The sequence below is a fragment of the Moschus berezovskii genome, chromosome 19 (assembly GCF_049115385.1).
Source record: "Moschus berezovskii isolate FMDL1 chromosome 19, NW_MosBer_1.0, whole genome shotgun sequence".
In the NCBI taxonomy this organism is placed as follows: Eukaryota; Metazoa; Chordata; class Mammalia; order Artiodactyla; family Moschidae; genus Moschus; species Moschus berezovskii.
The window spans coordinates 8,678,703-9,225,595 of record NC_142478.1 but is presented as its reverse complement, the minus strand read 5'-3'; the positions used below and the strand labels follow the sequence as shown (position 1 = coordinate 9,225,595).

The 546,893-nt window shown below is 43.6% G+C and overlaps 2 protein-coding genes and 3 non-coding genes across 13 annotated transcripts; 2 read left to right on the top strand and 3 right to left on the bottom strand.

Annotated features, from left to right (window-relative positions):
* Window positions 1-59,778: 59,778 nt before the first annotated feature.
* Window positions 59,779-59,882, top strand: LOC129542941 (U6 spliceosomal RNA). The gene has a single exon (XR_008683195.1). It is a non-coding gene; the product is annotated as a U6 spliceosomal RNA (small nuclear RNA).
* A 19,352-nt stretch (window positions 59,883-79,234) lies between these two features.
* Window positions 79,235-79,354, bottom strand: LOC129542916 (small nucleolar RNA ACA64). The gene has a single exon (XR_008683180.1). It is a non-coding gene; the product is annotated as a small nucleolar RNA ACA64 (small nucleolar RNA).
* Window positions 79,355-89,587: 10,233 nt separating this feature from the next.
* FHIP1A (FHF complex subunit HOOK interacting protein 1A) lies at window positions 89,588-404,710 on the top strand. Of its 8 annotated transcripts, XM_055405472.2 has the most exons (14): window positions 89,589-89,911; window positions 178,340-178,469; window positions 178,562-178,684; window positions 279,782-280,014; window positions 304,152-304,778; window positions 320,044-320,202; window positions 322,308-322,394; window positions 363,555-363,722; window positions 366,757-366,836; window positions 378,819-379,009; window positions 380,747-381,871; window positions 391,368-391,546; window positions 391,971-392,109; window positions 397,283-404,710. In XM_055405472.2, the coding sequence occupies exons 4-14, from the start codon at window positions 279,910-279,912 to the stop codon at window positions 397,534-397,536; spliced, it is 3,114 nt and encodes a 1,037-aa protein (XP_055261447.2). In that variant the 5' UTR covers window positions 89,589-89,911; window positions 178,340-178,469; window positions 178,562-178,684; window positions 279,782-279,909; the 3' UTR covers window positions 397,537-404,710. The 8 variants fall into 8 exon arrangements, with proteins under 8 accessions (XP_088684100.1, XP_055261449.2, XP_055261447.2 ...); XM_055405469.2 differs by lacking the exon at window positions 178,562-178,684; XM_055405471.2 differs by lacking the exons at window positions 89,589-89,911; window positions 178,562-178,684 and adding an exon at window positions 117,817-121,087.
* Window positions 115,079-115,185, bottom strand: LOC129542950 (U6 spliceosomal RNA). The gene has a single exon (XR_008683203.2). It is a non-coding gene; the product is annotated as a U6 spliceosomal RNA (small nuclear RNA).
* A 153-nt stretch (window positions 404,711-404,863) lies between the features above and the next one.
* GATB (glutamyl-tRNA amidotransferase subunit B) lies at window positions 404,864-499,560 on the bottom strand. Of its 2 annotated transcripts, XM_055405476.2 has the most exons (13): window positions 499,362-499,560; window positions 497,255-497,405; window positions 464,719-464,832; window positions 462,232-462,430; window positions 461,210-461,332; window positions 446,905-447,018; window positions 443,546-443,630; window positions 442,551-442,595; window positions 440,120-440,309; window positions 425,876-426,009; window positions 419,782-419,860; window positions 408,382-408,516; window positions 404,864-407,065 (listed from the first exon to the last, which is right to left on the bottom strand). In XM_055405476.2, exons 1-13 carry the CDS (start codon window positions 499,535-499,537, stop codon window positions 406,937-406,939), a joined length of 1,674 nt encoding a protein of 557 aa, XP_055261451.2. In that variant the 5' UTR covers window positions 499,538-499,560; the 3' UTR covers window positions 404,864-406,936. The 2 variants fall into 2 exon arrangements, with proteins under 2 accessions (XP_055261451.2, XP_088684102.1); XM_088827976.1 differs by lacking the exon at window positions 442,551-442,595.
* Between the last annotated feature and the right edge of the window lie 47,333 nt (window positions 499,561-546,893).

Sequence of the window (546,893 nt, the reverse complement as noted above, 5' to 3'; positions counted from 1 at the left end):
GGCCAGCTGGAGCATGTGAACTTGGAAAGGAACTTGCTTGGGAGTTTGGTGGCGCCTCTGCGTTGCACCGGTTTTTTCCTTTCCCTCTCTTCTCGCCCTTTTAGATCCAACCTCTGGGCAGAGCATGCAGGATTTTTAACGCTGTGAAGCCAGTCTGATGCTGCTAAGTCGCTTCGGTTGTGTCCGATTCTGTGCAACCACACAGACGGCAGCCCACCAGGCTCCCCCGTCCCTGGGATCCTCCAGGCAAGAACACTGGAGTGGGTTGCCATTTCCTTTTACAATGCATGAAAGTAAAAAGTGAAAGTGAAGTCGCTCAGTCGCGTCCGACTCCTAGCGACCCCATGGACTGCAGCCCACCAGGCTCCTCCACCCATGGGATTTTCCAGGCAAGAGTACTGGAGTGGGTTGCCGTTGCCTTCTCCGGTGAAGCCAGTCTATATGATACTATATGGTGGATACATGTCATTACACATTTGTCCAGTCCCGCAGAATGTACAACAGGGAGAGTGAACTGTAAGGTAAACCACAGACTTTAAGTGGTTATGATTATGATGCGTCAATGTGAAGGCTGAAGGACTGATACTTTTGAACTGTGGTCTTGGAGGAGACTCTTGAGAGTCCCTTGGACAGCAAGGAGATCAAAACAGTCAATCCTAAAGGAAATCAATCCTGAATATTCATTAGAAGGATTGATGCTGAAGCTGAAGCTCCAATCATCTGGCCACCTGATGCAAAGAACCGGATCAGGTTCTTCGTTAGAACTCATTGGAAAAGACCCTGATGCTGGGAAAGATTGAGGGCAGGAGGACAAGGGGACAACAGAGGATGAGATGGTTGGATGATCACAGACTCAATGGTCATGAGTTTGAGCAAGCTCCGGGAGAAGGTGAAGGATCAGGAAGCCTGGCGTGCTGCAGTCAGTGGGGTCACAGAGTCTGACAGGACTCAGGGACTAAACAGCAATGTAAATTCATCAGTTGTAACAAATGTACCACTCTGTGGAGACTGTTGATAATGGGGGAGGCTGTGCATGTGAAGGGGCAGAGAGATATGGAAAATCTCAATCTTCAGCTCGGTTTTTCTGTGAACCAGAAACTGCTCCAAAATATATAAAGTCTAATAAGCAATTTTTTTTTCGATAGAGTCGTCCTGTATTCTAGGTAACTTAGGGTTAGGAAGTGGCTACCATCTTTAGAAGAAGATGTATTTAAGAACCTGGTACCTGATTATTTGCAGAGAGGCAATGTGGTGAAGTGACAGAGCAGTGACTCTAGAGTCAAAAACTGTCATTTGAAGCACTTCAATAAAGCTGAAAAGAAGGGGATAAGAAAGTTAATTATGTGTATCCATATAGAACACATCTGAGATTGATACTTGCACATACACACTTTGGCACACAAAGAGGCAGATTCTGAAATCTCAGAAAAAGATATCCAAGCAGCAGAGACACTGTCTGGACATGACTCCGTGGGACACTCCCCAGTAGAATGAGCAGGCCTTTATCTTCAACCTCTTGCTCTATTTTTGAAAGCTTGTGAGGTCTCCTAATGTTCAGCGTGGGAGAAAAAGACAGGGAGAAAGGGGTCACTGAAAATAGAATTGCCGGCCATACCGGAGCACTCTTTGCCTTTTTAATAGTGATTGTTGCTTCCAGAAAAAAATCTTTCTGCTTTCAGGCAGGTTAGAACCACAGTCAATTATCTGGAATTGAGGTCAAATTCGCAAGTGAAATTTTATTACTGGATTAGCAGTTAAATAGGCTTCCCAGGTGGCTCAGTGGTAAAGAATCCATCTGCCAATGCAGGAGACCTAAGAGACACAGGTTCGATCCCTGGGTTGGGAAGATCCCCTGGAGGAGGAAATGGCAGCTCACTCCACTACTTTTGCCTGAAAAATCGCGTGGTCAGAAGAGCCTGGCCAGCTACAGTCCATGGGGTCGCAAAGAGTCAAACACAACTTAGCGACTGAGCACACGTTAAATAAGTTGACATCTGGACAACTTGAAGTTAAACTAGAAGGAAAAAAAAAAAAGATTCTAGACCTTGAGGGTTGTTTTCAGTGTTTAGAGTCACTTTAAGTGAAAACATATTTGTCACCTTAGAAAAGAAGGAGTCATTTGGAAGTCCCTACCTTGACTACAGTAAATAATCTGCCTGCAATGCAGGCGACCCAGGTTCAATCCCTGGGTCAGGAAGATCCCCTGGAGAAGGAAATGGCCACCCATTCCAGTATTCTTGCCTGGAGAATCCATGGACAGAAGAACCTGGTGGGCTGCAGTGCCTGGGGTCACAGAGTCAAACACGACTGAGAGAGTAAGGCTGGTGATGACCTTGATGACAGCACAACTCCTCGACTTGTCAGGGTCGCCACGATTCAGAGTTTTAGTTCGAAAGGAACTGAAAGTGTTCTGAACATTCTATCAGAGCTTTAGGAACCTATGCCCTTCTTTCCAGGTGTAGGCTCAAGCACATTTTCCATTCAACAAACATTTATGTAATTACTGTATGACAAACATCGCACCAAGTGCTGTGGGGAAATTCAAAAGAAGTAAAGAAATATTTACTCTGGGGCTCTATGGTTCATATAAATTTTCTCATCTTCAATGAACAAAGCATAGTTCCTGTTTTCCAATGACAGGAGGACGAATCCAGTTTACACAAAACAAGGCAAAATTTGGTAAATTCTATCATAAAGATATAACCTTAGACAAAGTACCAAGAAAATTCAATAGAGAAAGAATTATCTTTGCCATAGAAAGAATTTGAACCCCTACTTTATGCCATATAAAAAATTAACTCAAAATGGATCCTAGATCTAAACGTAAGAGCTAGAATTATAAAGCTCTTCAAAGAAAACTTCAGAGAAAATTTAATTTTAAAAATGTAATCCTTAAAGAGGATTAAACTATTGTGACATTGTGTTCAGCAATGGTTTCTTAGAGTGTTGCTTATACCAAAATATACAAGAGACAAAAAAAAAATTGGACCTTATCAAAATAAAAAACTTTTCTGCTTCAGAGGATATCATCAAGAAAGTGAAAAACAACTCTCAGAATAAGAAAATATTTGTAAATCACATACCTGGTAAGGGACTTATATTCTGAATATATAAAGAACTTAAAAAATAAGATACAATTAGCCCAATTTTTAAAAGGACATTCCCCAAAGAAGAGATAGAAATGACGTATATGAAAATGAAAAAAAAAATTCAACCTTATTAGTTATTAGGGACAAGTAAATTAAAATCTCAACGAGATGTCTTTTAACACATACCAGCATGACTAAGATGAAAAGACTAGGCAATAAAAGATGTTAAAGGATATGGAGAAATTTCAATCCTCATACATGTCTGGTAGGAACGTAAAATGGCAGAGCCACTTTAGGAAACAGTCTGGCAGTCCTTAAAAAATTAAACATAGAGTAACCATCAGTTCAGTTCAGTTCAGTCGCTCAGTCGTGTCCAACTCTCCGCGACCCCATGAATTACAGCACGCCAGGCCTCCCTGTCCATCACCAACTCCCGGAGTTCACTCAAACTCATGTCCACAGAGTCGGTGATGCCATCCAGCCATCTCATTCTCCGTCGTCCCCTTCTCCTCCCGCCCCTAACCTTTCCCAGCATCAGAGTCTTTTCCAGTGAGTCAACTCATTGCATGAGGTGGCCAAAGTATTGCAGTTGCAGCTTCAGCATCAGTCCCTCCAATGAACATCCAGGATTGATCTCCTTTAGAATGGACTGGTTGGATCTCCTTGCAGTATAAGGGACTCTCAAGAGTCTTCTCCAACACCACAGTTCAAAAGCATCGATTCTTCGGCGATCAGCTTTCTTCACAGTCCAACTCTCACATCCATACATGACCACGGGAAAAACCATTGCCTTGACTAAACGGACCTTGGTTGGCAAAGTAATGTCTCTGCTTTTTAATATACTATCAAGGTTGGTCATAACTTTCCTTCCAAGGAGCAAGCGTCTTTTAATTTCATGGCTGCAATCAGCATCTGCAGTGATTCTGGAGCCCAAAAAAATAAAGTCTGGCACTGTTTCCACTGTTTTTCCAACTATTTCCCATGAAGTGATGGGACCAGATGCCGTGATCTTTGTTTTCTGAATGTTGAGTAACCATATAAGGTAGCAATTCTACTCATCAGCATATATTCTGGAGAAATGAAAACATGTACATCCAAAAACTTGTATCTGAATGCCCATAGTGGCATTATTTATAACAGGCAACATCACTATGAACAAAGCTAGTGGAGGTGATGGAATTCCAGTTGAGCTATTTCAAATCCTGAAAGATGATGCTATGAAAGTGCTGCACTCAATATGCCAGCAAATTTGGAAAACTCAGCAGTGGCCACAGGACTGGAAAAGGTCAGTTTTCATTCCAATCCCAAAGAAAGGCAATGCCAAAGAATGCTCAAACTACCGCACAATTGCACTCATCTCACACGCTAGTAAAGTCATGCTCAAAATTCTCCAAGCCAGGCTTCAACAATATGTGAACCGTTAACTTCCAGATGTTCAAGCTGGTTTTAGAAAAGGCAGAGGAACCAGAGATCAAATTGCCAACATCCGCTGGATCATGGAAAAAACAAGAGAATTCCAGAAAAACATCTATTTCTGCTTTATTGACTATGCCAAAGCTTTTGACTGTGTGGATCACAACAAACTGTGGAAAATTCTGAAAGAGATGGGAATCCCAGACCACCTGACCTGCCTCTTGAGAAACCTGTATGCAGATCAGGAAGCAACAGTTAGAACTGGACATGGAACAACAGACTGGTCCCAAATAGGAAAAGGAGTACATCAAGGCTGTGTATTGTCACCCTGCTTATTTAACTTATATGCAGAGTACATCATCCAAAATGCTGGGTTAGATGAAGCACAAGCTGGAATCAAAATTGCCAGGAGGAATATCATTAGCTTCAGATATGCAGATGACACCACCCTTATGGCAGAAAGCGAAGAAGAGCTAAATAGCCTCTTGATGAAAGTGAAAGAGGAGAGTGATAAAATTGGCTTAAAACTCAACATTCAGAAAAATAAGATCACAGCATCTGATCCCTTCGCTTCATGGCAAATAGATGGGGAAGCAGTGAAAACAGTGAAAGACTTTATTTTTGGAGGCTCTGAAATCACTGCAGATGATGACTGCAGTCATAAAATTAAAAGACGCTTGCTCCTTGGAAGAAAAGTTATGACAAACCTAGACAGCATATTAAGAAACAGAGACATTACTTTGCCAGCAAAAGTCCATCTTGTCAAAGCTATGGTTTTTCCAATAGTTATGTATGGATGTGAGAGTTGGACTATAAAGAAAGCTGAGCACCAAAGAACTGATGCTTTTGAACTGTAGTGTTGGAGAAGACGCTTGAGATTCCCTTGGGCAGCAAGGAGAACCAACCAGTCCATCCTAAAGGAAATGAGTCCTGAATATTCATTGGAAGGACTGATGCTAAAGCTAAAACTCCAACACTTTGACCACCTGATGTGAAGAATTGACTCATTTGAAAAGACCCTGATGCTGGGAAAGATTGAAGGCAGGAGAAGGGGACAACAGAGGATGAGATGGTTGGATGGCATCACTGACTCAATGGCCATGAGCTTAAGTAAACTCTGGGAGTTGGGGTGATGGACAGGGAGGCCTAGCATGCTGCAGTCCATGGGGTCGCAAAGCAACTGAGTGACCAAACTGAACTGAACTGAGATATAACCAAATACTCATCAATTGGTGAACAGATATTCAAAATGTTGCATATCCATTCAATGGAATATTATTTAGACATAAAAATGAATGAAGTACTGGTATATGCTACAACATGGAAGAATCTTGAAAACATTACACTAAGTATAAAAAGCTAGAGACATGGCTTCCATGGTGATCCAGTGGCTAAGAATCTACCTGTCCATGAAGGGGGCAGGAGTTTGGTCCCTGGTCCAGGAAGACCCCACATGCTGTGGGTCAACTGAGCCTGTGCACCATGGCTACTGAAGCCCCCATGCCCTGGAGCCCGTGCGATGGGACGAGAGAAGCCGTCACAGTGAGAGGTCTGCGCGCTGTAACAAAGAGCCCCTTCTCATTGCAACCAGAGAAAGCCCACATACAGCAGCAAAGACACAACACAGCTAGGATAAATAAGTTAATTAATTAAAAAAAGAAAAAGCTAGAGACAAAAGACTGCTCTGATGTATGACCCTATTTATTTGAAATGTCCGGAATAGGTTAGTCCATGGAGACAGGGAGGAGCCTAGGGATTGCCAGGGGTGGAGGAAAATGAGGAGTCATAGTCACTAGGTATGGTATTTCTCTCTGAGATGATGAAAATATACAATCAGAGACTGGCAATGGTTGCACAACTCCGAATATACTCAAGGATGACTTTTAGGGTATGTAATTATATTTCAATAAAGCTGTTATTTTATTAAGAAAACTATAATCCACTCACTGTGAAAGCAAGAAAACAAGAACGAGGGAGCGGACTATACTCTGAAAACCATATTGAACTACAGAAACCAAATAGGAGTTACAGGTAATAACTGTTTAATCGTATGAAAGAAAGGGAAAGGTGTGGCCAACTGAAACAAAATAAACATGTCAAAACACCCTACCTACCCTAGTGACACAGCAAAAGCCAAATTAATAGAAGGAAAATGTTAATGAGAATCCACAGCTAAGAATAGAACAAGATTTGTCCTTAAAGCTTTAAAGTATTAAGAAAAAAATTTGTAAGCAATGTTGAAAAACAGCCTCCATTACAAAGAAAAAATGTTGTTTGCTTCTCACTTTGGATTTACAGCCTGAAACAAAATGGTATGATAATAGAACACTACAAAAAGTAAGAATCTACTATATAAATACATGGGCTTCCCAGGTGGCACTAGTGGTGAGGAACCCACCTGCCAATGCAGGAGACTTAAGAGACATGGGTTTTGATCTCCTGGAGGAGAACTGGCAACCCACTCCATTAGTCTTGCCTGGAGAATCCCATGGACAGAGGAGCCATATTGTCACAAAGAGACAGACATGACTGAAGCGACTTAGCACACAGTTAAAGACATACACAGTACAGTGCTTGGCACAGTAGATGTTTGTTTAATGACTGAGTTAATATAATGAATATAGTTTCCTTTTTTTCCTGCTGAATCATCAGAAGATATGAGTCTCAAGTTCTTCAACTTAAATAAAAAGTAAGCACCTGGAATTAAAAATTTACACCTCAAGACGTCAAAAAAGAAAAAGCAAGGATGGGCAAGGGTATGCAGTGGATTTTAAAAGTATAAAATCTTCATAGTTTTGTTTCTTAAAATACCTGAACCAAATATGAAAGAATTTTATGATTTGTTAAATTAGGATGGTGGCTTCATGAATGTTTAACATGTTACATTATTCTCCATATTGTCCATGTACTTTTAACTCTTCCTTATTTTTTAGAAAACAATAGAAAAGATCGATGAAACTAAAAGCTGGTTCTATGAAAAGATAATATTGAAAAACCTTTAGTTAGACTCATCAAGAAAAAAATGGAGAGGGCTCAAATCAATAAAATTGGAAATGAATAAAGAAGTTAAAACCAACACCACAGAAATGCAAAGGACCATGGTGGTCATAAGTCACTTCAGTCATGTCCAACTATTTGCAACCCTATGGACTGTAGCCCTGTAGCCTGACAGGTTCCTCTGTCCATGGGATTCTCCAGGCAAGAATACTGGAGCGGATTGCCATGCCCTCCTCCAGGGGACTTTCTCAACCCAGGGATCGATCCCAAATCTCTTAGGTCTCCTGCATCGGCAGGCAGTTTCTTTACCACTAGCACCATCTGGAAAGCCGATAAAGGACCATACGTGACTACTAAGAGGAACTTTGGGCTTCTCAGGTGGTGCTAAAGAAACTGCCTTTATGGAATGAAATCTGTGATTTAAAAACTCCCAACAAGCAAAAGTCCAGGACCATGTGCCTTCACAGATGATTTTGATCAAACATTTAGAGATGAGTTAACACCTATCTTTCTGAAACTCTTCCAAAAAATGACAGAGAAAGGAACACTTCTGAACTCATTCTATGAGGCCAGCAACACCCTGAAATCAAAACCAGATGAAGATATCACAGAAGAAAATTAAAGACCAATATCACTGATGAACATAGATGCAAAAATCCTTAACAAAATACTAGTAACCTGAACCTAACAATATTTTAAAAGGATTATATACCATGAACAAGTGGGGTTTATCCCAGGGACACAAGGATTTTTTAGTATCCACAAATCAGTTAGTGTGATTTTATTGTTGTTGTGGAGTCATTCAGTCGTGTCTGACTCTTTGCAACCCCATAGACTGCAGCACACCAGGCTTCCCTGTCCTTCACCATCTCCCAGAGTTTGCTCAAACTCATGTCCATTGAATTGATGATCCTATCCAACCGTCTCATCCTCTGTCGTCCCCTTCTCCTCCTGCTGCCAATCTTTCCCAGCATCAAGGTCTTTTCCAATGAGTCAGCTTTTCGCCATCAGTGGCCAAAGTATTGGAGTTTCAACTTCAGCATCAGTCCTTTCAATGAATATTCAGGGTTGATTTCCTTTAGGATTGACTGGTTTGATCTCTTGCTGCCCAAGGGATTCTCAAGAGTCTTTTCCAACACCACAGTTTGAAGGCATCAGTTCTTTGGCACTCAGCCTTTTTTATTGTCTAATTGTCACATCCATACAGGACTACTGGAAAAGCCATAACTTTGACTATATTTACCTTTGTCGGCAAAGTGATGTCTCTGCTTTTTAAATCCTAGTCTAGGTTTGTCATAGCTTTTCTTCCAAGAAGCAAACATCTTTTAATTTCATGGCTGCATTGACTGTCCATAGTGATTTTGGAGCCCAAGAAAATAAAATCTTTCACTGCTTTCATTGTTTCCCCATCTATTTGCCATGAAATGATGGGGCCAGATGCGATGATTCTAGTTTTATGAATGTTGAGTTTTAAACCAGCTTTTTCATTCCCCTCTTTCACCTTCATCAAGAGGCTCTTTAGTTCCTCTTTGCTTTCTGCCATTAGGGTGATGTCATCTGCATATCTGATGTTATTGATATTTCTCCTGGCAGTCTTGATTCCAGCTTGTGATTCATCCAGCCCAGCATTTCTAATGATGTGATACACACATTGTCAAATTGAAGAATAAAACTCCTGTGATCATCTCAGTGGATGCAGAAGATTTTGATAAAACTCAGCATCCATTTATGATGAAAGTTCTCTGAAAAGAGGGCATAGAAGGAACCTGCTGCTGCTGCTGCTAAGTCACTTCAGTCGTGTCCGACTCTGTGTGACCCCATAGACAGCAGCCCACCAGGCTCCCCTGTCCCTGGGATTCTCCAGGCAAGAACACTGGAGTGGGTTGCCATTTCCTTCTCCAATGTGTGAAAGTGAAAAGTGAAAGTGAAGTCGCTCAGTCATGTCTGACTCGTAGCGACCCCATGGACTACAGCCTACCAGGCTCCTCCGTCCATGGGATTTTCCAGACAAGAGTACTGGAGTCAGCATAATATCTATCTACCTAGGTGACTTTTCATCTCCTCCAACAAGAAGTGGTTCCCTACCCCGTGAAGTTGGACTGACTTTGGGATTTGCTTTGGCCCATGGCATATGGCAGAGGTGACAATATGTGAATTCTAAGTCTTGAACTCTTGAGGGCTTGCTTGCTTCATTCAGCTTGTTCTCTTGGAAGACTTCTACCACCATATGCCTAAGCCACGGTGAACTCAACAGGGGATGTGACAGTCTGTGAGGGAAAGACCAGTTGTCCTAGAGGCCCCCTAGATAAGCCCACAGTCTCCCAGTGTATGAGAGGACCCAGTCCAGATCAGTAGAGTTGCTGACTAGCAGCTGACCATAGACATATAAGTGACCCACCCAGCTAAGACAAAAACTGCCAGCTGGCCTCTAAACTCATAAGCAGTAAGAAATGCCTTGTGTTTTACGTCACTGGGGTTTTGTGGTTGGTTGTTATACAGCATGTGCAGGCTTTGGAAACCCCAGTAATCAGTTGCTGGAAAAAGAGCTATTGTTGTTCAGTCACTCAGTCATGTCCAACTCGTTGTGACTCCATGGACTGCAACACTCCAGCCTTCCCTGTCCTTCACTATCTCCCAGAGTTTGCTCAAACTCATGTCCATTGAGTAGATGATGCCATCCAAACATCTCATCCTCTGTCACCCCCTTCTCCTCCTGCCCTCATTCTTTCCCAATATCAGGATCTTTTCCAATGAGTCGACTTTTTGCATCAGGTAGACAAGGTATTGAAGTTTCAACTTCAGCATCAGTCCTTCTATTGAATATTCAGGGTAGATTTCCTTTAGGATTGACTTGTTTGATCTCCTCTCTGTTCAAGGGACTCTCAAGAGTGTTCTCCACCACCACAGTTTGAAAGCATCAGTTCTTCTTTATGGTCTAGCTCGCACATCTGTACATGACTACTAGAAAAACCATAGCTTTGACTATACGGACCTTTGTCGGTCAAGTGGAACATCACACTTGTGAAAAGAATAGGAGAGATAGAAATATTGGTCAGGGGGCTGTTGTACCACAATGCAGACCTGACAAAGCCTCTGCTGGTCCAGTGGAGTAGATGGTCAGGCCCTTGAATCACCACCAGCTTGCTCTGTCATTGGCCTGTGCTGCTTGAGAGCCAGCAGATGCTGAAGGAGCTGCTAACTGGAAGCTGTTGGTCTACCACACTCCTTCTTCCTGTACAACACGTGTTCTTGAAGGGAGTGGCACCGCTCTGTGTCAGCCACCTCAGCCCTTGCACCGTGCGTATCCACTTCACTGTGCCCCTCCAGCTCAGGTCACCCTCCTTCACTGCAGTGGGTCTCAGACGTCCACTAGTACTCATAGTCTCCCTTCTGCATCATCCATTCTAAACCCCTCTTGCCCCCGGCTACCAACTCCGCTGGTCTCGGTGGCTTACCTGGTGCCATGACCCAAACTTTCATTATTGAGGTATCTTAGCCCCTAGTGAAGTGAAGTGAAGTCGCTCAGTCATGTCCGACTCTTTGTGACCCCACGGACTGTAGCCTACCAGGCTCTCTGTCCATGGGATTTTCCAGGCAATAGTACTGGAGTGGATTGCCATTTCTTTTTCCAAGGGATCTTCCTGACCCAGGAATCGAACTCCTGCATTGTAGACAGATGCTTTACCGTCTGAGCCACCAGGGAAGACCTAGCCCCTAGTAATCATATCCTTTTCAGCCTGGAGTGCTTCACTTGTCTGTTCACAGTTACGATGATCAAAGGAGAATCAGGAACCAAGGAGCATCCAAGTGGGTCATCTGAGCTCCATATATATGCCTCCTGGTTCCCCTTCTGGGCAACCAGCCTTGTTTCCCACTGTCCACTAGAGTTAATTATCCCTGCCGAGATGGTCACTTTTCTCACCTTCTGGTCCCTGGTCACAAGGCGCTCCAAGTGCCCAGAAAGCAGTCATCGTTTACAATTCAAATGGACCCTCTCTGTGTCCTTTGGGGAGAATACGGCCACATTGACAATGGGAACCGCCAACCCTGTAGAGCCCAGAAGCATAACTCAGTAGGTCACGGGGAGTGATGGTCAGTGGGACCACTCCTGCTTCTACTTCTCAATTCCAGATCCATATATTCTTTTGACTGCAGACACAGCACCATAAAAAGAAAGATCTCTGATATAATGTATACTGCATTCTAGAGGATTAAACCCAACCTTGGCAAAGTATTGTCTCCAACTTTGCACTTCAGCTATGCCTTCCTTCAGCAAGAATATATACATATATATTTCATATATATATGAAACTAGAGGTAAGAAGCATAATGTATAATATATAATAGCTTTTTAAAATAAGTACCATTTCATCCATTAGAAACAAATCCATAAAGCATATGAGCGTAAAACCCAAATCTCTCAAAGTCACATTCACAGAACAAGAGATTATTATTAGTCCCTCTCTTCAAATAAAAATGAAGCCTAAATTGCAAAATCAAGACCAGAACTCTATAATAAAATACACCAAAGTGTCAAAAATGAGAGTTTTGACAGAAGAACATTTCCTGACAGAAGAACACTTTTATTCAAACTCTTGAGACATCTGAAAAAGAAAAATGTCAGAGGTTTATATACAGTGACCTAGAGCTTCTCATGCTCTTCGGCCAGGTCAAGCTTTAATCTTTTTCCTGTACCACTAAGGGTATAGGATCCAAGAAGGAACATAAGAGAGGCAGACGATTTGTTTCTCCCAGTGTCTGTTTTCCCCTTGAGGCTGGGGGTCAAGAATAAAGACTGCATTCTGCAGTGTCCCATGGCCCTATCATGTCTATGTGGCCTGGTTCTGGCCAATGGGAACCAGTGTGCACGACTTTGAAAAAATGTGTTAAAGGGAAGGGACATGCCCTTCTTCACCCTTTGCCTCCACTGACTAGAATGTAGATGTAATGGCTGGAACTGGAGCAGTCATCTTTAACCACAGAAATTAAGGGACTAGAAGTCTGGACCTATGATGATCATGGAGAAGACATGCCTATCAGACCTCATACATCTAGATTTCATTTACATCAGAAATAAACTATTTTTTAAAGATTTACCTTTTTAAACTTTGTTTTATATTGAAGTATAGCTGATTAACAATACTGTGGTGCTTTCAGATGCACAGCAGAGCGATTCAGCCATACGTACACATTTATCCATTCTCAGCTTCTACTTTTCATTTCTTTCAACATATTATTATTTTTGGCTGTACTGGGTCTTCACTGTGCTGCATAGTGAAAGTCGTTCAGTCATGGCCGACTCTTTGCAACCCCACAGACTGTACAGTTCACGGAATTCTCTAGGCCAGAATAGTGGAGTGCATAGCCTTTGCCTTCTCCAGGGGATTTTCTTTTGGTGCATAGGCTTTGTCTAGTTGCAGCGTGCAGGGTTAGTTGCCCTGACACATGTGGGATCTTAGTTCTCTGACCAGCGATTAAACCCACTTCCCTTGCATTGGAAGGCAGATTCTTAACCAATGGATCACAAGGGAAGTTCCCTCAACTTCTAGTTTTTAAAGCTATGATTATTTGGGATTTTCTGTCACACAGTTATTGTAATCCCGTTACAAACATGAAAATGTGTCTCAAACAGTCATGAAAGGAGGTAAGAGGGAAGGGAAGTATTCTGAACAGAAGAAAGATTCAAAAGTCAAAGTGTTAGTCACTCAGCTGCGTCTAACTCTTTGGGACTCCATGGTCTGTAGCCCTTTGCCTCCTACTTCTCCAGGGGATCTTCCCGACCTTGGGACTGAACCTGGGTCTCCTGCATTGCAGGCAGATTCTTTACCATCTAAACCACGAGGGAAGTCCAGAAGAAAAATTATACACAAGCAAAACAGAGTCTAAAATAACTTCTGATTTCACAATGGAGTGAAATACACAATTGAGAAAAGACCTTTCTATAACAAAATACCCCTGCCGAACTTGGAGTACCCAATTCCAACATGTGAGGGTTTTTCCCACATCACCAAGCAATTCTGAGACACCACCTTGTGTCCTACAAATCAACTCAATTCCTACACTGTCTACGTGGAGTCAGCAACATTGGAAATGCTGAACCTCCCTCCACCCCCCATCATCACCCCCTGAGTTGGCTAGAGTGGTCCATGAAACTCAGAGTGATATTGTACTTAGTAGATTACCGGTTTATTATAATAGGATACAACTCAGGAATAACCAGATGGAAGAGATGCATAGAGCAGGAAATAGGAAAAAAACATGGAGCTTTTGTGCCCTCTCAGATTTTGTCCAAATGTCCATGTGTTCAGCAATCTGGAAGATGTCTGAAACCAGTCGATCTGTGTTTTCATGGAGGCTTCATTGCAAAGGCTGCTGCTGCTAAGTCACTTCAGTCGTGTCCGACTCTGTGTGACCCCATAGACGGAAGCCCACCATGCTCCCCCGTCCCTGAGATTCTCCAGACAAGAACACTGGAGTGGGTTGCCATTTCCTTCTCCAATGTGTGAAAGTGAAAAGTGAAAGTGAAGTCGCTCAGTCGTGTCTGACCCTTAGCGACCCCATGGACTGCAGCCTACCAGGCTCCTCCATCCATGGGATTTTCTAGGCAAGAGTACTGGAGTGGCTTGCCAAAGGCATAATTGGTTAAATCACCAGCTGTTAAAGTGCTGCACTCAATATGTCAGCACTTTTGGAAAACTCAGCAGTGGCCACAGGACTGGAAAGGGTCAGTTTTCATTACAATCCCAAAGAAAGGCAATGTCAAGGAGTGTTCAAACTACCACACAATTGCACTCATTTCACATGCTAGCTAGGTAACATTCAAAATCCTTCAAGCTAGGCTTCAGCAATACATGAATTGAGAACTTCCAGATGTCCAAGCTGGATTTAGAAAAGGCAGAGGAACCAGAGATCAAATTGCCAACATCCACTGGATCATAGAAAATGCAAGAGAATTCCAGAAAAACATCTATTTCTGCTTTATTGACTAAGCTAAAGCCTTTAACTGTGTGGATCACAACAAACTGGAAAATTCTGAAAGAGATGGGAATACCAGACCACCTTACCCACTTCCTGCGTAACCTGTATGCAGGTCAAGAAGCAACAGTTAGAACCAGATATGGAACAACAGACTAGTTCCAAATTGGGAAAGGAGTACTTCAAGACTGTATATTGTCACCCTGCTTATTTAACTTCTATATGAAGTACATCATGTGAAATGCTGGACTGGATGAAGCATAAACTGGAATCAAGATTGCCAGGAGAAATATCAATAACCTCAGATATGCAGATAATACCACTTTTATGGCAGAAAGCAAAGAAGAACTAAGGAGCTTCTTGATGAAGGTGAAAGAGGAGCGTGAAAAACCTGGTTTAATACTCAACTTTCAGAAAACTTGGATCATGGCATCTGGTCCCATCACTTCATGGCAAATAGATGGTGAAACAATGGAAGCAGTGAAAGACTTTATTTTCTTGGGCTCCAAAATCACTGCCATGGTGACTGTAGCCATGAAATTAAAAGACTCTTGCTCCTTGAGAGAAAAGCTATGACCAACCTAGACAGCATATTAGAAAGCAGAACCATTTCTTTGCCAACAAAGCTCCGTCTAGTCAAAGCTATGGTTTTTCCAGTAGTCATGTATGGATGTGAGAGTTGGACAATGAAAAAGTTTGAGCATGGAAGAACTGATGCCTTCAAACTGTGGTGTTGGAGAAAACACTTGAGAGTCCCTTGAACAGCAAGCAGATCAAATCAGTCAACGCTAAGGAAATCAACCCTGAATGTTCATTGAAAGGAGTGATGCTGAAGTTGAAGCTCCAAATCTTTGGCAACCTGATGTGAAGAGCTGACTCATTGAAAAGACCCTGATGCTGGGAAAGATTGAAGGCAGAAGGAGAAGGGGATGACAGAGGCCAGGAAGGTTGGATGGCATCACCGAATCAATGGACATGAGTTTGAGCAAACTCCAGGAGGTGGTGCAGGACAGGGAAGCCTGGTGTGCTGCAGTCTATGGGGTCGCATAGAGTTGTACGTGACTGAACAATTGGTGACTGAACTCAGTCTCCAGGCCCTCTTCCCTCCCTGGAGGTCATGGGTGGGATTGAATGTTCCAATCCTCAGGGCTGGCTCTATTGAGGACCAGTCCCCACCCTTCCGTGGGAGTCCCAAAGATGTCTCATTAGTGTAACAAAAGACACTTTTATCAGTTTCATCACAGGAAATTCCAAAGGTTTTAGGAGCTCCTGCTAAAAGTTGGATGAAGACCAAGTATACATTTCTTATTATGAATTGCAATATCACTCCCCTAATAAATAAAGGGAAATCTCCAAGGGCTAAAAATGAACGAGGAGCTATAACTAGAGTGCTGGTAATAGTTGACTCACATATGGTATCATTCAAAGTGTTTTAAATATCTTAACTCACTTAATCCTAACCACAACCCTATGTGGCAAATACTACTTGTGTTCTTATTTTATAGGTGAGGAAGCTAAATCACATAGAGGTTATAGAAGATATAATGACAAGGTTCAATGGCTGCCCAACTGGAATTCTAAAAAGGAAAAGAATTAAGGAAAGATAACCCTTGAAAATGACTGAAAATTATCCAGAACTAATAAAAATCAAGCATCTTCAGATTAATAAATTATACCAAATTCCAAGTAGGGCTCTAAAAACAATACCAGTGCAAAAAATAATGGCTAACATTTATCCAGTACTTCAGAGTTAGCACTGTTCTAAGTGCATTATATATATTTTATCCTTTAACCTTCACGAGAATCTTAGGAGATAGTTCCTACCATTATCCCCAATTTGCAGATAGGGAAACTGAGGCACAGAGAGGTCAAGTAGCCCTTTTAAGAATAAAAGTGAAAGTCGCTCAGTTGTGTCCGACTCTTTGCGGCCCCATGGACTGTAGTCTGCCAAGCTCCTCTGTCCATGGAATTCTCCAGACCAGAATAATGGAGTGAGTAGCCATTCCCTTCTCCAGGGGATCTTCCCAACCCAGGAATTGAACCCAGGTCTCCTGCAGTACAGCGCAATTACTGCACTTTTAAGAATGAAGAGCCTACAAATGGTGAAGCCAGGATTGAAACTCAAACAATTTAATTCCAAGAATGCATTTTTCACATCGCTCCTTTGTGAAACCTTCTCTAGGGAGAGCAGTGACTCTTGGATATTCAAGTGGGGTGCATCAGATGGCAGTGAAAGAATGTGTCTTTTTGAGGTCCAGAAGTTGCTGTGAAGACGGCAGTGCTCTCCATCTATGTTGTCTGATGCAGTAGCCCTGGGTAACACTATCGGACACTTGAAATGTGACTAGTGCCATTTACAACAGCCAGGACATGGAAGCCACTCGATGTCCACTGGCAGATGAATGGATAAGGAAGCTGCAGTACCTATACACAATGGAGTATTACTCAGCTATAGAAAGGAACACATTTGAGTCATTTCCAATGAGGTGGATGAACCTGGAGCCTATTATACAGAGTGAAGTAAGCCAGAAGGAGAAAGGTTAATACTGTGTATTAATGCATACATATGGAATTTAGAAAGATGGTACTGATGATTCTACGTGCAGGGCAGCAAAGGAGACACAGACATAAAGGACAGACTTTTGGACTCAGTGGGAGAAGGCAAGGGTGGGATGATTTGAGAGAATAGCACTGAAACATGTATATTCACATACGTAAAATAGATGACCAGTGGGAGTTCAATGCATGAAGCAGGGCACTCAGAGCCAATGCTCAGGGACAACCCAGAGGGTTGGGGTGGGGAGGGAGGTGGGAGGAGGGTTCAGGATGGGGGAGTCACATGTGTACCTCTGGCTGACTCATGTTGATGTATGGCAAAAACCATCACACTATTATAAAGTAATTATCCTCCAATTAAAATAAATTAAGAAAAAAGAAACGTGACTAGTACCACTGAGGAACTAAATTTTAAATAATTTTAACTAATTAAATTTTAAATGTAAATCCCCACCTATGGCTAATGCCTACTGTCTTAGACAGTGCAGGTTCAGAGTTAATGAAGAGATTGGATGTGAAGACAGGGTAATTCACTAATCCTCTTGACCTCATGCTGAAATGGCTGGGTGACTCTCAATTTTAGATAAGAAAAACCAATAGCATGATCTTGTTTCTTGAGCAAAGGCTATTCAAAATCACCCCTGAATAGCTTTTAACTGCCTGTAGAGAACTGTTTATATGTTTTGGTTGATGCCACCATGTAAGGTAGGGTAATATGTATGTGTAATGTATTTAGGAATATTTACAGATAAGGAAGATGTAGAGAAACCTGCAAAAAATTGGAAAAAAGTATCTAGTAGAGTGGGAGGAGTCTACTTATGAACGCCTTGTGAGCCTCCTCCTCCCCCCAGTCTTCCTGCTGTATCTCCTCTGTTTGGCTGCCAGGCCACTTTCTATTTCCCCTTGGAGCATTTCATGTTTGTAGATGCATCTCATCCACCCATATAGCCCTACCAAGTGCTTTATACCCCACGTAAAGAAAAACATTTAATATTACTCTATGCCTTATACTTTAATATTATATCTTACTATCGTACATCCATTTTTTTTAAGATGTATGTATTTGTTTTTGGCTGCGCTGGGTCTTCGTAGCTGCATGCGGGCTTTATCCAGATGCAGTGAGCAGGGGTGCCAGGGTTTCTCATTGGAGTGGCTCCTCTTGCTGAGAACAGGCTCTGGGTGCCCAGGCTTCAATCGTGGCGGTGCACAGGCTTTAGCTGCTCTGTGGCATGTGGAATCTTCCCGGGCCGGGGATTGAACCACTGTCCCCTGCATTGGCAGGCAGATTCTCAATGACTAGACCACAAGGGAAGCCCTGTCTTACATCTTAGTAGTCTATGCCCTTGCTATGAAGTGTGCTCCATGGGCTGGCGGCATCAGCATGACCAAACAGCATGTAGAAATACAGAATATCAGCTCCACCCCAGACCTACTGAATCAGAATCTGTATTTTAATAAGATCTCCAGACACTCACCAAGCCCAATCCTCTTGTAATGCAGTAATTAAAATGTCTAACCCTTTGACACAATTGCTTATAATTTTGGTATTATTAATTAGACCGTAGACTCCATCAGAATGGGGATTGTGTCTACCTTGATTATGATTATATTCTTAGTACCTGACACCAAGGTGGGCACTTAATATATCCTCAATAACCAGCTTGGATAAATAAAAAACAATCAGAAAACAGATTTTTTTTTTTTAAGGGAACAAGAAAATATTGTAAAACGACCTCCATTGGTTTGCTTTCATCTAAGTCATACTTTAAAAAACCATCTGATTAGTAGGTATTGAAAATGTTCTTGAATTGTTCTGAATTGAAATTCAATGCTAATTTTTTTCTGTTATATTAAAACCAATGCCAAATACATTATTAAAAATAACTTGGCAGAAATTAATTTTCATTTTCTCCCCAGAAGAGTACAAGTAGCATTTAGCTCTTTCAGTTTAAAGCATATGATGCTTTCAAAGGTATAATAGAGATCAAAGGTAAATTTTCTACTCATTTTGATTTCTCAAATAAAGAAGCTGTCAGAATATAAAAGGAAATGCCCTCACAGGTAAGCATTCCAATCACCTAGGGGAGAAAGCAGATGGGCCTTCTGTAAAGACTTGGACTCAGTCAATTTAAATTCCATTTCCTGAAGCTTTTCTTCAAATTGGTGTTTATTTGCAAAACTTGTTATGTGTGGAATCTTGATTTACTGTGCTTCCCTCTAATGTTGCTTTCAGAAGACGACCGTTCTTGCTTATCTTCACTTGTGTAGAGTCTCAATAGCAATTGTCAGAACTCTCCCTGGGCAACAAACCCACCACACTGACCTCAGCAAGACCAAAAATGTCTTACAGAGAGCTAGCTTGTCTTACTCCAAATGGAATGCTCAGCTTCAGCAGTTCTCAGAGCTAAATATCACGAGCAAGTGAGCAAGGCGGATGCATTTTACAGACTTCAGGACTTGGGAGCCCTTGGCAGCCTGACTGACCAGCTCCCCTGCCCACTGCTCCTGCCTCCGCCCTTCTGCTCCAGTCACACCCAACTTGTCACTGCTTCCAACACACCCTTCTCTTCATGTCTGTACCTTGGGACGTGAAGTCACTTCTGCCAGGACCACTCAGACAGGAAGAATACAGAGAGCACGTGGCCTTGGGGCAAATCCAGATTCACTTCCTTGTTTTGAAATCTTGAGCAAGTTAATTAATTACTTTGAACTATTTACTAATCCAAAAACAAGAAATTGCAATGTATAGGGGTTGGGCCTCTTATAAGGACAAAACCAACAAGGGCCTAAGGGAAATAACAATGGTGGTGGTTTAGTCACTAAGTCGTGTCTGACTCTTAGGACCCCATGGACCACAGCCCACCAGGCTCCTCTGTCCATGGGATCTTCCAGGGAAATAACAATAGTTAACATTTAATGAACACCTACTGTGTGGCATTACTGTGATAAGTACCTACCTTATCTGACTACTTGTATCAGCAGAATGACTACCCTTTTCGTAGCCCTTTCTGCACTGTGAACCAATGAGTTTTTTCATAAACCTGTCTTATACACTAAACTCTGAGTTCCTCAAGTACTAGGAAATTATCTTCTTATTGCTCTTAGAATCAAGCAAACACCATGCCTGACGCAAAGCCCAATGAATGTTTATTTAATGAACTGATAGTAAGGCGTTATTGACATTTTGTCTCTGTACTGTAACCTTCCCTTTCCAAGTCTCAGGTGTTCATCTACTAAAATAATATGTACTTCACAGAGTTGCCTTGAAGACTAAAAATAATAATGTGCCACAAAAAGACAGGAAGGAAATTTAAATACATATTGCTAAGTGAAAGAAGCCAGTCTGAAAAGCCTATACCCTATATGATTCCAACTCTTTGACATTCTGGCAAAGGCAAAATTATGGAGACAGTGAAAAGATCAGTGGTTTCTAGCAGTTTGAGGGAGGGAGCTAGAATGAGTAGGTTGACCACAATGGATATTTAGATGAGTGAAACTATTTTGTAAGATACAGATGTAACTATTTGTCACAACCCATACAATATTTTGGGCTTCCCTGTTGACTCAGATAGTAAAGAATCTGCCTGCAATGCAGAAGACCTGTGTTTGATCCCTGGGTTGGGAAAATCCCCTGAAGAAGGGAATGGCTACCTCCTTCAGTATTCTTGCCTATAGAATTCCATGGAAAGACGAGCCCAGTGTGCTACAGTCCATGGGGTCCCAAAGAGTCAGACATGACTGAGTGACTGACACACACACATACAATAGTCTACATTTGTCAAAACCTATTATCTGTACAACATGCAATGGGAACCCTGATGTAAAGTGTAGACTTTAGCTAATAATAATATTAGCCTTGCCTTCTCAGGTGTAGCAGATGTACTACAGTAATGTAAGATGTTAATTACAGGAGAAATGGTGGGACAGGAAGGGGAATTGAGGAGCTCTTTCCTTTCTGGCCAGTTTTCCTATAAATCTAAAACAGTACTAAAACATCAAATATATTCATTATTTTTAAAGAAAAAATTTGAAAAATAATGTGAACATAACATTTCACTATATGATAGGCTTTATAAGAAATAAATTCAGCAACTATTTATTGACTGCTTACTCCATACTAGAAACAGGGCTAGGTACTGGAGTTGCAGAGATGGAAGATCTTGTTTCTATCTTCAAGAGATATAATGTAATAAAGACACAGAGAAACAAAAGGAGAATTTTCAGTACAGTGTGACATGCACAAGCATGCACAAAGGAAGCACATCTAAGCCAGTCTGGGGAAGAATGATTGCTAGGGCAGGAGAGCTTTGCTGGAGGAAGTCGCGTCTGAACTGGGTCTTAAACATAAGCAGGTATTAACTGGGCAAAGAATGGAGGGTGTCAGAAGAATCTTCTAGGCTGGATCAACATACCTGTGAACACCACAGTCAGGGAAGTAGAGGTGATTGAATATTTCTGTGGACAAGAGAAAACTGCTGTAAGGGACCGCAGGTGAAGCTGGCAAGCTAGGGAAAGGTGATATGAAAAGCCTCTGTGTGCAGTGCTGAGGGATCGTGAATGGGACAATGCGGGTGATGGGAAGGGTTCCAGCAGCAGAGTCTGGCAGTCAGGAGGAAGGACGAGAAAGGACAGTGTTTTGGGCTCAGCACTGTCCCCTTATCACATCCTTAGTTTCTCAGCAGCCTTGCTGCTGCCACGTAGGTGTTTTGTTTTTCCTGGAAAGGTTCTAAGAGCTGGCAGCAGGGGAAGATTTGGAAGCCAAATGGAGATGACACGGGGCCTGAAATGGAAGCAGAGAAGATGGATGCTTTCTCAACTGCTCAGGGCCCTTTGAGGCTGCTTTTCTGAAACACAAACTCTTTCTACTTTGATCCATCACTCATTGGCTCAGTCCTTGGGGTTTCATCTCCAAAGTCCTCGGAGAGGAAGGCATCGAAATACATACGGAACATCACTGTCAAATATCCCTTTTCCCCTCAAATATTTTATCAACCACCATATGTGGTTGATATAAAACTGAGCAGCAAGCAGAAAGTCAACTATATAAGAAAAGAGCATGAAGGCTCTGTTAGATGACCTCCCAGAAGAAAAGCTAAACAGAATTTCTAGCCCATAATCTGGCCTGGGCTTCCACGAAAGTGTGTAACAGCCATTTCTGGAGAAATTGGAGAAACTGGGAAACCTAGGACTTACTACAGTTGGGACCACTGGCAGGTAGTCCAAGGACAGGACAACTGGTAAGACCGCAGTGGGGAAGGTGCTCTGATTTCACCAAGGCCCCTCTCCAGCTCCCTCAGCTTGTGCAGGCAGGAGGTTATAGCGTGGGGTAAGGAAAGGGCAAGTGGGAGGAGAACAGGGACTCCATGAAAACGGGTACGAAAAACCAGAAAACAGACTGGATTAGGCGTACCCAGGGTACAAAAACCAAAATACAGAGAACAGTCTGGGTTAGCATATCCAGGAACTCCATTTTCAGGTTTCAAAAAGTAAAAGACATGTTAATGGTGACCTGCCTCAGTGTGTCTCCTCTCCTGAGTCACAGGGCTCCTCTGCGTACCTGCTGCCCTCTGTATCACATACCCAGTTCATGCGTCACCATTCTGAGCGCTCACTTCACCTATTTCCTTCCTTGGATTTTCTGTTTTCCTATAATCCACACCTTCTTTCAAGGTTTTCTCTCTCTCTTTTTGATTTAGCACTTTGTCCCTAATCTTCTTGAGAAAGAATGCATGGAAGGTAAGATTTTTGAGAATTTATGTAGATTCTACTTTTATTTTTGATGGACAGTTCATCTTGGTATAGAATTTTACATAGAAAATCATTTTCCTTTAGACTTTTGGAAGCATCCTTAGAATTCAGGGTTCAGAGTTGTTGAGAAGTCTGATGCCATTCTGGTTTCCTACCTGTTTGTATATATGCTTCTTCTCTTTAGAAATATGGAGAATGTTGTTTCTATGTCTAGAGTTCTAGAATTTCATAATAATATGCTTGATATGGATCTTTTTCCATTCATTGAAGTGGGTACTTGTGGTCTCTTTTCATCTGGCAATTTAGGTCCTTCAGGTATCTTTCCTGTTAAAATTTCCTCCAATGTAACCCTGGTTGTAATCCTGGTTGCCTGATTGTATTTAAGGTTGTTGTTTAGTCACTAGGTCACGTCTGACTCTTTTGCGACCCCATGGAGTATAGTCCACCAGATTCCCCTGTCCGTGGGATTTCTCAGGCAAGAACACTGGAATGTTGCCATTTCCTTTTCCAGGGGATCTTTCCAACCCAGGGATCGAACCTGTGTCTCCTGTATTGGCAAGTGGATTCTTTACCACTGAGCCCCCTGAGAAGTCCTTATATTTTAGGATGGGATAGCAAAAAGCTGATGAGAAGCTCTGTGGTTTTGGGAAGATTGATTGATCATATCTTCTACTGAAAGGTGATATAAGCAACTTCTTTGTTAGGGAATTTCAGCCCTCACCCCTTCCCACTCCATATCACTGTCTTTAGGGATTTTTTTCTGCTTGGACTAGTCATGTTCCTCGGAGAAGTCTTCCCCAGTCTTTGCTCTGGAGGGTAAGGCTTGATTTCTAGCATTTCAGGAACCAGGAGAAGATCTGAGCATTTGATGTGCCTACATTAATTAATCCCTGTTTTCTTGTTACAGCCCCTAAGCCCCTTCAGCATCAGAAATGAAGTGGCTAAAGCTCCACTTCTGTTAAAGTAGGGGAGGGGAAGTCACCCAATGGAAAAGAGTCAGGGAGAGGGTATAAAAGTAGTCACTATTCAAGTGGCTTCCATCCTCAACCAGTTCCCTTGTTTCATCTCTCTTGCATCTTCAGTCCACATCCAGAGGATTTTACAATGCCACTAACTTAGCATTTGGTTTTCTCAGGTCTGCCAAGTCCTTTACCATTGCTTTTTAGACTCCAAAATTCTGGTGTTATTGCTTCTTTTCCCTCTTCCCCCATCCCTATGAGTTTTAGTGGGGTTCTGGAAAGAGTGAAATTAGAAGCATTTGCTTAATCCATCATTTCCTCTTGGAACCAACTGTCAGTCTAAAAAATCCCCTGACACTCATTTGTCTAATAAGTACGAGTGCCACTTATATTTTGGGCACTTTGATAAATGCTGGAGTTGAACTGTGATTTATCTGCCATCATGATGACCGATGCTCTAAGGTAATGGTTGGAAAAAAGATTTCTTTCTTTGCTTCCACCTGATGTCAGCAGTTTATTCTATAGGGATTGCTCTGTGCTGGGCGTACTTGATCAGCACATATCTGATCCTGATTTGAAACCACATGTTGAAACCTTGAATCATTTCTGATGTCACCCACTTATTCCCTTACCTTGGCTGTGTTTCTGAGTCTGTAGGTTAATTGGCCTAATGCTTAATTCTAACACTGCATGTGGTGTCAGGGCTGATTTGCCTTAAACATCATCCATTCTAAATACTGCAGAAGTAAAGGTCAGGTGCCTCAGGTGCTGACTGAAGGATGGATGTGTGGTCATCTTAAGAAACCGACGTGCCTCTGCTGTGTCTCTTTTCCTGGAGACACTTTATTCTAGATCTTGTCTTCAAAGTTTGGCAATAAAGCTTCAGTGATTATAATGGTAGAAACAGGTTTGGAGGGAGGTATGACATTCATTCATTCATTATTATTTTATTGAAATATAGTTCATGTACAATATTATGTCAGTTTCAGCTGTCCTACAGGGTGATTTCACATTTGCATACATTAGGAAACGATCACTGTAAATCTGTCCCTGTACAAAGTTGCTACTGCTGCCGCTGCTAAGTCACTTCAGTCGTGTCCGACTCTGTGCAACCCCATAGACGGCAGCCCACCAGGCTCCCCCGTCCCTGGGATTCTCCAGGCAAGAACACTAGAGTGGGTTGCCATTTCCTTCTCCAATGCATGAAAGTGAAAATTGAAAGTGAAGTCACTCAGTCGTGTCCGACTCTTCGCTACCCCATGGACTGCAGCCCACCAGGCTCCTCCGTCCATGGGATTTTCCAGGCAAGAGTACTGGAATGGGGTGCCATTGTATGCTGTAATAAATCCCTGTGGCTCATTTTTTTTTATCATAAAGGTTCAGTATCTCTTAATCCCCTTCACTTATTTTTCCATCTTATTCCCCTTCCTCTCTGTCAACCCCCCTTTTGTTCTGTGTATCTATGAGTCTGTTTTCATTTGTTTTTTTAAGATTCCACATATAAGGGGGATCATATGGTATTTATCTTTCTCTGACTTATCTCACTTAGCATAATACCTTCTAAATCCGTGCATGCTGTCGTAAGTGGGAAAATTTTATTTTTATTATGACTGATATTTCACTGCATGTATACATCACATCTTCTTTATCCATTCATCTGTTGATGGACTTGTTGCTTGTTTCCATGTCTTGGCTTTAACAGTGCTGCAGTGAATATGGGAGTAAGATATCTCTTTGAATGTTGAAACATTAAAAGGATGCACAGCCTTGTTTAAAGGAATTGTGTCATTTGAAATTTCTGGGCTGGCTATTGCTCAGAGCCTAGGATGAATTGGAGAAAATTACCTCTGCTTGTTACTGGTGTCTTACATTGATAAGGAACAGGAAGACCTCTGGAGTTGTTTTGTTTTATTGTACATTGAGCCAGGAAAATCATACATTTAGGACAGCTACAAGTAATAATGATATTAAAAATAACATCTTATCATTGCATTGTACTCAGAGGTTACAAAGCATTGTTATACACAGGAGTGCCTCTAAATAACCTTGAACTGGGTTTTCATTGATTTACTACTGTGTGATTCAAAAGTGCTTAAAAATTTATTAATGACTAACACAATAAACATGCTTTAGCAGCTCGGAATTTCCTCACCTCAACTTAAAGGTGTGGTGTATGTTGAAAATCCCCCCTCCTGCCCCACCCTTTGTGTTAACAGCACCTGAAAAAAATCTGTAGCACAAGTTTGGGTAACCAGTTTCTTGAACCTTAGAAATAGGACCTTAAGACAGAATCACAAAATCTCCGTAAGGGAAGAATATTAAAGGTCAGCTAGTTTAAACCTCCGGAGAAGGCAATGGCAAGCCACTCCAGTACTATTGCCTAGAAAATCCCATGGATGGAGGAGCCTGGTTGGCTGTAGTCCGTGGGGTCGCTGAGGGTCGGACACGACTGAGCGACTTCACTTTCACTTTTCACTGTCACACATTGGAGAAGGAAATGGCAACCCACTCCAGTGTTCTTGCCTGGAGAATCCCAGGGACGGGGGAGCCTGGTGGGCTTCTGTCTATGGGGTCGCACAGAGTCGGACACGACTGAAGTGACTTAGCAGCAGCAGTTTAAACCTCTGTCTAATGCTGCTCTGCATTCAGTTCTCCTCCCCTAGGGGAAGACTCGGTGTTCTCCTGGAAACACTATGCATTTCCTAGACAGATTGCTCCCCCGGGTCAGAAGGCAAGCTATTGCAGGAAGTAGGAGAACAAGGATCAGGGGATAAGAAGGTGGAGGAAGAGAGGAACAGAGAGAACTAGAAACTGCCTTAGGAGAGAAGAGAGGTTATTTTTTTAAGAGGCATGGAACCCTCCCCATTGGCTAGAGCAGTTGGTGCTGTGCTGGGGAAAAAAAAAAACAAAAACCCACCTTCATGGAGTTTACAGCCTCATGAAGGAGGAGTTTTCACATATCATGTTTCAAATGTGGGGTGAACCAATGAGTCATCCCTTGAATTCTAGAATTTGATTAATAAAATAAAGGCAAAGTGGATGCCACTGGACACAGCTACTTTAAGGAAATTGAACACATCACAGGCCAGGTGTGTGATTTGTTTAGAGAAGAATTGGAGGTTTCACTTACCAGTTGGAAGGGGTTACAAATTAGGACAAAAACATAAGTCTGAGAGGGTCCTGGACTCATAATCCCATTCTGAGGAAGGGCCCAAATTTAACCTCCAGAGTTCTCAACTGAGGCGAGGGTGTCGCAGGGATCTAGAAGTGCCAGAGGCATGTGGGATCTTTGTTACCCAACCAGGAACTGAGGGATTGAACCTGCAACCCCCACAGTGGAAGCACCGAGTCTTAACCACCGGACTGCCAGGGAAGTCCTGCCGTGAGTCCACTCTTAACAATAATCTTCTAGATGATACTTGGTTTTGAAGGCACATTTCCTCTGTGAAATTTTCCTGGACACAGTCCCCACCTCCCAGGAGCTCCCTCCTCTGTCTCTACATTTACTGTGTATGGGCCTCCTTTATGTACCAGCTGTCCATACAGCATTTGTATTGCTCAATTTATGCATTTTCTCTCCTACCACATTGGAAAACAAGGAATCAGTCTCAGACACTTTTGTGTTCTTGGTGCCTCTGCATAGCAGCTGGCAGTCAAGAGATGCTCAGTGAATATCTGAGTGACAATAAATGAGTGAATGGATGGATACGTGACTAAGCAGATGAGGAGGTGAGTGAAGAGTTAATGTGAGCAAAACTTGAAGTCAACAGAGTATACTCAGGGGACTAAGGCAAGCCCCACCTCTGTGAAGCTTATTTGGAAAGAGTTAAAAACAACAAACGGTTAATAGCATTAGGCTAGATAATGGAGAGCCTTGAGTGCCAATGAACTTTCCTTTGTTCACTTGATCAATGAAAAATTTATCATAAATTCCTTTAGATTGTGTGGATAATGTGGGCTTCCCAGGTGGCACTAGTCGTATAGGACCTGCCTGCCAATGCTGGAAATGTAAGAGATGCAAGTTCAATCCCTGGGACAAGACGATCCTCTGAGGGAGGGCATGGCAACCCATTCCAGTATTCTTGCCTGGAGAATCCCATGAAGAGAGGAGCCTGGCAGGCTATAGTCCTTAGGACTGCAAAGAGTTGGGCATGACTGAAGCAGCATAGCCCACACACATGTGGGTACTGTAAAACTACAGTCTCTAGCCTAAGAGAGCAGTTGAGGAGGAAAGGCCTCACAAGAGCTACACAAAAAGCAAGGGCCGCCAGACAGGCACAACCAAGGAGCCCTAAGAATTCAAGGGTCAGTAAGTCACTTCTGCGGAGAAGGCAATGGCAAGCCACTCCAGTACTCTTGCCTAGAAAATCCCATGGATGGAGGAGCCTGGTAGGCTGCAGTCCGTGGGGTCGCTAAGGGTCGGACATGACTGAGCGACTTCACTTTCACTTTTCACTTTCACACATTGGAGAAGGAAATGGCAACACACTCCAGTGTTCTTGTCTGGAGAATCTCAGGGACGGGGGAGCCTGGTGGGCTTCCGTCTATGGGGTCACACAGAGTCGGACATGACTGAAGTGACTTAGCAGCAGTAGCACAAGTCCCTTCTAACTGTGCCGATAGAAAAGCATCTGAGCTGGTCTTCACAGGTAAGAGTACCACAGAAGGCATGATGTCAGAAGGAAGCAAAGATGGGACCATGCAAGGTGTGGACGGAAAGCTGAGAGTGGTTCCCCAGGGCCGAAGCAAATCTGGAAACAGTGGGGTGAGGTAGAAGTGAAGATGTAAGAAGAGATTGAGTAGGGTATTTATTTGTCAGGCTAAGGCGGTTACACTGTATTCCAGAGGAGTTAGGGAGCTTGTGGTGACTTGCCGCATGTTAGTGTAGGGCTAATTACCATGAGCACAGGGAACTGTCAGCTCAGCCCCGGATAAAAAGGTGAGGTAAATCTTTCTGACAGGCCTACCCAAGGTTTCGAAAATGTTTTACTCCATAATTAAGCGTCAGATACTGAGACAGTGGCTGAAGCTTTTACATGGTAACCCATTCTTCGAGCGGTGCCCTTTCATTGCACCAGATCCTGTCGTTATCACTGCTTTGTGTCCTAGGGCAGACCTCAGCTGAGACAGGTAACCACAGACTGGGAATGTAGTAGGTTATTACCCTGCTAGTTATGATGTACTTGCTCATGGGATAAAAAATGCTAGCCAAAGTACCACAGAAACTCAGTTTGGGTTCCAGTGCCTGGCACTTATTAAACCCTCAGTTACTGTTAGCCAAGTATGTGTGTGCTAAGTCACTTCAGTCGTGTCAGACTCCACAGCCCGCCAGGCGCCTCTGTCCATGGGATTCTCCAGGCAAGAATATTGGAGTGGGTTGCCATGCCCTTCTCCAGTGGATCTTCCTGACCTAGGGATTGAACCTACGTCTCTTACGTCTTCTGTTTTGGTAGGCAGGCTCTTTTCAATCACGGCAAAAATATTTCATTTTTCTACAGTCTTAGAACAGAATCCAAGTGTATTTTTATAAGTAACAGAATGCCAGAGCCAGCTTAATCTCAAAGTTAGATTTATTGGCTAGATTCTGGGGTAGCTCACAGAGCTGAAAGAAACACCAGAAACAACAAAGGATTATGGGAAGATGACAGAGCAGGGAACACCAGGAATCTGTCTCCCCACCTGGACAATAATTTGACTGGGAGAATCGACCTGATGTAAATATTTTTGGAACTCTGGCGTCTACTGAAGGCTTGCAACTGTCAGGGGAAGTTTGGATGGTAAAATTATGGTCGGTTTCAGATCTCAGCACACTGGCAGTTACCCGTCCCTGACTTCCAGTCCCAGGCAGGCAGCTGTTCATGTGTTCTTGGAGCTGTGTGCACACAGCTTTGGGAGCCAATGTGGGCAAATATTGAGGACCTGTGCTCTGATGGCTGATGTTCTCCTTATCGCAGAGTGGTCAATGGCCGTTGTTGCTGAACCTCTTCCCATTGTTTCCCTCTCTGCCAACTGAAGACTTCTAGGGAACTTAAAGGGCTGGTATCTTTCCCCCTTCATTGTTCTCTTTTCCCTCTTTCGGAGCCAGATGTTAAAAGCTTTTTTGTTTTTAATTTTATTTTCTTGGCTATACTCTGTGGCATATGGGCTTCCCGGGTGGCTCAGTGGTAAAGAATCTGCCTGCTAATGAAGGAGCAGCAGGAGACGTGGGTTCTATCCATGGGGCAGGAAGACTCCATGGGGGAGGAAATGGCAAGCCACTCCAGTATTCTTGCCAGGATAATCCCATGGACAGAGAAGCCTGGCAGGCTACAGTCCATGGTGTCACAAAGAGTCAAACACAACTGAGCTTGAACACACATGTGGCTTGTGGGATCTTAATTCCCGACCAGGGATTGAAACTGCATCCCTTGCAGCGGAAGCACAGAGTCTTAACCAGTGGCCTGCCAAGGAAGTCCCAGAAGCAACTGCTCATACGAGGGAAACTAGGGTAACATGTGCCCAGGGAAAGATGTTGGCTCAGAAAAGGCCTGAGAGGGCCTTATGTTTTCACCTCAAACTGCTACTTGGCACAGAAATAGCCTACAACAATTTAAAAACAAAAATAAAAGCAAAAAAAAATCAGTAAACCTTGGGGAAGGCGAAGAATCTAATTTCCAGATCTAGCACATTATTAGACTAAAGTGTCCAATTTTCAACCAAAAAATGATGAGCCATACAGAGAAACAGGAAAGAATGGCTAATTTAAAGAAAAAAAAAATCAACAGAACTCTCCTTGAAAAGACTTGATGATGGATCTATTAGAGAAAGACTTTAAAACAACTGTCTTTAAGGCGTGGATAAAGTAAAGAAAAAGATGTATGAACAAAATGGGAATAAAACAGGTAGAAAATCTAAAGAGAAACCAAAATTAGATTCTAGAATGGAAATATACAACAGTTGACATTTTCAAATTCACTGGAAGGGTTCAAAGGCAGTTTGGACCAACCAGAAGAAAGAATCAGTGATCTTGAAGAAAGTACAATTGAAGTTATTGCATCCGAGAAACAAAGAAACAGAAACTGAAGGAAAATGAGTGGAGCCTAAGGGAGCTGTGAGTCACCATCAAGTGGGCCAACCTAGATGCAGAGAGAGTCTCAGGAGGAGAAGAGAGACAGAGAGAGGAGCAGAGAGGACATACGAAGAAATCACGGCTGAGAACTCCCCAGATTTAACGAAAGACATGCACACGGTCATCCGAGAAGTTCAGGGAACTCCAAGACAAGCTCAAAGAAACTTAAAGTAAGGCACATTATCATCAAACCTTTAGAACACAAAGACGGAATCTTGAAAGCAGCAAGAGAAAAGCTAGTCACGTATAAGGAATCTTCAATAAGACCATCAGCAGATTTCTCTTCAAACATTTTGGAGGCCAGAAGGCAATAAACTGAAATATTCAAAGTACTAAAAGAAAAAAGCTGTCAGCCAAGAATCCTACATCTGGCAAAACTGTCTTTCAAAAATAAGGGAGAAATGAAGACATTCTCTGGTAAACAAAAATGGAGGGAGTTAATTACTATTAGATTTGCCCTGAAAGAAAAGCTAAAGGGCATCCTGTAGGCTGAAATGAAAGGACACAACATAGAAACTTGAAGCCATATGAAAATATGTACATGTCAGTAAAGGTAAATTGTGGGCAATTATAAAAGCTAGTATTATTGAAACAACAGTTTGCAACTCCAATTTTTTGTGTCTACATGTAAGAGTTACACATTAACAAAAATGACTGTTAGTCTTAAAGCTGATATGATACTATTGTAATTTTGGTTTGTAACTCCATATTTTGTTTTCCATGTAATTTAAGATATGAATGTATTTGAAAGAATTATTAATTTATGTTTTGTGCATACAATATATAAATGTGAAATACTATGACATCAATAACTAAAACGGTAGGAATGGACCTGTAGAATAGCAGAGGTTTTTATGTTGCTAAAGTTAAACTAGTTTAAATTCAAGATAGAGTGTTTAACTTGAATTAACATCATCCTAAATTTAGGATATTCAGTATAATCTCCACAAAGCAACTAGGTATAGAATATACAGTTGTAACAATTATAACAATTATAACATTTTTTGTTATGTCTATTTTACCACACACACCAAAAAAGTTCACCACCCTTTAGGCACGTGTCCACTAGAGGCTCCAAGCTAAGAGATCTACTGAGGTCATTCTGCTCCAGAATCATAGGACAGAAGGGAGGGCCTCTCCTGTTCGGGAGTCTTACTCTCCTGAGTGCCAGTCAGGTACCCCTTGCACCCTCCAAGACAGTCCCTGCGAGGGCAAGTAGATGGGGGAGAGGTAACAGGAAGTAAGTGCTGTTGGGCACGGTGTTTCTTTTTGGGGAGATGAAAATGTTCTAACAGGTAGTGGTGAATGTTGGAAATATACTAAAAACCATTGAACTGTTCATTTTAAATGAGCAAATTTTATGAGATGTGAATTATATCTCAATAAAGCTATTATTTAAGTATTTTTTAATAAAAAAAAAAAAAGGAAAGCCAGAAAGTTGCAACTCTGGAAAAAAAATGTTTTTAATTTTTATTTGTGCCTTGCAACTTGTGAGATCTTAGTTCCCTGGCCAAGGTTTTAACTGGTCCCCCAGCCATGAAAGTGCAGAGTCTTAACCACTAGACCAGCAGGAAATTCCCTGGGCTCTTTATTGATCCTTCACGTCATTGCCCCTGCTGGTAGGAACAGCCGCAGATTCACATCCTTCTCAAATCGCTACCCAACAGGCAAGCGTGCGCTTCCTTCCCACAGCTCCACTGGAACATTCTGGATGAAGGGCTTGAGATGACTCCGTTTGATTCATGAGTGCATCCCAGATTGAATACTGTAGTGGGGTGGACAGTGGGGAGGTGGGTAGACCAACTCAACATGGGTTATACCGACTCCCTGGGGAGCAGGGGCTGGGGACTGTCTCCAGATGAATCGGGCGAGGGCAGAGGACTAGGAAAGCAGTTACTTTGCAAAAGCAGAATGACTCCTGTAGATGCTCAGTTGACTTTGGCTAGAACCTTTTTCTGATTCAAGATCCAAGGTGTTGGATTTATGATTAGGTTCCACTCTACTGAGTGGGGATTAACACTGTCCCTGTACTTCAGTTCAGTTCAGTTCAGTTCAGTCGCTCAGTCGTGTCCGACTCTCCTCGACCCCATGAACCACAGCACGCCAGGCCTCCCTGTCCATCACCATCTCCCGGAGTACACTCAAACTCATGTCCACAGAGTCGGTGATGCCATGTACTTCAGTGTGCCTTAATTATGTCTTAATTACTTCTGAGTCACTGACACACAGTCCTTCCAACTGTTTGATTTCAAAGGTGTTCCTTTTTACCTCTAGTATTTATCTCGAAAGACATCTATTTTTTCACTTACATAGTTCAGAATAGAAATTTCAATATCTAAGAGCTAAGCTTAGGCTTCAAAAGACACCCACCGTAGCTTCTGTGAGGTTTCCCCCTGGAGAGGAGGCAGTGGCTTGATGGTGACTCACCAGCTGCCATTCTGAGCAGCCCCTCGTGTCTGAAGCCGGACTGGGAGTTTGGTGTCACTCCTGCTGGGCCAGAGATGTAGAGGGAACAGAGACGGAGGGTTTTGCTGTTCATTCTTAAATGAGTTGAACTGTCTGTCTCCAAAATCCATATGTTGATGTTCTAATGCCCAATACCTTAGAATACGACCTCTCTCGGGGAGAGGGTTTTTGTAGAGGTAATCAAGTTAAAATGAGAACTTTGAGTGGACCCTAAGCCAACATGATTGGTGTTCTACTAAAAAGAGGAAATTTGGAGATGGACACACACAGGGGGAACATCTTGTGAAGATGAAGGCAGAGATCGGGGTGATGGTTCCACAGGCCAAGGAGCACCAGATTGGCAACAAACCAGCAGAAGTGAGGAGACAAGCGTGGACCAGCTCTTTCCTCATGGTCCCTGGGAAGGAACCAACTCTGCCAACACCTTGATCTCAGACTTGCCTCCACAGTTGTGAGAAAACTAATTTCTGTTCTTTAAGCCCCCCAGTCTGTAGTCCTTTGTTATGGCAGCCCTAGCAAACTAACAGATCTTTTGAAACCATCGTGTAATCTGGCACCCCCGTGGGAGAGCATGCCTGTTTTCTTGTCTCCTGCCCCATAAGCATGTCTCTCTTTGCCTAGTGTGGATCACACATCTTCACCTCCTTCCAGCGTTCTTCTCCTGCCTCGCCTTCAAATCCTTATCCCCCTTTGCCGACCCCTGATCCCATCATTCTCAGCCTCTCTGACGTCTGTTCTGGATCCCCTATTCCCAGTCCCCGTAAACAGCTCATCTTGCATCACCCCCTCCTGGATCAAAATCTGACTTGGGAGTTATCCTATTCCTGCTGTGGACTGAATGCAGATGTCTTAAGGCACTTCCCTTAGGCACTTAGAAGAAGCGCTCCTGCAAGGAGCAGTGATGGCTGCCATTCCCATGGCCACAGTGTGCAAGAGTCAGCTGTGGATGAGAGACTTTACGTCACAGCCCTCTTCACTCCTTTGTGACGACCATGGTGGGATCACCAAAGCAACCCTCTGGGATTTGGGATAATTTGTTTCTTCTCTTCACTTTGGGACCCTTGATGAGAAAGTAAATAACTAGTTGCAACAGGACTTGAGGCTGGAAAGCTCTGGGTTGTAGAGGTCGTTTGGACATGTTGTGGTCGTGTGGCCATATGGATGTTCCTTCACTTCTCTGAGCCTCATCTGTAAAACAGGAATAATAATTTATACCTCGAAGAGTTGTTATGGGGATTAAATAAGATAATAATAACTATTCAGTTACTAAAAGCGATGTATGTACAAGATACTATCTTGCAGGAAAGTGTGAAAGTGTTAGTTGCCCAGTTGTGTCCAACTCTTTGTGACCCCATGACCTGTAGCCCACCAGACTCCTCTCTCTGTGGAACTCTCCAGGCAGGAATCCTGGGGTGGGTGTCATTCCCTTTGCCAGGGGATCTTTTCAACTCAGGGATCAAACCCAGGTCTCCCGCACTGCAGGCAGATTCTTTACCATCTGAGCCACCAGGGAAGCCCATGCTTTGGAGCTCTTAGGACAGGATCTGGGTATACAGTAAAAACTTGTAGTGGGGCAGGAGATGGGCAACCTACAGAAATGTTTTGTTTCTTATTCAGATGTTTTGAATAAAAGCCTAGTGTATCAAATATACTTGATTAAGCATGACAAGTTGCAACAAAATTTAAGGGTCCATTCAATTTTTAATACTCTAACTATGCTATATTTTATATTTTTTGAAATAAAAAAAATCCTTCTCAGTTGGAAGCAGCTCAGATGAACTTTATATGGTGGTACTTTGTCGTGGATTGTGCGTATGCATATATAGCTCATTGAGACCTTAATTCTAATAATTCAGTCAACATTATAACACTAATCACTGCTTCTCAGACAGGGACCGTTATCCCTGCTAGGGAACGTTCGGCAATGTCTGGAGATGTTTTGGTTGTTATGACAGGACAGTTCCTAAAACAAAGAATTACCCAGCCCAAAACATTAGCAGTGCTGAGGCTGAGAAATCCTGCCCTCTCTTTCTCTGTCTGTCTTTGCATACATATACATATTTGCTTTATATATATACATATTTATGTAAATATACATATATGTTATGTCTAAAATTCTGAGATTTATATATAATGTATAGCATACATGACACACAAATGGACAGTTATCATAGAAACATAATGAAAGCAAGCTACCTAGTTAAAAAAAAAACTTTTTCAAGGAAAACTACTGATGTTAAGAGGAGGTGGTGAGATTGAGATTCAACAGGGTGTCAGAGGAGTCTGACGGTGGGGGCTGGGGATGACCAGGATGTCAGGTTTCTGAGCACGTCGGCCAACTTTCCAATCTGTCTGCCAAGAGCACAGCCCAGCTCTGCCTCAGCCGAGTCACCCATCTGTGAGCCTCGGCTGCTGGAGACAACAGTGTCGCTATCTCCTCGTACAACTGGGCACAATAGCAGAGCAACGCACACTAGAATTTTTGTTTGCAGTTGGCAAGGTCACAATTAGAGCGATTGTTTCCGAAAGAGTGTGAGTGCACGATTGCTTCGTGTCCTTAATGTCTTCAGTGTGCTGAGCATAAAAGGTTAGCTGGGGGAGGGGGCGTAGAAGTTTGAAATATTCAAATGCATGCAGAATTATACAGGCTTAAAGACTCCAGTTCGGAGGCTCCTTCCTGCATTGACACAATGTGTTCGATTCTACCAAGGACTCAAAATAATCCCTTGCTTGGAATTAGGAATTGAAAAGAGGTCCATTAATTCTTTCAGGCTACCAGGTGACCATTTTGTTACGGGCAAAAGGGAAAAAAAAATATCAGAAATGACACAGACTGGCCTGGTGAAAGTCCTCAGTCACCGTCACCTCTTTATTTACACTGTGGATCTCAGAGGCTGGCCGTCTTTCATTGTACGTCCCACGGTTTATACAGCCATGTTTATTAATCGCGGTTTTATTCTAATATTTCTAGTTAACATAAATATTTGGCATTCTCTTATCAAAAGACTCACTCAAGTGATTGGCACATACAAATCCTTGTATCTCCAAAGAATGGTATCAAAGTCCAGTCACCAAGATGCTGTTTTGTGTCGGGCTTCCAGGTCTAGGAGTGAATTAGAGTAGTAGGCTGCTCAGTCCATGTGATTAATCAACAAATAGCTGAGGATTCAGGATTCAGCATGGAGCTAGGTGCTCTGAGATATACAAACATAGGTTATGGTTATCTACAAATAAAAAGGGAAGTATAGATATACAAAGGAAAATATCAGATATTTTTATTTTAGTGGGTTCAGAGGCAGTATTTATGGTGAAGGGCTGTTCCTTAGGGAGTGGATCAAAAGACTGCAGTAGCCAGAAAACAGAATTTCAGGCTTTCAGGATATCATAATCTAGTTAGGGAGACAAATTGATAGTAGAGAATTAATGATTGCTAAACAGTTTGGTCTTAATTATCAGTGAAATGTAAATTTATAAAAGGAGAAAGCAGATTGGCTTGAGTAAAAGGTTTACTTTGTGAAGCAGTTGAAAATAAGACAGGGTGAATAATTCATATTATGGAGAACTAGTCAAGAAGTCTGAAATTTACACCACACGAACTGAGACAGAAGCAACTCCCTTGAGCAAGGGAAGGACTGTCAATCAAGAGCCATAACAGCGCTGGGCACTGCGCCAGGGGCTGGGGGCACCCAGATGCCCTCTGTGCGGTACTCAACTCTGATGGAACTAACAAAGAGGCGTTTTAAGAGCCTGGTTCAGCTGCCATCCACAGGAGAGCCAGGAGTGGGGAGGGTCCAGAGCTAAAGAGACCAGCCATGAGGCTGGGCAGGGGGATGACATGGGCCTGGGCTGGTTTGTCTCAGGACAGCAAAGGAAAAGTGAGTCTGGCAGGCACTGAAGCACTTGGATTCTGAAAAGAGACTGAAGGAGAAGCAGGAGGGCAGGGACATGGGAAAAAAGGTGGAGCCCCCAGTTGCAATGGGGCGCTTGTAAAGGCAGCCAACTGGAATGCAGGAGACTAGCAAGTTTTAAGATACTGAAAGGGAGATAGTGGCAGGACACATATGTTGAAATAAACAGTAGGATGATGGAACTATGGACTGATGCAAGATCGACCAGAGTGGCTGAATTGTGCAGCAAGTGAGGGAAGACAGAGAGAGCTCAGAGCCAAGCCTTGGGCGCATCGTCCCTGGAGTTAGGAGCTGGGAGGGGAAGGGCAAATCAAAAGTTGTTGAAAAGGTCAAGAAGAAGTAGGAAAATGTAGTGTCGCTAGACCTAAGGGTGGAAAGAATTTGAAGGAGTGGGTTGCCAGGGTGGTTAAATGCCACAGAGAGGCTGAAGAGAATGAAAACCAAGATAAAGCCATTCATTGTGTAAGACTGCACTCTATAAAACAGCATGTGGGTTTTTGTTTTAAAATGAAATGAAAAGTATCAGATATTAATAAGCTCTGAAATCAAACATATATGCAAATGAACAACGTCAAGGTTTTAGAATCCTGCAGGGCTGAGATGACAGTATCCTATGATCACACAGTATTTGTGTTTTTAGAGCATTTTCAAATACATTATTTCAACTGCCCTTTTACAGCATTCCTGGGATGATTATATTAATAGCCTAAAAGGAATCTAATTTCCTCTTTTCCCTCATTTACTTGCTCAGTTCAGTTTGCATTTGTGCAGCTATCAGTACTGCTAACAATGAGTAACTCTCCAGCAGCTTTTAAATTTTATTTTATTAAAAAAAATTTTTTTTTGGTCCCACCACATGGCTTTCGGGATTTTAGTTCCCCGACCAGGGATGGAACCTGGGCCCCGCTTATCGGCAGTGTGGAGTCCTAATCACTGGACTCTGGGAAATTCCGTCTCCAGCAACCTTGCTAACAAAATGAAATATGATAATAATGAGGATGAAGCCTGTAGTAATAATACCCAACATTTATACAGTGGAAGGTGAGTTCATGTATGTTATTTTATTTTACCTTTAACAATTCTGTGAGATAAGTTTCATTATCTCCATTTTATTTGTGTGGGCAACTTTTAAAAGTCCATGCCTGAAACAAGTATGTTCAACAGGGGTTGTGTGCTTAGTCACTCCATCATGTCTGACTCTTTGAGACCCCATGGACTGTAGTCCGCCAGGTTCCTCTGTCCATGGGATTCTCCAGGCAAGAATATTGGAGTTGATTGCCATGCCTTCCTCCAGGGGATCTTTCCAACCCAGGGATCAAACCCAGGTCTCCCACTGCAGGCGAATTCTATACCATCTGAGCCACCAGGGAACAGGGGCTAACCTAGACCAAGTAAATGGACTTTTCATAGTTAATAAACTTAAGCTCTGCTAAGAAAAATGAAGGCAATCTTATCAAAGAATAAGAAAAAAATCTCAACCTATCAGGACACATCAATTAATGTATCCCCTTTTTATAAGCAGGCAGAACATAAAGCTGCTTACCTCATTTGAAAGTCTCATAAATTTCTGTTAGTTAGAAATTTTGTTATTGGAAGTGACAAGACCCACATTAAACTCATTTAGGGCAAAAAGTGGCAGGGGATTAATTGACTCAGTAATTGAAAAGTTGAAGGGCAGAAGTTCAAAGGTTCAGACATGGCTGGATCCGTGTGCAATTCAAGTTGAAAAAGAGCAAACTCAGAGCGTGAATGGGCTGTGTGTGCAAGTACCACCTAGGAGTGTGCATATATGTTTGTGTTGGGAAGTAGTGGGGGTGGGGTGGGCAAGGATCAGCCTATCTCATGGCTGAGCCCCTTCACTGTTCTACTGAGACCATCACAATGTTAATCAGCCATCAATTCAGTTCAGTTCAGTTCAGTTACTCAGTCGTGTCCGACTCTTTGCGACCCCATGAATCACAGCACGCCAGGCCTCCCTGTCCATCACCAACACCTGGAGTTCACTCAAACTCATGTCCATTGAGTCAGTGATGCCATCCAGCCATCTCATTCTCTGTCATCCCCTTCTCCTCCCGCCCCCAACCTTTCCCAGCATCAGAGTCTTTTCCAGTGAGTCAACTCGTCGCATGAGGTGGCCAAAGTATTGCAGTTTCAGCTTTAGCATCAGTCCTTCCAACGAACACCCCAGGACTGATCTCCTTTAGAATGGACTGGTTGGATCTCCTTGCAGTCCAAGGGACTCGCAAGAGTCTTCTCCAACACCACAGTTCAAAAGCATCAATTCTTCAGCGATCAGCTTTCTTCACAGTCCAACTCTCACATCCATACATGACCATGGGAAAAACCATAGCCTTGACTAGACGGACCTTGGTTGGCAAAGTAATGTCTCTGCTTTTTAATATGCTATCTAGGTTGGTCATAACTTTCCTTCCAAGGAGTAAACGTCTTTTAATTTTATGGCTGCAATCAGCATCCGCAGTGATTTTGGAGCCCCCCAAAATAAAGTCTGACACTGTTTCCACTGTTTCCCCATCTATTTCCCATGAAATGATGGGACCAGATGCCATGATCTTTGTTTTCTGAATGTTGAGCTTCAAGCCAACTTTTTCACTCTCCTCTTTCACTTTCATCAAGGGGCTTTTGAGTTCCTCTTCACTTTCTGCCATAAGGGTGGTGTCATCTGCATATCTGAGGTTATTGATATTTCTCCCAGCAATCTTGATTCCAGCTTGTGCTTCTTCTAGCCCAGCGTTCCTCATGATGTACTCTGCATATAAGTTAAATAAGCAGGGTGACAATATACAGCCTTGACGTACTCCTTTTCCTATTTGGAACCAGTCTGTTGTTCCATGTCCAGTTCTAACTGTTGCTTCCTGACCGTACACTAATATAAAATTCAAAAGTTCAAAAGAAAAAAAAATTTTAATAAAAAAAAAAAATCAACCCTACCTCAACTGCAAGGACTTAGAGCAGGGAAGGGGTGGTTCTCCAGAGGAAAATCAAGGGGCCCTAGCTGAAGAAAGAAGAATGGATCCTAGGTAGGCAAAACCAACAGATTTCCAAATTACTCCTGTTTTCAAATAGTGTTGCACCAGCTTTCTTCAAATTCTCCCTGTTTTTTTCTCACTGTTGAAGACTTTGGGACTGAGGAGTTACCTACAAGGATACAGATACTCTGGGGCACTAGACTCACGGGGTGGCCAAAAAATGCTTTAAAAAATTCATGCCTGAGCCTAACCTCTCAAGTGAGGTCCAGACACTGGACCTCAACACCTCAAGCTTGGTCTACACAGTAAATGTCTGAAAGGACAAGCAAACTATGCAGAGTTAAAAGCGGGAGACAGCAGTTTATCCTCTCATAGCCTTTCTTGCCTCCCTTCGCCCCTGCCATGCTATTGAAGAGGCTCAAGGACAGAATGGGCTCCCCAGGCGGCTCAATGGTAAGGAATCCGCCTGCTCACGCAAGCGATGCAGGAAACTTGGGTTCTATCTTCTGGAGGAGGAAATGGCAACCCACCCCAGTACTCTTGCCTCAACAATTCCATGGACAGAGGAGCCTGGCGGGCTGCAATCTGTGGAGTCGCAGAGATCAGGACACAGCTGAGCACACACGCAGGCTTGGACAGGGTAGTTTTCCCATCAATACCGTGGAGCTGAATGCAGAGAATACAGAAACCCCTATTGGTGGGAACCGGAGGCCCTCTGCAGTAAAACCCAGTCCTAACCACCGGACCGCCAGGGAGTTCCCTCCTTGGAAAAGATTGGATTCCTACTCTCTGTGACTTGCTGTCTCCAAGGGAGCAAAAGTGGGAGAGGAGGTGAGGAGTCACGTGTGTGCTCAAGGACACTCCAGTCCAATAAGGGAGAAAGACGGGTCTGAGTGAGGGAAGGGTGTGTGTGTGGTGAGGGAGGGGTGTGTGTGTGGTGAGGGAGGGGTGTGTGTGTGTGTGTTGCTTAATAACATTAAAATCTGGTAAGCAAAAAGAAGCCTGGCCCATTGGGAGACTTGAAAGTGGTCCTTTAGGGCTAGAAGATAGTGTCTAAGGGCAGACTGACCCGACTGAAGCTGGAGAGAAGAGCCAGGGGACATAAGGGCTAAGTTGATTTTCATTCAAGTGCCCTAAAGAAATGTTCTAAAGAGCATCCTCATGTGACGAATTGATTCACTGGAAAAGACTCTGATGCTGGGAAAGGTTGGGGGTGGGAGGAGAAGGGGACGACAGAGAATGAGATGGCTGGATGGCTTCACCGACTTGATGGACATGAGTTTGAGTGAACTCCGGGAGTTGGTGATGGACAGGGAGGCCTGGCGTGCTGTGATTCATGGGGTCGCGGAGAGTCGGACACGACTGAGCGACTGAACTGAAATGAAGAAATGTTTATTACAGACCGAAATCCCACGCGTTCTCTAATTTTGAGCTTGTACATCTTCTGTTTGTGAGTTGAAAACAAATTACATCTTTAAATTGTATTTTAAATGTCAGTCCCAAAGATAACCCCAAAGCCTCCCGGAAACCACCGGCATCCGGCGCTCCCGTCTGCAGTGTCGCGGCTCGGCCACAGGGGTGCAGTGCAGCTCAGTGGACGGCGGAGACCGGCGCTGACTGACGGGTGGCCTGGGGCGGGGTCCCCGGGAATCCCTCCCCAGAGCAGGGAGGGTGCTTCTGGAACTAGGTGGAGCGCGTTACCCCGGGTCGTACCTTTCCGTGCTTCCTTCCTCCACCGCCTACCGACCTTCCCCGCCAAGCACAGAAACAAAAGCAAAGCTCCGTTATAGCGTGTGCAGTACAAAAATGTCTGTACATTAACGGTCCTTGCGGCACTCGCTTGTACGGCCTCATCCCGTACCAACACTTGCCTTCTAAAAAAATTGGAAACAACCAAAATGTCCAACAGTCAGGCGCTAACAATATATAATTGTGTGTTTATACAAAGAAATAAGAGTGCACCCTTTAAAAGGTAGGGTAAATGATGAGAAAATGTTAAGCGGGAAAAAAACACAAAAAAGCAAAATCCAAACAATGTATAGTGATAGCCTAGTTTTACTGAAGTGCTTATATTATATGTATTAACATAGAATTAAAACCTGGAAGTTACCAGTGATAGTCCTTGATGATAGAATTACTGTTGAGTTTTATTTTCTTCTTTATCTTGTTTTATAATTTATAAAATAATAAACGATGCTTTTATGCTTAGAAGAAAATTAGCAAGGGAAATCCCAATACAAAAAAGTAAATATCAACCCCCAAAGAAGAATAATTTTATAATTTTATCAGTTACATGAGACTTCGTTGGCTCATGGGACTGAGTCCATATTTGCTTATTAACATTAGTGGAGTTTCCACTGATAAAGGCCAGGAGTTGAGAAGCACACTCATAAATCCTTGAAAGAATAATGAAATATAAGAACATATTAATAGTGATTATAAATAATTGTTTATTTTCTTCTGAATACTTCTCTGCATTTTTCAAATTTTGTATAGAAAGCATATACAGAATTTATTTAAAAAAATAAAAATAGCAAGTGCAGACTGACAAGATGAAAAAGACCGATAAATGAGTAGGAAGGGAGAGACATATCTTCCAGTCATTTAGAGATAGATCTTCCTTCTTTTAACTTGTCAGGTGTCATTTAAGATAGCCGTCATTCTTTTCATGCTAAAATGACTTTTTTTTTAAGGTGTTTTTTTTTTTTTAATGTGGACCATTTTAAAAGTCTTTATTGAGTTGTTACAATATTGCTTCTGGTCTATATTTTGAAGTTTTGGCTGCAAGGCATGTGGAATCTTAGCTCTGTGACCAGAGTTTGAACCAGTAATCCCTGCATTGGAAGATAAAGTCTCAACCACTGGACTACCAGGGAAGTCCCCTAAAATGACTATTTTGATAAATACATCTCTCCAATCATAAAAATTCAAAAAGTCGAAACTTAAAAACCTTTTCAAAATTACAAAAGCATGATGCAGTTTTTGTGAAAAAATAACTGGTTATTTCTTCACTTAGAACTGTATTTTGTTTTATACTCTTCCAAATATGAAAGCAGATTTTAAAAAAAAATTTTAATTGGAGGCTAATTACTTTACAATATTGTGGTGATTTTTGCCATACATTCACATGAATCAGCTTGAAAACAGATATTTTTTTAAACAAAGTAGGAACCTATTGCTTTCTGACCGGGTAAATTCATGTAACTACATATTGAACTTTCACGAATGTCATTAAATACATGATTTTTGAAGTCTGGGCTGAATACTTATTTTAACATAAATGTGTATAATAATGTATTTAGCCAGTTTCCTTTTGTTAAACATTTATTGATTTTCTAGTTTTTAACCATTAATAATGATGAATTTAATATCTTTTTTCTTTTGTGTGTTTAACTATCTTTTCAGTAAAAATTGCTAGAACTGAACTGCTGAGTCAAAGACTTTTCAGCCCTTTGCCAATTGGCACAAAGAGAGGGTGCTCCAATCTATACTTCCCTCGGTAGTAATTATTTTGCATATTATAGTGATATAATAAGCCTTAAAATCATATAGGGTTGCTCTCCTTTTTCAAAGTTCTTTTGCATTTCCATGTAAATATTAGAATCATTTGTTAATTTCTACCCCAAAAAATCTTCCGGTGAATCCTGAAATCAATTGAGGGAGAATCCCTGGTGGCTCGGGAAGTAAAGAATCCACTTGCAGTGTGGGAGACCTGGGTTTGATCCCTGGGTCGGGAAGAGCCCCTGGAAAAGGGCATGGCAACCCACTCCAGTATTCTGGCCTGGAGAATTCCATGGACAGAGAAGGCTGGCAGGATACAGTTCGTGGGGTCACAAAGAGTTGGACATGACTGAGCAACTAATGCCCACTTTCACCAAAATAAAAAAATCTTCCATGATTTTTACTGGGATGGCAGTGAATCTAGAAATCAATTGAGGGAGAATTGATATAATTTACTTGATTGTAAATTTATATGTTAGTTTTTAAAAATTAATACTTTTTTAGAGCTCTGTTAATTTTACAGGAAAATTGGTCAGAAAATGTAGAGAATTCCCACATACTCTTTCCACTGCCCAGTTTCCCATGTTATTTACACTGTGAATTATTCTGGTACATTTGTTATAATTGATGAGTCAATATTGAAACATTATTAACTTTATTAACTCAAGGTTACAGCTTATGTTACATAGGATTCATTCTTTGTATTGTACATTCTTTGGTGGTGGTTTAGTCACTAAGTTGGGTCTGACTCTTGGAACCCCATGGACTGTAGCCTGACAGCCTCCCCTGTCCATGGGATTTACCAGGCAAGAATACTGGAGTGGGTTGCCATTTCCTTCTCCTGGGGATCTTCCCATCCCTGGGATGGAACCCCGGTCTCCTGCATTGCAGGTGGATTCTTTACCAACTGAGCCATCAAGGAAGCACCATTGTACATTCTTTGAGTTTTAACAAATATATAATGATGTGTATCTGTCATTATGGGATCATAGAGATTAGTTTCATACTACTGGTTTTTGTGTATTGATCTTGTATCCTACAATCTTGCTAAAATCTTTGTTAGTGCTAGTGAATTTTTGTAGATTCTGTTGGATTTTCTACATAGATGATCACCTGGTCTGATAATAAGATCAGTTTTATGTCTTCCCTTCCAGAATCTGTAGTATGATGTTGGAAAGAAGTATTGATCCATGTCTGGATCCTGATTTTAGGGGATAATGCATTCAGTCTGTCTCAGTTAAGTAAGATGCTAACTGTAGATTTTTCACGGATGCCCTTTGTGAAGCTGAGAAAGTTCCCTTGTTTACTGAAAAAATGGGTGTCTGATTTTGTCAAATGCCTTTCTGCATCTGCCCAAATGATCTTATTTTTTTTTTCACTTTAAGATGGTGAATTACACTGATTCATTTTCTGATGTTACGCTAATTATGCATTCCTGAGATAAACCACACTTGATCATGGATGATGCATTATCCTTTTTCCTGCTGAATTTTTTTTTGTTTAGAATTTTTTTGCATGTATATATTTCTTAATTAATTTATATATTAAAATTTTTTTGGCTGCGTTGTTGCGGCACATGGATCTTCGTTGTGGTATATGGGCTTCTCTCTAGCTGTGGCATGGGCTCAGGGGACGTGGGCTCTGTAGTCATGGGATTAGGGCTCAGTAATTGTGGCCCAAGAACTCAGTTGTCCCATGGCAGATGGGATCTTAGTTCCCCAACTGGGGTTGAAACCTGCATCCCTGGCACTGGAAGGTGGATTCTTAACCACTGGATCACCAGGGAAGTCCCTGCATCCATATTAATGGGTGGTATTGAGCTACAGTTTCCTTGTAATGTGTTTGTTTGTCTTGTTTTGGTTTTAGGAGAATGCTGGCCTCATGGAATGAATCAGAAATTAAATTTAAGTTTTCTGGAAAGTTTGTTTTCAGTTGATATTGTTTCTTCCTTAAATGTTTGTTAGCTTTCACCAATAAAGCCATCTGGGCCTCCAGTTTCCTTCTGGGGAAGGTTCTTAACTAGAAATTCAATTTTGGAAATAGATATACAGGGTTGTTTAAGTTGCCTCATAGTTCTTCGTGAGTGAGCTTTGGTAGTTTGTGCCTTTCAGATAATTTTTCTCCCATTCCCATAGTTTCCCCACGTGCCTGCACTGCAGTGTTGCTGTTGTTTAGTTGTTAAGTCATGTCCAACTCTTTGTGACCCCATGGACTGTAGCCTGCCGGGCTCCTCTGTCCATGGGGTTTCCCAGGCAAGAATACTGGAGCGGGTTGCCCTTTCCTTCTCCAGGGTATCTTTCCAACCCGAGGAACCCACATCTCCTGAGTCTCCTGTATTGGCAGGCAGATTCTCTGTCACTGAGCTGCCAGGAAGCCTGTACTGATCAATACCCTCTTGGAAACTCTGTTGCATCCCTCTGTGTATCTCCAGAGTTCTCTCTCTGCCCAGGTCTTTCTTCCCCGGTACTCTGGCCAGTGACTGGTAACCTTGTTACTTTTCTTGGACTGTCAGTTCCATCTCAGTTCTGGGAGGCTGTTGAGCTGTGCTTGCGTCCACTGCCCCTTCCCCAGCCCTGTCCTCTGCCCCACACAACGGCCTAGAATCTCTTCCAAAGCTGTACACCGCAGCAAGCGTGGGCTTCCCATTCCTTGTTTTCTGTGTTCCAAGGACCATTTTACTTCATTGCCTAATGTCCATTGCCTTGGGAATTCATGTTAAATTTTACCTTTTCTCTTTCTTTGGGGACTTTTGGGTAAGAGAATAAATGAAGTCCCCTTTATTCCAACTTGTATGGAAACAGAAGTCCCTTAGGTGTTTTTAGTATCTTCGAAGCAAAGCTTGCCCTTTAAAAACAAAACAAAACAAACTTGGCTGCACCAGATCTTACTTTCCGCACAAAGGGGATCTCCAATCTTTGTTGCAGCACCCAGGGTCTTCAGCTGCGGCATGTGGGATCTAGTTCCCTGACGAGGGGTTTAACCCAGGCCCCCTGCATTGGGAGGGTGAGTCTTAGCCACTGGGCCACCAGAGAAGCCCAAGTTTGCCCTTTTAATGGTCCCCAAATTCTTAATTTACATTTAGCAGAGGCTTCGTATCTTAGAACAACAATACATTCTTTGAGAATTGCTTTTTTTTTTAAAAAAGATAATTCCTAATTAGTCCTTATTACTTACTCTGTGAAAGTGCAGTAAGCTGTAAAGCTCTAAACAGTTATTAAGTATTTTTATTGTTTGGTAGTCCATGCTAGACAAAGCTTTATATGTATTTTAGGCTTACATTGTTCTCTTGCTTTCACACAAGATTTTGAGGCAACTAAGTAATGAAATTCAGGAAAACAGTATTATGGAATGCTTAATTTTGCTAACTTAATTATATTTAATAAGTTAAAATTTCTAGCTTAATGATGAGTCATTACACATGAGGATCCTGGAAAGGACTATTTTAAAAGTTTATATTGGGGAAGGCTTTCTCTTAATATCTTGACTTTACAAGTTCTAGAACTTTCAGTTCAGTTCAGTCGCTCAGTCGTGTCTGACTCTGCGACCCCATGAATCACAGCACGCCTTTAGGAAATGCTTAAATGAAAGGAAAGGTAGCAAAAATTAGAGTAATTAATGAACATTCAGTTCAGTTCAGTTCAGTTGAGTCGCTCAGTCGTGTCCGACTCTTTGCGACCCCATGAATCACAGCACACCAGGCCTCCCTGTCCATCACCAACTCCCGGAGTTCACTCAAACTCATGTCCATTGAGTCGGTGATGCCATCCAGCCATCTCACTCTCTGTCGTCCCCATCTCCTCCCACCCCCAATCCCTCCCAGCATCAGAGTCTCTTCCAGTGAGTCAACTCGTCGCATGAGGTGGCCAAAGTATTGGAGTTTCAGCTTTAGCATCAGTCCCTCCAATGAACACCCAGGATTGATCTCCTTTAGAATGGACTGATTGGATCTCCTTGCAGTCCAAGGGACTCTCAAGAGTCTTCTCCAGCACCACAGTTCAAAAGCATCAATTCTTCGGTGATCAGCTTTCTTCACAGTCCAACTCTCACATCCATACATGACCACTGGACAAACCATAGCCTTGACTAGACGGACCTTTGTTGGCAAAGTAATGTCTCTGCTTTTTAATATGCTATCTAGGTTGGTCATAACTTTCCTTCCAAGGAGTAAGCATCTTTTAATTTCCTGGCTACAGTCAGCATCTGTAAGGACAAAAATTAAAATGCCCATTCAGAGCTGCAAATATGAAACTGTACCTCTTATCATGGCGTGAGTTGAATTTGCTGTAGTGAACACTGAAACCTATCAAGTTCAATTATTTTATAAATGATTAGATAATTATGCATTTCCAAAAATGATAGAATCTCAGCAAGTGCTTTCGGAGCTTTGAACTCTACTCAGTTTTTTTTAAATAACTGGTAATAGCTTAGTGAATAGTTTAGAAAACTCTTAAAACTTTTTTCACCCATGGTGGATATTTTAAATGTGTCATATAAATGGGAAGAAGAATAAACATAAAAGAGTCTTAAGATAAAGGTTAAGCTAGTGAGAAGAATTTCTGTTTCCAGAGAAATGCATTTGCCCCTTCTGCTGCTATTTGGCAGACTAGCCAGCCAATCAGTCAAAAAAATGAACAACTACCTCTTTCAAGACCACCTTATTAGTATTCACAGGTATCTGTCTCCAAGGCTTTAGAGATAATTAAATTAGCTGTGAATCATCACTTGAGAAAAATTCTATTCTCTTCATGATAAAAGAGGAAATAAAACTAGCCGTTTGATGGATGAACATTACTACAATGTGTATTCTAAAAGGGTAAGTTTGCAAGTCGTCATGAACAAACTCAATCAAATATGGTAAAGGAACTGGGACTCTGAATCAAATCCTGTTCTGCATTTTGAGTCATTCAAATTTGATTCATACAGATACCACGCCCTTTCAAATGCAGAAATCAGTGAGCAGGATCGCTAGGACACTTGACAGCTTTCTGGTTAAGAAGTTGCAGGCTCTTACGCTGCAACTATCAGGAACTTTCTACTTGAATAGAACTACAAGACTAAAGTTTCCTGTAAGAAAAAAAATGATTACTGACTGCTCTGTCAATTTGGAGACTTCTGGGTTCAAAGAGAAGAAGCACAGTGTCTTTCTTCCATGGGAAGTCATCACATCAGGCGTCGAGATTATTTTAATCTGCTGCTGCTTCTAGACAAGGATGCTGCTGCTGCTGCTGCTAAGTCACTTCAGTCGTGTCCGACTCTGTGTGACCCCATAGACGGAAGCCCACCAGGCTCCCCCGTCCCTGGGATTCTCCAGGCAAGAACACTGGAGTGGGTTGCCATTTCCTTCTCCAATGTGTGAAAGTGAAAACTGAAAGTGAAGTCGCTCAGTCGTGTCCGACCCTGAGCAACCCCATGGACTGCAGCCTACCAGGCTCCTCCATCCATGGGATTTTCTAGGCAAGAGTACTGGAGTGGCTTGCCATTGCCTTCTCCGGATAAGGATGCTAACCACCGTGAATTAGTTTTTAGGAGAGAAATTTAATCTTTCCTTTAAAAAATTCAGTCCTGAAAGCTCTATCACATGCTTGGGGCATGGATGAATCTGGAAGATCTTATCCTGAGTGAAATAAGCTAGACACTATATGAGGTTCCTGGGCTTCCCTGGTAGCTCAGTGGTAAAGAACCCACTTGCCAGTGCAGGAGACTTGGATTCAATCCCTGGGTCGGGAAGATCCCCTGGAGGAGAGCATGGCAACCCACTCCAGTTTTCTTGCCTTGGAAATCCCATGGCCAGAGGAGCCTACCAGGCTACAGTCCATGGGTTCACAGAGTCAGACATGACTTAGCGACTAAACAGCAATAACAACATATGAGGTTCCTAGAGAAATAAAATCCATAGAGATTGAAAACATAGGTTGCCAGGGACTGGGGGAGGTAAGGATTGTTTTTTTAAACTAATATAGATTTTAATTTCGCAAGATGAAAGGGGTTTTGGTGATTGCTTGCACAACAATGTAAATATCTTTAACCCTATTGAGCTGTAAGTGTAAAAATGGTTAAGATGGAAAATTTTATGTCATGTATGTTTTACCACAATTTAAAATCAAAGAAGCAAACAAATCTTCAGTAAATTCTTATTGCCAATAACAACAATTCCCAGTATATTTTTTTTTTAATAAAGCACATATAGAAATGATCATTAATACACTAAGGTGAATAAGACAAGTCATTCAAGGTTAGAGGTGACCAGCCAGGGTCTCTGGCCTTCTCAGGCTCCATTTGTTTGGCAAAAGTCTGAAAGGATCAATAGCCTGGCACTTCAGTAACCCATTCACAGACCCTTAGTTAAGAATATTTTAAAACAAAAAAAGCGATGTATTGACATATATCTAGGTATGTGTGTGTGCTGAGTCACTTCAGTCCTGTCTGACTCTTTTCAACTCTATGGGCAGTAGCCTGCCAGATTCCGTTGTTCATGGGATTCTCTAGGTATGAATACTGGAGTGAGTTGCCATGCCCTCCTCCAGGGGATCTTCCTGACCCAGGGATCAAACCCACATCTCTTACAACTCCTGCATTGGCAGACAGGTTCTTTGCCTCTAGCTCACTGGGAAGCCCCATATATCAAGGTATTGACTTATATATCCAATATGCCAGATGCTTTGAGGGGTGCAGACAATTTTGTTGGACCTGTGCTCATCTACCATTTGACTCTGCATCTCACTGGATGTCAGCTCCATTTTTCAGAAATGCTGACTCTTTAAGCTACAGATTTTCAATCAGAAGTTGAACTTTAGCATCTCCAGTCTAAACATTTTTGCACCTACCTCCTGATATCAGGCAGAGTTTCTCTAGGGAAATGGTTTTCAGCTGGTGGTCCTATGCTCCTTCTCAAGCTTTCATGCATTTACAAAACACCAGAGATCTTATTCAAATGTTTCAGATTCCCTAGGTTTAGAGTGGGTCCAGCCTTTTACATCTCTAGCAATCTCTCCAATGTTGATGCTGCTGATCCAAAGGCCACACTTTGAGTATCAAGGGATTAGGGGATGTTCAGAAATGCATGGGAGCATTTTTGGTTGTCATGTGACTGGGAACACTCCTGGCAACACTCTCTGTTGGGGAGCAGGGATTTTAAGTTTATTGCAAATTGCAGGAGAGTTCTATGTAATGAAGAATTATCCCACCCAAGATACCAGTAGCTCCTTCTTTAAGGGGAGAAGCCATGCTTTCAGGCCTGATAGGATCCATGCCTAGTGGCATCCTAAACATTAATACTTAGGATAAAAGTCACTAAAGGTTACATAACACATCAGAATCCAATGTGACACTAAAGAAAATTTAAAACTACAGAAAAGGTTTTAAAGTCATTATTATTTTTTCTTTTGGGGGTTTAAAAAATACCATTAAAATTTTAGCATCTATTTTTTCATATGCTTAGAGTGGAAGTCAACCTGATATTAAATCCTGGTTTTAATCTAAAAAAAGTGTTGAAGAGCCAGATTCCTCTTCCAAATTTTATGTTGTAGTTCACACTTCAGTGATACAAGGGAAAATGCCTGTATATACGGCTAGAGCAGGTACTATGAGGTTTTCAGATAAGATGAGGATGCTCTGCAGCTGGAAGCATGCCAACTGTAGACTAGATTCCATCTTCACTGCACCCTTTCCTCTCATTCTCCTATCAATTTTTATTAGATGTTTGGATGCACGAGTCATTTTACTGGTTTCTGAACCTTAAGCCAGAATAGTGTCCTGTATGTTTCTGAGAGTAGTTATAATATTAAGGAAACAGGCTGTAGTCCTAGACAGGCTGGATGCCAATCCTGGCTCTGCCAGACACTTTGTTGTGTGACCTTGAACAAATTACTTCTTATATTCTCAGTTGTGAAACTGGATAAAACTGGCACCTACCTCCTGCGTTTTTATGCATAATTAATAGATGAAAAACATTTAAAATAATGCCACAGTCTGGTCAGCATTCAACAGATGTTTATTACTACTAAATTATCCATCTGAGCTTGTTAAAGGGTATGTTTTTACATACCTTGTAAAGTGTAGGAGGACACAGGACCATCACAGTACAGAGAACGAGTACAGGAACCTTACTGTGAAGTGGCTCCAACCTAAGTTGATCGAGGTGTTTCTATACGGCTGAATGCTAGTCAATAGTTTCGACCAGTGTTTCTCACTTTCGAGTGTATCAGAATCACCTGGAGGGTTTGTTAAACCGTCGATGCTGGGTCTGCCCTCTAAATTTCTGATTCACTAGGTGAGAGGTGAGGTGCTAGACTTTGCATTGGAGCAGGTTCCCAGGTGACGCTGGCATTGCTGGCCAGTGACCACACTTTGAGAATCGCTGTTTTAGATTAGGGTTTCTCAGCTTTGGCATTAGTGATGTGTTAGAACAGGTAGCTCCTCGTCGTGGGCTGTCCTGTGCCTTGAAGGATGTCTAGCTGCATCCCTGGCCTCTAGCCACCTGAGGCCAGTAGCTCTCCTTCCTCCTCCCTCATTGTGGAAACCGAAAACAGCTCCCCAAATGTCCCTTGGGGAGGCAACACTGCCTCCTGCTGAGAACCACTGGTTTAGAAGAGTGAACTAGTAACAGGAACCAATTTTAAAAATCAGTCTATAGTTTAAAAAGCAGGCTGCAAAGAAGACTTCCAGAAGTAAGCATCCATTAATATAAAATCTGGAGATACACAAAACAATATATTTTTTAAAATACAAAAGTATGTATTATAAGTATCGAAAACAGGGAATGGAAGGACACAGCAAAATCATAAAATAGTCTCTGTGGGGAGAGAGGAAAGGACATGGGCCTGGGGCTGGATGCTCTGTGATGATCTAAAGTGTTAATTGTGAGCCATAGGTATGTAGATATTTATTATACTAGTCTCTGTAGTTTACTATATTTAGAACATTCTTTCCAAATAAAACACACAGACAAGTATTTAGTAAATAAACAAACCATTTACATTACCATTTGTGTTACTCATGTACTGGATTGAAGTATTGGTTTTAGAGTCAGAAAGATGAGTTCAAATCCTAATTCCACCACTGATGAGTTTCTGATCTCTGGAAACTTCAATTTTCTCATTTATAAGGTAGAGATGACCCTGATATGATTGTATTTATAAGCATTGACTGAAACGATGCATTTATTGTGTTAGGTCCCGTGAGAAGCAGGACTCAACATGCAAGGACTATTTTTTTTCGTTTTCTTTCTATGCGAGAAGACAGAGAGGGAGCTGGGAAGGCTGGGGAGAGCCGTCAGACACGATGCCCAGTCTGATGGTGAGTAAGGCAGAGAAGGAAGACAGGTTGATGGAAGGGTCCTAGACTACCATGCAGGCTACGTAAGGTTTGGGGAGGCCTCCAGCCAGTTCGTTGCCTGTTGGAGGAAGTCAGGCATCTCCACGCCTGGGCTTGCCTTTGGATCTCTGCTGTGCTCAGGTGTGAGCTGGGAACAGCCTGGAGAAGTTCGGCCCACACAAGGCATCATTTCAGAGCCCAGTAACTGATCAGTGTGGTTGGAGATCTGCGGGGGCAGCTGACCCACCGCAAATAGAGAGCGCCATACAGAGCAGACGGTGAGCACACAGTAAACAGCAGGTGCTCGTAACAGCTGCACGCGTGCCAAGTCACTGCACTCGGGCCGGCTCTTGAGACCCCATGGACTATGGCCCGCCGGGCTCCTCTGTCCACGGGATCCTCCAGGCAAGAATACTGGAGTGGGTTGCTGTGCCCTCCTCCAGGGGCTCTTTCTGACCCAGGGATCGAATCTGAGTCTCTTAAGTCTCCCACATTGGCCAGTGGGTTCTTAACCACTAATGCCACCTGGGAAGTCCATTAACAATACTAATATACTGCAGTTCTAATATACTAATAATGAGATTCTTTTGAGTCTGCTGTGTACTCAAAACATAAATGAGCACATTTCCCAGTCTGTTTATTCATTCATCAGATGATGGATGTTTGAGTGGCTTCCAACCTTTTGGTGCTTTTGAACAATGCTTCTGTGACAATAGGCGTACAAATATCTTTTTGAGATCCTGCTTTCGATTCTTTTGAGTCTACATACAGATGTGGATTGGCAAATCATACGATTTTTAATTTTTTGAGGAACAAAACTTTTTCACAGCAGCTGTACCATTTTACATTGCTATCAACAGTTTATGTGCTCCAGTTTTTCCACATTCTTGCCAACATGTCATTTTCTTTGAAAAAATGTTTTTATAGTAGCTGTCCTAACGAGGTGAGGTGGTATTTTGTGGTGGTTTTGATTTGCATTTCCCTAATGATTAGTGATGTTGAGCTTCTTTTTCATGTGCTTGTTGGCCACTTGAACATCTTTTTTGGAGAAATGTCTAATTAAGTTCTTGGCCCATTTTTTAATAATCAGGTTGTTTTTCTGTTGTTAGAGCAATTCTTATTTTTTTTTTTTTAATGATTTATTTGTTTATGGCTGTGTAAGTTCCTCGTTGCTGCATGGGCTTTTCTCCAGTTGTGGTGAGCAGGGTCTACTCTTTAGTTGTGTCCATGGGCCTCTTACTGTGGTGGCTTCTCTTGTTGCAGAGCACAGGCTCTAGGGTGCTTGGGCTTCAGTAGTTGCAGCACGTGGCTTGGTAGTTGTGGCTCCCGGGCTCTAGAGCACAGGCTCAGTAGTTGTGGCCCATGGGCTTAGCTGCTTCGAGGCATGTGGGATCTTCCTAGGCCAGGGATCGAACCTGAGTCTCCTGCACTGGCAGGTGGATTCTTCACTAAGCCACCAGGGAAATGGTTTTTCGTTTTCCACAAGCTTATCTAGTGAGAGAGGCCAGGATCAAAAGGCCTGGGAGCTGGGAGTCCTCAGCCATAGTTCTGGCTCTGCCATCAAAAGCTCTGGGGCTTCTGGCCAGCACCTGATGCTCCTTTAGTCGTGCCCAACTCTTTGTGACTCCATGGACTGTAGCCCACCAGGCTCCTCTGTCCATGGGATTTTCCAGGCAAGAGTGCTGGAGGGGGTTGCCATTTCCTTCTTCATAGAGCAATTCTTTTTATAGTCTGGATATTAACCCTTTATCAGGTATGCAATTTGTAAGTATTTTCTCTCATTCTGTAGGTTGCTTGTTTTTTGCCATTTGTGGGCTCTTAGTTCCCTGATCAGTGGTTGAACCTGGTCCCTCGGCAGTGAAAGTGTGGAGTCCTAATCGCTGGACTCTCTGGGAATTCCCTATAGGCTGCTTTCACTCTGTTGATTGTGTCCTTTGATGCACAGAAGTTTTAAATTTTGCTGTAGTCCAGCTTATCTATTTTCACTTTGTTCCCTGTGCTTTTGGTGTCATATCCAAGAAATCATCGCCAAATCCAATATCATGAAGCTTTTGTCATATTTTTAATTAATTTTTATTGGACTATCATTGCTTTACAATGTTGTATTAGTTTCTATTGTACAGCAAAGTAAATCAGCTTTATGTATACATATAATTAGTTAATGTTAGTCATCCAGTCCTGTCCAACTCTTTGCGACCCCATGGACTGTAGCTCACCAGGCTCCTCTATCCATGGGATTCTCCAGGCAAGAGGACTGGAGTGGGTTGCCATTCCTTTCTCCAGGGGATCTTTCTGACCCGGGGATCGAAACCAGGCCTCCTGCGTTGCTGGCATATTCTTTACTCTCTGAGCCATCAGGGAAGCCCCATGTATACATACATCCTCTCTATTTTATGTTTCCTTCCCAGTTAGATCACCACAGATCACTGGATAGGGTTCCCTGAGCTATACAGTAGGTTCTTATCAGTTATCTATTTTATGCGTAGAATCAATAGTCTATATATGCTAATCCCAATCATCCTCTCTTTTAAAAGTATTTTAGCTCTTATATGTAGGTGGGGTTTTTTTGGTCAGTTTTGAATTAATTTTTTATAACCCCTGAAGATTTTTGAATAAATGAAGTGATGTGAAATGGTTGTGAGCTAAGGGTTTAGAAATGGATAATAATCACAAATAGGAACCTCATACATGCCCTCAGATCCTATGTTTCCTGTTAGTCACACTAAATATAATCCTTTCTGTAAAAATGACTTGATAAACTTGAACAGTGGTTCTCAACCTTGACTGCCCTGGACTCAGGTGGAGAAGCTTTAAAAAAGAATGATATCTGGTTTCCACCCTAGAGATTTTTATTTAATTGTTCTGGAATACAGCCTGGGCATTCATTGTTAGTTTTAAAAGCTCCCCAGGTGATTCTAATATGCAATAAAGACCAGAACGACCGTGCTAGAGAGAGTTCCAACAGTACAGAATTAAGCAACAGTTCACCGTGTGATCATCACTGTTTATTTGCTTTCAGTTCAGTTGCTCAGTCGTGTCTGACTCTTTGCGACCCCATGAATCACAGCACGCCAGGCCTCCCTGTCCAACTCCCGGAGTTCACTCAAACTCACGTCCATTGAGTCGGTGATGCCATCCAGCCATCTCATTCTCTGTCGTCCCCTTCTCCTCCAGCCCCCAATCCCTCCCAGCATCAGAGTCTTTTCCAGTGAGTCAACTCGTCGCTTGAGGTGGCCAAAGTTTGGAGTTTTAGCTTAAGCATCAGTCCTTCCAATGAACACCCAGGACTGATCTCCTTTAGAATGGACTGGTTGGATCTCCTTGCAGTCCAAGGGACTCTCAAGAGTCTTCTCCAGCACCACAGTTCAAAAGCATCAATTCTTTGGCGATCAGCTTTCTTCACAGTCCAACTCTCACATCCATACATGACCACTGGACAAACCATAGCCTTGACTAGATGGACCTTGGTTGGCAAAGTAATGTCTCTGCTTTTTAATATGCTATCTAGGTTGGTCATAACTTTCCTTCCAAGGAGTAAGCGCCTTTTAGTTTCATGGCTGCAGTCAGCATCCACAGTGATTTTGGAGCCCCAAAAAATAAAGTCTGACACGGTTTCCACTGTTTCCCCATCTATTTCCCATGAAGTGATGGGACCAGATGCCATGATCTTAGTTTTCTGAATGTTGAGCTTCAAGCCAACCTTTTCACTCTCCTCTTTCACTTTCATCAAGAGGCTTTTGAGTTCCTCTTCACTTTCTGCCATAAGGGTGGTGTCATCTGCATATCTGAGGTTTTTGATATAAAAGACAGCTTGTAGATTTAAGAAAAGGGAGAGAAAAGCAGGCATCCCAGTGTTTCTAATTCAATGTATTGCCTTCCCCAATATTTAGTGATATTAGAGAGAATCCAGCTTCATGGATTTATAAATTTTTAAAGAGCTCTTTAATGATGACTATGCTATTATTTTTATAACTGTATCTTATGCCTCTTTGATAAACAATGGCAATTAGTTTTCTCTTGAAGGCATCATATGTTCACTCCATGAAACACGTTCAAAAGGAAAAATACTTGCAAATATGCTGAAGAACTGTAAATAAGCCTCGAATAAAAAAATGGAACCCTTTATAGATTGCTGAACTGAATACTCAGGCTACAGATAAAAGCCCCCTTTTTTTTTTAAACTACTTAGCTTTGGAAATTTCACTGTTCACCAGTTATAGTTTCACAAATTCTGGGAAACTGAAACTGAAATTCATTGTCAAAGACTGTGGACACAGAGAAGTCTGGAGGGAGGTGTGGGGAAGCAGAGGAGGAAGGGAGGGATAAGAAGGATTGTGTGTTTTTATGTCTTGGAATGAAGCCCTGATGACAGACACAGAGCAGTGAACAGAATGTGCTTAGATCAAGGATTATTTTGATAACAGAGCGTCATACCTGCCTTTCTTTACACTAGATCTTATAGTTTTCACTTTGCAAAATCATAGTCAAGCTGCAGGTGGCAAAATCCCATGGCTATTTAGAATTAGAGGAATGTAAATTAGGTATGATAAAGCATTGCCCTTTAACTATTTCCCCCTGTGTTTTACACCAGCAGTTCTCGAACCTGACTATGCTCAGAATCACCTGGCAGGCTTGTCAAACCACAAATTGTGGGCCCTGACAACCTTCTAGTTGATAGCGCTGCTGCTGCTGCTGCTGCTGCTGGTAAGTCACTTCAGTCGTGTCCGACTCTGTGCGACCCCATAGATGGTAGCCCACCAGGCTCCGCCGTCTCTGGGATTCTCCAGGCAAGAACACTGGAGTGGGCTGCCATTTCCTTCTCCAATGCAGAAAGTGAAAAGTGAAAGTGAAGTCGCTCAGTCGTGTCCGACTCTTCGCGACCCCATGGACTACAGCCTACCAGGCTCCTCCACCCATGGGATTTTCCAGGCAAGAGTACTGGAGTGGGTTGCCATTGCCTTCTCCCAGTTGATAGCTCTAGGACAGGGTTAAATATTTCCATTTCTAACAGGTTCACAGTGGTACTGATGCTGCTCTGGGAGGGCAGGACGCTCATCTTGTGAAGCACTGTTTTATACTGATGTTCTCTGGGCACAGGTGTCTCCTACTGATCCTCATTCTTGAGTTTTCAATACATCTTTCAAACTGATGTTTGTATTTGACAAAAGGATTGCTTTAAAAAGAAAATGTTTTTCTGGGACTTCCCTGGTGGTCCTGTGGTTAAGACTCTAAGCTCCTAGTGCAGGGGGCTGGGGTTTGATCCCTGGTCAGGAAACTAGATCCCAATGCCACAAAGTACACCAAAAAATAAATAAATAAAAAAATGCTTTTCTCTGAACATGGTTTCAATCTAATATCTGCTTTTATTTTTCAGTTGAATATAAAAGACTACTGAATAATTTCCAGGATGCACATATTTGGTTACATGGTTGGATTCTAATGTGCATTCCCGTAATTATTCATACGGATGCATTTGATTTGTAAACAATAATCCTTTTTCTAACTACAACAATGGGTTTTACTATCATGTCACCTTTCCAAAATCTGGATGATCAGAGTTTTGAATTACAGGAGAGGGAATTAAAGTAGGAAATAAGGGCTAATGGCACAGAAGGTCTGAATTTGTCCCTCCAAAATTCTTACGTTGAAACCTAATTCCTAGCGTGATGCTGTTGGGAGTGGAGCCTTTGAGAGCTGATTGCATCATAACCTGTGAGGGTGGAAACTCCTGAGCCTGGAGAATGGAGAGCACTCTTTAAAAAGGCAGGGGAGCGGTCTCTTGCCTCCTCCACCGCGAGAAGATGTGATGATGCATCTGCAACCCAGAAGCAGGCCCACACCCTACTATTCCACCCTGATCTCAAATTTGCAGCCTCCAGAACCGTGAGAAATAGATTTCTGTTGTTTTAAGCCCCTCTCCTGCTGCCGCTGCTGCTAAGTCGCTTCAGTCGTGTCCGACTCTTTGCAACCCCATAGACGGCAGCCCACCAGGCTCCCCCGTCCCTGGGATTCTCCAGGCAAGAACACTGGAGTGGGTTGCCATTTCCTTCTCCAATGCATGAAAGTCAAAAGTGAAAGTGAAGTCACTCAGTCGTGTCTGACTCTTGGCGAACCCATGGACTGCAGCCCACCAGGCTCCTCTGTCATGGGATTTTCTAGGCAAGAGTACTGGAGTGGCTTGCCATTGCCTTCTCCGTTTAAGCCCCCCAGTCTGTAGTTATTCTGTTGCAGCAACCTGAATGGACTAAGAGCCAGGCAGATTTTATTAGAATAACTGGTGGATTTCAATTATTTGTGCAATTTCATTCTATGAGTAATCAAGAGTTTACTGCAGCTGTAATGTTCTGTTGAAAATTTTCTTTTTAAAAGCTCCACATAGCAGCTTAATTATAATCTCTCTCTACCTACTCAAAGAAAGTTCTTGAAACTAGCAGTCGGTTTCCTAAGTATCTAAGAGTTTACCACATCATTTGGTTGCCTAGAACTGAGGATAAAACTGAGTGTAAAATGTATGTAGTAGGGCTAAAGAAAATGCAGTTTGTGAGTAATCTAAAAGATAAATGGCCAGCATTCTTAAGACTCTAACAGTAGACAAATTTAAAAACGAGGGGTCGATGACTTGGAAAATGCTAGTTTTTCCTCTATTTTTAAGAAAAAGGCTATTACCAGTTACAATGGGTAGCTCCTGTGAAGAGAGGAGAAAACAACAGCCCTTCAGATGTCATGAAAGGTTGAAGAATATGTTTAAACAAAAGACTGGTGCTCGCTTCAGCAGCATATGTACTAAAATTGGAACAATATAGAGATCAGCATGACCTCTGTGCAAGGATGACACTCAAATTTGTGAAGTGACCCACATTTTTCAAAAAGAGAAAGACATACCATGTGATATCACTTATATGTAGAATCTAAAATAGGACACAGATGAACTTTATGAAACAGAAACAGACTCACAGAGAACAGAATTGTGGTTGCTAAGTGGGGGTGGGGGGGAATGGATTGGGGATTTGGGATTAAGAGATGCAAGCTATTAGTGTAGGATGGATGAAGCAACAAGGTCCTACTGTGTATAGCACAGGGAACTGTACTTACTCCATAGCCTGTGATAAACCGTACTGGAAAAGAGCATGAAAAAGAATGTATATGTGTGTATAACTGCATCACTTTGCTGTGCACCAGAAACTAACGCGAGATTATAAGTCAACACTAATTCAATTAAAAATACACATTATGTATTTGTTTTAGAAGTCGGAATCTGTAGCTTTTGACCCCTTTCACTCATTTCTCCCACCTCCAACCCACACCTCTAGTAACTCCCAGTCTTTTCTCTGTAACTTTGAGTTCTGGTTTTTGTTTTGTTTTATATATTCCACGCATAACTAAGAGTCATACAGCATTTGTTCTTTCTCTATTTCACTTAGCATAATGCCTGTACATTAATGTTGCTGCAGATAGCAAAAGTTCATCTTTTATAGCTGAACAATACCCCAGTGTGTGTATATACCATTTTCTTTATTCATTCATCCATTGATGGACATTTAGGCTGTTTCCCTGCCTTGACTATTGTAAGAATGCTGCAATGAACATGGAATTGCCTGTCTTATTTTTTAAGGGAAAAAATTACTTGTATCAAATTGAAAAATGAACCAGTCTTCAAGCAAGATAAAATCATCAGTAGCACAATTAACTCTTAAGATAGCACATACAGATTAGACTACATGTTTAGATACTTTTTTTAATTTTTAAAGATCTTATTGGCTTTATTCAACATATCATGAATCAAGCAACATCCCAAATAGCAAATAGAAAGGAGCTCCAAGGAACTGAACAAAATGGGAGACTTACAGTCAGAGGGGGAAGGGACAAGGAAAGAGCAGATTACTTCATAGGCTTAGATACTTTGAATTAAGTACATACACCAAAATCAAGAGAGTTGACAACTTTCACACTGACGGAAAGCACTGACTTACCGTAAACACAAGACTTCTAGGGAAATGGAGCTGACATTTCATGGGATAGGGAGGCCATATATCTTTCTGAATTAGTGTTTTCATTTTCTTTGGATAAATATCTAGAATCTAGAAGTGGAATTGCTGGAATTTTAATTAAAAATAATTTTCAATTTTCTGAGGATGCTCCATATTGTTTTCTGTATTGGATAAACCAATTTAACATTCCCACCAATAGTGCACAAGCGTTCCCTTTTCTCTACATCCTCTCCAACACTTATTTCTTTTTGATAGTCATTCTAGCACAGTGATGTCTCACTGTGGTTTTAATTTGTATTTCTCTGATTAGTGATGTTGAGCACTTTTTCATATACCTGTTGGCTATGAGAGAGTCATCTTTGGAAAAATGTCTATTCAGATCCTTTGCCTATTTTTTTATTAATGGAGTTGTTTCTTTTTATTTGCTATTGAGTTGTAAGAGTTCTTTTTGTATATTGGGTATTAGCCTCTTCTCAGATAAATGATTTGCAATTATTTTCTCCCATTTATAGGGTAACTTTCGATTTTGTTGATGGCTTCCTTTGCTGTGTAGAAGTTTTTTTTTTTTTTTTGTAAACAAGAAATAATATAAATCTTTATTTTTCCTGTGCAAACACTCTTGGATATACTACTGTATAAGTAATTTGTTTTGTAATTTCTTGGAGCTGGAAAATGTAAGAAATTCTTTCTAATAAACACAGTCTATGACACTTTTTTTGGGGGGGGAGGGAGTGAAGGAACTATAAACGCAATCTGTAAAATGTGAGTAATATAATTTAGAATGACTCAGACATATTCAAATTGGTGTTGAAAGATCTTTAAAGACAGACAAAAACACAGAACATAATCATATACGTATAAAATTAATATTCGAAGTTCTATATTATTTTTGTCACTTTTTCTAGGAAAATAAGACATCTTGCTTTCTCTAATCTTGATACTATATAACTCTGAAAATCACTGAGGATATAAACACTGTTGTTGCAACAACCCAAATGATCATATACATGAATGTACTTAACCATAAAGCATCACTTTGAACATGTTCTAGTTCAGCTGGAAAAAAAGGACAATTGAAAAGCAACAGGATGGCAAAGATGATGATGATAAGGACAGTGATGATGGTAAAACCAACAACAAAAATAAGAGGTATCATCCTAAAATAAATTCAGTCCTTAGGAAACGGCTCTGTGACCCTAAAGACAGCTATTATCCGAAAGGCTTTTCTGTTTTAAACAATGAAAGCTGTACCTTTTTTTTTTTTTTTCTTTTCTAAGCCCATTTAGCCTGCTTCAACTTTGCTGACTAGACTTCTAGGTTTTAACAAGTACATAGCCAATTAGCCACAATTCTGAGTAATTGTGACAGAAGATTTGTTGTTGCTTGTTTGTTTTTTAAGACAAGTTTTTGATCAACCTGATAAAGGGCAAATTGCTTCCCTGACCACTTTGGGGAGCTTTGGGTTCCAGCTCTCTCCCCCACATACATGTGTTTATAATCCAAGTCCTTTCATTTATTATCATCAGAGTTTTTCCAAACAAACTGTCAGCCATCCTCCCTAAGCTATCTCTAGGCTTCTTTTTTCGTTTTTTTTTTGGGTTTTTTTACAATATTGGTTGGTTTTGCCATACATTGACATGAATCCGCCCCGGGTGTACATGAGTTCCCCTTCCTGAACCTCCCTCCCACCTCCCTCCTCCCCTTATCCTCCCTCTGGGTCATCCCTGCACACCAGCCCCGAGCATCCTGTAACATGCATCGACCCTGAACTGGCGATTCGTTTCACATATAATAATGTACATGTTTCAGTGCCATTCTGTGTAGAAGTTCTTTAGTGTTTTTTTTTTTTTTTTGAAGTTTTTTAGTTTGATGTAGTCCCACATGCTTATTTTTGCTTTTGGGGTCAAATCTACAAAATTATTGGCAAAACTGATGTCTATGAACTTACTGTCTGTGTTTTCTTCTGGAAGTTTAATGGTTTCAGGTCTTACATTCAAGTCTTTGATCCATTTTTTGCTTGATCTATTTCCAGGTATGGTATAAAGTGGTCCAGTTTCATTCTTTTGCATGTGGCTGTCCAGTTTTCCCAGCACTGTTTCTTGAAGAGACTGTTCTCTTCACATTGTATACAATTGAAGATACATGTATGTGTGGGCTTCCCATGTGGCACTAGTGGTAAAGAACCCACATGCCAATGCAGGAGACATAAGAGATGCAGATTTAATCCCTTTAGGCGGGCATGGCAACCCACTCCATTATTCTTGCCTGGAGAATCCTATGTGCAGAGGAGCCTGGCAGGCTACAATCTGTAGAGTTGTAAAAAGCTGGACATGACTGAAGCAACTTAGCATGCAAGCACACATATGTATGGGTGTGTATATTTCTCTGCACTGTCTGTTCTGTTCCATTGACATATGTGTCTGTTTTTATAATAATACTGTATTGTTTTGATTACTATAGCTTTGTAATATATTTTGAAATCAGAAAGCATGATCCTCCAGTTTTTCTGTTCTTCCTCAAGACTGCTTTGACTGCTCAGGGTCATTTCTGGTTTCCTTTGAATTTTAGGATTATTTGTTCTATTTCTCTGAAAAATGCCACTGGAACTTTGATAGGGATTGCATAGAATCTGTAGATTGCTTTGGTAGTGTTGACAATTTAATGATATGAATTTTTCCAATCCATGAGCACAGAATATCTTTATGTTTATTTATGTCTTCAATTTCTTTCACCAATATCTTATAGTTTCCAGTGTGTATGTCTTTTACATCCTTAGTTAAATTTATTCCTAGGTGTTTTATTCTTTTTGATTCAGTTTTAAATGGAATTATTTTCTTAATTTCTCTGATAGTTCATCATTAGTTTATAGAAATGAACAGTTTTTGTTTATTGATTTTATATACCACAACTTTACTGTATTTATTCTAACAGTTTCGTGATAACGTTTTTAGGATTTATATATGTACAGGTTTCCCAGGTGGCATTAGTGGTAAAGAAACCACGTGTCGATGCAGGAGATATAAGAGATACGGGTTTTATCCCTGGGTGAAGAAGATCCCTGGAGAAGGTCATGGCAACCCACTCCAGTATTCTTGCCTGGAGAATCTCATGGACAGAGAAGCCTGGTGGGTTACAGTGGAGAGGGTTGCAAAGAGTCAGACACGACTGAAGCAATTTAGCATGTATACGTGCTAAGCATATATGTTATATGTATATGATCATGTCATCTGCAGATCATGACAGTTTCAGTTTTTATTTCTTCCTTTCCAATTTGTATACCTTTTATTTTTCTTGCTTACGTGCTCTGGCTAGAACTTCCAATAGCAGAATAAAAGTTGTGAGAATGAGTATCCTTATCTTATTCCTGATCTTAGGGGAAAATTTAGCTTTTCGTTATTAAGTACAATGTTGCCTGTGGGCTTGTTATACAAGGCCTTTATTATATTGGGGAATGAAGTGAAGTCGAAGTGAAGTCGCTCAGTCGTGTCTGATTCTTTGCGACCCCATGGATTGTTGTAGCCCACCATGGGATTTTTCAGGCATGAATACTGGAGTGGGTTGCCGTTTCCTTTTCCAGGGAATCTTCCTGACCCAGGGATCAAACCTGGGTCTCCTGCATTGTAGGCAGACACTTAACCGTCTGAGCTACCAGGGAAGCCCATGTAATAATATATAATATTGGGATATGCTTTCCTCTAAATCCACTTTGTTGAGTTTTTTAATCATTAGCTATTGAATTCTGACAATGCCTTTTCTGCATCTGTCGATGATTATATGATTTTTATTCTTCATTGTGTTAATGTGGTATATCACATTGATTTTGTGAGTGTTGAACCATCCTTTAATTCCTAGAATAAATCCCGCTTGACGATGGTGTTGAATTTGGTTTGCTAATATTTTGTTGAGAATGTGTGCACTGATGTTCATCAGGGGTATTGGCCTATAATTTTCTTTCCCTATGGCATCCTTGTCTGATTTTGGTATCAGGGTGATGGAGACCTCATAGGATGAGTTTGGAAACGTTCCTTCCTCTGCAACTTTTGGGAATAGTTTCAGAAGAATAGACATCAACTCTCCACTTGTAATTTGATTACTATTAGTGCCATGTTTGGAGAAGACAATGGCAAGCCACTCCAGTACTCTTGCCTAGAAAATCCCATGGATGGAGGAGCCTGGTAGGCTGCAGTCCGTGGGGTCACTAAGGGTCGGACACGACTGAGCGACTTCACTTTCACTTTTCACTTTCACACATTGGAGAAGGAAATGGCAACCCACTCCAGTGTTCTTGCCTGGAGAATCCCAGGGATGGGGGAGCCTGGTTGGCTTCCGTCTATGGGGTCACACAGAGTCGGACACGACTGAAGTGACTTAGCAGCAGCAGCAGTACCATGTTTGACCCTAATTATAAAGGACACATTTCCTTGTTCTTTTTTTTGTGTGTATCTATTTTAGATTTTTGGGTTGCTGTTACCATGAGGTTTTTGTGCAGCAGTCTCTCTCTGAGAGAGAGAGATGATTGTATATGTGTATGTGTATATATAAATATATATATACACACACATACATATACATATATTGAATGTTTTAAGCTGCTGATCTTTTAATTTCAAATGAATTTAAAAGCCCTGAATTTTTACTCTATTCCCCTCATGATTACTGTTTCTGATGTCATATTTTACATCTAATCATTTTATGTATCCCTTAATTGCTTGTGGATACAGATGATTTTACCAATTTGTCTTTTAATTTTCCTACTGGTTTTGTGTGTGGATGATTTCCTACCTTTTCTGTATGTTTGCTTTACTGGTGAACTTTTTCATTTTGTAGTTTCTTGTTTCTAGCTGTGGCCTTTTCTTTGTTGCCTAGAGACATTCCTTGAACATTTGTTGTAAAGCTGGTGTGGTGGTGATGAAGTCTTCTAGATTTTGATGCCTATAAAGCTTTTAATCTCTTCATCAGGTCTGAATCAGAGCCTTGCTGGTAGAGTATTCTTGGTTGTAGGTTTTTCCCTTTCATCACTTTAAATAGATGGTGCCACTCCCTTCTGGTCTGCAGATTTTCTGCTAAAAAGTAAGCTGAGTTTTATGGGAGTTCCCTTGTATACTATTTGCTGCTTTTCCCTTGTTGCTTTTAACATTCTCTCTTTTTCTCATTTTAATTACAATGTGTCTTGGTGTGTTCTTTTTGCATTAATCCTGAATGGGACACTCTGTGCTTTCTGGATTTGCATCCATTCTTCTTCCAAGTCTTTGGCCATCTTTATGATCATTACTCTGAACTCTTTCTTGGATAGGTTGCTTGTCTTTACTTAGTTTCTCTCCAGAGTTCCTTCATCTGAAATATATTCCTATGCTGATTAGCTTTGTCTGAATTGCCATTGGTTTTATGTATTTGGTAAGTTACTTATGTTTCTCTACTTTGGAGAAGTGACCCTCTGTAGGAGACACCCTATGCACCCCAGCAGTGCTCTCCTTTCTCATCACCCAAGGTTTATGCTCTGGGAATTCCCCCTAGGAGAGCTGTGTGGGTCCTTCAGTTGTGGTGGGCTTATCATGTGAGTGATCTGATAGGCTTGGTTGGTGCCTCAGTTCAGTCTCTCAGTCGTGTCTGACTCTTTGCGACCCCATGAACTGCAGCACGCCAGGCCTCCCGGTCCATCACCAACTCCTGGAGTCTACCCAAACCTATGTCCGTCGAGTCGGTGATGCCATCTAACCATCTCATCCTCTGTTGTCCCCTTCTCCTCCTGCCCTCAATCTTTCCCAGCATCATAGTCTTTTCAAATGAGTCAGCTTTTCACATCAGGTGGCCAAAATATTGGAGTTTCAGGTTCAACATCAGTCCTTCCAATGAACACCCGGGACTGATCTCCTTTAGGATGGACTGGTTGGGTCTCCTTGCAGTATAAGGGACTGGCAAGAGTCTTCTCCAGCACCACAGTTCAAAAGCACCAATTCTTTGGCACTCAGTTTTCTTTATAGTGCAACTCTCACATCCATACATGACCACGGGAAAAACCATAGCCTTGACTAGATGGACCTTTGTTGGCAAAGTAATGTCTCTGCTTTTTAATATGCTGTCTAGGTTGGTCATAACTTTTCTTCCAAGGAGTAAGTGTCTTTTAATTTCATGGCTGCAATCACCATCTGCAGCAGTCTTGGACCTCAGAAAAATAAAGTTAGCCACCCTTTCCACTCTTTCCCCATGTCTGCCATGAAGTGATGGAACCAGATGTCATGATCTTAGTTTTCTGAATGTTGAGCCTTAAGCCAACTTTTTCACTCTCCTCTTTCACTTTCATCAAGAGGCTCTTTAGTTCCTCTTTACTTTCTGCCATAAGGGTGGTGTCATCTGCATATCTGAGGTTATTGATATTTCTTCCACAATCTTGATTCCAGCTTGTGCTTCCTCCAAGCCCAGCGTTTCTCATGATGTACTCTGCATATAAGTTAAATAAGCAGGCTGACAATATACAGCCTTCACGTACTCCTTTTCCTATTTGGAACCAGTCTGTTGTTCCATGTACAGTTCTAACTGTTGCTTCCTGACCAGCACACAGATTTCTCAGGTTGGCCCCTAGTCCAGTTGATTGCCAGGACCTTCCTTGAAGAGATACTGCTGACTCTGTTTAGTGGGGTCTGGGCATGAGGTGCCTGGTTGGAGAGGTCTGGGGACCCTAGTGCTAGCTAACTGGCATGCAGAGTCAGGGTCTCAAAGAATCTGGGGCTATTGCCCACTCCCCCTGGCAGGTGAAGCCAGATCCTGGGATTAATGCCAGACCACTGTAATCAAGATGGCAGAGTAGAAGGACATGTACCCGTCTTCTCCTGGAAGAACTCCAAAATTACAACTCATTGCTGAACAACCATCAACAGAAGATGGTTGGATCCAGCCAAAAAAGGATGTCCCACATCCAAGGGCAAAGGAAAAGCCCCACAAAGATGGTAGGAGAGGCAAAATCGCATTTAGATTCAAACTCTATACCCGTCAGACATGCTTGGAGGGCTCAAACAAAACCTTGTATGCACCAGGACACAGAGACCCCACAGAAACGGAGCCAGACCTGCCTTTGAGTGTCTCCCATGAAGGTACGGGTCAGCAGTGACCTGCCGCAGGGACTCTTGGTGCAGCAGACCTGGGTGTGGCATAAGCATTCTTGGAGGAGCCACCATAGAGCTGCCAGAACTCACACAGGACTGGGAAAACAGATGCTTGGAGGGCACAAACAAAACCTTATGTGCACCAGGACCCAGGAGGAAGGAGCAGTGACTCCACAAGAGAATGATCCAGACGTGCCTGTGAGTGTCCAGAAGTCTATGGTGAAGGCATGGGTCAGCCTGCTGCAGGGTCGGGGGCATTGAGTGCGGCAGTACGTGCAGGGGACCTTTTGAAGGAGGTGGCTATTATCTTCATTACCTCCCCCATAGTTTGCTCTCAGGTCAAACAACACATAGGGAACACAACCCTGCCCATCAATGGAAAATTGGATTAAAGATTTACTGAGCATGGCCCCACCCATCAGAACAAGACCCAGTTTCCCCAACAGTCAGTCTCTCCCATCAGGAAGCTTCCATAAGCTTCTTATCTTTATCCATCAGAGGGCAGACAGAATGAAAACCACAATCACAGAAAACTAATCAAACTGATCACATGGACCACAGCCTTGTCTAACTCAATGAAACTGTGAGCCATGCTATGTTGGGCTACCCAAGGCAGGTCACGGTGGAGAGTTCTGACAAAACGTGGTCCGCTGAAGAAGGAATGGCAAACCACTTCAGCATTCTTGCCTTGAGAACCCCATGAACAGTTTGAAAAGGAAAAAGAACACTGAAAGATGAACTCCCCACGTTGGTACATATCCAATATGCTACTGGAGAAGAGTGGAGAAATAACTCCAGGAAGAATGAAGTGTTGGAGCCAAAGCGAAAACAAAACACACTTGTGGATATGACTGGTGATGGAAGTAAAGTTCAGTGCTGTAAAGAGCAATATTGCAAAGGAGCCTGGAATGTTAGGTCCATGAATCAAGGTAAACTGTAAGTGGTCAAACAGGAGATGGCAAGAGTGAACATCAACATTTTAGGAATCAGTGAATTAAATGGACTGGAATAGGCGAATTTAACTCAGATGACCATTATATCTACTACTGTGGGCAGGAATCCCTTAGAAGAAATGGAGTAGCCATCATGATCAACAAAAGAGCCCAAAGTGCAGTACTTGGATACAGTCTCAAAAACGACAGAATGATGTCTGTTCATTTCCAAGACAAACCATCCAATATCACGGTAATCCAAGTCTATGCCCCAACCAGTAATGCTGAAGAAGCTGAAGTTGAACAGTTCTATGAAGAACTACAAGATCTTTTAGAAGTAACGCCCAAACAGATGTCCTTTTCATTATAGGGGACTGGAATGCAAAAGTAGGAAGTCAAGAGATACCTGGAGTAAAAGGCAAATTTTGCCTTGGAGCACAAAAGGAACCCAGGCAAAGGCTAACAGAGTTTTGCCAATAGAATGCACTGGTCATAGTAAACGCCCTCTTCCAACAACACAAGAGAAGACTCTACACATGGACATCACCAGATGGTCAACACCGAAATCAGGTTGATTATATTCTTTGCAGCCAAAGATGGAGACGCTCTATGCAATCAGCTGTCAACACCGAAATCAGGTTGATTATATTCTTTGCAGCCAAAGTTGGAGAAGCTCTATGCAGTCAGTTGTATAAACAGGGAGCTGATTGTGGTTCAGATCATGAACTCCTTATGGCCAAATTCAGACTTAAATTGAAGAAAGTTAGGGAAAGTGACTAGACCATTCAGGTAAGACCTAAATCAAATCCCTTACGATTATACAATGGAGCTGACAAATAGATTCAAGGGATTAGATCTGATAGACAGAGTACCTGAAGAACTATGGATGAAGGTTTGTGACATTATACAGGAGGCAGTGATCAAGACCATCCCCAAGAAAAAGAAATGCAAAAAAAGCAAAATGGTTGTCTGAGGAGGCTTTAGAAATAGCTGAGAGAAGAAGTGAAAGGCAAAGAAGGAAAGGAAATATATACCCATTTGAATGCAGAGTTCCAAAGAATAGCAAGAAGAGATAAGAAAGCCTTCCTCAGTGATCAATGCCAAGAAATAGAGGAAAACAATAGAATGGGAAAGACTAGAGATCTCTTTAAGAAAATGAGAGATACAAAGGAAATATTTCATGCAAAATGGGCTTGATAAAGGACAGAAATGGTATGGACCTGACAGAGGCAGATGATATTAAGAGGTGGCAAGAATACACAGAAGAACTGTACAAAAAAGACCTTCATGACCCAGATGACCATGATGGTGTGATCACTCACCTAGAGCCAGACATCCTGGTATGTGAAGTCAAGTGGGCCTTAGGAAGCATCACAATGAACAAAGCTAGTAGAGGTGATGGAATTCCATAGTAGAGCATCATAGGAAGCATCACTATGAATAAAGCTAGTAGAGGTGATGAAATAGTTGAGCTATTTCAGATCCTAAGATGATACTGTGAAAGTGCTGTACTCAATAAGCCAGCAAATTTGGAAAACTCAGCAATGGCTACAGGACTGGAAAAGGACAGTTTTCATTCTAATACCAAAGAAAGGAAAGTCAAAGAATGTTCAAACTACTGCACAATTGCACTCATCTCGCATGCTAGCATAGTAATGCTTAAAATTCTCCAAGCCAGGCTTCAACAGTAAGTGAACTGTGAACTACAAGATGTTCAACCTGGATTTAGAAAAGGCAGATTAACCAGAGATCAAATTGCCAACATCCGCTGGATCATGGAAAAAGCAAGAGAGCTCCAGGAAAATATTTAGTTCTGCTTTACTGACTGTGCCAAAATCTTTGACTGTGTGGATCACAACAGACTGTGGAAAATTCTTAAAAAGATTGGGATACCAGAACACCTTACATGACTCCTGAGAAATCTGTATGCAGGTCAAGAAACAGCAGTTAGAACTGGTCATGGAACAACAGACTGATTCCAAACTGGTAAAGGAGTACATCAAGGCTGTATATCGTCACCCTGCTTATTTAACTTATATGCAGAGTATATCATGAGAAATGCTAGGCTGGATGAAGCACAAGCTGGAATCAAGATTGCCAGGAGAAATATCAATAACCTCAGATATGCAGATGACACCACCCTTATGGCAGAAAGTAAAGAAGAACTAAAGAGCCTCTTGATGAAGGTGAAAGAGGAGAGTGAAAAAGTAGGCTTAAAACTCAACACTCACAAAACTAGGATAATGGCATCTGGTCCCATCACTTCATGGCAAATAGATGGACAAACAATGGAAACAGTGAGAGCCTTTATTTTTTTTGGCTCCAAAATCACTGCAGATGGTGACTGCATTTATTAAATTAAATAAGATGCTTGCTCCTTGGAAGAAAAGCTATGACCGATCTAGAGAGCATTATAAATCAGAAACATTACTTTGTCAACAAGGGTCCGTCTTGTCAAAGCCATGGTTGTTCCAATAGTCATGTATGGATGTGAAAATTGGAACATAAAGAAAGCTCAGCAGTGAAGAATTGAATCTTTGAACTGTAGTGTTGGAGAAGACTCTTGGGAGTCAGCAAGGAGATTCAACCAGTCAATCCTAAATGAAATCAGTCCTTAATAGTTATTGGAAGGACTGAAGCTGAAACTCCAATACTTTGGCCACCTGATGCGAAGAACTGACTTATTTGTAAAGACCCTGATGCTGGGAAAGACTGAAGGCAGGAGGAGAAGGGGACGACAGAGGATGAAATGGCTTGATGGCATTACCAACTCAGTGGGGATGAGTTTGAGTCAATTCTGGGAGTCAGTGATGGACAGAGGGGCCTGGCGTGCTGCAGTCCATGGGGTCACAAAGAGTCAGACACGATTGAGCAACTGAACTGAATGTACTTATTCCCATTTTTATAATTGTTTTCTGATGGTTTTGTAGTTCTTTTGTCCCTTTTTATTTTGTTCTCCTCCATGATTTGATTTTCTGTATTGCCCACGTGTTTTTAATGTCACAATTTACATCTTGTTATCTTGCTTATCTCTTAACTAATTATTGTAGTTATAATTATTTTTACTACTTCTGACTTGTAATTTTCATACTAATTTCCACCACCTTTACAATGTTAAATTATTCTGAATTTTTCTCTTAATATGTATTCACCTTTGTGAGATTTATACTTTGATTTTTTTTTTTGTCAAACTTAAAGGTTCTCGTTCAGTACAGCTTGAAGAACTCCTATTATCATTTCTTATAAGGCTGGTCCATCTTTGCATGAAATGTTCCCCTGGTATCTCTAATTATCCTGAAGAGATCTCTAGTCTTTCCCATTCTATTGTTTTCCTCTATTTCTTTGCATTGATCGCTGAGGAAGGCTTTCTTATCTCTCCTTGCTATTCTTTGGAACTTTGCATTCAAATGGGTATATCTTTCCTTTTCTCCTTTGCTTTTTGCTTCCCTTCTTTTCACAGCTATTTGTAAGGCCTCCTCAGACAGTCATTTTGCTTTTTTGCATTTCTTTTTCTTGGGGATTGTCTTGATTCCTATCTCCTGTACAGTGTCATGAACCTCCATCCATAGTTCATCAGGCACTCTATCAGATCTAGTCCCTTAAATCTATTTCTCACTTCCACTGTATAATCATAAGGGATTTGATTTATGTCATACCTGAATGGTCTAGTGGTTTTCTTCACTTTCAATCTGAATTTGGCAATAAAGAGTTCATGATCTGAGCCACAGTCAGCTCCTGGTCTTGTTTTTGCTGACTGTATAGAGCTTCTCCATCTTTGGCTGCAAAGAATATAATCAACCTGATTTCGGCGTTGACTATCTGGTGATGTCCATGTGTAGAGTCTTCTCTTTTGTTGTTGGAAGAGGGTGTTTGCTATGACCAGTGTGTTCTCTTGGCAGAACTCTATTAGCCTTTGCCCTACTTCATTCTGTACTCCAAGGCCAAATTTGCCTGTTAATCCAGGTGTTTCTTGACTTCCTACTTTTGCATGCCAGTTCACTATAATGAAAAGGACGTCTTTTTTGGGTGTTAGTTCTAGAAGGTCTTGTAGGTCTTCATAGAACTGTTCAACTTCAGCTTCTTCAATGTTACTGGTTGGAGAATAGACTTGGATTATTGTGATATTGAATGGTTTGCCTTGGAAATGAACAAAGATCATTCTGTTGATTTTGAGATTGTACCCAAGTACTGCTTTTCGGACTTTTTTGTTGACTATGATGGCTACTCCATTTCTTCTAAGGGATTCCTGCCCACAAGGGTAGACATAATGATCATCTGAGTTAAATTCACCCATTCCAGTCCATCTTAGTTCACTGATTCCATTTCATGCAAAGATGAGCTCAATAAAAGACAGAAATAGTAGGGACCTAACAGAAGCAGAAGATATTAAGAAGAGGTGGCAAGAATACACAGAGGAACTCTACAAAAAAGATCTTCATGACACACATAATCACAATGGTGTGATTACTCACCTAGAACCAGACATCCTAGAATGTGAAGTCAAGTGGGCCTTAGGAAGCATCACTACGAACAAAGCTAGTGGAGGTGATGGAATTCCAGTTGAGCTATTTCAAATCCTGAAAAATGACCCTGTGAAAGTACTGCACTTAATATGCCAGCAAATTTGGAAAACTCAGCAGTGGCCACAGGACTGGAAAAGGTCAGTTTTCATTCCAGTCCCAAAGAAAGGCAATGCCAAAGAAAGTTCAAACTACTGCACAATTGCATTAATCTCACACGCTAGTAAAGTAATGCTTAAAATTCTCCAAGCCAGGCTTCAGCAATCCGTGAACTGTGAACTTCCAGATGTTCAAGCTGGATTTAGAAAAGGCAGAGGAAGCAGAGATCAAATTGCCAACATCTCCTGGATCACTGAAAAAGCAAGAGAGTTCCAGAAAGACATCTATTTCTGCTTCATTGACTATGCCAAAGCCTTTGACTGTGTGGATCACAATAAACTGTGGAAAATTCTGAAAGAGATGGGAATACCAGACCACCTGACCTGCCTCTTGAGAAACCTGTATGCAGGTCAGGAAGCAACAGTTAGAACTGGACATGGAACAACAGACTGGTTCCAAATCAGAAAAGGAGTACATCAAGGCTGTATATTTTCACTTTGCTTATTTAACTTATATGCAGAGTACATCATGGGAAATGCTAGGCTGGAGGAAGCACAAGCTGGAATCAAGATTGCCTGGAGAAATATCAATGACCTGAGATATGCAGATGACACTACCCTTATGGCAGAAAGTGAAGAGGAACTCAAAAGCCTCTTGATGAAAGTGAAAGAGGAGAGTGAAAAAGTTGGCTTAAGGCTCAACATTCAGAAAACTAAGATCATGGCATCTGGTCCCATCACTTCATGGGAGATAGATGGGGAAAGAGTGGAAAGAGGGGCTGACTTTATTTTTCTGGGTCCAAGATTGCTGCAGATGGTGATTGCCGCCATGAAATTAAAAGACACTTAGTCCTTGGAAGGAAAGCTATGACCAGCCTAGACAGGATATTAAAAAGCAGAGACATTACTTTGCCAACAAAGGTCCATCTAGTCAAGGCTCTGGTTTTTCCAGTGGTCATGTATGGATGTGAGAGTTGGACTATAAAGAAAGCTGAGCGCGCAGAATTGATGCTTTTGAACTGTGGTGTTGGAGTAGACTCTGGAAGTCCCTTGGACTGCAAGGAGATCCAACCAGTCCATCCTAAAGGAGATCAGTCCTGGGTGTTCACTGGAAGGACTGATGTTGAAGCTGAAACTCCAATACTTTGGCCACCTGATGCGAAGGGCTGACTCATTTGAAAAGACTGTGATGCTGCGAAAGATTGAGTGCAGGGGGAAAAGGGGAGACAGAGGATGAGATGATTGGATGGCATCACCGATTTGGTGGACATGGGTTTTGGTAGACTCCAGGAGTTGGTGATGGACAGGGAGGACTGGCGTGCTGCTATTCATGGGGTCGCAAAGAGTAGGACATGACTGAGTGACTGAACTGACTGAACTGATAAGGCTGGTCTAGTGATTATGAACTTTAAAATTTTTTCTGTCTGGAAAACTTTATTTCTCCTTCGATTCTGAATTATAGTCTAGTTGGGTGGAGTATTCTTGATTCTAAGATTATATCTTGCTCTTTCATTTGGAACAGGTTCCTCTATTTCTTCATTTTTCTTGATTCTATGTTGGCTGTTTTATACGTAAAAACCAACTCTTTTTAAAAATTTATTTGAAATATAGTTGATTTATAATGTATTAATTTATGCTGTACAGTCAAGTGATTCAGTTATATATATATAGACATAAATACACATATATTCTTTTTTATATTCTTTTCCATTATTGCTTATCACAGGACATTGAATATAATTCTCTGTGTCATATAGTAGGATCTTGTTTATCCACTTTTTAAATAACAGTTTGTATAAAATAGCCAGGCTTCGCTGGTGGCTCCGTGGTAAAGAATCTGCCTGCAATGGAGGAGACACAGGGCTGATCTTCTGGGTTAGGAAGATCCCCTGGAGGAGGGCATGGAAACCCACTCCAGTACTGTTACCTGGAGAATCCCATGAACAGGGGAGCCTGGCAGGCTGCAGTCCATGGCATAGCAGGAGTTGGACAAGACTGAAGCCACCTAGCACACACACACGAAACAGCCCCGCTTCAGTCTTGAAGGAATGGCCTCGTGTGGAGCGTGAACCCTCTTGTTCAGCACCACTCTACTCTTAGTTGTCTCTCGAATTTCTGTGACTGCCCACACAACCTATTTCAGACTCCCAGGCATTGACGGTGTTCCACGACCTGTCAGTGTCCCAGAGGGGAGGTTCTTAGTCACTGCCTAGTTTCAAGCTAATTGGAAACCAGACTCTCAGGTAGCAACTTTTAAAGTATGCAAATGTGTCTACTCCTGTGGACCACAAGTGTTAAGTCCTGCTCGCCACCAGAGCCAGGTAATACAGAGGTGCCCCTGGCGGCAGCTACAAAAATTGGGGCACAAAAGTGTGCGCACTCTCCTTTCTGGGAGCTGCTGGTGAGTTGGAGAGTGGCAAAGGAGGAGAATGCAATGATGTCAGCTTCCAGCCTCCATCTCTGGAGATTACTCAGGTAGGTCCTTGCTGCTGCTGCTGCTAAGTCATTTCAGTCGTGTCCGACTCTGTGCGACCCCATAGACGGCAGCCCACCAGGCTCCTCCGTCCGTGGGATTCTCCAGGCAAGAACACTGGAGTGGGTTGCCATTTCCTTAGAAGTATGTTAAATTAGATACTTGCCCCTTGGACCAAGGCTTTAATATTAACCAAATGAACTTCTTTCATGTAAAATCCAAACTCTTCACAATTGGCTGCCTCTCTGCTTGTCCCTGGGGTGGGTGAGTCTGAATGCACTAACCCTTTAAAGAGTTGTTTCCCAGTCCTCTGTAGCCTGGCAAGTTTCATGGTTGCAGCCCCACTGGTATTAAAAACTTAATGTTTAGGGGGGAGCTTGTGTGTCTCAGATGTAGGCTTTAAAATTTTGGTGCCCAATGTGGGGTTGAAACTCTTTGCTCTTCTGGGAGAAGCTCTAATTTTTGAGTCCCCTCCTGAACTGTGTGTTACAAAACCAGGGTTGTTTTTAAGACTGTCCTACTCACTTCAGTGGGGCTTCCCTGGTGGCTCAGTGATAAAGAATCTGCCTACCAATGCAGGAGATACAGGTTTGATCCCTGGGTGGGGAAGATCCCCTGAGAAGGAAATGGCAACTCCCTCCAGTATTCTTGCCTGGCAAATCCCATGGACAGAGCAGCCTGGCAGGCTACAGCGCATGGGGTTGCAAAGAGTTGGACACGACTTAGTGAATGAGCAACAACCTACTTCAGTGTGGGTTTTCCCCCCTCATTTCCTTATCTGCAGGAATTGCTTGCTAGTTCTTGCCCTGCTCCGCCCCAGAAGAAGTTGTTTATATGTAGCTATAGATTTAGTGTGTCTGAGGGAGGAGGTGAGTTTAGGATCTTCCCATGTCAAATTTTGCCCTAGAATTTTCAAATACTAGTCTTTGAGATATTTCCAGGGCTCCAGCTAAAATTAGTACCCTTTAAAAAAACATCCTGTAACTCTATTCATGTTATACCTTGTTTATAGTAATTAAAGAATCTGCCTGCAATGCGGGAGACCTGGGTTCAATCCCTGGGTTGGGAAGATCTGCTGGAGAAGGGAAAGTACTAACTCCAGTATTCTGGCAACTTTCATTTTCACTTTCATAGTAATTAGGGTATAAAGTTTATGGAATTGAGCATGTTTTCTTGCTTAAAAAATGTCACTTAAAATGTTGGTTGGTGATCAAAATAAAATAAAATATAAATTTTGATTCTTATTAAAATCTGGGAATGTAAGAGTTCAAAAAGTGTTGACTTTATTCTGTGGAATAAACTTTATTTTAAATAAACAAAAAAAAGTTTATTTTCCTTACTGGATTACAGTGGTAAAGATGGTGTTGTGTTCATTTTTGTGGCCCCTTTAAGGACTAATGGAATGTTTGGAATTTGTTGGGTTTTTGAAGGTTCTTGAAATATATATAAAATATTGAAAAGAAGGAAAGGAAGAAAATAAATGTGTGTAAAATATTCAAAGAAAGGAAGAAAATAAACATATTTGTGCACATACACACATATGTTATCTTCCTTATCCATAAAGCATGTATTTATATTTAGAGAAATATATTTGCATTGATAGTTTGATGCATTGAACCAGGGACTTCTGATGTTAGATAAGATGGTAAGCTAAGAGTGGCTGCTGGCTCTTTCTCATACACAACAATTTTGGAGATGCCAGAAAGGAGATATCCAGAATGTGGAATATAAGAGAAGAATTTAAACCTGATTAAGGACGTCAACCAAAAATCTATGGCAAATATCACATTTAACAGAACTTAAATGTGATATTATCTAGGCCTGTGTTTGTTATATGTACATGAAACTCAGACAACAGTGGTATAAACACACAAATGTTGGCTTTTTCTTAATAATAAACAGAAGTCCAGAGGTGGGCAGCACAGCCCTGTACATGGCCTAAAAGCTTCAGTGCTCTAGGCCCCTCTCACTCCCCAGTCCCTCACATTCGGCTTTCGTTCTCATGCTGAGGTGGTTTCTACCTCCGGCTCTAGGCAAGAAGAAGAAGACAGAGAAAAGGGTAGAGAGATGTGGACCAAGCCAGCGGGGCTTTCTGCGAGCTCGCCCAGGCACGCCCTCCTAACATCCCACTGTCTTGGACTGCATTACACAACCACCTTTAGTTACAAAAGTAGTTGCATTTTGCCTCTGTAAACAAAATTGGTTTCTGGTAGAAAGCAAAAAATATATAGAGACTTAAATTGGGTTGACAACTGGTAGTGTCTGCTTGTGTCTTCACTTAGAGAAAAACAGTTAACACTACTTTTGAATTAATGCTTGATTCTTGGCCATTGCAAAAAGAACAAAAACAAATGTGATATGTAACTGTCAGAGTTCTGTCACATACTTCAGAAAGTGTATCTAGCTGGTTGTAAAAGACAATAACTTATTAAGCAATGTTAAGTAGCTTGTGCTTAGTCACTCAGTCGTGTCTGACTCTTTGTGACCCCATGAACTGTAGCCCACCAGGCTCCTCTGTCCATGGGATTTTTCAGGCAAGAATACTGGGGTGGGTTGCCATTTCCTTCTCCACAGGATCTTCCTGATCCAGGAATTGAACAAGGGTCTCCTGCATTGCAGGAGAATTCTTTACTGCTGAGCCACCAGGGAAGCCCATATAATATACAAAAATTAATCTAAAAAATATAAAAATAATTATGGAAAAATTGTATGGCTTGATTAGCGAATATTAAGAATACCTGAATAAATGAAGCAACATACTATGCTAATAATGAGACAATTTAACTTCTTTTTTTTAGATCAACAGCTTTATTGAAAGATAAGAGAAGGGGAGGTGGGAGAGAAGCTCAAGAGGGCAGGGGGGTATAGTTACACATATAGCAAATTCACTTCTTTGTATAGCAGAAACTACCACGACATTGTAAAGCAATTATATTCCAATAAAAAAAAAATAACAAGGGCAGATCCCCTTTCTTTCCACAGTTCTGGTGGTGTAGGAATCAAACTCTGAGCATCCAGGTGTCCTGTGGGTAGAAGACAAGGTCAGGGGTCAGATACCAGAATCTAGAACATGCCAGCAGCCGCAGGCAGCCCAGAGCAGAGGTATGTGTCAGAGCCTGGGTTTTACCTCCCCACAAAGAGGAGCGAGCAGTGAGCTGAGGCCCTGGTGGCTCTGGGCAAGGAATCTCACCTGTGACCAAAGTCACAGGTAACTTTCAACCAATGCCAATGAGATGATTTAACACTTTAAAGATTTAATTCCCACAAAATTAATCTGTAAGTGCAGTGTGATTTGAAAAACAATTCCAGAAGGATTTTTTGGAGGTAAATCAATAAAATAATTCTGGAATATATTTGGTGAGTTATAAAAAGACAATTTTGGAAAATAAGCCAACGCAATTGAAACAGTGTCACAGGATCAACTCTTTAAGCCAAGAGGGCAGGGTAGAAAATCAAGAAACAGATCTGTATATAAACAAGAATTTCTCATATGATAGAGAAATAAAATCAGAAGAAATGATGGAGTATTAGTATTAATAAATGGCACTGAGAAAATTTTCTCACTGCAAGGAGAGAAATATAATCAGGTCCCCATATTATATAAAAGTAAACTCCAACTGTATTAAAAAATCTAAAGATAAAATATAAAATGAAAAAGGAAACTGTAAGAGTATCAGGAAAGGATTTCTTGAATAAGGGTTGAAGGTCAGGCCCTCTGGAAAACAGACTCTAAAATAAGAGATTTGTGTGGGGGCAGTTTATCGGGGTGTTCCCTCCGGCTCAATACAGGTGAAGGCAGTCGTGGCCTAATCCCGTGAGGAATTCTGGAGCTGGGGGAGCCCTTCTGATTTGAACTCAAGCTTTACTGTTTGCATAGGCCAGTTGTTGGTTGCAGGTTGTCCCCAAGAAGTGGGCATGGCCCTGCGTGAGGCAGCAAGTCAAGGGCAATGCCCAAGTTTCCCACCTCTTCCTCTTGGCTATTGAATATAATGTTGCTCAGAATGTTGGTGTGCAAATATCTCTTCCAGATCCTGCTTTTAATTCTTTTGGATATATACTCAGTAGTGGAATTGCTGGAGCATATTGTAATTCTCCCTGATGCTGGGAAAGATTGAAGGCAAAAGGAGAAGAGGGTAGGAGGGGATGAAATGGTTAGATGCCATCACTGACCCAATGGACATGAGTTTGAGCAAACTCTGGGAGATGGTGAAGGACAGGGAAGCCTGGCGTGCTGCAGTCCACTGGCTCGCAAAGAGCTGGACACGACTTAGTGACTGAATCACACAACAGCATGGTAATTCTAAGTTTTTTGTGGCTCTGTCTTACTGTTTTCCACAGGGGCTGTGCCGGTTCATATCCCTCCTGGCAATGCACAAGGGTTCCTATTTCTCTACGTTCTCCCCAACACTTGTTATTTTGTTTTTTATTGGCAGCCATCCTAATGGGTATGAGGTGATATCCTATGTGTGATTTGCATTTTAAAACAAGTTTTAAAAAGTTAATTTTTGGCCAAACCCTGCCACATGTGAGATCTTAGTTCCCTGACCAGGGATAGAACCCACAACCCGTGCACTGGAACCACTAAACCACAGGAGAAGTTCCTTGATTTGCATTTTAAAATCTAGCTTGTTTTTTAAAATTAAAAGTTTTGTCTTATAAAAATAGTGCATATTCATTATGGAAAATTTGGAAAACATAGAAAATCATAGTGGAAAAAAAAAACTCCTTTAGAATCCTGTTACTTTAACATAATCAGTGTTAATACTTTGATTTGTGTCTTTTCAGTCTTTTTTTTCTGTCCGTATTTCCAGATGACTGGTGCTAAGTCATAACACCCCTTTGAGAAATTTAGAAAAAGACATCCTGTTCTCTAGGTGAGTGCAACCCTGCACCAGGGTGTATGGCTTTTGACAAGCAGAGAACAGCTAGATTTCAGATCTCACTTGCCCCTGGAGGAGGTACATTATTCAGTGAAGAACTCGTACAACCATATGTTGTAGTTCTGAATGTATCAAGGGATTTATTTTATATATATATTATATATATTTTATAAATCTGAGATCATACTATTTCATAAACTATGTTTGGATAGGATAGAATTTTAGTTCATTCCTATTTATCAGTTAAATTATTTCTAAAGTTTTGATATTATAAAACCTTGCTAGTACAACAATACTTTTTTTTCCCCTTTAAGAAGACTGTGTTTATTTGTATTCTTCAGTTCAGTTCAGTTCAGTCGCTCAGTCGTGTCCGACTCTCCGCGACCCCATGAATCATAGCACGCCAGGCCTCCCCGTTCATCACCAACTCCCGGAGTACACTCAAACTCATGTCCACAGAGTCGGTGATGCCATCTAGCCATCTCATTCTCCGTCGTCCCCTATGAGTCTAGAAACCTCTAATTTAATACCCTGAAAATGCTGTTCCATTTGACTTTTTGACTGATCTGAGATAGAGTCAACAGTAAGAACATTCCAGACTTCTAGTACACTCTCAAAGGCTATAGATCAGTTTTTCTATCTTACCAACATGCAAACTTGTTGACCACTCTGCAACAATGCATATTAATAAATGTTAAATCTTTTGGAGAATATAAATTGTGTGTTCACCTTATTAGTATTGAAGTTTGGTATATGTGGCCATTTGTTTTTCTTTTTCCTGTTAGTTGCTATACATTTGATATTACAATCCTTGCACATGAATCTTTGTGTTTAGATTTATGTCTATATGATAAAGTCCCTAGAAATTACCTTGAAAACTAAGTTCATGAGTGCTTATTATTATGTGCCTTAGATTGTACTTAGGAAAGTGTAAAGAAATATAGATGTGCAATTCTCATTCCAAGCAAATGCTGTGATTGTCATTTTTAGAGAGAAAGCTGAGGCACAGCAAGGAATGCATGAGTACTTATTAAAGTTATTTGATGCAGGTCACAAGGCTGGGAAGCAGTCAAGCTGGGTTTTGAAGACATGACTGTCAGCTGCATCTGCTCCAGAGCCCCTAACATGCTATGGTGATTCACTTTAAAAGAGAAGACAGATGGTTTTGAGAAGAGTTTTAATAATTAATAAGCCTCATATCATCAGTGGAGTAGACCCTGACCACTTGACAATTTCCTTAGGAGAAAATATCATTCAAAAGCAAAGTGTATTTATTAAGATATTTGGTAGAAAAAAGAATTTGATGGGATGATTAATATTCTAATAGGATATACGTGGTTCACTTTTGAGTTCTTTTTAAGGAAAACAACTTTAGAAGCTAATTTAAATTTAGATTTAATTTGACTACAAATGATAATGTCTTCATCCTTTTTTTTGTTTCCAAGTTTTCTGGGTCAATGAAGGGATCATTTTGATGTCCTCATCTCAGAGTGCTCACTTCCCTATGCTGCACCTAAATTTCTGTGTTTTGTTAAAGGTGATGTGCTTTGCCCATTCCCTCAACGAGATGTGAAGATATGGACTACAGTCTCATGAGCTGTGTGAAAGAAGAGTATGTGAAAGTGTGGGTATTAGTAAGATACTACTCTTCTTTTTTCATACGGTCATGGATTTTGGTATTTTAAATATTTAATGATTTGAGAAACATATAATATGACATAAGACATAATTACATTTTTAAGTGGGACAAAAGAAGGTAATGGAAAAGGCAATGGCACCCCACTCCAGTACTCTTGCCTGGAAAATCCCATGGATGGAGGAGCCTGGTGGGCTGCAGTCCATGGGGTCACGAAGAGTCGGACACAACTGACTGACTTCACTTTCACTTTTCACTTTCATGCATTGGAGAAAGAAATGGCAACCCACTCCAGTGTTCTTGCCTGGAGAATCCCAGGGGATGGGGGAGCCTGGTGGGCTGTCATCTATGGGGTTTCACGGAGTCGGACACGACTGAAGCAACTTAGCAGCAGCAGCAGCAAAGGAGGTAAGAAAAAGAAGGAAATCTTGTCTAGCTCCTGTACTAAAGAAATCTAATTTTAGTTTTTTTAACATATATAACACACCCAACCAGTCCATTCTAAAGGACATCAATCCTGGGTGTTCATTGGAAGGACTGATGCTAAAGCTGAAACTCCAATACTTTGGCCACCTCATGTGAAGAGTTGACTCACTGGAAAAGACTCTGATGCTGGGAGGGATTGGGGGCGGGAGGAGAAGGGGACGACAGAGGATGAGATGGCTGCATAGCATCACCGACTCGATGGACATGAATTTGAGTGAACTCCGGGAGTTGGTGATGGACAGGGAGGCCTGGCGTGCTGTGATTCATGGGGTCGCAAAGAGTCAGACAGGACTGGGCGACTGAACTGAACTGAACACACCTAGAGAGGATAAAAATAAATAAGATGAGATAAATTAATGAAAAGTACAAGTTGAAAATGATTCCTATTATGTTACTAACATATGCAATTAAATCAATGTACTTATTTCTAACTTGTTAATTACTGTAACTTCTACAGTGCCGCTGCTGCTAAGTCGCTTCAGTCGTGTCCGACTCTGTGCGACCCCACAGATGGCAGCCCACCAGGCTCCCCCGTCCCTGGGATTCTCCAGGCAAAAACACCAGAGTGGGCCGCCATTTCCTTCTCCAATGTGTGAAAGTGAAAAGTGAAAGTGAAGTCGCTCAGTTGTGTCCGACTCTTCGCCACCCCATGGACTGCAGCCTATGAGGCTCCTCCACCCATGGGATTTTCCAGGCAAGAGTACTGGAGTCGGTTCCCACAGTTGCTGCTGCTGCTGCTAAGTCACTTCAGTCGTGTCCAACTGTGTGACCCCATAGACGGAAGCCTACCAGGCTCCCCTGTCCCTGGGATTCTCCAGGCAAGAACACTGGAGTGGGTTGCCATTTCCTTCTCCAGGTTGCCACAGTAGTAGGGTTCAAATCAATGGCTGTTTACTGGATGCATGTTGTTAAAACTGCATCTCTAAACCAGAACTCCTATATCGCCACTGGGAGTATAAACTGGTATAGCTACTTTGGAAAACTGTCTGACAGTTTTAGCTAAATGTCATTGATATATACAGCCTGTGTGTTGTGTGCATATGCACTCTCAATCATGCCCAACTCTTTGTGACTCCATGGACTACAGCTTGCCAAGCGCCTCTGTCCATGCAATTTTCCAGGCAAGAATCCTGGAGCAGGTTGCCACTTCCTTTTGCAGGGATCTTCCTGACCCAGGGATCGAACCTATGTATGTTGCGTCTCATGTATTGACAGGCGGGTTCTTCACCATCTGAGTCACTGGGAAAGCCCCTATATACAGTCTCAGTTCAGTTCAGTCTCAGTCATATCTGACTCTTCGGAACCCCACGAACTGCAGCATGCTAGGCTTCCCTGTTTATCACCAGTTCCCGGAGTTCACTCAAACTCATGTCCATTGCGTTGGTGATTTCATCCAGCCATCTCATCCTCTGTCATCTCCTTCTCCTCCCACCTTCAGTCTTTCTCAGCATCAGGGTCTTTTCCAGTGAGTTGGTTCTTTGTATCAGATGGCCAAAGTATTGGAGTTTCAGCATCAGTCCTTCCAATGAATATATATTCAGGACTGATTTTCTTTGGGATGGACTGGTTGGATCTCCTTGCAGTCCAAGGGACTCTCAAGAGTCTTCTCCAACAGCACGGTTCAAAAGCATCAATTCTTTGGCACTCAGCTTTCTTTATAGTCCAACTCTCACATCTATCATCTAGGAATTCCACTTCTAAGAGAACGGGATACCTGATTATGCCAGAAAACTTAGAGAAAAGCACACAAAAAAGAGAACAAAAATAAACTGTTATCCTAGTATGGAGATAGCAGTTGGTACTGATAACATTTTAAAGGAGAACCATATTTTACATACCATTTTGTAGCAGGCTTATTTTATACAATAATGGATTGTGAATGTATTTTCATTTACTAGGTATTTAACAATGTTTTAAAAAGTCTGCCTATAATATTATAACATGGCTAACCCATAACATATTGTGCTTATGCTTACTATAATTTTGTCTTGTTAGGTATTTAGGATATTTCTACTTTTTCACTACATTTAAATAACAGTGTAGTAGACATTCATATATGTGAATTTTTAGCAAATATTTGAATATTAGAATAACTTCTTAGAAGTGAAATTTCTGGTTCAAAAAGTATAAACATTTTAGTTATTTAGACACAAATTGCTAAAAATTGTTGTGACTTATACTCCCTTCCACATGGCATGATATTGTCCAACATCCACAATAGGCATAATTATTTTTTCTAATCTTTGCCAAATTTATAAATAAAAAATTAGTTGCCTCTTATTCCAGCTTTACTTAATATGGTTTGACTTCTTAAAATTATTGACTTTTTTAGAAAAAGAATTCTCTGTTCATCTCCTTTGATTATTATTCTATTCTTATGTCTGTCTTGTTTGTAAGAATGGTTTATAAGCAGTAGCAATCAAAATTCTTTGCTTAATACTTATGTTGTGGATGTTTTTTTCTGTTTTATTACCAACTTTTCATACTTCAAACTCTTTTCCCAAACTAGCAAGCTCTGACATTTCAGTTTTCCCCTTTGAGAAAGCAGAATTTAGGGGAAACTATCATAACAGATAATTGGCATTAGGCACTTTTGTTGGACTTCATTTCTTATGTTTTCATTTCATGTTGTTTCTCTCCTGTTTTCGGTCCCTTTACTTTTAGGGCATAATGGATACATATGAATTTCGCGTTTGCAGAGAGAGAACTAACATCCTTAAGTGCCTGCCAGGTGTCAGGTACTGTCCCAGATGCTTGACCACATAATTCATGCGCATGTTATGTGCATGTTAAGTTGCTTCAGTCGTGTCTGACTCTGCGACTCTATGGACCGTAGCCCACCAGGCTCCTCTGTCCACTGGGATTCTCCAGACAAGAATACTGGAGTGGGTTGCCATGCCCTCCTCCAGGGAATCTTCCCAACCCAGGAATTGAACCCACATCTCTTGAGTCACCTGCATTAGCAGGTGGGTTCTTTACCACTAGCACCACCAACAGCCTCAACAAAGTATTATTTTCTTCATTTTATAAGCTGAAGAAATAAAAGATCATCCAAATCATGTGTCCTTTCTTTCTTGTCTTCCTTTTAACTTTCTTAATTTCACCCTCAACCTACTCCTTTTGAAGTTTTTTCCATCCTTTTTTTAAAAAAGTATTTCTATTTATTTATTTGACTGCACTGGGTATGTGGGATCTTTTATCTTTTATCTTCATTGTGGCATGCAGGGTCTTTAGTTTTGGCATGTGGGATCTAGTTCCCTGACCAGAGATGGAACCCAGGTCCCTTGCAGTGGAAGCTTGAATCTTAGCCACTGGACCATCAGGGAAGTCCTAAGTCTTCTCCATCTTTGTTCTGGCAATTTCGTCCTTTCAGCTGTTAGGCCAAACCATTCAGTATCCTCCTAGTTTTCTTTTTTATAGCCATATTTGATAACATATTTATAACATATTTGATAGAAATGTTTAAATAATCATTACAGGTCCTCTCACTGTGGAAGCCAGGGAGGGAAACCCCTTCTGTAATCAAGGTAATAATTTCTGATCAGGCAACAATGTATTTTTGTTATTATGTCCATAGGTAGAGACTGTATTTCAAAGCAGAGTGATAGAGATTTCAAAGAGGCCTGGACTTACAGAGTAAGTGCTGCTACTGCTGCTGCTAAGTCACTTCAGTCGTGTCCGACTCTGTGTGACCCCATAGACGGAAGCCCACCAGGCTCCCCTGTCCCTGGGATTCTCCAGGCAAGAACACTGGAGTGGGTTGCCATTTCCTTCTCCAATGTGTGAAAGTGAAAAGTGAGAGTGAAGTCGCTCAGTCGTGTCCGACCCTTAGCGACCCCATGGACTGCAGCCTACCAGGCTCCTCCACCCATGGGATTTTCTAGGCAAGAGAACTGGAGTGGCTTGCCATTGCCTTCTCCGACAGAGTAAGTGAAATTTGTTTAAATATAAAACATTTACCCTGTATGCTGGTGGCCTACTCATATTCACAGTTTATAAAGTAAAAAAACTAAACTGTTAAAGTCCACTCTGAAATAGATGCATTTTCATTAATAACATTCACTAGTTAGGTCTCTTCTAAAATAGGGAGAAAGTCAGATAGTTTTTAGGAATAAACTCAACATGTCAGCAGCAAATTTCAGTTACTCCTTGTCCTCCACCCTCCATATCCAGTCTTCCAGGATTCCCCGTCAACTCACTCTGTCAGCTACCTCTGTCTCCCTGGTCCAGTCACTCTCCTCTTGCTCCTGGGTTATTTCAGTAGCCTTCTCACTGGTCTCTGCTTCAGCCCTCACCCACCACTGTCCTCAACCCAGCAGTCAAAGTGATCCTATTACAAGGTATCAGAAGATGTCACTTTCCTACACAAAACCCTCCATGGCTTCCAGCTGACTCAGCGTGAGGGCCTCGTTTGATCCATGTCACCTCCCCCTCTTCTCTGCCTTCCTCTTTCTGCCACATGGCCTCCTGGTTACTCCCAGCACACTCAGGCATATTCCTTGCCTCTGCCTCAGGGCTTTTGTACTTGCTGTGCTTTCTGCCTCAAAAGTTATCAGCTCAGATATTGTGTTTCCTACCTCCTTCAGGCCTTTGCCCAAATATCTCCAGCGGCTTTCTTTGATCGCCTATTTAAGAGAACACGCTGCTTACTCCTTATGTTCTGTCCCTAATTTTTCTCCACAGCATTTCTAATCATATGGTGTGAGTGTGTGCTCAGTCACTTCAGTTGTGTCCGCCTCTCTGCGAGCCCATGGACCATGGCCCGCCAGGCTCCTCTGTCCATGGGATTCTCCAGGCAAGAATACTGGAGTGGGTTGCCAGTTCCTTGTCCAGTGATAAAGTATGAAGTGAGTGAAGTCAAGTTGCTCAGTCGTGTCTGACTCTTCGCAGCCCTGTGGACTGTAGCCTACCAGGCTCCTCCATCCATGGGATTTTCCAGGCAAGAGTACTGCAGTGGGTTGCCATTGCCTTCTCCGAATCATACGGCAATCCACATATTTTCTTTATCATTTGTGTCTCCTGCCTGGAAGGTGAACTCCATGAGGGCTACAATTTTTGATTTTGTTCTCTGCTGTGTCCCCAATCCCTAGGAGAATGCCTAGCATGGAAAAAACACTCTATAATGGTTGAATAAATAATTCCCCCACATCCCAATTGTTAGAACAGGCCCTGACCTGCTGGGCAGAACTTCCTCGCTCCTATGCTTCTATCTTCCTGTCCTTCCGCAGTTTTTAGTTAGCCACCTGTCTTGCACTTGTTATAGGTGGAAGGTTGGTGAATCCTGACAGTTATTTGCAGCAGGTGCATCCCTGCTGCAGTCATCAAGAATAGCAGTGGTGGTAGAGCCGCAAGTGTGAAGTTTTTGCATCCTCTGATTACCGAGGTCGCAAGAGAGAACCCGAAGCTAGATAGACTTGATTTTCATTGTCACTGGATGCCATTCATCGAGAATGGAGGGAGGAAGATATACTTCCTCCAAAGGAGAATCTGGTGAGGCGCAAGTAGGATTTGCGGACAGGAAAAACCCCACATCCGCCTTTGCAAGCCATAGTTCGGCCCAACCCGCTCTGATTGAGGTTTCAGCCACACCAACCACAGGGCTCTGGAAATGCCAAGAGAGCCTCTAACCAGGAATTTGATTCCTCCTCCTGGATTTAAAGTTCAGAAAGCAGATCCTCGACTTTACCATCCAAACAGGCAAGGAGCCTGGGAGGAGGAGGTGGCAGTGCCAGCAAGACAATGGGCAGGGTCTCCAATGATAAGCAGCGAGCAAACATGGAGTCCGGCGGTCCGTGGCCCGAGGTCTGGGTTCTGGAAAGGACAGTGAAACACAAGGCAGTGCCAAAGGCCATCGCCATACCCTGGGCGATAGGGAAATGGATTCCCAACCTGCTCTCTCATTTTCCGAGGAGTTGTGAGATGGGGAAGTTTCTTTTTGCTGTTGAACTGTCCAGTTAAAGAGCCCTCATATTTGGGGGAAAACTGCCAGTGAAGTGTGACACGTACACCTATACTCGCAGGGTGCGTGTCGCATGGAGGTGTCTCACTTTCTCCACTCAGCAGAACCCAAGTAATGAGCCTTTTGGCACGATTGTAAACGTAGTGTGCGTGTGTGTGTGTTGGTGAAGGGGTGTAGTTCCAGCGATACACGAGTCCCCAAGGGCAAGGTGTCCTCCATTCCGCGGGGTTCAAGTTTCGGTGGAAACTTTCCCTCAGAGGCTCCGCCTCCTTCACGTTGGCAACGGGCGCCGGGGCCGCGTCGCACCGAACCCCGCCCCCCTCCACCCCGCACCTGGCGGCCACGTGCCGGGGGCGGGGGCGGGGCTGGCGGGGCCTGCGGGGCGGGGCCTCAGGGCGGGGCGGGGTCTCAGGGGCGGGGCGGGGTCTCAGGGGCGGGGCGGGGCGGGGCCGGCGCGCGCTCCCCGGCCCGGCCCGGCAGGTTGGGCCCCTCCCCGGCCGAGCCCCGCCTGCGCTCCCGAGGGCGCGGGGGAGCGGGGAGCGGCGCGACTCAGCCAGCCGCTGACGCACCGTCGGCGAGTTGCGCTCGGACCTGCTCCCGCCTCGTCCTTTCCCGGGGAGCCGCTGCAGACTTGGAGCCGGGCGGGGGGAGCCGAGCGGAGATCTGAGAGCGTCGGCCGGCCCGGGAGCGGAGCGGACTGTCCCGGACCCGGCGAGGAGCCCGCTCCCGCTTCCTCCGGCGCCCGGCGCGGGCGGCGGCGCAAACTTTCTGCGCTGTCCCGGCTCCGCGCCCTCGGAGGAGCAGCCGCGGCCACTGACAGGTACGGGGCGCGCGGTTCTGAGACTCGCGCTGGAGGGGCTCTCTGGCTTCGGGGGCTGCGGGAGGCGGGAGAGCAGGAGCGCCTCTTCCTGAGCCCTCCACCCGGCGGCGGGCGCGGGAGCTGGGAGGCGGCCCTTGGGAATCGCCCAGACGCGGTCTCTGCGTGGGGCCGGGCGCGCGGCGAGGACGGTGGCTCCCGGCGCCGCGGGCCGCGCGTTACTTACTCTGTGGCTGATCCCGGGGGGAGAGAGCGCGAGCTTGTTTTGACGGAAAAGGGTGGCATTAGGGCTCTCCACCCTTTTCTTGGTCCCTGGGGCCGGAGAGCTGGGTCCCACGGGAGGAACAGGCAAAGGCGGGGAGGTCCGGGGCTCAGTTTTCCTCTCCAGACCTTGTCGTTTTTATACCAGAGGCAGAGGCGGTGCCACTCTGAAGTTTGCAGTACTTTCCAGGTGTGAGGACTTACTCGTTGTGTGGCTTTTGCTCAATTTCATCAAGTTCTCTAATGAAACTGCTTTCAAGTCGTAGTTGTTATTGACGGTGACGATGATGAGGGGTGTGTGTGTGTGTGTGTGTCCTGCTCCGACCTTAACAAAGGTCCCTTGTTATAATTCCACTTTTGCTCGGGAGTGGAACTGCTGTCCTATTTCAAGAGCCCAGCCAGAGCCAGGTGTTGACGGCAGGGGTAGCCTTGTTTCCTGGGGACTTTGGGAATCAAGTGGGCAGGTCTAATGAATTAGTGCAGTTCTGTCCCACCCACTTGGCTCCATCCATTCTTAACAGAGCCCGGTTTTGTTAATCACAGACTCCTAATTTACCCCGGTCTATTATGAATGGATGGATCCAACTGGGTGCATAGGGAACTCTTCCCAATATTCTGTAATAACTAGAATGGGAAAAGAATCTGAAAAAAGAATGAATATATGAATGTGTTTAACTGAATCACTTTGCTGTACATTTGAAACTAAAACAACATTGTAAATCAACTATATTCCAGTATAAAATAAAAATTAAACAAAAAATAGACCCAGCTTCCACCATTCAGCAGGTGCTGCAACCTTAGCCATCCAAGGTGAGGAATATTTCCAGTGGAAGAAAGGAGATCAAAACAGAGGAGAGATAGTCCTGAGGAGGAGGAGTGAATGGTGCACGCCACTTGTTGCTTCCCTGTAGACTGGGCCTACTGCCTGCCTTCTCTGGAAGGGGACTGCTATCAAATTCATCTCATTAGGAAGTCAGCTGCTCTCTGCTAATAGCTGCAGCAGCCCTGATGAAATTATGTAGGTCATTGAAAAATAATTCCTGCTTAATCACCTTTATCCTGTTGATTAGCAAGAGAAAAGATTTCCACTCCTTAATGTACCATGTCTGGTTGGGAGGGTCACCTGCCTGACCTCAAATTCACTTGGACACCTGGCCCTGGACAGGATGTTTTCCCTGAAACTGCCCAAACGTAGCGTACCACAGCCCAAGTCTACATTTGGAGAACTTCAGTGGTCTTCGCTGGACAGAAATCGAACAGGAGATTCAATCTGTACATTTATGGCTTAATGTGGCATACTTGTTGGATTTAGATAACCTTTTCAGATAATTAAAAGCTGGTTTCTTTTTGTTCCAGTTAACCCCTCTCCGCCAGGTTCGTAGAAATTGTTTCCATGTTTGTCTTGAAATAAAGTTTGGGGTCCCATTTGTCATTTGTCCTGTAGCTTTAGGAATAGAATTTAACGGCTTGGGGCAGATGGAAAAGACAAGAGAAACTGCCTATCACTGAACTAGATTCAGAGAGAGATTTAGAGTAGTTTCACAATCTAGGTACAACTACCCAGCTGCTGCTGCTGCTGCTGCTAAGTCGCTTCAGTTGTGTCCGACTCTGTGTGGAGTGGGTTGCCATTTCCTTCTCCAGCTAGCTTCCTACTTTCCCCTAAATAGAGACAGAACGGTTGTATCACTTTATATAAAAGAAAAGATATTTATTTGGCTGTGCTGGGTCTTAGTTTCAGCACATGGGATCTTCGATTTTCGTTATGGCATGCGAAATCTTTAGTTGTGGCATGTGGGATCTAGTTCTCTGACCAGGGATCCACCCCGGGCCTCTTGCTTTGGGAGTGTGGAGTCTTAGCCCCTGGACAACCAGGGAAGCCCAGGTTGTATTACTTTTAATGTAGGCCTTTGAAGACCAGAAATGAGAGTCCTGTTTTGCTACAGTGTTGGTAATACGTTGCTGGACAGTTCTTTGTGATAACTTCTCGAAATTGGTTCAAACCACATTCTCTGCAGAGTTCTTTTCCGCCATAATAGGAAGTCAGTAGATTATGTCTGCAAATCAGAAAGCAGATGTACAAATAATGTTGAAATATAGAGGTACATATTAGAAGAAGTCTGAGGTGTGACTTTTGAATTATGTTCTTGTTTTCACTTTTCAAAAGAGAATTTGATAAGAAAGCTCCCTCTCTCTGCAAGTATACAACAGTTCCTTTCTCTGGTCCCTGCTTAGATGCTCGCTGTTCTGTGCACATTTGTCTCATTGGGTGGTACATAGGCCATTGGAAGAGCTGGCCCCTCAGATTTTGGCCATGGAACGTGATTTACTTCACCCTTACTTTTCACACTTCTGTGAAGAGTGAACACCGTTACTTCATTCTTACTCTCGATGACGTCTGCCTTTTAGTTTTTAGCCTACACAGGAGAACAGTGCTCAAGTGACCAGTAGCTTCAGGAACTTCATTTATAGGGATCTGTTAGTGAAGACAATAACAGAAAGTAACTTTTTTGTGGGTCTTGAGATGGCTGACTTAACCAAAAAGGCAGTTCTTGCCATTGCTTCTCGGCCATTTGGCTAAGATCAAATGTAGTATGGGGGCTTCCCTGGTGGCACAGTGTTAAAGAATCCTCCTGCCAATACAGGAGATGCAAGAGATGCAGATTCGATCCCTGGGTCGGGGAATATCCCCTGGAGAAGGAAATGGCAACCTACTTCAGTATTCTTGCCTGAAAAATCCCGTGGACAGAGAAGCCTGGCGGGCTACAATCCCTGGGGTTGCAATGAGTTGGAACATGACTGAGGGACCGAGCACATACCATATTTGTGCTTTGTGATTTAACCATTTTTAAGTTTGTGCTATTATATTCAGATTATACAGGAGGAAAACAGATGAGATTCAGAGAAAATAAGAAACTTTTAGGTGCATATTTTGTTCCTGTATGTGGTAAACTCAAACGCAAGTGCAGTGTTTCTGATTTAGAGGTCAGACTTTTAATTTTTTCTCTGCTACATTTTGTGCAGTGTTTGGATGCAAAATGGGGTCTTATTTCTCATTAACCAAAATGCGTGCTCATGGGGGACTGCAGAAACACGTACTTACACGTGTGTGTACATGCATGTCATCTTTGTATCCTTTGCATTTGAACAGTATGGCTGCACCCCAGGAGGTGGGGTAGGTAAATAAATACCCTACTAGTTGCCATAAGGAACTTTGACTAGGATCTACAGTTGAAAAAATCAGAAAGTAGAATTCAAGTGTGGGGTTTACAAATATGGAACTAATTACTAGACAAAACATCTAAAAGAGTTGAAAAGGCATCTTTTGGAGAGTGGAACTCAAGGGTGAGGTGGAGCCAGGCAGGATGCTGTTTTTGGCCAAGTACCTTATAACCTTTATGCTGTGTACATGTGTATTGCTCTTTTAGGTTTTTAGCAAGGAAAGAGTAAAGGTTTGTTTTTAGAATTTTAGAGTCAAAAGGGACTGCAGAGATTGTTTATTTCCAGCCCTTTCATCTTGTAGGTGAGGAAATTGAATTATAGTTTAATTGTTTGGCTAAGGTCCCCCAGGTTCACACCCTTCCCCAGGCAGGTGGGACGTTCCTCCGTGCTTGTGATTCCTTAGTTACCTTTCCAGGCTTTGCTCTCTTCTCCTGTCTACTTTTTACAGTGTTTGATTAGGTTGTTGGACTGTGGATTCAGAAATAGGTAATTATCTCTAATTCCTCATATTTCTATCACAAAAGTGCTTCAGAGTTTCAAAGTCTGCATAATCTGTACACTTTGGAGGTTAATTCTATAATAACTTTTAATTAGAATTAGAGACACTTTTGAAGTCTGTCTGCAGCTATTCAGAAATTGACGGTGTTACTCAGTTGAGTTTGATAAATACTGGAGTTTGGCCTAAACTTTTATCCTGAGAAGCTGTTACTAATGGGAGATGATAAGAAGGTCTTTCTGATATCTATGTGTGTTGCTTAATTTTGAAATTCTGAGAAAAAGGAAACAACGGTCTTCCAAGAGAGAGGCCGAGGAAGGTGATATAGCAGAACTATAATAGAAAAGTTTTTAACACTCCAAGATTTCTGTTTTCTGTATACATGATATTTTCTACTTTCACTCCAAAATTATATCACTAACTTAAAAGTAAATTTTATTTTTTCTGGTTATGCACAGAATACATATTATTCAACATTCAAACACAATAGAAATATGTAATGTTGAAAATTAAAAGTGCACTGTGATGTTGTATTCTAGCGAAACTTCCCCCAAATTTACCTAAATTAAAATATATTTATAATTGTGATTTTGATAACAAGTGGGGGTAAAATAGCACAACTTTCAACTTAATTTTTATCTTAATATGCATTGAAAATGTTTCCATAGCCATACATTCAGATCGTACTGTGTAGTATTGCATCACAGGTAATTTAAACAAGTTCCTATTGTTGGAAATGTGGGTTGTTTCCCATTTTCCCGTAGTAAGAATAATACTTTGGAGAACATCCTTGAGAGTATAGCTTTGTACACTTGGGTAGGAAAGGTTTGTTAAAGAGTCAGAGGGATGAAAAGTTAAATATCTCTAATTAATACTTCCTCCAGTAGTGTCTCTACATTTTAAACTATATTAGTGACTTTTTTATTTTTGAATGTATTGGACCAAAGATAGAAATTATTAATATATGAGCAGACTCTGAAATAAAAGGTCATAGTAACAAAAGGCGCTGAGCTTTTAGGTGAGGCTCTCCTCATTTCAGATTTTTTTGGTTTTAATGTTTTCCCTAAGAGAATATAGTAATTGATAACAGCTCTAAAAATACTCTGCAGTTGTTGGATAAGCTGCTAATTACTTTTTATGTAACAGTTAAAATTTTTTTTTTAAAGAACATTATTCTAGGACATGCCATTAAGGAGTTCAGGGAATCCACTAGGCTTTGCAGAATGCAGAGTGAGTGTGTTCTAGCTCCTCTTCTTGTATGAAAATTTACCTCTGTTGAAATATTGGTCATGGGTCAATGTTAAGATCTTCAGACCTGCAGAAAGTCCCAAGAACTAATTTTACTCTACTGTGTGTGGCAAATGGGAAACATAATACTTTGGCTAAATTTCATGACCTAGGCTCACTGAAACTGCAATACTTTGGCCACCTCATGCGACGAGTTGACTCACTGGAAAAGACTCTGATGCTGGGAAAGGTTGGGGGTGGGAGGAGAAGGGGACGACCGAGAATGAGATGGCTGGATGGCATCACCGACTCTGTGGACATGAGTTTGAGTGAACTCCGGGAGTTGGTGATGGACAGGGAGGCCTGGTGTGCTGTGATTCATGGGGTCGCAGAGAGTTGGACACGACTGAGCGACTGAACTGAACTGAACTGAGGCTCACTGAAGCAGGAACATTTCAGGAATTCCTGTGGCAAAGTTTTTATTGGTCATCTTAGAGAGCTGATTAATATTTTCATGGAGTCCAAGCTTTGTTCATAATCATTCAATTAGAGGATTATGTTTTATTCCTCAGGATGAATACCTTCTGTTTTGTTTGTCTTCATGGAACTTGTACTTGGAGTTCATTCATGATTTTCTTTGTAACATACTCATATTACAGTGAGTATAAAAACATCTTAACAGATATAAATGTATACACATGCACACTTATATATATATATACACATACCCTATGTGTATATATACACACATGCGTGTGTAATACATGTGTATATTTATGCATAAGTAATATGATGGACAGGGAGGCCTGGCGTGCTGTGATTCATGGGGTCGCAAAGAGTCAGTCACGACTGAGCGACTGAACTGAACTGAACTGAATATAAGTATACTTTAAAAATATGATCATCAGTAGGTCATTTAGCATAAATATTTGGTGCACCCTTAAAATTAAGATGATGTCTGCCCATATTTATTTTATTAGGAAAAATGCTTCTTGATGTCTTATATGAAAAATTTCTTAATAAATTAAGAATTTTTGAGGATACGGATGAAACTTTATTGTTTGTATATAGTTCTTACATTTTGGGTTTTTTTTTGTGGGAAGATGAAACATATCTTGTGTATTAGTCTTGGTTATTGCCTGTTCTCTAACACTGTCACTTTTTAAATAAGTTAACTATTTAAAATCCCTTCTCTTTGTGATGTATTTCAGAATGTTTGCACTTTCCTTATTTTAAGCAAGATGCAGTAATGTTTATGAAAAAAGTGGCAACAGGTCTTTCATTGACCTTGATTTGCTTCAGGAAATACTAGACAATGTGCTGTTTACTCGAGTTGTATTAAAAACTTAGTGGTTGATGCTCATTTCTTATCAGCTTGATGAAGTTTGTCCTTCAGTTTCCTCCCTGTACTTCTCCACTGGGTGCATGTTGAGGACTTTGTGTGTCCGATTTGGAAAGTGGACCCTGCATTTGCTCTTGATGAATCAGCTTGTAGGTTGTGTTTTGGTTGTTCCTCCTCAAGTCATCCTACCTCTTGGTCATGTTTTAGGATTAGTGTGCCACCTAGGAGTGGTGATTCCTCCACAGTGAATCACAAAACGAGTCGGTCTTGCGAGACTTTCTGACTCAAGCCTGACTGATTCAGCCTGCTGTCCTTCGGGCTTCTGTCAGGAGGGGCACTCCTGGAGCAAACTCTCAACTTGGCTCCCTCCCCTACACGGGTGATCCCTAAATCTGCATCCTCATTGCTGATCTTTGAAATCCTAGGCTTGCTTCTCCAGTTCCTGCTGCATAGGTCTTTATTTGGATCCTGACATCCTATTAAACTGTAGGATGACAAGAGTAACTCATCTTAGTCACCTAGCTGAGTACCTTATTGTGAACAGAATCCTATACGTGTTTGTTGTTCACGGTCTGCGTCTTATTATCACATGGGCAATTATAATATGTTTTACCTTGTTTTCATTTCCAGTTTCTTTCTGTAATCCATTTTCATGCCATGATTGGTCTGATTCTATAAAGTACAGCTTTGCTTATGTCACTGATCATGGTCCTTGTTGCCTACTGAGTAATAAGTCAGTTCAAGGTACAATGGCTAAATTTAGGTGCCAAATTTAATTGATTGGGTGACAGGGATTTGATTAAACATTGTTTTGGGTGTATCTGTGAGGGTGTTTCTGGATGAGATTGACATTGGAATTGGTAGACTGAGTAGAGCAGATGGCCTTTCTATTGTGGATGAGCCTCATTCAATCCACTGAAGACCTGAATTGAACAGAACCGCTGAGGAAGGGAGAATTCGCACTCTCTGCCTGACAGGTTTTGAGCTAGGACATCCATCTTCTGTGCCTTTGGCCTTAAGCTTGGACTTGAACTGTATTATCAGCTGTTCCTCTCTGGCTTGCCAACTGCAGATCTTGGGACTTCTCAGCCTTTGTAATTGCATGAGCCAATTCCTTATAATAAACGTTTCTGTCTGTGTGTGTATATATATATATATATATATATATATATATATATATGGAAATATACATCCTTTATTTTTAAAATATTTAGTGGAGTAGAGTTGCTTTACAACGTTGTGTCACTTTCTGCTGCACAGCAAAGCGAATCAGCTATATGTTTACATATATCCCTACTTTTTTGGATTTCCTTTCCATTTAGGTCTCCACAGAGCACTGACTAGAGTTCCCTGTGGTATCCCGCAGGTTCCCATTAGTTCCGTATTTTATTCATAATGGTGTAAATGTGTCAGTCCCAGTGTCCCGGTTCATCCCACCCCCACCCCTTTCTCCCGTTGGTGTCCATGTTTGTTCTCTGCGTCTGTCTACCTGCTTTATGTCTTTGGCTGGTTTGTTTCCCTGGAGATCCCTAACACTCGAGGCATCTGTGACGTGCCCCATGCAGATCCTCTGCTCAGGCTGCCATGCTGATCTGCTTTTCATTCCTGGGCACACCTACCTGTTCCTTTCCCCCTCTCTCTGATGGGACCGGTCCTTCATCTTTCCTATCTCGGTGATGTGAATTCTTCAACTCCAGTTCTGAGCCTGTGTCCTCCATTAAGCCTTTCTTGGCTATCTTTTCCTGTAGCAGTTTCCTGGCATCTGAACATCTATACTGAAATTTTAGGAATTTAGTTATTAGACATTAGCTTTCTAGTGTTAAAAAATCTTTTATACAATTGTTCTTGTTCCCAGTTATGTTATAAACTCCATGAGGACTTGGATCAAGCTCTATACTGCAAATCCTCCACTGTTCTTGGTTTTGCTTCGCATAGTAGGTGGTCAGTGTTTACTGATTTTTTTTTAAAGCACTAAGCTCTACCAAGGAAGAAGAGGCAAGTGTGGGGCCTGTGTGCTCAGTCCCCCACCCTGTGCCCAGGGAAGAAATGTCTAGCTCATTGCCCACAGGACCCAGAACTCTTTATCAGAGCAGTGCTCCAGGGAGACTCTGCCAGTTGTTTGGAGTTGTTACTAGAAACAAAACTTATACATCGTCGTTGACCTCGAGCTAACTTTTCCTAAGAAAAAGTTGAGCCATATTTAAAGTTCTGTTGAATTAGCCCTTTCCTGAAGTACTGGTTTGCACCTATATTTGCTCTCATCTGCTTTGCTCTTGTCTCTTGTAATGCCCTTTGCTCTGCCCGTGGTGAAGTCATTTCATATCTTCCTCTGTAATTAGGTTATGTAGCTTGTTGGTGTCAATAATTTTGAGCAAGGGTCAAGAAGATGAAATATTGGAAAAGAGCTCTGTGTTCCTAGGCAATTTCGGTTTGTCCAGTTTTATGCACATTTCATTTGAGCTCTGTTTGATTTTCCTCATTTCTCCTGCAGTTGAATGTAGTTTTTGAGGAACATCATTGCAAATCTGACCTCTTTATGCACTTTGGTGTGTCTTTTAATCTCAGAGTATTACAGATCCTCTGCACATTCCTTCCCCCTTCCCCTGCTGTCCTGCACTTATTTTCTAACATATTACAATTTACTTATTTATTTTGTGTATTGTTTATCAGTTAACCCCCAAATAAGAACCTAAAGCTCCACGAAGGGCAGGGATCTCTGCTGAATTAGTTTTGACTCTCTTTGGCTGTGTCCCAAGGTGTAGACCAACGCCTGCCATTCAGTGAAGTGTTTGTTGAATTGAATGGGAGTTTGCTGTCTTTTTTTTTTCAAAGATTAAAAAAATTATTTATGTATTTGGCTGCACTGTTTCTTCATTGCAGCACACAGGATCTTCAGTCATGTCAGACAAAATCTAGTTCTGTGACCAGGGATCAAACCCAGGCCCCCTGCATTGGGAGCGTGGAGTCTTAGCCACTGGTGGCTTAGCCAGTTAGCCAGCCACCACGGAGGTCCTCGGGAGCTTGCTGTCTTGAAAACTGTTCACACCCTTGGTTGTCTGGGCTTTCTGTTAAATCCTGTTGGCCCCTCTTCCTTTTTCCCTTCTTGTTACTGAAGGTTCCTTCTATTCAGACCTGGGCTTCCCAGGTGGCATTTGTGATAAAACACCTGCCTGCCCATGTAGGAGACATCAGAGACAAGGGTTCAATCCCTGGGCTGGGAAGATCCCCCGGAGGAGGGCATGACAGCCCACTCCAGTGTTCTTAGCTGGAAAATTCCATGGACAGAGTAGCCTGGCAGGCTACAGTCCATAGGGTCACAAAGAGTTGAACATGACTGAAGTGACTTAGCACGTTCTGACCGAGTTAGATTTCAAACCATATACCCACCTGTTCCCCAGGTCGTTGCCTTTGTTACAGCTTCATCTATAGCAGGAGTAATTTAGAGTCTCCTGGCTGTTCGTGGCTTGAAAAGCACTGTTGCATATACAGTTTCATCTGAAGTTGTTTTGTGTCCGTGACGGCACTGAGTGCTTTAGGGCTTGTCTTTCACCAGAGCATGCAGGTTCGCAAAGTCCCGTGCCATCAAGGGGTACAGCCATTCTCCAGTGTGTGCTGGGCACAGTCTCCCCTTGGCTCTGCTCTTGCCAACTTATAACTAAGGAGCATGCCTTTTTGATAGCAGCTCTGGCCTTAGGAACAATCACTGTCTTCCTCAGGAGAGTCTGTGTATGGTATAAGGCCTCCAAGTAGAGTGGAAAAAGTGAGGAAGCAAGAAAACAGACAGACAACACCAGCACGTGTACGGGACACTTCTCAGTGGAAAGTCCTTGGGGAGATGCTGAAAACAGTTGTTGCCTCGGAGTTAGTTTAATAGAGTAGTTCCAGCAGCAGTTGGACACAGAAGCATGGAATCGAAAACCTTGGCTTGAAGGATGCAGCTCGTGTAGAGATGGGAACTGGTGATTTTTGGGTTCTCTGTCAGTAAATTGCTGTTCCTGTCCTCCTGGTCTGTCGTCACTGAGCTAAGATGGAGCCATTTTCTTCCTAAAGGGCTTCTGTTCTTGCCCCCAAGCCATGGGAGTGCTCAATAACTATTAGTGTCTAATGATGACACAGGAGTATTCCTCTGAGCAATTGCAGAGCTGAAGGCGTGTCACACATCGACAGGCTCTCACAAATCTCCTTATGCTGTTTTGAAATATCACCGCCAGGGGAGTTGTATACATCTTGTTCAGGCAGAGGGGTCTTAAATATTCATCCTTTTACCTCTTCCTTAAGAGGAATGCCAGCGTTTTGTCTTCAGGCTGCCAGTAGTAATTTTGGAGAAATTGTATTATAACTTTTTCAAGGTACTTATTTTCATATAGCTCATTTAGTTATGCATCCATATATTAATGTTATGCTTAATGATGAAGGGCATGTACTTTAAGGTCAATGGGGAGTCAGGGGTTAAATGGAGGTCTTTGGTCAGTTATACTCTCTGGTAAGTTAATTAGCAAGTATTTATTGTTGTGGGAGGCAAATGGGCATGGTGGAGAGAAGGTGCAATTTGAACACAAATCTGGTTCAGACCTCTGCTTTGCTGTTTACTAATTGTGTCTTTGAACTGTTACTTTCCTGTGATGAACCTTAGCTTCTTTATGTTTTTGTGCTCAGTCGTGTCCAACTCTTTGTGACCCCATGGATTGTAGGCTGCCAGGCTCCTCTGTCCATGGGATTCTCCAGGCAAGAATACTGGAGTGGGTTGCCATGCCCTCCTCCAGGGGATCTTCCTGACCCAGGGATTGAACCTACATCTCCTGCGTCTCCTGTATTGGCAGGTGGATTTTTTACCACTTGGGCCATCAGGGAAGCCCAAGTTTATAATGCCTCCCCACCCCCACCACAGGAATTTTCCTTGGGGTTAAATAAGATAACACATATGAAATGCTTACCATGTAAGTAATAATCAGTACATGGTAATTGTTATTTATGTACCAAATCCCCGTTAGCACTCTTTTAGGGATTGTTAGTGGGATTCTTTCAAAAGTTATGAGTCAATATGTCTGCAAGGCCACAAAAGATGTTGACAGACATGTATTTGACACACAAAAAATTAGGACAGCTTGTGATTAAGTGTTATTTGTACAGATAGTAAGCATAAGAAACCTGAAATGTAGAGGACACTGTGGTGGGGATTGTATTAGGATTCCTTTGGTTATAAGTTATAGAAATTTCAACTACATGGAAAGGGAATTTGTTGACTCACATGGTCAAGGGTATGGGAGAAGTGAAGGAGGTCTTGGAAGCCAAAGCTGGAAACTCCTATACCACTGAGAGTCTCTGTGTCTTCTCCCTGCTTCTCTCTGGGTCCGTTTTCTCCACGTGGCTGAGAGCATGGCTGCCCGAAAGCCAAGAATCACCCAGAAAGAGGGCCTGAGCTTTCAGTCTACATCTCAGAATCCCAGGGCTGCCTCTAGTTGACCTCCCTTGGATGGTACCCTTTTCCCTGTGACCGGCGGCACACGTTATTTGGTAATTGGCAGCCCCATCTAGAAACACATCGTTTGGGTGGGGAAAAGGAGCAGTCTCCTGAAAGAAGGATTGTGCCATTCTCAGAAGAAGGGTGGGTGCTGGATACAGGAGCAGGAGCTGTGTTTACTGCTGAGGGCAAAGAGGACAGCTTGAACTGGTTGCAGGGAGAGTGTCAGGTGTGCAGAACTCCGACCAAAGGCACCAAGTCCAGAATGAGAAGATGGGTTCTATCAGTGAAACAGGATCTGGTAGCCTCAGGCTGACTGGTTCAAAGGGGTTGGTTGAAGAGTTTGGACTGGTCTGATTGGGCATAAATCCTGACAATTGACATCAAATTGACTTAGTCATGTTGGGTCCTGCCTTCTGTTCTTTAAAAGTAGGTTTCATATTGTAAATGGAGTATTTGAACTGGTAACTTGAGGACTAAGTAGAGTGCAGTTGAGAAGTTACACTCATTGAGTAAGACCAGGGCAGTCTTAATAGTCAAGAGGCAGATATCTCTCTGATACTACGTTAAAAAGATATTATCAAGCACTTACCTTACTTTTCTTGTTTTTTAAAAAACCAGTGCTATATTTCAGAGGAACCAAGTGGCTTGCACAAAAACCCAATTTTTAGAATTCCAGCTCATAAGTGCAGAAGGAATGACATAAAGAAAATACTATCATTTTATTACCTGTAATGAAATAGCAACCTAGGGAATGATTGTCAGTGACTCCTGAAACTTAGGTCAAAGGGCAGTTGGGAACTTTATAATTGACAACATCAGACAGAGAATCCTTGTACCAACTGATCAGTGTTAACGTTACAAAAAGAGAAAAAAGTAAATACGTGTCCCCTAATTGGATAAAATAGGAAATATGTAGAACCATTTGACATTACTTATCAAAAACCTGCATATGATTCTGATCAAGACTTTAACTGCTAGTTTATAAGAAGCACAGGAAAAAGGGGACCATGTTTAAAAATATCATGGAGATGTGATCAGCGAAATCCAGAATGTAGCTATTTCTGCAGAACAAGTTATTTTGTTTGTTCAGTAAATAAATGGCAAGAAAAACAAAGAAGGAAGAACTATTTTTTTTTCCCCCAAAATCAGTGTCAGATAAGTGTTTTTATTTATTATATTTAAAAAAGTTGCCTTGAGACTTAAGAGACATAAGTATTTTTGTATCTTGGTTTGGCTAAATCACCACAAAATTATAAATTATAAATAGGAAATTGAGGCAGTTCGGGAAATGTAAGCTCTGGATTTAGACACATTAAAGGACTTTAACAAAGGGAATGATCATGGTATTATTTTAAAAAAGAGTGTTTCTTAAATATACATAATGAAAAAACTTTCAGTTTATATAATATTGTGTTAGTTTCCTATGACTGTGGTAACATTACCGCAGACTGGGTGGATGAAACAACGGAAATTACTCTCTCGTAGTTCTGGAGGCTCGAAGTCTACAATCAAGGAGCCGGCAAGGCCGTGGTCCCTGTGCGATGCTAGGGGAGAACTCTTTCTTCTCTGGAAGCTGTCCTTGGCCCGTGACTGCACCCTCTGCCCCGCCTCACTTGGCTCTCTCCTCTGGGTCTGTCTGTGTCTTGTCTCCTCTACCTCTTTCCTGGATTGCATGGAATTGCATTTAGGACTTACTTGGATAATCCAGGCTGAATTCCTCCTTAAGACTGAAATTTATAGCTATATATTTTTCCCCTATATAGACTAATATTCAGAGTATCTGGGGATTGGGAAGTGACATATCTTTGTGGGCCATTTTTTTCTTGTCTCAGATATGCTGTATGATTTGGGCCGTGACTTGAGGCGTGTGAGATCTGAGCTTCCTGACCAGGGATTGAACCTGGGCCCCCTGCAGTGGAAGCACGGAGTCTTAACTGCTAGACTGCCATGGAAGTCCTAAAATTTGCTTTAAACAATCCAGCAGAGGCAAGAAGTGGGAATGGCAGGTTGTGAATAGCTATACATTGTTAATTGCTGACCTGAGTGATGGTAGCTCATCATACATAAAAACAGAACAGGTAAATCGAAATGCCTTAGTGTCAGTTCCTTTCAGAATTTGGCACATACCATATCAAGCCCTGATAGATAAAAAGTTCATTTTTTTCTGTTCATAAAACTTGGATATTAGGGAATTCCCTGATGGTCCAGTGGTTCGGACTCTGCACTTTCACTGCTGAGGGCCTGGGTTCGATCCCTGATTGGGGAGCTGAGATCCCACAAGCTACAATGTAGGGTCAAAAAAAAAATTTACATGTGAGATGTCTAATATCCTAGCTAGTCCTTCAAGTTTTCACTACCTTTTCGGACGTACTTGTTTGCACTTCTTAAGAAAAGTAAGGGGTGAGTGAATATCACTTGTAATACAGAAATTATAAGGCCCGAGGTTTAGATAAAAGCCCACTTTACTCTTCCTCACTAAAATACTGGTGAGTGCATGAAGCAACAGTCATCTTGGGAAACTCATGGGCCATGTGACTTATCATGACACCTTTGTCAAGCAGGTAAAATCACGAGAGGGTCAACCTTTTTACTATAGGGCTCCTCTTTCAACTGTGTTTTAATGTGATCATAAAATGTCCGGGTGAGCAGCAAACTTGGCACTTCGAATATGCTGGGATAGCTCAATAGTAATAAATATTTTTCTGTGAATTACTTTTAGGTTTGAGATTTTAATTCTAATCCACTTTTTTTTTCCTGAAAAGTAAAAGATAATGAGATTTTTCATGATTTCTCTTCTGTACCTCTGTGCTGGGAAGATTTCAAGGCATACATTTAAACATAACCACAGAGAGCTCTTGTTGCGTATCAGAAGTTATATTTCTGTGTGCCCAGTTCAGCTTAAGTGTGTTATAAAGTATAATGACTGTCAAGACTGTGTTTTAGGTGACTCAGCTTACTTCACATATACTTTAGTTGCTTAATGATTTTTTTTAAGGAAGAAAACAGGAATTCATATGCAGAGTCCGCAATCAAATAATGCCTGGGTTCTGGCTTAAGTCGCCAAAAGCAGCATTTTTAAATGTGCCTTTAGCCTTTAGAAGTCAGTTTATCAACATGCTGTAGTTTTATGTTCTTTCTTCAGTGATTTTTATATTGAATCTGTTTCTTTCCAAGTTGAAAAATATATTTTCAAGGGGTGGTGTAGAATCTAGTTGCAAAATCTCAAAGTTAGACTGTCATTTTTTTTTTTTTAGCTCATGGCGTTAGACTTTAGCTGGTACATTTGTTGTTGACATACGAGACTACTAAAACCCAGTTTCCTCCTTTATGTTTGTTCGGAGTATGGCCCAAATTGACCTGTGTACGTCAAACACAAGAACATGTGGCAAATTCAGTACAGAATTTTACTTTTTGTGTATTCACAGATTTCATAAGGCTGACTACATTTTGAACTTTATCCCATCTTATGGGGGCTTCCCAGGTGGCTCAGTGGTAAAGAATCTGCTTGCAATGCAGGAGACTCAGGAGATATAAGTTTGATCCCTGGGTTGTGAAGATCCCCTGGAGAAGGAAATGGCAACCCACTCCAGTATTCTTGCCTAGAAGTTTCCTTGGACAGAGGAGTCTGGCGGGCTACAGTCCATGGAGTTGCAAAGAGCCAGACATGTCTGAGTGTGTACCACCACACAGAAAAACCCGAGTGCACTTTTGACTGACCTAGTACATTGCTATGACATGGTAACTACCCCAGGCCTACTGGAAAGCTATATTTTTTTGGAGGGTATGGATTAGAAGTAGCATATCATAGTAAGATAGATATAAAAATGACTTTTCCATGTGGGTGAAATCATTCAGTTCAGTTCAGTTCAGTTGTTCAGTCGTGTCCAACTCTTTGTGACCCCATGGACTGCAGCACACCAGGCTTCCCTGTCCATCAGGGAATTATCAGGGAACTGGTGAAATCATTGATGAAAGAATAGATTTAAATCACCACAAGCCTCTTGGGCATTCTAGTTGCTTACTAAATGGTTTATTATAAAACTTGATGGTGATTATTAAATCTCTCAGCCATTCGCTCCTTTTAGAGTTGTAAAATCACCTGATTTATGTACCCTGTAATAAAAGAGAAATGATGTATGGAAATCATTGAGATAATGGCTTACATTTCACTTGATACAGTATCATGAGAATCTGTTCTGCAGTTTTTAGTGTGTTTTTGTGCAAGAAAAATATTTACTCATTAATAAGGTGTGGGTTCTTTTATTACCCAGGTGCAGCTCAGTTTTTCAGGAACACACATTTTTACATAAAATGAAATATTTCTTAAGTATTGTTTTTCCCTTTGCTATTTTTTCTTCTTTATATAAAAGATAAAATATGTGGAACTGGATTGAAAAAGAACTCTGACATTTGCATTATGTGTTTTGGTTTGCAACTGATCTTAGGCAAAACAAAACGATTATCTTTGAGTAAATAACAAATAGAGAATACCATCCTAACGTTTACTGCTTTTACGTCCAGTGCCTCTCAGAGCCACCCCTTTCTCTCAGCTGTGTTATCTCCACCCTCTGCCGTAGATTATTGCAGCATTTTCTTAACTGGTCTTCCTGCTTCTCTGCTGTCCACTCTCCAGTTGGTTCTTTACTCCAGCCTTGGTGATATTAAATAATGTTGATTTTATGGTGTCTGTTTCCCATCCTCCTTCCCATTTGAAAGTCCAGTTTGAGGCCTCTCAACACTCTTAAAGTAAGTGAAGATCCTTAATGCGTGCCAGGCTCTATGGAGTCCAGCTGACTACCTCACCAGCCTCATCCTGGACCATTCTCTCACAGTATTAAGACACTTCTCGATGCTAGTATTCGCACGAGTATTCATGCAAAACTAGTATTCTCACTAGTGTTCCCTCAATGCTAGTATTCCCACTAGTGTTCCCTCAATGCTGTATTCTCACTAGTACTGAAGTAGTGGTTTATCTCTGCAGTCTTTCTTTCATTTCTTAGTGTGCCCATAGTCTTAGAAACAAAACCACCAGAGAGCCTTTGCACATGCTGTTCATGGCACTTGAAGCATCATTCTCCCCTCCCGCACCCAGTCTCCACACCTTTCCCCTCGTAGTGCTCTTTGTTTCATTAGTTAACTGCTGATTATCTTCAGTTCAGAGGACTTCTCTGGACTTGCATGGTGGTGGAGTGGATAAGAATCTTCCTTGCCAGTCCAGGGGACACAGGTTCAACCCCTGGTCTGGAAAGTTCCCACATGCCGTGGTGGAGCTAAGTCTATCTACGGCAACTGCTGAAGCCTGAACTCCTGAAGCCTGTGCGCTGCAATAAGAGAAGTCACTGAAATGGGAAGCCTGAGCACCACAACTGGAGAGTAGCCCCTGCTTGCTGCAACTAGAAAAAGCCTACACAGCAACAAAGAAGCTAGCACAGCCAAAGCAGAAAACAAAAAAGCACATCCCCTTAGAAAGCCTCTTTACGCTAGCTGGGTCTCACTCACTGTTACAGGCTTGTTAAAATAACTTTCTAGGCCCCCAGTGGAGCCGCTCCTGCCCAGGGTCTTCTGTCCGCAAACTGACCCTTAGATGATTCCAGGGTCCCTTGCTCCTTGGAAGAAAAGCTATGACAAACCTATACAGTGTATTAAAAAGCAGAGACATCACTTTGCCAACAAAGGTCCGTATAGTCAAATCTATGCTTTTCTCAGTAGTCATGTACGGATGTGAGAGTTGAACCAGAAAGAAGGCTGAGCGCTGAAGAATTGGTGCTTTCTAATTGTGGTGCTGGAGAAGACTCTTGACAGCGAGAATATCAAACCAGTCAATCCTAAAGGAAATCAATCCTGAATATTCATTGGAAGGGCTGATGCTAAAGCTTATGCTCCAGTACATTGGCCAGCTGATGCGAACAGTCAGCTCATTGCAAAAGACCCTGTAGCTGGGAAAGGTTGAGGGCGGGAAGAGGAGGGGACAACAGAGGATGAGATGGTTGGATGGGGTCATTGACTCAGTGAACATGAGTTTGAGCAAACTCTAGGATATAGTGAAGGACAGAGGCCTGGCGTGCTGCAGTCCAGGGGTCACAAAGGGTTGGACATGACTAGCGACTGAACAGCAACAACAGAGTGTCCCTGAAACTGCCCTGCTTGACCAGGAACCCCGGAAGTATAACTCGTCCATCAGTCCACAAGCATCAGGTCAACGCTGAGACGTCCCACTCCAGACAAGGTTGATTGCATGGTCAGTGATGTTTTCTGTTTTTCCCTTCCTTGTTCTTTATTCTTTATCCTGTGAAAGCTTCCAGTCTTCTACCCATTTTACTGTTTCCACCAGGAGACTGTCCACTTCATGAAGTGTTAAATAAAGTTTGTTTCTGTCATCTCATTGTCTTCTTTAGTAATTTTTGATAGGTTTTTGCATCACTCTGTGTCTTTTTTTTTTTTCTCCCACTGGATTGACTTAATGGTTATAATTTGTATGCTTCTGTAAATTGTCTTCATGAGGCAGGTAGAGAGGCCTGCTCACCATTATCTTCCTAGGACTTAGCACAGTACTTTGCAGATATTTAGGAGCACTACAAATATTTGTTGAATGAATGAATAATGTGAAAAAATGGAGTCAGAGATAGCTGTTAACTAATTAAGTAAACGTACAATCCCAATACTAAAGACATCTTAAAAAGTGAAACATGCTCTTCAAAGAAGTCATCTAGGGAGGTTGCCTGCTTATCCCGTAGCTACTGCTCTTAGAAGGGGAATTTGGAATAGTTTTAAAGAATTGTCTTAGGAAGTAGTTTTCAAGCCACATAAAAAAAAGCACTTGTTCTTTTGATTAAAAATAATACCCAGCTCAGTGTTTCCCTTTATTTTTTAAAGGTATTTCCAGCTCACAGATCTCAACTTCCACTTTCAAAGACCCAGATTTGTCACAGTTGGAGTTTTCAAAAAGGTGTTATATATGTAAAGACAGCCTTAAAAGAGTTGCTTCTCCGACATTTTGAGCATTGGCGGGCATTTTTGTGATGAGCGTGTAGCCTTTGAAGGGACTAATATTCCTGTAGACGTGTGGACTTTGGTGTTCTTGTTAACTTTAATGAAGTTGCTCTTGATGCTTTTCGGATGTCTCACTTTTGCTTCTGGCGGTGAGGAAGGGGGATACATTTTACTCTCAAGTCGTTCACTTCATCCTGGTGCCTCCCTTCCTCCATGGGCAAAATTCGTCTTGCAATTTTTTTGTTTTATACCAGTAAGTATTATAATAGGGAATTGAATGAACTATTATCAAGTGTTTTAAATTCCTTAGATGTTGAGTTCTTTGTTTAGGAAAAGTCCCTGTTAGTGTGAAACATCTCAGAACTGTGACCACATTCTTCCACTGAAAAGCATCAGGGGGTCTTGCCAACTTCTGCTATTCAAGATTATTCAGTATTTTTGTTAATTTGTATTTTTAGCCACTATGCGTGCATGTATGCTTAGTTGCTTCAGTCGTGTCTGACTGTTTGTGACCCTATGGACTGTAGCTTGCCAGGCTCCTCTGACTGTAGGATTTTCCAAGCAAGAATACTGGAGTTGGTTGCCATGTCCTCCTCCAGGGGATCTTCCTGATGCAGGGATCAAACCTACATGTTCTGTATTGTAGGCAGATTCTTTACCACTGAGCCACTGGGGAAGACCTTAGCCACTATCACTTGATGATTTTCAGGAGACTTAAGTTCAATCCCTAGGTCAGGAAGATCCCCCAGATGAGGAAATGACAACCCACTCCAGTATTCTTGCCTGGGAAATCCCATGTACAGAGAAGCCTGGCAGGCTACAGTCCATGGGATTGCAAAACAGTCGGGCACGACGGAGCGACTGAGCACACAATGCACTCATTGCCCATTTACTTCCCGATTTTGGAAGGAAGTAGCTATGTGTACTTTCTCTCTCTAACTAACAGTTTAAATCAGCATGGATTTTTAAGTGGGAGTAACTGAATTATGCAGAGTACATCATGAGGAACGCTGGGCTGGAAGAAGCACAAGCTGGAATCAAGATTGCTGGGAGAAATATCAATAATCTCAGGTATGCTGATGACACTACCCTTATGGCAGAGAGTGAAGAGGAACTCAAAAGCCTCTTGATGAAAGTGAAAGAGGAGAGTGAAAAGGTTGGCTTGAAGCTCAACATTCAGAAAACAAAGATCATGGCATCTGGTCCCATCACTTCATGGGAAATAGATGGAAAAACAGTGGAAAGAGTGTCAGACTTTATTTTTTTGGGCTCCAAAATCACTGCAGATGCTGATTGCAGCCATGAAATTAAAATACGCTTACTCCTTGGAAGGAAAGTTATGACCAACCTTGATAATATACTAAAAAGCAGAGACATTACTTTGCCAACCAAGGTCCGTCTAGTCAAGGCTATGGTTTTTCCCATGGTCATGTATGGATGTGAGAGATGGACTGTGAAGAAAGCTGATCGCCGAAGAATTGATGCTTTTGAACTGTGGTGTTGGAGAAGACTCTTGAGAGTCCCTTGTACCGCAAGGAGATCCAACCAGTCCATTCTAAGGGAGATCGATCCTGGGTGTTCATTGGAAGGACTGATGCTGAAGCTGAAACTCCAATACTTTGGCCACCTCATGCGACGAGTTGACTCACTGGAAAAGACTCCAATGCTGGGAAAGGTTGGGGGTGGAAGGAGAAGGGGACGACCGAGAATGAGATGGCTGGATGGCATCACCGACTCTGTGGACATGAATTTGAGTGAACTCCGGGAGTTGGTGATGGACAGGGAGGCCTGGTGTGCTGTGATTCATGGGGTCGTGGAGAGTCGGACACGACTGAGCGACTGAACTGAGTTAAAATCACACATCTGTGATTTGAATCTCTGGGAAGGCTTTTGGAGATACTGGACTGATAACTGCAGCTATTGAAGATTATCTTAAAGCGGGACATTTATCATAGCTCCACTCGGGTCGCCAAGAATGCTGTGTTTTCTGCTTGTTTCCTTTTGAGAAAATGCAGTCAGCTCAGCGTGGTGTCGGTGCTGTCAGAAGGGTGAGCAGCCCTGCAAGCTCACAAGGTGGCAAGCCTTAGCGCGCAGCTGGGAACAAAAGTTTGAGTGACCTTTTATTCTCAGGTGTTCTTGTTTTCCCCTGAGCACCAGAGATTTGGCTTTCATTTGCATTTTGTTGGGTTTACTACTTGCCAGTAAGGGCTTCCATTTTCATATTGCTTCTGTGCTGGCAGCATTTATTTATGCAAATATAGTTTTGTGCCTCCAATACAAGTATTTTCTTTGCCTAGCCATAGTATCAAGATTTGTTAGAGAATACTCTTTTGAATTTGGTCTTTTAAAGGGTGATTCAATGCTAACTGTCTTCTGTGGCAGTTCATTGCTTTTTATTAAATGAGGATCTTAGAAAAAGACCACTTAATGGTCGTACAGAAGACTCACTGTGTTCTCTGCCTGTCTGTGTGAATCTCAGTGAATCCCATCTTGACTTGAGTCATAACCTCATACCTGATCACTGACATTCATCTGTATGAGTGCTGGCTAACCACTCCCCACCTCCGAACAGAACTGTCCCCCAGAGGGATTTGAGTGCATTTTGATTGAGATGCACTTACATTAGCATTAAGCTCTTTATTGTTATTTTTAAAACTAAATCATCCCACCTTAAGCTGGGGTCATGTTACTGTTTACTGTGTTTAATGGGTGCAGTTCTTGTTCTCATCCCTTATCTGATTGCTGTGCTATTTCCTGTGTGGGAAAGAGAATTGCTCTTCAGGTGAGGTAGTGCCATCCTGGGACATTATGATGCCGTGGCTCTAGGAAGTCTTAGGAATGATGGCAGTCATGTGTTCAAGTCACCTGTGCTTGCAGGATGAGTGCTTAAGGACTGTAAGGGTATGAAAAATTGATGGAGAATTAATACCTTGTAAAGAAAACCCCCTAGGGCCTCCCCAGTGGCTCAGAGGTAAAGAATTCAGTTGCCAATGGAGGAGACACAGGTTTTATCCGTGGGTCGGGAAGATGCCCTAGAGGAGGAAATGGCAACCCACTCTAGTATTCTTGCCTGGAGAATCCCATGGACAGAGGAGCCTTCTGGGCTACAGTCTATGGTCACAAAGAGTCAGACACAACTGAGCAACTGAGCACCTACACACGAACAAAGCCTGTCCTGTTTTACATGACGACCCACTCAAGTTCAGTGAATATATATTAAGATTTTCTAACGTGAGTTAGAACCATTTAAGACTGATAAAGAAGGGGTACTGGAGGGCTTAGGACAGGCTGTTCATTTAGCTGTGAAGTGAATAGACTGTTTTGCATGAGAGGCCCTCCTGGCCTTTTAAGGAGGAAGCTGAAGTGAAGGGAGGTTCAATAGCACGCTCAGAGTCACAGAGGTGAGCAGAAACAGAGCCAGGACCCCAACCCAGACCATTCTGACAGCACCGCTGGTGATCTTCCCTCTGCAGCGCTGTCTTTCCCCTGGCATCCTGTGTCATAAGAAATAAAATGAGTTGTGTTTTATTTGTTTATGTTTTGGTTGCACTGCAGAGCATGTGGAATCTTAGTTCTCCAACCAGGGATCGTACCTGTGCCCCTGCATTGGAAGCAAAGAGACTTAACCACTGGACCACCAGGGAAGTCCCCTGATTCTCCTTTATTGACAAGAGGAAACAAATTCAGATTTAGAACATAAAAGCCCAAGCAATGTATTAATTTATTAAATCATTTGTTCAGAAATCTACCAAGGACTTCATATGTGTGAAGCACCATGAGTGTTAGTCACTCAGTCGTGTCTGACTGTTTGTGACCCTGTGGACTCTAGCCCGCCAGGCTCCTCTGTCCATGGAATTCTCCAGGCAAGAATACTAGAGTGTGTGTCCATTCCTTTCTCCAGGGGATCTTCCCGACCCAGGGATCAAACTCAGATCTCCTGCATTGCAGATGGATTCTTTACCATCTGAGCCAATGGGTTTCCTGTAAAACACCGTGCTAAGAACCAGAGTAGAATATCAAGATCACCCAACTGTCAGAGCTTGTAAAATATGTTTCATAATAACTTTTATATACAAGACAGAATTCATTCAGCAGACTTTGGGGAAGGGTCATTGTGGTGTTCTAGGACTGGCCTAGACACTTGGAATCATTCAGCTGTTTATCAGTTCATGCTTAGCTTTGGATCACCTAGTCTATGCCCGACACTATTGTAGATGCTGGGAAGAAAGATGAGATTAATGCAAGTTAACTCTGTGTTCTCACTTAGTACGTTCTAGTGGGAGAGACACACAATAAATAAGCAAGAGAAGACTTGTTCTGCAGGGAGTGGAGCTCAGATAGTGTTTGGATAGCTGGCTATGTTAGATTGCAGAGATAAATAAGATTTGATCCTTGCCCTGGAGGAGGCAGATGCGTAAACAGTGAACTACAGTAGAATCAATATGTGCAATGATTGATTCGTGTAGGAGCAAAACGCTGTGGGTGATTGGAGGGATGTGAAACCTGAGGGACGACAGGGAGCTGCCCGAACCAGATGTATGTTTGGGATGGCGATTGTGGAGCAACCTCAAGCATAGGCTAGACAGGGAGGGACTGAGGATGGGTTGTGCTAATTCCTCTCTGGGCTAACAGCCCTAGACAAGGGCAGGAGGACAGCAAGAGGAGGAAGTGTTACTTCTCACAGAGAGAAGTACAGAAGGCTTCCTGAGTGAGGTGACATTTTAGCTTGATCCTTAAATATGCAGATGTGAAGGGAAGGGTGTCTCATGGATATCCAACCATGAGCAAAAGGGAAGATCCAGGTTATAGCAGGAGTGGCTAGACTTAGGGGTTATAGACTGGCTGGAGCACAAGCTATGTGAGAAAGAAGGCCAGGGGTGCTTAGGTAGACAGATTTGCTTCAGGTAAGCGGAGGGAACCTGTTATAGGTTTTTTCTTTTTTTCTTTTTTTAGCGGACTGACATAGTCACAACTGTAGGAACACTCTTCTGCAGTAGCATATATGGGAAATTGGAGCGGAGAGAGAGACAGCTGGGAGATAATTCAGGAAGGCGTGTGATCTGATGACCCTGAGGTACTGGGGATATGATCTAGAAAAGTGGGCCTGGGACTGGATTAGAGAATGTGGACAGGTACAATAGTAAGTAGACTACTGATCGGATGTGGGCAGTTAAGGAAAAGGAAGAGAAAACTGATTGCAAGGATAAGCCCAGATGACTAAGAGGATAGGATTTTTTTGCCGGGGCGGAGGGCACACTGTAAGGAATGCAGAACCTTTGTTCCCCAACCAGGGATCAAACCTGTGCCCTCTGCAGTAGAAGCACAGTCTTAACCTCTGGACCGCCAGGGAAGTCCCGAGGATAGGGTTTTTATGACAAGCTGAGGATGGCAGAAGGAAAAATGTGTTTGAGAGGTCAAATAGCTTAGATTAGTTTGGGACTTGTGGAGTTGGTACTGGTGGAACCTTGAGGTAGAAATGTCAGATAAGTAAATGAAGATAATACTTTAGCTCTGGGTTAGAAGGTGTAGGTTGGAGTGATAATAGAAAGTGAGTGAAAAGTGGTTCCATTTGTGGGCTAGATCACAGTGGCCAGGGACTGACTTGTTCAAAGAAAGGAGGTGAGGATGGAAACTTAGGAGCATCGTAATTTTGGTGATTTGTTTTAATTTTTGTTCTTGCACTTTGGTGCTAATAATCTCTTAAACTACACTGTTGGACTTCCAGCTTTTACTCTCAGCTCAATCTACCATGTTGCTGGGAAAATTTGGGCTCCTGGGCTATATGATCTTGATTCCATTATAGAATTTGGTTTTAATCTGGGACAACATTAAAAAAAAAAACCATACCTTTGTGACCTTATTTGAGATATTGGGAAATTTTTCCATCATGTCTTTCTGTGTCTTCTAGAGCAGCTGTTTCACAGCAAGTGTTTGGAAATAGCTTTGCTTCCCTGGAGGAGTGGAAATGTTTGTTCCTCATAGAAAATCATAAAACTGATCACATTTACTTTTTCATTTTGGCTGCTAGGAAGCACCCAGATTCCCTGCTTAGCTGTAGTCACTGTGTAGGACTCAAATAGCTCTCCATATCTGAGTTCTATACCAATATCTCTTATGCCAGGCAGTCTTCATTTTCTTCTCTAATTTAATCATTCCTTGGTCATGAGCCTTTAAAAATATCATTGGTTCACAAATTTGTGTGGCATCCCTGTGCAGGGGTCATGCTAATCTTCTCTGGATTGTTCCAGTTTTAATGTGTGTGTTTCCCAAGTGAGCTTTGCTTGGTCATGATTTTTAATTTCCTTCCGTAATACATGCATTTCTCAGACCATCTCAGATTCTTTGTAGAATGAGATGTGCATGCGTGCTGAGTCGCTTTAATCGTGCCCAACTCTGTGTGACCCTATGGACTGTAGCCCACCAAGCTCCTCTGTCCATGGGATTCTCCAGACAAGAATACTGGAGTGGGTTGCCACGCCCTCCTCCAGGGGATCTTCCGGACCCAGGGATCCAGTCTGCATCTCTTACATCTCATGCATTGGCAGGTGGGTTCTTTATCACTAGCACTGCCTGGGAAGAATGAGGCGAGGACTAAGTAAATAGTGCCACTGTGGATAGGTCAGTACGTAAATACAAAGGCTCATCACATTTTAAATTTATATGTTCTTTGTTCTCTATGAACTTTGTCTTCATTGATAGTTTTTTTAGGCAAATGATACACATAGTCGCCGACAGTGAAACTAAATGAAAAATGATGCAACAGCAGGAGCCAACTTCACGTGTAAATGTTTGCACACTGAGCCAGTCCACTCTGCCTCTTGATGAGTTATTCATTTCCAGGTGAATGAGTCTTTGTAAAATTGTTGGAAGTTTTGGTCAGTCTTTTATAAGTTGAAATAGTTGTTTCATTTGGAAACTTGGAGTTGATGTTATTAATGGCCTGGGACTAATCGTTGAAATTTGAGCTGACATGATCTAGTAACACTTTTATTTCCAATCAATGTGTGCAAATCCTGCCTCAGAAGACTGGATATTGTTCACTGTTGAGCAATGAGCAGGTCACTGGTTGGGTGAAAATAATTGACTTCTTTCTGCCAATCATTCCTGAATTCTGTCCTCTAAAGAAAGGTCTTTTCTTTTCTTTTATAGGATGAAACTTGCGTTCAGTGATTAGATCCTTTATAACAAAAGTCTTTTAAATTAAAAAAGCCAAATAACTAAGGGGTATCTGTGATTGTTAAATTTGCCCTGTGTAGCCTCCAGCAGAAATTTACCGCCCCCCCAGCCCCACACACAAATTTTAAACTTGACAAATCTTGTCCTTACCTCAAACAACCCTGTCCTTTCTTATAAAATGGGAAAACTATGACCCTGTGCTGAGATAAATTTAAGTGGTACAGAAAACGAGAAGTGAAAGGCAAAGAGGAAAGGAAAGACATGCCCATTTGAATGCATAGTTCCAAAGAATAGCAAAGAGAGATAAGAAAGCCTTCCTCAGTGATCAGTGCAAAGAGATAGAGGAAAACAATAGAATGGGAAAGACTAGAGATCTCTTCAAGAAGGTTAGAGATACCAAGGAACATTTGATGCAAGTTCAGTTCAGTTCAATCGCTCAGTCGTGTCTGACTCTTTGCGACCCCATGAATCACAGCATGCCAGGCCTCCCTGTCCATCACCAACTCCCGGAGTTCACTCAAACTCATGTCCATTGAGTTGGTGATGCCATCCAGCCATCTCATTCTCTGTCATCCCCTTCTCCTCCCACCCCCACCCAATCCCTCCCAGCATCAGAGTCTTTTCCAGTGAGTCAACTCATCGCATAGGGTGGCCAAAGTATTGGAGTTTCAGCTTTAGCATCAGTCCTTCCAATGAACACCCAGGATTGATCTCCTTTAGAATGGACTGGATGGATCTCCTTGCAGTCCAAGGGACTCTTCAAGAGTCTTCTGCAGCACCACAGTTCAAAGGCATCAATTCTTCGGCGATCAGCTTTCTTCACAGTCCAACTCTCACATCCATACATGACCATGGGAAAGACCATAGCCTTGACTAGATGGACCTTTGTTGGCAAAGTAATGTCTGTGCTTTTTAATATGCTATCTAGGTTGGTTAAAACTTTCCTTCCAAGGAGTAAGCGTCTTAAATTTAATGACTGCAATAAGCATCCGCAGTGATTTTGGAGCCCCCCCCAAAACGAAGTCTGACACTGTTTCCACTGTTTCCCCATCTATTTCCCATGAAGTGATGGGACCAGATGCCATGATCTTTGTTTTCTGAATGTTGAGCTTCAAGCCAACCTTTTCACTCTCCTCTTTCACTTTCTACAAGAGGCTTTTGAGTTCCTCTTCACTTTCTGCCATAAGGGTGGTGTCATCTGTATATCTGAGGTTATTGATATTTCTCCCGGCAATCTTGATTCTAGCTTGTGCTTCTTCCAGCCCAGCGTTCCTCATGATGTACTCTGCATATAAGTTAAATAAGCAGGGTGACAATATACAACCTTGACGTACTCCTTTTCCTATTTGGAACCAGTCTGTTGTTCCATGTCCAGTTCTAACTGTTGCTTCCTCACCTGCATACATAGGTTTCTTAAGAGGCAGGTCAGGTGGTCTGGTATTCCCATCTCTTTCAGAATGTTCCACAGTTTATTGTAATCCACACAGTCAAAGGCTTTGGCATAGTCAATGAAGCAGAAATAGATATTTTCCTGGAACTCTCTTGCTTTCTCCCTGATCCAGAGGATGTTGGCAATTTGATCTCTGGTTCCTCTGCCTTTTCTAAAACCTGCTTGAACATCTGGAAGTTCACGGTTCACGTATTGCTGAAGCCTGGCTTGGAGAATTTTGAGTATGACTTTACTAGCGTGTGAGGTGAGTGCAATTGTGCGGTAGTTTGAGCATTCTTTGGCATTGCCTTTCTTTGGGATTGGAATGAAGACTGACCTTTTCCAGTCCTGTGGCCAGTGCTGAGTTTTCCAAATTTGCTGACATATTGAGTGCAGCACTTTCACAGCATCATCTTTCAAGACTTGAAATAGCTCAACTGGAATTCCATCACCTCCACTAGCTTTGTTTGTAGTGATGCTTTCTAAGGCCCACTTGACTTCATATTCCAAGATGTCTGGCTCTACGTGAGTGACCACGCCATCGTGATTATCTTGGTCGTGAAGATGTTTTTTGTACAGTTCTTCTGTATATTTTTGCCACCTCTTCTTAATATCTTCTACTTCTGTTAGGTCCATACCATTTTTGTCCTTTATCGAGCCCATCTTTGCATGACAAGTTCCCTTGGTATCTCTAATTTTCTTGAAGAGATCTCTTGTTTTTCCTTCTGTTTTCTTCTATTTCTTTGCATTGATCGCTGAGGAAGGCTTTCTTATCTCTCCTTGCTATTCTTTGGAACTCTGCATTCAGATGCTTATGTCTTTCCTTTTCTCCTTTGGTTTTCGCTTCTCTTCTTTTCACAGCTATTTGTAAGGCCTCCTCAGACAGCCATTTTGCTTTTTTGCATTTCTTTTCCATGGGGATGGTCTTGGTCCCTGTCTCCTGTACAATGTCATGAACCTCCATCCAGAGTTCATAAAACACTCTATCTATCAGATCTAGACCCTTAAATCTATTTCTCACTTCCACTGTATAATCATAAGGGATTTGATTTAGGTCATATCTGAATGGTCTAGTGGTTTTCCCTACTTTCTTCAATTTAAGTCTGAATTTGACAATAAGGAGTTCATGATCTGAGCCACAGTCAGCTCCTGGTCTTGTTTTTGCTGACTGTATAGAGCTTCTTCATCTTTGGGTGCAAAGAATATAATCAATCTGATTTCGGTGTTGACCATCTGCTGATGTCCATGTGTAGAGTCTTCTCTTGTGTTGTTGGAAGAGGGTGTTTGCTATGACCTTTGAGTTCTCTTGGCAAAACTCTATTAGACTTTGCCCTGCTTCCTTTTGTGCTCCAAGGCCAAATTTGCCTGTTACTCCAGGTGTTTCTTGACTTCCTACTTTTGCATTCCAGTCCCCTATGATGAAAAGGACATCTTTTTTGGGTGTTAGTTCTAAAAGGTCTTTTAGGTCTTCATAGAACCGTTCAACTACGGCTTCTTCAGTGTTACTGTTTGGGGCATAGGCTTGGATTACTGTAATATTGAATGGTTTGCCTTGGAAACGAACAGAAATCATTCTGTCGTTTTTAAGATTGCATCCAAGTACTGTTTGTTGACCATGATGGCTACTCCATTTCTTCCAAGGGATTCCTGCCCACGGTAGTAGATATAATGGTCATCCGAGTTAAATTCACCCATTCCAGTCCATTTTAGTTCACTGATTCCTAGAATGTCTACGTTCACTCTTGCCATCTCCTGTTTGACCACTTCCAATTTGCCTTGATTCATGGACCTCACATTCCAGGTTCCTATGCAATATTGCTCTTTACAGCATTGGACCTTGCTTTTATCACCAGTCACATCCACAACTGGGTATTGGTTTTGCTTTGGCTCCATCCCATCATTCCTTCTAGAGTTATTTCTCCACTGATCTCCAGCAGCATACTGGGCACCTACTGACCCAGGGAATTCCTCTTTCAGTATCCTATCATTTTGGCTTTTGATTCTGTTCATGGGGTTCTCAAGGCAAGTACACTGAAGTGGTTTGCCATTCCCTTCTCCAGTGGACCACATTCTGTCAGACCTCTCCACCATGACCCACCCATCTTGGGTGGCCCCACACGGCATGGCTTAGTTTCATTGAGTTAGACAGTGCTGTGGTCTCTGTGATCAGATCGACTAGTTTCCTGTGATTATGAATTCAGTGTGTCTGCCCTCTGATGCCCCCTCGCAATACCTACCGTCTTATTTGGGTTTCTCTTACTTTGGTTGTGGGATATCTCTTCACAGCTGCTCCAGTAAAGCTCAGCCGCTGCACCTCACCTTGGACAAGGGGTATCTCCTCAAGGCTGCCCCTCCTGACCTTGAATGTGGAGTAGCTCCTCTCGGCCCTCCTGCGCCTGCACAGCCACCGCCTCTTGGACGTGGGGTAGCTCTTCTCGGCTGCTGCCCTGACCTTGGGCGTGGGGTAGCTCTTCTTGGCCAAGCTTCTGCGTGTGGCTGGCATCTTGTGTTTGTGCCACCGGAGCCGGCATCTCATTTCATGCAAAGATGGGCACAATAAAGGACAGAAATGGTATAAAACTAACAGAAGCAAAAGATATTAAGAAGAGGTGGCAAGAATACACAGAAGAACTCTACAAAAAAGATCTTCATGACCCAGGTAATCATGATGGTGTGATCACCAGCCTAGGGCCAGACATCCTGGAATGCGAAGTGAAGTGAGCCTTAGGAAGCCTCACTATGAACAAAGCTAGTAGAGGTGATGGAATTCCAGTTGAGCTATTTCAAATCTTAAAAGATGATGTTGTGAAAGTGCTGCACTCAATATGCTAGCAAATTTGGAAAGCTCAGCAGTGACCACAGGACTGGAAAAGGTCAGTTTTCATTCCAATCCCAAAGAAAGGCAATGCCAAAGAATGCTCAAACTATTGCACACTTGCACTTGTGTCACCCGCTAACAAAGTAATGCTCAAAATTCTCCAAGCAAGACTTCAATAGTACATGAACCGAGAACTTCCAGATATTCAAGTTGGATTTAGAAAAGCCAGAGGAACCAGAGATCAAATTGCCAACATCCCTTGGATCATAGAAAAAGCAAGAGAATTCCAGAAAAACATCTACTTCTGCTTTATTGACTATGCCAAAGCCTTTGTGTGGATCACAACGAACTGTGGAAAAACCTTACCTGCCTCCTGAGAAATCTGTATGCAATTCAAAAAGTGAAAGTTAGAACTGGACATGGAACAACAGACTGGTTCTAAATTGGGAAAGGAGTGTGTCAAGTTTGTATAGTGTCACCCTTCTTATTTAACTTATATGCAGAGTACATCATGTGAAATGCTGGGCTAGATGAAGCACAAGCTGGAATCAAGATTGCTGGGAGAAATATCAATGACTTCAGATATGCAGATGACACCACTCTTATGGCAGAAAGTGAAGAGGAACTAAAAAGCCTCTTGATGAAAGTGGAAGAGGATAGTGAAAAAGTTGGCTTGAAATTCAGCATTCAGAAAACGAAGATGGTGGCATCCAGTCACATCACTTCATGGCAGATAGATGGGCAGACAGCGGAAACAGTAAGAGCTTTTATTTGTTTGGGCTCCAAAATCACTGCAGATGGTGACAGCAGCCATGAAGTTAAAAGATGCTTACCCGTTGGAAGAAAAGCTATGACCAACCTAGACAGCATATTATAAAGCAGAGACCTTATTTTGCCAACAAAGGTCCATCTAGTCAAAGCTATGTTTTTTCTAGTAGTCATGTATGGATGTGAGAGTTGGACTATAAAGAAAGCTGAGCACCAAAGAATCGATGCTTTTGAACTGTGGTGTTGGAGAAGACTCTTGAGAGTCCCTTGGACTGAAAGGAGATCCAAACAGTCCATCCTAAAGGAGATCAGTCCTGAATGTTCATTGGAAGCTGAAACTCCAATACTTTGGCCTCCTGATGGGACAAACTAACTGACTCATTGGAAAAGACCTGATGCTGGGAAAGATTGAAGGCAGGAGGAGAAGGGGACGACAGAGGATGAGATGAGATGGTTGGATGGCATCACCGACTCAGTTGACATGGACTTGAGTGGGCTGCAGGAGTTGGTGAGGGACAGGGAGGCCTGGCGTCCATGGCTTCCCAAAGGGTCGGACATGACGGAGCGACTGAACTGACTGAACTGAAAACTTTGTGCTCAGTTGCTTCAGTCCTGTCTGACTCTCTGTGACCCTATGGACTGTAGCCAGCCAGGCTCCTCTGTCCATGGGATTCTTCAGGCGAGAATAATGGAGTGAGTTGCCGTTTCCTACTCCAGGGGGTCTTCCTGACCCAGGGATGCAATCTGCATCTCTTATATCTCCTTCATTGGCAGGCAGATTTTTTGCCACTAACACCACCTGGGCACAAGTGGTACAAAAAACTTTGTAGAATTAAGTGAATATCAAATGATATATTTTTAGGATCTTCGTCTTTTAAAATAGTGATTCTAAGATATGTCACTTTTATCTAGTTCAGCTGATGACCTACTTTCTATTTACAAGTCAAATGTTGACATCAGAATATCTGTGTGATTCTGTTTGCGTAAGGATAAATGAATTCATTTAAAAAGCACAGTGGATTTTACATATTTAGACCCCATGTCCAGGTGGTGCTAGTGGTAAAGAACCTGCCTGCCAACGCGGGAGATGTAAGAGACGTGGGTTCAATCCCTGGGTCGGGAAGAGTCCCTGGAGGAGGGCATGGAAACCCACTGCAGTATTCTTGCCTGGAGAATCCCCATGGACAGAGAAGCCTGGCGGGCTGCAGTCTATGGGGTTGCAGAGAATCAGACACAACTGAAGCAACTTAACAGGCAGGCACTCACTCCCCCCAGAGAAATGCAGTATTCTCAATGTGTCAGTCATGTTTCAGGATCTTCTGCTGGTGTGGAGTTTGCAGTCATGGTTGAGCTGAACCTGCTCTTCTGCGATGCGTCAGTGTTAGATTTCCTAGTTTTCATTAGAGCTTCTCAGCCCTCTTCAAACTTACCCTTGTTTATTGTAAAAATATATCCTTAGGGTTTTTATTACATTGAACAGAATACTCTCTCAGTAACCATAGGTTGAATTGCTTTCTAATCTCAGTAGCAAAAATAGTAGTTCTTTCCCTGAGCAGCTGGTTTATTTTTACCCCAGGGACACTGAATCTTATAAGAGATCATGTTTCCCTCTACATGTTGGCTGCAGCAAGGCTCAGAGTCCCTCCTCCCCCTTAAATGTCTATAACACCTTAATTCAGGCTCTCCTTATATCTTGTGGCTGGTATACAGTGCTGGCCGCAAGTGGTATACTTATCTAATCCTACTGGTTTTAAAAGCTGTTTGAAGACAAAGATTCTACTACTTTTGTTTATTTTCTTTACAGTGTTGTCCCAGTGTCTTGCACCATCTGGTACTCAAATAATAGCCGTCACTAGACCATCCAAAAATATCTTCATGTTGGGCCCTCCGTGGTGGTAAAGATAAGGAGAAAGAAATGCGTCATGTGCCAGTAGAGGTTCTGAAATATGCTGCGGGTCAGAGGGATTGTATGTTTGAAAATGTGGCACCATGAAATAGGATCCTTCTAAGTATGAGAAAAGAAATGGCACCCCACGCCAGCATGCTTGCCTGGAGAATTCCATGGACAAAGAAGCCTGGAGGGCTACAGTCCATGGGATTGCAAGAGTTGGACACGACTTGCGACTGTCTCTCACTCACTCAAGTATGAGAAAAGAATGTTGAGTTTAGGAACCAACCTGTGCTGTTTTCCTCTTTGTGTCTTATCTGAATACACGGATGTATCAAAGTTGAGAGCCTGGCGTCTCCCTTACCTTGCACCAGTAAGAAAGATCAGTTCTCTTCTCTCATAGGAAGAAGATAAAGAGTTAGGAGAGGAACAGTTTTATCAGTGAAGGATTAGAAGTTACTCTGAGATCTATGCAGACAGATGGTGTATATGTACCTACTATGCTATACAGATTACATTACCTCTAAAATGGTTGTGAGCTGTAGCCAGTGATCCATGTATATTCAACTATTATTTTTTATGATTAAATTCAAGTATAGCCAGAGAATGTAGACAGATCCGTGTGGTGAATTGTAATAGTATGTGACATATAGTAAAAACTCTAATAAGAAAGTCCACTGAAATGAAAATGAACTTAGTAAATGGAAGGCAAAAAGATCATCAGCTTTGGCTACACTGTAACATTTTATTTTATAATTGAATTTGTAAAATCTGTATTTGTATTGAGGAAGGGAAATTTTGTTTTTTAAAAATTTAAAAATGTGTTATATTCTATTACCATGTTATCATATATTGTTGGTAAGCATCATGATTCTAATTTTTCTATAATCTAAAATTTTAAACATTAGATGCTTAGAAAAATGCTAAGGGAAAGAACTGTTTTCCATTGTATTTCTCTCTCCCTTCCCTTTCTCTGAAAAACCAAAGCATAAGGTTTGTTTAAGTGAAACAAAAACAGGAAAACCAGAATTTCATTTCTTAAAAACTTTGCTTAAGGTCTTGAAGTAATTTCTTTGAAGTAGTATATAGTTGAAAACATATTGTTGAGGACCCTTTTTTTGAATTACCGAAATACCAGTTTCTCAGCATAATATTGATTATATTATATAGTTTCAAATTCCCTTTACTTCTAAAGCACATTTACTTCGAATCTTAAATAGTTGCATTGTGACATACAGATATAATCTAATTCTGCCAAGCCCCAGTGAAAAATCTAGATGTCAGTTTTCTAACTAGTGGTAAGAGTTATGCTCTATGAAGGTCTGCATAAATAATTGGAGGGTTGGTGTGGTGTTAAAGCTACTCACTGTGGAGTCTGACTGCCTCACAGGGTTGTTGTGAGGTTAAATTAGTCTATTGATCATGAGGGGGATCTAGAAGAGTGTCTGGCACAACAAGTACGTGCTCTCTTAAGTGTTCCCTATTTTTGTTATTGCTATTATATAGCTAATAATATTATGATATTAGCTTTATATATATAATTATATGACATATAAATATAAAATATTATAGAAATAAATATATTCTATAAAATATTATATACTTATTATGTAATATTAGCTATAAATAAATATTAATATTTATGTAATAAAAATATTTTTCCTTGCCTCCAATAGGGTTTGAAGTACTTTTGAAGTGGCTGAAGTGGCTTCTGATATTAAAAGTTACAAGAAGCTAGAGCATTCTGGAACTCCCATTTTGCACCCTCCCCCTTAGTTAAATGCTGTGGGGCTCCATTTTCTCGTGTGTTAGAGGACAGTTTCCTGGTGATGGGTCTCTGTTATTTAAGCCACAACAATTCTGTGTTACTTTGATCTTACCTTCTGTGTAAACAAGAAGATTGAGTTTGTGTGTGTCAAATTCCTTGATCTGGAGTGGTAGAATTTTAGAAGTGAAAAGGGCATTAACCAGATAGTCTGCTCTCTTAGGGAACTTGTCCTGTCTCTTAGTTTCAATTAGTATTTGAGTTTTTTTCTTCTTTAGATTTTTTTTTTCTTTTTCTCGTACATCTTTTATTCCCAAAACACTTTCTACGTGCTTGTAGATATTGTATTTATTATGTCTGTTGTTTGTGTCTGTGTCTCTCCTTGAATGTGAGCTTCACAGGGGCAGGGGCCTCTATCCTTTTTGTGGTTGTCTGGCACGTCGTTGGTTGCCAACTAGGGGGCTCAATAAACATTGTTGAATAGATGAGTGAATCTTCAGTTACGTAGTGGACATTTCTGTTAGTGATCACTTCTGATTCTCTTCTAAAATAGCACTCTTTCATTTACTTATTTCCACCAATGAATATTTTCATGTTACCAAGAACAGTTAGTAGAGGACTTGGCAGCCATACCTGAGACAAAGCAAATTAAATGATTTTCAGGGGTTTTAAGACAGCCACTGCCCCCAAGGCTGTTGGTGCAGAAACAATGGCAGTGCATTTCATAGAAGGTCGGTAGTAGGCCTGAATTTTCTCAGAGAGAACCTTCTGGGCCAGAACTAGAGGTAACTGCTTAACTGCTCAGGAAATTACTAAAGTTACCAAATCTTAATGCTAAACTCATAGATTCTGCTGGGTTAATATTGCTGATACGCTTCCTTTGTCATGCTAGTTCTGTTGGAGATTCCTTGCTGCTTCTGAACAGAGTCCCAGCTCTGCAGCCTGGCATCCAGTGAACTCCCCCAGAACTTTCCAGTTCTAGAGCACAAGAGTGCCCCTTGTCAGTTCTCTCCTGCACTGAGGCCTCTTCCTTGGCATCTCCTCAACCATTCCCGTCCTTGCTTTCATGTCCCTCTGTTCACACTGCGCTGTGTTCATCACGTGCTCGGGTTTCCTCCTCCTCCATGTGTCCACACTTGTCTCCTTAACGCACCAGGGAAGCTTTTAAGGCCTTATGCATGTGAAGCCATCTCTGTCATGTTTAGGGCTCCCAAATGTTGCATTATCCTTGTGTTCCATTTGCATATTTGCTGCTTCCCCTACTTTATGATAACCTTTTTGAGGTAAGAACTAACGGAATAATGGAGTTCGGGGATCGTGGAGGTTAGGGAATGGTTAAAAATCAGAGCTAAAGCAACACCTGAACAAAGCTGAAACAAAAGTGATGTAGTATATTTTCTGGCCTGTGATGATGTTCTCAAGGGCTTTAGAAATGCTGAGATCAAATCCTTCCTACTTTTTTTTGACATAAAAATGTCTTCTAAATAATTAAATAATGGTAGTAACACCTCGTGATAGTAATGGCCTCAAATTATACTTATTTGGAAATGTAGGTAATTGGTGGGGAGCTTCCCAGGTGGTGCTAGTGGTAAAGAACCCACCTGCCAATGCCGGAGATACGGGTTTGATCCCTGGGTTGGGAAGACCCCCTGGAGAAGGGCATGGCAACCCACTCCAATATTCTTGCCTGGAGAATTCCTTGGACAGAGGAGCCTTGTGGGCAGGCTACAGTCCATAGGGTCACAGAGTCAGACACGACTGAAGTGACTTAGCAGACACGCACATATATATAATTGACAGTTGAGTTGGCTGTGTGTGTGTGTGTATGTAATTTTACTGGTTTCTGAAATCAGAAAGTCTAGGAAAGACAAGTCTGGCTGGTAATCATGGGAACATACACCCTCCATCCCTTTACCCATCACATGGTGGCCCTTCTCTTCCCTGGTCAGTTGCACAGTACAGATCTTCCTTGACTTATGATAGGGTTACATCCCAGTAAGCCCATTGTAAGTTCAAAATATTCTAAGTTGAAAATGCATTTAATACACTGTACTTCGGCCACCTCATGCGACGAACTGACTCACTGGAAAAGACTCTGATGCTGGGAAGGGTTGGGGGCGGGGGGAGAAGGGGATGACAGAGAATGAGATGGCTGGATGGCATCACCGACTCTATGGACATGAGTTTGAGTGAACTCCGGGAGTTGGTGATGGACAGGGAGGCCTGGCGTGCTGTGATTCATGGGGTCGCAAAGAGTCGGACATGACTGAGCGACTGAACTGAACTGAACTGAACTTACTGAACATCATAGTAGGCCAGCCTACCTTCAATGTGTTCAGAACACTTATATTAGCCTATATTGGGAAGAATCATCTAACACAAAGCCTATTTTATAACAAAGGTAATAATATCTCAGGTAATGTATTGAATGTGTTGGGTAGTTAGAATAGGAAAAAGGAGTCCAGAATGGCGGTGGCTAAAAGACAAGGGAAGAGCCCTTGAAAATAGAACAAAGGAAGGTCCGAGGACCGGACTGAGGACCTCAGATGAAGCAGATAGCCTCCTGGCTAGCCCAGTTTACGTAGGGCCGGCTCAGGGGGAGGAAGAAAAAAACATATAAAAAGAGGATCCAAAATTGAGCCTCTGGCTCTCTTCTCTTCACGTCTTTTGGGTCGGCCTGCCCTCACGCCTTGAGGATGTGTTTTCCTTTGCTTGCCAAATAAAACTGAGCTGTAACACTGGGTCCATGTGTTGCTTCAAATTTTTGCTGCAGCGAGATGGAACCAAGGAAATTGCACACTCCCCCAACAAATGCTATAGTGATAGTGAAAAACAAAATGATTGATGGGTGTGAATGGTAGTAAGTATATTGGTTGTTTACACTTTTGTGCCTGACTGGGAGCTGCCCAGCATTGCAAGAGTGTATGTACTGTCTATCACTATCATGGGACAAGATCAAAATTCAGAATTCCATGTACCATTTCTACTGAATGCATGTATGGCTTTCGCCCCATCATAATATATAAAAATCTTAAGTTGAATAATTTTAAGTTGGAAAATATCTGTATTCATTTTTCAAGGTCTCATATGGGCTTATGATTTTCATGTCATGGTTTGACTCTGGTTATCCAGCCAGGAAATGCGTGAAAGAATTTCCTTCTATTTCTTGAACTTCAAAGAATTTTTTTTTCTTGTTTGGTTCCGATTAATCTAGACAATGACATTCTGTACTCTTTTCTAAGTAAATCAACTTTATTCATGTCATGAAAAGAGAATTTTTGTATGGCTTTCTAATTTTTCAGGCTGATTGAAAAAGTCAGTGGGGATACACACTGATTTGTTCTTTTTCTTCCAAATCTTGCACCATTTGTTCTCTTGTTCCATATCGTAAGACAAGTTAACATTCTCCTCCTCTTCCAATTGTTCCACAATTTCAGGTTTTCATTGAGTACATTGTATGTTTACTTCTAGATTTTGTCATTTTAATTACTTGGAGCATTTGATCAGGTGTGACTGCCCTGATGTTCAGCAGCACTGCCTGGCTCTGTTTGTGTGGCGTGCTGACAGGCAGTGGGAGCCCGTGTTGTGTTCTGCCAGCCTCTCAGTGGAGGGAGACTCAGGGTATCCCCATGGTACAGCACACAGTGCCGTGTCTCCTGGTTACCGTCTGGCTCCAGAAAGCAGACACTTGCTGTTTTACTCAGGGTTTATTGGTTGCAAAGAACAGAGGCCCTCCCAAATTAACTTAAATAAAATAGAAAAAGACTTAAAGATGTAGGAGTTAACAGCCCATCTCCGTGATGCCAGTGGGCCCATTAGGGACTGTGGAATGGGCCCGAAAAAGCCAGGAATCGTGGTCTCATAGCCTCCTCTCTCATTTTGCCTTTCCTGTGTCTATATCCTTCTGTTTCCCATCGGCTAACATACCTGCCAGCCTTGACATGAGTTTTTGATTTTAGGCCCGTGTGAGAGCCTATGTTTTTCCTAAGTCTTTTTCTCAAAAGAGAAAATTTGGTTGGTTTAAGTCAGCCTGCAGTTCCATTCCTCTTGAATCAGGCAGCTACCATGGTTCTGTGAATGTTGGGGCTGGCGTGGGGGCATTTAACATGGGACCAATCAGGGTTTCCCAGGTGGCACAGTGGTAAAGAACCTGACTGCCCACGCAGGAGACGCCAGTTTGATCCCTGGATGCGCTTGAGAAGGAAACAGGAACCCACTCCAGTATTTTGCCTGGAGAATCCAATGGACCGAGGAGCCTGGTGGGCTACAAAGAGTCCATGGGGTCGCAAAGAGTCAGACACTGCTGAGCACGCCTGCAGTCAGGCAGCGTTGAGTTGGATATCACACCTACTTGCACTGGTTCTTGTCTCTAATCTAGTCTTCCCTGTTTTCTATCCTTTTGTCTTTTTTTTTTTTTAAAACATGTTTGGAGAAATTTCCTGTTATCTCACAGTACTTTTACAGAAGTTTTATTTTGGTGATTTTATTTTCAAAAATATTTTTTAAGTTCTTTATTTTTCTCCAGTCATTTTATTTTTGTGCATCTCATTCTTGTTTAATGGTTGTAATACCTTGGATCTGTTTGAGTTGTATTAGAACTAGCTTCTTTTTAAAGTGCTCTTCTGTTTCCTGAATTAACTCCTTTTCTTCTCAGTGTCAGCTTTTCTCCCCTTATGTTACTGATTTTCCTGGTAGACTTAGTTGTTATTCATAATTAACAATAAAGGTCTTTCTCTGTTATCTTGCGAAGATCTGTATGTAGAGTCTGTATCTGCTCTATCCCACTTCTCCCTTGAGCAGGAATTCTAAATAGAGCTCAGTGTGTGTGTATGAGTGTGTGACTTTGCTTCACCCCAAAAATGCCCTGATGGAGAAGATTTCCTCTGAGAAAGGAAAATTCACACCAGTAACCTCCACAGGCCATCTCTCATTTTCTGCTGCCACAGTTGGCTCTTTTCCTTTAGAAAGGAACCCCCAGATGCTTGTCTGTCCTCACGCTTGATGGTGCTGTTCGAGGGTGGAGAGGTGGAGTGGGGAGCTCGCTGTCACCCCTCCATCCCCGTTCGCCGCCCCTCCCCTCCTCCCCGCTCTGTGATACCTGCTGACGTACCCTGGACTCTCCCTGGTATTCTCTGGAACAGATCATCTCCTTGGTGGCCCTGGGTGGCAGCTGTCCCCTCGCTGTTTCATCTGACAGCGCATCGCCTTCTCCTGTTTTGTTTCCCAGAAGTTTGTTGAAATCTCTTGTCCATTTAAAGTTCTCTTCCAGCAAACACTTTTTAATGTTATAGAATTCTTCTGTTTTATTTTTTGATGCTTTCACTTCATTAGGGATTCAGGTAGGAGAACCAGGCTATCAACCATCTTGAAACGGATACCTCAAGGTTGTTTTTGAAAAAATAGCACTTGGCCTTTATGTTTTCAAATGAGAGATATATACATCCATATAAAAGAATATATATCAGTATATGCATGATTTAAAGAAAAATAGTAAAATTTTGTACCTACTACATAGCTTAAGAGACGGAACATCACATTTTCAGTATCTTAGAAACCTGTATGTCCTTCTTGATTGTATCATCTTCATCCTCTCTGCCTTCTGTGGTAACCATTTTCCTTCACTTTTTGTCACTTCCTTGCCTGTAAGAAAAAGGGGTTAGTCTTATGTGTATTTATCTCCAAACAATATACTGTTTAATTTTAGCTGCTTTTACTCTTTATATAGAATCATATAACTTGTATTCTTCTCTCCCATGCTATTTTACTCAAGATTGTTTTTGAGATTCATCCAAGTTTATTCATGAAGCTATATTTTATTTACTTTATTGCTGTATAGTATTGCATTTTAAGAATATGCCACATTTAATTCTCTTTTCTGCTGCGTAACTTTTTGCAATCATGAGAAAGATTGATATGAACATACATCCTTTGCATTGCATTTACGTTAGCGTTTCTCTAAATATATAAACATAGACATGGAATTGCTGGGTCATAGAGTATATGTGCACATTTAATTTTACTAGGTGATGACAGCTGTTTTCCAGGGTATTTGTATCAGGATAGACTACACTGGTGTGTGAAACTGCCTTTGGCTTGATGACCTTTGTGTGATAAGATTTCAAGTCATTTTGCCTGTTTGGTGGGTCTGCAATAGTATGTGTTTCTAAAATTGAGGTATAATTTATGTGTAATATAATTTACCTTATTGTGATTTTAGTTTTCAGTTTCTTGATTATTAATGAGGTTAAGGCTATATTACTAGGCTTCCCTGGTGGCTTAGATGGTAAAGAATCTCCCTGCAAGGCAGGAGACGCGGGTTCAGTCCTTTCATGTTTTCTTGTCTATAAAAGTTTGCTGTTTTCTCACTTTTCTCTTATTGACTGGTGGGTGTTCCTTGTATATTCTGAATATATGAGAGAGAAAGAGAGAAGCTATGATATGTGGTGGAATTTATTTTTTGTGGGCAGTATCCGTTGCACCAGGAGGAAAGGAAAAGGCAGCGCTCATATGAGCAGTAGTCAGTTTAAACTGTGATTAAAGCATTCTAACTTTTTCTCTATTAACTTGTGGTTAATCTTTGACAGAATTGAAAAGTAAGTTTTGGCACTTTAAAAATTTTGGTATCTTTTTATCCAATCCCTCCTCCTAATCTACCCTATTGTGAAACAATTTTGGTTGAAAAAATATCCTTGCCATTCAGTAACTCTGAATGTTTTATGTGGAGTGAGTACTATTCAAGTTGAAGTATAAGCTTGAAATGCTTGATGCTCACAGATCTCAGTGTTTCAGTGGTGTCAGACTGCAGGGTGGCCAGCATTCGGGGAACAGAGGAGTTGGGCGGTGCATGTTGACCCAGGTTGCTTATTTCAGTATTTTTATCCCAAATTTCTAAAGGTATTCTTCCTGACTTCCTGGTTAATGCATTTTAGAAATTTAATAGAAAAGTCGGTGGGGTTTGTAAAATGATAGCATTACTTACTAACCATTCTTTTCTTCATTTAACCGTGTACTCTGACTTAAGGAAAACAACAGAATGGGAAAGACTAGAGATCTCTTCAAGAAAATTAGAGATACCAGGGGAACATTTCATGCAAAAATCGGCTTGATAAAGGACAGAAATGGTGTGGACCTAACAGAAGCAGAAGATATTAAGAAGAGGTGGCAAGAATACACAGAAGAATTGTACAGAAAAGATCTTCACGACCCAGATAATCACGATGGTGTGATCACTCACCTAGAGCCAGACATCCTGGAATGTGAAGTCAAGTGGGCCTTAGGAAGCATCGGTACGAACAAAGCTAGTGGAAGTGATGGAATTCCAGTTGAGCTATTTCAAATCCTGAAAGATGACACTGTGGAAGTGCTGCACTCAATATGCCAGCAAATTTGGAAAACTCAGCAGTGGCCACAGGACTGGAAAAGGTCAGTCTTCATTCCAATCCCAAAGAAAGGCAATGCCAAAGAATGCTCAAACTACCGCACAATTGCATTCTTCTCACACGCTAGTAAAGTCATGCTCAAAATTCTCCAAGTCAGGCTTCAGCAATATGTGAACCGTGAACTTCCAGATGTTCAAGCTGGTTTTAGAAAAGGCAGAGGAACCAGAGATCAAATTGCCAACATCTGCTGGATCATGGAGAAAGCAAGAGAGTTCCAGAAAAACATCTATTTCTGCTTTATTGACTGTGCCAAAGCCTTTGACTGTGTGTACCACAATAAAATGTGGAAAATTCTGAAAGAGATGGGAATACCATACCACCTGACCTGCCTCTTGAGAAATCTGTATGCAGGTCAGGAAGTAACAGTTAGAACTGAACATGGAACAACAGACTGGTTCCAAATAGGAAAGGAGTATGTCAAGGCTATACATTGTCACCCTGCTTATTTAACTTATATGCAGAGTATATCGTGAGAAACCCTGGGCTGGAAGAAGCACAAGCTGGAATCAAGATTGCTGGGAGAAATGTCAGTAACCTCACATATGCAGATGACACCACCCTTATGGCAGAAAGTGAAGAGGAACTCAAAAGCCTCTTGATGAAAGTGAAAGAGGAGAGTGAAAAAGTTGGCTTGAAGCTCAACATTCAGAAAACAAAGATCATAGCATCTGGTCCCATCACTTCATGGGAAATAGATGGGGAAACAGTGGAAAGAGTGTCAGACTTTATTTTTGGGGGCTCCAAAATCACTGCAGATGGTGATCGCAGCCATGAAATTAAAAGATGCTTACTCCTTGGAAGGAAAATTTATGACCAACCTAGATATCATATTAAAAAGCAGAGATATTACTTTGCCAACAAAGTCCATCTAGTCAAGGCTATGGTTTTTCCAGTGGTTATGTATGGATGTGAGAGTTGGACTGTGAAGAAAGCTGAGTGCCGAAAAATTGATGCTTTTGAACTGTGGTGTTGGAGAAGACTCTTGTGAGTCCCTTGAACTGCAAGGAGATTCAACCAGTCCATCCTACAGGAGATCAATCCTGGGTGTTCATTGGAAGGACTAATGCTGAGGCTGAAACTCCAATACTTTGGCAACCTCATGCAAAAAGTTGACTCACTGGAAAAGACCCTGATGCTGGGAGGGACTGGGGGCAGGAGAAGAAGGGGACGACAGGATGAGATGGCTGGATGGCATCACCGACTCGATGCTCATGAGTTTGGGTGAACTCCGGGAGTCGGTGATGGACAGGCAGGCCTGGCGTGCTGCAATTCATGGGGTCGCAAAGAGTCGGACACGACTGAGTGACTGAACTGAACTGACTGACTTAAGGGACATTTTCTTTTAAGGAGTGATGTATCTATAAAGAAAAACTGTACAAGTGGTTAAAATGGTAAATTTTATGTTATGTATATTTCACCAGAATAATATTAAAAAAAAAAAACTCACGGGTGAAAAAAAAGTATTTAGAAGATTTAGGACTCTGAACAGAAATGCAGAGATGACACTCTGAAGTAGTATATCTGTTTTTCAGTGCAGAGAAGTCTCCCCGAGCTAACTAGCAATACCTCTTTTACGTAAGTTGCTTGCTCTTTGTCATGATTATTCTTTTAAGAAGGTTTACTTGTTTTGAGTTTATGTAAATTTTGGAATGCCTTTTCAAGGACGGTATTTTAGTTTATCTTTTGTTTATCATCCTGGCAATCATTCCCTGCCTTTGCCGCAGCCTCCCCGGGCTTTCTTTCTTCTCCTCCGATCACATCCTTTCCCATCCTCAGATTGTTTATTCCCCTCTGCCTTCTCTCATTTGTTTTATTGTGTTGTTATTTTTCAAATGTGATCAAATACACATTCTGTGGCTGAGTTGTATCTCCCCTGCACAAGTCATACACTGAAACCCTAGTCTCCAGTATCCCAGAATGTGAGTATAATTGGAGATAGGGTCTTTAATGAGGTAAGCTATAATGAGATCCCTGCGGTGGGCCCTAATCCAGTAAGACTGTGTCCTGATAGTAGAAGAAATTTGGGCGGAGACAGAGAGGGAAGACCTTGCTGGAGGCATGGGGAGAAAGTGGCTGTCGATGACCAAGGAGAAAGTCCTCAGCAGAAACCAACACTGCTCGCAGATTGATCTTGCACATCTAGCTTCTGAAACTGTCAGAGAATAAATGTCTGCTTTTTAAGCCGCCCAGACTGTGGAATTTTATTATCATAGGCCTGCATGCTAAGTTGCTTCAGTCATATCCAACTCTGTGCAACCCCTTGGACTGTAGCCCGCCAGGCTCCTCTGTCCATGAGATTCTCCAGGCAGGAATAGTGGAATGGGTTGCCGTGCCCTCCTCCAGGGGATCTTCCTGACCCAGGGATCGAACCTGTGTCTCCTGCATTGGCAGGGGTGTTCTGGGAAGCCCAGTGCACACTCATATAACATAAAGCTTATGATTTAACCATTTTTAAGCATACAGTTCAGTGGCTGTATTCACATTACTGTGCAACCATCCTCACCCTTCATCTTCAGAACTTTTGTCTTCTTGCAAAACTGAAATTCTGTTCCCTGTTCTCCCTGCAGACATGGCTTAGCGACTGAACAACAAGAGCCCAGCCCCTGGCAGCCACCTCTTTAGTTTCTGTGTCTATGAATTTGAATACTCTAGGTCCCTCATATATGTGAAATCATACAGTATTTGTTCTTTTATGACTGGCTTATTTCACTGTGTATTATGTCTCAAGATTCATCCAGGTGGTAGCATGTGTCAGAATTTCCTTCTTTTTTTATGACTAATATTCCATTTTATGCACATATACCATATGTTATTTATTGGATGGTCATTTGGGTTGCTTTCATCTTTTTGGCTATTGTGAATAATGGTGTTATGAACATGGGTATACAAATATCTCTCTGAGATTCTGCTCTCTTTTGGGTATATGTCTAGAAGTGAAATTGCTGGGTCATGTGGGCTCTCTATTAATTAATAATTAATATTTTGAGGAACCACCATATTATTTACCATGGCACCATTTTACATTCCTGTCAGCAGTACACAGAGTTTCAGTTTCTCCACATCCTTACCAAAATTTGTTATTTTCTGTTTTTTGGGTAGTAGAAATTGTATTACTGCATATCAGAACTTTCAGGTAAATTTTTTTGTGGGAAGGAGGTAATAAAATACGACTTTTTAATTATTACTGCATTAATCAAAAAGAGTTGATTCTCAAAGGGTTATGATCTATCTTCTTGCTTCAGGCAGGACACCTTGGAGGCTCACCAGGAAGCATTGGAGTTATTGGTGTGAAGTTACCGACAGCCATTTTTTTTTTTTTTTGCTATTCGGTCCAGGAACTTTATTCTTGTAGTAACTTTGGATCTGCTTATGTGACATGATAATAGCTATGACAAAAATAGGCATTTCTCAGGACAGAGGCCCTGTGAAATAGCTCTTTTGCAGAACTAAAAAGGCTAGCAAGTTTATTATGTTTTCCCCCAGGGCAAATTTTCATTTTCCTAAGTGTTTACAGCTGTGTTTGTTTAAAACACTCATGTACCTAACAATTACAGTCCTGTGAAGAAAACAGCAAGTTAGACAAATTAGGCCTAAAAACATCTCAAGCAGAGGTTGTGGTAAAACACAGGAAGCTTGAGAGATGCACAGGGGCTTCTTCAGGGCATTGTTGTAATCATGGAAGAGTTGTATGTTTGACAGTAAATGTTGCACTGCCGTTATACTCAAAGAGTTTCTGAATATTTATAAACACACCCGTTAAGACTGTGATCATGGAAAGTTTTCTGTGGGTTAATTTTTTTTCTTGTCCACTTGTGTGGATATCACTTACCAACAACAGCAGTTCTTGGCTTAACAGCGGCAAAACAGAAATCATTCTTTACTGTGGTTAGTGACAGGTGGAGCCACCCAGTCTCATTGGGAGATCAAATACCAGCCTTCACCTCGCCTACACTTTGTCATTCTAAATTGCAGTTTGTATAGGTGATTTTGACTAGGAAGCAGCTTGGTTTAACAATCACAAGTACTAAGGCTTAACAGCAGCATCACAATATCCAGCAAAACTAATTTTATGCACGCAACTTATGTTTTTCTTTGTATGGTTTGTACACGCACTGGTTTGAGAATTCACGGTAAAGAATGTAACGGTGTTTCCTCTGTTATTAGCCTGTTCCTCAGTGTCACTGTAATAATAATGCCTTGTCTAAGAACCCTGAAATGTCTGCCAGGGCTCTGTAGGCCGTGGAAACTGAGATAACCACTGCTGTCGTTAAAGGTGGCAGGTCCTGTCTCATGCTGTGTGCTGATTTAAGTTCTCTTTGGAATAATGAAGCTAGGTGAGGAGTCCACAGCTCAGGTCCTGTGCCCTTGCGTGGGAGTGATACAAGGAGCAGGAGCCGGTTGCCTTGCTTTCTTGAGATGTGCTCCCCCCACCAAAGGCCCCCCAGTCTGTTCCCCTTGTTGTGTACGTTCAGAGCCAACTCGGGGAGAAAGCACTTCTTCCTTCATTGCTTCAGGCATCTCCTGAGAGCCTTCCCCGCTTCCTGATCTGGGTTAGTGGGCCGCGCCTCGGTCTCTGTTACTGCTCCTCTAGCATACTGTCTGTCCGTTCAGTCACTTCAGTGGCTCAGTCCTGGCCGATTCCTTGCAGTCGCGTGGACCGCAGCACGCCAGGCCCCCCTGTCCATCACCAACTCCCGGAGCTCACTCAAACTCAGGTCCATCGAGTCGGTGATGCCATCAGCCATCTCATCCTCTGTCGTCCCCTTCTCCTCCTGTCCCCAAACCCTCCCAGCATCAGGGTTTTTTCAAAAGAGTCAGTTCTTCACATGAAGTGGCCAAAGTATTGGAGTTTCAGCTTCAACATCAGTCCTTCCAGTGAATGTTCAGGACTGATCTCCTTTAGGATGGACTGGTTGGATCTCCTTGCAGTCCAAGGGACTCTCAAGAGTCTTCTCCAACACCACAGTTCAAAAGCATCAATTCTTGGCGCTCAGCTGTCTTTATAGTCCAACTCTCACATTCATACATGATACTGGAAAAACCATAGCTTTGATTAGACAGACCTTTGTTGGCAAAGTAACGTCTCTCTTTTTTAATATGCTATCTAGGTTGGTCATAACTTTTCTTCCAAGGAGCTGAGTGTCTTTTAATTTCATGGCTGTAGTCACCATCTGCAGTGATTTTGGAGCCCCCCAAAATAAAGTCTGTCACTGTTTCCATTGTTTCCCCATCTACTTGCCATGAAGTGATGGGATCAGATGCCCTGATCTTAGTTTTCTGAATGTTGAGTTTTAAGCCAGCTTTTTCACTCTCCTCTTTCACTTTCATCAAGAGGTTCTTTAGTTCTTCTTTGCTTTCTGCCATAAGGGTGGTGTCATCTGCATATCTGAGGTTATTGATATTTCTCCCGGCAATCTTGATTCCAGCTTGTGCTTCTTCCAGCCCAGCGTTCCTCATGATGTACTCTGCATATAAGTTAAATAAGCAGGGTGACAATATACAGCCTTGACGTATTCCTTTTCCTATTTGGAACCAGTCTGTTGTTCCATGTCCAGTTCTAACTGTTGCTTCCTGACCTGCATACAGGTTTCTCAAGAGGGAGGTCAGGTGGTCTGGTGTTCCCATCTCTTTAAGAATTTTCCAGAGCGCTGCCTCTAGAGGCTGGGAAACAGAGGGCTGGGTTTACTTTATTGTGTTTACTTTAATTAATACATTAAATAATCAATCTAATTATGATTTAATTACATTAATTGATTAATGAGTTGTTTCATTTTATGCTCGACAAACAGGCAAAGTCTGCACTGTGGTGAGAGCGAACTGTGCTGAGCTCTGCTGAGGTCTGTAGAACAAGTATAAAGCAGTTCTATCTGTCTGTAGAACAAGTATAAAGCAGTTCTCACCTGACACTCCAGACTCCTGGGTTCATGCTTTTGAACTGTGGTGTTGGAGAAGACTCTTGAGAGTCCCTTGGACCGCGAGGAGTCTGGAGAGTCAGGTAAGAAGCATTGAGCCCTAGAGAACATGCCCAGGGCGGTTGAAAGGTCACTGTGTAGCCTGAGCGTCACTTCTCAGAAGCTCTGGGGGGAGGGCTGGTCATTAATCCTCCCAGGAGATCAGATGGAGGCAGAGCAAAGGAGGAACACGAGGGAGAAAGCTACTTTCTTCACATCAGTTTCCGCCTCCTTGAGGGACCCGGCTTTTTAGAAAATATACCCTGATCCTCTAATTGTCGTTAGGTACAGGAGTGTAAAATACATAAATAACATTCTTCATCTGATAATGAAAGTCATAGCTTTTTTTGTAGAGCAGAAGACTTGGAAAACACGCATGTGTACTACACAGAAGAAAAGTATATCACCTATAATCCAGCCACCTAGGAAAAATCACAGTCAACATTGTGGAGTATGACCTTTTTTCCCTATGTAATTGACCTTAATGATCTATATACTTGTATTCTCAGACCAGAGGGTGTACAGATTCTGTAAAGAATCACTACGAATTGGATTCATACAAGATCACCATGTTGGTTATTGTGATGATAATTTTGACCCTGCATAGCTTTTAAAAAAAATTTATGTTTTTACTGAAGTAATAGTTGGATTACATGCTTATCTTTTACTTTATAGTTATTTTGAAAAATTTTTGTATACTTTGAAAAAAGCCCAATTGATTTCATTTTAGAGTATTTTAAAGCAGATGGCCTATTTTAAAGAGGATGTTTTCAGTGGACATACTTTTGGGAATGATAGAAGGAAATGGAGATTTTCTGATAAAGAGAGTTATAGTGAAAGTGCTAGTCTCTCAATCATGTCCAACTCTTTACAACCCTATGGACGATAGCCAAGCAGGCTCCTCTGTTCATGGAATCTCCAGATAAGAATAACTAGAGTGGGTAACCATTCCCTTCTCCAGGGGATCTTCCTGACCCAGGGACTGAACCTGGGTCTCCTGCGTTACAGGCAGATTCTTTACCGTTTGAGCCACCAGGGAAGCCCTCAAAAGAATTACGGTTGTTTACTTTTGTGATAGTGACAAATCTCTGTAATAGATATCTTTGTCTTCTTATAGTGTTTACTTTTTGTCCTTTTCATAGTGATATTTTTCCAGAAATGATGTATGTTTTTAAGAAGGTGTGTGTTGTGTTTCTTGTTATATCTTTTTATCATTCATGGAAAATTTATGTGTTGTAAAGTTAGTAAGAAAACAACTGAATTTTTTAATGTGTACAAAGCTATTGGTGTGGTTAAAAGTTTGACATCTGACAGGAACTTTTGGAACAAGAAATTTCCTGGGCAGTGTGGCCTTCACACTTGAGGAGGAACAAAACTTTTGAAGTATATTTTCTGTCCTGCCTTTATCATATTTGCTCTGTCCATTTTGGGCCAGACCAGGACAGCTGCCAGTGGGATTCCATGTTTTGGAAGTCGCTGCTGACTTCAGTACTGCAGAGTGGAGTTTACTCCTCCCCCACTGCCCGTCGCGTCTGTGCCTCTTGACTGGTGAGAGGTCTTGGTCTCCCTGGAGATTGGGGACTCCTCGTGCTGCTTTTTAAAAAGGCACTGTTTTTAGTGTAATGCCTGGCTGTCCTGTCCTCTAAAATCTTTATAATTTTTAAAAATTCCTTGTAGTTCTGAGACCTTTTGTTTGAGGGGGGTAAAGGGTGTCACAAACTCAGGGACCAGACAGTTATATAATGAGAATATGATTCTAAGGAATATGACTCAGTCATAAAAAAGAATGAAAAGAGGTCATTTGCAGCTGCATGGATGGACCTAGAGATTGTCATACTAACTGAAGTAAATCAGAAAGACAGATGTCATATGCTGTCACTTATACCTGAGCTCTAAAGCATGACACAGATGAACCTGTCTGCAAAACAGAAACAGACCCAGACATGGAGAAGAGAGTTGTGGTTGCCAAGAGGGGAGGGAGAAGGATGGACTATGAGTTTGGGGTTAGTTCAGTTCAGTTCAGTTCAGTCGCTCAGTCGTGACTGACTCTCCGCGACCCCGTGAATCACAGCACGCCAGGCCTCCCTGTCCATCACCAACTCCCGGAGTTCACTCAGACTCATGTGCACAGAGTCGGTGATGCCATCCAGCCATCTCATTCTCTGTCGTCCCCTTCTCCTCCCGCCCCCAACCTTTCCCAGCATCAGAGTCTTTTCCAGTGAGTCAACTCGTTGCATGAGGTGGCCAAAGTATTGCAGTAGATTCAAACTATTACGTTTAGAATGGATAAGCAACAAAGTCCTACTGTATATCACAAGCAACTATAGTCTCCTGGGAGAAACCATAATGGAAAAGAAAATAAAGAAAGAATGCATACATATACGTATGTGTGTGTGTGTGTGTATATATATATAAAACAGTCACTTTGTTGTATGGTAGAATTTAGCACAACATTGTAAATCGGCTATATTTCAATTGAAAAGGTTCTAAGGAGGAGTGTGGGGGCTGTGAAAGGCTGGAGGATGCGCACAATCTCCAAAGGCAGTAAAACAAAAACACAGACTATTATAGCCAAATAGAAAGTCCAGATTTGACTAGAAGCTTACCCGTTTATGGGCTTCCCAGATGGCGCTAGTGGTAAAGAACCTGCTTGCCAGTTCAGGAGGCATAAGAGGCGTGGGTTTGATCCCTGGGTTAGGAAGATCCCTGGAGGAGGACATGGCAACCCACTCCAGTATCTTGCCTGGAAAACTTGATGGACAGAGGAGCCTGGTGGGCTACAGTCCGTAGGGTCACAAAGAGTCGGACATGACTGAAGCAACTTAGCACAGCACAACTGCCCATTTAAGTCTGGTTACGCCAGGTACCCCTGTAGTAATAAAAGTAGTAGGGTAACAGTATAATGATAATAAAAATAGCTAACATTTTTTGAGAGCTCAACCTGCTGGGCACATGCATTCTCTTGTCCTGGCTTCACAATAAAGGTAAATACTATTACTCTCCCCATCTTAGAGAGAAAACTGAGGCTTAGAGAAGTTTTTTTTTTGCCCCTGTCACAGAGATAGCACACAGCAGAGTCAAAACCAGCTTTGTCTGACTTTGGGTCTTGAGCTCTGGCTTGTGTTTTGATTTTAGGCTACAGAACTTTGAATTGCATTCATTGGGTAGGAAAAAAGTTGTCAGTCAGCAGCTAAGCTACCCAGCGGCTTGACAGCGGCTAGCTTTGTGGTCCTGGAGGAGGCAGCCAGGCCTGGGACAAAGGGTGGTGTTCTTGGTCTTAGAGGAGGAGGAGACCGTAGGATCAGGTACGGACAGGCTCTGGAAGTCTTCCACAGGTGCCCAGGGAGGCGAGGCCTTGGTGAGGGGAACCAAGAAATTAATAGTTTCTGTGAGACACAGAAAACATGTGGGGTGTATGGCAACATGTATGAGGGGAAAACCTGACTGATGTTTGGTGGGAGCTTTGGCAGACGTGAGTTAGCTCTGGGTGATTCTTTGTACGCTTGGCTTCCTAACTGTGAGTGAGACAATAGCTGGAGCTGTGGAATAAAGAACTAAAACGTATGGGTTGAGGTTTCATCTAGGGCCTTCTGTCACAATACACTATTTTTTTTAATGTTATTTAAATTTTTTTTATTCTATTTTTTCTTTATCCTGCCACACAGCATGTGGGAATCTTAGTTCCCTGACTAGGGATCGAACACATGCCCTCTGCAGTGGAAGTCCAGAGTCTTAACCTCTGAACCATCAGGGAAGTTACACAATACACTTTAAAACTAAGTGAGGTTTTTATCAGGTAGAAGGGACTGACTTCTTGCACTCTTTTTATTTTTTAATTAAAATTAAAAAAATAATTTTTACTGGAGTATAGTTGCTTTACAGTGTTGTATTAGTTTCTTACTGTGCAGTGAAGTGAATCAGTCATACGTATATCTGGATCCCTTCTTTCTTGTCTAACATCTTAGCAGCAAATACTCCACCTCAGAGTGGTTTTTCTGGGGCCAAGAGGATCTCTGTCGGACCACTGGCATTTCCCGTGGTATTTAGTGGAAAGAAAGTATCCTCACAAACCTTTGGTTGTTGAGTTCACCATAAACTGAAGGTGTGTTAACACAGCACCTTTTAACAAACAAGCCCCTGAATCTCGTCTCACATTGTAGCTGTCAAAGCCTTTCTGTCCAAGTGCCTTTAGCTCCAGGAAGTGAGACGTCAAGCCCACCTCTTCCTGCCTGGATGCCCATGAATGTGGACCCTGGGAAACACAGTAGCCTCTGTGAGAGACCTGTCTGCATAAACCTCACAGAGCCCTACAGAGAGATGAACAAAAAAGTGCTCACACACACACACACGGAAAAATTAAAGGGCTGAATCTTCACATTTTTCCCCAATGTGAATAAACTACAGAAATACATTAAAGACGGGTTTAATGGAGTTTGCTTTCTGTCGCCTAAGACTTTTAAGTAGATACTGGAGGAGGAAGTGAACTCGGGTGTCTAGAAACTTAATACCCTTAGAAGGAGGGCAGGGGTGGGATCCAAAATAGAGCACGAGCAGGTCTTAGGAAAGCCCTTCTGTTGAATTGTTTGGTTTAAAATGATCGCTTTCCTAGAAGCAACAAGAAAAACTGGTCCAGTTTGTTTTTAGAGTTGGAAGAAAATCCTTAATGTAAGCAACTTCTGGCTTTGCAGTGTTTCCATCTGGAACATCATTGAAGAATTTGGCCAGATCTCAAGTGATTTATGTTTAGTAAATAAGATTACCTTCAGCTTTCTATTGTGAAAGAGCAAATGGTTTGGGGTTTAGTTGCTGCTTTTCAGTCTCTTTTAATTGCTCGTTCAAGGTAATACTGCATTAATCTCTGTTATTTATCTCTAGAGTTGGGTTTGCAACAGTGGTTTCTGAAGCAAGAAACCAGAACAGTGGTTGAAGCGAGAATGGCTTACAGTATTAATACTTTTGTTGTAGACTTACCAAAAGGATAACTTGTTGTTGTTATTGGTGTGGGGGCGGGGTTGGTGGTAGGATGGAAGGGCTTTTGCATACACCTGAAGTTCAGCTTTTATGTTTTTCTATATTATGTGGCAATGCTTTTAATTTTATGAAACAAATGAAATAAGGGGAATCTCGTGTCACTCGTGTCAGCTATTTTAAATGCTTTTACATGTTTTAAGAGTTTCATGTCATAAGAGTTCATAGGAAGACATTTCTTATTGAAATTGTGGACATCCAGTGAAAAATGACATTTCATTTTGGTGTTAGAGGATACATTAGTATGAAAATGTGAATTCTGATATACTGTTTTTTAAATATGCTTAAGATTTTAATGTTTTAAATTAAGTAGTTTTTATAGGTCCCATGTTAAATTATCCTCATTATTAGGTTTAAATATTTGTGTGAGAGAGGTAAGAATTTTTAGCAAAGAAATGATCATTTTTATACTGCAAGATAGAAAAAAACTGAAGTGTTTCTGGGCATAAAATTTAGGAAAGTGGTACATTATCTATTTCATATTCACTGTAGATAAAAATAGTTACAGCAAGTTGGTAAGTGTTCTGTTCTGGTAACCTCCTTTAGTACCTCTTCCTAAATCTTGGAAGTTTCTCCTTCAACTAGTATCTTAATATTTTGAGTTTCGTATCTTGTGCATTGTGCGAATCAGGCAAAAGATAAAATATATGGAGGTCACTCTGCTTTTCAGATTCTATCAGTTTTTTTGAATCTAACTCTTAAATTGTTTGTGATTCCTTGGCAGCAAGCCATGTACTTGTCACTTTATCTCATTACTGTTAAGTCTAGTCCTGTCAAGAACAGGTTGACTAGTCTTTTTTAATTGCCTGCTTAAAATTTTTCATTTCCAAAATCAGCTGGAAGAATTTAAGATGGTGACAAGTGTGGACTGAGGGTCACTTGAAAGTTCTGAGTGGATCAGGAACTCACTGAAGCGGGGAATGCAGACATGAACAGTTTAAGGCTGGTGTGGAGCGCTTGTATCCAGAAGAACGGAGTGGGGCTTAAACGTGTGTGATGTTGACTAGTATAACAGTTTTTCCTGTGTCTTTGCATGTAAGTGTGCCACCTGTTGTTTGAGGGAACTGGAGGCCAAGGATTAGACAGTTGGAAGGTTGAGATACAGATGAACATGTGCCGTCCTCTGGAGGTGACAAAAAAGAGAAGGATGTCCACCCTAAAACCTGACAGTCATGACCATGGGAAGGACGGGAACCCATGGTTAGGTATGGGCCCTGCCCAAGGGCCGCAGAGTGACAAAGAGAGGAAAGAAGTCGTAAAAAACGTGAAGAGGAGAGATACTTAGGAGGAAGTAGGACAGAGTCCTCTGTTTCCTGAGAAAGCACAGTCTCTGACTGGAATAATGTGTCTGACCCCCTCTGGGAGTGGAGAGGCCAGGTTTCCCAGCACACGGCGAGGCTGACTTTGTTGATACTGCCCAGTAGAGTCTGAGGTGTGGTGGTGGGACCCTCGTTCTCACGACCCTGTGGGAATAGAGATGTAGGGACTGCGTTCCTTTCCAGGGGTGTGTTTCAGAGCCAGGGCGGTGCGTGTGACCTCGAAAGGAAGGTGATTGGTTGGGTGGGCCGTCTGGCCAAGTCAGATCAGAGTAGCCTTCACAGTGCCATCTCTTTTGCTTGAGTCACCCCTTACCTGGTGGCCTTAGGAGGGGGTGTTACTTTGCAGTGTACCGAGGGCAGGGCTGACTCTGTGTCGGTAGACTCCCTGTCACACTCCCCTCAGAGCTCTTCCTGGGGAGCATCACGGCTTCACGTTGTTCCCCACTGGGGCCCCGTTTACTGGAAATGTGTTTCATATTCTAGACCTTTCCTGATTTTCGTACCATCTACCATTTCTCTAAACTCTGCAGATAACTAGCTAATTGAATAAAAACATTCATTCGCCTGTGCAGGGTCCGTATATAACTCATTCCCTGTTCCGTGTGTGCATTCTAAAGGATTCGCAGTGCGCTGACTCAGAGAAACGGTGGCATTTGGGGCAAGTCTTTGGGAAAGTGTTAAGATGGTGGTATCCCAGTGAGTCATACTATGTGCATAGTTTACGCATGGGAAGTAAACTTGAACAGAAGGAGCAGAAAGGGTAAGAAATGACGGTGGGAGTGTGATGAACATGGCCCTAGGGCAAGCGTGAGGTGGGGCTACAAGCCTGTAGTTTGTAGGGAGATTTCATTTCCTTGAAGATTGTGAGTGCTTGGGTTTAACAGCACAGCTCATAAAGTACAAGCCTAACACATTATCTGGGTTGACCTGAAGATTGAGTAGTCTTTCCCAGAGGGCAGGAAAAACTGGTACTCTTGGACTTAGGGAGAAACAGCAGTGTTGTATGTTATGAGGAATTTCAGGGAATTTTCGAGGGTGGTTTGGACTATTTGTAATTGCTGCCTTGAGCTTGACTTTGAACTCTAACCCCGCTCCTGGTGCCGTTAGCTATGACTTAACAGCGTTGGTTGGCTGAGGGAAGGGCTTGCAGGGCTACTGAGGGATCCTTGAGATTTGGGACTGTGTGTCATTCATTGTTGCCAAAGGAGCTCAGAAAGTGTTTCTTGTTTAATGAAATAATAAATACATAGCACCTCTGCCTGATGCCTTCCCCACCCCCTGATTGGCTGAAAGTTTGAAAGTGGTGTGTATGTATGAGATTCCGATGGTTTTGAAAATGTTTAGGCTCCTAGTGCCTAAAAAAACACCAAACCCATATCTTCCAGTCCCCGACAGGGCACCCCAGTCATCGCAGGCAGTTCTGGTATACCCGGAGTAGGTGACCTCCCCATACACGGTTCCATTTCCTCGTTTGCCCCTCAAAGGTGGTGTTGAAACCCTGGAATTATGGGTGACTTACAAGTTCGGATTCCATTCCTGGGTCGGGAAGGTTCCCTGGAGAAGGGAATGGCAGCCCACTCCAGTATTCTTGCCTGGGAAATCTCATGGACAGAGGAGCCTGGTGGGCTACAGTAGTCCACGGGGGTCACAAAGAGTTGGACACTACTGCGCGACTAACACTTTCACTAATACTACAAATTAAAGCATAATAGATAGAAGATATCTCCTTCTCCCCCAAACCACCTTTCCCACTCCTCCTCCCATGCTTCTTTCTATCTTTCTGGCTGTGGTCCAGTTGTGGGCTGTGGTTATGACTCCTGTACCTTATGAACAACTTGCCTCGAAGCTTAAAATCTGTGTCACCAGTTTAGCCAGTTTAGTAGCTGGACTTGTTGATGACAGTCCTGAGCATGTGACTTCCTGCCCTGTCTCACAGCAGCACCACAGCACTTACTTAGACCCTGGTTTCTGCAGGGTGTCTGCTTGATGGGGCAAGTTTAAGTTGTGATTGTCACCACTGGAGTTTGTGTGTTTTTTATATTCCATTTACAGAGGTTCAGTTCCTGCCTTCAGGGAGGATGGAAGCTCCTCTGTATGACATCGGACCTTCATAGCAGACATAAATGTGTTCTGACTGCTAAGCACTCATTTGGATGCTATTTTTAGCTTTTTGTCAGCCTCCTGGGCTGGTTTGATTTGCTGTTTTTATTTTTGTAATGTGCCAGTCACTTTGTGTTGTATTATAGTAGAATCCCAGAAATGGAGGGACTCTTAGAGGTAATTAAATCTGGTGTACTTTAAATGTTTCCTTCCTTCAAAGAGACAGTAAAACCTCTAATTTAGACCTATCTGTAAATTCAGAGAAAAGCTGAATTTCTAGTTCCAAGAGGGATGGAAATGGGAGGCCCAAAGCCTCTAACATTTCTCTGCTGTCTTCCCACCCTAGCCCTGAAAGTAATGTAGTGTGCCATCTGGGCCTCTGTGGAGCTTGGTCTGAAAACCACAGCTCTGGAGTAATGGGTATTTTGCTACTTCTTAAGTGAATCTTCCTGGCACCCAGCTTACAGTTTATTGCTTCCTGAGAGCAAAATTTTAAAACCGAACAGCTCAAAGTTCTTCCTTTGTACTTATCTTCGTGTGAATTACCTTTAGTCACTCAGCAGTCATCAAGAAGCCTATTGTATGTTATGAACCCTCAGTTCCGCCAGTGTGCACCATCAGGTAACACAGGTAAGAAATTGACCTGAGGGCCGAGTGGTACTTTATTATTTTTTGAATTTGATGGCAAGTATGACATCCAGGTAAGACTATGCATATGCTTAAGAAGTTGGGATGTCCTTCATGCTGCTTGGTCACTAAGTCATGTCCGACACTTTGCAACCCTTTAGCCTGACTGTAGCCCACCAGGCTCCTCTGTGCATGGGAATTTTCAGGCAAGAACACTGGAGTGGGTTGCCATTTCATTCTCCAGGGGATCTTCCCGACTCAGATATCGAAGCCATGTCTCCTGTGTCTCCTCCTTTGCAGGCAGATTCTTTATCTGCTGAGCCATCCTGTATAGATCAAAGCAGGGTCCCCTGACCAGCTGCCCCTAAAACCTGTTAGAATGCAAATTCTTGGTTTCTACCCAGATCTGCTGAATCAGGAACTTTGAGGGTAGAGCCCAGAGCCCAGAAAGATAACAAGCCTTTTGGGGGATTCTGGGCTTCCCTTGTGGCTCAGATGGTAAAAAATCCACCTGCAGTGTAGGAGAACTGGCTTCAATCCCTGGATTGGGAAGATCCCCTGGAGAAAGGAATGGCAACCCATTCTAGTATTCGTGCATGGAGAATCCCATGGACGGAGGAGCCTGGCAGGCCTCAGTCCATAGGGGCGCAAAGAGCTGGACACGACTGAGTGACTAACACGTTTTTGGGGGTGATTCTGCAGCACTTTGATGTTTGAGAACCACTGGTGTTGAAGAACACAGTGATAGTGGCAAAGGTTGGCTTGGAGTGTTGTAACACTGCTTCTCCTCCAAGCTTCCTGTTCCTGTAAATTCTTCTTGCTTTGCTATGGAAATTTGCTGTTTTCTCAGTCTTCCGTGAAGTCCTATAACAAACACCCTAGCTCTGACTTCCCACTATGTTACCACCCACCTTGGTCCCTTTTATGTGGAAATTCTGCAGCCACTCGTGGATGTATATAAACATGATTTTCAGGTGTTAGTTGGACGCTTGCTTGTTTGTGAAAGGAAGTAATTTTCTGCTTGGGCAGCCAGGGCCTCATTTGTCAGAATACTGCTAAGGGTGACTCCAAACCGCAGCTCCTCCACCTTCCTGTCTCCAGGGAGGGTCTGATGGAGGCTTTCCCCAGTGCGGCACTGCTGTAGCCATGATCACCTCACCCAAGCTAGCAGTATAAGCCTGCTCTTTTTCTCTTGTGTCTCTGATTAATCAGGCAATGGTTCAACACCCTGCAGTTGAGAATTCCTAGTCTGAGATCCAGGAACTGACCCTGATATCAGACAAATAAGCTTGGCTTGTGTGTAGGTGTGTGTCAGTTGCTCAATCGTGTCTTCTTCTCTGTGACCCCATGGACTGTAGCCCACCAGGCTCCTCTGTCCATGGGGATTCTCCAGGCAAGAATACTGGAGTGGGTTGTCATGCTTTCCTCTGGGGAACTTCCTGACCTGGGGATAGAACCCTGGTCTCCTGCATTACAGGCAGATTCTTTACAATCTGAGCTTCCAGGGAAAATGCCTTTTTGTGGGTGGAGGGTCCACTGTTTCCATCAGACTGGAAAGGATCTGTGAAGCATCCCACCTGCCCCCCCCAAAAAAAACAACAAAAAACCCCAAACACAACAACCCAGCTTGCTCTAGCTGTTGTTGAATCAAAGTTTTAAGAAATCGTTTTAAGATTTGCAGCCAGTTGAGGTGGAAGACCTTCTGTGGGGTTGGCGGTCATACTTCAGCCTGCTGTGTAGGCTCCTCAGGTGTGCTGTGGACATAAGCGGAGTCAGACTGGTTCTCTTGGTCCAGTGGTTTCAGGGGTCGTGTGTTTAAAAACGTCGATCCTGTGAGGCATACAGAGTGAGAGGGGTATTATCCCTGTTTACATCAGTGACACTGAGGCTGAGAGAAAAGCATGAAACTGTCATCACTAGCTTTACTGTTGTCTGAAGGCATTGAACTCCCCTCCTCTGCTTCTAAATACACTTGGATGATGCCTAGAGAAATCTCAGAAGTTCATTATGGATAAAGAGCCGATTGTTCACCGTGCCCCCAACATTGCCATTCCTCTCCAAAGGGAATGGATCATTTTGTTTTTGGCTGTTCCTCATTTTAGCAATTTTGAAACGAAATTTTATGGATATACTCTCCCCACCTCACAGTCAAATAAATGCTGACCCCTGCCCCGCTTCTTTTCTCCTCCATGAGTATCACAGAGAATCCTACCCAATCGTATTTTTCAGCGTGTTGGATCAAGAGAGGGCAAGTCATTGTCAGCTTGTAGCATCACCTCATTTTCATTAGATTGTTCTTTGGGTTTCAAAGACTAGTGCCCTTGTAACTTACATTATACAGCCTTAAAATTGCACATAAAAGTTTGCTGTGGAAGAGTAGCAAATGTAAGATAAATGGAAAAGGTTAAGGGGAAAACGGTGCTAAGAGCTTCTCACAAATGAATTCTCATCATAAAAGCCCAGCGATATCTCCAAGTGACAAATTAACTTGAGAGTGTGCTTTGCATTTTTAAGTAATGTGTGGTAGGATAATTCCATTTGTGTTCAAGCCAGAGGTCAATGCCTCACTTATTCCACTTGTGCTTTTTGTCTAATAGTGTAGAAAAGAGAGCTGGCTGTGTGGGTATTTAATTTACTTTGATTTTGCAAATGCATGTGTCATGATTCAGTCAGTACTGAGATTCTAGGGCTTAAGGCAGGCTGCCTTATAGAAGGTGTCTGTGCTGAGGGCTTGGGGCCAGCATATTTTCTGAAAGGAATATTGTGCTTAGAATGCTTCTTAAAATGATTCTTGTTCTGGCTTGGACCATGCTTTCAGTTTAGTGTGGCCACTTGAAAGGACATCAAGATGTCAGTCATTTATATCTCTTCCTTGTTGTTGGGTGGGTAGAAAAGACATTCGTGAGTGGTATGGTGGTTCTTTCTGTCAGCAGGTTAGAGGTTCTATTATGAAAATTAACTTTGAGCAAGTGACTCTGTATTTCTACCAAGAATATGCATACTGATGTCATTTAGACTCTTTGGGAGAAATGTAAAATACCCATATAAATTTTAGCATTTGTGCATTTGTGATTTCTTGAACAGTTATGGGAATAAAGAGAAAAGAGTTCCTCCCCTGACTTCCTAGTCTGTTTACTGAAACCCGAGGGATCATGTGAAAACTCTTAATTCTTCAAGCTGTTGGTGTCACAATTAGAAGTTTATTTTATTTTACAAGCTTCCTTGTATGTTATTTAGTTTTTTCTTTTTTGCTTTACTGAAGGATAGTTGAGTTATAATATTACATTAGTTGCAGGTGGACAACATACTGATTCAATGTTTTTATGTTACATACTATATGAAAAGAGGTTTAATTTCTAGCCCAAATCAGAAAAAAAAGCCCTCCAGAATGAAATTAATACAAAGCAGTTCCTTGATAGTTGGTATTATTTAGGCAAGATGAAATGTGGCTGCTATATGTGCACTAATAATCACATTTGAAGAGCAGTTCACAGAGGTAAAGAGTTTTCGTGTGTATCAGGCCATTTCTAAACAATGGAGGTGGGTACGACCATGCCCATTTTACAAATGAAAAACAGCAAGATTATATATATCTTCCAAGGCTACTCAGCAGTGTCAGGACTCAGAAGCAGGTTGAAAACATTTCGAATCCAGGTCTTTTATGTCTGCATTTTTTAAAAATCAAAGTATAGTTGATATTGAACTGCAGATTGACTCAGTTATACACAGTCACACAGGTAAACACACACACACATTTTTTTTCCCCAGATTTTTTCCATTATAGATTATTATAAGATAGTGACTATAGCTCCCTGTGCTATCCAGTAGATCCCTGTCGTTTTCTCTATTTTATAAATAGTAGTTTGTATCTGTTAATCGAAACTCCTAATTTACCCCTCCCCTTTCCTGTTTGGTTGCTGTAGTTTGTTTTCTGTGTCTGTGTGTTTATTTCTGTTTTGTATCATTTTTTAGATTCCACATAAAAGTGATATCATATGTTGTTTGTCTTTCTCTGTCTGACTTACTTCAGTTAGTATGGTCATCTCTATGTCCATCCATGTTGTTGCCGATGGCATTATTTTATTCATTTTTTATGTGAGGATGAACTTTCCGTTGTATGTGTATACCACGTCTTCCTTATCTGTTTATCTGTCAGTGGACATTTAGGTTGTTTCCATGTCTTGGCTATTGTAAATAGTGCTGTTGACATTGGGGAGAATGGATCTTTTTGGGTTAGAGTTTTCTCCTGATATATGCTCTGAAATGGTATTTCTGGTTCTTATAGTAATTCTATTTTTAGTTTTTTAAGGAACCTCTGTACTGTTCTCTAAAGTGGCTGCACCAATTTACATTCTCACCAACAGTCTGTAAGGGTTCCCTTTTCTCCACACTCTCTCCAACATGTATTATTTGCACAGTTTTTGATGGTGCCATTCTGACCTGTGTGAGGTGATACCTCATTGTGGTTTTGATTTGCATTTCTCTAATGGTTAGGGAGATCCAACCAGTCCATTCTAAAGGAGATCAGTCCTGGGTGTTCATTGGAAGGAATGATGCTGAAGCTGAAACTCCAATACTTTGGCCACCTCATGCGAAGAGTTGACTCACTGGGAAAGGCTCTGATGCTGGGAGGGATTGGGGGTGGGAGGAGAAGGGGACGACAGAGAATGAGATGGCTGGATGGCATCACCGACTCAATGGACATGAGTTTGAGTGAACTCTGGGAGTTGGTGATGGACAGGGAGGCCTGGCATGCTGTGATTCATGGGGTCGCAAAGAGTCGGACACAACTGAGTGACTGAACTGAACTGAACAGTTAGGGATGCTGAGCATCTTTCCATGGGCCTGTTGTCCATCTGTATGATTTCTTTGGAGAACTGATTTCTTAAGTCTTCTGCCTATTTTTTGATTGGGCTGTTTTTGTTGTTGTTGTTTTTGGGTTGTATGACCTGTTTGTATGTTTTGGACATTAAGCCCCTGTCCATGGCATTCTTTGCAAATATTTTCTCCCATTCTATAGGTTGCCTTTTAGTTTTATTTATCATTTCCTTTGCTGTGCAAAAGCTTGAAAGTTTAATTAGGTCCCATTTGTTTATTTTTGTTTCTGTTTCCATTACTCTAGGAGATGGGTCCAAAAAAATATTGCTTCGATTTATGTCAAAGAGTGTTCTGCCTATGTTTTCCTCTAGCAGTTTTGTAGTATCCAGTCTTACATTTAGGTCTTTAATCCATTTTAAGTTTAGTTTTGTATATGGTATTAGATAATGTTCTAATTTCATTCTTTTACATGTGACTGTTTAGTTTTCCCAGCACCTCTTATTGAAGAGACCGTCTTTTTTTCTATTTTATATTCTTGTCTCCTTTATCATAGATTAATTGACCATAAGTGAGTGGGTTTATATCTGGGCTTTCTATCTGATTCCATTGAACTATATGTCTTTTTTGGTGCCAGTACCATACTGTTTTGATTACAGTAGCTTTGTAGTATAGTCTGAAGTCAGGGAGTGTGATTCCTACAGCTCTGTTCTCCTTTCTCAAGATTGATTTGGCTCTTTGAGACCTTTGTGTTTCCATACAAATAAAAAATTTTTTTGTTCCCATTCTGTGAAAAATGCCACTGGTAATTTGATAGGAATTGCATTGAATCTATAGATTGCTTTGGTAGTACAGTCATTTTAACAATTTTGATTCTTCCAGTCTAAGACAAGTATATCTTTCCATCTGTTTGTGTGGTCTTTAAGTGATTAAAATTTTAAATGTTTTCTTAATTTTTCTTTCTGATATTTGTTAATGTATAGAAATGCAACAGGTTTCTCTGTATTAATTTTGTATCCTGAAACTTTACTGAATTCATTGATGAGATTTAGTATTTTTCTGGTGGCAACTTGAGGATTTTCTGTGTATCAGTTCAGTCGCTCCAGTCGTGTCCGACTCTCCGCAACCCCATGAATCACAGCACGCCAGGCCTCCCTGTCCATCACCAACTCCCGGAGTTCACTCTAACTCATGTGCACAGAGTCGGTGATGCCATCCAGCCATCTCATTCTCTGTCGTCCCCTTCTCCTCCCACCCCCAACCTTTCCCAGCATCAGAGTCTTTTCCAGTGAGTCAACTTGTCGCATGAGGTGGCCAAAGTATTGCAGTTTCAGCTTTAGCATCAGTCCTTCCAATGAACACTCAGGATTGATCTCCTTTAGAATGGACTGGTTGGATCTCCTTGCAGTCCAAGGGACTCTCAAGAGTCTTCTCCAACACCACAGTTCAAAAGCATCAATTCTTCGACGATCAGCTTTCTTCACAGTCCCAACTCTCACATCCATACATGACCACGGGAAAAACCATAGCCTTGACTAGACGGACCTTTGTTGGCAAAGTAATGTGTCTGCTTTTTAATATACTATCTAGGTTGGTCATAACTTTCCTTCCAAGGAGTAAGCGTCTTTTAATTTCTGTGTTTGCTGCTACTGCTGCTAAGTCACTTCAGTCGTGTCCGACTCTGTGTGACCCCATAGACGGAAGCTCACCAGGCTCCCCCGTCCCTGGGATTCTCCAGGCAAGAACACTGGAGTGGGTTGCCATTTCCTTCTCCAATGTGTGAAAGTGAAAAGTGAAAGTGAAGTTGCTCAGTCGTGTCCGACCCTCAGCGACCCCACGGACTGCAGCCTACCAGGCTCCTCCATCCATGGGATTTTCTAGGCAAGAGTACTGGAGTGGCTTGCCATTGCCTTCTCCGAATTTCTGTGTATGCTAAATCACTTCAGTCGTGTCCGACTCTGTGTGACCCCACAGACGGAAGCCCACCAGGTTCCCCCGTCCTTGGGATTCTCCAGGCAAGAACACTGGAGTGGGTTGCCATTTCCTTCTCCAGCATACTGTATAGCATACTGTAAATGGTGAGTTTTTTTTCTTCCTTTCCAATTTGGGTTCCTTTTATTTCCTTTTCTTATTGCAGTGGCTAGGACTTCCAAAACTATTAATATGTTGAATAAAAGTGGCAAGACTGGATAACCTCATCTTATTCCTGATCTTAGAGGAAATACTTTCAGCTTTTCACCATTTAGAGTGATGTTTGCTGTAGGTTTGTCATATATGGCTTTTATTATGTTGAGGTAGGTTCTCTCTATGCTCACTTTCTAGAGAGTTTTATCATAAGTGGATATTGAATACCGTGGACAGAGGAGCCTGGTGGGCTATGGTCCATGGGGTCACAAAGAATTGGATATGACTGAAGCAACTTAGCAGGCACACATGCACACTGATTTGAAGATATTGAAAAACACTTGCATTCCTGGGATAAATTCTAATCGAGGATGGTGTATGATCTTTTTAATGCATTGTTGCATTAAGTTTCAGTTCAGTTCAGTCGCTCAGTCGTGTCCGACTCTCCGCGACCCCATGAATCACAGCACGCCAGGCCTCCCTGTCCATCACCAACTCCCGAAGTTCACTCAAACTCATGTCCACAGAGTCGGTGATGCCATCCAGCCATCTCATTCTCCGTCGTCCCCTTCTCCTCCCGCCCCCAACCTTTCCCAGCATCAGAGTCTTTTCCAGTGAGTCAACTCGTCGCATGAGGTGGCCAAAGTATTGCAGTTTCAGCTTTAGCATCAGTCCCTCCAATGAACATCCAGGATTGATCTCCTCTAGAATGGACTGGTTGGATCTCCTTGCAGTATAAGGGACTCTCAAGAGTCTTCTCCAACACCACAGTTCAAAAGCATCGATTCTTCGGCGGTCAGCCTTCTTCACAGTCCAACTCTCACATCCATACATGACCACGGGAAAAACCATTGCCTTGACTAGACGGACCTTGGTTGGCAAAGTAATGTCTCTGCTTTTTAATATACTATCAAGGTTGGTCATAACTTTCCTTCCAAGGAGCAAGCGTCTTTTAATTTCATGGCTGCAATCAGCATCTGCAGTGATTTTGGAGCCCAAAAAAACAAAGTCTGACACTGTTTCCACTGTTTTTCCATCTATTTCCCATGAAGTGATGGGACCAGATGCCATGATCTTTGTTTTCTGAATGTTGAGCTTCAAGCCAACCTTTTCACTCTCCTCTTTCACTTTCATCAAGAGGCTTTTGAGTTCCTCTTCACTTTCTGCCATAAGGGTAGTGTCATCTGCATATCTGAGGTTATTGATATTTCTCCCAGCAATCTTGATTCCAGCTTGTGCTTCTTCCAGCCCAGCATTCCTCATGATGTACTCTGCATATAAGTTAAATAAGCAAGGTGACAATATACAACCTTGACGTACACCTTTTCCTATTTGGAACCAGTCTGTTGTTCCATGTCCAGTTCTAACAGTTGCTTCCTGACCTGCATACAGGTTTCTCAAGAGGCAGGTCAGGTGGTCTGGGATTCCCATCTCTTTCAGAATGTTCCACAGTTTATTGTGATCGACACAGTCAAAGGCTTTGGCATAGTCAATAAAGCAGAAATAGATGTTTTTCTGAAACTCTCTTGCTTTCTCCATGATCCAGCGGATGTTGGCAATTTGATCTCTGGTGCCTCTGCCTTTTCTAAAACCTGCTTGAACATCTGGGAGTTCACGGTTTACATACTGCTGAAGCCTGGCTTGGAGAATTTTGAGCATGACTTTACTAGCGTGTGAGATGAGTGCAATTGTGCGGTAGTTTGAGCATTCTTTGGCATTGCCTTTCTTTGGGATTGGAATGAAGACTGACCTCTTCCAGTCCTGTGGCCACTGCTGAGTTTTCCAAATCTGCTGGCATATTGAGTGTAGCACTTTCACAGCATCATCTTTCAAGACTTGAAATAGCTCAACTGGAATTCCATCACCTCCACTAGCTTTGTTCGTAGTGATGCTTTCTAAGGCCCACTTGACTTCACATTCCAAGATGTCTGGCTCTAGGTCAGTGATCACGTTATCGTGACTATCTTGGTCGTGAAGATCTTTTTTGTACAGTTCTTCTGTGTATTCCTGCCACCTCTTCTTAATATCTTCTGCTTCTGTTAGGTACATACCATTTCTGTCCTTTATCGAGCCCATCTTTGCATGAAATGTTCCTTTGGAATCTCTAATTTTCTTGAAGAGCTCTCTTGTTTTTCCTATTCTGTTGTTTTCCTCTATTTCTTTGCATTGATCACTGAGGAAGGCTTTCTTATCTCTCCTTGCTATTCTTTGGAACTCTGCATTCAGATGCTTATATCTTTCCTTTTCTCCTTTGCTTTTCGTCTCTCTTCTTTTCACAGCTATTTGTAAGGCCTCCTCAGACAGCCATTTCGCTCTTTTGCATTTCTTTTCCATGGGGATGGTCTTGGTCCCTGTCTCCTTTACAATGTCACGAACCTCCGTCCAGAGTTCATCAGGCACTCTATCAATCAGATCTAGTCCCTTAAATCTATTTCTCACTTCCACTGTATAATCATAAGGGATTTGATTGAGGTCATATCTGAATGGTCTAGTGGTTTTCATTAAGTTTGCTAGTATTTTATTGAGGATTTTTGTTTATTTGTTTGGTTGTGTTGGGTCTTAGTTTTGGTCCTTGGGATCTTTGATGTATCGTGTGGGATCTTTTGTTGTGGCACTGGGACTCTCTAGTTGTGGCATTTGGGCTCAGTTGCTCCCTGGTGTGTAGGATCTTGGGCTTCCCTGGTGGCTCAGATGGTAAAGAATCTGCTTGTGATGAGGGAGACCTGGGTTCAATTCCTGGGTTGGGAAGATCCCCTGGAGGAGGGCATGGCCACCCACTCCAGTATTCTTGCCTGGAGAATTCCATGGACAGGGGAGCCTGGTGGGCTACAGTCCATGGGGTCTCAAGAGTCGGACACCTGAGGGATTAAGCATAGCTCAGCATGTAGGATCTTAGTTCCCTGACCAAGGATTGAACCTACGTCCCCTGCACTGCAAGGTGGATTCTTAACCACTGAATTATCAGGAGAGTCCCCTTGTTGAGGAATTTTGCATCTATATTCATCAGTGATATTGGCCTGTAGTTTTCTTTTTTTTGTGATCTCCTTGTCGGTTTTGGTATCAGGGTGACGGTGGTCTCATAGAATGAGTTTGGGAGTGTTCCTTGTGTGGATTTTTGGGATAGTTTCAGAAGGGTGAGTGTTGACTGTTCACTAAATGTTTGATAGAATTCACCTGTGAAGCTTCTGGTCTTGAACTTTTGTTTGTTGGGAGTTTTAAAATTACTGATTTAGTTTAAATACTGATAATAAGTCTTCATATTTTCTGTTTCTCCCTGCTTCAGTCTTGGGAGATTGTTCCTTTCCAAGAATTTGTCAGTTTCTTCCAGGATGTCCATTTCATTGATGTATAATTGATTGTAGTAGTCTGTTCTGATCCTTTATATTTCTGTGGTGTTGGTTTTAACTTCCCCTTTTTCATATTTGATTTTATTGATTTGACCACTCTCTCTTTTATTCTAGATGAGTCAGACTAAAGGTTTATCAGTTTTTTCCAAAGAACCAGGTGTGTGTTTCTTTGATCTTTTCTGTTTTGTTTTTAAAAAATTATTTATTTTAATTGGAGGCTACTTACTTTACCATACTGTGGTGGTTTTGCCATACACTGACATGAATCGGCCTTGGGTGTACATGTGTCCCCATCCTGAACCCCCCTCCCACCTCCCGCCCCCTCCCATCCCTCTGGGTCATCCCCATACACCAGCTTTGAGTACCCAGCTTCATGCATTGAACTTGGACTGCGCATCTATTTCACATATGGTCATATACGTGTTTCAGTGCTATTCTCTGTTAAAGTCTCTTATTTCATTTATTTCTGTTCTGATCTTCATGCTTTCTTTCCTTCTGCTAACTTTGGATTTTGTTTATTTCTTCTTTCTCTAGTTGCTGTAAGTGTAAGGTTAGGTTGTCTGAGATTGTTTCCTGAGGCAAGCTTATATTACTATGAGCTTTCCTCTTGGAACTGCTTTTGCTGCATAGAATTAGACTGGGTAATTAATAGTAATATCTTTGTCTTCTGCATTCTTCTACTGAAGTTCTCCTTTTCTTCTTTGGTCTGTTGCCACATTGCCCTTTTGCTTTAGGATTTCAATTTGTGAGGTGAAGACAGTGGGCATGATTTTCTCCTGCATTGCAGGCGGATTCTTCACCAACTGAGCTATCAGGGAAGCCCTTTATTATAGATAATTGCCTTGAACTCTGGCTAGTATGGACTTGACCTTTCAAAGTGCAGGGCCAAAGATCACATTTTTACTTGTGTGGGATTTTTTGTTGCTTTGATCTCAGAGGAATTGATAGATGCAGGTGTCGAGACTAAGGGAGATGAGGGCAGGTGGGTCGTCAGGAGCTCTGGGGCCGTGTTCAGTTCCTCAGCTCATGGTGGTGTCTGACGTTTCTTGGAAGAAGCAGAATAGATTCAACTACCTGAGGCTAGGAGCCAAGCAGGCCCCCATACTTCCCCAAAGTTCAAGTTCCTTTTAACTCTGAGTGTCTCCTGGGATCATTCTCTTAAAAAAGCACTTTACTGTATTTTTTTTCCCCATGAGGATAAAACCCCAGCACTCTAAATTCATGCTTCCTACTGTGGGACCTAGTATTATAGAATCTGTTTGCCTCTAAATAAAGAAATAAAGTAAGTTTCAACAGCATGTCAGTCAGCTGTCCCAGAAACCACTCAGAAGTTAATGGGTGTTTTGAGGTTGTGTATTCACCTGCCTGGAGAGTTGAGGACTCTGGACATATTTCGAGTTAGGAAATAAATACCTATGTGATTACATGGCTTATTGTTTATTGTAAAACATATCATCTTATGTTAGAGTCCAGTGACTCATGATCTGACTTCAGAATACTTTTGCCTCAATAATTTTAAAAACCCTTTTTCCTGCCATTTGGCTTCTAACATGTGTTCAGGCCATGCTTTTCTTTTGGTACCTTTCTAATTGAGATGAAATTTATATAACACAAATGCTGTGAATATTGTTTGTCAAGAGAATTTAAGAAAGGTTAATTGACTCAGCGCTTGGTTTATTTATTTGAATTCAGTAGCTGATAGGCCAGGATGATATATAAAGCCAGGTCCATGCCTTGAAGGAGACCACGGCCTCCAAGGAGGATACAAATATAAACAGATAATAATAGAGACATGAACAGTGTGCCCTGTGACTGCCAAGGATATCGACTGCACATTCCTTTTTGAGCCCACCTCTGAAAATGGTGGGTCTTTTCCTCTTGCTCAATATTTTTGTGGTGACTTGTCTCACTTCTTTGTCTTAATGTTTTCAGTTAGAGATTTCATATGAAAGTTAGAATTTTGTCAGCTACTTCATGCTTCTCAATATTTCTTGCTTCTATGATTCAAAGACAGAAATGTGTGTGGTAATGCTTGACGTTAGTCTGTTTGTTAGAATGATAAAACATGCAGTTGATATAAAACTGGATATAAAAATGTATTTTTTGACTGTTGGAGTATGAATTTGGGATTTTACCAAGTGTGTTTTTCCTGCAAGTGTGTGGCAAGACTGTTGGCCAATAAAATCCAGGACTGTTTGCTTACTTAAGCCTGAACTATATTGTGTATATTATAATTTTTATTGTATGTTTCACCCTCATTGCCTTAAAAAACCCAAGCTGAAAAAGTATACTTCCTGTTTTCTTTGCTTTGAAATATCCTAAAACTTCATATCTCTTCTCTCTCTCTCTTTTTTTTTGTTACTTAAATCTCTTGTTTGTTTGAAAATGATAACAGCAGTGTCTTTTTCTTTTATACTGGTAAATGGACAATATTTATAGAGATCCCTGGAAGTCATAGCGAAAGGACTAAGTGAAATTTGAAATGGCGTTATGCAATATGTGCTGGAGAAGACTCTTGAGAGTCCCTTTAACTGCAAGGAGATCCAACCAGTCCATTCTAAAGGAGATCAATCCTGGGTGTTCATTGGAAGGACTGATGCTGAAGCTGAAACTCCAGTATTTTGGCCACCTCATGCGATGAGTTGACTCACTGGAAAAGACTCTGATGCTGGGAAGGGTTGGGGGCGGGAGGAGAAGGGGACGACAGAGAATGAGATGGCTGGATGGCATCACTGACTCGATGGACATGAGTTTGAGTGAACTCTGGGAGTTGGTGATGGACAGGGAGGCCTGGCGTGCTGTGATTCATGGGGTCACAAAGAGTCGGACACGACTGAGTGACTGAACTGAACTGAATATGAATATATTATTTTCTTATATTAAGTAGAGTTTTATTAAGGTGAATTTTTCTCAATACTAATCTCTTTTTAAAAACTTATTGTTTATTTGGCTGCATTGGGTCTTGGTTGCTGCGTGTAGGCTTTTTCCGGTTGTGAGCAGGGGCTACCGTTCAGTTGCCATGCATGGGCTTTTCACTGCAGAGTATGGGCTCCGGGGCGTGCAGGCCAGCAGTTGTGGCATGCAGTCTTTTTAGTTGTCTTAGTACTTGTAGAATCTTTCTGACCAGGGTCCCCTGCATTGGCAGATGGATTCTTAAACCATTGACTACCAGGGAAGTTCAATACTACTCTTCTTTAAATTTAAAGACTTTAGTCTTCTTTTAAAATAATTACGCTATTTAGACTCCCTCACTTCTCTTTTTTTACACATTACATTACACAAGCACACAGGGTCTCAAACAACGAAGTTGAATGCCAGTGTCTTTGAAAGTAAAAGTCGCTCAGTCATGTCCGACTCTTTGCGACCCCATCCATGGAATTCTCCAGGCCAGAATACTGGAGTGGGTAGCTGTTCCCTTCTTCAGGGATCTTCCCAACCCAGGGATCAAACCCAGGTCTCCTGCATGGCAGGCGGATGCTTTACCAGCTGAGCCACCAGGGAAGCCAAATAGTTTAAAATAGTTTTTCTGTTTAAATTCCCTCACTTCTCTATTTTTTAGGCATTTCTAAACTGGCACAGCTGTCATTTTATTTTTTATTTTATCGAGTATGGTATCTTTGAAATGTTAGTTTAAAAACAAAATCCCTCTAAAGTTTCTTCTGATCCTTGAAAATGTAAGAACTGACTTCAGTGACTTCACTATAATACTCGTATTTTAGTAAAATCTTGCAACATGTTGCTCAAGTGCTAGAAAATAATATTTTTAGCTCAATTTTAAACCTTAACTGAAGTTTTATTTAACCTTTCTCTGTGTGAATAGCTTAAAGGGCACACTTATAAGGTTACAATTTACAGTTTTACAGAAAGATCTTTTTCTTCGCTTCATTATCTTGACAGCGGAGAAAGTCAAGGGAACAGTCAACAGACTGGTCTAATGGGAATTTGTTCCGTGTACTGGAATTTGCTTCCTCCTTGGTATGAGAGCTTGTGTTTGTGGCGTACAAAGTGACGTTGTGTAAAAATATGAAAGACAGGTGTTTACTCTGGCCTTGGCCAAGGTGAGAGTTTGAAATAGGAGAACTGGGCTCTGTATAGGAGGGAACAGGGAACTTGACGGATCTGTCGGTTTTGTCCCCCGTCATTGAAACCAGAAACTCAGTGAAGGAGATATAATTTCCCAACTTAATACAGCCTTAAAATCTTTTTTCTTTTGGTTGATGTATTTTAAGCAGTTGAATACATTTTCCATGAATTTTACTGCCTTCCATTTATCTTTGAATAGCAGCCAGCAGAGAGATATTTAGAAGGTTATGCACAACAATAAAACGAACTGTTAGAAAAGTCCTTTTGTGGCATTCCTCAAGTGTGTGCCGGTAGAAAAATTACTGTCATTTGATAGTGGGATGTTGGAAATGATTTTATTTACTATTTAGAAATAACACAAATGAGCCTTGCTTTTTCAGTTCACAGGTTCAAAACATTTAGTTATGCCTCACTAGCTCAAATCTTTGTTCATTACCCTGTACACTGATGGAATTAAATGTGACACATTGCAGTGTTGGATCAGCCCCACAGATTTAGAATGCAGGGTTTGATTGCATGCTGGGAAAAAAATAAAAAAGAAAGATACTGTTTAATGTCAGAAATGATTTCTGAAATTTTGTTTTTAGCTTAAAGTTGGCTCAAGAAAGTATCCCAATGATGGCAATGGAAAAAGATTGTGAAGAATATTCCATAGGTTGCCCTGTTGAAACCAAAAGAGAATCTTAGGGTTTGAAGGAGCAAGTAATTTTTCTTTCTTTTTTTTTCAATTTTAAGTACATATACATTTTTCAGTTGAAAAAAAAATGTATTTATTTATTTGTCTGTGCCGGATCCTAGTTGTGAGTACTTGGGATCTTTGATTTTCATTGTGGCATGGAGTTTCCCTCGTTGCTCAGTTGGTAAAGAATCTGCCTGCAATGCAGGAGACCTGGGTTTGATTTCTGCATTGGGGAAGATCCCCTGGGGAAGGAAATGGCAACCCACTCCAGTATTCTTGACTGGAGAATTTTATGGACAGAGGAGCCAGGTGGGCTACAGCCCATGGGGTTGCAAGAGGCGGACACAACTTAGCGATTAAACCACAATCACTATGCAGGGTCTTTAGATTAGATGTTTAGATTAGATTGCAACATGTGCAGTCTAATTCCTTGACCAGGGATTGAACCTGGGCCCCCTGCATTGTAAGTGTGGCGTTTTAGCTGCCGAACCAGCAGGGAAATCCCAAGCAAATAATTTTTCAAAGCCAGGCTCTTGGTATCTCTACTGGCCATAATATGGCTAGTCCCTGGCAGAGTGTGCTTCTAGTACTTGTGTCTGTCAGCTCCAGTAGTACACAGGTGTTCAGTGACCATTTGGCCTTGAAACATCTAGTTTTATCCTCTGGCTCCCCAGGGACATGTGTGGATGAAGGTCAGAGCCTTGGGATGCTTGCTGTGAGGCTCATAGGTGTTGAGAGAGGAGAGCTGCCTTAATATAATGACTGTATTTTTCAGGGAATTCTTTAGAGGCCACCTTCTTTTTTTTTTTTTATTATTTTAGTAATGTATTTTATTTAACCTAATCTGTCCAAAGTGTTGTTTTTCCACCATGTAATCAATATGGAAATATTGGTGACTTCCCTGGTGGTCCAGTGGCTAAGACTACACATTCCCAGTGCAGGGGGCCTGGGTTCCATGCCTGCTCAGAGAACTAGATCCCGCAGGCTGCAACTGAAGAACCTGCAGGCTGCGATAAAAGATGCCATGTGCTGCGACCCGGCGCAACCAAATACATATTTTTAAAATGAACATGTTATTAATGAGATCTTTTGCATTCTCTTTTCATATTCCATCTTGAACTCTGGTGAGGATTTTATATTTAAAGCACCTCTATATTTGAATGCCTGCTTTTCACCAGAAATGCTTGATCTCTGTTGAGATTGCATAAAATGTATAGTTGAAAAAGTAGTTTCACACCCAAGTTGTTCTAGTAACTGAATCAGTATCAATTTTAGACTTCAATTAATTAAAATGAAATGAACTTTGAGTCCCTTAGTCGCAGAAGCCACATTCCAAGTTTCAGTAACCTTGCATGGCTAGAGGTGACCTTGTTGAACAGTGTAGGGTTGGAGATTACCCCTTTGGGCTCCAGAACCAGTCTGTGGAGGCCATCTTCTAGTTCTTTTGCTTACTAATTCATTTAGTACAGGGCCATCTCTCAATGGCGTCTCTAACTTGCACTTCATTTTTATAATTACTATTTTTTTGGCCATGCCCGCAGCAACTAGGATCTTAGTTCCCTGACCAGAGATTAAACCTGTGCCCCCTGCATTGGAAGCATGGAATCTTAACCACTGGACTGCCAGGGAAGTTCCATAAATTGTACTTTAGTATTCATAAGATATATAAGCATTTTCTGTGGCCTAAAGTCACCTGTCATTTGTTTTAAGGGTAAAGGGCAGGGAATTGGAAGTTTAACTTGGATTTCAGTCCTAGCTCTGCCACTGTTAGATTTGACTTCATCTCTCTAAACTTCAGCTTTCTTGTCTATACAATGAGTGTTCATTCGTTTGTTCCTTCCTTCAACAAATATTAAGTAATTTCTGTGTGCCAGGCTTATCCTCAGTGCTGGAAAATGAGCAGTGAGCAAAGCAGACTAAAATCCTGCTTTCAGTGGCACTTGCATGCTACTGGGGAGATGGAATATAAAATAATAGAAGTGAAATATAATATGGTAGATGGTGACGGTTGCTCCAGAGAAAAATAGAACGGTTTCAGGGATAGAGTGACAAGATAGGAAGGTGATTCCTGTCTGTTTTACACGGTCGGCAGTAGACAGAGAGGGCCTCTGTGTGGAGGGGCCGTGTCGGCAGAGATGTACATGAAGAGCGGAAGGGTATTTGAGGATTCCTGGGGATAGATGATCTCAGGGAGCAGCAAGTCTGGCAGGCACCGCGTAAGTGGCAGAGCAGGGGGAAGAGTGGGGTTTCAGGGGGTGAGGGCCAGTGCAGCCGTGACGCCAGTGCACGCCTCTTGGGGCGGCTTAGAAGATGGGGTGAGATGACCTTTGATATGCATTTTGCACTGAAAGAACAAAATGCGATAACAAGTGGGGATTGTTGCAGGAATGCAGAAGGGTTCAGTAGTAGGAAGCTTGTTAAAGATAGTCGTCATCTTGTTAAACACAAAGAGAAAAAAATAATTTCATTTTTATAGAAAAGGCATGTGATAAAATTCAATATTGATTATTGATTTCTTTTTTAAAACCCTCAAAATGTGGTAGGAAAATATAGTTAGTAAACTATGTTCTTCTCAACCTAAAAACCATCTCAGCCTTAACAGGAAATTTGTGATCGTTAAAATCAGAAACAAAGATATCTACTGTTTTCACTCTTTATTAATGGTATTTTGGAATCACAGGTTAATGTAGGTGAACAATAGAATGACAAAGCAGTTAGAGAGGTGTGATGAATAGGAATATATGACTAAAATACTCCATGGAATCAAATGAAAAATTGACTGTAAAGAGTAATCATATTTATAAACAAGCTTGGATGTCAAAACAATATGTCAACATTCATACCTTTTGGATATACTAGCAACTAGTTTAAATGTTCAGTTCAGTCACTCAGTCATGTCTGACTCTTTGGCCACCCCATGGGCTGCAGCATGCCAGGCTTCCCTGTTCATCACCACCTCCCGGAGCTTGCTCAGACTCATGTCCATCAAGTTGGTGATGCTATCCAGCCAACCATGTCATCCATCCTCTGTCGTCCCCTTCTCCTCCTACCTCCAATCTTTCCCAGCGTCAGGGTCTTTTCCAGTGAGTCACTTCTTCGCATCAGGTGGCCAAAGTATTAGAGTTTCAGCTTCAGCATCAGTCCTTCCAATGAATATTCAGGGTTGATTTCCTTTAGATCTCCATGCTGTCCAAGGGACTCTCAAGAGTCTTCTCCAGCACCACAGTTCAAAAGCATCAATTCTTTGGCGCTCATCTTTCCTTATGGTCCAACTCTCACATCCATACATGACCACTAGAAGAACCATAACTCTGACTCTATGGACCTTTGTCATCAAAGTGATATCTGTGCTTTTCAATATGCTGTCTAGGTTGGTCATACCTTTTCTTCCAAGGAGCAAGTGTCTTTTAATTTCGTGGCTGCAGTCACCATCTGCAGTGATTTAGGAGCCCAAGAAAATAAAGTCTCTCACTGTTTCCATTGTTTCTCCATTTATTTCCCATGAAGTGTTGGGACTGGATATCATGATCTTCGTTTCTTGAATGTTGAGTTTTAAGCCAGCTTTTTCACTCCCCTCTTTCACTTTCATCAAGAGGCTCTTTAGTTCTTCGCTTTCTGCCATAAGGGTGGTGTCATCTGCATATCTGAGCTTATTGATATTTCTCCTGGCAATCTTGATTCCAGCTTGTGCTTCATTCAGCCTGGCATCTTGCATGATATACTCTGCATATAAGTTAAATAGAGTGACATTATACAGCCTTGATGTACTCCTTTCTCAATTTGGAACCAATCCATTGTTCCATGTCTGGTTCTAACTGTTGCTTCTTGACCTGCATACAGATTTCTCAGGAGGTGGGTTAGGTGGTCCGGTATCCCCATCTCTTTAAGAGTTTTCCACAGTTTGTTGTGATCCACACAGTTCAAGGCTTTAGTGTAGTCAGTGAAGCAGAAGTAGGTGTTTTTCTGGAATTCTCTTGTTTTTCCTTTGATCCAACGGATGTTGGCAGTTTGATCTCTCGTTCCTCTGCCTTTTCTAAATCCAGCTTATACATCTGAAAGTTCTCAGTTCGACATGAAGCCTAGCTTGAAGGATTTTGAGCATACCTTGCTAGCATGTGAAATGAGTACCGTTGTGCAGTAGTGTGAACATTCTTTGGCATTGCCTTTCTTTGGGATTGGAATGAAAACTGACCTTTTCTAGTCCTGTGGCCACTGCTGAGTTTTCCAAATTTGGTGGCATTTGAGTGCAGGACTTTCACAGCATCATCTTTCAGGATTTGAAATAACTCAACTGGAATTCCATCACCTCCACTAGCTTTGTTCATAGTGATGCTTCCTAAGGCCACTTGACTTCACATTCCAGGATGTCTGGCTCTAGATGAGTGATCACACCATCACGGTTATCTGGGTCATTAGGATCTTTTTTGTTTAGTTCTCTGTGTATTCTTGCCACCTTTTCTTAATCTCTTCTGCTTCTGTTAGGTCTATACCATTTCTGTCCTTTATTGTGCCCATCTTTGCATGAAATGTTCCCTTGGTATCTCTCATTTTCTTGACGATATCTCTAGTCTTTCCCATTCTATTGTTTTCCTCTATTTCTTTGCATTGATCTTTGAAGAAGGCCTTCTTTTCTCTCCTTGCTCTTCTTTGGAATTCTGCATTCAGATGGATATATCTTTCCTTTTCTCCTTTGCCTTTCACTTTTCTTCTCTTCCCAGCTATTTGTAAGGCCTCTTCAGACAACCATTTTGCCTGTTTGCATTTCTTTTTTTTGGGGATGGTCTTGATCACTGCCTCCTGTACAGTGTCACCAACCTCTGTCCATAGTTCCCTACGCACTCTATCAGAAATCTAATCCCTTGAATCTATTTCTCACTTCCACTGTATTGTAAGGGATTTGATAAAGGTCATACCTGAATGGTCTAGTGGTTTTCCCTACTTTCTTCAGTTTAAGTATGAATTTGGCAATAAGAAGTTCATGATCTGAGCTACAGTCTGCTCCAGGTCTTGGTTTTGCTGACTGTATAGAGCTTCTTCATCTTTGACTGCAAAGAATATAACCAGTCTGATTTTGGTATTGACCATCTGGTGATATCCATGTGTAGAGTTTAAATGTAGTAAAAGAAAAAACAATTACTGTAAAAAAGTATTAAATAAGAATAAACTTAAGAAATATTTAAGATTTGTATGAAGGTATTGGAAAATGCTCCTGAAGGGGACACATATATGATAAGAGCCTGTCATAGTCTGGAATATAGAGATGCTGGTTCTCCTTAAATTAACATGTATGCTTAATGCAATTCCACTGAAAGTAACAAGATTTTCAGGGGCTACACAACCTTATTCTGTGCTCATATTGAAAAATAAGTAACATGCACAGCTTGGCCATTTCTGAGAAGAGATTAAAACATACTGCACGATTATAATAATTGAAACATTTGTATTACTAAATGTCATGTTTAGTATATGACAAAAGATGGCATTTCAAGTTAATTGGAGAAAGATGCTCTGTTCAATAAATAGTGGTTGGATAACCAGGTGGCCATCTGGAGTGGGGAAAGAAAAGGCTATTTAGAACAGTATCTCAAGTGTTAAGCAAAATTGATCTATGCTAAACAGAAATTTAAAAAATATTTTATGAAAGAAAGCATGGGAAAGTTATTTTATAATCTTGGAGTGCCTTTCTAAGTAAGAGAGAAAGAAGAGAAGCCATAAAAGAGATTGATAAACTTGATTACTTTAAAAAACTAACAGAAAAAAGTCCTGCGTAAAGGAAGACTAAGATAATTGGGAGAAAATTTTTGCTTCTCATACTGCAAAGGGACTAATTTCCCTAATGAAGAGTTTCTACAGGTCCATAAGAACAATTCCAACAACCCAGTAGAAAAATGGACAAAGGATACAAATAGTCTACAGGAAGAAAAATAATGGTGTCTTTCAAAAATATTGAGAAAATGCTTAACCTGCTCATTTTAAGAGATATGCACATTACAACTAAACCGAGGTAGTATTTATCACTGTTTGATGGGCAAAGATTAAGAAATTGTATAACCTGTTCTGTGGAGAGAATGAGTGCAAAACAGTGGTTTTCTTTTGTGGGCAATTTGGCAAAATCTAAAGCTGAAACTCCAATGCTTTGGCCACCTCATGCGAAGAGTTGACTCACTGGAAAAGACTGTGATGCTGGGAGTGATTGGGGGCGGGAGGAGACGGGGACGACGGAGCATGAGATGGCTGGATGGCATCACCGACTGGATGGACATGAGTCTGAGTGAACTCTGGGAGTTGGTGGTGGACAGGGAGGCCTGGTGTGCTGTGATTCATGGGGTCGCAAAGAGTCGGACACGACTGAGCGACTGAACTGAACTGAATAGTGTGAAAAGGGCTTCCCAGGTGACTCAGTGGTGAAGAATCCACCTGCTAAGCAGAAGATACTGGTTCGATCTCTGGGTTGGGAAGATCCCCTGGAAAAGGAAATAGTATCCCACTCCAGTATTCTTGCTGGGAAATCCCATGGACTGAGGAGTCTGGAGGGCTTGAAAAAGTGTCGGATGTGACTTAGTAACAAAACAACAACAGTAGTATGAAAAAAACTCATATTCCTTGACTCAGAACTCCAGTTCTAGAAATTTATCCTAGATAAGTGTACAAATACATTCCTCTAGATATACATACATTCATATTACTATGTGTGTATCCTACATATACATATGTGTTACATGCATGAAAAAGTGATTCATGTACAAGGATAATTATTGTAGTAGTGTTCATAAAATGGCTAAAGATTAGAAACAACCAAGATGTTCATCCGTGGGAGACTGAGTTAATACACTGCATTAACAGCGGCTGTTAGAAAACTGTGCAGTTTACATTAGAAAACTGTGTTCAGTTCCGTTGCTCAGTCGAATCTGATTCTTTGCGATCCCATGAATCATAGCACGCCAGGCCTCCCTGTCCATCACCAAGGCCCGGAGTTCACTCAAACTCACCTCAGTTGAGTCGGTGATGCCATCCAGCCATCTCATTCTCTGTCATCCCCTTCTCCTCCTGCCCGCAATCCCTCCCAGCATCAGAGTCTTTTCCAGTGAGTCAACTCATCGCATGAGGTGGCCAAAGTATTGGAGTTTCAGCTTTAGCATCAGTCCTTCTAATGAACACCCAGGACTGGTCTCCTTTAGAATGGACTGGTTGGATCTCCTTGCAGTCCAAGGGACTCTCAAGAGTCTTCTCCAACACCACAGTTCAAAAGCATCAATTCTTCGGCGATCAGCTTTCTTCACAGTCCAATTCTCACATTCATACATGACCACTGGAAAAACTGTAGCCTTGACTAGACAGACCTTGGTTGGCAAAGTAGTGTCTCTGCTTTCTAATATGCTATCTAGGTTGGTCATAACTTTCCTTCCAAGGAGTAAGCGTCTTTTAATTTCATGGCTGCAGTCAGCATCCGCAGTGATCTTGGAGCCCAAAAAAATGAAATCTGACACTGTTTCCACTGTTTCCCCATCTATTTCCCATGAAGTGATGGGACCAGATGCCATGATCTTTGTTTTCTATATGTTGAGCTTCAAGCCAACCTTTTCACTCTCCTCTTTCACTTTCATCAAGAGGCTTTTGAGTTCCTCTTCACTTTCTGCCGTAAGGGTGGTGTCATCTGCATATCTGAGGTTATTGATATTTCTCCCGGCAATCTTGATTCCAGCTTGTGCTTCTTCCAGCCCAGCGTTCCTCATGATGTACTCTGCATATAAGTTAAATAAGCAGGGTGACAATATACAGCCTTGATGTACTCCTTTTCCAAAGTATTTGGAACCAGTCTGTTGTTCCATGTCTAGTTCTAACTGTAGCTTCCTGACCTGCATACAGGTTTCTCAAGAGGCAGGTCAGGTGGTCTGGTATTCCCATCTCTTTCAGAATGTTCCACAGTTTATTGTGATCCACACAGTCAAAGGCTTTGGCATAGTCAATGAAGCAGAAATAGATGTTTTTCTGGAACTCTCTTGCTTTCTCCATGATCCAGCGGATATTGGCAATTTGATCTCTGGTTCCTCTGCCTTTTCTAAAACCAGCTTGAACATCTGGAAGTTCATGGTTCACATACTGCTGAAGCCTGGCTTGGAGAATTTTGAACATGACTTTACTAGCGTGTGAGATGAGTGCAATTGTGCGGTAGTTTGAGCATTCTTTGGCATTCCCTTTCTTTGGGATTGGAATGAAAACTGACCTTTTCCAGTCCTGTGGCCACTGCTGAGTTTTCCAAATTTGCTGGCATATTGAGTGCAGCACTTTCACAGCATCATCTTTCAAGATTTGAAATAGCTCAACTGGAATTCCATCACCTCCAATAGCCTTGTTCGTAGTGATGCTTTTCTAAGACCCACTTGACTTCACATTCCAGGATGTCTGGCTCTAGGTGAGTTTTCACACCTTCGTGATTATCTTGGTCATGAAGATCTTTTTGTACAGTTCTTCTGTGTATTCTTGCCACCTCTTCTTAATATCTTCTGCTTCTGTTAGGTCCATACCATTTCTGTCCTTTATTGAGCCCATCTTTGCATGAAATGTTCCCTTGGTATCTCTAATCTTCTTGAAGAGATCTCTTGTTTTTCCCATTCTGTTGTTTTCCTCTATTTCTTTGCGTTGATCGCTGAGGAAGGCTTTCTTATCTCTCCTTGCTATTCTTTGGAACTCTGCATTCAGATGCTTATATCTTTCCTTTTCTCCTTTGCTTTTCGCTTTTCTTCTTTTCACAGCTATTTGTAAGTCTCAAATGGACTGGAATGGGTGAATTTAACTCAGGTGACCATTATGTCTACTACTTTGGGCAGGAATCCCTTAGAAGAAATGGAGTAGCCATCATGATCAACAAAAGAGTCCGAAATGCAGTACTTGGATGCAATCTCAAATATGAGAGAATGACCTTTGTTTGTTTCCAAGGCAAACCACTCAATATTACAGTAATCCAAGCCTACGCCCCAACCAGTAACTCTGAAGAAGCCAAAGTTGAACGGTTCTATGAAGACCTACAAGACCTTTTAGAACTAACACCCAAAAAAGATGTCCTTTTCATTATAGGGGACTGGAATGCAAAAGTAGGAAGTCAAGAAACACCTGGAGTAACAGGCAAATTTGGCCTTGGAGCTCGGAATGAAGCAGGGCAAAGGCTGATAGAGTTTTTCCAAGAGAACGCACTGGTCATAGCAAACACCCTCTTCCAACAACACAAGAGAAGACTCTACACATGGACATCACCAGATGGTCAACACCAAAATCAGATTGATTATATTCTTTGCAGCCCAAGATGTAGAAGCTCTATACAGTTAGCAAAAACAAGACCAGGAGCTGACTGTGGCTCAGATCATGAACTCCTTATTGCCAAATTCAGACTTAAATTGAAGAAAGTAGGGAAAACCACTAGACCGTTCAGATATGACCTCAATCAAATCCCTTATGATTATACAGTGGAAGTGAGAAATAGATTTAAGGGACTAGATCTGATAGGTAAGAGTGCCTGATGAACTCTGGACGGAGGTTCGTGACATTGTACAGGAGACAGGGACCAAGACCATCCCCATGGAAAAGAAAACTGTGTAGTCACATATAAAAATACCAGTGAATCTCTTTATGTATCATTTTGGAAACATTGCCAGTATATGTTGTTTGGTGAAAAATGCAAGGTGCAGGACCGTGTATGTGATATTTCATTTTTTTGTTAAAAATGTTTTGCTCATTTATGAATAGATACAGTCTCTGGGAGGTATAATTTGAATTTAAATATATCCTTCCCCTTCTCAAAAAAATTCTGTTTAGCACAGTGCCTTGCACTTGGTACTTCCTACTTGATGGTGGTAGTTATTTTCATTGTAGTCACAGCGTTCCTTTACCTCAAGAGTTGATTTTTCACCCTTGGGTCTGGAAGAACAAGCCATTCTCACTATCAGTTCAGTTCAGTTCAGTCGCTCAGTCGTGTCCGACTCTCTGCGACCCCATGAATCACAGCACGCGTGCTTAATGAGTGTCATTGTTATTCATCAGAAATGATCTGTGTGCTTCCTGAAGGATGCTTCTTCGAGGATGTCAGTACAGGATCTGCAAACCGAATATGGCAAATAAGTTTGGGAAGCGTATTAAACAAAACTAAGTGAGCTTCTTTTTTCAGGCCTTCTTAGAGCCTTAATAAACTTAACAATAATGCGCTTTGTGAATATTCAAGAGGGATATTTCAGAATGTAAGTGAAGCAAGTGAAGTGGAAGTCACTCCATCGTGCCTGACTCTTTGTGACCCCATGGACTGTAGCCCATGGACTGGGCTCCTCTGTCCATGAAATTCTCCAGGCAAGAATACTGGAGTGAGTCGCCATTCTGTTCTCCAGGGGATCTTCCTGGCCCAGGATTGAACTCAAGTCTTCCTCATTGCAGGCAGATTCTTTACTATGTGAATGCCATCAGGGAAGCCCAATATCAAGAGGGATATTTTAGAATGTAGCATTTTCCAAATCTGCTTGAATACAGCAACCACAGCTTTTCTCTTTCTTTAAGAAACAGGAGTAGTTGTTGCAGGAAATACCACTTTAACACTTAGATTAGGTTTTGTTCACCTTTGTTCTTGATTCGGACCATTCTTTGTTCATCTCTGAGAGGCCTGCCGCCTCGCTGTCTGCTTCTCCTCCTCTGTGATGTGCTGCGGTTCACGCATTTATTCTGTGATTGGGACCTTCCCAAGGCATTCAAGTAACACTGCGTTTCTTGAGTGGAGAAGAGAATCTATATAATTAGTGTAAAATCTCAGGAATCAATTGGATGGAAATTGAAGATTAAAGCTTCCTTTGATTGAGCTTTCCACAAAGCTTTAAAAATTTTGCTGTTTGGAGAGAGGAATGAAGTGGGAGGAACTGTGAGTTTAACAGAGAAGATATGGGTTCTACCTCTGTCTTCCCTGTTTACCAGCGTTTAATTTTGAACATGTCACCTACCTTGTGCATGCCAAGTCTCTTCAGTTGTGTCCGAGTCTTTGTGACGACATAGACTTGTAGCCCACAAGGCTCCTCTGTCCATGGAATGCTCCAGGCAGGAATATTCGAGTGGGTTGCCATGCCGTCCTCCAGGGGATCTTCCTGACTCAGGGATCGAACCTGCATCTCTTACGTCTCCTGCATTGTCTGACAGGTTCTTTACCACTAGAACCACCTGGGAAGCCCTGTCCCCTACCTTTACTGTGCTTTATTTTTGTCACCTATAAAATTCATGGATTGGGCTTGCTGCTGCTGCTGCTGCGTCACTTCAGTCGTGTCCGACTCTGTGTGACCCCATAGACGGAAGCCCACCAGGCTCCCCCGTCGCTGGGATTCTCCAGGCAAGAACACTGGAGTGGGTTGCCATTTCCTTCTCCAATGCATGAAAGTGAAAAGTGAAAGTGAAGTCGCTCAGTCGTGTCCGACCCTTAGCGACCCCACAGACTGCAGCCTACCAGGCTCCTCCATCCATGGGATTTTCTAGGCAATAGTACTGGAGTGGTTTGCCATTGCCTTCTCCGTGGATTGGGCTTAGGTCCACCCATTTTAAAACTCTTGAATTATTATTAACATGCTTGAGTGGAATCAGGGAAGATTGTGGGCCTCAGTAGAACATTTTGTTCTTATCTGCAAATTTTCACATAACCTGTCTCAGTTCAGCTCTTTTGGAGAATGAAATTATTCAATAATCAGCTCATCGTCAACACTACAAATTTGAAACCTTGAATTATTTGAGGCTTGTACTTGATTGATTGATTTGTTAATTACTCTCCAGGAAAGCACTTGATTATAGCACGGGTCAATTAATCCAGTGCTATGGAAAAATCCACACCTCCTATAAAAACGCCCCTCTGCATTCATTTTGCCGATACAGGGAGAAATCTGTGATGCGGCTGTTAATTATCTTCCCTTCTCCGCCCACAGCATGCACAGCATTCAATGGTGGTTTGCTGTGCTTTTTGTGCACTCCCCACCTATTAGCAGATTTCTGAACTCAGCACAGTAGAGGTCTGAATTCACTGAATATATGCCATTTGCAAATGAGGTTTAAATTTGTCCCTGTTTTGAAATTAGGGAAATGACATAGCCATTGCATCGAAGGATTGTGAACCTGAATTTGATTTTGTTAAGTGGAGGTAGAATGTTTTGTTAGAAGGAAAGCACTTGCCTGGGCAGAGATTTGGGTGTGACTCAATCGTGAACTGCCAACTCCTTACCCCCTTATTAGCAGGAGATGTATTTTGTTTTTAAGGGAAGTGACAAGGAGAGAATTATTAAGATCCAGTGAATTTTAAGAGAGTCCTTTCAGTTTACTTTAATTCCATTTAACCTTGCTTTCCATGTTATCCTGTGCATTACTCTCAAGGAAGTCAGCTTCCTTTGAAGTCTCAAAGCGTGACTGCTGGTGGAATCCTGCTGGTAAAATATAAGTGATTCTCAGTAAGCCCTTCCTGATACATAGGGATGCCTTGCTGCCCAGGTAAAAGCATATGTGTGTGAGTGCCTGTAAAGGAGTGAAAGGGCAGAGTGTATGGTAATGGATACTGCAGTGGGAGGAGTGTTTCTCGTGAATTGGAGATGCCCTTTCATCATTCAAGAGCCACAGAACGAGAAGAGGCTTCACATCGCCTAAGAAGCATCTGGAAGCGGTCTGTAATTCTTAGGAGGCAGCAGGAGAGCCTGTCTCTCTCCAGTACGTGATAATAAAACAGTTCATGTGGGATTATGGAAGAAGTAGAATTCTCTCTTACTTGTAAGTCATTGTAAAATTGCTTGAGATTAAATGTCCAGAGATTTGATTATGAATTATACTTTGAGGTCATAGGTGTTTAATATTGGAGTTGAGTGAAGAAGGCAGATTTGAAGGTACTGAAGAAATTTTAATGTGAAGAATTTGTTTATTTGCGTGTAAAGTGTTATCCCTTGCCTCTCAGGCCCCATACACACTTTTTCTGTGCCTAGGCATTACCACAACTTATCCAGTTTTAAAGACTTTGGTTACACTGAGGTCCCTCTCTTCATCTTTGTCCCTTTCATGAAACTTGTGGTATAAGAAATGACTTCCAAGCCTTTGAGGTCAAGCATACACACAAAACATCTTATAGTGACTTCTAAGGAATCATCTTTTAATATATCAGACTGTTACAGAAAAATTATGTTAATGAGTGGTGTGTCCTTATTACACAGAAATTTTGAAAATAGCTGGTATATTTGTTATACCAGTCAGTCCTAAAGGAAATCAACCCTGAATATTCATTGGAAGGACTGATGCTGAAGCTCCAGTACTTTGACCACCTGAAGCAAAGATCCCCGACTCATTGCAAAAAACCCTGATCCTGGGAAAGATTGAAGGCAGGAGGAGAAGGGGGATGATAGAGGACAAGATGGTTTGATGTCATCATCAACTCAATGGGCATGAGTTTGCACAAACTCTGGGAGATAATGATGAACAGGGAAGCCTGGTGTGCTGAAGTCCATGGGATCGCAAATAGTTGCAAACGATTTAGCGACTGAACAACATTTGTTGTACTGAAACTGTGTCATTTCAGGGGGGCCTCTGAAGGGCTGCAGTATTACAGTCCTTTATGTCTCGGTGTAGAAAAGAATTCAGCAAGAGACAAAGTGATAGATAAGGAAGTGATTTATTGGAATAGAACACTTGTGAGGTTTGCAAGCGTGTGGGAAAGAAGTGCCACACCCTGAGAACTTACTGGGCTAGTTTTATAATAAAGGAAAAGTAGGGAGGGGCAGAAGAGCTTCTTTGTCTCTCTTGGGTAGACATCATGCTTCCATCATCAGCTCCTCCTCCAGGCTGGGCAGGGGAGTTTTCTTGTCCCTACATGGTCAAGCTAGGGCCACAAATTATTGTTTTTTATGTGTGCAGAGAGTTTGTCCTAGGGATCATTAACTTAATGAGCTCACTGGGCAGGATGTGAGGTTTATGCCATCATTGTTATATTGTTTGGGGGCACGTCTCATGCTTCTGTTGCATGGTTGTGTGTTAATCTAGCCTGCTTGGTTTTGTGGGTAAGCAGACTTTCTCTCTTGAGTAATCATTAACTTTCAGGGGTCTCCCATATTTTTTCTACTTATAGTCCCCTAGTGGGATTAACTATTTAGTCACCTACCTTGTCCCTTTACTCTGTCCCTATCAGTACTAGATTCTGACCTGAATTGCTTACCTTAACCCATCTAAAGTTGGGGAAATACTTCTAATTATGTTAGAACAAATTGCTTCCTGTTTCTTGCTTTACTTGATGATTGTGATCATATGGAATTACAACATTGTATTCTGTGTTTTCTTTCTTCTTTATATGATAAATGATGTTTTCCCTACTTTATTAAAATTCAAATTTTTCTAATGGTTGACAAAATTGTGTAAAGTAAATTAGGTGATTTTGTCAAATTTACTTAACTCTTCTTTCCCAGTTATTGGGCACTTAATATGGTTCTTCTGCTTAAAATTTACATATAGTATCTATTGCTTTATTAAAATGTGTATTTTTTTTTCTTGGTCATTTTTCTCTGGCTTCCACCTGTTCTCATCTAGAATAGCATCCTCTTTCACTTTGTTTAGCATTTGCATTAGCTTCCCTGGTGGTTCAGACGGTAAAGCGTCAGCCTGCAATGTGGGAGACCTGGGTTCAATCCCTGGATTGGGAAGATCTCCTGGAGAAGGAAATGGCAACCCACTCCAGTGTTCTTGCCTGGAAAATCCCATGGATGGAGGAGCCTGGCAGGCTACAGTCCATGGGGTCGCAGAGAGTCGGACACGACTGAGCGACTTCACTTTCTTTCTGCCTTTTGAGGTCTCTGTGCTTGGGGTTAGTCTCTTTGCTGTGCTCTCTAGGTTATGTTCTCTGTACTGTTTGTCTCAGTTCAGTTCAGTTCAGTTCAGTCACTCAGTCGTGTCCGACTCTATGCGACCCTGTGAATCACAGCACGCCAGGCCTCCCTGTCCATCACCAACCCCCGGAGTTCACTCAAACTCATGTCCATTGAGTCGGTGATGCCATCCAGCCATCTCATTCTCCGTCGTCCCCTTCTCCTCCTGCCCCCAATCCCTCCCAGCATCAGAGTCTTTTCTCGTAAGTCAACTCGTCGCATGACGTGGCCAAAGTATTGGAGTTTCAGCTTTAGCATCAGTCCTTCCAATGAACACCCAGGACTGATCTCCTTTAGAATGGACTGGTTGGATCTCTTTGCAGTCCAAGGGACTCTCAAGAGTCTTCTCCAACACCACAGTTCAAAAGCATCAATTCTTCGGCGATCAGCTTTTTCACAGTCCAACTCTCACATCCATACATGACCACGGGAAAAACCATAGCCTTGACTAGGTTTGTCTCAGATGGGACAATTTCCAAGCTTCCTCTTCTTTGGGAACCTAGGACCCCTGTACTAGAAGCACTGTATCTTAGCCACTGTATCACCAGGGAAGTTCCTTCTCAGCCTTCTTCATGCTCATGTTTTTCTGAATGTATGGTCAGGAAGCCATGTAACTGTGCTGTGAAACATCTTCCCAGGTAGGCATGGTCACATGAGATCTGTGTCTAAAACCAAAGTAAACTTTGCCCATGGGATGGCAAAAAATTGAACTTTCAACTGTCAATATTTGAATAGGTCAGAGGTGTCAGGGAATATTTGGTGAATATCACACCTTTAAAGAGAAGCAGGCTATGAAGTTTCTTGCTATTTTATATTTTGTTCTCATTATAATGTTATGTTGCTGATGCATGGGTATGGGTTTATTTAATTTCACATTTGTTTTTCTCTTCTAAAAGAAGTGTGTAATTACTTACCATCTCTTGGAGGACAGAAGAATCCTTCTCTCCTTTCTGCTGCCCAGTGGGAGTCTGTCATATTTGGCTAGCATTCAGACTTCTAAATAAAGATTCAATTTTTGCTTATAACTTTTTAAAAAAAAAATAAGTGCAATCTGAGGCAGAGTCATTCAGTGCACGACAAATGGCGGTACGTGGGAGGGGAGAAAACCTAGAGAAAAATTGATTGGGTTTTTATAGTTTATTGATGATTGTGGGTCTCTCTCTCTTTCTTTTTTTTTAGCTGTTTTCTATAGATTTTGGAAATAGTCTTCTGGGAGTTGCCAGCAGTGCCAAGTGTTGGAAAAATCTTTTCTGCCCTTCCGATAGAGTGAAGTGAGCAAACATAATCTAGCAGAAGAGAGCAATCGCAGGTAATGTCTTTTCTTGTTACTATTGATGTGTGTTCGGTAATGTTCAGTAACAAATTAAAGAAAAATAAGCCTACTTGAATTTACACATCCAGGTGCTGACAGAAGAAAAACACACAACTTGAGGGTTTTGAATTAAGTTTTATTCCGGGACCTTACTGAAGACTATAGCCCGGGAGACAGCCTCTCAGATACCTCTGAGGAGCTGCTCCAGAGAGGTAAGGGAGGAGCCAGGATGTGTAGGCATGTTGAGCTTTAAAACAAAACAAAACATGTAGTCAAACATCAAAAGATAACTGCTAATCACAGAAATAAACATTGCAAGTTAATGGTTTTAGTGCCTTGTTGCTTACAGGAAGATACAAGGATCTGGGCTCAGTGAAATTATTCGTTAGATATGCATCTTAATTATCTAGGGCCAGTATCCAGAGCACAGGGTGCTTCCTGTTTTTCTCTATCCTGAATTCCCCTTGGGGCATACCATCAGTAGGAGTGGGGTGCTGCAGTGGCTGATGGCTTGGTCCTTGTTTACTGGAATGACAGGTAACATCCCTTGTCCACAGAGGTGAACATTATCTTGTTCAAAGCAGTCTTTCTGAGAGACTGCACTGTCGTCTCTACTCAAAACATTAAAAAAAATTATTTATTTGACTACGCTGGATCTTAGTTCCTGCATGTGAACTCTTGGTTACACCTGAGGGATCGAACCCAGCTCCCTGCATTAGGAGTGTGGCATCTTAGCCACTGGACCACCAGCGAAGTCCCAAAGATTTTTTTTCTTTGGGAACTGCATCTAAATCCTCTGGTGGCATTCTTTGAAGCATCCTGTTTTCTTTGGTGGCAAATGTAAACCCTCAGAGGGTGTTTTGGGAAGTAGTCTAAATTTCTTCAGAGCTATGGGATATTGGAAGTTCTAATTTTGATCAAAAAACCAGGAGGAATAATGTAATGAAACCAGTTTCTCTCTATATAATTTGTATGTGTGTTTGAAGTCTTATACACTGTATTGAAAGTTACTTCTACAAAGAGGTGACTCTGAGTTTCAAACAGTCGTATAATAATATTGTTATTAGACTTGTAGCTTACAGAGAAGCATATGCTGTTTATTTGTATGTAAATATTGCTATTCTTCCTTATTAAAATTGATCAATTTGTCAATTGTTTATCAGGTTGAATAAGATGAGATTTAATTTCCTTATGAGATATACTTCTAAGGCTCTGTAATTTGCATCTTATTAGAGGTGTGTTTTGCATTGTTTCTTAAAGTGTCGTTATAGTACTTGTTAAAAATGCACAATGAAAATTCAGATTAGCAAGACTAGCTGCAAAATCTAGTGTGTCACAATCTGAATCAGAGTGCTAGGGGGAAGGATTTGGGAATTTTACAAGTGACTACCACCCAAGATGGACACTGCCACTGCAATGAAAGCATACTTCCACCTAATCTTTGTGTTTTTGGATTTAAAGGTATTACAATCACCTTGATTTTTGCTTTGAATAAAACAATCCTAGTATTTTTAGTATACTATTTTGACACAGGATTATGTCCTTAAGTGGGCTTCCCTGGTGGCTTAGCTGGTAAAGAATCTGCCTGCAGTGCAGGAGACCTGGGTTCCATTCCTGGGTTGGGAAGATCCCCTGGAGGAAGGAACAGTTACCCACACCAGAATTCTTGCCTGGAGAATTCCACGGACTGTATAGTCTATGGGGTCGCAAAGAGCTGGACAACACTGAGCAGCTTTCACTCATGTTTTCAAGTTGCATGTTGTTAGATCAAATTACTGTTATTTGAACTTTATGTCTCAATTTAAAATGAGTATATTTTTCCTTGGATGCAAATGGATAAATTTGTTTTTGACAGCTAGATGCCAAATACTAAGTTTTATGAAATATCTTCTTGATTTGTTGGTAAGTTGTACCTCAGGTATCTTATTCAGCTGGTGGTAAAGAGTAATGGGGTAGGTCTTAGAGGCTCCTGGAGTCTGTGCTTTGCTGTTGTAGCATCCAGTCCAGCATTATTCAGTAAACATTGTGATGAAGGCTTTGCTGTGCAACTTATGGTTCAGACAGACCAAATCTTTTCTTTATAGTACTCAGAGATTTTATGAAGTACTTTGAATCCCCCAAATGAAAGAAAGTATTAATATTAAATACTAGACTTTGATAGGATATTTTCATTGCCATGTACATTCTTTAGTAATCCTTCCTATAAAGTTATTAATTTTACAGAAAGTAAGCTTTGTGTATAAAGTGCGTTATTTTTTAGATACTTGCAATCTAAAAAATTTATAAACATTATAAAAAGATCATTTCTTTGTAGTATTTATTTATAAATAGACATATTTTTTCTTTTTTTATAAATTTATTCATTTTAATTGGAGGCTAATTACTTTACAATATTGTAGTGGTTTTGCCATACATGGCCATGCATCAGCCACGGGTGTACATATGTTCCCCATCCTGAACACCCCTCCCACCTCCCTCCTCATCCCATCCCTCAGGGTCATCCCAGTGCACCAGCCCCAAGAACCCTGTATCATGCATCGAACCTGGACTGGTGATTTGTTTCACATATGATAATATACATGTTTCAATGCCATTCTCCCAAATCATCCCACCCTCACCCTAATAAATCATTTATTTGTAGTTCAGTTCAGTTTAGTCGCTCAGTTGTGTCCGACTCTTTGTGACCCCATGAATCACAGCATGCCAGGCCTCTCTGTCCATCACCAACTCCCAGAGTCCACCCAAACCCATGTCCATCGAGTCGGTGACGCCATCCAACCATCTCATTCTCTGTCGTCCCCTTCTCCTCCCGCCCCCAATCCTTCCCAGCATCAGAGTCTTTTCCAGTGAGTCAGTTCGTCGCATGAGGTGGCCAAAGTATTGGAGTTTCAGCTTTAGCATCAGTCCTTCCAATGAACACCCAGGATTGATCTCCTTTAGAATGGACTGGTTGGATCTCCTTGCAGTCCAAGGGACTCTCGAGAATCTTTTCCAACACCACAGTTCAAAAGCATCAGTTCTTTTTATTTATCAATTATTTGTAGTATTTATTTATAAATAGACATATTTCATAAATTTATTGATATTATAAATAAATATTGAAATATTTTAGGTATTTTATAATCAGATTATACCTTTACTTTAAAAGATACGTACAATATTATATCATTCTATGTATGTTAATATTAAGAGATAATATACTTTATGTAAGATAAAAATGACTATAGGTTTATAAGTTAAGGCCATTATAAGAAAATATTTCATTGTTTATACTTAAAAATTGTGTTAAAACACAGAACACAAAATTTACCATTTTAACGATTTTTAAGCATATAGTTCCAAGTGTTATAAATATAGTCACATTGTTGTGCAACCAGTTTCCATAATGAAACTGTAGCCATTAAATAGCTGTTCATTCTCCCCGCCCCCTGCACTGTGAATTTAACTGTTCTACGTACCTCATGGAAGTGGATTCATACGGTGTTTGTCTTCTTGTGACAGGCTCGTTTTACTTAGAGTGATGTTCTCACAGTTCATCCATTTGTTAGAATTTCCTTCCTTTTTAAGGGTGAATAATATTTCTTATACACACACACACACATTACATTTTGTTTATCCATTCATTCATTAATGGACATCTGGGTTGCTTCGACCTTTTGAATGTTATGAATAGGCTAGTTGTACATGAGTGTGTAAATAATCTATTTGCATTCCTGCTTTCAGCTGTTTTGGATATATATCTTAAAGTGAAATAGTGGGGTCACATATTAATTGTTTTTAATTTTTTGAAGGACCACCTTACTGTTTTCCACAGCAGCCAAGCCATTTTATATTTCTACCAGAAGTACACAGGCATTCCAGTTTCTCCATATCCTCACCAACACTGGGTTTTAGTATTTTTTTGTTTTTGTTTTTGATGATGATAGCCATCCTGATGTGTATGAAGTGATGTCTCATGGTTTTGATTTGCATTTTAATAATGATTAGTGATGTTAAACATCTTTTCATATGCTTGTTAGCCATTCATATATGGATAAATGTTTAGTCAAGTCTTTTGCCCATGTTATAATCAGGTTATTTGTCTTTCTGTTATTGAGTTATAGGAGTTGTTTACATGTTCTCTTTATCAGATATATGGTTTACAATTAAGATTTGGGGCTTCCCTAGTAGCTTAACTGGTGAAAAATCCACCTGCAAGACGGGAGACCCCAGTTTGATTCCTGCGTCAGGAAGATCCACTAGAGAAGGGATAGGCTACGTGCTCCAGGATTCTTGGGCTTCCCTGGTGGCTCAGCTGGTAAAGAATCCACCTGCAATATGAGAGACCTGGGTTCGATCGCTGGGTTGGGATGATCCCCTGGAGAAGGGAAAGGCTACCCACTCCAGTGTTCTGCCCTGAAGAATTCCATGGACTGTGTAGTCCATGGGGTCACAAAGAGTTGAATATGACTGAATGACTTTCACTTTCATTTTCTTTCGACTAAGATTCAATAATTGACGGTAAGCATAGAGCCTGTGTTTAAATTTTAAGTTAGTTGTTTGGTGGGCAATTACATTATATTTGGGATTTGATTGTGGTAAACTCTGAATTTTGGTCTTCAGGTAAATGGGTTAGTGTGTGTGGCTAACAGGGTTTGACAAAGGAGAGATCCTCTAATGTCTTAGGAAGCTTTAGTTTCAAGACCATAAGCAGAATCAACATTTTTATGATGAAGGATAGCTGGTAATGAATCCTGGGAAAAAACTTAATGACAGTTCAAATCATTCACCTGTCTGGGTAGCCTGATTTTGCCTCTAAGCTCTAAAAAGTGGTATGTTTGTTGACAGAATGGTACTTAGAATGACTTTGAAAAGTTCCAAACCCAGACCTTGCACCTTTAGAAGTAAGGTTACTTTGGGGAAGACAGGAGGGTGTTGGGAGTTGGGTGGGAGGAGTCCAAAAGCAAATATATGTAACAAAGATGCTCGGAAGGTAGGGGAGCAGCTTAGCTGGATGTAGGAGTCCCATGGGCATTGAAAGGCTCTAACCCTTGGGTGTATTACCTCCTTCGAAGGGAATGTCAGCAGGTACGAGAGGTAGCACAGCAGCAGCCACATGTGGGAAATGGGCTGGAGAAGGGGTGAAAATGATATGGCATAGAGTGTGTGCGGCAGCCCCGAGAGGGCGTTGCGAGTGGGGTGCATCGTTACTGATTTTGGAGGTGTGCTCAGAACTGTGAGGCAAGTAGCAGGTAGATGGAGACAATTACAGGGAGAGTGATATATTTGAATGTAGTGTTTCAGGGCTAGGCGCTGTCTGCATGCGCAGAGAGGAGCATTCAGATCGGCGTTAGAATGCTGTTCTTTCTAATGTAATACCGGAAGGTCTGAGTCATGCAGAGTTAAGGTGGCGGTGGTGAGGGGAGAATGTTTCTCTGTGGCTTCGCTGGCTTTGTGTGGAACCAATGGGAAACCATGTTTGAAAGTTGCTTTGAATAAAAATTTAGCCTCAAGACCGTTTGGGGATTAGATTTCCTGAGTAAATAACACAAAAAGATACTTAAAAGTGACTTCTTACAGTCAAATAATCAAAACAGCCGCCTAATGCTGTCATTCAGAACATACCTTTTCATAATTTTATAGATTTTAAAATTATGACCTGTCTCTACCCTGTTTTGTGAATTTAGTCTTTATTTATTCAGTCATTTTGGTCTCTTCTCCCTGACCCTTGTAATTTCATTCTAGCTTAGTTTAGTCTGGGTCTTTTCCAGCTTTCTGTGTTTTTCCCAATTGACCAGAAGGGCTTAGAATGCATGTGTAAAGTTTATATTTCATCATGTTTTCTGTTTCATTTTCAGCATCATTTCTGAAATGCGCTACCTTTTCTTTAAGGGTACAGGTCGCATTGAGTTGATGTCCATAGAGTGTTAGTCACTCAGTCGTGTCTGACTCTTTGCGACCCCATGGACTGTAGCCCCCCAGGCTCCTCTGTCCATGGAATTCTCCAGGCAAGAATACTGGAGTGGATTGCCATTCCCTTTACTGGGATCCCTTTTGATCCCGACTCAGGGATCAGACCCAAGTTTCCCTCATTGCAGGCAGATTCTTTACTGTCTGAGCCACCAGAGAAGCCCTTAGGAGACTCTCTAATGACTAGTCCACACCAGAGATTCTCAAAGTGTGATCCCTAGGTAAGTAGCAGCAGCCTCACCTCACATTTGTTAGAAATGTGAATTCTTGGGCTGAATCAGAAACTCCTAGAGTAGTCTCAAAAATTTGTGTTTAACAAGCTCTCTGGGTGATTCTGATACAAGTTAGAGTGTGAGGACTGCTGCTCCACATGTCTTGTTAGCTGTGCGCAGTTGTCCAGGCTTTTCATTTTCTCTATTCCTTGGTCTTCCGATCAGACAGATCAGGGCTTCCCAGATGTTGATGTGTGCATGAATGGTCTGGTAAGTGTCTTTAACATATTTCAGAGAGCAGTACACTTTCCCTAACCGTCTCCCCAGAGATTCGGATGCTGTGGTCTTAGATTCCAATGCAGTTACCGCTTTCCAGCAGACTTTCCAGAATACATCTCATATCTGGAATCTGGACCAATGGCTTTCTCTCTTTCCTCCAAGCCCCAAAGTGATGTGATTTAAAGTGGCTTTTCAGGTTCAGTAACTGAAAGCTGAGGGGCCAGTTGCACTTTATTTTCAAAATGCAGTTTGGGTTATTTTTTCAGTAAAGGCACTGTGTTCTGCTTTCTTTCCTTAAACAATGTGGTTCTTTCTTGGCCACTCAGGTTACTGTATGAGATTTTTCTCAGGCTTAGCCTCATTGATAAAGCAGTTTGCTTGGACAGTTTGCTTACTGAAAGAGCCCTCTGCCTCTTATCAAGTTGGAGATTTCACTCTGGGGCTCTTATGATAATTTACGAACAGTGTTAATAAATAAACGCTGTTTTTTATTTGGATCTTTCTGTCCCTACCCTTGATTTCCAGCCTCTGAGCTGGTGCTCTGTGCGTGATGGTGTCTCCCTCACCTCACCGTCCATGTTTCTGTTTCTTTAGTTGTTACGGTACACCTTTATTAGGGTTATTTTCTGTGAGTCTTCCTCTTGTCTCAGTGGCTGCTCCTTCCATCTTTTCCCCTCTGTCTGTCCCTTGAGTGTCCTTGTTCCCTGGGAGCTGCCTGAGTTCTTTTCTCCGCATCTTGCTCCATCCCCTCAGGGCTTGCTCCTTCCTGTCTGCTGGGCCCTTGCTCGGATGTCACCCTCACACCACCCTTGATACAGGGGCCTCTGACTCTCGCCGGACTCCTCTGAGCTGCAGCCCCGTATCCGCAGCTGCCTCCTGCACGTCCCACGGGCAGATCAGGTGAATGTATCCGAACTCGAACTTACCGTTCTTCTCCCCCAGAACTTGTGCTTCCTCTCGTGTCCCCTTTCTTGGCGAATGGCATCACCATCACTTTTCATGGGACTGGCATTTATTCAGCATCCTTTATATGCCATGTCCTGTTCTGAGAACTTCCATGTAACTCCTGGCAAATCCTTTGAGATTGTATTATTATTCCCATTATATAGATGCAGAAACCGCAACACATGGGGTTTAAGTGAAGGTCACAAAACCACTCACTGGTGGAGACGGAATCCTGGAGCATGGAGTCTTAATCGTGCTTCCCCTCCCAAGCCGGACGCCTCCCCGCGTCTTCTTGCCCCTGCATATCTCCGTCCTCTCCAGGTCACCTGCTGACCTCTCTTCAGAGCACACTTCCTGTCTGCATTCTGTTGTAAGAAGTCTAGTCGTGACCTCCTTCATCGCTTGTCCCCATATTATAGTAGCGTTCTCTTTCCATCCATTTCTTTATTATAATTGCCAGAGTGTTATTCTCCCTAGCAGTAAGTCTCATTGTGACACTTTCCTGCATCTGTCAGCCTGCTGCTGCTGCTGCTAAGTCACTTCAGTCGTGTCCAACTCTGCGCGACCCCATAGACCACAGCCCACCAGGCTTCCCCGGGATTCTCCAGGCAAGAACACTGGAGTGGGTTGCCATTTCCTTCTCCAACGCATGAAAGTGAAGTCGTGAGTACTGGAGTGGGGTGCATTGCCTTCTCCATCTGTCAGCCTAACCCTTCTCAATCCGTCGTTCAGTGTTGGGCAAAGCTTCTATTATCCTCCTCATTGTTGAGGAAGCCCCACCAATTTGGAGGAACAGGACGATTCTACCATTTAAAGAATCAAGGTAGAGAGCTGGGAGAGTCTTTGCCTCTTTTGGTCCTTAATTTCGGTTTGTTTTAATAAAGGAATAATTAGAAAACAACTCCAGAGTCTAGCCTGGCCAGAGAGGGACGGCCTCTGTGATGTCGGCGGTGGCCGAGAAGAGTGGCGCCGCGCTCCAGGTCTGTGTTCCAGCTGGTAAACCTCTTGCACTTCCCGTAATGGGTCACACGCTCTCTGCTTCCTCTGGGTCTTTGCACATACTGTTTCCTCTTCCGCAGCACTCCTCCTTCATCTCCTGTTGGGTAACGCTGGCTAATACTGCCATCTCCATTTTTGGGTCTCAAGTTAGATTTCATTTCACCTGGCAAGCTTTCTCAGATCCCGTTGGCCTTCCAACCAACAGCTTGGGTTAAATACTTCTGTTTGATGTCATAGCGTACCACCCTTTCCCTACCATGGTGTTAGTTGTCTCTGACTCTTGGCTACCAGGTGGACTGTAGTCCACCAGGCTCCTCTGTCCATGGAGTTCGCCAGGCAAGAATACTGCAGTGGGTAGCCATTCCCTTATGACGCATCAAACTTTGTTTTAATTGTTGGTTTGGTTGCTTCATTTTAACTGTAAGCTGCATCTTATGTGCTTCTACCTCCAAGCATAGATGTTCAACAGAGTTGATTGCATAGAATAATAAATGAGTATTTTAATGAGCTAATTGACTTTAGCCAATTCCACCTGCTTCTTACCTTTGTGAAATAACTCTGGCAGGTTATAATAACCTTTGTATAATAACTCCAGCAGATCAGTTCAGTTCAGTTCAGTCAGGGTTCAGTTTATGCAAAAGTAACTACAGGAATCAATGGTTTAAACACATTTGGGGATTTTTTTTCTTCACATAAAATAAATCTGGGACTAAGCTATCCAGGCTTAGTAGACTGGTCCCTTGACTGTCAGGGACCCCAGGTTCCTTCTGTCTTTATGCTCCACTCTCCTGAGTGGGATCCTTGCCCTCGTGTTCTTATCTCAAATGTGTGCCAGGAGTCTGGCATCTGCAGGCCCTCATTCCAGGAAAGAGAGGAAGGTCAAAAAAGCAAAAAGGAGCTAGCCAGCACTCTGTCTCTGGCCTTTACAGCTTTTAGGGACTTTCCCGAAAGGCCTTGCAAGGATATTACTTTCTACCCCTTGATGAGACAGTATCACAGCATCACTTCTGCTGCAGGGGAGACTGGAAGATACTGTTTTTTTGCTTTTGGTCTTTGCTTCTTGCTACTCAATTGAGGTTCTGTTAATAAATAAGGAGAGGATAGATACTGAGTGGTAGCCAGAAGCTTCTACATAGGTTAGGATAATTTCCTCTTTAGTGGTCACAGACAGTTTAGTAAGAAATTGGCAGAACAGTATGTCAGCATTTTTAAAAAAGTATGTATATAATGTAGCTTTGAAAAGAACCATACCTCTTTGTGCTCCTAGCTATTTTATATAAAATCAGCAACTTTTTTGGGTATTTTAAGGAGATTTAATTGCAGCACCTGAAAAATCTAAATAATTACTTTCATGAATCATTTTTTCTAGATATTTGCCCTTGTTGATTTAAGAGTGTACCTTCTTAGTATATGGATGTTAATTGTACTACTTCATCTTTTACTGTTGTCTTGGAATTCTTCAAGATTTAAAAAGTGGTGAAATGTTAAAAATAATAACAAAATAAGTAATTGTCTCAAAAGGTAAAAATAAATGCATTAAAAAAGAGTATACTCGACTTCCCTGATGGTCCAGCGTTGGGAATCTGCCTGCCAGTGCAGGGGATGCAGGTCTGACCCCTGATCTGGGAAGACCCCATGTGCTGCAGGGCAGCTGAACCCACGTGGTACTTACCTTCTTTTAGTTTTGCTTCCTTTTGGTCTTTACCCTACTGGGGTCTTTGGGAATTGGTGTATGTGTAACAGCATCTACCATACCTCTTCATTTTAGCTTAGGCTGGATTTGAAGAGCCAAAGCAGGAAAACACTATAGGAGACCTGAGACTCTCACAGAGAAATAAATTATAGCTGCTGTTTCTTTTAGCTCTGCTTTCCTGTTCTTTATTATTTATTTTTTTTTCAAAAATGTAATCTCTCCTTTTATCAAGCTTTATCATTTCATACTGTAAGAAAGTGAAATCACCTAAAGGCAGATAACCCTTATGAATCTGCTGAGTGTTAGACCTTGCTTAATGGAATCTAGTAAACCAAAATAAAAATTCTGGGTCTTTTTTCCCCCCAGTGGTATTTATCGTAACTGTTAAAAACAAGAGCAGCACATCGCTTCAGTTCTCACATTCAATAGCTGGATTGTAGTATTAATATAACCGTTAGATGGTTCTAGGGTCATTTTTATCTTGTCATCGTTTCCAGGGTAATCCTCTTAAAATATGATGAGTACATATTTGTTTCTAGAGGCAAAAGTTGAAATGATTGTGGAGTGCATGGATGGGTTCTTGAAACTGACCCTTGATCAGTATAAGGTGTCCCAGTAACCTATTTCGTATTCATAGACTCTGTAGCCTGGGATAGATTAATTTCAGAGATGCATTGCAGAATGTTAGATAAGGAGAGAGAGCATGGAAAACATGTTCTATAAACCAAAGTAGTGTCGGTTACGAAACACCAACAAAAGCAAACTCCTAAGTCAGCGATATACAGTTGGAGATTTGGAGACGTAGGGATGGGAATGAAGGGTTTGGGCTGCGTTTAGAAGCGAAAGGGCAGATTGGTGGGGGCACTTTGAGCTGTTTTCCCCAGGCTCTTGTGAATTAGTATACTTTTCAAACGTAAAAACAAATGTGGTCTGCCACGGGATTCTGCCTCTGATTCTGTTCTTACTCATTTGAGGGAATAATATTGTTAGACAGTTACCCATGACCCAAATCATAGTTTTAAGTAAATCTGTATTTTGTTAAATATCTATCTGTGTACCGTCTGCATCTACTTGAAAAGTGTCTAATTACCCCTGGCTTGTGTTCAGCAAGTTAGGTCAGTCTAGTAAGAATCCCCCTACCCTTTAAGAAATTAAAAATTTTTTTTTAATTTATTTGGCTGCCTTGGGCTTGGTTGTGATGTGCGGGCTTCTCTCTGTTTGTGGCCCTCGGGCTCCAGAGCATCTGGGCTCAGGAGTTGTGGCATGTAGCTTAGTTGCCCCCAGCAACGTGTGGGATCTTAGTTCTTCAACCAGGGATGAAGCCTTTATTCCCTGCATTGGAAGGCAGATTTTTAACCGCTGGACTACCAGGAAAGTCCCAAGAATCCCCGACCCTGGATGTCTTAGTAATTTTCCATCTCCTGACTCCCTCATGCTTTTTATTAGTGTAAATTCCCAGCTCTTTGCTGTGTTTAGAGTTGAACCTAATCTCTCTCTCCTTTTTTCAATAGTCTACATCTATTGCAATAATCCTGACTAAAATCTTCCTTATCGGTTTAACAAGTGTTGGAATAGTTTTCCTTTCGTAATATCAGTAGTATAGAGGTTGAGAAACCCTGAGCTAAAACAGTATTGGGTAACATTTGGTACATATACAAATTCAGGGGCCACCTCTGCAAATGGACTCTGCAGCAGTCCCCTTCCCCTTGTGTTTGGCCCTGGCTCTGTTCCTTTATGAGTGAAATAAGGTTGACTCTGTCTAGGGGAATTTCATTTCAGTCTTCCTTCCTTTCCAATATTTTAAACATTGAATTATAGTTGACAAACAATATTAGTTTCAGGTGTACAACATAGTGACTTGGTACTTTTATACCTTGCAAAATGACCAATAGGATTAGTGTAGTTACCATCTGTCAGATACAGAGTTATTACAAAGTACTATTGACTATATTCCCTGTGCTTTACCTTATATTCCTGTGGCTCCCCAGTATTTTTCTATTAGAATCTTCATTAAAAAATGAAACCTTGCAATCTTCAAAGTAAAACAGTGAAAGGCAAATTGTATGAACTTGTTGAAATAGCTCAGGCCACACTGTAACTGCTGTACAAGTAATAGCTGTTAATAATAGTGTATGTTTTGGTCTTGGAGTTAATAACCTAGTCTAGTCAAATATATTTTTCAGGAATTCAAGAAAATATGTGCAGGCATTTCAGAAAGAAAAGTTTAGGCATGATTTTTTGAAATGTCTTAAATCAGAGAAGGCTAGATGATACCCACCATAGATAGCCACCACATCCCTTTATGGTTAAGTATTTTTCGTTGACAAAAGTTGCCTTCGCACTGAACAGTACTGCTGCTTGAAGCCTTAAAACGGCACTTGGTTAAGTAAGTTTCACTGTGGAAATACTGAATTGTCGAGGAGCATAAGAATGAAGCTCCCTATGGAGTTTAGTTTTGGAGAGGACAGCAAAATACATGGTGCTTGAAGTTTGGTGATACTAGCTCTAATAAAGGTAGTATGAACACCCACATTTAGATAAGTTGGTTGAATAACTTGGCCGTTTATGGAGGGGGCACTTTCCCTTCATTTTGTTCAACAGACATGAGTTCAGGGGATCAGACACGTTTTTTAAGTACAGTTACGCTATATAGGTGTATACAAACGTTTCTAAATGAACTTTGCTTTCCTAAATTATCAAAGGAAATTCCTAAAGCTGTATCTTCATGTTTTTTTTGTGTGTGTGCTGAGTCGTGTCTGACTCTTTGCAACCCCAAGGGCTGTAGCCCACCAGGCTCCTCTGTGCATGGGATTTTCCTGGCAAGAATACTGGAGTGGGTTGCCATTTACTCCTCCAGGGGATCTTCCCCACCCAGGGATCAGCCTGAGTTTTTCCACATTGCAGGCAGATTCTTTTCCCACTGAGCCATTGGGGAAGCCCTTGTGTTTTGATACTGAACTAAGTTTTTTATGTGGGTGTTTCTGATCAAGTGCACTTGTGTTAATATGTGAGTACACACATGAAAGAATGTAATTATGGTATAGAAAACACATCGAGGAAAGAGATTATGGATTTCTCTTTCCAAATAAAAATACCTCTCCTTTCTCTGAAAATAGTTTTCTTTAAGCACAGCAGAAAATCTGAGCAGCATTCTGCCAGTAGCTTTTTTTAAAGGGTTGAGATACATGGCTTCATTGATCCCTGATACGGTTATTTATGTGGCTGGTTTTCTACGTGAGGGGAAGAAAGTTTGATTAATTACCATTAACTGTGACATATCTCATGGGTAATGATTTTTTTTGTGTTTTCTCCCCTTTTCAAATAAATTGGTGGCTATGTAATAGGTTCTGGTAAAACAGTCTGCCGGAACACTTAGTGGAAAATAAATGCAGCCTCTGCAAGAGCATCGGATGGCAGTGTTGTCAAGTACTTAGGTGGTGCCTGAGAGATGGGGTGTCCTGGCACTGTCTGCAGGATCTGAACCTAAATGTCATTTTCTTGGGGGAGTGTGTATGGGTCCTGATGGTGTCTTTGCATTCCAGAGGTGGCTACTTAGGCTTGGAGCCACACTCTATTGCCATGAGTATACTGTGCTGTGCTTAGTCGCTCAGTCGTGTCCGACTCTTTGTGACCCTATGGACTGTAACACGCCAGGCTCCTCTGTCCGTGGGGATTCTCCAGACAAGAATACTGGAGTGGATTGCCATGCCCTCCTCCAGGGGATCTTCCCAACCCAGGGATCAAACCCAGGTCTGCCCCACTGCAGGCAGATTCTTTACCATCTGAACCACCAGGGAATCCCATGAATACCAGTGTGAATTTTAAGCCCATCCAAGATTAAACCTGCGGCTATGATTTTATTAATTCCCTCTCTTGATTCTCATCACTCAAGGTAGCATTGCTGCTGTTCATTAAATTAGTGCTTCCTTATTTGGAGTAACAATATAATTTGATGTACTTCTGCACATTTTTTTTTTCTCATTTGATTCCTTTAAATCAGTAGGTAAATGAAAGTGAAAGTTTCTCAGTCGGGTCTGACTCTGCTACTCTATGGACATGGACTCTCCAGACAAGAATATTGGAGTGGGTAGCCATTCACTTCTCCAGGGCATCTTCTTGACCCAGGGATCAAACCCAGGTCTCCTGCATTACTTTACCATCTGAGCCACCAGGGAAGCCCCATACAGTAGGCAGGCAGGTGTCAATTAGGATAAAATAGTTTTTAGTGACTTCAAGGCCACTAAATAGTATATAACAGCCTGAAGCTCAGACCCAGGCCTTTTCAGCCCATGCTGTTGCTCATCCTCTGTACCACATGCTTTTTTATACATTGTTGGATTTGATTTCCTAATATTTTATTAAGGACTTTTTTGTCTATGTCCATGAAGACGTTGGTCTATAGCTTTTCTTTCTTACAGTGTCTTTGTATGGTTTTAATATTAGTGTAATGATGGCTCTATGGAATAAGTTAGAAAGTTTTCTCTCTGCTTTTGTCTTCTGGAAGAGATGGCAGAGAATTGGTGTAGTTTCCTCCTTAAATGTTTGATTGACTCTACCAATGAACCCATTTGGGCCTGGTATTTCTGTTTTGGAAGGTAATTCATTATTAATTCATTGCTGATTTCTTTAATGGATATATGCCTATTTTTCCTTGTATGAGTTTTGGTAGATTGTGTCTTTCAAGATAGTGGTCCCTTTTGTCTAGTTTATCAAATTTGTGGGCTTTGAGTTGTCCATAATATTCCTTTCTTATCCATTTAAGTTCATGGGATCAGTAGTAATGGCCCCATTTTCATTTCTAATATTGTTAATTTGTGTCTTCTATCTTTTTTTATCTGGCTAAGAGTTCCTCAATTTTAGAGATATTTTCAAAGACAGCTTTTGGTTTCATTGATTTTTCTTTATTGATTTTCTGTTTTCAATTTAATTGATTTTCACTCTAATTTTTATTATTTTTTGCCACTGCTTATTTTGGATTTAATTTGCTCTTCTTTTTCTAGTTTCCCAAGGTGGAAGCTTATATTATTGATTTTAGATCTTTCTTTTCTAATATATGCATTCAGTGCTATCAATTTTTCTCTAATCACTGCATTCTCTGCATCTCGCAAATTTTGTTAAGTTCTATTTTTGTTTTCATTTAAAGTATTTTAAAGTTTCTCTTGAGATTTCTTCTTTGACTTAGGTTTTACTTAGAAGTGTTTAATTGATATTATTATTCTTTGTTCATAAGTACTATTGTACATTTTTTTCAAGATACTACTAGAGAGGTTTGTGTTCACTGATAAAAATTGTATACATTGGGCTTCTAATGGTAGAGGAAGGTGGAATGGGAGAAAGAAAGGAAGCAGTGATCATTGAGTTATTTTTTCATCCTCTGGTTAACTTTGCTTATTTTCAAAATGGATTTGAAGCTGATAATAAAGCATATGTATACAGTTGAACCATTGTTAAAAGGATAAAAGGAAAGAGGAGAGTGAAGAAAAACTGCCTTACAACTCAACATTTAGAAAACTAGGATAATGGCCATCACCTTGTGGCAAATAGAAAGGGAAAAAGTGGAAACAGTGACAGGTTTTATTTTTCTAAGCTCCAAAATCAGTGTGGGTGGTGACTGCAGCTGTGAAGTTAAAAGATGCTTGCTCCTTGGAAGGAAAGCCATGACAAACCTCAACAGCATACTAAAAAGCAGAGATATCACTTTGCCAACAAAGGTCATTATAGTCAAAGCTATGGTTTTTTCTGTAGTCTTGTGTGGATATGATAGTTGGATCATAAAGAAGGCTGAGCCCTAAAGAAGTGGTGCTTTCAAATTGTGGAGAAGACTCTTGAAAGTCCCTTGGACTGCAAGGATATCCTAAAAGAAATCAACTCTGAATGTTCATTGGAAGGACTGATGCTGAAGGTGAAGCTCCAATACTTTGGCCACCTGATGCAAAGAGCCGACTCACTGGAAAAGACCCTGATGCTGGGCAAGATTGAGGGCAGAAGGTTGGATGGCATCTCTGATTCAGTGGACATGAGTTTGAGCAAACTCTGGGAGATAGTGAAGGACAGGGAAACCTGGCGTGCTGCAGTCCATGGGGTCACAAAGAGTCAGACACGTCTTAGTGGCTGAACAAAAACAAATACGATAAAATGGAGGAAACAATTTCACCAAAAACTAGTTCTCTCAAGTATTAGTAATTTTCCCTGATCCAAGAAAGGAACTGAACAGCGGACAACTTTAGATTAAGGTTTCTTTTAAGTGCCATGATTTCAAATCATTGATTGAAAGCTGAGCTGATGATTTTGTAATGAAAGCATTGCACAGAGGTGGACAGCAGTTGTGTTTGTAGACAGGTTGCTTATTTTCCATACAGATTGGTAATATGATACTTGTTTTTATTTTCCTGTTATTTATATTCCATCTTGTCCTAAAGAAAATGAGAGGTTAATAGAAATACAGGGGAAAAAATAAACTTGTGAAGGTGAAACTAAGGGGGTAGAATAAGTTAAAGGCTGCAGAAATGAGTTAACAAGGTTTGTCCCTGTTATTGAATATGGGCCATAAATTTGCACCTGAGCTTCAGAGGATCAACTGGCTCAAATTAAGGGGTGCCACAGATTGAACCATCACACTGATCTAAGAGCAGGTCTCCTGAGGGAGAGCCTCCAAGAAACTGGAGTTGGGGTCTGGGTTCATGGTGTTTGCAGACCTCAACTGCAGGAGTCTTAAGAACTTTACCTCAGTCTTCTGCCATCAGTGTGACTCAGTTTTGTTTACTTTTTCTTACTTCTCTGTTTTTTCTCCCAGATCAGGTGCTTGAGAAAGTCTAAAGACTCACTGCTCACACTGGAGATTTGGGAGAAGGTGGTGTGGGTTGAACATGTATGTGTGTGTTCAGTCACTCAGTCGTGTCTGACTCTTTTTACCACGTGGACTGCAGCCCACCAGGATCCTCGTTCCATGATTCTCTAGGCAAGAATACTGGAGTGGGCAGTCATTCCCTTCTCCAGGGGATCTTTCCTACCCAGGGATCAAGCTGACATCTCCCTCATTGGTAGGAGGATTCTTTACCACTACTGCCACCTGGTTAGCCCATGCTGCTGCTGCTGCACTTCAGTCGTGTCCGACTCTGTGCGACCCCATAGACAGCAGCCCACCAGGCTCCCCCGTCCCTGGGATTCTCCAGGCAAGAACACTGGAGTGGGTTGCCATCTCCTTCTCCAATGTGTGAAAGTGAAAAGTGAAAGCGAAGTCTCTCAGTCATGTCCGACCCTTAGCCCCCTAAACACCTCAGTGCAATCATTTGAAGTTATGTAGTGTCTTTAAGGTTTAAAAACATACTGTTTAGGGAATTCCCTGGTGGTCCAGTGGTTAGGACTCTCTGCTTTCAGTGCTGAGGGTCCTGATTCAATCACGGGTTGGTAAACTCAGATCCCACAAGCCATGCAGTGTGGCCAAAAAAAGTACTGTTTATCTCGGAAGCTTTTTAGTAAATGAGGCCTGAGAGGAATTACTCCTACAGGTCCTTGTGAAGAGTGCACTGGGTAACAGGGAAGACCGCATTCTTTCAGTAACAGCCTTTTGATAGCTACAATAGTGATTTTCTTATGGCTGATACTTGTAATGCTACTCGGTTCAAGCCAAGTACATGATGCCAGAATATAGTTTAGTAGAAGTGATTTTTTTTCAGGAGATAAAGCAGTGAAGATGAAGTATGAAGCTCTAAGGCTTAGGGTTGATTTAGAGGCATAATGTAAGCCACAGTAGAAGTTTTTTCTTTTTTAAATTGAGGTGAAATTTGCACAACATACAGTTAACCATTTAAAAATGTCCAATTCAGTGGCATTTAGGATATTCACAGTGTGTGCAATTGCCATCTCTTTTTAGTTTCAAAACTTTATCACTCCAAAACACCTCATATCTATTACATAATCACACTCCATTTCCCTTTTCTCCTTTTCCCCTGGTAACCATAAATCTGCCTACTGTCTCTGTGGATTTACCTCTTCTGGCTATTGCAGGTAAAAAGCATACAATAAGGAGCTTTTTATTTCTTGCTTCTTTCACTTAACGAAATGTTTTCAAAGTGCATCCAAATGATCAATATTTCTTTCCTTTTTATGGCTGAATAATAGTCCATGTATGTACATATCACAATTTGTTTATCCATTCCTCTGTTGGTAGACATTTGGAGTGTTCATGGCTTTTGGCTATTGTGAATTATGCTGCTGTAAAGATTTGCGAACAAAGTATTTGAGTATTCTTTTTTCAGTTCTTTTGGATATATACCTAGTAGTGGAATTACTGGGCTATATGGTAATTCCATGTATTACTTTTTGAGGAACAAGCCTTTTTCAGAGTGGTTACACTGTTTAATATTTCCAATGGAGTATATGAGAATTCCTACTTCCCCACATCTTAAACAACATTTGTTACTTTCTGTTTTCTTAAAAAAAATTTATTTTCATTTTTTTATTATAACCATCCTACTGGTTAGAGAGTGGTATCTCACTGTGATTTTCATTTGTATTTCCTTGATAACTAACGATGTTAGATACCTTTTCTGCCTTTCTGTTAGCCAATTGAATACCTATTCTGAAGAAATGTCTATTCTAGGTTCTTTCCCCATTTTGCAAAATTGGGTTGTTTATTTTGTTGTTGAATTGTAGGATCTCCTTATATTTTTGGAATGTGAAACCATTATTAGATTGTCCAGTTCTCAATAAAAAAATTTACAAAGCATACAAAGAAAGAGGAAAGTCTAACCCACCGATAAAGAAAGAAACTGATAGCCATCCATGAAGAAGCCCAGAGATTAGACTTCGTAGGTAAGTCTCTACATTTACTGTCTTAAATATTCTAAAAGAGCTAAATGAAACCATGAATAAACAACTAAAGGTTATCAGGAGAATGATGTAAAATCAAGTAGGGAATATCGGTACAGAGATAGGAACTGTAACAGGAACCAAGTTGCTGTGCTGGAGCTGAAAGTTACAGTAGCTGAGATTAAAAACAAGCGAATGCAAAGCTAAAAGGCTTCAGCAGGTGACTTTAGTAGGCAGAAGAGAGAATCAACAGCTGTGAAGCTAGGACAGTTATAATTACTCAGTCTGAGGTGTGGAAAGAAAAAAGAGGGAAGTAAAAGGGGCAGAGCCTGAGTGACCTGTCGGACACCATCAAGTTTCACAGTGTATACATTACGGGAGTCTCAGAAGGAGAAGAGAGAAAGAAAAGGGTTTGAAAGGTTATTTGAAGAAACAGGTCTGTTAACTTCCCAGACTTTATGGAAGATATTAATTTATATAACCGAGAAGCCTAATGAACTCCAAGTAGAATAAACGCAAAGAAATCTACACCTAGATACATTATAATTAAGTTGTTGGAAGCCAAAGAGAGAGCTTTGTAAATATCAAGAGAGAATCAACTTGTCACATCCAAGGGCTTCTCAGTAAGATAAATTGCCAGTTTCTCATCAAGACTATGGAGGCCAGAAGTCAGCACGATGATATATTTGAAATGCTGAAAGAAAAGAGTTGTCAGTCAAGGATTACATATTTGGCAAAACTATACTTCAAAAATAAGGGAGGAATAAAGATGTTTTTAGATAAATGAAAGCTAAGGGAGTTCATTGCTAGACTTGCTAGACTTGCTAGACTTGCCCCACAAGAAATGCTAAAGAGAGTCCTTCAGCCTGAAACAAAGGAACACTATGCAATAACTCAAAGCCATATGAAGAAATAAAGATCACTGGTAGGGACTTTGCTGATGGTCCAGTGGTTAAGAATATACCTTGCAATGCAGGGGACGTGGGTTCAATCCTGGGTTGGGAAACTAAGATCCTACATGGCACAGAGCAAGTGTGTCACAACTAATGAGCCTACGTGCCACAACTAGAGTGTGTGCAGCAGCGAAAGATCCCACATGATGCAACGAAGATCCTGTATGCCACAGCGAAGACCTGATGCAGCCAGTAAAGTAAAATAAGTTAATTAAAAAAGGATAACTGATAAAGGTAACTGTAGATAAATAAAAAATCAATGCCATTGTAATTTTGGTTTGTAACTCTTCTTTGTCTTTCTTACATGGTTTAAAAGACAAATTTCTAAAACAATTTTAAGTATATATTAATGTGTACACAATGTATAAAATGTCATTTTTTTTACAATAACAACATAAACTGGAATACAGAGCTGGGTAGGGACAGATTTATTGCAGGCTACTGAAGCTAAGTTGGTGTCAGTTCAAACTAGTTTGTTATAAACTTATACTATTAACTGTAACTCTGATGGAAACCACTACAAAAATCAGTATAATATACCACATTAATAGAACAAAGGGTGTAAAAATCCATATGATTGTCTCAATATATGTAGAAAGAACATTAGATAAAATTCAACACCATTCACAGCACAGAGACTCAGAAGACTTAGAAGGGCAAAAAGCATTTATGAAGAACCTACAACTAACATCATTTCCATGGTAAAAGACTGGAAACTTTCTCTTTAAGATCAGGAGTAAGACAAGGACGTCTGCTTTCATCATTACTATTCAACATTGTACTGAAAGTCCTATCCAGAGCAATTAGGCTAGGAAGAGAAATGAAAGGCTTTCAAATTGGAAAGGAAGAAGTAAAGCTATCTCTGTTGTAAATAACATAATTCTATATGTTAAAAAATTCCTCAACTTTTTGCATACATGCAAAAACTACTAGAGTTAATTAAGGAAATGCAGCCAAGTTGCAGGGTGCAAGATCAAAACACACAAAAAATCAGTTATGTTCCTATATACTAGCAATGAAATTAAGAAAGTATTCAAAGAAATAAAATATCTAGAAGCACATTTAAGGGTGTGAAAGACTTATGCACTGGAAACTACATTGATGAAAGAAATTAAATGAGACCTAAATAAATGGAAAGAAATCTGTATTCTTTGACTGGAAGACTTAATATTGTTAAAATGGCAATATTCCTCAAAGCAATCTACAGATTCAGTGTAATACCTATTCAATTTCCCGTGGCCCCCTCCCCCCAAAATGGAAAAGCCAATCCTCAAATTCATGTAGGACAAGAGGCCTTGATTAGTTAAAACAGTTTTGAAAAAGAAGAGCAAATTTTGAGGACTTACACTTCCTGACTGAAAAAGTTACCACAAAGCCACAGTAATCAAAACAATGTGGTACTACATAAGGATAGACATATAGACAGATGGAATAGAATTAAAGAACCAGAAATAAACCCAGACATCTCTGGCTAATTAATTTTCAACATGGGTCAAAAGACCATTTAATGGGGAAAGAAAAGTTTCTTCAGCAAGTGATGCTGAGACAACTGGATAACCATATGCAAAGACTGATTAATAAGCTTAGTATACAAAAATCAAAAGGGATTGGACTAAAAGATAAGAATGAGAACTCTATACTTTAAGAAGCCATAGATCTGGGTTTTGCAATGGCTTCTTAGAATTGACATAGAAAGCATAAGCAACAAAAGGAAAAAAATAGATAAATTAGACTTCAAAACAATTTTTAAAAATGTCTGTTAAAGAATATTGTTAAGAAAGTGAAAATACAACCTACATAATGGAAGAAAACATTCCGAAGTCATATACCTGATAAGATACAAATGTGTAATTTTGTAAATTGACGTTCGCATCACCAAATTTCCTGATTAATCCAGCTTCCATTTTCTCTGCAAAGTGTAGTGACTGCTGTCCACAGTGTGCTGAGTTGTAGTAGCAGCTGTTGGCTACTTATAAATAGTCTGTGCTTTTGTGTTTCCTTCAGTTGAATTTAACGTTTACCTTCAGTTAGCTATGTGTATGTTTGTTTCTGCAAATTTTACTTAATATTGTAATTAATTTAGTTAGGTATTATATGGGCTTCCCTGGTGGCTCAGCTGGTAAAGAATCCGTCTGCAATGTGGGAGACCTGGGTTCGATCCCTGGGTTGGAAAGATACCCTGGAGAAGGGAATGGCTACCCACTCCAGTATTCTGGCCTGGAGGATTCCATGGACAGAGGAGCCTGACAGGCTACAGTCCATGGGGTCACCAAGAGTCGGACAGGACTGAGCGACCTTCACGTCACTTCACTGAGTTATATAAAGCAGTTAAATACGGGTGAAAAGATATTTTTGAGAAAATAAATCTTAATACTTAGGAAAAACTTGAGAATGAATCAACATTTAACCTACATTAAAGAAACCCAAACTGGAGAAGTATAACAATGCACTGTGGGGGTGTTTTATGTGAGAAACAAGGTTGATAATACCAATCAACAGAGTCCTATATACAGAGAAACACCTTGGTTTTACATCAAAAAATTGGTTTACTTGAAAGTGTTTATTTAGTTTAGATGATTCTTTTTGTTGGACAACTCTTTCATAATTAACTGTCTAGTTCGGGGTAAAGAGAAGTTTTTGCTGTATCTCTTACTCCAGAGAGAGCACACTGCAACTCTAAATCAGTTTAACTGCAAGGCATTTTGTTATATTTCTGTGATAGATTTCAGGACTTGTTGACTTTGGTAGCTCTACAGTGTTATCAACGAGCTCTCTCTTTTCCACCATCTTTAATGTGTTTGCTTTTAGGCTGGCCCCTCTCTAAATTGCAGGGTAGCTACAATAATTGCCCATAAGTAGAGAGTTCCAGTCATTATTCTGCCTTCTTTGTAAGAACAAGGAAGCCTACCCCAGAAATCTCCAGAGCAGATTTCCCCCACGTCTCACTGGTTAATGATGGGTCACCTACCTACCCTTAAACCAGTGCTAGCAAGGAGCATGGGACCATCATGACTGGCTTTGACCCCGAGAGGGTGTTAGCCCTGAGAACATAGCACCAGGGGAGATACTCAAAATCAAGTTCTGCCCACAAAAATTACGGGCATAGTGGTGTTGGAAAGGAACTAATAGTTTTAGAGGGACAGCAAATCTTTCGTGTAATCTTCCTTAAATATTATTGCCCCAAACTAAGCTTTTTGTAACAACCAAGCAGTAGAGAATTCAAGGTTATTCTCTTTGTGGTCATCCACAGTTCAGCTGTTCAAAACTATTGGTCAGGAATGTATGCAACATATCATCTGAGTAGATGGCAGTTTGCTCTCCCTTTCTCAAAGCTTGTAAGAAGTCTGGGAATCACACCTGAAAAGATGCCCACCGCATCTTTGTGTGAAAGAGGTAAACTCTACTAGCTAAAGATACGGTTGCCCTGGATGTTTTTCTCTCGTTTTGATAATAGCAGTGCCTTGTCTTTGGAGATTTCTTTCCTATTTCATGTGATTTTGGTAAGGACAGTAGTCATGTTGATCTATGATCTCCTTGTTCCCTGCCTCCTACTCCTCGCTCCAGAAGGACACATATGACTGAGGCTGACTAGGAGAGATCCTTGTCTCCTAGGCTACCCCATCTTCCTGGGGATGGTGATGGGTTCAGGAGAAGGTGGAGGTAGAATCAAACCAACAAGACTCCTCCCCAGGACTTTTATGTTACAACTTGTGGACAAGACATTCATGCTTTTGGGAGATAAGTGCAGGACAAACAGCCTGGAGTTTATTTCCTGGGTCACTTGAAAGACGCACGTGGAGTAGAGAGAGGGAGGCCAGGAGGCAAAGAGACTCGGTAAGGTGGGTGATGAGCGGGAGCAAACAAGTTTCCTGACAGTATTGAGTATTAGTTTTGTTTCTGGCTGTGCAAGATCTTTGTTGTTGTGTGGGCTCTTCTCTAGTTGTGGCTAGTGGGGGCCAGTCTTCAGTTGTGGGTGTATAGGCTTCTCATTACAGCAACTTCTCCTGTTGCAGACCCTGGGCTCTAGGGCACGGGGCTTCAGTCGCCGGGGCACGCAGGCTCAGTAGCTGCAGCTCCTGGGCTCTAGAGCACATGCTCAGTAGCTGTGGCTCTGGGGCTTAGTTGCTCTTCGGCGTGTAGGATCTTCCCAGGCCAAATATCGAACCCATGCCTGCTGCATTAGCAGGTGGATTCTTTACGAATGAGCCACCAGGGAAGGCTGGTATTGAATCTTGACTAGTTTTTTCTGTTCTGAGTGCTGTTCATCTGTATGAGCTAATATATTATCTGTTTTGCCTAAGCAGATTCGAATTGGGTTTCTAGCACCTGTAACTTCAAACATCCTGATTTAATATACTGTTTGAAGAGGTATCTAAGGATAGAGACATGCTTTTTGTTTTGTTTGGTTTTAAAGTCACTTTAATATTTGCTTAATGAACTGCTGAGGCCCCAGTGTTCCATGCTGAAGGGCACACTCACATTAACTCAAACCCAGCTTTGGAAAAGATAACTAATTGCTAATCATGACCCTGGAGGGAAAAATCTTACCTCGGAAGTGGCCACTGGCCAATTTTAAATACTGTAGCTTGTTCCTGATAAATGTTTCAGAGTAAGTGAGTTGCAAAGATTTTCCCTAAGAGATCTTACTCCAATTAAACGTGGGAGGGTATATACTTAAAAAATACTTGGGCAGAAGCACTGAACTAAATGGAATAGTCTTAGAATAGTTGATACTGAGATGCGGGGGACGCCCGGCTCTGGCGGCGCAGACGCGGGGGACGCCCGGCTCCGGCGGCGCAGACGCGGGGGACGCCCGGCTCCGGCGGCGCAGACGCGGGGGACGCCCAGCTCCGGCGCAACCGACCACGTGCAGAATCGTGGCTGAGATGAGCTACCCCGCGCCCAGGGTTAGGGCGGTGCCGAGAGGAGCTGTACCACGTTCAGGAGGCGGTGGCTGCTTGGGCACCGGAGGGCCGAGAGGAGCTGATCCACATTCAAAGCAGGAGGGGCGGCCTTGAGGAGATACCCCTCGTCCAAGGTAAGGTACAGCAGCTGCGCCTTGCTGGAGCAGCTGGGAAGAGATACTCCAGGACTAAGTGGAATATAAGAATCCAGTGTTCTGGGGAGGAAGGAACAAGATGGCGGAGGGATAAGATGGCAAGACCACTTTCTCCCCCACAAATTCATCAAAAGAACATTTGAACGCGGAGTAAAGTCCACAAAACAACTTCTGAATACTGGCAGAGGACATCAGGCTCCCAGAAAAGCAGCCCATTGTCTTCTAAAGGAGAGAGAAGAAATCCAGCTCCACCCACCAGAATACCGAAACATGCTTCCCTAACCAGGGAACCCGGACAATCACCCGTCCAACCCCACACACAGTGAAGAAACTACATAATAAAGAGAACTCCACAAACTGCAAGAAGAGGGAAAGGCTACCCCAAGCAAAGCAATATAAGCAAGATGAAGAGGCAGAGTAATACCCAGCAAGTAAAGGAACAAGATAATTGCCCACCAACACAAACAAAAGAAGAAGATATAGGGAATTTATCTGATAAAGAATTTCAAATTTTGATGGTGAAAATGATTCAAAATCTTCAATGCAAAATGGAGTTACAGATAAATAACCTGGAGAAAAGGATTGAGAAGACGGAAGAAAGATTTAATGAGGACTTAGAAGAAATAAAAAAGAGTCAATATACAATGAATAATGCAATAGATGAGATCAGAAACACTCTGGAGAGAACAAACAGTAGAATAACAGAAGCAGAAGACAGGATAAGAGAACTAGAAGATAGAATTGTAGAAATAAATGAAACAGAGAGGAAAAAAGAAAAACAAATTAAAAGAAATGAGGACAATATTAGAGACCTCTGGGACAATGTTAAACGCTCCAACATTCGAATCATAGGAGTCCCAGAAGAAGAAGACAAAAAGAAAGACCATGAGAGAATACTTGAGGAGATAATAGTTGAAAACTTCCCTAAAATGGGGAAAGAAATAATCACCCAAGTCCAAGAAACCCAGAGAGTCCCCAACAGGATAAACCCAAGGCGAAATACTCCAAGACACATATTAATCAAATTAACAAAGAACAAATATTAAAAGCAGCAAGGGAAAAGCAGCATAACACATAAGGGGATTCCCATAAGGATAACAGCTGATCTTTCAACAGAAACTCTTCAGGCCGGAAGGGAGTGGCAAGACATACTTAAAGTGATGAAAGAAAATACCCTACAGCCCAGATTACTATACCCAGCAAGGATCTCATTCAAATATGAAGGAGAAATCAAAAGCTTTACAGACAAGCAAAAGCTGAGGGAATTCAGCATCACCAAACCAGTTCTCCAACAAATGCTAAAGGATCTTCTATAGACAGGATACACAGAAAGAGTGTATAAACTTGAACCCAAAGCAATAAAGAAAATGGCTACGGGATCGTACTTATCAATAATTACCTTAAACGTAAATGGGTTGAAATTTTCAAAAAGGCTAGGAAACAATTCTCATAGCCATCAATAGTTCAGTGTTGAGTTCATGAATAGTTTTTAAAGTTTGGGACAAACTGTAGTATTTGCTATTTGAAGTACTATTTGTAATTGGCATATTACGATGTAACATTGGTCTTCATTTCCAACTTAAAACGCCTAAAAATGCCTAACAGGTTTTTAGATTTGTGAATTTTAGTTGAAGTGTATTTTACAATGTTACTAAACCTGCAGAAATATTGAAATATTTCAGAGAACTTATTCACTGTACATTTAATTTATTTTATTTATAAAAGTTATGAACTGTAGAAAGTTTTACTTGTTGGGTCAAATGCTTGTTGCTTCAAATGCTTGTTGCAGTTGAAGTGCTAGTTACAAGAAAATCGAATACCTTCAATGTATAAATGCTATTAAGTTTTTAAAGGAAAAAAAAATGCTTGCTTGCTAAAAAAAAAAAAAAATAGAATAGTTGATACTGAGTTGCTTTTGATGAGGCTGATTTGACACCAGAAGTTGGGTCTTCCCATCTGTTCAGTTTCTGAAAACATAACCGCAAAACAGATGCGGGGAGTACTTCCCTTTAGCTTCTCAAGAGTTGGGATTGATGCACCCAGGGGGCATTCCTGTTGTTTCACCTTCAAAGCAGACCTGAGCGGACTTCTAATTAGTAAGGATAAAGGATGGGACCTGAATTGATTGTACATCTGAAGACAAAGGTCTGAGGTTATGATCTGTCTACCCAGTGGTAGGAAAGGATGTGGAGAAAGTGTGGTGAACTTCCAGAGAATCCTAATACACTTGGGGAGAAGCTTGGAGCCTGGAAAGATCGAGGATGCCAGAAGGATCTAGCATTTTTCTAGCTGTGGAATTGCACTGGAGTTCTAACTTCTACTTATTTCCTCAAAGACAAATAAGGGACAAGTACAGAGAAACTAAATGGTTGAAGTTAATGTAGTAAAACGAATGTCTCAGTGTAGCAGTCATTTAAATTCTTTAACGGTATTGAAAATGTGGGCTGACACCATCCTTGAAATGACTGTGGGAGACAGGGAGATGACACGCCTCCAGCACCACCTGATGCACACCCAGCAGTGTTTTTTGTTGTCCTCGTGAGCTGTGACACACAACAAAATTGTGTGTTGTTCAAAGCCACAAACATAAATCTTCTTCTGTACTTAATGGCTGGCTAGCAATGAATAATTTGGGGTTTCTAAAAATGTAGAACAGTTTAATAATCTTTTGAGCTCTGGACCACCTGCAAACCAATTCTGTTTACCTAGAGCTAGATGTTGAGAGAATCACTTGTCAGACTTGAAGATTTCTTTCTTGCTTAAAATTGGAATGTAATTGGTTTACAATGTTGTATTAGTTTCTGCTGTGTGTGCATGAGTGTGTAGTTAGTTGCTTCACTCATGTCCAACTCTTTGCAACTTCATGGACTGTAGCCCGCCAGGCTCCTCTGTCCTTGGGATTCTCCAGGCAAAAATACCAGAGTGGATTGCCATGCCCTCCTCCAGGGGATTTTCCCCACCCAGGGATCTTCCCCACGTCTCCTGCATCTCCTGCATTATCAGATGGATTCTTTACCACTAGCGCTGCCTGGGAAGCCCTAGTTTCTGCTCTATGGTGCAGTAAATCAGTTATATGCATACATATATTCCTTCTCTCTTGGACCTCCCTCCCACACCTCTAGGTCAGCACAGAGCACTGAACTGAGCTTCCTGTAATATAGCAGCTGCCCACTAGCTGTCTATACACGGCACTGTATGTATGTCAATCCCACACTCCCAGTTCGTCCCCGCCTCCCCTTCCCCAACCCACATCTGTGTCCCCGTGTCCATTCTCTCTGTCTGTATCTCGATTCCTGCTTTGGAAACAGGTTCATCTGTAAAATTTGACTAGATTCTGCATATATGTGACTGGAAAAGGTCACTTTTCATTCCACTTCCAAACAAAGACAACGCCAAAGAATGCTCAAACTACCAAACAACTGCACTCATCTCACACGCTAGTAAAGTCATGCTCAAAATTCTCCAAACCAGGCTTCAGCAATACGTGAACCGTGAACTTCCAGATGTTCAAGCTGGTTTTAGAAAAGGCAGAGGAACCAGAGATCAAATTGCCAACGTCCGCTGGATCATCAAAAAAGCAAGAGAGTTCCAGAAAAACATCTATTTCTGCTTTATTGACTATGCCAAAGCCTTTGACTGTGTGGATCACAACAAACTGTGGAAAATTCTGAAAGAGTTGGGAATACCAGACCACCTGACCTGCCTCTTGAGAAACCTGTATGCAGGTCAGAAAGCAACAGTTAGAACTAGACATGGGACAACAGACTGGTTCCAAATAGGAAAAGGAGTATGTCAAGGCTGTATATTGTCACCTTGCTTATTTAACTTATATCAGAGTACATCATGAGGAACGCTGGGCTGGAAGAAGCACAAGATTGCCGGGAGAAATATCAATAACCTCAGATATGCAGATGATACCACCCTAATGGCAGAAAGTGAAGAAGAACTAAAGAGCCTTTTGATGAAAGTGAAGAGGAGAGTGAAAAAGTTGGCTTAAAGCTCAACATTCAGAAAACTAAGATTATGGCATCTGGTCCCATCACTTCATGGGAAATAGATGGGAAAACAGTGGAAACAGTGTCAGACTTTATTTTTTTGGGCTCCAAAATCACTGCAGATGGTGATTGCAGCCATGAAATTAAAAGACGCTTACTCCCTGGAAGGAAAGTTATGACCAACCTGGACAGCATATTAAAAAGCAGAGACATTACTTTGCCAACAGAGGTCCATCTAGTCAAGTCTGTGGTTTTTCCAGTGGTCATGTATGGCTGTGAGAGTTGGACTATAAAGAAAGCTGAGTGCGAAAAATTGATGCTTTTGAACTGTGGTGTTGGAGAAGACTCTTGAGAGTCCCTTGGACTGCAGGGAGATAAAACCAGTCCATCCTAAAGGAGATCAGTCCTGAGTGTTCATTGGAAGGACTGATGTTGAAGCTGAAACTCCAATACTTTGACCACCTGATGCAAAGAGCTGACTCATTTGAAAAATGCTGGGAAAGATTGAGGGCAGGAGAAGAAGGGGACGACGGAGGATGAGATGGTTGGATGGCATCACTGACTCAATGGACATGGGTTTGGGTGGACTACGGGAGTTGGTGATGGACAGGGAGGCCTGGCATGCTGCGGTTCATGGGATCGCAGAGTTGGACACGGCTGAGCAACTGAATTGAACTGATAAGGTACTTCTTTCTTTTCTTTATGATTTACTTCATTTTGTGTGACAGATTCTAGGTCTACCATGTCTCTACATATGACTATATTTCATTCCTTTTAGTGGCTGAGTAATATTCCATTGTGTATATGTACCTCATCTTCTTTGTCCATGCATCTGTCATTGGGCATTTAGGTTGTTTCCATGTCCTGGCTATTTTAAATAGTACTGCAGTGAACATTGGGGTACGTGTGCCCTTTCAAATTAAGGTTTTCTCAGGGCATATGCCCAGTTTGATATTTCTGGATCATATAGTAGTTCTCTCTTTAGTTTTTTAAGGAACCACCATACTATTCTCCATAGTGAATATATCAGTTTACATTCCCACCAATTGTGTAAGAGGGCTCCCTTTTCTCCGTACCCTCTGCAAACCAGTTTCATTTACCTAGAGTGAAATGTTGAGAGAATCAGTAGTCAGATTTGAAGAAGCTTTCTTAATAAAGTAGGACAGATTATGCTATGCCCAAGAGACTGACAGTCTGCCAAGATTTGGTCAGTGACTTTTATTTAAAGGTGTTTTTCCATATGGCTTCTGAAGAAAGCCAAAGATCAGGTCTCAGATTCTAGCACATTTGCATTAATAAGTCATCTTCTTGAACTAGAGCGGGTACCACCTGTGTTTTCAGGGTGGAAGTCGAATGGGCTTATGGGAAATAGGGAAAAGAACCGACCTGGGCATTGAGTATGTAGAGAGGGATGATTTTTTGGACAGGATAGTTGATAAAATATTTACTGTGACTGCAGGGCTCTGCTGTGTTTTCTCTGGCCTTTGCCAAGGAAGTATTTCCACTAAATTAAAAAAAAGAGAAACCCTAAAAGAGTGCTGAGTTTCAGAACATAAAAGTATGAATCCAGTTATGTAATATGGGAAGAGATTTAGAACTGTGATAGTTATTTCTTTAATTTGTTTACACACCAATTTGATACCAGGACAGAGGACAGATCCTCCCACTTCATCTTAAAAGAGAAATCAAACACGACATTCCTTGGCGAAAACAAGATTCTCATAATCTCCAACAGGAAGTACTTGATTCTAGTGAGATTTCCTACCCAGAGGAGCCCTGCTTAATTCAGTGCCTTGTACCACTGTCTCTGTTTATGCTGTGAGAGCTGTATCTCATTTTTAAAATGAGTGAGATAGCAACTAGAAAATAAGAAAAAGTGTTTTTTTAAAATTCAAACACATTAACTATTATTTTTAACCCAAATTCTTCACTTACTACTTCCTTCTAGTCAATATATGCATTCTTTAGTATTTGATAATTAGAGTAATCTAATGTATTTTTATTTTCATATCATTGTACTGTTAAATGGCATGACAGGTAATCTTAGATCCATGTGATATTTTGTAGGAAATGTTTTCCTGGACTGTGAAATGTACAAGGAACATTTATGATCTTTTTATTATTTATTGTCAAAATTATAGTGACCTAGAGAAAAGTCCTCTGGTTCTCTCCACCCCTCCCCCCCTGCCGTGATTTTAAACACCTTGAGAACCACAGTTTTGACTCTGAGAGAGAGATAGAGAATCTCTCTCTCAGGAAAAGGAAAAGGGTGGTATGGGATGGTGGTTACCAGAGAGATGGTGTTATGTATTATTTAAACAGTGAAGGCAGATGTTGCTCCTGGAAGCCAAAGTATCACTGAATTAAGAGTCTGTTTCCTGAGGCACTTTTTGAGTCTGAAACATTCAGAAGGAGAAGACAGAGAATATAGAATGAAAGCTGAAGGGACTATTTCAGGGCAAAGGCAAGAGGGGGTGCCAGAGGAATGCTGAGCAGTCAGGCAGGCTTTACCAGGCAGGTTTATGAACAGGTTTGGGAGAGGCACAGAGAGGGAACTAGGAAGAGAGAATAGGGATTATATAACAGGATTGCCTAATTTATATGGTTCCGTGCTGTGGAGTAACTCACTTGTTATTTCATCTTTGACTATCTCAGAAGGTGCAACATTTATAATGAAAAACATCCTCTTAGGAACTTAAGATCCAGGAAAGACCAAGAGAGGCATAGTAATAGAAGGGAGAAAGACTCTGCAGACCCGCCTTCACGCACAGGATGGCAACATTAAGTGTGCTGAGGACTGATCACTGGCCAGGATTGTCTCCTTAGGTTACTGGCTCAGAAATTGTTAGCCTTTTGCCTTGGGTGGGATCAGGAACCAGAAATAAACGAATGACTGGGTGTGGCCCCAGTTAGAGCTATGGGTCGAAGAATGAGGAAATAGAACTGCCATACCACCCAGCAATCCCACTGCTGGGCATTCACACCGAGGAAACCAGAATTGAGAGAGACACGTGTACCCCAGTGTTCATCACAGTACTGTTTATAATAGCCAGGACATGGAAGCAACCTAGATATCCATTTGCAGACGAATGGATAAGAAAGCTGTGGTACACATACACAGAATGGAACATTACTCAGCTACTAAAAAGAATGCATTTGAATCAGTTCTAATGAGGTGGATGAAACTGGAGCCTATTATACAGAGTGAAATAAGCCAGAAAGAAAAATACCAATACGGTATATTAACACATATATAGGGAATTTAGAAAGATTGTAATGAAGACCCTATATGCGAGACAGCAAAAGAGACACAGGTGTAAAGAAGAGTCTTTTGGACTCTGTGGGAGAAGGCGTGGGTGGATGTGAGAGAATAGCATTGAAACATGTATATTATCATATGTGAAACAGATCACCAGCCCAGGTTTGATGCATGAGACAGGGTGCTCGGGGCTGGTGCACTGGGATGACCATGAGAGATGGAATGGGGAGGGAGGTGGGAGGGGGGTTTAGGATGGGAACACATGTACATTCATGGCTGATTCATGTCAATGTATGGCAGAAACCACTTCAGTATTGTAAAGTAACTAGCCTCCAATTTAAATAAATAAATTAATTTAGAAAATAAAAATAAGAAACGAAAGTTAGGTCATTTGGAATTGGAACCTACTTTGAGTCTTGAAACCGTGTGACATCAGTCTCTCATATTGTCTGGACCAGGCAGAGATAGAGTGAAATAAACAGGGAGCTCAAAAGCTGGAAAAGCCTATTTCCCCACTGTCAGCTGTTTCACACTTTCCCCTTCCCCAGGCAGCCTTCTTTAAAAACTGCCTGTAACTTTGAAGGAACACTTGTTTCAAAACTTCTGTCCCAAGGTAAACCACGGGAACCTCAAGCAACAGCTTTTCTTACTTTTGGGTTTGGTTGTAATTCCTCCCTGTGGGCAGTGTCAGGCTTTCTTTGGGAGGCAATACAAAATAGCACCTAGCATAAGGTTTAGTTCAGTTCAGTCGCTGAGTTGTGTCTGACTCTATGTGACCCCATGAACTGCACATGCCAGGACTCCCTGTCCATCACCAACTCCTGGAGTTTGCTCAAATTCATGTCCATTGAGTCGGTGACGCCATCCAACCATCTCATCCTCTGTCATCCCCTTCCCTTCCCGTCTTCAATCTTTCCCAGCATCAGGGTCTTTTCAAATGAGTCAGTTCTTCATATCAGGTGGCCAAAGTATTGGAGTTTCAGCTTCAACATCGGTCCTTCCAATGAACATTCAGGAGTGGTCTCCTTAGGATGGACTGGTTGGATCTCCTGGTTGTATCAAGAGTCTTCTCCATCACCACAGTTCAAAAGCATCAATTCTTGGGCACTCAGCTTTCTTTATAGTCCAACTCTCACATCTATACATGACCACTGGAAAAACCACAGCCTTGACTAGACAGATCTTTGTTGACAAAGTAACGTCTCTGCTTTTTAATATGCTGTCCAGGTTGGTCATAACTTTCCTTCCAGGGAGTAAGCATCTTTTAATTTCATGGCTGCAGTCAGCATCTGCACTGATTTTGGAGCCCAGAAAAATAAAGTCTGACACTGTTTCCCCTGTTTCCCCATCTATTTGCCATGAAGTGATGGGAATATATACCATGATCTGAGTTTTTTGAATGTTGAGCTTTAAGCCAACTTTTTCACTCTCCTCTTTTACTTTCATCAAGAGGCTTTTGAGTTCCTCTTCGCTTTCTGCCATTAGGGTGCTGTCATCTCCATATCTGAGGTTATTGATATTTCTCCCGGCAATCTTGATTCCAGCTTGTGCTTCTTCCAGCCCAGCATTTCTCATGATGTTCTCTGCATGCAAGTTAAATAAGCAAGGTGACAGTATACAACCTTGCCATACCCCTTTTCCTATTTGGAACCAGTCTGTTGTTCCATGTCCAGTTCTGACTGTTGCTTCCTGACCTGCATACAGGTTTCTCAAGAGGCAGGTCAGGTGGTCTGGGATTCCCATCTCTTGAAGAGTTTTCTACAGTTTGTTGTGACCCACAGAGTCAAAGGCTTTGGCATAGTCAATAAAGCAGAAATAGATGTTTTTCTGGAACTCTTCCTTTTTCGATGATCCAGTGGATGTTGGCAGTTTGATCTCTGGTTCTTCTCCCTTTTCTAAAACCAGCTTAAACATATGGAATTTCATGGTTCACTTACAGTTGAAACCTGGCTTGGAGAACTTTGAGCATTACTTTACCAGCGTGTGAGATGAGTGCACTTGTGTGGTAGTTTGAATGATTCTTTGGCATTACCTTTCTTTGGGATTGAAATGAAAACTGACCTTTTCCAGTCCTGTGGCCACTGCTGAGTTTTCCAAATTTGCTGGCATATTGAGTGCAGCACTTGCACAGCATCATCTTTTAGGATTTGAAATAGTTCAACTGGAATTCCATCACCTCCACTAGCTTTGTTTGTAGTGATGCTTCCTAAGGCCCACTTCATTTCACATTCCAGGATGTCTGACTCTGGGTGAGTTATCACACCACTGTGATTATCTGGGTTGTGACACTGTTTTGTACAGTTCTTCTGTGTATTCTTGCGACCTCTTCTTAATATCTTCTGCTTCTGTTAGGTCCATACCTTTTCTGTCCTTTATCGAGCCCATCTTTGCGTGAAATGTTCCCTTTGTATCTCTAATTTTCTTGAAGAGGTGTCTAGTCTTTCCATTCGATCGTTTTCCTCTATTTCCTTGCATTGATTGCTGAGGAAGGCTTTCTTATCTCTCCTTGCTATTCTTTGGAACTCTGCATTCAGATTCTTATATCTTTCCTTTTCTCCTTTGTTTTTCACTTCTCTTCTTTTCACAGCTATTTGTAAGGCCTCCTCAGACAGCCATTTTGCTTTTCTGCATTTCTTTTCCATGGGGATGGTCTTGGTCCCTGTCTCCTGTACAGTGTCACGAACCTCCGTCCATAGTTCATCAGGCACTCTGTCTCTCAGATCTAGTCCTTTGAATCTATTTCTCACTTCTACTGTATAATTGTAAGGGATTTAATTTAGGTCATGCCTGAATGATCTAGTGATTTTCCCTATTTTCTTCAGTGTAAGTCTGAATTTGGCAATAAGGAGTTCATGATCTGAGCCACAGTCAGTTCCCTGTCTTGTTTTTGCTGACTGTATAGAGCTTCTCCATCTTTGGCTGCAAAGAATATAATCAGTCTGATTTTGGTTTTACCATCTGGTGATGTCCATGTGTAGAGTCTTCTCTTGTATTGTTGGAAGAGGGTGTTTGCTATGACTAGTACATTCTCTTGGAAGAACTCTGTTAGCCTTTGCCCTGCTTCGTTCCATACTCCAAGGCCAAATTTGCCTGTTACTCCAGGTGTTTCTTGACTCCTACTTTTGCATTCCAGTCCCCTGTAATGAAATCTTTTTTGGGTGTTAGTTCTAAGAGGTCTTGTAGGTATTCATAGAACTGTTCGACTTCAGCTTCTTCAGTGTTACTGGTTGAGGCCCAGACTTTGATTACTGTGATATTGAATGGTTTGCCTTGGAAACGAACAGAGATCATTCTGTCTTTTTTGAGATTGCATCCAAGTACTGTATTTTGGACTTTTCATTTATTGCCTTTGAAGGCTACTCCATTTCTTCTAATGGATTCTTGGCCATAGAGGTAGATATAATGGCCATCTGAGTTAAATTCACCCATTCCAGTCCATTTTAGTTCGCTGATTCCTAAAATGCCTCAGTGAGTGGCTGAAAGGAGATACCCCATGTCCAAGGTCAGCAGCGGCAGCCATGAGGAGATACCCTGTGTCCAAGGACAGAGAAACCACAGGAAGACAGTAGGCACTGAGAGGGCATCAGAGGGCAGACAGACTGAAACCACAGTCACAGAAAACTAATCGCGTGGACCACAGCCTTGTCTAACTCAATGAAACTGTGAACCATTTCACGTAGGGCCATCCAAGACCGACAGGTCATGGTGGAGAGTTCTGACAAAATGTCGTCCACTGGAGAAGGGAATGGCAAACCACTTCACTATTCTTGCCTTGAGAACCCCATGAACAGTATGAAAAGGCAAAAAGATAGGACACTGAAAGATGAACTCCCCAGTCGGTAGGTGCCCAATATGCTGCTGGAGAAGAGTGGAGAAATAACTCTGGAAAGAATGAAGAGACAGAGTCAAAGCAAAAAACTACACCCAGTTGTGGATGTGACTAGTGATGGAAGCAAGGTCCGATGCTGTAAAGAGCAATATTGCATAGGAACCTGGAATATTAGGTCCATGAATCAAGGCAAATTGGAAGTGATCAAACAGGAGATGGCAACAGTGAATGTCGACATTTTAGGAATCAGCGAACTAAACTGAACTGGAATGGGCGAATTTAACTCAGCTGAGCATAGGGTTTTCCTTGTCCAAATGAATATTTAATAAATATTACTTCAGCAGGGTAAATGAGATGGGAGGCAAAATCTCTCAGCCATTGGCACCACTGAAAGCATTTGTTAAAGTCTTTACCTCCATGGGGCACCGAGCCAGGGACAGTGCAGAATACATTAACCGATGTAACTTCTGCCCTTGGAGACCAAGAGCACCATTTGTGAGCTTATTCATGTGTGAAATTTACCTCTGTGGTCATTCTCAGCTGATAAAGGAGTAAACAGTGGTTGGGGGAAGGAATTAATAGTGGTGGCCAGTAGGAGGCCAGGGCTTCACCTTTGTTCTTGCCCTGCTTCTTTCTCATTGAGCTGCTGGAAGTGCTTTTTAAATACTGTGCTTAGTACCGTTGCTCCTCGTGTTTTGTGGAGGTATAAATACATTTAAAGAGATTTTTTTTTTTTTCTCCCTCCTTTACCTCTCAGGGTTGACATACTGTGATCTGGATTGGAACTCAGTTTGGTCAAGGATTGATTCATCTTCCTTTTGGGGCCAGGTACCTTTTAGGAGGCCTATAACTGGAAGTATGAAAGTGTGGCTGGTCCTGGACAAGGTTGGGAAGCGGAAGGAGAGGTTTCCTTTTCTGTGCCCTGCACACCTCCTCCTTCCTTAGCTGTCTCGCTCAACGTGCTGCAGTCCACTCCCCCACCCCTGTCAACATTTTATTCATTTTGAAATAATTTTGGATTTACAGAAAAGCTGCAGAAGTCATATGGAGCATTTTCACATAACCTTCAGCCAGCTTCCCCTAGTGTTTAACGACTTATTTAACCCATCAGCTCATTGACATGTGATTTCTATTGAGCATGTTTTTTTAATCTCTCCTGTCCTAGAGACCTTGCCATTCTTCGGATCCAGCCATGGCATAATTTCTTGCTCTTACCGTGGAGAATCTGGCAATCTATGAGTGGATTTTAGTGATTTGAAGGTTTTTTTTAAAGATTTTTTAAAAATTAAAAATTCTTTTATTTATAATTGAAGGATAATTGCTTTACTATGTTATATTGGTTTCTACTGTACAGCAATGTGGCTGATTTAAAGTTTTATCTGCTTATAAGAATTTTAACATTCTAAGACATTTTTTCCTGGTAACAGTAGTCGTGAATCCAACGGTAACAGTTTCTAGTGACCTGTTCACATTTCAGAGTCAGTAGAATCTAGGTGAAGGAGTCTTTCTGAATTGAGAGACTCTTGAAACTGCTGTTTGTTCATTTATTGATTCTTCCATTCTGTTAGCATTTATTGGCTGTCCCATATATGCTAAATACTGTCCTAATCTCTGGAGATACTTGAACTTCAAGATGTAGCTCTTGCCTTTAAGGAATTTTTGATCTAGTGGAAAAATACACGGTTGTAAAAAAATACACAGTGGTAGAGAATCTGCCTGCAATACAGGAGACCCTGGTTTGATCCCTGGGTCAGGAAGATGCCTTGGAAGGAAATGGCAACCCACTCCAGTATTCTTGCCTGGAGAATCCCATGAACAGAGGAGCCTGGCAGGCTATGGTCCATAGTGTTGGAAGAACTGGACGTGACATGTCTCTGTGGCAGAGATATATTCAGGGTGCCTGGAAACACATGAAAAGAGACCCAGAAACCTAGCGTGATCTGACAGATCCTCACTGGCTGCCGCATCTGGAAGGAGCACTTCATTCACTATGAAATACATGTGTGCTGTTCAGTTCAGCATTATAAATAAGGTGGCTTGTGTGAATCTGGGGGACTATCTATGCTTTGGTATCTTACAGGTGGAGAATACATCGTCTCTGTGTGAAGTAGAGTTAGAATATAGTTACCAGATGCACCAACCTGCAAATTGTGGTCATCTTTCCAGCCCTTTTTCTGTGCATATGTTTACCTTTAAAAAAACTAGAATACAGTAATTTTATAGATGCTGTTTTATATCTCCTGGTTTATATTTAAGTATACATGTGTGTGTGTGTATACACACAAATAATCTTTCCATGTTGATAAATATACTTTTCAGTAGATCGCTGTAAGAAGTTGTTATAAATCACAGGGAGCCCGGCCTGGTGCTTTGCAATGACCCAGAGGGATGGGAAGGGGTGGGGAGACTCAAGAGGGAGGTGATATATGTATAATTATGGCTGATTTGTGTTGTTGTATGACAAAAACCAGCACACCATTGTAAAGCAATTTTCCCCCAATTAAAAATCAAAGCAAAAAACATAAAAAAAACTTTTAACATCATGTTTTTCAATATTTTATTATGAAAAATTTTATCATGAAAAATTTATAGCATAGCTGAAGTAATTTAACAGTTAGAACCTATGCATATTATTTAGGTTCTACTATTAACTGATAGGGAGAGTGCCTGATGAACTCTGGACAGAGGTTCGTGACATTGCGCAGGAGACAGGGACCAAGACCATCCCTAAGGAAAAAAAAGCAAAAAAGCAAAATGGCTGTCTGAGGAGGCCTTACAAATAGCTGTGAAAAGAAGAGAAGCAAAAAGCAAAGGAGAAAAGGAAAGATATACACATTTGAATGCAGAGTTCCAAAGAATAGCAAGGAGAGATTAAGAAAGCCTTCCTCAGTGATCAATGCAAAGAAATAATCGAATGGGAAAGACTAGAGATCTCTTCAAGAAAATTAGAGATACCATGGGAACATTTCATGCAAAGATGGGCTTGATAAAGGACAGAAATGGTATGGATCTAACAGAAGCAGAAGATATTAAGAACAGGTGGCAAGAATACACAGAAGAACTGCATAAAAAAGATCTTCACAATCCAGATAATCACGATGGTGTGATCACTCACATAAGAGTCAGACATCCTGGAATGTGAAGCCAAGTGGGCCTTAGAAAGCATCACTACGAACAAAGCTAGTGGAGGTGATGGAATTCCAGTTGAGCTATTTCAAATCTTGAAAGATGATGCTGTGCAAGTGCTGCACTCAATATGCCAGCAAATTTGGAAAACTCAGCAGTGGCCACAGGACTGGAAAAGGTCAGTTTCATTCCAATCCCAAAGAAAGGCAATACCAAAGAATGCTCAAACTATCGCACAATTGCACTCGTGTCACCCGCTAGCAAAGTAATGCTCAAAATTCTCCAAGCTGGGCTTCAACAGTACGTGAACCGTGAACTTCCAGATATTCAAGCTGGTTTTAGAAAAAGCAGAGGAACCAGAGATCAAATTGCCAACATCCACTGGATCATGGAGAAAGCAAGAGAGTTCCAGAAAAACATCTATTTCTGCTTCATTGACTATGCCAAAGCCTTTGACTGTGGATCACAATAAACTGTGGAACATTCTGAAAGAGATGGGAATCCCAGACCACCTGACCTGCCTCTTGAGAAACCTGTATGCAGGTCAGGAAGCAACAGTTAGAACTGGACATGGAACAACAGACTGGTTCCAAATAGGGAATTAAGTACGTCAAAGCTGTATATTGTCACCCTGCTTATTTAACTTCTATGCAGAGTACATCATGAGGAACGCTGGGCTGGAAGAAGCACAAGCTGGAATCAAGATTGCCGGGAGAAATGTCAATAACCTCAGATATGCAGATGACAACACCCTTATGGCAGAAAGTGAAGAGGAACTCAAAAGCCTCTTGATGAAAGTGAAAGAGGAGAGTGAAAAGGTTGGCTTGAAGCTCAACATATAGAAAACAAAGATCATGGCATCTGGTCCCATCACTTCATGGCAAATAGATGGGGAAACAATGGAAACAGTGACAGATTTTATTTTTTGGCCTCCAAAATGGCTGGAGATGGTGACGGCAGCCATGAAATGAAAAAAAAAAAAACACACTTGCTGCTTGGTAGGAAAGCTACAAAAAATCTAGACCCTGTATTAAAAAGCAGAGAGATCACTTTGCCAACCAAAGTCCGTATAGTCAAAGCTATGATTTTTCCAGTAGTCGTGTTCAGATGTGAGAGTTGGACCATAAAGAAGTCTGAGTGCCACAGAATTGGTGCTTTTGAATTGTGCTGGAGAAGACTCTTGAGAGTCTCTTGGACTTCAAGGAGATCAAAGCAGTCGATCGTAAAGGAGATCAACCCTGAATATTCCTGGGGAGGACTGATGCTGAGACTGAAGCTCCAATATTTTGGCCTCTTGATACGAAGAGCTGACTCATTGGAAAAGATTGAAGGTAGGAGGAGAAGGGGGTGGCAGATGATGAGGTCGTTGGATAGCTTCACTGACTCAATGGACATGAATCTGAGCAAACTGTGGGAGACAGTGAAGGAAAAGGGAACCTGGTGTGCTGTAGTCCATGGAGTCCCAGAGTGGGACATGACTGAACAACAGCTGGATTGCCTTGGTGTGTTTGTTGACAGTCTTGACTGTATTGTGGGGGTGTGCTTCTCAGACTCCCCTTCTGTTCCATTAATCTACTTTGATTACTCTTGTCTTGTACCACTTTTAATAGTTGTATATTGTATGGATGTCCATAATTATGTAGAAGCAGTTTGCTTTTGTTGGGCATTTTGAAGTTTATAATTTTTTGCTGTTTAAAATCATTTTCTTGCGAAGTGAAAGAAGCCAGAGAAAGACAAATTCCATATGATATTCCTTATATGTTGAGTCTAAAAAAATAAAACAAGCTAGTAAATATAAGAGAAAAGAAACGGAATCACGGAACAAACTAGTAGTTACTGGTGGGGAGAGAGAAGGGTGAGGGACTATCTAGGGGTAGTGGGGTCAGATGTACAAACTGTTACATGTAAGGTGAGCTACAAAGACATATTATACAACACAGGGACTATAGACAATATTTTAAATAACTATAGAGTATAACCTTTAAAAATTATGACTCATTATACACCTGTAACTTATGTAATATTGTACATCAGCGAAACTTCACTTAAAAACGTGATGTGTATTACTTCTGTTGTTTAATCTTTGATTATTTAAGTTGCAGAAATAATTTATAAACAAAGCTGAAGGCAAATATGCTCAAGTTCAGCATTATTGTTAGCTTTCCATAGTGTATTCTGCTTTTTCGTCCTGTGACAAGTGCGAGTGCCTGCTGTTGGCAAGAAGGTAGATGCTTACTGTGACCAACAGCTGTGAAGCCCTCATAGCTGTGAGAAGAATGTCCACTTTGCTTCTAAATGTCATTTATGGGTCATCTCTCTTATGTTGTCAACCAAAAATTAGAGTAGAGAAGCAGAAAGACTAAAAGCTTAAAAAGGACTTTCTTAAAACGTCCTGTTCTCCATGGGTCCCATAATATGTTGTAAACGTGAATTTGCATGCATGTCAAGTTACTGAAAATGAGAGGCAGACATTTGATCAGTTGTCTAAAGGCATTCACTCAATTACAGAGACGGAACAGCGGTCATAACTCATGCCCTGTGTACTGTCAGATGTCAGAGGTTATCCATCTTAAGTTTTTTTATACGGTAAGCAGCAAGACATTTAGTTGTGTAAATGATCCTCAGTGCCCGTGTTCTTATTTTATGTAGGTATATAAATAAAATTGGACTGCTGTGTAAAGTGTCTCTAAATTCCTTGCTCTTTTACTTGATAATTTAGTCACTTACAGCAATTTGTGGGGAATAGGCCACCCTAGACATCATTTTCAGTATTTGTGATGCTTTTCTTGGGGAAGATAGATTTTAAAGGGAAAAACAGTTATTTGGGGTGAATATTTGATTTTTTTCCATGTTTTCAAAATTTTAGTTTTTTTTTCTGCAAGTGGACAGAGAAGTGATTGTACATGATAATGTTTTAAGCGGTTTTCTTGTGTTTACAGTAATAAAAGTTAATATCTGTGGTGGAAAGACTAATGTACTAGAAAACTAGAGTCTTCATAAATTGTTAAGTCATCTCTGTAGTCTAGGATAAAAGTTTGCTAGCTGCAGCTCTCGGCAAGCTAGATCTTGGCAAAGCAGAAAAATAGCGACTCTATCTAGGAGAGCATCATAGGAACTCTCTGTACGAATGGGTTCTTCAGACTTTTATATACGTTTTTTCATCTGTCAGGTATCAGAGATTTCCTTCCTGAGTCGTGTCAGTTATTTTTAGCCAAATGTGAACTCTTGTTTGTGTGAAATTTTCATTATCAGAAAGTGAAGCTTCCCTGATAGCTCAGTTGGTAAAGAATCTGCCTGCAAAGCAGGAGACCCCGGTTTGATTTATGGTCGGGAAGATCCGCTGGAGAAGGGAGAGGCTACCCACTCCAGTGTTCTGGCCTGGAGAATTCCATGGACTGTATAGTCCATGGGTTTGCAAAGTGTCGGACACGACTGAGCGACGTTCACTTCATTATCAGACTGTGGTTTAATATAAATATGTTAGAATCTTCTCTTTCCTCTTCTTTCCAAGGGGTGATAAGAGAGACCATAACATAGTCAGTCAAAGCCAATTATCCTCCGTTCCAGCTGCAACGCGAATTCTAGCTCTCAAGGACAGCCTTGTTCCCAGGGCATTGTGGACACAGGCGCAGGGGCCACCCTAACCCAGCCTTTGTCTGGGTGAAACCCACAGGTTGGTGTGAGGTAGACTGTTAGGTGTGGCTGTATTGGCCTTGAGGTTTTGGCGTGTGAATTGCAGGAGTGCTGCATGAACTTAATCTCTGGTTATTCTTGATGAGAGACACATTCATTTCCCACCGAGTCAGGTGGATGTGCTCAGTTTTCTGTTCAGGAATCTCCCTGGGAGCAGTCAGTAGAGGTTTCCCCAGGCTGGGTGAGAGGATGGTCCCAGCTGTCTTCTGGCTGCTGTGCACACCCTCCTTCAGTATCCAATTTTCCAGTCCCCTGCCTGTTTGCCTAACGAGAGATGAGCCAGAACCTGGGACAGAACAAAAACCAAAGCCAGAACCATACAAGTGTAAGATAAATCTCATCCTTTGGCTGTCTTATCCTCTCATCTAATCATTCTGTTTTCAGCAGCTTTTGATAACATTGTTATAGTCATTTTATTTATAAAATCATTTTATGCCTTTCTCCTTTTTAAGAAAAAAAAAAAGAACTGGGGGATTTGGTGCTCATATCTTTCTAAAGTGGAAGCCAAAATTTAAGAACATTTAGTTCTCCCTCTTCCCTTTGCACTGTGATCTCTGGCATCACCATCAAGGTGGGTTTGTGTGTGTGCATGTGTTTGGTTTGTGAGCAGTTTAGCTGTCTGATGTTTGTGGTTTTCCCCAGAGCTGACTCTTGCTGCTAACGAGCACGATCGTTTTACACAGTGTCACTGTAGTGTGGGCATGTTAAATAATTGATCGGGTGTGACAGGTAGAGAACAGCAATTGTGGTCCCTTTGTTGCTATGGTAATACATTTGGTTTAAGAGAACTGTTTGTCGTTTGGACTGCACGGATCTGGTGCCCATGACAGTTGCCTATAGTTGAGGCAGTTGGAGAGGAAAATCAACTTAAGAGGAAGTGGCATTTTGAAACAAATGAGTATATACAGCTGTCTCTCAGTATCATGAGGGACTGGTTCCATGACCCCCCGCTGATACAAAAGCCCACAGATGCTTCAGTCCCTTTAATAAAATGGCCATTGTATAGTCCACCCTCCGAACCAGGGTTCCAGCACAGATTCGAGCAACTGCAAACTGATGATGCGAAGGGCCACCTGTGTATCAGGAGATTTGGGCTTCCCACTGTGGAGGGACTTATTCTTTTCTATTAAAAGGCTTATCCTTGGCTAATGTAGACAATGAGACAGGTGACAGATTTGCTTACTTGTTAACATGGTGGGATTTAATCGTTTATTATATAAAATGGTTATTGTGTGAGGTTTACGTTCTTTTCTCTGTTATCTCTAGGAGGACTGTCTTTAAATGAATTTGATTCCATGTTTGTTAGGAATCCTGGGGAGGAAGGAGAACACAGTCTCTTTCTTTTATTCTCCATTAAAAAAACCATAAGCCCTTAAAGGTGTGGGGGTTTATTTGTGTATTCTCTCGAGAGTTATTTGTTGAGTATATTCAGCAAGGGGCCCTTAGGGTTTGGGAGTGCAGTGTGAGCAAAGCACCTGTGGTCTCTGGTCTCAGAGGTTAGACGCCATGGACTGCTTCCGCTCACCTCTGGGTTCCGCCTTTAACACTGTCTTTTGCCTTTTAGACACCTTTCTCAATAAGTGTCTGATAGATTTTTAAAATAGTTCCTTTTTTCCTCCTTCCCAGTACAGTCTCTTCATATGAGTTTTTCCTGAAGGTCAACACCATTTGTCAACAGCCGATACAAATGTAAGTGAAAGCTGAAGTGATGTAAGCACACGTCCTTCTGTTGATCCGGGACCTTCCTCACCTCATGGCTGAGCTCGTGTCCTCCCTCTGCCACGGCGCCAGCCAAGCCAATAGCAATCTCTTTCTGGGTATTCGATTCAGTTAGTATGGCATAGTTTATCTTGTTTTCATATGTTATAATGTAACATTTTTGTATTCTTGTGACATATCTTATAAGAGTTAAGAAAAAAAACTAAAGCCAGTGGTCAAGTCCCAGCCTCCTTATTATATAGAGAAGGAATCCAACCTACAGAAATTAAAAGATAACTGGTGTAAAGTGTTGTTTCTGAGAGGAAGCCCTGGCAAGTGCCATGCTCTCAACTTGGAGTGACCGTGGGGTGATGAACACGAGAGCTGACTCTAGCATCGGCTGTGAGTTGAGGTGTAATGGGTTCTGACAGCGGTTGGATAATGCAGAACTAATGGGTGCAGCACTTTATTGGGTGTTTTAATTTGACACGTAAGTTGGAAGCCACTGCAGGCTTTTGAGGAAAAGCTTAACGTGAGCAAATTAACACTCAAGGGAAGACTGAAGAGATCCCGGCCGCTGCTGTGTGTCAATGTGGTTGGGGACAGGGAGGACAGCAAGGATTGACCTTGGAAGGGAAGTGTTTCCCATGGAAACTTGAGGCTCTTTGATTTTGAACCGAGATGCTATAATAAATACATGACAGAATTAGGAATCAAATTCTCAAATGACTTGTCAGCTCCATCTTTTTTGATCAGAGTCAGTTTTTGGGCTCTGAATTTTGATGATTATCTTATTTTATTTTCACTTGCTGAAGGATGATTCTAGTATTAACTTATCCTATGCTTATGCTGCTATAGCCCTAGCCCCGACTGAAATAGTTCACAATCAAGAGAAACCTCTGCGTGCGAAGTTGTTTCAGTCGTGTCTGACTCTTTACAGCCCCATGAACTGTAACCCACCAAGCTCTTCTATCCATGGGAATTCTCAGGCAAGAATACTGGAGTGGGTTGTCATTTCCTCCTCCATGGGATCTTCCCAACCCAGGGATCGAACCTGGGTCTCTTATGTCTCTTGCATTGGCAGGCGGATTCTTTACCACGTGTGCCACTTGGGAAGCCAGAATAAATAAAAGGGGAAATTTATCTAAAGGTATCTGGTACCTTAAGGAACTTCAGCTGAGCCTGCCCTCAGACCAGGAACTGGAATGCCTGCTCAGCACTTTTTTTCTTTCTCTTCCTGAACTGTCTTTTGTTCCTTGTACTAAACTGGGATGCTTTATACCTCTTGAGTTTGTGTCCCAGTGATGGAAGCAACTAGTCCTGATTTAAATTCCTAAAGGAGAAAATGTGATGGGCTCAAACCAGTCAGCAAAGGTGAGCAGGGCAGCCAGGCTCACCTAAACACCAGCTTGGCTGCAGGTCTCACCCTTGAGCTGGAGGATTTGGGGTCAGAGCAGAGGGCCTAGGCAGATACTCCAACAAATTGATAACCCCTCCCTCCTTAAAGTGACCCAGATCCCTGAAATGTTATGTACCATTTGTTGTGTAAATGTTTTGAAGTTTCTTTGTGGCATAATGAGGAATTTGATCTCTTCAACCCATTTTATCCACTTAATCATTTAAAAATAATTCAGAACCCAAGGTTTTCCTTGCAGCTGCGGTTTTGTTGCTCACTTCTGTTACTTTCCAAACCCTGCTGGAAAAAGGACCTTTGGGAGTAAAAAGTTGAAGGTCTACAGTACTTGAGTATAATGTCCCTGAGAATTAAAATGGGAATTTTTAGGCATTAAGATATTTTGTTCATCATAAACCACCTGTTTTTTGACTGTATGTTTATCCTTCCCAGAGTGGTTTAGAAATGAATAACCTTGAGATGTTCAGACCTCAGAGACTCTGATTTTATTTATAGGCTGCAAGAAAACACTCAGTGAGGTTTGTTGTGATTCACTGCTCATCACCTTGAGCTGCTGCCTTTCAGTGCCAGGAAGGCATTGAATCTTGTGCACTGAGAGTATAGGCTGAAATCCATGGAGCTCGAAACAGAGGCCTAAGTGTTATCCCAGGGATTTCTCAGAACGTATCGGATGGACCCTTGCCAGTGGCTTCAGAGCTGGGTTTTTCTGTTCATTCCCACCCATGAGAAGTGAATACTTTGTCAGAGCAGCAGCTGCTTTGAACCTTGGTCTTTGGGTGGCTAAAAGAAAAGCTCCCAGGAACAACAGTTTTCAAGCTGAGCTGAGTAGTGGTCTGAGGAAAAGTGTGCTAGTCACTCAGTTGTGTCCAACTCTTTGTGTAGCCTGCCAGCCTCCTCTGTCCATGGGGTTTCCCAGGCAAGAACACTGCCGTGGGCAGCCACTCCCTTCTCCAGGGGTTCTTCCCGACCCAAGGGTTGAACCTGGGTCTCCCGCATTACAGGCAGATTCTTTACCATCTGAGCCACCAGGAACTGAGGAAAAGTAAATCTGGATGAATTACACGTTGACCTGCTGGTGTACCCCTCTCTCCCTCCCCAAGTTTGATTTGTCAGACGTGTTTGTCTGCTGCCTCTCTTAAATATACAGCAAACAACTCTGCTCTGTTACATGTGGATTGGAGAGAGGCCCTGTAGTGGGTCGCTGTGAAATGTACATCAGGGTGTCTGCTGCAGCCCCTTGTCCATGCTGTTGAAATGTACAACTCACATATTTAAAACAGAAACATGAAATGGAACAGATTGACTTGCAAGCCAGATAATAAAATAAATTATAAATGGAAAAGGACCCCAGAGGTGCTCCAGAAGGGCTGGCATGGGGTTGGAGGCCAGGCTGGAGGAGGCGGGTATCGGGAAAGCCTTCGTGCAATGGCTCCTGTGTGATCGATGCAGCAAGTTATGTGGAATGTCATTTTCTAAATTATGTATTTGGATGGAGAGAGGAGGGAGGCTTTGCTTTAAGATTTTTTGGTCTTGTTTTGGTTTTTGTCTTGAAGGGGCTTGGGCAGTCTGCTTTGTGTTTTTCAATGCCATAATAAAAATTTATTCCAAGCAGAAAACCAGCAGCCTTGCTCTTCATTTCAGCCCTAAGAAGCATTGAAAGTATTATTTTCCCCCTCAATGGTGGCAGAGGTATGAGGGCTTTGGGGCATGACTTGGTGTTTCACTTCACGGAACTTCTTGAAGACCTCATATACCTATCCTAACGGGGGCCCCCTCCCCAGGGTTGTTTCCTTGTCTAGCCTGTATCTCTGAAAGACATCTCAAAACCTTTCTTTGTCAGATGAATTGTGTCCTTTCTCCCAGTCTGCTCAGCGAGGCCCTGTGAAGCTGTCTGGTGACTGGTTCTCCTTCTCTCTCTCAGATGGATACAGGCTGTTACCTCTGCTCACAAGGAACTTCAGGTCATAGAAAGTTTGTTGTTAGAGCCGAGGAAGAAAGGGAACAGCCCGCTGCAGGAAGGGCAGGGAACTGGGCACCTGGAGGCTGGAATTAGAAGGTGTTTGGATCCCCTCTGGTTCTGGAAGCCTCTGATGAGGGGCTATGTTCTGTCATTCTGGATGTCTGCCCTCACTGTTAACCCTGCCGCTCTCCAACTTACTCTTCTGTCTTGGGGTCTGTCTGCTTTACTCTGTGCTGACAGCAAGCTCGACTTTCAAGTTCAACTCTCCAAGAGAATTGGAGTGGCTGAACTAATTAACCATCATCTCTGAGATTAAATTATAGTTGAAGGCCAGCATGGGGATTAGTTGTGTTTAGATCAAGTTCCCGCTCCTGGTCCCATCAGTCTCAGAGTTTGGTGGATGGAGTTTGTGTGTGTGTGTGTGTGTGTGTGCGTGCACGTGCAGAAAATCATTGCCAAGGGCAGTCCTCAAACACTGGCTGGGAATATTCCCAGTTTCCTTTAGAAGGAGCTGTAGACAGGGCAAGCACCCAATGGGGTGAAAAGTCTGCTCTCACGTAACACCCACAAGATTCTGTTAAGTTGGGAGTTTATTATCCCTGTTTAGAAACTGAGAAAATTGGGGCCACAAGAGGTTAAGTACTACGCTTAAAGTCATTGACTTTGTAGGTGGCAGAGCTGGGATTTGAAGCTAGATTTATAAGACTCCACTAGGCCATGACGTGTTTTTTTACTTCTGAGTTCTTCAAAGATGAGGCAAGGCCCTGTTGAAACTCAATGAATTTTATCGGCCTTTTCTTGTTCTTGGAGGTACTGGAGCCATGAGATTTTTTCCTCTCGAGGAAAAGAGCTGCTGAGAAAGGTTGTGAGTTTTCTGTATTGGAAAGAAATATTTCAAACTCACTGTTTTGAAGCTGGTGCTGTTCCCACTGTATCAGGCAGGAGGAGAAGGGGACAACAGAGGATGAGATGGTTGGATGGTGTCACCGACTCAATGGACATGAGTTTGAACAAACTCTGGGAGACAGTGAAGGATGGGAAAGCCTGACATGCTGCCGTCCATGGGGTCGCAAAGAGTTGGACACGACCGAGCTAGCCAAGAGTCAGACACGGCTGAGTGAGCAGAGTCAGATGTGACCGAGCGAGTGAACAGAAGTAACTTCCCACTGTAATCCAGCTGAACCAGGGGCTGGGATGGGAGGGCTCTCACACGGAACAGTCTTACTGAGTTGAGGAACCCTGGAGGCAGATGTTCCTGGAGAAGATCCTGTCAGTCCTGCTCGTTTCCCCTTCACAGCTTCTGTGTGCAGGTTCTTGTCCTTGTTTAGGGGTTTGCCACTTATCTCTAGCATGTGGAGGAACCTGGAGCCTGTGACCAGGGCAGTAGCTTGGTGACAGCACACAGCAGGCACACCGTCTGTGTTTACTGGACAACTCATGGCTCTCCCTTAGGGAGATACCTCCTCATGTGTGTGTGTGTATGTGTGTACACAGCCCGTGTTCTCTGGACAACCCGTGACTCTACCTTAGGGAGACACCTCCTCATGTGTGTGTGTACACAGCCCATGTTCTCTGGACAACCCATGGCTCTACCTCAGGGAGACACCTCCTCTTATATGTGTGTGTGTGTGTGTGTGTGTACACAGTCTGTGTTCACTGGACAACTCATGGCTCTACCTCAGGGAGACACCTCCTCATATGTGTGTGTGTGTTTGTGTGTGTGTGTATTTATTTGGCTGCATCGGGTCTTAGTTTTGGCACACAGGCTCTAGTTGTGGTTCCTGGGCTCCAGAGTGCGCAGGCTCAGTAGTTGTGTGTGTGTGTATATGTGTGTGTGTGTGTATTTATTTGGCTGCATTGGGTCTTAGTTGGGGCATACAGGCTCTAGTTGTGGTTCCTGGGCTCCAGAGTGCGCAGGCTCAGTAGTTGTGTGTTTGTGTATGTGTGTGTGTGTGTATGTGTGTGTGTGTATTTATTTGGCTGCATCGGGTCTTAGTTGGGGCACACAAGTTCTCTAGTTGTGGTTCCTGGGCTCCAGAGTGCGCAGGCTCAGTAGTTGCGCTGCAGGCTTAGTGGCCCCAAAGCTTGTGGCATCTTAGTTTCCTGACCAGGGATCAAACTTGCATCCCCTGCATTGCAAGGTGGATTCTTAACCACTGGACTACCAGGGAAGTCCCTCAGAGACATCTTTTTGATGAATCACTTTTTTCTCATGCCATTTCTCTTTATTCACATTTTACCAGCCTTGGATGAGAAGGCAGGTTTTCTGATATTTGTTTGGGGAATTCTGTAGAATTCTGTTTGGGCTTCTCTTGTGGTTGAGCCTTCAACTTCTGTGGCTCTAATGATATTTAACCTTGTAAACTGTGCTTTGGAAAAAGAAGGATGTTTGCAGTCGCCAGCTCCTTCTCTCTCCTGCCCTGTCCCTTCCTTCAGCGTTACTCTTTGGTGGCAGCGCAGTGATGAATGGTATGAAATTTGGAGCCGGGGAGACCGGGGTTTGGTTCCAAACTCTGACACATCCTGTCTGGGTGACCTTTGATGAGATACTCAGTCTCTCTGAGCTCAGGTCATGTAACAAAGCACTTAGTACAGGCATGGCACATAGGAATGACTCAAAAAAAATGAGGTGCTGCTAATATTATTGTAATGATAACCATGGGTTTTCTTCTGGGGACTGTTAATGCTCCCTGTTCCCAAAGGGGGGAGCTCTTAACTCTGCGCTGCATCAGCAGAGCCACAGACAGAGAAGCCTTATTATTAATCTGTGGTCTTTTTGTTTATATTCTGTTGTCATCCTAGGATTTGAAGCATTTCAAGCGTTATGAAGCAAATTTCGCATGAGGATAATTACCATGTTTCTAATGCAGTTGGGAACTGAGGTGTTTTAATTACTGGTGTGCCAGGAACCCTTTCAGTGAGGTGAAGTGTGATTTTTTTTTTAAGGCCTTCATCTGCTTGGTCATAATTAGGGACACTTGTAATGCTCAGGCATAATATCTGCTGATGTGTACACTTTCATTAAGCAATCAGGATCGAATGGCCAGACTTTCAGGGGTCGGTTCCTGTCTGTGAAGAGGAGGAGCTTCTCTCACTGCTTCTCGGCTGCTTGTCCTTGCCCCCCATCCCCACCCGTAACCTTTGCTCAGATCCTGGGTTCATCTAAGACAGAGCCAAAGGCGCTACCGTCTTTTGAGGCCCTGATTTTTATAGAACCCCTCTGCTGCATTTTCCTCCTTGCATTGTGAACCCATCTGGCTAAATCTCTGTGTCAGAAAATAAATTTTTCACATGGCAATGACTGTTGTACCAGGCGCCATTAAAGGTCATGAATAATGGAAATGAAAAAGTTGAAGTTAGTGCCTTGGGAATCAGAAGACAGAGGGAGAAGAGGAGAGTCAAAAGTGTGAGAACTTAGAGTGTTATTTCATATCTAAGCCTCATCTTTAACGACTCCGCACACCTTAGGAACAGGGCCCATGCTTGACTTGTTCTGTATTGTGTGCCTTGCACTTAGCATTGAACCTGGTGCAGAGTCGAATTTGTTGAGTATATTGAATTGATGCTTTTGAACTGTGGCGCTGGAGAAGACTCTTTGAGAGTCCCATGGACTGTAAGGAGATCAAACCAATCAATCCTAAAGGAAATCAGTCCTGAATATTCATTGGAAGGACTGATGCTGAAGCTGAATGAAGCTCCAGTACTTCAGCCACCTGATGCGAAGAACCGACTCACCGGAAAAGGCCCTGATGCTGGGAAAGACTGAGGGCAGGAGGAGAAGGGGGCGACAGAGGATGAGATGCTGGATGACATCACTGACTCAATGCACATGAGTTTGAGAAAGCTTCAGGAGATGGTGAAGGACAGGGAAGCCTGGCGTGCTGCAGTCTACGGGATCACAAAGAATCTGGCATGACTTGGCTACTGTACAACAGCAGCGGGAAAACAGAAGCCCACTGATACTTATGTAAATTACACTGATACCTACAGGGACCAAGCTTAGGAATGAATCTGGATCGCCAGGGCCTAGTGAGAGATGGGTAAAGAAGGGAATGAAGCAAAACAGGCAGGAATTTAAACAAAAGTCATCCTAGGAGTCCATGTAGGAGTGTGTGAGGAAGTTACAAAACAGGAAGTGTGAGCCTTACTTGCTGGTGTCTCACAGGGAGGGAGCACAGGGTCCGTGGCTGTGTGCCACTGGCTTCTTCATGCTGACTTGTGTTTGTTTTTCAGAAGCAGAGCTTGACCAGCCGCACAGTAATCTTGGTACTGTTCGGTCTGTATCTTTTCTTGGTTTTGTTCTTTTATTGCTTAACCTGGGATGACTTTGCAAGCTCAGAGTCTCATTATTTATTCCCTTTTCCACCCTAGGTTTATGGTTGCTGTGTTGAATTACCATTAATTTCAAAAGTCTTTCCCTTGCTATTAATGCAGATTGTATAATTTTAAACCCATTTACCTTTTTCCGATTCATTGTACTTCAAACAGATCAAAAGCTAGTATGACAGATGTCTTCATCCAACAGGAGTTTGGATTTTAAGCCAGTTCTCCACACATGCTCTCCTTGGTGCAGGTTCCATGGACGAGGTACCGTTCCTTCTTGTACTCCCCTGGCTGCTCCCACTGCAGACGTGCAGAGGTGACCAGGGGCCTCCTGGAGGAAGATGGGTGAATGTTCCTTAAGTGCTTGGGGGTGTTTAGGTAGCATAATGGGTAGATTCTTGTGCCCTCACATCCTGGAGCTTGGTAAGGATTCTAGCTCCTGAATCAGGTCAGAGAGGAAACTGGTGGCTTTCCTAGACAGGATGGAGAGAGAGAGAGTGTGTGCACACATGCGTGCACGCGGTAGGGTAGGGGATGCTTGCTGAGGGCGGAGAGGGCACGTTGGCCATCAGCCTCCTTCCTTCCTTCCCTTTTCAGCTCAGGGGCGCGATTGGCACGTGTGATGTGTTGTGAGTGAAGGTTTCCTTCTAGGACAGAACCACCCACCTTGCCTTGCTATTAGAAAGCATCTGTTAGTGTTCCGCCTCGGTGACGTTTCTCTGGGTGACTGCAGCACTGCTGACTTGCAGAGGATAATTGTGGCCCTGACGGACTGGGGAGAGACCAGTCCAAGCTCCTCAGTGTAGGGCTGGAGAGCATATAAGAGGGAACCAGGGTCTGGAGTGCACAGAAGGGCTGTTTTTTGTGACATATAGGATGCATTTCCTTTAGCTCACTGGAGCACACACTGTGACTTCCAATTATGTAGGCGTCTAGAAAAATTAGTTTTGAAAATCCCTAAAGTATGCCCATAGACCTGTTTACCAATCTATCTGTAATTATTTATTGATCATGTGCCATGTGATCAGACCTGTCCAGCCCCTGCTCAGATAGAATAGTAAAATTTGGTCCAGGGATTTCAGACTCATTCTGTTTGTGATTTAGGTTTTTAGGGAAAGCCCATTTACCCTGAAATCGAGACAAATAGCCTCTGGGAGTTCTGAGTGGAAATTCATCTGTTTCCTCTGTCATCTTAGAGAAGGCAGCATGCTCATACATCCAGCCGTGGATTATGCGTAATCAGCGGTGATGAATGCAGGAGCATTTTTAATTAGTCTTCATGCCCTCTGTCTAATGCAATCAGAAACCCTCGATCAGACTAGAGATTTATAATCAATCATTCAGCATTTTCCGAGGTGGGTATAAACCTATTTGCTTTTAGCCTGTAACTTAAAATACCTGTGTTAGAGAATTATTATTTAACCGGGCAGATATCTATAAGCCGAGTATATTTTGAGCATGTAGACTTAAATCTCAAATTGCTGATTGCTCTGATTAAGGGTAACTGTGTGAATTAAGGTATCTCTAACCTCATGCGACGAGTTGACTCACTGGAAAAGACTCTGATGCTGGGAAGGGTTGGGGGCCGGAGGAGAAGGGGACGACCGAGAATGAGATGGCTGGATGGCATCACCAACTCTGTGGACGTGAGTTTGAGTGAACTCCGGGGGTTGGTGATGGACAGGGAGGCCTGGCGTGCTGTGATTCATGGGGTCACGGAGAGTCGGGCACGACTGAGCGACTGAAAGAAAGAAGAAAGAACCTTCACTGGAGAAAACCTGCCAACAGACAAAATAGTTTCAGAGAAAAATATCAGATTGGCATCCAGGAGGCCTGAGTTCTAAGTCTAGCTTTGCGAACCCCAGTTTTTTCATCTGTAAAAATAAGGATGAAAATAGTTGGAATATAAGTCTTCATTATGTCATGTTGAGTTGAGTTACTTATGATAGAATCCTAATAGTAAACATTTTTGGACAATTTAATATGTGATGGGCACTGGGCTACAGCATTGTGCCTTAAGCAGGTGCAAGAACTCAGCATGATCTCATTTATTCCCACGTTATCCCTTGAGGTAGTTAGTATGAAATGACCACCTCTGTCTTAGTCTGTGAGTTCCTGGTGGGGAGGCTTATCTCTGTAGGGTATAGATTTAGGAATGTCAGATAAGAATTCACAGTGGTAAATAAAGATCATTGAATTGAATACAGAGCCCTACAAAAACGATCTTACATTTGCCTTAGTGGGTCTAAAAAAATTCTGCAAGTAAAGTGAAACTGACAAAATAAAATTTCTAATTTAACTGACAATCAGATAATTCCTCTGTTTTGATCTTCTGTTTAAACGATTTTCTTCCCCCAAAGTGAAATTCTAGAGGAGTCCAAAAACAAGTTGATCTTCGCTGTTGGTCCACAGAATTAGTGAGCATGTACGTGCTCAGTCGTGTTGACTCTTTGTGTCTCCTTGGGCTCTAGTGCACCAGACTCCTGTGTCCACGCGATTTTTCAGGCAAGAATACTGGGGTGGGTTGGCATTTCCTTCTCCAGGGGATCTTCCGGAACCAGGAATCGGATCTGTGTCTCTTCCGTCTCCTGCATTGGCCACTGCACCACCTGGGAAGCCCCATTAGTGAACACATGAACTAGCAAATATGCATATAAGTATATTCGTTTTAAGTAGTAAATCTGGGGCTTAAAATGGTTATTTTCGTCTGGTTGAGTGATACTACATTTTTTTAAACATCTGTATTTAAAATATTTTTCTGACGGAATCTGTATTATTTTAAGAAAGAGAAATGAGCAAAAGCAAACAGTACAAACTTCCTGAAATAGAAACAAAGGGCTCGAAACTGCTTACAAATCTGAATGTGTGAGGAAATGTAATTGCTACAAACAAACACAGTTTTTATCCTGAGGTGATCCAGTTTGGTTAACTTGCCTTTATTCACACTGATAATTGAAGAGGTCTTTGAGTTCTTTGAATCAGGATTTAGAAAAATTTCACTCTGATTATGTCTTATTAGAAATCAAAAGAAACAAACAAACAAAAAACAAAGCACTCTGGGAACCAGCCTTTTTCCTCCTAGTGGTTAAAATTAATACCAGTGAAACTTGTTAATTGTAGAATTTTAGAATACATAGAGGTTCAGTTCAGTCACTCAGTCGTGTCCGACTCTTTGCGACCCCCTGAACCGCAGCATGCCATGCCTCCCTGTTCATCACCAACTCCCGGAGTCTACCCAAACCCATGTCCATTGAGTCAGTGATGCTATCCAACCATCTCATCCTCTGTCGTCCCCTTCTCCTCCTGCCCTCAATCTTTCCCAGCATCAGAGTCTTTTCAAATGAGTCAGCTCTTTGCATCAGGTGGCCAAACTATTGGAGTTTCAGCTTCAACATCAGTCCCTCCAATGAACACCCAGGACTGATCTCCTTTAGGATGGACTGGTTAGATCTCCCTGCAGTCCAAGGGACTCTCAAGAGTCTTCTCCAACACCACAGTTCAAAAGCATCAATTCTTGGGCACTCAGCTTTCTTTGTAGTCCAACTCTTACATCCATACATGACCACTGGAAAAACCATAGCCTTGACTAGATGGACCTTTGATTCCAAAGTAATGTCTCTGCTTTTTAATATCCTGTCTAGACTGTTCATAATTTTCCTTCCAAGGAGTAAGCGTCTTGTAATTTCATGACTGCAATCACCATCTGCAGCAATCGTGGAGCCCAGAAAAATAAAGTCAGCCACTCTTTCCACTGTTTCCCCATCTATTTCCCATAAAGTAATGGGACCAGATGCCGTGATCTTAGTTTTCTGAATGTTGAGCTTCAAGCCAACTTTTTCACTCTCCTCTTCACTTTCATCAAGAGGCTCTTTAGTTCTTCTTTGCTTTCTGAATAAGGGTGGTGTTATCTGCATATCTGAGGTTATTGATATTTCTCCCGGCAATCTTGATTCCAGCTTGTGCTTCTTCCAGCCCAGCGCTCCTCATGATGTACTCTGCATTTAAGTTAAATAAGCAGGTTGACAATACACAACCTTGACGTACTCCTTTTCCTGTTTGGAACCAGTCTTTTGTTCCATGTTCAGTTCTAACTGTTGCTTCCTGACCTGCATACAGGTTTCTCAAGAGGCCGGTCAGGTGGTCTGGTATTCCCATCTCTTTCAGAATGTTCCACAGTTTGTTGTGATCCACACAGTCAAAGGCTTTGGCATAGTCAATAAAGCAGAAGTAGATGTTTTTCTGGAACTCTTTTGCTTTTCCCATGATCCAGCGGATGTTGGCAATTTGATCTCTGGTTCCTCTGCCTTTTCTAAAACCTGCTTGAACATCTGGAAATTCATGGTTCATGTATTGCTGAAGCCTGGCTTAGAGAATTTTGAGCATTACTTTGCTAGCATGTGAGATGAGTGCAATTGTGCGGTACTTTGAGCCGTGGGGTTGCTAAGGGTCAGACACGACTGAGCGACTTCACTTTCACTTTCACACATTGGAGAAGGAAATGGCAACCCACTCCAGTGTGCTTGCCTGGAGAATCCCAGGGACGGGGGAGCCTGTTGGGCTTCCGTTAGGGGGTCACACAGAGTCGGACATGACTGAAGTGACTTAGCAGCAGCAGCAGCAGCCTTTCTTAAACAAATTAAATAAAACATATACACACAATCCCACTTGCCAGTAATAACCACTATTGATATTTTAAGTTATATCCTTCCAAAATTTATATTATATATACACGTATGTGCATGCATATGTATGCATGTATGTATTTGTAATCACCACAGAGATATATGTATAGTGCTTTGTCACCTGTTTACTTATAATAGAGGACAGTCCTTCAGACTGTATAGTTTAATGAATACAGGGACCGTGCCATTGGGCATATCTGCATTCCCAGTATAACAACAGTGCCTGACACAGAGCAGGAATTGAATAAATATTCATAGAGCATCAACATCTATCTTGCCTGTCTTTCCAGGTCAGCTGTTTTACTCCCAAGGATTATTTTTTGACTTGATAGAATTTCATGGTATGGACATACCACATTTACTTGTTTCTAGTCTTTAACTATTAAAAATGCACTGCTGAAACGAAGTGTTCTTGTAGCCAAATGTTGACATGTCATAAATTATTTATTACAGTTAATAACCTAAAAACTGAATTATTAGATCAAAGGATATGTATGCATTTCTCACTTTTGATAGCATTTCCCAAAGTCCCCGAGAGAGGTGGTGCCATTTTGTATTCTTAGTGGAAGAATTCAGTGCCTGATTTCACCTAACACTTGGGAGCATGGCATGGACCCTTTTTTTAATTGAAAATTTTATTGAGATCATTGTAAATTCTTATGCTGTTGGAAGAAATAATAGTGCCATTCCTTGTACAGTTTATCCACTTTCTCCTGTTGGAAACATTCTTGCAAAAGTGTACTATAGCATCATAACCAGAATGTTGACATTGATAGAATCCTCAGATCCTCCCTGGTTTACTTGTGCTCATTCCTGTGTCCCCGTATTACTGTATTGAGTTTTGTCCGCGTTTACCACCAGTATGGGTTTGTGGGTCCACCAGCACAGTCAAGACCCCGAGCAGTTCCAGCACCACAAGGGTTCCTCCCATTGCCCTTTTATAACCATGCCGCCTCCCGTGGCCCTCCCAGCCCCCATCTTCCCATACCTAACTGTTGCCCACTAATTAATTTTCCATTCGTAAATATTGTCATTTTATTGTGCCCATCAAGGGCTTAATTTCAAAATACACAAACAGTTCATAAAACTCAATAACAAAAGAAACAACCCAGTCAAAAAATGGGCAGAAGACCTAAATAAATATTTCTCCAAAGAAGGTATACAGATGTCCAGCAGGCGCATGAAGAGATGCTCAGTGTCTTTAATTATTAGAGAAATGCAAATCAAAACTACAGTGAGGTACCACCTCACTCCAGTCAAAATGGCCATCTTCAAAAAGTCTACAAATAACAAATGCTGAAGAGGGTGTGGCACACTGCTGTGGGAATGTGAAGTGGTATAGTCACTATGGAAAAAAGTATGGAGGTTCCTCAAAAAACTGAAATCAAAGTTGTCATATGATCCAGCAGTCCTGCTCCTGGGCATGTATCTGGAGCAAACCGTAATTCAAAAGATACACGCACCCCATTGTTCATCGCAGCACTGTTTCAAATAGCCACGACAGGGAAGCAGCCTAAATGTCCATCAGCAGTTGAATGGATAAAGAAGATGTGGTCCGTATCTTAATGGAATACTGCTTGCCATGAAAAGAATGAAATAATGCCATTTGCAGTGACATGGAAATTCAGTGAAAATTCTTAGAGATGGGAATACCAGACCACCTCACCTGCCTCCTGAGAAATCTGTATGCAGGTTAAGAAGCAACAGTTAGAACTGGACATGAAACAATGGACTGTTTCGTATTTGGAAAAGGAGTACATCAAAGGTGAATATCATCATCCTGCTTATTTAACTTATATGCAGAGTACATCTTGGCAAATGCTGGGCTGATGAAGCCCAAGCTGGAATCAAGATTGCCGGGAGAAATATCAATAACCTCAGATATGCAGATGACACCACCCTTATGGCAGAAAGTGAAGAGGAACTAAAGAGCATCTTGATGAAGGTGAAAGAGGAGAGTGAAAAGGTTGGCTTAAAACTCATCATTCAATAATCAAAGATCATGGCATCTGGTTCCATTATTTCATGGCAAATAGATGCAGAAACACGGGAAACAGTGAGACACTTTATTTTCTTTGGCTCCAAAATCACTGCAGATGGTGACTGAAGCCATGAAATTAAAAGACACTTGCTCCTTGGGAAGGAGGGAAGGGTGGGAAGGAAGGACTGGGAATTTGGGATTGGGAGCTGCAAACTATTATATATAGAATGGGTGAACAGTAACATCCTACTGTATAGCATAAGGAACTGCATTCAGTATCATGTGATAAGCCATAATGGAATGGAATATGAAAAAAATGAAAATGGAATATGAAAAACTATGATAAACCTTGACAGTATATTAAAAAGCAGAGACATTACTTTGTCAACAAAGGTCCACCTAGCCAATGCTATGTTTTTTCCAGTGGTCATGTATGGATGTGAGAGTTGGACCATAGAGAAGGCTGAGCACCAACGAATTGATGCTTTTGAACTGTGGTGCTGGAGAAGAGTCTTGAGAGTCCCTTGGACTGCAAGGAGATCCAACCAGTCCATCCTAAAGGAAATCAGTCCTGAATGTTCATTGGAGGGGCTGATGCTGAAGTTGAAGTTCCAGTATTTTGGCCACCTCATGTGAAGAGCTGACTCATTGGAAAAGACCCTGATGCTGGGAAAGATTTTAGGTGGGAGGAGAAGGGGACGACAGAGGATGAGATGGTTGGATGGCATCACCGACTCAATGGACATGAGTTTGAGCAAGCTCTGGGAGATGGTGAAGGACTGGGAAGCCTGGTGTGCTGCAGTCCATGGGGTTGCAAAGAGTCAGACACGACTGAGTGACTGAACAAGTGACATGGATGGATGTCTAGATTATCATACTAAGTGAAGTAAGTCAGAGAAATGCAAATGCCACATGCCATCACTTACGTGTGAAATCTAAAACATGACACAAATGGACTTATCTACGAAACAGACTCACAGACACAGAGTTGTGCTTGCCAAGAGGGTGGGAGGGTGGGAAGGAAGGACTGGGAATTTGGGATTGGGAGCTGCAAACTATTATATATAGAATGGGTGAACAGTAACATCCTACTGTATAGCATAAGGAACTGCATTCAGTATCATGTGATAAGCCATAATGGAATGGAATATGAAAAAAATGTGTGTGTGTATATATATGTATAACTGAATCACTTTGCTGTATAGCAAATATTAATCAACATTGTGAATCAACTGTACTTCAATAAAATAAAAAATAAAATTTTGTCACTTCAAAAATATTTTGTAAGAGAAACCATCCAGTATATAACCATTTGGAATTGTTTTTTTTCAGTCAGCATAATTCCCTGGTCATTTATCCAAGTTGTTGGTATCAATAGTTCATTCCTTTTTATAGCCGAGTAATACTCTATGGTATGGATGGACCACAGCTTGTTTAAACATTTGCCTATTAAAGGAAATATGGGCTGACTCCAGTTTTTGGCTGTTACAGATAAAGCTGCCGTGAGCATTTGTGTATGAGTTTTTGTGTGAAAGTAAGTTTCATTTCTCTGAGACCAGTTCCTAATAGGTCACTTGCTGGATTGTGTGGTAATTCAGTGTGTAGTCTTACAGAACCTGCCAAAGTATTCTCCAGAGAGGCAGTACCATTTTACATTCTCACAGCAGTGGATGGATGAGCCAGTTTCTCTCTGCATTCCATAAACATTTAACCTTGTTACTGTTTTATTTTAGTTTATTCTAATAGGTGTGTGATGATGTGTCATTGTGGTTTTCATTTATATTTCCCTAATAACTAATGATGTTGAACATCTTTTCATGTGCTTGTTTGCCTTTTGTATTTCCTTTTAGGTGAAATCTCTGCTTGTGTCCTTTACCATTTTCTAATTGAACTATTTGATTTTGTTACTGTTGAGTTTCTGAGTGTTAGGGCTTCTGCTGTGGCTCAGCTGGTAAAGAATCCGCCTGTAGTGCAGGAGACCTGGGTTTGATCCCTGGGTTGGGAAGATCCCCTGGAGAAGGGAAAGGCTACCCACTCCAGTATTCTGGCCTGGAGAATTCCATGGACTCTGTAGTCCATGCGATTGCAAAGAGTCGGACACAACTGAGCAACTTTCACTTTCACTTTAATAGTCTAGATCAGATACGTAGTTTGCAGATACTATGGAGGCAGTCTTTAATTTGTCTTTTCATCTTCTTCATATAGTCTTTTATAGAGCAAAAGTTTTAAAAATTTTGATGAGGTTCAGTTTGTCAGTTTTTCCTTTTATGGACTGTGCCTTTGGTATCAAGTCTCAGGTCCCTTTTGCCTAGCTGCCATGGACTTGTTCCTCAGAGACCTTCTCATCCTGATTCTTCCCCTTACTAGCTGAGTAAGCAGACACGTGTTTCTTAATCTCTCTCTTCTTCGGTTTTCTCGTTCATGAAATGGAGATAAGAATAGTGTGTTCCTCACATGGCTGTTTCCAGGATTAAGCCGTTCTATGTAAGGTGCTTGGAGTAGGGCCTGCTTGTTGCTAATATTTTTATTCTCACACCTCTTGCACCGTATCGCCTTGGGTGCTTGCTGGGGTTAGGGCTCTCGGAGTCTGCAGCGCGAGTCCCACCTGGTTCTTAAGAACATTTCTGTTTCCTGTGGGAAGTGAACTCCCTGGTCTTTCTTTGATAGTGTGGTTGGGTACTTCTGCCATTGCCTTTTCTCTAAGATGCCTTTTCTAAGAAAACGCCTTCCTCTAAGAGCACGCCGAGTGTTGCCAGAGACTAACCAAGGTTTCTGTCGAGTCGCGTTTTGGTGGAACTCTGTAGCCAACTTACTTCCGTGGCACCACGGGGGTGAGGCAGGAGAGACCACAGGGAGTGTGGGGGTCTGTGGCAAACTGGGGACCTGAAGGTCGCTGGATGAAGACAGTAGGAATAAGAAGAATCAGTCTGCGGACGGGACTCAGCATTCTGACTGCTTGTTTTAATGGCCTCTTGCAGGAACAATGTCTCCTGTGGCAGTGGGGGCAGTGGAGAGACTTTGTTCGCTAATGTGTGTGTCAGTTTTCTTGTAAATGGGCTGTTCAAGGCCAGCAATTTTTCTACCAGCTTGTCTATTACGGATTATCATCCAGTATAAATACTGGAAATTAAACTTGGGAGATAACCTTAGGCTATAGAGATAGCTGTATGTACTTCCTTTCTCACAAAGGATGACTCTATAGGATTTTTCCCATAAGGGATGTCGCAGAAAGTGAAGTTCTTCCCGGGGAGACTTCACTGACATTTCCTCTAAACAAGATATAATGTTGCCTGGAGATAACTGTTTTAAGGTAGAAGCCAGCTCTTAACAACACAACTGGCTTCTTACTGTAATGCAACGGGCATTCTCTCCAGCAGTCGGAGGGGTGCTGTGGCTTGTCAGTTCTTTCCCCTCTCTCTCTCTGATTTCTGCCTGCACCCTGCTGAGTGCTCTGTCTGGCTGGCTAATTCCAGGATGTTTGGAAGGCCAGACTTTGCCCACTGCTTAGTGTGTGTGCTGTTAGAGTAATTCCATACTTTGATCAAGTAACATACAGTCTGATGAGAATGTGCCTGTGAAAAGAAAGCTGTTTGTTTCTACCAACTTGAATTCTTTACAAAGACTACATAAAGGCAACTTGTTACCAGACACTGCTGTCAAATTGCATGTGGAAGAGGTAACTAGAAGATTGGGAAGATGTTTAAAATAGGCAGTGATCCTACTCAGAGATTGATGCACATCTTCTCAGCTTCAAGTAGGCAAACCGGAAATTTTATATTATACATCATGAGTGGTTTGTGTAGGAAAGGCAGCTTTGAACTTCAGTCAGTAGACTTGTACTTGAAGAAGTAGCTTTGGCCTGTGTGAAAATGTTGGCAAATGAATTTGCTTTTTTATGGTTCATGATGAAATAAGGTATTTAAAATGTGTGTAGCTGACATTTTTAGTGATTCCCTGCCTTCAATGACATTTTCTATTAATCTGCCAACCACTGCCTCGTTGCAACCGGGATTTCTGCGGTCATTGGTCCCACAGGGCTATATTCTGACTACTGAGTAGCTGAAAACTGAGACTAGTCTATAGTCAAGGGGTGGAGGAGGTTCTCTTTTCAGAGAAAACAGGGCTCCAAAAGCAACGTAGTTATAAAATACTTAAAAAAATTCTTACTGAAATTTAAAGTTTGACTCTTTTTTATTTTATCCTGTAGCTCTGTCTAGCTTTAGTCTTTAGAATACTTATCAGTAATTATACATTTGGTAAAAATCAACATTTTGTTTTCTCTTCCTGTGAAAAATTTATCATATAAAGGATGCTCATGGTTTAATACAAGGTGATATAAAGTGATTCATTTGTCAAGTTCAAGGGTGTTTGAAATACTTTATGGCAGTGAAATTGGGTATAATAAATTATCTTTACTTCGGGCATGAGCTGACTCATTGTTTTCCATAAGATCTTAAAAATAAGTCTACGAAGTAAAAAGTATCCCTCATCTGCTTATGCAGGGACTCAGTTCTGCTTCCCCTGGGCCCCTCTGGGTGTGTCCAGCTGTCCCATGCCAGGCTGGCCGCTCAGCTACCAGAGTCAGCTCACCCACAGCTCTAGGAGCGTCGCCTGTGGTGGCTTTCTGGGCCAGGGATCCTTCTAAGCAGTGCTTTTGAAGGGAAAAGAGGCAACACAAGTTGGATAAACAACTACTTAAATTTTTCCTCATACAGACTGACTTTAGTCTGAGTCCATGAGAGAGAGACTATTGAACATCACCCTCCTTGAAGAAGAAGGTTTGCTTTTTGGATATCTACGTAGCCCCTAACGGGAACCAGTGAGGCAGCTGCTCTGGTGATCTGCAGACCATTAGACGAAGCGAATGTTGTCATCTTTCTTTTCTCTAGGTTATTCCTCTCTAACCTCTAAGGGATTTTTAGGGCACCAAACTGGTATTTAGACTCTTTCTTGCCTTAGCAGCAAAAGACTGGACAAAGATAATCACATATTAACCTGCACATGGTGCGGGCTCAAGAATATTTGTTGAATGGATGGATGACTTTGCCGGTCTCAACAGACATGACTCGTACTTGCTAATCACCCCAAGTGAAGACGGGCATTGTCAATCCGGCTGTTACAGCATTAAGCTGAGAGTCGGAATGTTAATGCAGGCATAATGTGGTCCAGTTGCTCAGCCTGAGCTGGTAATTGGACTTTCACCACAGCGCATACCTTTTTGCAGTCCTTTATGATCCTTCCTCTTTTCCACCACGAGGTCATTCTTTTGAGGCTCATGTCTGTGTCATCACCATCCAATAGCATTCATTAAGCTCCTCCACGCTGAGTACTGCCGGGTTCGTCCCTGTTAATGAGCATGAGTGTTTAAGTTGAAGGATAGGATTTTATGCGACATGGCTTTGTCCTGGGAGGGCTAATCTGCGAGTACATATGATTTTGGCACGCCGTTTCCTCAGTTCAGTAAGCTAATTAGATTAATCACATATTTTTGTTGGCACACTCTGGCTGCCACTTTAAAACAAGGGGGTAAATCAGCTTGTCTTCGTGCCGGGAGATGTTATCAGTCCTGGGCTCCTTGTCAGTATTAGGCATTAGCGGGCTCTTTATCTTGAGTTTCTAAATAGCCACTTTGGTAACACAAAAGATGTTCACGCTCTGTGGTTTCTTGCTAAGCACTTCTGTCATTTGCTGCAGTAGACCTTTTCAGTCAGCGTTGCTTGTAGAGAGTATAGTGTTGTATGATGCTTTATTTTGTGCTACTGTTGGCTAGGCTTTTTTAAAAAATGCGTTATGAATATGTAATTACCCTAAACATTTTGCAGAATTTATAGACATCAAAAGGAAACATTTCTGGTCCGGCCCTCAACAGGTTGTGAGATAATGGCGTTTCTGCCTTTTTTTGCCTCCAGTGTTCAGTGTTTCTGAGTTCTCTCCTAACTTTCACTTCAGGCCATCCTTTTGGTCTCCAGCCCTTCTGTGTCGGGTGCTGCCGCCTGGTCCAGTCCTCCCGCGCCGCCCCGCCTGCTCTGTCTGCAGCCTCTCATTCTCCCTGTGTGTCAGCAGCCTCCTTGTGCCCTTGCTCTGTTTAGCTGCTGCACAAAATTCCTTGCATCCCTCTTTTGTCCTCTGACCAGTTTGCTCGGAAATCTTTCTCACAATTGCCCAGGGCTCTGGAGCTTGACTCCTTGCCTGGTTTCATTATGGGGTTCCACACCCGCTTTCAGGGGCCATTCCTGTGCTTTTGGGGGCTTCCCTGGTAGCTCAGCTGGTAAAGAGTCCACCTGCAATGCAGGAGACCTCGGTTCGATTCCTGGGTTGGGAAGTTCTGTTGGAGAAGGGAACAGCTACCCACTCCAGTATTCTAGCCTGGAGGATTCCATGGACTGTACAGTCCATGGTGTCACAGTCAGATGCAAAACTTTCCTGTGCTTTTTGGAAGTAGTCATTTGTCTGTCCAGGGTAAGCTTGTTTTCCCTCCTGGATGGTGCCATGGTTAAGAGCCTGAGCGCTGGGGTCAGATTAGTCTGGGGTTAGATGCTGGTTCCACCACTTGCCTTGGGCTGTCAACCTCTCAGTGCCCCAGATTTCTCATCTATAAACTGGGCATAATGATGTTCCTTTCTTCGTAGAGGTGTGAAGTGTGACTTGTGTGTGTGTGATGTGTAATAAGGATTCAGCAAAAGGGTGAACTATTGGGACTTCTGTGGTGGTTCAGTGATTAGGACTTTGAGCTTCCAAAGGAGAGGGAGTCCCTGTGTTGGATCCTTCGTCAAGGAACCAAGATCCCACATGCCACAAAGTATGGCCAAAATAAAAAAAAGGAAGAAAAGATAAAGGGTGAACTATTAATGTATCATGCTCTTGTAGTATAAAATGCCCTTCTAATAATTGTGTCAGTTCTTGTATAGTGCTTGCAATGTATCAGGCACTGTCCTAAAGCACCTACTTACATGAATTTGTTTAATCCTCACTAGATGTCTGTGAGGAAAGAACTGGTACCAGTCCCATCTTATAGATGAGAAAACTGAGGCCGAGAGAGTTTTGAGTGACTTTCCTAAACTCACAGTTGGCTGGGACTTGAACTTGAGAATACCAGCTCTAGAATCAGTGCTATTAAGCACTATTCTGTAAATTTAAATTCTCCTTGTGAGTCCCCTCCAGGAATCTCTTCAGCCTTGCAGCCTATAGTAATGCCTCTCTGCTGAATTCCTAATGCATGTAATCGGCAAAATAAGTTAGTTAACGGCTTAAGTCCTCATTGTTTTATATTTTGCAGTCCTGTATATATTCTAGAAATTCCTTTGACTGCAAAGTTCAGTTCAGTCACTCAGTCGTGTCCGACTCTTTGCGACCCCATGAATCGCAGCACGCCAGGCCTCCCTGTCCATCACCAACTCCTGGAGTTTACCCAAACTCATGTCCATCAAGTCAGTGATGCCATCCAGCCATCTCATCCTCTGTTGTCCCCTTCTCCTCCTGCCCCCAATCCCTCCCAGCATCAGAGTCTTTTCCAATGAGTCAGCTCTTCACATGAGGTGGCCAAAGTATTGGAGTTTCAGCTTTAGCACCAGTCCTTCCAATGAACACCCAGGATTGATCTCCTTTAGAATGGACTGGCTGGATCTCCTTGCAGTCCAAGGGACTCTCAAAAGCCTTCTCCAACACCACAGTTCAAAAGCGTCAGTTCTTCGGTGCTCAACTTTCTTTGTTGTCCAACTCTCACATCCATACATGACCACTGGTAAAACCATAGCCTTGACTAGACGGACCTTTGTTGGCAAAGTAATGTCTCTGCTTTTTAATATTCTGTCTAGGTTGGTCATAACTTTCCTTCCAAGGAGTAAGCGTCTTTTAATTTCATGGCTGCAATCACCATCTGCAGTGATTTTGGAGCCCAGAAAAATATAGTCTGACACTGTTTCCACTGTTTCCCCATCTATTTCCCATGAAGTGATGGGACCAGATGCCGTGATCTTTGTTTTCTATATGTTGAGCTTCAAGCCAACTTTTTCACTCTCCTCTTTCACTTTCATCAAGAGGCTTTTGAGTTCCTCTTCACATTCTGCCATAAGGGTGGTGTCATCTGCATATCTGAGGTTATTGATATTTCTCCTGGCAATCTTGATTCCAGCTTGTGCTTCTTCCAGCCCAGCGTTCCTCATGATGTACTCTGCATATAAGTTAAATAAGCAGGGTGACAATATACAACCTTGACGTACACCTTTTCCTATTTGGAACCAGTCTGTTGTTCCATGTCCAGTTCTGACTGTTGCTTCCTGACCTGCATACAGGTTTCTCAAGAGGCATTACTACATGTTAAAATGGGGAATCTGGAATACGGAAGCATCAAAGAAGAAAATAAACCTGGAGATAACTACTATTCACATGTTATCTGTCCTTCTAGTGTTATTTATAAATATTATACATATACACATGACAATGTAGGACATAAATACACATTAAATATTATAATAGCCATGTCATATATATAATTTTATGTCCTGCTTTTCTTGCTTAACATTATGGTGTGACCATTTGCCTGTATCATTAAATATTATTCTAAGTCACCAGAGTGCAAACAGCTTAATTGTGTGGTTAGTTTGTCTGTGGTGGACATATTTTTTACTCTTTTTTTCAATGACTAATAAACATTTTCACTATTAGATGGGTCATAGGTCATGGCTTTAAAAAAGATTTCTGGTATGCATGCAAAATTGCCTTTCAAAGATTGCACCAGGTTATTACCTCCACTGTAATAAAACAGTTTTATTAAAACTCCAGGTGTTTCACAGCCCTCGTTGACTACTTGTTCACTGTTCTTATTGACCAATAACGTTTTGATTCGTCATTGCTGAATTGATAGATGATTAGGGTGAGGGTTATGATTCAAGTTTCACTGAACACAAAGCACTTTCAGTAACAAGCACTTGGTGTTCCGTGAATACTGACTTGGTTGACTTTTCAGGAGAGATGTGATAGGCTTTGTAGAATTGTAGGATTTAGGAACTGGAGGAGACGGTACAAACCCTTTAATATAGCCTGTGTTTTGAAGATAAAGTAAGACACAGGTTAAGTAACCTGTCCAAGTTCTTAAAACTGGTTAGGAGCAGAAGCTTTCTGGTTTTCAAGCTCATTGATTTTTCAGTGTCACCCTGATTATTCATCGCACATCTCACCATCTGGCTTCCCTGACATGCCTGACCAAATGTGAGAGTACTGTGTGTGACCATAGAACAAGGAAATCAATGCTTGCCACTCTGGGACTGGGGTAAAGGATTCTGATTAGCCTCATCAGACACTCCAGCCTTGTCACCATTTAATTCCTCCTTCCCCACTTAGAATGCATTTCCCTGGTGGCTCAGATGGTAAAGAATCTGTCTGCAGCGCAGGAGCCCCAGGTTCGATCCCTGGTTGGGGAAGGTCCCCTGTAGAAGGAAATGGCAACCCACTCCAGTATTCTTGCCGGGAGAATTCCATGGACAGAGGAGCCTGGCGGGTTACAGTCCATGGGGTCGCAAAGAGTCCGACACGACTGAGTGACTAACACTTTCACTTTTCTTTTCCCCACTTAGGGCTTCTCAGATGCCAATGTTTAACTCAGATAAAATGGAAGGGGTGTGAAGAAGATAGGGACCAGAAATGTGGCCGGACTGTGACAGACAGAGGCCTCAGAATCTGTGAGGTTATTTAGAGTGCTTGGTGCTTGGAAACAGCTTTCCTTAGGGGTTATGGACTCTGATGGTGGCTGCAGTGTCTGGCTGTGTGGCCCTTCTCATCTTCTTCCATGGTGTTAAGAAAAGCTGGGTGTGTAGCCGACCCATGGAAGCTGGCTCAGCCGGACTGGTCCTCGCCTTGGAAACTGGTCCTGGGAGCCTTCATCTTAACACAGTTTTATTCTGTAGGTTTGGAAGCGTGGAAGTCTCTCCTGCCCTCAGTATTTTTGCATTTCTCGTAAGAGCACTTGGTTCCCCAGGAGGATCTGGATAGCATGGATTACTCTCTGTATATTGATGCTTTGGGGTGAAAAGTAAATGCAACGAATTTTTGCAGTTCACATCTTTTTTTTTTTTTTTATTGTGATAAGCTGTAAAAAGGTTAGGAAATTCAAGGCTGGAAACACACGTTAAATACTTCTCTCACCTTTATTACTGATCGTATTGACTAAAATTACCAAGGCAAAATGTTTTCTCACTTTCTTAGTCTCAGAACAACCTACCTTTATCACCTTGTCCTTAACAAAGAACGAAAGATGTTATCGACATATTATAAGAATTTATCTTGATAGGTTAAAATTTTCATATAAAAACAATAAAAAAAGAATCCTGATTTGAAAGCCTCCAGCCTTTAGGGGAAGGTGTATGTCTTAATTCTATTTAATATGCTTGTGGATGAGATGCACAGAAAAGGAACTTTTAAAAGATGATTCTGTCCCATTTATCTTTTAGGAATGTATTTTGATTTTTTAAACATCATTGAAATGACAGTAAATGTGGACTTAAATTTTTGACACAAGAACCCACTTTCCCTTTCTTTTGCTTGTTCTTTCACTTACTCATTATTTCATCCAACAAATATTTCTTACAGGCCTACTATGTGACAGGCACTGTGAAAGGCGCGGGGGATAAAGCAGTAAACAAAACGTAGATTTTGCTTTCACGGTGTTTATAAAAGCCTTGTGGGCAAAAGGTCAAGTCTTTCTGGGACGACTTCCTGGTAGTGGAGCCATGTAGGCTGAGACCTGAGGAGTGAGAAGAAGTCTGAAGACAGTGCGTACTATGAATAGGTCTGGAGGTGCGAGGGGAGGTGGGGCTGCACAGACACTGCTGAGGAAGGGGGCCGTGGAAGTATTCAGGTTTTGTTACAGTCTTCATCTCAGAAACAAAACCTGTCTGCTATTACTGGGTTAATCGAAAAGTTCATTGGGGGTTTTTTGGTTAGATGTCATGGAAAAACCCAAACAAACTTTTTGGCCAACCCAATATTTTAAAACTTATGCATTGTTTAAAGCTTAAGTTGTGGCCGGACTTCACTGGCCTGGGGGAGTAGATTCCAAGGCTTGGCTTCGGTCACAAAAATATTCTTTTTGTTCCCCTCTTCATCAGCTCTGGAGGCTCCAGCTGCCCTGTTTCTTGCCAGTTGTCCCTTTAGTTAGAAAACTGCATGGCGATTCTTTCTGTAGGTTGGCAGTTCTGATTAGAGCGGATTATGTCAACTAAAAAACCGGGAGGAAATAATCGAGACCTGCTTTGTGGCACAGTGAGTGCCATAGACTGGCTGTGTCTTGTCCCCTGGAGGGACTCCAGGCCACCGATTGCATCCTACGTGGCGTGAGAAGTGGCAGAACTGCCTGCAGATGGATTGGAAAGAAGGGCTTCTGACACAGGATGTCTTCTTTACTGTTGTGTGATAATAGCTCTCAGAGAAAAGCCACCCGCTGGAGCAGGGTGTGGACTCACAGAAAGAAAAGGTAAAGTTCAAGGTCATCGAGTCAGTGTTCTCTGAACTTTCTTAGAGACTTTTTTTTCCCTCCCAACAAAATCTTCTTTGGAAATCTAGGCTGTAAATCTGATAAAAGCAATGAATTGACACCTTAGAGAGTTTTAATATTCATTATTTTCAAATGCCTGAAGCAGTGCCTTTTCCTAAAGCTCTTGGGTTCTGGACAAGCAGAGCCTAAAGAAGAGCTGATAGTAACAGCTTGCTGTTGTTAGTGTTTGCAGCAAGAGACACTGCAGTAGGTACCATGTCTCATCTCCCTTGTAGCCTTATGAGGTAGGCATGGTATTGGTCATCTCTGTCTTACAGATGAGGCATTAGACTTGATCGCCCAAGGTCACATAGCTTGTAAGTGATGGGAGCTGGACTTGAACCCAGGTCTTCCTGATCTCCTTCAACCTTAAGGTCTTCTTAAACCAGGCAGGTTTAAGCTGGCTTAAAACTCAGCATTCAGAAAACTAAGATAATGGCATGAGATCCCATCACTTCAAAGTGACAGACTTTGTCTTCTTGGGCTGCAAAATCACTCAGATGGTGACTGCAGCTGTGAAATTAAAAGACACTTGCTCCTTGGGGGAAAAGCTATGACAGTGTATTAAAAAGCAGAGACATCACTTTGCCACCAAAGTTCGATATAGTCAAAGGCTATGGTGTTTCCAGTAGTCATCTATGGATGTGAGAGTTGGACCGTAAAGAAAGCTGAGTGCCGAAGAATTGATGCTTTTGAACTGTGGTGTTGAAGACTCTTGGGAATCCCTGAGACAGCCAGGAGATCCATTCAGTCAATCCTAAAAGAAATCAACCCTCAATATTCATTAGAACGACTGATGCTGAAGCTCCAATACTTTGGCCACCTGATGGACTGTTTGGAAAGGACCCTGATGCTGTGAAGGATTGAGGCAGGTGGAGAAGGGAGTGACAGATGGTTCGATGGCATCATCAACTCAGTGGAGATGAGTTTGAGCAAACTTTCTGTTCCATTCCGTTCTGTCACTCAGTCATGTCCAACTCTTTGCGACCCCGTGGACGGTAGCCTACCAGGCTTCTCCGTCCATGGGATTCTCCAGGCAAGAATACTGGAGTAGGTTACCGTTTCCTTCCGCAGGGGATCTTCCTGACCCAGGGATCGAACCTGGGTCTCCCGCATTGGAGGCAGACGCGTTAACCTTCTGGGAGATAGTAAAGGACAGGGAAGCCTGGCGTACTGCAGTCCATGGGGTCGCGAAGAGTTGGACATGACTGAGCGACTGAACAACAACTCCGTGGCTAACTAGCCAAGACCCTTAATCGCAAATCTAATGGGATCTCAGCACTCGATGCTAAAAATATAGTCTTAACCTTACTGAGATCACATTTGTGGTCAGTGCCCGTACTGGGCTTGGGACCAGGAATCCTGACCCCTGGCCTGGTGTTCTCGGTGTGTACCGTCGTGACAACTGCTCTGGAAATACCAGAGTGATAGTTGATGGATGAGCTAGTTTCCTGGAAACACAGTTCCTTTAAAACAAAAGGTATTAGTTCTAGGACCCACATCCTTCTTTTCATGTGGCTTAAGAAGAGTGGTTTTGAAAGGGAGATGAGCCTGCATTAAAGCAGAGGGGGGAAATCTCTACTTCTCTCTCCTCCCTTACTCTTTTGCTACAATCAGACAACTCAAAAACTCTTTGAAAAGGGTTTATTTTCAAAATGAAAAAGTTAGTAGCTAGGTTAATTTGTTTTATTCTGCAGGCTGTTGGTATGTGTGTATGTATATGTTATTTAAAATTACCCAAATTTATTTTTATGTAATATTTTATATAATTTTAAATATATAATAATATATAATATTTTAGATAATAAATTACCTAAGTTTATTAAGTAGTGTCAAGCTAAGCACGTTGATTTGCTGGTGGCACAGTGGTAAAAAAATCCACTTGCCAACACAGGAGACACAGGTTTGATCCCTAGGTTGGGAAGATCCCCTGGAGGAGGGCATGGCAACCCACTCCAGAATTCTTGCCAGAGAATCCCATGGATCAGAGGAGCCTGGTGGGCTACAGTACTTGGGATTGCTGAAGGGTCAGATGCGACTTAGTGACTAAACAGCAACAATCTAAGCACATAAAGTAAAAGCCAGTTTTGTATTAATTCCTTTTTTAAAGATTTTTTTTTGACACGGACTATTTTTAAAGTCTATATTGAATGTGTTACAGTATTACTTCTGTTTTATGTTTTGTTTTTTTTGGCAGCGAGGCATGTGGGATCTTAACTCCCCCACCCAGGGATCAAACCTATACCCCCTGCATTAGAAAGCAAAGTCTTAAACCAGATCACCAGGGAAGTCCCTAAGTTAATTATCAATATTCATTTGGGAGTCATTTAGAACTATAAAAGACTGAATATTGTAAAACATTGCTTTAAATAATTGAACATTTTTTTGTTAGTTTGCCTAGCTTACAAAAGTGATGTTCGTTCTCTGTTCGAAGGCTTGTAACATCTTAAAATTGTTTTATTTTATAAAAATCTTTTTTTCTAAGTGTCTTTAGTAACCCTAGGTAGGTAGTTTGCTGTAGTTGACTGACAGTGGTGGCGTTTGCTGCAGGTCATCCTGGGGTGCATGCTCTGACATGGAGCAGTTTGTTGGGCTGTGCTCTACACCCTGGGGAGGGGAGGAGGCGATGCCAGGCAGAGGGAGATGGCAGGAGGAAGGCTGCTGTGACGTCTGCACAAAGGCCTGGGCTCACCCTGCAGAGTCCTCTGGAGCTGTCCTGATTTGGGGGCAAAGGGGTTGCACCCTCTCTAAGTCCAGGTGTGAATGTGGGCTGCCTTCAAGGGGAGGGCATAACCTTGGGCAAAGTGGCTGTCTTCAGCAGAGAACAATTTCTGGAGAGGGCTGACAGCCAGCAACACTCCTAGCAGATGAAAGAACAAATCTTTCAGGCCTGGAGAGCCTGGGTGGACGTCACGGCATCTAGCGCCGTGCTGTTAACTGTTCAAATTCACTAAAAGGGCAGGGAAGGCAGAGCAAAGCTCATCAGATAATCTCTGTGTGACGAATATGGATTTAAGGTAGATGGGTAGTTGTACGAGATGTAAGCTGTTAGCAAATCCAGTTTTCCCCTCTGTGCTTGTGTGTGTGTGTGTGTGTGTGTGTGTGTGTGTGAAGAAAGTGTGATACTTAAGCCTGTGAAAATAGAACCGCTTTAAAAATATAATTTACCTAATTCATGGTGTGATTTATTCTAGTATTAAATTCTAAATCTGGCTAAGTCACAGATCCTTAAACTGCTCACAGAGGAATGTGCTTTGTATTATAATTATCTGAGGAAAAGTCTGGGAGCATGCTGCATGGGGAAGATGAGCACGGTCTACAAAAATTTTATAAAACCAGGAGCCAAATTGCAGAGTCTAGTCCATAGGGGAATTTCATGTAAAGATTAATGACCTGAGTTTTTCATTTAAAATGTTGCATGGTTTTATATTTCATAAACAGTTACAGAAAAAAATATGCAGTTACATTTTAATTTGCTAATTTAAATTGTGTACAGAAAGTTACTGTAGACATCCAACTGAATTTATGAGCTATTCCTTGCAATATTGATCAGTATACACCATATGAAGAAGAGAACACAAAAAGTATTTGGAATCAGCATTCTTGGTAATGCATCTTTCAGTAGATAACATAGCCCGTGTCTTAGAACTAGTGATGAATTGGGATATTTTGAATGACTTGTGTTTAGTGGGGTTTCTTTCTTTTTATAGGTAGGATAATCAGTGTTGTTAATCTTTCTAGTATACGTTGGAATTACTAACCAGTTGAACTTCACTTGCATAAGCTAGACCTTGTGTCAGCAGGGACGTGTCACGGCATCTCCAGCGACTGAAACCCCAGGTTTTCTAGGCCCTTGGATGCATTGCAGTAGAGCTAGTGGTAAAGATTCTACCTGCCAATGCAGGAGACGTAAGAGACCTGGGCTTGATCCCTGGGTCAGGAAGATCCCCTGGAGGAGGGCACAGCAACCCACTCCAGTATTCTTGCCTGGAGAATCCCCATGGACAGAGGATCCTGGCGGGCTACAGTCCATAGGGTTGCATAGAGTCAGACATGATTGAAACGACTTAGCATGCATGTACACAGCCATGACTAGCTGACCTGTGGTTTCAGCTTCTTCAAGCCATCATTTTGCCTAGTCCCAAACTTCAACCTCCCTTAAAGTTGGATTTGTGATTGTACAAGTTCCACGACACTGTTCTGTGGACCTTATGGTAAAACAAGCAAACGGAGGCGTTTCATTAGGGGCTGGAATGCAGGGAATCACATCGTATTTTTAATCCATACACACTTCTCATTTGCTCAGGTGAGCTGTTTCCCCACGTCACCCTCAGATGCGTCCCTGTGTAACTGATATCAGTGAAGGAGCCCGTGCGTGGTGCAGCCCTTCCTGACCCTGGTTCCCTCTCTGGACCACAGCTGCAAGGTGACTCCTCTTTTCCATCCAGTGTTTCCAGTCCAGCCAGTCCTCCACACTCTGCCTCGTGTTAATGCCACTATTGCCTTTTCTTTAAGCATCGGTTTCTTCATCAGTAAAGTGAGTGTGGCAGTCACTCCCTCATTGGCTAGTTGTGAGAATTACACATAGTCTAATGTGGTGCCGGCCCAGATAGGTGCCCAACAGGTGGCAGCCCTCTATGAGGTCGCAGAGTCCGACACACCTGAGCACGCTGCAGCCCCTCTGGTGGCTGGTACTGTTCCTTGCCGACACAAACATGGCCCTTCACAGTAAGCTGCTCATCCCCCAAGGCTTGGGGCTGGATCTTATCAGATGCTGTACATTGAGCATCTTGGGCAGTGGATAAATGCTTCTTGAATAACCATGAATAGCATCAGATGCCATCCCTACCCTCAAGGAGACCAGAGTCTGGTTCTGAAATAACTACAGCACAAGGCAGAAACTGTGTCATCACAGCGAGATGTAATGATACGAAGGGGTTCAGAGCAGAAAGATATGAATCAGAGAGGTTGAAGGCAAGTGCTTAGTAGGCATTCAGCATAACGCTTTTGATCCTGGCAACCAAGGGTTTTGGGGATGCTGAAAGTTCTTGCTAGATTCCTCTGGACATGTTATATTTCTACTGTGAATTCTACCCTTCGATTTTTAATGACAACTTGTTCTTTGAACTGTGCATGGAACTGGGATGGACAGAGTGCTCTTTTTTTAGCCCGAGCAGATGGAATTAGATCTGAGGGCATCTGTTTAAGCCATACAAGTCCTTCTGACACTTTTGCAGCCATTCACTACGTGTAGCTGTTGTTTACATAGGGTGTGTGGTTATGCTGAGCATATGCTAATTTCATGTGCTTGGTTGTGGTTAGTGGGTAGATAATTTGAACATTTTTGCTTTTTAAAATTTTTCATTATGTAGTTATTCTCCCTAGTGGCTTTGAAAAGATTCTTTCTCCGGAGAGAGAGCCAAATGAGAGTTACTTATTTTCAGTCGCATTTTGGGGGCTGGCATGTTCTGTGTGGCACTTCCCCCATGTCCGTCCTGTCAGTGGGATTTGGGAGAGGAGTCAGAGGGGCTGTGCTCAGACCGTTGCTTGTTTGATTCCCCCAGAGGCACCGGTTCTTTGATCTTCTACTAGTGTAGCTCCTCTGATCTCTTATTCTGTGAAGTGTTTGTGTCTCCGTATGATGGATGTTTCACTGACCCAAGTAAATGGAAGAAAATTTTCTCCAGCCTTTAAATGCATTGCTTTCCTTGTTCTTTCAACACACACACACACACACATAAACACACACGCACTTGGTAAGAACATTTCAGAGGCATTTGGCATGAAATCAACAGAATTGTGGCCTTCAGTGGAGTCTGAAGCACTGACAGGTGGTTTCACTGGTGAGGATCCATCTTTGTATCTCCTGGACTCTATTCTGTCACTCAGTTCAGTTCAGTTCAGTCGCTCAGTCGTGTCCGACACTCTCTGCGACCCCATGAATCACAGCACGCCAGGCCTCCCTGTCCATCACCAACTCCCGGAGTACACTCAAACTCATGTCCACAGAGTCGGTGATGCCATCCAGCCATCTCATTCTCCGTCGTCCCCTTCTCCTCCCGCCCCCAACCTTTCCCAGCATCAGAGTCTTTTCCAGTGAGTCAACTCGTCGCATGAGGTGGCCAAAGTATTGCAGTTTCAGCTTTAGCATCAGTCCCTCCAATGAACATCCAGGACTGATCTCCTTTAGAATGGACTGGTTGGATCTCCTTGCAGTCCAAGGGACTCTCAAGAGTCTTCTCCAACACTACAGTTCAAAAGCATCAATTCTTCGGCAATCAGCTTTCTTCACAGTCCAACTCTCACAACCATACATGACCACGGGAGAAATCATAGCCTTGATTAGATGGACCTTGGTTGGCAAAGTAATGTCTCTGCTTTTTAATATACTATCTAGGTTGGTCATAACTTTCCTTCCAAGCAGTAAGCGTCTCCAAGAAGGAAGCAATCTGCCTCCTCTTCGTTTTTTTTTTGAAACAAAAGTATCTGATTTCCCTGAATTTTGCACTCTGGCTCTTATTGTCACTTTCCTTTTTTCCATTGAAGGAGAAGAAAAACTCTTAACTGTGTACAGAGTAAATTAAATTATGAGGAAACTGGTCTGTGGAGTTAAACACGTTGAACGGAGCCTTTGGCCTGGAATCTAAGCATTGCCCTGATGTGGTCGGCAGTCTAACCTGAGTCACAGACCCATTAGTCACTTTGATACACTGTTGCTTTGACTCATCATCCCGAGGGCTGGCTGCTGGACTGAGTTGCTCAAGTCAGCTAGTAATTTTGATGAAATAAATGAATAACTATAGTTTTTTGCAGGCAACAAATATAGAATACTGATTCTGTTAGACCAAAGGAGCTGTTATTGTGACATAATCATGGAAAAGATTTAATTCCAGCATTAGAGCAGTCCTTTACTTTGTTCTTCCTTTAGGACTTCAGTTCTCAGAACGCACGATAGAAAAAGATGGTGGCAGCATTTCTTGTTTTGTTTTTCTTGTTTGTTTGTTTTGGCCACGTGGCGTGTGGAATCCTAGGTCCCTGATCAGGGATTGAACCTGCAACCCTTGCATTGGAAGCTCGAAATCTTAACCAACTGGACCACCAGGGAAGTCCTGTGGCAACTTTTTATTCTCTCAATAATCAATATATGAACATGTGAAAGACTCTCTGGTGCTAAAGTAAATACATATATTTTAAATGCATTTTAATATTAAGAATAATAAGAAGGAGCATATCTTTATAAGCCCTCAGAACTAAATATGATCAGATTTAAAGCTGCAACTTTTCACAGACAGATTTCTCACAGAAAGAACCTGGGCATGAACAATTCATACGGCAGAGCCAGAAGTTAGTGCTACTAATTCTTCTATCAGTTTATTAGAGAAATGCTCATAATAGCAAGAGCAGGTCTACCCGAAATGAAAATATTTACATTTGTTTGGTTCCTGTTTGCTCATCCTCTTTTTCCTCACATTTAAGGCATCTTTTTCCAGAGTATGTTTATTACCAAATTGCTAATTGATGGTGTTTGTATGCTATATTTGTGCGTGTAAATTTCAAATATTTTAGAAACAGAGCATGTCCTAAACATGTTTACTTAATTGAAAAAAAAATCTGTTCTTAATTTTACTTGAGTAGTTTCCCAGATGCTTTACCTGTTAGGTTCTTTTTCTGTGAAAGCAGGAAGTATGATTTACTTGGAACTTAGGGCAGATTTGCTGTGTAGTTGATAATTGTGAAGCTCCTCCGGGGTTGGTACTCTGAAGAAGGCTCCAGTATTGTGTGGTAACGTCAGCCACTGTATATATCCTTGACCAAAAAAATGAAATAAAATCAGAAAGAGAAAGAGAGGACAGTAGTTTGGAAGGTTTGGATACTTTTTGAGTTTATTGTTGGGGAGCTGTAGAGGTGTATATATGTGCATACCTGCTGGTTCCTTGCTGGGCCCCAGTTTCCACCTGCCTCTCATGGTGTGAGGCTCGCACTGTGCTGAAAGCAATTCTTCCAACTGAGTATATGTGTTACTGTTTATACAGGCTGACCCCAAATGCCTACTGCTTGTTGGATGCTCAGCTGTGTCTCCAACTTAATGAGGAAAGTAGGTTGGTTTCTAACAAGTGCCTTGCTAAAGGTGTGTTCAAGAGGAATTTTGAGTCTTTGTATGTCTTGCGTTATATACTGACATTAGAGCTTAATCGACAGATAAGTTCTATTCCAGTAGTACAGAATCAGTTTATCAACTTTTGATAAACCTGCAGGGCATAGAATTGTTATGTGTATATGTTAGTAGCACATAGCATTATTCTTGCCAAAAAAATAAAACCTGGCCAAATTCTTCTTTTGCTTCCATACGCTCTTCTCAGCATCTATGATTTTAAGTGGCTAATTAGCTCTTAAGTGCAGGATGCTCTTCAGGGGGAAGCAGGAACTCTCTGTCTACCACTCTTCTTGCTCCTTGCTTTCTACTGGAAGCACCACCTCTAGGGAGAAATAGTGCCAAATGCAAAGTTTATCTGAAGCAAAACTCAAATTACTGTCTTCAATTTCTCTGCTCTTGCTTTTGCTTTCTCTTTCTTTCCCCTCTGTACACAAGACATGGATACACACATATTAATTGAGCAGAGAAGAGTTTTAATTAAAGAAGTATAGATATCCTGAAACCATTCAAATCTGTGCCAGCCACTCTAGAGGCAAGTGGAAATACATTGAAACAGAATGTAGGAGAGTTGTGATCTACCCAGTTGCTTCTGGAGGCTTATAGGTGAATCAGTGCCTTCCTCCCCATGAAGACCACCTCTCTGCAAGTCTGCTCAGGGGGCTGGCAGCCATCCAGTCACTATAAGCCACCCTTGTTGTGACAGAGGAACTGCTTAGTACAAGTTGTTATCATTTTTACTTTTATTTCTTGGAAGGGCATCGCAGTAAGATGAAATGCTGTACCCCTAAGCAGAAATTAGAGCCTTCATTACCCTTTGTTAATTGCAAATGACACATGGTTTTTCTATTGTGGAGTCTCTAAAAAAACAGCAACTAATGATTAGCATTTACATCTTTGTGCAGAGCTAGACGTTCATGTGCGTGCGTGTATAGACGTGTGTGCCTCTCAGTCCATGAGAGGGAGAGAGAATAGGTACCTGTCAGGGATCTAAAGCAGTGCTTCATTCAGGGGTAACCAGGCTCTTACTAGATTCTGTTTCAGCACTCCACAGAAAGATGTTTGTGGCAAAATGAGGCTTCAGAATAGTGAGATCTGCTGTCAATGAGTTGTTATTATTGTTTAATGGCTAAGTCATGTACGACTCCTTGCGATTCCCTGGACTGTAGCCTGCCAGTCGCCTCTGTCCGTGGGATTTCCCAGGTAAGAATATTGAAGTGGATTGCCATTTTCTTCTCCAGGGGATCTTCCAGATCCAGGAATCGAACCAGCATCTCCTGCATTGGCAGGTGGATTATTTACCAATGAGACCCCATGGAAGCCATGCTGTCAATGAGTATCATACTTTAAAAAGAGGAAGTTTAAGAAGCTTACTTATAGGTATATAATAATCTTTAGTTTTCAGGGAAAATGATAGTTTGAAAGGTTTTGTACAAGTAGAAAAAATGCTATAAAAAGGCCAAATAATTTTAAAAAGTTGTTGTGAATGGTGGTGACACTGCTCCAGTATAACTATAGCAAATTGCAGTGCTGAAGGTTTTTTTGAATAAGAGAAATCTTGATAGTGAGCTATATTTACTTTGAGTGATTTTGTTTTTTCTCAGAAAGAGGGTCTCAAAAAGTGTTGAAAACCTTCTTTATGCTTCTCTAACATGGCATTTTCATCCATATTTATTCCATCGGCGTTAACAACTTGCATGCTATCAATCACGTTGGTGTTCCTTTGTGTGTTTTCTGTTTAAGGCTTTTCAGACATTCTGTGGTCACCGTAATTGATTCCAATGGCATGTTACATTAATGTGCTCTTTTATTCCTGCTCACGCCCACCAGGCTATATATAATTATTGTGCAGGCTTTTCCCTTTCCCAGAGAGCCGGAAACTTCAAGTCCACTGTAATTGCTATACTTAAGCTGAACTTATGTACTTCCCTTTTTGTTTTTGATGTTCTTTTTCTTCTGTTAATTAAATATGTTTTCACGAAGTAGTACATAATCATGGTACCAGATTCCAAAAGTAAAGAAGGGTGCACAGTGAAAAGCAAGTCTCCCTGCCTCTCTGTCCCCAGACCCAGTGCCCCTCTGCTGAGGAAGCCGCCTTAGGGTCTTTATGTGTCTTCACAGAGATGGGCTATGCCTGTGCGAGCATTTAGAGCAATACATGCCTTTTTTTCTTACCTTTATATACCTGCTGCTCTGTATATATCCTGGCAGCCTTTCCATATCAGTTCATTCAGAATGGCAACCTTTTTAAAAATTTTAAAACAATTTTTAATTGAATTATATAGGTTATAGGTATACAACATAGTGATTTGCTGTTTTAAAGGTTACATTCCATTTATAGTTGTTATAAGATACGGGCTCTATTCCCCATGTTGTACAATATATCCTTGTGGCTTATTTTATATGTAATAGTTTGTACCTCTCAATCCTTTACCCCGTGGTGCATCTCCCCACTTGCGTCTCCTCACTGACAACCACAAGTTTGTTTTCTGTATCTGTGCGTGTGCTCCTTTTTTGTTATATTCATTAGTTTGATTCCACACACAAGTGATCTATTTAATACAGTATTAGTGTTCAGATTCCACATACAAGTGATTCCGCACACAAGTGATCTATCTAATACAGTATTAGTATTTCTCTTTCTGACTTCACTGAGCATAATACCCTTCAAGTCCATCCATGTTGCTGCAGATGGAAAAATTTCGTTCTTCTTAATGACTGAGTAGTATTCCATTGTGTATAGATGCCCATCTTCTTTATCCATACATCTGCTGATGGACTCTTAGGTTGCTTCCATTCTTGGGCCGTTTTTTTGATGTTGAGTTGTATGAGCTGCTTATATATTTTGAATATTAACCCCTTTTCATATCATTTGCAAATGTTTTCTCTCATTCAGTAGGTTGTCTTTTCATTTTGTTGCTGGTTTTCTTTGCTCTGTGAAGGCTTTTAGTCTTTATTAGGTCCCATTTGTTTATTTTTGCTTTTATTTCCTTTGCTTTAAGAGCCAGATCCAAAATAATATTGCTGTGATTTATGCCAAAGAGTGTTCTGCCTATGTTTTCCTCTAGGAGTTTTATGGTTTCTGGTCTTGCATTTAGGTCTATAATCCATGTTTAGTTTATTTTTGTATATGGTGTTAGAGAATGTTCTAATTTTGCTCTTTTATGTGTTGTGTTCAGTTCAGTTCAGTCACTCAGTCGTGTCTGACTCTTTGTGACCCCATGAATCACAGCACGCCAGGCCTCCCTGCCCATCACCAACCCCTGGAGTTCACTCAAACTCATGTCCATCGATTCGGTGATGCCATCCAGCCATCTCATTCTCTGTTGTCCCCTTCTCCTCCCACCCCAATCCTTCCCAGCATCAGAGTCTTTTCCAGTGAGTCAACTCTTCGCATGAAGTGGCCAAAGTATTGGAGTTTCAGCTTTAGCATCAGTCCTTCCAATGAACACCCAGGATTGATCTCCTTTAGAATGGACTGGTTGGATCTCCTTGCAGTCCAAGGGACTCTCAAGAGTCTTCTCCAGCACCACAGTTCAAAAGCATCAATTCTTCGGTGCTCAGCTTTCTTCACAGTCCAACTCTCACATCCATACATGACCACTGGAAAAACCATAGCCTTGACTAGACGGACCTTTGTTGGCAAAGTAATGTCTCCGCTTTTTAATATACTGTCTAGGTTGGTCGTAACTTTCCTTCCAAGGAGTAAGCGTCTTTTAATTTCATGGCTGCAGTCAGCATCTGCAGTGATTTTGGAGCCCCCCAAAATAAAGTTTGACACTGTTTCCACTGTTTTTCCATCTATTTCCCATGAAGTGATGGGACCAGATGCCATGATCTTTGTTTTCTGAATGTTGAGCTTCAAGCCAACCTTTTCACTCTCCTCTTTCACCTTCATCAAGAGGCTTTTTAGTTTCTCTTCACTTTCTGCCATAAGGGTGGTGTCATCTGCATATCTGAGGTTATTGATATTTCTCCCGGCAATCTTGATTCCAGCTTGTGCTTCTTCCAGCCCAGCGTTCCTCATGATGTACTCTGCATATAAGTTAAATTAACAGGGTGACAATATACAACCTTGACGTACTCCTTTTCCTATTTGGAACCAGTCTCTTGTTCGATAAAGTAGAAATAGATGTTTTTCTGGAACTCTCTTGCTTTCTCCATGATCCAGTGGATGTTGGCAATTTGATCTCTGGTGCCTCTGCCTTTTCTAAAACCTGCTTGAACATCTTTTATGTGTAGCTGTCTAGTTTTCCCAGCACCACTTATTGAAGAGACTGTCCTTTCTCCACCATATATTCTTGCCTCCTTAATCACAGATTAATTGACCATAGTGCCTAGGTTTATTTCTGAACTTTCTATCTTGTTCCATTGATCAGTGTTTCTGTTTTTGTGCTGTTGCACATATTGTTTTGATTACTATAGTTCATGGTATAGTCTAAAGTCCGTGAGTGTGATTCCTCCAGCTCTGTTCTTTCTAAAGATTGTTTTGGCTATTCAGGATCTTTTTTTTCCACAAAAAAATTAATCTTATTTGTTCTAGTTCTGTGAAAAATGCCACTGGTATTTTTGATAGATATTGCATTCAATCTGTAGATTGTCTTGAGTAATATGGTCATTTAAATTGCTAATTTAATTTAATGTACTAATTAATTATACTTATATTAATTCTTCCAATCCAAGAACACCTTTCCATCTATTAGTGTTGTCAGTTTCTTTCATCAGTGTCTTACAGTTTTTTGAGTATTGGTCTTATACATCCTTAGGTAGATTTATTCATAGATATTTTATTCTTTTTGACTCAGTGGTAAATGAGATTGTTCCCTTAATTTTTCTCTTTTTATATTTCATTGTTTTGTGCATAAATGCAACAGATATCTGTATATTAATTTTGTATTCTGCAGCTTTACCAGATGAGCTCTAATAGTTTTCTGTTGGCATCTTCAGAATTTTCTGCGTGTAGTATCATGTCATATGAAAACAATGACAGTTTTCCTTCTTTGTTTCCAACTTGAATTCCTTTTATTTCTTGTCTGATTGCTGTGGCTAAGATTGCCAAAACTATGTTAAATAAAACTGGTGAGATTGGACAGTTTTATCTTATTCCTGATTTAGAGAAAAAACTTTCAGTTTTTCACCATTGCATATGGTATATTACCTGTGAGTTTGTCATATATGACTTTCTTATGTTGAGGAATGTTCCCTCTATGCCCACTTTCTGGAGAGTTTTTTTTTTTAAAACATAAATGGATTTTAAATTTTGTTGAAAGCTTTTTCTGCATCTATTGAGATGATCATATGGTTTATATTCTTCACTTCATTAATATGGTGTATCCCATTGGTTGATTTGCAGGTACTGAAAAAATCATTGCCTCCCAGGGATGAATCCCACTTAATCATTGTTATGATCCTCTTAATGAATTGTTGAACTCAGTTTTCTAATATTTTGCTGAGGATTTTTGCACCTGTGTTCATCAGTGATATTAACCTATAATTTGTATGTGTGTGATATCTTTGTCTGTTTTTGGTATGAGAGTGTTATAGAAAAAGTTTGAAAGTGTTCCTCTGTAATTTTTTGGAAGAGTTTCAAAAGAATCTGTGTTATCTCTTCACTGAATGTTTAGTGGAATTCACCTGTGAAGCCGTCTGGTCCTGGATTTTTGTTTGTTGGTGGTTGTTAGTTATTCAGTTTCATTACTGGAAATTAGTTTGCTCATATTTTTCTTTCTTCCTTGTTCAGTCTTAGGAGATGGTACCTTTCTAATAATTTGTCCCTGTCTTCTGCTGCTGCTGCTGCTGCTAAGTCACTTCAGTCGTGTCCGACTCTGTGTGACCCCATAGACGGAAGCCCACCAGGCTCCCCCATCCCTGGGATTCTCCAGGCAAGAACACTGGAGTGGGTTGCCATTTCCTTCTCCAATGTGTGAAAGTGGAAAGTGAAAAGTGAAAGTGAAGTCGCTCAGTCGTGTCCGACCCTTAGCGACCCCACAGACTGCAGCCTACCAGGCTCCTCCATCCATGGGATTTTCTAGGCAATAGTACTGGAGTGGCTTGCCATTGCCTTCTCCGGTCCCTGTCTTCAAGGTTATCCATTTGATTGGCTTACAGTTGTTTGTACTATTCTCTTATGATCCTTTATGTTTCTGTGGTGTTGGCTGTAACTTCATCGTTTTCATTTCTGATTTTATTCACTTGGGCCCTCTCCCTTTTTTCCTTCATGAGTCTGGCTAAAAGTTTATTAATTTTGTTTATCTTTTCAAAGAACCAGCTTTTAGCTTCATTGATCTTTTGTATTTTGGTCTTTATTTCACTTATTTCGCCTCTGATCTTTATGCTTTCTTTCTTTTTACTAACTTTGAAATTAGTTCGTTCTTTTTTATCAGGTCCTATCAAGTGTAAGGTTAGGTTGTTTATTTGAGATTTTTCTAGTTTCCTGAGGTAAAGTTGTATCACTGTAAACTTCCCTCTTAGAGCCGCTTTTACTGCATCCCAAAGGTTTTGGATTGTAATGTTTTCATTTTACTGAAATGAAATGCCTCTAGATATTTTTTTATTTCTTCTTTGATTTTTTCATTGATTTATTGGTTGTTTAGTAGCATATTGTTTAGCTTACACATGTTTGTGGTTTTTGCAGTAATTTTTTTTTCTTGTAGTTTATTTCTAGTCTCATAGCCTTATGGTCTGAAGAGATGCTTAATGTGATTTCAGTTTTCTTAAATTTATTGAGACTGTTTTATTCCTAATATGTGATGGATCCTGGAGAGTTTTTCATGTAGTTGAAAAGAATGTGTATTCTGCTGCTTTTGGGTGAAATACCCTGTATTTATCAGTTAATGTGCCATTTAAGGTCAGAGTTTCCTTACAGATTTTCTGTCTGGATGACCTGTCCATTGATGTCAGGGGGCTGTTAAAGTGAAGTCTTTTACTATTATTCTACTATTATTGTGTTACCGTCAAGTTCTCCTTTTATGTCTTTTATTTGCCTTATATATTGAGGTTGGTTGTGTGTATATTTAGTTTTTATATCTTCCTCTTGGATTGATCCCTGAACATTATGTAGTGTTCTTCTTTGTCTCGTATTACAGTCTTTATTTTAAAGTCTATTTTGTCTAAGCATTGCTGCTCTGGCTTTCTTTCGAGTTCCATTTGTGTGGAATATTTTTTTCTATCCTCTCACTTTCAGGTTGTGTTTTTAGATCTTGTGAGTCTCTTGTAGGCAGCATAGATGGGGGTCTTGTTTTGTTTTATCCGTTCAGCCACTCTCTCTCTTTTGATGGGAGCATGTAGTTCGTTTACATTTATGGCGATTATTGATGATGTGTCTTCTTATTGCCCGTTTGGTAATTGTTTTCTATATCTCCCCCCTCCATTTTGTTCTCTTCTCTTGTGATTTGATGACTCGCTTTAGTGTTATGTTGGATTCCTTTTTCTATTTTGAGTGTATATCTATTGTAGATCTCTGGTTTGTTGTTGCTATGTGTTTTTTATATAGAAATCTCTATATATACATGATAGCTTTAAATTTCAATTAAATTAAAATCACAATTTAAGTTGCATTTAAAAAGCTGCATTTGTATTCCCTTCCCCTTGTGATTACTGTTTTTGATACCATGTTTTACATCTGTTTTGAGTATCTCTTAGCTGCTGATTGTGGTTATAGATTATTTTACTGCTTTTGTCCCTTTATCTTTCTACTAGCTTTGTATGTGGATGATTACCTACCTTTACTGTATGTTTGTCTTTACTGATGAGCTTTATCATTTCATAAGTTTACTGTTTCTAGTTGTAGCCTTCTTCTTCTTCTTTTTTTTTTTTTGCCTAGAGAAGTTTCTTTAGCATTTGTTGTAAAGCTGTTTTGGTGGTGCTGAACTGTTAGCTTTTGCTTGGCTGTAAAGCTTGATTTTTCCATCAAATTTGCATGAGAGCCTTGCTGGGTAGAGTATCCTTGATTGTAGATTTTTTCCTTTAAACATATTAAGCCATCCCTTCTGGCCTTCAGAGTTTCTACTGAAAAATCAACTATAGCTATAAAAGAGCTCCCTTATATGTTACTTTTTGCTTTTTACTTTGCTGCTGTTATTGTTCTCTCTTTATCTTTTTCTCATTTCAATTACTGTGTGTCTTGATGTGTTCCTCTTTGGCTAATCCTGTGTGGTACTCGCTGTGCTTCTTAGATTTAGGTGACTACTTTCTTTCCAGTGTTATGGAAATTTTAAGTTATTATGTCTTCACATATGTTCTCAACCCTTTTCTCTCTCTCTTCTTCTGGAACCCCTATAATGTGAATATTATTACACTTGACCTTACCCCAGATATCTTTTATACTGTGCTCATTTCTTTTCATTCTTTTCTCTCTCTTTATTTTTTTCTGTTCAGCAGCAATGATTTCCACTACTCTGTCTTCCAACTCACTGATCCATTCCTTTGTGTCATTTATTCTGCTGTTGAATCCTTCAAGTATATTTTTTCGTTTCAGTTATTTTATTTTTCATCTCTGTTTGGTTTTTGTTTGTACTTTCTAACTCTGTCAAAAACTTCTAGTTTCTCATACTATGCACCCATTCTTCTCCTGAGTCATTTGGCCATCTTTATGGCCATTTCCCTGGACTCTTTCCCTGAGTCGTTTGGCCATCTTTATGGCCATTTTCCTGGACTCTTTCTGGGGCAGATTGCCTGTTTCAAGTTCACTTAGTTATTCTGAGGTTTTATTTAGCTTCTTCATTTGGAATGTATTTCTCTCCCACCTTGTTTTGTCTGAGTTACTGTTTGTGTCTTTATGTGTGTGGTAGGTTGGTTCCATTTTTCAGCCTTGGAGAAGTGGCCCTCTCTAGGAGACAGTCTGTGTATCCCAGCAGTGGCTGCCCTAAACTATGCTCTAGGGGTTCCGCCTCGCAAGGGCTGCATGGGATCTTTCTCTTGGGGCAGGTTGATTGTGTGGGCAGTCTGCTAGGCTTGCTTGACTCCTGGCCCAGTTGGTTTCCAAGCCCTGCCTTTTGTGGAGGCTGTTGACTATAGTCGGTAGGACCCGGTTAAGACACAACTTTCTGCAGAATCCCAGGGTGCTCCAGAGCTAGTGCTGGCCCCATGTGGAGGGGGGGTGGCCTCAGGGCTCGGAAGACTTCGGGTTTGTTTCCTGCGCACTGTTGGGTGACGCCAGGTCCTGGGGTTAGTGCTGGATTTCTGGCAGGCAGAGCCGGGTCCTAGAGTCTGGCAGCAATGCCTGGGCATCCCAGAGCTGGTGTCAGGTTGCTGGTGATGAGGGAATGGTTCCTGACACCATTGGTGTAGGGCTGGTGGACAGAAGCAGGACTCAGATGGTCCCAGAGTGCATGGCCTGCAGTGGGCTGTCGGGGTCTGCAGGCTGCAGGTCTGTGGATTCTAATGTCTGCTGTCTGCCCCCTGGTATGTGGAATTGAGTCTTCGCCCTTTAGTGGACAGGGCTGTTTCTAGAGGCATGTCTAGAGGGGGCTGTGGGCTCAGGAATTCTTTAGGCAGTCTATCTGCTGATGGCTGGGGCTGTTCATCACTTAGCCTGAGGCCTCTCTCCCAACACTTGTACCTATACGCTGTTGAGTGGTGCCAGGTCTTGGCACTAATACGCTAAAGGAAGGACACCACACTGATGCCCATCCATGTGGTAGAAGGGGCTCCCAAGAGTGACTGTCACCAATGTCAATGCCCCTGGGTGAGCTGCAGTCATCCCTTGGCACTCTTGGGAGACCTTTCAACACTAGCACATAGGTCTGGCTCGGCCTCTTATCAAATTACTGCTTTCACTCCCGGTCCCAGTGCCTGAGATTGTGTGTCCTCCCTTTACAAGTGAAGTGTCTATTTCCACTAGACCTTTGGTAAGCCCTGCTGGCCCTCAAAGCTGAATACTTGGGGGCCGTGTTCCTGGTCCAGGACTCCTGGGCAGGGGAGCCCGGCGTGTGGGCTTGTGGTGGAACTTCTGTAATACAGTTATTCTCCCGTTTCTGTGTTGCCCACCCCGACCGATTATATCATGAGTTTGCCTCTTCTGCCAGTCTTGTTGAGGTTCCCTCTTTATGTCTTTAATGGTTGGTTTCAGTCTTTTTCATCAGTGGTGGTTCTGCAAATAGTTGTGATTTCGGTGTGCTGGGAGAGCAGGTGAGCTCAGGGGCTTTCTCTCCCACCATCTTGGCTGATCTGCATCCTTTTTGAAATTGTGATGTAGTATTTCGTTATATTTATTTATATAACCTGACTGTTGCTGGTGGATATTTGGGGTCTTTCCAGTTGTCTCCTGTCTAACCAATGCCTCAAAGGGTGTGTCTGTAGTTTGGGAGGTACTAATGATTAGACCCCAGGATGTGTGTGTGACCTTGATGAGACCGGCACCTTTACTTCTCCGTGCCTGTCTCTGAATCTTGTAGAAGAGGGAAGTGTAGTTCACACGATTGCTGAGAAGACTGAATGGGTTAATGGTATACTGTCTTCAGAATAGTGCCTGGCACAGTAAGTGTCAGCTGTTTGCTGTTATTCAATATGTCATTTTGTAATGTGGAAGTATATTTACAGGATGTACATGTACGTCAAAAAAAATTTTTAAGCCACTTTAAAGATGCATTCATGGTAAAACTATGAAGAGTCCCCAAACAGAGGCTCATAGCCAACTCAGATTCTAAAGTTATTACTGAAGAGACAGTCATGGGACTTCTGTGACTTCAGTCATACAAGAAGTTCCATTTCAGCAGCTTAGGGGTTGTTCTAGCCTGTGAGTAACTGTGATCTTGCGTAATAATCAGGGCAAGACTCTGTGTGTTACAAATTTCACGGCTGGTTAGATACTTACACTCCGACTCAAAACCCTGCAAGGTGTGGTGTCTGAGGTACAAAGTGATTAGCATTTATTCTAATGTTAGAATAGAACAGAAGTGATTTTCTGTTCAAATTCAGTTTTAAAGGCTGTTGCCAAATTGCTCTTTGCAGGTAGAACAGCAGTATAATTTCTCACCTGAGGTGTATGAGATGGACCCATTTTTACTTTTCCTAAGTCCCCTCTTGAAATATGTAAATCTGGACATTGATAATATACAACTGAGGCCCATGTAGTTGTTACTGGGCAAGGAGAACTTTCAAGTTAAATTTTTTTGCCTTTAAATTTTTTTTTTTTAAATTTTTGGTGATTCTGCTACTGCTGCTGCTAAGTCACTTCAGTCGTGTCCGACTCTGTGTGACCCCATAGACGGCAGCCCACCAGGCTCCCCCATCCCTGGGATTCTCCAGGCAAGAACACTGGAGTGGGTTGCCATTTCCTTCTCCAATGTGTGAAAGTGAAAAGTGAAAGTGAAGTCGCTCAGTCACGTCTGACTTGTAGTGACTCCATGGACTGCAGCCTACCAGGCTCTGCCGTCCATGGGATTTTAAATCTTGCTTTTTATTTTTTTATTAGTATGAAATCTTGGTGATAAACTGATTATAGCAATAATATATATGTGAGTGGTTAACTGCTTTAAAACATAGGTTTTTACTATAAACTTCTAGAATCTTTTGCCTACTCTTGGATGAAAAAACAGTGTTTTAAATTTTGGTTCAGCAGTGATACCATTTGTTAGTTTATTATATTTGCATGTAAGGAAGTCTTTCATTAATTTTATGATCATAAAAAGTTCAGAAATGGGGAATTATTAGGTTACCATATAAGTGCTATGTGCAGATGCTCAGTCGTGTCTGATTGTTTGCGACCCCATAGACTGTAGTCCGCCAGCCTCCTCTGTCCATGGGATTTTTGGGGCAAAAATACTGGAGTGGGTTGCCACTTCCTCCTGCAGGGTGTGAGTGCTCACAGTGCTAATGTCATTCCGCCTGTGTGAAGTCAGGATAGTTGCACCGGATATTTCAGGTACCGGTGACTTCTTCCACTTCTGTTGTGTTTACATGCACAGAAGCACCCAGACTCTTCACGGCCCATTTCGTAGACTGGTGAGGAAAGGTCCTTTGCCCTAATTGGCATGGGACTGTGTTCTTTGAGCCTGTTGCTAATATTAGAAGAATGCTAATCACTTTGTACCTCTGACGCCACACCTTGCAGTGCTTTGGAGTCGGAGTGTAAGTATCTAACCAGCCATGAAATCTGTGAGGCTCTGCGGCTTGCCCTGACTGTTACTCAAGATCATAGTTGCTCACAGGCTGGCACAACCCCTAAGCTGCTGAAAGGGAGCTTTTTGTATTTCCAAAGTCACAAAAGTTCCATGACTGTCTCTTCAGTAACACTTTTAGAATTTGAACTGGCTGTTAGCCTCTGTTTTGGGACTCTTTATGAATGCAATTTAAAGTGGCTTATAAACATTTTTGAAGGCAGGCAATTCATGGACCCTTTTTAGAATTGGCTGGAAACTGTAGCCACCTGTCTCCAGGGAAATATGCCCACGATTTGTGAGATTTGTGAATACATATGGAATTTTATTGTTAGAACACTCATTCCTCTTAGTACGTCTTAAACCACGCATGGATGAAGGACATTTTTGTAAAGGAGATTTTTTTTTTCCTGTTGCTGTTCCAAAAGGTAATCAGCACATCGGCTTAATTACGCTGCAGGTTGCATATTTGAAATTTTTCACATAAAGGCATTTGAAAGACTGCTGGTAGGGAACTAATTCTGATTGATAGAGCTGCAAAAATAGGTATTAAACTAAGCAGCATAACTTCCCAAAGGTGCCTCCTTTTCCAGGGAAAATGACCAAGACGTGTCGGTCAAAAACTTAAGGTGTTTTATTTTGTTTTTTTTTTCCAGGAGAATTTCTTGAGAAGAACTTCATTAGTATGAGAGAGTTCTTAGAAATTCAGAGCATCTACCTCAAATCCCTGCTTTAAAATATTTCCCCATGGAATTTGTCAGATAAATTTATCTCTGAATTTACCTTAGCTAAATTTTAGAGTTTTACAGCAGATATTGTAACTGAGTTACCCCTTAATAGCTTTCAACAAAATAGTTATGTGACTGGATGGTGCACACTACCAAAATTATAGTGATTGATTGGGTTGTTGGGGAGACTTTGCCCAAGAAAGGTCTGGTTTTCACATTCTGACAAATCACTCCACGTGTGGAAGAGACTTTTCCTGTTCAGTCACCAATGAGCTGATGTCTCAACATTTGCTATAATTTTCAAAAGCTATAATTTTTACTGTCCAAATCTTTGCCACTAGGGGTTTGGTTTCTTAAGCAGCCTTAAAAATTAAGTCCCATAACAAATTTTTGGTATGTTTTAGATAATAGCTTTCATTTTTCTTCTTCATTCATTCTGCTTATCAGTCACTTGCATGGCACTTGGGTTTGACCTAGTTGGCTGGCAACTTGTTCTAGTGAAATTAAGATGTAAAACATGGTGGAATTATTTCCTGGCATTATTAACAGTTTTCTGAAATCTGGTTACTATTTTGAGGCATGCATTTATCAAAGCCTAAAACCATTTGGAATGCACGCATCGCAAGCATTTTCTCTGTTTTCACCCTATGTCTTAACAGGTTACCTACAACTTAGGGGAACAAAACAGTATGTGCTTTGCTGAAATGATGGATAGTGAACTGAATGAACCAACAAGTTGAGGGGTCTTAGGACAATGTCCAGGAGTCAGGGGCCATTAAGATGCTGGCTTTCTTTTCCACAGCCCAGCATTCCCCTGTGGTACAACAGCAAGAGAGAAAAGGAAACTGGGCCAGAGATTAGAGCGTAGGGAAGATTTCCTCTTAATAGATTTTTATAAGGCTCTACGGAGAGGTTGTCTGAGGTAGTTTGACCCAAAATGAGTCCTCCCCCATCACTATTAGTTATAATTGAGGGCACACAGTTCCCCTCTCTTCAGGTTTTCCCAATATTTGAGGAGTCTTCACCCTTAGATGGAATTTTATTTGATTAGCACATTTATATTAATAGACTATGTATTTAATAGCAGCCAATTCAGAGCCTTCTAAAGTACATACTAAAACAATGAGTTTTTTTTTTTTTTTTTCCTACTGGCAGTTGCTCAGATAAAAAAACCAACCAACCATCTACAGGTTATATTTTGAGATGGTGGTTTTCTGTGCTCTGGGTTCCTTAAGTGAAATGTGCTTTACTCATATAAAAAAGATTACAGATAGAATCCCTTACAACTGGAATTCTTACAAAGATTTTTGTACCATGGCTGTCATCCTCTTTTAATAGTTATCTGATTGCGTACTATGCTCAGTTGTGTCTGACTGTGTGCAACCCCATGGACTGTAGCCCACCAGGCTCCTCTGTCCATGGGATTTCCCAGGCAAGGATACTGGAGTGGGTTGCTATTTCCTTCTCCAGATTATCTGATTCAGTTCAGTTCAGTTCAGTCGCTCAGTCGTGTCTGACTCTTCACGACCCCATGAATCGCAGCACACCAGGCCTCCCTGTCCATCACCAACTCCCGGAGTTCACTCAAACTCATGTCCATCGAGTCGGTGATGCCATCCAGCCATCTCATTCTCTTTCTTCCCCGTCTCCTCCTGCCCCCAATCCCTCCCAGTATTAGACTCTTTTCCAGTGAGTCAACTCGTCACATGAGGTGGCCAAAGTATTGGAGTTTCAGCTTTAGCATCAGTCCTTCCAGTGAACACCCAGGATTGATCTCCTTTAGAATGGACTGGTTGGATCTTCTTGCAGTACTCCTCCACAGTTAGTATAATGGTTGCAATAAAGGATAGAAAAGAATGACTTTTGAACTGGGAGAGACCTGAGAAATAATCATTTAATCCTAATTACTCCCCCAAGCAAGGTTTCAAACCAAGAGCCTCCTGCTGTCTTAGACCCCATCTCCCAGTCAAAGCTTAAGTCTCTGAAGAAAGTGAAGTCTCTCAGTCGTGTCCAACTCTTTGCGACCCCATGGACTGTAGCCCACCAGGCTTCTCCATCCATGGAATTTTCCAGGTATGAGTACTGGAGTGGGTTACCATTTCCTTCTCCAGAGGATCTTCCCAACCTAGAGATTGAACTCTGGTCTCCTGCATTGCAGGCAGATGCTTTACCATCTGAGCCACCAGGGAATTAGGGACCTTATGTTTTCTGCCTTCCATGCTTGGAGAACTGAGCTAAAAACTCTTAGCACTGATACTTTGTTCCCTGCTTTAAATCCACCTAAACTCTGATCCTCATGCGACGAGTTGACTCACTGGAAAAGACTCTGATGCTGGGAAAGGTTGGGGGCGGGAGGAGAAGGGGACGACGGAGAATGAGATGGCTGGATGGCATCACCGACTCTGTGGACATGAGTTTGAGTGAACTCCGGGAGTTGGTGATGGACAGGGAGGCCTGGCGTGCTGTGATTCATGGGGTCGCGGAGAGTCGGACACGACTGAGCGACTGAACTGAACTGAACTGAACTGAAACTCTGATCACGTCCAGAAACCAGCCAGAGGTATATCAGGAGGGAAGGAGAAGGGAAGATGGAAAGGGAACCTGCCATGTTTGTCCATCAAGTTCAAGATTTGGTGACTTGCTATGAAAAGAGCCTGGTGTGCTGCAGTCCATGGGGTCGCAAAGAGTCGGACATGACTGAGCGACTGAACTGAACTGAACTGTAGAGTTGGCCTTGCTTCTCTTATCTCTAGGTCTCTCCTACCTGTGCTCTTGACCGCACCTTTCTCCTGATCCTCTTGCTCCATCAGAATTTTTGAGAGCGGGGCGGGGGAGTGGTCAGGTGGCGGGTATCTTCAAATTCTCCATGATAGTTGATTCCTTCTCATTAGATCTGAAAACAGGATCAGTTTTCCCTTAATAAAAATGTTCCCTAGGCTATGTCTCTCCTTAAGGTCACCATGCATTTCTTTCTCTTCAGTATTTTTAAAAATAATCCATTATTCAGTTCAGTTCAGTCGCTCAGTCGTGTCTGACTCTTCGTGACCCCATGAATCGCAGCATGCCAGGCCAGCCTGTCCATCACCAACTCCCGGAGTTCACTCAAACTCATGTCCATCGAGTCAGTGATGCCATCCAGCCATCTCATTCTCTGTCGTCCCCTTCTCCTCCTGCCCCAAATCCCTCCCAGCATCAGAGTCTTTTCCAGTGAGTCATTATTAGAAGATATTACATTTAAATACTGTGATATCCCTTATGTGCACTTTAAAAGCAGTATGAATGAATGCACATGCAAAATAGAAACAAACAGATTTAGGGGCTTCTCTGGTGGCTCACTGATGAAGAACCTGCCTGCCAATGCAGGAGATGCGGGTTCGATCCCTGGGTCAGGATGATCCCCTGGAGGAGGAAGTGGCAACCCACTCCAGTATTCTTGCCTGGAGAATAGCATGGACAGGGGAGCCTGGCAGGCTACAGTCCAAAGGGTCATGAAGAGTCGGACACAACTTAGCAACTACACAGATATTTAAATATGGAAAAGGATATTTAAATATGTTAAATTGAAGGATGGTATGAGCTCAGTTCAGTTGAGTTCAGTCGCTCAGTCATGTCCCACTCTTTGTGACCCCATGGACTGCAGCACTCCCTGTCTGCGGGGAGTTCCCAGGGAACTGCAGGGTTCCCTGTCCATCACCAACTCTCAGAGCTTGCTCAAACTCATGTCCATCGAGTTGGTGATGCCAACCATCTCATCCTATGTCGTCCCCTTCTCCTCCCGCCTTCAATCTTTCCCAGCATCAGGGTCTTTTCCAAGGAGTTAGTTCTTCGCATCAGGTGGCCAAAGTATCAGAGCTTCAGCTTCTGCATCAGTCCTTCCAATAAATATTCAGAACTGATTTCCTTTAGGATTGACTGGTTGGCTCTCCTTGCAGTCCAAGGGACTCTCAAAAGTCTTCTTCAACACCACAGTTCAAAAGCATCAATTCTTTGGGACTCAGCTTTCTTTATAGTCCAACTCTCACATCCATACATGACTACCGGAAAAACCATAGCTTTGACTAGATGGCCTTTTGTTGGCAAAGTAATGTTCCTGCTTTTTGTATGCTGTCTAGGTTGATCATAGCTTTTCTTCCAAGGAGCAAGTGTCTTTTAATTCCATGGCTGCAGTCACCATTTGCAGTGATTTTGGAGGCGAAGAAATAAAGTCTGTCACTGTTTCCACTATTCCCCATCTATTTGCCATGAAGTAATGGGACTGGGTGCCATGATCTTGGTTTCCTGAATGTTGAGTTTTAAGTCAACTTTTTGACTCTCCTCTTTCACTTTCATCAATGGGGCTCTTTAGTTCTTCTTCGCTTTCTGTCATAAGGGTGGTGTCATCTGAGTACCTGAGGTTATTGATATTTCTCCCAGCAATCTTGATTCCAGCTTGTGCTTCACCCAGCCCAGCATTTTGCATGATGTACTCTGCACAACAAGGTGACAATATACAACCCTGATGTACTTCTTTTCCTATTTGGAACCAGCCTGCTGTTCCATGTCCAGTTGTAACTGTTGCTTCCTGACCTGCATACAAGTTTCTCAAGAGGCAGGTCAGGTGGTCTGGTATTCCCATCTCTTTCAGAATTTTCCACAGTTTGTTATGATTCACACAGTCGAAGGCTTTGGCATAGTCAATAAAGCAAAAATAGATGTTTTTTGGAACTCTCTTGCTTTTTTGCTGACAGTATGAGATAATGTTTTATTAAATATCGAAATGTGTACATTGTAAGTTCAGCATGATAGTGAAAGATATTAAAATATAGTCACTGGTAGTTCAGGGAAAAAATGTGATTTTGACACATTTATAGCTCTCGTAAGTATTGTAGTTTTTGAGAGAGACTGAAATTAGAGGTCTGTTTGGGAGTGACATTGAAGGAATTTTTACATTGGGAAGAAGTATGATCTGTGTGACTAGAATCTAGGCTTTTATGATTATGTGGTATATTTTATAATTCTGTGATATGGAAACATATGTTTGTGCTTTTTTCAAAATCAAATAAAAATATGTACTTTCAAAAAAGGGCAAATAAAGACACAGGTAATTCTTATGTCAGTTATTCTATCTTCAGCAAAATTTAATAAAATTTCCCCCTCTATTGATGGAAACTATTTCTGTATATATTATTAATGAGATATATAAATGTGACTACTCAGTAGTGTCTTTGGAAATAATATAGTCAGTTCTGTCTTTGCAGTATAGAACCTGTGTTAATATCTCACCTTACAGACAACAGACAGACAGGCAGACGTGTATTTTGACAGCTCATTTCTCCACTCCAAGACCAAAAACCTCAACTACCATACCACAATACCACTCGCAACCACTGTGGGAAAAAAAGAGTCATTTGGGTATTTTTTATTGGTGGTGGTTTGTCTGAAGAACAGAAAAACTTCAGTCCTTTAAGAGCGGAATGATTTCTAGAGCTTTTTCTGGGCATGGAATTTGAGTTGATGTCCACTTTTGCATTTGTGGGGAGAACGGGTGGTGTGTGGGCCAGGAGCAGCACGCTCCGCTCTGAGCTTGGCCCTGACCGTTCCCAGCTCCAGACGCCTGCGGCTGAGGAGGGCAGAGGGCCAGAGAGGGTGGCATCCAGTGATGGCCCGTGACACGCATGCATGATCTAACACCTGTAGCCTCTCCTGTCTGCTCACAGCCTTTTGCTTAGTTTTGTCCTCTGTCTTCACTGGGGATTTTTAGCTGTTATCTGAGAGTTAAAGAAAAAGCTTGGAATTGGAAAAAGGAAAGGCTGATAATGGGAAAATGCAGAAATAGTTTGAAAACCTTGATGCTTGAGGAAATGTGTCCTTACACATCACTCCCAAATATGGAACCGTTGCTTTCAGTTCTACACTGTCCTGGGGCCATGCCAGCACTTCGCCACTCTAACCTGGGAATGAGAGAGTGGAAGAAACCACCTGGCCTCTTGGTGCTTGGGAGGTGTTTTCATTGACAGGGTCTCCTGATACAGCCGTTCCTTTCCCAAACACGATTTTCTGGACTTGCCTCCCCTTCTCCTTTCTGTCCAAGTTCTCTTGATGTTGTGGTTTCTGTAATCATGGCATATTTATATTTTCCAGGCATCTGCCTCAAGAGTGTGATTGGATAAGCCTCAACCAAGTGAAGTGTGTTTTTCTCAGAGAAGATACGGTTTCCTTAAGGGACTAGGGTCAGGGATTACAAGCATTACAAAGGAGAATATAGTTTCTAGAAAGAACACTGGACTGGGAGTCAAGAGACATTTCTGTCTCTGTCAGAGCAAACCTGCAGGACTTCCCTGCTGGTCCAGTGGCTGAGATCCTGTGTTCCCAGTGCAGGGGCCCCAGATTCCATCCATGGTCAGGGATAGATCCCACATGCTGCATCTAGGACTTGGCACAAATAAATAAATACTTAAAAAAAGAAAAAAGAAGCAGTTGTAATAGTCTAATTAGAGACGAGGGATATTTGGACTAAGGTGGTAGCAATGGAGATGAAGAAATATTTTTTAAAAAAGAACTAACTAGTAAGATTGTGGCCTTGGCTAAGATATTTGTCCTGTCTGTACTGTGGCCTCACTATCTGAAAAAACGGCATGTGAAGTCCCTTTGAGAACTAACGTAAAGCATCTTAGAAAGCACGTTTCTATTTTTGGTTTAGAGGCAGTTGGCATGATTTATGTTCCCTTAATGCCTTCGAAGAAGAATCTGAAAATCCTGGAGCTGGAAGGCATCTGAGAGAGTCTTCTACTTTTTCAGCCTCTGGAATAAACCCAGGCACTCTGATTTTCCCTGTTGTTATCATCTGAATAAGACACCTCGACATTTTCAAAGAGATCCAGTGTTTAGGACAACGAGGAAGTTGAATCAGAATTTCTTTTATCTCTTATCACTTAAAACGAGGTTGCACACTGAGATGTTGTCTAGAAGGGCTAGCCTGCTAATCAGAGTGAGGCGGGAGGATCATAGGGAGTGTGCATGCATGCATGTGTGTGTGTGTGTGAGTTTGAACATGCACCTGGGTGTGAGTGGACAGCCACTCCTGATTTTTAAACACCAGTTGGGCCCATGGAAATATGCCTCTCAGTGGCAGAGAGCCATGGTTGTCATTGGACAGTGTCTCATTGAAAGCACATTTGTATTATTAAGAATTATATGTCGGGGAATTCACCAATTTACATAATGAAACATAGTCATGGGAGATAGAATTTAACTGTTCCTTTCAGGTATTACCAGGTATACAGTCCTCCTTCCAACAGGCCTCCCTCTTTCTGCATACCTGTTCCTCTGACATTCTCCTTAAAAAGAATTTCTTTCCTCAGATGACTAATTCTTACAAGTTTTCTATTTTATGTACTAAAATTTATTTTAAAGCTCTTTTAATGTTGGCTGGTGCATCTTCTGCGCCCCCCAGCAGAAACATTGCATTAACCAAAACATCCATTTGGTTCCGGAAGAGCTTATGGAAAAACCTGAATGAGCATTTTGATCAACCCAATATTTGTTTTGCATATTCCTTTGACTGTCTTCCAGTGTTGTGCTCTACTTCCCACAAAGAAGTTGACCCATAAGTCTAACCTGAATCATCACCTTAAGTCCACCTCTCACATTTCATTGTGTATAGGAGGAATAGTTGATCAGTTTGATCAGCGTTCTTCTTGTAATACCTTTCATATTACTCAGTTGAAAATAATGTCTTGGGACTTCACTGGCGGTCCAGTAGCAAATACTCTGAGCTCCCAATGCAAGGGAACTGGGTTCCATCCCTGGTCAGGGGACTAGATCCCACATGCTGCAATTAAGATTTTGCATGCCACAACTAAAAATCCCACATGCTGCAACTAAGACCCAGTGCAGCCAAGAAAATAAATATTGAAAAAAGAAAGAGAGAAAATATTCTCTTTAAAAAAAAAAAAAATCAAAAAACTCTTTTGTCAGTGTCTGGAAATTTTATCATGGACTTTGTTTCAGTGCTCTGATAATTATAACTCCTTTCCCGTGTACTCTCTCTAGTCTGTACACTAAAAAAAAAATAATAATAACATTTTGAACTGTTGTTGTCGTTCAGTTGCTCTGTCATGTCCGACTCTTTGTGACCCTGTGGACTGCAGCACACCAGGCTTTCCTGTCCTTCACTGTCTCCTGGAGTTTGCTCAAATTCATGTCCATTGAGTTGGTGATGCTATCTAACCATCTCATCCTCTGCTGCCTGTTTCTCCTTTTCCATTCAATCTTTCTCAGCATCAGAGGCTTTTCCAGAGAGTCGGCTCTTTGCATCAGGTGGCCAAAGTATTGGAGTTTCAGCTTCAGCATCAATGAATATTCAGGGTTGATTTCCTTTAGGATTGACTGGTTTAATCTCCTTGCAGTCCAGAGGACTGTCAAGAGTCTTCTCCAGCACCACAGTTCAAAAGCATCAGTTCTTTGGTGCTCAACCTTCTTTATGATCTAACTCTCACATCCATACATGACTACTGGAAAAACCATAGCTTTTGACTATTCAGACCTTTGTTGGCAAAATGATATGTCTACTTTTTAATACACTGTCTTGGTTTGTCATAGCTTTCCTTCCAAGGAGCGTCTTTTAATTTCATGACTGCAGTGATTTTGGAACCCAAGAAAATAAAATCTGTCACTCCTTCTACTTTTCTCCCTTACATGTGCCATGAAGTGATGGGACCAGATGCCATGATCATAGTTTTTTGAGTGTTGAGTTTCAAGCCAGCTTTTTCACTCTCCTCTTTCATCCTCATCAAGAGGCTCTTTAGTTCCTCTTCAGTTCTACCATTATAGTGGTCTCATCTGCATATCTGAAGTTATTGATATTTCTCCCAGCAATCTTGATTCCAGCTTGTGCTTCATCCAGCCTGGCATTTCGCATGATGTATTCGGCATATAAGTCAAATTAGCAGGGTGATCATATATAGCCTTGACTATATATGATCAGTTGTTTTGAACCAGTCAGTTGTTCCGTGTCCAGTTCCAACTGTTACTTCTTGACTCACCGGTTTATCAGGAGACAGGTAACGTGGTCTGGTGCTCCCATCTCTGTGCTCAGCCCTGTTTTGGGCTGATGAAACTGAGGAGATGATACTAATATCTTACTGCTTTTGTCAGAGTTAGCTCCACACAACTGGATACTATTCCCTGTGTGTTCTATGACCTCAGTATCTTTTTTCTCCTCACTGACTCTGTTGGAATCTGACTTTCTTTGTATTTTATCCACGCGATTCATTTTTCATTGATAAATAATACTGCTACCTTTCATTGTTAAGTGTGCTGTGCTTTACTTACACTAAGTAAACACTATCTCATTTTTTGATGGATCGTTTCTGTCTGATTTGTCAAGGTTACTTGGAATTCTATTTTTATATTTATTTTTCAGGGAAGTTAGAAACCTTAACTTAGTTTGTAGCCATGAAATTACTGAGAATGTTTTAAATTCCATTATGACAGTCACTGATTAAAAAAAAATTGTTATTATTGGACCCGGTAATCTGGGTACTGTGCTATAACTCCCCTAAGTTATGTCAAGCCATTTATTTTAGTCACTATTAACTAAAGATTTTTATGTTTCTTGGTGTTTTTAAACACCACCAACATTGATAATCGTAGTTGATTGCTTGAAGCTAGATTTGAATGGTTTAGAAGAATAATCTAGGGGGTTGTGGTTGGTGGTGGTAGAATAAACTCAATAATTTTTTAATTTATTCATGTATCTTTGATAGCATCATTTTATGTTTTTAGTAGCAAAGTGAGAGAAAAATGTAAGAAATGCTTTGGATTGAGCTTAAATGTCCATTTTGTAGATATTTTGCTTAGTGCTGGACTTTGAGAATGACTATGGTTTGATTTTAATTTAATCATATCCTATTTAGTATGTGAATATAATGGAATGTGTTTTTTTTTGGTTATTGTCATTACAGATTTCAGAAGGTGACAATGAAATGTGAAGAAGTTACGTTTCTACTGTGATACTTGAAAATTAGTGGCTACCTACCAAATTTTCATGAAAATTAAATATGACTTAGGAGCATTTGATTTATGAAGGCTTATGATGTCATCTGTTGCGACAGAGAGCAAAATCCAGAGGGCGGTGAGCCTACAGGGAGTTGACCCAGAAACATGCATGATTGTATTTAAAAACCACTGGGCGCAGGTAATGTATGAGTTTTACCCTCTCTGCTGGTTAGGTAGCCTTAGAGGCTTCTATTGGGCTGATCCATGGGTCCCTACAAGTGTGACAAGTTCCAGAAACATAGGGAGGAAACCTTTTTAGGTAGGAAGAAAAGCAAATTTCTCTTCTTGCTTTCCTAGAATAGGTAGCTGGTTAAAAACCTTGCTTTTCATGAAAGCAACTACAGGACATGAATGTTCCCCATAGAGGAGCAGCAGTTGGCCTTCAAGTGACTTGTGTATCACTTTGCAATATACTTGACCGTGAGTACATCCTCTTCCTTTCCCTTCTCCTGCTGATTTTAATTCAGTCCTTTAACAATAGTGAAAGACACATTCATTAAGTATTCGCCAAGTGCTGTCCTGAATACTACAAATGCCTTGTATCATTTAATCTTCTCCACAAGCTGGTAAGGCAGTTAGTTTTAGCTTCCTCATTTTACAGATGAGGGAATTGAAAATCATTAGCTTGCCTGAGGTTATATGACTAGTGACTTTCCATGCAAGTACTTAGACCTTGGTCCCATGACTCCAAGACTCGTGTATTTGACCTCTGTGCTCTACCGTTTTTCAGGCTTGTGGTCCCTCTGTCATTTAAGGAAAAAAGGTAGCTAGAAGCATCTGAATTCATTACAAAGCTGTTTATAAAAGGTTTTTAAAATTATTATTATTCACTTTGACTTCTCTGTGACTCTTCTTGGATCTACTTGTATGGATAATTAAGGGTTGAATGGTCAGGAAATTTACCAGCTTGCCCCTTCCCTCAGAGAGTTTACAAGGAGAAAAATAAATTAAATTGGCATTCTTTACTACTTGTCTACCATTACACTCCCCAGGTGAGCTGGTAAGTGGCTATTTATGTGACAGTTTTTTAATGACTACCCAATTCCTTCCTGTGGCCGGAAATAGCACATAAGTTAAAGCACTGAGCCTGTAGATTATAGCAGTTACAGGGACACAGTTTAGATCAAAAACAAAATCAATTCTGCTTCTGGGTCATTAACACTTTGCAGCTTCTTGTCACTATTCAGTGTAAAGCTTCTAAAATTCTTTTTATGCATTTCCCTTTCTCTGACTTTTAACTGTTAAAAATCTTAATGGGTTTGCCCTGAATATTAGGGGCACATCTGCTTTAGCAATGGGAAGAAAGTAATCCAGGAGTTTTCCAGATAATTTGAGTAATTTTGGCTTTGCACTTGAGTGCTGACGCATAGCACCTTTTGTTTGGCGGCGCCGGTTTAGTCACTAAGTTGTGTCCAACTCTTGCGACCCCATGGACTGTAGCCTACCAGACTCCTCTGTTCATGGGTTTCTCCAGGTAAGAATACTGGAGTGGGTTGCCATTTCCTTCTCCAGGGAATCTTCCTGACCCAGGGATCGAACCCTGGTCTCCTGCAGTGCAGGCAGATTGTTTACTGACTAAGCTACAAGGGAACTCCCTTTTGTTTAGTGCAGAAAAATACTGAATTGAGGGTAAGGATAAGTTTGTCAGAGGGACTGGAGTTTAGTTATTAAACATTTTCTTTTGAAAAGTGAGTACACTCTTGGTCCAACTGTGTTTCAGCCATTTCTTTAACTTTGGCCAATCTTACCCGTTAGTCTTGACTTTTCTTTTAAATAAATCTGGAAAATGCCCTCGGTCTCTCTCTATTTCCCAAGGATCTTGAGGGCCCAACTGTTACCTTTATGAATAAAAATACTGGTTAAATCAATTCATGTAGACGTCAATATAATTACAGTCATCCCCTGGTATCTGTGGGGTATTGGTTCCAGGATACCAGCAGATACCAAAATATGAGGATGCTCAAGTCCCTTATACAAAATGATGTTTCCATATCACCTGGGCACATCTGCACATGCTCCAAATCATCTCTAGAGTACTTAAAATAACTAATACAGTATAGACACTATGTGAATAACTGTAAATGCAATGGAAATAGTTGCGCGTGTGTGGCAAATTCAAGTTACACATTTTGGAACTTTCTGAAAATTTTTTCCAAAAATGTTCCATCCGTGATTGGTTGAACTTGCAGAGGTGGAACCCACAGATACAGAGGACTGACTGTATTGTTAAATGGAGATGTAGTGAGCCCGAACTTCCGCTACCTCACTGTGGGCATCACCGGTGGGACAGGGAAAAGCATAAGCCTTGGTCTGGGCTTTTCTTTTAAACTTATGTTTAACTGGAGGATAATTGCTTTACAGTGTTGTTGCTTTCGGCCATACAACATGAATCAGCCGTAAGTTTACATATGTCCCCTTCCTCTTGAGCCTCCCTATGCCCCCTCACCCCTTCCCACCCGTTTAGATCGTCAAAGAGCACTGGGTCGCGTTCCCTGTGTTCTACAGGCGCTTCCTACTAGCTGTCTGTCTTATACATGGTAACGTACATGTTTCAGTGCTATGCTTGCAGTTTGTCCCACCCTTTCCTTCCCCTTTACCGTGTCTACAGGTCTCTTCTCTATGACTGCGTCTCTATTCCTGCCCTGCAAACAGGTTCATCAGTTCAATTTTTCTACATTCCATAGGTATGCATTAATATATGCTATTTGTTTTTCTCTTTCTGACTTAAACTTCATTCTGTGTAACAGGCTTTAGGTTCCTCCACCTCACTAGAACTGACTCAGATGAGTTCCTTTTTATGGCTGAGTAATACGCCATTGTGTGTGTGTGTGTGTGTGTGTGTGTGTGTGTGATGAGTTCCTTTTTATGGCTGAGTAATACGCCATTGTGTGTGTGTGTGTGTGTGTCCCTGCTTCTTTATCCGTTCATCTGTTGATGGCCATCTAGGTTGCTTCCCTGTCCTGGCTATTGTAAATAGTGCTGTAATAACCATTTGGGGTACATGTGGTTTTTTGAATTATGGTTTTCTCAGGATATATGCCCAGTAGTGGGGTCCTTGCATCATATAGTAGTTTTATTCCTAGTTTTATTTTTTAAAGTAATTTCCATACTATTCTCCATAGTGATCAATTCACATTCCAGTGCAGTAGGGTTCCCTTTTCTCCACATCCTCTCCAGCATTTATTGTTTGTAGATTTTTTGATGATGGTCATTCAGATTGGTGTGAGGTGAATATCTCATTGTAGTTTTGATTTGCATTTCTCTCATAATGAGTAATGTTGAGCTTTTTAAAAAAATTTTCGTGTGTTTATTGGCCATCTGTATGTCTTCTCTGGATGTCTTTTTAGGTCTTCTGCTCATTTTTTCATTGGGTTATTTGTTTTTCTGATATTAAGCCTCATGAGTTGCTTGTAGAGATTAATCCTGTGTCAGTTGCTTCATTTACAGTTATCTTCTCCCATTCTGAAGGTTGTTTTTTCATCTTGTTTATGGCTTTCTTTGCTATGCAAAAGCTTCCAAGTTTAATTAGGTCCCATTTGTTTATTTTTGTTTTTATTTCCATTACTCTAGGAGGTGGGTCATAGAGAATCTTGCTGCAACTTATGTCAACGAGTGTAGTGCCCATTTTCCTCTAAGTGTTTTATACTTTCTGGTCTTACAGTTAGGTCTTTAATCCATTTTGAGTTTATTTTAGTGTATGGTGTTAGGAAGTGTTCTCATTTTATTCTTTTACATGTAAGTGTCCAGTTTTCCCAGCACCACTTATTGAAGAGATTGTCTTTTCTTCATTATATTTTCTTGCCATCTTTGTCAAAGATAAGGTACCCATAGGTGCTTGGGTTAATCGCTGGGCTTTCTATCTTGTTCCATTTGTCTGTATTTCTCTTTTGTGCCAGTACCATACTGTCTTGATGATTGTAGCTTTGTAGTATAGTTGAAGTCAGAAAGGTTGATTCCTCCGGCTCTAGTTTTCTTTCTCAAGATTGCTTTGGCTTTTCAGGATCTTTTGTGTTTCCATAAGAATTGTGAATTTTTTTGTTCTGGTTCTGTGAAAAAAGGCGTTGGTAATTTGATAGGGGTTGTACTGAACCTGTAGATTGTTTGGGGTAGTAAATCATTTTCACAATATTGATTCTTTCAATCCAACGAACATGGTATTTTTCTCCATCTGTTTCTGTCATCTTTGATTTCTTTCATGAATGTTTATAGCTTTCTGTATACAGGTCTTTTATCTCCTTAATTAGGTTTATTCCTAGGTATTTTATTCTTTTTGTTGCAATGGTGAATGGGATTGATTCCTTAATCTCTCTTTCTGATTTCTTGTTGTGAGTGTAGAGGAATACAAAGGTTTTCTGTGTATTGATTTTGTATCCTGTGATGTTACTAAATTCATTGATGGGCTCTAGTAATTTTCTGATAGTATCTTTAAGATTTTCTATGTCTATTGTTAGTTTATCTGCAAACGGTGAGAGTTTTATTTCTTTTCCAATCTGGATTCCTTTTATTTCTTTTTCTTCCCTGATCAACATGGCTGGGACTTCAAAAACTGTGTTGAATAATAGTGGGGAAAGTGGGCATCCTTGTCTTGCTCCTGATCTTAGAGAAAATGCTTTCATTTTTTCACTCCAGGTGGCACTAGTGGTAAAGAACCTACTTTCCAATGCAGGAGATGTAAGAGAGAGACGGTAGGTTTGATCCCTGGGTTGGGAAGATGCCTTAGAGGAGGGCATGGCAACCCATTCGAGTATTCTTCCCTGGAGAATACTATGGATAGAGGAGCCTGGTGAGCTACAGTTCATTGGGTTGCAAAGAGTCAGACATGACTGAAGCAACTTAGCATGCACATACAAGAAAAATTATTGTTATGAGTTGTCCTATATAGCCTTTCTTATGTTGAGGTAGGTTTCTTCTGTGCCCATTTTCTGAAGAGTTCTTTTTTTAAATCATAAATTGGTGTTGAATTTTTTCAAAAGTATTTTCTGCATCTTTTGAGATTATCATATGCTTTTTATGTTTCAATTTCTTAATATGGTGTGTCACATTGATTTGCATTCATTGAAGAATACTTGCATCCCTGGGATAAACCCCACTTGATTATGGTGTATGGTTGCTGGATTCTGTTTGCTAGTATTTTTTTTGAGGCCTTTTGCATTTGTGTTTGTCAGTGATACTGGCCGATAATTTTCCTTTTCTGTGATATCTTTGTCGGGTTTTGTTATCAGGGTGCCAGTGACCTCATGGAATGAATTTAGAGGTGTTCCTCCCTTTACAATTTTTTGGAAGCGTTTGGGAAGGACAGGTGTTAGCTCTTTGCTAAACATTTGATAGAATTCACCTGTGAAGCCATTTGACCTTGGGATTTTTTTGGGGGGGAGCGGGGGGGGGGGCAGATTTTTGATCGCAGTTTTGAATTCAGTGCTTGTGATTGGTTTGTTCATAATTTCTATTTTCCTTTTTCAACCTTTGAAGACTGTACGTTTCTAAGAATTTGTCCCTTTCTTCCAGGTTGTTCATTTTATTGGCATATAGTTGCTTAGAGTAGTCTCTTATGATTATTTGTATTTTTGCATTGTTTGTTGTAACCTTTCTTTTTTTCATTTATAATTTTGTTGATTTGAGTCTCCTTTTTTTACTTGATGAGTTTGGCTAATGGTTTGTCAATTTTTTTTTCTTCTTTGTAATTTTTCAGTTTGTAATTTTATTGATCTTTGATATTGTTTCCTTCATTTCTTTTTCATTTATTTCTGCTCTGACATTTATGATTTCTTTCCTTCTGCTAACTTTGGAGTGTTTTGGTTGTTCTTTTTCTAGTTGCTTTAGGTATAATATTTAGATTGTCTATTTGATGTTTTTCTTGTTTCTTGAGATAGGACTGTATTGCTATAGACGTCCCTCTTAGAACTGCTTTTGCTGCATTCTATAGGTTTTGGGTCATTGTGTTTTCATTGCCGTTTATTTCTAGGTATTTTTTTGTTTTCCTCTTTGATTTCTTCAGTGACCTCTTCGTTATTCAAAAGCATATTGTTTAGCCTCTATATGTTTGTGTTTTTTACAGCTTTTCCCCTGTGATTGATATCTAATCTCATCGTGTTGTGGCCAGAAAAGATGCTTGATACAATTTCAATTTTCTTAAATTTACCAAGTCTTGAATTGTAACCCAAGATGTGATCTATCCTGGAGAATGTTCTTTATGCACTTGAGAAAAAAGTATATTCTTCTGTATTTGGATGGAATGAGCTGAAGATATGTTAGGTCCATCTGTCCTAATATGTCATTTTAGACTTGTGTTTCCTTATTAATTTTCTGTCCATTAGTGTAAGTGGGGTATTAAAATCCCTTACTATTGTTGTGTAAAATCCCCTACTAATTTTGATTTCCTCTTTTATGTCTGTTAGTGTTTGTCTTATGTACTGAGGTGCTTCTATGTTGGTTGCATAAATATTTGCAGTTGTTATGTCTTCGTGGATTGATTCTTTGATCATTATGTAGTTGTCTCTTGTAATATTCTTTCTTGTCTCTTGTAATATTCTTTATTTTAAAGTCTGTTTTGTCAGATATGAGAATTGATACTCTGAGATCCAACCAGTCCATTCTAAAGGAGATCAATCCTGGGTGTTCATTGGAAGGACTGATGCTAAAGCTGAAACTGCAATACTTTGGCCACCTCATGCGACGAGTTGACTCACTGGAAAAGACTCTGATGCTGGGAAAGGTTGGGGGCAGGAGGAGAAGGGGACGACAGACAATGAGATGACTGGATGGCATCACCGACTGGATGGACATGAGTTTGAGTGAACTCCGGGAGTTGGTGATGGACAGGGAGGCCTGGCGTGCTGTGATTCATGGGGTCATAGAGAGTCGGACACGACTGAACGACTGAACTGAACTGAACTGAATATCAATTACAGAGTCTTGTCTCTTGTAATATTCTTTATTTTAAAGTCTGTTTTGTCTGATAGGACAATTGATACTCTGGCTTTCTTTTGATTTCCAATTGCTCTTGTAATTGCCTTTCTTGTCTCTTGTAATATTCTTTATTTAAAGTCTGTTTTGTCTGATATGAGCATTGATACTCTGGCTTTCTTTTGATCTCCAGTAGCTCTTGTGATTGCCTTTCTTATCTCTTGTAATATTCTTTATTTTAGAGTCTGTTTTGCCTGATATGAGAATTGATACTCTGCCTTTCTTTCGATTTCCAGTTGCTTGGAATATCTTTTTCCATCCCCTCACTCTTAGCCTGGGTGCGTCTCTCCGTCTGAAGTGGGTCTCTTGTAGACAGCATATACATGAGTCTTGTTTTTGTATCCATTCAACCATTCTGTGACTTTTGGTTGGAGCATTTAATCTATTTACATTTAAAGTAATTATTGATATATATGTTCCTGTTGACATTTTCTTAATGTTTGGGGTTTGTTTCTGTTTCCTGCCTAGTGAAGTCCCTTCAGCATTTGTTGTAAAGCTGGTTTAGTGGTGCTGAATCCTCTTAACTTTAGCTTTTCTGTAAAGTGTTTGATTTCTTCATCAATTTTGAAAGAGATCCTTGCTGGACAGAGTAGTCTTGGCTGAGTTTTTTCCCTTTCATTACTTCATATATATCCTGTCACTCCCTTCTGGCCTGCAGTCTTTCTTCTGAAACATCAACTGTTAATTTTATGGGGTTTCCCTTGTATGTTGCTTGTTGCTTTTAATATTTTTCCTTTGTGTTTAATTTTGTTAGTTTGATTTATATGTGTCTTAGCATGTTTCTCCTTGGGTTTATTCTGTATGGGATTCTCTGTGCTTCTTGAGCTTGATTATTTCCTTTTCCATGACAGGAAGTTTTTGACTATAATTTTTTCTTCAAAAATTTTCTCAGACCCTTTACTTTTCTCTTTTTCTTCTGGAACTCCTATAATTCAAATGTTTCTGCAGTTAATATTACCCCAGTAGTCTCTGCGATTATCCTCAAGTTTTTTCATTCTTTTTTCCTTATTCTGCTCTTCAGCAGTTATTTCCACTGTTCTCTCTTCCAGCTCACTTATCCATTCTTCAGCCTCAATTATTCTGCTATTGATTTCTTCTAAAATATTTGTAAACTCAGTAATTGTGTTGTTTGTCACTGTTTGTTTATTGTTTCTTTTAGGTCTTTTTAAAATGTTTTATATGATTCTTCCGTTTTCTCCCTTGTATTATTGAGATTTTATATCTTTACTATCATTACTCTGAATTCTTTTTCAGGTAGTTTGCCTATTTTCTCTTTGTATACTTTGTCTTGCGAGTTTTTCATTGTTCTTCGTCCGCATAGTATTTCTCTGTCTTTTCATTTTGTCTAACTGACTGTTTTGGGTTTCCTTTCCCCAGGCTGTGGGGTCATAGTTCTTCTTGCTTTTGGTCTCTGCTCCTGGTGGATGAGGTTGGTCCAGGGGCTTGTGTAGGCTTTATGTTGGAAGGGACTTGTGCTTGTGTTCCAGTGGGAGGGGGTGAGTTTTTCCCTCAGGTGGACAGGGTTGTTTGAGGTGGTGCGTTTTGGGATGTCTGTGGCAGCCTCTCTGCTTATGTTTATGTTCTTGTCTTGCTTGTTGTTTGGGTGAGGCGTCCAGCACTGGGTACTGCAGGCAGTTGGGTGGTGCTGGGTCTTGGATTCAGGTGGAGGCCTTCTTGGGAGTGCTCACTGATTAATATTCCCTGGGGTCAAGAGTTCTCTGGTGGTCTAGTGTCCTGGACTCAGACATCCCATCCAGAGACTCAGGCCTGACTTCTGGAACGAAGATCCCACAAACTGTTTTGGCAATAAAGGGTATTAAAACAAACAAGCAAACAAATAAAAAAACCCTGAGAAAAAAAAAAAAAGAAACCCCCCAAACCAACTAAACACCAAAAATCCTTCCCCAAGAAACAAAAAAATGAAGCTGAAACAAATGGTAAGAGCAAATTCAGACAAATAGAAGCAAAAACAAGTGAGCACTGGCAGACACACACACAGACACACACAGACACACACACATATAGACACATACACACAGACAGATACAGATACAGACACACAGACAGACACATACATACACACATACACACAGACAGACACACAGACACACACAAAGACACACATACACACACACAGACACAGACACACACACATACACACAGACAGACACAGACACACAGACACGGATACAGACACACAGACACACACAAAGACACACACACACACACAAACACAGACACACACGAAAGCAAAACAGTCTACAGAAAACAAAGTACAAGAGGGTGATCAGGGGAGTAAAGGAAACCAAAAATGATATCAACCAATTAAAAAATAGAATTAACAACAACAAGACAAAACTAACTAAAACAAAACAATAAATAAGACAAAAGCAGAGTGCCAACTGAGGAATAAAGCAAAGAAAGCAAACAAACAAACAAACATGGTGGGAAAAAAAAAATTGGGAAGCAAAGTTAAATAGAAATATGTAAAAGAAGGTCTACATATGTTAAAGAAAAACTACAATCAGAAGGGGCTTCCCAGGTGGCTCAATGGTAGAGAATCCATCTGTCAAGCAGGAGATGCAGTTTCAATCTCTGGGTCAGGAAGATCCCCTGGAGAAGGAAATGGCAACCCACTCCAGTATTCTTGCCTGGGAAATCCCATGGACAGAGGAGCCGGGTGGGCTACAGTCCATGGGGTCACAAAGAGTTGGACACAACTTAGCAATTGAACAACAAGCAACAATAAGAAAAGAACCCTCCCCCAAACAAATCTCATACAAATCCATAGAAAGCCAAAGGAGAAATATATAAAAGAAATTTTAAAAATGTTATTAAAATGTTTCCAGCAGCCTAAATAGAGATAATAATAATAAAACAACTCCAACAACAGAGGAAAAAGAAAGTGAGGAACATCTAGAATCAACTGCAGAATGAATCAAAATAAGAATAATGTTTTTCTCAGATCTCAGCTGTCAGTGTTCTTTGCTCTGCTGTGACTCACAGTCCACCTCTGCCTCCCTAGGAAGCCTTCCAGTACTGGGGAGGGCTAATCTCTGGACCTTCTGTGGGGTCAGCTCAGACTCTAATCTGACCCTACTCTGGCCCTACTCCTACATGTGTTGCCTCCATTGTCCACAGCTGCCAGAGCTAGAGCTTTTTCTTTCGTGGGAACAGTCATTGTCCTTTTATATATTCCACGGACACAGAGTCTACCTTGTTGATCATTTGGATTTAATCTATAACTTGTGCAGCTAGTGGAAAGATTTTGATCGTCTTCCTTAGGCATAGTTGAGCTCAATTGTGGTTTGATCTCTTCCTCACATGAGGGTCATCCACAGGAGTTTGCTCCTGAGGCTGCCCTAGAGGACTTTGGTCTGCCCAGTGAGGACCAGGTATAGAGGTGGTGTGGCCGCTTGGATTGCGGGGACCCTGGCCGTGCCAGGTACACAGGGAAGCCAGTGGCCACAGATGCAGGAGATATGGTTCTGTGAGGATTCTTTTCTAGCTCCTGGCAGCTGCTGCTCAAAGGACCTCCCTGGGTAGGCCTTCTCTGTGGCTCAGCCCAGCAGGCACTCAAAGGACTGCCTTCTCTGGAGTCTCTCTGCATTGGTCAGCTGTGTGCTGACCATTGTCAGGCGTGTGTGGAGGGAGAGGCATCAGTGATGGCTCCTCCCCCTGTATGTGACTCAGCAGTAGCGCCTTATCTTCATGGCTGCCCGGCGTTCCTCCAAAGGCGCTCCCCGCCATGGATTTCTTTTCTCCCATCCCTTCCGGCCGTCTCCCCGCAGTCAGCAGCAGTCCTCGTCCCCGGATTGCCCTCCAATCCCCACTCTCCAGCTCCCAGCCGCTGCGCCTTCTGGTGGATTCCCATCCCTGTCCGGGGTATGTAGGGCCGCGGCATGCTCCACTGAGACTATCGCACATTGGCTGCCTTACTCTCTGATAGCTTCGGATGCTTCCCTTCTGTTGCAACCAAATGTCCTGGATTCAGGGATCTCCCCCCTGCTTCAGCTCCCCCATCCCTGGATGCAGATTGGTCCTGCTCTCTCTCATCCTCCTCCTTCCTTTGTCCTACCGAGTTTTTCATGGATCGGTATATTCCTTTAGGGTGGTCAGGACTCCTGCTAGTATTCACCTTCTGCTTGGTGAGAAACTCTGCATCTGAAGATATATTCCCGGTGTATCCACGGGGAGAGATGTACTCTATCATCTTGTCGACCTACTCCCCCACTGTATTGTCGACCTCCAGTCTACGCTTTTATAACAAACAGCTAGTTTGGATGACAACATGAGATACGTTATTACAAAGCGAATAATATTGATCATAGGAATTAAGGGAAGGGACTATTATGGAATGAAATGGCCTGTGGAATCCAGGAAGTGAGATTTTGTTAGCTTGACTGTGGGAAAAGAAGGTTTTGATGACAGAAAGGATAAGGATATATTTTTTTCCTTTCTGAAGGGAGGGGTATTAGGAGCAAATGATCAGCTTTGGCTTTTTTCAATGGTTTTAAAAAAAAATGGTGAGGAAATCAGGGCAAGGCAGAGCTGTGGTGCTAAGTTTGAGATAAGGAATGAGACCTTCAGTTGATAAAAATAAATGCTGTCTATTTATTGTTTTTGGTCATGCTAATACTTTGCTGTGAGTTGTTCAGGCTGGAGACTGATTCAGATGAAGAGCAGTTGCAGAGGACTGGGAAATGAGCTACAATCTGACATAAACTCCTGTGACTAGTGTGATATAGCCCCCAGGTTCCCCTGAGGCAACCCAAGGAAACCTGTAAGGCTGGTAGGAAATGTAACATAGATAGAATGGTGTGACTACATTCTGTTTACTGGAGTGTTCCATTAGCCAGCAAGCTGGATGGCACCGACTCTGTGGACATGAGTTTGAGTGAACTCCGGGAGTTGGTGATGGACAGGGAGGCCTGGCGTGCTGTGATTCATGGGGTCGCGGAGAGTCGGACACGACTGAGCGACTGAACTGAACTGAACCATGCTTTTGTAGATGTTTGATTAGGGAAGATGAGGGAACAAAAGTCAGTGGTGTCCAAAGTTCTGTTTGTTAGGATACTTGAGTACAAATTCAGCACAACTAACATATATTTGACAGATTCTGTTCTCCTGTTTACTAGGAGCTTCTACTTCAGACCTTATACTTCAGGGGTATCCACTTACCCACCAACACTTTCCAATCTGTCAGGGTCTGCTAGTTATACAACCACCCATCATCTGAGGCTGTCCGTGATTCACAGGGGTCACCAAAGAGGGACCTTGAGTGCCACTGGTGCACTTGAGTTTCCTAACTGGTTCCAGGGTCCAGTGACCTCAGGGCCTCCTCAGAATAGTTCTATAGTGGACTTCCCAGAATAGTGGACACTGGAGAATCCAGGCTGTAGGAAGTATCCTCTGGCCTGTACATCCTGTCATCTTCTGATATGTCATTTTCTGCCATGGTAGCCAGGGCAATGAATCTAAAACCCAGGTCTGTCCAGGGCATTCCTGTAATTGGATACTTCAGTGGCTTCGGGCCACCTACATGCCTGGCTGGGAGACAGGGTTCCTTATGTCATGGCCTCTTTCACTCCTTGTCTCTCATTTAATCTCCAAAAATGCAAAGTTACTTGGAGTTCCTAGCCATCCCTTCTCCTGGCATCACACCTTATGCTGTTCCATGCCTCTCTGCCTCAGGCACTTCCTCTTCTTTCTGCCTGGAATATACCTCCCTCTGGTTAGTGCCTTCCACAAGCCCCATTTAGAACATCCTTTCCTCCAGGAAACCTTCTCTGCCCTCTTTGGTGTTCCCACTCTGTGCTCCAACAGCATCTGGAGTGTTCTTGCACAGTTACACCCACCACCTTTTATGAAAAGTACATATATAGTATCTTCTTCCCAGCTTCATTACAAGCTCCTCATGATCGGAAACCATTTATTTGTAGTTCACAAAACCTCCAGTGCCAAGATTATTGTAGGCATATGTAGCTGTTTAATAAATTATTGAACTGAAAGACAGGAAATATGAAATATAACTTTAGAAGAGTTAAGAGACTTGGAAAAGGGACATCAGTATTAAAACATTTGCTATAATTTGCTACTGGTAAGATCTTTAGACTTGAGAAAGAGTCAGAATATGTTTAGTTTTTATAGTAGTCTAGAAGAACAGGCTATAGTGTAGCAGATTATTGTTTTTATCTCTTGCCTTTGCTTCTTCTGAATGGAAGAGAGAGCAGGACATAAGAAGCATTGGTCCATCAGATAATGAACTATCCAACTGTATCGCCATATGAACTAACGCCCTCCCCGCTCAGCTATTCTTAATGGCACATTTTTATTTGTAAAGCTTTATGGCCTTTGCTGTATTCTTTCTCTATCCTTTCCTTTCACGCATTGAATCATTGTTAGTTATATACTAAATGATGTCTGCTCTTAAAACCAAGAGACCAGAGGTTGAACAAACTCAATTAGAAATGAGAAATGCACATTTCTGTGTGCTTCTTAATAGTGCAGAGCTTCTCCTTACTGCTCTCAGCCTCCAGAAGATAAGCTGTTATATAATTTTTTAAGCTAAGAGCGTATCAGAGCTCAGATCATGTAGTGGTGATGAAGAAACACTGGTGGATGTAGTAGCCATTTTCTTCTTGGAGGGGATGGGACTGAGAAAAAAACTGAATCTGGCTTGATTAAGTGAAGTGTCTTCCTGTAATACTGAAGAATAGATAATATGTTCTAAGTATGGTGACCTGTGCAGAGCCCCAAGTAGCCTGACGCCATTGAAGAAGCCCAGAGATCACAGTGAAGATGGCTTTGAGATCAGTGTTCCCTGATTTCACAGTCAGGGGATTTCAGTCTGCTCCCTGTGAAATTCATCCTCTTGCTCTGCTCACCTTCACTCTTCTGGTCTGTGCCTCGTCACAGACTCAGTAACACAGGGAAGTTACGTGACATCTTTAAGAGACGAAAGCCTGGAGACTGTTAGAGAGCTCTGTGATCAGTCTTCTCAGTATCTTTCTTAGTAAAGCGATGTCTGTTAATATTTAAAAATTACATGTCTCTCTCCTCAGCTTTTCAAGCAGCTCTAGACTTGACAGTAGAAAGTAAAGCAGAACAGAAGCTATGCTTCCGCAAAGGGCCAAGGCATTGGATTGTGCCTCTGTTAGACTCTAAGGTTGTTGAGTATGTTGAAATTTCAGAAGCTCTCCCACTGTATGCTTGGTGGGAGTTTGCTGTGCTTGGAATTACAGGGGTCTTGGGGTCGCGGAGAGTCGGACACGACTGAGCAACTGAACTGAACTACGAACAAAGGCCCGTCTAGTCAAAGCTGTGTTTTTTCCCGTGGTCATGTATGGATGTGAGAGTTGGACTGTGAAGAAAGCTGATCGCCGAAGAATTGATGCTTTTGAACTGTAGTGCTGGAGAAGACTCTTGAGAGTCCCTTGGACTGCAAGGAGATCCAACCAGTCCATTCTGAAGGAGATCAGTCCTGGGTGTTCATTGGAAAGACTGGTGCTAAAGCTAAAACTCCAATACTTTGGCCACCTCATGCGACAAGTTGACTCACTGGAAAAGACTCTGATGCTGGGAAAGGTTGGGGGCGGGAGGAGAAGGGGACGACAGAGAATGAGATGGCTGGATGGCATCACCGACTCGATGAAGGTGAGTTTGAGTGAACTCCGGAAGTTGGTATTGGACAGGGAGGCCTGGCGTGCTGTGATTCATAGGGTCGCAAGGAGTCGGACATGACTGAGCAACTGAACTGAACTGACTGGAATATTATTACACAGATCATTACTCTTAAATCTCTCCTCTAATATTGAAACTTTAGGAAAAAAATTATTGCACTGGCAAGCCACTCCAGTACTCTTGCCTAGAAAATCCCATGGATGGAGGAGCCTGGTAGGCTGCAGTCCGTGGGGTCGCTAAGGGTCGGACACGACTGAGCGAGTTCACTTCCACTTTTCACTTTCACACATTGGAGAAGGAAATGGCAACCCACTCCAGTGTTCTTGCCTGGAGAATCCCAGGGACGGGGGAGCCTGGTGGGCTTCCGTCTATGGGGTCACACAGAGTCGGACACGACTGAAGTGACTTAGCAGCAGCAGCAGCAGCAGCAGCAACTTAAAGATTAGTTTACGTATTATCTTATTGGTTGATGCTCCTACTATGTTTCTGTATTATAGTGATTACTATACTACTCTGGTCCCAAGGAGGTATAGCATATAGATATAGTCTCTGCTTTATCCTGTTTAATTCTAGATTTCGACACATCTCTGTAGTTCGGAGTTGAAGCAGATGTCAACCAAGTTCTGCAAGTACACATATATTATTAGGCTGTTACCTTCACATAAGAAGAAATGATTGTGTAAAGGTCTCGCATGGGAATAGGTGTGAAAGAACTACCCTAAATTGCAGGACACAGCTGCTAAGTAATAAACAAGGATTGAATGGAAATTTGCTTTTGTTGTAATTAATTTGGTACATTAAATGGAATTTGGCTTTAAGATCACTAAATCCTGTCCTACTTCTATGTGATGGAAAAATGTTGCTTAGTAACTTGTTTTTTTCCACAATGCCACTTTAACATTCCAAAGGGTTTGGAAGTATGGATTGTATTCATGTGACTTTCTTAAAATAACTAGGCTCTAACCAAGGTAGCATAAATAGTCATCTATTGTTACCTGAGTGTATATAAGACATAGAATGATGGTAAAGTGGAGTCAAAACTAATCTTCTGTCAGAGAAACGTTCATTTTTATCATGAAGAATTTGTTGTCGTGTGGTGAGATTATGTGATTTATGTATATCTTTCATTCTGAAAGCATTTGAGCTTCCTATTTAGAATTTGTGCAGCAGCAGCAGCATATTTGAAATTCAGACCCATTTTCACTGAGTCATAGGAGCCATCATTAAGGTTAAGGAGGAGTAGCTGATATTCCTTAATGGAAGAAATATGCTATTTGTTCATCTTACTGAGCTCTACAGGTCAAATAACTTTGAAGTTAGGTTAAAAATTTAGCTGTGTTGGTCAGATGATAATTTGTATACCATCGCTCAAAGTGTTGATTTTTTTGTGTATTGGTTCTTTTTAGAATCGTGATACATGATTTGGGCTTTTGATCCTTTTGTATTTATATCCTTATGTATATAAATTTACACCTATATTTTTATTATATTTACATTAGACATGTGGAATATATATATAACATATATATTAAATTTATATGTGTAAATTTACAGATATGTAAATTTAATTTATGTGAATTTGGACATATATGTAAAATTTATGCAAATATATAAAGGACTCCATATTTCTATGTATGCATGTGTGTATATATAGTATATATACTAAAACTTGTATATATTACAGTTGGTAGATCAACAAATGTCTGGATGTAATTGGAAAACCATTTACAGTGCTGTATTTGATCTTCAGTTCAGTTCAGTTGCTCAGTCGTGACTGATTCTTTGCCACCCCATGAATCACAGCACGCCAGGCCTCCCTGTCCATCACCAACTCCTGGAGTTCACTCAAACTCATGTCCATTGAGTTGGTGATGCCATCCAGCCATCTCATTCTCTGTCGTCCCCGTCTCCTCCTGCCCCCAATCCCTCCCAGCATTAGACTCTTTTCCAGTGAGTCAACTCGTCACATGAGGTGGCCAAAGTATTGGAGTTTCAGCTTCAGCATCAGTCCTTCCAATGAACACCCAGGATCGACCTCCTTTAGAATGGACTGGTTGGATCTCCTTGCAGTCCAAGCGACTCTCAAGAGTCTTCTCCAGCACCACAGTTCAAAAGCATCAATTCTTCGGCGATCAGCTTTCTTCACAGTCCAACTCTCACATCCATACATGACCACAGGAAAAACCATAGCCTTGACTAGACGGACCTTTGTTGGCTAAGTAATGTCTCTGCTTTTTAATATACTATCTAGGTTGGTCATAACTTTCCTTCCAAGGAGTTCAGTTCAGTTCAGTCGCTCAGTCGCGTCCAACTCTCTGCGACCCCATGAATCACAGCACGCCAGGTCTCCCTGTCCATCACCAACTCCTGGAGTTCACTCAAACTCATGTCCATCAAGTCGGTGATGCCATCTAGCCATCTCATTCTCTGTCGTCCCCTTCTCCTCCCGCCCCCAACCTTTCCGAGCATCAGAGTCTTTTCCAGTGAGTCAACTTGTCGCATGAGGTGGCCAAAGTATTGGAGTTTCAGCTTTAGCATCAGTCCTTCCAATGAACACCCAGGATTGATCTCCTTTAGAATGGACTGGTTGTATCTCCTTGCAGTCCAAGGGACTCTCGAGAGTCTTCTCCAGCACCACAGTTCAAAAGCATCAATTCTTCCGCGATCAGCTTTCTTCACAGTCCAACTCTCATATCCATACATGACCACGGGAAAAACCATAGCCTTGACTAGACGGACCTTTGTTGGCTAAGTAATGTCTCTGCTTTTTAATATACTATCTAGGTTGGTCATAACTTTCCTTCCAAGGAGTTCAGTTCAGTTCAGTCGCTCAGTCACGTCCAACTCTCTGCGACCCCATGAATCACAGCACGCCAGGTCTCCCTGTCCATCACCAACTCCTGGAGTTCACTCAAACTCATGTCCATCAAGTCGGTGATGCCATCTAGCCATCTCATTCTCTGTCGTCCCCTTCTCCTCCCGCCCCCAACCTTTCCGAGCATCAGAGTCTTTTCCAGTGAGTCAACTTGTCGCATGAGGTGGCCAAAGTATTGGAGTTTCAGCTTCAGCATCAGTCCTTCCAATGAACACCCAGGATTGATCTCCTTTAGAATGGACTGGTTGGATCTCCTTGCAGTCCAAGGGACTCTCGAGAGTCTTCTCCAGCACCACAGTTCAAAAGCATCAATTCTTCGGCGATCAGCTTTCTTCACAGTCCAACTCTCATATCCATACATGACCACGGGAAAAACCATAGCCTTGACTAGACGAACCTTGGTTGACAAAGTAATGTGTCTGCTTTTTAATATACTATCTAGGTTGGTCATAACTTTCCTTCCAAGGAGTAAGCGTCTTTTAATTTCATGGCTGCAATCAGCATCTGCAGTGATTTTGGAGCCTAAAAAAATAAAGTCTGACACTGTTTCCACTGTTTTTCCATCTATTTCCCATGAAGTGATGGGACAAGATGCCATGATCTTTGTTTTCTGAATGTTGAGCTTCAAGCCAACCTTTTCACTCTCCTCTTTCACTTTCATCAAGAGGCTTTTGAGTTCCTCTTCACTTTCTGTCATAAGGGTGGTGTCATCTGCATATCTGAGGTTATTGATATTTCTCCCGGCAATCTTGATTCCAGCTTGTGCTTCTTCCAGCCCAGCATTCCTCATGATGTACTCTGCATATAAGTTAAATATGCCAGGTGACAATATACAGCCTTGACGTACTCCTTTTCCTATTTGGAACCAGTCTGTTGTTCCATGTACAGTTCTGACTGTTGCTTCCTGACCTGCATACAGGTTTCTCAAGAGGCAGGTCAGGTGGTCTGGTATTCCCATCTCTTTCAGAATCTTCCACAGTTTATTGTGATCGACACAGTCAAAGGCTTTGGCATAGTCAATGAAGCAGAAATAGATGTTTTCCTGGAACTCTCTTGCTTTCTCCATGATCCAGCGGATATTGGCAATTTGATCTCTGGTGCCTCTGCCTTTTCTAAAACCTGCTTGAACATCTGGAAGTTCTTGGTTCACATATTGCTGAAGCCTGGCTTGGAGAATTTTGAGCATGTCTTTACTAGCGTGTGAGATGAGTGCCATTGTGCGGTAGTTTGAGCATTCTTTGGCATTCCCTTTCTTTGGGATTGGAATGAAGACTGACCTTTTCCAGTCCTGTGGCCACTGCTGAGTTTTCCAAATCTGCTGGCATATTGAGTGCAGCAGTTTCACAGCATCATCTTTCAAGATTTGAAGTAGCTCAACTGGAATTCCATCACGTCCACTAGCTTTGCTCTTAGTGATGCTTTCTAAGGCCCACTTGATTCACATTCCAAGATGTTTGGCTCTAGGTCAGTAATCACGTTTCGTGACTATCTTGGTCATGAAGATTTTTTTTGTACAGTTCTTCTGTGTATTCTTGCCACCTCTTCTTAATATCTTCTGCTTCTAAGTGTCTTTTAATTTCATGGCTGCAATCAGCATCAGCAGTGATTTTGGAGCCCCCAAAAATAAAGTCTGACACTGTTTCCACTGTTTCCCCATCCATTTCCCATGAAGTGATGGGACCAGATATATTTGATCTACGCTGGCTTATATAGTGAGCATGGGCTTTATTGGGGGTTGATTAGGTTTGTTCAGTGGTATTTGGCCTAACAAAAGTGAAAATGAAGTGAAAGTTGCTCGGTCGTGTCCAACTCTTTGCAACCCCATGGACTAAACAGTCCATGGGATTCTCCAGGCCAGAATACTGGAGTGGGTAGCCATTCCCTTCTCCAGGGGATCTTCCCAACCCAGGGATCGAACCTAGGTCTCCCACATTGCAGGCAGATTCTTTACCAGCTGAGTCACAAGGGAAGCTGCCTAACAGAGTGAACTTGTTTAGTAAAGGAAATATTTGCAAAGTATATTTTCCTCCTTGGATCTCTCTGCCCCCATAATTGTGTTCTCTTCCCGTAAACTGAATCCTTGAGACTAAGCACATATGGCTGAGAAAGAGCCAGGGCTGGGGAGTTGGAGGCAAGGTTGAGAGTGTCAGAGGGTAGTCGGAGGAGTGGGTCAGGCGACTGTGAGCAGCAGGGACCTGCAGTAGATGAGTGAAAGCAGAAATCGGGGGCCCAGGGATGCTGGAGTTTGGTGGGAGTGATGTGAGAAGAGGACACATGAGGGAAAGATTAAAAAGTCAAAGTCACATCAGGAATCAGCCGACAGAACCCGAAAGGGCTCAGAGCCCGTCTGGATGGCTGCCGTGGGACATCAGAACAGAAGCTCCTGGGTGTTGCCGTGCCAGTGGTGCTCTGGCCGGGAAGCTTCCTGGGCATTCCCTGTCAGGGTGGGAACCAGGCGCGGGGTGTGGCCCACAGAGCCCACTTGTAAAAGCAGGTCCAGGGTGTGTCTGCCTGAAGGGGAAAGGGAGGTGGCAGCTGAGGAGGGAGGTTAAGGGCGAGTGGCAACACAGGCAGAATCGGCGCTTTGCTGGGCGTTGTGTTTCCGTGACTCACAGTCCCTGGTTGTAACACACCAGGCTCTCGGGCAGTAAAGCCTCCAGGCCAGACTGGGGAATGAGTCAAGGGCCCCGTTCCAGATGACCAGCAAACCTTTTCTTTCTCGGTGGGGTTATCACAGCTCTGTTCTCATGTTCCTCTGCCCATGAACCCAGAAGGTGGTGTAGAAGAGCCTCTGTAAAGGGGACACAGAGAGAGCTTTCAATGTAGAAGCTGCTGTGTTACATTCTCTATAAACATCTCAATTCTGCTTTTTGGTTTTTTTGTGGCCCCCTTGCCACCAAAAGTAGGTCTGTAAGGAGAGGAGTGTCTTGGAATAAATAATATAAATGAAGATTAACCCATGGGAAAAGTGTGGCTTGTGATCGTGTAAATAGTTTTGCTTTATATTTACATGTATACATTTGGATATTTTATAAATATTTAAGAGCATGCACATAGAATAAACACGCATATATGAAAATTTACGCTGGTTAGGAGTTTCTGTTAATTACTGTCTTAACTCAGCGTTTGGTCCTTTGTTTAGACATAAGAACAAAATTACTTTGTTTTTATTTTTACTTATATTATGAAATTAGATCAATTTTTAGGAAAGAAGAACTGATTAACCTTACAATCTCATTATATCTTCAAACTAATTTCTAACTATGGGTTTATTTGTCAGTATATTTAGTTTTTAGCTTAAATTATTTCTCCTTATATATTGGATGTAATGATATGACTCACTTCGTATTTATTTTTAATAGCATTAGTGTATGGTGATGTAATGTTGTGATTATAGCTCTCTTATTCTTGACCATTTGGGTCAGTAATATTTTTATTTTTCATTATTGAAAATATAGCTGGTGTAAACATTTTAAAACAAATTATCTTTGTGTTGTTTCCTTGAGGCATTTTCCCCAAAGTGAGATTAACAAGTCAAAGGGCAGGAACAGCTTTATAGCTTCTGTACATGTTGCCAGATTGTTTTCTAGAAAGATGGAGCTCCTTTGCAGTGCCACTATCAATGTACAATGCACAACCCCAGTTTCAGTTAGTTTAGACAGTCTAAGCACACATGAGAAGTATAATTACATTTATACCCCGAGGCCTTGCTATATAGATAGCCGTCATAAGTAAACTCAATATGTGAACTTTGAAATTATCTAATTAATATAAGTATAGAGCTAATTTGCTCTTCAGAATGTGGAGCCTTGAAGGGGGCTTTGGGGCGGGAGAGCATGCTGTATCGAGGTGGTGCCCCCTTTTGGACGAGTGTGGTACTGCGATCCCACACTGTGAGACTGTCAAGGCCAGAACCAAGGGAAAGGGGGACAACAGATCCCAGTGTTTCTCACAGTGAGGTCCTCAGGCTTGTGAGGAGTCCTGGAGGGCTTCATGGAGGTTGGGGGAGGGGGGCACTCTGCAGCATGCAGCCAAGAAGAGGGGATGGCCGTTGGGAAGGCCTAGGCCACAAGTCCCTGAGCTGTGCATATCCCAGGTAATTGCTAGCCACAGCCATCCTCATTGAAACTGTCAACTCAGGGGTGTTGGGGGCGATGTTTTCGGCATCATCCTGGCAGTATTTTTAATTTTATAATGGAAGCCAATGGGGATTACAGATTCTGTAGAAATTTATTCATCCGCAAGGATAAGTAGCCTAGTCTATAAATGTTCTTTTACTGTGCTTCAGAAAGGGGAAAATCTTAGACTTTTCTCTGAGAAGTAAATTTCCCTCATTGCTCACGCCTGCTGACATAGCCTTGTGCTTTTGCCAGTTTCCGCAGTGACTTGCAGAAATTCTATAACCTTAATACCAGAACACGTAACAACATGTCCTAGAACTGGGCTTGGAGGGTAAGACCGAAGTGAAACATATTCCACAGAGCGTGTGGTTCAGAAAGGCAAAAAGTCATTGATAAAATGCTTGAGAATTAACATGTGTACACATTTTAAAGGAAGTGAATTGAGTGGATATTTATCGTAGAAATTCCAAGTCATAAAGTTTAATGGAAGCTGAGATATAAAATTGTTTTAATTTTCGGGAACCAAAGTAGAAGTTAAGTATTGATGGGTGGAGAGAGGTAGTAAGCGTTAAAAGGCCAGCAGTTAGGGATAGAAACGCCTAGACTGTCACATGAGATTGTTTATTTTTAAATTTTCAATAATTTTTTTCTTTTTTGATGGTACATATATAAGACAAACTCTGCCATCTTTATCATTTTTAGTCAGTGGCATTAACTACATTCACAATGTTGTGCACTCATCACTATTATTTTTATTACCCTAAACAGAAACCCTGTGCTTTAGGGATTTATTTTATAATTGGTTATCTCAAAATTTTTTTTCTGGCTTAAAAAAATACACCATTCAAACTCTTCATGCTTAAAATTTCAACATATGCCATACGTTAGGGGATCCTTCTAGGTATGTGTCTCATGGTCATCAGTTTCCTCTCCTTCCTATTGATGCATGCTTTACTGAAGACGGTGCCAATCAAGGAGGGCAGGGAGGGCTGTTGTTCTGTCAGGGGCACGTGAGGAGCTGCATTTTGTGGCTGAAAGCTTCAAATCAATGCTATTTCTGGGGGAACAACAGTAATCCTGCTTATTTAATGTATTTTAAAATTTAAAAGCTCTATTATGTTCTTGACAGCTTAAAAAAATTTCAGACCTTGTCATTACTTTGAACACAACAGCTATTACTATTTTTATGTATTTTTTTAGTCTTTTTTCACTTTCATGTTTTTGACGTAATTGATCATGATGAGTCTAATGCAGATGACAGCACCCTTATGGCAGAAAGTGAAGAAGAGCTAAAGAGCCTCTTGATGAAAGTGAAAGAGGAGAGTGAAAAAGTTGGCTTAAAGCTCAACATTCAGAAAACTGAGATCATGGCATCCGGTCCTATCACTTCATGGCAGATAGATGGGAAACAGTGGAAACAGTGGCTGACTTTATTTTTCTGGGCTCCAAGATTGCTACAGATGGTGATTGCAGTCATGAAATTAAAACACGCTTACTCCTTGAAAGGAAAGTTATGACAAGCCTAGACAGCATATTAAAAAGCAGAGACATTACTTTGCCAACAAAGGTCCATCTAATCAGGGCTATGGTTTTTCCAGTGGTCATGTATGGATGTGAGAGTTGGACTATAAAGAAAGCTGATCGCGGAAGAATTGATGCTTTTGAACTGTGGTGTTGGAGAAGACTCTTGAGAGTCCCTTAGACTACAAGGAGATCCAACCAGTCCATCCTAAAGGAGATCAATCCTGGGTGTTCATTGGAAGGATTGATGCTAAAGCTGAAACTCCAATACTTTGGCCACCTGATGCGAAGAACTGACTCATTGGAAAAGACCCTGATGCTGGGAAAGACTGAGGGCAGGAGGAGAAAGGGACGACAGAGAATGGGATGGTTGGATGGCATCACCGACTCGATGGACATGGGTTTGGGTAGACTCCGGGAGTTGGTGATGGACAGGGAGGCCTGGCGTGCTGCAGTTCATGGGGTTGCAAAGAATCGGACACGACTGAGCAGCTGAACTGAACTGAACTGGACTTATTTTTTCATTTAACATATCACTTAACAGTTTTTTTTTTTTAAATTTTGTTCAGTAGTCTTCATAATAATAGGCCCAGGGATGTATGTAGCTTACTTTACACAGCCATATTACTTTCTTTGACTTTTAGGTTGCCAACATGTGTAACTATGATAAGCGAACAAATTCAAACATCTTCTTCCTGTAGTTTTTAACCCCTTCTTTTTATTCTCATGAGAGGGAGGCACAGAAGACTCACATATCTTTTGTTCCCCAAACTTTAAACTTTTTATTTTATATTGGGATGTAGCCGATTAACAATGTTGTTGTAGTTTCAGGTGAATAGCGAGGGGACTCAGCCGTACATACACATGTATCCATTCTCCCCTAAGCCTCCCTCCCATCCAGGCTGCCACATGACACTGAGCAGAGTTCTATGTGCTATACAGTAGGTCCCTGTTGGTTATTCCTTTTGAATATAGCAGTTGCTCACATATATCTTGTTGGGGGGTCGTGGCTCTTGCATTTTCCATGAAGATTTGGTACAGTCAGCTGTGGTATGTTTTTGTAAGCTATGTGATAAACATCAGATGGATGACACATATTTGATTTGGTTACAGGTTGTGAAAATCTTAGAGAAGCATGACCCCTTGAAGAACACCCAGGCAAAATATGGGTCCATCCCTCCAGATGAGGCCAGTGCTGTCCAGAACTATGTAGAGCACATGCTCTTTCTGCTGATTGAGGAGCAAGCCAGGGATGCTGCCATGGGGCCAATCCTGGAATTTGTGGTCTCCGAGAACATCATGGAGAAACTCTTCCTTTGGAGCTTGAGGCGGGAGTTTACCGATGAGACGAAAATGGAGCAGCTCAAGATGTATGAGATGCTGATCACCCAGTCCCACCAGCCTCTGCTGCACCACAAGCCCATTCTGAAGCCCCTGATGATGTTGCTGAGCTCTTGTTCGGGAACAACCACCCCCACTGTGGAGGGGAAGCTGGTGGTCCTGCTCAATCAGCTCTGTTCCATTCTTGCCAAAGATCCATCCATCCTGGAACTCTTCTTCCACACTAGTGAGGACCAAGGGGCTGCGAACTTCCTCATCTTTTCCCTTCTGATCCCCTTCATTCACCGGGAGGGGACCGTAGGCCAGCAGGCCCGGGACGCCTTGCTCTTCATCATGTCTCTCTCCGCTGAGAACAGCGTGGTGGCTCATCACATCGTGGAGAACACCTACTTTTGTCCAGTGAGTCCTTCTTGTTGGCCCATCTTCCTCCCGCTCTTCTCTCTTGGGCTGATGATAAATACTTTTCTTTTTAAAGCTTCTTTAGATTGTTATTTGCAACTCTTTTGTGCTGAAAATCTTGTTTCTTGTTTTTTTTTGTTGCTGTTTTGTTATTGTTATTTGTTCGTTTTTACTGTGCTGTGTGGCATGTGGGATCATAGTTCTCCAACCAGGGATCAAACATTTGCACTGGAAGCGCAGCAGCTCAATGGATAGTTTTCATTTTTTTTTTTTCAGCAAACTGTTCTTGGCACATTCTATGGAGGGATGTTTAGAGTAAATATTTTGGAGGAAGGAGAGGAATTTAAGTTGAGATGCTCTGTGGCTGAGCAATGTCAGCTTGAAATAAGCCAATAGAGGAAACTGTATGTGTTACTATTTCTTGGTTCATTTCTGTTGGGTTAGGAGCTGTTCTGTTTTTTCTAAGAGCATCTCCTGAGCAATTGGTAAAACCTGCTTATCTTATATTCTTAGCTTTTCAGTTTGGTTTTGAGCCAATGAGTCATGGCATATGGTCAGACCCCTCACAGCGGGTTTCACAAATTAATTTGTTTCCCAGCAAGATAATGACCAAAATTGTAAATGCAAAGCACTGATTCTATTTTAAAAGGAGAAATACATATTTACAGTTTGAAGCAGCAAGAAGTCCTCTACTCTGTATCGTTTCTTAAGCGTAAGTTGCTGAGCAGTAGAGAGTAAGGCCTTATGTGGATGCCTGAGGAGCCAGGCGCAGTCATAGGCCTGGAAAATAATAGGGACTGTCTGAGGCTTTCACAGAGCTGTGCGCCTCTGGTTGCTTTCTGCTGTTGGGGTCACCTTGGGAAGGAGTATTTAAACAGATTTATAGGTTTGTAGAGTTCCATAGAATAGCAGGGAGAGATAATAAAGCCTTGTTAAGTAGACAATGCAAAGAAATAGAGGAAAACAATAGAATGGGAAAGACAAGAGACCTCTTCAAGAAAATTAGAGATACCAAGGGAACATTTCATGCAAGGATGGGCACAACAAAGGACCTAAACGGCAAGGACATAACAGAAGCAGAAGAGATTAAGAGGAGGTGGCAAGAATACACAGAAGAACTGTACAAAAAAGATCTTAATGACCCGGATAACCATGATGATGTGGTCACTTACCTAGAGCTGGACATCCTGGAATGTGAAGTCAAGTGGGCCTTAGAAAGCATCACTATGAACAAAGCTAGTGGAGGTGATGAAATTCCAACTGAGCTATTTCAGATCCTACAAGATGATGCTGTGAAGCATATGATGCTACGCTCAATATGCCAGCAAATTTGGAAAACTCAACAATGGTCACAGGACTGGAAAAGTTCAGTTTTCCTTCCAGTTCCAAAGAAGGGCAATTCCAAAGAATGTTCAAACTACCATACAATTGCACTCATTTCACATGTTAGTAAGGTTACGCTCAAAATCCTTCAAGCTAGGCTTCAGCAGAATGCAAACTAAGAACTTCCAGATGTACAAGTTGGATTTAGAAAAGGCAGTGGAACCAGAGATTAAGTGGCCAAAATCCATTGGATCATAGAAAAAGCAAGGGAATTCCAGAAAAACATCTGCTTCATTGACTGTCCTAAAGTGTTTGACCTTGTAGAGTGCAACAAACTGTGGAAAATTCTTAAAGAGATGGAAATAGCAGACCACCTTACCTGCCTTCTACAAAACCTGTGTGCAGGTCAAGAAGAAACAGTTAGAATGAGACATGGAACAATGGACTGGTTCAAAATTGAGAAAGGAGTACGTCAAAGCTATATATTGTCACACTGCTTATTTAACTTATATGCAGGGTACATTATGTGAAATACCAGGCTGGATGAATCGCAGGCTGGAATCAAGATTTCCAGGAGATACATCAACAACATCTGTATGCAGATGATAGTTCCCTAATGGCAGAAAGAGAAAAGAAACTAAAGAGCCTCTTGATGAAGGTGAAAGAGGAGAGTGAAAAAGCTGGCTTAAAACTCAACATTCAAAAAATTAAGATCATGGCATCTGGTTCCATTACTTCCTGGCAAATAGATGGGGAAACAATGGAAACAGTGGCAGATTTTCTCTTCTTGGGCTCCAAAATCCCTGCAGATGATGACTACAGCCATGAAATTAAAAGACACTCGTTTCTCGGAAGAAAAGCTGTGATTAACCTAGACAGCATATTAAAAAGCAGAGACGTCACTTTGTTGACAGAGGTACATATTGTCAAAGCTATGGTTTTTCCAGTGGTCACATACAGATGTGAGTTGGACCATAAAGAAGGCTGAGTGCCAAAGAATTGATGCTTTTGAACTGTGGTGTTGGAGAAGACTCTTGAGAGTCCCCCGGATAGCAAGGAGATCCAACCAGTCAACCCTAAAGGAAGTCAGTCCTGAATATTGATTGGAAGGACTGATGCTGAAGCTGAAGCTCCAATACTTTGGCCACCTGATGTGAAGAGCCGACTCACTGGAAAAGACCCTGATGCTGGGAAAGATTGAGGGCAAGAGGAGAAGGGGGCAACAGAGGATGAGACGGTTGGATGGTGTCACCAACTCAATGGACATGAGTTTGGGTGGACTCTGGGAGATAGCGAAGGATAGGTAAGCCTGGTGTGCTGCAGTCCATGGGGGTCACAAAGAGTAGGACACGGCTTAGGGACTGAACAACAGATCTCCTGTTTTGTAAAATTTTGAGCAGTGGCTAGTTTTATTTTCCTAACCCAGTGAACATCTCTAGTTTATTTCCATTATGTATTCTTTTTACTGATCATCTCATTGTGTTTCTTTATAAACTATTGCCTTGAACATGCCTGATTTTGCCAGAATAGTGTGTAAGACCATTAGTGAGTTTTATAGGAACAGGCCAGGCAAACTGCCATAAGTAGATTAGATTCATTATTAATGAACACCCTGTGGGTGGTTCTTGACCCAAAGCGAGGGTATTTAGAAATGTATGTGGGGCGTGTTTGGTTGTCAGACGACGTGGAGGGGGAAGGGAGGTCATCTGGCATTTAGTGTGCAGGGGCCAGGGATGCTTAATGTCCAGTAGTTTGTGGAATGGTCACGCACAGGAAAGAATTGCCTTGCCCCAGGTGCTAATAGCTATGCTAGTGATTGACATGCTGTCTTTGACTTTGAGGTTCAAGAGTAGTAATCCTTATAATACTAAATTCCTGTCTTTATTAATAAACCAAACAAACTGAGGTCACCTAAGTGTCTGGTGAATATCTATTTTAGGAGGAACAAATAAGTAAACATTTTGAGAAACAGATTTAAGTTATGGTCTCTTTTCTTATGGCTTCTGACCAACAGAATCAGAAATTGCAGAAAGCGTGTGTGTACGCTCAGTCAGTCATGTCGGACTCTTTGTGGACCCATGGACTGTAGCCTGCCAGGCTCCTCTGTCTGTGAGATTTTCTAGGCAAGAATAGTGGAGTGGGTTGCCATTTCCCGCAAAGATTGAGAGTCAGATGGGAAGTAAAGAACTTATTCCATTCATCTGTGCCAGCATATTAAATCTCCTTTCCTGATTTCCTTCAACAGATTTATAAGCTAGATTATAAATTCTTTAAAAGGACATATCTTTAGGCAAAAGTGTAACTTCTCACCCTGAATCTGAGTGTCTGTATTAGTTTTCTTTAAAAAGCAACAACAAACCCTAATTGGTTAGAGTATAATTGCTTTGCAATATTGTGTTAGTTTCTGCTGTTCAGTGAAGTGAGTCAGCTGTGTGTACACATATATCCCCTCCCTCTAGAACCTCCCTTGCACCTCCGCCCTCACCCGCCCCTCTGGGTCATCACAGAGCACTGAGCTGAGCTTCTGTGCTATACAGCAGCTTCCTAGTGTCTGTATTGGTTTTCTGTTGCTGCTGTAACAAATTACCAAAACTGGCTTTAAATAACACTGATGATTATCTTACGGTAGTATCGTCTTACTGTAGGTTAGAAGTCCAACAGGTCTTACTGGGCTACACTTAGAATGTTGATGGGGCTTGCTCCTTTTTGGAGACTCTCATGGTGAGTCCTTTTCCTCACCTCCTCCAGCTTCCAGAGGCCACCCACATGCCTCAACTCATGGCTCGCTCCTTCCTGTCCACAGTCAGCAGTACTACATCTCTCTCACCATCCTTTTGGAGTCATGGCTCCCTCTGCCTCTGCTCCTCTGCCTCCCTCTTCCACTTCCACAAGAACCCTTGTAATTATGTTGTGTTTACCTGGATCATCCAGAATTTAAAGATTTTTAAGATCATCCCTGCTCAAAGATTAGCTAGTTAGCACCCCTAATTCCATCTGCATCCTTAATTTTCATTTGCCATGGAACCCAATTTGTTCATGGACTCCAGAATTAGGATGTAGACAGCTTTGTGGGAGTTAGTCTGCTTCCCACAATTACCATATTCACTCAGTCTGGAGGGATCTTGGACAAGTTTGATGAAGAATGCAGCATAATCGGGATTCTTGTAGTTTAAACTGACCATGTAAGTTTGGAAGTTGTTGAAGAAGCAGGGACACACATTTGGGTCGAGAAACAAGAGCGATAGGAATGAGAATATAAGAGAGGCGCTGGATCTGAGCAGTGATGTGACGGCAGAGGCTCATTAAACAATGGACTTTTTCATGAGGGGGCTGTGCAGAGGTTTTGAGTTTGGCTTACTTGAATTGTTTTGGGTAGTTCTGCTGTCCAAGACGGAGTGCAGGTATTGAAACAAATCAAAATATCTGGGCAGTTCACTCGGTCAGTATCTACAGAGCAATTTCAAAAAGGTACTGTTTTCAAAAGCATCACAATTCTAAAGTATCTTGAAGAAATCTAACAAATATGTAAAAGGCTTTTGCAAGGAAAATTATGGAACTTTATTGAAGGGCATAAAGTAAGATGGAAATAGATGGAAAGCCCTGCAGTTTGTAGATATTGTGTAGATAACGCTTTTCTGCAAATCAGTCTGTGAAGTTAGCACATTTATGTTTTACAACTTTTTATTGTGGAAAAAGGCAAAATACAGAAATGGAACAAAATACAGAAATTTAAAAGAATACTAAAAGAAACACCATATACATAGTGCTTAAATTCAAAGTTGTTAATATGTGTCATGCTTGTATCATCTGTGCTCTTTGTTTTTGCTGTACCATTTGACATTATAGATATCAATTATTTTAATATATGTCTCCTACAAATAAGAACATGCTCCTACATAATCACAATACTATTATTATACCTAAGAAAATTGTACAATAGTTCTATAACATGATCTAATAACCAGTTTCCAAATTATGCCGCAAATGACTTTTTCAGATTCCACCCCCATCCCAAACTATAGTCCAGTACAAGGTACGTTTCTAACTGTACACTTCCGACTGTCGGATATCTCTAGTCTCTGTTAATTCTCAACACGTCGCCACTTCTATCCTCGTGGCAGTGACTTTGTAAGAGTTCAGCCATGGTCTTTAGAGCACCCCACGTTCTAGGTTTGTTTCTTTGTGTAGTTTGACTGGTCCCTATCACTGGTATTTCCTGAAAATCGGGAGTTAGGTCTAAATGCCTGGTTAAATTCAGGTTACGTACATTTTGTAAGAATATTTTATAGGTGATGCCATACACGACAAGAAGCACATGTCAGGTTGCACCACTGTTCGTGAGGCCAGAGGTGGTCACTTGGTCGTTTAAGGCGGTGATCTTTCAATCCCTGTGTTGTAAAGATAAAACTTCCCCTTTGTAAATTGTAGGATGTAAGATGTGAGATGTTAACGTGACTTAAAATCCGAGTAGAGTTTTCGAAGGAACATGGCAAATTGATGCTAATTATCATATGCATGCCTGCTAAGTTGCTTCAGTCATGTCCGACTCTTTGCGACCCAGTGGATAGTAGCCCACCAGGCTCCTCTGTCCTTGGTTTTCTCCAGGCAAGAATAGTGGAGTGGCTGTCCATTCCCTCCTCCAGGGGGTCTTCCTGACCCAGGGATTGAACCCAAGTCTCTTATGTCTCCTGCGTTGGCAGGTGGGTTCTTTACCACTTGTGCTATCTGGGAATAGCTGAAATAACTATACGAATAATGATAACAGTAATATATTTGTTGAAGCTGACAGAGAATGAGATGGCTGGATGGCATCACCAACTCGATGGACATGAGTTTAAGTGAACTCCGGGAGTTGGTGATGGGCAGGGAGGCCTGGTGTGCTGTGATTCATGGGGTCGCAGAGAGTCGGTCATGACTGAGCGACTGAACTATATGCCAGCCACTCTTCTTAGTGCTTTATATGTATTAATTCACTGAATTCTCATAACTATTGGAACTAGTGTTATTCTCCTTTTATAGATGAAGAAATTCAGGTACAGTGACCTGATGTAAATTCATACACGGCCACGTGGCTAGTAAGAGAGAGGGTTCAGGATTTGAACCGGGCAGTCTGACTCAGTGATCCATATGCTTAACCCCCATCTTGTCCATAAGTGATAAAATATTAAGACTTTCTATAAAGCAGTAATCATAAAGAAAAGATTTAAGAACAAAAAGAACACCCAAAGATCAAACCTGTATCTCTTACATCTCCTGCATTGGAGGTGGGTCCTTCACCGCTAGTGCCACCTGGGAAGCCCATTGGTATATACAATGTCAGTGGAATACGCCTCAGCATCCAGAATGAATGAGTCACTGCGTCTGTATTTATCTGTCTATCCCATCCTTTTTTCTGTTCAACTGTTGATGGACACTGAGGTTGCTTCCATAGCTTGGCTATTATAAATAGTGCTGCAGTGAACACTGGGTGGCTGTGTCTTTTTGAATTAGTGTTTTGTTTTCCCTGTATAAAAATGGAGTGAAGTTTTGCCATTTGAAATAGCATGGAGGGACCTGGGTGGTATTATGCTTGGGGAAGAAATAAGAGGCAGACACCTACTGTATGTAGTCACTTGTGTATGGAACCTAAATATGACAAACGAGAAACAGACTCACAGATAACAGAGAAGAGATTAGTGTTCATCAGAGGGGAGAGGGGCTAGGATCCGGGAAAAATAGGGTGAGAGATACAGACAGCTCAGCATAAAATAAGTTACAACAGGTGTTATGCGCAGCATAAGGAATATAGTCTATTTGATAATAATTTTGAATGGAGTCTAATGTATAAAAATATCAAGTTACTATGCTGAGTTATGTTGAAACTAATAATAAATCAACTGTGCATGTGTGCTAAGTCACTTCTGCCATGTGCGACTCTTTGCAACCCTGTGGACTGAAGCCCGCCAGGCTCCTCTGTCCTTGGAATTCTCCAGGCAGGAATACTAGAGTGAGTTGCCATGCCCTCCTCGAGGGGATCTTCCCGACCAGAGACTGTTCCTGCGTCTCCTGTGGCTCCTGCATTGCAGGCAGATTCTTTTACCGCTGAGCCACTGCAAAAGACAAGTCAACTGTACTTCAATAAAAAATAAATGAATTACATTTCACATTTATTAGCATGTAACTGCACCTACATGTGTGAACACCAATAAACCTAGAAACAAAAAGCATAAATCTAAAAACATAAAAAAGTAAGTAGCAAAATGTTCCGGAGAAGGCAATGACAGCCCACTCCAGTACTCTTGCCTGAAAAATCCCATGGGCAGAGGAGCCTGGAAGGCTGCAGTCCATGGGGCCGCTAAGAGTTGGACACGACTGAGCGACTTCACTTTCACTTTTCACTTTCATACATTGGAGAAGGAGATGGCAACCCACTCCACTGTTCTTGCCCGGAGAATCCCATGGATGGGGGGGCCTGGTGGGCTGCCGTCTATGGGGTCACACAGAGTCGGACACGACTGAAGCGACTAAGCAGCAGAAGGAAAATGTTCCATATAGTATGTTAACATTTACATAAAATTTATGTAAACTTTTAAGACAACATCTTAGTGTGTACTGTTTTTTTGATACATACGAATACAGTAGAAGTACAGAAACACACAGAAATAATATACGTTAGTCTCAGGACTGCGGTTACTTTTGGGTGCTAAGGAAAGAGGAGAGATGAAAATGAGATTGGAATAGGGCTTAGCTCTACTTATAATCTTTTGTTTTTTGAAAAATAAAGAGCACTCTGAAGAACTTATAGCAAAACAAAATCTGTTAAATCTTGGGGACGATTTTATGTTTTGTTTTACATGTTTGTAATATGTCATATTTAAAAAATTTAAGCATGTTAGGACTAGAATGGAGCATATTTTTAGTGTTTAAATTTCCACTTACTAAGTTATAGGTAGATTTCACTGAGTAGTTGCTTTTATAAAAACATGTTTTAAAACACTGTATACAGTTCATTAAAATTGGAGGAAAAGCATCTCCAGCTGACCTTATTTGCTAGAATGGAACACAGAGCTTCGTTGTGTTAAGTTGCCCCTTAGGATAGATCCCATAATCTCATTTGTTCCCAGTTTTCTATAATTACATCTGACAACATAATTAAAAAAAAAAGGCCTCTTTATGTTGAAGATAAAAGCATACTCTATTAACCATCTGGCTAAGGACCACAATTGACAAAAAGCTTTTTCTAATTAGTATGATTGTCACAGTGTGTTAGCATCAGGCTTTGGGAAGAGGAATGGCTCTTTAAGGAAACTGGACCACTTTTGGAAACTTTTGTTCTGTGGTTTATAGGAAGAGCTTGCTGGTTCTGCCTCTTGTCTTAGGATGTGTTTTCCGAAGAAAAGGAAGATAATAAGGATACTCTAGGGAAGAATTTAGTGCCCACGAATGGCTGGGGACTCTATGACTCTTGCTTCTTATGATTTTTAAAAACCAAGTATTGATGATTAAGCCCTTGTCACTTGTAACATGTTGGCAGAAGTTGAAAACAGCTGATACATACATTTGGAAATGCACATTGAATAAGCAACCTTTAGGTACACGGCCACAGGTAGAAAGTTATTTATCCCATATCTAAAATTTATGAGGCTTTTTATTTTGCCATGTTGTCATAAATGGTCCCCACCAGGTGTTTTGCTGCTAGCTTCAGACTAAAGCCATCTGCTGACAGTCTTCTTTGCTTTTGCTGAAATTAGCTGGGTACTGTTAGATGTTTAAAGTTAAAGGTGAACCTTTCCTGATGGTTCACTGCTCTGTGCGCGTCATTTTTTTTCCCCCCCTCCATTGGAAATATTGCTGTGTATAAACCATGATGTCCACTTCTTTACATGCATGATTTCTTCTAATTGTTGCAACAACTCAGTGAAGAAACTGAACTTTGGAGGGCTTTAATGACTGCCTGTAAGTGGCAAAGTCAGAGCCATGTTAGTCTGATACTGAAATCCAGGGTCTCAGCAGTTACCATACTATACTGTACTGCTGTCAGGGAAGTAGTTTGCTTTTCTAATTGTTGGTCATCTTTAGTGTTTTACATGGTCGTTCGCTTTTTTTAAGACTTGAGAAAAGATAAATTAGAACTATTGGGTTATAGGACTTCCCTGGTGATCCAGTGCAGGGGGTCGGGTTTGATCCCTGGTCAGGGAGCTAAGATTGTGCATACCACACAGCACAGCCAAAAAAAATGGGGGAGTGGGAGGGGTGGTGGTGTTCATATGTTGGGGATAAGTATAACGTTTTACGGTTACTGTTTGGTGGTCAGGATTAATAAAAGGCTAAAAGAATGGATGAGCATTTAAAAATATTAACTGTTGAATGTCAATATATATTTTGAATTTTGAAGTTAAAATTGTCTTAGATTGTACCATCAAACTCTTGGAAAAATTATCTGCAAACCTGTTGTTGCCTCTGCTTTCTCTTCTTCCTGTTCCCATAATATTCCCTGCATTGTTTTTCTGAATGAGGGAGTGAATGACGGTCAGCAGGAAGCAGTCACCAGTAGTACCAGTCCTTGCATTTCCTGGCTGATCAGCTGTCTCCACCATCTCGCCTGGTCAGACTTGTTCCCCAGTCCTGACACGGTGCCTGGCCTCTTGTTGGTGTTCTCGAAATGCATGTGGACTGGATGAAGGAATCTGAAACCTGCGCAAAGCCTTGGAAAGGATAAAGCTTTAGCAGAAAGGACTCGCAGTCTTGCTCTTAAGACCACGTAGTCCTCTTCATCTGCAGACTCTTCTTCCGTGTCTCTGCCGTGCTGGAGACAACTGCAGGTCTGTTCTCTGGCTCCGCTTCTAGTGGCGAGAACTCTGCAGGTGTCGGTGTCCAGGGGACACACTGCACTGTCCTCCTGTGCAGGCGGGCTTCCCATCTCAGCCATGCCCTTTCCAGGACACTCCTTAAAAAAAGTGAATATTAGGTATGTGTTATTTTTAATTACTGTCACTGATGTATATAATTTGAAAATTAATGTTGCTGTAATTATATTGATAGACCAAATAGTTATTCCCAGCTTCTTAGTCAGACAAATTAAGCTTGTCTTTATGAATTCATCTTCAAAGGCTCCAAGTGGTTAAGGAATCGGGAGTATGCAGAATTAAAGCCTTTGTTCTGCGGTTAATGTAGCATGAGTTAGCAAATGTAATTGATTTTAAAAATGCGGCATCAAGATTAGATTCCCCTTCGAGGAGAACTTTTGGCCTCTGTTTTCTCTTTCCAGGGGTTTCTGATTTATAACAAGGAGCTCACTGGGGTCACAGTCAAAGCAGGAGTTAAAGGGATGTGTTTGGGTTTGCTGACAAGGAGTTAAATGCTTTAAATTGGGGACATTCTTTCTTGGGGCTGCAGGTGCCCTGATTTTGAAAAAGAGTCACACTGTCTGTCTTGTTGACTGTTGTATATACTGTGCTTATCATCGTGCCTGTCCTGAGGGTGCTCAGTGCCTTTTTTTTAATAGGAGACTGGATGAATCAGTGAATAAAGGCCCCCTGGAAACAGAACAGAGGGATGCATATGATCTTCTGGTTTCTCCAGGGTTGGAATGGCTCTTCTCTCTCCCTTGCCGACCTCACACTCAGCCACCGCCACCATTCCGCGCCCCGCCCCGCCCCACCCTCTCCCATGGCGGCGGGCATCGGCTTCTCTGCACCAAGACCTCCCGGTGCCCTTGCAGACGGATGTACTACTCAGGGAAAGCACTGCTAGGGTCGGACTGGACAGATCACCCCAGTCTGCAGTGTGGTCAGGCCAGGCGACGTGGAGAAGACAGACCTTAAACTAACGAACGCAAGGAAGGCAGTTGCAGCACAGAGGGCTGCAGGGGGCGCTGTGGGAACAAGCCAGGGAAAGGGAGAGGCGACAGTAGATACTTTTTCCAGGTATCGCATACCTGGAGCCACACCTCCTGGCTTTCCGTGTCTGGTGTCAGGCACTGTGGATTGTCATAGCTCATCATCTGAGCTCCCTTCCCTTCTCTCTCTGGTCTGTATAAAGCCTGAGGTCTCGTCTTTTGGTCTTTTCATACCGTTCATGGGCTTCTCCAGGCAAGAATACTGAAGTGGTTTGCCATTCCCTTCTCCAGTGGACCACGTTTTGTCAGAACTCTCCACCGTGCCCTACATGCATGGCTCATAATTTCACTGAGTTAGACAATGCTGTGGTCCATGGGATCAGTTTGATTAGTTTTCTGTGATTATGTTTTTCATTCTGTCTACTCTCACGATTATATAGTGGAACTGACAAATAGATTCAAGGGATTAGATCTGATAGAGTGCCTGAAGAACTATGGACAGAGGTTTGTGACACTGTACAGGAGGCAGTGATCAAGACCATCCTCAAGAAAAAGAAATGCAAAAAAGCAAAATGACTGTCTGAGGAGGTCTTGCAAATAGTTGTGAAAAGAAGAGAGGCCAAAAGCAAAGGAGAAAAGGAAAGATATACCCATTTGAATGCAAAGTTCCAAAGAATAGCAAGGAAAGATAGGAAAGCCTTCCTCAGTGACCAGTGCAAAAAATTAGAGGAAAACAACAGAATGGGAAAGACTAGAGATCTCTTCAAGAAAATTAGAGATACCAAAGGATCATTTCATGCAAAGATGGGCACAATAAAGGACCGAAATGGTATGGACCTAACAGAAGCAGATGTTAAGAAGAGGTGGCAAGAATACACAGAAGAACTGTACAAAAAAGATCTTCATGACCCAGATAACCATGATGGTGTGATCCCTCACCTAGAGCGAGACATCCTGGAATGCGAAGTCAAGTGGGCTTTAGGAAGCATCACTACGAACAAAGCTAGTGGAGATGATGGAATTCCAGTTGAGCTATTTCAAATCCTCAAAGATGATGCTGTGAAAAATATGCCGGCAAATTTGAAAAACTCAGCAGTGGCCATAGGGGTGGAAAAGCAATTTTCATTCCAATCCCAAAGAAAGACAATGTCAAAGAATGCTCAAACTACCGCACAGTTGCACTCATCTCACATGCTAGCAGAGTAATGTTCAAAATTCTACAAGCCAGGCTTCAACAGTACGTGAACCGAGAACTTCCGGGTGTTCAAACTGGATTTAGAAAAGGCAGAGGAACCAGAGATCACATTGCCAACATCCGTTGGATCATCAAAAAAGCAAGAGAGTTCCAGAAAAACATCTGCTTTATTGACTATGCCAGAGCCTTTGACTGTGTGGATCACAACAAACTGTGGAAAATTCTGAAAGAGATGGGAAAACCAGACCACATGACTTGCCTCCTGAGAAATCTGTATGCAGGTCAAGAAGCAACAGTCAGAACTGGACATGGAACAATAGACTGGTTCCAAATAGGGAAAGGAGTACGTCAAGGCTGTGTATGTTGTATAAGTTAAATAATAAGTATTTCTTATTTAACTTATATGCAGCAAAATGCCATACTGGATGAAGCGCAAGCTGGAATCAAGATTGCCAGGAGAAATATGCAGATGACACCACCCTTATGGCAGAAAGTGAAGAAGAACTAAAGAGCCTCTTGATGAGGGTGGAAGAGGAGAGTGAAAAAGTTGACTTAAAACTCCACATTCAAAAAACTAAGATCATGGCATCCGGTCCTGTTACTTCATGACAAATAGATGGGGAGAAAGTAGAAACAGTGAAAGGTTTTCTTTTCTTGGGCTCCAAAATCACTGCAGATAGTGACTGCAGCCATGAAATTAAAAGACGCTTACTCCTTGGAAGAAAAGCTATGACCACTCTAGACAGCATATGAAAAAGCAGAGACAGTACTTTTCTGACAAAGGTCTGTCTAGTCAAAGCTATGGTTTTTCCAGTGATCATGTATGGATGTTAGAGTTGGACCATAAAGAAAGTTGAGTACAGAAGAATTGATGCTTTTGAACTGTGGTGTTGGAGAAGACTCTTGAGAGTCCCTTGGACTGCAAGGAGATAAAACCAGTCCATCCTAAAGGAAATCAACCCTGAATATTCATTGGAAGGACAGATGCTAAAGCTGAGACTCCAATACTTTGGCCACCTGATGCGAGGAACTGACTAATTGGAAAAGACCGTGATGCTGGGAAAGATTGAAGGCAGGAGGAGAAGGGGATGACAGAGGATGAGATGGTTGGATGATGTCATCTCCTCAATAGACATGAATCTGATCAAGCTCCAGGAGTTGGTGATGGACAGGGAAGCCTGGTGTGCTGCAGTCCACGAGATTGCAAAGAGTCGGACATGACTGAGCGACTGAACTGTACTGAACTGAACTGAGGTCTCATCTCCATGCGATGGCTCAGAGGTCTGTCTACTGGGCTCTCCACTGGTTTGTCCCTTCAGTTCTGCAGTCTGTCCTGCAGAACCCTGCAGGGTCTGATTCAGGCATGCCTCACCAGGCTCCTTCCACCTCTAACTCTACACTCCAGTAATATTGCACTTCTCTTCATTCCTGGAAGGTACCATCTTTTTTTGCTCCTTTATGCTTTTTACATCCTCTGCTCAAAATATTCTTGCTTCCAACAATATAAGAGCTTTTTTTAAGTGATAAATCTCAATAAGAACTTTTTCTGGCTCTTACTCATTCTTCAGCAGCTCTTGGATATCACTTCTTCTGAGAACATTTCATGCTCCCAACACTCCAAGTCTGGGTTTATCCATGGTGACATATTTTCTATGATGTAGTCTGAGCATTTATTTACACTCCTATAATTGCCTGTTCATCTCTTATTAGTCTGTCGGATTGGTGAATACTTTGCTATTTCTTCTCTGGGCCTAACTCAGAAGGGGCTGTTTTCTTGATTGCTTCTATCCTGTTTGAGCTCCTTATAACGTTAGGTTTACCCTATAGCAACACCTTTCACAGGTCACTCCCTTGTTTCTGAGCTGGGCATTTCCTGTCCATCCTTTGCACATCTGCCAGCTCAGCATCCCTAAGGTGCTGGCTAGCATCACTTCCCTGTACTGTGAAATCCATTGTTTTCCTTGGTTCTGTTTTCCACGAGGTAAAACTAGCAGGCACTCAGAGTAAATGAGTGTCTGCTTGTTTTTTCTACATTTTCTACATTTCTGTCTTGGTTTAAGGCATCAGCATTTTCTTAACGACCAAGCTGGAAAACGTGACAGTTTGGATTCTCCCTGATCCTGAGTGACTGAACCGAGCGCTGTCAGTGTTTCACAGGAGCAGAGCAGGGGTAGGAGGTAGACCTCCTGACTTTGGGTGAAGACTGGGTTGGTGGGTGTTTCAGTTAGAGCACCCTCCCCTCCACCTGACCTGTGAGCCTGCCCTTTCTTCATCCTTTTCCCCACTGCCGATGCTTCGGTTTAGACCTCTTTAGCTCAGTCTGAAATGTCGTCATCTCATCTCACTGACCCGTGACCCCCCAGTTGCTTCTTCTGGACTTTGTGGAGATGAAATGAAGGTGCCTTCTAAAGTGTCAGCATGCGTGTGTCAGTCAGGACCTTGAACACGTCTACCGGAATCTTTCTCGTGCAGCTGCTCATGGTTCTCCTGTGACGTCTGCCTCAGTCCCAGGCGCTCCCTGTGGCCAGGGGTGTGGGCCGTGTTGGGTGTGCACTCAGCGCAGTGTGATGGAACACGTTGTTGCTGAGTTCGCTCCTCTCCTGCACACACGTGGGGGCCGAAACCACGTTTCCTTCATCTTGCGTCTGTCTCCCTCCCTCTGCCCACCCCAGCCCAGCATCGGCCGACATAGGAGAGATCAGCAACCCCTAGTATCTGTGGAGGTATTAGCCGGGGACCCGGTGCTTCTGTTCCTCCTCCCGCCTCCTTGGAACCCTTCCGGGTTCCCTCCAGGCTGCCAGCCTCTAATGCGCGAACCCCTCGCTACCTAAAGTGCAGTCTGGTCCAGCGCAGTGGCGTCGAGTGGGAGCCACAGTTGCAGGTGAAGAACTTGGGGAAAGGATTGATTGCACTTTTGTTTCTGAACCCAGGTGCTGGCGACGGGGCTCAGCGGCCTGTACTCTTCCCTGCCTACCAAGCTGGAGGAGAAGGGCGAGGAGTGGCACTGCCTGCTGAGGGACGACTGGCTCCTTCTCCCGCCGCTCGTCCAGTTCATGAACTCGCTGGAGTTCTGCAACGCCGTCATTCAGGTGAGGGCGGTCAGGTCCACCACGGCCCATTCAGGGTGCAGACGATTTGCAGAGCCAGCTGGTCACATCAGCGTCCCTTCTCTTATTACTGTCAACGTTTGTGGAGCACTGATGCTTCACTTTAAGCCTACCGAATGTCCTGCAATGAGTAAAAATGCTAGTTTATAGGTTTGGGGGAAGTTTTAATTGAGAAAAAGAATGAGTAGATTTTCTTTATCTTCCTTATAAAAAGTGTTAATTCTGTTTTGATTATCCGTTTACCCATCAAAAATAAGTTCAATGCCAGACTCATTAAATAGATATTTTTAGGCTTCTAAGTACTCCAAATTATACCATTTTTACTTCAAGGTCTTCTTGGGAGTCTACAAAGCAAAACACTTTATTTTGCTTAATTGTGCATACTACATAAAGGATATTGTTATCTCAATTGAATTTAGAAGACATTAAGCATCTTCTTAGCAACACAAATTAAATTTGCTTTGAAATTGGCCTGCTTCGGGGGAAAAACAGCCACTGAACTCAAGTATATTTGGCTTTTTGATTAGATTTTTACCTTCAAATTTCTTGTTACTGTTTTCAATAAAAAATCAGATTGTATATATACTTAAGGGTGTAGTAGGTTTTCATTGAAAAATGTTTTATTTCTATATAGGACAAATATTACCTTAATACTAGATTTATTAAGAAATAAAATTTCTTTATGGTGATTGTAAGGGGAAAAATGTTGGTTATAATCTGTTTATCTACCAAATGAAAAAATAGCTTCTGGAAGAAAATGCAAGTAAATTACTTCAGTTCCCGTCTCATTTTTATTGCTAAGTCAAAGGAGATTTTATTTATGTATAAGATAAATGGATTGCATCTTAAGTTATTTTTTCCTTTAATATTACAGTCTATCAACATTTTCTTGCAGAAGTTTGTGGAAATAAAGATGGAACTATTAGTTTCTCTCCAATTTAAAGATCTAGCCGCACTTCCCTCGCAATTGCTTTTTACTTTATTGTTTGACTCTGTTTTTATTTTTTTAAAGAAAGAGAAAGCTAACAGGCATGATTGAGAACAGAGATATGGTATAGTTTATGTCATATTCTGAGACTGAAGCCATATACTTTTAAGATTTTTTGTTTGGGGGTACTACTGAAAAGATTACAGTTGACCTTTGCACCTGCAGGTTTCACAGCTGTGGATTCCACCAACAACAGATCTGAAAGTATTTCCAGAAGAATCCAAAAAGTTCAAAAGGGCAAAACTTGATGAATTTACTGTATGCCAGCAACTATTTACATAGCATTTATATTGTAGTTACAACTATTTGTATTAGGTATTATAAAGTAATTTAGAGAGGTTTAAAACTAGAGGTTTATAGTATATGGAAAGATGTATGTAGATTATATTAAAATACTATGCCATTTTTATTTATAAGAGACTTAAGCATCCACAGATTTTGGTATTGTGGCAGTGGGGGCTGGTCATCCCAGAACCAGTTCCCCACAGATACCGGGGATGATTGTATTTATAAAAGACGTCAGTAAGGCTTATCCATACTAAATATATTTTGAAAGTTAAATATAGGAAATGTACCTCTGATAATGTTTTCTGCTTTTTAGCATTATCTGTTTTTTATGAAAAGATTTTCTAAATGCCTTCCTCCCCAATATAAATGATTTTATCAGAGAATGCATTTCAAAATGAGAAATTTTTTGTGCTGACAAAGTGAATGGTTTTAATTGTCCATTTTGACAGTTACTTTTTTAAAATTTAAAAGTTGAGATAGGACATAGATGAAGTTATGGAGCAAAAATTATCCATTCCAGTTTGTTGACTTTAATTTATGAGCCCATGTACATATTCAGTCTATTTATTATATGTTTTTTATTTTTTTTCCAAATAGAAATTTAAAATTACCGGTTTTAAAATTTGGAAGTCCAGGCTATTTATTTATACTGGGATAAACCATCTGGAAAAATTAGATGGTGGTTTGAAGTGTCAGTTATTCTTTAGCCATGAAATAAATGGCCAACATTTGGATTTCCTTTTTGAATTCAGGTTTGAATTTAAGAAGATCTAAAGGTTGTCTTTTTCATTACTGTTTATCTCCCTCTTAGGTGGCTCACCCTTTGATTCGTAACCAGCTTGTCAATTATATTTACAATGGATTCTTGGTACCAGTCTTGGCTCCAGCTCTCCATAAGGTCAGTGATCGCTGACGTCCTCTTTTATCTGTTTCTTGTATAACTGACGGAAACCGAGGGAGGAAGACGCGGTGTCGCTGACTTGGTGGAGACTTAGCTTTGCTCTCCTTGTCGTCTCATCCATGTTCCTTACCAGTGTCAGTCACAGATCGTGATGATGGCGACAGCGGAAGTCTGACGGGGCCCATTTGATGTGTCGAGTACGGCCCTGTGAATATCAAGTAAGCTGGTGTAGATGAACATTGGCACCTGGACTGACTCTTATGTCTACTTGAGTTCATATATGGTAGCCACGTGGAACTCTCTGTTAAGCTCTCCTCCGAGCTAGCATGGCTCATACTTGCATTGAGCTAGACAAGGCTGTGGTCCTTGTGATCAGTTTGGTTAATTTTCTGTGATTGTGGTTTTCATTTTGTCTGCCCTCTGATGGATAAAGATAAGAGGCTTGTGGAAGCTTCCTCATGGGAGAGACTGACAGAGGGGGAAACTGGGTCTTGTTCTGATGGGCAGGGCCATGTTCAGTTCAGTTCAGTTGCTCAGTCGTTTCCAACTCTTTGCGACCCCATGGACTGCAGCATGCCAGGCCTCCCTGTGTATCACTAACACCCGGAGTTTACCCAAACCCATGTCCATTGAGTCGGTGATGGGATCCAACCATCTCGTCCTCTGTCATCCCCTTCTCATCCTGCCTTCAATCTTTCCCAGCATCAGGGTCTTTTCCAATTAGTCAGTTCTTCGCATCAGGTGGCCAAAGTATTGGAGTCTCAGCTTTAGCATCTGTCCTTCCAATGAATATTCAGGGTTGATTTCTTTTTGGATGGACTGGTTGGATCTCCCTGCAGTCCACGGGACCTTCAGAGTCTTCTCCAATACCACAGTTCAAAAGCATCAATTCTTCAGCTCTCAGCTTTCCTTATAGTCGAACTTTCACATCCATACATGACTATTGGAAAAACCATAGCTTTGACCAGATGGACCTTTGTTGGCAAAGTAATGTCTCTGCTTTTTAATATGCTCTCTAGGTTGGTCATAACTTTTCTTCCAGGGAGTAAGCATTTTTTTATTTCATGGGTGCAGTCACCTTCTGCAGTGATTTTGGAGCCCAGAAAAATAAAGTTTTTCACTGTTTTCATGGTTTCTCCATATATTTGCCATGAAGTGATGGGACCAGATGCCATGATCTTAGTTTCCTGAATGTTGAGCTTTATGCCAGCCTTCTCACTCTCATCTTCCACTTTCATCAAGAGGCTTTTTAGTTCTTCTTCACTTTTTGCTGTAAGGGTGGTGTCATCTGCATATCTGAGGTTATTGATATTTCTCCCGGCAATCTTGATTCCAGCTTGTGCATCTTCCAGCCCAGCGTTCCTCATGATGTACTCTGCATAGAAGTTAAATAAGCAGGGTGACAATATACAACCTTGATGTACTCCTTTTCCTATTTGGAACCAGTCTGTTGTTCCATGTCCAGTTCTAACTGTTGCTTCCTGACCTGCATACAGGTTTCTCAAGAGGCAGGTCAGGTGGTCTGGTATTCCCATCTCCTTCAGAATTTTCCACAGTTTATTGTGATCCACACAGCCAAAGGCTTTGGCATACTCAATGAAGCAGAAATAGAAGTTTTTCTGGAACTCTTTTGCTTTTCCCATGATCCAACGGATGTTAGCAGTTTGATTTCTGGTTCCTCTGCCTTTTCTAAATCCAGCTTGAACATCTAGAAGTTCATGGTTCACGTATTGTTGAAGCCTGGCTTGGAGAATTTTGAGCATTACTTTGCTAGCGTGTAAGATGAGTAAAATTGTGCGGTAGTTTGAGCATTCTTTGGCATTGCCTTTCTTTGGGATTGGAATGAAAACTGACCTTTTCCAGTTCTGTGACCACTGCTGAGTTTTTCAAATTTGCTGGCAGATTGAGTGCAGCACTTTCACAGCATCATCTTTCCAGATTTGAAATAGCTCAACTGGGATTCCATCACCTTCACTGGCTTTGTTTGTAGTGATGCTTTCTAAGGCCCACTTGACTTCACATTTCAGGATGTCTGGATCTAGGTGAGTGATCACACCATCGTGATTATCTGGGTCATGAAGATCTCTTTTGTATAGTTTTTCTGTGTATTCTTGCCACCACTTCTTAATATCCTCTGCTTCTGTTAGGTCCATACCATTTCTGTCCTTTATTGAGCCCATCTTTGCATGAATTGTTCCCTTGGTATCTAAATTTTCTTGAAGAGATCTCTAGTCTTTCGCATTCTATTGTTTTCCTCTATTCCTTTGCACTGATCGCTGAGGAAGGCTTTCTTATCTCTTCTTGCTATTCTTTGGAACTCTGCATTTAAATGGGTATATCTTTCCCTTTTTCCTTTGCTTTTGGCTTCTCTTCTTTTCACAGCTATTGGTAAGGCATCCTCAGACAGCCATTTTGCTGTTTTGCATTTCTTTTTCTTGGGGATGGACTTGATCCCTGTCTCCTGTACAATGTCATGAACCTCGGGCCATAGTTCATCAGGCAGTCTGTCTATCAGGTCTAGTCCCTTAAATCTGTTTCTCACTTCCACTGTATGATTGTTAGGATTTGAATTAGAGCATACCTGAATGGTCTAGTGGTTTTGCCTACTTTCTTCAATTTAAGTCTGAATTTGGCAATAAGGAGTTCATGATAAGTTCATAATAAGGGGCCATGTTCAGTAAATGTTTAATCCAGTTTTCTGTTGATGGGCGGGGCTGTGTTCCGTCCCTGATGCTTGACCTGAGGCCACACTGTGTGGAGGTGATGAAGATAATGGCGACCTCCTTCAGAAGGTCCCCTGCAGACACTGCTGCACTCGGTGCTCCCGACCCTGGAGCAGGCCACCTCTGACCCACGCCTCTGCCGGAGACTCCTGGACACTCTTCGCTTGTCTGGGTCAGTCTCTTGTGGGGTCACTGCTCCTTTCTCCTGGGTCCTGGTGTGCCCAAGGTTATTTTTTGTGCCCTCCGAGTCTATTCAAAGTTTTAAAAGATTACTTAAGAATAGTTTCTTGTATTTCTATGCCACCTTTATAGTTCTGGTTTCTCATTTCTTAATTAGTAAATTCAGTGTGCAGGTTCTATCCCAGGGTAATTTATACACTTCTGGAAGGAACGGCCTCTTAAATCCACAGAATGTTGAGGTGGGGAGCCCCCAACCACGTCAGATTCGTTTCATATATTTTTTGTGCCCTCCAAGAGTCTGTTTCCCCAGTCCTGTGTAAGTTCTGGCAGCTCCAAGAGGGCTTATACCATACCCAGGTCTGCTGTACCCAGACCACTGCTGACCCTTACCTCCACAAGAGACACTCACTCACAGTTCTGGCTCAGTCTCTGTGGGTCGGGCGTGTGTTCTGTGCCCTTCTCAGGTCTGAGCAGCTCAGGCGACCAGTTGCTTGGCGAGCACACTGTCCCAGGTGGCCCTTGCCACCTCCCCAGTCCTGCCGCTGGGTTTCCTGGGTGCGCCATGAGAGCGCCCTCTCAGGCATGCCACTTGTCTCCTCTGGGGAGCTGATCTCAGGCTGCCACCCTCCTGGCAGATATCAGCCATCCAGGATCTCAGGAAGACATGGTTAACAGCTGGAAGCCTGCTCGCAGTTTGTTGGAAGATGCCCTCTCGAGGCTGAGGCTGCGGCAACCCCATGCCTCCGGCTCTGGCCTTCCCAAGCCTGCCTCTCTGCGCCCGGGCGGGGAGGGGCCTGTCCGCTGCTGCTGGCTCTCCTCTGGTATTCACGCAGTCCTTTGTTCTGTGAGCGGGCCAGGCTGCACCTTAGGCTGTTAGGTTAAAGCCTTTGGCAGGAAGGTTCTCTTTTCCGCGTTGCAGTTAGGTGTATATTAATTTCTTTTTAATTTTTCTCCTGGTTATGTTGCCTTCTGAGATTCCAGAATGCTCCACAGACCCACCTGTAAGAGGGCTTCCTACTGTGTGGAAACTCCTCCTCCTTCACGACTCCCTTCCCAGGACAGGTCTCTGTCCCTAACTCTTTTGTCTCTCTTTATGTTTTATATTTTGTTCTATCTCCTTTCAAAGAGAATGGGCTGCCTTTCTGGATGCCTGGTGTCTTCCACCAGGGTTCAGAAGTTGTTTTGTGGAAGTTGCTCAGCGTTCAAATGATTTTTTGATGAATTTATGGAAAAGAAAGTGGTCTCCCCATCCTACTCCTCCACCATCTTGTTTAACAAATAGATTCAAGGGATTAGATCTGAGAGACAGACTGCCTGAAGAACCATGGATGGAGGTTCTTGACATTGTAAAGGAGGCAGTGATCAAGACCATCCCCAAGATAAAGGAAAGCAAAAAGGCAAAATGGTTGTCTGAGGAGACCTTACCAATAGCTGAGAAAAGAAGAAAAGTGAAAGGCAAAGGAGAAAAGGAAAGATATATCCATTTGAATGCAGAGTTCCAAAGAATAGCAAGGAAAGATATAAGAAAGCCTTCCTCAGTGATCAATGCAAAGAAATAGAGGAAAACAACAGAATGGGAAAGACTAGAGATCTCTTCAAGAAAATTAGAGATACCAACGGAACATTTCAAGCAAAGATGGGCTCGATAAAGGACAGAAATGGTATGGATCTAACAGAAGCAGAAGATATTAAGAAGAGGTGGCAAAAATACACAGAAGAACTGTACAAAAACGATCTTCACGACCCAGATAATCACTAAGGTGTGATCACTCACCTAGAGCCAGACATCCTGAAATGTGAAGTCAAGTGGGCCTTAGGAAGCATCACTACGAAAAAAGCCAGTGGAGGTGATGGAATCCCAGTTGAGCTATTTCAGATCCTCAAAGATGATGCTGTGGAAGTGCTACACTCAACATGCCAGCAAATCTGGAAAACTCAGCAGTGGCCACAGGACTGGAAGAGGTCAGTTTTCATTCCAATCCCAAAGAAAGGCAATGCCAAAGAATGCTCAAACTACCACACAATTGCACTCATCTCACACGCTAGTAAAGTCACGTTCAAAATTCTCCAAGCCAATCTTCAACAGTACGTGAACCGTGAACTTCCAGATGTTCAAGCTGGATTTAGAAAAGGCAGAGGAACCAGAGATCAAATTGCCAACATCCATTGGATCATCAAAAAAGCAAGAGTATTGGAGTTTCACTTTCAGCCTCAGTCCTTCCAATGAATATCCAGGATTGATTTCCTTTAGGATTAACTGGTTTGATCTCCTTGCTGTGCCAGGGACTCACAAGAGTCTTCTCCAGAACCACACGAAAGCATCAATTCTTAGGCACTCAGCCCTCTTTGGCATCACTCTGAATTTCTTATGATTCTCTCGTTTTATGTAATGAATCAATGGATACATTTTCTATTGTGAGATGTGAAGAGACATCCATGGACCTAGAATTCTAATTTTAAAGAGTTTTGCCTTACTAAGTAAAGAGACATATATAGTATTTAGTTTGGAGGATCTTTGTCAAGTTATTTTAATTACCAGCCCTGGCAGGGAGGGAAGCAAGAAACAGCCTATCGCGTGCGTTTTGATGGAATGCTCACTTTTGTGGATCTGATGGTCCGTTTTGAAGAACACCCGATCCTGGCAACTTTGAAACTTGGCTGTGATGCTGGTGGTCGTTCCTGTTTAGAGCTTTAAGTCTCTATGGAAGATGTTCATCTTTCTCACCATTTAGTGCCTTTTGAGCACGGGGAGGTTTTTTCCAAAACAAATAGCGTACTTAGTTTGACTAGGATTTTTGTGTTACTTCTGTGTTCGGGAAATATTGTATTATAAAAATAAACCTTGTATTTATTTGTGTTACCTTTCTGTTAAATACCTTGCTCTTCTCTTGGAGGGCTGGGTTTCCCGTATTGAAGGTCTATAAGCCTTTTCATGGGAAAATTTTTCTTTATGGGAGAATAGAATGGTTCCCTGAAAATTCCTTGGCAGTAATTATCCACAGTGTACTTTTCTGGTAATTCCCACAGACAGAGGAGCCTTGCAGCCTACAATCCATGACACTGCAGATTTGGACGCGTCTTAACAACTAAACAACAACAATTATTCATATGCTGTCTTGTACTTTTAGACTATCTTCCTCATTTATTCTCATCTTTTTTTTCATTGGCTGATACTAATTGTTATAATATAGTAAATCCCCTATGTATGAAGCTTCAGCTGCAGTCTTTCAGATGAAAATGCGCCCCTGTGTTGTCCTGTACTGCTGTACTGTACTGTAAGATAAAAACTGTTTACTTTTTGTGTTTATTTTTGTGTACTGTTTGTGCAGAAATATTATCAGGCCGTTATAGTACAGCACATATAACTGTTGTGTTTGTTGGGTACCTAGGCTGACTTTGTTGAATTTACAAACAAATTGAACTTAACGAACGGGCTCTTGAAACAGAACTTGTTCGTAGATAGGGGACTTACTTTAGTTATAATCGTAATTGTTATCTGTTCAGGATATTTTATGTTATTTTAATTAGCATACCTTAAAGTTACAAATGTTAATGATAGCTCTTTATCCACAGTCGAGGTTGAGATCCACCTCAGAGAGCTGTTAGGAAGCTCTGACTGGTCTCTGACTACCTCCCCTTCATAGCACTTACCACAAGTGGAATTAAATTATTCACAGTGCAGGGCCTTGAGTAATGTCTCCACAGTGCTCTGCCTGCTTCTTGAGGGCAGGGCTCACCCGTGCTTTGTTTACTGGGGAATCTCCAGTGCTGAGCGCAGAACCTTAGGCCTGGACAGTTGAGTAAACAGCACGTGTATGGAATGATGTTTGCTAAAATGTTGAACACGTGGTACATTTCCAGACAGTGGTTCATAGGGGAAAATAACAGCACCTGCATATATGAACTAGTATTGTTCTCAGTTATGCCCATGATTAAACTATGGGACGTAAAAATCATCAAGTTATTAAAACATGCTTATTGTGGAAAGAAGCAGTCAGTACTGAATATATAAAATACAAAGTGAAAATGACTCTATTAGGCTGAATTTCTGCCCCTAAAAAATTCCTTAACATTTATCCATTGGAAACCATTTCTCCCAGGGCTGGTTAGTGACTAGGAAGAGTGCTTCCTTCTTAATTTATTTTTCTCCCTGCTCTCTATTTTTCATTGTTTGTGTTTTTATCATGTAGAATGAGAAGTTTTAGGAAGAAGCAGGGCCCAGGGGGAAGGTGCAGGGCCTTCTCCGCTGGCTCCCAGCTCCCTATGTGGTGGCTGATGCTTCTCAGGAGCAGCAGGACAGGAGCTCGGAGCGGGGCGGGGAGACCAGAGCTTGGTGTTTCTGAGGGAGTCCTGGTGGGAGCACACGCATCCTGTGTCCTTGCCTTTGACACAGCAAGGGACACCTGGAAGTCTCAGGTCTCCTGGACGGGCTCCGGTCTGTATTTTTCCTATTCTGTGTCCCTCACTTTGAGCCTCCTTTAATATCCTAAATAAATTTCCCCTGTGGACTATCTCAGCTCCCAATTTATGTCAAACATTTCAGTTTCCTGCCCTCAGTGGTGGCAGTTTGCAGGGGTGAACTACTCTCACTGTCTCGTCCGGTCCGTTCCGTCGCTCAGTCGTGTCCGACTCTTTGCGACCCCCTGGACTGTAGCCTACCAGGCTTCTCCGTCCATGGGATTCTCCAGGCAAGAATACTGGAGTGGGTTACCGTTTCCTTCTCCAGGGGATCTTCCCGACCCAGGGATCAAACCTGGGTCTCCCGCATTGGAGGCAGACGCTTTAACCTCTGAGCCACCAGGGAAGCCCCTCACTCTCATAAATAGTATAAATACATTTAGACTTAAAATTTTTCCTGCCTCACAGTCAGTACTCACAATGTTTCCACAGCGTTTCTTAACCAGAGATGAAGTCATTACAAAGGGTGAAGTGAGTGAAGTTGCTCAGTCGTGTCCAACTCTTTGCGATCCCATGGACTGTAGCACACCAGGGTCCTCCATCCATGGAATTTTCTAGGCAAGAGTACTGGAGTGGGTTGCCATTTCCTTCTCCATGGGATCTTTCTGACCCAGGGATCGAACCCAGGTTTCCTGTGTTGTGGGCAGACGCTTTGTTCATTTCAGTTCAGTTCAGTCACTCAGTCGTGTCCGACGCTCCGCGACCCCATGAATCACAGCACGCCAGGCCTCCCTGTCCATCACCAACTCCTGGAGTTCACTCAAACTCATGTCCACAGAGTTGGTGATGCCATCCAGCCATCTCATTCTCTGTCGTCCCCTTCTCCTCCCGCCCCCAATCCTTCCCAGCATCAGAGTCTTTTCCAGTGAGTCAACTCGTCGCATGAGGTGGCCAAAGTATTGCAGTTTCACCTTTACCATCAGTCCTTCCAATGAACACCCAGGATTGATCTCCTTTAGAATGGACTGGTTGGATCTCCTTGCAGTCCAAGGGACTCTCAAGAGTCTTCTCCAGCACCACAGTTCAAAAGCATCAATTCTTCGGTGCTCAGCTTTCTTCACAGTCCAACTCTCACATCCATACATGACCACGGGAAAAACCATAGCCTTGACTAGACGGACCTTTGTGGAGGGTAGTAAAAGGTGGTGGGGAGGGGATGGGAATCTTGACAAGTGAAGAGCATCTCCTCCTGGCTTCTCCCCACTCTGCACATGTGTAAAATGCCTTTGCATATGCTGTCTCTGTGCTGTCTTTATCTTGTGCTGTGGAGTGGCCGTTTATTCTTCTGTGTTGGTGCAAAGGAGTATCTGCATCGTGTTCAGTAGTGTGTGTGTGTGGGGGGGGGGGGGTGTAGGCCCATAATCCCTTACTCACTCTCCAAACTTCAAGAAGTTCTGAAAGCTTCAAATGGTGTTACAATAGATAGCTTATGGTGAACGGTGTCAGAATCACCATCTCCGAATTGCTTTGGGACCAGAGGCGTGGCTTCAGGCACTTGGAGCTTCCTGTGACAAAAGTTTTATTGCAGTGCAAAAGGAATAGAGAAAGCTTCTGACACAGACTTCAGAAGGGGGTAGAGAGTGCCCCACTCAGTTGTTCGGGTCTGGCTTTATATACTTTTTCAATTGGTTATTAACAATAGAAAGGTCTTACCAGACCTGCTCCCACAACATACATCTTAAGATGACAGGATTAGTCAGAAGGTTCTTTTTAAGAAGGAGAAACATGTCCTCAAGCAGGATGCATTGTTGTTCTATAATCATTAGCACAGAACTTAAGGAAAAGCATACCCTTGAGCAAGATGAGTTATTTTGTTGTGTAATCATTAGCTCAACATCTGCTGGATCATGGAAAAAGCAAGAGAGTTCCAGAAAAACATCTATTTCTGCTTTATTGACTATGCCAAAGCCTTTGACTGTGTGGATCACAATAAACTGTGGAAAATTCTGAAAGAGACGGGAATACCAGACCACCTGATCTGCCTCTTGAGAAACCTATATGCAGATCAGGAAGCAACAGTTAGACATGAACATGGAACAACAGACTGGTTCCAAATAGGAAAAGGAGTACATCAAGGCTATATATTTGTCACCCAGCTTATTTAACTTCTATGCAGAGTACATCATGAAGAACGCTGGGCTGGAAGAAGCACAAGCTGGAATCAAGATTGCCGGGAGAAATATCAATAACCTCAGATATGCAGATGACACCACCCTTATGGCCGAAAGTGAAGAGGAACTAAAAAACCTCTTGATGAAAGTGAAAGAGGAGAGTGAAAAAGTTGGCTTAAAGCTCAGAACATTCAGAAAACTAAGATCATGGCTTCTGGTCCCATCACTTCATGGGAAATAGATGGGGAAACAGTGGAAACAGTGTCAGACTTTATTTTTTGGGGCTCCAAAATCACTGTGGATGCTGATTGCAGCCATGAAATTAAAAGATGCTTACTCCTTGGGAGGATAGTTATGACCAACCTAGATAGCATATTAAAAAGCAAAGACATTACTTTGCCAACAAAGATCCGTGTAGTCAAGGCTATGGTTTTTCCTGTGGTCATGTATGGATGTGAGAGTTGGACTGTGAAGAAAGCTGAGCACCGAAGAATTGATGCTTTTGAACTGTGGTGCTGGAGAAGACTCTTGAGAGTCGCTTGGATTGCAAGGAGATCCAACCAGTCCATCCTAAAGGAGATCAATCCTGGGTGTTCATTGGAAGGACTGATGCTAAAGCTGAAATTCCAATACTTTGGCCACCTCATGCGACGAGTTGACTCACTGGAAAAGACTCTGATGCTGGGAGGGATTTGGGGCGGGAGGAGAAGGGGATGACAGAGAATGAGATGGCTGGATGGCATCACCGACTCTGTGGACATGAGTTTGAGTGAACTCCAGGAGTTGGTGATGGACAGGGAGGCCTGGTGTGCTGTGATTCATGGGGTCGCAAAGAATCAGACACGACTGAACGATTGAACTGAACTGAACTGAATCTTTAGCTCCGCGCTTAAAGAAAGTTAGTCTTAAAGATTGTTGTTATAACAGCTCAGAGTTTAAGAAAAAAACATCTTATGTGACTAAGAGGAAGGAATGTAGGAAAAAAAAGTTTGTCCCTTTCTCCTTCTTGAGATCCCTAAGCTCCTTATTAACTTACCTAAGAATTAACTCTCAGAATCTGACCTTTGCTGAACTCATTTGGTAGCAAACCCATGCCTGAACTGTCTCAAGATTATTTATTTTTATACCACTTATGTTATATACAAACATTAGTTTGTATGTTACATGGAAGACTTATTAACATATGATTATAGAGTTTTGCTCTGGACCTGCTGGTTTGTTATGTCAGATATGACAGATGTATGTATATATTACTTTTTGAAAATTTTGAATTACAAAATACACATGGTTTCCAGGATTTTGGATAAGGGAATCAAGCCTATTTGGACTTTTGGGGAAGGAGCCATTTCTGGAGATGGGTGAAAATCATACTTTGTAAAAATAGTATTAAAGAAAATGACACCATGTTAATACGGCTCATTTAGGAATTAGATCCAGCCACAGATACCGACATCACATTGTCTAAAGCTGGTTATTTATGACCTTTGATTAATGGGACTGCCCTTATTCAGCAAGAGCAAGTTCTCTTGTTTAATATATCAAAGCCCAGTTTTCAAGCCTAAACGTTTGTTGGGATGGTCATATTAGTCTGGGTCCTCAGAGAAGAGGATGCCACAATGGGATTACATGTGCGAGGGTTTTATTAGGGGAAATGCTTGGGAGAGAGAAAGCAGGAAGAGAGCTGGGGCGGGCTGGGGGAGTTGTCAGGCTGCAGATCTGAGCCTGGGTGAATGGAGGAGGCAGAGGTTGGCTGGAGTGTCCGAGGCTTCTGTGCGATATGAGAAAGGCCATCAGAGGAGGCCTGCGCCTCCCAGGAATTGGTCTGCCTTAGCATCCCTCAGTAGAGGCAGCCAGTCTGGACACTGTAGCAGTGTCACTTCTGCCTGTTGTGTTGTTCACGAGAGTCACCAAGTCTACCCACTTTCAATGGGAGATGATGAGTGCCGAAGAATTTGAGGCCATAGTCTGGGCATTTCCATGGTTACTGCCCTGGGACTGAAGGTTTAGAGGATCGGAGGGCTGAATGGAGAGGGCCCCTTGATGAGAACCAGGAACCTGGGATGTGGGTTACAACCAGTCTATGACGGAGTTGAGAGAATAAATAGTCAAACTTCGCTCTCCTTCCTCCCTGTCATCTCCTGGACTCCACTGGGTGAACCCAAGTGGAATCCAGGTGGCAAGGGAATCCTGGAGAAAAAGATGAGCAGGGTGAAAAAGGTGGAGACGGGAACATGGAAGTGGTCAGCACACATCTGTACTCGCTTCAGCACCGCTAGTCCCCAGGCGCAGCTGCTGGCGTTCCCCTGCCAGATAATTGTGCTTAGTCACGCAGTCGTGTCTGACTCTGCGACTCCTGGGACTGTAGCCCACCAGGCTGCTCTGTCCATGAAATTTTCCAGGCCAGACTATTAGAGTGGGTTGCTATTTCCTCCTTCAGGGGATCTTCCCGACCCAGGGATCGAACCCACATCTCCTGTGTCTTCTGCCTTGCAGACAGATTCTTTACCTGCTGAGCCTTCAGGGAAGCCAAGTCATTAAATGCATTCTAAACATTTGTTTAAAATATTGGACTTTTAAAGAATCACTTTATTTACAAACCCTAGGCTCCTGACTCCTAGGCCAGAGCTGTCTGCTTTCCGTCTGACCTCACCCTCAAGAGCCTCCTGTTCTCCTTTAGTCTGTCTGACTCCTCTCCTTTTCTGCCCTACATGGGGGCATGCCCAGGGCCTGGGCTCTGCTGATCAACTGGGATCAACTACCAGCTGAATCTCTTTGCCTGAGTGACCTGCTGTGCCCTCAGACTATCAAAGCCACACTCATATGATCTGTTTCTCCCTGGCCACCTTAGGACAGCCCCCGTGTACCTCCTTGGAGGGAGTGACATCATTTCCCCCCAGTTACCTGGCCTAGAAGCCTTGATTATTCCCGAATCTCTTCTTATGCTCTTCCCTCATCTAAGGCCGGCCTTGTCCCATAAGGTTCTTTTTGCCGTTGTTGTTTTATTGGAGGATAACTGCTCTACAATACTGTGTCGGTTTCTGCCGAACATCAGCGTGAATCAGCCAGAGGCATGCATATGGCCCCCCTTCCCTCTCACCGCCCTTCCCGTCCCACCCGCTAGGATGCCGCAGAGCCCTGGGCTGAGCTCCCTGCGTCACGCAGCACGTTCCCACCTGCTGTCTGTTTCCAGCTGGCGCTCTGTCCATCCGTCCACCCGCCGCTCCCCTGCTGCATCCACGCGTCTGCTCTCTGTGTCTCCACTGCTGCCCTGCAGATGGGTCCATCAGCGCCATCTTTCCAGATCCCATACGCTGTGTTACCCTGGTCACTTCTGCTTCTTCTCCCAGCAGTGTCCCTGCGGGTCACCCTCTGCACACACCTCGACCTGGGTCTCATCGCAGCCACTTCTTTCTCCGGGTTGTCGCTCGCAGAACTGCTAGATTAAGTTTACTGAAACGCATCTTTTTTTAGAAAAAAATTGTGTGTTCATTTGGCCATTTATTTATTGTGTCACACAGGCTGTTTCACTGCGGTGGCGCACAGACTCTCGTGGTGTGTGGCCTTACTTGTTCCGCAGCATGTGGGATCCTCGTTCCCCCCGCGGGGATTGAACCCGCATCTCCTGCATTGCATGGCAGATTCTTAGTCATTGGACCACCAGGGAGTCCCCGAGAGCACCTTTAAACGTCCGCTTTCATCTCAGCGTTGAGGGACTGATCCCTAGGTCTCATCAGTCTGCAGGCAGCTCCAGGTCCCCCTTCACACCTGCTTGTTCTGGCGCCAGGGCCTGTCCTGCACTCACTCTTCCCCTCTCGAGTCTCACTCTCTCTGCAAGGGGCAGCTTAGACCCCACCCCTTCCTCAGCTGTCCCCGACTTGGGGGCTCTGGGCTGTCTCTTCTAGCATCTGTGGCTCAGTGTCTGTGTGGTCATTGGACACTGAGCCTGTGTTCCTGTCTCTCGTTCAGCATGTTCTTGGGATTTGATCCTGCTTCCCTACCTCTATCTAAAACTCCTAAGACAGTCTCTTATCTGCAATTCTCAAACAGTGTTTGGAGGAACCCTGGGCCTTGGTGGAGGGGCAGCCCAGTGTAAATTGCCTACATTCATGGCGGACACACAGTGACGCCTGTCAGACACCGTGTGGATTAACTAACTTGAAATAAGTCAGCTCTGGCATTAAATATACATACCTTTCAATCCGAGCCTACCTTTGCCAAACTGAGTTTTTGTCAGGTGCTGTGATTAAAAGCAAGTATCATGTGGAAATCTCCGTGAAATTTCTGAGGTTGACAGTGTTGAGTCTGATTCTGAGGTTTGAGTGCCCAACAGGTGTTAAGCTGTTAGAATTTAACAACACATTAAGTTGTTTGGATGTAAATACTTAATAGATCGGATGGTTGGGTATTTCTTTTGGCTTCGGTGTGCCGTGAAAAAATGATGGATGTACTGAAGGTGCCAGAGACTAAGAAAATTTCAGAACCTCTGGCCTGTGTTGTGGGTTTTGGTATCTCTACAGCAGGGTTTGGCAACCACAACCTGTGGGCCAGATCTGGGCTGTGGCCTGTTTTTATTTATCCTGAGAGTTGAGTGTGGTTTTTACATTCCTTTGCTACTGCTCATTCCTCTGCTGGTGGTTAATTAGCCAAAAACATGGTGTGTGCACACAAGGGAGTATTGCTTAGCTTTAAAGAGGAAGGAAATGCTAGCACGTTGTTATACAGCATGGCTGAACCTAGAGGGCAGCATGCTAGGTGCAATAAGTCAGTCATGAAAAGACACATACTGTGTGATTCTAGAGCAGTTACATTCACAGAGCCAGCAGAATGGTGGTTGCAGGGGAGAATGGGGAATCGTTTATTAGATACAGAGTTTCAGTTTTGTGCCATGGAGAGAGTTCTGGAGATGGGTCGTGATGTTGGTTGCATAGCTATATGAATACACTTAATCCTGTTGGACTGTACACTTAGCATGGTAGATTTTGTGTGTCCTTTACCACAATTTAAAAAAAGAACTTTTTATACTTTTCAAAGATTTTTTTTTTTTTTTAAGGAGTATATGACAGAGACTGTATATGACTATGAAACCTAAAATATTTACTTTCAGGCCCTTTGCAGAAAGTTTGCTAACCCCGACTCTAGGGGTTAGCATGGTGCCCTGTATATTGTAGGTGATTCATAAATGTTTAAGGCGGATAATAATAGTGGAAGAGCGTCCCCAGGTGGAGAGAGATTCCTGCCCCCCCATTTTTTTCAGAATGGAGTGATCATACTGAGGAGCTCCAGACGAGAGCAGAAGTGGAGCGGGCTGGTTGGCTTTGTCACCAGCTTAGAGGAGTCTTTGTCCAGGTGTGTGGTTTGGGGGCCCAGGGCTGGCGAGAGAGAGGCCAGTGGAGTGTTGGCAGTAGCAGCCAAAGATGGGTTTAGTGCCATCCCGCAGGGTTACAAGAGGGGAAGGGCTGCACAGAGAGCCTGCTGGGCTCCGCATTGTCGTTTTCATCAAGTGTCTCGTGAACTTGGATATTCTGTCCTGAGGGTTATTTTAGCTTTTTTATTTGGAGACTGTGAGGGAATTAGGGCAGGAATTTGGGCTCACTGTGATGGTTGGAGGCTGAGACCTTGAGAGGAGTGTGCCGAAGTAAAGGATGGATGGAAGGAAAAATAATGACACATCATCCTTTTCCACAGGCAGCTCACAGGAGCTGGCTGCAATAACCGTGACCTCAAAGAGTGTCTGCACCTTTGGATTTTACAGAGAACAGCAGCAATGTTTTGTTTAGCAAATTATTCCATGCAAGTGCACTTGGAAAAACAGAAGCAAAAAGCCCACCAGAAACACTGATTTTTCCACCATCTCTTGTGTGCTGAAACCCTGTCTGAGCAGTATACATGCGGAGACTGACTTTAGCCATTTCCTTAAAGACATGTGCTGGTTTCTTGTAAACCGCTGCGGAGCCCATTTGTTTGAGAATCTCTTCTTCCAAACATGTGCATACATATTCATGATCCGTATTCCGTGAGTTCAATAATTCATGGCTTATTGACTTGGGCTGATGGATGGAAGTTTTTTGGGGATTGGAGAAGATGGAGATTTTGAGAGTCTGGGAGCAGCCACACATGAGTCACCCGCTTGCTCTTAGTGTGTCTGTGGGTGGGCTGGGCCAGTGGGGCTCTTACCAGCCAGGTATGCTTTTGACTTTCATGCCCAGTGAAACTAGTGACTGAAGATTTTAAGTGCAATTACGTGCCATCTTCAAATTATCATCATTAATAAATGAGAATGAGCTGTGATCGGTGCCCACTGGAGAGGAGGTTTATACCGACCTCTTCTGCCGGCTGTCACTTAATGTCACTTAGGTGTCTGCCTTCATGCATCTCTAGTCTTGGCGACAGTGGAGGGGGCTGGGGTGGTGAGGGTAGAGACAGCCCCATACTTGCTCTTCTGGAGACTTCCTGTCGCATTTCTGGAAGCCCGGTGAGGCAGTGCCCCGTGTCACTCGTCTGTCATCTACCCAGTCACCTCACGAAGACAGACACCTGGATATCTTATGTCTGGTTTCCAATAATGCTATAAAACCTCATCGATCAGGTCATTCCTTTCCGTGGGAAATTGATGGAGGAAATTAGGATACTATCTTGGCCTGAAATTTGAGATTTCATTTTCCAAATGTGGTGGTTCTTTGTTAAACCTTGCAGTTTTCCCTTGAGTCATGGAGCTCCACCCTAGACTCTGGTGAGGGTGAGGGGTCCATACCCAGAACTCCAGGGGGATCATATTTTTGTCTTTCCCTGGGGTATTTCTGTTTGTGCATTTCAACAATTTGCTTTTTCAAATGTGTTCCCTACCTTATGGACCCAGCCTCCCCAATCACAGAAGGCTGGTCCTGCTCCTCTCTGCTAGCTCCTTACTCCCTTCCTAGAACTCTCCCCGTGCATGTGGAACTTGGTTTCTTACCATGCCTGGACTAGAGCAGTTACTTGGAACGGTTCTGTCTTCCGCAGCGCTGAAAGCATTGCTGTGCACCAGCCGGGGCCCGCAGACAGCTAGTCTGTGTGAGGCGAAGCGCTCTTGGGATGGACTGGAGGAATGAGTTCATCCTCTCGGAAGCTGCTGCCGAGGCCTCGCAGACTCCGAGCCGGCTCGGGGGGCCCAGGGTGGCGGGTGGGGTCCTTCCAGGGCTGGCTGGTGGCAGGCACGGCCGAGGGCTGGGAGGTGTGATCTCCATAAGAAGGCTTGGGGCGCCGGTTGCCGCCTCAGACTTCTACACAGCCTTGTGGTCCTGTCCAGTGCTGGGAGTCCAGGGGTGACTGAGGATCCGGGACTCAGGGGCAGAGCCCCAGCAGTCATTCTGACAGTCCCTGGCATCCATCAGAATGAGGAAATTAAAAGGCCAGTCCTGTCGTGGGCCTGCAGCTATGGGACATGGATTGACAGCACACTGTTAAACTTGGATTGAAAAGTTCATGTTAAGTGGACCATCTCCAGACAGCCTAAATTAATAATTGCTGTAGCCAGTGAGAGCCAGCTATTAAATAGACCTAGTCGATTCCAGTGATGGTTATAAGAGGCTTTGACTTGGAAATACTTGATTTATTAATTGAAAACTGAAAGCGTGTGCCATCTAATACATTCTATTAATGTGTTTGATTCGTACAGTTTGGGGAAGCAATCTAGTTTAATGTTGCAAAAAAAATGGCTTTTGAGGTGAACCTTAGTTGGACTTGTGACCCTTTGCTATTTGACTAGCAGCGTGACTGTGGCAAGTACCTTCATCTGTGTGTATATATAACCTGTGGATAACGATACCTACTTTATTGGGCTCTTGTGAAGAGCAAATGAGATGCTGCATTGAACGAGCTTTTTGTCTCTGGCACTTAGTACTAAATACATGTATTACCTGTTAACCAGCTGAATCTCTAAATGAGATGTCCTTCCCATGACACTGTATGTTACTGGACAGTGATTTTTTTTTTAACCAATTTTCGTGGCTCAAACAAGAATCTGTCTGCAATGCAGGAGACCTGGGTTTGATCCCTGGGTTGGGAAGATCCTCTAGAAGAGGGAATGGCTACCTACTCCAGTATTCAGTACTAAAGTGCTTTGTTTTTAGATACCCTGCTTGTTGTTCCTTACCTGCTTTTTCTCGTTATTTCATGGACAGCATGACTTTGGGCTCACTGTTTACTCATTCCCTCAGAACGTGATATCTGTTCAGTTGTCCATAGAGGTATTTCCCTATTCGTTCTAGTTCTCAGTGTCAGAGCCTCTCGGACTTCAGTGTGCAGAGACGACTCCCTGGGAACTTCCTGGCTGCAGCCTCCCAAGGGCTGGGGTTTGGATTTCACAGGCTGGGCTGCAGCCCTGGCGTCTGCATGTCAGGAAGCTCCCAGGTGCTCCAGGGGCTGCTCTCGGGTGATTTTGCTGCTCTGCGACCTTCTGTGGGCACGTGGCTCCTTACACTCTTTTACTGAAGTAGGATACGGGAGACATGGTGTGATGTGTGATTATGAGGATCTTAACTTACTGAAGGATTCGGTTTTTCATGTGTAGTATTCACCACTGTCAGTTTCCCAAGACTGTGGGAAGCATCGGACAAGAAGGCAGGTAACACTTGGGGAAGCCGTGAACCTCTTCCAAATGAGCAAGGTATTAACAGGGGCATGAAGTCTGCTTTGCCGCACGCTCAGGCCATTTTAGCCAGCAAAGCAGATGACATAGGTGAGAATGTTTTGCGCCATGTAAAGACTTAGTAGGCAGAGTGTCTAAACGTGAGTAGTGCTGGGTGGTGAGGGTGTGTTTTCTGCCCTGATAGGTGCATGGTGTTTGGCTGAGGGACGTACCCCCTCATAGTTCAGGGTGCTGTGCAAGCGCCATTACTCATCACTCTGAAATCAACTCTGCTCCTCTCCTGTGTGATGCTGTTCGGGTATGTAGACAGTAATGTCAAAACCATAAACACTCCTTTCCAGTGGGAGTGCTGTCAACTCGGCAGTGGGGATACTGGCCACCCGCTGATGTCATGTGTACTCCAGAGGCATCGCCACTCTACTCCACTGGTCCTGCTAATACCTTGGTGCTATGGGCAGAAGGGAAAAGGAGTCTGTAGCTGGATTGCACAATAAAGGGGGGATAGGCTGATTTTGCAGGGTTGACTGCCACAGTGATTACTTTTGCACTCCCCACATTTTTCATATGAAGTGGAAAGATGATCTGTACAGATATTTACACCCATATACAAACACACTTTTCTCTTTATCAATATGTAGAAGCGCCTAAGAGAGTCTGTTGTATATCCCAGAATTTTTCCTTGTGGACCAACCATGGAACAAAATGAAATGTCTAATACTTATTGTGGAAAGCATCTGAGAATGTGGAGGTAGATTATATTAGAAGCTATTGGAACATTCACCTCTTTTTTTTTCCTTAAAGAAAATCTTGTAATGAATATCTAAGGTCTTGCACTAGATTTTCAGCCTGCCTAAGCACTGTGTCTTTTGATGTTTTGTAGATATGGAGGTTCCAGGTAAGCATGTGGTGTGTGTGTGTGTGCAGCTGAGGCCTGGCCATATTGTTATATGAATGAAAATCTAAATCTTTCCCCTTGTTTTGCGTATTCACAGAACAGATAGTGAGCTCACTGGCCGTAGGATCCATGGTGGCATCACCTTGGTGTTGATAGCTTCACGGTGTCTTGAGGGCGTTCCTGTCTCTACAGTGTCGTATCTAATGCTGTGCCCAGACAAATGAAAACAAAAGCCGTGAGACAGTGCCTGAGTGAACAGAACAGAGAGCAGAGAGCAAGGCAGCTTTATTCGCTCATTGACGCAAACCCAGATGCAGGTGGTGCTCAGTGAATAAGGCCAGGTGGCCAGGGCCAGTATCTAAGCTCTGCCGCTTGTCGCTAGGTGCCCTTGGGCAGAACCTTTAACCTCTCTGAGCCAGTTTTCTCCTTTCCATTTGTAAATGGGGGCACTAATAATAGTGCCTACCATACAGGATTCACGAGAATTGCATGACTTTAAAATGATGTCTGGTGCAGCGTAAGTGCTGTGTGTGTGTTAACTCTATTGTAACTGTTTCTGTATTTACTGCAAGAGTTCAGTTCAGTCGCTCAGTCGTGTCCGACTCTCCACGACCCCATGAATCGCAGCACGCCAGGCCTCCCTGTCCATCACCAACTCCCGGAGTTCACTCAAACTCATGTCCATTGAGTCGGGGATACCATCCAGCCATCTCATTGTCTGTCGTCCCCGTCTCCTCCCGCCCCCAATCCCTCCCAGCATCAGAGTCTTTTCCATTGAGTCAACTCTTTGCATGAGGTGGCCAAAGTATTGGAGTTTCAGCTTTAGCACCAGTCCTTCCAATGAACACCCAGGATTGATCTCCTTTAGAATGGACTGGTTGGATCTCCTTACAGTCCAAGGGACTCTCAAGAGTCTTCTCCAGCACCACAGTTCAAAAGCATCAATTCTTCGGCGATCAGTTTTCTTCACAGTCCAACTCTCACATCCATACATGACCACGGGAAAAACCATAGCCTTGACTAGATGGACCTTTGTTGGCAAAGTAATGTCTCTACTTTTTAATATGGTATCTAGGTTGGTCATAACTTTCCTCCCAAGTAGTAAGCGTCTTTTAATTTCATGGCTGCAATCAGCATCCGCAGTGATTTTGGAGCCCCCCAAAATAAAGTCTGACACTGTTTCCACTGTTACGCCATCTATTTCCCATGAAGTGATGGGACCAGATGCCATGATCTTAGTTTTCTGAATGTTGCGCTTTAAGCCTGTTGGAAAGTCGTAGTGTTAGATGACCCAGCAGTGCTGTCACTGATGTGTGACGCTGTACTATAACACCATTGTTACTAACTGTATGGGTGTGGCATTGGGCTCATTGCTGGAGGGATTGGGTGGAGAACTGTAGGCACTGGAGAAATAACCCAGACGCATGCCTGGTAGGGCCCAGCTCTGACGCTCCCAAATATCCTCCTTCAGCCTCCTCCACAGACTCTTCTCCAGTCCCCCAGGCCACTGGCAGTACACTGAGTGTGAATTAGCCTTCTGGTTAAAAGCCTGTACCTCCCGCTCCGTGAGCTGCCCTTTCTCCTGCAGCTGGACTTTTCCAGATCCTGCTCGTCCTCCAGTGTCCAGACCATATGTCACCTCCTTCTGAAAGCCTTCATGATCAAGCCAGAAGTAGGCAATCACTCCTCCCTTCTTTATTTAGATTTTTTTTTAAGGTGTGGACCATTTTTAAAGTCTTGGTTGAATTTGTTACAATATTGCTCCTGTTTTATGTTTCGGTTTTTTGGCCATGAGGCATGTGGGATCTTGTTCTCCAACCAGTGATCGAACCCATGTCCCCCTGCACTGAAGGGTGGCGTGGTCTTAACTCCTGGACCACCAGGGAAGTCCCCACTCCTCACTTCTTTAGAGTTTGGCTGGTATCACTCATGTGGCACTTAGAGATCTCCCTGTGTGATCATTACAGGTTTAACTTGTCTTACCTGTCCAACCAGGGGGTAAACGCCATGAGTGTAGCGACCACACGTGTGCATGCATTCATCCCTTTATCGAGCATACATTGTGGCAGCATATCCAGCACACTGCCCTGTGTTTAGTGGTGCCCTGTTATGGCTTCCCAGGTGGTGCTGGTGGTCAAGAATCCACCTGCCCAGCTGGAGACCTGGGTTCTATCCATGGGTCAGGAAGATCCTCTGGGGCAGGAAATGACAATCCACTCCAGTGTTCTTGCCTGGAAGATCCCATGTTCAGAGGAGCCTGGTGGGCTATAGTCCATGGGGTTGCAAAGAGTCGGACATAACTGGGTGACTGAGCACGAACCAATGATCGCGCCATCTTAGGAATAAACGAGGGAATGTGTGACCAGAGGTGTGGCGAGCAGGTCAGGGGTGTGTGTGGCGCAGAGGTGAGGGAGGGAGCAGAGAGAGCTGAGGAGAGCCTGAGTAGTTCAGAGCTGTTGTGGTCCATCTGGTTGGTGAGCTGATGTTTCCCTGACAGCTGTCGGGAAAGTGTGGAGCTTGAGGAAAAGGGGTGTTTCAGATTGGGTAGAGGTGTCTTTTGCTGAAAGCAAAACGACGCTTATTTGTTGTGGAGGTCCAGAAGGAAAATGACCACCTTCAAGATGGATGTTGCTGGCGAAGTATGAAGGAAGATATATTTTATAGAAAGAAGCGGAAGGGACCTAAACAAAAAATATTAGTGAAGAATTGGTGATGGATTCATGTCTAAAATATGCCCTCCACACCCAGAAGTGAAATTATATGAAGTGGGCAAGCTTTTCCTAGTTGTTTTTGGCTTCAGTTGCCTCCGAGATAGCAAGTTTAAAATATTGACAATATACCGTCGCCATGGTTATTTATCAGGACATCACACTGGGTAACGTGTATGATGTTGATATTTGTGTTACATGCTTTAATAGAACTAGTAGATTTGGCTGGGCAGTGTTTTCTTAGCATTTTGAGGTTGAGAACTTCCAAGTCCATTAGATTTTGATTTCGTGGAGGAGCCATGTGGGAGCAGAGGTGAGGGCTCTCTCATTTGTCTCCATGCCTTTATTCCCTGACACAGTGTAGACCCAATGCTCAGCATCCATTAGGTGCTCTATGAATGTTTTCCAGTAAATGAATGAATAGTACCTCAGTTTTTCAGTAAGCAAGTTAATATCTACACAGATTTCAGACTGGATGGCTCTCATGAAGCTTACCCTTTGTGTTTAAAGTTCTCACCATGTCTACAGTGCAGAGATTGCGTTACGTGCGCTTGTGAGGTTCAGTGCTGGACCTGGAGATGGTGTAGCCTCAGCTCCTCATCTCTCGGAATGACAGCACTGAGGACTGGAGAGGCGAGGCGGCTTCCCGGGCTCACACAGCTGCTTGTGGCCGAGTCTGGACCCAGCCGAGATCTCCAGAGTATGAGGCTTCAGTATCATTTCTCCCCTTTTCCTTCCTCAGATAAATCTTAGTTTCATGAGTCCTTCCATGGCATAACCTAATTCCCGAGCTCCTAATGCAGACTTGAGAAAAATTCTCCTTATGCTTTTGTTAATTGCAACATGGACAGATGTTTTAGGGAGCAGATCCCTTCCCGTCCGGGCTCCTGTGCAGTGCCAGGGACTGCTTGGGTGTGCCCACAGTCATTTTCTGATGTCCTGCTTGAGTTTCTCCTCCTGCTGAGTCTGTTCCAAAAGGAGAGCTTGCACCATCTAGTGGATCTAAGAAGAGGCTCTTGGGTTTAATTTTTTGGTGGCCCGGTTTTAAAAAAAAGGGAGAAACAATTTTTTACTTAATTAATCTGCAGAGTCTCACATGGAACTCTCTGTTCATATCATGAGTGAAGGTGACAGCCCAGGATGAGGGTAAGGTCACTTTGGACCTCACTGTGCTCAGAACAGGGCACCTCCATGACCAGGCTGGTGCTGTAGCTCCTTTAATGGTGGAAGAAGGATTAGGAGGTAGATAGTGTATCAACCTATATTTTCTAGCAGTGCTTGGATTGTTTTACTCATTAATTCAAAACATTAACTCTTCTGTTATGGGTCTTCCCATAATAGTTGGGAATTAGTCAAATCCTGCTATTATTACTGGGAAATCCACTAGTACTAATTTGGCCAATTAACTTTTTCAGTAAATGTTCAGTATTTTTCTACAGTTGGATAAATGAAGTTTTGGGATGCTTCCAAATTATTCTTTTGTTTCCTTCAATACAGATTTAAATCTTTTCTCAAGCTCTGCAAAATACTTATCTCACGTGATCGGTGGCAGAAGATGGAGTCTTACCAGCAGGAAAACTTTTTGACTGAAGTGAGCAGCATAGTGCGGGAGGTCTCTTCACTGACTTTACCCTGAGATCTGAAATGCTCACTACCTTCTGCGGCTGAGTTTTCTTTTTAAAAGATGTGGTGATCCTCTTTGTATTTACAGACTATGCTCCGCAAAAGCTGGACTTCTTTCTTTTTTTGCTTTTGTTACTCCAGCGGCTGAAATGTGATCTCTTAGTGCCTCCTTAGCTCCTGTGCAGTGTGAGCATCCTTTCTTTCTTTTTTTTTTTTCCTTTTAAATCATTTATTTATTTATTTTATTGGAGGCTAATTACTTTACAATAACATATTGGTTGGTTTTGCCATACAATGACACGAATCCGCCCCGGGTGTACATGTGTTCCCCCTCCTGAACCCCCCCTCCCCCCTCCCTCTTCCCCATATCCTCCCTCCAGGTCATCCCCGTGCACCAGCCCCGAGCATCCTGTATCATGCGTCAAACCTGGACTGGTGATTCATTTCACATATGATAATATACATGCTATAATGCCATTCTCCCAAACCATCCCACCCTCACCCTCTCCCACAGAGTCCTAAAGACTGTTCTATACATCTGTGTCTCTTTTGCTGTCTCGTATACAGGGTTAAGGTTACCATTTTTCTAAATTCCATATATATGCGTTAGTATACTGTATTGGTGTTTTTCTTTCTGGCTTACTTCACTCTGTATAATAGGCTCCAGTTTCATCCACCTCATTAGAACTGATTCAAATGCATTCTTTTTAATGGCTGAAAAAAAGTCCATTGTGTATGTGTACCAAAGCTTTCTTATCCATTCGTCTGCAGATGGACATCTAGGTTGCTTCCATGTCCTGGCTATTATAAACAGTGCTGCAGTGAACATTGGAGTACATGTGTCTCTTTCAATTCTGGTTTCCTCGGTGTGTATGCCCAGGAGTGCGATTGCTGGATCATATGGCAGTTCTATTTCCAGTTTTTTGAGGAATCTCCACACTGTTCTCCACAGTAGCTGTACTAGTTTGCATTCCCACCAACAGTGTAAGAGGGTTCCCTTCTGTCCACACCCTCTCCAGCATTTATTGCATGTAGACTTTTGGATAGCAGCCATTCTGACTGGTGTGAAATGGTATCTCATTGTGGTTTTGATTTGCATTTCTCTGATTATGAGGGATGTGAGCATTTTTCATGTGTTTGTTAGCCATCTTTATGTCTTCTTTGGAGAAATGTCTGTTTAGTTCTTTGGCCCATTTTTTGATTGGGTCATTTATTTTTCTGGAATTGAGCTGCAGGAGCTGGTTGTATATTTTGGAGATTAATTCTTTGTCAGTTGTTTCATTTGCTGTTATTTTCTCCCATTCTGAAGGCTGTCTTTTTACCTTGCTTATAGTTTCCTTTGCTGTGCAGAAGCTTTTGATTTCAATTAGGTCCCATTTGTTTATTTTTGCTTTTATTTCCAATATTCTGGGAGGTGGGTCTTGGAGGATCCTGCTGTGATTTATGTTGGAGAGTGTTTTGCCTATGTTCTCCTCTAGGAGTTTTATAGTTTCTGGTCTTACATTTAGTTCTGTAATCCATTTTGAGTTTATTTTTGTGTATGGTGTTAGGAAGTGTTCTAGTTTCCTTCTTTCTGACGGTTGTTCTCAGCTTGGTGCATGTCGGAATCCACAAGGGAAGCCTGGCTCCACTCCTGGAGAGTCTGATTTACCTGGATCCGGGTGGGATGTGAGCCCAGGAATGTTTAAAATGCTCCCCAAGTGATTCTAACATGGAGCTGGGGTTCAGAACCACTGCTATGATGTCTTTGAAAGTGTGTTGTGAACCACTGGGTTCCAAGTCCAGTCTGAACGTTGGAGATCCATATTTGAAAGCCAGTGTTCTCGTTGGGGCCAGCAGTGTCATACCGTCCTGTGCCTGGAGTAAGGACGTCGCCACGCTGTCTCACGACTCCACGCTCACCCTGCTCTCTCGTTCTGGTGGAGGTGGCTCTGGTCTATGATCTGGGTCGCCAGGGCTGTGAGGCCAGAAGGGAACGCGTTTTCCTCCCAGTTTTCTTGACACATAAGCAGTGTATTCTTGTAATTGCCCTCATCTGAGCCCGTTGACTCTATATTGTTTATTGTTGGCATTTGTCCTGGTGACAGTGGGAACGTTGGTGTCTCGTGTTCAACCTTTTCTTCCCCTCTTGTTGGTTTGAAGAGCTTTTTTTTTTTTCCTTTCTTGCTGGTTTCACGATTAATTTCCCCTTTTTCTGTGGTGTCCAGGAGTAGGGTGCTCAGAGCTTTGGAGAAAGTGTTTTCTGAAGTAAAGTCCTGCTCTGTCGCTGGAAGCAGGTCTCTTCTGAGAAGCAGAGCTGAATTGGAGGAAGGGTGAGGTGGGAATAGGGCAGGGAGGGCATGGGTCCTCCAAAATGCCATCATTTGAACTCTTAGGATGGGAGACAGTGTCTTTGACCGTGATTGGTCCACATAGTTGATACAGCTATTCAGTTTCAAAGTATTTCTGCCATGTTTTCAGAGAGCAAAGGGATGAGATTGTCAAGGAATTGTTAGAATTCTTGTCTTGGTTTTTGCAAGACAGACCTGTTGTGTGAAGAACATGAAATTTGGTATCGAGCAGATCTGGTCTCTCATGAATCAGGTCTCTGCCACTTGCTGTGTACTTTGGGGGGCAAGTTTGTGAGGCTCAGTTTTTTTTTTTTTTTAATCTGTAAGATGAGAACCCTAATACCTATACCCTCAGGGCCAAGGTGAATTAACTTCTGTGTGAAGCATCTAACACAATGCTTGCCAGAGCGCGGGGACTCCATCCATGGCAGCTGTTTCTGGAATTATTGATACTGTTAATAATAGTGATAATTACTGATAATGATAGTAATAAACGACCTTTCCCCTTTGCTTTGGAAATGGTCCCTGAGATACAAGTAGCCTCATGGTCCGTGTGTCCAGCTGTCGTGCCTGGGGACTGAAAGTGGGGGTGGGAAAGCAATGTTAACAGGGGTCCCACCTGGGAAGCTTAGGATTTTCATCCTCACGTAACCACCGTGTCACAGTTTAGTCTCGTCACATAGTAATGCCTTCAAATATAATTGTTCCCTAGAAGAGTTAGTTCCACTGGTGACTCGTCTTGTGCATATTGTTTGTTTACCTCAAAGGTGCTAGAATAGAGACTTTTATTTGCACAGTGTAGAATGGGGGTTAGCAGGGAAGAAGGGGAAATGTGACTTGTGGGGATGATTTTAGTATAAGCCATGTCTGGCGCCATGGTGCTGCAGGAAGGGCCGCTTTCCAGGGCCCAGACGTCAGCTCTCGTCTGACACTCGGAACTGAATTGTCCAAGGAGACAGGCGTGCTAACAAAGCAAGAGACCATTGGGAAGGGGCTCCCGGGCGGAGAGCAGCAGGGTGAGGGAGCCCGGAGGACCGCTCTGCCACACGCTGGCAGTCTCGGGTTTTATGGTGGTGGGGTTAGTTTCCAAGTTGTCTCTGGCCAGTCATCTTGCTTGGCCCATGTTTGGTCTGACTCAGCAGCCTTCCCTGTGGCCTGCGCGTCTGTCTGCCAAGATGGATTCCAGTGCAGAGGATTCTGGAAGGTGACAGGACATATTATGGGGTGGTGTCCCCTCCCTCTTTTTGAAGTGTGAAGTACAAGTATTAGTTGATTAGTGGTGTCTGACTGTTTGCCACCCCATGGACTGTAGCCTGCCAGGCTTCTCTGTCCGTGGGACTCTCCAGGCAGAAAAACTGGAGTGGAAGCTGTTCTCTTGTCCAAAGGATCTTCCCGACCCAGGGATCGAACCTGGGTCTTCGGTGTTGCAGGTGGATTGATTACCATTTGAGCCACAGGGTAGCCTAAATTCCTCTAGCTAGCTTCACGAGGCCTGTTTTGGGCTAGCATCCCCTCCCTCCTTTTGGTTCCTTCTGAATTTTCCCGGTTAGTTTTCAACAGCGGTACCACATTCCTTACCAGGACCTCCTGTTGTGAGACAACTCACGCACGTGGTCATCATCTGCCTGGCCACGGGGTACGGTTTCCGTCAGTGGTTCCCTAACAATGGGGTAGGCTGGGCCTTGGACAGACAGACAGGCTTTGACCACTGGGAACCCGAGAAGAGATGGTGCCAGGATTAGGGGCTGGTGGGGCCTGACGAGGCAGCTGTCCCAAGGCCTCTGTCAGGACCGCCTGTGTGTCCCCATAGAGCTGTCTTGGCGCTCGCTTGGTCCTTGGCCGTAAGTTGCCAGTGTCTGGAGGACAGCGCTGTTTCACTGAAGCCCTGAGCCTAACATCACAGGCATTTACGTGAATTGGGGTAAACTGGATCTGTGCAACTGAGGGACCTGTTATGCAGTTTCAGAATAGTCAGTATATTCTAATTGGGTATAAAGGGATTTCTTCTCACATCTGGGTTCTAACAAGTTGAGAAAAAAATGAGTGAGGCAGATGGAGGAGCAAAAGAGCAGCTTTATTATCAGTCACATGGGTGCTGGAGAATAGGGTTTACTCCTGTACGTAAGAATTCCTAGTGCTGAGCCCAGAATTAGACAGACTCTTCCAGATGCAGAGAAGAATGTGTCCTTCCTGCTGGCAGCCTGGCTTCTGGAAGGAGAGAGAGAGGAAGGGACAGGCTCATCCAAATGACAAGTTACCCCCTCTCCAGGGGAAGAGTTATTGAGGGAGCCAGAAAAAGGCCAGAGTGCTTTGCTAGGAGATCTTGTGTTGGAAAAGAAGTCTTAGGATTGGAGACATTGGTTTTTCTATCAGGTCTACAAAAATCCAGCCTTTTAAAATTCTAGGAAATTGGAAGTAGTAAATCATATTTTAAAAAAACAGTAGTAGTTTAAATGTCCTTCCAGTGCTCAAGAACCTAAAATGGGTCCCTGTTGCCTGCGGAAGATAATTGACTCTTTCACTTGATTTTGAAACACCCCCCCACCAACACCCCCCCCCAGTCTGACCCCTTCCTACCTATGGACCTAACTTCCCCTGTGACTTTCTTTTCTTTAAATTTAATTTTATGTGTTTATCTGGCTGCACTGGGTCTTAGTTGCAGCATGCAGGATCTAGTTCCCTGACTGGGATCCAACCCCAGCCCCCTAAATTGGGAGCACAGAACACTAGCCACCAGGGAAGTCCTACCCCGTGCTTTTCAAATGTAGATCTGAAGTCAGAGCAGTGCCCACATGGTCCTCTCTTATCCCCATGTTCCTGCTAGAGTATTCTTTCTCTTTTCTGTCTGATAAGTCCCAGGACAGTCCTGATATTGAGGCTAATGCCTTGCACTGAAGCACACACTGCTTTCTCTCACCCCTGAATTGCCGCTTCACTCTCCACCCGGGCCCACACAGTTTAGCGCGTGTCTCATTACGTGAGTTTCACCAGCCAGCCGCTGTGAGTGCCGTGAGGGACAGGATGTTTCTTGAACTTCTTTTAAGTTTCCTCAGCTGCTACTATATTGTGCACTGAAAAGCCCTCAGTGAATATGCAGTTGGTTAAATAAATATATCAAAAGCAGCCCACTCCAGTGTTCTTGCCTGGAGAATCCCAAGGACGGTGGAGCCTGGTGGGCTTCCGTCTATGGGGTCACACAGAGTCGGACACGACTGAAGTGACTTAGCAGCAGCAGCAGCACCCTTATCACTACACTAGAATAAAATTAGGTGTTGGTTATGCTGGAAGGTAAAATTACCAAGACGAAGAACCAGAATTGGCTCATGTTTCATGCCACTGATACAGACTCAAAGAATCTCAGGTTTTGGAAACTGAGAAGATGGATCAGCTAGTTCAACACCATCATTTTACAGCTGAGAACATGAGGAAGAGTGGAAAAGAAATATCCAGAGTCCCCGAGCCTAATATTTGTGAGAGGAACAGAGGATACGGAATTGATGATGTTTCAGTTCTTCCACATTAACTTATCCACAGAAGGTTGATGTGGCGGCTTTATATTTACATTTTGGCATCCTCTAAGTGTTCCAAAGTGCTTTTTTATTATCTCGTAGAGCCTCCCTCCTTTATGTGCTTACCAACATCTGTGGAGGAAGGCACTTTTCACAGAAGCTGTCACTTCTTCTCATGGTTGACCTTCCTTGATAAATGTTAACTTCTTGCCCGAGCTGATGCGGCAGGTCAGAGGCTCCAGGCTCAGAGTGCAGCCCCGGCAGCTGATACGCCCATAGGTTGCTTGACTTGCCCAAGGCCCCAGCTACTAAGTGTCGACATGCAAGTGTTTCACATTCCACTGCAGTCCATTTTCAACTACCCTGTGATGCCTTTAAAAAAAAAAGTTCTTAAATTATTATCTCTAGATTCTGAGAATTCCAGCTTAGCAGGAAATACATTTTTAATTTGCTGCTCAGCAAAGAGAAAGAACAGCTAACACAAGTACTTACCCACCCTGGGTAGAAGTTTAGGAACCAAACCTGGGGCAAAGACAGCCTGGCTTTGCTGAATGCAGAGAGACCGTGCTGCCCGTGGCCAGGGAGGAGTTGAAGGCAGGAGTTGAGACTGGAGAAGGATGGGTCACCTAGCCAGCTCTCTGCTCCTCCGAAGTCCCAGGCAGGTCTTCCCAGTGCAGATTCAATATTTGTCTTATGTTGTAGGGGCCCCGAGACATCAGTGCTTGTATTTAACTATATAAAAATGTCAAACGAAATAAGAACAATGTTTTGGTTATTTCTACCACTTTCTTTCCATTTAATTTTACTTTAAAAATTATACTGTAGTGCTTATTCATTTTTTAGTGGACAGAAAATTTAACGGGGAAGTAAATATATATATTTTAAACAGAGTTTTGAATGCTCAGTCTTGTCACACTAATGAGCCACAAAATCAGTCTGGTAGGTCACAAATAGCACTTCAAAACAGAATCAAATAGAAAATACTGGAGGGCACTGTGTTTAGTAATGGTAAGTATCATATTATTGTAAAATATAATTCTTATGATGTGCTGTGGCTTTAAAAAGTTTCAGAAAAGACTGTTCTCGTGTTTTGGAGGATTACTTGCAGAATGGGCTATGGAATTAGCCTTGACGCCACGTTTCTGCTCTGTCATGGGCTGCAGTATCTGCAGTTGGTCTTCTGGTATGAAAATTCGTTTCTGTTGTGAGTGCCTGGTATACAGGAGGCACTGTTCTCAATGCTGTGGATGAGATCTCTCTAGCAGTTTTCTTACCAAGCAAGTCATCTTATTTCCAGAGAAGACAAACTGGATCAGTTTGCATAGGGTTTAACTGTGACTAACAGAAAATGCCCTTCAATAGTCTTGTCTCTTCCCATCCACCACTTCTGTTTACACATCACTGGCCAAGGCATATACTGAGGTACTTACATGCAGAGGAAGAAGGGAAGTGTGGTTTTGGCTGTAAAGTTAGGGTTTGTTCCTAATGGAGAGTGAGTATTGGGGGACATTTAGAAGTACCCACTCTAAACCTCAGGGTTTCTTCCTGTTAACACTGATGGGCAGTGGGGAGTTCAAGTTACTGTACTTCTTGTAAAAGTGCTGGCTGGGCAGGGGTGGGCTTGTGTGGACTGTTGGCTGCAGCAGGGATGCCCTGCTGAGCGGGCAGAGAGGAGGATGAAGGTACCTCCTGCTTGACTCACGAGCACTGTGATCTCATGGGCAGAAGGCACTTTCTGCTCCGGTAGAGCTGTCTGCTTTCCAAGCTATGGCCCCGGGGGCTGTTCTGCCGGGTGATGCTGAAGGGTTGGAGGGTGATTAACTGCTTCACAGACTTGCACTGTACAGGCTGGTTTTTTTGTTTGTTTTTTAAGTTTTAATTTTATATTGGATTGTAGCCTGTTAACAGTGTTGTGGTAGTTTCAGGTGGACAGCAGAAGGACTCAGCCATATGTATACATGTATCCATTCGCCCCCCCAAAGCCCACTCCATCCTGGCTGTCACGTGACACTGAGCAGAGTTCCCTGTGCTAGACAGTAGGCCCTTGGTTATCCATTTTATTTTTTGAAATGCTTTTATTTATTTTTGGCTGTGCTGAGTCTTTGTAGCCACGTGGGTTTTTCTCCTGCTGTGCCGAGCGGGGGCTCCTCTTGCTTGCGGCGTGCAGGCTTCTCGTGTGGGGGCACCTCCTGGTGTGGAGCACAGGCTCTGGATGCTTGGGCTTCAGGAGTTGTGGTGCGTGGGCTCAGTAGTTGCAGCTCCTGGCTCTGGAGCACAGGCTCAGTGGTTGGGAACATGAGCTCAATTGCTCCACGGCATGTGGGATCCTGCCTCACCAGGGATTGAACCCTTGTCTCCTGCATTGGCAGGCGGGTCTTTTACCACCGAGACCCCAAGGAAGCCCTGAGTATTCATTTTAAACATAGCAGTGTGTACATGTGGGTCCCAAATTCCCTGGTTCTGCCCCTTTCCCTTGGACAGCTCTTTGCCCCTAGATTTGCTGCTTTAAAAATTATAGAAGTTAGTAAGCAGCAAGGGTATACTGCAGAGCACAGGGAGTTATTCCCATTATTTTGTAATAACCCATATTGGACTATAATCTGAAAAAATACTGAATCAATACACTAAAACTAACACAATATTGTAAATCATCTATACTTCAGAAAAAAAACCAACTATAGAAGTTGGGAGACCAATCTGTCTGTATTCACTGCCTTATACACCCACCCACCCTTTTTTGGAGTTTGAGCGGGTCCCAGGTACTGTGAAGCCTCCTCATCTCTGACCTCCCATAGTTCTTCACGTCACTTCTCTCCTGTTTCAGGGGAAGAAAATTAGGGCTATAAATTAAGCTTTCGTTTAGTTTTTGATTTGAAAAGAAAAATTAGATTTCTTTCTTTTTCAACAAGTGCAGAAGAGAGATAATGCAGAATCACAGGATTCTGCTCTTAAGCGTCAGGATCATGGAAAGATAGGAAAGGTCCCACCCACTCTACATGGAGAAACACAAAACACAGCTCACACGAACCCCACCTTATCTAAGGCAGCCAGGTGGTATTCATCTTGGAGATAAAAGTGGAGAAGGCAGGGAGAATCTGGTCTGAAAGTTGGTGTTAATCCTTTATTCTTTCCCTGCATGCTCCTAAGAGATCATTAAACATTTATCAGCAACAAATGCCCTGCAAGCTTTTCTTCAGGTAGTCATAAGAAAACCAAAAAAACAAAGAGAACAGAAAGGAAGCTTATACCCTGCCTATTTCACTTTCTTGGTATAGTTTTCTTTTGCCCCACACTAACTTTTTAAAGCATTATGTATTTTATTCATTTCCTTATTCTCAAAGTGATTTAGTTAACCTGCTTGAGATATTTAGGGATGTTGACTCAATGAACTTTTCCAGTAAATGCAGAAGATTGTGTAATACCATAGAAAATTGTAGTGGGCTTTCCTGGTGGCTCAGACGGTAAAGAATCCACCTGCAGTGCAGGAGGTTCGAGTTTGATCCCTGGGTCAGGAAGAGCCCCTGGAGGAGGACATGGCAACCCACTCCAGTGTTGTTGCCTGGAGAATCCCATGGACAGAAGAGCCTGGCGGGCTCTAGTCCTTAGAGTTGCAAAGAGTCGGACACAATTGATCGGCTAACACCTTCTAACATTTACATGCTTAAAGGAAGTGAACTTCTTTTCAGAGTCCCCCTCCCCGGCCGTTTTATGACTGGCTTGCATTTTAGGTGAGACAGGAAGAATAACTGACAGGCTGCCCCTCTGTGTGCCGCACCGTGTGGTTATTGAGTACCTGATGATGAACACGTTTGGGATAACGAAGAAAACCGCCAGGAAGCCTAGAATGACTGAGTTTGCTGGAGGAAACACCTGTGTCTGTTTTCGGTCTTCCATTGTATTGAGGTCTGCTCTCGTGGTAAGAAGCCAGGAGTGAAATCTGCCCTTACCGTCAGAACTTGTCTTGGTTACAGTTTTGGTGTCTAGGAAAACTGTCCATGTATAAAATTCCACTCCCAAATAGTACATGGAACCCAGCAAGCAGATTGAATGGGAATTGGGGTGACAGGCATTAGACGCCACCACGTTACAGTTGTTCTCAAATAAAGCTTCACTCTAAAGAAGCTGCCTGAAGCGACCCTCTGAACCATTTCCCCACCACCACTGGGTTTAATGTTTGCTCCTCAGAATTCAGTAGTATTGTCTTGTTAATCAAGAGGAGAAGCTAGGAGGAAGCCCAAGGAAGCATTTCCTTTTTCCCCATGGATCACTTTTCTCAGTTGCCCTAATCAAGAGCATGGCATGGGTCAGGCTCTTTATTTCCTATGAAATGTTCACAAAGAGTCGGACATGACTGAGTGACTTAGCACACACAGAAAAGGAAGATTTCCCCTGCTGTCCACGCATCGTCAGATGAATCTAACTACCTTGCTAATGAAGGCATCCCCAACATAGAGGTTGAAAACCATACTCGTTTGTTTGTTTTATTAGTAACAGGGCAGCTGATCTCCATCCTGACGTGTTTATTGATTATCCTTTGGGTACCTGCTGGTGTACAAAGTGTTTTGAGAATTCACACTGTAGGTCAGACATAGTCATTTCTGCAGTAAGTTTGCAATCTTAAAAAATGGAAAAATGCATGAAGAAGATTGAAAAAGGGCATGGACTTCGTCTAGCAAAGAAGAAGCTGAGGGCTTTCATAAGAATTCCAGAACAGGAAGGGAAGTGGAGTTTTGGGGGACAGCATTTCCCCATCACTACTTCTTAACGTGAGGGCAGTAAGCTAAGGCACGCTTTACATTACGGCAGGTGGAATTTTCTTTACATTGAGGCATGCTTTCTTGATCGCAGAGACCTCCTGAGCTGTGTTGCCAAAGGAAGCTGTGTAATCCCCTGTTTGATTGCTCTGGCTTCCCACCATCAGACCTCCCTTCTTCTCAAAGCTTGCTCGTCAGGCTTCTGGTGATCCTGTTAGCTTACCCCAGGCTTCTTCCAATAAGTATCTTTTCTGCTTAGGTCCACTCAGTTCTCCTGAGATGGAGTGGACTCAGAGAGCTGAAACAATATGCTGAGAATGGTCTTCGATTATGCACAGGTGCCCCAAAGCAGATCGGTGATGTTGTTTTTATAGTTCTTCATATTGCACCTAAGACTCTTTCTGGAAGAATTCGTGAACAGAAAGGGATGGATGAAGTGATCTTTGGAATACTCTTCAGATCTTTGCTTCTGAGATAAAACTGATTTTGCTCCAGAATTTCCTTGTTGTCTCTGACCACAGAGCTATCCTGTGAAATAACTTTCTTAGTGGTATTTGGAGGATTTCAGTAATGAAATTCTGTACTGGATATAGTTCAAATATAGTGGATCATATATTGAATTATACTCTGATAAGTTACATTTTAATGAAGTAGTATTGTACACATTATATACACATAGAATAGGAAGAAAGCCTTTATAAATAATTTGCTGACTTCTCCAGGGAGAGGTTTATCATAGGCAAGGAGAAGTATCTTCTGTTTAATTAGTCAGTCAATTAATATTTAATTGATTTAATTAATATATTTAATGTATTATAGATACATCAAGAAAATACTGGGGGAAGAGGCAGAGACTGGTTTTACTTTTAACTTCTTTTCCTTAAAATATGTTGCAGAGATCATTGTAGCCATCGCTGTAATCTCTTTCCTCAGTTATTTTAGGAATGAATAGCAACACCATTGACTTATGGCAGAGAGCAAAGAGAAACTAAAGAGCCTCTTGATGGAAATGAAAAAGGAGAGTGAAAAGCTGGGGGGTTCAGGATGGGGAACGCATGTACACCCATGGCTGATTCATATCAATGTATGGCAAAAACCACTATAATATTGTAAAATAATTAGCCTCTGATTAAAACAAATAAATTATTATTTTTTAAAAGGTGGCTTAAAACTCAACATTCAAAAAACTAAGATCATGGCATCCGGTCCCATCACTTCATGGCAAACAGATGGGGAAACCATGGAGAAACAGTGGGAGAATTTATTTTCTTGGGCTCCAATCACTGCAGATGGTGACTGCAGCCATGAAATTAAAAGACATTTGCTCCTTGGAAGAAAAGCTATGACCAACCTAGACAGCTTATTAAAAAGCAGAGACATTACTTTGCCTGCAAAGGTCCGTCTAGTCAAGGCTATGGTTTTTCCAGTTGTCATGTATGGATGTGAGAACTGGACTATAAAAAAAGAAAGCTGAGCGCCAAAGAATTGATGCTTTTGAACTGTGGTGTTAGAGAAGACTCTTGAGTCCCTTATACTGCAAGGAGATCCAACCAGTCCATTCTAAAGGAGATCAATCCTGGGCGTTCATTGGAAGGACTGATGCTAAAGCTGAAACTCCAATACTTTGGCCACCTGATGTGAAGAATCGACTTAATTGGAAAAGACCCTGATGCTGGGAAAGATTGAGGGCAGGAGGAGAAGGGGACGACAGAGGATGAGATGGTTGGATGACATCACCAACTCGATGGACATGAGTTTGAGTAGGCTCCGGGAGTTAGTGAAGGACAGGGAAGCCTGGTGTGCTGCAGTCCATGGGGTTGCAAAGAGCTGGACACGACTGAGTGACTGAACTGAACTGAATTGACTTTGGATGTCACCTCCTCTCACGTCCCACCTGCCTCGGGTGGTGGGGTTGATGCAGTGAGTGCCTGGAGGCCAAGGAGCAGGAGGGGCTGGGAGGGAAGGAGCCTGAATCGTCAATGCAGCCTTTTTGCAGACTGGGAATAACTGAACGTTTTCTGTCCTGAAGTTTTGGCTGAAATAGTGGCGCCGCTCCCTGAGAACCAGGGTGTCTGTCCCTCCGCTTCTGTTCCTGAGTGTTGCTCGTGCTCCGTGTCCTGGGAGGGAAGGAGAAGGCTGGGAAGAGTCCAGCTGCAGCGGTGGCTGCCCTGGGGTGGACACGCCCCCGCCTGTCCCCCAGCGGCTCTCCCTCTGGCAGCAGCAGGCAGGGGTCTCAGCCTGTGTTCCCTGGGAAAACCCCTCCGTGTCTGTTTCACGCGATCCAGCCTCATCTTTCCTTCCCCGTACTGATTTCAGTGGTCTGGGGGCCCCTGGTCTTCTTGTTTCCTGCCCTCTGGGTGGAGCCACTGGGGCTGAGGCCTCACAGAGGACCCAGAGGAACCTTGCTGGGCTAGTTGTCTCCTCTACACCAAAGGGGACGCCAAAGAAGGGTGCTTCTAACTTGGAGAGGGTGCAGCAGTCACCTGATCCTACCACCCGCCGCCTGCCCAGGTGATAGAAGGTAGTACCCATCTGTCTGTCCCAGTGTGACCAGATCTCACACAAAACACAGTTAGCAGGCGGGGATGTGTCGTTCAGGATGCACATAAACCTGCCCTTACAGGGGGGATTCTGGTGCTAATTTAGATGCAAATGGAATTGCCCCGCTAGAGCCGATTAAGGAAAGGTCAGGACGTCTGTATACTCAGTTTCCTTCCTGCGCTGTGCGTTAAGCTGATGCACTGCTGTGATTGTGGGCATGATGCTGGGCTGGGTTCTAGCTTCACTTTGGGGAGACCTTTGACTTTGTCCAAGTGGAATGGGACACAGTGTCAATTCCTCCCTTCCCTCTCATCCCCTTTGTCAAAGAAAACAAAATCTCTATTTTTTCCATTTCTGAGAAACTTAAAATTTTAATTAAGAGAGTGAAAATGCACGGTTGGAGCTCTTGCTGCTGCTGCTGCTGCTGCTGCTGCTAAGTCGCGTCAGTCGTGTCCGACTCTGTGCGACCCCAGAGACGGCAGCCCACAGGCTCCTCCGTCTCTGGGATTCTCCAGGCAAGAACACTGGAGTGGGTTAGGCTGAGGTAAAGAGGAGACTGACTGTAGACTCAGTTGCCCTCCCGTCCACAGAACTGATCTCCACTCTCCATGCAGTTCACCCAGATCCAGGCCTTGCTGGGAGGTGGCCTGGCGTGGAGGGCACTGGTGGGCAAAGACTGTGAATTGCTTGGGTGTTTGTGCTGCTACTTTAGCATTTTTTCAAATGTTTTAACTATTAATATAATGCACAGCCAGAAACTTATTTTCTACATTTCTGTGTATGCATTTTCTTAATTGAATGTGACAAGACATATACATGCAAAATATATTTATTACATATAGTTGGAACAAAATATTTATATAAAAGTTTGGCAAAACAGGACTTATTTTTACTACATACAGTCTATTTCAATACTTTCTATTTGAATCTGGTCTACCCATGAGTGGACCAAGACATTGATTGTATTACCTACTTTGGGTCTCAAACTATGGTTTGAAAAACATGTTTAAGCAATTGGTGAAGGGCACTTGGCATGAAGGACAACTCACGTAGGGGCCAGTGGAAGTGGAAAGGGTGGTGAAGAGATTTCAAAAAATGGACTAAACTGGACTGCATAGCAGTAAAAATAAGTACCTGTGTCAGGGTCTCATTCTAGAACTTGGGCTGAAAAGTAGGCACGTGAAAGTGCCTAGGCAAATATCCTGTTTGGGTTCATGGTTGTACCTTCTTGTAAAGGATAATTATTTGTCTGTAGGACCTGAGTTTTCCTTAAGTCATTGCAGCCATTGTGGTCTGCCTTTAGTAAGAAAGAACATTCCCAAGCTTTATTATTGTGTATTATATGGTAGAACCTCATTTACCCTTTCTGCTGGAATTTCTATGTAAATTTGTAGCTGCAATTCTTTACAGAACAAGGTCAATAAATATTGACACACAACTGTGAGGCAGAAAGGTCCCCCTTACCTCAGCCGCTGACTGTCCTTCACTACTGGCCCACGAGGAGGAGGCTACTCTCCCGTTTTGCTGGTCCTTGCTCTTGGCAGAACCTGAATTTTCCATTCCGCACAGCCCAGCCGCCCTCCCCTGGTGGCTCATCATTAGCTTTCAAGTGATTACACTTAGGCTCTGGTCTCATCCTCCTTTAAGGAGGTTTCCTATTTGGAGGATTAGAGGAAGTTTCTGAGAAGTCAAGATAATGGGGCAGGAGAAGATTTCCTGGGATAAAAGGCTTCTAAGGGCTCTGAGAATATGGAGGAGGGAGAGGGGGAAAAGAGAAGGGAACCAGATTCTCCTGGTTTGGCTATTCATTTAAGGTGAGGGTGACCTCGGTTCATAAAGACTGTGCAACCTGATGCTTAATAGAATTGGGTTTTAATATTTATAGCATGTTATGTAAATGCTGCCCCTCCAAGTGCTTCCTTAAATCCTCTTAGCTTATGAATGACAGCTCTGATTTCTAAAAAAAAAAAAACAAAAACCTGAAAACAGAAATCTTTTCATTTATCCAGCTTAAGAGTAGTAGACAATAGATGCTTAGTGCCCGCCTTTCACACCAGGTCCCAAAGACTTAGATTCTCAAGAGTTTATCGCCGTGCTTTTGAGCTGATTACGGCCATGCATAACTAAAGAGGGGAAAAGCTGATGCTACACTGTTGGTGCAAAGGCAGCTCCCGGAATTGTGTGTAGCATGTCGACTCGGCAGTGCTCCATGGGTAAGGTGAGGACACAGAAACTACACATGTGGTCCCTTTGGAATGATTGTTGTTGTTTAGTTGCTCGGTTGTGTCCAGCTTTTTTGTGATCCCATGGACTGTAGTCCGTCAGGCTCCTCTGTCCCTGGGATTTCCCAGGCAAGAATACTTACATTGCCATTTCCTTCTCCGGAGAATCTTCCCTACCCAGGAATCAATTAATGCTACTTGTTTTTTTCTTCTAGGGAATTCAAATTTTGTGTAAATGATTTTAGGTTAAATCTCTACTCTAGGACCCTGAGATTGCAGTCGTGCAATGGGTGTGAGCTAATGGAACTATGTGTTTGGTGGTGGTGTCAGTCCTTTCCCCTTAATTTTTCTGTGACATCAGTTATTCTGTAATTTTTATTAAAAAAAAAAAAAGTCCTGACTCACCGGGGCCTTCAGATCTCATGCAGAGAAGAGAGAGGAATTAAAAAACTTAAGCTCAACTTTGGCAAATGTAAATTGCCAGGTCCTTGGAGGCCATCATTTGCTCAGGAAATGTTTATTAAGTACCTTCTGTGCACCAGGCTCTTTACATTGCCCTGCAGTGATAAAGAAACAGGCACAGCTTGTGTCCCAGGACAGTATGGTAAGTGCTGTGAGCTTGGATAGAAGCCGTTTGTTCAGAAGCAGGGCAGCCCACGAGGAGGACTCTTCTCAGAGTAATTTGTCGGCCAAGTCATTGGTGCTTACCTGTTTCCTTTGCTTTATTTGGGCACAGAGAGCTTTCACATCTGGTCAGATGACGCAGGGGTGTGTTGGGTGAGGAGTCGTAAGATTGGCACTGAGCTGGGAATGGAAGGGCTGGACGCAGTGCTCAGGCCACTCAGGGTCCTGTCGGTGGGTTCTGGGAGTGCATTCAGATGTACTGTAGGCGCCTTGCTTAGAATAAAGAAAACAGACAGAACTGATTTGGTAATATCTATGTGGACTCATCTATCTAGCACATCCCCAAGAACCAAGAAATTCATAAAAGTAATTCAAGCCTTTCTGCGCAGATGCATCCTGACGAGGGCTGTCCACACTTACATAGCAGGTCTGGAGAGCTGGTTTCTAAACTGAGTTTTGGATTTTGAAGGCAGAAGGGGAGAAGAGGAAAGCCTTTTTGAAGGAATGGCCCAGTAACAGTATGATAAAATGAAAGCTAACACTCTTAAAGTGAGGAAAAGAGAAGATCGAATACTGGAAAAGAAAAGACGTGATCACTCAGAATTTATCACCATCTGGTTCGTTTAGCGTCAAGTGTGTTAGACTCATGGCAGGGGAGGTGTCTTAGCTTTGTAGGGTGTAAGATTGAAATCTGAAATTTTGAACTGCTTGCCTGGTAATTCTTGTGAAACCCTGTTTGAGACTTTCTGTATTGCAGACAGCATGGCAATTGATGACCCTGTTCTGCCTTTAGGGCTTCCCAGGTGGCTCAGTGGTAAGGAATCCGCCTGCCAGTGCCTGCAGTTGCAGGAGACATGGGTTTAATCCCCTGGGGAAGGAAATGACAACCCACTGCAGTGTTCTTGCCTGGAAAATCCCACAGATAGAGGAACCTGGCGGGCTGCAGTCCATGGGGTCCCACAGAGTCGGACATGACTTAACACAAGCACAATTCTGCCTTTAGGAAGGCAAATGTATACTCACTCTTAAAATATTCCCAGTCAAAATGCTTAAAATAAAAATTTGTTGCTTTAAGCATCAAATCCTCAGCTCTTTGAAAAACTTGACTCTTCAGAGGAGTCTGTTTCCTGAAAGATTGATGTTTTACTGCATGGGAAAATCACAGCACATAGAAAATAGTAATCTGTATTATTTAAAAAGTCACAGTTACTTTATAAGCAGTAAACTCTTACAGCAGTTTATAAATAATACTTTATGTGTATTATTCAGTTATAAAATTTTGACTTGCAACTTGCCTGAAACATATCTGAATTTCTGCAGCATTTTGTTTCTGTACCTGTCATTTGCTATTTATTATATTATTATTTAGTTTGCTAGATCATAAATAGAACCCATCTTCCTGGACAGAAAATGTGTTGTTTCTAGTTTCTTGTTCATAGGAAATCCCAATAAAGGTTTATTGAATGACTAGTAATGAAACAAGTTATACTGAGCTTTCTAATTCTTTTTATGGACCATGAACATACTTTCTATTATCTTTTCCCTCTTTGTGATTACACACTAAAATCTTGATGGTATTTGAACGGCATCTGGTGATCAGGGTTGTCGGAACACTTGAATTGCTTCTTTCTGCCTTTGCTTTTCCCTTACTGAATTAAAAGGCGGAATCAGCATGAGATTTTGAGGAGTGTGAATAGGTTAGGGGCTTCAAATGAAGCTCTGAAGTGTGTTCTTGTGGCAGGTGTGTTCTTGCCTTGATGGGGTCACTACGATGAGGCCGGGGGCCATTGGAGAGGCGTGTATCGCAGCGTCAAGGGGAGGCTCACCTGTGTTCACTCTGTCGTTGGGCCCAGGTGACTGTGGAGGAGGTCATGACCACAACCGCCTACCTGGACCTCTTTTTGCGCAGCATCTCCGAGCCAGCACTGCTTGAGATCTTCCTCCGCTTTATCCTGTTGCACCAGCACGAGAATGTCCACATCTTGGATACGCTCACGAGCCGAATCAACACCCCATTCCGGGTAAGGAGAGCCCCAGTGGAAGGGAAGTGATGACTCAGGACAGATTTCTGGAGAGTTCGCTTTTGGAATAAAACTATGACTATTCTCTGCTTTTTCTTTCCCCTCCTTTATTTTCCTTTCAGCCTTTACTTTTCTGTTTTGGAGGAGATGAACTAGGTAGTGTGTTTTGCTGTCTGGAGCCCTTCTGTCTGGGAGGCGGAAGTTACTGCCTTTTCTGGACAGTTTTCTCAGTTTGTCTGGGTTGACGCTTCTGTAGAACCCGCAGAATGTGCTTCTGAGAAGACAAGGAGTAGGGAATGGGGCTGAAGCTCAAGTAAAGCCAAAGAACTGAAGTGTATCAAGTCTGGGTGTTAGAGATCATATTTCTGTCCATAAGTGCTTTGAAATGCAAGTCTGGGCACGTGTGAATTTAGGTAGCCATTCCTTAGTTTGTTGCTCTGATTAGCTTTGAAAATCCTCTCATACCTTTAGTGTAATCCTTTGCAGCCCTCTCTGCATAGGCTGTCTCTATTTAATTGCAATTATTGTTTTAAAAGCAAAGGTATATTGGAAGAAAACAAAACACTACTTTGCAAAGATCCATATACCCTAATGGTTATATATAAGCAGCATTGTTTTCAGTTTGCAAACTGTCCAAGTTATGGAAGCAACCAAACTGTCCATCAGCAAATGAATGGATAAAGAATATTTGGTAGGACTTCCCTGGTGGTCCAGTGGTTAAGAATCTGCCTTCCAGTGCAGGGGACACAGGTTCGATCCCTGGTTCAGGAAGATTCTACATGCACAGGACAACTAACTCCGTGCCGCACAACTGATGAACCCTAGGCGCTCTAGAGCCCGTGCTCTGCAACAAGAGAAACCTGTGCACTGGAGCTGGAGAGTAACCCCAACTCAAGAAAGCCCTTGTGTGACAGTGAGCACCTAGTGCAGCCAAAAAAAAAGGAAAAAAAATAGAAAAAAAAAAAGAGTGAAATTTTGCCATTTGCAAGAGCTTGCATGGACTTGGAGGGCTTTCTGCTAAATGAAGTAAGTCAGAAAGAGAAACACATGCTGTATAATACCACTTATATGTAGAATTTAGAAAATACAACAAACTAGTAAGTAAAACAGACGAGAAGCTGACTCACAGCTACAGATTATGAATGTGGTTACCAGTGGTAAGCTGGAACGCGTAGGGGGAAAAGGGGATATTATGAAAACATGTGTGAAACTTTTGAAAACTGTAAAGCACTATTGAATTTAAAGAATTTTTCACTCATAAAAACAAATCAAAAGCCTCAAAAAGAGTTGGTTTTTTGAAAAGATTGACAAAATTGACAAACTTTTAGCTAGACTACTAAGGAAGAAAGTTAAGAAGAGTCAAATTATAAAATCCAGGATGAAAGAAGGGATATTACTATTGACCTTACAGAACTAAAAAGGATTATGACGGATACTGTGAACAACTATATGCCAAAATATTGGATAATTTAGATGAAACAGGCAAGTTCTAGAAAGATACAGTCTTCTGAAACTGAGTCAAGAAGAAATCGAAAATGCATAAACAAGTAAGAACTCTTGTGTTTCAAAGAACACCATTAAGAAACTGAAAAGAGAGCTGAACACAATAGAAAGAAATCTTTGCAAGTCATGCCTCTGATAGGATACTTGTACACAGAATAGCAGACTCCTGGGACTCAATAATAAACAGGCAGATACAGGGCGCTGAGCACCTTGACAGTGATTTGCCCGGGTTACTGTGGTGGCATACAGAAAGGACTCAGTGTTCTGGGAGAGGAGGCGCTGAGGGGTGATCCTGGGAGAAAGAGAAGGTTTCTTAGGAAAGGTGATGCCTCGGGTCAGTCTCGGAGAATAAGGAGGCTTTGTCCTGCGGAAGACAGTGAAAGGCGCTCCAGGCAGAGGAGCGGAACGCGCAGAGCGTGGGGTGAGTGGGATGAAGTGTGTTGCTTCTGCCTAACTGTAAGGCGTGACCTGTCCTGAGTACAGGAGATGTTTCGGGGCACACCAAGCACAGCTCTTTCTCTGCAGCACCGTTATGAATTTCATTGACCAGGTTGTAAACTGGTCCTGCCTAGAAGACAGACTAGCACTTATTCTCCTGTACAAACAGTAAGAGCCTCAGTTACTTAAGTGGCTGGATAGAACAATAAATGCTTACTCCCCAAAGGGCACAGTGATTTTAGAATGCACCTTTGGGAACTTTCTCTGTTGGGCTCCTTATCCTTCCTTTTTAGAAATTAGAGATGGCAAGAATTCTTTTTTTTTTTTTTTAATGAAAAAAAAAAACTTAATGACATACTTCAGGAAAGTATATCATCACCCCCTCAGCACTATGGGAAATGGAACTCAGGAAGATCTTTGCCCCAAAGCCAAGAAGCAAATCAAAAGGAGTTGAGGTTTGGGGCTGGGGACTCTAGGTAGAGAGTTGGCCAGGGTATATGCAATTTTCTTTTAGCCCTGTCTTGTAAAAAATCAATGTCATATTTGAAAATAACTAGAAGGGTCTTCTCTGGCACCCCAGTGATTAAGACTCCTGGCTCCCAATGCTGGGGATCTAGGATTTGATCCCTGGGGGTCAGGGAACTAGATCCCACATGTTGCAGCTAAGACTCTGCAAGCCACAAGTATTAATACAAGCTCCTACGTGCCATAACAGAGACTCCTCACAGCCAAATACATAAATAAAATATTAAAAAAGAAAATAGGAAAACAAACAACATAAATAGATCGCGTGCATGTGTGTGTGTGTTGCGGAGTTGTAGGGGCATATTTATCTGGATCTTATATGAGCATAGGCATTTTGCAGGAGAGTGATTCTGCATGATCCCAGGGGTAGATTGTTGAATCAGATCCTACAGGAGAACTGGTAGTCTGAATACACATTCTCTCTGGCAGCAGCATCTTAAAAAAAAAATTGAAATTACTTTAAAAATAAAGGCCATTTTATTTTGTTATCCTGATGTATTTACCATCTTTGGGGGTTACAGATGTCCTTTCAGTGTCTGAAATAGAATGTGTGTTTGTTGCTTCCCAGCTTTGTGTGGTGTCCCTGGCATTATTTAGAACTCTCATCGGTTTACATTGTGAAGATGTGATGTTACAACTAATTCTAAGGTGAGTTGCCACCTTTTGTTTCCTTTAAAGAACAACCCTACACTATTGCTATTTATTTTCCTTTGGTAATATGAGCTAAGTAAGGGCCATGCTTCTAAGAAAGAAAATAAGAAGATCAGCTTAATTTCTGCTTTATTGCCCAAGGTTAAAAGTATTTAGGGGGGCAAAAGCATTATATTTTACATGTGTGCCTGGAAAAAATAAATAGAATGTTTGGAAACTTTCAGAAATATTATGAAAGCTCTTCTGGTCTGTAACTGACTGTCTTTCTCCCAAAGTACATTTTTAGGAGGCTTACGTTATTGAGAACAACTTTTCTCAATATGAAATGCTGTTCAGTTCAGTTCAGTTCAGTTCAGTCGCTCAGTCGTGTCCGCCTCTTAGCAACCCCATGAACCACAACACGAAAGGCCTCCCTGTCTATCACCAACTCCTGGAGTTCACTCAGACTCATGTCCATCGAGTCGGTGATGCCATCCAGCCACCTCATTCTCTGTCGTCCCCGTCTCCTCCTACCCCCAATCGCTCCCAGCATCAGAGTCTTTTCCAGTGAGTCAACTCGTCGCATGAGGTGGCCAAAGTATTGGAGTTTCAGCTTTAGCATCAGTCCTTCCAATGAACACCCAGGACTGATTTCCTTTAGGATGGACTGGTTGGATCTCCTTGCAGTCCAAGGGACTCTCAAGAGTCTTCTCCAGCACCACAGTTCAAAAGCATCAATTCTTCGGCGATCAGCTTTCTTCACAGTCCAACTCTCACATCTATACATGACCACCGGAAAAACCATAGCCTTGACTAGACGGACCTTGGTTGGCAAAGTGATGTCTCTGCTTTTTAATATGCTATCTAGGCTGGTCATAACTTTCCTTCCAAGGAGTAAGCGTCTTTTAATTTCATGGCTGCAATCAGCATCTGCAGTGATTTTGGAGCCCCAAAAAATAAAGTCTGACACGGTTTCCACTGTTTTCCCATCTATTTCCCATGAAGTGATGGGACCAGATGCCATGATCTTCGTTTTCTGAATGTTGAGCTTCAACCAACCTTTTCACTCTCCTCTTTTACTTTCATCAAGAGGCCTTTGAGTTCCTCTTCACTTTCTGCCATAAGGGTGGTGTCATCTGCATATCTGAGGTTATTGATATTTCTCCCGGCAATCTTGATTCCAGCTTGTGCTTCTTCCAGCCCAGCGTTCCTCATACATCATGAAATGCTGTTGGTGTATAGAAATTATTCCATGACTTTTGCTTTAGTAATGGTATGGCTACAGTGCTCACTGCCTGACTTGCGAGTATTTTTCAATTAAATTTGGTAAATATTTAATGAGTACTTCCTGTGTACAGTTCAGAAGGGCGTGGGTGGAGGGACGAACTGAAAAGGACATCTGTGTACACAGTGCAGAAAAGGTCTGTCCTTCAGATGTCCAGGTGGGAATGCTGTCATGAAGGGGCTGGGATCTGAAGACGGACATCCGGGGTCAAAGTGGACTGCCAGCAAGACGACATCAGTTTGTTCATCGGGCAGGAGACTCAGGGACACCGAATCCTGCCCCAGCCCAGCCTGGCCTCTCAGGGCCCCCAAGAGGAGCACCTGCCTTTGTGAAGGCAGAGAGTTGACGAGGGCCTGTGCTCCCACACTCCCCTCCGTGGTCTGGACGCAGTAAGGAGAGAGCCGACCAGCTCACTGGGCGCCTGCTCCACCTCCACCTTCCATAGACCCTGCTGCTGACCCCTGCTGGGACAGAGGGTGCTGAGAGCAAGATGAGAGGGAGACCTGGGCTGCCCCTGCTCCCCACTGCGGTTTAGACACGGTGTGAGCAGGATTGCTGAGGAGCTGGTGTGCCAAGAGGAGTCTGGCCCTGGAGAAGTTTCAGGGAATGGCCAAGCATGGTCCTGGGAACAGCAGCAGAGACGTCATCCAGGAACTCGTGAAAACACATTTGCTCGGCCATCTTCTCCCAGACAAGCTGAATCAGGAACTGGTGGTGGGTGGGGCCTGGCAAGCTGTGTTTTGTTTAGCTCCAGGGGGTTCTGATGCCAGGCTAAGTTTGAGAACTACTGGTTTGAGGAAGGTGCAGTGTAGACGTGTCATCCTGCAGAAGGAGCGATAGAAGCGCCACAGGGGGAGTCAGTGACGGCCTGGTGATGGAGGCCTTGCAGAGTCCCTGTTTTATCGGAGAAATCACCTATTAATTTTGGACTTTTGGCAGGCTTAGATCAGGCCATCAGTAACTAATCTTAGGGCCTTAGCAAAGGACAAATCTGCTGCTAAGTACATACCCTGGGTCGTTCAGGAGAGCATTAGTTTTCTGTCCTAAAAGGGTTACATCCGCTCCGCATCAGGTCTCTCCTGATGTGACAGTGCATTAGCGGCGTCTGGATGAAATCCGTCAGAGCAGCTTGTTAAAGCCTTTTTGTTTAGTGTCAAAGCCAGACTTCGCTTCCAACTAGGGTAAATCCTGGTTATATTTAAACGTTAGATTCTTGAATGCCGCTTCTTTGACAGCAGGGAAGGCAGCTGTCCTCTGCAGTGGGCCTGGAAGCCTGGCCCCACACCCCAGCCCTGGTCACGGGGAGGCTGAGCCGGGGGGCAGACGCTTCTGCACAGTGGCGTCGTCTCCTCACAGGGCGGCGCTCGCGGTAAAAACTGTCCTCAGAGGTCGTATTCGTCAGAGCTTCTTTTGAGAGCAGATCTGTCCCTTACGAAGGTGAAGGAATCAGCTCTTGATTGAAATGCACGTCCAAGTCAGTGCTTGGCATTTCCAGGGTGAGTGAGGGCCTGTTGTTGCCCAGGAAAGTGGGTGGTTGCAGGTGCTGGATGGAGTCATGGAGAAAGAGCTGGCTGTAGCCTCTGACCCCAGCGCTCCCAGCCTAAGTTTCTTCTTTGTTTCCTTATTGAGGAGGAAGATGAGAATATAATAGTAGTTGCCCTTTCTTTACTACTTTCTGTGTTTCTGCTTCTGCCACGTTGCCTGGGGGATCTGAGAAGAACGAGTTGGGGACTGATGTAGAGGTCAACTCGTGGTAGACACGCAGGAAACCCCTGCTTCCTGTCTTTGTTACCTGAGCAGCTGATCCACCTCCCACCCCCCCGTCCCCATTTAACAAGTACTTTTCTGGGTTTTTTTAAAACTTTTTATTTTGTATTAGAGTATAGTTGATAAACAATGTGATAATTTCAGGCAGAACAAGTATTTTTAATTGTAGTCAAATACACCCAACATTCAAACAACCAAGATCATGGCATCCAGTCCCATCACTTCTTGGCAGATAGATGGGGAAACAATGGAAACACTGAGAGACTTTATTTTCTGGGGCTCCAAAATCACTGCAGATGGTGACTGCAGCCATGAAATTAAAAGACTCTTGCTCCCTGGAAGAAAAGCTATGAAAGCAAAGACATTACTTTGCCAATCAAAGGTCCATCTAGTCAAAGCTATGGTTTTTCCCGTGGTCATGTACGGATGTGAGAGTTGGACTATAAAGAAAGCTGAGTGCTGAAGAATTAATGCTTTTGAACTGTGGTGCTGGAGAAGACTCTTGAGAGTCCCTTGGACAGCAAGGAGATCCAACCAGTCCATCCTAAAGGAAATCAGTCCTGAATATTCATTGGAAGGACTGATGCTGCAGCTGAAGCTCCAGTACTTTGGCCACCTGATGCGAAGAACAGACTCATTAGAAAAGACCCTGATGCTGGGAAAGATTGAGGGCAGGAAGAGAAGGGGACCACAGAGGATGAGATTGTTGGATGGCATCACAGACTCAATGGACATGAGTTTGAGTAAACTCCGGAAGTTGGTGATGGATGGGGAAGCCTGGCGTGCTGCAGTCCATAGGGTTGCAAAGAGTCGGACACGACTGAGCAGCTGAACGGAGTCAAATACACAGAACCTAACCATACAGTTCAGTGATGTGCATTCACAGTATTGTACAGCCACTGCCACCATCCATCTCCAGAATTGTTCTCACCTCACAAAGAAAACCCCTGCAGTTCCCCTGAAATCCTCCCTGCCTGGCCCCCCGCCCCAGCCCCTGGCAGCCACTATCCTGCCTTCCGTCGCTCTGAATTTGCCTCTTCTCGGCGCCTCATGTAAGTGGACTCACGTAGTATTTGTCTTTTTGTGCCTGATTTATTTCACTTAGCACAGTGTCTTCAAGAGTCTTTCATGTTGTAGCAGGTGTCAGAACTTCCTTCCTTTGGAGACCAGATAATATACCGTTATTTATATCATGTTTTGTTTACTCATTTATCTGTCATTGGACATTTTGTATTGCTTCCCATTTTAGCTGTAATGAATAACCCTGCTACGGCCATAGATATACAGATATGTCTCTTCAAAACCCTGCTTTCACTTCTTCTGTGTAGATATCCAGAAGTGAAGTTGCTGGAGCACACCGTCATTCTGTTTACGTTGTTTTTTCTGTAGTAGCTGCACATGTTACAAGTCCACTAACGGTGCCCAGCGTTCTGGTTGCTCCATATCCTTGCCGATACTTATCATTTTCTGTTAAACTAAAAACTTTTCATTGAGAAATTTATTTTCATTTGTTTGGCTGCACTGAGTCTTAGCTGTGGCACACAGGCTTCGCTGCCCTGTGGCCTGTGGGATCTCAGTTCCTTTACCGGGGATCAAACCCGAGTCCCCTGCCCTGGAAGCAGATTCTCGACTGGACCACCAGGGAAGTCCCCTAAAAATGGGATTTTGGCCATCAAGTAAAAATGACAGGTGGATTTAAAGAACCAGCTGGGGCCTTTAGAAGTGGAAACTGTGATTATTAAAATGAAAAACTGAGTGTTTAGTGTAGACAACATTTAAGATACAGATGAAGAGAGAATTAATGTGATTGAAAAAGTTACTACTAAGTTTGCAGCAGAAAGAGATAAGGAGATTTACAGTTGTGAGAGCAAGGCTGTGAACAGTGGTGGCTGGAATGATAAGGTGTGTATCCAGTTAGGTCCCTCTAGTCAAAGCTGAGTCATGTATGGATGTGAGATTTGGACCATAAAGAACGCTGACTGCCGAAGAATTGATGCTTTTGAACTGTGGTATTGGAGAAGGCTCTTTGAGAGTCTTGAACTGCAAGAAGATCAAACCAGTCAGTCCTAAAGGAAATCAGTCCTGAATTGGAAGAACTGATGCTGAAGCTGAAACTCCAGTACTTTAACCACCTGATGTGAAGGACTAACTCTTTGGAAAAGACCCTGATGCTGGGAAAGACTGAAGGCAGGAGAAGGAGATGACAGAGGATGAGATGGTTGGATGGCATCATTGACTCGATGGATATGAGTTTGAGCAACCTTAGGGAGTTGGTGATGGACAGGGAAGCCTGGTGTGCTGCAGTCTATAGGGTGTCAAGGAGTTGGACACAACTGAGCGACTGAACTGAACTGAGTCCCTCTTATCGTTGGTTCTGTTTTCCAAGGTTTCAGTTACCTATGGTCAACTGTGGTTCAGAAATATTAAGTGGAAACTTCTGGAAATAAACAGTTCATAGGTTTTAGATTGTGTGCTGTTCTGAGAAGTGTGATGGAATCTCAGGCCTCCCCTCCCAGGATCCCCAGTTATCAACAGAGTCTGCCCTGATATCCAGCCATCAACATCTTCATGGCTCAGTGATCCGGGATCACCTTAAGTATATGTTCATCCTTTGTATTATGTCAGAAGGTCAGTAGCAGCCTGAGCCTATGCACAAGGCTGACATTATTCACCTCACTTCATGCCATGATGTAGGGGTTTCATCATCTCAGATCATCACAAGAAGGGTGAGTACAGCCCAGTAAGATACTTTGAGAGACAGACTGCATTCACATAACCTTCATTATGGTACATTGATACAGTTGTTATATTTTATTACTGGGTACTCCAAAAATGGATCCATGAGCCAAAATGTTGTGTATTCTAGGGTGAAAACTGAATAGGCTAGACCATATTATCACGAGATAAATGAGCTGGTTATGATTTTTTGTCATTCTGCAGTACCATTTTGTAAATTAAAATATTGATGTTATCATGTCTGTCCATTTTCTAACACTAAAACTTTTCTAAAGTTGGGGAAAAATAGCTATTACTAGCTGTTGTTGTTATTCTCTTCATGAGCTTAATCTATAAATTAAACTTTATCATAGGTTTGTATGTATAGAAAAAAGCATAGTATTTGTAGGGTTCAGTACTACCCACTGTTTCAGGCGTCACTGGGGGTCTGGGAGTATATCTCTTGCAGATAAGAAGGGCTTACTGTAATGAGAACAATGTCTTGTCTGACTTAGAATCTGTACCAAAAGCAAAGGCAATGAAAAATCCTTATATTTCTAGCCATTTAAGCTTTAAGGGACCCAAAAAATATATTTATAACCTGTCCTTTTTTGTTGTTGCTGCTGTAGTCATTTGAATGTGCATGACAAACTTGTAGATCTGAGAGGCAATAGAGCAGTGATGATTATGTGACTCCTTTTAGTGAGGTTATTTGTTACATGATAAAACAACATCAATTTTTGTTGCAACTCAAACACTCTTTAATTATTGACATTTCAAAGTGATAATCCGTTTGTAACTGATTTTTTTTTTTTAACAAGATATCAGAGTAGTAAGTTGGAATAAGGTACCCCTAGAGAGGCTAGAGGAGAAGGCAATGGCAAGCCACTCCAGTACTCTTGCCTAGAAAATCCCATGGATGGAGGAGCCTGGTAGGCTGCAGTCCATGGGGTCGCTAAGGGTCGGACACAACTGAGCGACTTCACTTTCACTTTTCACTTTCAAGCATTGGAGAAGGAAATGGCAGCCCACTCCAGTGTTCTTGACTAGAGAATCCCAGGGATGGGGGAGCCTGGTGGGCTTCCGTCTATGGGGTCTCACAGAGTCGGACACGACTGAAGTGACTTAGCAGCAGCAGCAGCAGAGAGGCTAGAAAGCATAAGAGAAATTGTCCACCTCGCAGGACGTGACCTGTGATGGGCCAGAGGCAGGCAGGGACTGCTGACACTTACTAGTTTAGGCGCCACTAATTGCTTAGTACCCTGAATGCCATTTCTGAATGTTCTGGTTGGAGCTTCTCTTTCACAAGTGCTGGCCCTTTGGCAGGTTTATGAACTGCAGCACCTTTCGTGTTCAGGTGGAGACTGTTGTGCTCAAAGAGAAGCTGTCTGTTCACTTCAGGAACATTCCCATCTTATGTGAGCATTAGGTTTCTGGAGGAGAGGGGAAAAGAAGCCAACCTAGGGAGCGATGAATAGGAGAAATACGGCCAACGCTTCTTTGAGAAACAAAGGGGCTTTTTGAAAGTCACTCACATTGCTTTTAAGATTTTTGCCTGTCAGTGCATACTGAGGCTGTCATCCTCTCCTAAGAAGCGTCTTGCTTACTTCATCGTACCTGACTGCTCTATTTGTTTTTATTGTCAGTGTAGCAGCAGGCAATGTGTATGCTCTGTTATTGATTGGTTGTCACTGAATTGTTTCAGAAGTGATGATGATTTATTTCAATGAGTGATATCCAATAACATAGAAAATGGACCCAGGGCTGCAGAGGGCTAGGGAGATAATGAAAAATGGGAGGACAATGTAGGAAATATTTTTTTTTCCTGCTGTATTGGGATGGCTTTGAGTAACCTGAGCATCTAAAGACATTTGTTAGTTTCCAATTATGTAATATTTACTGCTTCCTGAACTTAAATAAAATCCCACCCCAGGCAAGTATAGTTGAAATGAAAAGACAGTTTGATGACAGACATCTGTACTAATTTTCCTAAGTGATTTTTCTGCTGTCATCAGCCACTTAGTCTTGATGGTCGACGTTTCGGGAACATCTGAGTTCGTTCTGTTGCTGGTCTCTCTCTGTAACTGAGGGAAGACAGGGTGTGAGTGTGTGGTTCCCCCACGCTTCTCTCTGGGATAGTCCTTCATTATAAAAGCACAGTAGTAGAAGTCCTGCTTTAAATGCAGGGGTGTTATTCATTTGGGTTGATTCTCCAATTTCTAATTGTATAGAACCCTCTCCTTCAACCACTGGGGGATCCCTTTATTTGATTTACTCAGAAGAAAATTTTTAGTTTCTACTGAAAGTGTGTATTTGCAAAGTTGCAAATTCCCAATCACTATTTATTCTAATATAATTCCAAGCTACCCACCGGTGATATTTGGTAAATAGCTCTATTAGGTTTGATCCACTGTTCCTTTTTTTTTTTTTACTTCTTCAAATACAGAGTAGAAATCTATGTATATCAACTTAAGTCATGAAATATGCTTGGTTTGAGCTATAAGCAGTCATCAAGTTCCTGCAGTATATAAAAGCATCAAAGCAGGTTGTTTCTTAAATAATTAATGATGAGAATAAGGATACAATATAAATTCTATATAATGTGAATTTCCCTGGGCCTCTCTCCCTTGTGACGGCAGAAGAGTTCGCATCAGCAACCACAGGACAGGTTTTCCTGGCTCTTACCTGCCCCCCACCCCTTGTCTAGGACCATGGCCCCCTGAGAAGCATCAACTGTCAGTTCTGTGGGAGCCCAGGGGTGGGGTCTTACGCGGGCTCATGCACAAGTCTGTGCTCCAGTGCGGTTGCCACAGGAGCATCTCTGCTGAGCCCTTGATTGGTGCTGCCTCCCTTCCGTCCCTGCTGGGTCCCCGCTCCTGAGAGGGCTCGGGGGTGATGGAGGGCCCGAGGGCTGGATGAGTACAGACTCCCAGTGTGTCCTTGGGGCCAGAACTGTGCAGGCCAGAGAAGGCTTCTCTCCTTTGCATCACTCTTGGTCCACAAAGTGTCTCCTCTCACAGAGATCCTCATGAAAGGAGCTCTTTCATTTTCTGCCTATAGGATCTGTTTCCTCTCCAGTAGGACTCAGGCACACATCCCCAAAGCTGAGCTAAGGATGAGGATAGACCGGGCCCATTTCCCACACTGCCTTCTCCTGTCTTTCCTGTTTGTTCTTAGACCCTTTGAGCTCCATGCACCTGCGCTGGCAAGTCAGTGCTGCTGCGTCAGACATGCGGGGTGTGTCTGCATCTTAGTGATGGGGGTTTGGGCTCAGGTGTCTGTGTGTGTGGTATGCCTGTGAGTGTGGGAGGGGAGACTGCGTCTCCCTTACTTGGCAATCTAGCTAAGGTTTGGGTTGAATGAGGCATAATTTGATTTACTGATTAAAGGTAGTAGCTTTAGTGGTAAAGAACCCACCTGCCAGTGTAGGAAACATAAGAGACATGGGTTTGATCCCTGGTCGGAAAGATTCCTTGGAGGAGGGCATGGTAACCCACTCCAGTATTCTTGCTTGGGGAATCCCATGGACAGAGGAGCCTGGCTACAGTCCATAGGGTCACAAAGAGTCAGACATGACTGAAGTGACTTAGCGCAATTTAAGTATTTATTTATATATCTTTATTTGTATTTATGTTCCTTATTTGATTGCCTGTGGCATGTGGGATTTAGTTCCCTGACCAAAGAATGAATCCAGGCCCCCTGCATTGGGAACCTGGAGTCTTAGCCACTGGAGCACCAGGGAAGTCCTTGACTTATTATTTGAGAACTGGAGGTTCAGTGGCAAGCTTGTCATTTCATGCCACGAACATTATAAAGACCACAGTGTCGTGTGCTATGAAGAGAATGAAATCTCTTTTCCTCCTTGACTCAGGCACTTGCAGCAGGTCAGTCATTAATGCAGACATAGGTTTTCCTCTTGTGGATCCGCAGGAGCTGTGGGAGACAGCTCAATGTTTACTGGCCTCGGGACATACCCTGGAAGTTGTACTTTTATCTTTTTGCTGAATCCTTAATCATCGCTTGTTTTCCTCTGTACTGCCTCTCTCTTGAAAGCTAAATACAGAAACAAAACCATGCAGGTTTATTGAAGGTTGTGGTTGTCCGCCTCAGGGCTCGGGGTCTCTGGAATTGGCTCCCACACAAATGTGGGGCACTTGGCTCTGGCCGTGAGGCTTCCATCCCGTTTGTTCCATCTTTGTTTAAACAAACAGCGTGATCTTTCTCCCTTTTAGAAAAGGAAGCCACTGAAAAGCACTTGATTCCAGCCTCACAGCCTGCCAGTGTGCGCCAGTGTGTCAGAAATGACTGCCCACATTTTCTTGTCTCCAGCTGTGTGATGATCCTGAGAGGCTTTGTCACCCTCTCCCAAAAGTGTTTGGTGTGAAACGGGGCCCCCTGGGCCACTGTGATGTTTGTCCTTTTTCTTCTGAGCCCCTGATATCCGGGGAGAGGAGAAGGTTGAATTAAGTGAGAATGGTCAGTGATTCAATTAGCAGTGAAACCTCCATAAAGCCCCACAATGGCTGGGTTTGGAGAGCCTCCTGTTGGTGGAGGTGCTGGGAGCGAGGTGGCCGGGAAATGACACAGAACCTCCACATCCTCCCTGACCCCTGACCCCCTGCATCTCTCTCTCTGACTGTTCCTGAGTTACATCCTTTCCTAACAAACCAGTGACCCAGTAAGTCATATGTCTCTGAATTCTTTATTTACAAAACAGAGACAGACTCAGAGATTTAGAGAACAAACTTAAGTGGTGAGGGAAAGGGATAGTTAGGGAGTTTGGGATGGACACGTACACATTGCTGTATTTTAAGTGGGTCCATCCTAAAGGAAATCAGTCCTGGGTGTTCATTGGAAGGACTGATGTTGAGGATGAAACTTCAATACCACCTGATGCGAAGAGCTGACTCATTTGAAAAGACCCTGGTGTTGGGAAAGATTGAGGGCAGGAGGAGCAGGGGATGACAGAGGATGAGATGGCTGGATGGCATCACTGACTCAATGGACATGAGTTTGGTGAACTCCGAGAGTTGGTGATGGACAGGGAGGGCTGGCGTGCTACGGTTCATGGGGTCGCAAAGCGTCGAATGTGACTATACTGAACTGAACTGAACCAGCTGGTACCTACTGTATAGCACAGGGCACTCTGCTCAGTGTTACGTAGCAGCTTGGATGGGAGGGGAATTGGGGGAGAATGGACACATGTGTATATCTGGCTGAGTCCCTTTGCTGTCCGCTTGAAACTGTTCACTGGCTGTGCTCCAATATAAAATTAATAAGTTAAACAAAAGCCTCTGGGTTCTGTGCACTGCTCTAGCAAACTGATCAAACCAAGAGGGGGTTGTTGGACCCTCAAGAGCTCAGGTGACAGCCTGGACTTGTGACTGGCATCTGAAATGTGTGTGTGTGTGTGTGTGTGTGTGTGTGTGTGTGTGTGCTGGGAAGTGTTGTAGGACCCAACCCTCACCCCGTGGGCTTCACTGCCATCTCCGAGTAGACAGTGTCAGACTCGAGTTGAACCAAAGGACACCTTTAGTCTGGAGCACTGCTTGCTTGGTGGTGTGGGGACACCCCCACCCTTACATACACCCCCTTCGGAACTGGTGCCAGAACACTGTGGCACAAGATATTCTCATGACCCCATGGGAGAATGTAAGGAGGTTGGCACTCTGACAGGGTCTCTGCCTTTTTGTGCAATTGCTGTCATTCGGTGCCCACTCTGAGCACTGACCGTGGGAGGACTCTTGAAGGAGGTGCTGCTTCTGGAAGCACATCGTGCTGAGAAGACAGACACCAAAATAGTAGTGATTCTGAGAGCAGTGCCTTAGCAGAGGGCCATGAGCATAGTGGAGGGAGAGGGTGTCTCCACCTTGGAGTAGGAAGCCCGGACGCCTTCCTGGAGAAAGTGACACTGAAGTTGGAGTTTTTTAGGATGACAAGGCGGGTGTCTGGCACGGGGAGGGGAAGCATACTGCAGGGAGAGGGTACCACAGAGGTAAAGGCCCGGGGGCACAGAAGGATAGCACATCCATTAAGAGGGGAAGTTTGGCGACGTTAACCTGTGAAGGCCCTTAGATCTGCTGTCAGAAAAAAGAAGCCCTTGACAAGCTTTAAGCTCAGGAGTGAGCCCAGGGGGCTGGTAGGGGGCTGGAGTGGAAGTGCAGAAAGGATGAACCCCCCCAATCACGGGAATGGACCTGCAGACTCTGAACGCGGCCCTTCTTGTCTTCCAGGTATCTGATCCCTTGCAATCACATGATGCTGAGCCAGAGGTGGGCTGTGAAGGAGAGAGACTGTTACTCTGTGTCTGCGGCCAAGCTGCTCGCCCTGACCCCCGTCTGTTGCTCCAGCGGGATCACCCTGACGCTTGGGAACCAGGAGAGGGATTATATTCTCTGGTCAAAGTGCACGCGTGATAGCCCAGGTAGGGGTCTTGCCGACCTGCATCCCTGATCCTTTAAGCGATAGAAATTGACAAGAGGCCAGGGGAGGAATTCAGGCAAGGCTTTCCCCGGGCCTCTTGCTGCAGCCCAAGAACAAGAAACAGATCCCCTTGCTTGCTCCCCAAGCCGGGGTCACGCTGGTCCCTTAAATAGGGTGAGGATGAAGGTGGGGGTGAGCCGATAGGTGGGGTGAGCCGATAGGTGGGCTCAGCGGGGCGGCTTAGGTGGTCTGCCGGCCCCCTTGGTGGTGCTGTGTGCGGGATCATGCTCAGCGCCCTGCTTTTGCTTCTGCCAGCGCAGGAGTGGCAGTTCAGTTCTGGCCTTTCTGTGTGCTGTTTTTCATAATTTGCCCCGTCTGTGCATGCATGCAGTTATTTTTAGTTCCTCATAGCTTCTGTGTATTCTGTTGCTGGAGGGGAGGAGGAGATGCACGTCCAGGTGTGAGCACTGAAGCACAGGGTCCCGGGTCCCAGCCTGCCAGGCAGCCCTCTCTAATCTCTATAAACAGAGGATACCAGATTCCATCTCTGCTTGGATGTGTGTTTCTCGGTAGACAGGGGATGCTGCAGTGAGTCCTGTTTCTTTTATGACTGACTAGCTAGGGGTATTGCCTTTTCTGCTTCTTAAAGTTGTAATAAATATTCACTGACGTGCCCAGCTCTCACCCAGTCAGCCCCCCAGGCCTCAGTTTTCACTAGGCTTTCTAGCAGCATCCTCAGTGTACAGGTATGAGATGTGTTGCATTCGCACGTCTTTTTAAACAGCGTGGGGCCGGGGGTTGGCTATAGCTAAGGGGGAGTTAGCGCTCATTTTAGATGATGGAGACACTTGAACGAAATAAGGAGAAGGGTTGACATGAGATGGCCTTGACCTGGGGAGGTAGGGAGTAGGACTTGTGGCTTGACCTGAGGCTCTGCCACCGGCTCTCGGGGGATCTTTGTCTCTGAGCCTCAATTTCTTCATCTGTAAATGGAGAAAACAGTGTCTCCACATAGGCTCGTGAGGATTAAATTCGACAGCACCGATAAAGTGCCTGGGGTAGATGTTTTAAAAAATGGTAGCATTTGTGTTTGCCCTTGTCTGGGTCCATTTTTTTCCTAATGGAAATGTAAACTTCAATGCAGATGTTTGCATAGCTATTTCAGTTACATGGTTGAGAGCTTCTAATATCAAAGGTAGTCAGTGTATCATTCTTAGGTTAAAGGGGCTATTTTGGTAATGAATATGAAAATTTATTGCAAGACACTACTTGGAACGTAAAACTCCCAGTAATTCTCAGGATGGCAGAATGAATTAACAGGCTTTTCAAAAAACCCAGGGTTTTCTAGAGAAAATCTGTTTTCCAAGTTCACGGATTACATAGGCTTTCTACTTTAGAGTCAAAACAAAAATCTTTTTAATTATTACCTGCTCTATGGCAGGTGCCATATTGGAAATATTACTTCACTTAATCCTCCCAACAGCTTGAGAGGTTGCATCATTGGCTCACATTTCTCTAACACCCAGTAACAGACTTCCACTGGCGATGGCCAGGTTGGTTTTGTATCTCCTATGAGGGTAGAGTTTCTGGTTTTATTTTTTCCTCCTAAAACTGTAACCGTTTTTTGTTCTTTGAGAATCCTGGTCAGAAGTCTTTAGAACCACAGTGGCTGGGGGGACAGGGTCTCGGCGGCCCCGCAGGGTCGCACCCGTTCTGACTCGTGTGTCTCCTGGGGCAGGGCCCACAGAGCAGCCGCTCCCCGAGGCCTTCCCGCCGTCGGCCTGCATCGTGGAGTATGGCAAAGCCCTGGACATCAGCTACCTGCAGTACCTCTGGGAGGCCCACAGCAACATCCTCCGCTGCATGCAGGACTGCCGCGTGTGGTCCGCCCTGTATGATGGAGACTCCCCTGACCCCGAGGCATTCTGCCTGGGCCCGCCCAAGGAGAGGGCCCGCGGCACCACCTCCCCTGTGCTCTGGCCTCCGCAGCAGGTGCCCGGGATGACCGGGCCCCTGCTGGCTCCCGGGAAGGAGAAGAGCCACACGGAGCTGGAGTGGGATGACAGCTATGACACCGGGATCTCCTCGGGAACCGGCGGGGGCTCCCCCGGGCCATATGAGGATGCCGAGAATGCCAGCCCCCCGGCCCCCGTGGACCCCCCCAAACACATCCAGGAGATGAAGAAGAATGCCATCCTGCTCTTCAAAGGGGCTTACATCGAAGAGTCTGACTTCCAGGACGATGTGATGGTGTACAGGCTGTGTGCGGAGAAGGATGCTGAAGACACACGTGGTTCACAGGAGGACTCCGTGGGGCCCCCAGCCCAGACCCAGGTCCAGGGTGGCCCCCTGAACAACGGCCCCCTGCCTGGCCCTGAGCCAGAGACGGATTCAGAGGAGGAACAGAGCAGGGACGACTCGGCCGCGCTTCACAGTGTGTCCAGGGACCCAGCACCAGCGAACGAGCCTGAGGTCACCCCGGAACCAACCCCCGAGTCAGCAGCCCCCAGCCCCGAGGCGGAGCCCGGTGCCCAGCCAGCAGCGGCGGGCCCCGAGGGTGACGACTTCATGGCCCAGTACGACCAGATCATTAAAGAGCTGGGTTCCAGCACCGAGGGCCTGCTGGAGCGGGATCTCTCCTCACCAGACACCCTGCTGGTCACAAAGGAGCCGGAGGGGGAGACAGACGAGCGCCACGGGGGAGAGGAGGAGGGGACGACAGACCCAGAGGATGACGACGACTTTGACTCTTTCACAGCTGAGGCCCCGCCGCCAGAGGCCCCGCCGTCCCCGTTCGGAGCGCGAGGTGACGCCGCCGTTGCCAGTCACCGTCCTGCAAGGACGCAGAGCACCCCGTTCACAGGTGACGCCCTCAGATTGCTTTGTGGTTTCTGCTTTTGAAAGCACTTGTACGTATTGCATCAGAGGAGTGAGGTAGGCGCAGGTAAGGAGCCTTATCAGTTTACCTACCAGAGGGGTGGACGTGTTTTTGTAAGGAGCGGGGAGGGGTGGTTTCATTTTTCTCTTCTTTTATCATCTTGCAATGATTGTCTTTTTCCCCGCCCGACCCCCCACCCCAAGCAAATTAGAGGTTATATTTTGCCATTGAGTAACTTCTCTTGAGAGGCCAGTAGGACTCACTCAACCACACAAGAAGTCTAGTCTCATTATTTAATAGCCTCATTTCTTCTTTTTTGGTGTTCAGTCACTAAGTTGTGCCTGACTCTTTGCGACCCCATGGCCCGCAGCAGACCAGGCTTCCCTGTCCTCCACTATCTCCTGGAGTTTGCTCAAACTCATGTCCATTGAGTCAGTGATGCCATCCAACCATCTCATCCTCTGTTATCCCCTTCTCCGCCTCTAGTCTTAATTTATTTTTCTCCTTAGCATTTGTTTTTATATGTTTTATATGTTAATTGTTTTAAAAAACGATTTTGATTTCCTCCACTGGCTTGTGAGCTTCATGAGGGTGCAGTCATTGGCTTGGTCTCTGCGCTGACTAGTCCTGAGCAGTGGGCAGAGCATAGAGCAGGTGCTCAGAATACCCCTGAATCAGTGTGGCTGTATACAGACAGCACAGGCCATTGGAGTTAGTCACGCCTTTGCCTGGGAACTCATTTCAGTTAATCACAAAATCTTCATCCAAACACGAGTAGAGTAGATCCACATAAGCGCGCCACTCTAATAAAAGAATGGGTGTGTTCCAGTGATAGACCCTTAATGGTGGGCAGAAATCATGGAAGAGGCAAAGGGCTAGGATGGCGTATCAGGCAAGTGACTTGAGGTGAGGAATTATGGTAGAATTATTATTATTAAATTATTAGCCCAGTAAAATTATTACCAAAGTCAGATTTGGCTACTCACTGGTTAAAAGCTAATACTTGAGAGACACGTGTTGGTAGGAAAAGAAAGACTGCTTTATTCAGGAGGCTGGCAGCCTGGGGAGAAGGTGGACTCATGTCCAAAAGCCAACTCCCCACTGCTGATCGGGGGGAAGAGCTTTCAGAGGCGGGCTTCGGGTGTGCACAGGTGGAGGGAGGGGGCTACATGCAGAACAGGCACTGCCAGCCCTGACAGTCAACTTGAAATTCGTCTTGCAGTAGTCTGACCAGCATCGTCTAGGTTGTTTTCAGTACAGTTAATCTGCAGTTCCAGGGTTGGTTTGTCCCTATTACTTTGAGACCAGTTCTCAGAATTGTGGCAGCTTAGGTCATGGCCAGAGTCTGGTCATCCTGTGGTTAACTTTTTCTATCTGGTGGGGGTTTGAAGAACAGCTGCAAAACATCTGCAAAACAGCTCATAGGACATCGCTTAGAATGTCATCTCTAGCCTTTGAAGAGGAACTAAAGGTCCTTGATTTTGTTTAATAGCTAGAGTACTATTATTATTTTGTCTCGCTTGACTATTTTCCTTTGCTTTTGTAGTTTTCTGATTAAAGTTTTTCTTTGGCTAAAGTTTCTCTGCAGACAAGAGGCACGCAGGAGACATGGGGGAGGTCTGTCCTGGGAAGGGCCCACAGGGTCCTGCTCCTTTACAGTCTGAACCTGGAAATCATGGCACAGAGGGAGGTTCCTCAGGCTTGGGGGCAGCTGAGGTAGGACCCCTGAAAGGTCCAGTTAGAGGAGAGGGTCCTGAAGCAGCCAGCATCCCAGCGGGACAGACAGGCCTGGGAGTCAGGCCTGTGGGGACTCCTGACTCTGGCACTTCAGCCAAGTGGCCTTGGTGTCCCAACCCTGGGACAACTAAATGTGATCCTGGGGGTGGAGGGTGGGCTGTGGCATTGCTGTCTCCACAGGCAGCCCCCAGCAGCCTCAGCTGAGGCGCATCCTTCCCCAGCCAGGAGGGGACGGCTTGGTGGGGAAGGACCACGCCCCCTTGCCGCCTGCTTGGATCCCAAATTACACGCAGTCACAGCATCTTCGGGTCCAGCCAGGTTGGCTGACATGATCTCAGCGTGCTCTTCCACCTCCTCCAACATTTCTTCATCTATTTACTGACGGCTGAATATTTGTTTAAACAGGGAAGGCTGTTTTAATTCCACAATTAAAAGGCTTGAAGTTCTAGCTGAGATAACATTTCAGGGTAAATGGGTTTTAATTAAAATTCAGTCAATCAATCATAAGTAAAATGGATTAGATAATCTGGCTTTCCCAGTTGGTGAGGGGAGGGTGGGGAGCATGAGGGCCCTGACCCACTGAGCGCGAGGCCGAGTTTGGTGGGAGCAAGGCCCGAGCCAACACCAGCTCTGCCCTCCGGGTGCCCCGTTCACTCTCTTCAGCAGGACTTCCAAGTTTGTCTGCTGTGTTCTCCAGGACAGCAGGACCACCCACTGCTAGTGAAGCCTGTTCTTTAGAATACTAGCCTTCTTACAAAGGAGCTTCACCCCTGGGCACTAAGCAAATTGAGGAAACAAAGTATTGTTGTTGTTCCGCTGCTCAGTTGTGTCCAACTCTTTGCGACCCCATGGATTGCAACACACCAGGCTTCCCTGTCCTTCACCATCTCCTGGAGTTTGCTCAGACTCATGTCCATTAGTCAGTGATGCCATCCAACCGTCTCATCCTCTGTCGTCCCCTTCTCCTCCTGCCCTCAATCTTTCCCAGCACCATGGTCTTTCCAGTGAGTGGGCTCTTCAAATCAGGTGGCCAAAGTATTGGAGTTTCAGCTTTAGCATCAGTCCTTCCATGAATACCCAGTACTGATTTCCTTTAAGATTGACTGGTTTGATCTCCTTGCAGTCCAAGGGACTCTCAAGAGTCTCTTCCAGCACTATAGTTAGAAAGCATCAATTCTTCAGTGCTCAGCCTTCTTTATGGTCCAACTCTTAACCCATACATGACTACTGGAAAAACCATAGTTTGACTAGATGGACCTTTGTCGGCAAAGTAGTGTCTCTGCTTTTTAACATACTATCAAGGATGTCATACCTTTTCTTCCCAGGAGCAAGCGTCTTTTGGTTTCATGGCTGCAGTCACTGACTGCAGTGATTTTGGAGCCCCCCAAAAAAAAAAAAAAAAAAATTTGGAGTCTGCCACTGTTGCCATTATTTCTCCATCCATTTGCCATGAAGTGATGGGACTGGATGTCATGATCTTAGTTTTTTGAATGAGTTTTAAGCCAGCTTTTTCACCCTCCTCTTTCACTTTCATCAAGAGGCTCTTTAATTCCTCTTTGCTTTCTGCCATAAGGGTGGTGTCATCTGTGTATCTGATTATTGATACTTCTCCTGATAATCTTGATTCCAGCTTGTGCTTCATCCAGCCTGACATTTCACACAATGTACTCTCCATAGAAGTTAAATAAGCTGGGTGACAATACACAGCCTTGATGTACTCCTTTCTCAATTTTGAACCAGTCCGTTGTTCCACGTCCAGTTCTAACTGTTGCTTTTTGATCTGCATATAGGTTTCTCAGGAGGCAGGTGAGGTGGTCTGGTAGTCCCATCTCTTGAATAATTTTCTGCAGTTGTGATCCACACAGTTAGCTTAGGACAAAAAAAAAATCTAATACATCACATATTAAATAACATCAATATTTTGAATATGATACACCTGAAAATCAACAAACCATAATCTGAGATTTGGATACATATAGGTAATTTTAACTAAAACCTCGCCTGTTTCCTCCTTTGAACCTTGTACAGCTTCTTTTCTCTCTCCATGTATGTGAACTTTGTCATGTCCAAAACTTCTAAGTTTGTTCTGTAGCATTTGGTTTAACTTCCCTCTGTCCACGGAGGGCTTCCTTGGTGGCTCAGTGGTAAAGAATCTGCCTGCAATACGGAGCCACAGGTGATATGGGTTCAATCCCTGGCTTGGGAAGATCTCCTGGAGGAGGAAATGGCAACTCACTCCAGTACTCTTGCCTGGAGAATCCCATGGGCAGAGGAGCCTGAGAGCTACAGTCCATGGGGTCATAAGAAGTCGGACATGACTGAAGTGACTTACCATGCACTCTCCATGGAATCCTAATGTCTGCAGAAATGGATTTACTGTTCAGCTAAATCAAAGCATTCCATTGCATTTATCTAATTTATTTTATTTATTCACGCATTCAGCAATCTTTTATCAATCCCCTGAGACTCTGTGCTAAGGACACAGAAATGAAGGGATTTGTAGACTTTCAGAGGAGACATCAGCAAAGAACTGTATGCTCTTCGTGAGAAATGTATTATTAGTCATAGTATCTGAATCCTATGGGGGCCCAGTGCGGGGAGTGGGAAAGGCTTCACAGAGGGGGGCCGTAGAGAAAAGAAGCTTCTGGGTACAATCACCTGAGAACAATAGTCAGGCAGGGGAAACAGCAGGTGAAGAGAAAGAGCCTGCCACCACATGGGGGTGACAAGGCCTGGATCTCGGGAGTAGAGAGGAAGCCATGAGACTGGTGTACGCTGACTCAGGGAGCCCGCAGGCCACGCTGAGGAGTGGGGGCTTGTGCTCCAGGCCCTGAAGACTCCCCGTCAGAGTGGGTGAGTGATGTGACCAGATTCCTGTTTGGAAAGGCCAGTCTTGAAGGCTGTGGAGAGAGCCCTGGAGTGAGGAGAGGCTGGTGCCAGGAAGATCCAACTAAGAGACTTGTCATTGCATCTGGATTCAGGATGCAGGAGTGATAGTGTCTGCAGGAGCATTTTCACAGCTGTGGTCCCACGGTGGGCCAAGATGCGCACACAGAGATGCTCACTGCAGCGTTCCTTATAATAGAAGTCACCCACGCGGCCACCAGTAGGGGGCTGTTTTGCTCATGTCACACCCATGGCAACCGGGTGTCTTGTGAATGAACAAGATGGCTCTGTGCATGGTGATACGGCATCGTCTCTGGGGGAGACACTGCAGTGCAGAAACGAGAGGCTGAACAGTGTGTAGACAGTATTGTCATTTTATCATTTGTTTCAAAAAAGCACCAGGAGGTAGACACACACAGACACACACACATACTCTCACTCACCCTGGGAAGCAGGACAGTGTGTTGGTTAAGAGTATTGACACTGGAAACAGGTGGCCTGAATGAAAATTGTGACTCTGTTTACTCATTCTGCATCACCTTTGGTGGTGGTGGTTTAGCTGCTAAGTTGTGTCCAAGTCTTGCGACCCCGTGGACTGCAGCCTGGGGATAACTACTGGGTTGGCTAAAAAGTTCGATTGGGTCACATCTTATGGAAAAACCCAGGTGAACTTTTTTGGCTAACTCAACAATAAACACACTTTGTAGGGTTGTTGTGAATATTTAAGTAAGTCAATACATGAAGAGTGCTTACAACACTGCCTGGCACGTAATAAGTGATGAATGTTTTTAATGATAACTCAATTATTATAGTTTATTATGTACATGAAACATTGCTGGAAGAATGCACTTGGATCTGTTAACAGGAGTTGCCTCTGCCAGGAGGCCTATTCTTTATTTTATACCCGTGTACTCTCAGAAGAAGAAATATTTTAAATCATTTTAGTCTTCATTAAGATAGAAAAACTGTTGCTGAACAGCAGACAAGTGAGGAGACTGACCTCAGGCAGTGCTGGCAGCAGGGTGGAGGTGATGGTCTGCGTTCGGGAGGTGGTTCCCAGGTGGGAGCTGAGGCTCAGAGTGATGGTGGCGCCTCTTGGAGTTAGAACCTCCAGCAGGGTGGGGTTCACTGAAGCAGGGGAGGAGGGCCTGAGGGGAGAGAAGGGAATGGCGTAGCATTCGTTGTTCTGAAAATTCTGTATTTTATGGGGTTGGGGTTAGTCTGTCTTCCTAGAAGGGGAAAAAATGCAGCCTCATTCCCACACACCCGTGTGGCTTTCTGAACCGTAACCAAGTTTTCTCATTTTCAGCTGCTTGCCCGTTTCCCCTTCCTCCTGCACTTCACTCAGGAGGTTTTTTTAAAAGTGCTAGAATCAATGAAGAATGAAACAGGAACTTGAAAAGATTTAATATATGTTTCTTATTGCACATGCCTAAGAGCATTCCCTGGTGACTCAGAGGTTAAAGCGTCTGCCTGGAATTCGGGAGACCCGGGTTCAATCCCTGGGTTGGGAAGATCCCCTGGAGAAGGCAATGGCACCCACTCCAGTATTCTTGCCTGGAGAATCCCATGGACGGAGGAGCCTGGTAGGCTACAGTCCACGGGGTTGCAGAGTCGGACACGACTGAGCGACTTCACTTCAAGAAACTGTAATGAATGGGGTTAGTGGATTATAATGACAGTCTGCTGACCTTGACCTGACAGTGAGACAGTGATGGCGCGGACTCTCCCGGGCGTGGTGGCAGGCTGGGGTTTCCCCCCTGACGGTAGTGCTGGACGGTGGGCCGTCACTGCTGCCACCGCACCATGCGGCTTTTGCGTTTGCAGGATGGCCGGGACGTTGAGGGCTCTCATTAAGGAGATGGTTTTCATGAGCTGAGTTTTGGCTGCGCTGGGTCTTTGCTGCTGCGCAGGCTTTCTCTCGTTGCAGTGAGCAGGACTGCTCTTCCTTGTGGCACAGGCTTCTCATTGCGGTGGCTCCTCTTGTTTTGGAGCGCCGGCTCTAGGCACGTGGGCTCCAGTAGTTGCAGCCTGTATTGTGGTTCCCGAGCTCGAGAGCACAGGCTCAGCTGCCCTGTAGCATGTAGGATCTTCCCGGACCAAGGGTCAAACACGTGTCCTCTGGGTTTACCCTCTTCCACTACGAAGGCTTCTGAATGAAGCATCTTGTGATGAAGTATGTCTTGTTAAACTCGTATTAATGTTGGCGAAATCTTCATGAGGCTCGTTTATTCATGGCTTGTAGATTTCTATTCACTGTACCCCTAGGGAAGTCCAAGGAAAGAAATATGTTTTATAGGAGACTCTTCGCACCCAAGTATCACCTGAGCCATTTGTCTCTGTCCCTCTGGAAGGAAACAGATGCTGAGTCCCAGGGACGGCAGGGGAGCGGGGTCGGTTTGGGCGTGAGCCCCAGTCGGGGTCAGGGAGTGAGGACAGCAGCCTTCCCCTGGCAGGTGTGCCTGGAAGACTAGAATTAAGTAAAGCTGCTGGTGACATTTTGGGGGTTCCTGGTGGAACCCAGTCAAGTTGCTGTCACAGTGGTCTTGCAGTCCAGAGTTTCTGAATGTGTTTGGCAGCCTCTCCCAGCTTTGTTTTGTAAGCAGGGACTCTCTGTTCGAAGAATTCATTGACCTCCCTGTGTCATGAGAAGCGGCTCAGGAGCTCTGCCCCTCCCAGGGAAGGGGCAGCTGGGGCCAGTCTTGACACACAGGCGGAAGCTGTCTCTCCCGGGCTCTAAGGTGCCCCTGAGACGGCATCTGAGTTTGCCGTGGCAGAAACGTCACTGTTACTCTGTTACTTGCCAGTGTGGGGACAAGGCTTAGGTTTGCTTTTCCCGTTTCTCACAGACAGCGTCTGCCTTCTTACAAAGGTTTACCCTCTCCCCCTCCCAAGGCTTCTGAATGAGGCACCTTGTGATGGAGCATGTTTTTGTTAGACCCATATTAATGTTGGTGAAATCTTCACAAGGCGTGCTTATTCATCAGGGGTTATGTGCTTTTGTCAAAAACATGCCATGGTTTAGAGGCATCATCAATAGCTCCACTGGGGGAAATAGAAAATTCTCATTGATTTTGCTTAATGGACCACTTTTATGGTGAAAATGGAAAACATCTTCAAGTAATTTTATTAATGCCAGATTTATTTTCTGGATTATCCTTGTCTTCAATCAACTCAGATAGAAAGCATATTATTTTTCTAGTGACCCAACTTAGTTGAAGCTTCTTTTTGTCTTTTTTTTTAATGAACTGCTTTTACAGTCTTAAGGAATTCCTTGCTTAAGGAAACTTGGATACACCAGACTCCAGTTCCCCAAACTGAGCACCGAGTCCCTCCCCTCCACAACTTAAAGTTGTGGCTCTAAAATTATAGCCAAGGCCTCCTTCACCTCTCATCTTCTTTTTTTTTTTTTTAATTTTATTTGGCTGCGCTGGGTCTTTATTATAGTAGGAGGGATCTAGTTCCCTGACCAGGGATAGAACCTGGGCCCTCTGCATTGGGAGTACAGAGTCTTGTCCATCCGTTTCTCCATATAGTGATATTGGCAAGAGTCTTTGGTGCTTCTGGGGAATGGACAGCCCTACCCCCTTCTCAGTGCTGCTGTTGGTAAACACAGTTTGTAGGCGTTTGCTGTTCTTTAGCAACAGGAAGACTTTGTTACTTAAACTTTTGATGGCTGCTGATGGACAGGGCAGAGACATTATTTTGCCAGCAAAGGTCCGTCTAGTCAAGGCTATGGTTTTTCCCGTGGTCATGTATGGATGTGAGAGTTGGACTGTGAAGAAAGCTGATCGCTGAAGAATTGATGCTTTTGAACTGTGGTGCTGGAGAAGACTCTTAAGAGGCCCTTGGACTGCAAGGAGATCCAACCAGTCCATTCTGGAGGAGATCGATCCTGGGTGTTCATTGGAAGGACTGATGCTAAAGCTGAAACTCCAATACTTTGGCCACCTCATGCGATGACTTGACTCACTGGAAAAGACTCTGATGCTAGGAGGGATTGGGGGCGGGAGGAGACGGGGACGACAGAGAATGAGATGGCTGGATGGCATCACCAACTCAATGGACATGAGTTTGAGTGAACTCCGGGAGTTGGTGATGGCCAGGGAGGCCTGGCGTGCTGTGATTCATGGGGTCGCAAAGAGTCGGTGATGACTGAGCAACTGGACTGAACTGAACTGAATGGACAGGGAGGCCTGGCGTGCTGTGATTCATGGTGTCGCAAAGGGTCGGACAGGACTGAGCCACTGAACTGAACTGAATGTTTGCATGACACCCTATATAGCATGAGGGCTTCTCTGATGGCTCAGTGGGTGAAGAATCTGCCTGCAGTGCAGGACACACAGGAGAAATGGGCTGGATCCCTGGGTGGGGAAGATCCGCTGCAGAAGGAATGGCAACCCACTCCAGTATTCTTGCCTGGAGAATTCTATGGACAGAGGAGCCTGGCGGGCTACAGTTTTGGCACTGTTGGCTATGGCATGCACCATTAGGGAATGAAGAGTGCCATGTTTTAAAGCATTGGCAGCCTCAAGAGATACAGAAATAGTATGAAAAGTACATTTTGGTTTTAAAAATTAAATCACTGGTCATTTTTTCTAAGGTCCATAATAATTTTCAAAGTATTAAAACTGCTCAGGGAGTGAAAACACTACCTCCCAAACCACGGGTTTCTGCTTTGTTTTTGTGGCGGTGGTATGTCTCGTGGTTTGGTTTTGAGGTACCCTGGTCACCTCAGCCGCACTTGTCTGAGCTTGATTTGCCCCCAGTGGCCCCGCGGTGGTCCCCCTGACTCTTTGGTCTTCAGGAGAGACGGCCCCTGCACCCAGCCGGCCCTGAGCCTCGTGTCCTTCCGCAGGCCCGTTCATCAGCGTAGTCTTGTCCAAGCTGGAGAACATGCTGGAGAACTCGCTGCACGTGAACTTGCTGCTCATTGGCATCATCACACAGCTGGCCAGCTACCCCCAGCCCCTCCTGCGCTCCTTCCTGCTCAACACCAACATGGTCTTCCAGCCCAGCGTGCGCTCCCTGTACCAGGTACCGCCCGGCCCCAGGTACTGCCCGGCCCCATGCCCTGTGCACACCTGCCGAAGGCGTAGCTCATGCAAGGCCCCACCCCGCGCACCTGTGCACACTTGTTGCGGAGGTGTGGCTGATGCAAGGCCCCCGGCACTGCCCCTGGCCCCCGGCCTGCCCCCGACCCCCGGCCCCGGCCCGCCCCTCTCCCCTGTTCTTTGCGCTCCAGCTCAGTCCTTTCACGCTGGTTGTGTGGATCATTCTAGACAAACTGAAGATTCGAAGCTTGCTTGATTTGATGTTTTGAGAGCACACTCCCCCCAGAACACCCAGGCAGTTAAACCCCGACATTCCAGCAGTGGGGGCTGTGCCTGACAGATGTCCTGATAACGCAGAGCAGAACTCCATGCTGAAGTATTAGCGTCATTAGTGCTGGTTTTGACAGGTCCTCGCGTCTGTGAAGAATAAGATCGAACAGTTCGCCTCCATGGAGAGGGACTTCCCTGGCCTCCTCATACAAGCCCAGCAGTACCTGCTCTTCCGCGTGGACCTCTCTGATCCGAACCCTGAGACACCCACCAAAGGTCAGCGGGGTCCTCCTCTGTCAGCCGCTTCTGTTCCCCCAGCTTCCTGACTTGGGGTCCTGGTTGCTGCACCAGCTCCTGGATGCTAAAAGCATCTCAAAAAAAAAAAAAATCTCAGAAAAGATTTCCGTTTTTACCCTGAGTGTCCTTAGACCAAAAGGTAGGTCTGCTCCACCCATACGCAGCCTGGTCCCACTTTGGAGGGTCTAGCGAGGCATTTATTTTCCTAACCTAGGGTAGTTCAGGGCAGGACTGATGTGGGAGCTGTTTCTAGAATAAATGACTTGGCACATGTGGGCCAGAAAGAAGCCTTATGTGCACATTGTTTGGTCGCTCCTACCCCAAGGAGGGCATCCATTTTATTTATTATGTTTTCAGAGACTTTTGAGCCCCAAATAAATGTGCTTTAGGGCTCCAGAAGGTGAAAACCGTTCATCTGGAGCAAGAGAAGTAAAGTTCATGTGCACCTTAAACCTTCCAAGGTGCCTTTCCATGGGCTCTGGAGGGCTGGCCGATCAGGTGGCACGGTCAGGAACCCGAGGACCCCTGCTGGCCACTGGGCCTGGGGAAAGGGCTGCCCAGCCTTGATTAAGCTCTGGTCACACAGATTTAACAACAGCTGTCTCTCTTACTGAGCTGGCTTCTGTTCAGCTCCCTTGAGACAAGTCAGGCTTCTCTGTGGCTGGCGGACAACAGAGAGAGCAGGGCTATCGGTCTGGGGCTAAAGCACGTGATGGGAAACAAGATGTGGAGTGAGAGGCTGGAGTGTAATTCAGAGCAGTGTGACACCACGGAGGGAAGCTGGGAAGGCCCTGCCCTCTGACGGCGTGCCCTGGCCGCGGTGTAGCTGTCTGTTCTTGGTTACTTGTTTCACAGGACTTAGGCCTTGACTCTCAAGTGAAGGTTTGTCTTCCATGTCTCGAGTCCTTTCTGACTGCAGAATTCAGGGTGTGAAAGGTGATCAGAACACTGCAAGACAGACTCTGAAAGAAAGGGGGCCCTGTGCCACTGGTGAAGTGAGGGGGAAGCTTCAAGCATGGGCCGTGGAGAAGAGCAGGTGGCCGATCTTGGACGGAGGGGAGCCCCCCATATGTGGGAAGGTGGGCTGCAGGTCCCCTGTGGCCTTTGCTAGCCTCGTCAGCCTCTTGGCTTCCCTCCTGAGCAGGGGGCACGCTGCTGTGACGCACCCTGCGGGAGCGATGTACCAGTTAGCTTTTGTGTGTAATAAACCACCGCAAAAGACTCCAAATACACTGATCACATGTGCTCATGAGTCTGTGTGGTTGCCATGTTGATCTGCTGCTCTGGGTGAGCATGACTGATGCTGCAGGACTTGCTCAGCATGGCTGGGCGTCTGGGAGGGCCTGGCTCACACCGGTCCCTGCTGGCCGGGGTGATGGGGTGATGAGGGTCTGTGTTACTCATCATCCAGTGGGTTTGCCCTGGCTTGGCAGCTTCATGGCTGTGGGGTAGCTGGAGCAGAAGACAGTCTCTTGAGGCCCCAGATCAGGACGCCCCCACCCCGCCCCACCTAACAGGTTGATTCTGCTGCATTCTATTGGCCAAGCCACTGGGTCAGCCCAGCTGCAGGAGTGGAGCAGACCCCCCGACCCCCTGGATGGGAAGAGCTGAGCGGGATCATGGCCATGTGCAGTCTCCAGACAGAAGGCGACTCGAGTCTTCTCGTGCCGCCCTCAGGCTTGGTCTTTAACTGTACTTCGCAGTTTGTAAGGTGCCCTCACAGACAGTTTTCAGACATCAGTGTGCAGTGGACATGCAGGGTACTGTTAGCTTCGTTTTCGTAGAAGGAGGCTGAAGGTATTGGCCTGGAGAGGTCGGCCAGGTGCCTGGTTCAGAGAGTCTGAGGGCTCGTGCCCTGACTGGCCTTCTGGACCCACACAATCCTGGTGAAGGTGATGGGGTTGGGGTGGAGGGGTCACTCAAACCGTGTGTTCCATCCTGGCTTCAGACTGTGACGGCGGTGGCTGCTGGTTGTGTGCCCAGGGGCTCTTGTTCCCGCCTCATAAGGTGGTCAGTTAGGCAGCTGTGGCGGATGATTTCTAAGGCCTGTGACTCTCAGGGGACATTGACTTGTAGGAAGCCTCTCTTGGGATAGGAAACTCCCCTTTGATGGAGTTTTTCAGATTAACCTCCTAATTAACCTCTTTCAGGTTAGCAAAGTGGCAGCCTCCCCTCAACTTTAAACATCTTTCAACTCACAGAATGACCAAGGTGTCTGTCCCTTGTACAAACCTGACTCGTGTGTGATATGATTGCTTATAGATGAGATGGGCCTGGGAGCCTGGTTCTCACAGGGGCGCAGAACAGCGAGCGATCAGAACCCCGTGAGCGGCGCGTCCTGGGGAGTCTAGCGTCTGTGCTCCTTGTCTGCACCACTTACGGAGGTGCAGGGTAACTCACTTGTCTGACTTCTCCAGTCTTTCCAGCAGTGTCCTGAAAACCCTTTGCTGTAGCTTTCCAGACCCAGGGCAACAGTTTAGGAAGCCCCTCCGGTTCTGACGTTTCTACTTCCTTTCCTTCCTTCTCCGCTGGGTGCTGTGCCTGCACACTGGGCCCTTTTCCAAGGGGCGCATAGTTCACGGACCTGTAGCCTGAGCTGCCCCAGCACGCAGGCCCTGGTGGAACCAGCCTCCTCACTGACGCTTCGATCAGAAGTCTGGGTGGACTTCTGTGCTGTCACATTGTCACTCTTGAGACTCTCGGTCTGTGAGGCTCAGCCACTTGCCAGGCATTTCATGTTTGCCTCAAATACAAACTCCAAACCACAAAGGTGGTATTTTCTGTTATTTACGTATAGAGTGCTTTTACTGACTGCTAGTTCTGGAAGGGGTCAGGTAGGTATTATTTCCATTTTATGGAAAAGGAAACCGAGCCATTATGTGATTAGCTGGTTGCCAGGAGGGACCATAACTCGAGTCTCCCTTGTTTTTGAGTTGAGTTTGACTCAAGGAAAGAACCGAGAGTTCTCTGTGCTGCTGGGACAGAACCACCACGACTTCTGCTGGGCCTCTGCCTCCCTCACTGGGCATGCCCCCAGCTTCATCAGTGAAGACAGTGTTAATTCTTGGATTCAAACTGGGTAAATGAGGCTTAGCGATGACACTTTTAAATTCATGGATCAAGCTGGGTAAATGATCCACAAAAGCCCTTTGTGGGGAAAGAGTAAATTTGAAAGAGAAAGATGGAGATGAGGAAGTGAACCGGCTCCAGGGAGCTGAGGTGCAGGGAGCAGCTGGCGATGGCGGGTTCCTTCCCTCATTCATTCAGCAAAGGTCTATTAGCTGCTTCTGTGGATGAGAGTGTGTGTTGGGGGCCATGCAGGACACACTGTTTAGGGGCTCAGCTCTCAGAAACCTCAAAGTCTTAACAGAGGAGAAAGAACAGAAATAGCACCACCAGGCTGAAGGGCCCTGCAGACCCCAACTGGTAAATAAAATGAGTGGGAGGCTCCAACAGGGGGGTCACTTCCAAGGGCAGGAAGCGGAAGTGGTTTATAGAGTCACTGGCAACTGAATTGATGGCAGTGTGATGGCTGACACTTACCAAGAGGTCCTCGTGTCCATTATACCTGTTGATTCCATCTTTCTGTGAGTTGTGAGAAATGAGGGCAGTAACGTACAGAGAGGTAAACCAGCTCGCCCGATGTCCCTTGGCCGGTACATGGCCGAGTCTGTGCCCTTAACCACTGTTCCGGTACCTCTTAAACCTGGTGAGGCTTAGGTGTGCAGACACGGGGGGGGGATGCCGGGTGTGGGTCTCGGTCTGGTGCCTGTGCCCCAGCTCCCTGGGAATCCCGGCCAGCTTCCTGGGTGGGACCCGCCGGGACCTGGAGAGCTGGGTGCTGTGGGGCTGGGGGCGGTGTCACTCCGGCATGGTCCCCCAGGGCTGGGGGGCTGGCTGTGTCCCCAGGGGTGTCAGCACTCTGTCCTCACTCTTGTCAAGGCATAGTGTGAGTTTCTGCTGAAAGTTAGCAGCAGATTCTCAACAACTTCCCCAGTTCTTTATGGAGCTGTGATAAGCTTTCGTCTAAAAGGATATTTAAAGCAGTAGAGTGGAGGATTTTTTTTTTTTTAACACTGAAGACTATAGTAGTGAGATATTGAAAGTACTATAAATGTCAAGAATCTTTAGCACCATAGTTAAGCAACACTCTGAGAAGAGCGTTGAGAAATGGGACTGAATTCTAAAAAGCAGCCCAAATAATGAAGAGCTTGAACATAATGATTTATAAGGAGTAATGAGTCTGTTGGAGAGGGGGGCAGAGGAAGACATAAATAATTCCTATCGATAGGAAGGCTAGAGATCTTCAGGAATTAAGTAGTCAGGTAAGTTGAACCATTTTAATGGTAAACTGATTTGATAGGAAAATGCAGATCACTTGGATATGCAAAATTTGGTTCATATCATCTTTGACGAATATTACTGAACTGAGATTGAAACTCCTGGAAGCCTTGCTTGAAAGGAAGGTCCAAGCCACCTGCTGCTGCGAGGTGCCCACGGTGGTGGAGAGTTCCCAGTCTGCTCTTATGAGCATTCAGCTTCCCCTCCATCGTTCCAACCTTGAAAAGGCTTCATCCATTCTGTTCCTCCCAAAGGCTGGAGAGCCCACCCAAAAGGGGCTGGGATCGGGGCAGGAAGGCCTGGAGGCCGGAGTCCTGTGCCCAGGCCATGGGCAGTGTGTTGTGTGTGATTCAGGCCGCCTTGCACAGCCCTGCGAGGTGGTCAGGGCTCAGCTGGCAAAGGGAGGGTGGTCACTCCGAACCCCTGTTGTCCTAGAGAACCACACGCTCACCTGCGTCTTCACTTGGCTGACTCAGCAGGGGGAGACGCCTTTTCCCTCTTTCCCCTTCGCCTCGCCCCAGGCGCAGAGGGTTCCTGATAAACCTATATTCTTGCCACAGTTTCTGCTTGTAGAGCCTCATATGGGAATTGGGATAAAACTCTTATGTTCCATGCCTGATGCTGGAGCTGATCTGCTGGGTGGATCTGAGTGTCTCAGAGGGAAGTAGGGGGTGCTGGGGCCATGTCTTCAGACTCCAGTCAGAGTGGGAACTGAACGTGCACGCCGCCCCCCAACACCACACGTCACTTAAGGGGCAGACAGAAGGGCTTCTGGAGGCTCCTCACCACGCTGCCTGCCTTCTGGTTTCAGATCCCTTTCAGGACACCTCCAGGACAGGAAGTGGCAAGAACTTTGTGGATGGCCCCCCAAGAGTGCTTCAGCCCTTCATGACAAACAGAGCCAAGGTGGTGGGGGCACCCCCCAGCCTGCCCCCGCCAGTGCGGGACACCATGCTGGCAGCGGCCCTCTTCCCCGAGTTCCTGAAGGAGCTGGCCGCCCTGGCCCAGGAACACTCCATCCTCTGCTGCAGGATCCTGGGCGACCCGGACGACGCCTGCTGGTAGTCTGGCATAGAGGTTCTGGTTTGCTCCGGTGTTAGCGTCTTGACTGAATGTTAAATGCAGAGCTGCTCACAGACATCTCTACTTGGAGACTTCCTGACGATACTTGATTTGGGGGGCGGGGGGTCTTGTGTGCGCCTCCTCTCTCTCCAGCCAGGTTTCCCCGCCTTGTCTTCCCACCTACGGCTCGCTCCTTTGGCAGGCTTTCTGGGCTCCGTTTTTTTCCTCCTCAGGAGGTATTGGTCCTTATCCTCCCATTCCTTTGAGTGGGAGCGTAGGTCCCACCTTGCAGCAATAAGTCACACCCAGCGGCCACCAGGGGTCAGTGACTTCTGGAGGTGTCCGTGCCGGAGGGCTGGCCCTCCAGCGGCACATGAGCACATACCTGCCCCACTGCCTTCTGCATCGTGGCCCCCTCTTACAAAGGGAGGAGTAAAGATGGAGCCCCTTTTGCCTCCAACACAAGCCTGGATCATCCGTCCTTTTGCGTTTTGCTTCTGGCACTTGTATTCCATCCAACACATGTTGCCTTATGGTGCAGGCAAACCCACTGGTCTCAGCTCTCTGCCCAGGAAGTCAGGTATAGCTAGAGAGAATGTGGAATGCAGGGAAATGTCACTTGAGAGCTTTCTTTACTCATTGTATCACCTCCTAAACACTGAAAATAGCCTTATTTTAGTAAGATTTGCACACAATGAACTCTGCCTATGCAAACTGTTACTTTGGTTTTTAGGACTCTGATCAACCCAATGAACAAAGCATGGTATCTGATGCTTATGTAAGAAGACAAGCATTGTTATTTTTTTAAGTGTTTTATGAAAAACTGATTCATTTGTGAAACTATCTCATGGTGGGTATTTTTGGGGAGTATGGAGTGGGGGAAAGGATAAAGGTAAACTAAATACAATCTGTACAAACCTTGATAATTATTTAAAAATCTGTTTGCTTTTTCTAATGTATTGCACTTTGTAGAGAAACAGGAACTGTACAGCCTCTTTGGGAACTGGGATGTAAGGGCCAACAGGTCATAGGGAGCCCCGCCAAGCCAAGTGCCAGCTGGGGCCTCGCTCTACACAAAAACACTGCCTTCTGAGTAATGGGGCTCATTAGAAGGCCCCGTCGTGATGTATTAGCACATCTCTGCTCTGCAGCCCACTCCGCCAGGCATAATTATACTCAGAGCCTCGGTCTACTCCCACGGAGAGGGAGAAGCACACAAAATAATTGTGGGCTAAAAAAACAAGACCATAAACAACCGATATTCATGGGTGTTATCAGATTCCGCTGCCCTGTACTGTGTGCAGGTGAGAAGCTTGGAACTAGGATGAGCTCTGTTTGGAAGGAAATTGGAAGCTCTGGGTCTCTCTCCTCTCTTTGTGGGTGTTTTGCTGAGATCCTGGCGGCAGTGCCTCGGGAGCGCTGCTGCGGTTTTAATCAGGCCCTAGTACAGCAGGGGCATGAAGGAGAAAAGCGCATGAGATGCTGCAGAGCTGAGGCCGCCATTGTGTTCGGGGACCTTGAAGCAGCTCCGTATCCCAAGTGGGCATGTCCCCCCTGGGATGAGGCCGCTGGAGTGCTGGCTGGGGCCAGGTGACTCCTCGGAGCCAGCCTCAGCCTTCCGGGTCCAGGCAAGGAACCGGAGATACCGATTCGCTGTGCATTCTGACTTCGGGTTTGCCTGTCTAGAAAGATGGCTTGCCCGGCTGAGGGGCACACTGGCCTGCTCTTGGCTTCCCAGCACCCACTCATATTTGCACAAGTTTCCACTGGAAGAGAGTCTCGGAGGTGGAGAGAGAGGAGCGGAAAGATGGAGTTTCAGCTGTAATTTATTACCTTCCAGCTTTGCTTTGCACAAGTTATTTATCTTCCAGTTTGGGCTCACTGGGTATATAAGATGCCCAAGTTGCCTCCGGAAGCCATATCCTTTCTGGTTTACACTTCTCTCCATCATCTGGTGATGGTGTGGTCTTTTTCCTGCTTTATGACAGAAAACTACAGTCCCCTATGTGGAAGGCCCCCCTGGGGAAGAGTATGTATTTAAAATAGGTACTGAAGGAGACTTCAAGCAGGACGGAGGTGGCGTGAGTCTGAGTGGGAGGCGGGAGGATCGACCCCCGTGGAGGGTGCTGGTGGTGCGCCCGCGCACCAGCCCTGTCTGTCTTCAGGCAGACACCGGTTCGGGTTTCTGAAGCCAGTGCAGCCCTCCACCGGAGTGTTATGTCCAGGGTTTCTCAACATGAAGTCAGAAAATGAACCTGGAAATACATTCGTGGGAACGGCTGAACCTCTGCAGTCCAGGGGGAATAGCCAGGTGGGCTGGGTAAGGATGTCTGGGGGTGGGGAGGACGTGCGTGAGGGCACACACACAGACCGCAAGCTGAAACAGAGGAGCAGACCTGAGGAGTCCGGAGAAATGAACGTTGGTCCGGGCAGACGGAGATACTGAATGGCAGCCAGGTGGTGACGGGAATCCTTGGTGGGAAAAATCTTGGTACTGAAGTAGATGGACTTCCCGGGTGGTGTTACTGGTAAAGAACCTGCCTGCCAATGCAGGAGATGTAAAGAGACGCGGGTTTGATCCCTGGGTCAGGAGGATCCCCTGCAGAAGGGTATGACAACCCACTGCAGTACTGTTGCCTGGAGAAACACGCAGACAGAGGAGCCTAGTGGGCTACAGTCCCTGGGGTAGCGAAGAGTCAGACATGACCGAGTGACTGATTACACACACAATGAAGTAGAATATTCTAGTCATAAAGTAACAGGTGGGATCCTTAGAAATCTCCTTTGCAATGAGATTGGGTAAGAATTTTCAACGATACTTGGTGTGCTGTAGAATGTTCCGTCACGGGGACGCTTTACCATGTGGTGGGCCCCCACGTCAGCTGCTGTGCTGCAGGTTGGAAGGCTCAGCGGGCACGGGCTTCAGTGCTGCCCAGGTTGGGGTCGCTGTGTCAGGCCTGGTGGTCCTGGGCAGCGGAGGTGAGTCAGAAGTTCCTGCAATAGCGGATCTTTCACTGAGATTCAGATTTAGAGTCTGATGTGAAGTTCCAGATGAACTGGTTTTGTGGTTCAAAGTATATGAGAGCACTGGGATATTTAGAATTGATTTTTGGAAATAGCCAAGTAAATGTTTTTAAAATTTTAAAGTGATTCCAGGTTGAGTTTAGCCTAAAATACAATTTTATGGAATAGAGTCAAGTCCTAGACATGAAATGGCAGTGATGGAGTAACCAGTCAGAGATGTGGTTTTTTTAGTTCAGTTCAGTTCAGTCGCTCAGTCGTGTCCGACTCTCCGCGACCCCATGAATCACAGCACGCCAGGCCTCCCTGTCCATCACCAACTCCCGGAGTACACTCAAACTCATGTCCACAGAGTCGGTGATGCCATCCAGCCATCTCATTCTCCGTCGTCCCCTTCTCCTCCCGCCCCCAACCTTTCCCAGCATCAGAGTCTTTTCCAGTGAGTCAACTCGTCGCATGAGGTGGCCAAAGTATTGCAGTTTCAGCTTTAGCATCAGTCCCTCCAATGAACATCCAGGATTGATCTCCTTTAGAATGGACTGGTTGGATCTCCTTGCAGTATAAGGGACTCTCAAGAGTCTTCTCCAACACCACAGTTCAAAAGCATCGATTCTGCGGCGATCAGCCTTCTTCACAGTCCAACTCTCACATCCATACATGACCACGGGAAAAACCATAGCCTTGACTAGATGGACCTTGGTTGGCAAAGTAATGTCTCTGCTTTTTAATATACTATCAAGGTTGGTCATAACTTTCCTTAATGACAGAATGATTTCTGTTCGTTTCCAAGGCAAACCATTCAATATTACAGTAATCCAGGTCTATGCCCCAACCAGTAATGCTGAAGAAGCCGAAGTTAATTGGTTCTATGAAGACCTACAAGACCTTTTAGAACTAACACCCAAAAAAGATGTCCTTTTCATTCTAGGGGACTGGAATGCAAAAGTAGGAAGTCAAGAAACACCTGGAGTAACTGGCAAATTTGGCCTTGGAGCACGGAATGAAGCAGGGCAAAGGCTAATAGAGTTTTGTCAAGAGAATGCACTGGTCATAGCAAACACCCTCTTCCAACAACACAAGAGAAGACTCTACACATGGACATCACCAGATGGTCAACACCGAAATCAGATTGATTATATTCTTTGCAACCAAAGATGGAGAAGCTGTATACAGTTAGCAAAAACAAGACCAGGAGCTGACTGTGGCTCAGATCATGAACTCCTTATTGCGAAATTCAGACTTAAATTGAAGAAAGTAGGGGAAACCACTAGACCATTCAGATATGACCTAAATCAAATCCCTTATGATTATACAGTGGAAGTGAGAAATAGATTTAAGGGACTAGATCTGATTGATAGAGTGCCTGATGAACTCTGGACAGAGGTTCGTGACATTGTACAGGAGACAGGGTTTTTTTAGTAGGTACTTCCTTTTCCTGATATTTAGAGGGAATGTGAAATGGTCCCCATTTTACTTAGTGAAATACTTTCAGGTGCTAGGATTGGAATCAGTGTCTCCGTAACATGTAGGAAGGGGTCCTCAGGGGTTCCTTTTCCTCAGCAAGTGGCTTTTATTTAGGTCTGCTGCAGTGGTTGATTTCAAGCCATTAAGACATCCTGGGGCCAGGGGATTGTGGGGAGAGCGTCCTCTTAGGTACAGAATCTAGAAACAGGACACAGGGTACTCGGGGCTGAGAGTTGTTCTTGATGTCTCTGACTCAGCCTGGTTGCGCAGTCCACGTGGATGGGGTTCCAGCTATGTTCAGAGTTTGGGACTGCGGGTGGGCTGCCTGATCGGAACGTGGGTGGGGGTGGGACATGCCACAGGCAGAAGGGTGAATGTCTGCAGTGCATGCCCAACCTCATGTGGGGGCGGGCCGATTAGTGTGGTCACTAATCATCAGCCATGCGTTTACTGAATGGCCAGTACACTCAGCCATTTAAATGAAGGACATTATTGCAGGTCAGCTATTTTACTGCACTTGAGGCAAAGGGCCCCCTCATTGGAAAAGACTCTGATGCTGCAAAGACTGATGGCAGGTGAAGGGGGCGGCAGAGGGTGAGACGATTAGCTAGCATCACCGACTCAACAGACGTGAACTTGAGTTCAGTGGACACCAGGCTCTGGGATATGGTGACGGACAGGGAAGCCTGGTTGTGCTGCAGCCCATGGGGTCGCAGAGAGTGAGGTGTGACTCAGCGACCAAACGAAACGACACTACTGCCCATGCTGCTGGAGGTCACTGGCCCTGCACCCCAGCCAGCTTGGTGGTATTCCCTTCCTGAACAGCAGGCCTCTGCAGCCCAGGCTTCCGGTCACTGAAGAGGTTCTCGACCCCTTCTTGCTTCAGCCATCAGTCTGTAAGTCACACAACACTGATTCTCCATCTAGTAACAGCCTAAGATAGAACACTGTCAAACAAGTTTATAGTCTACTCTTAAATCACATCACGGAGGAAACATTTTAAGAAAATGGAGCTGACTTTTTTTTCCCCCCTTTTGAATGACCATCATAAACCTAAATGCTTTAGAAAGAGCTCTCGAAAGACTAAGAATTGTTTCAGGATAATTTTGCCTCAGCAAATCCTCTCTATATTCTGGCTTTTATTAGGCCATTCCTTGTTCTGGAGGACAGGTTATCCTGGCAGCTCATTAACAGGATAAACAGGGCTTCGGTAAAAAATTTTCCTTGAGGCTTTGCGGGGACAAAGTTCTTTGGCTTTTGTACTTGCAGTCCTCAGATGGGGACTGATTTTAGCTGAAACTGCCCCTCCCTGCCCCCATGTCACTGTGTATTTTTTCCCTACTGCCCCCCACAAGGAGCGAGGCTGCCAGCAGCGTCCCTCACACCACAGGCATCTCTGGGGGACCTGAGGGTTACCGTGTCCTTTCACGACCTGGTAAGGGTGATGGCAGCTCTTGAGCCAGGTTATACATTTCATGGAGCTGAGGCTGCAGAAGTCTGTGCTGCTTGGGGTGGCAGCTTTTTATTGGGACCTGTCTAGAAAAGGCCCACCTGTAACAAGGCCCCATGCTGCCCTGCGGATATTTTAAAAGAGGGAATTTGGGGTCGATGATATTTGAATGATCTTGGCTAAGATGCTTGACTAAGGGAGGCAGAGAGAAGATTTCAATCAGATGCTTTCCATCTGACCATCAGGGATCAGCTCTGCTCACAAACAGTCCATGGATGCATTTGTCTAAAACCTGCTGAAGAAGCATGGCGGCCATCTGCGTGCTGCTTTGGGAGTGGAAATGACGGCCTTTCAGTTAGAGTTAGTGTTCTTTCTTTCCCCAAATAGCCACTGCGTAGGATCCTTAAAATGATGCTGCTAAACTCAACAGATATGAAACATACAGTATAGGTTCTGGGTCCTGGTCATGAGTTATGTGCTGAATGAGCCAACTCAAAGCTTTAGGGTGGTGTTCACCTGAAAAAATTCATAGTCTTCTTCCAGATTCTCACTAATTATAAAAAAGGAGGGGGGAGCTCAGCTAAAACATCCTTCAGTTCAGTTGCTCAGTCGTGTCTGACTCTTTGCAACCCCATGAATCACAGCACACCAGGCCTCCCTGTCCATCACCAACTCCCGGAGTTCAAATTCACATCCAGCGAGTCGGTGATGCCATCCAGCCATCTCATTCTGTCGTCCGCTTCTATTCCTGCCCCCAATCCCTCCCAGCATCAGGGTCTTTTCCAGTGAGTCAGTTCTTCGCATGAAGTGGCCAAAGTATTGAAGTTTCAGCATCAGTCCTTACCTTGGTGTAAATAATGACTTTTCCCCCCAGGGTTGCCTACATCTTAAAAGATGGGAACAGAAGTTTACCTGGATGCAGAACCCTGGACAGAGTCAAGAAGCTCCTTCCTCGTCCTAGAATTTAAAAGCCCAGAGGTTGGAGGCACCCACCTCTCATACGAAAGGGCCCCCACTAAAGGCAATCTTTTTTCTTTTTTCTGGCTGTGAGACTTGTGGGATCTTAGTTCCCTGACCAGGAATCAACCCCACACCCCCTGCAGTGGAGCATGGAGACTTAACCCCTGGACTGCCAGGGAAGTCCCTGTCCATTAATTTAGTTTAAAAATCTAATGAGCTTTTACTAAAAACGGACTCTCTGCCTGGTAGCATGCTACGCCCTGAGGCTGCCAGCCCTCCCCTCCCACCAGAACCGGCCAGCCAACCTCCTCAGTCAGAGCACATGCCTTGTACCTGAGCAGGTCCCCCGGGGAAGCCAGTCTTCCAGCACAGCCCTCTCCCGGCCTGCAGGTGTGCGCATTCCAGTGACAGATGGCGATCGCTTCACCTGTGGCGTCAACTCATCCATTTTAATGAGATTCCCCCCCCGAATAGCAGACCACCAGACTAAATTCACACTCATGCAAAAATGCATTTACAACTGTATTTCACTGAAGCCCTTTTTACAGATAGAGCCATACGTTGTGAATTTCTTAGGGTGTTACATAAACATGTATTTCAAATCTCTAGTCAGGTTCCAAGGAAGATACCAGCTGTGCTTTTTTTTCTCTCCTATTAGCAGTTATAACAACATAATCTGATTTTTTGGATTTCGGAAGTGGGCATTCAAGATAACGGGCAGCTGTCGGAGCTGGACGATAATCGGCACTCAGCGCTCTGTGTTAAACGCGGTAACTGGTCTGTATGTTTCGTGTGGCTAACGTATTTCTGCTTCGCGCAACATTACAGGGTGCTCGCCACCGAGGGCTGTTTCTGCCTGCCACCATACAGCCGACCCCTTTACCCATTTCCTTCTCTCTCTGCCCCCCACCCTCACCCCAGTCCATAATACAGTTTACATATGACACGATATCATTGGTAAACGGTCTTCATTCAACTGTCCCCGCCCCTCCCCAGTCCCATTCAAGTCAGCCCTTGATTTAAAATGGTCTGCAAAGGTTGGCTAGTGCTTTCTGTAAAGTCTGATGACCAAGAAGCCAGATCTTTGGTGAAAATGGAGTTTGGAAAACAAAACTGAACTCTTACCGTTTCTTACAAAATCATGCTGCTGCCAGATTCCAGTCTCAGGAGCAAAGGGGTGGGGGGTCAGGGGTTGGGGACTGGCTCTGACTTTGTCTCGAAAAGCGTTTTGATGAACACAGTTTACTGTCAGGCCCAGTAGTTTTCAGGACCGTTAACAGGACGTGTAAGGGGCTTCCTGGGTGACGTCACGTGTTCTCAACACTTCTGCGTCACTCATTTTTTACAAAATAAAACCTTACCTCTTCATGCCTGTCTGAAATAAACCAGATGGCTGGTTTCCTTCCTGTCCCTGCTCTTCTGGCTCCCGTTACTCCCAGTTAGGGAAGTCCTGAGCCACCGTCCACAACCAGAAGCGTGGAGAGCTGAGGCGCTGGCGGGGGCGTCCGCTCTTCTCCGGGTCCCCACTGCCTCCGGAGCACCGCTCATGATTGAGACATCTGTCCTCTTCTCAGCACAGAGAGAACTCAGTGTAAAGTCGGGGCTGCCGAGGATTGTGTCCTTATGTCAGCTTATTTGATGTGTGCTTTTAAAAATCAGCACTTGCAAACGTAGTCTTTCGCGCAGAGTCAGAGGTAACACAGGCGGCAGAAACACTGCCACTGTCCCGGGAACGGGGAGGCAACCTGCCTCCAGGGAGGTGCTCTTAACTGGACCACGGAGACCCTACAGGCCCCGATTTCCATCTACTAGTGTGTCCTGTCCTCTTACGCTTCCCAGGCAAAACAAATCAGTTTCGTGCTACAGCGTTTTTATCTCCTTATCAAACTTTTCGGCCTGAGGGTGGGGAGGGGGAGTTATCAATCAACTGCACAATCTTTGACATATAAGGTAATTTTTTATGTGATATTTCAGTATATTTTATTCATTAAATCTATTTGAAAACTGATGTTGTCTCTTTTATGGAGGAAAAAAAATCACTTATGCTCAGATCTCTGCTTTCTGGGGTCCCAGAGCCCTGAGTGAGCGACAACAGCTTTACTCAAGTGGGTGGGAGAACACTACTATTCACGGTGTAACTGAGGCTCACACCCTCCAGCCCCCATGAGAGCTCCCCAAGCAGTACTGCGCCCAGATCCCCGTCTCTCTCCACCACTGCCCACCCCCAGCACCTGGGGTGATGCTGGGCCCAGAGGATGCGCTTACAAACGGAGAGGGCCCTGCAGAGCAAGATGTTGTCCTAAGATGTACAGCATCCGAAAAAGCGTGTGCGCTCAGCGTCCCTGCGTTTCTCACCGTTGCCGCACCTCTCCTGGAACCCTGTGATGTCCCTGAAGGCTTCTGTGGAGGCGGCATCTCGAGGCGCAGGTGGGCAGGGCCATCTGGATGGGCCCTGGACATCAGCTTGCACAGGCTCCGGCCCGGCCTCAGCAGGGGGACCCGAACCCGTCAGGATGACAGCTGCCTCTCCAGCACCTCCTTGATCGCTGTCGGATCTGCTCGGCCCAGAGTTGCTTTTCGGACCAACCCGATCAGTTTGTTTATAGCTCTGGCGTTTCCCCTCTTTAGATCCATTACCTTAAAAAACAGAAATTATTTTAGAGGGGAAATCAGAGACTCTTGCCTAAAAAAAATCCTAAATCGAGTTTGGGTTTACTGAAACAAATTTAGTTTCTTTTTTTCTGTATTAGATGTAAAATGAGAAAAGGACAAAGGGCAGAGGGTGACCTTTGGAGGAGGCTTCTGGGCTCCTGGCAGAGCAGGTACCTGCTCCCTGGCCTCCTGATTAAAAGGCGCCGAGGAGGGCTGCAGCGTGTCACGGCTGAGCCTCGGCACTCGCACCCAGTGCGGGATCGTGAGCGCCCCCCACCCCAAACCCTTCAGGCTCAGTGGGCCCTCCTCCCCCAGCTTCCTGCCAAGAAGCTCCTTGGCTTGAAGGCAAATCCACGAGATGGCAACGCTCCCCAAGCATCCGGGTGGGGGGTGTCGGGTGAGCAGGCCGGGGCGCTGAGTGCCTGTCAAACAGCCACCAGGTCAGGGTCGCCCGCCCGACCTCCTGCCCCAGATCAGCATCAGCGCCTGCGAGGAGCTGCACGCAGTGCCGCAGACTGAGTCTGAAATGAGAAGTGTCTTTATCAGCCACTCCAGATGAGGCTGGGAGATGGAGACTGCCGAGACCCCGTGCAAGCTCATTTTCCTTATCGAGAGCTCTTCACAGAGCTGTTAGTGTCCCTGCAAGCTGATGAGTGGGTGGCATCATTCTGAAAGGGATAGTAGCAGTTTTTCCCCCACTGAAAAGAATCTCTACACAATGATTAGAATTTTTGGGGGGGATGCGCCTCATTTTAGCTTTTCTCTATTTTGTTCTCTGCTCACAACACAAAATGACTGGATTTCCAGCTCTGTTCCCGTGAAGGACTTTCTCCATAATTTACAAGTGATTTTCAAACCTTCTGTCTTTCCTCCCACCTCTCCAAGGCAGAGAACTGAAGTGTCTGTCCCTGTGCAGGCAGTCCCGCCTGCTGCTTTCTGATAAACAGGTCATCTTACAGCACAGAGCCCTGGGACCCTGTGAAAGCGCCCGCATCTCGGGAGGTCGACAGTGGCTCACTTCCCCTTCCACCGGGATGCCATGAGACTCAACTGAAGGGGTGGATCTTCCTCCCAGGAAAAGCTGCATTTTTCCAGTGTTCACCTAACTGTATCTCTTGACTTTAGCTAAAAACTGACAAAATTAATTGGGGGATTACGGATGAAACTGGGCCAACCATTGTTAGGAAGCTCCTCTGGACTGCTGGGGGAGAGCAGCAGAGGCGCCGAGAGCGAGTCCTCAGGCGACCCTCTCCCCGAAGCCACTGCGCCTGCGTGATGACCGCTCCCCCGGGGCCGCGTACCACGTGGGGATGTGCCTCCAGCGTGGAGCGGCAGAGCTGCTCCAGGGCCTCTGGGTCCTGCAGCAGTTCAAGCTTCTTTTCTGCAACGATCTGTGCTGGGGTCTTGCCGTCATTCCTCCACAGTTCCTCAAACACCTGTTGGGGGAGGGGGTGGAGACAGGAGGGGTCAGTGAGCTCCAGCCACGTGAAGACACACCGGGGCCTCCCCATACTGAGCCCGAGACCACGCTGGTGGGGATGGAGATGGGCTATCCACGCTGGCGGACTCCAAGGGCACAGCAGGGAGGGCGGGGAGTGTGAGGTGATTCCTCACAGGCCCCGCTGACACGAGTTCCACTGGATGAAAGAGCTGAGGTGACGCATTGGCTCATAACAGAAATCACCTGCAAGGCCTTCTTTTAAGCATCTCTGCAGCAACCCTTTCCCAGGAAGCAGGCACGGATACTGCCTGCAGCCAGCGCCTGGAAGCTGAATGCCTGGCGGTCACGGGCCGCTGCAGCCACTGTGGCTCAAAGTGCAGAGCCGGCCTGAGTTGACCGCCCAGACTCAGCCTTTGCCTGGCACCCAATAGAGTGGGGACCCAACAGGCCCCAACACTGGCTGGATCTGCCTGGCCCAAAATAACCAGGATGGAGGCAGCTCAGGGATCATGGCCAAAATACAGCATTCAGGAGGAAACGCAGGACAGTGCTGGGATGATGCTTTCCAAGGCAGGGAGGCGGGCTGCTCCCTGAGAGGGTGGCGGGCTGGAGGTGCGGTGAGGGCCAAGTGGCCCAGGGAAGTGCACGCCTCGCGGGCCTCCAGGAGCAAACGCCGGGGGTGCAGTGTTCCCCACGCCAGAGCTAAGAATGCATCAGCTGAGCAACTGTCCAAGGCAGTCAAGTGCAGCCCAGCCCCAGCCCCTGGGCTGACACTGGATTCCAGAATCCAGTCCTCTGCTCCGTCCTGTTTAAGACAGACTGCCCTCCTGGCTTGAGTCAGCAGGGCGGGAGCCTCTGAAGGCGGCCCAGGCCAGACTCCGTGGGCTCCCTGGTCCCCTTGCTGTAGGCGTCCTGGCTCCGTGGTTGCCAGCCTTATGCTGCGGCATAAATTCTCAGCTTTCGTCCGTGTCTGATCTCCACTCTGGGAAAGACTATGGAAGCGCAATTGTTTGTGGCCGGGTGTGCGGCTCCCAGGCCTGCTACTGCCCGCCCAAGACAAACCCGTGTCACGAGGGGTTCCTACCAGCAGAGTGGGGAAGGCAAGCTGGGGACCCTGACCACACCCTGCCCACCAGAGCTGGCTCCGACACATGGGGCAGAAACAGCCTTCAGTCCCAGCAGGTCAAGCACACAGCCTTCTAACTACCACCTGACTGTGTCTTTAGTTTTAAAGGATCTGCAGGGGAAGGGCCAGAGAGCACACAGCCCCCTGGCCTGCCCCTTCTGTTTAGGGCTTCCAGGGTCAGAGTGTGGTCAGGGAAGACCTGTTCTGGGGGGACGGAGACGGACAAGACAAAGAGGGTGCCCCTCTGGGCAGAGGTAAGCGTCATCAAAGGTCTTTCTTCCAGAAAGGCACAGATATCAATCCAGGCCTCTAAGAGAAGCAGGCCCAGGAAAACATCCAAAGAACTGACCCACAAAAAAGGGAGAAAGAGACATCAAATCATTTGAAAGCTTTACTGCACGACGTAACATTCTCTGCATTAGAAGGTTTCTGGTGATTTGTTTGAAAGCAGACCTCCGAGAAGACAAGTGGAAACGGCTTACACGGCGTGCGAAGAAGACAGCCCCTGGGGCACAGCGGGCCACGTGCACCTCCTTTAGGCTCGAAAGGTGGAGACACGCGTGCACCTGGGGTGCTCGCTCTCGGGGCCTGGCTGGCCAGCAGTCTATATGACACAGAGGGCCACTGAGTCCCCGGAGGCTCGGGACCTCGGTCTGCCAGCCGCAGCGGGCTTATGGCTCTGCAGGTGGGGGTTTGGTGGGCCCTGTCCTTGGCAGGGAGAGGAGACAGGGGCTCCGTCAGTAGACAGAAATGGATCCGGTGAGAGGAGAGCCCGGGCGCTTTTGTCTGCAGCTACCAGGAAGTTGCTCAGGGTGATAAATAACCTTTGAGATTCTGTAGCCCTCCTAACTCTTCTGTGCCCAGGGAGCTAAGCAGATGGTTTGTTAAGTCTCAGCAGCACTGGGGGGGCACCTGGGGGGAAGGGGCAGTGGAGTGTGTCAGGGATGAAAATAATAAGTGATGATGGAAGGGAGAGTCAGGTGGCGAAAGATGGATTAAGAATAAATTCGACATAAAGTGGGAGTCTTGGCAGTTCAGAACATTCTCAAGGCAGAATGATTCCTTCTGCTTATCTGTCATTCTGAGGAGTCATCCTGAGTCAACTTTTTTTCCCCATCTCCTAGCTATCCAATCCACTTCTGTCAGATGAAACACCAATAACCTGTGGAACCAGAGTCTTTCTGCCTCATAGGCTTTCTAAAACCTAAGGCCTCCTTGGATTCCTCTGTTAAATTCAGTAAAAATTAATTGTAACACATTTTTCCACTGTAAAATGTAACACATTTTATAGTACACTATAAAAATAAGACACAAAAAGACGCTTTATATAATTAGTCAAAAGGGAAATGCAAATCAACCCACCCTGAGCTACTGCTTTGCACCTACTAGGATAACTAGTCAGAGAAGGGCAGTTACAACCGCTGGTGGGGACGCTGAGGGACTGGAATCATCCCACGCTGCTGACTGGACTGTGAAACGGGGCGGCCCATCAGGAAATGGTCTGGCAGGTCCTCAAGGTGTTAAACATACAATTACCACGTGACCCAGAGATTCCATTCCTGTAGGCAGCCCCAAGAAATCTGAAGATGTGCACCAATAAAATCCTGTACACGTGCAGCGTTATTCCAAAGAGCCCCAAATGGGAAAGAAGTGTCCGCCAACTGATGGGAGACAAAATGTGGTTCTGTCCACACGATGGACTATTCTTTAGTCATAAAAAGACACAGAAGGACTTCCTGGTGGTCCAGTGGCTAAGACTCTGTGCGCCCGAGGGAGGAGGCCTGGGTTCGGTCCCTGGTCAGGGAATTAGATCCCTCCTGCCACAGCTGAGACCTGGTGCAGCCAGATAAATAAATAAAAATAAACATTTTTAAAAAACCTAAGAAAGGCATGAAGTACAGACGCGATGTAGATGGCTGGGAAAACATCACACCAGGGGAAAGCCAGACACAAGAGGCCATATACTGTAAGAGTCCATTTCCAAGTCCAGGATAGGAAAATCCATAGCGACAGAGCAGATCAGTAGTTGCCTAGAGTGAGGGGTAAATGCGGAGAGACGGCCAGTTGAGCACAGGGTTTATTCTGGGGGTGATAAAAATCTTCTGAAATTAGACAGTGCTGATGGTTATCCATCCTTGTAACTAGACTAAAAAGCAATGAACGGCACACCTCTTCAAAAATAAAGCTGGACTTCCCTAGCGGTCCAGTGTTGGGAATCTGCTTGCCGATACAGGGGCCGTGGGCTCCATCCCTGGGAAGGGACGAACCCACATGCCGCGGGGCAGCTGACCCTGTGCTCCGCAACGAGAAGTCACTGCAACGAGAGGGCCACGCGCAGCACGGAAGACCCCACACAACAAAGAATAAACAAACAGGACTGAGGAACAGTACACGAAACCTCTTATTTTCAAAAGTCTTATTTTTTTAACGCACCATCTGCACATCCCATAATCCAGCCTTCCAATGGTCTCTCTGCACGGAAATCAGCCTGGGACGATGTTCACCCCAAACTCACGGGAGTTAATTTAAGGTGGTAGAATTGGAAAACCTTCATATTTTTCTGCATTACTTAAGTTCTTTATAATGAAAAAGAATACCATTTTCCCCACCAGAAAAATTGGTTGTTTTTTAAAAAACGTAAAGTAGAAAAATGAAAAAGCAAACCTCCCAAGGCAAGTGTGTAAGGGAGAGTCCCCTCATGTGACACACACTGACTGCCTTGCTAATCAGACTTTTACTTTGATTCTGTGGTTGCCTCACAGAAGCCAGGATCCATCCCTACCTCCTTTAAACACACCGGAGGCCAAAACAATCCAAAAATGTCTCTGTGTCTGACCCCAGCTGTCAGCACCCCTGCAGTTCCCAGCTCTGTCCTCGCAGTCACCGCCCCCGGTTTTCTTCACTGGCGCAGGCAGAGTGGGGAGGGGAAGGTCTTTTTCTCTTCGGTTTCAAATGCTACAAGTCACCTGCTCTTACATGTATATAGAGTGTCTTTCTGCCCTCAGGCCATCTACTTTCTGCTACTGCCAGGCGCTGTCATAAACATGTGTACTCCTCTGACATCCAGGCAACCAAAAGCCTGCCCTAAATGTGTCGCGGTTCCTGTACTTGACAGCCTCACTGGCTGGTGGGTAAGCAGAGTCTTTATTAGTTCCTGTCCCTGGTTTCACAGTACAGAGCGGGGTGAATGCGCCATGGTGCCTTGTAATTAGCCCAAAGCGGCAGCTTTTCCAAAGCCTCACTTTGTAACCTGCCACTACTGAGGACGTGTATAAATATTAGATGTAAAAGGCACCATTAAAATAACATTAAGTTTCCGGCTGAAGCACTTGACAGCTCTGAGAGCTGAAGCTGAGATCAGGCGGCCGCCCTGGTGCTCTTTATCCTTCTGGGTGCTTATTCGCAAGCGTCTTCTGAATTCCAGGAACCTGGGCCTCTGAGACTGTCCGGCGGGTGGAGATGAGGCGGAAGGCCGCTTCTGACAGTGATGCTATTTTTTTCTGGGTCTTCACACATCAGGCATGCATGTAAACTGATCTATGTAGTGGGAAGCGGTCTGTCTGACTTCACCCTTCTTGCAGGAAGACTGACTTCCAGGGGTAACCACGTGAGCCCGGTCCTTGGTGGGAGGCTGTGGAGGACGGGAGAGCGGGGACTAGGGCCGGGGAGCAGTGCTGGCCACCCCGGGCACAGGGGACGCTCACCGTCTAAGCCCCCAGGAGCTGCAGGGCCCCACCTCTCATATAAACAAATGTTTGGGAAATATTCCAGGCAAAGCCAAACAACTACTCTCTCTGGTTAACAAATATGAGAAGCAAGTTACCTGTGTCATACATGGGATAGGCTTTATTTAATTTGCTACATAAACTGTTTCTACCTCTCAGTATAAAAACAGCACTTAGCAACTTCTCTAAAAACAGCACTTAAGAGACTTCCCTGGTGGTCCAGCGGTTAAAAGTCCTCCTGCCCAAAGGAATCCATAAAGAAGATGAAAAGACAACCTTCAGAATGGGAGAAAGTAACTGCAAATGAAGCAAGGGACAAAGGATTAATCTCCAAAATATAAAGCAGCTCACGGAGCTCAATATCAGAAAACAAACAACCCAATCAAAAAATGGGCAAAAGACCTAAACAGACATTTCTCCAAAGAAGATATCCAGAAGGCTAATAGGCACATGAAAAAATGCTCAACATCGTTTACTATTAGAGAATGTAAATCAAAACTAAAATGAGGTATCACCTCACACCAGTGAGAATGGCCACCATCAAAAAATCTACAGACAATAAATGCTGGAGAGGGTGTGGAGAAAAGGGAACCCTCTTGCCAACTGTTGGCAGGAATGCAAACTGATACAGTCACTATGGAGAACAGTACAGAGATTCCTTTAAAAATTAGGAAAAAAAAACCTACCATGACCCAGCAATCCAACTACTAGTATCAGTTCAATTCAGTTCAGTCGCTGAGTCGTGTCTGACTCTTTGCAACCCCATGAACTGCAGCAAGCCAGGCCTCATTATCTGTCACCAACTCCCAGAATTTACCCAAACTCAAGTCCATTGAGTTGGTGAGCAATCCAACCATCTCATCCTCTGTGGTCCCCTTTTTCTCCTGACATCAATCTTTCCCAGCATCAGGGTCTTTTCTAATGAGTCAACTTGTCGCATCAGATGGCCAAAGTATTGGAGTTTCAGCTTCAACATCAGCCCTTCCAATGAACACCAAGGACTGATCTCTTTAGGATGGACTGGTTAGATCTCCTTGCAGTCCAAGGGACTCTCAAGAGTCTTCTCCAACACCACAGTTCAAAAACATCAATTCTTCAGCACTCAGCTTTCTTTATAGTCCAACTCTCATATCCATACATGACCACTGGAAAAAACAGTCTTGACTAGATGGACCTTTGATTGCAAAGTAATGTCTCTGATTTTTAATATTTTGTCTAGATTGCTCATAACTTTTCTTCCAAGAAGTAAATTTTAATTTCATGGTACAGTCACCATCTACAGTGATTTTAGAGCCGATAAAAAATAAAGTCAGCCACTGGTTCTGCTGTTTCCACATCTATTTTCATGAAGTGATATGGACCTAACAGAAGTAGAAGATATTAAGAAGAGGCGGCAAGAACACACAGAAGAACTGTACAAAAAAGATCTTCACGACCAATATAATCACGATGGCGTGATCACTCATCTAGAGCCAGACATCCTGGAACGTGAAGTCAAGTGGGCCTTAGAAAGCATCACTACAAACAAAGCTAGTGGAGGTGATGGAATTCCAGTTGAGCTATTTCAAATCCTGAAAGATGATGCTGTGAAAGTGCTGCACTCAATATGCCAGCAAATTTGGAAAACTCAGCAGTGGCCACAGGACTGGAAAAGGTCAGTTTTCATTCCAATCCCAAAGAAAGGCAATGCCAAAGAATGCTCAAACTACCGCACAATTGCACTCATCTCACACACCTGTAAAGTCATGCTCAAAATTCTCCAAGCCAGGCTTCAGCAATACGTGAACCGTGAACTTCCAGATGTTCAAGCTGGTTTTAAAAAAAGCAGAGGAACCAGAGATCAAATTGCCAACATCTGCTGGATCATGGAAAAAGCAAGAGAGTTCCAGAAAAATATCTATTTCTGCTTTATTGACTATGCCAAAGCCTTTGACTGTTGGATCACAATAAACTGTGGAAAATTCTGAAAGAGATGGGAATACCAGAGGACCAGACCTGCCTCTTGAGAAATCTGTATGCAGGTCAGGAAGCAACAGTTAGAACTGGACATGGAACAACAGACTGGTTCCAAATAGGAAAAGGAGTACGTCAAGGCTGTACGTTGTCACCCTGCTTATTTAACTTATATGCAGAGTACATTATGAGGAACGCTGGGCTGGAAGAAGCACAAGCTGGAATCAAGATTGCTGGGAGAAATATCAATAACCTCAGATATGCAGATGACACCACCCTTATGGCAGAAAGTGAAGAGAAACTAAAAAGCCTCTTGATGAAAGTGAAAGAGGAGAGTCAAAAAGTTGGCTTAAAACTCAACATTCAGAAAACAAAGATCATGGCATCTGGTCCCATCACTTCATGGGAAATAGATGGGGAAACACTGGAAACAGTGTCAGACTTTATTTTTTTGGGCTCCAAAATCACTGTGGATGCTGATTGCAGCCATGAAATTAAAAGACGCTTACTCCTTGGAAGGAAAGTTATGACCTAGATAGCATATTAAAAAGCAGAGATATTACTTTACCAACCAAGGTCTGTCTAGTCAAGGCTATGGTTTTTCCCGTGGTCATGTATGGATGTGAGAGTTGCACGGTGAAGAAAGCTGATCGCCGAAGAATTGATACTTTTAACTGTGGTGCTGGAGAAGACTCCTGAGAGTCCCTTGGGCTGCAAGGAGATCCAACCAGTCCATTCTAAAGGAGATCAGTCCTGGTTGTTCATTGGAAGGACTGATGCTAAAGCTGAAGCTCCAATACTTTGGCCACCTCATGAGAAGAGTTGACTGATTGGAAAAGGCTCTGATGCTGGGAGGGATTGGGGGCAGGAGGAGAAGGGGACGACAGAATGAGATGGCTGGATGGCATCACCGACTCAATGGAGGTGAGTCTGAGTGTACTCCGGGAGTTGGTGATGGACAGGGAGGCCTGGCGTGCTGTGACTCATGGGGTCGCAAAGAGTCGGACACGACTGAGCGACTGAACTGAACTGAACTGAACTGATGGGACTGGATGCCATGATCTCTATTTTCTGAATGTTGAGCTTTAAGCCAACTTTTTCACTCTCCTCTTTCACTTTCGTCAAGAGGCTCTTTAGTTCCTCTTCACTTCCCGCCATGAGGGAGGTGTCATCTGCATATCTGAGGTTATTGGTATTTCTCCCAGCAATCTTAATTCCAGTTTGTGCTTCTTCCAGCCCAGCGTTCCTCATGATGTACTCTGCATATAAGTTAAATAAGCAGGGTGACAATATAGAACCTTGGCGTACTCCTTTTCCTATTTGGAACCAGTCTGTTGTTCCATGTCCAGTTCTGACTGCTGCTTCTTGACCTGCATACAGATTTCTCAGGAGGCAGGTAAAGTGATCTGGTATTCCCATCTCTTTCAGAATTTTCCACAGTTTATTGTGATCCAACAGTCAAAGGTTTTGGCATAGTCAATAAAGCAGAAGTAGATGTTTTTTTGGAACTCTCTTGCTTTTTCCATGACCCAACAGATGTTGGCTATTTGATCTCTCGTTCCTCTGCTTTTTCTAAATCCAGCTTGAATATCTGGAAGTTCACGTTTCATATACTGTTGAAGCCTGTTTGAAGAATTTTGAGCATGACTTTACTAGTGTGTGAGATGAGTGCAATTGTGCAGTAGTTTGAGCATTCTTTGGCACTGCATTTCTTTGGGATTGGAATGAAAACTGACCTTTTCCAGTCCTGTGGCCACTGCTGAGTTTTCCAAATTTGCTGGCATATTGAGTGCAGCACTTTCACAGCATCATCTTTCAGAATTTGAAATAGCTCAACTGGAATTCCATCACCTCCACTGGCTTTGTTCGTAGTGATGCTTTCTAAGGCCCACTTGACTTCACATTCCAGGAGGTCTGGCTCTAGGTGAGTGATCACATCGTCGTGATTATCTTGGTCATGAAGATCTTTTTTGTACGGTTCTTCTGTGTATTCTTGTCACCTCTTTATATCTTCTCCTTCTCTTAGGTCCATACCATTTCTGTCCTTTATCGAGCCCATCTTTGCGTGATATATTCCCTTGGTATGTCTAATTTTCTTGAAGAGATCTCTAGTCTTTCCCATTCTATTGTTTTCCTCTATTTCTTTGCATCGATTGCTGAGGAAGGCTTTCTGATCTCTCCTTGCTATTCTTTGGAACTCTGCATTCAACTGGGTATATCTTTCCTTTTCCCCTTTGCTTTTGGCTTCTCTTCTTTCCACAGCTATTTGTAAGGCCTCCTCAGACAGCTATTTTGCTTTTTTGCATTTCTTTTTCTTGGGGATGGTCTTTATCCCTGTCTCCTGTACAATGTCATGAACCTCTGTCCATAGTTCATCAGGGACTCTATCAGATCTAGTCCCTTAAATCTATTTCTCACTTCCACTGTATAATCATAAGGGATCTGATTTAGGTCATACCTGAATGGTCTATTGGTTTTCCCTACTTTCTTCAATTTAAGTCTGAATTTGGCAATAAGGAATTCATGATCTGAGCCACAGTCAGTTCCCTGTCTTGTTTTTGCTGACTGTATAGAGCTTCTCCATCTTTGGGTGCAAAGCATATAATCAACCTGATTTCAGTGTTTGCCATCTGGTGATGTCCATGTGTAGAGCCTTCTCTTGTGTTGTTGAAAGAGGGTGTTTGCTCTGACCAGTGCATTTTCCTGGCAAAACTCTGTTAGCCTTTGCCCTGCTTCATTCTGTGCTCCAAGACCAAATTTGCCTGTTACTCCAGGTGTTTCTTGACTTCCTACTTTTGCATTTCAGTCCCCTATAATGAAAAGGACATCTTTTTTGGGTGTTAGTTTTAAAAGGTCTTGTAGGTCTTCACAGAACTGTTCAACTTCAGCTTCTTCAGTGTTACTGGTTGGGGTATAGACTTGGATTACTATGATATTGAATGGTTTGCCTTGGAAGTGAACAGAGATCATTCTGTTGTTTTTGAGATTGCATGCAAGTACTGCATTTTGGACTCTTTTGTTGACTATGATGGCTACTCCATTTCTTCTAAGGGATTCCTGCCCACAGTAGTAGATATAATGGTCATCTGAGTCAAATTCACCCATTCCAGTCCATTTTAGTTCACTGATTCCTAGAATGTCTACGTTCACCCTTGCCATCTCCTCTTTGACCACTTCCAATTTGCCTTGATTCATGGACCTAACATTCCAGGTTCCTATGCAATATTGCTCTTTACAGCATCGGACCTTGCTTCTATCACCAGTCACATCCACTGAGTGTTGTTTTTGCTTTGGCTCCATGTCTTCATTCTTTCTGGATTTACTTTTCCACTGATCTCCAGTAGCATATTGGGCACCTAGTGACCTGGGGAGTTCATCTTTCAGTGTCCTATCTTTTTGCCTTTTCATACTGTACTACTACTATATACTCTGAGAAAACCACAATTCTAAAAAACACATGTACCCAATGTTCACTGCAGCACAATTATACAACAGACAGGACATGGAATCATCACAGATGCTAGATGTCCATTGACAAACGAATCGATTAAAGAAGTTGTGGTACATATACACAATGGAATATTACTCAGCTATAAAAAGGAATGAACGTGAGTTAGTTCTGATAAGGTAGATAAATGTAGAGCCCATTACACACAGTGAAGTCAGATAGAAGAAAAACAAATATTGTACATTAAGGCATATATATGAAATATAGAAAGATGGTACCGATGAACCTATCTGCAGGGCAGCAAAGGAGACACAGACATACAGAACAGACTTGTGGACACAATGAGGGAAGCAGAGGGTGATGATCTGACAGAATTGCACTGAAAGACATACATCACCATATATAAAACAGACAGCCAGTGGGAATTTGCTGTATGATGCAAGAAAACCAAACCCGGTGCTCGAGAGGTGCTCCAGACAACCTAGAGGGGTGGGGTGGGGTGAAGAGGGAGGAGACATATGTATACCTATGGCTGAGTCATGCTGACGTACGGCAGAAACCAACACGATACTGTAAAGCAATTATCCCTCAATTAAAAAGAAACAGACTGAAAGAAAGAGAGCCCACCTGCTAATGCAGGGGACACAGGTTCGCTCCCTGGTGTGGAGAGACCCCATGTGTGGTGGGGCACCTAAGCCCGTGGGCCACAACTACCGAAATTGTGTGCCCAGAGCCTGGCTCCGCCATGAAGAGAAGCCCGCTCGCTGCAGCTAGAGGCCCAGCACAGCCAAAGATACCAAACAAACCATCAACCAAAGAAGCACCGAGGACACCACCTCTAAAAACAGAGCAACAAACGAAGACACAAAAACAACCCCCTCCCCCGAGCAGCACTCAGACGCGCTTATTACAATACTTCCAGGATGAAATTCACCTAGTGCAGAGCTTCCCATAAAACCTGTATTGGGCTGGCAGGGAGCCTGGACTCCTCAAGAGGTGTGGACTTACCTGCTTGGCTGCGGATGAAGAGATGGCCTTCCTGTCCAGCAGGTCCAGCAGCTCAGCCAGGGCGGAGGGTGTGACAGGACTGGCACCCCCAAAGGAGAGAAAGAAATGTGTCACTTCCCTTTGTCAGCATACCCGTTCAGTTATCCAAGACCAAAGCACGCGACTCTGCGGGTTTGAACAAGTACATCCCCACCCAGGAATGACAGTAACAGGCCAACTGGGCTCCATGCTATTTATTATTTTGTATTTCAGGCTAGAACACATTTTTGTGACTAGGGCTGTTTTTCTTTATTTTACTACCCAACAGTAACCGCTGTTTGGCACAAGTTGTAGCAACAGACAACTGCTCAGTTTAATTAGTGAAGAAAAGGAGGTGGCTGCAAAATTCACGAACCATGGTGAGAAGAGAAAAAAGAAAGAAAAAAACAACACCCAGTAATTAAATATTTTCAACTGAAAGATCAGCCTAAAAATTACTTCAAACAAAACAGCTAACAAAGCTGGTTTTTGTAGTGTTTTTGTGCAAATATAAATTCTTTTTTCACTGTAAGAGTTTTCCTTTCGGGGTGCAGTGACTACCAGCCACACCATCAGGTGTCTGCATGGGCACCCACACATCTGCTGCCTCCTGCAGGCTCTCAAGAGCTTTCTGGACACACTAGGGTCCAGAAGTCATTATATCTACACTTCCAGGAAGTGACTTATTTCCAAGGAGCCCATGAAGTAAAAGGCCAAGAGGCAACCGGACATGTGATGCGTCATCAATTCACATTTAGAGGTGGGGGGAGGTGAATGCCTAGGTTAGTGGAAATACTGAATTACAGATTCAATATTTAAAATTAAAATAAATATTTATTTTAAAATACATGGTCTTGCTACTTTCAAACACACACAGCAACAAGGCTAATGAAACGCCGTCTGAGGTCACAAGGGCACCAGTTTTAAATAGACTGAAATGCCTTATAAATAGCACATTACTGTGAGTGCGCAAACAAAAGCCTCTGGGGTGCTCAGCGAGACTTGACAACACCTTCTGTTTAAGTCTCAGCTCCCATCACTCGATGTTAATTTCTTTGTTATGCTCTTGGATATTTCCTGGGACTCCAGGCCAACCGAGCACAAGTTCACCAGGTCCAATTCAGGTACCGTGAGACCGCCACAGCATCATTCACACTAGACACTGAGGCACGGAGAGCCCTGCTGTTCTGCCTGTGTCCGCTTATTCCGAAGAAAGGAGAAGAGGAAACTCCTAGAGGATGTGCGGCTTGGAGAGAGTCTGGTATCGGGAGCAGCTGTAAACCCCCTAATCAGATCTCAGCAGGACAAGGGGGAGAGGGCTGGGAGAGCAACAGATACCTCTAACCTCCCACCCTACTGACAAGTAAGAAAGAATCGAGGTTGCTTTAAACATTCAGGTTTCTTGGATGTTCTACCATCCGAGTCGACATAAAGGCCAATTAAGAGTGCAGACCATAATAAGCACAGAGGCTGAACTAGATTTCTCGAGCCTTCAACAGAAAGGGTGCCATTCCCACGTGAGCTGCCGATAACGGATGTGGGGATGACAGAGGACAGAAATAGAACAAGCATAACTTAAAATACTCCGCCTTTCATCCCATGACCTTAATCCACTGTAAAATATCTCCACTGACTTGGGATTTCTCAGTCACCCTTTTATACCCACAGGAGGTCAACAGTGTCTGTGTCTTGGACTCCATCCCCGACAAGGAGGGCTGGGACACTGTGTCAACTCATTCCAGCTGTGCCAGGGCTGACCTCCAGAAAGACAATGGCGAAGATTGGGACCTGTCACCCTAACCCTCAAAGGCCCCCTCCTCAGTTACATAAATAAAGCATCTGACTTGGAACATAACGGCAGAAGCACACGCTACTGAGTGGCTGCTGTCAGATCATGCTGGTTTCAGGGCCACGAGTGTGTCTCCACTAAAGAAAACTCTAACGTGAAAGACAGAAGCCGTGTGTGCTAGTCTCCCATCCCCAGACCAGGCCACCTATGAGGTGGAGGGGAGAGGCATCTTTTGAGCCTTCCAACTTCACCTGGTCCCTTAGATCTCTTCCGGGATCACAACTCCATCTCCAGCCTGGATCCTGGAAGCAGACACCCCAACACAACCACAGCCACCATGGCTCCTGTGAAAGGTGCTGCCCATCGCAATCCACAGGCTCATTTCAGGCCCAAGCCTGCCAGACACAGAGGCTTGTGGAGGAAGACAGGGAGGCCTGGACCCCCAGGAGCTGCTCAGCAGTCCTTCTGCTCATCGTGCTGATTCCCAGCACCCTGCCTGGTGCCCCCACCCAAGAGGCTGTTCTAGAGCCTCCTTTCTATGCTCCTTCTCAGCACAGACCCCCACCTCCCACATCATAAGGCCCCTAGCTGATGGAAGGCCCAGAATCTTCTAGGGTGCCCTCCGCCTCCTTTTCCACCTAACAGCCCCTCAAGCCCATGCTCCTGATTCTGTCACTTGGCGCTCCTACAAATCCTCCTCAGACGCCAGGCTCCAGTCTCCTGCAGCTTTGGTCCCACGCCTTCACGAGTGCTCAGATCTTCCCTATCTTAAATGCCTCCGAGTCAGCTTGCCGTCACTTGCTTCTGCCTGGCTTCTTACCTTATTTCTTACCCATACAGAGCATCAGCCGTTACTGTCTGCCCTCCTGAGCACATGTCATCTGGATGCCAACTTTATCCTTCTTAAAAATTCACCTCCCCTCACTTGTTACCAAACGCAACAGCTTCTCCACGCTGCCGCACCATGCCCCTGGACCCCCTTCACCCCTCTGGGAAAACCCCTTCTCCGGGGCCTCCACATTCTCTAGCGAGGAGTGGCCAGGGCTCGTTTCTGTATCCTCTGCCTTCACCTCAGCCTGGCAAAGGAGGAGAGCATGTCTGTCCCCAGGATGGCCACTGCTTTCCGGGCAACGTTCTCCTGCCAACATGGTCAGCTACCTCTCAGGGGTCCCGTCTCCCCACACAACACATCTAAGCCACGGCTCAGGAAACTTCTTCCAGAAAGGGCTGGGGACCAGATATTTAAGGCTCTGTGGGACACACCGGGTGTCCGTCACGTAAGCTTCTGGTTTGGTTTCTGTGAAAGATGGCAAGCACCCTCAGCTCACAGGCTCCCGCCTCCTGCATCCCTTTCTTGGACGTGGCCCCGCACATCACACTGTGGGACTAACCCTCCCGCCGGCATCAGTCCCTCCTCAGCTCAAAAGCCTTTGCTGGTTTCCCAGGGCCTCGGAGGCTGCAGGTTCAGGGCCTCAGCTGGAGCGAACAACTGGAGAGCTACACTGGCCTGATTCTACCAGGGAAAGCTGCATCAGGGGACCAGTAATTTCCACCTTCGTAACTAAGTCAAACTGGTATTAATGGAGTTATCGTTCAAAAGAGCTATATACTGAAAATAACGCAAGGGCCAAGTTCAACAAGTGCTTTTGTGGTGGCTCAGACAGTAAAGAATCTGCCTGCAATGGAGGAGGCCATGGTTCTATTCTTGGGTGGGGAAGATGCCTTGGAGAAGGGCATGGCAACCCACTTCAGTCTCCCTGCCTTGAGAATTCCACAGACAAAGGAGCTTGGTGGGTTACAGTCCATGGGGTCACAAAGTATCAGACATGACGGAGCAACTTCCACTTTCTTTTCAGGCTTCCCTGGTGGCTCAGATGGTAAACAATCTGCCTGTAATGCGGGAGACCTGGTTTCCATCCCTGGGTTGGGAAGATCCCCTGGAGAAGGGAATGGCTATCCACTCCATATTCTTGCCTGAAAAATCCCATGGACAGAGAAGCCTGGTGGGTTACAGTCCATGGGCTCACAAAGAGTCAGACACGACTAAGCGACTAATCCTTTTCTGGTCAGACCCTTTAAACGCCAGTCTTCTGAGAGGTCTTTAAAAATGAATGCTCATTTGCAAAATGAGTTCCAGCCAGCACCATCTCTGATGTCCCTTGCCTGGCGTCACCATGAGACTATTGCCGGCTTTGCAGCTACTGCCCTTCCAGGCTTTGGAAACACGAGCCCGGCTGCTGAGGTTGCTCACTGGTTAACGTCTGTTCTACCTAAACCGCAAGACAGAACTTGCTTAGCTTCATCCTTACTTGCCTTTGGAACAACCAAATATACTTTTGTTTAGAGTTAGGTGCCCTTGGGGTTCTCAAGTCTGTAATGCTTCCAACTTGTCTGGATAAATACCAGGGGCTCCAGGTTCCTTCAACACGTTTTCATCAACCTCAGCTCCTGCAGAAGCTCCTAAAATGGTTGTTAGTAAAGCCCTCGTTTCCCATATCAACATACAAAGAAAGTGATGTGAAAGTCAGGGGACAGGCTTCGGGTCTGAGCAGCAGTGCACGCTACTCCGTGGGGCCTGGGCCTCCTTCTCTGCTAAAATGTGAAGGGGCCGAACCAGAAAGCGGCTGAGGGCTCTGCCGAGACCGAAAGTCAGGGGCACTAATGGTCAGCCAGCAACACGAAAAGCCTTATTTAAGGCTAAGAGTTAAGATCTCCTCCAACAGCTCAAAGCACACTTTCCTGGAGCCTCCTGGGCGAACATGGTCTCCCCTGCTCTGCTCCCACCGCATTGCTTGTACTTCTAGGCAGGAAGCGTCCCGGCTGCCTTGAACCACAGCGCTGCTGCGCAAGTCCATCCTCCCCAGGACACAGAGCTCCCTGAGGGCTGGGCCGGGGTCCTGCTCCTCTCGCCACAGCCGGCACTTCGCGGCTCAGCTCCTGTGACTTTGCGCAGCCTCTGTGTGCTGGCTGAGCCCCAATCACACGGTCAGCTTGCACTTCCTGCCGTTTTCCGCCCCCTGTTCCTCTTGGCTATGCTCCCCGTGGTCCCCAAAGCTGCTGGCTCTCATGCCCAGTTCCCCACAGACGTAGCTGGCCCTCCCTCACCAAGCCCGTCCCACCGTGTCAGGCTCAGGGGCAGCGACGCCTTCTCCCTCAAGTCGGCCAGGAGGCTCCAGCCTGCCCGGCCAGGCCCAGGGTTTCCGTGTAGAAACTGGAGTAGAAAGGTCAGACTGGAGGGGACAGGGAGGACAGACAGGCAGGCGCCAGACGCCCCAGGGGTCTGGGGACCTGAGGGGCTCTGGTACTTGACACGCCAGCACGAAAAGCGAAGGAAGCCAACGCTGAGGGCTCGCGGGCTGCGCGCCTTCTCCTCTCAAGAAGCCCGGGAGGCAGGCGCCGCGACTGTCGCTTACAGCTGGAGGCCGAGGGTGGCTCACCGAGGCCATGGCTGGGGAGGGGCCGTGTGCTGCTCCTTCTCTCCCTCTTGACCCTGGCCTTTTCTTCTCTGACACCCATGCTCCCAGTTCTCCCCTTCGTGCCGGCCCACGCTCCTCGGCTACAGTCCAGGGCGTCTCAGGCCCCATCCGTGGCCATGCCCAGGCCGTGTCCTCCCTGACGGCTCTCCTCTGCTCCTGTGGCTTCCAGTCCCATCCACATGCTCCAAGCCCACGATCCACTTATCCCAGACTGCGCACGGCCTTCCCCAGGGTGCTGGCGGGGACCCCCTGAGCTGTCTACACACGCCTGGGCACCCTGACCGCTGGGCATGGGGTCTGGCCCTCACCCCAACTCGGGCCAGCTCAGCTGTTCCTCCCCCTTCTCAGGGGGCGTCCTGCCCCTTCCTCTCGGCCACTCCCGCTGGTTCCTCAGGGCCTGGCCCCTGAAGGAGCCGCGTTCTCCCTCCTGAGGGCTGACGCCCCGGGCTTGGTCCCTTTCTGTATATCCACGGGTGGCCGGGCACACCTGCGGTATAGCAGGGTCACACTGAGCCGATGTCTGCTTTCTTACAGCCGGGACCAACTCCTCATTGTTTTCATCTCAGGCCCCCAGCCCAGCCCAGCTCACAGGCCAGGGTGGGTGGTCAGAGACCCGAGCACACCAAGAAGCTTTCGGATGTGCGGGTGAAGGCAGACAGCCCTGACATTCACAGAGAAGGCCTGTGTCTCATCAGGAGATCAGGGCGCGGGGCTGGTGGGGAAGCACAGAACCCTGGCCCTGACCTATTTCAGCTGCTTCTGGACACGGAGATCATGAAAAAAGAAAATGCCCTCCCCAGACCCCACTCACCTCTCACTGACGGCAAGGTTCCTTTGCTTTAAAAAGCCCAGGAAAGTGTTGAGGACCCAACTAGTCACTTTTTTGGGCTCTGCCCTAGTTTCTTTGATCACATTTTGGAAGAACTCCAGTAGGCCAACTTCATTCTGTAAAGAAAAAAAAAAAAATTCTGTAAAACCTCCCCAAAATGGAAGATCAGCATTCTGAAACTGCCACCCTCTGCCTCCTCTGAGACATCTTCTGGTACTTCCCAAACACAGAGGTGTCCCCAGAGAATGCTGACTGCTTCAGGTAAACAGCAAGTATGCTGCTCCTACGGCTGCCACCCCGCATTTACACGGCGCTGTGTCAAAGGAAGGAGCGCGCTGCAGAGACCCTGGGCTCCGTGCTCCATGACACTGAAATCCACCAACCCCTCAAACTGCTGCCCTCGCCGTGTCGGCCGCGTGCAGCCACAGCCTTCATCCTTGAGCAGTATGTCCGGCCTGAGTTTACTGTCCTGTCTCTTTCCAGGCCCGTCTCCTCTTGGAAGTCCTAGTAACTGCTAGAATAAGAAGGTAAGAAAAGATGCAGACCAGAAAGGAACAGAAAGAATATTCTACTTCTGAAAAATCAAAAGTGGATAGTAACCGTATTTCTCTGCGTATCATCTCCAGAAGTGACGGAAGTGATTTTCACATGTTCTCAAAATGAAAAAGGATGTGTGACCCACTTAGGCCACGTGACTGGCTGGGCCAGGCCCAGCTAACCCCAGCTCTCACCGTGCTCCAGGAAAATGACGGCGGGTTGGCTCCTCATGGACACGTGTTGGAAGAGGCCCCTCCCACTCTGGACCACCAGTTCTGCGAGTCAAGGGCCACGCCGCCCTTCCTCTCTGTGACCAGAGCTATGTCAGTGCTAGATCACAGCAGCTGCCTAGTCAGCATCAGTGGATGAATCAACATCTCCCACTGCCTTGTATTTAAAAAAAAAAAAAATCACACACGAATGTTCATCCTTTATCATGCCACATTCACCTTTAAATACTGGAATTGCTACAGTTTATTTACTTGGCTGCACTAGGTCTTAGCCGTGGCGTGAGGGAGCTCTGCTGCAGCATGTGGGATCCAGCTCCCCAACCAGTGATGGAACCCAGGCTGCCTGCACTGGGAGCTCGGAGTCTCAGTCACGGGACCACCAGGGGAGGTGTCATGAAACTGCTACAGTGATGTCTAGGATGAACCCCCAAGTCACTCATCAGGTCACACCCTGCGGCCAACGATCCACCCCGACGGGTCTGGAAGAATCAGGAAATCCAGCTAAGCCTACCTCTTAGTTTTCAATAAGGAAAATAAAAACATCTGCTACATACATCTGGGAGACTGAAGTTTCCAAATGCAGAGGAAACACAATTTAAGTAGCAAGTTTCCCCAATCTGCCGAAATTCAAATCAAACCACACTTTCCTTGAAATATCCTTTTTTAACTTTATATGGCAGGTAAGAACTTCACCCTCATCCCTTTCAGAGAACCTTCATTAATCAAAAGAACATTCTAGAAAAACACAATACTCGGAAGCAGCAAGACACACTAACAAAACTGCTCTCAATGTTTTGCTATTGTAGCTGCTATAATACACACATAGGCATGCAGTGGCTAAAATAGAAATTCCATAAAAAAAAACAAAAAACCCACCACTACGTGCCCTTCATAACAGATGCATTCTCTGGTGACAAGCCTACTGAATAATCCCATAATCATCTCCTGAATCTCTTTTCAAGCCGATGCTATTATTCTGCTCATGCTAAACCAGGGCAAAGGCCACCCTGGCAGCCAAAGTTTGACTACAGATGAAGGCAAATCCAGACAGCACGAAGAGAAAAGTTCTGCTTAACTTACGGAAAAGTATTCAAACTTCCACAACGGCACACAAACCACTGGGGAGGAAGGAAACTGCTATCTGGCCCCAATCAGACGAGCAGGATTCCCTTTGTTCTAACTCCGACAGGCTGGCCCATTGGTGCAAAGAGCTGTCAGGAGGAGGACTCCGCTTTGCCAAGGAAAGGTTTTTCTAAACCCACCTAGAAATATTGCACTTGAACGCACAGGCCTGGCTGAGTTGCTGGGACGTGATGAATATCTATTCCTCTGCCCTTGGGTGGTTTTTTTATTGAATGGATAACATGGCAAGTCAGATTTCTGTTTGTCTTCTGCTGTCAGTGCTGTGAAGCAGTGTTTCAGAGCTGGAGCAGGGCTTCACTGGGGATGCATGGGCTCAGTTCACGATCTGCAGGCAATGGGGAAGGCTGCGACCGTGGTGGGGTGAGCTGTGGGGGTCGAGCTGCTGCCGCCACCCAGAGTGATGGGTGCATGCAAAGCCACACGTGGGCTGCCCACTGGCGCTCTTTACAGCAGAAGCCCTCCTTTCAGGGAAAAAAAAAAAAGCCACACAGCATTCTAGGTAAGGCCTTGTTTTTCTGTGAGATCGGCAGATGCTAATAAGCTTGGCACGGATCTCAGAAGTCCCTGTGAATGGAGCCATGAAGCCATCTGGTTTTTGCAGGAAAACATCAGACCAGTAATTCCTTGACATGAAAATCATATTAAGAGCAAAGCAGAAGGCCAGTGCATTAGGGGCCCCTTAACGTCCTTCTCAGAGGCAACAAGCCAGCACGAATCACCTACCCCACATCAGAAGGAACTGAAACTCAGCTGCACAGGACATCAAGCCTGCCGGCTGACTGCAGCTGGAACTTCCTTCAGAGAAAGCCCAGGTGGCAGAGACGACTGGTCCCGGCTTTTGTGTCAAGCCAGGCACTCTCTACAGCTTTGCAACCGAGAAGCATCTTTTCCACATTTTAATCAAATTTCCCAAAGCATTCCATTCTATCCAGAGCCAGTGCTAAGCCAGCTTCTCCGTCACAGATGGGAACCCTCCAATGCCAGGGAATCTGTCTGCTGGTCACTGCTGGGACGCGGGAAGGCAGGGGGGTCACCTCACCTTCTCTGCCGCTTTGGGAAGGAACCCCATCCACCCTTCCAAGGTGCCCGAAAGCCAACTTTTCCAGTCTCCCTTTAAAGATGACAAGATGCCAGGAGTCTATCCTGTTGGAATAGGATGAAGGCTGATTTTGCAACTGCCCTTCCTGTCCTGTCACACACCCTGGGCACCTGATGACAGGGCAGGATGAGGCTGGACTATACTTAGAAGGAGAACGCAACCCGAGAGAGACAGCTGGCTGGTGGTAGAGGCGGGGCAGAGAGAGGACACTGAGCGCACGCCATGAACAGCTGGTTATGTGGCAGGGAGTGACCCCGAAGCGGGCCTGACTGCCCGAATACCTGCTGCACGGCCGGCCGCGCGAGGGGGTTGCCACCCCTGCTAATGAAGCTAATAGTAATTCCAACTGCAACAATCACAGGTGCTTTCTCTACACCAACTCATCCAACCCCAACACTGACCCAACAGGAAAGCAGCAGGGCTGGGGCTCTGTACTCATCCTCCAGGTTCCGATGCTGCTACTGGAGGACAGGCACAGCCCATCTTCCTGGGGACTGAAGCTGAGCGCCCACTAGGGCTGGGTGCAACACCCAGCAAATTGCCCATCCAAAGAACATGCTTCCCTATCATTTTCATTATTTGAGAGTCACTGGCTGTTCAAAGGTTCTTAGCATAGTTAAAATGTCACAAAGGCCCTTAGCAAACAGCTTAGAAATCAGGAAGAGAAAATGGCAGGTTCAAGTGCTGCTGTTGCCATGGTCGTCTAAACCCCGTGGCGCTCTCCACTGGGTCTGACACACACTGGTTCCCAGACCGGGAACCAGTGGCACCCCCTTCCCATTCAGGGCTTCCGGGGCTGGAAGGACAACTGGCATGCCTCCACCCCCTCCCCAGAGAAGTCAGGGAGCACGCTCTCGTGGACGCTGCCTGCTTCAGCAGCATCCCTGAAGCTACAAGACAAACCCCGTGGTCACTCACAGAGTTTTGGTGTCAAGCACCTCATATTTCCCTGCATTCTAACTCCTTCAATGTGGGTGACTCACGCACAAGTTTATACCTAACTGGGCAGGCAGGGCATTTCAGACTCTTTTGTTGACCATGATGGCTACTCCATTTCTTCTAAGGGATTCTTGCCCGCAGTAGTAGATATAATGGTCATCTGAGTTAAATTCGCCCATTCCAGTCCACTTTGGTTCTCTGATTCCTAAAATGTCAATGTTCACTCTAGCCATCTCCTGTTTGACCACTTCCAATTTACCTTGAATCATGGACCTAACATTCCAGGTTCCTACACAATACTGCTCTTTACAGAACTGGACTTTACTTCCATCACCAGTCACATCTACAACTGGGTGTTGCTTTCGCTTTGGCTCCATCTCTTCATTCTTTCTGAAATTATTTCTCCACTGATGTCCAGGAGCATATTGGGCACCTACGGACTTGGGGAGTTCATCTTTCAGTGTCCTATCTTTTTGCCTTTCCATACTGCTCATGGGGTTCTCAAGGCAGGAATACCGAAGTGGTTTGTCATTCCCTTCTCCAGTGGACAATGTTTTGTCAGAACTCTCCACCATGATCCGTCTGTCTTGGGTGGCCCCACATGGCATGGCTTAGTTTCACTGAGTTAGACAGGGCTGTGGTCCATGTGATCAGTTTGATTAGTTTTCTGTGATTGTGGTTTTCACTCTGTTAGCCCTCTGAAGGATAGAAAAAAAGAGGCTAATGGAAGCTTCCTGATGGGAGAGACTGACTGTGGGGGAAACTGGGTCTTGTTCTTATGGCCGGGGCCATGCTTAGTAAATCTTTACAATTTTCTGTCAATGGGCGGGGTTGTATTCCCTCCCTGTTGTTTGACTTGAGACCAAACTATGATGCTGTTAAAGTGCTGCACTCAATGTGACAGCAAATTTGGAAAACTCAGCAGTGGCCACAGGACTGTAAAAGGTCAGTTTTCATTCCAATCCCAAAGAACGGCAATGCCAAAGAACGTTCAAACTACCGCACAATTGCACTCATCTCACAGGCTAGTAAAGTCATGCTCCAAATTCTCCAAGCCAGGCTTCAACAGTACATGAACCATGAAATTCCAGATGTTCAAGCTGGATTTAGAAAAGGCAGAGGGACCAGAAATCAAATTGCCAACATCCACTGGATCATCAAAAAAAGCAAAAGAATTCCAGAAAAACATCTGCTTTATTGAATATACCAAAGCCTTTGACTGTGTAGATCAAAACAAACTGGAAAATTCTTCAAGAGATGGGAATACCAGACCACCTGACCTGCCTCCTGAGAAATCTGTATGCAGATCAAGAAGCAACAGTTAGAACCAGACACGGAATAACAGGTTCCAAACTGAGAATGGAATACGTCAAAGTTGTATATTGTCACCCTGCTTATAACTTATATGCAGGGTACATACTGCGAAATGCCAGTCTGGATGAAGTGCAAGCTAGAATCAAGACTGCCGGGAGACATATCAATAACCTCGGATATGCAGATGACACCATCCTTATGGCAGAAAGTGAAGAAGAACTGAAGAGCCTCTCGATGAAAGTGAAAGAGGAGAGTGAAAAAGCTGGCTTAAAACTCAACCTTCAAAAAAATGAAGATCACGGCATTCGGTCCCATCACTTCATGGAAGATAGATGGGGAAACAGTGGAAACAGTGAGAGACTTTATTTTTTTGGGCTCCAAAATCACTGCAGATGGTGATTGCAGCCATGGAATTAAAAGACGCTTACTCCTTGGAAGGAAAGCTATGAACAACCTAGACAGCATATTAAAAAGCAGAGACATTACTTGGTCAACAAAGGTCCATCTAGTCAAAGTTATGGCTTCTCCAGTGGTCATGTATGGATGTGAGAGTTGGACTGTGAAGAAAGCTGAGCGCCGAAGAAGTGATGCTTTTGAACTGTGGTGTTGGAGAAGACTCTTGAGAGTCCCTGGGACCGCAAGGAGATCCAACCAGTCCATCCTAAAGGAAATCAGTCCTGAATATTCATTGGAAGGACTGATGCTGAAGCTAAAGCTCCAATACTTTGTCCACCTCATGTGATGAGTTGACTCACTGGAAAAGACTCTGATGCTAGGAGGGATTGGGGGTGGGAAGAGACGGGGACGACAGAGAATGAGATGGCTGGATGGCATCACCAACTCAATGGACATGAGTTTGAGCAAGCTCTGGGAGTTAGTAATGGATGGGGAGGGTCGCAAAGAGTTGGACATGACTGAGTGGCTGAACTGAACTGGGCAGGTCATGAAGCTGTGGTGGGAGCAGCTGACAGCCCGGGGACCCCACAGCAGCAACTGAATGACAGCAGTTCTCACCGGGCGGGGCTCTCGTGTGCCACCGTGCAGAGGGGTGCTCCTATGGAGAAGACGGTCCCGAACCTGCACATGGACTCTGTGCTTCCCCATCGTTCCTGTGAGTCCAGTCGCTCTTCCAAAATGAGAAAAACGGGACACAGACCCAACAACTTAGTGAAAAATGGCCCTGAAAAGCACATTAATGCTAGTTCTGGGACAAGGTGGACATCAGGCAAGCATGTGCCGAGACAGCGGTGGTTCCCGGGCACAAAGCACAAGGCACAGCCACAGGGAGGACAGGGGCATGCAGTGGGGAAGGGCCGAGTCTAGCTGTGAACGGGCCTTCCCCTGCTTCTCACGGAAACAAGCAGTGGCTGTGGGAATCCTTCAGGGGGTGAGGAAAGAAAAAAAGGACTCATTCAGAGGAGTCGTCAGTGATGAAAAACAAAGGTGGCTAATGGGTGGTGTGAAGCTGGCACAGAAGCATTGCTCTCCACTGAGAGTCAGGAGGGAGCCGGGATCCTGAACCACCACAACCCCTTTCAAGAACATGGGCATCTGCAGCTCTGAAAGTGACCCCAAACACCGACGGTGCGTCCTCTGCTATGACTCGGAGAGTACATACTTTTGGGGGTGGTGGTGTCTATAGTCTTACTGTGGTCTGCACAATTTCACCTGTGCTGTGCTCCTAGCAAAGCCAGAAAGTGCACACATCTGAGATGGACTCCCCTCACCCACAGACAGGCGGCTGTGAGGTTCCATTCTCTGTGGTGCACTCACTCTGGGAGGGACGCGGAGGGAAACCAACGGGGGAACAGGACTTTCCCTTGGACAATCAAAATCAAATAACTCAGGTAATAAAAGCTGACAGCAGACAAGCATAATCAAATACTGGGAGAATGAGGCGCAAAAAGGATGTTGTCAAGAAATCAATTCTGATGATAATCAACCTTCAATGAGCCTAACGTCAGTGCTGCCAAAATGCTCGTGACACGGAGGAAACCTGTGTAACTCAACAGTGGTCTTCTGTTAACTGTCCCAGAAAGGAAACCAGACCACAGACAGGACATAAGGCTTCAGGGTGGATTAGGGACAGAGCCCCTGACAGTCCCCAAGCCTGGCGCTCAGATGGCTCTGGGCCCGGTGGATTCCACCTCTGAAAGCCCCTTGGCGCCTGTACTTGAAATGAACGAACTAACTGCGGGTTTTGCAGGAGTCAAGTTAGAAGACGTGCCTTTTGATTCGACTTGACCGGAACAAAATATCGGTTATTTTTTCTGTGCACAGACTGTGAAAGCACCCTTAAGTTGGCGAGCACTGGATGTGGTTTCACAAACTGAAGAATGAAATCAGCTCTGAAAGCTGGACGGAGCTCAGAAACAGCGAGCAACAACGCTGACCAAATGGGCTCCTTCAGCTGTGGCCCGGCAGAGAGCCTTCCAAGTCTGGGCGACAACGCTGACCAAATGGGTCTCCTTCAGCTGTGGCCCGGCAGCGAGTCTTCCAAGTCTGGGCGGCCTAAGACCAGGCAGTAAGGCTGCAGATGCTTTCTTAGTTATTAGCTTTAAAGGACTATTACCTATGGGATATACAGATATTTGTCATGGGAAATTATTTTATAGGCAATTCATCCAGACAGAAAACCAGGCCATTTCAAGCTAGCAAGAGACCCCGAGCCAAACTCTCAGTAAACAATCCATCTGACAACCAACCATCGTCATGATATCTTCAGTTTCTCTATTCCCTGGAGACACCTTACTCTTTTCCATGATGTCAAAAACAAAAGATTATGACTTTAAATGGGGAATAACTGGCTGGGGCAACAAAGTTGTTCAAATAAAACCACGTATTTTGAGACTGCACACAAATAGACTCAAGGCAGCATAAGTCACTGACTTGGAGGGTCACAGTTGTATCTCCCTACAGTCTCGCTGGGCCTCGGGTAGGCTGTCCCTAAACCTCTGCCCTGTGCAGCCCTGGATGTGTTAGCAGCTATCTGCTGCCCTTTCCCTGGGAGCAGCATGTTCCTGGTTGTCTGCTTGGGGGTAGGCAGGCATGGTAGGTTCAGTGAAGGCACTACTGTGCCTGCCATCTTTGGGGCCGAGTGTCCCATTCCCCTCCTCTTTCCTTTGGGGAAGGAACAGCTTCAGGAACCTTCTCAGTGCCCCCCGCCCCGCAACCATCAGAGGTGAGACTGGGAGTCAAGAGTGTCTGTCTTGACGTGTGGTTGCCGAAGGGGAGGAGGGGGTGAGGGAGGGATGGACTGGGCGTCTGGGGTCAGCAGACGAAAGCTATTACACACAGAACGGACGGACGACAAGGTCCTGCTGAGGGAATAGCACAGGGTGCTATATGCAGTGTCCTGGGATAAATCTTAATGGAAAAGAATATAAAAAAGAAGGTATACATGTGTATAACTTTGTCAAAGTGACAGTCACTTTGCTGTACAGTAGAAGTAAACAGAACATTGTAAATCAACTACAGTAAAAAAAAAAAAAAAAGCATCTGTCTCAGTGTGTTAATCTCCTGTAGGGCTACTCAGGAGACTTAAACATAACACAGAAAAGATGGAGCTCTCACATCTGACAACAGCAGAGGGTCCTGGAGGAGGAAATGGCAACTCACTCCAGAGTTCCTGCTGGGAAAATCCCATGGACAGAGGAGTCTGGCGGGCTACAGTCTCTGGGGTCACAAAGAGTCGGACACGACTGAGCACACACATAAGGCACTGTGGTGAGTACAGCAGGCTCTCAAGAGACACTGAATGGGGCTGCCTCGCCCATTCCTCCACTGAAACCTCCCACAACAGATGACACTGAAATCTGTCCACAAAGTCACACGCAGCCAGCCACCCAGAGAGCTCAGACGCGTTCTTACCAACTGCATCAGGCAAAACTGTCCCACAAACCCCACATACTGTGTGGAGGCCCCTCTCAAATATTCTGTTAGATTGGGACAAGTATCTAAGGCACAAAGTCTAAGCAACAAAATAAACAGAACTGTGGGAGAGCTTACATTGCTTTTCTACTTGGAAAATGAACAAAATTTCTGCTTTCCACTGGAGTTGACTGATGTTCACTAAATTTAGCAGACGGCACTTATGTTTATTTATAGGGCAGGCTGGAATCTTAAAAACCTAGAGGGGTGGGAAAAAGGTTTAAATGGACTGACATTCTGTGACTTGTTTCATGAAGCCTCAGCGGGGCTGGATAAAAGTATTAATACCCACACAAGTAAACAACTGTTTTCTCTGTTTGGTGACTCAGAACAGCAGTGAACTTGAAACAGGACTCCCACTGGGCCTTGGGGCACACTTCTGTCCAAGCAGGCAGGAGCTCAGAAGCGGAGCGCCTGGGCCCTGGAGTCGGCTCCTCTCAGGTCTGACGGAGTCGTTCAGTGTCTCACGCTCAACCTCAGGGGTGAAGGCTCCTCACCAGAAAAATGGGGAGACGGACGGTACCACCGCAGGGGGTGCTGGGAGGACGGACTGGATTAGAAAGTGGTCCACTGTGAACCACGGAACCTGCTGTTAACCAACGGCCTCCACTGACCCCAAGCTGCCTATCAGGCCAATGACAGCAACTCATCTGGATTCCCTGCTCAGCAAAGCTGGGTTTAGAAAGAGACATCCCCACAGAAATCACCTTTATTATATACTAAAAAAACGCACCTGCATATAACCTTGACCGTTCTCACAATTACTCCTGGACACACTGACTCAGAGAAGGACCTGCTATGCACTATGATCTCTCATTTCTCTAGAATCCTAATGACTCGACCTCACCCTCCATACGTCCATTCCTTACTCCTGACGAATGAGGTCAGAAATCTGGGAGTCTGACACAGAGAAGAAGGAAAGGAGAGCTCACTAGGCTGAAGCTTCAGATGGGACATGATATGTTTCATGAAGAAGAAATACACAGGCTATGGTGGGAGGGGATTATCAGGCAGGCTTAAGAGGTGACATGAGAACACATACTTGATTCCAATGTCCTGAAGAAACAAGTTCTTTAGGAGGCAGGGACACCAGGTGACCTATGGCTAGTCATGGCATGTGGCCTGATTGATGCGGAAACCCCAGGCTTCTCCCCGCCAAGCTCAGCAACACAGGTACCACCCTGATTTGTTGGGCTGTCAAAAGGGTGCTTTATATACCTGACTTTGGGAAACAGGGAGGCTTTATCAGGAACACTGCTCTCCCCAGGGCCTCGCGAGTATTGTGACAGAATCCCATTCATCCACTCATCTGTCCACCTGTTCACAGATGCCTACTGTGCACCAGACTTTGTGGTGGATGCTGAGACAGACTATATTAGAGTTTTGTAAATGCCAAGGAGAAGTTATTACCACACAATTCAGTGCTCACCACACAGTACAGCGACAAGGGCAGAGTTGTATAACACAGGGAAGACAGCCAATATTACAGCAACGATAAACGGAATACACCCTTGAAAAACCGTGAATCACTGTATTGTCCATATGTAACTTAAATAACACTGTATATCAAATATACTTCAATTAAAAAAATTAAAGATAACCCTTAAGCCCTGAAGTTGTTTTTCTTTTTCTTTTTTACTGTTCTTGGGTAAGGATTGTGTTACCAGTAAGGACTGTATGCTTAATATTTAATTTAATCAGTGACCCAAAGGCAGGAGTGTGGCGTCAGAGCTCTGCAGAGCACACCTCCACTACGCTACTGATTTAATGAATACTCCCAGGCACTCTTTAAATTGAAAGATGGTTCATTAGATTGGTGCATCTGCCCTTCGCAGCAATCTGTTGTGTTTCTGAGGAAGTCAGGAAAAAAACATGAACATACCACTTTCGGGTATGTTGTGAGTAACTCAGCTTCCAATGATTACTAAGTCGTCAAGAGCTCAGGGTGCCTAATTTCAGGAAAAGAAATCGTCTGAATCATCCTCCTTCCATATTACTAGTTCCCTTCTCATTTGTCTTGAAAATGTCAAGTATTAGCCATTAAAAAAAAAACACATACTGCAAAATGAATCACCTACTACATTATCTGCAAGCTATAAAAATAAGCACAGTTTTAATATATCAAAAATAATAAAGCTCTTATAAAACTGGCTTAAAAGCCAGCACCCTTGAGAGTTTTCCCCACTTGTCCCATCAAGGTCATCAGTGCCTCCTCTGGGCTCCTGGCCTGCATCAAACATCTACTATCTGCTGCAATCTGCTCTGGGGCTGGTTAGCTGTGGTGTCACATATACATGTTCTTGGAAAGCAAAGAAAACAAATCAAAAAAGTGTCTCTGTCCCCATCTCAGTACCTGCTGCATAGAGGATGCTAATAAAAGTGCTGAAGTGAATAGACAAAAATAAGTTTCTATAATCAGGGCTTACACATCTGGAAGTTCACTCTAACGGCAGAAAATGAAGAGGAGCTAAACAGCCTCTTGATGAGGGTGAAAGAGGAGAGTGAAAAAGCTGATGTGAAACTCAACATTCAAAACACTAAGATCACAGCATCTGGTCCCAGCACTTTATGGCAAATAGAAGGGGAAAACGTAGAAGCAGTGACAGATTTTATTTTCCTGGGCTCCAAATATCACTGTGGACAGTGACTGCAGCCATGAAATTAAGAGAGACTTCCTTCTTGGAAGGAAAGGTATGATAAACCAAAACAGGGTATTAAAAAGCAGAGACGTCACTTGCTGACAAAGGTCCGTCTAGTCAAAGCTATGGTTTCTCCAGTAGTCATGTGTGGATGTGAGATAAAGAAGGCTGACCACCAAAAAGCTGATGCTTTTGAACTGTGGAGCTGGAGAAGACTCTTGAGAGTCCCTTGGACTGCAAGGAGATCCAACCAGTCCACTCTTAAGGAGATCAATCCTGGGTATTCATTGGAAGGACTGATGTGGAAGCTGAAACTCCAATACTTTGGCCACCTGATGCGAAGAACTGACTTATTAGAAATGACCCTGATGCTGGGAAAGATTGAAGGCAGGAGGAGAAGGGGACGACAGAGGATGAGATGGTTGGATGGCATCACCAACTCAATGGACACGAGTTTGAGTAAACTCCGGTCGTTGGCGACAGACAGGGAGGCCTGGCGTGCTGCAGTCCGTGGGGTTGCAAAGAGTCAGACGGGACTGAAGAGAGGAGCCGACTCAGTGGAAAAGCCCCTGATGCTGGGCAAGACTGAGGCAAACGGAGAAGAGGGTGGCGGAGGATGAAATGGTTAGACAGGCTCACCAACTCAATGGCCATGAATCTGAGCAAACTCTGGGAGACAGGGGAGGACAAAGGAGCCTGGCGTGCTGCCCATGTGGTCACAAAGAGTTGGACACGACTTAGAGACTTAATAACAACAAACAACAACAAAACAGGGCCTTAAACTATGAAAAAACCAGAAACTCATGCACTTGCCACCCTCCGCAAACATATCTCCAAGGCCTCTATGGCCGAGGCACTTGAAGGACACAGAAGTGGAGCCTGGGACATAGACACAAACATGTGTCTACTTCAGAGAGCTTGCTGGAGGTGAACACTATCTCCAGGGCTGAGAAGCCTCGGTATGTGCCCTCTCTCATCCTTACAGAATTTGGCAAATACATTACAAAATGCAGGACTGAATTTAGCATTCAGTGTTCAGTCTGAAGTTGATTTCAAGTGGGCTGGAAATTCAAGATGGTGGGGAAGGCGTGTGAGACTAAAATTCGGGTTTGTGAAATGAACTTGGGAATAGCGTGTGAATTCTAAGAGGTTTCAGGTTAGAGGCGTTCTGAACAAGCTGCTTGCTGGCTCACACACACGCGTGGCGTTCAGCAGTGCTGACCGGCACGGAGCAACACGGCGAGCGGACTAGACAGCGCTTGCCGGAACAGAACACAGCGCTTACTAAAGAGTTAGAACGCACCGGCACCATCGCCACAGAGGTGGGGTAGGCACAGCAGCAGTCCCCGGGGGCCGGCGAGCCGCTCGGCCTGCAGCGTGAGGGAAGAGCCTGCCACACCTGATGCGGCGAACAGGGCTGCCTGTGAGTCTCACACAGACGCCTGCTAACCAGAAGACTCTTGGGACGCATGTGCTTTCTCCAGGTCCATCTGACAAAACTGAGTGTTCTCTACTCTCTGATTCTTTGCATATGAGCTGATTTATGGATGAGACTCGTTCATTCAATGAGCATTCGCTTGTCTACCATGTACCAGAAATGGCAGGGTTTTGTCACTGAAGGGTATAAATATATACACAAACATGAATATCCTAACATCCCTGCACAGTTACCGCTCAATCACAATGCAACAGCCCAGATTTCCCAGAGATTCCGTGCTCCACACGATGAGTGTGGCAGACAGCTTGTCCCTGAGAGATGCCACGAGAAACTCTGCACAGCCTCCCTGACAGACAAGCAGAAGACAACTGTGACGCAGCACCACTCTCACGGATGCCGGGTCACTTCAATGTGGCCGTGACCAACAGAACCGCAGAGCCCAGCAGCCCTAGACAGGATGGAAAATCCCTGAGCACAACTCCACGGTGTCAGATTCTTAACGGCCCCTTCAGAGGTATCCTCCAAGGTCCAATACGTTTAGTCAGGGTTTGCAGCATTTCGTGTGGAATAAACGTTTCTTCTACAGTCGGTAAAACAACTGTCTGCTTTGTGAGAACCCAACTTCCTGCCAGACCCTGTCATGGTTCAACACTGCCAGACATCCAGAAAGCCTTTAATATTGATTTCCTTTTGTCCTGCAGGCAGACAAAAGAACAGGCATCCGTAACATCCGGACTGTCTTCAAGAAGCCTCCACGGCTGCTGTGAGTGGCTCTGCAAGTCTGCACACGAGAAATGACTGACAGAAGAGCCCGCCTCGTGGGTCTTCGGCGGAGCGTCTACCGTAGAGGCTGGTGAGGAAGGTGAGCACGCCTGGTTTCAGGGTACAGTGCAGCCGTCGTGCGCCACCCGGAGCCCCCCACCCGCCCGACGGGGCCGACCGCAGCCTCTGACCCACCAGCAGGGCGCAGCTGTGCTCCGGCAGCATCCCGTACTGTCGCACGAGCCTCTCGCGGGTCACGCGGGGCAGCTCAGGGAGACGCTCCCGCAGCTGGTCGACGTTGATCACCTGCTGCGGGTCTGCGCCGGAGGGGAGGGACCCCGAGTCATAGAGCAGCAGCGGGGGCAGGTTGGGCTCTGGCATGAACCTGGGTGTAGAGAGGAGACAGCCTGACTCTCCGGACTGGATTGAGTTGGAAGAGACAAACCTACAGTCAGGGTGAAAGTCTGTCTATAGATGCTGTGCTACAAATATGTTTTGAGGTCCCACATCAAGTCTCCTACTTATCCAGGAACTAGTCCGTGTACAAATGTAAGGTCAAAGCCACCACATCCAGCAGGCTCCGCGCTCATAATGAGCAGGGCGTGAAAAGGGCGCGGCACGAGGCTGAGGCCGCCCTGCCGTTTATAATGATGGATAAAGTGCACGTCCACAGCAAAACACAGACTAGGAAAACAGAACCAAACAAGCGCACCTTACTTTTTAGGAAGAAAGGTGACTTCACCCACCTCGAAATTTTCAGCATTTTTAGCAGTTTTTATGTAAAGGAAACCTTCTTTCTTGAGAATTGGAATAAATAAATGGACTTCGCTAAATATTGGGTTGGCCAAAAAAGTTTGTTCAAGTTTTTCCATACCATCTGATGGAAAAGCCCAAAAGAACTTCTGGCCCAACCTAATAAAATGCAGAAGGCAGGAGAGAGGGAGGAATGCACGGGGCGGCACTGAAACCGTTCTGTGTGACGCTGTACCGGTGCACACGTGTCGCCACACGTCTGTTAAACCCACAGCACAGACGACGTGAGGGTGAGCCTAAGGTCAACTATGCACTTCAGTTACTACGAACATATCGATACTGGTTCATCAATTTTAACCAATTTACCACATTACACACTAATGCAAGATGTTATAAGAGGAAACCTGCTTGTATGCGTGTGTTGGGGCAGGGGGGAGGTATATAGCATACAGCAAGAAGTATATGGGAACTCTAATTTCCACTCAATTCTGCTGGAAAACTAAAACTGCAATAAAAGTCAATTAAAAAAAAATGTGGACGCTGCATCACTGCATCTGCTCTTGTCAAACCAAGGTGTCCTTCCCTTTGGTCTGTTCTAGCATCTAACATTTTTCCCTCTGCCCATACTTGTCAGAGGGCTTATGCAGAAGCAGGGTTACGCAGAATAAATGGTGGCTCCAAGGTAATAGATCAGAAATGCAAGCAACCCATCACCTCAATGCCAAATGTGTGCTATGAATCAGCCTGACTTCTGAAGGCAAGAGGAAAGCAAAGGGAGGCTTCCCAAACCTCATCTGTTAACCTGGGGGCGCTTCCTGAAGCCACTGACTCTGCTAAAAGCCAACGAACGCCATGCTTGGTGAGACAGCAGCACCAGCACAGCAGGGGGCCACACGGGAAAACAAAGAAATTTCTTGGGAAGAACAGACTGAGCCTAGAGAGGTCACTGTAATGAGAACAGGGAGACTGACAGACACCGGAGGGGCGTCCTTGAGGTGAGTCCACTCTTAGGGTTTATGAGCTGCTTCCTTCCTCAATCAAGACGCTAGATTTGTTCCTCATTGACAGCAATGGCTACTCTCATATCTTCCTGCACTTCACAAAGCAAAGTGCCAACCTCTACCACTTTGTTGCTTAAACTTTTAACTTCTGCAGTCTGATAAACAGGGGAAGAAACAGGAGGCTCAATTTACCTTAAGCTATTCCTTTCCTTTTTTTAAAAGTGGAACATTTTAAAAATCTTTATTGAAATTGTTAAAATATTGCTTCCGCTTTATGTGTTCTTGGCTGTTGAGGCACATGGGATCTTAGGTCCCTGATAAGGGGATCATTGTTTCAATGTTTCCTCCTCCCTGCACAGGAAGGTGAGATCTTAATCACCAGACACCACCAGGGAAGTCCCCAAAGCTATTCTTCTCATTTGCTTTATTTCTGGATCTCATATTAAGTCTAACTTGTTAAACGGTATTACCTGAGATGTGACGGGAGCTGCCACTAACATATACAGCTCTTTTTTCTACCTTCTTACACTCGGATTTGTTACTGGATTTGTCACTGAAGGGAAGCATGAGAACTGCCTGGGTCCCACCCCCACGGCCACCCTCTCAGCTCAGTTATAACAACGCTGACGAAGTGAGCGCCTAAGTGCTTTCCAACCGCTGAATCCTGTCAAATAAGGTCCTCCAAGATTCCCAAATCAAAATACTCTTCCTCTCAGTACACACATAAACCGGGAACCCTGGATCTTCCTTTGTGCAATGACGACTACAGAAAGTGGCTCCTAAAAGCCACCCAGGATCACTGTGTTGGTCTGTACGTGGGCCTGGAATACGAGCCAAACAGAGAACGGTGTTTTGACAAGAGGAGTGACCACCTGTAGTCTTGTCTTCCTTCTTTGTCTCTCATCGGCACGGTGCACCTGTGACAGTTAAACGAGAAAACATTTAAAAAGCACTGCAGCGAAGGCTGGTGTGTATGCAGACACGGGTTCCCTACCAACAGGGGAACCAGGGGACGCAAGCGCCTCTGCTTCTGTGGGAGACACTTTCCTGAATACGCTGCAGAAATGATACTAAAGAAAGACACATGTGTAGCTTGATAATTCAAAAAAACAAAAATAAATTGCTTCAATGTTTCCAACATTCAATCAGCTCAAACTCCAGGCTTTTGAAATCTTTTCCCTCAGTTCAGTTCAGTTCAGTTCAGTCACTCAGTCGTGTCTGACTCTTTGCGACCCCATGAATCACAGCACGCCAGGCTAATCTTTCCCCTAATCTTCTGTTAAGTGTATGAAGAAGTCAAAGTGTTAGTTGCTCAGTCCTGTCTGACTCTTGGCAATCCCATGAACTGTAGCCTGCCAGGCTCCTCTGTCCATGGAATTCTCTAGGCAAGACTACTGGAGTGGGTTGCCATTTCCTACTCCAGGGGATGTTTCTGACCCAGGGACTGCACCCAGGTCTCCTGCATTACAGGCAGACTACTGTCTGAGCCACCGGGGAACAAAGAATTGGAGAGTTAAGACTCAGAGATATCTGAACAGATAAACACAACTCTACAGCCAGCTCCAAGCTTTCTTCCACTTCTAAGCTGAAACTGGCAGGTCTGACAGAATTTAAGGAAGTCAAAATTCTTGGCACAAAGGAGGTAAGCTGGAATCCAGGGAGGGGCCAGGATCTAAGACTCCAAGTCTGTTCAGTCAAGTGAAATCTGTCACCAGCCCTGGAGGGTGTATCACATCCCTGTGGGGTACGGCATTTTCCTAATGAGGAAACCAGACTGCAGAGAAGCTAGGTACCTTCTTCACGGTGACACGGCTGGTCAGCAGAGCCCCCACCGACCTGTATTCAAGACGTTGTCATGCAAACTCACCCAAGCCTGTTATCAAATGAGCGAGTTTCATTCAGAATTTCACCTCCATTCTCGAGTTCATTGATTTGCCTCTGAATTTCATAGTCTAAAAAAAAAAAATTGTAATAGTTTGGTATCATGGTTTACTCCTTTATCCAGTTAAGCAATAATTGGAACTCTCAATCTTGAGGTCAAAAAATAATCAAGGGAGTTGTTTACAATAATTCTTTCCACAGATGCTGTATTTTTTCTTCTTGCTGCCATCATAGAATAATATTGCTGGGAAGGGTCTTTTAGGAAGCTCTGCTCTCTCACTTTCTGAGCAAACCCAGGTTTAGAGCAATTAACGTGACCCAGTACAGAACACAAGTACACAACTTGGCAGAAGGGCTAGGACCAATGTTGACGACTAGTGACTCCAGATCTAGGACCCTTGCTTATCAAAGAGTGTTTATCCCAGGATCCACAGACAGGCTTCAAGGGGTTCTGGTATCTCCTGGGATTACATACAAATGTGGGTGTGTGCCTAGACACGGATTTTGGAGAAACGATCCAGAATGTCCATTGTATTTTTAAAGGGATCTATGGCCCCAAATGAAGAGCCACCGCTCTACGCCACGCTCCCTCACCGCCGAACAAGGCGGCCCTGGAAGCGGAACACGGCCTCAGCTGCCAAGCTTCTTCATGCAAAGAGCTTCCGCCTTCCCTCCCTCCCTAACTCCCCACTGCAACATACTGCCCTTGCCCTTGCCCAAATCCTGATTCTCACCTGAGCTGACAAAAAGCAACAAACACCAAGAGGCTGCTAACAGGCCTGATGGAGGGAGAAAATTGGGGTGGAAAGATTACCAGGTTGGAGACTTAAGCCCGTAACAGGAAAGCTCGGGTTCTTCCAGCCCCAGTCCGACCACAGGTAGAGTTCTGTCTCAGACTGCTGCTCCACAGGGACTTCATAGGACAACAGAAAGTTAGGGGCAGCCAAAGCCTTCAAACGCATCTGCGATGAGTCTACCTAAAGTCTTGTGGCTTGTTTTTTAAGTTCCAACCACCAGCTCGTAGAATAATGAGCTCCGGGACACTCACCTACGAGGCGAACTGGAACTTCTATTCGTTCCAAGTTTCACCTTCACCAACCTGAGCTGGAAGGGTTTCTCCTGACCCAGACCTTTCACAGCCGCAGATACATGGACGGTGTCTCCTTTTACAAGCAGAAGAGTCCACCCTCGTTAGCCTGTCTTTATGCCGGAAGTTCCCCCAATACCTTCTGTATGTCATACCTTTGACCATCAGTTCAGTTCCGTCCCTCGGTTGTGTCCGACTGTTTGCGACCCCGTGGACTGCAGCACACTGGGCTTCTCTGTCCATCACCAGCTCCTGAAGCTTGCTCAAACTCATGTCCATCGAGTCAGTGATGCCATCCAACCATCTCATCCTCTGTCGTCCCCTTCTCCTCCCGCCCTCAATCTTTCCCAGCATCAGGGTCTTTTCCAATGAGTCAGTTCTTCGCATCAGGTGGTCAAAGTATTAGAGTTTCAGCTTCAGCATCAGTCCTTCCAAAGAATATTCAGGCTTGATTTCCTTTAGGATGGACTGGTTTGATCTCCGTGCAGTCCAAGGGACTCTCGAGAGTCTTTTCCAATACCACAATTCAAAAGCATCAATTCTTCAGTGCTCAGCTTCTTTTATAGTCCAACTCTCACATCCATACATGACTACTGGAGAAGCCATAGCTTTGACTAGATGGACCTTTGTCAGCAAAACAGTGTTTCTGCTTTTTAATGTGCTGTTTAGGTTGGTCACAGCTTTACTTCCAAGGAGCAAGCGTCTTTTAATTTCATAACTGCAGTCACCATCTGCAGTGATTTTGGAGCCAAAGAAAATAAAGTCTCTCACTGTTTCCATTGTTTCCCCATCTATTTGCCATGAAGTGATGGGACTGGATGCCATGATCTTCACTTTTTGAATGTTGAATTTTATGCCCGCTTTTTCACTCTCCTCTTTCACCTTCATCAAGAGGCTCTTTAGTTCCTCTTCACTTTCTGCCATAAGGGTGGTGTCATCTGCATATCTGAGGTTACTGATACAGCTGCGTATATGAGGCCCTTGACCACGTTAATGCCTTTTTCCTGAAAATGTATAGACTCACAGTGTCTTCATTAAGGCTGGTTGATTATTTCCAGTTCAGGATAATAAAGTTTTATACAAGACTAGAAAATCTGTGTTCCAATACTCAGGATACTACCGAACCTTTGGGCTGGGAAGCCACATTCACCCATCCTCTGCTCTGTGCAGCTTGAAGGATGTACCTTAACTTCCACCTCTACCTCCTCCCTTCTGTCCCTCTTCTTCTTAGATACCTCTGGTTTTAAAGAGTACTTAATTCTTCTGAGATGTCATCCCCTCACATTCACAGTCATCAATGTCTATGGACCACTCCAGCTGCTGAGCTTGCTCAGTTCTTCTACTTTAATTACTAGTATACATCTGCCCACACGGAAAGATCCACAGCGTGTGCTCCAGTAAGACCTCTACTTGATTACACAGGCCTGGGCAATCTATTCTCTGCTGGGTCAGACAGTAAAGAATCCATGTGCAATGCAGGAGACCCAGGTTCAATCCCTGGGTTGGGACAATCCCCTGGAAAAGGGAATGGCAACCCACTCCAATATTCTTGCCTAGAAAATTCTATGGACACAGGAGCCTGGTGGGCTACAGTCCACAGGGTAGCAAAGAGTCGGACACAACTGAGCGACTAACACTTTCACTTTCCAGCAATCTTAGTTAAAATGGTTAAAAGAAGAAAAACATATTGATCAATTAAGTCAAACTGTGGCTAATCTGTAACAAACAAATATGATGTTATACAGTTCAGACTGGTCGTGGTACATGGAAAAACAGAGTTACAGAATTTTGCAAATCCTCCCATAGAGGTGAAGTCTATTTCCTCCCCCTCCCCTTGAACCTGTTTTGAATGGAATGTGCTGGGAAAAATGTTGTGCAAGTTCTAGAACTAAAGACTCGAGAGGACTTGAGGCATCTCCCTTCATCCTCCTAGGATGCCACCTCTGCCAAATAAGAAAGCCTGGGCTAAGCAAGTGAATGCAGAAAGCCCACATGGGTGAAGAAGCCCAGCAGACGTCTGGCACCAAAGCCCCAGCGTGTGAGTAAGGTCCTCTTGGACTCTTTATCTCAGCAGAGCGCCGGCTCCCCAGAGTCAAATGAAAGAGCCAAGGCAGGACCAGCAGAAAACCACCCAGCCCACAAAACTGTGAAGCTGAGATGTTATCATGTAAGTCATTAAGTTGAGGGGGGGGTGCCTGTTACACAGAAACAGACAGCTGCTGCAAAGACGTACATGAGGAGTAACAGCTGACACTCACCTATAGCTTTGGCCAAAAATCGGGCACTGTTGAGATTCTTCACTTCGGTTCGAACGCCCAAAGGCTCCCCAGGGCGATGCACAGATATATTGGCATCCACTCTTAACTGGCCCTCTGAAAGGAGAGAAAAAAAGACAACTCTTTAGAAATTATCTGAGGGAAGGTGGTCTTTTTAAGGCAAGAAAGTACAAGCAATATCTAACTCTAGCTGATGTCCGTGGTGCCAGTGGTAAAGAATCTGCCTGCCAACGCAGGAGATGAGACCTGGGTTCAATCCGTGGGTTGGGAAGATGCCCTGTAACAGGAAATGGCAAGCCCCTCCAGTATTCCTGCCTGGAGAACCCCATGGACAGAGGAGCCTGGTGAGCTACAGTCCATGGGGTCGCAAAGAGTCAGACACAACTGAGCAGGCATGAGCGTGTGCGCGCATGTGCACACACACACACACACCACCACCCCCCCCCAAAGAAGGTAAGGTTGGTCCTGAAGTTCTTACAAGAATGACAGTCCTAAGGCATCTGCGGGGTGTGTGCGTACGTGTGCAGGGGTGTGTCTGTGCACTTGTGCACAGGTAGAAGACAGAAGAAATTCTGGATATACTGGCTGGGGAAATCTAATTTCTTTTGTGCTAAATAAGAAAAACAACACTGTTAAAATGGAGGTTTACTCTGCAGTTTTATTCTGAAGTTTTTTTCAAAGTGTCAGAGCTGGGTTGTGGGGGAAGGCCTCAGAAATTGTTATGTGATAGCCCTACACTGCTCTCTGAGGGAATGTGGATTTCCAACAGCGATTCCAGGAGATTTATAAGAGAGTCCTTGAGAATTTACAGTTCAAGGGCACAAGCCAGAAACGTGGGCTTTTCCCCCTCCTTCTTCCTCCAGTTACTGTAATAATTTCTTTCTTCTGCAAATAGGACTTGAGTCCTTCCTGACGGCTATAGGGGTTTGCCACAGCAGCTGTGGGGAGGTGGGGGGGCAGAGACAGCAGCCCTCATTCTAGGAGAACTTTCTTTGACCCTGAACCCCAGCCCCCATCCACGCCCACTTTGGAAGCAGTAACCCATAAAGAAGTAGGTGGTTTGTGAGATGACTAAGAGGCTCTTGAGGAGCAAAGGGAAGAAAAATTCCAAGAGAAAAAGAGACAAAGATAAAAAGTCATCACATTTCACACCCTGCAAAGTAAAGGTAGAATTCTCTATTCTCTAGTTTCATTTACAATATTCAAAACAGAACAAAACGGGACGACAAAATGCTGGATTTCTATTTTCTTAGGCAAGTCTTTAAACTTAAAAAGGATCTGTCAAAAGTGAATGTGCTGATGAGCTAAGAAATTTGTTTTTTAAGGTTTCATAGTAAAAGCATATTAAAATAATAAAATTGTATGAATAAATTCCACGCCTAAAGAAAGAGACCCTTGTAATGGCTCTCTACCATTCCCACTCTGCCGCTCCCCAAGCGCCACCTATGCTGACAGGCTGGGGAAAGATGCCTTTTAGCCCAAAAATAACTGTTACTATTACTTCTATTACTATTCTATTCTATTACTTCTCCCATTTCTGCAAAACCTCTTAGCTCCTGTGGACAGTGAGTGTTTCCTTGAGTCTCAAGGATCCCCAGCGACTTCTGATACGGTCAGACTCTCTATGGGGACCCTGCTTCGTCCTCTGACTAGGCCCCGTCAGCTCCCCCCACAACACGTCCCTGACAGCCGTCCCTGCCTCCCGTTCCCCCTGCGGGCTCGCTCCCCGCCCTGACGTCGGAGCGGCGACCCCGCCTCCGCGCAGCTCACCAGCCCTCGCCGGCTCGCTGCCGCGCCCCCGCCCTTCCCGCGCTCGTCCCTGCTGCCGCTGGTCCCCACGCGCCCTGGCCATCGCTGGCACCGTCCCTCCTGCGACCTCGGCTCAGCCTTCAGAGTCCCCCCCGAGCGGGACTTGCTCCTCCCCGCCCCCACCGGTGCTCCTCCGAGGTACCGGAATGTACGCTCAGGACAGTAGCCTATTCGGAATCCATCCATCTTTAAGCCCAGACGGAAGGCCTTTGAGAATGGGGCCCAGGTGTAAAATCCCCAGCCCTTTCCTTCCAAGGACACCGCGCCTCCAGTTCTCTCCTCTCTCCACACCAGGGGTTGATTCTCTTCCTCATGGAACAGGATTCCTCACTAAAGACAGAGCCTGCAGACCTGCTCCCGTGAGCTCAATTCTCTCTCCATCATCCGGCTAGTCTCTCCCTGCTTTCCTTTTCAGCAAATCCTCTCAAACAGATACTGTTTGCCTGCTGACACTCTATCTCCATGGTCTCACCCTTCAGTCACTCCTGAACCTGTGTCAGCCTGGCTTCTGCCCCCACCTCCCTGAAAACACCTTGCCAGAGTCACCAATAGGCCCTGGCCGTCGAATCCCTTGGACACACGGACACAGGACATGCTGTGCCTTCACCTCACTAGATCCACCGGCAGCACGTAACCTGCCAACCCCCGCAGCAGCTGGCACCATCATGCTGGCACCATCATGCTGGCACCATCATGCTCTAGGTCTCCTCTGGGCTCCTGAACTCGTTTCCACGACTCTGTCATCTGTTCCCATCCTTGCGCGCTCTGTAAAGGAGTGGGGCTTTAAACACCACCTCTGCTCTGACAGTCCCTAGACTTCTCACTTTAGCCCAGACCGCCGCTCTGACCTCTGAGGTCTCCTTCAGCTCCCTGTGGGGGCGGTCAGGGCGTGTCAGTTTCCCCAACTCAAGGATCTGCCATCCACACAGCCATCTTTGTCCTCAGCCTCCCGGTGACAGCAAGCGTGACTTCTTCCTGCCTCCTGCCTTCTACATCAGCCTGTTAACAAATCCTGTTGTTTCTAAAAGCCACCTCGAAGCCACCTATCTTGACCTCTCCATCCTCACAAACGCCAGCTCTGCCCACACCAGCACCACCTCCACTGAACTACTGGGAGGGCTTCTTACCCGGGCTCTGCTTCCACTTGTACCCCGCTGAAATCCGCAGTCCACAGAGCAGCCACAGTGGTTTCCTAAATCATTAATCTGACTCTGTCCTTCACTGGCTTAAAACCCTTCTGTGACCTCCTACTGTGCTTGGAATGAAATCCAAACTTATCATGGTCTTACCACTGTGGTTGAGCCCTCTGACCCTTTCAGTCTTACCTGAGGCACAGCCCCCTGCTCCTGGCACCTTCCCTGCCGTGGTCTTCTGCCCCCCTGGTGTTAATACCTCCAGGCATATTCTACACTTTCCCTCACCTCCAGGATGTGGCTTGAGCTCTTGGCTGGACGCTCACCGTCTAGCTGATGCTGGCTGGAGCCGTGGAGCATTCTCCTGAGATCCTCGCCTTCCAATGGTATCCTTTATCACGGTACCTTCTGCATTTCCTTAAAGCACTTCTCATTTAAGTCGCTTCCTTCATGTCCCCTCTTTGCGACCCTATGGACTGTAGCCCGTCAAGCTCCTCTGTCCGTGGGATTTTCAGACAAGAAGACTGAAGTTGGTTGCCATGCCTCCTCTTCCAGGGAATCTTCCCGACCCAGGGACTGAACCCTCATCTCTTATGTCTCCTGTACCGGCAGGTCGATGCTTTACCACTACACCACCTGGGAAGCCCCACTTATCACTGTAACTATAAAACTACTTCATTTTATTTGTTAATGTATGTGTCTGTCTCGTGAATACATACTCTCTGCCTCACGGCTCTACTCAGAACCTAGAGCTGGCTCTGGCACAAGGTAACTGTTTGATGAATTCATACCCTGGTACTTGCCTGAGCCATCAGTAAGCAGACTGGTCTCACAGTAGGTTCCTGACAAGTTCTAAAGTTCTGTCTGAACAGGACTAATCTACTGAATCATCTGAAAGGCCCATTCAGCTCAAAGGAAAACTTGCCAAGTATGCTGAGCTCTGCCCAACCCCATTTCAATATTTGCGAGAGAACTTTTTTGAGCTCTGAGCACCTTGAATAGGACTTCACTTGCTTTTAAAATAAAACCATCTCTCACAATTTAGACTTTTAATTTGGAAAAGGAACAAAAGCACAAGTTCCAGTCTCTCCCAGGGAAGATCACACTCTATAGATGTCTGAGGGGACTCGTTTAGTGTCCTGCAGTGTTGAAAGAGAGCTCACTTGCCTGGACTCAAATACAGTACCCAGCATTCACAAAAGGCATTTTACCCAGTGAAGACGAAATACCTTTTAAACAAATTAAGTTAAATTGCCTCAAGTCCACAAAAGCCTCACCAGTCAGGTTTGCTTCAATGCATTCTGCAACACCAGGGGAGGGCCTTCATGAGGACATTATCAAGCTCAATTTCCACCCTCTAGAAGTAGACATGTATAACAGCAAAATGAAAAACCCTACCACTGAGCACAGTGATATGGTGTAGTTACGTGCTGTTTTTCCCCCCAAACATATCCACATGTGAGAAATATAACACCAGGGCAGAAAACGGTTTCAGTCAACGGCAGCAGCCTGAGGATTTAGTGGAGGTCTGTTAAGCTGTCTCATTCTGGTCATTCATTTCTGGTTTACTCTCCAGAACGCAGATAAAAAATAAAGATAAAAATACTGTGACCCAGCTTTACTGAAGATATTTCATAAAGCTTATTTATCTACAATGAGTGGTCTTTTTGTAAACGTAATACTACTTATTAGTATTAATAAGCACATAATGTTTAATGAGCACAGGCTGTTTGTCAAGACTTGTGATATGTTTTACGTATATTATTCATTCCCTACAATACAGCGTTAATGACAAAGCCACTTAGATGTCCTTCAGGCACGTCACACTCCACAGTCCCCAAACGGAGTTCCAGGCCTTCTCCCACAAGGCTGTGGGCTGGCTCGCCCACCCGACTCTGCTGCCCAACTCTTACCTGACACGTGATGACTTCCTCTCCTCTTGGGTTTCCTCCTTCCTGTTTCTGTATACAATTATTTAGCAACTGGTTTTACAAGTGTAGAAAGGGAGGCTCAGAGAAGTCAAAACCTCACCCAGTTTCTACAGCTAGAAGCCACAGGACAGGATTCCACCCCAGGTCTGGGACCGTGGCATCTGAAGCACCTACTCTGCTACCCCAGGGGTCCAGGCTATTTTCTACAGCTGCGGCCTCCCTGCTGCGGCTGGCACTAAGAAGCAGGGGGAGGCAGAGCTCAAGCAGGAGGGTCTCAGACCCCAGCCCAGTCACTTCCTGTGGCCAAACCTCCCAGCCTGTGAGCCTCCACTCCTCATGGACAACAGGCACAGTGGTAACAGTCTCTGGGAAAGTCACAGGATTTAAACGGGAAGAAAAATTAACCGTGAAGAGTGCTTTCTGAACAGATGAGCACATTCAAACCAGCGGGCAGTATGGCCTTGGACACAAGTAGGGTATCGACTTGGGTACATGCTCCCCTCAGCAGACTGCTCTGAGGATCTCAACAGTGGCAAACGGCCACTGAGAAGGAAATGACTTCTGGAACCCAGGCTGAGCTAGTCCACGCTCATTAGCAAAACTATCAGGAACTCACTGAATCACAGCCCAGAGCAACTGAAGCTTCACTTGCAAAAGCACGTGGGGGTCCACTGCAGCTCTCCGGGGTGGCCCTCAGTTCCAAGACCTCAGTCTCCACTGGCGACACAGTGGCCTGCGGTGGGGGTCATAAGGACGGGCAAGGGGCTGGGCTGACCGCACTGAGGGCACCAACAGCACGACCCCTGCAGACTCCAGGCGGACCTTCACTCCCCACAGCACTCAGGACACCCTCACACATGCTGCCGCTGTGCCGGGGCAACGCTGTTGGATTCGTATTTAAAAGCAACAAAAAGCATCATGACGAATGAGATTTAATAAACCCTCTCTGCCGTCACCGCCTGATGAGTTCTTGCTGCTATGGTTTATCTCTTGGCAAGGACCTGATGGGACTATTTCTCAGCTAACAGGTGGTCTGTTTATTATTCCATAGGTTTGGTAGGAACCACAGTTATTTTGAAAAAGAATGGAAAAATAAAAAGAATTTTTTAACAGCAACAGTGCAAAAATGGATAACCATTCAGCCTGCCCATATTTCATTTCTGTTCTATGTGTAAAAAGGCAGCAGGAGTCATAAATCTAGCATGGAGAGGTCTCTTATTCTAACACGGACCCTCTTTTCTATACACAGACTTGCAGGCAGCTAACCTTTACACCACTCAAACTCCTGTGGCTCTGTTTGTCCAGTCTGTAGCTTAAAGAAGATAGCAAATCAGCAAGTTCCGTCTCCAGATTCAACCCAGACCACGGCTCTGATGTTACAATTTGTTGCCCGTAAGATGTCCTATGTGACAAAGGTGACATTACAGCTTCTGAAGTCCCTTTGTAACATGCAAACAAATGTGTGACAAAATGGTTAATAAATGGTATGATAATCTAACAGGCAGATGGATCATCTGCATCAATGGTACTTAATGGCACCCCTTGTGACCACTTGAGATGGTTAATTTTTTGTGTCAACGTGACTGAGCCAAGGGAGCCCTGATATTTGGTTAAATGTTATTTTGGATGTGTCATTTGGGTGTTTCTGAAGCTGAAACTGCAGTACTTTGGCCATCTCTTGCAACAAGTTGACTCACTGGAAAAGACTCTGATGCTGGGAAAGGGTGGGGGTGGGAGGAGAACGGGACGACAGAGAATGAGATGGCTGGATGGCATCACCGACTCTGTGGACATGAGTTTGAGTGAACTCCGGGACTTGGTGGTGGACAGGGAGGCCTGGCGTGCTGTGATTCATGGGGTCGCGGAGAGTCGGACACGACTGAGCGACTGAACTGAACTGAACTGAACTGAAGGAGATTAACATTTGAACTGATAGTGAGTAAAGCAGACTACCTGCCCACTACGGGTGGGCCTCATTTAATCCACTGAAAACAAGACAGAAAGCCCAGTGGGGGTGAAACCAAGTAGGATGCTGCGGGGCTCCTGGACATGGAAGCCGTTCTGTGTCCCCCATTTCTTGTTTGCAGGGAACAGACTCCAGCCTCCATGACCTTCCCTGACTTCCAAAGGGCAGATTCAAACAGTTGCTAATCAGGGAAGGGAGGGGCTGCTGAGACTAGGGAGAAACAGTCAAGAAACAGTAGTGCAGCCCTGGGGCGGGGTCCTGGTTCCACCCCAGGAGATTCACACAACAAGCTCTTTATAAGAACTAAGTAAAGTCGCTCAGTTGTGTCCGACTCTTTGCGACCCCGTGGACTGTAGCCTACCAGGCTTCTCCGTCTATGGGATTCTCCAGGCAAGAATACTGGAGTGGGTTACCATTTCCTTCTCCAGGGGATCTTCCCGACCCAGGGATCGAACCCGGGTCTCCTGCATTGGAGGCAGATGCTTTAACCTCTGAGCCACCAGGGAAGCCCCTTAAAGAACTAAAATCCCCCAAAAATGGAAGATGTTAACTACTTGAAGAAGCACTCTTCACTCCAGAGAGAAGAACACAGTTTGATAACCTTCAATTCAGTCCTTCAGTCATGTTCGATTCTTTCCCACCCCATGGACCACAGCACGTCAGGCCTCCCTGTCCATCACCAACTCCCGGAGTTCACTCAAACTCATGTTCATTGAGTCGGTGATGCCATCCAACCATCTCATCCTCTGTCGTCCCCTTCTCTTCCTGCCCTCAATCTTTCCCAGCATTAGGGTCTCTTGAAATGAGTTAGCTCTTCGCATCAGGTAGGCAAAGTATTGGAGTTTCAGCTTCAGCATCAGTCCTTCCAATGTACATTCAGGACTGATTTCCTTTAGGATGGACTGGTTGGATCTCCTTGCAGTCCAAGGGACTCTCAAAAGTTTCTCCAACACCACAGTTCAAAAGCATCAATTCTTCGGCAATCAGCTTTCGTTATAGTCCAACTCTCACATCCATACACGACTACTGGAAAAACTATCAGTTCAGTTCAGTTCAGTCGCTCAGTCGTGTCCGACTCTCCGCGACCCCATGAATCACAGCACGCCAGCCCTCCCTGTCCATCACCAACTCCCGGAGTACACTCAAACCCATGTCCACAGAGTCGGTGATGCCATCCAGCCATCTCATTCTCTGTCGTCCCCTTCTCCTCCCGCCCCCAACCTTTCCCAGCATCAGAGTCTTTTCCAGTGAGTCAACTCGTCGCATGAGGTGGCCAAAGTATTGGAGTTTCAGCTTTAGCATCAGTCCCTCCAATGAACATCCAGGATTGATCTCCTTTAGAATGGACTGGTTGGATCTCCTTGCAGTATAAGGGACTCTCAAGAGTCTTCTCCAACACCACAGTTCAAAAGCATCAATTCTTCGGCAATCAGCCTTCTTCACAGTCCAACTCTCACATCCATACATGACCACGGGAAAAACCACTGCCTTGACTAGACGGACCTTGGTTGGCAAAGTAATGTCTCTGCTTTTTAATATACTATCAAGGTTGGTCATAACTTTCCTTCCAAGGAGCAAGCGTCTTTTAATTTCATGGCTGCAATCAGCATCTGCAGTGATTCTGGAGCCCAAAAAAATAAAGTCTGACACTGTTCCCACTGTTTTCCCATCTATTTCCCATGAAGTGATGGGACCAGATGCCATGATCTTTGTTTTCTGAATGTTGAGCTTCAAGCCAACCTTTTCACTCTCCTCTTTCACTTTCATCAAGAGGCTTTTGAGTTCCTCTTCACTTTCTGCCAAAAGGGTAGTGTCATCTGCATATCTGAGGTTATTGATATTTCTCGCAGCAATCTTGATTCCAGCTTGTGCTTCTTCCAGCCCAGCGTTCCTCATGATGTACTCTGCATATAAGTTAAATAAGCAAGGTGACAATATACAACCTTGACGTACACCTTTTCCTGTTTGGAACCAGTCTGTTGTTCCATGTCCAGTTCTAACTGTTGCTTCCTGACCTGCATACAGGTTTCTCAAGAGGCAGGTCAGGTGGTCTGGGATTCCCATCTCTTTCAGAATGCTCCACAGTTTATTGTGATCCACACAGTCAAAGGCTTTGGCATAGTCAATGAAGCAGAAATAGATGTTTTTCTGAAACTCTCTTGCTTTCTCCATGATCCAGCGGATGTTGGCAATTTGATCTCTGGTTCCTCTGCCTTTTCTAAAACCTGCTTGAACATCTGGGAGTTCACAGTTTACATACTGCTGAAGCCTGGCTTGGAGAATTTTGAGCATGACTTTACTAGCGTGTGAGATGAGTGCAATTGTGCGGTAGTTTGAGCATTCTTTGGCATTTATAGCCTTGACTAAATGGAACTTTGTTGGCAAAGTAATGTCTCTGGTTTTTTTATGCTGTCTAGGTTGGTCATAGCTTTCCTTCCAAGGAGTAAGTGTCTTTTTATTTCATGGCTGCAGTCACCATCTGCAGTGATTTTGGAGCCCCGAAAAATAAAGTTTGCCACTGTTTCTCCATCTACTTGCCATGAAATGATGGGATTATATGCCATGATCTTTGTTTTCTGAATGTTGAGCTTTAAGCCAACTTTTTCACTCTCCTTTTTCACTTTCATCAAGAGGCTCTTTAGTCCTCCTTTACTTTCTGCCATAACGGTGGTATAATCTGCATATCTGAGGTTATTGATATTTCTCCCAGCAATTTTGATTCCAGCTTGTGCTTCATCCAGCCCAGCATTTCTCATGATGTACTCTGCATATAAGTTAAATAGGCAGGGTGACAATATACAGCCGTGATGTACTCCTTTTCCTATTTGAAACCAGTCTGTTGTTCCATGTACAGTTCTGACTGTTGCTTTTGACCTGCATACAGGTTTCTCAAGAGGCAGGTCAGGTGGTCTGGGATTCCCATCTCTTTCAGAATTTTCCACAGCTTATTGTGATCCACACAGTCAAAGGCTTTGGCATAGTCAATAAAGGAGAAATAGATGTTTTCCTGGAACTCACATGCTTTTTCGATGATCCAACAGATGTTGGCAATTTGATTTCTTGTTCCTCTGCCTTTTCTAAAACCAGCTTGAACATCTGGAAGTTCACGGTTCGCGTATTGCTGAAGCCTGACTTGGAGAATTTTGAGCATGACTTTACTAGCCTGTGAGATGAGTGCAATTGTGTAGTAGTTTGAACATTCTTTGGCATTGCCTTTCTTTGGGATTGGAATGAAGACTGACCTTTTCCAGTCCTGTGGCCACTGCTGAGTTTTCCAAATTTGCTGGCATCTTGAGTGCAGCACTTTCACAGCATCATCTTTCAGGATTTGAGATAGCTCAACTGGAATTCCATCACCTCCACTAGCTTTGTTTGTCCTGATGATTCCTAAGGTCCCTTGACTTCACATTCCAGGAGGTCTGGCTCTAGGTGAGTGATCACATCGTCGTGATTATCTTGGTCGTGAAGATCTTTTTTGTACAGTTCTCCTGTGTATTCTTGCCACCCCTTCTTAATATCTTCTGCTTCTGTTAGGTTCATACCATTTCTGTCCTTTATCAAGCCCATCTTTGCATGAAATGTTCCCTTGGCATCTCTCATTTTCCTGAAGAGATCTCTAGTCTTTCCCATTCTATTGTTTCCCTCTATTTCTTTGCATCGATTGCTGAGGAAGGCTTTCTTACCTCTCCTTGCTATTCTTTGGAACTCTGCATTCAAATGGGTATACCTTTCCTTTTCTCCTTTGCATTTTGGCTTCCCTTCTTTTCACAGCTATTTGTAAAACCTCCTCAGATAGCCATTTTGCTTTTCTGCATTTCTTTTTTCTTGGGGATGGTCTTGCTCCCTGTCTCCTGTACAATGTCACGAATCTCTGTCTATAGTTCATAAAGCACTCTGTCTATCAGATCTAGTCCCTTAAATCTATTTCTCACTTCCACTGTATAATCATAAGGGATTTGATTTAGGTCATACCTGAATGGTCTAGTGGTTTTCCCTACTTTCTTCAATTTAAGTCTGAATTTGGCCATAAGGAGTTCATGATCCGAGTCACAGTCAGCTCCTGGTCTTGTTTTTGCTGACTGTATAGGCCTTCTCCATCTTTGTCTGCAAAGGTTATAATCAGTCTGATTTCGGTGTTGACCGTCTGGTGATGTCCATGTGTAGAGTCTTCTCTTTTGTTGTTGGGAGAGGGTGTTTGCTATGACCAGTGCATTCTCTTGGCAGAACTCTATTAGCTTTTGCCCTGCTTCATTCTGCACTCCAAGGCCAAATTTGCCTGTTACTCCAGGTGTTTCCTGACTTCCTACTTTTGCATTCCAGCTCCCTATAATGAAAAGGACATCTTTTTGGGGTGTTAATTCTAGAAGGTCTTGTAGGTCTTAATAGAACCGTTCAACTTCAGCTTCTTCAGCATTACTGGTTGGGCACAGACTTGGATTACCATGATATTGAATGGTTTGCCTTGGAAATGAACAGAGATCGTTCTGTCGTTTTTAAGACTGCATCCCAAGTACTGCATTTTGGACTCTTGTTGACTATGATGGCCACTCTATTTCTTCTACTGGATTCCTGCCCACAGTAGTAGATATAATGGTCATCTGAGTTAAATTCACTCATTCCAGTCCACCTTAGTTCGCTGATTCCTAGAATGTCGATGTTCACTCTTGCCATCTCCTGTTTGACCACTTCCAATTTGCCTTGATTCACAAACCTAACATTCCAGGTTCCTATGCAATATTGCTCTTTACAGCATTGGACCGAGTCAATCCACAACTATCACTCGTCAATCCACAACTGGGTGTTGTTTTTGCTTTAGCTTCATCTCTTCATTCTTTCTGAATTTATTTCTCCTCTCCTCTCCAGTAGCATATTGGGTACCTACCGACCTGAGGAGTTCATCTTTCAGTGTCCTATCTTTCGCCTTTTCATACTGTTCATGGGGTTCTCAAGGCAGGAATACTGAAATGGTTTGCCATTCCCTTCTCCAGTGGACCACATTTTGTCAGAACTCTCCACCATGACCCATCCATCTTGGGCGACCCTACAGTGCCTGGCTCATAGTTTCATTGAGTTAGACAAGGCTGTGGTCCACGTGATGAGATTGATAACGAGAACCACAGAAGCTCATCATGAGATCACCTGAGGCCAGATTAAAGGAGCAAGGCCCTGGGAACACCCAGCTCCTTGTCAGCAACCCCACCCTTCAATCACTGCTGTAAAACTCTTCACCAAATCCTCCCTGGTTGGGACACACAGTGTTAAGGGGCAGGAATCCACCTGAAACAGGGCGGGTACAACCCTTGAAAGAATGACATAGCCTGAGAAGTCAACTTAAACTGATCACAACCAAGTAGGTCCAAGATGGTGGACAAGCTGACTTCCACTAGACTGTGGGCCTCAGTGTATGCTCACTGTAACACATGAGCAAGCTAGAGTACACCACCGCAGGTACTAGGGCAGCTCTCAGGCTGACCGTCAGAAACCAACAGCAAACTAGATTACACCAGCACAGGTGCCAGGACAGTTCCCAGGCTGACCATCAGAGACCAAAAGGTGAGTGGGGCCCCAGTTTCTGGAAACCTCCATCCCTTCCCTAAAACAGCTGGAATAATCCTCCCAGTCAATAGCCTATTAAATTACCCAGCTCATAAAAGCTAACTATACCATATTTCCAGGCCCCTCTCACCTCATGAGATGGTCCACTGCCTGTCTGTGGAGTGTGTGTCTCTCTAAATAAATCCACTTCTTACCTATCACTTTATCTCTCACGGAATTCTTTCTGCAATGAGACATCAAGAACCTAAACCTTAATCTTCATTTGGCTTTCCTGGTGGCTCAGATGGTAAAGAATCCGCCTGCAGTGTGGGAGAACTGGATTCAAACCCTGGGTTGGGAAGATCCCCTGGAAGAGGAAATGGCAACCTGCTCCAGTATTCTTGCCTGGAGAATCCCCATGGACAGAGGAGCCTGGCAGGCTACAGTCCATGGGGTCACGAAGAGTCAGACATGATTGAGCAACTAAGAACAGCTAACCTTCATTAAGTCCTAAAACAAGGTGTGTGATCTTAGTTGGAACACTGTGGGGTTTTGCCAGATTTTGAGTCCCTGGCTGCGTGGGTTCAAGTCCCAGTCAGGGTTATGGCCAGGTTGTGGGCACAAGTCCCAGTGTGAATTACATGGTTTCACCTGTTTGCCTGGCAAAAAAGAAAAAAAATCAAGCTCTTCTTTTCTATCTCATCCAAAACTCTTTCTCTGAGATCTGATCTAGCACTGGTGCAGAGGCTGAGTTTTCAGCATCAGGGGAAATCTGCTGTCTGTGCTTGACTGCCTTGGAGCTGTGGTACCAGTCTTGCCTTGGACTCTGGCTCAGATTGGAACTTACGCCCTTGGTTGTCCTGATTCTCAGGCTGGAACTATAATACTATTGGCTCTCCTGCTGCTTGCTGACTGCAGATCTTATGACATCTCAGCCTCCACGATCACATGAGCTAATTCCTTATAATCTCTTTATCTCTCTCTCTCACACACACACATTCTATTTATTTCTGAAACATCTAGACTAACACAGCCACGCACAGAGCACTGCATTAACCCACTGCAGATGAGGAGCTTGCACCCTTTCTCTACCCGGGCAGGGAGCGCTCTGGGAGTGGGGACAGAAAATAGGGGGAAATCACAGAAGAGACGAGCATGGGGAAACAAGGATGGGCAGAGCAATGCTAAGAAGGGGCAATAAAGAAACGGACCCAAACTCATGATCTTCACATCCAACTGGCGAACACTTAAAATGGATAGTTTCCTTGATCCCAAATTTGCACACTGTTTCTCCTGTTTAACTCCCTATTACATTTCTATTGCACATATCTAAGAAATATAATTTAAATTATAAATGCATTTAACTTTATCTCAAAGTTAAAGTTTTGTGAAACCATAGCCTTGGTTTGCAATTGATACAATTTGGCTTCAGTTTTACCTGGATGAAAAACTTTGTATAAAAGGCAGAAAAGAAAAAGACCCAAAGGAAAGGCATTAACTAGCAATTAAGCACTGTCCACACAGAACTCACAAGCTAAGAGCTACTCTGGATAAACACGCTGTCTTCTCTCTGAGGCTGATGAAGCTGTTCAAACACATTATTTTATTAATTCTCACACCATCCTGATGCAAGAAGCAGGAGGATGCCTCTGGTCCCTCAACTTCTAATCTCACACTCGGGGGCTCAGCTGCCTCTTGTAGGGCTGCTGTTTGTGTGTTTATTTTCGGTCAGGGGCTCAGGAAAGAATCCACGGGAAATTCTAAGAGGGAGAAAACACCGAGGTAGAAAAGGTTGAGAAAGGATACAAATAATCCCACTACAGCTGATGTAGAGGACTACACTCCAGTGAGAAGAGAGCGCAGGAGCAGAGAGGGCGAAGTGGGGAGCAGCGAGCTTCTTCTGTGGCTTTTACCTGCCATGTTCGCCTGGCTGGTCCCCAAGGCCTGAAGAATCAGCTGCAGCTCCCTGACAGCTGTGGCCGCCTCTTCTCCACAGGACATGTCGGGCTCCAAGACCAGTTCCAGAAGGCCGATCCCTACCAAAGACAGACAGAGTCAGCCTGACTGGACCTTTCTAGTTTCGGTTCCCAGGCAAATCAGGCTAGAGTTTTAGGAAAACCCTGCGCCACTGACGGGCTTCCCGAGTGGCTCAGTGGTACAGCATCTGCCTGCAATGCAGGAGACGTAAGAGACACAGGTTTGATCCCAGGGTCAGGAAAATCCCCTGGATACCCACTCTAGGATTCGTGCCTAGAGAACTCCATGGACAGAGGAGCCTGGCAGGTCAGTCTGTGAGGCTGCAGAGTTGGGCACTGAGCGACTGAGCACACACACATCACTGATGGGCTCCGACTCACTTCTCTTCACCCTCACTTTAGAATTTTCAACTTCGGTTCTTTTAATGTCTGCTTCCAATACCAAGCTGCTTGGTCCATGACTAGGTGGTGATGTCGATCTCATTTTAGGCATGGGTTAGAAGGCAGTCCCGGAGAAGGCAATGGCCAGCCACTCCAGTACTCTTGCCTAGAAAACCCCATTGATGGAGGAGCCTGGTGGGCTGCAGTCCGTGGGGTCGCTAAGGGTCGGACACGACTGAGCGACTTCACTTTCATTTTTCACTTTCACACATTGGAGAAGGAAATGGCAACCCACTCCAGTGTTCTTGCCTGCAGAATCCAGGGAAGGGGGAGCCTGGTGGGCTTCCGTCTATGGGGTCGCACAAAGTCGGACGTGACTGAAGTGACGCAGCAGCAGCAGCAGCAGCAGTCCATAGAAACCACAGTCCCCACCTGGCTCGCTAATCAGCTCTGCCAACACCAATGTTGATATTCTTACCCATCTGTCGACCTCCGGGGCCTGCTTCCTCACCTGGCTAGGGAAAACCCTGGAGGAGAAGGGCGGTGGCAGGAAGGAAGATGGAGAGTCTCCTACCTACCTGCCCTGTTCAGGTCAATGAGCGTCTGGGACCGCAGGTCGTCGTGCAGGCTTTTGCCGCTGTCCTGCTCCAGCTGGATCTGCTTCACCCTCACAGTCCTGGTAACCATCCGACTTGGCTTCCTCCCTACACAGACGCTGTACGCCAAGCTCCCGTTCACAGCGATCGGTAGCCTCTGCTGGGTAATCTGGTAGCCTGCCTGCACGCAAATGGGGGCCAGAGTCACTAGTCTGTAAGTCAAAGCTGGGAACCAGTTGAGCACTCCTTTTAATGTCCTGAGGCTACAAGCTTACTTAAAGACACAACAACGACAAAAAAAGGGAAATGAGACGAAAAATTAGTCTATGCCCTGCGGCCATAATCTAGCCTGGCCTCTTCTGAGTTCTCTGAGTTCCCCATCCCCACGCCCCCAATAATGAAGCAGTAAACCACACAGATCCTCGCTCTTCCCTGCGGAGTACCATTCTGGGGACTAACAATCATCTCTCTGTCTGCAGCCTCTGAGAAGAGAACATGTTGCTTCCACTTAGTTCATTAGCTCAGCCCTGCATCTGCTTACTGGGCTCCTGACAGACCCTCTTACGGGGAGTGCTGGCTAAGCACCCTGCCATCATGTCTCAGCGCAGCCGACAGCAGCTGCCAGCACCATGAGGCTGGTTTTGTTCCTGCTCTTTGAGCTAACCGATCATGTCAGATGCCCTCCCTGATCCGACTTCCCTTGTTCCTCGAGCCAGAAAATGCAGTGACACTCACGCCCCACTGAAGGGAAGCATGGAGTACTAATGAAACACTGGCGGAGGTTGCCGGCGCTCGCTCACCACCTTCTTTGCGGGCAGGAAGGACTCCCTTCAGATGCACGCACTCTAACAGAGGGCAGGTGGGACACAGCGAAGAACAGGATGACGCTGACGCAGCACCCCTGCCACTGTTCTCGGCGCTTCACACCATTTAATTCTCAGGACAGCCCCAGGAACGAAGCACAGGGCACGGAGAGACTAGGGACCCGTGGCTGAAGCCACAAAGCCAGTAAGCATCGACATTAGGATCTTAACTCGGGTGACCTGGCGCCAGAGTCTGTGTTCCTGGCCAGTAACTGTTCAAGCTTAAGCTGTATCGGAATCACCTAGCAGGGTGGGCAAAACACAGATCTTCTGGCCCCACCTGAAGTGTTTCTGACTCTGCAGGTCTGGGGTGGTGCCTGGGAATCTGTATTTCTGACATGTTCCTAGGAGACCCTGATGCTAGTGGCCTGGGGAACACACTTTGAGAACCACTGCATTAGGCCACCTTGTTTTCTGTGCTGAGACAGGAAGTCTTAATCTGTAAAAATTGAACTCTGGGTGTGGTTGCCAACTAAATTACAGCTGCTCAGTGAAACTGTAGTAATATGAATAAACTGTGTAGACAAAAACAAACACTTTTTTAGTATAAGCATGTCCTGTGTAGTATTCGGCAACACTAACTCCAGATTACATGAGCTACCTGGGCCAGAAAGATCAGAAAGCCAGAAAAAATAAAGCATCTCATTTTTCAGTTGCTTACTGCTACATCTCCCACCTTAACCAAACTAGTGATCGCTCTTAAAAGATGAATAAAGGCAGTTTAATTCTTTCTTCCTTACCTAGCAGTGGAATTTGCTAAAAAGCTGGCAGTCAGAGGGGAAAAACAGTAGCAACTAGAGAATTCAGGTTCCCGTTGTACTTTTTATTTAATTCCACTCCTGCCTGCACCTGCTGAAAGCAGCTCACCCCCATCTTCAGCTCTAGGAGAATAATGTGAAACAGTATCAACATTGCTGACTGCCTAAACCTCAAGCAGGGCCACACTCACCATCAGAGGCTCAGAGCAAATCAAACATCATTTGGGAAACCCACTCAACATTAAAGTTTTGATTCAGTTCAATACTATGAAAAATTGGCTCCAGTTCACACTGGCTTTTCTCATAAGAAAAGAAACTTTCTAATTTTAAGGAAAAGGCAGGTTAATGTCGGGTTTACTGCTTTGCCAATTACTGTCATCCATCCAGGCTTCTGGTTCATGTTTCCGCTTACTACTGTCCACTTACGTGGTCCTTGGGGATGGCAGGCATGTCTGCAGAGGAGATGGTCCTATTACTGGGAAACCCAACTTGACAGAGGGATGCCCTCCCTGTCTTCCGAGCCACAGGATGCATTGACCGCTGCACGGAGGTGGCTTCTGTCCTAACTGCCCATTAGCACCAAACCCCACAGCTGGGCTGAGCCTGAGAACACAGGCTGCCTCCCGTCTATGGTCAATTACGAACGAGCCCCCAGCAGCACGAGGCTCCTGGTCGGAGCAGCAATCAGGACCCGGCGTCCGCTCTGGTCCATCAGGCAGGCAGGGCCCCCCGCAGGGCTGGACTGAGCTCTGGCCAAGGAAGCATGCAGCAACCCCCCCCCCCCCAACCCCCATAGCCAAGTCCTGGCTCTGGGTAGCGGGATGGACACACAGGCAGAGTGTACTCACAGGGAGGTCTGCATAGAAGTAGTGCTTCCGGTCAAACAAGGACTTCCTGTTGATGTGACAGTCCAGGGCCAGGCCGGTCATCACGGCCGCTTCCACACACCGTCTGTTGAGGACCTGCGGGGACAGGACACCCACCGTCTGAACAAATATGCCTCCCTGTGGACATTCTCCCTGGACTTGTGATCTCACCCTTCGACAGGCATGAGCTCTGGTTCTTCCTGTGGGCAGCTCATCTCACAAGTCAACTCAGAAGCGGGGGCTGGGCACGCTTCCCTTTCACCTGCTGCCCCCGGGGCTCCTGACCTCCTTTTGGATCCCACCCTGTCCAGCTTTCAGGAGCAAAAGACCAAGCTAGCAAATTTTCCAGCCCCAAAGGAAGGAAACAGCTTTCGGAACTCTGGGTGGGTAGGTGGAATAAGGTGGACAGCTAGAGATTAGGAGAAACCTTTTTGAGATGTGGAGTCAGACAGGCTCTCACTCTTGCGCTGTGTGTCTGTACAGCTGCAGGCCTGGAAGCCACAGTTCCCCATCTCAGGGAGAGAGAGAGGGCTGACGTCTCCCATGCAGAGTGGACAGTCACAGCTGGCTACAATCATAGCCTCTCTAGGGCAGGAATTCAATAAACAGCTCCGTTTCCCCCCTCTGCTTCAGGTGAAGTTTTGAGGACTGTGTTTGCTCTTGCAATATGTTTCTATTTTTCATTAGAATATTTATGAGGTTCTTTAGTGCATTTAGTATGTTTTTATCCATGTAGAGCTTTCTGGTTAAGGTTTTTCACAATCACCATTTTATTTCAACCTCATGGCAACCCTGTAAAGAAGGAATTTGTACCATTCCAACATATCAGAAAAAGAATAAAGACCCAGAAAGACCAAGAGACTCGCCCAGACCTCAGAGCAGGCAAACGATAAAGCTAACTCGAGTCCACATATGCCCGAGCCCAGAGGGTGACAGACAGAATCCCCATGATGCAGGGACCAGGCACCCGGACACGGGTGGGACTTGCTGATCAGACAGGCAGAGTCTAAATGCAAACCTGTGTAAGAAAAGGTGAGCGGTATCTCTACTTGCTGCAACATACAACCCCCCTCAGCTCCCCCAAAGAAAAAGCCAATAGCAAACCTCCCTCCTAAAAACATCCTCCCAGGCCTGGATTTGGAAGCCAGGTTACAAAATGGAGCCGTCTCATAGCTTCTATTTAGAGCTCTTCATTTTGGGCCAAGTAATATTGTCAGCTCTGCAGTAATAATGGTTTTCATGAAAAGAAGTGTGTGCTGGGGTGCTGGGGTGGGGAGACACAGGATGCTCTAATTATTGATGTTTTCACTTGCTAATGTTTGGTGTTTTACTGAACAGTTGTTACCACAATACAAACAGAGCTGGTGGAGAATCATGCCAAATTCAAGCCTGCAGATCTGATCTGGGCCAATGTGCACGAGAACCTGAAGCTGGGGTCCTGCCCCGAGGCTCACCCCTCTGGGGCTGGGCAGCAGCGTGGGCGTGCCTGGAGACTGCGGGACTGGCTGCCTGTCAGTTCTTGCTTTTCCACCCCACTCTCCTCTAACCACCGCTTCCTCTCTCCTCTCTGCCCAGTCTGCCCCTTTGGGACCAACCTGTTCCCTCTTTCTAGGCCTGGAGAGCACCAAGGTCTGTTTTGCGTGCTTCTTTCTGAGCGTGTGTGGCTAGTAAACACGCCGTGCCTGGTGCTGTGGGGGAGTGGAGAGCCGTGGGAGGTCACAGACTCACTCTCCCCGTGCCGCACGAGGACCTGGGCACTTGATCAACCATCATCAATTTCCAAAGGATGAGAATGCGGTAAAACACATAAACATTACAGCAATATTGAATACACTTTAATCTTTTTTTGATGATTTAGAATGCTTGGAGCACTTCAGGGTCAGGATTATAAGCATCCATCATCGCCACACTGCAGTTGCACAGAGGGGCCAGTAAACAGAGAGAGCCAGTTAAAAGAATGCCAAGAAAAAAGAATTGATTACAATCCTAGTCAAGCTGCTTGTGACAGATGGAGGTCCAGGTCAGCATGCTCTGAGGAGAGGCTGCAGAAGTGGGAAATTCGCCTGGGGCTGTCCTTATTTCAGACAGTGTCTTCAACGTCTATACAGACAGCATGGGCTTGAGGGGCGCCGAGCAACACAGGACCCTGCCGCTGGCCCAAGGAACGTGCACAGCGACGTGAGCCTGCGGCACGGCCTCCACCCTCTGCAAGTGCATATCCCCGTGAGCACGGTCCTGACGAAGGCTCAAATCCTACAGCATCCTGTGGCCTAAAGCCACTTGGCGACAGCCATGTCCACACGGGAAAGGCCAGCCTCTGCCATGGTCTAGCGCTGGCCTCCACCTTCAATTCCATCTCCTATCTCACACTCACTCACACACACACACACGGTAAAGGCCAGCCTCTGCCATGGTCTAGCGCTGGCCTCCACCTTCAATTCCATCTCCTATCTCACACACACACAGACAGACAGACAGACAGACACACACACACACACACACACACGTCCTCCGCTCCATGGTCTAGCTCTGGGCTCCACCTTCAATTCCATCTCCTATCTCACACACACACAGACAGACAGACAGACAGACACACACACACACACACGTCCTCCTCTCCATGGTCTAGCGCTGGCCTCCACCTTCAATTCCATCTCCTATCTCACACACAGACAGACAGACAGACAGACAGACAGACACACACACACACACACACACACACACACACACACGTCCTCCGCTCCATGGTCTAGCTCTGGGCTCCGCCTTCAATTCCATCTCCTATCTCACACTCACACACACACACACACACACACACACGTCCTCCGCTCCATGGTCTAGCTCTGGGCTCCGCCTTCAATTCCATCTCCTATCTCACACTCACACACACACACACACACACGTCCTCCGCTCCATGGTCTAGCTCTGGGCTCCACCTTCAATTCCATCTCCTATCTCACACTCACTCTCACACACACACAGGCCTCCGTCTCCAGTTCCATCTCCTCTCTCTCTCTCACACACCCCGCCCCCGGCTCCCTGGTCCAGTTCTCCTATACAGACAGTGCTGACTGCTGACCTGCCCTATCCTTATTCACAATCTATGGAGATGTCACCAACTCTGGGCAACTCTCCTTACTCTTCTTCCCGTGTGCCTTGCTGACCTTGCACAAGCTTCCATCTGTGCTTGCATCACGGTGGGTCAGACGTGTGTACATGCATTGCCCCTGAACTAAGCTCCACGAGAATGGGCACTGCCTGTTTCCCCGTGGACCTGGAGCCCCACAGAGAATGAAAGGCGGTGGTGCTCAGGGAGCTGAGCTCCAGGGCAGAGGGAGGGACGGGCACCCAGGGCGGGTCTCAGAGAGGCCGTGGCGCCTCCGTCTCCTCCAGGCTGTTACCTCCACCCACTGGCCTTCAGACGCATTTCTGGAAGTGCCCTGAAGTGACACCCAATCACATGTGACAAGACCAAAGAGGGATGAAAAAACTCTGAAGACGAACGTGTCCTGAAGGTGTAAGTTCCAGAATTTTCTTTGCAATTCACATCAAGTGACTACAGAAGGGCTCACGGGTAACCACAGCGGCTTCCCTGGTGAAGGAAACCCATGCTCCTTGGCACTCACAGAGCACAGCTCTCTCCATGGAGCCTGAGCACACCTCACTCTGGCTTCGGGAACCACCGATGGCAAGTTCTAACTGCACACTCTCTGTGTCAGGAGGTGGGCTGGGCACACCACACGCGCATGCCAGTCACTCCCCTCGGCAGTCCTAGGGCAGGTACCATCATGATGGTCATCTTACAGATAACAAAGGAAAGAACAGAGACTCAGTAACTCGCCCTGGGTGACTAAGTAGCAGGACATCAGATCCCAGAACCCAGACTCTCAGCTCCACTCTCACCGTGAATCTTCAAAGAATGAGGTGCACGAGTGCTGGCGCTCACGCCCACTAACATGGAGCCATAATTCTCTAGCAGCAGCTCAAACCACACCCTTCTAGAGAGGTAGATACTGTTTCTAGCGATTTTCTTCCTGCCAGTTCCTACGTGCACAGGCCTGTTTTCAGATATCTAACTCACAAAAGGTGAGCACTGTGTTCTCTGAATTTTGTAAAGCGCTCCGTACACATGTGTGTTACATAGTGGCTCTGGCACGTGGTGGCTGGAGAGGGCATGGACCTAGAGCTGTCCTCAAGCAGCAGGGGATGTGTCATCACTGGACTTTCAAAATCTTCAGACACAAGTACACATGAAACGACTTATCACGTAAGCGAAAAGCTGATTCTTTAACTGGAAGTTAAGAAACCCATGAGAGGTGGACAGAGGAGATGAGACAGTCGACATATGTCACGTCCAGAAGACAGAGAAGGGGCACCTCACAGCCAGGAAAAGGGTACAGGCTGAGCAGACACTGAATGGCTTTTAAAAGGATTATCACTTGTTCCACTTGTTTGCAAAACAAGTAGAGCTGCAATCATAACTTGCGTGCAATTTATAATACATCCAGCACAGAAGGCAGCAGAAACATCATGAGACTTCCAAGGACAGGCTGTGACCCCTATGTGAGAAGCAGGCTCCCAGTTTCAAGACTTACTTAGCCTAACCAAACATTTCCTGACCTGTGAGTATAACGATCATTCTTTTAACCACAACTCCCAACACACCTAAAATAAACGATCAAGTAATTCACATCCTACTTTTTAGTATGTCTTGATTATTTCCCTCCTCCTAAGGCCTCCGATTTAATTCAGGTTTCCATTCAAACATGCTCCCCTCCAAGCAAGACTTCTGCACTAATCACCTGGCCAGGTTTCTCCACCTCCACACTTAGCTCTGGACTCTCTCCTCTGTACCAACTGATTCTTCTAAAGGATAAATCCGTTCACGAAACTCACCTGTTAAAACCCTTCTCCCACCTCCCCAACAAGTGCTTGATGGAATCTTCAAGGCTCTCTGAGGTTCAGCCCCGATCACCTTTCTGGCTCAGCCCTAACCCAAGAGATGCTCATACAGCCAGACACGTGACATGCTTTTGCACAAACTGCCCCTGCTGCTGGGAACACCCTTCCTCCTCATCCACTTGAGTAAGATCCTGGCACCTGGCAAGACTCCCCTGTACAGGCATCCCTCCTTTTCAGGTCCCAGGCCCTCTGGAAAAGCACTGGTTCCCCAGCCAGACTGAGCTCCCTGAGGGCAGTCAAGTCACTTTATCTTCTTTGCCCTATTATCTAAACGCCATGCCAGCTGATTAAACATTAACTGAGGTAATGAATAATTTAGCATCCCTTTTATCAACATCCCAAACTCCATAAGCTAGGAAATAAAAGCAAAACTGTTTTATAAAATATGTGTTAGGAAAAAAGAAACCACTCAGTATGTAGAACAGATGAGATTTAACGCAGAGTCTTTATTACACAAATGACAGACGGGCTAGGATGTCAAAGAGGCAACCTAGAAGAGTCTCAGCGGCAAGAAGACACTCATGCCCCAGGGAGGGAGGGCCGGGGTGGCGGGGAGCAGTGTCAGTGGCACCAGGGGGAGGGCACCACAGGACGCTGAAAACCTGGTGGACCCGTCTCCCAGGAGCCATGGACACGACCCCTTCAATACCAGAGGTGCTGCCGGAGGGAAAAGGGAAGGAGAAACTCTGCTGCTGCTTTCCTCCCAGCTCCAGTCTTGCATCAAAGCCTCCCGCCTAACCAGTCAAAAGCCAGCTAGCAGGGGCGGCGTGAGGGACACCAGGAAGAACAGCCTGTGGGAGCAGCATGCCCCAGACCCATGATGCCCTAAAGAGAAGGGGAATGGTGAACTGAGGCTCTCAGGAACGCGGGCCATGACCACACAGTGCGCCACGTCCATGGCTATATTCACTTCTGTGTCTTTTTCTTTTGATAAATATCTAATTGATCAAACATGTCACTCTCAAGTCTGCCCAATCAACAACAAAAAAAGAAAATCTTGTTGACTCCCTTTTCACATACTGGGAGCCAAGAATTATGAAATGTTACTAACGTATAAGGAGCATCTGTGATGACTCAGTGTGGGTTGGACAGAACTCTAAGGTGACATTAACCATTAGGAAAGGATTGGCTAAGAAGATTAATGGAACAAAAAAGACTGCATAACTTACTTAAGTCGATAAAAATATTCCCTAGGATTTTAGCACATTTATGTGAAAACCCACTGCTGCTGCTGCTGCTGCTGCTGCTGCGTCACTTCAGTCGTGTCCGACTCTGTGTGACCCCATAGACAGAAGCCCACCAGGGTCCCTCGTCCCTGGGATTCTCCAAGCAAGAACACTGGAGTGGGTTGCCATTTCCTTCTCCAATGTGTGTAAGTGAAAAGTGAAAGTGAAGTCACTCAGTCGTGTCCGACCCTTAGCGACCCCACGGACTGCAGCCTACCAGGCTCCTCCATCCATGGGATTTTCTAGGCAAGAGTACTGGAGTGGCTCGCCATTGCCTTCTCCGGAAAACCCACTAATCACAAATAAATCTACTCACTGAAGTAAGCCAGGAAATATCTGTGATACACTTCAAAGGGGTAAAACTACATAGTCTTCAAAACAGCCTGCAGTTCACACCATTTCTCTCTCCTTCCTCCTTAACCCTCAACTGGTGAGCCCACGACGCTATGATACACAAAGTCAGTCCAATGGCTACCAGGACCTCCTTAAAAAATTGAGGCAACATGACAAAACTAGCGTAACTCACTGAAAATTCAGTTGGCGACTCTGGTGCATTCAAACAAAGACTCTGAGGTGATGTTTTACGAAAAGCCCAAGTGGCAATTATTCTATGAAATTAATGTTACATGTGACAGATCTGATGGACGATTAAGATACAGCACAGTAAACGCTTTAATTTATAGAGAGAAAGTAATTAAGATTTACTAAGTAAAAATAAGGCATTAAAACGGGTCTTTGTTTTACTGCTCACCATAAATTTGTCTCAAAGCACGAACTCTCTCTGATTCATATTCAGAGCGAAAGTTCCCACACAGATAAATTCTCATTATGGGAGAGAAAGCTGCTCCCCAGTACCTCACCCCCACATTCCTCCTCACCACTGCGCTCTTCCGTCATCACCCAAAACAAACACAAACACTTCAAGGCCCGCGACTAAGCATGCCGAAACTGCTAAGAAATTCTTTTTTTTTAAAGTGGATTTTTACCATCAAAAGATACCAGCTTTGGGAATTCCTCTGTAGTCCAGTGGTTAGGACTCATCGCTCCCAGTGCCAAGGGCCTGGGTTCAACATCTGGATGGGAAACGAAAATCCCACAGGCCACACAGGATGGCCAAAAATAAAAGAGTTACCAGCTTTATGCAGATATTAAATATTTATCTAAATATACCCACATAAACATACATGTTCTTTACACCTAATGGGTGTTGCCTCAGGAAAAGAAGAAAGAGAATGCTACAATTTGTCTTTTATTTAAATCCCTCTTTCACAAAAGGGGGGAAAAATCAAATATCCATCACAGGAAACAATTCTTGTTCAAGGAGGAGGGGTGTGGTCTGACAGGTCGGCCCCTCAGCTCCAAGGCGCCTCTCCACTCTCTTGCCCTCAGAAGCAATTCCGCTCCCCAGGACTGGACAGGATCGAGGGCAAGGATGCCTCCTGGGTCCAAAGCGCCAGAAGGCCCGCTCTCCTCACCTGGGATCCCACTCTCCGCCAGCTTCTGCCCCCTGGCACCATCAGGTGGCCTCGGGCTGGTGCCCACCCTTACCACCAGCAAGTGGGGCTGGGGAGGGCAGCCTCGACCAGCCCGGCCTCTGACACTGGAGGACTCTCTCCCTGCTGTGCCTCGGACCACTGGGTGCTAGGACCCGACACTCACCTCTGCACTGGTGGGAAAAAGGAAAACTCCAGGGCTGCCTCCAGCCTAGGGGAAAAAGACCTCTCACGGGACACAGCCTGGGGTCCTCGGGCCTCACTCTGGGGTGAAGACTTGGTTAGAGAGGAAGGTTTGAGAACGCTTGGCAGCCAGTGAAAAACAAGGCTGGGTGTGCAGGTTAACTGGGCTCCAATCCTTGCTCCCGCAACACTCCCAACAGTTACTAGTTTGGCAATTAACCTCATCTTGAGAAGGCACTGACTGATTGACAAGTGGCACAAAACTGAGTCAGAAAGACCTTCGCCGGAGCCGTCACCACTCAGCCGAAACCTCCTCAGCAGCGGTGTCACCCTGCACTGCCCGTCTGACCTCCCTCAGCCCCAGCTTCCTCATCTCTGAGGGGAAAAGACAGTATTCTGCAGGGCTGCTCGGTGAATTAAATAAAATCACTCGACATATGGGAGACATTTTAGTAAATCCTAGTTTCAGAATGGAAGCGTTATTAAATGCAAAATGCCCAAATCAACTAAGTCTTTCATAGTCAAGCTTTTCCAAGAGACAATGGAATCTAATAAGAAAGGTCTAAACAGTTGCACAGACCCATTAGTCTAGATTTACAATCCAAAGTAAGGTACAACAGATGCTGAAATTATGTATTATGTCAACATAATATTTCCCCCTTAAATGATAACCAACACCTTTTGTGATAATTAGTGTGTTATCTGCAGAGGAATAGAGACCATATTTCTTAACAACTCTGGAAGTTTATATGACTTTATTTTCTGTTTTATTGTGAGGCAAAATTTCCTTGGATAAATCGTATGCTTGCCTGTGGCTGGAAAAAGCTCCCATTCTTAAGTGAAAGAAACTACCTTCTGACAAGTTGAAGAGTTACACACCAGATAATTGAGTCCATTTTTACTGCCGTCTCATCGCTACCTACCGCCTATCTGTGACTTCCTGTCTCCTAAGGTAGCAGCTACTTTTGAAATTTAAGGACAGTCTGTGGAGAAGAGATGTATGCGGGCATGAAGCAGACATGGCAGTCACGTTTTAAAAAAATCACCGTCCTTCAGCAACATGCATGGATCTAGAGATTTATCCTATAAGTCAGAAAGAGGGCACATACCACATGATGTCACTTACAAGTGGAATCTAAAATACGACAGTGAACTTAGCTACAAAACAGAAACATGAAGAACAGACCTGCGGCTGCCGAAGGGCAGAGGACTGGGAGTCTGGGATCAGCAGATGCAAACGACTGTATACAGATGTATCAACAACAAGGTCCTGTTGTATAGCACAGGGAACCACACTCAATATCCTGTGACAGACCACAGTGGAAGACTATGAAAACAGAAATGTATATAGATATGTAACTATGTATGTGTGTGTGTATATATATGTATAATGGATTCACATTGCTGCACAGCAGAAATGCACACAGCACTGTAAATCAACCCTGCTTTAATTTAAACAAAAGGAATTTAGGGGAAAAAAAAAACAACTGTCCTTGAATAAAACTTTGGGATCCGGCAAGGATCTTGACAGAAGAAAGATTTTCCCCTAACTTTAACTCTGAATATTTGTCTTTCTCTTGTTTATAGCTTTTAAGAAAAGTATATTAATATTGCTAAAGCTCCAATACTTTGGCCACCTGATACAAAGAGCCAATTCATTGGAAAAGACTCTGATGCTGGCAGGGATTGGGGCAGGAGGAGAAGGGGATGACACAGGATGAGATGGCTGCATGGCATCACTGATTCAATGGACATGAGTTTGAGCAAGCTCCAGAAGATAGTGAAGGTCAGGAAAGCCTGGTGTGCTGCAGTCCATGGGATTGCAAACAGTCAGACAAGACTCAGTGACTGAACAACAACAACAAATATTAATGTTAAAAGGCTAAAGCATATAAATCCATTTATTTTAGATCACTGTCCCCAAACTGAAACTCCATCTTTTCTAACCTATCCTAAAATTTACTCCAAGACAAGACAGATTACATGGAATGCCAAATTTATTACTGAAACCTTAAGAGTAATCAGTGATAGTGACAAGAAACATCAATTTAATGAGTGAACAGCTCCTATGACCCCAAAAGAGATCTACTTATTTCTTTATGTAAAAGATTAATTCTTACTTGAAAGCTCTGACTATTGCTGAGAAACAAAGGAACTGGCCTGAACCAACAAAACTCAAGGAAATGCAAGCTAGGCATTCATTATTGGTATGGACAGGGAATCTGGTGGAACAAGGCCTGTGAATATCAAAAGCGATTCCTAGAGACACATGTCATTCTATTTAAAGTGCATGCATGCTAAGTCACTTCAGCCGTGTCCAACTCTGCAAACTTACGGACGTTAGCCTGCCAGGCTCCTCTGTCTATGGAATTCTCCAGGCAGTAATACTAGAGTGGGTTGCCATGCCCTCCTCCAGGGGATCTTCCCGACCCAGGGACTGAACCCATGTCTCACATCTCCTGCATTGTCTCTAGCTCTATTCATCAGTCCCAGGAATGCCCTGAGGAGTAAGCCTTTGGGAGAATCTAACAGGACAAAGATTTTCAGGAAAAAAAAAAAATCCTAAATTTTATGCATCCTAGAAGTATACAGTATCTTGTTATAGGCTTCCTAGCAAACTATGAAATCATGGAGGCTAAAAGGAAAAAAGAAAAGAAAAGCCAAACCTTCATAGGCAAAGCCCCTACTCCATCAGCTGTGTTTGCTGTAAGAGCAGATAACAGAAGAACTAGCCAGGATCTAAAAATATGTCAATGTCGTGAAAGGGAAAAAAGGGACAGAGAGAGTGGAGAGAGAGGGAAAAGGAAAAGAAAAGGAAAAAGAAACAAAAAAATGAGACTAGAGTCATGCCAGCTGAACGCAGTGTGCAATCTCTGGATGGATCATGAGCCAGGGAGAAGTAAAGAAAGGACGATACTAAGTCAACTGTGAACGGTGTCCTGGATAACCGGGTTGTAACCAGGCTGGCTTTCCTGAGTGTGATAATCACACAGCCATCAATAAGAGAAGAAAGACGCTGAACTCTTTGCGAACGAAGGGTCATGATGTCTGCAACTCACCCCACAATGCCTAATTCAAAAGGAAAAAACAACCTAGACATTGGCAGGATGTTCAGTGTGCTCCTCTGTATGTCTGAATTATCTAAAAACAAAAGGTCTGGGGATGAAGAGAGCAGACAATTCTCCTACTGAAGAGGCTAGGGAGATGCTACAAGCCTGGAGTGGGAAAGAGAGCCTAGAGGAGGCAGGAGCTGTTTACGCTGATGCTAACTGATGAACTACACACATGCGTCAGAAGCCCCTTTCAAAGCTGCTGAAAATCAGTCGTAGACTAGAAAATATTCTATGTACTATAATCTGTCTAAACTTCCCTATGCATAGTTCAGTGGACACTAAGCTCCTTGTGCAGATAATGAGGCATGGTGTTAACACTCACAGGACTGTTAAGTACTTCATTTTACAGGTGAAAAATCTGTTAAAGGGAATTCTGTTCCATCTATATATAAGTATATAAACCCTGCATACAGGCAACTTTTATATAAACAAGAACATGAAGGAAAGATGTGTGTGCTCTTTTACCTGGTAGGAAGATAATTTTCCCCAATTGTATCTTTTCGAGTTGAAAATACTTTTTGCTTCCCCCAAACTTGAACAGCTATCCAATTTTCTGTTAATGTTTCTATTCTGTTGTCTCACTATGTAAACACACATGTAACTTCTCAATTTGTGCTTCTCTGAAAAAATCTATGATGGAAAACTTTGTATTGTCATTCACGTGCGCTGTGCCATTTTAAGTGCCGAACCCTACTGGCCACTATAACATGTAAGGAAGTACTGTCTGTATTAATAGTCTAATGCTGTAATGTTAAGAATATGAGTAACATAATATGAGGTAACATTTACGTGCCACTTGCAAGTTACAAGGTGCTTTCATATACAGTAGCTTCTCTGCATAGAAGTAAAACTGTAAAAGAACAAGAAATACGCAAATAAGAGGGCTAGCTAGCTATGACAAGTAAACACAGGTTATGAGTGATGACAGGCATCTTAAATGTTTACAACTAGCTATAAAGGAAAAATTCCCTGTTGCATTTCATCAGAAATGGACAATTAGCAAACTCTGCAGAAGGGAATGCAGTCTGGTGCTTTATGCTAAGAATGGGAGCCAGGCAATTCTCGCTTCTATTTTTAACTGGGCTCCTGACCTCCTGGTATCCTTGGGTAAGTCCAAAAGGCCCTCAATTTCTTCTCTTATCAATTGGGGTTGGAGCCTCTAACCTCGCTCACTGGGGTGGCCTATGAGCTGGCAAACAACGCTGACAGTTCGAGACACAACTGACGATCACATGTTGCTGTCTGTCTGCACTGCCTGAGAAAGCTGCAGGGCATGACAAAGACGCTTATTGATCACGCTTCCTGCTTCTCCACTTGTGAAGAGATCCACGCATCAACATTTGGAAGACAGTACTTTTAAGCCTCCTGGGAACACTAACATTTTCCTGATTCCTACTTTTTCTCCCTGCCCCAGCTCCAGGCCTTATTATAAGGACTCAGCAAGGGGCAGAAGGCTGGGAAACAGGAAGGCTCACTAGCAAGAACCCTCTACCATGTGTTAAGAGACCCTCTCCAGAGCAGCCCTGCCTGACTACACCGACAACGCCAGGATCGCCAAGCCTACACTTGGCATACTGGGATGCCAATGGCAAACGACTTCCTAACTCGGCCAAGGTCTTTCAAAAAGCAAAGGAAAAAAATTCCGCAAGATGCTGCAGTGCAGAGAGTCACCAACTCCTCCTCCCAAACTAGATATGAAGCTGAAGATACACTGAAAAATGATTACAATTTATTCAAACCACAGATGTATATTCCTGTAGTGTGGAGAAAGAATTCCAAAGGAAACCACCCCACAAAAAAGAATACCTCACGTCTCCTCCCAGAAACTGGCTCAGGCTTTTGAGGGCAGAACTGAGCATCGTCCAGTCTCCAGGCCCCATGTTTCCTCATGGATTCTGCTCTCTAGTCCATATTCTTTTGTCCTCAAAGGAGGAGTGACTTTTGTAATGAGCAACTCTGGGAAAAGGAATTGAGCATATGTGGCCCAGCATTTTTATTACAGGCTCTGGTATAAATCACCAGAACACAGCCTGTGTGAGCTCTTTCAGATCAGCACGCCCACCAAGATGGTATATTCTGGTCTGCTCTGGCCACGTGATAAGCTTTCTACAAGCAAAAGGTCTATGGTTTGGAGGGATGCAAAAAGTACTAGAAGCCATTGGGATGTATCATGTTACATTCTTCAATCAAGCTATTATCAGAAATGAAACTAGCAGGTTCATCTCCATTTGTCTGAACACTATGCTGATTTCTCAACTGGTTCTGACTCAAGAGGCTTTCCTCGTGGCGGTAAAGCGTCTGCCTGCAATGTGGGCGACCCGGGTTCAATCCCTGACTCAAGAGGCTTCCCTCACATGGTAAAACATTCACCTGCAATGCAGGCGACCTGGGTTCGATCCCTGGGTTGGGAAGATCCCCTAGAGAAAGGAAATGGCAACCCACTCCAGTATTCTTGTCTGGAGAATCCCATGGACAGAGGAGCCTGGTAGGTTACAGTCCATGGGGTCGCAAAGAGTCGGACATGACTGAGCGACTTCACTGTCTTTCTTTCAGTTTTCTGACTCAAGATGAGAAGACAGTATTATTTTTATTGACACCCTAAAACCACACATCTTCCTGAAAACACTTTTCTAGTACTCATGAAGCCAACCCAGAAACCACTGCCCCCCACCACCACCACTAGCATCACCAATGGCTCCAAGGAGCAGAAGAAGCCGGAGGCAGCTTGCTGCCGTGGCCAGGGGTGCTTCCCCTGGGAGGGCAGAGCCTTCACAGGTCTGCTGCAGTGTTTTAAAGCTCTGGACCTGTCCAGGGAAGAATAATGAATGGTACCCAGTTGCATGATCTCAGGCTGCATTTTTATTACCGGCTTCTAGAATAAATCCCCAGAACAAAGCCTGTATGAACTGCCTGAATGGCAGACACAAAAACTGTCACGGAGCACAGGTAATTTGTTTTAACTACTGTATGTTTATCTCAAGAAAAGAGCCCTGAGCTCGCATACCCCTGGGCACCCTCGGTAATGTGTTCGTGGTTTACTTTTCACACATTCTCACCTTGTTTTCCCGTATTACAGACTTGTGGGCGGAGCAGTGCACCAAACTCATTTTAAACAGTTAAGAGTTATAAACAGAGCCCTAGCTCCTCTAACAAGGGCTTGCTGCTGCTGTACTCTATGTCTCGTTCAAGGGCATATTGTGAAGGGAGAATAAACCCGCATGATGGGATGTGGAAATCGGGAAATAGGCGAAAAGCCCTTTTTAAGCTCAACACTGAAGGTTTCTTGCTCAAGGATGAATCCCTGGGGAGACGAGGATGCTGCCTGGAGATGGTCCCTCCCCAGGAAGGAACATGAGGCTGCATCAGAAACAGTCACTTGGGGAGAAGGCCAGACAAAGTCCCGTGGGTCCCAGAGACCGGGGTGGAGAGGAAGACAAACCCTCAGCTTCCTCGTGGGCTGCCTCTGCCAAAACCCGCTTTTTTTAAATTGGGGGATAGCTGCTTAAACACTGAGCTGCTTTCTGCCGTTCAACATGAATCCGCCATAAGGATATATAAATATCCCCTCCCTCCTGAGCCTCCTGTCTACCCTACCCCTCTGGGTCATCACAGAGCACGAGGCCGCGCTTCCTGTGCTATGCAGCTGCTTCCCCTAGCTAGCTATGTAACACACAGCAGGGCGCATACGTCAAAACTCCTCTCAGTTCGTCCCACTCTCTCCTGGCCCTGGCGTGCCCACAAGTCCATGCGCTGCATCTGCAGCTCGATTCCTGCCCTGCAAGCAGGTGCATCAGTGCCATTTTCTAGATTTTATATATATATATACACACACACACACGTACATGCATTAACATTTTTTTCTCTTTCTGACTTACTCCACTTTCTATAACAGGCTCTAGGTCCACCCCTATCAGTTCAACTGACTCAGATGCATTCCTTTTTGTGGCTAAGTAATACTCCATTGTGTATATGTACCGAACTTCTTCATCCATTTATCTGCTGGTGGACACCTAGGTTGCTTCCATGTCCTGGCCACTATAAATAGCACTGTGGTGGGAATATAAATTGATACAGCCACTATGGAGAAGAGCATGGAGATTCCTTTAAAAACTAGGAATAAAACTACCACAAAACCCAGCAATCGCCCTACTGGGCACACACTCTGAGGAAACCATCACTCAGAAAGACAGATGTACCCTGCTGTTCCTCTTAATTGTACTATCTTGCTTTTCTGTTGCTCCTTGAGAGGAACGACATGGCATTATCACTTCCACACACAAAAAACAATTCATTAAGGCTGAACTGCTTTTGGAAAGTGGGAATTTTTAAAGGAAATGGGAGAGAGGGTACATCCTTGCACAACTAGGGGGAATTTGGAAAGAGCTCAATTACCTGATCTGTGTCTGTGACAGCAGGGCAGAGAAGATGAGCAGGAAGGTGTACGCACCTCTGCCTCAGCTGCGATGAGAAGGGAGGGACAGCTTGGAGGCAGGAGGAAAGAGAGAGACGTAAAGATGTCTTTCCTGCCCCATTCGAAGTCTTGAGTTGCCCACCTTCATACCCTTGGCTGCAGTCCCAGCTACATGGTCACACCCACTTTTCCCTCCTGAAATGTTTCCATCTTAGTAAAGTCTCAGCCCAGACTTAGGTTAAAATGAAGCATAAAAGTCAGCTCTAAGAATTGATTGCCACAATCTGCTCTCAGGCAAACCTGGCGTTCAAATTTATTAACTGTGTGGTCTAGGAACCCCAAGCTAAGAGATTCACTGGAGAGTTGCTCTCAACCCAGCCAGAAGACTCCCTCTAATAAAGTCCTGTCAAACCTGACTTCGTAATCCAAAATTACAAAATACACAAGAACATCATCTACCGTTAGCCAGAATCAGGAGACATGTAAAAAGCAGAACAAGAAATCCCAAGAACCTCATGTAATAGAATTTCTGAACACAGAATAAGTAGATTTAAAATTACCAAAGAAATAAAGAACTGAATACATGATAAAAGAACAAGGTATTTTCAAAAAGATAGGAGAGATTTAAGAGAACAGAATTTCTATAAACGAAAGATACTCTTAGTGAAATTTAAAAAAAACTCAATGGATATATTAAAGAACAGAGCATACATAGCAGAAATAATTAGTGAACTGGAAGAAAATGTAGAGAAAATTTCCTATAATGAAGAACAGATAAAAGATCCTAAGAGAGTATTTCATTATGGCCACTATCTGCCTAGTGAGATGTACAGCTGGGAGCTGCCCACATTCAGAGATGGTCTCTTAGTGTGAGGTCGGGAAAAATCCAGTGCCTAGGGCACCGAATTTGTTAGGTTAGATCTCCTTTCACCCATTTCTTCTTCTGAAGCAGCACTCTTTTCCTCTTTTCTCTCTCCCCAGATTTAGATCTCTCACAGGACACTGTAATAAGCAGCACATACAATCAGCTTCCCTGGTGGCTCAGCTGGTAAAGAATCTGCCTGCAATGCAGGAGACCCCGGTTCAATTCCTGGGTCAGGAAGATCCCCTGGAGAAGGGATAGGCCACCCAACTCCAGTATTCCTGGGTTTCCTTTGTGGTTCAGATGGTAAAGAATCCGCCTTCAATGCAGGAGACATGGGTTCAATCCCTGGGTTGGGAAGATCCCCTGGAGGAGGGAAAGGCTACCCAGTCCAGTATTCTGGCCTGGAGAGTTCTATGGACTGTATAGTCCATGGGGTCGCAAAGAATCGGACACAACTGAGCGACTTTCACTTTCACGATGAGCATCATTGCTGAACAGTCAATGCCTGTGTGTATACAGCATGTGGACTGATATCTAGTAACATTATCACATATACACCTGTTAATGGTGTGTTCTGAAATATACACATGCCTACAAAATAATAGTGCTTACATATATCAGAACTCCAGAAATTACGGTAGAACAGAGACTGAAGGCTGACCATTAAACAGACCAGAAACACAAGTTCACACCTGACTGGGACAAGAAGTAACCGAGTAACCGCCAGGCAGTTCTCTCACCTGAGTTAAAAGGACTGAATGGAGTATTTCTGGGATCTTTTCCTATTCTAATTCTCATACTGCTTACACCATTGAGAAGCTAACTAGTTGCATATTATTCATGTAGTTTATTTTGTAGGACAGGTCTCTACTCAGAGCCTATTCTTATTTACATTAAGAAACGCAATCATCTTTCTTTCTGGACTGGAGCAGATCAGAATAACTGAGAAGTGAAAAGTGGGCAAGAAGGGGTTCCTAGAATCAAATATATTGACAGTAGCTTAACAAAGGCGGTGAGAGGTAGATGGTTGCAGTAACAAGGAAAAAGACTGTACTACGAAGCCTAAAAAGAATGGCTATCTTTAGCCGCTTTCCTGTAGGATCAGATAATTTTACACACCTCAGTAGACCTTGAAGGCACCATTATATTACAACAATATATTGCTGATAACCTTGAGCAATCAAGAAAAGGTTAGCTTATGTTCAGGACACTCTATTTTAATGCAGAAAAGTAGAAAATGCATTTTAGAAAGATTCCCATAAAGAAATTAAAACATATCAAAAGGGTTTTAGATACCTGGAAAATTCTTTCCTATGGACTCATGCATGTCCTCATAAGTGTCTGCAATTATACAGAGAAATATTATATACATGTTCTGTGCAAAGTACAGTCAGGTGGCCTGAAAAAGATCCACGAACTGCTTTTTAGAACCTTAAATCAAACATAGAAATCCTCATAAACAACACACATAAAGGATGTTCAATCAACTGTGAAATATATATTGACAGAACGTAGATGCACTAGTATTCACAGTTAGATTTCCCGTGGGGAATGCTGTGTGCGAGAAGGGCAGGCGTGAGGGAAGGGGGAATAGTTGTGAAGAGGGAAACTTTCAAGAACCCACCGAGGGGGACTTCTGTGAGGGTTGAGAATCCACCTTGCAGTGCAGAGGATACAATTCAATCCCTGGTTGGGGAACTAAAATCCCACAGGCCACGGAGCAATTAAGCCCATGTGCCACAACTACTGAGCCCGCGTGCCACAAGAAAAGGTCCTGCGTGATGCAGCGAAGACCCTGCCTGCTGCAACCAAGATGTGATGCAGCCAAAAAGAAGAGTAATAAGAAATAAATAAAATTAAAAACAAAAACACCAAATGCTGGCAAAATATCCAAAAGAGGAAAGGATGTTAAACGCTTCCCTGCAGGAGGAGAGACCATGCCGCCCACGGGATGTGAAAGTCCATCGTTGTCATGGGTCATCCAAGTCCACGGGGGACATCCAGTTAATGAGACAGAGGGCAAGTCAGGACCATCAGAGGGTTCAAGAGCTGAAAGGGAGCCTCTCCACACGTGCATGCATGAGCTCACAGATACACCTCTTTTGCAGAGGGCAAAAGAGGTCATGGGGCAAAACACTTCACCCCTGGAACACTCCCCTGCAGAGAGGAAAGAGGGAAAGCATAACAATGGCCAGAGAGTGGCAAGATCAGCGTCTGAGAACACAATGTAATTATAAATTCTACAGATTACGTTAAAGCAAATCATTGAAATGGAAAAACATTTTAATAGAAAACTGTCACATCTTGCCTTCTCAGTCAAATAACCAAGCATCATTTAAGTGTGAATGGACAGAGAGGCAAATATAGATCTGATTATAAATGTAAGTATTTAAACACTTTTTTCCAAATGCTGTTTTCTTGCATTTCTATTCCATTTAGAAATTTTGAAGTAAAAAGTGTTTATAATTACATTTTGAATTAAGAGTCAGAAAAGTGCTTAAGCCTAATGCTTACTAGAACTAGTTAAGTATTTCTAAATTTATTAGGTCCTTTAAAACAAAAGTTATTACCAATACCTGCTATGTTCAGAGAGCTAGGATATTGCAGATTTACCCAGATAATACATCTTCCATAAGAAATTAAAAAAATAAACTCATGTCAAAAAGGCATTCATATTATCATTTCTTAAAGGGGCGGGGTCCCTTTCAGAGTGATCTGCATACACGTTCAAGACGGAACCGCCAGCATAAGGCCTGATAACCGCATTGTCTGTTAGTCCCCAGAAGGCAGGCATCACTTCAGATCTTCCCTCTTCATTCTCCTTCTGCTTGCTAATAGTAACATTCTTGTGAATAAAAGAAAGTTTTGTAAAATAGGGTAAACAATATCCCAGTTCCAGTTTTCATGCCATAGCTGCCAGGCTAATCTCAGGCATCTTTGTAACATGGAAAACCCCCAGTGTTTTTTCAGAGAGCAAAATCCTGATCCTGAGAAAAGCAGAGCCTGTTCTTGCAGGCTTCCATAGCCCTTTCCCCAGTTCAAGAAGCAAGAGACAAGAGTTACTAGGAGGTTCCATGCTATGCACACCTAAGCACTTTCAAACAAGCAAACCAAGATCAGAGTTACTAGTTAGAAAATTTTTTTTTTTTTTAATGAAATTGACCAGCACTGTTTATCAGTGTGCTAGATGTCCTGGCCTCTCATCAACAGAATGCAGCTCAGCCTGATAAGCAGCAGCAGGTACCTCCTGGCCACAAACAGTCACCCAGCAGCTGGCACTAGCAAAGCAACAACATTCTCTTTGCTTTGCCTTCTCCTGCTCGGGGATCGACACCATAAGGGGGCAAGCACTTCAAATAACAAAGTGAGCATGTGCGCGCACGCGCGCATGTGTGCTTGTGCTTGTGGTCTGCACAGGCATATATTTCAAGCACACTTGATGGTTCGCTGAAATCTCGCCATTACTGGAAACATTAGCAAATTATGAAAGAAACAGAGTTGTAAATCTCTAGACATTTTATCAAACAAATATATTTCCTTTCCTATTTTTCTTCCCTTTTCACATCTCACATACAAAATATTACGAAAGTTGGAATGACATTGATAAATAGGAAACAACTGACTCGAAGAAATAACCTAAGATTCTGTCTATAATTCTATACACAAATAATGATTTAATAAATTAAGGAAAATTCTGTACCACAGTAAGGGGTTTTACTAGGTCAAGGTAATGAATGAAGCTGAATGCCGGCTAATAAAAACAAAGAATGCTGTTTTTAGCTTAGCTGTAATCCTGCCTACCAGCAGGAAAATAGGCCGAGTGACCTTTCCAGTCTGAAGATTTATGATGGGATTCCAAACAATTCTAAAACCAAAGGTAAAATGAGAAGATAAAAATGCCTGGAGTCCTAAGAAACATTCAGAAGAAGGGTCACTAATCAGAATGGCAGATGGGGAGGGAGGCTGTAACCGCTGTAAAGACGGCAGCAAAAGTGAGGCAGAGCCCGCGGGACAGACACACTGGGCGGGGCGGGGAGTGGAGACGGGGGACGAGAACAAGTATTGTGTCTGCACCCACAGACACGCACACAGAGAAATGTGTCAATACACACCCAAGCTGAAAAGCAATAAAGGAAACCCCCTGTGGCCCCCATCACCCAGGGGTAGCTGCACAAGGCAGAAGCGCAACAGTATGAATTTGGAAGTCAGACCGCGGTATTTCAACCTGACTTCTCCAGTCAGTCAGTCAGTTCCGTAGCCTCAGACGTGTCTGACTCTTTGCAACCCCATGAACTGCAGCACACCAGGCCTCACAGTCCATCACCAACTCCTGGAGTTTATCCAAACTCATGTCCATTGAGTCGGTGATGCCATCCAACCATCTCATCCTCTGTCATCCCCTTCTCCTCCTGCCCCCAATCTTTCCCAGCATCAGGGTCTTTGCAAATGAGTCAGCTCTTCGCATGAGGTGGCCAAAGTATTGGAGTTTCAGCTTCAACATCAGTCCTTCCAATGAACACCCAGGACTGATCTTCTTTAGGATGGACTGGTTGGATCTCCTTGCAGTCCAAGGGACTCTCAAGAGTCTTCTCCAACACCACAGTTCAAAAGCATCAATTGTTTGGTGCTCAGCTTTCTTTATAGTCCAACTCTGACATCCATACATGACCACTGGAAAAACCATAGTCTTGACTAGACAGACCTTTGTTGGTAAAGCAATGTCTCTGCTTTTTAATAAGCTGTTTAGGTTGGTCACAACTTTTCTTCCAAGGAGCAAGCATCCTTTAATTTCATGGCTGCAGTCACCATCTGCAGTGATTTTGGAGCCCCCAAAAATAAAGTCAGCCATGTTTTCACTGTTTCCCCATCTATTTGCCATGATTTGATGGGACCAGATACCATGATCTTAGTTTTTTGAACGTTGAGTTTTAAGCCAACTTTTTCACTCTCCTCTTTCACTTTCATCAAGAGGCTCTTTAGTTCTTCTTCGCTTTCTGCCAAAGGGTGGTATCATCTGCATATCTGAGGTTACTGATATTTCTCCCAGTAATCTTGATTCCAGCGTGTGCTTCATCCAGTCCAGCATTTCTCGTGATATACTCTGCATATACGTTAAATAAGCAGGGTGAAAATATACAGCCTTGACTTACTCCTTTCCAAATATATTCAAGGGATTAGACCTGATAGACAAGAGTGCCTGAAGAACTATGGACAGAAGTTCTTGACATTGCACAGGAGACAGGGATCAAGACCATCCCCAAGGAAAAGAAATGCAAAAAGGCAAAATGGTTGTCTGAGGAGGCCTTACAAATGGCTGTGAAAAGAGGAGAAGCAAAAGGCAAAGGAGAAAAGGAAAGATACATCCATCTAAATGCAGAGTTCCAAAGAACAGCAAGGAGAGATAAGAAAGCCTGCCTCAGCAATCAATGCAAAGAAATAGAGGAAAACAACAGAATCGGAAAGACTAGAGATACTTCAAGAAAATTAGAGACACCAAGGGAACATTTCATGCAAAGATGGGCTCGATAAAGGACAGAAATGGTATGGACCTAACAGAAGCAGAAGATATTAAGGAGGGGTGGCAAGAATACACAGAAAAACTGTACAAAAAAGATCTTCACAACCCAGATAATAACGATGGTGTGATCACTCACCTAGAGCCAGACATCTTGGAATGTGAAGTCAAGTGGGCCTTAGGAAGCATCACACAAACAAAGCTAGCGGAGGTGATGGCATTCCAGTTGAGCTATTTTAAATCCTCAAAGATGATGCTGTGAAAGTGCTACACTCAATACGCCAGCAAATTTGGAAAACTCAGCAGTGGCCACAGGACTGGAAAAAGTCAGTTTTCATTCCGATCCCAAAGAAAGGCAATGCCAAAGAATGCTCAAACTACCGCACAACTGCACTCATCTCAAATGCTAGTAAAGTAATGCTCAAAATTCTCCAAGCCAGGCTTCAACAGTACATGAACCGTAAACTTCCAGATGTTCAAGCTAGATTTAGAAAAGGCAGAGGAACCAGAGATCAAATAGCCAACATCCGTTGGATCACGGAAAAAGCAAGAGAGTTCCAAAAAAACATCTGCTGCTGCTGCTAAGTCGCTTCAGTCATGTCCGACTCTGTGCAACCCCATAGATGGCAGCCCACCAGGCTCCCCTGTCCCTGGGATTCTCCAGGCAAGAACACTGGAGTGGGTTGCCATTTCCTTCTCCAATGCATGAAAGCTTCTGCTTCACTGACTATGCCAAAGCCTTTGACTGTGTGGATCACAATAAACTGTGGAAAATTCTGAAAGAGATGGGAATACCAGACCACCTGACTGCCTCTTGAGAAATCTGTATGCAGGGCAGGAAGCAACAGTTAGAACTGGACATGGAAGAACGGACTGACTTCTCCACTTACTACCTAACTGGGATATTGAGAGAAACTACCCCATAGGGTTGACGAGGTTAAAACAAGTACATGCACATAAAGAAAGCACTCAGTAAATGTGAGTGGACCTTACTACCACCAACCATGTTAACCAGGCTGAAGAGACACCAGATGCTGGTGATTTCAAGCACCTAAGGCAAAGAAGTCAAGGCTGGGATTCCACTGGGGCAGGGAGCTGACAGGAGCCACGAAATCCTGGTCCAGCCAGAAAATCTTGTGCCACCAAATGAGGAGTTCACAAGGAAGAGGCAACCACCTCAGGCCTCGGGTGAAAAGAGAGTCTTGAGCCCCACGTCCATGCCTGGCCCTGTGCCGGCATGGACGTGGGGCTTGAAGAGCTTATCACCCCGGCAGTATGGCAGCTGGGGGCCCATAAACGAATGGAGAAACCGTCCCTTAAGCCCAAAGGGGGCCAGCAGAGCCACTGTGAATCCCGCCAGTGACGCGGCCACAGTCCTGGGCTGAGTGTCTAAGCGGAGGAATCACACAGAGTACCGAGCAGGACAAATAAAACACTTCCGTTCCTGGACGCATCCCGGCCAGAGCCATCAGAGAGGGAACACAGAAAGGAGCAGATTTCTCGCAGGAACGAATGCCTGAAGACGAGGAAGTCGAGTCTTCCGTGTGTCGAGCAGACAGACCTGTCAGCGTGGGATTCTCTACTGTCACTCAAGAGCAGGGAGAAACAGGAGCGATGGGAGGCACAGACAAGCCGAGAGAGCGCCTCGGCCACAAACCCCAAACCCAAGCACTCTAACAGAGGCAGGAAAGGGCACTGAGCAGGGGTGTGAGGTGCAAGAGCCAGTGTCAGCCAGAGAAGGAAAATCAGAAGGGAGCCGGGAACGTCCCTCAGCCGGGTCCTACTCTTTCTGATCTCGTGGACCGCAGCCCACCAGGCTCCTCTGACCATGGGATTCTCCAGGCAAGAATACTGGCGTGGGTTGCCATTCCCTTCTCCAGGGGATCTTCCCAACCCAGGGATTGAATCCAGGTCTCCTGCGTTGCAGGTGGATTCTTTACCGACTGAGCCACCAGGGAAGCCTCCCAATCTTCCGCAACCCAGCCCCCAAAGTTGCCTCCAGTCGTGAGCGGAGGGCTCCCCTTCCCTGAGGTTGCAGAGCAAGAGCTGTCTTCTCCCTGGGCTCCAGGGACAGCCCCCACTTTCTCAGGAACCTGATTCTATCAAAGACTTTCTCTCCCCTCTACGTCACTCCTTTAAATCTTTCAATTAACAAAATATTACATGTATGTATAAATTTCCTTATAATTTATAAGGAAAGTCAGCAGTTCCTGCAACCCACCTGCACCCCCTGACAGTCCTGAACCACCTTCAGATCTCTGGGCTGTCGTGTCTGGTATTTACTTTCCTATTTTTAAGTAATAAGCTGTGCCAGGGACCTTGGGACAAGGCATCACTTTCTGGGCATGGCTCTTGGCCATTTGCCAAGTGACAATCCTGCCTTAATCTGGGAAGAAGACAGACTTGATGAACTGTCCCCATGACCCAATGTGGTTGATTTTGGAATATGAAGCCACCAGACTTTGGCCCATGCCATTCCCAAGAAATAATTTATGTAAGTTACAAAGTGAGATGGTTTGCAACACTTTTCTATCTTATTCTGTCCCATGGAATTTACCCGAGCTTATTATTTATCCATTCAAGAACAAAATAAGCCACCACTAAGTGCAAGCCCACAATAACCTAATGACATTCAAGTGGAAAAGTCAGGTTGGTAGTAAGTAGGCCATCCCACCCATGGGGAAGTGGGGACACCTCCACAAGCTTGAGCCTGGGCGTGAAGGGTCTAGAATGTGAATGAGCCTTTCCCTGTAACGGGGGTAAGGGTGGGATTTACAGGTGAGGGAATGGGTGGGGTGTGGTCACTGTTTCAACTTCGAAGAATAAAAAAGAGAAAATTTCACCATCAGAAGGCTGAGAAATCAGCAGAGGTAATACCTGATTATTACTTAATATTATCTTGATACAAAAACCTTGTTGAAAAACCTTTTGCCTCATAATCCGTCTCTTGAGAGCTCTAAATCTTTCATTCATTGCCTTATTTAACTTATTTAAAAAAATAAAAAGCTAAAAGAAATAACAACAGCCAACTGAACAAAAACAAAAACCAATCAATCAAGTTAGGGCCTGAAAAGGAGAAAGAGGCTGCTGCTAATTGTGGCTCCAAAATATTCCTAAAGCGTATCCTTAGGTTACTTTTTTCTTACTTTATCAATTTAGGACATGACTTCCAATTATGGTAGATCACAGTTTAGTTCTTTGACTTGCCAATATCCCAATTATGTCACAGTTTTTGTTAAATGAATGGTTGCTGTTTGTTATTATTGTGTTACTATGTGTCTGCTGAGCTGCTCAGTACATTCCAATCACATGTCCTTTCTTGAACGTTTTGCTTCTTCTTGGAGTTTGTAGGCTTTTCATTTTATCATTTGCTTGATTTTACTGCCTGCTGCTTATTATTTTCTAAGACTCCAGTTTCTCAGCCTCACAGACATAAGAGAACAGACTTGTAGTTGCCAAGGCGAGGCAAGGTGGAGGAGAAATAGGCTGGCAATTTGGGATTAGCAGATACAAGCTATTACATATAGAATGGATGAACAAGGTTTTCCCAGGTGGCTCTTAGTGGTAAAGAATCCACCTGCTAATGCAGGAGACAGAAAAGACTCAGGTTCGATCCCCCGGTCGGGAAGATCCCCTGGAGGACGGCATGGCAACCCACTCCAGTGTTCTTGCCTGGAGAATCCCATGGACAGATGAGCCTGGTGACCTACAGCCCACGGGGGCGCAAAGGGTTGGACATGACTGAAGTGACTTAGCACATACACACACTTTACAGCACAGGGAGCTATACTCAAAATCCTATGATAAACTATAATGGAAAAGGATATGAAAAAGAACATGTGTGTGCGTATGTATATACACAAAACTGAGTCACTCTGCTGTAGAGTAAAAATTAACACAACACTGTAAATCAACTATACTTCAATAAAATCAATGAAAGACTCCTGTTTCCTTGTAAAAATCTCTTATCTATACAAGCGTTAGATACCAGCTGTTCCCTCCCCTCTCCCTTTCTTTCTGGAAACCTCTGTTCCAGAGCCATCCCCTCCTCTCCTGCTAGGCTCTCTAGGTCTGTAGCAGAGCCAGCAACCCAGAACCTCTCTATGCCTCCAACAGGTTCCTTTTTATTGAAAAGATGATTTGTCAAGAACCTTCCTGTCTGAAAATCTAATTATTCTACGGCTACACTTGATTTGTAGTGGTGGATACAGAATTCCAGGTTAGAATGATTTTTCCCCTAAGATATTAAAAGGCACTATTCCATCATCTTCCAGCTCTAAGTGCTGCTTTGAGAAGTCCAATAGGACTGATTCCCAGGCCTTTGTACGTGACCTTTGTTCTTAGTTCTAGTATCTTATCTTTTTGGGTGGTTGTCAGATTTTTTAAACTTGGAGGATCACTGCTTTACAATGCTGTGTTGGTCTCTGCCTTACAACAGCTGAAATCAGTCATATATATATCTATCTCCTCTCCCTCTTAAGCCTCCCTCCCACCCCTCCACTCAAGCTGGTCACAGAGTGCCAGGCTGGGCTCCCTGTGTTATAGAGCAGCTTCCCGTCAGTTATCTATCTTCACTGGTGTTGTGTTCCCTTAGTTCATGATGGCGGGCCTGCCCTGGGAGGCTATTTTTATTCCTTGCATTGGGTCACTGGGAGGCCCTTCTGATTTGGAGACCTGTGTCCTGCAGTTCTGAGAGATTCATCTGTGTCATTTGTTTGACAATTTTCTCGTCTACTTCCTCTCTTTTGGAACTCCTATTAATCAAAGGTTGGACATCCTGGATTGATTTTCTCAATTTCCTATTTTTTTCCCCTACTGTCCAATTCATTGTATGTGTGTTATTCTTTCTGAAAGGTTTGATTTTATATTCTGACTCTTCTGGACTTTTTCCCATCCTAATTTTAAAGCTTCTTTTCTGATTATTTAACAAGGTGGTATCATATTCCTGTTTCAAAGATACAGCTACCTTCTCTTTTCTGAGGATATTTATAAAAGTTTTTAATTTTTAAAGTATTTTTACCCTATGCGTTATCTGTTGCCTCTTATTTCTTTCAGTTTTCCTTTTATTTTGGGCTCTGTCTGCTACGTTGGAGAATTTCTTCAAATGTCTGGTGATTTGGGGCTGTCAATTTCTATTTTAAAGGTACCACAATTCTGATTAAAAGTTCTGGGTAAACACCCAGGCCTTGTTGATTGGTGGCCTTCACACTAGGACAACCAGTGAGGTGGCTGGGTAGATTTTTTACTGTTGCTGTTCAGTCACATCTGTCTCTTTGTGACCTCGCGGACTGCAGCATATCAGGCTTCCCGGTCCTTCACCATCTCCTGGAGCTTGCTCAAACTCATGTCCATTGAGTCAGTGATGGCCTTTTTTTTTTTTTTAACTGAGATCCCCCTAAACGTCAAGTTCTGTCAGGTTCCTGTGGACTGCTGCTTAAGGAGTGGGGGGCGAGAAAGAGGAGAGGTGGTCATGCTGGGAAAGGCTCGCACAGGCCCCGGCGTTCAGAGTACAGACACTGGCTGACCCCAGTGCCTGGGATCTCTGGGGGAGTGTGTCAGCAGCTGAATTTCTCCCCAGACTGCACACCCCTGTGGGGCTAGAGCAGCTGTAAAAGGGCAGGGAGAGGACCTCAGGTCTATCTGCTCTGAATCTAGACGATGAATTAACCCCTCTGTCTCCACCTGCCCCTGAACCTCCACAATACCTGCGGATCTCACATCGGGACCCTTCCTGGGGCTGCGCAGGGCACACGTCTCCTTCCTGACCGGTGTTCTTTCCGCAGGCTTTCTGTCCCTCTCCTGGCTCACACTTAACCCCCTTGTGCTAAGTCAGGCCCTCCTGCATCTCCCTTCTCTCCTGTAGTCTGGTCTCCTCTCCCATTCTCTCACAGGTTGACAACATTTGAATTCTTTGGCTGTCATTTCAGTGGGGTTTCTGTGGGGCTGGGAGACAGGCAGATTAACATGTATATGTTCAACTTGCCACATTAATCAAAAGCCTCTTTAATTTCCCCTTTGTCATTGGCTCCTTCTCATCAGCATCAAAAAGTGTTTATATTGTATTTTATTGCAGTAAAAAATTTAACATGAGATCTACCCTCTTGACATATTTTTAAGGGGATATTACCTTACTGTTGACTATAATTCATCATCATTAAAACCATCTCAAGTTTCTCCAACATTAAGGAAACTGAGTTTTTTTTAATTAAACTTTTTATTTGGGAGCATAGCCAATTAACAATGCTGTAACAGTTCCAGGTGGACAGTGAAGGGACTCAGCCATACATATTCATGAATCTATTCTTCCCCCAACCCCACTCCCATCCAGGCTGCCACATCACTGAGCAGGGTGCACTGTGCTATACAGTAGATCTTTGTTGGTTGTCCATTTTAAATAGAGTGTGTACACATAAATTCCAAACTCCCTAACTATCCCTTTCCCTATCTTTTTAAAACAATCACCTCTCTGGATTTATTTATCTAGCCAACTAGATCAAACCCAGACCCTTGGCAGTGAGAGCTCAACAGTCCTAACCACTGAACTACTGAGGAACTCCGCTCCCTTTTTTAAAAAGAATAATATCATCAGTGCTAAGTCATGTTTTTCGGTCTCCTTTCTTTTTGCCACACTGCACAGCTCGCAGGATCTGAGTTTCCTGGCCAGAGATCAAACCCAGGCGCTGGCAGGGAAAGTGCTGAGTCCTAACAACTGAACCTCCAGGGAATTCTCTACTGCATTCTCTTTTCCTTCTGAGCCAAACTTCTTGGAATAGTTGCTTAGTTCTCACCTCTCCCTCAGCATCCCTGAGTTTATCTTCCGTCACCTTCCTCCGACCCCCATCAATCTACTGAAGCCATTCTTGCAAAGGATGCCCCTTTAATAGCCAGTGGCCCCTGCCCAGTCCTCACCTCACTTGACTCTTAGTAATTCTGACACCGTGTGTACTCACTCCTTCTCAGAACCCTCCGTCCCTTGGAGCGTTTGACCCTGGACCTCTCTGCAGTGGGATGCACACTGCTTAGTGGGGCTTGTGTGGTACAGATGACGCTTTCCATGCCAGCTTCACCCCTTGCCATGCCATATTCAAGTTCTAGGCTACAATGCGTGTGTGTGTGTGCGTGCGTGCTAAGTCACTTCAGTAATGTGCAACTCTGTGTGACTCCATGGACTGCTGGGATTCTCTGTCCATAGATTCTCCAGCCGAGGACACTGGAGTGGGTGGCCATGTCCTTCTCCAGGGCTACAACACGTCAGATTTCCTTCAGCTTCTAGAACAAGCCATGTCCTGTTTTTCTTCTGGTCTCCGTACTTCCCGTTCACTTTTATCTGGCCAAATTCTGCAATTCCTTATGTCTGTGTTAAATGTCTCTCCTTGTATTCCCGCTACCAGCAAGTTCACTGAACGGTGCTGCAACTGCCTGCTCACTTGTCAAGCTCATGTGGACAGACCTCTCATCTATCCTTCACCTTCTTCAAAGCTGTGTCACTAGAGCTTCCACGACGACTAGTGCAGGGGAGGCATCCAAAAATGTCAGTTGAGCGAATGAATAAAGACACAATCGTGAGACAGGAAGAATCAAACACCTACAGAAAGACACCTTCTTATATTTTCTCCTTAACGGGCCAGCAGAGCAAATGAATTTGGTCTACAGAAAAACACTTGACATTCTAACCTAAACTCTTTTGGCTGACCTTTTTTCCTATCCAGTCAGCATATCTGACAAATGGTCACCAGTTTTGGTACAAAAATGCAGAGTCAGAATATCAGAGCATCAGTAAACCAGCTCCACAGGCTTAGCAAAGGCCAACTGTCTCAATGTTTCCATATATTTAAAACTTCTATACAGATACACTGCTGGGTTTTGAAGTGCTGTGAGAGTGACAGCATCTTATTCTGGTAGTTTTGGTGTAATATGGGTCACACACTAAAACAGGTCTTTTAAAAGACAGAAGCATTTCTGAAAAAGAGGCAAATGCACTCTGTTGAGAGAATCCATTAGGCTGCTCAAACCATGAGTGTGGTAAACTCCAAAGAGGAAAAACATATCCCGGCTCAAGCGAACTGGATTTCTAGCCATCAATTAATGACCGTGTCAAGTTCTCCACACCTCAGTGTCCCAAACACTTCACTGTCACGCCGAGAATGCTTATACCTGGGCAAGTATCTCCTTCTTTAGGGCATGATGAGACGTCTTTCAAGGCAAGCTGACGTTTAGTTACTTTGAACTGTCTCTAATATTTGAGCACAGCTAGCCTGGAGAATCCCGGGGACTGAGGAGCCTGGCAGACTACAGTCAGAGGGTCACAAAGAGTCGGACACAACTGAAGAGACTCAGCACACACACAGCCATGACTACAGAAAACCTGCTGAGCTGCAAAGACAAGGCAAAGCTATGAGCAGCCTAGACAGCATATCGAAAAGCAGAGACGTTACTTTGCCAACCAAGGTCCGTCTAGTCAAGGCTATGGTTTTTCCCGTGGTCAAGTATGGATGTGAGAGTTGGACTATAAAGAAAGCTGAGCGCTGAAGAACTGACGCTTTTGAACTGTGGTGCTGGGGAAGACTCTTGAGAGTCCCTTGGACTGCAAGGAGATCCAACCAGTCCATCCTAACGGAAATCAGTCCTGAATATTCATTGGAAGGACTGATGCTGAAGCTGAAACTCCAATATTTTGGCCACCTGATGTGAAGAACTGACTCACTGGAAAAGACCCAGATGCTGGGAAAGATTGAAGGCAGGAGGAGAAATGGGCAGCAGGAGAAATGGGCAGCAGAGGATGAGATGGTTGGATGGCATCATGGACTCAATGGATACGAATTTGGGCAAACTCCTGGAGATAGTGAACAACAGGGAGGCCGGGCATGCTGCAATCCATGGGGTTGCAAAGAGTCAGACACGACTGAGCGACTGAACTGAACTGATAATAAATACCTTGCTAGATACTACATTCCCAGCTGGAAAAACCTAGAAAGAACTCTGCAGTTAAGTCTAGTCTCTTGATAATGAACCACCATGTAAGGGGGGGCGAAATTCTGAGCTCAGAAGGAAGAAAGGAAAGGTGTTGTGATGAATTGTTTGTCTAAATAGATATTTATTTATACTATATCTGACTCTCTGCCCCCAAAGAGAATGCATACATTTCTAACTGAAAAATGTAAACTATAACTCTTCACGAACAAACATGATCTCTCCATAAACAGATGCTCTACGGCAGAGGAAGGGAGTGAGAAAGGAGGGCAAGACACTCCTGCGCTTTTCTCTTCCTGGGAAGACCCGACAGCAATGCAAAGCCGAGCCCAGGCAGGGTTCCGGAGAGGGCAACAGCAGCCCACTCCAGGGTTCTTGCCTGGAGAATCCCATGGATGGAGGAGCCTGGTGGGCTGCAGTCGATGGGGTCAATAAGAGTCAGACACGACTGAGCAACTTCACTTTCACTTTTCACTTTCATGCACTGGAGAAGGAGGTGGCAACCCACTCCAGTGTTCTTGCCTGGAGAATCCCAGGGACGGGGGAGCCTGGTGGGCTGCCGTCTATGGGGTCGCACAGAGTCGGACACGACTGAAGTGACTCAGCAGCAGCAGCAGCTAGACAGGGTTTACAGGAATAGGGGTCGTCCAGGACAGAAAGTGCAAGGAAGGAACAGTTCCAAGACACAGACGCTGCCCCAGTACAAGCAAAACCCTGAGTACAGTAGGTACACTGGAGCAGCTGCCCGTGACCTTCTCCTCTGGGCCGTGACTCTGGGAAAAGTAAACTTCTGCCCATGCACTCCTGCCAGAGTTCGATTTAACCAGTTTTCACTTGTATTTAAATGTTAGAGAGCATGGCATTCACCCAGGACAACCACTCCTTCCTCCCATCACCATCAGATACTTTCCCTGAAAGGCTGGCAGGAAACCCCACATCCAGTTGATAATGCGTGTCCTGGACAGACTACAAGCCAAGTATTAGCCCAAATATTCACACTGTTCCTTCCATCCTTTTCTTCAAAAATTAAACCACCTATATAAAAATACATGTTAAAAATCTTGCTGATGAGTACAATGGACCCAGTCATTCCTTAGGTTTTAGTGGAAAGGAGCAGACAAATGAGTGATTAACTCAAAGCATTATATGGTTGACTTTTTCTGCATTACTGACCCCTTCTTAACTTTCAAAACCACAATCATTATGAACCTTACACTGTAATATCACGTGACATATGCTGCTTCCATTGGCCAGATTCCTCCTTCCCCACGTACCTGCCTGACTCCGACCTGGCTTCTCAGCTATCTCGGATACCATCTCCCCCAGCAACCTTTCCTTAACTAACCACACCCCTTTCCTATTTCCTCACAACAGTCCTTCTCATACTGAATTAGGTATCCCTCCTTGGGGATCCAAAACTAAACTGTGCTTATGACCTTCACAGGAATAATCACACAGTACTCTGCTTGCATATAGGACACATCTCCCCAACTCGCCTTTGAACTTCTCAAAGACAAAGATCATTGCTCATCCTTCTATTTCAGTTCATAGCACAGACCAGACATTCTAGTATTCGCAGACATTCTAAACTGTGTGTGAGATGAGTGCATGAAGGCATAAACGGATGACATTTACACTTAGAATTCAGAGATGAGTCTTTAGAAAACATTCAGTCCATCCCACTCCATTCAAAATTTCCTAAACAAGTATTTCCTAAGAGTTATGTTCAATGAAGGATGAACATTTTGCAAATGAAAACAACACTGAATAAAAACCTTACCGGCAAAGTTCCAGGTAGAGATGCATCAAAAAAAGATACCAAAGAATTGGGAGGCGCTGCAAAGTGGACTTGAGATCCAGAAAAGAGTTTGGAGTTGGAGGCAATCTGGGCATGAATTTCCAATCCTACCACAGCTGCCCATTCATGTTCACTAAAGAGGAGAACATAATGGTTAAGAAGTCATTAGGTTAGATCCACTACCATGCGTGAATTTCTATGAGCTTAAACTGCAAATGTTACTAATACTTCCCACTTGTGCTTTTAACTTATAAATTTGTACATTCTACTTTAAAAAATGTGTTATATTGTACTGGGTGACTAAATCAAAAAGCAATGCAAAATGAATACCAAGAAGACTGGCAAAGCAAGATTCATTTATAACATGGCCTAAGAAGACTTCACTGTGCAAACAAGGTAACAGAAAGGAACAATATGGCATCTGAAAACCATTTAGAAACGGTTATCAGGTGGAGACTGCTTGGCTGACTTTAATGAGAAGCACCATTTTCCAAATTAACTGTCCTTTGTCAGTTAATCACTCAGTACATAAAGAAAGCTGATTCTGTGAACATTTTTAGAATTAACAGAAACAGGATTCTACCACTAGAGAAATAATGGTAAATAAATAGTTGTACATCTCATTATTTAAAAAGGAAGGGAAATTCTCAGTCATGTTTTGAATTCATTTTCTAACAACGGTTTGCAAGTAAAGTAATCATAGTGATACAAATAAAATGGATTACCACTAAATGATAATCTTCGGAATTCTGCACAAAGGAAAACAAAGTGGCTTTTTCCCCCCCCTGGTTCCCCAAATCACTTTAAATTCCAGACAGTGTCAGGTTCCTTTGCATGTTTTAAACTTAATTGCCACCAAACCCAAAAAGCTGCAATAGTGCAGTTTAAATACTACCATAATCTCTTATCTGGTCACTCCTACTCTGCTGGGTCTGCATGAACATTCTATACACAGGTCTCCCTAGGTTCATCTAAGTGGGCTTCTTCCATGGGTTATTATCAAACCCATGCATCCTGGGCAATCTGCAGACGCCCCGGTGTACACAAACTCTCTCCATATTCTGTCTGTTCCTATCCTGCTCCTTCCTCAAGCAATTTTCTGTATTATCAACATTTTTATTTACACGCATTTGGTTTTGTTTCAATAACTTCAACACATGAAGTTTTGTATTTATAGTACTGGTGAATTCCTTAAAGTTTGCAATCACAAACTATAATTGAGAGGAATTAAACTAAGAAGTCATCAGAAATCTGCATTCACTAAAACCTTACTTAACGTTTTTTTGAAGTTCCATTACATAAGAGAAAAAACTTTTCATTCACTTTTCACAGTGAAACAACCTAATTTAATGAAAAGAACAGAACCAGTGCTTCTGGAAATTTTCCCCTCTATTCCAACAGAAAAGCAAAAATAACAGCAACCTAACTCTCTCAAAGGAAAAAAATGAATATTAGACACATGCCTTATGTTTCTGCACTTAAAAAGAAATCATTTAGGTCTTATATAGTGAAATATAAGCAGCTGTTCAGAGGATATTGAGCAAAATAAGCAACAGTCTCTACACAACCAGAGGGAAGATCTCTTATACTGGCTGCATCTTCCTAGGTCTACACACACACACACTCAACATGAAAGGCCTCCACAGATAGGTGGTGTTTTCTAACTCCGAGCCACCCATCCAGAACTTGTAGGTAAAGGCTCCTTTTTATCATTAAAACACTGCTGGCCCGTAATTGTGCTAAATACATGTCAGCTAAATAAGATCCCACTTTTATTGATACTGCGCTGACTACTAGTTAAGGTGACTGAACCACTCTTCTGTCTGTGAAACATTCAAGAAAACACTTGCTATTTTACACTCTCATTTTACCCAAATAAGGCTATCTGAAGATAGTAGTTTACGTGTGGAGTAGGGACTGAGAAGACAGCCAGTTTTCTGTCTTTATTTAGGTTTCAGGGCTGCAACATACAGCCCTTCCCGCCCACCAAGACGTCCAGACTTAAGGCTGGGCAGTAGTGGCCATCATCTCCCAAGTTCCGCAGTTCTACCTCAACTTCAGTGGGCAATACTGTTATGAAATAGTATACCCTTCTCTCGGCTTCTGGGCTGTGAAATGGGGCTGCTGAGCCACTGAGCTCTGCCCCCTTTTCCCGTTGGACGTGGACCCAGTCGGGGGCCCTCTTCTGTGGCAAGAGCCGCAGCCAACCCAGGCGAAAGCAAAACGCCTTCCAGGACAACACCAGCGCAACATGGGCGCCGCCATTGTCTCTCCAGAGTCCTGGTCAGGTGACACGGCCTTCCTCTGCCGCAAGGCTCTCTGGGAAACGTAGTTCTAAGAAATTAGATAAACCTCTCTAGACTCGGACCGGAAGACTACTATTACCAGAGAGCACTGCGACCAGAAGGCTTCCGCAACCGGGCGGGGAGGGGGCGGGAAGGAGAACTAGCCGGGAGAGTGGGAGGGTTTCGGGGTCGGAAGGTGTGACTCCTCCTAGTGGGGAGTTAGAGAGGCTTGTAGCTGTAAGCACGTGTGAGAGAGAGCAGGCTGTGCCAGAGATCGAAAGCTGAGAAACCTGGCTGGGATTTTATACACTAGTTAACCTGTCTGGCTGAAGTAAATGACCTTGACATCTGCGTAAAGACTTTCTGAACCCCCCCAACCCAGTTCTTTTTTCTGCTTTTTTCCACTTCAGACACCAATGTATGCATAACTGCAAGAAATAATTATTTGCATGCCAATATGGAGACGACTCTTGAGAGTCCCTTGGACTGCAAGGAGATCCAACCAGTCCATTCTAAAGGAGATCAGTCCTGGGTGTTCATTGGAAGGACTGATGCTAAAGCTGAAACGCCAATACTTTGGCCACCTCATGCGATGAGTTGACTCACTGGAAAAGACTCTGATGCTGGGGGGGATTGGGGGCGGGAGGAGACGGGGACGACAGAGAATGAGAGGGCTGGATGGCATCACCGACTCGATGGACATGAGTTTGAGTGAACTCCGGGAGTTGGTGACGGACAGGGAGGCCTGGCGTGCTGTGATTCATGGGGCTGCGAAGAGTCGGACAGGACTGAGCGACTGAACTGAACTAAACTGAATGCTCAGCATGGTTCTTAGACACGGGGAATTCAGCAGTGATCAAGGCAGATATAGCCACTATGTTCACGGAACTTACATTCTTGGTAGATTAGACATACAGAGAAGTTAACAAAAAGAGGATGCTTTCACATAGACCATAAGGACTATATTTCAGCACAGGTTCTTGGGAGATAGACAGACCTAGATTGAAACCTAAGGAACATTTTAAAATTTTCTTTTTGATCTTGGCCAGTGTTTGAAAACACTTTACTCACATACAACGGAAGCCTTGATAGTAGATACCATCATCCCAGTGGACTATTTTTTTCCTGCTTCGAAATGAATCTCCTTCTTGAAACGCCCACTGATTTCTTGTATTTGAGCACACAGTTTAGAATAGCTATTCACCATTCTCTTTTCGATCACCCTATATTAATACTCCACATAGTGCTTGTGACTATCTGATGTTTATCTTCCATCTCCACAAGCTCCTTGAGAATGGGAAATTGGTCTGCTTTATTCAACACAGTATTACCAAAGTACAAAGTAGGGCTCTCAAAAATGCTTTTTGATTGAAGGAGTGCTGTGTGAAGAATGCATTTGACAAAAGAATGGAGTACATGCCCTTCAGAGTAGTAGTTGTGTGGGAAGGAGATGATGAAATAGTGTGGTGGTGGAGGCAGAGAGAAATTGACCTCTGTGAGATCGATTAGGAAGGTAAGATTGGAGGACTTGGTATTGTATTAAATATAATGGTGGAAGCCTAGGGGAGCGTCAAGTAACTTCTGAATTTCTCGCTTTATACAACTGGATGGCTGATGAAGTTACTCACTGAGATAAGGAAATCAGAAAAGAAACAGGTTTGTCAGAAAATATGACTTTGGTTGCCTTGGAGACGTATAAGAGGAGAAGTTGAGTAAGCATCATTGATGCCTAACTGAATATTGAGTAGGGGGAAAAGCTGCATACTTCATATATGTCACATGGATAGATTTGCAGTTACTGATCAATAACCTGTTGATTGTGTATGTGTGAGCTCAGTAGTGTCCAAGTCTTTTCGACCCCATAGACTATAACCCACCAGAGTCATCTGTCCATGGAGTTTTCCAGGAAAGAATACTGGAACGAGTTGCCATTTCCTACTCCAGGGATCTTCCCCACCCAGGGATTAAACCTGAGTCTCTCACATTGGCAGGAGAATTCCTTACCACTGCGTCACCTGGGAGGCCCAACCTGTTGATTAGACATCTGTCCGTCTAGTCAAGGCTATGGTTTTTCCAGTAGCCATGTATGGATGTGAGAGTTGGACTGTGAAGAAAGCTGATCGCCAAAGAATTGATACTTTTGAACTGTGGTGCTGGAGAAGACTCTTGAGAGTCCCTTGGACTGCAAGGAGATCCAACCAGTCCATTCTAAAGGAGATCAATCCTGGGTATTTATTGGAAGGACTGATGCTAAAGCTGAAACTCCAATACTTTGGCCACATCATGCGACAAGTTGACTCACTGGAAAAGACTCTGATGCTAGGAGGGATTGGGGGTGGGAGGAGACGGGGATGACAGAGAATGAGATGGCTGAATGGCATCACCGACTCGATGGACATGAGTTTGAGTGAACTCAGGGAGTTGGTGATGGACAGGGAGGCCTGGCGTGCTGTGATTCATGGGGTCGCGGAGAGTCGGACACGACTGAGCAACTGAACTGAACTAATCTATGGTCTATTTCCATTAATACTATTGCACAGGTATAATAGTATGCAATTTAGTCCAACCAGGTAGGCAGCTTTAATTATTTTCATTAAAATTATTTAATTTTTCTATCGTTTTAATTTTTTTCTCCACTATCACGGATCCAAATTGCTATACCAGAAGTATCTTCATATGACTGAAAATGAGAGAAATAACAGAGACTGTAAAGTAGAAGTGGAGATTGGTTCCAGAATTTATCTCTAGTCAATTATTGCTCTATCAGGTTCAGATCACTCTTTAGAGCCTTTACTAGGATGTCTCCTCTGAGTTTCCCACCTTTGCTCTGGGTAAGCCTGCTCTCTTTCTCTTACTCAGCCCTCAGGTTTGCCTGGTCCAGCCTCGGGGTCAGGGGAGTTGTCTCTGTTCACATCGTGGCTCCACCTTTGACAGGACTGCAGAGGAGAGGGAGCATCCTGTATCTCAGAAGTGAGAATGGGCATCCTTCAGCCAGAAGGAGAGGGAGACCACTGCCACCTTTCCACTGGTAATTAGCCTGCTTAGGAGGCAATTCACTCCCTAGGGTGAAGGGTTGAGGGTGTTTGGAAACCTCTGTAAGAGAGCAACATACCTAATGAAAATCCTTACTTCATGGGCAAAATGTGCTCTAAAGGAAATTCATCTTTGTTTATGGGGTAGTTTTGTGCAGTAATAGCATATTCCGCCCCACCATTCAGTCAGTTCAGTTGCTCAGTCGTGTTTGACTCTTGGGGACCCCATGGACTGCAGAACGCCAGGCCTCCCTGTCCATCACCAACTCCTGGAGCCTTCTCAAACTCATGTCCTTCATGTCGGTGATGCCATCCAACCATCTCATCCTCTGTCGTCCCCTTCTCCTCCCGCCTTCAGTCTTTCCCAGCATCAGAGTCTTCTCCAATGAGTCAGTTCTTCCCATCAGGTGGCCATAGTATTGGAGTTTCAGCATCAGTCCTTCTAATAAACACCCAGGACTGATCTCCTTTAGGATGGACTGGTTGGATCTCCTTGCAGTCCAAGGGACTCTCAAGAGTCTTCTCCAACACCACAGTTTAAAGCATCAATGCTTTGGTGCTCAGCTTTCTTTATAGTCCAACTCATGCATACATGACTCCTGGAAAAATCATAACTTTGACTAGATGGACATTTTTGGCTAATGTCTCTGCTTTTTAATATGCTGTCAAGGTTGGTCATAGGTTTTCTTCCAAGGAGCAAGCCCCACCACTAGAGGGAGAGAAAATCCTAGGCACATGTTTGATCCCTTCAACAAATGGAGACCTTCCAGCTTGATGCATATGACGCAGCCCTTTCAAAACCCCGCAGGAGCTGATGGCTCCCTTCTCCCTGCAGATTATCGTCACCAGCAGTGCCCACTGGTGCCCTTGTGCTTGGTCTGGTGCCTAGGAGTGCATTGTTTTTCCTCCTGTCTAGTCAGGGGCTCCCACCAAACTTCCTACCATGGGACCATTTTTATTGTGTTCCTCCTGCATGCCAACTCTGATATCTGTCAGAACTCTTACTGACAGCTCTCAAACTGAGAGAGCTATTTTGGTTTCACCGAAAAGGTGGCTGTCATCTGGAAGACACGGAGGTTTTCATTTTCAAGAAGCTGAGAAGGTTCCTAGGACAGGGTTCCTAGCAAAAACCTTTTCTTTGGGAGACCCTCTCAGCTCTTATTTTATTCACATAATTGACACAGTACAAATAAATTTAGAACAAGTTCTTGAAAAGATATGTAAGCCAGGACAGAATTTCAAGTTGTTACTTATAAATGGCAATGGTTAGGAAATATATCTAAAATAACTTGCTTGGTTTTGTTTAGTATTCTTGAGAGAGTCTTTGAACATCAGAGTTGGAAAAGACTGGCTTACCTCTGTGCTTAACTCAAAATCCCCAGGTGTCTGTAGAAAACATATTGATTTCCAAACACAAATAATTTCTCCTTCAAATCTAAGTGGTATTTAATTGTACTTTCTTTCTGATTCTTTCACTGGATTGAGATGGGGGAAATGATGGATAGAAACACAAGATTCTCGGATTTGTAACTTCTTTAGCAACATGGATACAATGTGAGGGAATGACACAAATGGCTCTGTTTCCATTTTTTTAAAACGAAGTAAACAATTTTAATGGAAACATTGAAATTTCAAGTAAAATTAAAAGGATTCATTTGAATAATGTGTCATGTCAGTCTATCTCAAAATTGACTTGAATATAAGTCTGAATCTGAAAATTGTGTTAACTCACCTTTTATTTGACTAATGACTTTTGTGGAAACAAAGGCAGCACTTTAAAGACTTCTAGCAGACTAAAAAACAAAATGCCCCTTGCAGCCTAACAGACTGGGCGTGGATGGCTATCTGAGTATTTTTAAACACGGCTGTGCGTTTAGTTTCTCTGTGCAACTGTTGGTTTCTATCTGTTCTACAGTTAGAACACCCAGCCTCCTGTCTTGAATGTGACGTCATGTAGGGAGGGAGGAAGGTCAGGATAACTTCTCTAAGGAATAAAAGGTCCACTTCAGATGATGAGTGGATGACAAAAACTGACAGCGTCATTTTCGGGTTGGAAGGGCATGGGCACTAGAGGAAGTCCAGTTTTGGTTTTTTTTTTTTTTTTTTAAGCATTTTGAAAACCAAATTTCTTTTTAGAAAAACCACCTTATAGGTCCCAGTCGAGTGTCATTAGGGGGAGAAAAACGCTGAGAACGCATGCATGCTGGGAAATCAAGAGAATAGGATTCATTTTCTTTTATTTTTACCCTTAAGTCTTGATTCTGATAAGATACTGATGTGGAGGGAACAATTGCTTTTTCTGGAAGATTGCTTTGAGCAAAGAAATCTATAACTTTTTCTTCCTTCCAAAGCAGGGAAATAGAACATCCTGTCCAGTGTCTTAGTAGAGATGAAGTATTGTCTGGGGAAGATGGCACCAGCGCATCGCCACCATGAGCCACGCCTGCTCCATGAACTGTCATCTCTCCACGCCCCTCCTTCTTCTAGATGGTCTCAAGGGATGGTGTGCTGTTCTCTCAGGCTTTTGCTTTTTTAGAAATCTGACTAATCTTAGAAGCAGTCAGGAATTATATGTAAGAAAGAAACTCCCCCTTTCAACATGCCCCTAACACAGCTTACTTGAAAGCAGATACTCCTGAGTTGCTAGTAATGAGCAGTAGAACATGTGAAACTCGGCATGCCTGAAAGCTATGTGCTCAGATTCCCGCTGTGCACTAAGAAGCTATGTCTGTTGTATTTTGAAATTGGGTATTTGGTCTTTAAAATTATAGAGTTTGTACCTACACACACACACACACTTCTAAGCAGTATCTTATTTCAGGGTCATGCACATATAATGACCAAAAGCTTTTAGGTTTCAAACAGATGATGTTTTTGGATGAGAGATGGGTCTCTCAATTTTAAGTTCAAAGATTTCGAGGAGTACAATTATGATGGAACAGAGATATGCCACCAAGATGCACAAGCTCTGATGACACTTTTCCCTCAGTGGGTGAACCCCTACTTGATAGGAACGGAGGATGTATCAGAGTCCACAGGGTGGTACAGAAGAGAACAGGTTTATCTTGCCCATCCCGCCAAGTAATCGCTGTATCTGGGCTGGAACCTCTGTATCTAGGCTGCCCTTGAACCTAGAGTGGATGGGCTGCACGAAGCAGTAAAGGCTGAAACCTTCTTGGTGGCAGAGACTTCAGGGATCCCTGCAGTTCAACGTATGGCCGTTGAAAGGAAATTTAGTACTCCATGAAGAGGTGCCAGACTGAATTAAAATCAAGCTGCTCAGTTCAAAGACATTAGCAATCAAATGATACAATGACTGAGATAAATGCAAAGAGAGAGGCAGCAAAAAATGCCCAGCAATTCATGAATACTAATTAGAGAGGGAAAGACCAGCACAGACGTTATTCATGCCTCGTTGGAGTCCGACTCTAAAGTCTAATTCATGAATAAGATTCGATAACTTGACTCAACAATGATTTCATGTTGATGTTGATTCTACACTTAGACCAGCTTCCCTGCTGGAAGGCATTTTCACTCCCTTTTGCACGTAGTAATAATGGAAAGAAATGATGTTAAGAAAAGGACTGGAAACTATTTCTCAAAAGACATGGAAAAGTAAGATTATATAAAATGCCACGCTTGCAAATAACAAGGGCCCATCTAGCCCAATATTCTCTAAGGCTTTTGTCTTTATTTGGGCTGCCATAGTACATTGGTAAAGTGTCTCTGGGAAATATTTTGCCATGATTCAGAGCCCGTGACTTTAAAAATTTTATATTGGTTTATTAACTAAATGCATTCCCTTCTACTTGCCACACTGAAACACACAGTTTCATGATGTGTTCTCACAATTTATGAGGGTTGGTTTGACATTGCACAATCTCTCTGAGTTTTGTGTCCAGAGCAGATATCAAAATGAAGAAGCGTGAGTTTAGGAAGGAAAATAATCCATCTTGCTTAGTTCTCAAGCCCAGCGACCATTTCAGGTGCCCGGGGCCTTTCTCTTGGGGTCTATGACAGGAGGACACAAGCAGCTCTATAAGCACCTCTCACAGCAATTCTGTTTCCTGGAATAGTAGCTCACTTCCCCAAAGGAAGACCAAGAGTATTTTGCTGTTGGCTTACATTGTTTATTACCTCTCTCTAGAAATTCTGTCTAGCTTTAGTCTTACACGCTTCTGTCCTCTTTGCCCAGGAGAGATCTAAGGCGCCGCTTATTTCAAAGTGATAATGCCCCTTTGCATCTGTTCTGTTGTGTAAGAGACATTGTGAAGTGTGCTTCTCCCCGTGTCAGTTAATAGTTGCTGTCCATGGAGTTGAAAAATAAAATTGAGTATGTATTTTTGGTTGGATTTCTATGGCACCATTGAATCAAACGTTGTGTTTATTCTCTCTTCTTTCAAAAAAAAAAAAATGCTGCTATTTATTTTCCATTGTCAAGAAACAACAAGCTTGGAAGTTGTAATCTTCACTCTGTCTGAAGTGTAATGTGTCAAGACAGGCCAAATTAAGGAAAATCGATCAGCTTCTGTGTCACGAATCACGTAACTGAGGTCCTGTCCTGCCTCTGGTGACTTTGGCTGATGTCTGCTTCTCTTCAAAGGGATTCCTGGAAGAAAATCAACCATGGATTGTTTATCTAGAGAAAAACACAGATAAGACCTAGACATTTAATCTTTGTTAATCAAGACAGAGGCAGAAATACTCACCTTTCTTCCTATACTTCAAAGCCCATTTTCTTGAAAAAGCAGTTAACGTTTACTTTCTGAGGTCTAAAATTTCCAAATTCTCCAACTTCAATATGATACTATCTATGTCTCTTTTAAGGAAGACGTATTTGTTTGCTCTCGTCCGTGCCGGGTCTTCGTTGCTGTGCACGGCTTGCTCTCGTGGTGGCGAGCGGGCCTACTGTCTGGTTGTGGATGGACTTCTCACTGCGGTGGCTTCTGCTGTCGCAGAGCACGGACTGTAGGGGTGGGCTTAGCAGTCATGGTGCCCCAGTTTAGTCGTTGCTCGGCGGGTGGGATCTTCACAGACCAGGGACTGAACCCACGTCCCCTGCACTGGCAGGAAGATTCTTGACCACCGGACCACTAGGGAAGCCCTGTCTGTGCCTTTTGAAGTAAGATAAAGGCGATAATGTTTCCCAGGCATTTGGTTTCATCAAAGTAACCTCTGTGTCAAGAACTCTTCTCTGTTATCCTCTGATATGGAATCAATTAACGAGCTCAATTGGAGGAATATATTTAGGCCAAAAGTTTTCATTATTTAATAATGATATTTCTTCAAATGTTTACAGTTGAACATGCCTTCCTGCCATAATGAACATTGCTTCAAAATTTTCCTTGCTTTTCTCTTGTATGTTTTTAAGGGAACAACTTTTGTATCAAAGATTCATTTTAGTATCAGACAGCTACTTATTTTACACCGAGGGAAACCAAAGAGACCTAAAAACAGGAGCACGAAGTATATATACATATTTATTTATATTTATGTTTATGTGTGTGTGTGTGTGTATTTAAAGGTAAACAACATTGCTTACTGATTTCAGAATATCAGTGATCCCAATTTCCCTGCTGTAGAAGAGGACAAGCATAATCAATGAAATCTTCAAGTAACACTGATGCTCACTTAAAGCACAGATGTAGAAGAATTGTTTTAAAGGCTTGTTAAGCAACATAAAACTTGTAGTAAGCCAAGTTCTAACTCCTGTGTTACTTAGGGCCTATAATTAATTTTTAAAAATCAAAACACTTTTAAAAATAGCCTTGTGTATTGAATTCCAGCATGCTGCTACTTTTTGCAGAGGCATTCCTGTAAAATACAAGTTTATTTATAGATTGCAAGTGACTCAACGATGTTACAATATAAGAGGAAATGACACTCCAGAGTCTTTGTTCAGGGCTGTTTGGGGCTCTCTTAGAATTCTCAATTCACTCAGAGGATTGCTTTTAATTTTCAGAAGCAAAAGGAATTTCATAAATTAAAATTGTTGGCCAGATGGAATTTTCTGATTAAATTTTTAATGTTTGGTGTTACACAGAGTAATGAAAGGAAGAGTTCTGCGAGTAAAACCCAATTAGCATTTCACACAATTTATTGCTCTAGGTATGGCTTGCGTTTTATTTTTATGGTTTCCACCCATCATCTTGCTGGACAACCTGCCTACCTTGAAAACCACAGCATGGCCCAATCACCTCCCTCCTTCCTTCATTCCGTCCTTTTATTCTTCAATTCAACTGCTTCTCCTATTTATATCCGCCTAAGCTCTTCAGTAGCTCAGCTGGTAAAGAATCCACCTGCAGTGCAGAACTGGGGCGGGAAGATCCGTTGAAGAAGGGGTAGGCTACCCACTCCAGTATTCTCGGGCTTCCCTGGTGGCTAGCTGGTAAAGAATCCACCTGCAATGCGGGAAACCTGGGTTCGGTCCCTGGGTTGGGAAGATCCCCTTGAGGAGGGAATAGCTACCCACTCCAGTATTCTGCCCTGGAGAGTGCCATGGACTGTGCAGTCCCTGGGGTCGCAAAAAGTCGGACATAGCTGAGTGACTTTCACTTTCACTTCACTCACCTCTAGCCTTACTAGGCAACCGGCATCATTCCAGCTCTTACTTTGTCCGATTCTTCATGGATCTTGGTATAAGGAATTTTTTTCAGATTGTTTTCCATTATAGTTTATTACAAAATACTGCAAATAGTTCCTTGTGCTAGACACTTCGTCCTTGCTGTTTATCTATACTGTAGTGTATATCTGCTAATCCCACTAACCCCAAACTCCTAATTGATCCTTCCATGCCCCTATCCCCTTTGGTAACTGTAAGTTTGTTATCTATGTCTGTGAGACTGTTTCTGTCTTGTGAATAAGTTTATTTTGACTTGACTTGTATCATTTTTCTACATTTGTATCCTGTATCATTCCACATATGAGTTATATCATATGGTATTTGTCTTTCTCTGACTTACTTCACTTAGCATGATAATCTTTAGGTCTGTGTCTAGCTGCAAATGATACTATTTCATTCTTTTTTATGGCTAAGCAGTATTTCACTGTATATAAATAAACCTACCACATCTTCTTTATCTATCCATTTGTTAATAGACATTTAGGTTGCTTCCATGTCTCTGCTACTATAAATATAATATTACCGCTATGAACACTAGGGTGCATATATATTTGGTAGAGAAAATATTTTTAACAGACTATAATAGTGACTGTTGCTAGAATGGTATCACTCGTTGTACAAGAGACTCTTACTTCCATCTGTCACAGACTAGCTTACAGTTTTATAAAAATTGTTCTTTGTGATGTTGAATGCAAAGATGGACATTCTCCATATATTTTCTTTACTTACATTTTTTAAGCTTTCAGTTCAGTTCAGTTCAGTCGCTCAGTCGTGTCCGACTCTCCGCGACCCCATGAATCACAGCACGCCAGGCCTCCCTGTCCATCACCAACTCCCGGAGTACACTCAAACTCATGTCCACAGAGTCGGTGATGCCATCCAGCCATCTCATTCTCCGTCGTCCCCTTCTCCTCCCGCCCCCAACCTTTCCCAGCATCAGAGTCTTTTCCAGTGAGTCAACTCGTCTCATAAGGTGGCCAAAGTATTGGAGTTTCAGCTTTAGCATCAGTCCCTCCAATGAACATCCAGGATTGATCTCCTTTAGAATGGACTGGTTGGATCTCCTTGCAGTATAAGGGACTCTCAAGAGTCTTCTCCAACACCACAGTTCAAAAGCATCGATTCTTCGGCGATCAGCTTTCTTCACAGTCCAACTCTCACATCCATACATGACCACGGGAAAAACCATTGCCTTGACTAGACGGACCTTGGTCGGCAAAGTAATGTCTCTGCTTTTTAATATACTATCAAGGTTGGTCATAACTTTCCTTCCAAGGAGCAAGCGTCTTTTAATTTCATGGCTGCAATCAGCATCTGCAGTGATTTTGGAGCCCAAAAAAACAAAGTCTGACACTGTTTCCACTGTTTTTCCATCTATTTCCCATGAAGTGATGGGACCAGATGCCATGATCTTTGTTTTCTGAATGTTGAGCTTCAAGCCAACCTTTTCACTCTCCTCTTTCACTTTCATCAAGAGGCTTTTGAGTTCCTCTTCACTTTCTGCCATAAGGGTAGTGTCATCTGCATATCTGAGGTTATTGATATTTCTCCCAGCAATCTTGATTCCAGCTTGTGCTTCTTCCAGCCCAGCGTTCCTCATGATGTACTCTGCATATAAGTTAAATAAGCAAGGTGACAATATACAACCTTGACGCACTCCTTTTCCTATTTGGAACCAGTCTGTTGTTCCATGACCGGTTCTAACTGTTGCTTCCTGACCTGCATACAGGTTTCTCAAGAGGCAGGTCAGGGGGTCTGGGATTCCCATCTCTTTCAGAATGTTCCACAGTTTATTGTGATCCACACAGTCAAAGGCTTTGGCATAGTCAATGAAGCAGAAATAGATGTTTTTCTGAAACTCTCTTGCTTTCTCCATGATCCAGCGGATGTTGGCAATTTGATCTCTGGTGCCTCTGCCTTTTCTAAAACCTGCTTGAACATCTGGGAGTTCACGGTTTACATACTGCTGAAGCCTGGCTTGGAGAATTTTGAGCATGACTTTACTAGCGTGTGAGATGAGTGCAATTGTGCGGTAGTTTGAGCATTCTTTGGCATTGCCTTTCTTTTATTGAGGTATAATTGACAAGTAAAATTATAAGATATTTAAAGGGTACATTATGATGATTCATAATTCATAAGTGGCTCAGTGGTAAAGAATCCGCCTGCCAATGCAAAAGATGAAAGTTTGATCCCTTGGCCAGAAAGATCCCTTGGAGTAGGAAATGACAACCCACCCCTGTATTCTTGCCTGGAAAATTCCATGGACAGAAAAGTGTGGTGGGCTACAGTCCACAGGGTCACAGAGTTGGATACAACTGAGTGACTGAGCACACACATGTGCGTGCACACGCACACACATGTGTGCGCGCGCACACACACACACACGATGATGTGGTACACAGATGCATGTGACGGAGTTCTCGAAACTGAGTTCATCGGCATATGTGTCATCTCGCATACTTACCTTTTTTTTGGAGGGGTGAGAACATTGAAGTTCTACACTCTTCAGTTCAGTTCAGTTCAGTCGCTCGGTCGTAGCGGATTTTAATTGCACAGAACAGTGTTGTCAACTAGAGTTTCCAGGCTATACCTTAGATCCTCAGACTTTGTTCATCTTCCAGCTGAAAGTTTGTGCCCTTTCCCTACTTCTCCCATTTCCTCCACCCCCAACGACCTTGACAACCACCTCTTCACTCTTTGTTTGTGAGTTCAGCCTTCTTTTTTTTTTTTTAAAATTCCACATATAAGTGATACCATGCAGTATTTGTCTTTCTCTGTCCTTCAGTTTCACCCATACTGTCACAAATGACAGGATTTTCTTCTTTTTAAAAACTAATAATATTCCATCTAGTACTGTTCATATATAAAATCTCTCTATGTGTGTGTATGTGTGTGTGTATGTATATACACACATACACATTTAGGTTGTTTCTATACATTGGCTATTGTGTGCTGCAATAGACATAATGCAGATATCTTTTCAAGATAGCAATTTTGTTTCCTTTGGATATGTACCCAGAAGTGGAATTACTGGATCATATGGTAGTTCTATTTTAATTTCTTGAGACGCCTCCACTTTCCTGAAGCAGTTAGATGTTCCCATTAGCACTCAAGATAAATATATTCATCTGGCTATGTGGATATTGCAGAAACAACTTTTCAAAAAGAGAATCTGTCTTACTAGACTGAGATTTTTGAGGGCAAGGACCATGTCTTTCATGTTTCATGTCCTTTCAGTTCTTGGAACTATGCTAGCTGTACGGACCACCATCTACCCTCTGATCCTAGGAATTCTTTCCTCTTCCGCACCCACACCACCCATGTGACCTTGTTCAGGATTTCCAAGTTGAGCTAGGACTCCATGCTACAGTTGGCTACATAACTGATGGGGTCCAGTGCAAAATTAAAATTCAGAATCCACTGTCTAAATATTACTGAGGATTTCTAGGTAGCAAGAGCAAAACTTTTAGCAAGCATGAGATCTTTCTAAGCAGAGGTCCCTATACCACTGTTCAAGTTACATACCCATCAAGCCAGGGTTATTGTGTACATAAACACATGAGCATACACACACACACACACACACACACACACACACACACAGCCATGGTTTCTTGGGTCCTAAAGGAAGGAAATATCTGACTCAAGTAAGATCAATCAGAGACCTTTCCTGGTTTATTTATTTGGATTAGAACTAAGAAAACAAGTTTGTCCTACTTGGATAAAACTAAGGACCCATTGGCCGTCTTGTTTCCAGCCACAAAAAGAAAGCTATAGACATGTTGAACACATATCCCTCCATTCTTTCTCAGATGTGGGCAGGGGAATCTTGTTTGTGCATTCCCAAACATCATCTAAGGTCCTGATAGCCAGCTGGTGTCCCAGCATCCCTGCAATGTGCTATTCACTAACCTTGAGCATCAGGAGGCTGGACCAGGCGACCTCTTGAGACTTTTTAAGATCTATAAGTCTCTGGATCTATCATCAGATTCTATAAGACTGACTTCACGTATACCCATGATGAGAAGGAATACAGGAGAGTTTGTGGTCACCCATATTTCTCAGCCGAGGTTCATAGAACAGTCATTTACTTAGATCTTGATAGTGTAGTGACCACTGAGCCAAAAACAAAAACCTGTCCTTTAAAGCTGGCCACCAGCCAAGTCAGTTTTTTAGCAAAGTGATTCTGAGTGTTTCCTTGGGGGACAACCACGGAGCAAAGAGGACCTCACACCCCAGGGAATGTCTGTCTCTACAGTTTGTCTCTTTCCCCTTTTCCCAGTAGTACAACTTCAAAGAATTTTCTCAAAGGGGATTCACAAAACACTAGTAAATGAATAAAAATTGGCTCCCAGCAGGCCTCTTAACTGGCATTCTTCTGGGAGCTAGTTTTACGGGGTGGCTTTTGGGGCAGGCACAGTCATTTTCCATAGGGCTGAGCTTGGGTATTTTCTGAGTTTTTCTATCACCACATTAGACTTATCGAGGAAAAGAAGGACTAGTATTAAATGAAGACCATACATGAAGTTTAAATTGAGTAAGTGGCTACTTCCTAAACACACACAGAAACTCGGGAAACTTAGCTGGATTTATTGTGCTATCTCATCTATTTTAAAATAAAAATGTATATAGATTAAAATCTGTTCCAGTGAGAAATAAATATATTAATATAATATATGAATAAATATACCTTAAAGATACCTGATATGTAGGGTCCTAGATTCAGAATAGCTTGTTACAGAATAACATTTAAGCACATTTTCATTCCTTGGAAGACTTTTTTGTTTATCACCTCTCTGTAAGTATATAGCCGAAGATGCTGGCTCCCAGCATGGTGAAAACTCATATTTTCACAGTGTGTGCTAAGATCCACCAGACCTCTTTTCTCCTAATCATGGCTGGGTTATTATCCAGGGCCCTGCTTCTGTGCACCACCTCAGAGGTGAGAAATTGATATGTGTCATAATGATGACTTGCTCTTACATTAATATTTTTAGTTCTTTCAATGGAATACAATTTAGCTTTTTATCTCTTAAGCAGAAACAGACCCAAGCTAAAGTGAGTGCCATAGGTCTTGAAGTGAACCCAAGCCTGCAAAGACAGTCCTCAAGGGAAGGTTCTACAAATGTCCCAAAGATTATGTCCATATGTCTTTCTGGAACTGTTGCCAAGATCGTTGCAGGATCAAAATTACTTCTTCATGGCCATTACGTGGTGTCCCATCTTCCAGAGAGAAAGGAATAAATTTCAGACATGCAGAACACACATCTCTTCAGCCTCTCTCAGGCAGGCTGTCAACTCCACAGCATTAATGCACAAATCAAAAAGGGCAGCCAGAGCCTCAAGACTTTTCCTGCGAACCTCTTCTTTACTATCTGCCTTCCTAATGCGGCAGAGTGAAAATTCTACAGCCAGACTGTTGTCTTCCACACTGCCTTCTCCCACAGAAGGCTCCAGGCTAGAAAAATAGGATAAGACATGGAATAGGGAGATAGGGAAGAGATTTCGTTGGGCAGAGAAGGAGAAAGCAGTCATGTTGTGAAGAACTGCTAGTAAAGGATCTACCACAAAAACCGTGCCTGGTGCTGCCTGGCCTTCCACTGGCCAGAGAAGCATTCTCCAAACGCCGTGACCCCTCCTCCTCGAGTCTCTCTTTCCCTTCCTCCCTGTGGTCTACCCTCCACAGCGAATGCTCCTGAGTGTTTTCCCTCTTAGAAACAGTATGATTCCTGTCAAACCACAGCTTAAACTTTTCAGAAAAGCTCTTGAGCTTTCATTTCTGTAACCAAGAGCAGCAATCTGTCATGTACAGTGGTATTTCCAACTGACTGCTAGAAATCTCCACCTGGATGCCCTGCCAGCACCTTGAAATCAACATGTCCACAATCTTAGCATCTTCCAACTTGAACGTATGTTCCATCCCTGAGCATTTTTTTTTCCGCTGTTAATAAGAAATCACTCTGTCAGTCATTCCAGCTACAGACATTGAAATTATAACTGCATCGTCATGGACACCGGAGGATCAACAGGCTTCTGGCATGGATGGCTCAGTAGAGGGCTCCACAGGAAAACGAGCATGTGTATGGGAGAGTCATAATGACTGCACGGGCTCCTCACATCCCATTCTCCCGATTCAGGGCAGGGTGACAGCCAGATGTCACCCTGCATGGACAAGAGAGATTTTGCGTTAGAGAAGAGAAACTCCGAAATTATGAATCTGGGAACCAGTAATGGTTTTGTTGGTTCTTCTTTTTCTGGCTCCTTTAGACATGACGTTAGGTTCTTTGAGAGTTTTCTCGTTTCCTGAGGTAAACTTGTTTTGCTATGAACTTCCCTCTTAGGTCTGTTTTTGCTGCATCGCGAGCGTCTTCTGCTTTCATTTAATTTGTCTCAAGGCAGAGTTCTAGGTTGACAATTGTTGGTTTTCTCCTTTTACTTTGTGGATGTTATTTCAATGTGTTCTCACGTCTATAGTGTCTGATAAGAAATTGGCTGTAATCTTTACTGTTCTTTTGTACCTAGCATGTTTCCCTTCCCCACACACACACTGATTTTAAGATTTTCTTTTTATCACTGGATTTGAGCGATTTAATAAAATTTTTTTAATTTAATAAAATTTTATTTTATTTTAAAATAAAGGATATATAGGTTTCACTAGCCATTATTTCTTCAATTTTTTCTTATCCATCTCTTCCTTCCTCCTTCTTCTTCAGGGACTCCAAATTCATAGATATTAGGCTTCTTAAAGATATCCCACAGCTTACTGAGGGCCTTTCCATTTTTTAAGTTTCATTTTTCTCTGTGCATTTTTATTAGGAGAGTTCTGTTACTACATCTTCAAATCGTTTTTTTTTTCTGTAATGTCTCATCTACATCTCTCTATAAGTTTCTCCAGTATATTTTTTAATCTCAGACAAATAATTCATCAGTAGATATTCAGAGTCCTAAAGAACTTTTCCAAAAGTGGGTATTTGGCAATTCTTTTCTTTATGCATTTGCTGACCATCCCTTCTTTCAATTTTAATTTTTGTGCAAGGTACACATACACAGTTTAATAAGCCAGCGACATACTTTTAGTATATAGATTGCTTAGAATTAGATTCAGCTGCTTTTAACAGAAACTTCCAAATGGCAGTATTTTAAATTTATAAGGATTTTTTTTTTTTTCATAGTATAAGCTATTTAGTGCTGGCTAGTCCAGGCCTTGTTTGGCAGTTCCCAGTATTATCAGGAACATCAGCTCCTTCTAGCTTTCTGTTTCTCTGTCCTTAGGGACAGTAACCTCCAGCCATTTACAAGTCTGCAGTCCAGGAGGTAGAAAGAAGAAAAGTGAAAGAACCAACAGCTTCTGTGTACATCTCACGGGCCAGCATGAAGTCCGTATTGCTACATCTGGTTGCAGGAGTACAGAAGAACCTGGTATTTTATCATTGCATATTGCTCTCCTGAGTAAAATTGGGCTTCTATTACCAAGGAAAAAGAGAAGGATGGCAGAAACATTTCTGTCATAATCTCCAAAAAACTACCTGTGCCATCTTCCTTCTCCTGATTCCTATTTCCTAGAGGCGACTATTTTCAATTTTCCTTTCTGTTTCTCCTAACATTTACCTTCATTTTCAGACAAAAGCAGTGTTGTGCTGTCAATTATTTTCTTGTTTTACATTTACTGTTGTTGTAGAGTCACTAGGTTGTGTCCAACTCTTATGATCCCATGGACTGTAGCCCACCAGGCTCCTCTGTCCGTGGGTTTTTCCAGCCAAGGATACTGGAGTGGGTTGCTGTTTCCTTCTCAAGGGGATTTTCTTGTCTCAGGGATAGAACCCGCTTCTCCTGAATTGGCAGGCAGATTCTTTACCGCTGAGCCACCAGAGAAGCCCCCTCGTCGTGCACAGTATCTATTTATTTTACTATGGAAAATGGAAGTTTACCTCTCTTAGATGTTTATGCCTATATCACTCCCAGGTCTTTTTATCCATTCTTCTAGTACAATTATGTCATAATTTAATTCACTCAGTACTCAAGAGTTATAATAATATTATTATGTTAACTCATTATTGACCATTTTTGCAGAAACTAATGCCTGTGGCTGGCGATTTATTATCTAAGCAAAATTGACACGTCTTCAGTCAATAACAAAAGACAATACATCTCTGGTCAATAATGAGTTGTTTTTGTTGTTTAGTCACTAAGTCATGTCCAGCTCTTTGCAACGCCATGAACTGCAGCACAGCAGGTTTCCCTGTCCTTCACTATCTCCTGGAGAGCTTGCTCAAACTCATGTCCATTGAGTCAGTGATGCCATCCAACCGTCTCATCCTCTTCTGCCCTCAATGTTGCCCCTTTCTTCTCCTGCCCTCAATCTTACCCAGCATCAGGGGCTTTTTCAATGATTCTGCTCTTTACATCAGGTGGCCAAAGTATTGGAGCTTCAGCTTCAGCATCAGTCTTTCTGAGAAATATTCAGGGTTAATGTGATTCAAAACTGGGTTATGTAGTATATTGTAGTTATATATATTTAAAATTTTTTACTGAACTGTTTTTTCTTTGCTTAGTTTTGCACGTCCCTAATTTATTCCCAGGCTTTTAAGTGTAAATTGCATCTCAGGACAGCCAAATATCGTTTTGTCTATCAATTTCATCTTTGTTTTAGAGACATGCTCCTGGTACCTTCTGTTTCCTCTTGTTCCCTGGTTGCTCCCTGGTCTGATACACAGATGTCTTCCTGAATAATCCTATCATCCTCCTGGGGATTCCATTCACTGTATGAATATGGACCTTCTCCTTCCTCATTCCTCTTTCTTGCTTTATTTCCTTGTTTTGGCAAAGCACATTTTCTAGTAGATTCTTGAGAAAGGACACATTGGCAGTGAATAATTTTGAAATGCATATCTGACAGCATCTTCATTCTAACCTCCTGCTTGATTGATGATTTGGATGAAACTGAAATTCAAGTATAATTTTTAATAAATAATTTTCCTCAGAATTTTTTTCCTCCTTCCTTAGACTTCTTAAAGGCGTTGTTCTATTCTAGTTTTCAATGCTATTGTTGAGAATTGCCATGCCATTTGCTTCTCAGTCTTTTTATGTCCTCTGTTTTTTTTTCTCTGGATGCTTTTAGGATATTCTCTTTATGCCTAGCATTCTGAAATTTCATAACATTGTGGGTCTTTTCTTATCTGTTGAGCTGGGCATTCCACTGATCATCTCAATCCGAAAATGTCTTTTGTTTGTGGATAAAAATTTTGAATTGTTTTTTCTGGTAATCCTCCTCTGTCTATTCTCTCTTCCCAGGGCTCTTCCTCTTCTTCAGATATTGGGCCTCCTAGATTGATCATCTTCTCTCTCAATACCTTTGTTATTGTGGGTTCAGTTCAGTTCAGTTCAGTCGCTCAGTCGTGTCCGACTCTCCGTGACCCCATGAATCACAGCACGCCAGGCCTCCCTGTCCATCACCAACTCCCGGAGTTCACTCAAACTCATGTCCATCGAGTCGGTGATGCCATCCAGCCATCTCATCCTCTGTCCTCCCCTTCTCCTCCTGCCCCCAATCCCTCCCAGCATCAGAGTCTTTTCCAGTGAGTCAACTCGTCGCAAGAGGTGGCCATATTGTGGATAAAATTCTGTTTTTATATTTTCTGTCACTTTTATATAATTTCAAAGAGTAATGGTACATACAAGTGACCAGTCCCCTGTATTTAACTAAAACCCTTTGGTCTCTTTTTAAAATTTTTTCTTATTTATGAGTTTGCTGGGTCTTCGTTGTTGCTCGGGGCTTTCCCTAGTTGTGGTGAGTGGGGGCCACCCTTGAGTTGCAGTGCGCAAGCTCCTCATTAAGACGACTTCTCTTTGTGTGGTGCACAGGCTTCAGTTGTTGTGGCTTGTGGGCGCCAGAGTGCTGGCTCAGCAGTTAGAGTGCACAGGCCCAGACACTCCGCGGCATATGGAATCTTCCTGGACCAGGGATTGAACCCATGTGACCTGCATTGGGGCAGGCGGATTCTCAACCACTGAGTCACCAGGGAAGCCCTCCTCTGATATCTTTTCAGATATTTCTATTGCAGGTAGGAGAGCTATGGTAGAAATCCATATAGTCTCTGAGAGGGGAGCCGGCTTTCCTTTTGTTAGTCTGATTCTCCCACCTATCCAGCTTTGCTCTGAGATGTTCACACAAACTAGAAATGAAGGCAAGTAGACGAAATAGAGCAGGACCAGCTGCAAGCCCTTGGGCACGTCATCCTCTCTCCCTTCCCAACCCCCTCTCTCTCATGAGGCTTTTTCATTCCCGAGATGAGGGTCAATAATGCCTACATTGTATAAGCCGGGGTGTTATGATGACCAAGTGAGGGCATGTAAATGAATATTATTGGAAATGTGTACGGTGGTATATTAGTGTGAAAGATTATGGCTCTCAGAAAGGAACACAGGACCTCCTGCTGCTGCTGCTGCTGCTAAGTCGCTTCAGTCGTGTCCGACTCTGTGCCACCCCATAGACGGCAGCTGACCAGGCTCCGCTGTCCCTGGGATTCTCCAGGCAAGAACACTGGAGTGGGTTGCCATTTCCTTCTCCAATGTGTGAAAGTGAAAAGTGAAAGTGAAGTCTCTCAGTCGTGTCCGACTAGTAGTGACCCCATGGACTGCAGCCTACCAGGCTCCTCTGTCCATGGGATTTTCTAGGCAAGAGTACTGGAGTGGCTTGCCATTGCCTTCTCCAACAGGACCTCCTAATGAACACTTAATTAGAACTTGTTGCTATTTTTGTCTAGGGAAGCCTAAATAAAGCAGGCATAGACAAAACAAGACTTGGGTAAGATAATATTCAAGGTCAGTGGAGAGGAAGTTCACAGAAGCTCTGAGCAGTGGATGGAGCAGAAGCCTTTCAGACAGACAGACAGGGTTCACACCCTGATTTCAGAACTTTTGGGGCTATCCATGGTATCTTTGAAAAATAAGAAAAAGAATGCTTACCCTGCGGTGTTGCTGTCTGAAATAGACTTACGAGGTAAAATTAAATATAAAGCCCCTGGCACTTAGCTGGTGTTCAACAAATGGTAGCAGTTTTCAGTGGTTAGGGGTTTGCTGGTTTTGGAGCCAGGTGGCTGCTTTCTGTCACATCCTACCATTTATGAATTGTGTGATTTGGGGCAAACTACGTAACCTTTCTGGGTCTGTTTGCTCATCTGATTCATGGGGTCGCGGAGAGTCGGACACGACTGAGCGACTGAACTGAACTGAACTGAAGATGGGATATTAACAGTAGCCACGATATAGGGTGGTTTTAAATGTTAAACTGGTCAGTCAGTTGAAAGTGTCTAGAAGTGAGTCATGGCACATAATCACCACTCAATGAATATTAGCTACTATCATCATTATTAACTGCTAACCAACAAAGCAACTGTATCAACTGTGCATTGAGTCATCATTTGGAGTCCAACTCAAGTCACAGATGTAATTTAATTAAATTTGCACGTAATAAATAAATAGAAGAGATGACTTGTCCTGGTACCAGGTGGCTCATTATCTAAAGGACTTTCAGTCCTGTGTCCCTTGATCCCCCAGGTCCTTAAGCCAGGCGTGGATGGAGTGAGAACATTTGAAGACATTCTGATGTCAGGGCTCTGGGCCAAGTCCGGCTTCTGTCCTGAAAAGTAGAAGTCTGAAACTGGGAAACAACCAGGGGAAGAGGGATAAATTATCTCCTAGTCAGTCTTCCTGACTTAATGGGCATCCTGAATAGCTCCAGACATCATGGCCTTTCCATTTGATTCAAAAGCTGGGACCCTAAAGAAATAACTGAATTCTGCCCCCTCCTGACTTTCAAATATTCCAATACTGGTTGCCTGCCTCAACCGATGATTAGATGGGCTGAGCTTCTCATCAGCCCCAGCTTTACCCTGGCTTGCCTTTGACTCTAAGCTGCCTCTGCCCTGGGACTGCCAAATTCACACTCTGACTTGACTCTAAATTATAAGGATGGCAGCATTGCCCAAGTACCCAATGACTATTTATTGAATAAATAATCAGTGGCTCAGACGGTAAAGAATCTACCTGCAGTGAGGGAGACCTGGGTTTGATCCATGGGTTGGGAAGATCCCCTGGGAGAGGGCATGGCAACGCACTCTAGTATTCTTGCCTGGAGAATCCCCGTGGACAGAGGAGCCTGGCAGGCTACAATCCGTGGGGTCACAAAGAGTCGGACACGACTGAGTGACTAAGCCCAGTACAATCAGTGGTGGGTAACATAATGGTTATGTCCATGTTCATATAATAGTACATATATGATATGTGAAAGTAATACATAACTTATATTTTTAAAAGTCATATTTAGTGTTTGCTGTCCTCCCCAAGGCTCAGGTACTTGTATTATAGTTATTTGGTGTTGTGTCTCCTCTGAAAGACTGAATCTCTGAAAGGCAGAGGTTTCACTTTTCTCATATATAATACCTGGGGAGTGGATGGGTGAATGAATCTATCCATTCAACAAATATTTGTTAAGCTCCCCTTGTTGATCTGAAGACATAGTAGGGCTCAAGAAGACGAGGTCTTACAGAGCTTCCATTTTACAGGAGGAGACAACTCATAAATGAGTGGATGAACAAGGTAATTTCAGATAGTGATTGCCATGAGCCCCTCATAAATTCCATCAACACACATTTCTTTGGCATTTTCTTATAAGGAAAATGTAGTGTGTAATTTGGCCCTGAGTGGCTACTCTACAGGTCTCCACAGAGGGAAGGAGTATAGACTGCAGGATTTATCTAAATTACTAAACTGTAATGATCTAGTTCTCCAAATTAAGGCAAGTAGTAGCATTGCTTAAGTGTTTTAGCTTAGCCTGCAATTTACTAATCAGAGGCTGGAGGTGACATGCCATCAAACTACACAAGTTTTCAACTGATAGGTTTATAGAAGGTTCAGCAGCAAAACTGTGCTCTTTAATTGGAAGTTTAAAGGCACAAATCTCAGGTCATTTAAATAAAAACTCAGTATTCCTTGCACCTTCTCCTTCATTTAAAAAATTGAAAAAAAAATCTGTATCTGAAATAATTTGAAAAAGGCCTGTAACTACCAAGGAAGAAAAAAATTATAGTTATTGACAATTAAGTCCTTTCCTATAGCACTTTCAACTTAAAAGTGTATGTAAAAAAAAGTCTTTCTTAAAAAGACAATAAATGTATTTTGGGAATACCACTCTACATGTGTAAATGATAAAAGGAAAACAAATTTAATTAGCTTAGACCAAATTTCACCTTTTGATACAGTCAGATAACTCCCGCTGGGATAATTATACAAAAGCCAAGGCTGTATTTGGATCTCAGAATAATATGTGTATTTCCAAGAGCAAAAGTTGATCTCTATCATGTGCCAACTGGAAAAAAAAAAAGCACAACGTGAGAGTTACAAATTAAGGTAAAATGAGACTATAGCCTGGAGACAGCATCTCTTATAGTTCTGAGAAGCCGCTCCAAAGAAGTAGAGGGGAAGGAGACTGCATACGTGATTCTGATGAAGGTGGAATACATGCAGTCAAACACATATTCTTTGCAGAAGGTTTCTACTAGTCTGGTGAAGGTTACTGCTAGTCACAAGGAGCAGATGTCACCATGAAGGATTTTAGGGCTTTTCTAGGTATGCGGAGATACAAGAATTGGGCTTATAAAATCATCTCCTGAAAATATCTAACTATTGAAGACCTGTCCTGTCAGTTTCTCCCAGAACACAGAGTGCCTCATTTCTGTTCTCTACCCCTAACTCCTTTCAGGGGTTGTTGAAAGTCAGCAGCTGCAGTAGCTTGTGATTTGATCCTTGTAGAGGTAGATGGCAAGTGGCAATTTGTAGCTGACACACGTACGCTGTGTCCTGTGCCCACACGTGGTGTTTTTCTGCATGCATAGTGCTTCTGTGTCTCTATCTACTGCTTATGAAGAGACAGGTTGTGAGAACTGAATGACCAGGTTAAGAGGGCCAACAGGATGAGCATTCATCTTCCTTCCTTGTTAAGTGATCTCTACTGTGGCTTTCAGAAAAACTTATATTTACGGGGTTTGTGTGTATGCATGCACTCATACACACATGTGTGGAGATCCTTTCTGATCCTCTGTGACTAGCTGATAGTCTCTCGATGGAAAAGAATAGGATAAATAGGAAATGGGGCCATGAAACAGAAATGTTACCAACCAGGGTACAATTCCCCCGGTGTTCTCCTCTGCCAGTGTTGTGTGGTTTTCTTTCCAGCCCTGTCATATGGACCCCTGAGTCAACAAGGGGGCACGGAACAGCAAGGAGTGTGACTGCTTTTCCTTCATGGCCATTTCCTCATGTTTAACATAAAGCTTCAGAAGCTTGGAATGACAAGCATGGAGCTTGCGGGAAGGGATGTGCCTTTAAGTTTGTATTATGTCAAAGACTCTGATGCTGGGAGGAATTGGGGCAGGAGGAGAAGGGGATGACAGGGAATGAGATGGCTGGATGGCATCATCGACTCGATGGACATGAGTTTGAGTGAACTCCGGGAGTTGGTGATGGACAGGGAGGCCTGGCGTGCTGTGATTCATAGGGTCGCAGAGAGTCAGACACGACTGAGTGACTGAACTGAACTGAACTGAACTGATGTCAAATTCTACGATAAAAATAAATTACCTGGGACTTCCCTGGTGGGGCAGTGGACAAGAATCTGCTGCCACTGCAGGGGGCATGGGTTCAATCCCTGATCCGGGAAAATTCCACATGCCACTGAGCAACTTAGCCTGGGCACCACAACTACTGAGCCCACTCTGGAGCCTGAAAGCTACAACGAAGACCTAGCCAGTCAAAAATAAATAAATGTGAATAAAAAATTATCTGTCTCATTCTAAGCATCCGTGAAAGCAGTGAGATAAATTATTCCAAAAAGATTATTCCTTAGAAAAGAGCTATTCTATAATTTCTACTCTTGCCCTAATGTTTCACTTAGATTTCTGTTCGGAATGTTATCAGAACACATTAATCCAAGCAAGATACTTCCCAAGACATTCAGTTATTATCGATTGTGCTCCATCCATACACATGCATTTATGAAGCTGGAGGAAGCACATGCACGCAGCTAGGCCGACCGAATGCATCATGCTTCGCTCTCACGGTGCAGTCGCTATGGACAGACTCATTTCCAGTAGGTGCCCACTCACTTGGTTTCACGGCTTAGCTATTCATCGTCAGACAGGATGTCTGTGTTTTCCCCATATATTTCCAGTTTGCAAAATAGTGCCAGACGGGCATCTTGTCTTGTGACTCGATAACAGATTCCACTAACAGCACATCCAGGGGGATTAACATCCAGTCCCTTTCAGCTGGGGGGAAATCTGGCAATTAGTGCCAGCCTGAGGAGTTGCACGGGCTGGGGTACGTGCCAGGTCATGCAAAAGAGGGCGACTGTGAATTCACACCCCCTGCATGCCCAAGGACTTGCAGAAAGGGAGCTTTGAAATTAAAAGGATGAGGTGGGGGGGATAATGGGGAAAGACTGTCCTGCTATCTGCCATCCTTACTTTGAGCAATCTGGGGTGAAACAAAATCACCATTGTCTCACTAGGTTGGGACCATGCCTGGCTCTGTGCTCTATTCATTCCCCAACACATTGCTAGCTCTTAATGATTATCATTATCATTATTAATGATGGTAATAATTGACAACAGGGTAAATAACTTGAAAAGCGCTAGTTTCCTGGAGGAAAAAAAAGTCACTGTAATAATGGCTCTTTTACACAGTAATAAATAGCCCATTTGTGTCTCGGTATTTTAAATTATGTCTTTGTTTGCTGAAGCTGGAGGGCATAGGGTACAATTTTGAAATCCAATAAGTGAACCAATGAATTAGCATGAGGGAAAGGGTACATGTTAATCAAAATCAGCCATTTGGATTTGGGGTCTTTAATTGCAGCGAAATTTTTGTTTTGCTTCTTTCTGTCTATTATCACTTAAGTCTGGATTTGTACAACTGACCTTGTCCATACGAGGGGGAGAATCTTGCCTACCGGGTGCTGAAATTTTAGGCTATGCCACATAAAATAGATGCCACCCTTTCATGTAGGTAAAGCTTAAATTGCAAACATACCAGAAACAGGAGCCAAGAAAGGCCTGGGAAGCTCCTGACTCATTCAACCTCTTCTCCTTGACTTTAATCAGTCAACAGTAGGAGGGAGTAGACAGACGTGGGTTATCAGTCTCTGAAACACAGAAGGTTAATACGTTTTTTTCCTGAGAAAACTGGCCAAAGATCCTGCTCAGTTGTCCGAGAAAAATGCACGTGTTTCCTTCTACCTGTATTTTGAAACATATGCTTGCAAGGTAAATAATTTCAATTAAGCTGGAATTAGAAAAAAAAAAAATAACATTTCCTGCAATGCGAAACAATAGCTCAAGCTATTTCACCTAGACTCTTTCTGTGATTTACAATGACATCTAATATGGGAATAAAAATGCAGAAATTATCTATGGAACCTGACGTGTATTTCTTTGACAAATAGTTTGCCATGAATGTATTTGTGCAACTGATCTCATATGTTTGAAAAGATGGCAGAGTAGATTTTACCTAGAATACCCCTTAGAATTCCAAATACGCGTTCTGTGGGGTATGCATTTATTCTCAGAATCTGGTAGAAAAAGACAGGAATTCATTCCAATGAAGAAATCCTTTCTGGAAATACCAGTTTGGTAGATAAAGTGTCGACTTGGTGGAAATAATAATCATAAAGATGATACTATCTCATTGAGAAAGAGATTGAGCATTGTTTCATCCCATTCTTTCCACAGAGCATCAGTGGCCAGCTGTCTGCATCTGCAGGTTATAAATCTCCGTTGCTCCCTTGCTGCCTCATTTCCTAGGGCTCCTCCACTTAAGGCACCAGAGCAATTCACACAGATCTGAGAATCATTCTCCCATCTCCTGCGTTCGAGCTTTGTCATAAATTCCTCAAGTCCTTTGCTCTACAATTAGAAACGTCTTTGCCCTACATGCTGAGACTGACTTCCATCTTGGTCCACCACAGGCCTGGTTTCCTCTGGGAATGACAACAGAGGTTCTGTGTACGGAGAAGTCTCTTTTTTGGGTTTCCTGCATCTTTCTGGCTGAGCTGGCCACTTTGTGTAGCTGTTGCCTGCAGTCAGTCACTTCTATACCACGCCCATGAGACAGAGCATCCCAATTTTCATGGAAAAGATTCCCCTTTCACTGTGCTTCCCAGTCCTAGGCTAATGCCCTGTTGAAGCCACCCTTCACACGGTACTTGTGCTGGTCTCCTAAGGCTGCTGCTAAAAAAACAAAACAAACAATAAAACCACCACAAACTGAGTGATTTAGCACAACAGAAATTTATCCTTGTATAAAAGGCTAGAAGCCCCAGATCAAAGCGTCTGCAGTGTTGACTCAAACTGGAGGTTCTGAGAGAATCATTTCCATTTCTCTCCCCGGACGGTGGCCCGCAATCCTTGGTCTTCCTCTGCATCTGGTATCCTAACTGTCAGGATTCTCGGTTCTCAACTCAGAATTCCTGTCAATGCGAACAAGAGTGGCTCAGAGCCTTCTCTGCCCAGTGACACTGCAGGGCCAATTTGCAGGAGCCAAGTTCGAAGTTGGGTGGTCTCTTCCAGGACCCTAACAGAAGATGGGAGCAAGAGACCGTCCTTGCCCTTGGTGCTCTCCTCATATCCTCTCTTATTGAGAGTAACCACCTTTGTCTGGTTCAAAGCTGGTCTTCACTCTCTCTCCTTCTTCTTGCTCTCCACTCCCCAGTCTTCTCCAGGCTCTTCCTGTTTGTTTTTGTCCTTTGATGAAAGGATGTCCTGTTGTTACCTCCTCCCCATATTGAGCAATAATGTTCACCAGCTTTCTTGTCTTAAGGGGAAAGGGACAGCTTCTCATCACAATAGAAGTGTCCCTCCCCCACTGGCCTTTCATGAAGGCTATTAGAGAACTTTCGAAAATCCTCTCAATACAAATGCCTGGCTAGTAAAGCTATTGTTTTGTGCCTAATCCTATTTTGCATGTTACAAGTGAAAATCACCCTTATCCTTCTTCTTTGTTACAGCAAATTCTAATCTCCTCCGCAGCAGATGGACACCTTGGGCCTGCTGGTACAAAAGTAAATAGGAAAAACTAATTTAATAATTTTCAAAATATCGCTTCTAATATACTAAGTAATTACAAGTTACTCAGTGATAAGTGCCAAAGAAGAAATCAGCCGGGTGATGATACAGAGTAACTCTGTGTGGGGGACACAGAGGGTTTTCCACCCCATCAGACAGCCTAGAAGGGGTGGAGTTCAGAATATTCTACTCCAAAATATGCCCTTCTGACATAAGGATTTTTTTGAGCTGAAGACAACTGAAAATAAAGAGTACACAAGAAAGGGACTTTCTTGGTGCTCCAGTGGTTGAGACTCAGTGTTTTCCCTGCAGGGAATATGGGTTCAATCTACGTTTGGGGAACTAAGATCCCTCATGCCATGTGGCACAGTCAGAAAAAAAAAGCAGCCAAGAAAACTCTCTGCCCTCTTTCTTTCTAGCAGGAAGGGTGTGACAATTGTTCATCACAGGAGATAACTCTAAACCCTTATTAGCCCAGAGATGGCAGCGCCAGAGGACCCTACAGAACCAACCCTGCCAAAACCATCTTTATCTTCCATTAGTTTCCCCCGTATATTTACCTTCCCAGAGTTTGCTACCCCTAAAAGCCCAAGGGCTTCCCTCATAGCTCAGTTGGTAAAGAATCTACTTGCAATGCAGGAGACCCTGGTTTGATTCTTGGGTCCGGAAGATCCCCTGGAGAAGGGATAGATTACCCACTCCAACATTCTTGGGCTTCTCTGATGGCTCAGCTGGTAAAGAATCCACCTGCAATGTGGGAGACTTGGGTTTGATCCCTGGGTTGGGAAGATCCCCTGGAGAAGGGAAAGGCTTCCCACTCCAATATTCTGGCCTGGAGAATTCCATGGACTGAAGAGTCCATGGGGTCACAAAAAGTCAGACAGACACGGCTGAGTGACTTTCACTTTCAAAACCCAAAGTCCCTTTCCTTTGTCTCCTTGCTTCTCTACAAAATTTATTGTTTCATTAAGGTGCTATACCAGCCCAAGTTCTAACCACTATTTTGACTTACTTATTGCTGAGTGCTCCTGGGTCTGTGCAATGCATGCGTGAATAAACTTTCATTTGTTTTCCTTTTGTTGATGTTTGGGTTTTTTTCTGCCATAAGGGTGGTGTCATCTGCATATCTGAGGTTATTGATATTTCTCCAGGCAATCTTGATTCCAGCTTGTGCTTCATCCAGCCCAGCATTTCTCATGATGGACTCTGCATATAAGTTAAATAAGCAGGGTGACAATATACAGCCTTGACGTACTCCTTTCCCTATTTGGAACCAGTCTGTTGTTCTATGTCCAGTTCTACCTGTTGCTTCCTGACCTGCATATAGATTTCTCAAGAGGCAGGTCAGGTGGTCTGGGATTCCCATCTCTTTCAGAATTTTCCATAGTTTATTGTGATTCACACAGTCAAAGGCTTTGGCATAGTCAATAAAGCAGAAGTAGATGTTTTTCTGGAACTCTCTTGCTTTTTCCATGAGCCAACGAATGTTGGCTATTTGATCTCTGGTTCCTCTGCCTTTTCTAAATCCAGCTTGAACATCTGGAATTTCACAGTCCACGTACTGTTGAAGCCTGCCTTGGAGAATTTTGAGCGTTACTTTACTAGCGTGTGAGATGAGTGCAATTGTGTGTCTGAGCATTCTCTGGCATTGTCTTTCTTTGGGATTGGAATGAAAACTGACCTTTTCCAGTCCTGTGGCCACGGCTGAGTTTTCCAAATTTGCTGGCATATTGAGTGCAGCACTTTCACAGCATCATCTTTCAGGATTTGAAATAGCTCAACTGGGATTCCGTCACCTCCACTAGCTTTGTTTGTAGTGATGATTTCTAAGGCCCACTTGACTTCGCATTCCAGGATGTCTGGCTCTAGGTGAGTGATCACACCATAGTGATTATCTGGGTCGTGAAGATATTTTTTGTACAGTTCTTCTGTGTATTCTTGACACTTCTTCTTAATATCTTCTGCTTCTGTTAGGTCCATACCATTTATGTCCTTTATTGAGCCCATCTTTGCATGAAATGTTTCCTTGATATCTCTCATTTTCTTGAAGAGATCTCCAGTCTTTCCCATTCTGTTATTTTCCTCTATTTCTTTGCACTGATCACTGAGGAAGGCTTTCTTATCTCTCCTTGCTATTCTTTGGAACTCTGCATTCAAATGGGTATTTCTTTCCTTTTCTCCTTTGCCTTTCGCTTCTCTTCTTTTCACAGATATGTGTGTATGTGTGTGTGTGTGTATAGTGTGTATATATATATTTATATGTCTAGATGTAAGAGTTTATTATTACCTAAACTCTGGTTTCTGGGACAGCATTGATCAGGTACTGAATTCTGGAAGAATTCCTTTTCTATTTCTGTAGCTGAGTTGGGTTCATGATACTTCTGTTCTGGCTGTTGGCATTGGCACGCATTTGGGTGACACTCTTCAGTCTTTGGTATACTCCTCTTCTCAATCCTTGACATCACGTATTTGTGAGCTTGTGCTGCACCATTCGACTGCCAGGACAGCTGAGTCACGACCCGCAACGTCATCCCACCCAGCGTCAAGGACACCTGGGATCTTATTGTGCAGAGTTCATGTCTTATTATAGCAGAAATTTTGGGGCTGAGCACGAGGGCTCAGATTAGGGGCACGTCTCTTACGAGACACTAGAATTATCTAATGAAGACATCTGCTCTCTCTGTGGTATCTGGTAATGTAACACCTATATTTCCATTGTGCCCATGAGTGATGGAATTAAGAATAAAATCATTAATCTTATTTCTTGGAATTCTACAGATTCCTGAAAATTAATAGATCAGATTCACTTGGGCTCACTTGGTTGGATGGCCCATGAGAGTTTGAAGTCACAGTGACTGGGATTTAAGAGTCCTCATTAATGAGGAGGTGAGAAAGAGCCCAACAGGAGCCAAGGGTAAGGAAGGGTAAGGAAGTACCTAGGGGAGGCTGCAGGTGCTGAAGAACATGTGGACTTTCTGAAGCACTGTTTTCTTCTTTGTTTAATGGTTAGAAACAACTTATTGCAGATTGTTGAGGTGGATAGGCTCTGTGGGTTGCCCAGCTCATAATAGGCACACCTCCAATGTTTGTGCAAAGAGTAGATATGAAAACAGTTTGCCAAACAAACTTATGGCTACCAAAGGGGATAGCAGGGGTGGGGGGAGAGATAAATTTGGAGTTTGGGATTAACAGATATTTACTGCTGCTGCTGCTGCTAAGTCACTTCAGTCGTGTCCGACTCTGTGTGACCCCATGGATGGAAGCCCTCCAGGCTCCCCCATCCCTGGGATTCTCCAGGCAAGAACACTGGAGTGGGTTGCCATTTCCTTCTCCAATGTGTGAAAGTGAAAAGTGAAAGTGAAGTCACTCAGTCGTGTCCAATCCTTAGTGACCCCACGGACTGCAGCCTACCAGGCTCCTCCATCCATGGGATTCTCTAGGCAAGAGTACTGGAGTGGCTTGCCATTAAGGTAAACAACAAAGACCTTCTGGGAACTATGTTCAATGTCTTGCAATAACTTATAATGAAAAGAATCTGAAAAATATATATATATATATCTGAATCACTTTGCTCTAGACTTGAAACTAACACAACATATCAACTAATTATACTTCAATTAAAAACAAAACATTAAAAAGGAAACAGCTTGTAGAAGGAGTTCCTCGTGATTGGCCCTGACTTCCTGATCCTAGCATCTAGGACTTCCATGGCCTAGACTTCCTGATGGGTCACGTTAGTAGTGAATGTGGATCTGATGCTCACCGGTTTCTCCAGCTACCTTTCCTCCTGGCTATTTGTGGGGATGGATATCATTTCTGTTTTACTCCTACATCCTCTCCACATATGCCTTTGGCTTGTCAGTCACGCCATCCCCAATTATAAATCCATTTTTATAGCTCTTCATCTGCTAGGAAAAATTGAAGTTAACTTCAATATTGTTCGCAAGTGAATTATACTCTGCTTTTCTGCCCGTGTCTTAATTTCCTATATACTTCGCTTTCGCTTTCTACCTAGTTTCTGTTCTTTCTCCATCCTCCCCAGGTGCTATTTTCTTGTTCATACAGAGATCAGGATTAAAAACGAGAGCTAGTGAAAAATTCTATTTTCGAGAAGAATTGTGATAAGGGTATACATACATACCAAGGGCGTCTTTTCCTTTTTATTAATTCTAATTTATGCTCTGCATTTTGCTGGAGTGATAAAAAGAAACAACTGGAACTAGCTCTGTTATTATCAGGATCCCAGTCAGTCCCTCAGCCCTGGTCTATTTCTTCTGGATGCTCTCTTGAGGGCCTGGCATGGAGGAAGCCCTTCATAAATGTTTATTTAATGACCAGCAAGGAAACCAAGAGGCTTTTTAAAACCCAAATTTGCTCAATAAAGAGACTGAAATGGAAATGGGGGAAGAGATTGAACAGAAATGAGATTTTAGAATTCTCTGTGGATCGTTTCTCATTTCTGCCTTTTCTCCATTGATCATTGAAAATTGACTGCATTTAATTTCGAATTTATTAATTGATGTCAATTTATTTTTCCTGAAAAATCAGTGTTGTTTGACTACTTATCAAATTGATTTACTCAATTAACTTTCAAACTTTTGACTCATTTTTAATCTCACAAGCCTGTTCTATCCTTTCGAATGGTTCAAATAAATTACCCCTGTAAAACTACTGGAAAGTTAATAGTAAAGCTTAATGTAACAAAAATCTCAATTCATGGAACCCAATTTTCCAGAGATGTAGGCTTTATGAAATGAAAATGACTGTTCCAATCTGCACTGTAGAATCTTGCTTTCCTCTCAAGGTGATGGCAGAGGCACCCTGTGTTAGTGTCTTGGGCGATTCCCTTCAATGAATTGTCCTTTGAACACCCTCCATTACATGCATTACTGGGGGTTTCTGTTTTGCAAGCCTGTCCGTTTCCTGTTCTCTCCGGTTGGCTTATTTCTTCCTCACACCATCAGATCTGAGATTTACTTCTCCACTCGAGTTTCCCAGTTCCCTACCCCCTCTTCAGTTTACAAGAACTGCTCAGGTGTTCTCTGGAGGTATCTTTTCTCCTGTAGCTCCCTTTTCCTATTTTCTAGGTTAGGCATTTGTTGATGGGTTTCCTTGGTGGTCAGCATTTGTTACCCATGGAAAATGCCTACACCTGCAAGTTTCTTCCCAGATGTCACATTCCTCGAGAACAATGGGCTGATTTCCATATTTATAGAGTTTTATTTTTAATGGAAGCGCCCTTGACCCTGACCTTCTGTAAAAACGAAATTTCATTTTATGTTCTCTCATTTTTGTGCTGGGTCTTGAACCCAATATTTTTATAGTTGAAAGCTGTGTTTTCTAGTTTTTCCCCCTCTGATTCATCTTGGCAGTTTTTACTTGGATCTCTGGTTAATTTTGGCATGAAAAGTAGCATAACAGAGTGTAACCAATTGGCTAAGAGGACACCACAAGTTCTCTTAGATTTTTAACTATACAATCAATGAGTTTACTTCAGGTTGTGTGTCCTAATGTAAAAGATAAAATCTCATTGCTTTGAAGTCTGGAATTCGCCTTTTGGATGGTGGATGTTACTTATAAATACATGAAATAGTTACTTAAAATGATGAAAGGAATAGAGGGAAATCATCAGGGGCGGAGATGGAAAAACCATTGCAGGATTGTGATTGCCCTTAAGTACTGATAATAAGACTATTGCAGAACTCATATGCAGCTTCTTCTAGTAGCAATCAGTGAGCTACATCTTAGCTAGGTTTTTTCCTAAATGTTCCAGTGGAAGTTTGAGCATTTCTCTCTTTCCCTTGTCTTCCACAGCCCAGGAAAGGGGAATTTAATAACAATTTAATACAACAGATTTTCTTCATCCCCTGCTGAGAAAGATGAGATTTTAGGTGTGTTTCATAGTCCACTGCCATTTCTAGCTCTCAAGAAACAATGATTGTGTCTTCATTTTCTCTAACTCCATCTCTCAGAATGTTAAAAATGTTGTATGCAATCGAAAGTGGATGTCTACACTGACTGTGGTAAAAAGGAAAAGAAGCAAACAACTCTCTGCCTGAGCTGTCAGCGTGAACATTGGTCCCTGACACCTGCAGTGACAAGGCAGCCCCTGGCTAGTCCTAACCACTCTGCATCCCAAATGGAAATCTTGGCCCCAATTTTATACAAGGTCGTCTCAGAGGACAAAAGACAAGTGAATGCACTCCACACCATTTTCTTGTTGCGGAAGTGAAATTTTTTTCAAGGAGGCCACACTGCCTTTCATTAAAACACTACAGTTTTCCTGAGGTTACTTAATGAGAGTATACCATGGTCACAAGACAGTGTCACGTATTGGGGCCGACCCAACAGCTGTCAGCCAATGCTAGATCCCAATGAGTGACTTTTTACTGCTCCTTTTCTTGGATTTAAATTGTGCATTTTTCTTCAGCTTAGCACCACAGGCTTTTAATGGATTTTCAATATCAACTTAATAGCCTCGTCTCTCCAGTGAGAATGTACAAATATATTTATCCGAAACTTGCATTTTTGTAGAGGACTAATCCTTTCGGGTTTAGTTGTATGAATGACTTATTGTGCAGAAAGCCAGAGGCATCTTTGGGGGAGAAGAGGAAGTAAGTAGGACTTCCTGGAGGAACCCTTTGCAGGCTGGGCTGGTCCCACATAGCAGGCAGATTGGGGATTCTGAGCTTAAGCAAACATGAATCCAGTGCTTGCTGGAGCTAAGTCAGAAGGGCCAGTGAACTTGAGTGTTTTAAATAAGATCTTGTGTTTGCAACATGGTTCCTCTGTAGAGAGAGACATTTCACAGGGTTTCTTTTGATTGACTTCTAAAGTGATTTAGGACAAATCAGAGAGACACTTGTCTGTAATGGGGTTCCTTGTAGATGAATGATGATGGCAAAAAATGGCGTGCCCACATCTGGTGAGAATTAAATGTTGTTGGAATAAGGCTTGTTGTAATCATTAATAAGGAGTTCACGAAACTGTTCATTCGGACCCTTGCTTTTTGAACAAAAACAAGCCCCTTCCCTCCCACCACACACATCCATAGAAAAGAGATAGGGAGGAAATGCATTAAAATGTTCTAAGTGCTAACTGAAAATAGTAGCACCCTCTTTTCTTTTTTAACACCAATAATGTATATTCTAAAATTTCTACAAAGTGCATACAATTATTAAAAATTAAACATCATTTTTGTCTTTTAACACTGAACTTGGTTTTGATGGCACTAAAAAAGAGAGAAAAAAAAACAACAACAACTTTCCAGAACCCCAGGAAATTAAACGAGGTCAGAAGCGTAGGGTCAGATGGGAAACCAGAGCGGGTCAATCCCATGCGCGGCCTCTCCCCGAAGCCCCCTTGCGAAGAGTGGCCATGACAGCTACTGCGGCTCAGATAACAAACCAGAGAGGGAGAGTCTTTTATGCGAATTGTCAGCCTCAGCCTTGAGATAGAGCACAAGTGGTCTTAACAGCCGAATCACATCTTTGCGAACAATGTCACAAAGATAGAAAAGGAGCATTATATTTTTTATCTCACAGATGTCCTGAATAAAGTACACTTGGTTCCAATTTCATCTTGATAGCAGATCACAGATCACAATGACAGCCTCACTGGAAAATCGCTGATACCAGCTTCAGCTTAGTTTTTTCCACTGAATGGAGAAGCTCTGAATTTTCATTAGCACAGATGCATTGCTGTTACTGACCATTTGACAATGTCTTGGTTTTGATGGATTTCTTAGGATGGGTACGAGAATGTCCCAGCTTCTCAAGGGACTAGGTGGGACAAGTGGTGGTTAGCAAGGAGCTCATCTAACTGAATACATCACTGTATCACCTACCATCTGCCATGGCATATGCTGAAAAGACATGGTTTACAAACTAAATGGACAGTAAAACTCTGGTTTCCTAGGCCCATGTGATCCCCAGTACAAAACCTTAGATATATTTTCAAAGGCATCAGGAACCCAAACAGTAATGACTTTCTGTTGGTCTCCATCACTGGGAGGACTCATATAATGAAAGGTCCATTAACCTGGGAGATGACCATAGCTGTTCAGAAAGGAATGCTCTACTCTCCCTTATTCCTGGCAAGAGCAGATCTGTGAGCAGCATAGTTAAAGGCCCCATAGAAAGTCACATTGTCTTTAATCTTAGGTTGATCCTGGAATTTATAGGGGCTTATAAATTATATCTTATATCTTATTTGGTTTGGGGCTTTACCCTATTAACTAGGAGTAATCACTGCAGATGCTGATTGCAGCCAGGAAATTAAAAGACGCTTACTCCTTGGAAGGAAAGTTATGACCAACCTAGATAGCATATTAAAAAGCAGAGACATTACTTTGCCAACCAAGGTCCATCTAGTCAAGGCTATGGTTTTTCCAGTAGTCATGTATGGATGTGAGAGTTGGACTGTGAAGAAAGCTGATCGCCGAAGAATTGATGCTTTTGAACTGTGGTGCTGGAGATGACTCTTGAGAGTCCCTTGGACTGCAAGGAGATCCAACCAGTCCATTCTAAAGGAGATCAATCCTGGGTGTTCATTGGAAGGACTGATGCTAAAGCTGAAACTCCAATACTTTGGCCACCTCATGCGACGAGTTGACTCACTGGAAAAGAGTCTGATGCTGGGAGGGATTGGGGGTGAGAGGAGACGGGGATGACAGAGAATGAGATGGCTGGATGGCATCACCGACTCGATGGACGTGAGTTTGAGTGAACTCCGGGAGTTGGTGATGGACAGGGAGGCCTGGTGTGCTGTGATTCATGGGGTCGCAAAGAGTTGGACACGACTGAGCGACTGAATTGAACTGAACTGAAAGAAAAAAAAAGGGCTTCCCTGGTGGCTCAGATGGTAAAGAATCTGCTTGCAATGCAGGAGACTTGGGTTTGACCCTTGGGTTGGGAAGATACCCTGAAGAAGTGAATGGCTACCCACTCCAGTACACTTGCCTGGAGAATTCCATGGACAGAGGAGCCTGGCAGTCTACAATCCATGGGATCACAAAGAGTTCGACATGACTGAGTGACTAACACAACACAACACAAAGAAATAAAAAGAAGGAAATCAGAGACAGGGCCTTCCCTCTTATAAGCTGTATGTAAGTGGACATTGGGCAGCAGACAAGAACACAGAAGCAAACAGGAGCCGCTTCCATGGTGTTCACACTTGTCAGGAGCAGAAGTCAGCAGCTCTTTGTGTCTTGTTGCCTCAAGGGCCCCAGGGAGCCCCAGCAGAGGCAAAGGGAAGGAGAAGAAAAGAGAAGGAGAGGAGAGGAGTAAAGGAGGAGGTCACTTATGCCTCCCCTCCCAGACTGGGACTTGAGCAGGGATATACTACCCTGAGGCTCTGCTGGCCGCAGCTTCCAACACGGGAATGGCTCAGCCTGACTATTCCTCTCCAACCTGTTGAAGTGAGATGCGATGCCTTGTGTTGACTCAGGAACTCAAATTCTAATGCAGTTTTCAATCTTCCCAAAGAACCCACTTTTCTGAACGATTCTTTAGAATCGTCATTAGTGTCAGAGAGTGTTTAATGGGTAAGTGCCCTTGACCTGGTTGGAAGGCGATCAGATACACTTACAGTGATCATATGAGCCTGTGGGAGTGGCCCATGTTGTTCCAGTCCTGTTGTTTATACCTTCAGAATACATTCAGAATCCGACTGCAGTGTGTCATCCACACAGTCCTTACCACTCTGGTCCCAGCGTGGCAGCAATCTTCTCTGCCTGCATCAGTACCATAGCTTTCTCACTGGTGTCCCTGCTTCGACTTTTGCCCTCATCTCCCACCCAGCCCCCTACCCCGCAGCAGCTATTCTCAACAAAGTAGCCAGAGTGATGCTTTCAAAATACTGGTCCAGGTTGCTACCAAACTGGGGGGAAAGCTAGAGTCGTTATCAAATATGGCACCCACTACTTCCTTGACCTCATCCACTGCTCTCCTCTTGCTCACTCTGCCCCAGTCACGTGCCAGACAAGCTTCCACCGCAGGACTTTAGCACTCACACTTTTCTCTGCTTGGAAGGCACTTCTCCTAGGTATTGGCCTCCATCAAGTCTTTGCTTAAATGTCTCCTTCCTACTAATGTGTGTGTGTGCTGAGTCGTTTGAGTTGTATCTGACTCTTTGCAAACCTATGGACCATAGCTCACCAGGCTCCTCTGCCTGTCCTCCACTCCACCAGACACACTAGAATAGAAGCCTCATTAAGGCAGGGGTTCATCTTGTTTGTATCCTCAATACCTAGAATGGTGTTTCACACAAAGTAGGTACTCCAAAGTATTGGTGAATTGAATTTGCTGAATTTTTCTAGAAGTCTTGTGGGCAGTTCTCTTGTGTACACATCTATATATTTGAAAGGTCATGTCTGATTGTAACAAGAAAAACATTTGTAAAGTCTTCTGCACACCATCTGGAAGCTGCGCGGCACCCTATATGTGAAATGAGTCGTAAGTGGCAGACAAATGCCCTGTGGATAGAAATCAACACCATGAGAGCCTGCTGGGTCCTCTGTGCTCCTTCTCCAGTGAGGGTGGAGCTCACTGGTTGGAAAAGGTGCATCTGTCTTATCTTTATCTAGGTTGGATCTGGCGCGTGGAAAATGCCATTTTCCCCAATATTTCTTTCTAACAAACTCCCCCTGCCCACACCCCAACATGTCTTTTTACTTGCAAACTTCTACAGCCAGTATTCTAAATTTCCCAATTGCTTCATTTTTTTTTTGCAATTGGTTTACATAGGATCTCAATAAGGTACATATATTCCAGTGGGTTGATATGACATTTTAATCTCCTTTAATTTATAGATTTCTTTTTTCTTTCTGCCATTTGTTTGTTGATAAAACAAACTAGCTCTTTCTGGCTGGATGTTGAGGACTGAGTTCCTGCCCCTTGTTCTCAGGAATTTCTCCAAACTCTGGGGGCTGCAGTGTGACATACAGCATAACAAACCATTTTTGATTGCCTTAAATGGTTTTAACACGAAACAAACAAACAAGAGGCATATTTGATCCCAGACCTCTCCAAACCCATGTGTATACTGCTGCATTTTTCATGACGTTAGTTTCATTAGAAACTGTGGTATAAATGATGAAGGTTTATTGGATTGTGTTTGGTTGTATAGTTGAACAATAACTTCAGAGGCCTTTCAAGGATCTCATCTAGTGCTTTTGCTGACCTTGTTCACATCCGTGAGTCCTATTGACTAAGAAGCTGTCATTATTCTCTTGACTTTTCTTTCTGAATTGATATTGCTATTGAGAATAACATCCCTGAAGACAGAGCTAGGTGATATTCATTCTTTTAAAAAGCTATTGTATTATGTTTACCTTGCTGTGAAGCATATTTTATATTTAGTCTAGAAGTGCTGTAGGGTGGCAAAATATTGTATCTTACATAATGATTGTAATTTAAACATGAAAACCACTAGGTTTTCTTTTCTTCTTTGCTTTGGTTTTGCTGTGTGATTTTGGGGGGGCTCTATCTGTAAACATACATAAAGCAAATGACAGTAATGAATTACAGAGGTAATGTTTCATTGAAGGTTTCTGGAAACAGCTTTTAGCCTCAAGAGCCAAGCTCTTACACTCTGTGTCGGATCAGACTTGCAAGACAGAATTATAGCTCCATTCCTCGGGGTTTGCTTGTTGTTAATTTTATGGAGGACATAAAAGCTAATGTAAAGCATCTGTTCCATCCTTGACCCCTTTAAGAAACGTGTATCCATGGCAGCCAATACAGGTAGGAGGAGGCGGAGGTTCCAAATCCTCACAGGGCATTTCAACAGAAAGAAATGTCTGTCTCTTGAATGTGGCATTGATGTTAAATCTGTGTGGTGGTAAGATTGGGATAAATTTCATTCTATTCAGTTAACATGCTTATGGCGCTCATACTGTGTGGCAGGCCATGTTCTAGATGCTGAGCTTCCAGCAGTAAACAAATCAGGCAAGAAACTCTCCTGCCATCTTAGTGCTTACTTACACTGGAGTTAAGCAAGTAGAATATAAAATATGTTACATGTAATGAGTCATTTCACACAGCATTGGTTAAAGAAAGATAGCTGAGGGGGATAGGGCTTTAGGGGCTGGGAACAAGGTTGCTGTTTTAAATAGCTATAGTGTTAGTCACTCAGTCGTGTCCAGCTCTTTGTGACCCCCATGGACTGTAGCCCACCAGGCTCCTCTGTCCGTGGATTTCTCCAGGCAAGAATACTAGATTAGATCTCACTGATATGGTGGTATTTGAGCAGAGACTCTCAAGGAGGCCCGGGAGCCTGTCCTGATGCAGATCACTGAGAGAAGGGCCTTCCAGGCAGAGAGGAGAGTCTGTGCAAAGGTCCCGAGATGGAAGGCTTGGCAGAGAAGCAACGATGCTGGTGTAACTAAAGCTGAATGGTTGAGGAAGGGGTGGTGGGGGATGAGGTACCACAAGATTCAGAGGACTGTATCCTACGGGCCTTTCTAAGGCAGAGGAAAGCCTCAGCATCCTCTGAGTGGATTGGGAAGAACAAGGAGTTTTCACTGAGCAGAGAAATGATTATTCAAGAGGATTATTCTGGATGTTTCATAGAAAATAGACACCCAGGAGGCAAGAGTTTAAATAAGAGATCGCTTAGGAAGCTACAGCTACAAAAATCCAGGCATCAGAGTAAAGTGGCTTGACGGAAGATGGCAGGCAGAGGTGGTAACATGCACTCTCCTTTCAACCACGTGCTGAAGGAAGAGCCCACAGAACTGGCTCCCAGGTAGGATGTGGTGCCACCCCACAGGTCTGCTTTCCGGGAGCTGCTGCCTGGGTGCACAGACATCTCTGTTGTTGCCGCCCTGCCCGCTCCTGTCCTGATAAGAAGTTCTTAACACCACCCCATGGATCGTACTTGGGTTTGCTTTTGCCTTGGCTGGCTTTGCCCTGGGCACATAGATAGCATTTGCTGGGGCACAAGAGCATTATTTTGCTGCCCTTCTGTTTACTGAGACTTGATTTCTTGCTGCCCTTGCCTGGAGTTCCTGCTGGTGTCAGCTGTTCTCCTGGATCCAGGAACAGCAAGGGTCTGTGTCTCCCCACACCACCATCTCACCATGTCCATGAGTCCTCCACCAGAGCCTCAGATTCTGAGATCACGTATCACTTTCTTCCCAACGCTTCTCCAGCTGCTTCACGTTAGACTCCAGTTATAATTTTCATACTGGCATTTTTGTTTTCTTGCTTCCAGAAAACAAGCAGCCAGAAGCAAAAATTATCCTTGTCCGAGTACATTTTGTGGGCTTCCCAGATGGTGTTAGTGGTAAGAACCTGTCTGCCAATGGAGGAGACATAAGAGACATGAGTTCGATCCCTAGGAGGGATCCTAAAGAGGCCACAGCAACCCACTCCAGTTTTCTTGCCTGGAGAATCTCATGGACAGAGGAGCCTGGCAGGCTACAGTCCGTGGGGTTGCACAGAGTTGGACGTGACTAAAGTGACTTAGCACTCATGCAGTTACATTTTCATCATGCCACGATCCCTTTCAGATTCCTGCGTGGCTTTCAATTCTTCCTATCCTGATCGCCTCAAGTTCTCACCACATCCTTTTTCATCATCATCAGATGTTCATAGGATTTTTGATTCACTCTGGCAAACCACTCTGAGAACTAGCACATACCCTAAGACTAGATGCCTTGTAGCTGGTCCCGATTGGTCAGGAGAGGACTTCTGCACATATGATGACAAAAAGGCAAATCACACAAGGATGAAGTCTGAATTGAGAGGTTTCCCTTGTTCCCACGATCTGATTGCCCATGTCCCGCACTGGAGATCTGATCATCATAAGCATCATTGTACCAGTGAGTATCAGTGGGAGAGGTAACTCTTTGTGAATCTTCACTTTCTTTCTTAGTGATCAGTCATGAATTGGTGTGTTAATCATTTATGCAATGCACCAAATATTTCTATACTTCAGATACACAGAGAAAGATTGTACTTCCTGCCTCCTTTCTGGTTGGGTGGAGAAATATGGTTAATTCCGGTCAATGACTTGAGAGTAGAAGTAAAATTTACAATTTTTGAACCAGTGCACTTAATTGCTAGGAAAAGACTTTAGAGCCTTCTTTCCTTTCGTGATGATTTCAACTTTTGAGACGGTGGCCTGGGTCACTCCACTCAGTGGAGCAGAGTCCTTTAGCAACCTGTGGTGGATGGGCAACAGGATTGAAAAACCCTTGTTTTGGCCACTGAAATTTTGGGATTGTTAATTACTGCAGCATCACTTACCTTATCCTGCCTAATGTCTTCAGGTCAACTCTCCAAGATAGTTACTTGAGAACAGGACCTCGGGCAAATGAAGGTTTGGCTAGGCGTAAAGGACAAACCTAAGTTAGATCATGGTCACTGGGTTCTAAGAATGGCGGTCCTAGCAAAGAGAACGAGGTTACATGTGGAGAAAATAGGACCTAAGAAGAGCAGAGCAAGATCTAAGTTTTGTCTAGATTGGTGACAGAAAAAAGATGTAGTGATCTCTGCCTAATACATGCCCTGATGCTAGGTGCCTTGCAGTCCGCATTGCATTTGGTCAGGAGGGGATTTCCGCATACATGATGACAAGAAGGCAAGACCAGGGGTCTGGCTGCCTCTGTCTCATCACCTCCAAAAAGGACGGCTACCCCATTCACTCTGGTCCACGGTGGCCGTTCAGATGAGTGATCGTGAACAACATCTGGGAGGAGGCCCTACCAGGCCAGAACTCAACAGAGCCTGATGCTGTGTAAGAGCCTCAGCACGTCAAAGCCATGATTTCTAGCTTCCTGTAGTTACCATTAGTGAAATTGCACTGTCTGCTTCTAGGACCGCCCTTGCCAGGATCAGTGTTTCCCTGGGTTGAACTTTGCAGGGAGGAGGAGTTGGGGGAGGTAGTTGCCCTGTGCCTTCCTCCCTTTTGTGTGGAGCCTGTAAAAGAAGCCCGCTGTTTAGAAAGGTGCTTTGGTTTTAATTGGCAGGAGGAGGCTTGTGAGGATCTCCAGTTTTCTCCTTGTGTTATGATTTCGTGACAGTGTGAAGTCAATCTTAGAGCAGTTACTGCTCTCTTGAGCTGTCAGCAGCTCAGAGACTTCAACTCTGATTAAAATACATGACTAAAAAAATTACCATAATCCAGAGACAGTGAAGAAAAAGTCATAATAATACTGATAACACTGTGCCAGTTAAGAGGCTATTTAGTGCCTTCCTTCAACACAGGAGAATCTCCTCCAAGTTGCCCCTGATAGAACCAGGGCCTTGTTAATGGATGTGATAGGGCAGATACACCTGGAGAAGGAAGAGGTAAGTTGAATGCCCACTGGATAATGTGTTTGCTAGAAGATCTGTGAGTGGCACCAAGTAAAAGCCATAGATGTGATCTCTGCTCTGCACCAGCGTGTTAAGAGACCAGCAAGGAATGGGACTCTAGATCTTAGTCCAATGATCCAACATGTCCAATGACTTGCCTAGCCCCAATGAACACTGCTCTTGAAGCCTCTCACCACCTCAAACATCACCCTATGTTGTCCCTTTGGCCACCAGAGCCATCCTCTGCCTCCAAACCATCCAGGACATTTCCTCTACCCACTGTACCCTGACTTTGCCCTCTGTATAACACTGCATACTCAGGTCTCAGTATCTTGGGGCCTCTCTAGGTGACCCCAGCTACCTGATAAGCTAACTTGTTAATACTCCTAATGGTTTAAGATGCTAGCCTTTCCAGCTCTGTCTATTTGCATCTTAACAGGCACCTTTCAGCTTGAAGCCAAAGGTGTCACTGCTTAGAATTCACGGTATACAACAAAAGGCTGGTGGGAGGTGGCATTTGGAAGCAGGAAGCTGTTTGGGGGACACTTTAATCACACCAGGTAAGTAGTTCTTTGCTTTGCCTAGACATGCAGGCGAGCAATTCAGCCCCCTATTTGCAGTTTGGGAGTCTGCACTGCTCCAGTTCTTTACAGTCAGATACAATTATACCGCTTTCAGACACTCTCGCTTTACTGAAATCTATGCATTGCACTGCTTGTTGGCTTTCTCTCTCCAGACTTACTGTACACAGGTTCAGTATAAATATTGAATATAAATTGAATATAAATATTGAATATAAATATTTATATTGAATATAAATATTCACAGTATATTTGAATATGTTTGTGGGACACACAGAAACCTGTCATTTAAACATTACAGGTAGTCATGTGAAAATTTCCCTAACATGGAAAAGGAAACAGTCACCCAAGTTCAGGAAGCACAGAGTCCTGTACAGGGTCAACTCAAGGGAAAACACACCAAGACACACAGGAGTCAAACTGACAGAAATTAAAGACCAAGAGAAAATATTAAAAGCAACAAGGGAAAAACAATAAATAACATATAAGGGAATCCCCATAACACTATCAGCTGATTTTTCAGCAGGAACTCTGCAGGCCAGAAGGTAGTGATGGGAGGGAATACAACCAAGAATACCCAGCAAAGCTTGTATTTCAGATTTGATGAGGAAATCAAAAGCTTTACAGAAAAGCAAAAACTAAAAGAATTCAGGACCTCCAAGCCACCTTTACAACAAATCCTAAAGGAATCCCTGTAAGCAGAAAAGGCCACTACTAGAAAAAGGAAAACTACCAAATGGGAAGGAAAGCTTGTTGGGAATGGCAAATGTACAGTAAAGATACGAAATCATCCACATATAAATATGATAGCGAAATCAGTAAAGAGGAGGAGAGTAAAAATGCAGGATGTTTTAAATGCATTTGAAATTCAGATATCAACAACTTAAAATCTAATACTATATAAAATAGAGTAGTATATATGTAAAATATAGTAGTATATATATAAAATATAGTAGTGTATATATATATATATATATATTGCTTTACCAAAGCCTCTTGGTAATCACAAACCAAAAATCTATAATAGATATACACTCAAAAATGAAAAAAGAGGGACTTCCCTGGTGGTCTAGGGGTTAAGACTTCACGCTTCCACCACAGGGAGCAAGTTTTGATCCCTGGTTGGGGAACTAAGGTCCTGCATGTCACATGATGTGGCCAAAAAAAGAAAATGAATGGAAACAGAACACCAAGATTGTCATCAAAGAGAAGAGAAAAAATAGAAAAGGAAAAAAAAATCTAAAAACAAATCCAAAACAGTAAAATGGCAATAAGAAGACATATCAATGATTACCTTAAATGTAAAGGGATTAAATGTGCCAGTCAAAAGACATAGACTGGCTGAATGGATACAAAAACAAGGCCTGTATCGACGCTGTCTACGAGAGATCTGCTTCAGGTCTGGAGACACATACAGACTGAAAGTGAAGGGGTAGAAAAAAGCATTCCGTGAAAATGAAAATCAAAACAAAGCTGGAGTGGCAATACTTAAATCAGACAAAATAGACTTTAAAACACTGATTGCTACAAGAGACAAAGACGGACACTACATAATAATCAAGGGATCCAGCCTAGAAGAAGATAGAGCAACTGCAAATTTTTATGCACCCAACATAGGAGCACCTTAACATATAAGGGAAATGTTAACAGACATAAAGGAGAAACTGACAGTAACACAGTGACAGTGGGAGACTTTAAACTCTACTTATGTCAATGCACAGATCATCCAGACAGAAAATCAGTAAGGAACATGGGCCTTAAATGACACATTAGACTGATGGACTCAATTGATACTTATAGAGCATCCCATTGAAAAATAGCAGAATATACATTCTTTTTGAGTGCCCATGGAACATTCTCCAGGATAAATAACATGCCAGGTCATAAAAGAGGGCTTGGTAAATTTAAGAAAACTGAAATCATTTTAAGCATCTTTTCCAAAAATACTGCTATCAGATTAGAAATCAACTATAAGAAAAATACTGCAAAAGACACAATCATGTAGAGGCTAAACAATATGCTACCAAGCAACCAATGGAAAATTAAATTAAATTTTCAAAGAGAAAATTTTAAAAAATCTAGAGACAAGTGAAAATGAAAACATCATGATCCAAAACCTGTGGGATGCAGCAAAAGTAGTTCTAAGAGAGAAGTTTATAGTGATACAGCTTACCTCAGGAAACAAGGAAAACCTCAAATGAACGACCTAACCTTGTACTTAAAGCACCTAGAGAAAGAAGAACAAACAAAACCTAAAGTTGGTAGAGGGAAAGAAATTACAAAGATTAGAGCAGAAAGAAATGAAACAGATGAAGAAAACAATAGAAAAGATCCATGAAACTAAAAGCTGCTTCTTTGAAAAGATAAGCAAAATTAATAGATCTTTAGCCAGACTCATCAAGAAAAAAATGAAGAGGGCCCAAATTAATAAAACTAGAAACGAAAAAGAAGTTACAGTTTACCCCACAGAAATACAAACTACCATAAAAGACTATTTCAAGGCCAAAGCAAGGAAAAACCTAGATGAAATGGATAAATTCTTTGAAAGATACAATCTCCCAAGTCTGAGCCAGGAAGAAATAGAAACTATGAACAGACTAGTTTCAAGCACTTTTAATACTTTCATTGAATCTGTGGTTTTAAAACTCCCAACAAAAGTTCAAGAGCAGATGACTTCACAGGCAAATTCCACCAAACATTTAGATTCTAGTTAACAGCTATTCTTCTGAAACTATTCCAAAAAATTGCAGAGGAAGAAACACTTCCAAACTAATTCTATGAGACAACCACCATCACTCTGATACCAAAACCAGACAAAGATACTACAAAAAAGAAAATTATAGGACAGCATCACTGATGAACATAGGTGCAAAAATTCTCAACAAATATTAACAAACCAAATTCAACAACAATACATTAAAAGGATGCAAACACCATGGCCAAGTGGGATTTATCCTAGGAATGAAAAGATTTTTCAATATCCACAAAATCAAACAATCACATCAATCAACTGAACAATAAAAAAACATGATTATCTCAATAGATGCAGAAAAATGATAAAATTCAACATCCTTTTATAATAAAAAAGAGCTCTTCATAAAATGAACACAAAGGAAACATTCCTCAACATAATAAAGGCCATGTGAAAAACCCACAACTAAAATCATACTTAATGGTGAAAAGCTGAAAGCACTTCCTGCAGGATCAGGAACAAGACAAGGATGTCCACTCTCACAACTTTTATTAGACATAGTTTTGGTAATCCTAGCCACAGTAATCAGAGAAGAAAAATAAATAAGTAAAAGGGATCCAATTTTGAATGAAGTAAAAATGTCACTGTTTGCAAATAACATGGTACTATGTATAGAAAAATCCTAAAGACACTTCTAGAAAACCACTAGAGTTCATCAATGAATTGAATAAAGTTGTAGGATACAAAATTAATACACAGAAATCTATTGCATTTCTATACACTAACAACCAAATATCAGAAAGAGAAATTAATAATCCCATTTATCATCACATTGAAAAAAAATACCTAGGAATAAACCTACCTAAGGAGGCAAAAACCTGTACTCTGAAAACTATAAGGTGCTGATGAAAGAAACTGAAGACCACAAAAACCAATGGAAAGATGTACCATGTTCTTGGATTGGAAGAGTCATCATTGTTAAATTGAC

Excerpts from the sequence above, each read along its gene's own strand:
- FHIP1A (XM_088827975.1), top strand. The coding sequence starts at position 290,550 with ATGGCTGCCCGGCGTTCCTCCAAAGGCGCTCCCCGCCATGGATTTCTT. Across the intron at positions 366,837-378,818 it reads ATGTTACAACTAATTCTAAG|GTATCTGATCCCTTGCAATC; the intron begins GTGAGTTGCCAC and ends CTTGTCTTCCAG. Across the intron at positions 381,872-391,367 it reads GCAGAGCACCCCGTTCACAG|GCCCGTTCATCAGCGTAGTC; the intron begins GTGACGCCCTCA and ends GTCCTTCCGCAG.
- GATB (XM_055405476.2), bottom strand. The coding sequence starts at position 499,537 with ATGGCGGCGCCCATGTTGCGCTGGTGTTGTCCTGGAAGGCGTTTTGCT. Across the intron at positions 462,431-464,718 it reads ACTTCTATGCAGACCTCCCT|GCAGGCTACCAGATTACCCA; the intron begins GTGAGTACACTC and ends ATTTGCGTGCAG. Across the intron at positions 419,861-425,875 it reads AACCTTGCCGTCAGTGAGAG|TCCTGTCACACCCTCCGCCC; the intron begins GTGAGTGGGGTC and ends TGGGGGTGCCAG.